This window comes from Bombyx mandarina, chromosome 23 (genome assembly GCF_030267445.1).
Source record: "Bombyx mandarina strain Sakado chromosome 23, ASM3026744v2".
Classification (NCBI taxonomy): domain Eukaryota; kingdom Metazoa; phylum Arthropoda; class Insecta; order Lepidoptera; family Bombycidae; genus Bombyx; species Bombyx mandarina.
The window spans coordinates 1,600,782-2,163,209 of record NC_143229.1 but is presented as its reverse complement, the minus strand read 5'-3'; the positions used below and the strand labels follow the sequence as shown (position 1 = coordinate 2,163,209).

The 562,428-nt window shown below is 37.9% G+C and overlaps 13 protein-coding genes, 4 long non-coding RNA genes and 1 pseudogene across 28 annotated transcripts; 11 read left to right on the top strand and 7 right to left on the bottom strand.

Moving 5' to 3' along the window:
- Positions 1-1,244: 1,244 nt before the first annotated feature.
- On the bottom strand, positions 1,245-3,448 carry LOC114246970 (cytochrome c oxidase assembly factor 5). The gene is made up of 3 exons (XM_028179743.2): positions 3,235-3,448; positions 2,928-3,023; positions 1,245-2,762 (listed from the first exon to the last, which is right to left on the bottom strand). The coding sequence occupies exons 1-3, from the start codon at positions 3,340-3,342 to the stop codon at positions 2,721-2,723; spliced, it is 246 nt and encodes an 81-aa protein (XP_028035544.2). The 5' UTR covers positions 3,343-3,448; the 3' UTR covers positions 1,245-2,720.
- A 1,333-nt stretch (positions 3,449-4,781) lies between these two features.
- On the top strand, positions 4,782-7,296 carry CysRS-m (cysteine--tRNA ligase-like protein, mitochondrial). The gene has a single exon (XM_028179711.2). The coding sequence runs from the start codon at positions 4,870-4,872 to the stop codon at positions 6,403-6,405; it is 1,536 nt and encodes a 511-aa protein (XP_028035512.2). The 5' UTR covers positions 4,782-4,869; the 3' UTR covers positions 6,406-7,296.
- On the bottom strand, positions 6,961-15,795 carry LOC114246946 (transmembrane protein 39A). Of its 2 annotated transcripts, none has more exons than XM_028179710.2 (8): positions 15,422-15,795; positions 14,896-15,177; positions 13,655-13,794; positions 12,467-12,565; positions 11,379-11,601; positions 10,020-10,173; positions 9,570-9,718; positions 6,961-8,662 (listed from the first exon to the last, which is right to left on the bottom strand). In XM_028179710.2, the coding sequence occupies exons 1-8, from the start codon at positions 15,665-15,667 to the stop codon at positions 8,414-8,416; spliced, it is 1,542 nt and encodes a 513-aa protein (XP_028035511.2). In that variant the 5' UTR covers positions 15,668-15,795; the 3' UTR covers positions 6,961-8,413. The 2 variants fall into 2 exon arrangements, with proteins under 2 accessions (XP_028035511.2, XP_028035510.2); XM_028179709.2 differs by having other exon boundaries at positions 9,570-9,721; positions 15,422-15,791.
- A 3,376-nt stretch (positions 15,796-19,171) lies between these two features.
- On the top strand, positions 19,172-22,714 carry S2P (membrane-bound transcription factor site-2 protease). Its single transcript, XM_028179751.2, has 2 exons — positions 19,172-19,592; positions 19,678-22,714. The coding sequence occupies exons 1-2, from the start codon at positions 19,518-19,520 to the stop codon at positions 21,088-21,090; spliced, it is 1,488 nt and encodes a 495-aa protein (XP_028035552.2). The 5' UTR covers positions 19,172-19,517; the 3' UTR covers positions 21,091-22,714.
- LOC114246976 (LYR motif-containing protein 2) lies at positions 21,900-23,066 on the bottom strand. The gene is made up of 2 exons (XM_028179753.2): positions 22,916-23,066; positions 21,900-22,685 (listed from the first exon to the last, which is right to left on the bottom strand). The coding sequence occupies exons 1-2, from the start codon at positions 22,955-22,957 to the stop codon at positions 22,464-22,466; spliced, it is 264 nt and encodes an 87-aa protein (XP_028035554.2). The 5' UTR covers positions 22,958-23,066; the 3' UTR covers positions 21,900-22,463.
- A 2,433-nt stretch (positions 23,067-25,499) lies between these two features.
- Sobp (Sine oculis-binding protein) lies at positions 25,500-66,492 on the top strand. Its single transcript, XM_028179758.2, has 4 exons — positions 25,500-25,805; positions 57,568-57,700; positions 63,596-63,774; positions 65,007-66,492. Exons 1-4 carry the CDS (start codon positions 25,737-25,739, stop codon positions 66,270-66,272), a joined length of 1,647 nt encoding a protein of 548 aa, XP_028035559.2. The 5' UTR covers positions 25,500-25,736; the 3' UTR covers positions 66,273-66,492.
- A 267-nt stretch (positions 66,493-66,759) lies between these two features.
- Positions 66,760-69,238, bottom strand: LOC114246960 (guanine nucleotide-binding protein subunit beta-like protein 1). The gene is made up of 2 exons (XM_028179733.2): positions 68,274-69,238; positions 66,760-67,853 (listed from the first exon to the last, which is right to left on the bottom strand). The coding sequence occupies exons 1-2, from the start codon at positions 68,421-68,423 to the stop codon at positions 67,035-67,037; spliced, it is 969 nt and encodes a 322-aa protein (XP_028035534.1). The 5' UTR covers positions 68,424-69,238; the 3' UTR covers positions 66,760-67,034.
- A 1,043-nt stretch (positions 69,239-70,281) lies between these two features.
- Positions 70,282-96,443, top strand: sotv (exostosin glycosyltransferase sotv). Its single transcript, XM_028179787.2, has 7 exons — positions 70,282-70,967; positions 71,622-72,381; positions 72,769-72,952; positions 75,173-75,332; positions 84,000-84,120; positions 87,415-87,573; positions 89,442-96,443. The coding sequence occupies exons 1-7, from the start codon at positions 70,438-70,440 to the stop codon at positions 89,661-89,663; spliced, it is 2,136 nt and encodes a 711-aa protein (XP_028035588.2). The 5' UTR covers positions 70,282-70,437; the 3' UTR covers positions 89,664-96,443.
- A 15,116-nt stretch (positions 96,444-111,559) lies between these two features.
- On the top strand, positions 111,560-397,958 carry bs (serum response factor blistered). Its single transcript, XM_089737212.1, has 6 exons — positions 111,560-112,110; positions 138,744-138,986; positions 392,516-392,646; positions 393,748-393,992; positions 394,588-394,751; positions 396,195-397,958. Exons 1-5 carry the CDS (start codon positions 111,709-111,711, stop codon positions 394,740-394,742), a joined length of 1,176 nt encoding a protein of 391 aa, XP_089593338.1. The 5' UTR covers positions 111,560-111,708; the 3' UTR covers positions 394,743-394,751; positions 396,195-397,958.
- On the bottom strand, positions 177,591-180,129 carry LOC149500108 (uncharacterized). Its single transcript, XR_016325214.1, has 3 exons — positions 179,372-180,129; positions 179,234-179,282; positions 177,591-178,119 (listed from the first exon to the last, which is right to left on the bottom strand). It is a non-coding gene; the product is annotated as an uncharacterized LOC149500108 (long non-coding RNA).
- On the top strand, positions 388,842-389,755 carry LOC149500107 (uncharacterized; annotated as a pseudogene).
- Positions 397,959-430,630: 32,672 nt separating the features above from the next.
- On the top strand, positions 430,631-440,022 carry LOC114246996 (uncharacterized). 4 transcript variants are annotated; one of them, XM_089737324.1, is made up of 6 exons: positions 430,631-430,752; positions 431,981-432,174; positions 436,891-437,138; positions 437,762-437,922; positions 439,382-439,471; positions 439,834-440,022. In XM_089737324.1, exons 3-6 carry the CDS (start codon positions 436,991-436,993, stop codon positions 439,918-439,920), a joined length of 486 nt encoding a protein of 161 aa, XP_089593450.1. In that variant the 5' UTR covers positions 430,631-430,752; positions 431,981-432,174; positions 436,891-436,990; the 3' UTR covers positions 439,921-440,022. The 4 variants fall into 4 exon arrangements, with proteins under 4 accessions (XP_089593450.1, XP_028035581.2, XP_028035580.2 ...); XM_089737325.1 differs by having other exon boundaries at positions 430,666-430,746; XM_028179780.2 differs by lacking the exon at positions 431,981-432,174 and having other exon boundaries at positions 430,643-430,746.
- A 6,871-nt stretch (positions 440,023-446,893) lies between these two features.
- LOC114247000 (uncharacterized) lies at positions 446,894-449,187 on the top strand. The gene is made up of 3 exons (XM_028179785.2): positions 446,894-446,948; positions 448,001-448,067; positions 448,776-449,187. The coding sequence occupies exons 1-3, from the start codon at positions 446,931-446,933 to the stop codon at positions 449,102-449,104; spliced, it is 414 nt and encodes a 137-aa protein (XP_028035586.2). The 5' UTR covers positions 446,894-446,930; the 3' UTR covers positions 449,105-449,187.
- Positions 449,188-467,580: 18,393 nt separating this feature from the next.
- On the bottom strand, positions 467,581-560,344 carry mAChR-A (muscarinic Acetylcholine Receptor, A-type). Its single transcript, XM_028179756.2, has 5 exons — positions 560,162-560,344; positions 516,630-517,426; positions 481,983-482,091; positions 479,131-479,306; positions 467,581-478,113 (listed from the first exon to the last, which is right to left on the bottom strand). Exons 2-5 carry the CDS (start codon positions 517,364-517,366, stop codon positions 477,339-477,341), a joined length of 1,797 nt encoding a protein of 598 aa, XP_028035557.1. The 5' UTR covers positions 517,367-517,426; positions 560,162-560,344; the 3' UTR covers positions 467,581-477,338.
- LOC149500106 (uncharacterized) lies at positions 494,109-497,170 on the top strand. 4 transcript variants are annotated; one of them, XR_016325173.1, is made up of 3 exons: positions 494,109-494,127; positions 494,454-494,700; positions 495,187-497,170. It is a non-coding gene; the product is annotated as an uncharacterized LOC149500106 (long non-coding RNA). The 4 variants fall into 4 exon arrangements; XR_016325175.1 differs by lacking the exon at positions 494,109-494,127 and adding an exon at positions 494,225-494,240; XR_016325174.1 differs by lacking the exon at positions 494,109-494,127 and adding an exon at positions 494,309-494,325.
- LOC149500105 (uncharacterized) lies at positions 497,511-498,669 on the bottom strand. 5 transcript variants are annotated; one of them, XR_016325170.1, is made up of 3 exons: positions 498,385-498,669; positions 498,010-498,297; positions 497,511-497,870 (listed from the first exon to the last, which is right to left on the bottom strand). It is a non-coding gene; the product is annotated as an uncharacterized LOC149500105 (long non-coding RNA). The 5 variants fall into 5 exon arrangements; XR_016325171.1 differs by having other exon boundaries at positions 498,438-498,669; XR_016325169.1 differs by having other exon boundaries at positions 498,010-498,256; positions 498,385-498,661.
- Positions 500,429-505,322, top strand: LOC149500104 (uncharacterized). The gene is made up of 2 exons (XR_016325177.1): positions 500,429-500,674; positions 502,921-505,322. It is a non-coding gene; the product is annotated as an uncharacterized LOC149500104 (long non-coding RNA).
- Positions 527,450-530,856, top strand: LOC114246983 (juvenile hormone esterase). Its single transcript, XM_028179763.2, has 3 exons — positions 527,450-527,970; positions 529,145-530,466; positions 530,669-530,856. Exons 1-3 carry the CDS (start codon positions 527,821-527,823, stop codon positions 530,850-530,852), a joined length of 1,656 nt encoding a protein of 551 aa, XP_028035564.2. The 5' UTR covers positions 527,450-527,820; the 3' UTR covers positions 530,853-530,856.
- Positions 560,345-562,428: the final 2,084 nt, after the last annotated feature.

Genomic DNA, 562,428 nt, shown 5'->3' with positions numbered 1-562,428 from the left:
CAAACTTGATACAAACGATAATATTATCCTGGAAATCGAACCTATGCCGATCTACTAAGTAATCAGGGACGCTAAGTAATTCAACACTAAGATAGTCTATATTTAAAAACATATAAAATAAAATTAATTTGTGATCTTAGGATGCTTATCGATTCATCTGTAGCGGTAGATAAAATAAATCTGGCATTCTAAATTGCGATAAGAATATTTACAAGATAAGCTCCGATTTATAAAAGTTCCAAACAACACTGAGACCGTGGATATACCAAGCAATTTCACCGGCTCGTTGCAAAGATCTTCTCTTTTTGGTTTTCAAAAATTTTGTACCTAGATAAGATTGATAATTTTTAGTAATAGATACATAACACATAAATTATACAGAAGTAAGTATAAAGAGAGTGCTCCTAAAGTCTAAATGCATATAAGGTTTTTCAATTTGATATTTAGCCAAAGTAATGCATGCAGAAATGTCTATGCTTTGTCCTAGCCTGTGTGCTTAGTGCGAGTTTTTTAACGTTCTCGATAGCGTAAAAGTTAACTCATATTTGTATGGAATGGGATCGTTTGCGTACGTTTGCCGCTAGGGGCGCTGTTCCAACTGCATACAAATTTGGGTAAACTTTTACGCTATCGAGAACGTTAAGAAACTCGCACTAAGCACACTGTACATGAAAGTTACTCATAGTATACGGAGAAAAGGCACGTGGTATTTTTTCTGGGTCAGGAGGAAATCGCCGGACTTTCGCCCTCCACTGGGGGTGGCGGGCGGGACATGTCGGATTCGAACCGACTAAAAACCTCCTGTCGCTCAACAACCCACCTCCGAACCTCGCATGAGACAGAACTCATGAAAAGGCAAAGGGGGGAAAGTAAAGTGTTTAGTGCGGAGCACAACTCTCCCATCATCCTTCCCTTTGGGACGCCGGACCGTCGGTCGTCGGCGCCACGACCACCAGCCCTCTCAGTCGGCAGGCTATCCGAAGCCCACCTAGATGGCTCCGGTTTGAATGGGTTATCCCACGGAATACTCCCTCGGGTCAGCACCAGCGTGGGTAGCCCTTCAATAGTATGTGTATTCTATGGATCAGCCGGTTAGATAAACATTCAATACAACCATCAATCCAAATTTATACTTCCAAATTATATGCATAAAATTATTACAAATGATATAAACAAATAATTGACTGTTGCATTATTTACTCATTTTTAAAGTGAATTAAACAGTGGTAATAAAATCCAAAAAGTTTTCGTAACTATATATTTAACAATGTACCTAGTACATACTTTTCAACATCGTATTTTTGTTAATACACATTACTACTGTCACGATTTTACTATTGAAGACTTAGCTTTAGAATTTTTTGCTTAAAAAAAAATACTGTTTATAGGCAAACCACGATTTCTCTCAACACAATTTCAATAATCCAATAGTTAGTCTACTACAGTACTTTTCTAACAGAATTATTTATTCATGTATTATAATTATATAATTTAGAATTTCTTTATACATAATGACATATTGAACAATTTAGCTTTGAAGTTAAAGGTATAGTTTAATTAATACCTGCAGGTTAAAACAGGTTATGTTCACATTAAATGGAATAAATTTTCTACCTTTAAATTGTAAAAAGTATTACATAATGTACATACATAAAGATAAAGGTTTATCATGGGTTAGATACATAGCACAAAAAAGGTTAAACTAAGAATTCATTACTTACTGGGTCCTGGGTAGAAACAATCTATACTATTATTATAAAGAAAAAAGATTTCTTTGTTTGTTTGTATTGAATAGGCTTCGAAACTACTGAACCGATTTGAAAAATTCTTTCACTGTTTGGAAGCTACACTATTCCCGAGTGACATAGGCTATAATCTTTTTTGAAAAAAATTAGGGATCCTTACTAAAACTCCAATATTATAATTCAAGGTGTAAAAAAATTACCTAAAATATTCTTTACATCGCGTGCCCTGCGAAAACTATTGATAACAGAATAAAATAATGTACTACGGCTTTATAGAACAAATTATTATTTGCAAAAAGTGTCGCGACAGCATATGTTTATTATAGTTATGTGGCAATATGTGTTCTTTTGTTTAAAAAATAAAACAACGTTAAATATCATTGATTTTTGTTAAAGACCCAAGCGGAGCCGGAGCGGGCCGCTTGTAAACTATATACTGATTTTAAACTCCTAATTGAGAAACTACTTTAATGCTTTTAAAATCTATAATAATGCTTATTATAACTGGAGGCATAGTACAGATCAGGCAGGTATTGTCTTACCATTAGAACTTATTATAAAACCATGTCACAGTTCAGTAAATTAGAGTCATAAAATTTATTGGTTCAGTTTACAAGTGAAACAATTCAGTAGAAATGTATGAAAATACCCAGGAATTTTATTTTGCCTTAAATACTGATAACTTTTTATTTATATGGCCTAGTAGTTAGTTATAGTTTTTCTTTGACCCTAAAATATCTCTAGTCCAGAAAATCCTGGTATTCAGTTTTATGGAATATTACATGACTAATACACATTTAACTACACTATAAAGAATTGAAAATATTATATAGTAAACTGCATTGAAGGGAATGACTTACAACTAAAAAAAGACCAGTTTTAAGTACCTATTACTCTGCATTATTTTGTATTTAAATCTTCAATAGGTAATTTCATGAACTAAACACTTCACAAAATTGTTTAAAATAATATATTTTAATATCCTTTATGACCTCGAAACCTTCTTCTTGTGTCTAGCTGAAAATATACAAATATATATTTAAATTTACTTATCCTTCGCATATAAAACTACCAAAGGGTCTTAATTTTTATTTACTTTTTTTAAGTCATATGCTATTTTGTCTGTATACTCAGGTTATTCTTACATCATTTCAAAGCCAAAGTCTTATATTTAGTACTTACTAAAGATCGTTTACACTCAAAGAAGCTTTGTCTCAATTGTAAGCATTCTTCAGGCACTAAGCCATCTTTTAAACATTCCCTTGGTGTCTTTTTGTCCTGAAATGAAATTTACCCATTATAAATATTATAAGGAACAACATAGGCAGTGATTTTAAAAATTAATCCTATAAATGTAATAAATACCTTAGGCTTGACAATTTTGATGTGTTGAATGGATTAAAAAAAATTAACTGAATTATTAAATATATAAATATTTAAGTGTATCTAATAAAAATATATGCCGTTTTTATGATACACTAAAACTAACCTTTTTGCAACAATCACTTTTTAATAAACATGACTTTAAATCTGCACGTATACCGGCACATGGCGACTGATCTACTAAGCCTATCTCGTCAGGAGCAAAACTAACCATTATTTAGCAATGGTAAACAAACTCGTAAATTAAAACCGTAACGTAATAATTTGCAATTTCTATGATTACGACCAATAAATCCAATAAACTTCACGGACTTTTTTTCGAATTATTTGAGCGGCTTGGAATCTATTCTTTTAAGCCAAATCTTCATGTTGTGTTTGATAGAAGTGAGCGTTAAAACGCCTGTGCGTATACTATGGCAATGTTATTCTCTGCAACGTAGACATACTTTTTCATTATTTTGTATTTATCTCTACTGAGTTTCCCTCGGCTTTCGCTCGTCGTAGACATAATCAAAACTATTTTTACAGCTTAGTCCGTGACCAAAACAATTATTAAGTATTCGAAACTGCTTAAATAAAATGCTGACAATAAAAACGCGAGATTAAACCATAAAGTAGTTTTCATTGTAACTATCTATCTTTTATTAACGACAACGCACTGGTAAAAGTAACGCTACTAAATATTTGAAGTCTGATTATAATATTATTCATTACGTTTCATAATGTATGTTCCACTGAACCATAAATAATATTTGCATTTGACTGTCGGAAAATGAAACAATAACACTAGATATTATGGCTTCTTTTGTTCTCGCATGAAGTCCATTGAATTCATTAACTTCATTTCAGTAACCTTCCACCGTTTTATTAAGAGGCTACTTGATTTCGTCAAAGTCGTCGTGACCTAAAGGATAAGACGTCCGGTGCACCAGTGTTCGAATGCCGCAACCGGGTACCAATTTTTCTAATGAAATACGTACTTAACAATTGTTCACGATCGACATCCACGGTGAAGGAATAACATCGTGTATATAAAAAATATCAAACCCGCAAAATTATAATTTTCGTAATTACTGGTGGTATAATCTTGTGTCGTGAAGCAGTGGCCGTTTTCCAATTACAGCACAAGAGCGCATTATACGGCATAATGCTCAATTAAGCTTCAGCATAATTCGGCATTGTGCGTCACTGAGTCGCGTTAGGCTCTGTAATTAACCATTACTTAATGGTAGTTTTCCAATTACGGAGCATAATGCGACTCAGTGACGCACAATGCCGAATTATGCTGAAGCTTAGTTGAGCATTACGCCGCATAATGCGCTCTTGTGCTGTAATTGGAAAACGGCCAGTAATGCGTTTCGGCTTGAAGGGTGGGGCAGCCGTTGTAACTATACTGAGACCGTAGAACTTACATCTCAAGGTGGGTGGCACATTTACGTTGTAAATGTCTATGGGTTCCACTTAACCACTTAACACCAGGTGGACGGTGAGCTCATCCAGTCATCTAAGCAAAAAAAATATCATCTCGTCTCACACCTATGGTCTAGCTCCAGGATTAGGTCTTTTCTCAGACACATAACTTAAAAAACAGACATTTACGTTTTAACGAATTGGGCAGTTCTCCCTTTGCCTATCTAATAAACCAATCAACCAAAAAACGTTCTTATCAATTATACAATTTATTTGAAACAACATTTAGTATCAGCAAGTTCGAACTGCCTGAAATGTATCATTAATAAAAATGAAGGTTTTTAATTTAACTTTTGTCCGGTCATTGACTCACGTGTGTAGCTTAAAACCTTATAAAGATACAAAATGGCTTATGCCGAATGGAAACCCTACAGGTATATACGTTTATAATTGTATTGCGAACCAACGGGTGCCAGTTATTTTAAATGATCCTCACATCGCTACCTGGTATTCCTGTGGCCCCACGGTATACGAATCTGCTCACATAGGTCACGCCAGCTGCTATGTGAAACTCGATATCATACAGAGAATTCTCAAATCGTTCTTCAATATAAAAATCGTCTCCGCCATGGGTATTACGGATATAGACGACAAAATCATTAAGAAAGGCCTCGAAAGTAAAACACACTTCACAAATATTGCTAAACAATATGAGCATGAATTCTGGCTTGATATGGCATCATTGAATGTAGCAAAGCCACTCATCATAACGAGGGTATCGGAACACATTAATAGTATTGAGAAATTCGTACAGAGACTTATTGATAACGACATGGCTTATGTAAGTAAAAACGGTTCAGTATATTTTGATACCGATAAATTCTCAAACTATGGCAAATTACAAAAAATGCAAGACAGTGGTGAACCATCAGATGATGAAAAAAGAAATAAAATGGACTTTGCTCTTTGGAAAAGTCACAAGCCCAAGGAACCCTATTGGGATACCCCCTGGGGTAAAGGCAGACCTGGCTGGCATATAGAATGTTCTGCAATGGTCAGCAAAGTATTTGGATCACAATTAGACATCCATGCTGGAGGAGTAGATCTACAATTTCCTCATCATGAGAATGAAGAGGCACAATCATGTGCATACCACAATATACGACAGTGGGCTAACTATTGGATTCATGTTGGTCATTTAAATGTTATTGGTGATACAAAAATGTCCAAATCACTACAAAACACTATTTCAATACCTGACTTATTGAAATCATATAATGCAGATACATTCAGAATGGCCTGTTTGTTAACAAACTACAGGTATTCTATGGAATTCAGTACTCAGCTTATGGAAACCGCTGAAAGTGTTTTAAATAAATTTAAGTTTTTCATAACAGATGCTACTATTTATATAAATAACAATGCAACATCGGTTAGTGCCGTTTACTCAGATCACATATTAAAAAACCTACAGAAAACAGAGGAGGCCAATTTTGAAGCTTTGAAAGTAGATTTTGATACAGCAACTTGCATAAATGATTTGTTAACCTTACTTTCGGACACAAACAAAATTATAAAATCAGATCCGTGTGAATATTGTCCTGTCCCAGTGACATTGATAGTTGAATACATAGTTGATATTCTTACAAAATTTGGATTGAAACTTCAAGAGAGTGAGGACACTGTTTTATCAAACGCAATGATAAATACTATAGTTGAATTTAGACATTCTGTACGATTGAATGCAATTTCTAGCAAAAACTATGAGCTATTGAGCGCATGTGATATTGTCCGTGATAAAATGAAATCAATGAAAGTCCAAATCAATGATAGTCATAAGACTCCATCTTGGGTTGTAACCAAATAGTGCAACTGATGTATGTATGCTTTACCAAAATAAGGTGTATATAGTAAATTAGTAGATCATATAACATAATGTAAGCACACATTTTCATAGTTTTGTTTCATGTGTAATAATAATAAAATGTCATTTTCAATTAATTGGTATCCCAGTGAATCTGATAAGTGGAAGATCTGGACTTACTGAGCAGTGACTGAACTGGATGGTTGTCTTCAGCATTCATGCTGGTTTGTTTTTCGAAAAACATTCAAACAGAATTAACATTTCTGAAAATCAAAAGTTATAACTCTAATTAGATTCTGTATCTGCAGATTCAAGTAAAACCCAGATTAATAAAATATTTTCTTTCTAATTATTAAAAGAAAATATTTTATGTATAATATTATGAATGTAAACCAATCATTGTTACACTACTGAATGAAAGCATTCAGTATGTCTTATTATATTATCATATGAATGACTGAGAATTATTGACTAAAGTGTGAGCTATGAGACTAGTGGCTCAAGGGTGAATTTTGTAGGGATTGTTACATTGTATCAATAAATAATAAAACAACATAATACACTCATTCATTTATTTTAAAACTTACATCAAGTCCATTGACTAGACTATGAAATAATGAGATTTTCAAGGTTCAAGTACATAGTCTCCTTACAAATAATACATAACATAATATGGCAAGTTATCCATGTAGATTGCTTGTGTATTCTGATTGTTTTTTTATTTCAAACTGCCACTTTCAGAAATCATTATGCAACTCGATGTTTATATATCCTTTACCAATATTGTTAAAATTAATCATAAGTTGATACTAAAAAATTGCAGTCTTTGAAATGGTCAAAATGTTATTCATATGTGTAGATTGTGGTTCTCAGTAAAATAAAATATTAATTTTATCATTGCATTTAAAATACTTCTCTTCATCACTATTATCATTACACTATGATACGCTAAGCAAATTTATTTCAATGTGGTTTTATCAAAAACATGGTGCACCATCTCTGACCATCACAGCTTGACCATCTCTGAAATGTCCTTTTTATATTATATACAGTTTTCCCATTAAGTTATAGTTTCTTTGTCTTTGGTCAAATTATTTTTGTCCTAAATTTATTTATTTATTTGTTTTGGTTCTACACAAACTTATGTATTTATGTCAGTCAGTCTTCAAATCTTCATGTGTTTTATTAGAATTAAAGATGCACCTTTTATTAAACATTAAATTTTAATATTTCCTGTGATGTATTTTCTCTAATATATACTGATATAACTTGGTGCTTAGAAAATAGAGTTAACTAGAAGCTCACTATTACATACAGTCTTAAATAAAAAAATATGATGGTTCAACAGTTTCTGCCATTACAATCAGGGCTAAACGTTCCTTTATGGTCCGTCAATTTGGAAGTTCACAATTTTTTTGTAGATAAAACCCATAAATAGAAAGCTTTCTGAAAAATTTCAAGTTGCGTAAACTCACGATTTACGAGATATATTTTTTTAAAGTTTCCACGACCCAAAAATCGATGGACCATGTAGCAAAACCACAATCAGTTTAGATTCACTAATGTGAACGTGTCAAATAATTCACTTGTATCTAATTTTAATGTTGATTACAATAAACATGTACCCAAAACAAAATGTTTGGAAATGCACACAAGAAAAACGTTAAATGAAATTAATTATTGAAACTACATCAATGAGACGACTCAATCGGATCATATTTTTGGACGGCCAGACACTGCCATTACTTCCGGCTTTTTACACAAAATAAATAAAGTTATTTTAATAAAAAAAAAACATAATAATGTGATTGTTTACTGCACAATTTGAAATTATTTTTATACACATTATTTTTTCTATTTTCTGAGCAATTTTATATTTATATGACGTGTGCAAAGTTTTGCCACCTGTCAAAATAATTTCAGTGTGACGTGGTTAGTGGTAAAAGACATTTAAACATCCATCAAGTTCTCAAATTTTGTGCGCAATCAAAAAATGTAGTATTTATGATTACTAATTAGAAATCGATATTGTATTATTTTTGTCCTGTATTATATTTTCAGCTCTATACACTTTCCAAGCGACTAAATAATCTCGAACCATCTTGAATAGTGAATAGTAATTGATGAAAAGTAATATCACTATCGATAAAAAGTTATGCCACGGTATCGAACTGAATAACAAACATAGTTGTAAGACGATTAATGACAAATGCAGACTCAACAGCAGACATAGTAGCTTCGAAGGGTTTATGAAGACGCTCTGTACGGAAAAAAATATAAATTTCATTTAACAAAATAATATAAAATTAACTAAACTCTTTAACTAGATGCAAATAGGCTCTAGTTCTAGTGCAGAAAGTATAATGTGCGCATAGGAAATTGAAAATATTATCATACATTAGATACGTCACTTATTCAGTATTTCTAACCAAGAAAAGGTTTATCTTCTCCTGTTGTAATAAAATTTTGCATTTTAGTTACAAATTATAAATAAATTGTTTTAATTTAGATATTGTCAAAATGTATCAATAGACCAAACAGTATAAAACTGGAGCACATGAAGCAGTGACTTGGCTATGCCCCTGGCATTGCTGACATCCATGAGCGACGGTAACCACTTATCATCAGGTGGATCCTACGCTTGATTAATTACAAAGATAAAAAAAATCAAACACATTCGTATATTGATAGAATGATACTTAATCACGACTCAACAGCCCACTGAGTTTCTCGCCGGATCATCTCAGTGGGTCGCATTTCCGATCCGGTGGTAGATCATGCGAAGCACTGCTCTTGCTAGGGCCAGTGTTAGCAACACTTTTGGTTTGAGCTCCGTGAGCTCACCTACACGCTAGAATAACGCTGATATAGCCTCTCAAGGCTATAGGCCTATCTATTGGTGGTAGGACCTCTTGTGAGTCCGCACGGATAGGTACCACCGCCCTGCCTATTTCTGGTGTGAAGCAGTAATGCGTTTCAGTTTGAAGGGTGGGGCAGCCGTTGTAACTAACTATACTGAGACCTCAGCACTTATATCTCAAGGTAGGTGGCGCATTTACGTTGTAGATGCCTATGGGCTCCAGTAACCACTTAACACCAGGTGGGCTGTGAGCTCGTCCATCCATCTAAGCAATAAAAAATAAAAAATAAAAACGGGCTATACGTACGTGAAACCGTATGTGCTCCGGGCAGCCGGGTCGCGCGGCCACCGTGGGCGAGCCGGCCGCGTACCCCGCGCCGCCGCAGCGCACCCGCGCCCCCGCGCTCCACAGCCTGTCCTCCGACCACTCCGGGATCTCGCCGCTCACGTCCGTAGCTGCTGTCGAAACACGAACTTCATTTACGACATTTAATTTTGATGTAATGATTTTAATACGCTTTTATTAGCTTCAGACGTATGTATGTTAGTATGTAATAGAATCTTTGAACATGATTTTGATCCCCTTGAAAACGTCAGACTAACTCGAAATTTGGTACCTATACTTATAAAGGACCGATAACAATTCAATACTAAAAAAAAAAGGGAAAAAAATATTGAGGATGAGACATATGGTTGAAGTTTACATTGTGTAATACGGCGGCTATACACCTCCCCCCCAGCCCCCTGCAAGTCTTACGTAGAGGGTCCCAGCGGCCGAGGTGCAGGGCGGCTCGATGCGGCACGTCGCAGAAGGCGGAGCCGAGCAGCTGGCTCACGTAGCGACCGAACAGTCCTCCCAACACAAACGCGATCTGCTGCGACGCCCCATACACCTCGTAGTACAGGTAGGGCTGGGAACAAGGTTCATCTCGGTAATGCATGTGCGTTTTGTACGGCAACGGGTGAAATAGGTCTTTGAAGAAAATATATGTCGGAGACTGTCATTACTTTGGTAGCTAAGCGAAACGCAGCACGATTCCCGAGAGATGGTAGCACGATTGCGGTATCGTCGGAACTCTGACTCTGCTACCTACGACAGAGCCTAGCCGATGGAGGCGCGTAGACGCCATCACACTTATCAACCAGCCTTCTTGAAGAGCGGTGCCTCCATTCTAAGAACTGTCATACATTTCGTCTGATAAACTCGATCACCCTATTCGCCCCTATGATGTCTTACGATGGTGTTAATAATTGTGGCTTCTCCGACATATATGATTTCATTTGTATTAGCTCGCGTTCCTAGATGCGCGATGCATGCCGATGTTGCAAAAAAATATAATTGGAATAATTAATATCTGTAGGGCACGTTGCCATCATGAAAGGACTTTTTTCGGAACGCCACAAGCGAATGTTTAGTTAATTTAGTGTTTAGGTTTAACATCTGTTTAGTGTTTGTGAGATTGTACAAATGTGGGAAAATCAAGCAAAGTCACTGGACGTAGATTCTCGGGTTCTTCAAAAAAGTCTCAGAAAATAATCACCATTTTACTGAGCCTTTTTTAAAATTAATTAATAGTTAAATATATCTTTGTGTAAGATGCACATGAGTGATGACTGTATTTTTTTTAATGCTTAGATGGGTGGACGAGCTCACAGCCCTCCTGGTGTTAAGTGGTTACTGGAGCCCATAGACATCTACAACTTAAATGCGCCACCCACCTTGAGATATAACTTCTAAGGTCTCAGTATAGTTACAACGGCTGCCCCACCCTTCAAACCGAAACGCATTACTGCTTCACGGCAGAAATAGGCGGGGTGATGGTACCCACCCGCGCGGACTCACAACAGTTCCCACCACCAGTAATTACGCAAATTATAATTTTGCGGGTTTGATTTTTATTATACGATGTTATTCCTTCACCGTGGAAGTCAATTGTGAACATTTGTTAAGTACGTATTTCATTAGAAAAATTGGTACCCGCCTGCGGGATTCGAACACCGGTGCATCGCTCGACACGAATGCACCGGACGTCTTATCCTTTAGGCCACGACAACTCCGAACTCACAAAAGGTCCTACCACTAGTCCTGTATCAGCCCTGCTCAAGTTCCACTCACCTGCGCAAAACAGCAAGGTATGAAGCTGGAGTAATAAGCCCCGGACACCGAATTGAAGAGTATTTTCTTGACTCTCATATTGAAGTCGTGCCTGAGCACCTCCACTTCGGCCCTGACCTGCCCCGGGTCGTGCGTGCAGCAGTGCAGCGGCGGAGCCTCAGAGTTGTTCAGCTCCAAGAACGGTGATGATTGGAAGCCGAACAGGAGCACGTATACTACTGCTCTGTGGGAAAATGGGAGTTGTTATTTTATTAACACGCCCTTATCTCGCGAGGCTTTAGACAGCGCTACCTCTACGCCGCTCAGAATTTGAAAAATAAATAATAGTTATAAAAAAACTAAGAAAATACGCTTTTATAGAAAGTCGTCGTGGCCTAACGGATAAAGACGTCCGGTGCGAATTCGTGTTGAGCGATGCACCGGTGTTCGAATCTCAGGCCGGTACCAATTTTCTAATGAAATACGTACTCAACAAATGTTCACGATTTACTTCCACGGTGTAATAAAATCGTATTAACATCGTGTAATAAAAATTAAGCCCGCCAAAATTTTAATTTGCGTAATTACTGGTCGTAGGACCTCTTGTGAGTCTGCGCGAGTGGGTACCACCACCCTGCCTATTTCTGCCGTGAAGCAGTAATGCGTTTCGGTTTGAAGGGTGGGGCAGCCGTTGTAACTACTTGAGTAGAACTCGTGTCTCAAGGTGGGTGGCAGCATTTACATTGTAGATGTCTATGGGCTCCGGTAACCACTCAACACCAGGTGGGCTGTGAGCTCGTCCACCCATATACTCAATAAAAAAAATTAAAACAAGGCCCGGCCCGCACCCCCTTAAGGAACGTAAGGAGTTGACGGATAATTGAAAAAAATCACAGTGAAAATCACTGTTGATACCGAAATCACTACCATGGTCATTTAAGAAAGTTATAAAAAAACAACATCCATTCTCTTCGGTTCATCATAAACAACTCAATCACAATTCGACCCAAAAATATTCTATAAACAATTTTATTGTCAAAAAAATAGGAAATTCGAAAGAGATATTAACATTTGACAATTATTAATTCAAATGTCTCTGTGACACTCACGGATAACACAAGTAGAATATCTTGAGAAGTGGATATTTAAGCATGATGAAGTACGTGCACCAGGCAAGGGCTCCTAATATCACTCCAAGGATGAACATTCTGAAAAAAGGACACATAATCTTTGTGATCATTGTGACATAACAAAAAAAATCATCCAGCACTGTAAGTACAAGTGTTTTTAGTGAAACTTTGACCGAGTAGGACAGCCGTATTACAATTATATGGAGACTCTCTTGTGTCAAGGTGAACGAAGGTTTCTTATAATAATAACTATGCACATTTACTAAGCACTTAACATCAGATGGACAATGAGATCTACTCATCTGTAGTATTTATTGAAATTTACAAATATCTATTGTATTCCAATTTTGAATTAATTTTAGAAAATAGTTTATAGTGGGTGACAGTACTAGCCAGAAGAACAAAGTCAAAGAAAACTCTTTAGATTTATGTCAACCTAGTACTTTAAGATATTTAGATTCAGATCAGATTCAGTAGTTTAAAAGAGATTCAGCTAATTGAAAACAATCATCAACATCAAGCATTGCTGTGCTCCGATAAGATTATAGATTAAATTTTTTATTCGTTTTGTTCTAGAAGAGTAACTCTGAGCTGTTTGAGCTGACACTAGAAGCACTCCACTCAGAGAAAACATCTAGCACCGTCGTTTGAAGTCGTCGTGGCCTAACGGATAAGACGTCCGGCGCATTCGTGTTGAGCGATGCACCGGTGTTCGAATCTCAGGCGGGTATCAATTTTTCTAATGAAATACGTACTCATCAAATGTTCATGATTGACTTCCACAGTGAAGGAATAACATCGTGTAATAAAAATGTAACCCGCAAAATTATAAATTGCGTAATTACTGGGGTAGGACCTCTTGTGAGTCCACGCAGGTGGGTACCACCACCCCACCTATTTCTGCCGTGAAGCAGTAATGCGTTCCGGTTTGAAGGATGGGGCAGCCGTTGTAACTATACTTGAGACCTTAGAACTTATATATCAAGGTGGGTGGCGCATTTACGTTGTGGATGTCTATGGGCTCCAGTAACCACTTAAAACCAGGTGGGCTGTGAGCTTGTCCACCCATTAAAGCTATAAAAAATAAATAAATGAAAGTTAGATAAATAGAGCATAGCACACCATAGCCTGATGTTGAATAGATACTATTAGTAACTGCAGATTTACCTTGCAGCCACCACAGCCTGTGGCATTAATTTCGGTGGCAGCATCATCCTCAAAACGACCAAGCTAATGCTCAACAATAATCTTCTGAATAGTAAAGTAATTATAAAAGCTACCAAATGTGGGTCGATCAGGTAGAAATTCTGTAAAAAATTATAAAAAATTAAAAGTTTTTTTATAGTTTTGTTTAGAATTTGAGTACATAAGATTGTCACACAATGTAGGGTTTTTGACCTATGTCAAAGATCTGCAATCACTTGTTAGAAAGGGAGCCAAAATTGATATTTTAAATCAATACAATGCTCGTATAACTTAACAAGTCATCAGTGAACAAGCTGATTTATTATTCCACTTTATGGTACTTAGCAATTGTTAATTCAGTTAATTCTTTATTAATTCTCCTAATAAGTAAGCTTTATTGCTTATTGAATTAAGAATTTTTATGAACATTATTGCATTCAAGTCATGAGTAGTATTTAATGATATAGTCAGTATGAAATAGTCACATGGGCAGAACTTAGACAGGGAGATATGCAAAGAGTATTCAGCGGTAGGTAGCAGCTTGACTCTGCCACTGGTGTTGTTGACATTAATTTTAAGATTCTAGTCACGTTATGATTGTCAGTTTGGGGTATGAATTTGAATAATTCAATGCACAGACTGCATAATTTATATAAAATTATGTTTACCTACAGGACAAAGTGACTGTTGTTTGTTACAAATTCAATCATAATTTTTATAAAACATTCTTTAACTCTCTAATTCTACATAATTCATTCATTAAATCTAAGGTGAATTATATTTATATACATACATTGAAGTACATCTTAATCTCTTCAGGGACTTTGGCAGATATGGTATCCTTTTTTAACTGTTCATATATATAATTCTACGCTAAATGACGACACTTGTGGGCATATCTTTTTTTTAAATGAATAGCCACTATTTTTGTTCGTTTTTTTAACTTATAGGATTATTTTCATTCTAAAATGAACAAATTAAAAAAAATTCAATTTACATTTTTTTTACTATGAAAAATTCTTCCCTGAAGATGTTAATATATAATAATAGCATTATTTTGAAAATAATGTTACTACGGTTCCTAATTTGTGTATTTTAACAATGTCTTCCAAACCAGCATTTCTTCAAAGCTGGTAATGCTATTAGTAAATACTTAGCGAAAATCTCAATAGTTAACTGGGTTCCACTAATTTAAAATGAAACAAATAGAGGTGTACACTCACCATAGCCTGGTTTGTGTATGAATTTGGTAGCCACCAAGTGGTCCTATACAGGTTCAAAAACTGTAGTCCTGTTGCTGCCAGTGTGAACATAAACATCAGTACTTCAAATAGTAACGGTCCATCTTGGGGTATATGTGGGAATGGAATGTGTTTCGGTGGTATGGGTCCTTCAGCTAGCTTGATATCTGCTAGTGTTACTGTTGGCGCTGTATTTGGAGTTACCCTAGTTTGACGGCCAACACGTTTCCCCCCACTTACATCATCCTCAACTGGGTATGTACACTGTAAATTATAAACACACTATTAACATCTTTAAGAACATTTCCATAGCCATTCAATTTAATGTAAAATTGTGTTTACAAATTTATGGAAAACTCACAACAATTTTGTTATATTTAATTTGTTAATATCAAAGGTTGAAACGTCACTTGTTTTTTAATCAGTTTAATCAATTACAAATCGATAAACTATCTATTTATAGAATCATAAGCCAGTATCCTACATGAAAAAGAGAATCCACATTTACCTTCTTATTATTCGTCCCTGTGGCCTTTTTCGCTCCAGGGTGAACCATTTTACAAGCGATAGGAGGCAAAGGTCTCTTAATGAGCGGGTCTTTAATAATTTTCCGCCGTCTTGAGACGGCTGTTGATGAAGTATTGCTAACTTGAGAATTTGCCCAGCGTCTAGCTAAAAGTATAGTCAGACAGCCGACAATTGCTGGTAAGAAGAACACGACAAAAGGGCCACTTTCATTTTCCGTACAACTCATCACTCACATGTTAAAACTTTTGAATAGTTTCACAATAAATAATTTTCTGAATGTTCTACACAATAAACACCAACACGACGATATGTGTAATGCGAATCTCTCAATCACAAACTCAAAAAATGACAGCAACAACGTCATTTGTTTGTTTTGGCCACTGTTTAGGCGAACACAGCATAGCCTATAGAGCCGGCTTGTAACTGTAAATGGCTGTAGCTATAGATATTTTTTTTGTAATTAGTTCGTAATCTTAATTATTTTATTTTAAGCTTTACCCTCTTAACCAAAAACGTTTATTTTTACTAGACAGTATACCTTCATGCAACTAACTAAAAAAAATCAAGCGCATCGGTTTCCTATATTGTACAAAGTTAAGATTTAGATTTAAAATGAAACGGAATAATAAAAATCTCAGTAATATGTAATTTTAATTTTAAACCATGTCTACATGTAATTTTAAACCATGTATACTAATTGGATTCCATTGCATTATAGATGCTGAATAATAATAAATGATACTGCTACCTTTATACATGAATATTGACTATTTTTTTGGTATTATATTCTTTTTTACATCTGATAAATAAATATACTATGGCAGATAAGAAAAGTGAATAATTAAATTCCTCGACATGTCCTTTTCAGTAGTTATAAACTCCAAATTGACAAATTAAAACAATTCTCAAAAGATCACTCTTCAAGCTCTCCTAAAAAATAAAATATTGACAGAGTTTCGTCTTTGTATTTAACTCGAACAAAGCGCACTATAATTTTTAGATTATGTTGGTTTCATAAATCCATAAACTTAGCTGGCAAGACATACCTGTTGAATTTGATGATACATTTCATTGTAAGAAAATGAACTAATACACATACATTGTGATATATTTATTCAAAAATAACCATTTGATGAGAGGCATTTTACTTTTTAGAATAAACTTAATGAAAATTGAGACATAAAATATATAAAAAAAAATTACAGGCCACAAAATCTGAAAAAATAAAGAAAATTGAGGACTTTTTGGCGAAACTGCGAGGAGCGAAGTTGTGTGAATTGTTTTCTTTAATTTGGGGTTTATTTGGGTTTAAATGAGTACTACTCGTAATGGTAATTCATTATCTGTTTATTATCTCTTGCACAAATGTGGGAAAATGAAACAAGCCGCTGGAGTCTGGACATAGCTACATGGGATCTTCCAAGAAGTTCATTGAAAAAGTCTCAGTAAATAATCACCTTTTTATTGAGATTATATTTTATGCAATATCATCTTGTTTCCATTTATTTCACCCCAATTAATTAAAGTCTCAGATTAATTAATTTTATTTTATTTCGCTCCATATCATTTTTCATAAAACAAAATGTACAAAAGATTAGGTTGTATGGATTGATACTTTTGCCTGTCCTTTTGGTAAAATGGAACTACTTAAGAAAATTGACAGCTGTCACCAGCGTGACCAGATTTAGTAGATATCTACTTTTTGGTGGATTTTGAGGTACTGGCAACAGAATTTAGTATGTAAAAATTATTTGGTATATTTTAGTAGAATTCACGCTTTTCAGTTATTCTCGTACTTTTTGACATTTTGTACAAATTCGGGGTATTCCTCCTTTCATCGAATGTATTGTAACTATTTAATTTTCATTCTTTTCGTTACCATTCGTGCCGTGAGCATAGTGTGCTGGACTATTGGGAATTCCTTCATTGAGAATTTTTATAATCGAGCTTAAAATTAAACATAAATATACACAAGGGTATCATGATGTCCCATTCATCACGATATCCTTGTAGGTGTAACACAAAACATGCAAATTGTTGACAAAAATTCATGAAATTAAAATTAGATGATTCCGTGTCTAATTTATTGTCAACTTCTAGTTCGACGTCTGAATCTTTTATGGTGGATAAAGCCGAATCTGTGATGCGAATAGCAAGCCGATACTACCTTTGTCAAACGCCAAAGTAGAAAGAATAATTTATAATATTAACAGGATTAAAAATCTAGATCGAAATCGATTTAATAATAAGAATGTTGCTGCAATAATGCATGGAAAAGAGGGGCTACGACAGTTGGAAGGGGGATGTCGCACATATTTTGATCCTGACAGAAGTATTATCAAATTCATGGATTCAAAACAACTTTATGAAAATGTTACCCAACATAAAGACGAAGAATTTTAAGTTTAATTTTCATTTTCTTATTTTAATTTTTTTATTATGTTTTTATTTAGAATTTACTTTATAAAAAGAACATTGGTCTCTTGAATAAATGGTGGTTTCTTTGTTATTTTTATTATTTAATCAAGGAAACATTAATGTTTTTACGTTGTAACACGACAGCAAAAAAAGTATAATAGATTTTTAGTATTTCTCGTTCTCTTTTGGTAGAATTCAGTAGATTTCAACCTTCACAAGCAGTAGATTCGTCAAATGAAATCTGGTCACACTTGCTGTCACAGTACAATTTTGTATTGAAAAATGAAAAAGGACCTAGGTACCGGTAAAATGGGGCGATTAGGGATTGAGAGGCGAATCGGGAAAAAACCGGGAAAATCTTTCGACGCTCAATATAAGTTTTATATTCGTTGCAAAATCTTCCATTTTTTGTAGTTTAATAGTAGAATGTTGAAAGTTCACAAAACAACTCTGAATATGCATGATAATAGCTGCTAACTTATAAAAAATCGCGTTTCAAATTAACTTTCTGTGGTGGTCATTATTTTAGTGCTAGAAACTTTGCTCTCTTTTATTTATTTGATAATAATAGAAGACGACTATGATTTATAAACGTTATTTAGTATTTGAACCAGCATATATATTAAAGGTAAGTCTCAGTTGTTATTGGTTTTAATGTATTTGATTATATAAAAATACATGTAAAAATCTGTTGTTTTTGGGGATATTGGGGACGTCTTAGGTATAAATAACAACGAAAAAGGGGTCAATTGGGATGAGAATACGTGAAATGGAAACGACCTAAGTATAAATAGGTACAGGTTTGTAGGGTTGTCTATGTAGTTATAACAATATTTTTTAAATTTGTTGGTAAAAATCTGGTTTATTCGAAGCGAAATTGGGAATAAGTCTTTAGTTGAAATAGATAAGCAATTTAATGTAAGTAAGTCGATTTTGCAGAGACATGTAACAAGATCAATGAAATCTCAAGGTGGACAAAAATGTCTAAGTAATACATAATAAAATATTTAATATTTGTTCAGAGTGGGGGTATTCATCTGATTAATCCATGGAATAACCGACACACCTAATCTCTTAACCTAGATAGAAATATCAGCCCCTAAGTACTTACCAAGAACGGAGAAATATAAACCGTTTCTAAGAAATATATTTAGTTGTTAATGCACTGTCGATTGCACTTATAATTGAGGTGATGTCTGCCATGTACTTTTGTCAGTTTTTCAATTTTTTTTATTGATGATCACTTTGTTTGTGCAACTAAATAAATAAATAAATTAAAACTATATATAAAAATAAAAGTAGTGCCAACCCTAGCAAATTTCTCATTTCATCCCAATTAACCGCAATTTTCGGGTAAATAGGGATTACACCTATTTTTGCATTTTTTGCTTAAACTGGAATGCTAGTTGCATAATTTTAAATTAGACAACAAAGATGCCCCCAAGACTCAATCATTTTGATCCTGATATAGCATTATATACATCAACAACTACCTTAAAATTGCTCATAAAGTTGGAATTTGTCCCTAATCGCCCCATTTTACGGTACCTACCTACATACCTACTTCAACTAATTTTTTATTCCTTTCTGCCGGGACAGGTTTTTATTTCATGATATAGGTGCATCAAAGATATAAATGGAATAAATAAATAAGAAATATGTCTTTCGTTTTGCTAAGTTCAATTGTTCTTGCATTCTACACGGTTATATGGTTTTTTGATTCATTTTTCAAAGTAAGCTTTGTTTATTATTGTTTTATTGAATTGGATCACTTGAATTTGTACATGTTATTAGGTTTCATTGCATTTCTTCTTTCAGAGTTGTATGCACTATCCATATTATGCATTTTTAGAAGGAACGGGTTTAAAATTTGGAATACTGAACTTTTCTTGGACGACAACTGCTTTTAACAGATGCCTTTATAGATGGAGTAAGAATTTGTCTCGAATACTCAGAAAATGGTTCACGTGCGGTTACATTCTTGTAATCTGGATATTCTTGCCTTTCGCTATATGGACTTTGCTCTCATTTATTTTTGAGCATTTTTATGATACAATACAGCTCAATAATGTACCAGAAGTCAAAGCAATGCTCCCTGGTATAAATATCCCGACATCAGACTTTTGGATTTATTTTCTAGCTATAGCATTGAGCACTATATTCCATGAACTAGGACATGCTCTTGCAGCTGCTCAAGAGGATGTTCAAATAATAGCAGTAGGAGTTTATGTATTTACTATTATACCAGTTGCATTTGTAGACTTGAATACTGATCAATTAAAGAATCTTGCTGTCATCAAAAGATTGAAGATTTACTGTGCTGGAGTGTGGCATAATATTGCAATTGCATTTATGGCTATCTTATTATTTTTCTCAGCTCCGATACTGTTTAATATTGCATATGAAACGGGAACGGGTGTAAGAGTGACTGACCTTACAGAAGACTCACCATTAAAGGATAGCATAGGCTTGCACAAAGATGATGTAATAACATCAATAAACAACTGTAAGATCAAAGTTGCAAGTGATTGGATGCAATGTTTGCAATTAGCACATCAGAGGTATGGAATTTGTACAAGTGCTGAATTTGTTGCCCAAAATGATGAGATCATGATGGAGAACATAAAAGAGAATGATGTGGTAGAATGTTGTAGACCAGAAGAAGCATATAATCATTGTTTTGAGTATATGGAGCCCAAAGTAGCATCTGATTCAGTTTTACCAGGACAATACTCATGCCTCAAACCCAGAGATATGGTGAAGAATCAGTTTGTAAAATGTACAGAATCTGGAGGATACTCTTGCCCAAGAGCCATGCATTGTATGAGACCTTCACTAAATAATGTATCCTACCTCCTAATAATTGAACGAAAGGAGAACAATCCAGTTCTGTATTTAGGGTTGCCGTATGATTTACACAAAACTGTATTTGTCGACCAGTATTTCCCCAGACTGAAAGTATTTTCATTTTTTTCCCCTTCTCGGTTTGAGAAGCTCCTTAGATACATATTCATATTTTCTATGGGTATTGCATTTTTGAACGTCTTACCATGTTACAGTATGGATGGACACCATATAGCTCGTAACTTGATACAAATTTTAGCTAAATATTTAAATAAAAATGGTGATTTTGTAACATTCTTTACAGTATTCACTGTAGTTATAGGCACAGGTGTGACTGGGCCCATTTTAATATATTTGTTTTACAAAGCTGTATATGAAGATAATTAGCCGTTAAGCCATAATGTATTGTGAACTAAATTACATTATATGGTCATACTTTTTAACCTTACTATCACTCAATGTTCTGTGAAAGAGCTTTACAGAGAAACGTGTAAGACTTTGATGGCCTGGTGAATTTTGAAATTAGATATAATCTGTACTGATATATATCTCTATTATATCTGTATAATCTGAACTGTACACTCTGATGTCATACGACAACAAAACTGGCTATGGCGTTGGTTATCTCCGACATGAGTTATTGTGTCAGAGACAACTGTTTCATTAAGTATTTTTAAAGTACAGTAAGATTTGTATTTTGAGTTACACATATAATAGCAGATGCACAGGATGACATATTTTGTGTGACTCAAAAAACCTGCTTTTGATTGTGTTCACATTGACTACTAATACTGTTTCATGAAACAACTAAATTAATGACAACCTCCTCCAGGCATGTTGACAATTGTGTCATTACTGCACCCTCTTTAAACCAGAATAAATTACTGCAGCAAAAATAGGCAGGGCAGTGGTACCTTCTCATGTAGTCTTACAAGAGGGCATCTTGTAATATAAATTATGCATATTATAATCTTTGTGGATTTAACTATTTTTAATTGAAGTTATTCCTTTACTGAATTCATTGAGGAATGAAGGTGTGTTAACTATGTGGTACTAGTAAAATTAGTACTTGTGAGATTTGAGACTCAATACAGTTGCATAACTTGATATGAGTTCACCAGGCATCTCATTCTTTAGGTCATAGCGACTAATATAATATTTTTATTATAATTTCTACTGAAAAAGAAAATCATTAGTTGGTTATTGTAAAATTTCATATATTAAATTTATTATTTAAACATTTCCATACTATTTATTATCTATATACATAATCGTCTTGTTAGATCTAGTCTAAATTAATGAAATATTTCTGTTAGTGTTATACAGTACTGTGATAGTTTATAATTTTTATATGTTTCTGATGGTATTATCGATTTAATATCACTATAATATAATGGTAGCATTTGTGTCATTACTTTGTTCGCACTTTTATTTAGTTCAGTTTTTGAACTTTCTTTAGGGTGAAGAGTGTATATTTAGAACTGACATGTATTACTTATTGTTTTTGATGTTATGCTGACTGGCTTTTTTTCTAAATGAATATTTAAGATTACAAATTAACTACTCACTTCCATTAAACACTTGTTTGACCACTACGATGAACTAAATGGATTTAAATATAAAAAAAGTTATTTGACCCATATGACCACAATTGAAACATCACTACTTGTTATAATGTAAAACTTCAAACAATCTACAAACAGCCTATCTTAAAATGATAATATAGGTATATTTTGATTTATTTAATTCTGTAGTTTATATTAGCTTTTACTTAAAGCAAGTGTGTGTTGCAAATCCTTTAGTGTTTTTTTTCCATAGTGCAACATGGTTTTGATTGTAGTTTCATCTGTATGATGTTTATTGTTCTTGAAGTCAGATTGAGCCCATTGCTTAAGTTCGATTCTGGTCAGTTCATCGGGTACGAGTCGTATCGTACGGAATATGTCTCTATATAATCTTAATACTTCTTGACGCAGAAGAAACTGCAAAAGGAATAAATATTATGAATGAAGATTATATTTTTTTAGTTTGTTCATGTCGTTTTTCGTCAATTAATTCTTCCAGTCATTAATTAGTTTTATTTTTCATTAGGGTGGTCGAGCTCATAGCACACCTGACGCTCAGCGATAGATCACAATTTTGTAGTCTCATTGATTTTTAACAGTCGACTAATACAGTCACGAATTGCACTATTGCAAAACTAAATATCCACCTGTTTTAAATTCAAAGTTGCTTTTGGCAATTTCGTAGACATTTTAGTATAGCGTCTTATGTAAGTTAATCATTTTTAAAGTTTAAAATTTAAATTTTCTTCCGAACTTTACATAGGTATCAATATCTATTTGGTAAAATTTGGTTACATATTTTGCTTTTGACTTTGACGTTGTTTTAATTTGATTAATCTAGTCAGTAGGCAAAGGAATCATCGTTCAGACATTCTACTTTTATAATAAAGACTTTTTAGATATTAAATTAATTAAAATGAGACAAAACAACACGGTGTTGAATAACAAGAAATAAAGATCGGTTAGGTATATTTTACCGCGCCTGTCCACTCCCACAGAAGATAAATAATTAATATGGCAACATTATTGCACCTGCAAAATTTAAATACGAAGACCCCTAAATTGTCCAAAACTTACAAAATTAAATTAAATGATCTCAGTACTTTTTATTGTCTTAGATTGATGAACGAAATCAGCCTTGTTCGTATTATTACCGGAGCTGATTAGTTAATACTACCACTGCCTTGTGAGACTGGATCGAAATGTATATTAATGTTGTTGTGGCGATAGCCATCATAGAACACAGGATATTTAATGATCGATATCCGAGTCTCGCTGTTGGAGTTTGAATATGTAAGTATTGGCAGGCAACACTTGTCCCATGTGAAGTAACAGTTTTCGAATATTGGAATGTTTAAAACAGATGATTATCTTCTCTTCAGTGAGGACAATGACTTCTCATCTAGACACGGACAGTGCAATATCAAGGGTTTTGTAAAAATAAAATGTAATGGTGTAATAGTGTAAAAAGTATTTGCAATATAATTGTATTAACCATGAAGCAGAGTGTTTTTTAAATAGCGCCTCACCTACAGGACCCAGTCCCTTCAAATTTAACGCCTACGAAATGTTCAAGATAAGCTTTGCAGCTTTATAAAGATTCCGAGCAGCAACATTAAGACCGTCAGTCTATAGAGCAATACCACCCGTTTCGTGGAAGATTTTCGCTTTGTCTATAAAACCTCCGAAAGTGTTGTATAGTGAATGTAACAAACTTTTGGAACGACTTATAGCTTCGTTGCTGATTTTTCACGGAGGTTACTGGTATCAACTCGAATCAAATAAATACAAATACGTTCCACCACTAAATGTCAATCGCAGTACGCTGGAATAATACATTTCGGGAACGATTCGCTTTCAGCACGGATGGTGATCTGTGTGCTTAGTGCGAGTTTCTTAACATTCTCGGTAACGTTAAAGTTAACCCTATTTTGCAGTTGCAATAGCACCCCTAGCGGCAAACGTACGCAAACGATCCCATTCCATACAAATATGAGCTAACTTTTACTTTATTGAGAACGTTAAAAAACTCACACTAAGCACACTGATTGATGTCACTCAATTCTTCTATCAACAGAGTTTTTTTTAATATTGAAGGATTACTGGTGGCCCGTAGGCCTTTCCAGTTTCACCAGGACAGGTGGGCGAGCAAAGGCTCAGCCAGGAGGGGTGGGATTTGCTAACAGCTACCCGAGCGCCTCCGAAGGAGACCTAAAAACTCGAGAGCAACTGCTTCGCGAATGAATCTACTACCGGATCGGAATCGCGACCCGCTGAGAAGATTCGGCGAGAAAGTCAGCGAGCTGATTCATGAGTTAGGTTGCACGGCGAACTCTTTGTCGAGTTCGATGAGTACGGTTACCGGGGTCCCTAAGCCTGCTCCTAGTGTTAGAGTTGAAGGCGTCTAATGAAAAGGTTATTGCATCAGGTGGATCCGTAAGGACGTGAATCAACAGAGTTCTGCATATCAGCAGATATGCGTTTCCGTAGAATTAGATCATTGTTTTTTGAATGAATTCTCCTCCAGAAGGTTTCATCGTCTTTCAATTGAAGTTAATCGTAGTCAAAATATAATAACATGTAAATTTTAAGACCCTATGTATAAAACAATAATAACAAGATCCGTAGAAGAATTCACGAGACTGAAGATTCTCAATCTTTTTTGTGTTTGGCATAGGTATTTTAACTATTTAAAAAATTTGAGGGCACACAAAGAAGACGATAAGTTTAAAGGTTGTTTACTTACTAATAATGCACTGTGTAAAATAGTTTATAACAATAATTTTCGCGGTATACAAGAGTGGTAGAGAATCACTGCTTTAAGCTATAGTAGTACTAGACACCAACTTCTTACTGGTGGTAGGGACCTCTTGTGAGTCCGCACGGGCTGTGAGCTCGTCCACCATCTAAGCAATATAAAAAAATAAAAAAAGCGAAAGTCACAATGGTGCTTAGAATCAATGGTAGTTAAGACAATGATTTTTAAGTAAATGAAATTAAGGAAACGTTACTTAAAAACAATTACAATTAAACACATTTTTTACGACATTTCTAAGTTATTGATGTGTGGTGAAGTTAAGTATTTTACTAAACGAAATATTTAAAAACAAAAAAATTGTTATAGGTACATAATTATAATTGAATATATACATATTATTGTATTTGGTATAAAGATAAATACAAAAATGCAGCTATTTGTGTTTTCTCCGTCCATGCACCAGAAGCTCCGCCCAAAGTGCGAGCGAGCACGGGAAACAAGCTTTTCACAGCTAGTGGTTCAAACGACCAATCATGGCCGATAACAGTCGCGTTTGAAACTTCGCGTAGTTTGGATGTATTGTCAGTTGCGTCAGAACGAATGAAAACTCGCGCGCGACGTAATGTTTGCGAGATTCTAAGTTTTAGATTTAATCATTTTAGTTTTTGAATTAATTATCTTATATTATTTAGTGTTTGTGTATATTGAAAATGGATAATAATTCGTCAACGAAAACTCCGCCTCTTGGAGTGAAAAAAGAAAATGAAGAAGAAATCAAGGTAAGATTACAATACCAAGTCAATATTTTTAAGAGTTTGACATGAGTTTCCGTTTGGAACATCGTGTTACCGTTTCGTGTTATTGGCAATCAGCCTACATAGTATATGCTTGTAATGGGAGAACTAAGAATCTTATTTTTAAATATGATATTTATTCGTGAGGGGACCTTCACAAAGCACGCCGATGCGGGGTTCAAGCGAATAAATTATTCGGTTTTCGATTACATTATTAATTACATTTCGCCATACAATAAAACGCGTGTAATATCGCGTTTTCGAGGCCTTTTCCAGCCATTAAAGTGTGTAATGCGATATCCGAAGCTCGCTCGGATCGCTGTAACCAGAGTCGCTGGATGTTTTGATAATAGATATAGGCGGTTTGGCCGTGCTGGTGTGTACATACGCGCGCGCCTCGCCAGATGTGTGCGTGCGGGGTAATTTTAGACGTTCCTTTGCTGAAAACGTAACACGAGACGGTCCCAGGCCGCAGGCCGACACTTCAATTTATTGTTTTCATCTTCTCATAACAATTAATTGTCGTTCGATAATTAAGTTTAATGGTGTTGAGTGTCGAGCGCGGCGTGAGTAATTCGCGCGCTTTTATTTTGGCGCCGCAGAAATAGTTTGACAAGTCAATAACCCCATTGGTGTCCACGCGTCGGTGACGTCACGGGACACCCGCGTAGTTCGCGAAAGTTTGAGGTCGATTTAATTTATAATATTACTATTCTACATGTCCTACATACACACACGATAATAATATGTAATGTGTTTTATTTCGGGTATTTTAATGCTGTTGGAACGTTGTGGTATATTTCTGCGTATTATTTTACCTCGGCTGGGTGCAAAAGGTAATTTTGAATCATATCTCTTGTGCTATAAAACATAGAACAGAATCAAATTAAATGTAGCTCAACAAAATTGTAACTGTCACTATGAAATTAGAAGCATACTAGTTAGCACAGCACTAATGCATCAAAATGCTAGAGTGGCAGTCACACAAATAATATCCAGATATCTTGATTTATTTCTGTGGTGGCAGTGTTGCAAAGGCGATCGACAACGACTATAAATCTAATAACTGATCTGATAACTGCTACGAATGCTCGTAACTCGTTATTATGCGTTCTAAATTAGTACCATGTGCACAAACTACCGATGCTTTTCAACCATAGAGAATGAAAATTAAAACTTAAGATTCACACAGACTATAAACAAATTATAAATATTAATAACATGTTTCTTTTGAAATAAAATTAAAGTACCTATTAGTTATAGCGGCTAGTTGTAACAGTTGTGACATCCTTCAAACCGAAAAGTATTACGGCAGAAAAAGGCAAGATTGGTATCTACGCGTCCCGGTCCAATAGACACCCTACCACCACTACATAAGCTATAATTCGTACGGGTTTGATTTTTATTACACGATGCTACTTCTGTATCGTAGAAGACATACGTGAACATGTGTTGAGAATTTGAATTTTTTAATTTTTTTTATTGCTTAGATGTGTGGACGAGCTCACAGCCCACCTGGTGTTAAGTGGTTATTGGAGCCCATAGACATCTACAACGTAAATTCGCCACCCACCTTGAGATATAGGTTCTAAAGTCTCAGTATAGTTACAATGGCTGTCTCACCCTTCAAGCCGAAACGCATTACTGCTTCACGGCAGAAATAGACGGGGTGGTGGTACCTACCAGTGCGGACTCGCAAGAAGTCTTACCACCAGTAAAAAAGTCTTCAGGTATCTGCCTATTAAAGAAAAAAATTCGCTCGAAATGATACAGAGATTACTTAAATTCGTGCGGAAGAGGAACTTATAAAGAATTCGACTTAACGCTATGTGGTTAACAACCACAAAAATAACAGAGAACACGGACTTTTTGGCTGAATTGTGAAGGAACAAAGTTGTGTGAATTGTTTTATTCTATTAGTTTTGTTTTCATTGAATTTTTAACGAGTAATAGTGTGGCTTATCAACAGCCGTTTAGCATCTGTAAAAGTACACAAGTATGGGAAAACGAAACAAAGTCGATGGAGGCGGTTTTCTCATTTCTTCCAAAAAGAATACTGAAGTTTCAGTTGAAAACATATAGGAGAGCCGACAACATGGTCGTACTCATCAGATTTCGAACATGCACACATCATCATGGCGATGCGCGTGAAACTTCCAGCAGACAGTATTTGTAACGCAGAAATAATTAATTGTTAAAGTCTGTAGTCGATACAAGGAAAATATTTTGGTGCATCTTGGGTTCCTACCGTACTTTCCGTGTGAAGTGATCTGAAGAAGTATTTGGTTTGATCCGATCATTTCTTTTTAAAATATCACGATCAGTACCATCACTGCGTTTTGCTACACACCAACCAATTTTCAAAGGAGCTTCGTTCTAGAGTGTTCTCTGAGCACTAACTATAGGATTGAAGTTATCGTGGCCTAAAGGATAAGGCGCTATGTGCATTCGTATTGAGCGATACGACTGTGCCGATGTTCGAATCCATAGGCAGGTACCAATTTATCTAATAAAATACGTGTTTAACAAATGTATATATGAATTTTATATTAAATATGACAACGTGTAATTAAAATCAAATCCGCAAAAAAAATTATTCGCGTAATTACTGGTACCTGCACTATTTCTATCGTGAAGCAGTAATGCGTTTGGGTTTGATGGATGGGGCAGTCGTTATACTGTATAAACGGAGACTTAGAACTCCCGTCTTCAGACGAGCTCCGCTGACCACTTAACACCAAGTACACCGCGAGCCTATCCACACATCTAATTAATAAATAAATAAACAATTTATAAAACTTAAACATAGTAGTTTAAACAAAATATTTAAAATTTAAACGTCTTATTATCTATTTATTAGGTTTAGATGCATTAAGTCATGTCTTATTTTTAACCGACTTCAAAAAAGGAGGAGGTTCTCAATTCGACTGTATGTTTTTTTTATGTTTTTTACCTCATAACGTTTGACTGGGTGAATTGACTTTGATGATTCTTTTTTTATTAGAAAGCTGACGCTTCCCGTGTGGTCCCATTTCAATTTAGTGCAGTTCTGATAATGGTATCCATGAGAAAATCATATATTATGTCTTAAATTTGCATTAAGTACGTGCGCGACAAATAGTTGAATAACTCAATAACTCAATATCACGCCAACCGATTTCGATGATTTTTGTTTTTAGTGTATATTCATTTGGTTTGGAATCTCTTTTTTTTTCTATTTGAAGTCGGTTTTTGTTAAAGCATGTCTATTTACAATTATCCGATATGCGAACAAATGCTAGGAGGTACAGAACAGGTGATCACATCCACATTGGCACTACCACAATCTTAATCTTTCAATGGCCACGCGCCCCTGCCGTAGTCAATTAAAAACACAGTAACTCAAGTACGCTAAGTCACGTACACACAGTAAATATCATATCCGAATTACAGTTAGCAACACAAATGAAACGTGGATTTATAATGCGAAAACGTTCTAAATGCAAATAACAGTAATGCATCCACATCCGTCACGTTCGCATAAAGACCAATAGCGCTGAGTCACGTTAAAGCAAACAGCTTGCGGTATGTATTACCGAAATGCACGCGATCCGATTTCTAGGTATTCGGTAAATAATGTGGACAGTTTTTACTGTTTTGCGATTTCAGCGTTCACTTCGCAATATTACCTGGTTTTATATTACAGCGTAACTTATTAATAAAAAAAAAAACAAACATTTTGAAAGAGATAATTTCCCGAACTGTTCGAAACGGATTCATATTGTATTTTGTAAAGCTAAAGGCGGAGACGGCAACTGCCCCACCCTTCAAACCGAAACGCATTACTACTTCACGGCAGAAACAGGCAGGGTGGTGGAACCTACCCCTGCGGACTCACAAGACGTCTTACCACCAATAATTACGCAAATTATAATTTTGCGGGTTTCATTTTTATTACATGGTGTTATTCCTTCCCCGTGGAAGTTAATCGTGAACATTTGTTAGGTACGTATTTCATTAGAAAAAATGTTACCCGCCTGCGGGATTCGAACACCGTTGCATCGCTAGATACGAATGCACCGAATGTCTTATCCTTTAAGCCACGACGACTTCAAGATTCCACCAGGCTAGAGAACTTCGTTTGACTGTCAAGAAGAGCTGGAAACTCTTTCGGAAGGCGAAACAAGGCTAGGCTAGAACATTTTAAAAGGGCAGAGAATTAATGAGAGAGACAGGAAAGACACACACAGTATGATATGGTGACTACCACGACAAGCGCTAACATCCCTATCGCCCGCCGATAGTAGTGTTTTCACATATTTTCACATCTAGCTTTACAATTAAGCCGCTATAGAACTGTTTTTAACCGACTAAAAAAGAGGAGATTGCTGATTCGACTGTTTTTGAACTGAAACTTCTTAATCGACGTAGGGAGAAAAAAACGTATGTAACGTTTTTCGGTTACGCGCCATCTTAATTTCTATACATTTTTCCGTTACGCGTCATGTTTATTTTATTTCTATTTAGTTTGTTATCAACAGATGTTGCTGAATGTAAATTCAACAATTCCTGAATCGCGGTGACGAGATGTTACACAATTGATAAACGTTCTCATATTTCTCTTGCTAACTCATACCTACCTGGCGTCGGGATACCGTGATCATGCAGGCGGTTCCCCCGGGGTGCGGCTGCTCCATTGCACTGCGGAGTGGTTGACTCTTGCGATTATTTTTATATTTTATAAGTTTTACTTCTACCGGGTGTGACTTGTACACACACACTTTTTTTTTATGTGTGTCACCTCAACTTTTTTCTAGGTGAACCGATTTTGATGATTCTTTTTATTTGAAAGCTGCTGATTCTCATGTAGTTACATTTAAATGTTATCAAGATAATAATATGATCAACAGTTTTTGAGTTACCATCTTTAATGATGCATATTCAATTGACTTCGACTACATTCATGATATTCTCATTTTATTACGTTGAAGTAGGTTTTCTTTTTATTTATCTATTAGATTATATAACTTTTATTTTTTATATAAATTTTATTTGTATGAAATATTGTAGATATGATTTACAAAAAATAGTTACTATTATCGATAAGAGCATAATGTTTTCTACTGTGTAAGGTAAATTAAACGAACTGAGGAATTAATAATAAAATTAAGAATAAAAAAAAATTGGTATGTTATTAAAATTACTAGGTTTTCGGGAGTAATTATTTTTTTAGTTTTCATGTTCACGGCTGTCCCTAAAATGCGAGATTAAGCCGTTACTTTTCATTATGTCGAAATCTAACACTGTAATGACTCAGATAATCGAAATATCGTTCATCGATAAAAATCATCGATTACAATTAATCGAAATGTTTCTTCATTGCCTGCACGGATCAATCGTGTTCCGGTCTAGACAGTCGTTTCACTTTACTCTGGTACACCTTGTTGTGTCTTAAAGTGAAGAGCGGTATTCTAGTTGTGGTGTTTATGGCTCCTGTAGCCACTTGACTCCTACCCATTTCCACTAATAATAAAAATGTCTTTCAAACTAACCCACTTCTATTTGACAGCTTTCAACAAACCGTTTATAAAATCAGTTAGGTATATAGCGTTACGTTTTATCCGGAACCCCTGCGTTCATCGGCAGTGCGTTTCCAAAGATCTTTTTTGCCACGTACCATCCGGCTTTGTATGACCTCCCCGGTGTTTTCCGAGCGCTTTGACATGTCCTTCTTCAAACGAGGCTTGCGGAGAGTACTTAATGGTAGGCAGCGGCTTGGCTCTGCCCCTGGCATTGCTGACGACCATGAGCGACGGTGACCACTTACCATCAGGTGGGCCGTATGCTCGGTTGCCTACAAAGGCAATAAAAAAAAACGTTTTAAATTTATCTGTATTTTTTATCATCTTATTAAGGTGCAAAATTAATAAAAATTTCAGACATTCATACATACTTAGGTATCAAAATTTAAAGCCTTAAATGTGTGCTTATTTAGAAAAACTATACTGCAATTGTTTTTTTTTGTAGGTATTAGTTTTCAACGTGTCATATTAAATGAATTTGTTTCACTGCTCCGACTTGTGCGTGTCATATTTACGATACGATTCTAATAATTGCAAATGAAACTGCACAATAAACGCTTTTATCGATATATCTAATTATACAAAGTAAGATGCTCCCAAAAAACTGATTCGCTCTAAAAGTTTTTCCACAAAAACGATTGCGACACACTGCACTTGCGCGAGCATGCACTGTGCCAAGGTCACTTATATTGGATTACGAACGATTTTACAACTTATGACAATGCGATAAGTTTCATTTGACGGTGACGCGAAAGTATACGTCAAATTATTTCATTTAAAATGCACTTCGTACGACGTTATAATGTAATAATATATTATTAATAAAGAGGTCAGTCTTTGCGAGGTGAAGAAATTTGGTTTTTCTTTGCAAGAGCACTGACATACATCTTTTTTTCTATTGTCCTTGCGTCTGCCTAAGACGAGAATACGGCCCACCTGATGGTGAGTGGTTACCGTCGCCCATGGACTTCAGCAATGCCAGGGGCAGAGCCAAGCCACTGTTATCTCTCTCTCTCTCTCGCTCTCTTTCTCTCTCTGATTAGCGGAAGCTTGGTGCTACGTTCCCAGTCTCAAAGTTCTCAAACCGATCAGCTCTGAATTGAATGCACTAATAATCATTGATGACTTTAAAGAAACTAACAGTTCAAAAATATTGATCATCTAGATTAAAAAGGTAATTGATTAGATAAATTATACTACATATACTCATATAGGAAGGTACAGCACGCGTCACACCGCCCACGCTAAGCTAACATTATAATCATAAAGTGAAGTGAACACTGAAAGCTAACACGGGTGCGATAGCGGACATATAATAGCCAGATGTAACCGATACCATCATGTGATGCCTCTGCATTGTACATCTTTTATAGAGTAGACACTTATATAGATAGGACAATTAGGCTTAAAGATCGAACATGATAATAATATTGACCAGGCCTGGGCAAATGGCGGCCCGGTAGAATTTTGTCTGGCGCGTGAAGCATTGTATATATTATTATTAAAAACACAAATATTAGTTTTTGTCTAACATAAATTGGTGCATAATTTTTTTTCGATAAAATATTAAGCAATACTTAAACACATTATCAGGGCCGGTGGGAGCCAAATTTTTCTCCCGGACAACCGCTCTTTTCAGCGCCTCCTATTAGAAAATATAATTATGATAATTGTACAATTACAGTATGTATAATAGTCGCACAATATGAAAATTAGAAAAAAAAAAACTGTTTGACCCGAGGTCAAATTTTCATCTGCAATGTGGCCCGACTATCAAAATATTTGCCCACCCCTGATATTGACTATATACCAGATATGCGATGTCAGATAGAGATACTAGTAGTATTAAGTAGTAGGCAGTGGTAACATGGCGAATGACATATTGCCCGCGTTATAATCGGTTGCGCTCTGATCAAGAAACTAAATCAATTGTTCGAAATTACTCTTAAAAGCACTAGTTCAAATTATCGTTGTGGCCCAACTGCGCTCGTTTATTCTTTGACGTTAGGGGGTGAATAAACACCGCCTAGCCAGCAACGGGAGGCGTGCGTGAAGGTATCGAGTGTCCACGGTACTTCGTTGTCGTAGGCCTTTATAATTGAAGGTTTAAAGACTATTTTAGTGCAGCACGTAACGAGATATAAATCCAGCTCCGAGCTTAGGTTACCCGCGATCTTATCCTTGTTTACTTGCCTAGAACATAATTTTTGTTGTACAAATTTGTTGTATAATTTTTATATATGTGTACTATATATTTTTGGTAGGACCTCTTGTGAGTCCGCGCAGGTAGGTACCACCACCCTGCCTATTTCTGCAGTGAAGAAGTAATGCGCTTCGGTTTGAAGGGTGGGGCAGCCGTTGTACCTATACTTGAGACCTTAGAACTTATATCTCAAGGAGGGTGGCGCATTTACGTTGTAGATGTCTATGGGCTCCAGTAACCACTTAACACCAGGTGGGCTGTGAGCTCGTCTATACATCGAAGCAATAAAAATAAAAATAAACTATAGTGTATAGAATTATTTAATCTTGAGTTTTTTTTTTGTTTTTGGACTAATAAACTGCTGTCGTTATTTTTCCAATTACCACTGCGTCTTTTTTGGTGTTGGTCAATCTCAATTACGAAAAAAATATTGAAGATTCATTCCCAGATCGTTTTGTCTATCGAAATTTTAAAAACTGTGGTCATTTCAGACACAAGAATAGGGTTTCTTTGATTTTAAATTACCTTGTTCAACGAGAATCACTTACTTGTACAGACGGTCAAAGGGGAGAGCCTTTTGATATACATATGCATTAAAAATAAAAAAATCTCGAAAAATATTTGTTAAAAAAAATACATATTATTCTATTTTCTAAACAATAATTAAACTTTTTGCATATTAATCACATTCCAAACCAATCTGTAATTTTGCTGCGTTATTGATTTACCTAAAAAGCGGAAATTTGACTGATGACCGTAGAAGGAAGCCATATTTGTAAAATAAAGTTTTTGATCAAAAATAATTTATTATACGCAAAATAAAAACTGAAATAGCCAATGTAAGTATATGTAAAATATACATAAACATAATAAATCACATTTGAAATATTAATAAATGGTGTAAAAATATCCATATTAATGTGTTTACTTAGTATCGTCTGACAAAAACTGTTCGGTTCTCATATTACAGACGTTTTATCGTGACTCCGTGATCTGTACAGGATGATGTGAAACGAATATTTAAAATCTATACTTTCAAAATTATCATTCATAGTTATTATTTTAAAACTCCACCAAGTGCTAATTCGTACGAGATATTTGAAATTTTCTATGCTTACCCTAAACACTGACAACAATATAAATATCATGTGGCTATTAATATAATTTTTTTTTTTTTTGGTGGGTGGACGAGCTCACGGCCCACCTGGTGTCAAGTGGTTACCGGAGCCCATAGACATCTACAGCGTAAATGCCGTCAACCACCTCGAAACACGAGTTGTAAGGTCTCAGTTTTTACAGTACAGTAGTTACAATCAAACTATTTTAATTACATTCAAGTGCTTATAACATTTAATTTACCGTTGTTGAAACAGCAGTGCAACCCTATATTATAAAGGAACCACGAAATATTCGAAGCTACGGATAATTGTCGAATAGAGAGGCGCTTAAGCGTTAAAATGCTTATATTCATGCCAATAACTTACCGGTGCTAGTGCGATACTATTAATTAAACTATACACAACGCCACCAGTAATGTATAGGCTTTATATTTTGTGGCGTTTATTAAAGGCCCTAGGGATGGGTAAACACAAAAAAATTTCATCCCTGTTCTCCTTACCTTCCAAAGTTTTGAAAGGGAAGCTGCAAGAGCAGGTGTTGCTGTCTTCCAGAGCTGTCGAGTTCGATACCGATCCGGTAATAGGTTCATTCACGAAGCAGCTACTCTGGAGTTGTTAGGTCTCCTTTGGAGGCGCTCGGGTAGCTGTTAGCAAATCCCATCACTCCAGGCTGAGCCCTTGCTCGCCCACCTGCCCCGGTAAAACTGGAAAGGCCTCTGGGCCACGAGTAATCTCACAAACATAAAAAAAAACTGTCGAGCTGATATTCAACGCATAGAAAATGAGCCTTAATGACCTCTCACAGAAACTTTGAAACGCATTTAATTTTGATCACCCTGTATAAACAAATACAATGTAAGACGATCATGTTGGATGATGTATCTGCTTTGGGCTGGGTCGCTGTTAGTACGGTGTCGGGTTGTGTATGACATCCAATTCTATGACACAATGTTATCTTAGACTCACCAAATCCTAAGAAATTACTGGACATAAACTTATTTATCCTTTTTTTCATTTTTCTATGTTTTCATTATTATTTGACAACAACTGTATAAAAGTATTTCTGTAATAATTTTATTGACTCGTGATAGGGGCCAAGTCTGCAAGGATACTTACTGCCATTCTTAAATATTTGGCCTTGAGGCAATCATGCACTCATTGGAAAGGTAGGTACTGCCATCCTTAATATTTTGTCTTGAAGCAATCATGCACTCATTGGAAGAGTGGGACATCCTATAAACTATACCATTGAGATTTCGACCTTATGTGTCAAGGTGAGTGACGGCATTAACATTCTTGATGTCTATGGGCTCTGCTAACCGTTGATAGGTGCCATTTTTTTCTAATGAAATACGTACTTAACAAATGTTCACGATTGACATTCACGCTGAAGGAATAATATCGTGTAATAAAAAAGCAATTGCCCGACCAAAAAAAAAAGCATCATGTTCACTTATCTGCAACCGAAAAAAACTGAAGACTACGGGTCGGATGTTAGGAGTAGTAATGGCGCTTTGTAATTTTATTGAGTGTTTGGGGTGTAAACAAATTAGTTGTCTTGGAGATGGGTTTGCAAGATCACGCCTCAACTGATATTGGGAAGCTACTAGAAGACATAGACATCAGACAATGGTAGGCTGTACCGCTGGCAGTCGACGTCCATAAGCGACGGTAACCACTTACCGTAAGGTGGGCCGTATGCTCGTCTGCATACAAAGGCAATATTATAAAAAAAAACATAAATTCTGCTTTTAAATTTTTTTCAGTCTTGATGTCGAAGTATCAATTCTCCAGCTCGTGGTAAAAGCTACCAGTATACAGTACCAGTGCCAGTAGGGTCAAAAACCACATTTATTCATCTAAGTTAAGAGCTATGTATGTACATATGTAAGGCAACTTGTGTTACATAATTTTTCTTTACTAAACAAACATTATCAGCGTACATTAATAAACAAAAGCTTCATAACATGAAAATTCTACACGTGCTGTAAATAAGTATATTATATTTACAGCACGTGTAGGATTCCAGTAAAATTAATGAAGATACGATCCTAGACGGAGTCCGGTGACGAAGCAACGAGATAATTAAAACGAGCGATCGAAACCTGCCTCAATTTACACCCTTCTCAAATTATGTAATTAAAAATATTTTAATTACACACTGTGTAATAATTATTTGCCGATAGGTTAAAATTTTACGAGAGCGAAATTAAAATGTGATGTAAATTGATATTCTTGAAAAATCTCTTTTGGAAATTACCTACCTACGGTTTTTATTTTCGATTCGAACTCAGTAAGTACTTTTGTTTTGTTTGTATCTTTTTTCATAATTGAATTATAATATGTACAATTATAAGGGATGAAAGAAAATCTGCATGTAAGAAAAATAATAATAATGACATTTCTTAAAAATTGTACACAATTTCAGATTACGTAACGAAATTACTAACGGCTACATTTTGAAATACGAATTTTATTCAGCACTAATATTTCCAGAATTTTTTACTGGTAGGACCTCTTGTGAGTCCGCGCGGGTAGGTACCACCACCCTGCCTATTTCTGCCGTGAAGCAGTTACGCGTTTCGGTTTGAAAGGCGGGGCAGCCGTTGTAACTATACTGAGACCTTAGAACTTATATCTCAAGGTGGGTGGCGCATTTACGTTGTAGATGTCTAAGGGCTCCTTTAACCCCTTAACACCAGGTGGGTTGTGAGCTCGTCCACCCATATAAGCAATAAAAAAAAAAAAATAGTATACCCCGATTACTTGTCAAAATTTGATACACGCTCCCTCTAGAATTATAAGAGGCGTCTCCCGCGGGGCTCCGTGAACAACGTCCCGATATCGGAGCCCCGAGTTCCGAACATGATCCTTAATAATTAATGCTCGTCTCAACTAAGTCATCGGAGTCCGTTTTGCGTCACAGCGCACCCGACAGGCCGACGTTAATTTTCGTGTAACACGAACCGTCTGGTTCTATTCCTTTTTTTTTTATTAGTTACATCTAAAGTCTACGAGAGGGCGTATCTAAATGTATTTGTTTAATCTTCTAGAACAAATTTTGTAGAGTACTACAATTAATCCTTTTTATATTGCCAAATGAGACATGTGAATTCAGTTTCACTATTCACTTATTATTGGAATACTTTTTTTTTATGTTTGAGAGATTATTTGTGGCCCGGGGACCTTTCTAGTTTTACCAGAGCAGGCGGGCGAGCAAGGGCTCAGCCTGGAGGGGTGAGATTTGCTAACAGCTACCCGAGCGCCTCCAAAGGAGACCTAACAACTCAAGAGTAGTTGCTTCGCGAATGAATCTACTACCGGATCGGAATCGCAACTGGATGAGAAGATCCGGCGAGAAACTCAGCGGGGGGGTGTTTAGGTAAGGTTATATTTCGAACTCTGCCGAGTTCGACGAGTAGGTTGGAATTCACGAGCACATAAACTGTTAATGTCAAATGTTTTTGTCCAAAATATGGTTCCAATCAAACACCAAAGATGATCAGGTAATTTTTGGCGGGAACGCGTGGAGCGAAGTTACGTGAATTCTATTATTGTATTAATTTTGCGTTTCTTCAGGCTTCAATGTCTAATATACTAATATTATAAAGAGGAAAGATTTGTTTGTTTGTTTGTTTCGAATAGGCTCCGAAACTACTGGACCGATTTGAAAAATTCTTTTTCCATTAGAAGCCGACATTGTCCCTGATGAACATAGGCTACTTTTTTTTTTTTTTTTTGTTTCATGTTTGTTTTAATGTTTCCGAAGCGAAGCGAGGGCGGGTCGCTAGTGTGTAATAAGGTTGGTTTATTAAACGTTTAGTATATCTGTGAAAGCTTACAAGTGTGGGAAAATGAAACAAAGTCGCTATATGCGGCTTCCCTGACTCTTCCAAAAAGTTTAATAAATAACTCAAGCTCAAACTCTCAAGCTCTTTATTTCATATCACCAACCATAGTTTAGTTTAATACTACCCGAATTAATTAGTGACTCAAAAAATGAGATAATTTCGCTCCATATCATTTTTCGATTAACAGAATATATGTATTATATATGTATATAATAATTGAAGATTTTCATAAACTGCAACAATATCATGGCAAGAAGCCAATTTCCATACTGAAAAAAAGATTAAGAAGATTTGCAAGCTAATAAAGTAAGCCTGAACAAAGATGTTGCAGTTGACAAAATTTCCCTCGATTCTTCATTAAATATATTTTTGTAAACACATTGTAATTATGTGGCTTACATTTAATTCGTGTGTAAATCAAGTAGAACATTACTAATGGCAACCAGAAAGAGTTGGATGAGATGTGGGAAAACCAAACATCAAGACGTGGCTTTGTAAATGGTCATTTTCTTGCCAATGAACAAATTTTCGCTGACACGAATAGCTGCGTCACATTATATTCGCTGTCTTTGTAAAGTAGCAATGATTCTACAACCGATTTCTACATAACTATAATATAAATAAATAATAGTTTAAAAAATACGCTTTTATAGAAAATATAACTAAAAAATAGAAAATAAATTTTATTAAATTTGAATTAAAAATAGTGTAAGATAAAATGATTTTATTGTAAAAAAATCGTGGGTTGCATGGTATCAGTAGTTATAAATATTTTATGAACAGATATGAGTAGAAGGGTTATTTTGATAATATCCTGAATAGCATCCCACTTATTTTCAATTTTTTTATTGGATTTTCTATAAAATAATCTTGTTTAGTTTTTTAAACTATTATTTATTTTTCATTTTTTAACTGAATTTAAATTTTTTCAATATTTATTTTAAATATTGATTGTCTTCGGTCCTCAATAAGTATGCCATATTTCGAGTTAATCCGACGTTTTGAAGGGGGTCAAAATCATGTGCAAAGATTCCGTTACAAACATACATACGTCTGAAGCTAATAAAAGCGTATTAAATGCTATCATATGGTAATTACCTAGACCGAATAATATCAAGTAGGTATTTACAGAAAAACGGATTTTATGGCACACGTGTTAAAATCGAATTCGTAAGTACAATTCTTATAGATTTTCAAAAATAAGCAAATTGCATACAAAATATAATGAACATTATAATTCCGACAAGCAACGGATACCAAAGGCCGCTTTGTCATAAGGCAACCCGACACCGGCCGTCGCCATACGAAACCAGCCCATCGCACTTTTAATATCTCGTAATCAGATACTGTGTCCACGTTTTATTCTCGACCGAACGTAATGTTTGTTTTTAAACACTTCGCAGTTAAAAATATTAAATGTTCACGAACCCGTTGACGTCGTTGGCTGTTGCTTAATTTGTTGGTGTAAGGTTAACTTTTGCCGTGTCCAAGTTCTTGAAAAGCCAATATTTTTTTAAGCTTTGTTTTGGTTTAGTTTTACGTTTTGCTCTAGTGTGAACATTACTAGAGTTTCTATAGGCAACTTAGAGTAGGCAGTTAAATATGTGAGTAAATGTATGTAGTGTGTAGTTAAATTTGGTGGATGCCACTCTATCATTATTATGGATATGATTTTAGAGCTAAAATATAGCTGCTTGGGAGTGTAAATGTGATGATTATACGACTGCAAATAGGCAGTATTGTAATATGGGGATGCTAGAAACCACCTCATCTCATAATTTAACGGTCTGATTTAGTAATGTAGATCTCGTGTGTGAACAATCTTGATAAGTGCTCTGATTGCTTGCGATAACCTCCTCATCATTGCGTTTTTACAATTTTTGCACTAATTCACACTGCGCTTCCAGAATTTTTTTTCTCTACATATTCGATATTGTCGACCTTACAACGTGAATGCTCTTAACCGCGTTTAGACATGAAGTCGTAGCTTTAGATGTATAACGCCTGTACTTACCCTTCTTTGAAACCGGAACACAAGACTATTTAATTGACGAAGCGTGTTGCTGATAACTCTATTTCTGTAATCTGACGAAGCGTGTTGCGGATAATAACATGTACTTTTAGGTTATTTATTTATTTATTTATGTACACTCAGAAAAGAAGACAGTACAGAGTAATAGGAAAATTATGTACAAAGGCAAAGGTTATTTAGGAATATTATGTTCTTTTTTTTTATAATAAATAAATAATTTTAAAACATTGCAGAAATAGGAAGTTTAGTGACATTTCCCGGTGGAAACTCATAATGCGTTGTTATGTTTTACTCCTTACACTTACTTACTTATGTTATATATCAATTCTTTATAAACACATGATGTTTTAACTCTTAGTTCATAAGGTCTAAATCATTGTTAATTTAAAATATACTTATTTCCTTATGTTACTAAATTATTTGTATGTTATTTACCTAACATCAAATCTTCATTTGTAATTAAAACATTACTTAATATGTATTTATTCCTCTCATATTATTAATATCCTATTTACTATATAATTTACTAAATGTGTTGTTTTGTATCGAAATCTTAAAAATGTTTAGCAATAAGGTTCTTAGTCTGAATGACTCATTTGCTAATTGTTTTGTAAATACTATTCGTGTATATGTATATCTCAGGGTGGAAAAGAAAGAAGAAAGGAAAATAAATTCAGCGTGTAACAAAATATTTTTTGCTTTAAAGTTCCAAACTCCTCACTGCCCGACAACCGCCTCTCTGCCTGTAAAAAGAGCTTGATAGAGAAAAAGATTTTCTATTTAGATGTTTCATATTCTATGTTGATGAAGCAAGAACGCAAAAAAAACACTACTTAATTGTGTGGTCGCATACGTGTAAACACATCCCGTAAAGCCATGACGTTATGACAAGTACAACAATTACGTAAGCGAGGACAGGATACGACACTCGTGAGAATGAAGATTCTTTTGCAAAAATAAACGGTTGTTTCCTTCAAGATACCTATCACTTTATAGCAGTCTAATAAATCAAATATTGACGCGAATTTTAAAGTTTGGGGTTTTCACGTCATTTTCATTTGGTTCCGCGACCTAAGCGATTAACTCACAGACACTACAACTTAAACCTTGAGACGTAAAATTGAGCTCTATTTGTTGCAATGAATACAACTCAACTTGGAACGCATGCTTGCCTCACGACAAACACAGATATAGCCGAATGCTCATGTTCGTTGTGATTTACACGTGCGACTTGCTCTACCATCTTGTACTTAAGATAAGAAGTGGGTTGTTTGGTTTGCAGTGTGTGAAGTTCGTGATACAGCGACTTTTAAGGCAATAAGATAAGTAGGTTATAGTTATAGGTAGGATAAGTTTAGGTAGGCAGCGGCTTGGTTGCGCCCCTGGCTTTGCTGACGTCCATGGGCAACGGGAACCAATCACCATCAGGTGGACCGAATGCTCCTCTGTCAACAAGGGCAATAAAGAAAATTTGTAACTTGAGGATGATAATACTATGCTAGTATTTACTAGTCTACATACTGTATCTATATAGGCTAATACTATTACATATTATCTAGTATTATACTATCGTATTTTCTATCTAAGGAGCAAAATAAATAGACAGCATTTATTTTTTCTAAACTTTGGTACAGTTTCTTGCGTTATATGTTGAGAATTGGCAGTTTGGTAGCAAATTCTAAGGCTGGGGACTGTTTAAACCATAACCGCACTCTTGTATAATATCTATATGTCTAATACTAAACTTAATTAGTTTTTTTTTTGTATCGCATCGTCAAATTCCATATAGAATTTTATCGATAATTCGATGAACATTCCCCAAAAATAGAACGTCGATTACCAAACAGTTATTCGGCAAATAACATTGTTTTCATTCGTTTAACCTATTTAGTCTGTAACACGCGTACACCAGAAACATGAAACACGATCCGATTCGGCTCACTAAGATCGGTACAAGTATTTTTAGAACCACCATCCGACACCAATGCGATTGTTGAAAACCAACGCCCTTGGCTGCGCGTAATGAATTCCGATCAACGCATCCAACACTTCATAAGTACCTTTTCAACAGTTTCAACCGATATTAATCATTAAACAACCTCTTGTTTAGTACTTCCAATAATAATAATAACAAGTCACACACTGTCGTCTGTGTGCGTAGTGAGTTTTTTAACGTTCTCGATGACGTAAAAGTTAACTCAAATTAGTATGGAGTTGGAACATTTGCCTACGTTTGCCGCTAGGGGCGCTGTTTAACTTTTACGCTATCGAAAACGTAAAAAAAACTAGCACTAAGCACACTGATCCCAAACTAGGATTCCCTATCTCAGAGGCTAATGTACATACGTAAACACGTTTAAATATTTACATAAATATAATTATTGAACTATCAGACAATGAGCAAACAAATCTGTTCGTCATACCTTATGTTTGCCCGATGTGGGAATCGAAGCGACGACCCTCAGTTGAACATTTAGAAGCGCTAGCTACTGCACCAGACAGTCACATAATGCCTTGAAACATGATCACATAGTTTTATGTAAAATATTATGAGCGATCAAGCCTTTTTTTGTTTAAAATAGATTACGATTGATTTTTACGGAATTGCAAAAGTAAGAGGGATCATTTATCAATATTAACTACTTTATTTTTCTTAATAAAAAAACAAAATTTGTATTGTATTGCCACCACTGACAAAATAATAACTGCGATAATATGCACAATTGCACTTGTACATCATTCACGCAATAATTTCCAAAGAGCATCAAGAAATTTCACAAGAGCATTTTTTTTTTTGGTAGCTTGAGAAGCTATTCCAACTACCCATCGTCCGGTAGGAGAGCTCATAGGCTCGGCCTGAGATAACTGATTGAAAACTGACCCTAGCAAGAGCAGTGCTTCGCTGAGTCTACTACCAGATCGGAATCGCGATCCATCGAGAAGATCTGGCGAGAAATTCAGTGGGCTGCTTATACGACGGGAAACAAAAATGTAGTGCGGAATTCTAAAATTAGTCATCGCGAAATATGTGTTCTCCTTAATAGCGCGTTGTTTTACAAAGGAGCTAACAGGACGCACGGCTCGCACATCCAGTGTTGCAACTAAATTGAGTCTTCCCCGAAAGTAGGGAGTTCGTGTGACCAAAACAATCGGCTGCCGGTCTCGTATTGCTTTAGAGAGCAGTGCAAGGTAACTCGACACTCTTTGTTTCGCAAATATACGTTATAATGAGAAACATAACCGATTTAAGGTTATCGGAGATGTAACGTAACTCCGGTGGTTTTCGTACGACTCTGTTCGCTTCTTTGTTTCGTATTGTAGGGGTTTTATTTTGAGCTATGATGTGTGTGAAGCGTTCGAATACTCGGTAAACGTGTTTCGAAATAGTGTTTCAACTCTGTAATGTGAGCGTTGTACGGGAGGGCTGTACCAGCGATCACGTGTGAACGTTTTGAAACCATTCAAGTTAAAGAGGTATGTAAATATGTACATTATTTTTTATATCTATGTGAATAAAATAGGGTACTTTTATGTTCTTAATAGGCAGACGTGTTTAGCGTCCATCTGTTGTTAAATGGCTACCGGAGCTTATGGACATGATTATAGGAATACTGCCGCCAACTTGAGACATGAGGTCGAAAGTGGAGCGCACGTTTTTTTCGCGGCAGATATCGGCCGGATTATGGAACATTTTAAAATAAGAAAAATATTTTATACATATCAGTAATACGTCACATGAATCACTTTAATAGTTCTAAAACACTGAAGTATGAAACCTATTCTAAAAGCAATTTGATGCTTTGTGTTAAGTCATTAGGGTAATTAAGTAATTTGTCCGATGTGTGCATGGGCAGAATGCAGAGTGCATGTTGAGATTAAAAAATGTAAATTTAATTTTAAAGGATAAAGACTCTTGCGATGCACCGGTGTTCGAAACCCGCAGGCAAGTACTAATTTTTCTAATGAAATACGTGCTTAACAAATGTTCACGGTTGACTTCAATAATGGAGAAATAGCATCGTGTAATAATATGTAAATGCGTGTAAAACCCGCAAAATTATAATTTGCTTAATCACTGGTGGTAGGACCTCTTGTGAGTCCGCGCGGGTAGGTTTTTTTTACATTATTACCCTTGTAGGCAGACGAGCATACGGCCCACCTGATGGTGAGTGGTTACCGTCGCCCATGGACTACAGCAATGTTAGGGGGCAGAGCCACGCCGCTGCCTAACGAGAGTACCACCACCCTGCCTATTTCAGCCGTGAAGCAGTAATGTGTTTCGGCTTGAAGGGCGAGGCAGCCGTTGTAACTAAACTGAGACCTTAGCACTCATATCTCAACGTTGGTGGCGGTATTTACGTTGTAGACGTCTATGGGCTTCAGTAACCACTTAATATCAGGTGGTCTGTGAGCTCGTCTACACATCTAGGTATGCATTAAAAAAATAAATAAAGACATCAACTCATCGGGGCGTTGAGTATCTTGGAGTAAGTACTTAGTACCGGCTCCTCGAAGTCATCTAGGGCAATAAAAAAATTTACATCAACCTAAAATGTGGTAGGCAGGGGCTTGGCTCTGCCCTTGGCATTGCTGATGTCAATGGGCAACGGTAGCCACTCACCATCAGATGGGCCGTACCCTCATCTGCCAACAGGGGCAATAAAAAATTCAAAAAAAGGTTTACATTGTGAACGATTTGTGACCGACTTAAATGTAAACGCCAATTTAAATATTTTTCTATACCTATTCGTAGAGGCCAAAAGAAGATTATACACAAGTTTAATAAATTTAAAAAAATAAACGATTGTTACATAAATATTGAATTTTCAAAGAATACCTACATTTAATTTAATTCAAGTGTCCGGATATGGTTGTAACGTGGATGTTTGTCGTCAACTTGATCAAATATCTCACAGGTCAGCTCCCTCGGGTATTCCCCTTTACAGTGTTGCCGTAGATATTAATGAAACCATTAAACTATGTATTTAATAATGAAGCATTTGATGCTGCGAATTAAAACATTGTTGACATGGAGAGAATTAATCTTGATGTCTGTAGTGACGTCGTTGTGTTAATAAAAGTAATTTCGCGCAATACCGTCTTTACCATAAGGGACACGGGGCCCGTGCCCAGGGCCCCCATTCTCAGGGGGGCCCTAAGGGCCGACAATTTCTCTCACACATTTATTCGGTTTCCGTTATCGTGATCGTAACCAAAAAAACCAGCAGCATTCTAATATCTTTGATTACCTATAATAAATGGTCAAACTCAGTAAAAAAATGTTATTATAATTCGCTTTTTTTACTTTCCAAAAGGGCCTCAAATTCTAGTGTGCCCAAGGGCCCAAGCCTAATTTAAGACGTCCCTGATTTCGCGGCAGCTGAGTTTTTTTTTTCTATTGCTTAGATAGGTGGACGAGCTCACCGTCCACCTGGTGTTAAGTGGTTATCGGAGACCATAGACATCTACAACGTAAATGCGCCACCCACCTTGAGATATAAGTTCTAAGGTCTCAGTATAGTTACAACGGCTGCCCCACCCTTCAACGCATTACTGCTTCACGTCTGAAATAGGCAGGGTGGTGGTACCCGCCCGTGCGGACTCACAAGAGGTCCTACCACCATTAAAGCCAGAGAGTCCTCCAACCTTTATCTCTCTATCTAATGGCTAGCTTGGGGGGCTATTTCCAGCTACCCTTGAACGGGATAGCCAGCAATAACTTCACTAACTACGTCAATAGAAATTACTCGATCAACCATAGAATTCTCCGTATCCGATAATAATACCTTTCTCGGGAATGGATCAATGATCGTACAAATTCGGGCAAATTTACAAAACGATACCTAATGCTTTAAGTTGATTGCGTTGGCTAATTAAGCTATTTAAACTAATTTTACGGTTTTAATCACGCTTTTTTATTGTCTTTATATATGGCACTTTTAGAGTTGAAATGGCTTAATCAAAAATTCTTGGAAAATTGTAATTTTTTAGTTTTTAAATTTTAATACTTTCAGGTATGCGCTTTATTTGAAAGAGATGAAAAGAGCACTTTGTCCTTTTCTAGCCCAAAAGAGACTACTGTTATAAACTGATAGAATGTACTAATATATAGACTGATATATGTCTCTAAGTCGTTCAAAGTATAAATTTTTTTTTTTTTTTTTTATTTAAGCCACTTCTGTTCTATAGGTAAGTGCGATATTATCTGATGTCTCGATACAGTTTTCGTGGTCACGGAGAAGTAAGGTGTTATTTTTTGACATCTGAATGTTGTGCCAACTACTGTATATTTTTTCTTTAATAATTTTTTCGAGACTTTTACGTTTCATTTCACACAAAACGAATTTAGAATAAATATCATAATGTCTGGCCGTTTGATTTTTTGAGATTTATTTATTCTTAACTAGACACTTTTACAGAGTGGAGAGGCTATGTTAAGTCGTGAAAACGGTCTTAATTATGTCTTGTACTCGCGAAAAACCAAGAATATACTATAGATTGCACATGAAGACTAGCAAACTAAGAATCGACTAACGGAATTGAAATAACGTCTATCTGGACATCCATATTAATACTCCCAATTTTCCGCGGTCGAAATGTGGAAGGGGGCAGCAAATTCCAACGATTACTACCTAAAAAAATGATCGAAATTCTTGAATCGCTGTTCCTATAAATCTTAACAAAAGACTACACACCTATGTGCTGCCCGAGCTATCCATATTTGCCGTGTACATTAGCCGTGAGATCGTTTTACACGGCATTAGGTAAATTATAAGCTCGGCTAGTCGCAGTCACTCGATATGTTTGCAGTCGGTGCCGTCTCGACTTCACCCTGTACACAGTTCATCTTGTAGCAGTTATAAAACCTTACACTGAAACTGGAAGTCTTCGTGGCCTAATAGACAAGACGTTCGGTGTATCTCTATTATTTTGCGACTGTGCTGACGTTCGAACCTCGCAAGTAGGTGCCTGTTTCTTCTGAAATGCATACTAAGACATGCTCACAATTAGCTTAGACGATAAAGAGTAGGGCAGCCGTTGTACGATAGAAGAGGCTGAGACTTAGAGCTCATTCGTCAAGGCGACTGGCGGCATTTACGTTGTTGATGTCTAAGGGCTTCAGTAACCACGTAACCGGTTTCATCTCGTGTTGAATTTGTACATTTTAAAATTTTCGGTGATTCAAAGACTACGATGTTCATTGTCAATGATTGTATAGTAAATGAAGTACCTTAGTATAAAGCAGGGTTGTATATCGGTAGATATTTTACATAACATTTTCCACCGTGCGATACCCGCAATACGGTAATGTGCTTTATGGGGAGTGCTATAATTTTTTTTTATAATATTATAATTTCTCCTGTCTAAATCTAAATCGTATCATGCGGCACCAGACTATTCTTTTTTGTTACGAAACTGCTACGTCCGTCGACAATGTTTAAATCAAGGTGTATTTTTTTTATTAATACCCTCCGCGATGTTTGCCGAATACTGTCTCATGTATTTCTATTTAAATACCAGAAAAAAAACTTAGGTTCGGATTTTATTTTGCGATCGCAATATTTTCGCGTGTTATATCTAGATTATGTAACGCTGTCTTAGTTTCCGCTAGGTACATACTCTCCGATACATACTGTAATATTACCTCACGGGCTTGCATGTTGTCTATTTTTGCAGTGAACCTACCGTTATTCCATGCACTAGGAAGTCGGCTCGGCATCGCCCTAATGAATGACGCGCTTTAGGACGCGCCGGTGACATGATAGTGATTGTATAAGTTCGTACTCGTTTGCACGCCGGTCACTGGGTCAAGGAAGAACCACGAATGTTTCTTAAATGAAATATTACACTTGCGTTTTTATGCGTTCGCCGCCAGAGGTTTCATTTAACGAAGCAAAAACTTATTTTGGTCCGGGACATTCATGTTTAATAATGGTACGTATAGACATTTTACTGGTGGTAGGACCTCTTGAGAGTCCGCGCGGGTAGGTACCACCAGCCTGCTTATTTCTGCCGTGAAGCAGTAATGCGTTTCGGCTTGAAGGGTGGGGCAACCGTTGTAACTTTACTTGAGACCTTCGAACTTATATCTCAAGGTGCGTGGCGCATTTACGTTGTAGATGTCTATGGGCTCCAGTAACCACTTAACACCATTTGGGCTGTGAGCTCGTCCACCCATCTAAGTAATAAAAAATAAATAAAAAAAAACAGACATTTACAACGTAAATGACGCCATCCACCTTGAGACATGAGTTCTGAGTTCTTGCTTTTTTAACAGTGCAACGGCGGGACTTCAAATCGAAACACATTACTGCTTCACGATAGGAATAGCCAGGATGGTCGTACTTATCCATGCGGACTCACAAGACGTCCTACCACAAGTAATTACGAAAATTCTAATTTTGCGGGTTTGATTTTTCTTACACGATGTTATTCCTTCGTCGTGGAAGTCAATAGTGAACATTTGTCAAGTACGTATTTCATTGAAATATTGATACCTGCCGGCGGGATTCGAACGCCGATGCATCGCTACATACGAATGCGTCGGGCGTCTTAACCTTTAGGCCACGACGACTTCAAAGTTCATTTGTATGATCTCCCAACATTTCAGCACGCGTGATGTGTACGTAACACGCAAGTAGAGCTTAAAGTGTCCCAAAAGGATCACATAAAAATATACCTATATCGACGCTTGAAAGGCAAACGTGATTAAGCGACAATGCGTAAACTTTACAGTAAACTAATTTAAAGTTGAAATACCTGAAAAAAATTATATTTTAACGAATCTAGCTGTAAGATTGAAATGATTTTAATAGACCTAGAAATGTATTTTTTTTTGCGCATCGAATATGGTTATTGTCTATCATTTATGTACAAAGCAGTTATTATCGCTTAGTCACGTTTGCCTTTCAAGCGTCGATATACAATAACACGCCTACATATACAGTGGCAGTTAGTAAAGTTTTGTAACTCAACACCTTACCTCGAAGTTATGTTATGCTAATAATTATTCTGGCACCAGGCCTCGTTCAACGACCATTAAAACAACCCATATCAGATTACGAATGCACAATAAAACGTTCAAATGCATATTTTACAAGTCGACAGAATATTTTTGTTTTATTAATAATCATAAGCATATTAGATATGAATTTTATTGATCGTGTTCTGTATACATACATATCTTCATCCATACATATAAATAAAATTGGAGTGTCTGTTTGTAATATTGGAATAGCCGATTTTTACTACATGCATATGAATATATATACGGTACATACACCAAAATAACATTTTTTACAATTTTTGTCTGTCTGTCTGTTTGTTCCGGCTAATCTCTGGAATGGCTGGACTGATTTTGACGGGACTTTCACTGATAGGTAGCTGATGCTATAAGGAGTAGCTTAGGCTACTTTTTTTAGACTAGATTCTCCCCGCGGCTTCACCTGCGGTTATTATCGTACCGCGGGTAACATCGCGGGACTCAGCTATCAATAATAAAATTTAATGTTTCCGAAGCGAAGCGAAGGCGGGTCGCTAATATATATATATATATTGTTCGAAACACTCGAAATGATTTAAGGACAATAAAAAATGTGAGATCAAACCGTATGTAGGTACATTTAGTTTAAATTATCTTGACGACTGGCGAAAACCAAAGAAAATATTATTATATACCTACCTAATATCTTAAATAAAAATAAAAAATACAATGTTATATAATATTTTATTACTGGTGTTAAGACCTCTTGTGCGTTCGCATGGGTAGGTTTTTTTATTTTTTTTATTGCCATTGTAGGCAGACGAGCATACGGCCCACCTGATGGTAAGTGGTCACCGTCGCTCATGGACGTCAGCAATACCAGGGGCAGAGCCAAGCCGCTGCCTACCGTAAACCACCACCTCGCCTATTTCTGCGGTGAAGCAGTAATGCGTTTCGGTTTGAAGGGCGGGGCAGCCGTGGTAACTATACTTGAGACCATTACGTTTTAGATGTCTATGGGCTCCAGTAACTACTTAACACCAGGTGGGCTGTGAGGTCGTACACCCATATAAGCAATAAAAAAAATTAAAAAAACTCTCCTTCAGACGTGCTCCTCATGTCTGAGGGTCGTGACCACCTCCATCCACGAGTTTCGTCCTCGCCATGCTGCGTCATCTCGTCCCACCTTCGGCTACTCTCAAACCAACTTAGATCTGATGTCTTCTATCTATCTATCTATCTATCTATATATATACCTATATAAAAATGAATTGCTGTTGGTTAGTTTCGTTAAAACTCGAAAACGGCTGGATCGATTTTGCTAATTTTGGTATTTAATGATTTTTGGAAGTCCAGAGAAGGTTCAAAAGGTTGATGAATATGAATTAAATAAAAATAACAATTTTGTTTTTCCTTTGATGTCCCCCCGCCGGACGGATTCCTATACAAAAGTTTAGGTATTTTATTTAACGATTAAAGCACTACGAAGTCTGCCGGGTCAGCTAGTATCTTATAAAATAATAGAAATATCTTTAATTTAAACATTTTAAATGTAAACACTCTAAAATCAAAATAAATCATGAACTAACAATCGTTATAACAGCGCAATACTACAATAGGCGGTTGATAGCTTACATAATATTCAGTAAACTCATTTATTACGTAAAGCCTAATAAAAGCAGAACATTTAATAGTACTGTTTCGATTTCGTGAACGCTACCAATGTCGGGTAGATGCTCTGAGTGCAAGGTGTTAAGTTTTCTTTACTGGCAACACTGACGTGCGTAGGTCGGTCGGTGTCAGATTGCAAACGCTCCTAAATTTACCTTAGCCAGCTACTGCCATTAAAAGCATTTATGTTATACTTGATATCACAATGTCATCGGTTTGTATTACAGGCGGGTTATAACCCTCTTTGTCTAGCTTTTGTTGTCAGACTGACGTGAAAGGATAGGCTGAAGCTATGGGTGCGTTTGTCGAGAAGTACATACGGAATTTCTTGTAATTATAATATAAGCGTGATTTAGGGGTTATACTAGTTTCTATCTATGCGACGATAGATGACGTTACATAAGATCTATTACGCGATGTTGCTACGGTGAAAATTACATAGAAGTCCTAATGCATTTGAGGAAACCCGAATCAAGTGTTTTAAGTGAGTAAGTTATTAAGCCGACGATTATTATTTGGAAAAAATAACATGTATTACTCGGATGTCAAACAACTATTACGATTTACTTTCTGAGCTCCTAAAACCCAGGCTTAGAAGCATTTTTTTGTCATCTCGTGCCCTCAAACATCCAAAATCTACCGAAGATGTGGATGAAGAAGGTATGTATTCTTTCGTAAGAGAATTTTCCCAACAATATGACGATATGACGATATGACGATATGATAACATTCAATGAGGTCGTTGCCTCCATCTCTTAAGTTTTATTTATAGATATCGTATAATACGTATTTTGTATAAATTCAGATTAATTGCCCGAGTCTGCGCGTTGGTTTGTGTATTTTGATTTTCAGTAAAAAGTTCTACGGACACTAAATCAAAATAAATTATTTTGTATTAGACATTATATTTCCATATTTTCCAATTCCTAACCCTAAGAAAACCTTGGGAATCTGATCTTATTTTGATCAAAAATCTTTTAAACAGCATTTAAAAAAAGAGAATATTTCAATTTCACTTATTTACCTACAGAATCATATCTATGCGAGCTCTCCCGTCATTGTGCATATCGATTCTTAATTATATTAGATGTTAATGAATAGACAATAATATCTTAACAAAATTAAAATAATAAAAGCGAAATTAAACCGTAATTGTAAGCTTATAATATAATAATATTAAATATTGTAATTTTAATATTATTATGTTTCAAATAAACCGAAAACACATGCCAATTGAACTGCCACTAATTAATAAAACATAGTTAAAGTTACTAGATAATTAATGTTTCACCGAACCGTGTACTACATAATATTCGCATGATTTTCAATTTCTGGCAGCTAAAACTGAATAATGGCCGTGCGGTTTAATGTTACCGTGCGTTCCTTGCTTGCGTGTAGTATCGGGTTTGCAACGGCGATAATTATTGCTCTGGCAACATTGGGAGCGTCGGGAAAATTTAAGCGCGAAAATATGGCTCGTGTTTTAGACGCATTTGGTTTTTGGTTAATAACGTTTTTAAACTATATTCCGTAGCAATAGAAGTCCTGAAATCTTATATCAGACAATCTGGATTCGACTTTCGATTAACCCATAGACACAGCCCACTGAGTTTCTCGCCAGATCTTCCCAGTGGGTCGCGTTTCCGATCCGGTGGTATATTCTGCGAAGCACTGCTCTTGCTAGGGTCAGTGTTAGCAACACTCCGGTTTGAGCCCTGTGAGCTCACCTACACGTTAGGGCGAAACTGATTTAGCCTCTCAAAACTATCAGCATAGGTAGGAAAAAAAAGTCTCTGGACACGTGTCAGCCACCTCTTGCCTATTGTAAACGGAAAGTAAGAGTAAAATTGAAGAAATATTTATCTTTGAACTATTTTATTGCTTTCGCTGGCTGTTTATCATTAAGTGATTGATTGTATCATTAAAGCTGCGTTACTACGGTTAAATTCTGTAAAGGTAATAGAAACTAGGAGTCTGAGTCGCATATCCGCTTCACTTCAGATAATCAGCGTATGATGTGATAACTCTTATTTTAGTGTGAATGCAGTAGAAATTGTGAGTCCTGTGCCTCAACTAATTTTTTGTGACTTTTGCTTGAGTTTATTTCAGTGCAATGCTGAAAAAAATATATTGGTAAAACGCATTTTGTTCGATACAGATTTTTATTTAGTATTTTATTTTCGGTTTCCGCGAGTCGATAACACAATTAAAAGTACCTACTTTTACGGTTTAATCTCGACTTTATCATTTTCATTATATGATTTACGATTTTTCAAATATACAGCTGTTAGTCGTCCGTGACCACGACAACTGTAAAGTATTCGTAACTTCGGAAGTATCAATAATAGTATTATGTATTGACATTTAAAAAGGCGAGATTATACCGTGGAAATTTTAGTGGTAACGATTTTTATTTTATCGTGACGAAATCTATACATCTATACATATAAATTAAATTGGAGTGTCTGTTTGTAATATTGAAATAGCCGATTTTTACTACATGCCTATGATTATATATTCGGTACATACACCAAAATAATTTATTTAACATTTTTGTCTGTCTGTCTGTCTGTCTATCTGTCTGTTTGTTACGGCTAATCTATGGAACGGCTGGACCGATTTTGACGGGATTTTCACTGACAGATAGTTGATGATATAAGGAGTAACTTAGGCTACTTTTTTTAGACTAGCTGCGCCCCGCGGCGTCACCCGCGGTACGACAATAAACGCGGGTAACATCGCGGGACTCAACTATCAATAATAAAATTTAATGTTTCCGAAGCGAAGCGAGGGCGGGTCGCTAGAAACCAATATAACCGCCTTTGTTTGTAGGTTCCTTTTTGATGCATTTGATAAAATAACGAATACTGACGATGAAATTGGATCGTGTGCTATTAGTACTTCTAGATATTTTCGTTGGATAGTATAGTTATGGGTAAAACATTATTACCAACTCCTCGGTCCGGTTTGGTCACGCTGAAAATGCCCGATTCACCACCAAATCCTATATCCCCAAGAAAACCCTCCAGAATTCACTAACAATATAATAGTATACACATAGATAGAAGGTCATCTCGACTAATATGTGATAGGTTAATACAAATAAATTAAATATTTTCGAAAGAAGTGTCATGTTACCTCAAAGGGTCACGTATGATCGTGTTAGTAACTTTATACTAGACTCTATCCCGTATTGATATTACTGAATACCAACTAAATATTACGTTACTGTGACAGGAGTATAGGTTTTTTAAATGCCTCAGTGGTGTATAAGGTGATTAAATTCATTTTTTTTAATAGTTCATTGTAGGGTATCATGCGAGACGAAATTGATACTCGAACATACTGAAATTAAGATCGTTATAAATGTTTTTTTTTTTTGAAATCTGTTTTTAAATTTAAAAACACGACATTTTTATTTTGAGCCACTAGAGACCAATTATCTGAAGGGAACTGGTCATCTTGTAATACTAGCCTGTTCTCTGTCACCGCACTAGTATTAATTAATACCATGTTATTTTGATACTCGTGTGTCAAACGTATTGGGTTACCGTACGTAATGAGCACGTCTTCGCTGTGTTTCGCTTTAAATTTTCCTTTGTTGTTTAAATCTTGTATTACGAGAACGTATTTGAGTTAGGATTTTAGTTAATTATTAACCTTATTAACCGACTTTCAAAACTGAAGGCACTCAATTCAGAACGTATTGGCGACGTGGTGGAAAAGTAATAAATTGTTGGCTCTATACAAACCTTGTAGCGGTAGCCATGAATACAAGATAGATGCCTGAATCTCGCCAACGACATTTTCAAGATAAGTTTGTATATATAAAAGCGCTGAACAACAATATTTGGACCGTCAATCTGTCTTTTTTTTTCCTATTTATGCTGATAGCCTTGAGAGGCTATTTCAGCTTTGCCCTTACATGTAGGTGAGCTCACGGGACTCAAACCGGAGTGTTGCTAACACTGGCCCTGGCAATAGCAGTGGTTTGCAGAATTTACAACCGGATCGGAAACGCGACCCACTGAGAAGATCCGACGAGAAACTCGGTGGGCTAAAAATCTGTCGTGCAATTTCATGCACTAGGTGAAGATCTTCCCTTTGTCGTTCACCTCTCAAAACCATACATCAGAATCAGAGATAACGGCTGATGCAGTTCGGTAATCACTAGCGAATAAATTGGCGTTCAGGTCGACATCGCTTTTGCTTATTTGTAAAAATAAAAAAAAACCGGCAGAAATTGGCAGACGATGTTGGTAACAATCCCCCACTAGTGCTGTACCGTTTAATTCGAACGTATTTAAACCATTCGATTCTATCATACAGCATTACAAATACAAAATTACACTTCTGACACAAATAACAGTTAAACCGCCGCGACATTACGGATGTTCTTCGAGAATTTATTAATGTTTTTTTGGCGACAGTAAAATACTTTTAAAGGGGTCACACGAATTTTATAATGTAAATCACTTTTTATTTGGGCTCAATAAAAATAGCTGGATTATTTAGGCACCGATATATTGTTACGTGGGTAAAGCTGAAAAAAGAGCCCACTTAATTTCTCGCCGGATCTTCTCAGTGGGTCGTGTTTCCGATCCGGTGGTAGATTCTGCGAAGCACGGCTCTTGCTAGGGTTCGTGATAGCAACGTCAGGTTTGAGCCCCTACTCACCCTCACCTACTCACCCGGTTACGCTGATATGGTCTCTCAAGACCATCAGCTTAGGCAGGAATTTTTTTTTATGAAAATCAAGCACACAATTAGATTTTTTTATGATTATCTAAAAAAACTATAGGTAAATACCGGATATTTTTGTGATTGCTAGATAGTTCTACATCTCTTACGGTCCATCCGGTGTTAGGTGCGTAATTGAGCTCTTATGCCGAGATCCCCGCCCACACCTTGAGACATCAAAGCCTCAATTATAACATTATAGCTGTCCTCGCCCTTCATGCCGAAATGCATGACTTTTTATTTTTATTTTTTTATTGCTTATGTGGGTGGACGAGCTCACAGCCCACCTGGCGTTAAGTGGTTACTGGAATCCATAGACATCTACAACGTAAATGCGCCACCCACATTGAGATATAAGTTCTATGGTCTCAGTATTAAATATATGTATGTGTATAATAAAAATCTTACATTTATTTCCGTTATCTGGTACCTGTAACACAAGTTCTTTACGAACTTATCACGGGACCAGTTAACGTGGCGTGATTGTTAGTAAATATTTATTTATTTATTTAGTATAGTTACAATGGATACCCCTCTCTTCAAAACGAAACGCATTACTGCTTCACGGCAGAAATAGGCGGGGTGGTTGGTACCTATCCGCGCGGACTCACAAGAGGTCCTACCACCAGTAAATACGCAAATTATATTTTTTTTGTTTCGCCAAAAAACACTTAGACTTATGAAACTCTCTACCACTAATGATTACTAAACATAAGTTCGATAAAGCCCGGGACAAATTATTTAATGTTCAGTAATATCCTACAGTTGTTTCCCAGTACGTTTGCACTTTACTGCTGTTAGTGACGTGCAAATTTAATTCACATTCTTATTTTAATACTTTTCGGGTTCTCTGCGCAAGTATTAATCAGGATTATACGATTACATTGTGACTTTGATTTGTCACTATCTTGTGACATTTATCCTGCGGCACAAAATTAATTAGTTCTGATGTGAGTATGAACATTTTAACACGCTTTAATTAGCTCGATCTGTATCGAAATGCTCCGAATACCTTGGACAACGAAGAGAACCAATCTTAGAACAACTGCAGATCATGACAAGATTGTCTACACTCTGCCTTCGCCGTGCACTCGTGTACATTGGACATATACATTTACTGGTGGTAGGACCTCTTGTGAGTCCGCGCGGGTGGGTACCACCACCGTGCCTATTTCTGCCGTGAAGCAGTAATGCGTTTCGGTTTGAAGGGTGGGGCAGCCGTTGTAACTATACTTGAGACCTTAGAACTTATATCTCAAAGTGGGTGGCGCATTTACGTTGTGGATTTCGATGGGCTCCAGTAACTACTTAACACCAGATGGACTATGAGCTTGTCCACCCATGTAACTATAAAAAAAAAGAATGTTAGATTACGTCTCTTCAATTCTATAGGTGCTATAATATGTTTATGTTAAATGTATATGGATTTCGGTTTTCGTACGCATTACTAGACTCATCATTCGCCTTTGGGATCGGTCACTTACAGCATGTATAGCCCATCGAAAGGCCTTCAGAAGATTGTTAAAGAAATTGAACGACTTAAAAAAAATCCTTATCTTTCAAAAATAAAGTTGAATTTTGATTGCAGGACTTCGCAGAAACAGCCATGAACGAACTTCTTGGCTGGTACGGTTACGAGAGGCTGGAGCTTAGGAGGTGGGCCGCCTCGCGAGCAAAAGACGCTTCCAGCCCTGAACAATCTAATGAACAGAAGAATAAAGGTGAATTTTGTTGTTCATTTACTGATATTTTTTTTATTGCTTAGATGGGTGGACGAGCTTGCAGTCCACCTGGTGTGGACCGTAAGCATGGCAGTCAATGTGTTAATTAACTACCGTTCTCGGCCTTTATAATAATACTGTACTGTATGTTACCAGAGCCTTCGCTCGACTATTCAAGGAAAAATGTCAATTGGTTTTTTTCTAAAGTGTCACGTGATTAATACGCTCTTTACGCTTTTATAATATTTATTAGCTTCAGACGTATGTATGTTTGTAACAGAATCTTTGAACATGATTTTGACACCCTTCAAAACGTCGAAATTTGGTATACTTATTAAGAACCAATGACAATTCAATATTAAAAAAAAATTAAAATAAAAACGCTTTTTTTATAATAAAATCATTTTTTCTTACACTTTTTTACACTTTTTTTACACTTTTTACAAATTTATTAAAATTTATTTACCATTTTTAGTTGGATTTTCTATAAAAGCGTATTTTTTTAGTTTTTTTAAAATATTATTAATTTTTCTAAAGATAATTGAACGGTTCCTCGTAGGTATGAGATATTGTATCAGGATAAAATATAGCCTATGTCACTCTTTCGACCTAATACTGTCAATTTAAAATCATGTCAATTTACTTCGTTTTGACATGAAAGAATGAGAAACAAAGAAACAAACACACTTTTGCATTTATAGTAGTATGAATTACTGTAACAATGTGACGAATTATTATAATCGTGTTCTAAATATGTTCTGAAATGTTCGTAGGTATTCGTTTATTTTTTCTTGTCAAGCATTCAAAACTTCTTACTGGTGGTAGGACCTCTTGTGAGTCCGCGCGGGTAGGTACCACCGCCCTGCTTATTTCTGCCGTGAAGCAGTAATGCGTTTCGGTTTGAAGGGTGGGGCAGGCGTTGTAACTGTACTGAGACCTTATAACTAATATCTCAAGGTGGGTGGCGCATTTACGTTGTAGATGTCTATGGGCTCCAGTAACCACTTAACACCAGGTGGGTGTGAGCTCGTCCAACCATCTAAGCAATAAAATCTCAACGTACCTCATTACGCCTCTGGACGCTGATGTGATTAAAAAAAAATAACCTACAATCAATTTCGACATGTAGGTACATTATGTACCACTTTATCATAACAATTTACATTGAAATAAATGACTATTTTCTCGGAAAGGCAACCCTCTTTTTAACACAGCTGTATTTCTGGGAATTGTTTATTCCCGCAGTTTTTCGACTGTCACGGGAAATTAAGCTTCTAATCATACTAATACATTCCCGATAGATATTTCTTCTAAGAATTAGTAGGGTTTCATTAATATACTCCCTACTAAGTGAAAAATGTAATTGGTTTTTTTACTAGAAATATAATTTAGTTACACATATTTTTATTAGACTTAAATTACAGTATTTTTTTGTTTAATCCTTTTATTGCTTCGTTTCGTGGTGCGTCCAAGGACAAATCTAGATTTCACGTCATATTATGATAAAGCAGTCACATCTGTGATATAGTTTGTCACGTCCTTACGGATCCCTTAGATCCAATAACCTTTGCCTTAGACGCCTTCAGCTCTAACACTAGGAGCAGGCTTAGGGACCCCGGTAACCGTACTCGTCGAACTCGACAAAGAGTTCGACGTGCAACCTAAACCATGCACCAGCCCGCTGAGTTTCTCGCAGGATCTACTCAGCGGGTCGCGATTCCGATCCGGTAGTAGATTCATTCGCGAAGCAGCTTCTCTTGAGTTGTTAGGTCTCCTTCGGAGGCGCCCGGACAGCTGTTAGCAAATCCCACCCCGCCTAGCTGCCTTTGCTCGCCCGCCTGGTCTGGTGAAACTGGAAAGGCCACCGGGCCACCAGTAATCCTTCAATCCAAAAAAAAAGATGTAGTTTGAAGAGTAGGAAATCCGTTAACTTCAACCCACAGATAACCCCCAACTTCATTGACCTCTGTTGTCTATGGGTGACGACAACTGCTTGATACAACACGACAAAGGAAATTAAACGTTATTTTGTGATATTATACAACGAGCCATAAGCCGGATAAAAGTTAACGTTGTTATCGTTTATAATGTGATAAAATTATCGATATTATATAATAAAAAAAAAGGTTTACAAATTTAATATTTTGAACACGTAGTATTGAATATCCGAACAACGGGATAACTAAAAGCTTTGAACATACGTAACACAATCCATACCTATTCGTTCGATGTACGCTCACGAACATTATTTACGAATTTGATACCGCTAAGCCGGTTTACTATTCCTAATGAACGCACCGCGAATTCGCCTGTTTTATAGGTTATAACCCCGTGGTATACTGGGGGCGCGCTAGTTGTAGCTATGGTTTTAAAACGCTGTTTAGTTGCCAATATATATTTCAAGATTTCTACGCTAATACTGCTCATTCCGGTCATGGCGTCATTTGGGGACAAAATGTGCGAAAAGTTGCGTCCATTATAATTGGTGTCTAGCTTATCAATGAAAAATTTTAGATTAGATTTCCTTTAGAGATTTATAATATATTACAAATCATTGATATAATGAAAATGTTGATCGATCTCCTGTCGATGAGTTCCTAGGACTCTTAATAATTTTACAAAATCATTTGAATAACGCAAAAAAAATATCAGTTGCAATTTTTTTTTTTTATTGCTTAGATGTGTGGACTAGCTCTCAGCCCACCTGGTGTCAAGTGTTTACTGGAGCCCATAGACATCCACAACGTAAATGCGCCACCCATCTTGAGATATAAGTTCTAAGGTCTCAAGTATAGTTACAACGGCTGCCCCACCCTTCAAATCGAAACGCATTACTGCTTCACGGCAGAAATAGGCAGGGTGGGCGGGTACCCACCCGCGCGGACTCACAAGAGGTCCTACCACCAGTAATTACGCAAATTATAATTTTGCGGGTTTCATTTTTATTACACGATGTTATTCCTTCACCATGGAATTTGAAGTCATCTCATCTTTGACGGTGGATATTCATGTTGTATTGCCTGTGGACTTGAGTCTAGCCATGCAAAACCAAGCAAAACTAGTCTATTCATAGAATGCACTAAAATGCTTGAATTTCGCATTTAAATGATATTTAAGACGACTTACCACTTAGAATAGTACTATAAATGCCAAGGTAAGTTGGAGGAACAACTTCCCCCCTTCAAACTTTCCCCTTTTTCCCCACTCCAGATAGGTCTTCACCCAGTAGTGATGTGGGCATCGAAATAGCTTTGTTTGTAAAACAGTCTTGCGGACAGATACCGATGTAGGTGTGGCGCAAGTGAAAACGTAATCTTTGCGGTTTAAATGGGATTATTAAAAAATGTATCGTGTTACAATTTTGAAGACGCGTACATTTATGAATCTTTGTTTTAAATCTATAAAATGAAGTTTATATTTTGTTTAATTAAGTGAATACGATTGGAAATAAAATGAGTCCAATTTAAATGACGCCATTTAAAGAAACTTCTAGCCCTATAGTGTACAGAAGTGAATGTTCACAAACAAAAGTAAGGTTACGTAATCTGATAATTTTTCAATTAAACTACAAGGGTTTCATCATCATATTTCTGCCGCTTAGCAATTGTACCGATTGCTATCATTCACAGTAGAAATATGTTAGTAACTTGACTTGACGAAGCCAAACGAAATTTACAAAACACCATATTTATAAAGTATCATATAAGTCCACAGTGCGTTTCTAGAGATCCTTTTGCCACGTACCATCCGACTTTGGAATGAGCTCCCCTCCACGGTGTTTCCCGAGCGAGCGACTTGTCCTTCTTCAAACGAGGCTTGTGGAGAGTACTCAACGGCAGGTAGCGACTTGGCTATGCCCTTGGAATTGCTGAAGTCCATGGGTGACGGTAACCACTCACAATCAGGTGGGTGGGTATGCTCGTCTGCATACAAGGACAATAAAAAGTTTCGAATAGGTAATTTTCTGAGTTTACATAGCATTAAACTTAACAGACGTCATCTGTGTGCTTAGTGCGAGTTTTTTAACGTTCTCGATAGCGTAAAAGTTAGCTCATATTCGTATGGAATGGGATCGTTTGCTTACGTTTGCCGCTAGGGGCGCTGTTCCAACTGCATACAAAAATGGCTTAACTTTTACGCTATCGAGAACGTTAAGAAACTCGCACTAAGCACACTGAAGATTTGACGTGAAGACTAATCGCAGGATTACGTGTGTTTACTTCGATCAATAATACTACTATTGATCGAAGTGTGTTTACTTAACTTTGACATTTAATACATTATAAAGTATTTAGTGTCGACTGTCTGCTCATAGGGTTTATTTGCCGATAAAGGTATGTAATGCGTGCATTATAAAATGTATCGTGATCCAAGTTGAAGTTAGACCAATCTGACTAGACCCTTATAAGGAACTTGATTAATCGGTAAATTGATTTATACGAATTAAAAAATAAATAAGTATTGTAAATTAATATGATTTTTAACGAGCTATCAGTGTCCTCCATCAGGCGGGCTCGGTAATGAGAAAGCCGGTGTTTAGTTTCGCGTCGTATTTTTTTCCCGTTTCAATATCATTCGCAAATTAATTGGAGATAGATATTTGAGCTCGTGATTTACAATAAAGAATTATTTCGACTTGCTATCGTGTTCCGCGGGCGGTGTCATTTCATTCTCGCTTATTCTTCTGACATCTGCTAACGGCGGGAACATGTAAATATTAATTAACTAAAATTATAATTTGTATCCCTCATGCATTAAGAATGTAATTTTGAATTTGAATACGTACCTATACGTTTTCTATGACCATTTTTTTCAGTTTAATCAAACTATCAATTAACTAGCTTTTGCCCGCGACTTCGTCTTCGTGGAATAGTTCACAAATAATGCTTTATTTTAGAACAAATTTGGTTAGCATAAAAAACTTTATAGTGAGCCAACCTTAATACATAGACATATGCTATCGCCCACTTTTTTCTAGATCTTTTAAAGGGGAACAATTCTGTCATATATTATTTTAGCGAAAATTTAACCGTTTCTGCAGCGCACGCAGCTGAAGCTCTCAAAAGATAAAGATAACTCCGATTTTAAAACATTATTTATTGGTGCTCCGCTTGTATTGGTCTTAGCGTGATGTTATATAGCCTATATCCTTCCTCGATAAATGGGCTATCTAACACTGAAAGAATTTTTCAAATCAGACCAGTAGTTCCTGAGATTAGCGCGTTCAAACAAACAAACTCTTCAGCTTTATAATATTATTAGTGTGGATAACAACTAAATGATGACCTCTGACCTCCCAGTCTAAATGAAGACGAGGTTGAAGTGTTGGAAGTATGGAAATGAGGGTCATAGTTCTGCGAAAGGAACCCCCGATGAACGTTTAAAACCTCCCTTTTCTTTTTTAATGCTTAGATGAGTGAACGAGCTCACAGCCCACCTGGTTGTTAAGTGGTTACTGGAGCCCATAGACATCTACAACGTAAATGCGCCACCCACCTTGAGATATAAGTTCTACGGTCTCAGTATAGTTACAACGGCCGCCCCACCATTCAAACCGAAACGCATTATTGCAGAAATAGGCGGAGTTGTGAAAAAAAAAGTACCTACCCGTGCGCACTCACAAGAGGTCCTACCACCAGTAATAAGATATTATATAATATTGTATTTTATTTTATTTAAGATAGTATATAATAATAATTTGTTTGGTTTTCGTCAGTCGTCAAGATAATTTAAACTAAATGTACCTACATACGGTTTGATCTCACATTTTTTATTGTAGAGTAGAGTTTCGAATAATATATATATTATGAAGATATGTACCCGTGCGGACTTACAAGATGTCCTACCACCAGTAAGTTTTCTTCTCTAAAACCTCTTTTCTTCTCTTGATTCCAGATGAATGTTCGTGGTGTAACAAAGGTATAACGAGTGAAAGCGGCGCGCTCCAACACGCGGGAGCAACCTTCTGCTCGGAATTGTGTTTCAGTCAATCGAGGCGGGCCAATTTCAAACGCGCTAAGACATGCGACTGGTGTCGGCACGTTAGACATACTGTTGCCTACGTAGACTTCCAGGTAACGTGTTTTGGGCTATTGCATATTAAACTAAGATGGGCAGACGAAATCCACTGCCCATTTTGAGACACATCAAGTCAAAACATTGATACAGCGGGTGATTTATCGGTTAAATCGTAATGCATAATCTAAGCACTAAGCAGTGCGCTTAGGATTTTTATGGAGAATTTGTATGGAATTGGAACAGCGCCTAGCGGCAAACGTAGGCAAACGTTTCAACTCCATACAAATTTGAGTAACTTTTACGTAGTATTTAGTACTTTGAGTAACGATCGAGAATTTAAAAAACTCGCACTAAGCATACAGGCATTAGTGTTTCTTAAAACCTGTGTATTTGTTACATGATCACGAAAAATGAGACACCTACTCACTCTTCTTCTATCTATAAAAAAAACAAAAGAACATATGAATTATAAAGCGTTGAAGCAAAAAAATAATTAACGTCAAAGACCATTAATGATGCTAATGGTTAGTGACTCACGTCCTTACGGATCCATCAGATCCAATAACCTTTGCATTAGATGCCTTCAGCTCTAATACTAGGAGCAGGCTTAGGGACCCCAGTAACCGTACTCGTCGAACTCGACAAAGAGGTCGACGTGCAACCTAACCCATGCATCAGCCCGCTGTGTTTCTCGCCGGATCTTCTCAGCGGGTCGCGATTCCGATCCGGTAGTAGATTCATTCGCGAAGCAATTGCTCTTGAGTTGTTAGGTCTCCTTCGGAGGCGCTCGGGCAGCTGTTAGCAAATCCCACCCCTCCTGGCTGAGCCTTTGCTCGCCCACCTGTCCTGGTGAAGCTGGAAAGGCCTTCGGGCCACCAGTAATCTCTCAATCATAAAAAAAAAAATGGTTAGTGGTTAATGTCATTCATGGATACCAACAAATCGAAGGGCACAAGCCAAGCCTCAGCTTACTTACCTGTCTATATGAACGGTCGGTTCGTTCTTTTGTCGTCTATTTTATATACATATGAGAACGGCCAATTCGTTGCTTGTCGTCTGGTTCGTGTCCGTCTTCCGTGTCCGTGAAGACATTGAAAGTGCTGCCTGCCGCTAGTCACGTCCGCCTCCGTTCCATTTCTATCTTTGTCTCTTTTAGAATTCTTGTCAAGTCTCTGTCTTAGTCTATGTCTAGTCGTTGTAGGTCTTATGCCCTGTCAGAGGTTGTGCGCCACGTTACTAATGATGCCAAGTATCAATTAATACAAATAATGCAATTCCTATATTTCAGGATGGAGCCACGCAGCTACAGTTTTGTTCAGACAAGTGCCTCAATCAATACAAGATGCACATATTCTGTCGCGAGACACAGGCGCACCTAGACCTCAACCCGCATCTGGTCAACGCTTCGTCATCGTCCAATCTTATCACGCCAGAACTTTGGCTCAAGAACTGTAGAAGTCGCTCCGTGTCACCCGCCTCTGAACGTTCCGGATCTCCCAACCAAGAGCCCGCCAACAAAACGACTGAAAAGACGGACATCCAAAAGTCATCAACTAGGAAATCGCCTTTGCCCTTGATAACCGTAGCGCCCACCGCGAAACTCATGAAGAAACGAACCGAAGAAATGGCTCCGACGCAGAAATCGCCGGAAACGAAGAAAGACGTTAGAAACAAAATGAACTTACGCAAACGCAGGACGTCCAAGTGTTCGGCCACCGTAACGTCTCAGACCGCGCGGCAGCGGACCGCGACGCCGAAAGCGCAAGACCTCCGAATGTGCAGCCCCTCGGAGGGCTCGTCGCCCGCTTCGATCACTAACGCGATACATTCGCCGCCACACGCGATCAGCCAACACCCCGGACCGCCACCCCCGCAATTCCCGAACCCTATGTTCGGAATGCCACCCCCCATGTACGTCGACCACCACGACATCAGGCACCAGAACATTTTCCCGCCGAGAGTGAACTTTATGCCGCGCCCTGGCTTCCCGATCCACCACGAGAGGCCCAGACTGCCGCCGCCCCTCAACTTCCCACCGCCATTGGGGCAGGCGCCGCCTGTCACTGTTCTGGTGCCGTATCCGGTAGTTCTGCCCGTACCAATACCGATACCGATCCCAATTCCACTGACGTCCTTTATCCAGGCTCATTGCAATAATAAGGTTAAGACGGAAAGAGCTCCCGAAGATACAGAAGGTCCGTTAGATTTCACGATGAATAGCGGTAAGAGGAAAGAGCAGTCCAACGGTCATAGTGAGCCCGCTGAAACAAACACGCCCAGAGCGCTCGATGAACAAAACGATGAATTCCATGAACGTATACTAACCGATGACAATAATCGGATGGAAATCGAAGATAACGAGACAGGAAACCCTGAGCAGACCCTACCAAAGTTTAAGATAACGAGACTTGGCAATAAAATGGCTAAGATCGTCACCAAGTCCAGAGAGCAGGCAGAATCTACAAGACCGCTACGTAAAAGGCGAAGGCTCATGGAGGTACAGACTGATGACGAAGCTCTCATTCCTAAAACAAGGAAAATTGTGGAAGTGTAAGCCGCGCTTAATGGGTTGCTGTAGTTATTCGTCCATACATATCACAACGCATGATAAAGCTGAACAGAGTTCATTATTTCGTTTCGCTAGTCGTAGTTTTAAGGAATATTAACATTTTTTGTCGTTGTATATAATTTAAGAGGCACTTTTTAATGTGATATTAGAAAATTACCGTTTACTTGTATTTCGATAGATAATTAAAAATATAATCAGTACATAATAATCTTGTTTTCTTTTCATTAAATCTGAATATAAGTTTGGCATCTAATTTAATGTGGAAATATGCGATAAAAGTACACAAAATACTTTTGTTCCAAAAGAATGTACCGGTCATTGTCAAGAAGTATAAGCTGTTCAAACAATGATACATAATTTTAAATCTTAAAAGAAGTGCCATACATGAAACATACAGTGTGTTCATTGGTATATAAAAGAATATAAATGTAATAAATTGTGAATAGGCAATAGAAACAGAAACACAAAAAAGTATATTCAAAGTATTTAATCTGTTTAAAAATAACTGGAAAATATGAATTTCTATCTTTTGTTAACTTTTTAGCTTAACATCTACATAGCTCGGCCACATTACACCAACACAATATAATGCCTCTACATAAATTTGTACATATTATGAGATCTAAGTTTATAATGCTGTCTAAAAATATAATCAATTAAAGCATTAGTAGATGTATAAAGGCAAAACTGGCATAGACTATGGCAGATCATAACTTGCAAATCACAGTATAACATTATTTGATAATTTCATTGCTTGCTATTATATAAATCCCACAACGTGATAGCACCATCCAGACCTCCAGCTGCCATTATATAAGCTTTCCAAAGTGAAACTTTTTCAGTAGAATAAGCAACATCCTGAATTGCCTGTTTATGTTCTGTAAGGACTACTAAGGGTCTCATTGAGAACCATGAAAATATACGTATGTGTCCATCCCAGCCTCCGCTCGTGAATACTTTACCATCACTCCGTGTCTTCACTTTGTTGATGCCCGGATTCTTAATAGTCACATCCAACTTAAGGGTCAAACTTAAGTCTTTTCTGCCTAAATTAAATATTTGTATCACATTTGAAGCATTGCCTATGATTCCTCTTTGCTGTTCAAGGTGGTAGTCAACTGACATTGGACACTCTAGAACTTGAAGTTTGCTGATACATTTATTGGTGTTGAGATCCCATAACAACAGCCAACCTGCTTCGTAGCCAGCTAGTAGACAAGGTCTATCGCATGGGAACTCAATGAATTTTAGACACATGACATCTCCAAGTTTCACTGACGCATCATCATATTCTAAGGAACCCAGTTTTTCTCCATTAAAATTGTAAATGTTTATTTTGTAATCCTTCTCAGGTACATAGAGTGATGCGAGTTTTGTGTTGGCTTCGAATCTACAAAAACCAGGATAATCTACTTCAATTACGGCATCTTCTTCATAACCACTATTCGTTAATTCGAAGACCTTAAGCTTTCCACCTTTCTCTTGTGTTATAAGGTGGCTGTCAGTGTGTATAAGATGAAGAATAGGAGCTTGACCAACTTGTATCTTCTGCTGAACTCTATTTGTCTGCAACACATATATTTATTATTCCAAGTTGAAATGGAAATGTCATCCTGAATTTAAATTTAAGACTATGTAATATGTTAGTTTCAAATTCAAATATTTTATCGCATGATGATCTGGATTTCACAAACAATCTACAACACATGATAAAATATTCAGATTTATTGCTGAAACTATATTCTGAATTATTTATGAGCATTTTAAAAAGATATATTTGGATATAATGAGGCTTACGGTAGGGAATCATGTAGGTGACGCTAAATGCGTTGGCTTTTTTGATTTGGGGAACTAGCCAACTTTTTTTGGGTCACTTATGTGGGTGATCAAAAATTATTAATCTTAAATGAAATTGAACGTAGAAGTGTAACATAAGCGTTTGCCAAACACCTGCGCAACTACGTTTTGTAAATAATGCGAACTCACCTGGAGGTTGTATGCGTAAACATAACCGTTTTTCGAACCGGCTAGTAACCTCTCTAAGCCCCCGGGTAAAAAACTGAAAGCCAGTGAATAAACTGGCACATTATCGACATTTCGGATAGTGTAAACAGGATCCGGAGGAAGCAGTGCCATTTTTGGACAAGCTCAAACCAAAACTTGTGTCGGAATTAGAAATTAAAACGATTAACAAAATTAATTAAGCCATTAGAAACTAAACCACAACTACGCACAACACAAAACTGACAGAAAAATAGAAAACAGTGTTGTCAGTAGGTCTCGTTCTGAATCTTTAGCATTCTAATTTCTCCTAGCAATGATAAGTAGCAGTAGTAGTAGTCGTTTTAAAAATAATATTAATGAATACTGTAAATTTTATCAAAAATTTACGTTTAATTCATTTAATTTCATATGTTTAAAATAAAATTTAAATTTAAATGTTAGGTTAAATAATTACATTTTTAAACGATTTTTATTAAGAAGCTTTCACAATGATCACATTATTAATTTCATTTCCAGTCACATCATAATTTTCAGTCAGATTTCTTGATTCACAAAATATACCTAATTTCAGTTAATGTATGTAGTTAATGTTTGGAGTAAAATTCTTCATTTACATAATGTCCTTAAATTATATCGGACCCGAATTTTTTTATTATCTTCTAAGGTAAAATACAGACCACGTGATGGTGAATAGTTACTAGAAAATTTAACAGGAATAAGCTTTCTGTCAGTCTGTCATGTTGATGGTAAAAAGAAGATGACGGAATCATCTCAAAACATTTTAAGCATTCATCACAGTGCCGCTTATGGAATGATCCCGATCCTGTAGACCGAATGGTAAAGAGTCGACGTTGCCCAAAGCACGTCATTACGGATCCTCCCGATCCATTAACGGTGCTTTTAGACACCACAAGCACTGGTCACCATCCTCGTCGAACCCGTCGTTGCGACAAAGGGCTCGATGAGCGAATTAACCCATAGACACAGCCCACTGAGTTTCTTGTCGGATCTTCTCAGTGGGTCGCGTTTCCGATCCGTTGGTAGATTCTCCGAAGCACTGCTCTTGCTAGGGTCAGTGTTAGCAACACTCCGGTTTGAGCTCCGTGAGCTCACCTACTCACGTTAGGGTGAAGCTGAAATAGTCTCTCAAGGCTATCAGCATAGGTAGGGAAAAAAAATGGAATGATGTGTATGTAAAAACATTTCGAAAAAGATACAACAGGTATGTTGTAGTGTACTATTATTACCCATACTTTGAGAGATCTATTAAGATAGACCAAACCTTTTAATTAATTACCAAACCATTAAATGGTTAGTCATTAATAATTAAAAGATACAGTTTGACTTGAACTTATCGAGATACTGCTTCTATTTGCCCTTTCTCTATTAATTGCCTTATTAAACTTCTTATTATTATTGTTCTTTTTCTTTTTAGAAGAGCATTTAATATTAATAATTATGTACATTTTTCATCCGTTTTTCATGTGGATTTATAATTATTTTATTTAATGTCTGGGCGTGCATCTTTTTTTTTTAATTCTTTATTAAAGCCACACACCTATTAGGTTAAGTCAGCTGGCGTGGATCATATAAACAATACAAAATTGCATCCTATGATAAGCATTAAACTTTTTTGCTCTAGTAGATAATACCCAAATCACATTCTACTTAACGTTAAGTGATTACCGGAGCCTATAAAGGTTACAACTAGCAGTCCATTTCGGCTATGACAAAGATTTAACTCTATTATTTAACAGCTGTTCCTTTAAACAAGAACGCATGACTCAATAATTCATGACGAACATAGCTAGGATAAAAGAAAGGAACTTTCGCAGACACACAAAGTACTTTACCACCACTAAATTAAGTTATCGCAAATAAATACGTCTTGAAAAATACTTCAGGCCATTGCTAGAAACAGCAGTGTGAACAGCGTTCTAAAATTTGCTAAAATTTTGACATTTCGATTTGGAATCTGATTGCTGTCAAATTTTATTGTCAGTCGTGCGTCAATTTTCTTTCGTTTAAGTTAGTTAGGTGAAGCTGGGATAAGTGTTTTATCATTTTTGAATGAGAAATAAGTGAATTATCAATAATGGGTACCGCAAACGAATTGCCAGGATCAATATAACGTTTCAGATCACAAATGGCTGCTGACTTGCTGTTGAAAGCGAGCAAGCATTCTAAGTATTTACCGTATAGAAATTTTTTGTATCATAGATTTTTTGTGGGACTGCTCTTGTTTATAGTGATATCTTTAGTGTTAACAGTGGTGTTCAATGCGTTTAGTGGTCCTTTGCCGCGGACTAGTGTTTACGAGTCTATTGATTTGAATAAAAGAAGCAAAGTGGTATTATCACGCAATGCTCCGTTTTCGCAGATTCGATCTGCGAATTGTACATATTGGGATTGCTTCGACGTCTACAAATGCGGGAGAGGAGGTCATGATAAGATAACCATATACATTTATCCGTTAAAAGATTATCAGACTGAGAATGGGAATTCAATATCGCAATTTTCTAGAGAATTTTACTTGATATTAGATACAATAAAACACAGCAAGTACTATACGACAAACCCAGAGGAAGCGTGTTTGCTGGTCCCTAGCATAGACATATTAAATCAAGCAAGTTTCTCTAAGAGTGAAGTGTCACAAGCTTTGCAATCTCTTTCTCAGTGAGTATATCATATGACAAGATTATGGATATTTATTGAGTACTAGCTGACCTGGCAGACTTCGTAGTGCCTCAATCGATAAATAAAAAACCTAAACTTTTGTATAAAATAAACTTAAAACAATAAAAGGAAAAACAAAATTGTTATTTTTCTTAAATTCCGAGCTTTTTCATATTTATCTACCTTTTAAACCTTCTCTGGACTTCCACAAATAATTCAAGACCAAAATTCGCCAAATCGGTCCAGCCGTTCTCGAGTTGTAGCGAGACTAACAAACAGCAATTCATTTTTATATATGTAGATAAGTTGATGGTATGTTTTGTTGTATAAATATATTCATGAAATGCTATGTTGACCAATAAGTCTCTATTTGTTTAAGTATCTTGTTGATATTTATTGTTGACAGAGAGTAATTTAAGTTAAATCTGTAGAGATAGGTAGAACCAGCCTGCCTATTCCTGCTGTGAAACTGCAATTTTTTAACTTACACTGCTAATATGCCATTTTTCTATACAAATGAGAGTAAATCCTCTTATCTCACAGTGGCGGAATTCTGATCATTTATATCGTTTACCACTTAATACTAGTGTATACATTAAAAAGATACTTTCATAACTTTTCAATATTATTAAAAAATGATTAATTCTGTAACAGTTGGAATAATGGTGAAAACCACCTACTGTTCAACATGCTGCCTGGATCACCGCCTAATTACAATCCAGTCATCGACCTCAATACTTCAAAAGCAATTATAGCAGGTGCTGGATTTAATACATGGACTTTCCGCTATGGCTTTGACATTTCTGTACCAGTGTACAGCCAAATTGCTGAAAATATTGATAATACACAACCAAAAAAGAAAAACTATCTGATAATATCAACGCAAATTAACATCCCTGAGAATTATCTTGAAGATTTACAGAGTACTGCATCGTCGTCTAATGATTTACTATTACTCGACGAATGTAAAACTGGGGATGTACTTGATTACACTAAAAGATGTGAATACACCACAGGCCGTGAGTTTAATTACCCAGATATATTGAAAGAGGGCTTGTTTTGTTTGGTTGTAAGAAGTGCAAGACTTACTCATTCATTATTAATGGATGTTATTGCCTCTCAGTGCATACCAGTGGTTATATCGGATTCTGTAGTTATGCCATTCAATTCTCATTTAGACTGGCATAGAATAGCAATGTTCATACCGGAAGATAACATAAAGAATTTGTTAAAGATCATCAGTTCAGTCAGTAATGAGAGACGTGGTGAATTGTTTTGGCAATTGCGTTGGGTTTATGATAAATACTTTGCGAGTATAGAGAAGATAACATTAGCAACATTAGAAATAATTAACGAGAAAGTGTTCCCATTGGCAGCTAGGACATATGAAGAATGGAACATGCCAGAACATTTGGTAAAGTACATTATATTTTTACTATTATTAAAAGTTTGATTGCACAAGGTAACTTTAAAGTAGCTTTTTGAAAAATATTATTTTCTTAGATTAACTTAGCAGAAGAAAAACAACGTATTTTTTGGTGTATTTTTTACTGGCTTACTTCGCCCTCACGATAACCGACAGTCTATATGTTGTGATGGACGATGTGTATCGAGTTCCATTAAATCTTAATGGCAGTCAGCCTCATCTAGAGCTATTAAAAAGCTATAAAATGAAATAGTTAAATATATATGTAAATTTTATTATTTTCATGACCCATTCTGCTAAAAATGCACTAGAATTTAAGAACTAACATATTAAAATTATATGGAAAGCCATGATAATGATTTGTTAACTTTACAGTATGGTCCATCGAATCCACTATTCCTACCAGTGACAGCGCCGAAAGCACCAGGCTTTACTGCGGTCATATTAACGTACGACCGGGTCGAAAGTCTGTTTACGCTGGTCAAGAAACTAGTCCGCACCCCGAGCTTAGCCAAGATCCTTGTCATATGGAACAACCAAAAAAAAGCGCCTCCACCATGTGAGTATCTTTCAAACTCATACTCATTGATAATTTACTAATCTAATCTTTAATAGACATCACAATCAGTGCCTAAAATCAGGATATTATTTAAAAAGTAGTAGCACTGTTAGTTAGGATACCTAATAAAATTAGTAAGTAAGTATGGTGTTAAGACAAGATGGTGATAAGATAAAAACCCAGGCAAGTGTGTCAGACATAACAAAGTGAAACCTCTGTAGTCATGCTAAATGCTCACAGCTGAGAATAAAAATTTCGGATATTGCCATATATTATTTTCATAGTGCATGTAATTTTTTTAAATAATTTTAAACTAACATTTCGTTATCGTGTTGTAGAAGTATCGTGTTATTAGAGAATTTTGGGGAATTTTTCTTTTCATGTTAGAGTGGAACCGTACTGTCCCACCTGGTGTTAAGTGGTTACTGAAGGCCATAAACATATACGATGTAAATGCGCCACCCACCTTGAGATATAAGTTCTAAGGTCTCAAATATAGTTACAACGGCTGCCCCACCCTTCAAACCGAAACGCATTATTGCTTTCACGGCAGAAATAAGCTGGGTGGTGGTACCTATCCGCGCGGACTCACATGAGGTCTTACCACCAGTTAAAAATAGGAGGGCTATGTGTATTTTTTTGTAGTTAGGTTAGAAAAAAGTGAATGTAAATAAAAACAATGTATCAATGCAGACCTGCAAATAAAAATCACACCGTACTAAGTTACAACACGGCGGAATGCATACGACATGTATTTTGCGGGATAACTTTCAACCTTATAATTAGTGGTATAACGCACATTTCACTGGAAAACAAACAGATAAACAACAGTTTTCGATCCAATGGATAATAAAAACAACAGAAAATAGATTTTCATGCGTTTAGCAATAAGATTGAATTTCGACTACACCGTGTTTTACATTTCCACACTGTTTAATTAACAGATGCCTTGGAATGTAAATACGGAGTGAGTCAAACCGTTGTTTTTAGTGGAAACTGCAAGGAACTGCAACTATGCTTATGCATTTTGTCGTTATATTAGAAATTTTAAATTTCAATAAGATTTAATTTATAAAATTCATATGCTGTACTGTATGTATCCTTAAACTGCACTGCTTAATGTATTTATGAGAGGAGTCGTTTTTTCCATTACTCACGCCTGGCTTTTTTTATTCCCTACCTATTCGATGGTAGCCTGAGAGGCTATTGAAGCCACGCGCGGACGGGTAGGTGAGCTCACGGGCTTAGTCTGAGCGAATTTGCTAACACTAGACCTAGTAAGAGCAGTTTCCTACCTATTTTAGTAACCTCGAAGAGTTGGTTATTCTAAATTCACCGAGCTATTAGGTGAGCTCACGGGGCTCAAACCGGGGTGTTGCTAAGGCTGGCCCTAGCAAGAGCAGTGCTTCGCAGAATCTACCACCGGATCGGAAACGCGACCCACTGAGAAGATCCGGCGAGAACTCAGTGGGCCGTGTCAATGGGTTAATTTACTCGACGAGTCTTTCGTCGCAAGTGACGGGTTTGGCGAGGACGGTGACTGGTTCTTGAGGTACCTAAAAGCGCCGTTAATGGATCGGGAGGATCCGTAACGACGTGCTTAGGACAATAAGAGCAGTGCTTCACAGAATCTACCACCGGATCGGAAACGCGAGTCACTGAGAAGATCCGGCGTGAAACTCAGTGGGCCGTGTCTATGGGTTAATTTACTCGTCGCGCCCTTCGTCGCAAGCGACGGGTTCGGCGAGGACGGTGACCGGTGCTTGTGGTACCTAAAAGCACCGTTAATGGATCGGGAGGATCCGTAATGATGTGCTTAGGGCAATAGCTGTAGAAGAGGGGTAGACGAGACTACGTATTTCATTAGAAAAATTGGTACCTGCCTGCGGGATTCGCACACCGGCACAGCTGCGTCGTTCGATACGGATGTCTTATCTCTTTTTTCCCTACCTAGCTGATAGCCTTCACAGGCTATTTCAGCTTCTCTTTGACGTGTAGGTGAGCTCACGGGTCTCAAACCGGGAGTGTTGCTAACACTGGCTCTAGCCAGAGCAGTGCTTCGCAGAATCTACCACCGGATCGGAAACGCGACCCACTGAGAAGATTCCGCGAGAAACGCAGTGGGCTTGTCTTATCCCGCAGGCCTCGACGCCTTCTAAAATTATCCACAGTAAAGCATATTCTTATAAATATCTAATGCTCTATTAAATTTTGTTTTAGCCGCCCAGTGGCCGGTTATCAATAAACCGTTAAAAGTGATACGGACGAAAGAAAACAAATTGTCGAACAGATTCTTTCCATACGACGAGATCGAAACAGAATGTCAGTTGACTATCGACGATGACATTGTCATGTTGACGCCCGACGAACTGGAGTTCGGGTAAGTACTTTTAGGATTTTTTTTATTTTGGGACTTATGTGAATTAGCCACACGGATTAAAGTAGATAACCCGTCCCACGGGCGCTTATTGATATTAAGACATTGGATTATTGTTTGTAAACAAGCTTAAGAAACTAAAAATACTTGAGAATACAACATGCGAAGGAAGTTTTCGCTCCACACCATTTGGTTAATGTTATAATACTTGTTATATTTCTTTCTTTGTATTTGTAAAAATGTTTAATGACCCTTAAAGAGCATGATTGCTAGCAAATAGCAAAATAAATAATATGTTTGAGTTCAAAAACAAAAAAAGAACACGCTGTACTAGGAATTAATCGTTCCTTTTTTCCTGATGGTACTCGTTAAGATATTGAGCTAAAGTAATAAAATTATTGTATTGTCATCGGTACTTGATGCGTGAGCAAATTTTCAAATTTGATGTTTTGAATTCGGTGAGAATTGCGTTGAAAGATTCTGTTACATAGGTACTAGTATAGGTAGATACTAGTCAAGGTAAGAAATTTGAGTCTTTGAGAAGTAAAGACAAAGGGAAGATCATCTTCGGTAGTTCGACAATTATTGTTTGGAACTTGTTTATACATATCGAAGGGTGAAAGGCTATTTGGTTTAAGTGACTATTCTGCACGTCTACAGGAGAGCTGTTTAAAGTAAAAATTTGGAAAAAATTTCTTAACAAAAAAAAACCTTTGTCTACTATAATAGAGTAAAGTTTAATAAAGTTCAATTAAAAAGTTCGAACTGTTGAATGCTAATACCAAATAAAATGGACTTTTAATTAAAAAGATAAATGTCGCGTGTTAACCGAAATGTCTCTTAAACTAAATAACCTTACAGTTTACACCCCTCGATCTATAATGAACAATAATAAACCGTAAAATTTCAGTCTCAATGGTGTTTACGACTCGCAAATACCACAGAAAATATAGTTTTTTTTTTCATATATCATAAAGAAATGTGTTCCGCTTATATAAGTAATATTTAAGAATTATTGTTATGTACATATCGGCGCTTGAAAGGCAAACGTGACTAAGCGTCAATGCGTGAACTTTACAGTAGACCAATTTAAAGCTGAAATAACTGAATTTTTTTCTATTTTAACGAATCTAGCTGTACGATTGAAATGATTTTAATAGACCTAGAAATATATATTTTTTGCGCATCGAATATGGTTATTACCTATCATTTATGTACAAAGCAGTTATTGTCGCTTAGTCACGTTTGCCTTTCAAGCGTCGATATGTAGGCTAATCTTGAAAATGTCGTTAGCGCGATTCAGGCATCAGACATCACTGGTGGTAGGATCTCTTGTGAGTCCGCAATCACTGGTGGTAGGATCTCCTGTGAGTCCGCACGGGTAGGTACCACCACCCCGCCTATTTCCGCCGTGAAGCAGTAATGCGTTTCGGTTCGAAGGGTGGGGTAGCCGTTGTAACTATACTGAGACCTTAGAACTTATATCTCGAGGTGGGTGGCGCATTTACGTTGTAGATGTCTATGGGCTCCAGTAACCACTTAACACCAGGTGGGCTGTGAGCTCGTCGATCCATCTCATCATCATCATCATCATTTCAGCCTATCGCCGTCCACTGCTGAACATAGGCCTCTCAAATAGATTTCCAGTGCGACCGGTCCATTGCCACCTGCATCCAACGAGACCCAGCGCTTTTTACTAGGTCGTCGGTCCATCTAGTAGGTGGCCGTCCCACACTGCGCTTGCCAGTACGTGGTCGCCACTCCAGGATATTTCTGCCCCATCGACCGTCCTCTGTTCGTGCTATGTGGCCGGCCCATTGCCACTTCAGTTCACTAATTCTACGGGCTATGTCAGCAACCTTCGTTCTTCTACGGATCTCCTCATTTCGGATTCGATCACGTAGAGAAATGCCGAGCATAGCCCTCTCCATAGCTCGCTGCGCGACTTTGAGCCTTCTAAAAAGATCCCTAGTGAAGCACCACGTCTCCGAGCCGTAAGTCATCACTGGTAACACACATTGGTTGTACACTTTTGTCTTAAGGCACTGAGGTATTTTGGACGAGAAGACGTTGTGCAGTTTACCGAACGCTGCCCAGCCGAGTTGGATCCGTCTACTGACCTCTCTCTCAAAGTTGGACCTACCTAATCTTACTGCCTGTCCTAGGTATATATATTCGTCAACAACTTCAAGAGTAGAGCTCCCAACAGTAACTATGGTGGGTGCAACATGGACATTGTACATGATTTTTGTTTTGTCCATGTTCATTTTAAGACCCACTTGTTGAGAAACCCTACTGAGGTCACCGAGCATACGCCCTAAATCTTCCAGCGACTCTGCCATGACCACGATGTCATCGGCAAACCGAAGATGAGTGATGTATTCGCCGTTAATATTGATGCAAAGTCCTTGCCATTCCAGAAGCTTGAAGGAATCCTCCAGAGCAGTAATAAACAGTTTCGGAGATATCACATCTCCCTGTCTCACTTCTCTCTTTACAGGGATTTCCTTCGTGCAATGCTCCTGTACTCGGACTGACATGGTGGCGTTATTATACAAACACTTCAATACTTCGATGTACCGGTGGTCAATACGGCACCGCTGGAGAGATCTAAGGACCGCCCATGTTTCGACGGAATCAAAGGCTTTCTCATAGTCCACAAACGCTAAGCATAATGGCCGATTGTACTCTTCGGTCTTCTGTACAATCTGCCGCAGCGTATGTATGTGGTCTATGGTATTGTAGCCTTTTCGGAAACCGGCTTGTTCGATAGGCTGGAAGTCATCAAACCTGCGTTCGAGACGCTTCGTGATGACTCGAGAACAGCTTGTAGACATGGCTCAGCAGTGCTATGGGCCTATAGTTCTTCAATAAGATTTTGTCACCCTTTTTGAAGAACAGGATCACAACACCCCTGTTCCATGCCTGTGGCGGTTTTCCATCGAGCAAAGAGGAATTGAAGAGCTTCTGAAGGACTTTCAGTACCGGCGTCCCGCCCGCTTTCAGAAGCTCCGTAGTAATTCCATCCTCGCCCGGTGCCTTGTTATTCTTAAGCTGTTTGAGAGCCATCCTAATCTCGTACAGGCTGATGTCCGGGATGTCTTCGGTGTAGTGTCGGGTTAGCTTGGCTCTAGGGTCTGCAGCTGAACCGCAAGGTTCCGAGGAGACCGAGGTAAACAGCTGCCCGTAGAACCTCTCTATCTCCCGCAGGACCTCTGACTTATTCGACGTTACACGTCCATCTTCGGTCTTCAGCTTCGTCAGCTGGCTTTGCCCAATAGAAGCGTCTCTTGCGAACACTTTAGAGCCTTGGTTTCGCTCAATCGTCTCTTTGATACGCTGAGTATTAAAGGAGCGTAGGTCGTGTCGCAAGGACTTCATGATATGTCTATTGAGTTGCCTATATGACTCAGCGTCCTCCGAAGTTTGGAGCGTCATCAAACGTCGACTAGCCATGAGGTTTCGGGTGCGGTCGGATAGTTTCTGAGGTCTATTCTTACGGTGGGTTTTGAAAAATTTGGACCCTACCGTACGGACAGTCTCTACCAGCCTGCTGTTTACATCGTCCACTGATGCGTCCATCCATCTAAGCTATAAAAAAAAATAAAAAAATGCATCTGTCAAATATCTTAAGTTGTACGATGGCTACCGTCACAATATGAAGTGAGTTTAACTTCATTTCAACTGTAGTTTCATATCGACGGGAGAAAACAGAAATGTCGTAACTTGCATTTTGGACTAAATAACTTTTTTTCAGAACATGTTCACAACATATTCTTGTGCATATAAATAAAATAAAGCTTCGTATGGTTTGAGTCACATTTTCCTACGATTAAAATTTTGATGTTTTTTTTTCAACTTGCTATCTCTATAAATATAATATGAGTTATGAATTTTTTTAATAGTTTTATGGTTCTACCGTAAATTTACGTTTTTCTAGTTACGACAATTCCACTTTCTTCCGTCGATATAATCTATATTTATCGCCGCAGTCATGCTAGCGTGACAATATTAACGTAGTGAAACATAAATATTATGGCTGAACACCTTGTCTCTGTATCGCATTGATATGTATAAAACGAAAGCGAATCAGAAATACGTTTGTGAGTCACGCGATCTGCCCGTCAAACTGTCACCGTTTAAACATTTACTATTGAATATAATATGTATATAGTGTTCGTAATTATTATAGGCGAAACGGTAGGTAAGTGATTGTCATTGTCAACACGATGTATCTCAAAATTATCACTTCAATAAAGCGGCACGACACGAGAACCCTATCATCGTGGCCGCCGGTAACTACATTCCCGATCCTGCGGACAGAATGGAAAGCAGTCGACGTCGCTCCAAACACGTCATTTCGGATCCTCCCGATCCACTAACGGTGCTTTTATGAACCTCAAGCACCAGTCATCGTTGTCGTCGAACCCGTCGCTTGCGACGAAGGGCTCGACGAGTGAACTAACCCACAGACACAGCCCACTGAGCTTCTCGCCGGATCTTCTCAGTGGGTCGCGTTTCGATCCGGTGGTAGATTCTGGGAAGCACGGCTCTTGCTAGGGTTCGTGTTAGCAACGTCTACAGGTTTCAGCCCCGTGAGCTCACCTACTATAGTAGAATTATTATGTCCGTGCAGTTTGGGTCAAAAAATCGGAGCGGTGAAGCAAATATTTCACTCTCTCTTCCACCCACGAGCCTTATGGACGGGGGCATAGTGATGCGCATTATTGTTTTCGATAAGCGCTATCGATAGTGTATTTAGTTTTATCATTTTGTGGGTTCGTGATAAAAATGAAAGTAAAAATCACTAATCGAACACTTACACCACATATCGCCGCAGCAAGTTAACGAGAACGGCAGAAATTAACACTTTGTAAATTTTCGGGATCTATTTTCATTTCAGTTAAAAAATTTAACACATTGTTGATAACAACACGTGCAAATATTATTTTGAATAAATTCTGCCGTTTTGGTACAAAACAAAGAAGTAGCCATTGTGCCACTAAGGAAATACAGAGAGCGAATGCTTAAAACACATTTCTCTTCGACATATGTACTATAATTTGCAGGTAAGTACAACAAATGACTCATAAAATAACAATGTCTCACCACCCTTCGTATACCGCCCGCCGCCGTGGTGTACCTGCCTTCGATAACTCATTTGTTTTTATGGATAATGGCGTTGCGCCCGCGCAACATGCTCACCACCTTAGCCGGGCTATGTTTTATGACCCAAACTGCACCGACAAAATAATTCTACTATAGTTAAGGTTATGCTGAAATAGCCTCTCAAGGCCTCTCAAGCTTAGGTAGGACAAAAAAATCAAAATTGGGCGATCGAAAACTTATTTTAACACGCTTTTATTAGCTTATGTACTTAAGTTTGTATATAACGAAATCTTTGAACGTCATTCTCAACAACTTTAAGACGTCTGATTAATTTGAATATTTTACGACATCAAGGACCGATGACAATGCTGTTACGCGCTGGGGTTCGGGATAAATAAAACTACCACCGAAGTACAAATTAAAACTCTATTTAACACTTAGAACACTTACAGAACATTTTAAAATTCTTAATTCACTTCTTCCGCTTCGCTTCAGGTGTTCCGTTCGATGTTTCGTTTCGAGTAGATCCGATTACCAACTGCTTTCGTGTCATCTCTGCAACGCTTTTATAGTCGATACAACATCTCTACAATTATCGAGAACATTCCTGACAGGTCGAGTAGTTTCGATATGTGTTTCCGCTTTTTGTTAGTAGATGGCGTTGCACTTCTCGAGCGTTCTCGATTACACTAGTTCTTTTGATATTCGTTTCTGCTGTTCGACGACAGATGGCGTTATTCTTACCGGCGTAAAAATACAGTTATTTTATAACTTCGCCCTGATATCCTCACCAGTATCAATAGGGTAAATAAAAAATGAAATAAATTGTTAGTTAGATTTTTATTTAAGCGTGTTTTGTTTTAGTTTTTTAACAATATATTATGTCTACTGGTTTTCGAAACGCAATGTAACACAGTAATGTTGTCAATCAGCCGATGCGCGAAGTCAACAACCTTGGGGAACGCGATTTTATCTTAGGTTACGGGTTAATGGTTTGTGCTCTATCTGTATTTATGTTAGAGTGTACGTTATTTCCACTACGGCTTTGAAAATACCTACCGTCATTATATCTGTGACTTCGTGTGCTGAATGTACCCGGACTGTAATAATTTTAGCCTAATCCATTCCACTCGAATTTATAATCACCAAAATAGATGATATCGATAGCAAAGTAAATGTTTTAAGATTTAAAACTTCCTTAATAAGCTAAGTCAAACTCAAACTGTATGTACTGGTCAAAATTGGCTCGCTTTGGTGGCAAATCGCTACCAAGCATCGCGGGAGCTCCGTCACCCGCTAGGCTTAACGTAGGGCCGCTGTTCCAACTCCATACAAATTTGAGTTAACTTTTACGCGATCGTGAAGTTAAAAACTCGCACTAAACACATTTCAAAAGAGGCTTGTGGGGTACTTAACGATAGGCTACGGCCTGGCTCCGCCTTTGGCATTGCCGAAGTTCATGGGCGACGGCAACCACTCACCATCAGGTTGGTATGCTCGTCTGCTTACAAGGAAAAAAAAAACTGGATTTCCTCGAAATCGGTCCAGCGTTTCGGAGTTTGCAGGGAACATTCGACTTTAACATGTATAGATTAGCGGTAGTGGACATAAATTCGAAACTGATTCGAACCAAAAAAAAAAAAAAGCCAAGGCAATATTTAGTACGAAATCACGAAAAAAATCAAAAGTTATTGTTTTCCCCATAATTCGGCGAATGTGTTTTAAATTACTACGGGCTTTTTGTTGTGGTAATGTATCGATTCGCGCGCCGTTGACCTTAAAGTGTCATTATCGAACGACCTTAAATAATTATCGTGAGTTTTAACGCGAATTATTGCTATTTGTCGTCACATGAACATTAAAGTTTTTATTTTTTGAACGAAATTTATTGCTTAGATGGGTGGACGAGCTCACAGCCCACCTGGTTTTAAGTGGTTACTGGAGCCCATAGACATCTACAACGTAAACGCGCCACCCACCTCGAGATATAAGTTCTAAGGTCTCAGTATAGTTACAACGGCTGCCCCATCCTGCAAACCGAAACGCATTACTGCTTCACCGCAGAAATAGGCAGGGTGGTGGTACCTACCCACGCGGACTCACAAGAGGTCCTGCCACCAGTGATTACGCAAATTATAATTTTGCGGGTTTGATTTTTATTACACGATGCTATTCCTTCACCGTGAAAGTCAATCGTGAACATTTGTTAAGTACGTATTTCATTAGAAAAATGGGTACCCGCCTGCGGGATTCGAACACCGATGCATCGCTGGATACGAATGCATCGGACGTCTTATCCTAAGGCCACGACGACTTCTAGGTCTCCTCTGGAAGCGCTCGGGCAGCTATTAGCAAATCCCGCCCCTCCTGGCTGAGACCCTGCTCGTCTACCTGTCCTGGTGAAACTGGAAATGCCTCAGGGCCACTACTATTTCTTTAACCCAAAAAAATAAAAAACAACGATTGTAAGGGTACTTTGCAGCAATACTTATGCTGCGTTTATTTTATCACATTCGCTTAAACATCAAATGGGACGTGCTAGTTTCTTCACCAACGCTAATAAAATAAAGATCATACGTTTGTTTATAAACTCAATAGGGTACCGGGAAACTATTTCTTTTATTTTATTCAGTGCGTGTGACGTCATTTGGGGTTAAATTAAATGACCAGTTAAGACGAGATAAATGTATTACATAAGCTATTATCTGGTACGCTATGGCATTAGAAATACCATCTAAATCAAATGAATGCTTTCGATCATAGGGAGCAGGATGCAGGATGTATGTCGCCCCCGATAAGTACTATCATCCTGCTTATAGCTGTTACTAAGTGCTCTTATTTTCCGGCTTGAAGGATAGGAGAGCCCTCATTGAGACTTAGACCTCATATTTCAAGGCGAGTGATAACTTTCACGTTATGATATAGTTTTGGTAACCCTTCTAAAAACGGCCTTACAATATTTTTTTTTTTTTTTTTTTATTGCTTAGCTGTGTGGACGAGCTCACAGCCCACCTGATGTTAAGTGGTTACTGGAGCCCATAGACATCTACAACGTAAATGCGCCACACACCTTGAGATATAGTTCTAAGGTCTCAGTATAGTCACAACAGCTGCCCCACCCTTCAAACAAAAACGCATTACTGCTTCACGGCAGAAATAGGCGGGGCGGTGGTACCTACCCGTGCGGACTCACAAGAGGTCCTACCACCAGTAATAACGCAAATTATAATTTTGCGAGTTTCATTTTTATTACACGATGTTATTCCTTCACCGTGGAAGTCAATCGTGAACATTTGTTGAGTACGTATTTCATTAGAAAAATTGGTACCCGCCTGCGGGATTCGAACACCGGTGAATCGCTTCAACACGAATGCACCGGACGTCTTATCCGTTAGGCCACGACGACCACAAAATATGTTTTAAAGTTGTTTGTTTTCAAGTAAATAAATGAGTATCGGCTTTAGTGGGTAGGGGTCCGGTAACTGCTTAATAAGTATTGGGTCTTGAGCTGCTTTATCTCTTGATGCCCCCAAAAAAATGTTCGACCCCCTCTGGTTTCAGTTTCGACGTATGGCGTGAGTTTCCGGACCGGATCGTCGGGTTCCCTTCGAGGCTCCATCTCTGGGATAACGCGACTAATTCTTGGCGTTACCACAGCGAATGGACTAATCAGATTTCTATGGTGAGTACATTAAAATTCATTTTTGTTTGTAGCCTTTTTTGTGTGATACATTTTTTTCCATACGTAGTCGAAATGGCTGAATGGCCAAAAAGGACTGTGTCTGAGCAAAACAGTACCAATAACTTACCATTTCGTATGCGAGATGTAAAAGCGGTTTAAGTAAACTTTTACTTTTTCGTCGGTCAGTGTGTTTTCCAACGCCAATCTCTCATATGATGAGAAACTTTGCTGAGATTTCAGATAGAGGTTTTTTTTTGCGTTCTATATACGTTTGCGGGATAGCTATTGACAATGTTTTCTTATTGATCCTTATTAGCGGACAAACTCACAGCTCATTCGGTGATAGATGGATAGTCAAAGTCGATACATATCGTAAAGTGACCTGTTTCCTTAACTGCTCGTAGGTTTAGTTCAAATAAAGACTCGTAATTCGGGAAAATCGAAATAGACACGAGCTATAAAAATAACATCATCGTGATGCTCTGACGTCAGAGGGTCTGCCCTTCGAGAGTAAATAAAACCAAACTATTTATAAAGTTATTGTTTCGTTTCTAACACGTTTGGTCTTGTGCGCTCAAGAGTTTAATATAATATATATTTATTCGGTTTCCAAAAGTCGTAGATATAACTGAAGCTACTTTTATTACCCTGTAAAACAATGTATTGAATTAGACGGTAGTCGGAAAAAATATTCAAATATCGACACCTTAGGCGTTGGTGACCGACATAAAGTATTTGATTCATCTGAAATAATAATGGTTACGTTCATTGGACACCTGGCTCTCACCCAGGTTCGATTCGCCGTGTCGGAACCACAAATGTTGCGTTTTCCAGCCGGTGGAGTGTAGGCAGGGATATCGCAACATGTGAAAATGTTGCGTTGTGATAATTGAGCGTGGACTGTATTTATTGTTTTAAGATATTTATTTTACCTTTATATGACAAATGAAATACTTAATACATATTAGAGAAATATAAAATTGATGTGTTGCTCTTGGCGGCTAGATTTGAAAGATAAAACGTGTCATGGCGGACGTCGTTCGCTGACCTTTTGACGTTCAGAAACTTAACATATGATGACGAACCAACCGGCCCTCAATTCGTTGGCTCATTGGCGTAGTAATCAATCAATCTATATGTTTATACTTTAAAATAACGACAAGATTAAACTGACCAATGATTGTGAGATGTGCGTACAATCTGGACACGTTCTAAAGAAGGGGCTAATTAAGATTTGACCTTTAGTTCGCTACAATTGGCTCAATTTGAATGAATGTTTGTGTCGAGACCGCTTTATGTTTGGTGTGTCACTTTTGTTTATACCAAACGACTTATTGCCGTCGTGCTGGCAGAGCGCGACGCAACCGATCTCAAATAGATACAGGACAAGTTCTTCTGTCTCTTAACTGAGTGGTCGTGACCATCATGTAGTGTTTGAGGGTCGCGATGTCCCACCATCCGTGTTCGAAGTCTCCCTACTGCACTCATTTAGAGGACCTCTGTATCAACGTGCTAGTATATGATACGCACAGCTAAGTTTGGGCTGGTCGGGACTAGATAAGCCATGGCTAACATTCGATTGGTATTCATTCGTTTAGGAAATTACTAATAGAACAGCACCTATTAATATACCTAATAATGAATGAGGCACATAAGCCTGATTGGTTGTGCCGCTGGTAAACATTCACCGACAAGCGGGCCGAATGCGATGGCCTTTAAAAAATTCGCATTCGCATCGTATGGTATCAAGTTCGTATTTTGTATAAGATACGCCTATGATAATGGATTCTTCGGCCCAAATCAAAATACTTCTGGTTTTTCAATACGTCAAAGTCAAAATCTTTAGCTTAGCTGGTGGGGGTAGTTTTACGTAAGAACCCACTCTGGGCTATGTCTGAGTACAGCGGTGTAGTAATTGGCGATTCAGCTCCGATTGTCTAGCGATCTTAAGTTGATTACGAATTGTTTGAAACTTTCACGGCTGTCTTCATTACGCACACTGTTGTTTAACGGGTTCTTACCACGATTTAAAATTTATTTAGTTCCAAATATTCCCCGACAGAATACCGTTTAAAGAACCCGTTAATTTGAATAATCGATTTTGTAATCTTCGTTTATTATTTTAACTACATAGTTACGTATTTGTTTACAATACTTTAAGATAATAAATGATTATTACGACGCCAAGGAACACGATCAGTGTAAATCACAAGCGAAACGAGCACGCTGCGTTTACCATCTATTTTATTCGCAAATTGGCTCTAAGCTTAAGAGTGAATTCTGAGATTGAAATCTCTTAAATCTAACGACCCAATCGCTGATTGTCTCTCTAATCTCATTTAAAAGGTTCACCGTTTGATCGTTTCGTAGCGTCTGGTGACGGCTCTATAATAGTGGTTCACTGAGTTTTTGCCGGATTTTCTCAGTGGGTTGCGATTCCGATCCGGTATTAGAATCAGCGAAGCCCTGCCCATCCTAGGGCTAGTTAGCAAACCTTGTTAGCAAATTCCCCGGAGCTCGCCTACACGTTAGGTAAACCTAGTGTAACTCCTTATGGTTACTAGGATAGGCAAGCAAAAAAAAAAAGTGTTGGCGAGTCAACGACCCGACGAATGCTTTATCTTAGATGACATCTTTACGCTATCGTAGACTTAGTAGATTAGATTAGGAGGTCTTTAACTTAGTGTTTGATGCCTCTGCAATTACGTTTGGACTGTAAACGTTATACATGAAATAAATAAATATAATAAATATTTACTAACAATCACGCCACGTTAACTGGTCCCGTGATAAGTTCGAAAAGAACTTGTGTTACAGGCACCAGATAACGGAAATAAATGTAAGATTTTTATTATACACATACATATATTTAATATACATCCATAACCCTGGAAAAGACATTTATATTTATCATACAAATATCTTCCCTTGGCGGGATTCGAACCCGCGACCCCCTTGTGTAGTGACCATGTCACCTACCACTACACCAGACGGCCGTTAAAATATCTGGTAGGTCTTTAGATAAATGAGAGGTGAAGTCAATGACTCGATTAGATTGTAATGAAAGCATGTTTCCGGTAGAAGGGCTGCATAGATTACAAAGTTACTTCGCAACCTATTTTTAGAGATAAGTCATGGTGTAAATAGGCGAAGAAATGGTGATTACTGCTCATAGCATGTTATGGGATTACTCAACGCGTGAGCTCCCTTGACGGGCAAAGCTGGCTTGTGCTACAATTAAGTGCCTTTACGAAAGGCGATCAGGAAGAATGATTTTGCGAAATACTTTTCCAGGTTTTAACCGGAGCCGCGTTCCACCACAAGATCTGGTCCTGGTACTACACGTATAAGATGCCGTCCGAGATCAGAACGTGGGTGGACGACAACTTCAATTGCGAAGACATAGCCATGAACTTCCTCGTTGCTAACGTGACCAGAAAACCTCCAATTAAGGTGAGATTTTTCGGAATCTACTAAGGGTTTTTTATTCGTGATGCATTGCTTTTTTTCATAGGAAACAAACAAACCATGGTTGGCTTTGTTAAAAGTTGATTGGCAATTGACCGTGTCAAATGGTAGGATTATGAGATTTTTTAAGTATGCGAATGCCAGTTTGTGGAATTATTGGTGGAAAGGATTGACTAACTTTAGCTCCTGAACATTGGTAATGTTAACAGATTTTTTTCTAATGACACATATTTCACTCGTGAAGTTATAGTTATAATAGACTAGCGACCCGTCCTCGCTTCGCTTTTTTTTTATTGCTAGATGGTTGGACGAGCTCACAGCCCACCTGATGTTAAGTGGTTACTGGAGCCCATAGACATCTACGACGTAAATGCGCCACCCACCTTGAGATATAAGTTCTAAGGTATCAAGTATAGTTACAACAGCTGCCTCATCCTTCAAACCGAAACGCATTACTGCTTCACGGCAGAAATAGGCAGGGCGGTGGTACCTACCCGCGCAGACTCACAAGAGGTCCTACCACCAGTAATTACGCAAATTATAATTTTGCGGGTTTCATTTTTATTACACGATGTTAATTCCTTCACCGTGGAAGTCAATTGTGAACAGTTTTGAGTACGTATTTCATTAGAAAAATTGGTACCCGCCTGCGAGATTCGAACAGCGGTGCATCGCTCAACACGAATGCACCGGACGTCTTATCCCTTAGGCCACGACGACTTTGCTTCGTAAACTGTAGTTTATTATAAATTTCTCCACTATTTAATGGATGTTATTATACATATAAACCTTCCCCTTCAATCGCTCTATGTATTAAAAAGAACCGCATCAAAATCCGTTGCGTAGTTTTAAAGATTTAAGCATACATAGGGATATAGGGACAGAGGAAGCGACTTTGTTTTATACTATGTAGTGATGAATAATATACGATTGTGATGTCTTCGATTGATCACTTCACTCGTCCAAGTAATAATAAAGTCTAAATAAGATCCTTTTAGATAAAATGTATTTGCGAAGGTGTCGAATGTTTTATGGGTGGTGGAACGTCTTATGAGCCCGCACGGGTAGGTACCACCGCCCTGCCTATTTCTGCCGTGAAGCAGTAATGCGTTTCGGTTTGAAGGGCGGGGCAGCCGTTGTAAATATACTGAGACCTTAGAACTTATATCTCGAGGTGGGTAGCGCATTTAAGTTGTAGATGTCTATGGGCTCCAGTAACCACTTAACATCAAGTGGGCTGTGAGCTCGTCAACCATCTAAGTAATAAAAGAAATCTTTCTCCTTGAAACTCCTAAACTTGAGAGTTCGACATCAATCTTCAAGCTCATAACATTAGTTCTGTTCGTGTAACACGAGACTCTTGTAAAGGATAAATAAATTCAGCGTGTAACAAAATAAAGTTTTTTTTTAAACCTCCCAAACTCCTCACTCGTTCACCTATCGAAGTAATAAAAAAAAGCTTGTTTTTGGAACAAATTTCCTTATGGGACGACGCGGAGGGGTACCCTAACCGGGAAAAAACGTCCGTAACGTAAGATTTTTATTAGTAGAGCACACAGTGTACGGCTTAACTTTGTAATAACGTACAAAAACTAACATATTTTTTTATCATTCATTGACCACGAGCTCAGAGCGTTCGTTTGCGCAATACACTAACTCTTATGCAAACAACCGTGAATGAAGTGTACCACAATAAGTTCGCACGTTACCGAATGACCGTGGGTTGTTGCGAAAGCTCCAGTTTTATTTTCTTTATACCTCGAATAGAACTTAAAATTAGTATTTTTATTATAAGGAATTTCGTTCCTATCCGGTGTCTCACGACGCCACACATTTTTTTTTGTTCAATCCAGGTTACACCCCGTAAGAAGTTCAAGTGTCCGGAGTGCACCAACACGGAGATGCTGTCAGCGGACGCGCAGCACATGGCGCAGCGCTCGGCCTGCGTGGGGCGCTTCGCCTCCGCCTACGGGCACATGGCGCTCCGCCCCGTGGAGTTCCGCGCCGACCCGCTGCAGTACCGGGAGGCGGGGGCCGGCGTGCCGCACGCCTACCCCGACATCGGCGCCCTCTAGCGCGGTACGTGGGACCACTCCTAGCTCTGTATTAGGCCCGGTGTTTCAGCTAAACTCTAAGAATCACTAGTATTTATAGTCAAGATCTCGACCATAAATGGGAATAATGAGTCTTGTTTAAGGGGGGGGGGGGGAAGAGCGACTGAGATATATCCCTGCCCCGAATGAGAAACTATTGGGTTTCAATTTAAACGGACGGAAAATAATAATTGTCTATAGTCATTGTCAATGTCAAGATCTTCACTATAAATGGAGGTGATGTGTCCCGCTGCTTGAGGAAGGGAAGTGCGAACTAGTTAAGCCCCAGCTCCGAATGAGAAACCATTGGGTTTCAATTAAAACGAACGGAAAAATAATAATTGTCTATTAGAAGGAGATCTACTTAGTTAGATAAAGTTTGTGGAATTTTCTAGAAATCGCCACGAAAAAGACTTCAATCAGCTAGTAGTACTGGAACATTGACAGGTTTGATATTGACGAGTGTCAATATTGTTTGTGACACTAGAGTTTTGTTGTGACGAGATGACATTTCGATTTATTTATTAATTATTTAACAGTGAAATGTCATTTCTAATGTCACTCGGATGTGTGTGGATGTGGTCATTAATTGATGCGTACGTTCTGTTGTAATTGAAAAAATGTTTGACGGTAAACGTTTTAACAATAAGTAGTTAATATTTTTTTACGATTAAAATCAAACGAAGATGGTCACTTTTTAAATATAATAATTGACGATATTAAAGGGTTAGTTGTGGTCGGAATTTGAAGCACTTTTATAAAACAAACATAATAATGAAATAGTGCCTGTTGGCCTTGGACATTACTTCAAATGCGCTTTTGATTTTAAAGTTGTTCGAGAATAACTATGTTTTCATCTACTGAAGTTACGTACAGTAATAGCTCTCTATTCGCGCTTCCTTCGCATTTTCACGGATAAAAAATGCGAACCAATTCTTCATTCGCGGCTAAAGATTGCTTTATTCGCGAATCTAATCGGTATATCAAATTCAAATTCCAAATCATTTATTTCAACTTAGATGTCAGTATAACACACTTGTTGAATGTCAAAATATAAATAACCATGTTAACTCTACCACCGGTTCCAAAAAAAGCCGCAGTCCTGAGAAGAACCGGCGAAACAAACTCAGCGGGTTTTTGTTTTTTCACAAATATTTACTTTTTTTTTTTTTAAATAAGTAAAAATATTTACAATAAACGAAAAAACAAGTCAAAAATACAATTAAAAAAAAATTATAATAATGAAAAATGAAAAGGCCAGGAGCGAACGCCTCATTCCGGCTCATATCGGTACATACATATTGATAAAAAGGATTCCAATATGTACGTATCCAACCAAATGTCCTTTGTAAACGCGTCGTCAAATGAATTAATATAGAAAAGAAAATAGACCTTATCACAACTATGCCTAAAGTATGCTGTTAAATTTTGTCGTCGCTGTATTGGTTCCTTTGACGGAAGCGTCTTTCGCCGCGATTGACGTTTTTGATAATGTAAACAAACAGAAAGAAATCAACCTTATTGCTCAGTACATATAGTATATTTTTAAATAATTAATTTATATGACAATTAAAATTACCATTTCAAATTAACGGTTTCTGTATACGCGGCATATTTACGGAACATACACCCCGCGAATAAAGAGATATTACATTTGCCAACTATGTACCCGAATTGTTGCCAGGGAAACGTAAAATGAAACGATTTAATTTGTATCATTTTTGTAAGAGAGCTTCAAATACCGCCCAACGATTGGTGTGGACAATAAAACGGAGAGAAGGCTGTATGAGATATTGAAATGGGAATTCGTCCCTATTACCAGGGTATGTAGGGTTAAATTCGATTGTTTCAGAATAAAGCATTACTGTAGAATCTATAGTCGTGTATCTAGATTCATAGATCGTCTTTTGGTACATTAACGCATCTATATAATATTGGAAATCAATTAATTTTGTATTACGAAATCAATTTATATTAATATGGTTAAATTATAGTATTTGTAAGTGAATGAATAAATAATTAGATATTACATTCATAATGTATGTTAAAAAATGGATTAATTACATATATTTAAAATGGAAAACGTTCATTAATTTAAAATTTATTGATTCACTAGCAGAAATGGATTTTTATTTATTTAGAATTTAAAAAAAACCTAAGTCTTGAAATATATCTTCTACCCAAACAAAAGAGTGCCATAATGAAATTATTACTTTGCTTATCAATATTATAGTGTTACGTTATTTATTTTTAAATATAAGTGTAAATATAAGTACATAATATACTATTTATTTAGAATAAACAAGATGATCGACTTGATTTTTGATTCATGCACGAATTTGATATGAAACAATAAAATTGGGGAAATCATAGTCAATTTTTTTTTTACAGAACTGGAGGTAGTGTAATTAGCAACTTTTCATAGCGGAATGAATTCAATAAATGATTTGCGCTGTAATCTTTAATAGGAAAATTGAAATAAGTGGTTAAAAGGAAAATAACTCGTTTGACAATTGAAATCACAAACACAATTGTCAAATGAGTTAGTTTCTTGTATTGACAGTTGTACTGACAATTGTGTTTGTGATTTCAATTGTCATTTTATTTGGATATATACTATTATAAAAACAAAGCTCGAATTTTGTTTGTTTGTTTGTAAAATGCATTGATATTAGCCACGTAGTAGTGATATTGATACTCTGAAAGCATTAGTGAAGTTCAGTTTGCCCATAAACGCTGAAGACATTAGCGTGCATTGTGTTTCGTCACAGCGGTTGTCATTACGGATCCTCCCGATCCATTAACAGTGCTTTTAAGTACCACAAGCATCGGTCACCGCCCTCGCTGAACCCGTCGCTTGCGACGAAGGGCTCGACGAGTGAATTAACCCACAGACACAGCCCACTGAGTTTCTAGCTGGATCTTCTCAGTGGGTCGCGTTTCCGATTTGGTGGTAGATACTGCGAAGCACTGCTCTTACTAGGGCCAGTGTTAGCAACACTCCCGGTTTGAGCTCCGTGAGCTCACCTACACGTTAAGAAGCTGAAATAGCTTCTCAAGGCTATTAGCATAGGTAGGAAAAAAAGTCACAGCGAGACTGAATAAGAACAAATTTCGAATGAATAAATAATTATTACTAATTGTAACTTACATTCTGGAAATGAGATTGGTTTTCTTGAATAATTAATTCATTTTATTGTACATTGTACACGGTCTATTTACTTTTGACAGTTGACAGCTAAAACGAAATTGCTAGAATAAAAAATAAAAACTGTGCTGAAAAAATTATGTTATAAACAAATGCACTGACGAAAGTCAAGCACGACATATCGGTGTTTTTGCGAGGACTATAGACAAAAAAAAATAAAGTGTCCTAGAATTTAAGTGTTGTTTCAATTTTTTTTCAAGGCCTATAGGGTGTCCATGATTTCAAATTTACAATAGATCCAAATATTTAATGTATTTGTTAAGAACGAAGGTAGTACGAGTGTAGTATAGATAAATGTTTGTTTTTGTAAAATATTATGTAATTTTGTATTGTATATAGATGTGTATAAATGAATTGGATGTAAGCCCGCACGGGTCGATACCTCCGTCCGTCGCTTGTCACTGCTGTATCGTGATGCGTTCCGGTTTGACTATAGTTGTTATTGCTCACACAGTGCAGATATTAGTTTTCTACTGAACACGTGCTGCTGTCCGTGGACCAGCACGGCAGTTCTTATATATAAAAAACTTCAGAGGTGTCAAGGGACACCCGGATGGAACGAAGTTCCTTTCGATTAATTAGTGAAGGAATTGTAATTTTTTTTTAAAGTTATAATAATAAATTACGGCATTATGAAGAAGAAAAAAACAATACTATGAACTAAATTACTATTGTTGAAACGCTATCTCGAGAAACTGTACTCATTACGCGGACCAATCGGATACGAGCAATGTCACGCGATAAGCGCCTACACGTTGATTGGTCAGAATGACGGATCTAAAAAGTGTCGTGACAACTTTTCGTAAGAATTTTTTCCGTCTAGCCCCCTTTCACAACGCGCGATAAGGAACTTCGTTCCAATATGTGTTTTAATTAGGCGCAAATTTTTGCCCAATGATCGATGTTCGACAATAACCACCGAAAACTCGACATTTAGATTAATCTTATTTATTATTAATTTAAACATAGATTTACCATTTTTTTTATGTAAAAAAAAAACATTTTTTTCTTAGTACAACAAAATTTCGTGAATATGTTCTGAATAAAAATAATAATATTCATTATGTAATATGTACGTGCGTGTCACTAAACGGCTGGATCGAATTCAATGATTTTTTTTGAGTCTTCGTAAGTCTCTGGATTGTCAAGATACTGAACAATTACACTCGGTAGGTGGCTAAGATCGAATTTCAGAATTATTTTGACACTAATTTCGACGTTCCAAAAATTAGATTAATGCGTGCTCTAGAAATAGAACTAAAATCGCATACAAATTTGTGACAAACAATCTTCATGTAAAAGTTTATTTTTAAGTTATAATAAGTAACATCTACCAAAGAGTTATTCGGACTAGTCTCTGTAACATGGATAGGTATTTGTTTTTGGCGATTGATTTTTTTGTTGTTGTTCTTACGACAAAAAGTGTTACCAAATTAAAAAAAGAAAAACATCTCCGCGTAAATCTTTTGTTTTATTGATTTATTATCGAATTAGGGATTAAATGTGTCGGTGACTTACTTTGAAAATTTTGCGTTTAATAAAAATACTAAGAATGCAAGATATGTTATGTAAAAGTTTTTTTTTTAATATATATTTTTATTACGAAAGAAGCCTATAGGTACCTATTTGTTACATTTGTTTTTGGAAGAATCGTAAATATTTTACTAAGTATCAGCAATTTCACTAGTATTTCGATTAACTTAGGTACAAATTTATATTGTTTTTATTAAGTTTATGATTTAATACATTTTATAAATAGTTTTTTTTGATACACGAGTATTAATGAGCAGCTATGTAATAAGTCGATTGATGGCTTTAGTCTTTGTAGTGTTGTCTTTAATGTGATTTGGAAATATATCAAATTATGTAAATACATACGTATTAGTGTATTTGTAAATATAGTTGTATCGATTCCTTGTAATATCGATTGTAGTGTTATGTTTTATTCCATTACGATAAGGTTATTAGTTGTATGTTTTGTTTGTAAGTTTGAGTAAAAACACGAGATATGAATAGTTTGCTGTTGTCTGCATCTGAATGAACTGAGCGTTTAAAAATGTAATTGCCTCCGTTTCGTCAAATTTTTTACCAAGATATCGCTTTAAACTCTTAGTCTAAGGAGTTTGAAGTCGTCCTGGCCTAAAGGATAAGACGTCTGGTATCGCAGCGATGCGACTGTGCCGATGTTCGAATCCCGCAGGCGGGTACCAAATTTTTTTTATGAAATACGTTTTTGACAAATGCTCACAAATGTCTTCTACGATGAAGGAATATTTATTAACATTCCTCCTATTAACATAGCCTCGCGTAATAAACGTCAAAGGAAGAATATATTATGTTAGCTAATTACTGGTGGCAGGACGACGTTTTGGTTTGAAGGATAAGTTAGCCGTTTTATAGTACAATTGGGACTCATGGGACTCAACCTCATGTCTCAAGGCGAATGATGACGTTTGTGCAGCGATGTCTATGGACTCCGGTAAACAGTTAACGTCATATGAGCCCTAAGCCAGTTCATTTTCAGATGCAATAAATAAACAAAACATAAATAATTATTAAACCGATAATTTTGAAAGCCAATTCTCATTTTTATCTTTAATGGGGATGATTTTGAATTTTGATTATCTTCTGTGTTGTTTATATAGAATTTTTTAAATTTTTTTTTATTGCTTAGATGGGTGGACGAGCTCACAGCCCACCTGATGTTACGTGGTTACTGGCGCCCATGGACATCTACAACGTAAATGCGCCACCCACCTTGAGATATAAGTTCTAAGATCTCAGTATAGTTACAACGGCTGTCCCACCCTTCAAACCGAAACGCATTACTGCTTCACGGCAGAAATAGGCTAGGTGGTGGTACCTACCCGCGCGGACTCACAACAGGTCCTACCACCAGTAATTACGCAAATAATAATTTTGCGGGTTTCACTTTAATTACACGATGTTATTCCTTCACCGATGTAGGGTTGTCTGTAACCACTCGTTCATAACTACCGGATTTGTTTTGTATTGATATAGGTACATATTCACACAGCAGTGCTTGGACATCCTTTAAGCTTATAAAATTAAGTTTTCAATCTATTAAATGAATGTTAGATACACTTTTTAAAGCATTGATGAAATATCAGAAGGTTGAAACCCAAAAAGTGTTTTTTTTTGCGTTAGTCACAAAACTTACAGTTTTAGGCAATTATTGTTAATTTATAGTATTTTTAGTGTTCTAGCAACACTATCTGGCAGTTGTGTTAATAAAAAAAAAGGCTAATATATTTTGTTTTATAATTACGATTAAAATATTATCAGTCATCCTCACGTTTTTTTTTTTAATGTAAATTATGTGAAATGAATTTTTTTGTTTGTAGATACGTAGATCTGTGTTAGACTTAGTGAAGTATGTATGTGTACCTATAAGAAAAATTTACTAAGCAATTTTTTTACAATTGAGATCGTGTTGTATGTGCTTAGAGTCGATTTTTACGTGTACATCCGATCAATTTGTTGTAAATAGAACACTTATACATACAATAAAAGAAGACATATCAATTTATAAATTTTGTTGTTTTTTTTTGTCGGTACAACTATATATTTTAATTTCCATGCACCTTTATCTGACTAGAAAGAGCATTTATAGTCCGTATTTCATGTTGGAGTATTACTTGGCGGTTAGTTTATGAGGAAAGCCAAAAACGAGAAGCTTGCGGAGAGTACTTAAAGGTAGGCAGCGGCTTGGCTCTGCCCCTGGCATTGCTGACGTCCATGAACGACGGTGACCACTTACCATCAGGTGGGCCGTATGCTCGTCTGCCTACAAAGGCAATCAAAAAAACGAGGCTTGCGTAGGATACTCAGCAGAAGGCAGCGACTTGGCTCTGCTCCTGGCGTCGCTGACGTCCATGAGCCACTGTATCCGTTTACCATCACGTGGGCCGTATACTCGTCTGCCTATGAATGCATTAAAAATAATGATTGGGAATAATAGCCCTTCATGTATCCACAGTACCGGACCAAGGTTTCATTCGTCGATCTAAAGTTATAAATAACTAGTGGTTCCCCGGTAGTCGAAATTCGACTATAATTAAGTTTAATAAGTTTTTTTTTTGTTTTTGTTTAAATGGGTGGACGAGCTCACGGCCCACCTGCTGTTAAGTGGTTACCGGAGCCCATAGACATCTATAACGTAAATGCCGCCACTCACCTTGAGATATGAGTTCTAAGGTCTTAGTATAGTTACAACGGCTGCCCCACCCATCAAATCGAAACGCATTACTGCCTCACGGCAGAAATAGGTAGGGTGGTGGTACCTACCCGTGCGGACTCACAAAAGGTCCTACCACCAGTAAAAATTACCAAAAAAAAGTTTGTACATTATTATGATTCTATTGTCAATAGAATAACTAGAAATACTTCTTTAATCACATAATAATTCTATAATCATATAATAATTCTATAATCTATATTTTGAGTCGTCGTGGCTTAAAGGATAAGACTTACTTTATGTCAAAACTATTTGTACTTTAAAAACTATGCCTTATTTTTTCACGTTGTTTAGTGTATGTATGTATCAACATTTCTTTCACCCTGGCATTGATTTACAAAAAAATAAATTACTTAATTGATAACACTTACTGTTCTGGATCAGAAGTTCTCTTTTGTATTCTTAATTTTATACTCATGCGTGTTTTGTATTTGTTCTTTTTTCTCTACCTATTTGCTGGTAGCCTAAGCGACTATTCCAGATACGCCCGGACGGGTAGGTGAGCTCACGGGCTCAACTTGAGAGAATTTGCCAACACTAGCTCTAGCAAGAGCAGTATTTTTTTTAAGTTTTGGGCCGAACGCGATCGGTGCAAGTTATATTAAAGAAAATTTGTTCCTCTAATAAATACTTAGTCTGGCCATAAATACTGTTGCAAAGGAAAACAAAAAAAAATCTATGGCAAATAACATTTATTATTACTTTTACAGTGTGTTAGTTTAATACATAAATATAGAACAATTTAAAGTATAAAAGCTTATTCGAAGTGGTCTCCATTGGCTGCAATACGGTCATTTAAACGTTGAGGCCAGTTATCAATAGAAGCACGCACTCTTTCCATGGGAAAACTTTTCACTGCCAATCGTACGGATTGTTTTAGGGACTCCAAATTATCATGGCGTTTAGAGCAAGCCGTACTCTCTAAAACTGACCATAAATCATAATCTAGCGGATTAAGATCGGGACTAGACGACGGCCAGTCTTCAGCTCTGATGAAGTCCGAAACGTTCGTTTCCAACCAAGACTGCGTAGACCGAGCTTTATGACCTGGCGCCGAGTCTTGCTGGTAGGACCATTCTTGATTATTGAACATGGTGTTGTTAAGGAGCTTCACTACCTTCTCAAGAATGGTATCTTGATACACTTGTGCCGATGTTTTGATACCTTTTTTACAAAAGTATGGCCCAGTCACTCCTTCATAGCTAATACCCCACCAAACCATCACTGAAGTCGGATAGTGCCCACGTTGCACTCTGTCGACTAATTGGGAAGCTTCCTTAAAACTTTGAGCACAAATACGGTCATTTTATTTGTTAAAATGTTGCTCAATTGTAAAAATTTTGTTATCAGTAAACAAATTTTTTCTATGACCTCCCTTTGCGTATCGCTTCAGTAGTTGTTTCGATTTTACCACCCTATTCTCTTTTAAATTATCAGTGAAGAAATGACCAGTACGTCGCTTATAGGCTGCAAGTCCTAAGTCATCTTTTAAAATACGCGACATGGTTCTAGGTGCTATCTTCATCTCCCGAGATAAAATATTTTGCTTTCGGACAGGATTTCTTCGAATTCTTTCCCTTACTGCTTTCCACCTTTTTCGTACGAACACTACATGGACGGCCAGATCTTTTTCTGTCACAAACAGAGCCTCCTCTCATTGCACCTATTAATAGCCCGGTACACAAACATTTTACTAATACCAAGCGTATGGAGAGTTTTAAAAGTTGCATTTGGCTCCATACCTACTTTGTGTAATGCAATCGCAGCGATTCGGTTCTCTTTATCACCCCACTCCATTTTAATATCGCAAAATATTGTACAATGTATTGGCGCCAAAATGAGAAAACTCAATGAGCAATCATAAAAATGACAGATTCCAAATTCAAATGTATTATTTTGTTTATTTTTAAATGTTAACAGTATCTATGGCCAGACTAAGTATAAATATAACTAAACTATATATGTTCTTTTATTCGTAATTTTCCGAATTATAACTTTAAAAAAGTACTGTTTATTTCCATTATGTACCTGTCGATTGTCCCGAATAAACCAACGTCCCGTTTTGAGTAAAAATATAAATGGTCACGTTATATTATATAACGCAAGATTTAAATAAAGAGCCAATCCAATAGCATTATCCTATTACTTATTCTTTATTTTAACTTTAGTTAATCTCATCTGCTTTTCGTCCTGCTAATAAACAGGTTGTTTGTCTCAGGAATATTTACTCTGTGTTTTGTTTAAATGGATTTGTTTATATTTATAGTAGATATCAGAAGAAGGATATGGAGCGCGTATCGAGTTTCGTTGCTTAATTTTTGTTAATATTGGTGGTAGGACCTATTGTGACTCCGCACGGGTAGGTACCACCACCCAAGTTATTTCTGCCGTGAAGCAGTAATGCGTTTCGGTCTGAAGGGTGGGGCAGCCGTTGTAACTATACTGAGACCTTAGAACTTATATCTCAAGGTGGATGTCGCATTTACGTTGTAGATGTCTACGGGCTCCAGTAACCACTTAACACCAGGTGGGCTATGAGCTCGTCCACCCATCTAAGCAACATTAAAAAAACACTATTTACCATTAAAAATCATAGCATTCAGAATCCCATAACGATAAATAAACGCTGTGAATCCATTCACAAAGCCATTCTATTGAGCGTAAGACGCGCGATCAGCGAATAAACAAAGGGGCTCCCGTCTGTACACACATCGCTCGTTTAGTTACGACATTGCGCTCGCAGTCAGCCCCATATATTCAGGCCTTGTTCCCTGCAAATCGTTGCAGCACACGGTCCTTTGTACAGCCGACAGGCCCTGCATTGTAACAGCGAAGGTGTTGATGTCGGCGCCCCACAAATATGTAGCAATAAAAAAAAAACAAAAAAAAAACGAACGCACAAACCGCGCACGGAACAGCGCACCGATTTATTCAACGCTTGTACATCCACGAAACAATTTTAATTAGCGCCGTAATCTTTTAAACGAATAGAGACATAAGCTTAAGTGGTGGATTCCTTAAATTTTGATCTTGGTGTTGCGTTACTCAATAATTGGCTACTAGTTGACAATATTCGTGGAACGTAAGCCGGCCGAGTGTTACGATTGTTAGATCGCTTCGGCTCGCGGGGAAATCTTCCGTTATTACAAGATATGCATTGTTCGTTCTAAATGGACTATTTAAATTGGTTTATAAATTAAAGTTATTTCGTTTGTAAATAGTCTTACGTTTTTATGTGGACATAAAGGGGATTCTGAATGTCGTTTAATTGAAAGTGCATGTTGTGATTTTAATGGTTCTAGTTAGTTCTCTCCGTCTGGGTCAAGTCAAGATGACTCTTTCTTCTATGCCGCGGAAAACACTGTATGTTTTCCTTCTCGGCACATAATATCGGTTTTATTGTTATGTAAAACCGTAATATTAAGTCAAAATGCGAACTAAAGGTAGGTATTTTTTATAAATTGCGTTCCAAGCGTCTCTTATTTGAATCCATCTACACAATAGCGGGCTTAGATTTATTTATTTGTGTAGACAAGTAAATATTAGTCCACGGCTTACCTGATGACAAGCCGTAACCAAAGCTCATAATTATAAAGACAATGCCGTAACCAATTTTGCTTTAAAAAATAAATAATAGTTTAATAAAACTAAAAGAATACGGTTTTATAGAAAATTCAATTAAAATATAGAAAATAAATTTTAATAAATTTGAATTAAAAATAGTGTAAAAAAAGCGTATTTTTTAGTTTTTTTAAACTATTATTTATTTGTCATGTTTTAGTTTGAATTTTAATTTTTTCAATTTTTTTAAGTATTGAATTGTCACCGGTCCTTTATAAGTATGCCGAATTTCGAGTTAATTCGATCAAAATCATGTTCAAAGATTCCATTACATACATACGTCTGAAGCTAATAAAAGCGTATTAAAAAGTGCTTTTTCCACCAGACTATAAGTGGTTATAGTCTAGGTTATAGTCTAGGTTATATCCTAGTCTTTGGGTCGCATGATTTAAATGTAGCAAAAATGATCGGCTAGTTGGTCTAGTGGTTGACCGCTATGTCTGGTGTATCATCACTCTTGATTGCCGATTGGATTCGATTGAGTTGTATTTATTCTTGGCTCTTAATATAAGTTTTTGGTACATATAGCACTTATGTCAACAGATACTTAATAGAAATTGTCGGATCGGTTCATTGATTGCGGTTAGATTAAACTCTTCCAACAATAAAAACTATTTTTTACTCTTTAAACTAGAATTTTTTAATGTCATTAGGTATACATGGTCTTTTATTAAGCGTTTTCTATTTAAATTTAATTAAAACAAAGTATGTATGTGAGAGATATCATCGAATTATTTTATTTACTTGAAAGACCTATTGATTTAGCGAAACCACTGTAGTTACTATATAGGTCTATGGGCGAAACTCTCAAGTATATTAAGTGTATAATCTATGGGCGAAACAGACTGAATAAATGACAACTAATATGACAGATGAAACTTCAACCGGCCATCTTGGCTGTTATCAACTGTCAAAGTTTTTTTTTATTGCCCTTGTAGGCAAACGAGCATACGGTCCACCCGTTGGTGGTGGTTACCGTCGCCCATGGATGTCAGCCATGCCAGAGGCAAAGCTGCCTACCGTAGAACCGTTCGGAAGTCTATTGGAAGACACTTGATTATTTCCGACTTTTAAAATTCTATACAATTTTGGTCTCTCGTTCATAATAGCAGTTTTTATTATGTACCTATACAACTCGCGTAAAGCGAAGAAAACACTAAGCACAACGATACTTTTTGGTAGACAAACAATCGGCTGGCGACCCCAAAACCCCAACAATGTCTATTGAAAACCTGAAATCCTCTATCATAGACACCATTGTCCTTGAATCGAACCCTATTATTGTTAAATACATTAACATTCATAAAATTTAGACAATGGCATTAGACGGTGACGCAAAACGATTATAAACTGATGTCCTTTTCCGGCGCTGTATCAAAGTCCGCGGGTCATCGACATCCGCATGCGTGACAACCCTCGATAATGTGACCAAATGCTCATGAAAATATGGGATTTTTTTTCAGTTTTTTTTCCTAGTTCCAGCGAGCTATAGCAAAAGGTTTTGTTTACACTGTGGTCGTTCCGAAGTAATAGTTAAGGATTAAAATTACGATTGGAATGTTCAGGAGAAAAACACGCATTGATTAAATATAAAGCATGTTTACGAACGGTAGGCAAGATATTAATGTTAGATGGTTATGCTATTTAATAAATTAATACTGGGCCGTATGCTTTTTGGTAATAATAGGGTATTGTCTATGCCCCGTACGGGTAGAACTATTTCCGCTCAGGCAATTTAACTCGTAATGGCTCTGAAATGATTACTGGTGGTAAGAAGTCTATTACTGCTAGTGAGACGTCTTGTGACACTGCCTATTTTTGTCGTGAGTTATCCGTTTCGGATTCAAGAGTAGGGTGGCCGTGTCAAACCTGATATTTAGAACAAATTTCTCAATGTGGGTGGCGGCATTAACGTCTATGGGCTTCGGTAACCACTAAACACTTGGCGAGCCGTGAAGCACCTCCACCCATCTAAGCAATACCAAAAAAAAAAAAAACTTTCTGCCAATAAGTGCTATGGTATATATCATGTTATTATTCAAAAGAGATTTGAATTAAATTTTCAGTTATAGGCAGCTAATTAGTTAACTCTAGTGCATTTCCCGGATGTATTAACGAATGTAACCAGGCTGGTACAAATTTTCCTAATGAAATACGTACTCAACAAATTTTCACGATCGGCTTCCACGGTGAAAGAATAAGATCGTGTAATAAAAATCAAACTCGCAAAATTATAATTTGCGTAATTATTGGTGGTAGGACCTCTTGTGAGTCAGCATGGGTAGGTACCACCACTGTGCCTATTCCTGCCGTGAAGCAGTAATGCGTTTCGGTTTGAAGAGCCGTTGTAACTATACTTGAGACCTTAGAACTTATATTTCAAGGTGGGTGACGCATTTACGTCGTAGATGTCTATGAGCTCCAGTAACCACTTCACACCAAGTGGGCTGTGAGATCGTCCGCCCGTCTAAGAAATAAATAAAAAATGTAATTTCTGTGGTAGGACAAACTTTTGCATGGCTTACTAATGACTATTTATAAGTGATTGTACACCCATTTAATGTTATGAGTATTGTTTAGTGGCTTTGTACGATGTAAGGTCGCCCGGGACGGACCTGTGACCCGGGGAGCGTGAGCTAAACTATCCGACCAAGTTCTAATGGTTAGATTATTTGTTTTCCTCGCTAATACCAAGCGCAAATGCTGCTTTATACTTGATTATGCTAAGTCTGGATTTAAGGAGAAAGTTTGGCGTTTGTTTCAGCCGGAGCAAAGGACTGGTTTTACGGCATTTTTATTTAATCGCTTTTGTCTGTTCGGATCGATGATTTGATTAGTTTTATACTAATTTCCTTTTTGGGTTTAATGTTTTGAAACACATCTCAGAATATGTTATCAAGAAAATCGAGAGGAGTATTGAGAAGTTTTAAGTTTGTAATGAAAACATGGCAGGGATACATTTTTTGTATTGAAAAATTTAATTGGTGATATTGTTACGCACTGGGGTTCGGGATAAATGAAATTCCACCCAAATATTAATGAAAACTGTATTTAACACTTAAAATACTTCACAAACACTTTAAAATTCTCAATTCACTTCTTCTGCTTCGCTTCAGGTGATCCGTTCGCTGTTTCGCTTCGAGCTGTTTCGATTACTAACCAACTGCGTGCCATCTTTGCAACGCTTTTATAGCCAATACTACATCCCTAGAATTATCGAGAATATTCCACACATTTCGAGTATTGTGTTTCCGCTATCTGACAATAGATGGCGTTGTACTTCTCGAGCGTTCTAGGATAGGTGACGTTACTCTTACCGGCGTAACAATATCATCAAACTCTAAAAAGAAAACTCCCGCTATAGGGGTGGTATTTCGTCTCATCCGTAGAATCAGCTGATTATGTCACTTCCATGTATTTCAGCCTCGCCAGACTAAGTCCATGCAGTTATAGTACCCAAACCATTTGTTCAGTTATTTCGGCGTCTTATGTAGCCTGGCCTACCTATTGGCCAGTGGTTATCACCGCTTATGAACATCAGTAGTGCTTCGAACGCACTCATTTTACTACCTACTTTTATCTCTATCTTATATATAAAGTGTATGTATGTTGTACTAATGAGTCATGTCAAACCCTATTTGAAACCGCTACTGCTACTATTTCACTTATTTTAACAGTCTTCTATTTAAACTCGTCAAAAAAATGCTTTTCGAGTTAGTGACTTTGCGATTACAAGCCGCGTTCGGTAAAAAGCGTATGTGATAGTGCTTTATACTTTTACGTTCTGTCGTCTAATGACACTATATAGTTTTAAGTTCATTAGATTTATGTGGTCACAACCGAAGGTAAGTCTATTTTAGAAGCCACACACAATGGTGAATCGAAATTATGAGAGAGAAATAGTCGTGGAACTCCACATGTGTAGTCAAGAGCGCTTATGAGCGAGAGTTCGTCTATACTAATATTATAAAGAGGAAAGATTTGTTTGTTTGTTTGTTTCGAATAGGCTCCGAAACTACTGGACCGATTTGAAAAATTCTTTTTCCATTAGAAGCCGACATTGTCCCTGATGAACATAGGCTACTTTTTTAAATTTTTTTTAAATTTTTTTTTTGGTTTCATGTGTGTTTTAATGTTTCCGAAGCGAAGCGAGGGCGGGTCGCTAGTTTTTAAATAAATACTCTGTGCAAAATGCGCTTATAAAGTACGATGTTTGCATTTACCTCTACACAAGAGTACTTACGTCGGACTGGTAACTTTTCAATTAACAAACGGAGAAGTCTGCTTTCAATTGAAGATGTTGAATAACATGTCTCTCAGTTGTCGCGAGTCGAGTAGATATTATAATTAAAACTTTATTCTTGTGTTTTTTATTATCTTTGTAATATATTCGAGTTTTCACGACGTTTTTCGACGATTCAGATCTCGTTTCTCAATATTTGATACAGGTATTTAAAAAAATATACCTATATAAACACATTTAATTATAATAGTTCTAGAATATTTTCGGTTACTGGTTGTTTAGGGTCAAGCGCCTTAAAACAAATCTATCGTCATCATCTTTTCTTCTAATAAATATTTCAATTATATTGAATACTAGCGACCCGCCCTCGCTTCGCTTCGGAAACATTAAAACACACATGAAACAAAAAAAAAAATAAAAAAAATAAAGTAGCCTATGTTCATCAGGGACAATGTCGGCTTCTAATGGAAAAAGAATTTTTCAAATCGGTCCAGTAGTTTCGGAGCCTATTCGAAACAAACAAACAAACAAATCTTTCCTCTTTATAATATTAGTATAGATTAGTATTAGTATAGAAAAAAATCGTCACATTAATCCTGACTACGGATGCTTTTATTATGCGTTGTCCGAGAATTCCTCTTGGCCATTGTGGAGCCAACGGCTTAGTTACTGCGAAATGGTTATCAGAGAGCAATATTTCGCATCCCCACGTAGATTATTAATCTGTCACGGCCCACTGAGTTTCTCGTCGGATCTTCTCAGTGGGTCGCGATTTCGATTCGGTGGTAGATTCTGTCAAGCACTGCTTTTGTTAGGGCTAGTGTTAGCAGTTCTCTCAGATTGAGCCCGTGAGCTCACCTACCTGACCGCGCGAAGTTAAAATAGCCCCTTTAACCTACCAATGATTAGGTAGAAAAAAAAAAGAATTTCAAACGATTCCAGTTTGAAGTTAAATAGAAGAAGCTGGTGGATCACAGTGGCAGGGAGTTGAGACAAGAGAACAATGATCATGAACAGTGTTAGCAAATTCTCTCAGGTTCAGCCCGTGAGCTCACCTACCCGTTCTGGCGTAGTTAGAATAGCCCATTAGGCTACCAGTGAATGAGTAAGAAAAATATATTGACTTCTTGTCACGAATGAGAACATGTTTTATACGTGCGACGTTGCGCTGTTGAATTTTTAAAGTAATGCAATGTGTACCACAGATTTCATATTATAATGATTTCTGTAATGTACCTGAGGCATGAGTATTGGAAATGACAGATTTCTACGAAATAAATTGCTAGTGTTCTAAACCAGATTGTTTTTTTTAATTTATGCATCGCTACATGCAATAAAAACATTAACGTGAAATCGATCCAACAAATTAGATTCGCGATTTTCAACTTTACGTTGCGCATCTGATGATGATTTCGAAAAGTTTGACGCTGTTGTAAATTTACTAACAAAGCGATTTTTTCTATAGATTAATCGAGGAAGGATGCGTTTGAAAATGTAACTATTACTTTAAAATTTATTGCTTAGATGTGTGATCGTGATCACAAGACACCAGTTGTGAATTGTCAACCTTATTCATTTAACTTTGAATTATGAAGCACTTAAAAACAATTCATTTTTTTTCCCTACCTAATCTGAGAGCCTTGAGAGGCTATTTCAGCGTAACCTTAACTAATGGGCCTCAAATCTGACGACGTTGCTAACACGAACCCTAGCAAGAGCCGTGCTTTACAGAATTTACCACCGGATCGGAAACGCGACTCACTGAGAAGATCCGGCGAGAAAATCACTGGGTTGTGTCTGAGGGAACAATTCATAAATAAAGTAGGTAGGTAATACATAAAAATAAAACATTAATTTGAGGAACGAAATAAAGCAATACCAACATTATTAATGCATACCGGAAAATCTCATGTCGAATTAACATCATACGTACTCGAACAAGTGTGGCATATTCAAAGGCATTGCGTCAACAGTGCCATACGCGGCCGCTGCCAGATTTGGCGAGGTATGCGCCGGCATGCCAGACCGCCAGCTCGGGTATTTGCTTAGAAAGCCATTAAGAACTGTTACTCCATTTTATCGGTTTTTATGAATTTACGTATACTTTGTTTTATTGACGGTATTAATTATTTCCGAACAGAGTACTCGGATAATTGAAACTGCGTTGAGGCTGGTACGGACGAATGTAGAAACTAAACTGTGTTTTCTTTTCGACTAGCACACGTAATACACTAAATTTACTATAAATTATATGTAATTATACTTGAGACCTTAGAACTTGTATCTCAAGCTGGGTGGCGCATTTACGTTGTAGATGTCTATGGGCTCCAGTAACCGCTTAACACCAGGTGGGCTGTGAGCTCGTCCATTCATCAAAGCAATAAAAAATAACAATTTTTTTTTATTTTTTTCTTATATGGGTGGGAAGCTCACAGCCCACCTGATGTTATGTGGTTACTGGAGCTCATAGACATCTTCAACGTAAATGCGCTAACCACCTTGAGATATAAGTTCTAAGGTCTCAGTATAGTTACAACGGCTGCCCCACCCTTCAAACCGAACGCATTACTGTTTCACGGCAGGAATAGGCGGGGTGGTGGTACCTACCCGTGCGGACTCACAAGAGGTCCTAGCACCAGTAATTTCGCAAATTATATTTTTTTTTCCTCCTTCTATATACATTACCTTAGTGTATATATATTTATAGCTTCTGAAGTAGATTTTATGTATTTGAACTATAGGGCGTGTTTTGTAAACTACGATATAATGGGATCACCTAAAATCCGAATATTTTTTTTGTTGAAAATTTAACTATGTTGGTACGTGAGCTCTCGCCAATCGCAAACATGTTATGGCCCCATTTGTCTCGCGTTTGTTATAATCCCACATGTCAAATACGTTATCAGTTTTCGTGATTGACGTGATGATTTTTATTATTACGTTATTAATAATGATAATAATAAAAACTCAGAGCAAATCACGCACGGTTATCCGGCTCCAAATTAGGATTCGCTGTGTTTATAGGTACCAGAGATTTATATAAATACTTATATACGTTTTAAATATACATGATCAACACCTAGACGAAGAACAAACAAATCTTTTCATCACACGAATGTTTGCCCGATGTGGAAATGAATCCACGATCATTGGCCCAAAACCCAGAGCTTAACTACCTACTGCCCTGCTGAGTCAGTCAAATATGATAAGATGATAAATTAAGGATAATTTGGCATAATCGTAAGTTAGCTTCTTGATATAAATTGATAATTTTATTCAAAATGTCGTCTGGTACGTTTCTTTGCACGCAGAATGAACAAATACGTCTATAAATATATGAAACCCGAAATTGGAACTCAAAAGTGGCTTCGATCTAATTCTTATAATATATGGAAGGTCTTTTGTTTAATACTTAAAAATGTAAATATAATAAGCAACGAAGCATTGTGAATTTAATCCTAAAATGTACCTACATATAATCTTAATTTGTTTTATGGTAAAATAAAATAAGCACGCTTCTAAATTCGTAAAATTTTTCGTGAACTCCCTTCCACGGTGTTTTCTGAACGCCATGACATGTCTTTCTTCAGACGGGACTGGCGGAGAGTACTCTTCGGCAGCTTGCCCCTGGTATTGCCGTGAGCGACCACGACTTCTTATCATCGTCTGCCGACAAAGGCCATTAAAAAAAAACCAAAACACCCCTTGAATATTATCCGACACAATATTCCTATTTTGCATATTGGGTCAATGAGTGACATTACTAAATGACATAGACCTACAACATGCTGAAGGTTGCAGGGATTCGCTAGGTGCGGACTACGTAGGTCTAGGCGTTGTGGAGATCCTTGGGCGGAGGCTTGCGTGGACGTCTGTGGACTGACGACCAGTGTCTCCATTAAAAATTATTGATTGTAACTTAAAAATCTTCGGTCATTTTATGACAGGCCTGTTTGGAGTCATATCCAATAGAAGACCTTTATTTTTCTACCTATTCTACTCACCTCGAGGGGTCATATTAGATTAATCGGGCCAGAAAAGGCCCTAATGATAGGCGACCAGTGCAAGAAGCAGTGCCCACCTAATATTGAATAGCGTTTTTGATTTAGTAGTGATAGCTCGCTGGCCAGTATTGAGAAAATATATAAAGCTGCGGAAATTGAAACAAAATGTTATGAATAAAAAAGCATTTTTAGAATAAACGGAACAAAAGCGTAACAAGTTCGTTGAACTCTGACTAAGCAGCTAGCTAGCACAATAAAACTATCTTAAAATGGAAAACCGATGAGTGCTAGCGGTGGGCGATTGGCGACGTGAAAATACAAATTTTCTGCCAATAACACCATAAAATAACCCAAAAAAACGAGGTTAAGCGGATTTGGTTATAATAGGGTGTCTATTTGATTATGATTTCACTGTTTTTGGTGAGAAAGAATAACAGTGTCTACCGTTATTCTTAATAGATGTGTTTCGCATTAAATATTCGAGATTTTGAATGATTTTCTTCGATTTCTACTGTCCGATACTGCTAGTGCGGCGTAGTAAAAGGTCCGGATACATATCGTTGAACTGCTTTATCGAAAACACAATATTGTGGGTTGAATTTAAAAGCGTAGGCGACTGTTCTACGAAACAACTGAGATTTGGTTGTTATGTGTTTCAATGTGCAGTAATCACTTAAAGCGCTGTTTTTATTTATTGCTTAGATTAGTGGACGAGCTCACAGCCCATCTGGTGTTAAGTGGTTACTGGAGCCCCTAGACATCTACAACGTAAATGCCGCCTTGAGGTATGAGTTCTAAGGTTTCAGTATGATTCAACGGCTGCCCCACCCTTCAAACCGAAACGTATTACTGCTTCACGGCTGAAATAGGCGGGGTGGTGGTACCTACCCGTGTGGAATCACAAGACGTCCTACCACCAGTAATAATCTAATGTACCCCTAAATTCACCCGCACATCGAAAGCAATAACAAAAAAAAATCTCCAGAATCCATTCGATAAATAAACCTTATGGTATTTTGCTGTAAGTCTATTTTTGGGTCCTGTTTCAGTCTTATCCTCTTTGACTAGTTTTAAACCGAGATCCTAATAATGGTAACCAGTAACATACCTACTTGCGGGCGTAGCTTTTAATGCCTTTGTTAGCAGACAAGCCTACAGCCGACCTGGTACTGAGTGGTCACCGTAGCGCAAGGACGTTAGCATTGCCCGTGCGCACATGTCAATACGGATCCTCCCGATCCATTAACGGTGCTTTTAGGTACCTCAAGCACCGGTCACCGTCCTCGCCGAACCCGTCGCTTGCGACGAAGGGTTCGATGAGTGATTTAACCCATAGACACAGCCCACTGAGTTTCTCGCCGGATCTTCTCAGTAGGCCGCGTTTCCGATCCGGTGGTAGATTTTGCGAAGCACTTCTCTTGCTAGGGTCAGGGTTAGCAACGCTCTCGGTTTGAGCCCCGTGAGCTCACCGTCAAGGCGAAACTAAAAAAAATGGTCCGTGTCCGCTTCGAGAGCATTCCATACTCAGTCAGAACGTGCTCACGGCCCACGTTGTATTAAATGATTACCGAACCCCATATACATGAATAAGGTAAATACCGCCATTCATCTTGAGACATGGGATCTAACTCTCAATTCTATATAGGTACCTAATGATGGATTTTCCCGTCCTTCTAATCGGAACGCATTATTGCATTATCGGCAGGAAAAGGCAGGGTGGTGGTATCTACCAATGCAAACTCACAAGACGTCCTACTACCAATTTCAACAAAATTAGGGATATTTCTATGAATTTTTTATAAATATCGCAATGTTATCAACTATTGAGCGTAATGTTTAAAAAAAAAACAAGTGAAAATGTTACGTTTGCTCATTTTAAATTAATAATACGCAAATTACACTGTATCATAAATGAGAATTTAAATGGGAATACAAAACGACCAAGTAATTAACTGTAACATAGATAAATACTATTTTAAAAGGTACAATGTATATACAGTATGTTTAGGCAGATGTGGAGTTTCTTTCCAAGAAAATGGAAAATGTTCATCGAGTGGTTCAGGCGAGTTTATACATATTATAATGTACATATAAATTGAATGATGTTAATATATGCACGGTACTCATTCTGGTATGAGCGAGTCGTTTGAAAAGTGACGTGACAAAGTTTTTAATTATTAGACGTGAAAATCGCCAGGTGTAGGTAGGAGGGATTTCAGTGGCCCCCATTTGACCGTCGCTAGCCGTATTTGGCACGGCTCGAGTCTAAATATGGCTCCGGCACTGCCCACCGCCCGCCGCGCGCCCGTACCGCTCCACTTCCGACTCTATTATTTCTATTTACGAAATAAACTCAAAATAAAAGCTCTATTTTCATACGAATTTCGGGCACTGAAAACCGTTCGCGGGCTCCCGACGAAAGGCGCTTTTCCAACGGATGTGTCGGGTTACGTGAGCTCGCGACAGACCATCTCGCTCCGGTGCGGGGCGGGACGGGCCGTGCGAGCGAGACGGCTAGCGATCGAGACGCGCGGGACGGAGCCGCGCGAAGTCAGTTGCGGTCCGAGCGGCCGAGCCGTCAGTCCCGCCCTCGGTTCTTTCGCGTGTTCGGTTAGTCTCCGTTCGTCGTTCGAACGGTGAGGTGTGTATAGCGCTTTTGCGCACCGGTTACTGTGGCGTACTGCGAGGTGATCATGGACGCGCCCGGCGGAGCGCGGGAGTCCCGCTTCGGGCCGTCTTACATGGGGTTGTTGGGGGAGATGCCGGACATGTACAGTGCGGGCAGGCCTCCGAGCGCGCTCGGCGGTGCTGGCCCCTTGCGGCCCGGCATGCAACCTTGCCCGATGCCCAGGGCTGGAGTCAAACGTCCATCGGACCAGTGCTACGATGATAGACCATCACAAAGCGTTCCCCTCGACCACTGCCCAATGCCGGACATAGCTGATGATGGTTATGCCTCCCTGCAACCCAAGAAGTCACCCCCTTCTAATGGCAAAAAGACTAAAGGTCGCGTCAAGATCAAAATGGAGTATATAGATAATAAACTGCGACGGTACACAACTTTCTCCAAGCGGAAGACTGGGATTATGAAGAAGGTGGGTCATCGAGACCGCTTTTGGCAATATTCCATATGGGTCGACTAACAGCAGTGCTGCATTTGTGTCTAAGTGCATAAAATCCTCATAAGTTTATAATATCAATAAAGTGAAAATAGGTTAATTAGTGAGAATTAATGCTGTATCAAGAAATAATAATGTGAAAAAAGTTTTTAAAATATTCTTAGTAGAAGAGAATTTATCATTTAGTATTGAATATTTAAATTGATTGAGAATAAGTTTTGTCCTCTTTCAGTTTTATTATATTTACAGCAAAAACGTTAAATGATAAGAGGTACAATGTTAATGCCATAAGATAAATTCTTTCTTTAAAACTATATCTGGTACTAAGTGCATATTTGAAGACACAGCACTATATAAAGTACCGAATGATATAAAATTTACTAATAAACCAACCAACAAATGTATTGATATAATGTTAGTTTGTGAATTTTGGTCCTTTGGAAACTAAATTTTATCATAAATATACATTACAAATTCTAGTATAGGTTATGTTTTGTGTTCCCTCGAACCTCGTGGAATATTGCCGAAAACGACTCTAAATGTGAATTTTCTTTCGTTAGACAACATTTTTAATCATTCATACATGATAAATGTGTGTTTTACGCTTATTTTACGTCTTTTTGTGAGCATTTGTGTTAAAAGTTTTGACAGATGTCAGCTGTTCCGGGCTATGCTGTGTGAGTATTTAACGATATTACGTGTTGAAATTGCAATTACTAAAGCCAAATAATTTATTATTTACGTAAACAATATTTGAAGAACCGTGAAATTGGTTTAAAATACGGCTTCTAATACGTTTATTTTCGTACGTAATGTGACAGCTGTCACATAAAATCCATTTGAGCTAAGAGATGGCGCCACTTGTAGTAATCTAGCGATATTTTTGTTCTAATTGTATGTAGTTGAAAATAAAAATAACGATTGGAATGAAAAGGCCTTGGAATCTCTACTAGAGCTACCACCAAATTTTATGAGTTACATTTTACAAAATAAGATGATAACTTACAATAGCGCGAAACCTAATAAGTAGAGATATGTTTTTAAAATTTGTGCATCCGTTGCTTGACATAAATCTTCTTTAAAACAACTTAATGTATGAATTAAGTGTAGATAACGATGACATATTTATTAAAAAACAAACAAAAAAAACAGGCGTTTGAAATGAACATTACGTATTAGGATTAATGTTTTAAGAATACCATTGGTAATTATCTGTCTGAGAAATAATAATCTACAATTTTTATCGAACAACGTTTTTAAATAAGTTTTTTAAATTAAATAAACTAACTATAATAATTATTTTTCTTAAATAATAATTTTCTATTAATGTAAATTTAGTTAGAAGTCGATTATACACGGCTTGCGAAATTGCATCCAATCTATAGGCTCCCCGTCGCGGTACAGAATTAAACATTTACCAGTTGAATTAATAACGACTTATTGCGTAAATCCACAAAATGATTACGTTAAAAGTTAAAATAATTGTATGTTTTTAAGTAAATGATATTTTTAATAAAAACTAGACACGTGTCACCGTTTTAATTCGAGAAGCCTTTCATTGAATGAATGTCTTGTAATTTCTATTAGGGATTGTTTTTCGAAGGTCCTTATAAAAAAAATATGTTTAAAATAGATCGAAAACATCCAAGTTCTCATTAATTTTCTTTAATTAGCCAGTACAAGGCATCTTAACGGTCAGTGGTAATTTCATAGAAAATATAATAATATTAAACATACGTCTTTTGGCGACAGGCGATCTCAAATCTGAACAAATAGAACCTCCAAAGATGTAAAGTAATCAAAATATTGATGATGTCGAATAATGAGCCAGAGATTAAATTCGTAAAGTTTTTTAATTATAAATATTTTTGGGCGTTGTGGTTCAGAATAATACTATCCTTGATGTCTATAAAGGGACCAAGATATTAAACGGAGACCCCAGCGGTGATCTTTGAGTATCATACCTTTGTACTACGATCGCCAATTGGTGTTTACTGGTGGTAGGGCCTAATGTGAACCGGGTTGATATCACTATCTGGCATATTTCGACCGGGAAACAGTCATACGTTTTAGTTTTAAGGACGGGACACGCAACGCAATTGACATATCGATATTTATGTATCGAAGAAGTCTCAAAGTGACCTCTACGGGCTCGGACTAGGTACCTATTCGCTAACTTAAATTAAACTACAGTTAATAATTTTCGTTTTAAAATAACCGATGACTCGATTACTGAAGATTCCTCGCGATCAAAACCGTAAAGTTTTAATTTCAATTTTGATCGCGTACTTACAAGCGGAACTAGCTAATAAATACCTACTAATACTCCAATCCTTTGAGTAACGATTCATTTAGGACGATTATTGTACTGTCATTAAAACTGTCAATACGTTCACCTACAAAAACGAAGCGCGGAAACAAATGTAATAATTCAAACTAGTGGCCCCGCAGTAGTTGAAATTCGACTATTTAATTGAAATTATGATTCGATTTTCAAAAACTTATACTTCTATAATCACAAATTTCGCCAAGACTACATTGTAAAAAAATATTAATAAAGACAAACAATATTTAATCTATTCTCAATTTCTCAACCACAGACGTCAAGAACAACAGTTTGACAATAAATAGTATGCATGCGTGTGTGCGTCAAATACATGGTATGTAGTGTGTGTAATGTTTTCTTTATTGATTTAATGTATCTTTTATGCATTATTTAAAAAAATATTAGCATTGTGCACTTCTCTATATTCTCTATAAGTGTGGAAAATTTCATACTCCTCCGTCCGCGCAATTTTCGTAAAAAGGGATACAAAGTTTTTGCTTCACGTATTAATATCGATTTAATTATTACAAAGTTTGCGATTTATCCCGCGGTCAGAAGCTGATACTTCATTAGATGCGGCACAAATCAAGCGACTCGTGAGCGCGCGTCCATCGAAATCCTACGGGAGACGACGTATGCTGATGTTAAAAAGATATAAGGCATACATGGTTATAGAACATAGTAACGTTTAGAAACGGCTGCATACGGTTTTAATTTTTAGAAGTTGATAAAAATGCGCGTGTCGCTTTTGTTAGTCTTTGTAATGACGATCTGAGGTATTAGGTGTAGAGTCCGGTCATCGTTCTCGTCGAAACCGTCGCTTGCGACGAAGGGCTCGATGAATAAATAAAACCTCAGACATAGCACACAGCACACAGCCCAGTGAGTTTCTCGCCGGATCTTCTCAGAGGGTCGCGTTTCCGATTTGGTGTTAGATTCTGCGAATCGCACGACTCTTGCTAGCGTTCGTGTTGGCAACGTCGTCAGATTCGAGCCCCGTGAGCTCACCTACTAGATAAGGTTACTCTGAAATAGCCTCTCAAGGCTCTCAGCTTAGGTAGGAAAAAAAGGTGTAGAGTAGTAAATGCGCTAGTCGACTTCAAAAAGGTGAGTAGTTACTTTCGCAGGAATAAAGCCAAAGGAATAAAGCAAGAAAAAATATCTCATACAAACATAAGCGTGTTCATGATATTCTAACACAGCTAAGAATCCATAAATATTGTGAAGCTTTATTATTTTGATTATGAGGGAGTTATTTGATGAAGTTTACGAGGTTTGATAATGTCGCATACCAAATATTTATATATTTTATAAGTGAACAGCGTGCTCATGTATGAACATGTTTTTGAAATTGCATAGCCTACTGCGTCCGTCAATTAAATAATATAATTAAATTAAAATTGAATGCAATGGACAAAAAAGCTCCGGGTGTTGCAGAGATAGATCAACCGAGCTCAACAGCCCTTTTGGTCTTAAGTGGCTACCGGAATACAAAGATATTAAAGCCGGGACGCCTCCACCCACATTATACCTGTATATTTATGTGACGTAATTTTCAGCAACTTAAAAACTTGAAACTTGCATTAAAGACAGAAAATAACACTGTAAAATATAACCTTAGCCTTTCTACTGGATTAACGCGTAGGATTAGTTTTCGTTGCTTTAATTTTTATATCCTTAGGGTAATGGCATCATGGTTTTGTCTTCAAGTTAATGGCACTATGTGTGTCGGTGTGTCCGCGGCCTCTCGGTTGCAGGGTCGGCCTGTGAGCACGCAAGCGGTCCTGTCTCGCAGCGGGTATCAAAGTCGCCGGCGTGCCTTGTTCTTACTTGTTAGCCTAACGTGAGCATCCGTCCGGTTCCCTCGTTATTTCACCTGTGTGACGAAGGCTTTTCGTTTTTTTTACAAAGAACCGGGATACATTTTGAATTCGATTGAATTTGAAATCGCTTCATAACTTTGTGCGATTTCGTGTATTTGTCGCCTTCGTAAGGCCTCATTGTACACACAACTTATTTTTTATTTATTGCATAGACGGTTGTTTTTTTTTTTCCTACCTTAGCTGGTAGCCTTGAGAGGCTATTTCAGCGGAACCTTAACTAGTAGGTGAGCTCAGGGGGCTCAAACCTGACGACGTTGCTAACACGAACCCTAGCAAGAGCCGTGCTTCGCAGAATCTACCACCGGATCGGAAACGCGATCCACTGAGAAGATCCGGCGAGAAACTCAGTGGGCTGTGTCTGAGGGTATAGACGGTTGAAGTACTCGACTTGCTGTTAAGTTGTTATAAGAGCTCATGAACGTCACCAATGTAAATGCCCACCACCCACTTTGAGACGTGATTCCAACTCTCAGTTTTATTGTAGATACAACGGTTGCCCCATACTTCAAACCAGAACGAATGTTTCGCGATAGAAATAGGTAGAACAGTTTTTACTTACCCGTGCCAACTCACAGCCCTATTACCAGTATTACGGCAATTATAATTTTTGTGGGTTTAATAATATTTTATTATCCTTGGTCGTCAAAGTCGTTACTAAAGTTGTGTCAAATACGTATTTTATTAGAAGAATGTTTTATTTATTTATTGCTTAAGTGGGTGGACGAGCTCATAGCCCACATTGTGTTAAGTGGTTACTGGAGCCCATAGACATCTACAACGTAAATGCGCCACTCATCTTGAGATATAAGTTCTAAGGTCTCAGTATAGTTACAACGGCTGCCCCACCTTTCAAACCGAAACGCTTTACTGCTTCACGGCAGAAATAGGCAGCGTGGTGGGACCTACCCGCGCGGTTCACAAGAGGTCCTACCACCAGTATGTGTACCTGCCTGCGGGATTCGAACACCGGTACAGTCGCATCGCTCGATTATACATACATGCATACGCACCGGGCGTCTTATTATTTAGGCCACGACGACGAAATGCAGGGATTTAAAAGTAAAACAACATTTAATTTTACAATAGTGGAATTATTAGTTATTAAATTTTCTCACACCTTCGAAACGACGTTATGGAACATAAAAGTTTTTGAAAATTGATTTGTAGAAATAAATCTATTTTATTATTGACGATTTTGTCGTGTTTGAAAAAGCTATTCACGTTGTAACCGTAACGAGGTGTTTTTGTTCTAAATTTTCTAAAATTTTTACGTGAGTCATATCCATAGTTTTTCGAGACGTTATTTTTATCTAATGTAACGAAAGTCCATCAGCCCAGTGAAGTGATCGCCGCGTGTACTTGTGCTTTGATTGTAAAGCTCCGGGCGCCGTCGCACCGACACGACGGCGTTGTCGGAGTATTGGCGGCGTATTCGGCCTTTGCCAAGAAAATTGCCGGCAGTATGTTTTCAGGGTTTCGTCCGATATCCCAACGATTTGTAAACACATTCCGCTAACTTGTGTCCCTGTCTACAACAGAAGTATATACTGAGATTTATCATAACAATTTAAAGAATACACTTTGCTGCAATTCATAAATCAACAATTACTTTGATCATTCTCCTGTATATATTGTTTCGTTCGTCTCCATTAAAAACCGCCCGAAGATATATCGTCTTTTCGCATTAAAAGTGTACAATTTCCATAAATATTGGAAATTGAGCTAATATGCGGAATCATTTGGTATCACCAGTATTTTTCTCATAAATACTGTCAAAAGAGCGTAGTTTAGTTTTTTTTAGTTTACCTATGTTTTGGCTACTATTAACAAAATTAATAGATACATAATTTTATCTTACTTTAAAATACAAATAATGTATCTGGTAAAAAATAAAAAATAAGTGTTGCAAAGATGATTAACATTAAAAACATCACATGTTAAACCTTTAAAACACTCTCCTGTAAAATTAGTAAGTATTGAGATTATACAGTTTTAATGCGAGAAGACGATATATATAAATCAAAACGTGCACATTTAGAAATGATAATGGCCCTCATTCTTGAGCGCTAGACTCCATCGCAAGAATAAATTATACAGTCCGATATAGGGGTTCCGATATAGTCCTTAAAGAGGACATTTTAATAAATTTAAAATAACGATTATCGTTGTCTTGCCGAGTCGTGATTTCGTTAGGCCCGTGGCCGGGTCTAGGGCCGGAATAAGTCGTCACGAACGATTACTAAATTAATTAGGACCTAGCTCGGATGTAGATTGCGCTCGAGATTATTTTCCCACACGACCCGACCACGGTTAGATCTTGGTTAGATTTTGCATTGCTTTATGTTATAATCATGAACCATAGTGTTTACAAGATGCGTTCGTACCTATTCAAAATCACAGTTGTGAAAACGTAATGAAAATTGTATTGTCGAACGATTTGTAGGATTCAGGTAATTTTAAACATATTCAACGATTTTAATTGTTGTATATAAAATATATATTTCGTCTGTGCGTGTGTTTGTCACAGAACTCCTCCTAAACGGCTGGACCGGTTTGAATAATTTTATTTTGTATGCGTTTGGGTGGCACCCTGGATGGTTTAGATTCACAAATCAACCCGGCAGATGGCGCTGCAGTCGGTATCTAGGCTATTTATCTTTCCTGGAAATAATTTATATGGCAAAACAACGTTTGCCGGGCCAGCTAGTGTTAATATGTATAACTCGTAGACAAAATTTAGATTACTTTTACGGTTTTATCTCGCGACTGACCGACATCGGTGATTAGGAGAACCGTCCAATATTCGAAACACCAGAAATAATACAATGACAATAAAACATGTGAGTTTAAATCGTAAAAAGCGTTGATGTGTTAATAATATTCTAGTTACACGGGGGAAAAAACATGTTTTTTTACATGTAACGGATTTAGTAATTCAGTTCGTTAGCGGTTCGTAATAAATACTCGCGCGATCTGCAGAGATCTGCCCGTAGTTCCGAAATGAAACAATTATTTATTGCGTGTATACTAATTACGGGTGAGGCGCGGGCGCGCATCTGCGACCCATATCTCACGGCCCGCGGTTTTGTAATATTAATGCTAGGAGCTGCCGTCTGCGGGCTTTTCGCCTCTATTTTGGTTGCGTTTCTCAATATCATCAAGATTGGTTTGATCTGCGTGATTTTCAACGCCGTCTTTGATCTTATCTCTGTTAAATTAGTGTTTGTGAAGGCGCTTTTCGGAATTAAAAATACTTTTGATGTGGTGTAGTGGTAATTCGTAATTAATTTTAAGTTGAAGAAGACTATTTGGGGCCAGATAAAGAAGTACTTAAAATCTTGAAAAACAACAAAATACAAAACTATTACATATATAGTTTTAGAATCAATCGACTCCTTCGGATTGTAAATTGCACTCGCCACTCACTACCACGAATCATCCGGAACGGTAACGTAATCGACAGAACCAAATATGGAGTAAAAAGTACCAGGAACTCAGAATAAGCGCGGAGTTCGTCGTCCCTGTTCGATACTGGCCCTCTCGTGGCAGGGTGGGGAAACATTCCCAAAATGCAAGCGCAAGGAACGGATAGGTGGCGCTTGAATTACAATCGCTTGGGTTTGTGAATTTATAATTTTGGAAATTTTATTTGTTAGGAAGACAATATTTACATTTACCTTTCTTCCTATCTGTTAAACTAATCTATCTATACTAATATATAAATCTACAGTGGTTTTTATGGCTGTTCCGTTATAACTATTGAACCATGCATCCGATTGACTTGAAACTTGGTATGCATGTAGAAAATACATGTACTTAATGGATAGGCTAATATTTATATGAGTGTTGGACTCCCTAATAATAATGACCATAAATGATAATGTTTTATTTTTAAATGCCCAGCGAAGCGGGCGAGTACGGCTAGTTTCTGATAAAAATATTGTGTTTTTTTTTAATTATTTACTGGCGTAGATGGGTTAATTAACTTATTGTCCGCTTAATGTTAAAGCGGTTAGCGAATCCTATTGATATTTTAACACTGATAATATCGCGTCACGATGAAATGTACTCGAGGTATGGATTGTTTTCAAAGTGGAACAAATGATTTCTTCGCGATAGAAATAGCCAGTAGATGACCTTAAAATATATTATTATGCTATTTGGGGCATAAAACACACCTACTACTGGTAAATCGAAAGTGCTCAAATTAAATTAATAACTTGAATTACTTAATATGGCCACATCACTTTACTAAACAATTTTAGTGTCTTTTTAAATTAATCAATAAACCGTTTCGGCCACGGTCCGTTAGTACTAGGTTCGACCGCGTAACCAACCGAGTTACCAGGGCATCGTAGATGTGAAGAACTCACCTACCAAATACGTAGACCTCTCTCAGTGAATTGTGAAACATCCTTTTCGGTTCGAAAGTGGCAGCGGTCGCGGGTCGGGGTGGGTCTAAGACTGGGCGGGGGAGAATGGAATGGTGAGCCGGCCCGCCTCCTAGTGAACGCCTTGTTGTTATGCGCGCCTAGTAGCTTGGTGCTATTGCGGAGCTAAACGCGGGCTAAATTTGCCCATTTTGGCTTCGGATCCCTTACGGAATTTTCTTTCGAGAACTTTTACAATTGTAGTTTTCTGGCAGGCAAATAAATAAATAAAAAATATTAAAATTTATTTAACTTAGATATGATTGATTCAAATTCTAGAATTGTAATTAAAAAAATAACATTTTTCGATCGAAGAAACTTTGTAATTAATCATTTTTTAAATAACATTTTATTTTGTTCGTTTGTCTGTATGTACCTACAATTAAACAATTACCTACGTTCACCTAGTAATGAATACACGACGTTTCCAGTAAAGGCGGTACTTTTAGAAATCACACAGTCTTCATAGACAAATTTTTTTCCTACCTAATCGTGTATAGCTTAAGTAAGGGGCTATTCAAAATTCGCGTGGACGGGTAGGTGAGTCACGGGCCGGGTATCCGTAAATGGATTCCCCAGCGTTAAAAAAAAAAAGTCACGGGCGCAACCTGAGAGAATTACTAACAATCCAGCCCTAGCAATCCAGTGGTTCGTTGAATCTACCACCGGATCCAATGAGCAAGAGATCTAGCAAGAAACTCAGTGGGATTTAAAAAAAAACATAGGTTGTGCATAGTATGTCCAAAAATTACACCACATCATAATATTAAATTGCGAATTAAAAATAAATAATAGTTTAAAAAAACTAAGTACCAAAATACGCTTTTATAGAAAATCCAACTAAAAAATAGACAATAAATTATAATAAATTTGAATTAAAAATAGTGTAAGAAAAAATGATTTTATTCTAAAAAAGCGTGAAGCTAATAAAAGCGTATTAAAAATACGTCTGTACCGTTCCCCCTAACTAAGAGAACTTGCGGGCGATAAATAATGTCTTTTTTAATGTTACGCACTAAGCAAATGATTATTTAATGTAAAGCGAACGCACTGAGCCGTTTGAAATAGTTAAGATTCTGAGTTACCTATGGTCGTTTGTGAACAGCTGGTAACGTGCTATATATGCTACGAATCTAGAATTTACTTACGATCCCTTTTAGTGGTGAGCTTATTTTCACATATTTTGCAGAAGTTACGAGAGGATTTTTGAAAACAAAGTACCTTATTAATTAAGTGGACACAGAATCTTAATTATTTTCCTCAGCTGTAGAAGATGAATTTTGTAATTTTTCTTGTTTTGGGCAAAGGACATATGATAGGCCACAAGACAAATGAAACATAGTTTTTACGTAACTGTAATTGTATTTATATAACTTAAAAAAAGAAAACTGGGCAATAGTCAATAATCCGACGTTTTTTGTATGCATTAATACAGTCGATCTTTTTATTGCTTAGGTTGGTGGGCGATCTCACGACGATCTATTGCCGGTTCGCGCGCTAAGAGCTATACTATAGATCCTACCGATTAGAGATTATGTTATAAATTATTACATTATTATTTTATTTACTCTGTATCGTTCCAGGTGTTGTTGTTACTGGAACAATAATATTGGCATAATGTCTTATTAATTCGTGACAGAATGTCCATCATTTGACACTGTGTAAACACGCTTTAAATTTGGCGGCGGCAAACTTAATATACTTAGAGACAGGTTCTGAATTCCGATACAAGCTCAACGCCAAATGAGTTATGGGCTTATGGTGCACCGAATTAAAACTTTATCTATAGGCAGTTTTTAATATAATCAACAAAAGATGAGGTAATTAATTTTAACAATCTATATCTATACTAATATTATAAAGAGGGAAGATTTGTTTGTTTGTTTGTTTCGAATAGGCTCCGAAACTACTGGACCGATTTGAAAAATTCTTTTTCCATTAGAAGCCGACATTGTCCCTGATGAACATAGGCTACTTTTAAAAAAAAAAAAATTATTTTATTTTTTTGGTTTCATGTGTGTTTTAATGTTTCCGAAGCGAAGCGAGGGCGGGTCGCTAGTCCCAAATAAATTCAGTTATTACAGATTTAAAAATTTTACTATGCATCCGTGGCCTCTTGAGACAAAATAATCAAAACTACAAAACGTCTTTTTAGAACATTACTTAATAAACGAAGTCAAGCTGGCTTGGATAGTGAAGTTGTGATGAACCGTGTAAACAGTATTGCTGAAAAACGAGCTAATTGTTTGTCAAGTGAAAAAACCTATGTTTTTTTTATTGTACCAGTATTATACTCCAGTTTTAAAGATAGCTGTATTTACACGTACTAGATGTCAACACTTGTGTTTTCATAAATTGGATACTTAATATATAAAGATAATAAAATAAAAAGTCCAATAACTGACAAAAACACACGGTAATTGGAAACTTTTATTTAGCTTATTACTATTTTTTGCGGGCATTGGTTACTCGATCTTTTAGCCTAAGTTAGTTGCTCCGTATACATCAGTAGGAGTTAGTCTTTACCATATTAACTAACTTAATCTTCCTCCTAATGCTGACCCTGATTGATCTCTTCAAAGCCTACCGACCTCAAGGAGACCTCACTCATAGACGCAATTTATTTATAATATTGAAGGTTTTTGGATTTAATCCAAGGAATCATCACAAGGAATAAGACTTAATGCTTTACTTTTCAATAAAATGAATATATTGACATATTCAATTCAGTTGTGATTTTTGCCAGATCAACGGGGCATTTTTGAGATTCAATCTTCACGGTCGTCCAGAGAATTCAAGCACATTTCGATGCAGCATGCGCCATTTACATAAATTGGACATGCGGCCGAAATGCGTTTCGTCATCCGAACGATCTTATCGGATGACGGACTTGCCGAAAAACGTCCGAAGACGTCCACTGTCCTCTACCATAGAGATCCACGATATCTGTCGTTCTGTCAAAAATTTCCCGAACGGTCAGCGGGGCTCCCATACATAATGAACGAATTTATACATTAAACATTAACTGGTAAGGTTTTTATTTGATTGCGATACGAAAGCGCAACGAGATGTTTTTGTTTTTCGTTCACGGCAAAAAGACGATCGCTCACGATGGGAACCACGGGGCTCTGCGTTATCCGTGCAATTGAACAATACCGGACGTTTTTGCGACGGCCGTCCATTTCGAGGGAATTCAAGACATTTTCAATTCGGATTGAACTTTTCGTGAACGCTTGTTTCGAAGAACCTTTTTGCGGACAACCTTGACGGGCCAGCATTGGGTCCGAGGCGTCTAACGTTCACGAAGACTTTAAGCACGATGATCGACTTACGTTTATTTGCCGAAATCCGTGTCTGAATTGCTTTTGTGTATAACTCAGTCGTCAGCGTGTCAGCTTCAGTGTTTCGGTGACCGCCCACGTGTGCGGTTGTACTGCTGCACGCACAAAATCAGTCGTCACGTGCGCGCCCACGTCACGCCTACCACTATATAACTTTGCGAAAAAAAAAACAACCAAATCTCTCAACTACCGTACCAACCTTGAAATTTAATGCCTTCATTAAATGTTTGCATGTGAGCCATTCATAGCTATCTCTCCGTTTCCTTTGTTGGTCATATTGAATGGAACTTTAAATCCAGAAGCGAGTAAATTGCCAGGGAATCTGCTACCGTAATTGATATGACTCGCTTAAGAATCTATACTCAGGAAAAATGTTAATTAATCGTTCAGAACGCGCCACCTACGAGCACCTCGCCCGATGAGCCATTCGGATAATCTCAATAATTCTCGAGTCGCGTGTTAGTCGTTAATTAAGCTATTTGTCAGTCCGCTGGACAATTACATTTCTCCCAGAATCCTGTGGATTCTACGCGGCTTGGAGCTTCGAAACGACGTATTATTATCCTTTTAGGGAGGGCGGCATCTTCTCTGAGGCGCTCCGACTCCGCCGAACCTTTTATTGGGACCACCTGTGTTTGTTCGCCTCGACGTATGAATTGTCCAGTAAATAAGGTTGGCGAAATATTTGCCTCTAAGGTTTTAATGCTATTTAGTGGCACTGTCGTTAATTTGCATAGGACCGAGACAGAAATTAGCATTTAACACGGGGTGAAGCCTTTACGAATTGAATCTTCGATAATATTGAGGTGCTTAGCATTAGAAGTGGCATACTGCGAACGAACAACCGTGCATCAGTGATAGGTGATAGAAACTCGTTCCGGGCAAGGGATCTCCTTTCGAGCAGGTTCGCAGGTGAGATGTATTGACAAGTGGTCTTCCTTGATCTGTATCGGCGTGATGGTATCGCGTTGTCGGCGCTTCAGTCGGCTTACTTACCCTCCAACTCGCTGCTTTCCGTAGATCTCAGATAAGGCATGTTTATTTAGCGCTAAAACGTGCAGCGAAGAGAGATTATGAAGGAAACAAAAACTGATACGTTCACATTCATAAGTTCGAGTAAGCGTGTACCAATAATGGGTTGAGCGTTTAAATAAATTCATCTTTAAAACAAACGCACTGGGTTCGTGTAATTGGAATTGGCGAACTGGTTCCACGTAATATGAACGTGGAGCAAGGCCGTTGTGTGGACTGTGCCGTCGTTATCTCGATCTAATATACGATTTAAACGAACGAGAAACTGCTTGTAGTTAAACTGTTATTAATGGATAATCAATCATTCATCTTTGTTTATGAATGAGATTGGCTACAATATAAACGCATAATTAGTGACCGCTTTGGTATCAGTACGAGAGGTATTTGCATGCTCTGTCAGTGCAGTATCTGCATCGATTATTGATTCAAGCACTGCCCATTGTTCTGCGGATTGGGCGTCATTGGATTTGGCTTCCATTGTCGCTTCTATTTGTGCGGATTGATTGGATATGAAACTGAAATTGCTCAGAAAGTCAGTATATATTATAGTCTCTGTCAATATAACTCTTTAAAAGTGACTTTAGACGTTTGTGACATTCAGATAAACGGTCTTATGAAATGTGTCGAATGGTAATTGCGAAAGCCAATTGTTTTTATAAATTGCACATGAGCTCGTTTTTTTGTCTGCCTATCTGCCAGTAACTTCGAGGAGCTATTCTGGCTTGTCTGGATGTGTCAAATGTCTAAGTTCAGACCTGAAAGCTCCAGTCATCTGATAATACAATAATTTAATCTGTTGTAAGGTAGTCTCATATTATGTTGATATCATTATCCAAACTTAAACGTTCCGATCCTTATGCGTTTTAGAACCAGAACCCCGTTTCACAGTTACAATTTTACATCGCAATGATGCGCGTGAGTCAAGAATATGGAGGTCCGTTGTCGCAGCACCAGAATAATGATTGCATCCTAGTATTCATAATCCGTAACGGTGCAAGTTGCGTAATAAGCGTTTTCTAAAACTGGCCACTTCTAGGGAGAATTTGTATTCCAAGCATCACATACATACATATGTTTTATGCCGGAATGCCGACACCCAAACCGTTACTATGAAGAGGTGCAACGTTATTTACATCCTTAAAACAAAGCAGCTAATTTATCTTTTGTGAAGCGATGACGTCATAATTTTTATTTATTGCTCATGTGAACCTAAGGCCTTGGTCTTAAGTATTAACCGAACCTTAGAACCTCATAGATGTCAGAATGCTGCCACCTATCTTTAGAATGAGTTCGAAATCCCATAACTGTTTGATATACAGTATCAGTGTTATTGTTTAGTAAGTGTATTCCAGGCATCCACGCAATAATAAAATCTTGGAGCCGTTTGATTTAAAACGTGTGTTTCGTAAAACAAAAACAGATTGCTTTGCACCTCAACAAGTTGGGTTGTACCAACAAGCGTCAAGTGTCTGATCGATCAGTAGTTTAAACACGTCTTAACATTTATAACGCATTAACGGTGGTTATGTAGATTATACTGAACCGGTTCGAACAACGTAATTATTGTTATAAACGGCGTTTAAAACAAATCGTTGTGTGTCGACCCATATCGGTCCTATCTTGCGTGCGTTTGTCAATATCGTTGATTTTGTCAATGTCCGTATTTTCGTTCGTTTAATTAACGAAATCGACAAGATTCGTTTTGTAATCGTAATTGTGCCTTTTCATTAACAGCTAATTAAAAAAAGAAAACTTACGTAATTCGTTCCCGTTTCTTTCTCCCGCAATTTATTGAGAGTTTTGACATGGTTTTGTTTAAGAAATTTCATTATATTTAAGTTATATTTAATTTCATCCTCGCTTGTTTTCGTATAGCCATTCGAGAGTGCTTAGTACTCTTTAAAGTTGACAGGAAATTTTCGTTTCCAAAGGTTTTACTCACACCTTTTTCTTATAAGTACGTCATTTCCGAAGCTTCCGTGATTGCGACGAATCTTTCGTTGCTAGATTAAACCTTAAATGAAGTTTTAAATTTTTCATTATATCTACCTGAAGAAAACATATCACACCTTTAGAATTGAAGTGGTTTAACTAAAAAATTTAAGAATATGAGTTTTATACTTTGAACAACTATATACACTCAACTACTTATTAAATATGTATTCCATCGGCTTATAAAATTAACTTTTAGCCTAGAAAAGGACATAAGTACACGCTCCCGTCTAGACCGTATGATGTAAAAATACATGTTCTATGGCCAGTATGTAGCTTTAAAATTACACCATTGTCTAGGCTGAATAATTGAATCTTCCCGCTTCAAATTCAAAAAAGTATCTAAAGTGTGCGTAGTTCAATTTAATATCATCCCCGAAGTCATTTACATACAGTACCGCTATACAAGGAAACATACGCTTGGCTCGTTACGCTGTATTACCCTTTTTCTGTAATCAAGTTTTCGGTCGCTTCTGACGGACTCTCAAAACAAACAAGCCGCTTGTGTCTCCGCAAAGATGTTTTTGCGTTTCGAAAACGAAAATTCCGATACCAAAACCACTGGCGTTCTTCTAGAAGAACGGTAAAGTTAAGATGGGCATCGGTCGTGTCCGTGTGGTTTATAATCGCGCGGCTTCCGATTGGATTGCAATGAGAGATAATGAAGCTCGACTTTCACTCTTCCATCATTACGAGCGACGATTTTGTTGTATTAAAACGATCATAACTTGTTGTTTATGCCCATTGTTTTAAGGAACGTCTTTTTTGCGCTTAAGCTGTCGATTTAATTGACTTGCGCCGGTAGATGGATATACCCGTACTCATGTCGTGAACTGTTGTCTTCACAGGCTCTTTAAAAACAACACGTACAAAATATATCTAGAGTTGGGATTGTGGCACATAAAATAAAATTATTCCACTGTTGCATTACACTATTATTCTTCTTTTCTAAAATCCACTTTAGTGTAATAATCTTCGATCGAAGGTAATAATTAAAAAAAATCAACTGACACCTTTTACGCCTTGCTCATTCAACCTTCTCCGCCATCTTGCTTTTCTCTGTCATTCTCTCTGCCATTTTCTTTTCCCTTTCTTACCGTTTTCTTTCACTCACATCTTAACGCTCCGTTCCACGTTATTTTCATACGTTCCGTTCTTACCAATCCTACATTTATAAAATAAAATTGGCACCTAAAATGCCAAGAGTCAATCTATTCTGTATTGCGTTGAAATGCAAAAATCGCATCCCCCGTGACTCACCAAATTGAAAACTCACGCGATGCTTACAATAAAACGTCCGAGTCCGGCAGCACCGAGTCTCCCAATTCGTCCGAGGATAACTCGTGTAATAAACTCATCAGAGAGGTGAACCAACTCGGCGGCCTCAATGCAAATATAGCTAAAGTATTCTCGCCATAAAGAGTGGATGACGCGCGGCCAGCACGTGGCGGCGGGTAGGCAAAGCAGCGGCCCGTTTAGACCATTTACGTTTTAATCCAGTCGACGCAAATATGGTAACATGGCATTTCATAACCTGTTTTCGGGGTTGCCTCTACCCTGCTTTGGTGTTGATGTGTAAGCAAGCACGTGTTCAATTGGTACGTGCTAGTTTCTTGATATCAACACGAAGACCACTTTTACTTTGAGCGATCTTTTGATGGGAAAGATATACAACTACTCTTCATTACGTTTTAATCCAGTCGCCGCAAATATGGTAACATGGCATTTCATAACCTGTTTTTGGGGTTGCCTCTACCCTGCTTTGGTGTTGATGTGTAAGCAAGCACGTGTTCAATTGGTACGTGATACTAGTTTCTTGATGTCAACACGAAGACCACTTTTACTTTGAGCGATCTTTTGATGGGGAAGATATACAACTACTCTTCATTTACGAAGAGGTACGATTATGTTGTAGCAGAATAACAGATTGAGAATTAACTGCTTTGATGCATTGGTACCAGCTGAAATTCATATTGGTACTAACTAGGTTATAGGTTTCATGAAACTCAGTACAGCCGTTGTTGGCACCAACAAAATGTGGCAGCACGTGTAATTTTAATAAATGGATGCATTTCATACATTCAGCGATAGCCACAGTGACGCGTCGCCGGGTTTCCCTTAAACACTCATGTTTTTTTTTTATTGCTTAGATTGGTGGACGAGCTCACAGCCCACCTGGTGTTAAGTGGTTACTGGAGTCCATAGACATCTACGACGTAAATGCGCCACCCACCTTGAGATATGAGTTTTAAGAACTCAGTATAGTTACAAAGTCTGCCCCACCCTGCAAATGGAATTACTGCTTCATGGCAGAAATAGGCAGGGTAGTGGTACCTGCCCGCGCAGACTCACAAGAGGTCCTTCCACCAGTACATGTACATTAGTACGAGCTCTGATTGAAACTGACCCTTAAATTCATCGGAAATAAATTTAACGCTGAGAGCGCGAACCGTCGATAGATCGATTGTCTATTAATGTGCATAAACCGCGGAGCGTCGGAATACAGACTATAGCGTAGATTCATTATAGGTGTTAGATATCGAACTGTACGGACGTGTCTTAGCGCTTGCACGTACATATATTGTTTTTAATAAGTCATAAATAACCAATTAAAATTATTTATAGTGTTAATTTAACATTGATTTTTATTAGATTTTTTTAGTTGTAGGTTTTTTTTTTTCAAAATTCGTTTAGCATCTTCTGCAAAATATGTGACAATAAGTTCAGCACTAAAAGGATTAAAGTGCTTCGGTAACCGGTGTTTCTTGAGACTTGATAAATGTGAATACCCGATGTTTAGCCAAGCGATGGCTCGCGCTACCACCACAATTACATTACCATACGAATTGGATGTAGGCTGGCCACCGTGAGACTATGGCTTGACACTCCGGTCTCTGTTTCCACGTCACGACGGCTTAGTGATTACGTGATTGACAGTTCACTGATTAAATGTTTTCATTTTCTTAGTCTTAAGGATCTTTTTTAATTAGCATACCGTAATAAGAGGTCGCACAGTTTTTTGTTATTGCTTGAGTGGACGAGTTCACAGCTCACCTGGTGTTAAGTGGTTACTGGAGCCCATAGACATCTACAAAGTAAATGCGCCACCCACCTTGAGACATAGGTAAGTTCTAAGGTCTCAAGTATAGTTACAACCGCTGCCCCACCCTTCAAACCGAAGCGCATTATTGCTTCACGGCAGAAATAGCCGGCAGAAATAGGCAAGGTGGTGGTATCTACCCGCGCGGACTCACAAGAGGTCCTACCACCAGTAAAGTTTCCAGTTTTCCAGTTTTCTTAGTTTTAAGGATCTTTTTTAATTAGCATACCGTAATAAAAGCTCGCACAGTTAGTAGCATAATCCGTTCTATTCCTGCCCTATGCTGCAAATGTTACTTCGACCTAATGTGTCAAGGTCGATGGTGAAGTTCACACTGTGGCGCCCATGGGCTACGGTAACCATTGATCATCCACACACAAAATCAAAACTGTGTTTGTTTTATTTGAAACCCTGAGTATCATACACACGGCTTGTAACCAATAAGCGTATTGTTTTCAATTTAATGGTTTTGAATTACGAACGACATAATTTTCCTATATCTAAAACAATTTAGTTTGGCAGTAAGTTTTGTTTCAAATACACCGATCATTCAAAGTAAAGGACTTTCTAAATGGCGTTAGTTAACAGTTTTCAGACGACTTTTTAGTGCGAAAACAATTGCAAATCTCAATGGATCGTGCTGAGTCAATACGTGGATACAGAATAGAGCGCTTCAGACAAGTCTAGACGAGTTTGAAATATTCGATAAGATAATGTCGAAGCGTGAAAATGTGTACAGAATTGGTTTTTGTTTCAACGAAATTCCATTTGTGTAATCTGAGATTTTAACTGTAGCTCGTAGGCTTAATTAGAAGCACTTTTACGGTTTAATATCGCGTCTATTTTCTATCTATCTATTTATTGTATGTATATATTTATTATAATAATGCATTGTAATAATAATAATACCTCCTATATCTTTATCTTTTACAGAATTTCTCTAAATTAAACGGTTCTCTGGAAGAGATCGCCTTAAGCGATAAGACCGCCTATTGTACAAATGTATCTGCTTTTTGACTGTTTTTTATATGTTTATCGTGTTTTGGTGTGCAATAAAGTGTATTCTCTCTCTCTCTCTCTCTCACTCTCACTCTATTTTCCGATGTCTTGAATAAATTACAGTTTTCGTGATCAGGGAAAACTAAGGTGTTATTCGTCGATATTTGCCGTTGACAATGAAACGTGAAATTCGGGTTAAAGATATTTTTTATTCTCCAAATAATTACATAAATGAATTATGAAAATGAAGTTCAGAAATACATATGTATATGGTACATGGTTATAGTTTGTACATTATTCAAATAATATCTGCTCCTAGCGAATATAAAAGAAAATACTATGTGGTTTTAAGTTGTAAATTTTGATCATATTTGAAATAATAATATAAATTTTAGTAAATTATATGAAAGTATGATAGGGGTGTCAATCGTAGGGCTACTACAATCAAGTACCGCTGATGTCAGAGAAGCTGTTACTCGTAAATCAAAGTCCAGGCAAAAAAAAGAAGAAGCGCATTTTCAACCAGTGTAGATTTAAGTCTGTTTTCCATTTCCAAGCGAAAACATTCTCTCTATTTATCACGGTTATTGGCGTGGTACAGCGAGCCATTCTCCCAAACGAAAGCCAAGTCAATGCATCAATAAATTGCAGTACATTTAAAAGCGGACGTAAATTCAACGAAACGTGAACCGAAATTTAAACATATCCTTAAAATTATGATATTATTAAGTTGTAAATCTGTTTCTGGTTGCAAAACTGAAGAAGGCTCCGCTTCATCTGATAAACACGAAAATGCCAGCACCGGCCTCTTAGCTATAAAGTTGTTACGTCCCGAATTGCGAGATTACACATAACCGAAATAAAAACCAATAAAATTAAAACGCCATAAAGCATCGATTGTCCAGGTTTTATCTCATTCACATCTGGGGGTGTATTCTTAATAATATGCATAATTCGTTTCGTTGGAATTATAAACGGTTTATTTTTTTAATATTTCTACAATTCGAAGAAACGTCACAGTTGGTGTCTCGTTTGTCCAGTTACAACAAGTCAGGTTTGCAATTAAGGTCTCTTTACTGGGCATTAATTTTTGGCAATAAAAGAGTTGCACGCCCGAAATGATCGGTACGCGGGCACTCGGATGCTCCGTGGGAAAAGCGGTGGCTTTGTACTCCATTGTACACGCAATTAGCTGGGTTTTTTTCTTAGTCCTCCAAGCGGGTACTTGTAACTGAAATGTCGCGAATCGTGATGCCAGAATGTCGCGTCTGTTTAATTTGTGGGCTACGTACGAGACGCAGCTTATATTTTACATTACGTTTTTGTTGAATAATTAAACGACAAATTTAATACAATGAGTCATTGGCGGTTGTTTAGTTATTTTTTTTTTATTTCACGCAAACAGTCTCAGGCACGCTCGAGAAATTCGTGTTTCGATTTTATTAGCAGCTTATTGGAAGTTGATTTCGAAAAGTCTGATAAGTAGATTCTCGATAAATACCGTGGACGGTAATTAAGTCAGAAGAACTAAATTATGGACTAACAAAAAAAAAACCTACATTAATTAAACGTGTGACGTTTCTGGGAAATAAGCGCAGATTTTTATAAGAATCCCCGTCGCTGCCAATTATCGCGTGATCTCTCGACTCAGACGACTTTCATGTTTTTTAAGCATTTCATAAATCCCTAGTGAGGAGGCTTCCCGGCTAACTAGGCGATTATCTTGTTTATAGAGCTATTAGTTGCCGCGCTATCGGATTGTGTATCTGATCTCGGCAAAAAGTGCCGTTTTCATCGCCTCAACTACAAAACGAAGTCTGGCTCAGCTTAGCTAGGCTAGCACCGGAAAATCACGCAGGGCTGCCGGTCATTCAACTTTGGCAGCCATTCATCAGAATAATGTAATAAAAATTACAAAAACAAAATTACAATTCACACAAATTGATATTAACATTTTTTTAACAGAACGGTTTTACTAAATCCATAACCTGTTTTTTGTTTTTTGTTTGCTCTACAAACAGCCATAAATTCAAAATCACATCATACTTCATACAATTTAAAGACGTTAAAAAAAACGAATGTTACTAACTCCATACTTGTCCAGTTTCGTAACTTATTTTCTCAGCATCCTCATTAACGCTGCCACCCCAAAGTTCCCACACCAATACCTCCTTCCTGCCGCTAACAGGATAGTGTGTACTCCAACAGTTACTTACGACTTCATTCTTTCTTCAGCTAGAAAGCCACTAAAGTAAACATTAAAATATATTGGACCAGACGCGAACGAAACGGGGATCCAGTGCTTCTCGAAATTAGATTTTATTGGAAAAGTTCCGTCTAACTTCTGCCTAGAGATTTATTTTTCCGAAGATAAATTATTTGTTCCGTAAATTGAAATGAAATGGGTTCTAGTGCGATTTTAGATTTAAGTTTTGTTGACGACTTTCGAAGTAGTTTATATTTGTCTACAATTGTACTTATTAATGTATGTACATACATAGCAGATTGTGAATCGTATGATGCAGTTGCCTATGACCTCTTTAATGAGTCCCTCGCATGTTGCTGTAGTTAGTATATTGGCAATTTTATTATTGGTAAATTTATTGGTAAATAAATAAATAAATTATTATAAATAAAGATAAATAAATAAATTGGTAAAATTACTGGTGGTAGGACCTCTTGTGAGTCCGCACGGGTAGGTACCACCGCCCTGCCTGCTTCTGCCGTGAAGCAATTATGCGTTTCGGTTTGAAGCGTGGGGCAGCCGTTGTAACTGTACTGAGACCTTAGAACTTATATCTCAAGGTGGGTGGCGCATTTATCTCGTATATGTCTATGGGCTCCAGTAATCATTTAACACCAGGTAGGCTGTGTGCTCGTCCGCCCATCTAAGCATAAAAAAAAAATTGATTACCGTTTAAGTTCACGTCTCTGTGTTGTGGTCATTTTGTTGTGATTCGGCTGTCTTCTTGAGAGTTGTAATGCAATACGACCCGCCTTTCTGCGGTCGCCCCGTCTTGTGTAACGTCATAAACATCTTTTAAATCTTTCGTCTCTGTCGAATCCGATTTATTTAAATTTAAATTTCGCAAACTACGATGTTTCTCGTTTTTTGTACTTTTATTTTGACTGTCGTTATAAAATAAAACTAAATGAAGGTGTTCTTAAGGTCTTCATGATGAAAGAGCACGTCTAAAACCGTATAGGATACGTATTTTGGCACAAAGTAGTTTGAGCATCGAATACTTCGGATGTGATAACGGTCAAATCAAAACGAAGGCGAAAAGGAAAGCGGCAATTCAAGATTGAAAGGTTCACTTAAACTACGTTCACAATGATCACTTAAACTACTTTTTGGAGAAAATTCCTTCTTTATTGAATTTACTGTTTCGTTTTCTTACATTGCTTACATCAAGTCGTTAAGAAATACTGCCACAACTTCTAAATTAACTTTCTGATTGAATTAAGGACACTTATTGAGGGTTTTTGCAATCATCACATCATCACACGCTGGATGATCTGTCAATCATTTTATTAAAAAATTTCATGTACCGGTTTTGGATTCTGAAACCTATCGGACGTGCGGCATCAAGGGATTAGATCGAATGTAATTAGTGTATGTAAAGATTAATTTGTTAATAACGAGGTTGATGTGTGATTAATGTGTGAGTTAGCTTTTCAAGTACACGTGTGTGTGTCTGTGAGTTTGTGACGCGGTAAATGTAGTTTAGAGAAAGGAGATTGTAAATGCTGTCGTTAAGGACATGAGGTCGGGAGAGTGAAATAAGGCATGAGGTCGTAGTCTGCGTTGCCATAAAAAAATGACGATGAAATGGTAGCTTGGTTTGAGATGGAAAAGTCTTAAGCATTCCCGAGTGCTATGACATGTCCTTCTTCAAACGAGGCTTGTGGAGAGTATTAAACGTTAGGCAGCGGCTCGGCCCGGCCCCTGGTATTGCTGACATCCATGAGCGACGGTAACCACTCACCATCAGGTAGGCTGTATATTCGTCTGCCTATACGGCAACAAAAAAAAATTCAAGTTTTGTTGTTGAAGTTTTTAAAATAGACCTTCCGGGCCAGCCCTGATCGGGTCAGTTGTACTGCCTAAGGTTAACCAATTGCCAGCATCGTCTAATCATATTTCAAGTTGAACTATCGATTGATCTTCAAATACACAGTTAACTATGTTCTCGTGATAAGCTTAGGTCTTGTTTACATTATATTTACTGATGTTAAGGTGTAAGAAGATATGACAAGGGAATGAGTTGATTAAATTATTACTGGTGGTGCGAGCTCGCAGGAAAAATGTAATCCCGGGTTGGAAATTAACATCGTGAAGCAATATGTTTTATTGTGTGGTCCATGGCCTTTAGCAATAGTTTAACTCTAATTGGGTCTTGAGCTTTTTCGTGCACCTATGCGATTTTATCTTCCGAATTTGAACGTTTTAACTGATCAGTGCATAATATCGTAACATGATGTCTAAGTGAAATAAAGTACATTCCTCTGGTAAACTAATTAGTCTTGTCAGATATCTTGTTACTGAGGTAAGCTGGCAAATGATCTCACTGTCTACTGAGTTTACTGGAAGCCATAGGCTGTGCTGAGTGAATCTGGTCGAATGAGGTATGTGACGAGATTGCCTTGAATTAAAATTCAATTTATTCTTTAAACCATAACGTATTTGTCATGGCCCGACCACAACCGTCCTACCCAATTGTACTAATTGGGCAGGTTGGTTGTGGAATTACTGGGAAGGGTTAGGGTTGAAAAAAATAAGCCAGGATACTAATCCTGGATGTAGCGGTTGCTTGCGGCAACTACTTCTCTTACCACTGTAGCTCCAACGGCATTAAGCAACGCCAGTGGGTTTTAAATTTTTCTTTCATGTCGACAATGGCTCCATGGTTATTACGGACCAATGATGTAGAATTATTAGGAGTATCTCGAAGCGGCCATGTAGTCACCTAAAATCCTTTGGCAGCATTTGTACTCTAATATTTCCAAAAAAAAAAAACATTTCAACGGAGAAATATTTGGATAAATACTTATAAAATACGGATATACTCTATCTAATTAAACATTGTATTTGGTCATAGCTTTAATTTCGAAGAAAATAATATCCATGAGAACTATCTTAACATAAACCAGATAAAAGCAACAAAATCAAAACCGCGTGGGTCTGAAGATTTTAAAAGTCGACCGAAAATATCGATTTTCTCTTTTAGTTTTTTTTCGTTTCATTCAAAATATGTCGTCTTCCATTTAACCTTTAACTTCGATTGTATCAAAGTTCAATTTAATGAGCTTTTTATTCTCCGGGTTATGAAAGCCCCGTCGGCATCGAGCTTTTTTGTAAGTGAACCTTTGTGCATCATTACGCGAGCGAGATCTTCGTGATTAACGTCAGTACGTATATTTTTAAAGGAATTTCCATTAATCATTGGTTAATGCAGCTCATTAATTTTAAATTTGTAACTGTCCAATTTAGCAATAATTCGTACATATTCGATCTTTATGTAGGAGTATGTGGTGGTACACGTCGTTCATCATTTTTTGGGATTGGCTCATGACCTTGTGACGAGGTATTCTATATACCTATTAAACTCAGATTAAAAGATAGTCTAATTAACTGTAAGTGATTTTATGGTGGTTATGGTATTAAGTGAATTTACCGTATAAGCTTGACCGTTTTTTATATTCTTTTCGTCAACATATGTAGCTTTAAAACAACATCGAAGAGAGTTCATTCCATCAGTAGCAAATGATAGCAGTGGTTCCAGATACTTTGGTTGGATGGCGTTGAGGGATCAACTTTAAACAGTTGTGAGAACTCTACCCTTGGAAACGAAGTTCGTTGGCCGACTAACAAATGATCAATAAAATTGAGCTTTTAGTTTTCAGACGGTAAATCCGAATACTAAATTAAAGCTTTACTTAAAGATGATAAGTATACACAAATATATGTTTTTTATGTTTTGACTATATTAACTTACTATTGTATCGTTGTGGTTATCGCTGGTCGATATCTAATAGATAAATACGAAATGTAACTCTCCAGAGAGACTGCATTTAATTGGCTGTTTACAGATTTTATCAGTTTTAACGATAAACCTTCAATCTAAAGTCGGTTTTGATTGAATGCTTCACACCTCTGGCGACCTGTGACCGCGCGGTTCCACCTAATGTGGATCGACTCGATCTCGATCATTGTCTATTGAGAGTCCTGTTCGTCTACACTTCAATAATATCTAACTGTTGGCGTATGTCTGAAGCGGTATATATGATATTGCGTTTTATAGTATTACCAGACATTATTACCCACATTGGTAGTCAGTAGTTTTAGTGAACTTAAAAAAGATTCGCAAATGGTTTTAGCTTCAGATTTCTTTTCGTTTGCACTCTTCATATTTTATGGCTTGGTGTTGTGGATTGATGATGCACTTCTCTGAGATTAGTCAAATTTCATTAGGACAGATCATCTTATCTTTAACTTAATGGGTTTTAAGTGTCAAAAGTTCTTAAGATTATGGTACCAAACTGTGTTGTCCCACAATTAATCAACTCTCATCTTGGTATCGAATCAGTTTCATCACAGTAATGACCTCGCCAATAATTCAATTGTAATCTCGTCTTGTCTTTATTGTACAAATCAATTTGTACAGTAACGAACGCTTAATTCTACATAAAGCCTGAGCCTTATCTTTTATCTGATCGGGTAGGTGAATTGTGCTGGAGACCTACATTACGCAATCGAAAGGCAAATTAATACTTATACAAACCCGATTTACATATAAAAAGTTGCGCAGTCCTTCGCAAAGACCTCTATTGCCTACGCACTAAGGCCCACAATGTCGTTAACGTCGAATTAAACGACGAACATTATGCAAGGCAGCGTCGACTTTGACGATTGCCCGCGCCGTATTGTTATTTCATCAATAAATTGTCATGTGGCTCTTAATTTTAAAGCATTGAGATCTAAATTGAAATGTGTTGACGGTAAATATAAGTTGGTTAGAATGGGTGTGGGTGTCACCGGTAGGGCGCCGGTGGGTGTGATAATTCGTTGTGCACACACAAAGAGTGCCGTGAGAGAGTGATGTCGCTCCCGAAACCTATGCGTATCGAGGTTTACATACGAATTAGCGGCGTGGGAGAGGTGAGAGGTCGCAGGGCAACACCCTGGATATTGTAACGTAAAACTGCGCCTCTTTGAAGTTGCGACAGTGTCCATCCACCGCGATGCGAATCAGAGATAACGAGTAATAAAAGTATTTCTGTGAACGGTCTTTTAAAACATATCTAAATCTTGCGCTAGAAAACGGGTGATATATGACGTAAATCGTGAAATACGCAGCGACATAATGTCTCATTTGTAAATGTTGAAAGTTCACTTTCACAGGCAGTTTAATATAACGAATGCTCCCAAAAAAAAAAGCTACGTTTTAACAACGGGCTTTTTAAAAGTCAACAATGTCTAAATGTTAATGTTTTTTTTTTCAGGCATACGAGCTATCCACTTTGACGGGGACACAAGTGATGTTGCTGGTCGCGTCGGAGACCGGCCACGTGTATACGTTCGCGACGCGGAAACTTCAGCCCATGATCACGTCCGATTCTGGGAAAAGGCTGATCCAGACGTGCCTTAACTCACCAGACCCGCCCACTACCAGCGAACAGCGCATGGCGGCTACCGGCTTCGAGGAGACCGAGCTCACGTATAACGTTGTAGACGAGGATATGAAGGTGAGGCAATTGGCATACGCGGGCACCGCGCAGTACCCTATAGAGCACCATCCAGGGCTGGCCCCGTCGCCGCTGCAGCAGTACCATCAGCACCCACCCTGTCCGTCACCGCTGCCCCTCAGCTCGCTGGGGCAGCCCTATTCTCACGCTCATTTATCTCACCCCCACATGTCGCATCATCCTCAGCGGTAGTTCGGATGGCACTTAGAGTAAATCTTTGAGACTCCGCACGGGAGTTAACGACTGTTTCCAAATAGTCACGTTCTAGGGTAGCTTTTATTTAGATAAGCAAAAGATTTAATATACAAACGATGAAATAGTTTGTTAATATATTTTTTTTGTAAATAAATAGATATATTAATGTTTAAATCGAACTTATGACTCTTGAGGGTTCCGAGTGAAAGGATGTCGAATCGAAAGTAATATTTTTTGATGAGTTTTTTCGCGGCGTTGACGGTAATACGACACGCACGGTCAATCGCAGAGTTGATTGACGAATCTTGATCGCTCCTAATAAATAACAGGTTCGGATGTTAAAATCAATGATAATATGTTAAAGGTGCGCTTCCGTCCATCGCTCGGCCGTAATTATTAGTCTTAAAAATTTATTTAACGATGTAGACGAATCGATTTTACGTCTATCCAAAATACCGTTCGTTCCGGCCAAACGAAGCGTGCAGCGTGTTGGATCTCGTCGATTAAATTAATCATCTCACCGAAATCGTATCAATGAAATTGATGATCTCGGTGGAGGAGATGTCGAAACCGATAGAGCGGTGATCGGTAGCAAAATAATCAGATTTAAATCGGTTTATAATTAACGCCGCAGACCGGTTTATTTGTCGGAGCGACGCTTCGGAAGTAGGAGCGGCTCCTAGCTTTACTATTGATTCATTATGATCAATGAATCGGCCTTTCATTCTGGCTTCGTACAAAAACACCGTCCGCAGCAGTCGAACGTATTCTAATAATATTGATTACTACAAATCGTAGGAAGTTTCTAGCAATCACTGTTCTATTAGCATCTGGATCTAGGATAATGAAAAAGCCGTCAATCAATTCAGAAAATACACATCGAATATTTAACGCAGTCGGGGCGCATCGGGTGTTAAATTTAACCAGATACAGTTTCCAATTAACAAGGGAGTCTGTTGTCGCTCCGGGTTCTAAGCCCCTCGTCATACGGATTATCAAGAAACTTAATTGAAAATTACTTTCGGAGGTACCGGAGCGATCATTATAAATTCTCCTGTCAAACTCGACGTGCGCAATCATGTTATAGAGAAAATCGATGTGTGTAACGACGGGAGCTTTCTCGTCTCGATACCGCAATCCGATTGATTCATATATCACATCGTAGGCCTTACGTCGTAACACTAGCCTATCGAAGGCCTGTCGTCTCATTCGCGAGAATTGTTAATCAATGAACATTAGTGTTGATCTACAACAAGACCAAATACGGCTCGGCGACGAATCGATTCATTCGGATGCTCGATTCCGATTCATCAATAACAACTGTGAAGACTGTTCGCGTCTCTAATTGAGCACTATTTATTCATCGATTTGTGCCCGGTAGTCGGTTCACTGCTGTCGCGCCGCGTGCACCCGACGATTAGTTCTCGTTCCTAATTTGCATATCGTTTTAGTTTCGAAGGCATCCGGCGCCCACCGCGTCTTCGCCCTCGACCGATATCGATTAAACATCTTCGATTATAAAACGACGAAATTCAATTCCCTTTTGAATCAATCGAAGACACGTGGGTAGTTCACACCGATCTGTGCATGACACACGATAACAGGTCCCGACTTTATCAGCGCTCTTTGTTCGCGTTTCGTCGATAACTCGATTCGATTGAAATATTCACGCAGTAATTACGATTCCCCGAGATAAAGTCAGTCCGCGATGACCGCTCTTTAAGATCGATATCTCGTGTTACTATTCGTTGTGCATGTTTTCGTGAACGCGCCGCCCGTCGGACGTTACGGTATCACGTTTGTGTCTTAATATTCAAATGCGGCATTTTTCATACGCTCTAGAAAAAGGTTTCACCTGTCATCGCTGTCGAGCCGTTTACATAAATATAATTGCTTTACATATTCTCATCGCGTAATGTCTTAGTATGCCGTTTCTTTTCCGTGAGACGCAATCCGTATTAGCGTAACGTTTGGTACAACACAGCGCCGCGGGATGCAGATGCTTTTGTGCACGAAATAGCGGTGTAAATGTGGAACTAGGTCAGTACCTTCTCGAGGACCGAATCTCCTGATCGAGATGGCGCAAGTTTCGTAACACGACGCAGAGCTCTCGTATACTCGCATTCGTTTTGTGTCAAATTCCGACATGGATTGCTGCTGTTCCGAAACACGCATGGCGTCTCGTCAAAAAACAATTGCCGCCGCCATAGAAGTGGTCGCCGCGAGTCGTAAATTGTTGTCGTTTTTAGATGTTGTCTGACAAGGTGGGTTCGGGGCGGCTTTCCACTAGGCGCTGTGAGTCACGCTCCGATAACGTATTCCGCGCGCGGAGCTAGCGAGTCGCGTGCGCCTGCTCCCAACCCCGTTCCTTAATCGCTCGTTCATTCGTCTCGCACCTAGCTTTATTAACTTATCAATACTATTGTTTTGATAAACGTCTGAGACGCAATTTCTGTTGACTCATCGTATTGTGCGCGGCTAATGTGACCGCATAATTGTCTGTCTGTAAGCCGATTGGTCGTCTTGAGAAACACGGAGCCAACAATAAAGCTAATTTGACTAATAGGTGCGTTGTAATCATCGCCGCGTGTGGTTCTAGGATTACGAGATCCCGACACTGGCTTGGTTCTATGATTCGTTCTTAATGAACGCCGTTCTCTATCTATTGTTTTAATGCGACGCCTTTATGTTTTGTAAGCGTTTGTTTTGTAAAATCGCATCGTACCAATCGTTGTCCGTACTAAGAAAACATATTTTTAATAGCTTTTTTTCCCCAACGTTCCGAGAGTGAGCATTAATTTAATATTTTCGGAAAGTACGCGCCGCCAATTCGATATTTTAAAATTAACTTAATGTTTGTTCAATTCCCGTTAAATGATCGGTTCTGCCCTGTAATTAACAGCACGCCGGCGGACCACACGGGCGAGAGATCGATGGGCCTTCGCTCGTTTGACACAAGATCAATATTCGCTGAACATCCCCACCGGGATATAAATGAAGAGTTGGAACAATATAGGCTGGCCTTAATTCAGTAAAATCTCTGCAGAGCGACAGTCGCAACAATCTCCTTTTGGGGTATAATTTCGAGAACGGATAAGCTGGTTAATCGCTGAGACGGCGTTCCCCGAAAGACGCGTTTGGCCGAGTGAAATTTCGGAAGAAGGGTTATTTGTAGCGGCGGCCGCGGATTTTCCCGACGTATATTATTTTAGGAGTTGCGTCCACTCCGCGCTCTGTTACGGCAGGCCTGCGACCGCGCCGCACTGTTGCATAATTCAGGCACGAGCTCCGCCGTTTGCATTCCGATACTTGATATGTGCTTTCACATGTATTTATGGACAAGATTTTGTGTCTCCGTAATGTTTGGCGAATAAATAAATTGCGTTTGAGGCATAAATACAATGGCCGAGATGGCGGCTCCCCTCGTTACGTCGGCGAATGTAAAGTCCGACTCGGCCTCTCGGACTGTCGGCGTGTCAGCAACTGAGATATTTCACCGGGTGCCTTCTCGTCGCTTATATTTTTGTTTAGGAGTTTCGTTACGTTGCCGGTTCATGTCCGCGCTTACAAATTGGCTCGCGGAGATGCATCGGTGCCGCCCCTCACAAATCTTCAGCGGAAATTACGCTCTGACGTTTACATCGTACGTCATTCAGCGACGGCTAACGTTTTGACACATTCAATCGATTCGGGCATCGGTTCTTGGCCGCTGTGATAGATGGCTTCATAAACGACATCTGACAGCGCAATTACAAAGTGTTAAGTACTAGGAAATGCACCTAAATTGCGATGGCTCGTTGTGCCACATCTGAGGCTCATCTAAAGCCAGTAACTCACGTGTAAACATCGTTATACTTGAAGACAAGTAATTTGAAGCGACCGTCATTATCTCGGTTTGGCATCGGATCTCACAATTCCACTCGCATCTCACTTACCGCAATTCTAATGATTTGCGGCGGAGGTCCCCTTTTGTATGCGCTGGCCTCGTCCATTCGTATGCGCGCCACGGCCGGTACAGCACACTATCTGCGGGTCCATCTCGGGATACTTCCGCGACTGACCATCCTGATTGCCCTAATTGAAATTTATCCTCGCCGACATCGTCCGCGTCCTCATAATACAGTTCGATAAAATTTCGCCCTTTTTTAAACTTACTGGATAGAGCAATGCCTTGTTTAGTTATGCATGCATCTCTGTTTATTCGCTCCCGTTTGCCGGACTGACGCGGGACGCGCCTCATCCATTATAGATTTAGTTCGGATTGTATCATCCGACTTTGCGTTTGTGTCGTTTCGATAATTGGAACCGTGATTACATTTCAAGTCGCTCCATCCGCGCACATCTGCAGCGTGTCCTTTGATTGGCATATTACGTCATGTTTGATTTTATCTATATCCAATTAAGTTTCGTTCGTGTTCGCTATTCGCTTTATATATTCCGGCGGCGTTATTTTTTTTTTTAAACTAAAGCTTCCTTTAAAATATAATCTGTTTGGTACTAGGATCGTATGATGTAACGGATGTGTAGCGTGGAATTGATTAATTCAAAGAAATCGTGTCGGCCTACTTCCTAAAACTAAACTGTGAGACGCACATGGTTAAAATTAGTCTCGCTCCGAGAATAGCGTAAACTGCGAGCCGGCCGCGTCACATATCGTCCGCTTCACATATTGTGTTACACTTCATCTGATCAATCGTTACGTTTATTTGAATGCCGTGTTTACTAGAGACCGCTAAACGTAAATCTTGAGCAATCGTAAACAGCGCAAAAAATTATAGCGAAATTATAAACGTCGGGAGTGATTTGTGTGGAGCGCTGTGACGTATTTTTGTGGAGATAATGTTGGTCACATGTCCGGCTCGCGAACTATTCGAGTGAAATAACGGTAAGCCCCCGAACTCGTTTGAGGGAGCGAACATATTACATATTTTATCGTAATCAAAACCATCAATCTGTTTGATTGGTGGAGCTCACAAAAACGTACCAGAATGTGAAATCTTCACATCATCTCGGACGGGATGAGTCACAGTTTTCGCATCGGTTCTAAGTCCTGACTCTCCATTCAACATGACACTGTATTTTTACAATAATTGTTCAAACAATGTTTTCTTGTGTTATTGAAAGAAACTTATCGGTCATGCTTTTGTGTCGCGATCTGTACGCCGATTCGAAGGCACCGTTGTCTCTTTGCGGCGTCGTTTTGTTTTCGTTACATCTCCGGCTCGTAACGTTACATCTTCACTAACAACGGGAGAGTGCGGGTATTGAACAGCGTTTGCGACTTTAGTTCCGTGTCCATAAATTCAAACTAGCGTCCCGGTCGCGTTCGACCGTTACCGCGTGGGAAATGATTGGGCCGAGCGGAGTCGGTGAGGCTTTGTTAGGATGATTGTCCAGCGGAGTGGTGTAGATGCGCAGATATGCTGCCCGCATACTGGGCCTGTGACAGCTACGTGGGAATCGACCGGGACCGTGTGTAGACAGAACGTTTATTTGCTTACTATTGTCATTTTCGTTCACGTGTTTATTGATAACGTCAATTTGTATCACTTTAAGAGCCTTAACGATTTCGTAGCTTCAAATCGAAACGTTCTTTAGAACAATGCAGTCTCATTGTCATCTCTTATATGCTAATGAATTTCGTCTTTGACATAGTTTGTTAGGAATAACGAAGACAGTACGGAGCTGTAATGTGAGGGGTCTAGAGACGGCATTAGTTAGATTTCAAAGAGAGAATTGGATCAGCTTTTACATTGTAAGCGGAGACTTCTCCGGCCCGATAACTGTGCGTCTCATAATGTATTCAACACGCGTGCGCCGCTAACTCAAAAGGTAGTTTTGCTCTGAAAACAAATCCTTTTGTGCATACGTCGATCCATCATACCTCTTCCATTGACAGATCGGGGATCTTAAAAAACAAAAACATTTTCGAATGCTAATCGCGAGTACGTGCCGGCGATTAGTTCCGCTCTCGTCGGCTACGTGGGAAATTTAGTGAACATTAACCTTATAAGGCCACCTACATAAACGGTGATATAATTGTAGTTATTGGCTCATTGGATTGGAGCGGTGCGTGGGCGACGTCCTTCCGAGTCGGGCGCCTGTCGTAGAATGCGCGAGCTTAGAGCGCGGCTGTGTTAATCTAACGACGCGTGCGAGCACTATCATCACTATACGATTTATACGGGATCAGTATATTCTACGCTCATTAATTTAAATCGGAAATGTTAAAATACAATTTTTTTTATTGCTTAGATAGGTGGACGAGCTCACAGTCTACCTGGTGTTAAGTGGTTACTGGAGCCCATAGACATCTTCAAAGTAAATGCGCCATCCACCTTGAGATATAAGTTCTAAGGTCTCGTGTATAGTTACAGTGACTGCCCCACCCTTGAAACCGAAACGTATTACTGCTTTACGGTAGAAATAGGCAGGGTGGTGGTACCTACCCGTGCGGACTCACAAGAGGTTCCTACCACCAGTGAAAAAAAAAAGTATTCAATTAATCGTTTAGTGTATCAGTATTATTAGGTATAGCCAATACATAATCAGAGAACTTTGACGAACCGACACGATGACTGCTGACGATTTCGATGCGAATAGTATCGTTAAATGTAAAAATAATTGCAGTTTAAATTTAGAAGACGAATTAACAGGTAAATTTGGAACAGTAATTATCCTCGTTAGTTGCCAATTTGATAACTACCGGAAGAAAATCGATAACGGAAACAATCAGTTGCCTAGTGGCATAAACGTAATTTGACTAAAAGACCTATCACCGCAACATTTCCTGTGCGTTCGATATCAGTCAATCTTTTTAAAAAAAAATATTCCAATTAATTTCCGACTTTCGCCCAAGGAACTGCCATCAATGGACAGGTTCTTCAGGAGAATGTGCCTTTCCAAACTGTATCAAATTATATCTTTACGAAAGTAGTTGAACCGGAATCTGTAACTAAAGGGATTTTAAACGGCGCTGTAACTCGTAATTACGCAAAAAATAATAATTGAAGTGATCGTGCTCATACATTTCAAGGCAAATATTGGTAATGTATTGCGGTCATGAAAATACAATTCACTAAAAACTTACAAAAATAAAAAAACGTACGAGATGTGAGTGGTCCAAATTTAAAAAAAAAAAAGAATTTAACAGAGGAAATTTATTTTTGATGCATCTCAAAGATTTGTGTTATTAGCATAATAAATCATGTCATCCCATATTATGTAACTAGCAGCAGCTTATTCTAGGAAACAAAATCACGCTGTGGCATCCAGAAATCAGCGCTGCTCTGTTATTGACAATTCGATGTCATTTACGTTAGGGTAATGTTGGAAGTTGGCGCTTAAACGTGCGCTTAAAGCTCGCAGAGGATGATTCAGCTTAACTGCGCAACCGGAGCTTGAATATTTATAAATTTGTCATTAAATTAACTGATTTTATGTAAACGTGTAACGTTACGTAACATTAAATGGTACATAATTGAGAGTTATTTGCCAGTGGATTTCGACTATACACGGTCTTATCACATGTTTTTTTTAATCAATAACTTTGTATTTGGGTGAGGTTATGTCCGGCAGTGGGCCAGGCTGTGCTAATAACGATAAAGATCGGATCAATGAAGACAATAATCGCGTAAGAAAACCAATTAAGAGTAAGGTTAAGTGGACTGTTTTAGATTAATTCTTCGGAATCCTAAGATACTTCGTTTCTCTGTCGATTGGATCGTTAAGTTGGAACGATATATTGCGTTGCGTTTATTTGTAGTTTGGTTTTAGTTATGAGCGGAAAGATATAATGAGAAAAAGTATATTAATATACATAATTCCAAAGCTGATTTTCATTCTTATGACATAATTTATAAAATTATCCTTATTTAATGGAACCCCCGGTTTTGAATCACGGGCTGGAGACGGGTTCGCCTTCGAGTGTTCCGAGGTCTAGATTTTTGCTTTGCTTAGGGACGCATTGTAGATAAACAAAAGAAAGATTTACCAAACGAATTAGCAAGTACGTAAGATAAAGCTTTGAAGACTGCAGTTTGTTAGCTGTTAATTTTACGACACATAATGTCTTTTTTAACTAATGCACAATCCAAGACATTCAAGAAAGAATATAGACTGGAGAAAGTATGCCTTGTTATTTAACCCTAGAAGTGTACTCAAATATTTTTTTAAATCGTTTCTAAAAATGATAGCAAAGATTTTGTTTTGAAAGAATCCGTGTCTTGTTTCTCCATCTTGTAAAGAAATATGTAAAAAAAAACATTTATTGTTTTGTAACAATTGTTCATGTAATGTAGTGTAGCGAGACCGTATATGCGCGCATGGTGATTTTATAAAAAAAAAGCGTTCGAATATTTATTTATTCTATTTCTACATATATTTCTTGGTGGTTTTTTATCAGATCAAAATACATCGTTTAATACAAAATCGCTTACGTTTATGACTTGATCCGCGGCAGCGAACTGAGAGCAACCACATTAACTTCGGCGACATGCGTTTTAGACATTATGATGACCGTCATGGATTTATTTATTGGATCCATGTATTTTGTCTGTGCCGTAACGCCGTCAATTTCTAGGCGAACCTAAGTCATGCTAGAAATTAATAAAATAAGTTTACCTTAAAAACTCAGCTTACAGTTTAGAGCCTTACCTGATTGCTGTCGCTCATGGACCTCAACAACGTCAACAGCTTTCACTTTTAATTCCAGAACTGACGATTGTTTCGTGGCAGTAATGGGTATGACAGTTATAGCAGCCCATCTCATAGTACGCATGAGTACAAAATTGTCAGTTTTCCCGAAATTTATGCTTAAGTTGGCATTATAAGAAAATATTTGTTTTGAAATATTTCTCGAACTCTCATGCTGGCCAATACACTAAAATGTCACTTTAACTGACCAATCGTTCACTTATAGTCTTAATAAAATAAAAATGATTTTATTGCGTGGATTGCTCTCGTTTCGCCGTAGTATCATTGTATCGAAACTGATTATAACACTGAAACGCGAGTTGAATGAGTGATTAAGTCGCGTGAGTCAACGGTGCGTTGCGCAGAGCTAAAAATAATAAAATATTCCGTTTTTCTTTTTTGTTTCATTCAATACAAAAAATCATACAAATATCGAGCGGCTACACAACTTAGCTTGTTTAACATCGTCGTTAGAATTCAACTTAATATCATTTATCTGCACACAAGTTGCTGTCGTGTCGTAAACACTAAACGACTTTTATTAATATTGAGAATAAAAAAAAATTGAATGGAGTTATTTTAGCCACAATAAAAAAAAACTTGCTTAGATGGGTGGACGAGCTCACAGCCCACCTGGTGTTAAGTGGTTACTGGAGCTCATAGACATCTACAACGTAAATGCGCCACTCACCTTGAGATATAAGTTAAGGTCTCAAGTACGGCTGTTCCACCCTTCAAACCGAACCGTTACTGCTTCACGGCAGAAATAGGCAGGGTGGTGGTACCCACCCGCGCGGACTGACACGAGGTCCTACCACAAGTAAAACTGTCTACACTAAAATAGGGACTAAAATCGAATCGATTTCCAGAATCGAATAGTTTGAAACTTGCGAACCCTATTGACTTATTATCAACGTCGATAAGAGCGACGAAGGCTGTAACCATACGGTGTTTTCATCTGCCGATATCAGCTAACAGAGAAAGGCTTTGTTTCGCTAATAAAACTCATATTCTTGAATGAAAGCTAGCAGATCTGATCGGTTGCATCACAAACCGAAAGTGGCAATAAAATGAGGGGCCTTGACAGTGTTGCCGAGGCCTGTGACATTGCGTTTGAGGCAAACCGTCTTTTTCGCACCTGTGCTCGTTCCTTAGTGTTAGACAAGGAGAGCCTCGAGGCTCGCACTTCCGCCCGCCCACGGAGACACCCACGCGCTGCTCACTTTTAAAATTACTGTTCTCGTGTAAGCAAAATTGTTATCTGTTACAAACTTTTAAATCACGTTTTTATATTAATTTAAACAACCAACTCAACCCGGTTTCGTTTGTGCAAACATAAAATTTTTACTTAATAGGTACACAATTTTTGATTCTAAACTTAAAGAATGTTTGGAAGCTAACTACATCAAAATACCCCCCCCCCCTCCCTCGCGTTACACACCTCGTTGTTGAGGCCCATAGCCGAGGCCCATAAGCTTCTATGATCTAGGGAAGCATTTCTCGACAAATCATTCATTCTTCTTTCCGAGAGAGTTGGTATAATTTAGTCGAGCAGTAGCGGCTCCGGCTCCTTTGAAAAACGCTCAAACCACACTGGCCGGATACACACGGACGGAACCAGAAGACTTCGTTCATAATATAATTTTGCACGTGACATCACCTCCGTAGGTGGTTGTTATGATAAAATTATCCGCCACTTTCGCAATGTTATGGCTCAATACCGGCATCGAAAATAATATTCGTGTCACGCGGAACAACGGTTGTGAAAATCTTTTTATTAATACGCTTTTATTATCTTCAGTGTTAGTATGTATACTTGTAACGGAATCTTTGAACATGATTTTGACCCCCTTCAAAACGTCGGATTAACTCGAAATTTGGTATACTTATTAAGGACCGATGACAATCCAACATTTAAAAAAAATATTGAAAAAATTGTAATTCAACTAAAAAATGAAAAATAAATAATAGTTTAAAAAAACTAACAAAATACGCTTTTATAGAAAATCAAACGCTTTTTTACAATAAAATCCATCTTTTCTTACACAATTTTTAATTCAAATTTATTAAAAATTGTTTTTTAGGTCAATTTTCTATGTAAGCGTATTTAGTTAGTTTTTTTTTTAACTATTATTTATTTTTGTTATAATATCGGCTAAAGACGTTTTGTAGTCGCTACGTGTATATACACTTGTCAAAGGACGCTCCCTCGTCTTAGAACAACACAGTACAGGCCTAAATGAGAAAGATCAGTAATATTGATATTATACTAGATTAAGCACGCTTTAAATGTTTTAATTGAAGACTTTTGCTAATTCGTTTCATTACTGCCCGAACCCGATCTCGATCCTCAAGAGTCAAACGACAGGAGTCATTAGAGCCGTCATAATTAATCGATAGAGATCAAAACCGGAATGATGCATAGCGTACGAGAAAAACAAACGTGACTCGATTCACCAAAACACCAAGAACGTGTGGCGCATCATAATAAAACCGCCAAGTACACACACGCAGGGTATGTAAATTGGTTTTAGTTAAACCGGCATACGTTTCCCGCGAACTGTGTTAAAATTCACAACGAGAAAACATTAGCGAATTGTGGCCGCATTTATCTGTTAATGAAAGTAAATTTTTAGTTATTGGCTATTACGTATCTAAGCGCAGAGCTGCGTTGAATTACATTCCCGTGTTTTATTTTGTGTTGGCAGAATTGGATATTGTTCGATTTTTAGAAGCCTATGTTTAGAACACGTCCGGACATCATGTACTTAACAGCCTAAAGGTTGATACTCTTATGCATTTTACTCATATAATTCTCAGGCCATTAATCGAGTGCCATCCTCTAATTAGTTCGTAAGCTACAACGATTTTAGAACACATCGATTCTAATAGGTTTTTATTTAAGTTTCACATTTTCCACTGGTGCTATGTTGGTGCTGCCGCGGTGACCACGGTTTCATTCATTTGTACGTGATCTCTATAAATAAAAATAAATTATTTACCGCTTAGGATATAAAGTGTGAATTTGAATGTTACAAAAAAAAAAAAGAGGTTTTTTTCTTTCGAATGTTGGCATCACTGTTTTCAGTGCAAGTTCACACTTCGTAAATTAGTTGTAGATATTGATATGAGTTCCGTTATTGATACCTGTATGAGAAACATAACATTCCGAGTGTGCGCTTAATTATGTATGTTTGTGGTCAATCAACATTAGTTTTAAGGCATGTCGTTTGAACGGTTGTTTTATTTAAAAAAAATTAAACCGACTGATACTTCATTGCACTGTGGCGCTGTCATTGACGATGGCGACCACGTTTTTTTATTCTCTCTCTCTCAAAATGAGCTATTGAATGTTAGTCGGCTCACTAGTTCAATTTTACTAGTTTTTAATACTGTCGCAAGAAAGATTATTAAATTTAAAGATATTGTATACTAGTAAAATTGGATCTCCCTATTTGTAATTATATAATAATAACAAAAACAAAGAAAATAATATGTTAAATGTTAATCGATGTATAACAAAATAATAGCGTACGTATAACATAATGACGAATTGGCCGACTTTAAAAAAAATAGCAGGAGGTTATCAATTCTACTGCATTTTTTTAATATGTGTGCTACTCAAATTTTTTTGGGTCAGCAGATTTTGATGTTTTTTTTTTAAAGATAGCGCTTGATGATATTCTTATTTTATAAGGCCGAAGCCGATAATCTTTTTTACTTTTAAATTTTTCATAGTTTTGGTTTCTTTTGTTTTTCTGGAATACTTTTATATAGTAATGTGGCGGTATGGGGCTTTTGAAGCATTTATTCGGCTGCTATATTAAGAAAGGTGCTTAGAAGCGTCAAAATTCACGTGATTATGTCATATGTTACAGTTAATTAATGATTGTGAATATCATTTAATTTTTTAAATAATAAAATGATTAATAAATTTTGAAGCCAATACAATGTGTCTTGAATTCACTAAGTGTCTTATAAAGTGCCTTAAGAAAACCCAAGTGATTACGTATATTACGTGTGCGTATTAATAATCGAAGGAAGTGACAAAATTTCAGTATTATTAAGTACTTATTAAACGGTCAACGAACTCGTAAGCTTATTTTTTTTTGAAAAAAAAAAGAAACGTTAATATTTATTTATTGTTTTATTTAGAATCTCATTTTTTTTTTGTCGTAAAACATTTTTTTTGTCTTAATTAATGATGATTTTATGGATGTTTGTTTTAGAAAGTCATGAGTCATGCGTGATCGCCACATTGTGAATTTCTGTTCGATTATCTTTAAAATATATAAAAAACAAACGTGTATAATATTAGCAGATTTATTACGAAATATGATACCGGCTATTGAAATTCGAACTCTCCCTACAGACAAGCTTATAATCATCGCACAATCTTTGTAAATTTATTCACAACTAGCTGACCCGGCAGACATCGTAGTGCCTCAGTCGATAAATAAAAGACCTAAAATTTTGTATAAAATAAACTTAAAACAAACAAAAAAAGGAAAAACAAAATTGTTATTTTTATTTAATTCCGAGCAATTTCATATTTATCTACCTTTCAAACCTTCTCTGGACTTCCACAAACAATTCGAGACCAAAATTAGCCGAATCGGTCCTGCCGTTCTCGAGTTTTAGCGAGACTAACGAACAGCAATTCATTTTTATATATATAGATTTACAAACCGACAAACAAAGGGCGTGCGTGATACATCATGTGTTTGCAGAACAAAATTGAGTTTTTCGCTTCTCATACGAAACTTTTGAAATATGTGTGACATGTAATAATTGGGTATGCCCGCTCGTAAGCCTGTCCGTAGCGAAGGTACACGCAAGTACTTACTCCAAGGGAAAATAACTGTATGTACTTAAAGCGCTCTGCTTCAAAAAAAAATGTAACTCTACTTTATAAATTTGTCTCAAATGTTGCTCTCTTTCTAATTAAAATACAATTAATAATATAAAAAGCTCTATTGAAATGCTTCATGAAGCTCTCCTTTGGGATTTAAATTGGTATGTTGCAAAACAAAATCCTTCATTTAATGCTTAATTTTGAAATTCGTGTGATGTACATATGGACATTTTCCCTTAGAACACTGAATGTTGATATCATGAACTTGTTCTTACAATTAATCTGTGCACACAGATAAATTTAATTATAATTACGTACAAGTGACGTAGAAGTTAAGGGTCTTTAAAACAAATAGTAGAACAAAAGTTAGTACATAAATATTTTTGTGTCAAATTTTTACACGCCTATACTGTTAACTTTTTTTTCAATTTAGTGTTTAACGTCACTCGATCTTAGTTGACTAAATAAATGGTTGTGAGTACGTCATTATAATAACGTATTGTCAGTACAGAGAACGTCACTAAAATTGATTTTGTTTAAATGTGTACTTCCAACAACGAAAGTGAAAACGAAGCAATGTGATAGAAAAAAATACCTAAAGACGCTAGATCATTGTTATTGTAAAATACATTTTGTAAATATGTACAAAATAAATAAATATACAATAATAATTTTAATACTAGATGCAAATGTTGTACAAGTTCTATATATTATGTATATTATTACTATTTAATTATTTTTTTTGAAAGATTTAATCTACATTCTATTTTTTTAATAAAACCTATTTTATCGTTTCGAATAATTTATATTAAACGTGTTTGTACGGCGTCGCTAAAAGAGCGGCGCTGAGAATATAAAAAAAATAAAATGTTAAAAAACTCCATCAGGTTTTCTTGTCTACCTACCTCTCCGCACTATCGGAACTTGGGACAATGAATATGCATGGCGTCCATTGCCGACAGCAGAAGTTCAAATTTATCACAATTTTAAGTCTATTACAAATTAGCATTGCAATTTGGTACTTCTGTTGAGGCAACTGAGCGACTAATGTGATTAGGGATGACGGTCACGGGGCCCCATTTTAAGGCATTCCACTATCCTATCGGCTTTCGGCACATTGCTTAAAGGCCTGAAGTAATGTGTTCGAATTCGATGGGTTTCTGTCATGCTTTAATATCGGCCGTCATCAACACGGACCCTACATTTCATACTCCCAAAATTTCAATTCAGAAACTTAATATCTGTTCTTAAAAAACAAAGTCAGTTTTTTTTTTATATTACCCGCAATCGGTCCTTTAAGATACTTTGTTTCCGATAGTGTTTTGTTTAGTGATAAACAACCCGACCGCGTTGAAATGCGACCTTCGCTTTCCCAAGGTACACTCAGACGTGGTCAGGTTATAGTTCTTAACGCTGTCGATGCAAAAAGGCGTAACCCTGTCAAGTAATTAGTTTCAACGCACGGACGTCGAAAATTAAGATCATAAACATGCAAATAATTATTCCGGGGTCTTCGGTAAAGAGGCAGCCTTTCTTTTTGCATCGATTTATAAATAATATAGAATTAAGATTGGCCAATCTTGCAACTTGAAGTGGTGAAGTGATTGGGATTTAGAAGAGAGAAGATAGAAGACTGTTAAAGGTACGTTCATTTTGATTGTTTTTTTTTTGCGTTTGATTTTATTTGAAACTAACAACTAAGGCATCCATCCGTCTGTTTGTTTGCATTTGTGTTTTTGATTTTTTCTTCATGTGCTTTTACAGGTGTGCTGTGTACAGGTATCAATATGTCTTTTTATCTTTTTAAATTTTACGTTTATTGACGAGAAACTTGAGAATAATTTCCCGTTCGTATTCATTAGAGTTGTTTTTTGGTGCTTTTTTGCAGGTGCTATTTAAATATTTAATAAAAAATATAGAAGTTATTACAACATGTAGATTTCCATTCTCGATCCGAGAAATGAGTGATTCAATAATATTAAAAACCTACCGGCAATACCAACTCTACTATCAAAATGATGTGCAATTTGAAGTGTTGTTTGTATGTATAGTAAAAATTAAAAATAATCGAAATTTTTGGAATTGCCATATTTCTCCTTAAATTATGTTATACGTAGGTAATTTAAGAAAATATTCAAACTGTACACAACGAGATTCCGCGATTACTGGTCGATTAGACGAATTTGAGTATGTAATTTTTATTTCAGAAACACAATACGAACTGTTTTCAAAAGAATTAATAATACAATCCTCCATAAAACATCGTTAAAACTATCGCGAATCTACAGGGTATTGTCCGACCATTCATTAAAGCAAACACAATAATAGACGTAGGTAATATCAGGGCGCCAACAGCTCAATGCTTCTCCTTAAAATATTATGACTGTATGTGAATTATAAGTTTTACGTGACTCGCCACGGAGCTCATTTGGTTTCTTAATCGTATTCGAGTCGAGACTTTTGAAATTTATTCAACATCTGTGATTACTTTCTGCATCTATATATTTTGTTTCGTAACATTACAGACGAAGTGATATTTCATATTAATTTAAACTGGGAAACGATGGCATTACCATCGCATAGTGGTAAGACGTATTTACTAACAAAGTTAAAACCAGACTGTTTATCTTTAGCACTCGTGAAGATATTTCACGTTACCTAAAAAATACAGCCAAGGAAAAACGTATGACATTTACATTTTATTATGAAAATTAAAACATTTTATTATAAAAAAATTAAAATACGTATAAAACAAGAATTAAGAAAAATTTGGAATTTTTAGTGCTTGCCATGAATCGTTTCACATATTCAATGAATGAGAAAAAAAAAGAATTCAAACAAATTAATATAAATCAATTAATTAAATGTAAATGTCTCCTTGAATTTTTAATACCGATTCAAGACTTATCAATCATTTCACAGGTGACATAACATAAATAAAATAAATGAAAATAAGCACGTTTTTACTTCTACTGCCTTATGAATAATTAAATTTTAGAAAGCTGTGTTTTGCGTTAGCGTATTTTTGCAACGAGGCCGCTGCTGTGATGATCGCCACTTGAATAGTTGAGAATCGTTCGTATCTTCATTTGGCTGTCTGTTTGTCATGCGGTAATTTATTACGCATTAATCTATTGGATCAAAGATTTACTGGTGTTTGTAGAAGGAATTGCTTTTCGTGAATAAGGCCGTATTAGTTTTGAGGTCAATAGCGTCTCTTAACAGTGTGAAGTGGTTATTAGATCCTATAGGACACATCTGCTCCGAAGACGCCATTCGCGATGAAATATCGGAAATCGTATTTTAGTGGTAGGCAGCGGCTTGGCTCTGCCCCTGGCATTGCTGAAGTCCATGGGCGACGATAACCACTCACCATCAGGTGGACCGTATGCTCGTATAGGCATACAAGGGCAATTAAAAAAAAGGTAGGGCATAAGACTGAGGGGAGCTTGATTTGTTGAGCTAAAACGCACGTATTAGGATGGTGGTATGGAAGTTTCAACTGGTGAACTGTCTGGTAAGTGTATCGTTCTGCGAATCGTTCAGACAACGCGAGGATAAACTTGTCTGCTAGTTTAAATACTGAGCTTAACCTAAAATAAACATAAATATTCCAATGAGGCATGAAAAAGCTCCGTGACATCGACGATGCTAATCTTTCTCAATTTTATCAGTTGTGTCACGCGAGTTTAATGGTTTTGTAAAATAGACACTATGCTATTATATATTAGAAAGTTTTAGTCCTTAAACTTGATATTAGGATCATTGCTATAGTGATCTTATAAATAAAGTAAAAGCCTTAACAACTTTCACTGCTTCCTTATCCATACTACGTTAAACTGAGACCTTAGAACTCATATCTCAAGGTAGATGGCGGTATTTACGCTGTAGATGTCTGAGCTTCGGTTACCACTTAACACCAGGTGGGCCGTGCCACCCACCTAAGCAATAAAAACATTCCTGGAGTATTTGATCTCCTTTTAAAAAAAATGATTGCTAAGTGTGGGTTGTATAAAAGAGACATATAGTGAACTGATTTATCACCCAACACATGTGCTTAAATTCATAATTCACTAAATAAAATAATAAAACATAATACATATCTAAAGAGGTTATCAAAATTATCACAAGTATAACTTTCAAAATGATTAGACAGCATTATGGAACAAGTCTATCTACTTCTAAGCTAATTCCAAGTAATATCGTCTTGGAGCTTACATAAAATATCATGACGTAACTCTTTATGAACTTGTAAAAGTTCTTACAAGTTCTGGCAAAGGTTTTATTAAACTTATTCAGGACTCAGACGATCTACGAATCGTTTATTATCTGTTACTAAAGTTATTTGATTAGGTATTTTCGAGCAGGTTGTTCCATAAGAATCTGGTGGTTATAGTTCGTAATAATAATATAACTCTTTATTTGACACCACATGTTCAGAGTAAGCATATCAACCAAATAATAGACGGTGACATAAATTGGCGGCCTTCAAAGCAACCTTGCAGGGAGAGGAATAAGCAAACTAGCATGGACGATGCTATATCTTAATAAACTTACATAAAAATATATACTTATATACACATGTGAAACATAAATACAATATAAGATAGACTTACATAATAACATTAATACAAATAAATACTAAAAATATGCAGTTCGTAGTTAATTCTTAATTCTTTAAATCAATTCGAAAAATTCGTGACAAAAACAAAAAAAAAATAGTTCTTTTTCGCAGTGGCGTTTTTTGATTCTGTATTGCAGCTGATTCTGTTTTGAGGTTGATTTCATTAAGAGTTGACCTCATGTCTTAAGGTGAGGTCAAAGGATTCTTTTACCATTTAAAAAGCAGGTAGGTCATAAATTCTTCAGTCTGTTTAAAGAAATAAAAAAGTTTCTTCACAAATAATTTGTCTCAGATGATTTGCACAATAAGGAATGTCTTGAGGCAGTTTTGCTGGGGCAATTGTTAATACCTGAAGCAGTAATTGACATACTAGGGGGTTGAAATAATTAGGAAGGAAGAATTTAGTAGAGGACTATTCTATTCTCTTCTAAATTTTGTATTTTTTGTTTTAGTGCTTAGTTGTGTGAACGAGCTCACGGCTCATCTGATTTTAAGTGGTTATCGGAGCCCATAGACATCTAAAACGTAAATGCCGCTACCTTCCTTGAGATATGAGTTCTAAGATCACAGTTTTAACAGTAAATCGGCTGTCCCACCCTTCAAACTGAAACGCATTACATGGCAGAAATAGGCAGGATGGTGGACCTTCTCGTGCGAATTGACAAGACGTCCTACCACCAGTAACTATTATTATACTGCTACTATATGATGGGGATGTAGTTTGTATGCGGTTAAAAGTAGCTATTGTCGTGCACCAGTTACATTTTCTATTGCGACGAGGATGCGGTCTACCTGGCTGTGAGTGGTCAATATTGGTCATTGACGTCACCAATGCCAGGGGCATAGTCAGGCCGTAGTTCACCGCTACGAACCTTCCTCAAACTTTGTTTGAAGAAGCCCGTGTCTTCATAGACAGATTGATTAACTACTCTACACTACTTTGCGCGCTGTTCATCCCTGATGATGAGTTTGTGTAACTAACATCAGTCTAGGGTAATTTACCATAAAGCTAGTACAAAAATACTATAAAGGCAAAACAGCAGTATTACTTACTACTGATAAATACTGCTGGTAAACAAGGTCATGGCCACATGGTCAACCAAGCCAATTGGTTCTGCAAAACTGTGTAACCATAATGTGACGCTTCATAAGAGATGCGTAATGCGAATCATATAAAAGACGAGTGAGAGTCGATATCGTGACGAAAGCCATTCATAAAGATCATTGAAATGTAAGTTTTCACTTGTATTCGTGGGAGACTTATGGGCGATTTCTGTACTTATGTCATTGTTGCTTCAGAAGTTGCTGAGTATAAAGCTTATGTTGAAAGCAGAAAATATGCCGTTTTTTCCTTCGTCTGCAAGTACTTCGTAAATAGTCTAAAAATTACAAAAACATGCTTGTACAATAAGGAGAACTATAAATTAAAATGATGTTATTTTAATTTTGCATTCCTTGCCAAAATATTTCAGTCGAAATAAAAAAAGCTGTTGCTCCTCGTATTGCTGATATCATTGACCATCGGTGACCACTCACCATCAGGTGGGCCATATGCTCGTCTACCTATTACGGCAAAAATATGCGACCTCCTAATATGGTACCTACCACCGGTAATCTAATCTTGCTTAGGTCTGAATCACGAACTATTTATTCACTTTCAAAAAACCCGAAAAAAACTCTTAATCTTTTGTTTTTAAATTTGTAATTATTATTACTTTTTACTTTTATTTTTACTATTATTATTATTTATTACTAGTAGTATTTTACTATTATTACTATAGTTGATAATAGCGTTACGCCACAATCCCAAACTTCATCTAGAAAAAAATAATCGCTACATTGTTTACTTTCTAGCGAAAACAAAACAAGTCCATACATTCGCTGTTATAATACTGCATTATTTCACTCTGACTACGACCAGCCCAGGTCAACCTTCCCCCTCCAACAGATTAGAAAAGTGTTTTGTAAACTGTTTGCCGATTGGAAGCAAAATTCACCTAGCATAAGATTTAAAATCTTTTGAATAAGATTGTCTTTTAAAGTATTGGCTTTAATATTTTGACGTGAATTAGTAAATACATTATTCCGTGTTATTCAAGACATTATTCAAGAACGGCTGTATGTTCAATACGTGATTGCATCAACAGAAAAATTGCAAATTTTGTTAAATAGATAAGCAAAACCGTCTCACTGTCGTCATTTATCAAGTTTTATCACAAAAAGGCACACGGCTTCAATTCTTAAGTATTATTCATGTTGGGATCCAGGTCAGGTCGCTCAAAGGTCGCCGCTTATCAACCTGAGAGCCCGTGTCTTGTTTTAATGAACCTTATCAAACGGTCAAAAGCAAGAAAAGTGCAAAGGTAAAAGTTTCGCAACAACTTTTGTCTTAAATTTTACATAATGGTGATGCGAAATTGGTTTTAGTGATTTCGAAGTTGTTTTTAAAGGTTCAGCCAAAATTGTGGTTATGAATTTTCTGTAGTGATTCATGTTTTGTGGCTGTTAGCAGAATAATATCAAACTAAGTTTAATTTCTTTGGGTAAAATTAAACTAAGTTATATCAACACATAACAAAAATGTTGGTAATCTAATTTTATGTCGAACATGTGCCCGCAAGAGACGACCATAATGAAGGTATAACATATGTAACAAAATTAATTGTTTCTGATCTCAGTCAGTCAGAGAATCTTTGAGATTTATTATTCTTCTAATTTTCGATTTAGTTCTCCACTCCCCGTACAAAATTTCATACTCTGCATTGAATGTTTTCTGTTTGCATAATATATCCTGCTAAAATCTAAACACGTTGACATAATCCGTCTAGCTTACGTTAGAGTGATTGCTTTATCAACAAAGTGGCCAAGTTAGTAGGAAGATAGACGCGCAGCAATAGCCGGGGAAACTTTGATAAAGTAAGATACGAAAGTTTGGGATACTGTGCGCTTTATACACTACGCTAGGGACCTGCTCGGATTTTGCAATGCGCTTTACGGCTATAAAGTTGAGGGCATTTATATTGTGGTGTATATAACGGATAGCTTTTAACTTTTGCCACATTGGAAATTTTTCGGTTTCTCATCATGATCTTAGGATTTACCAAGTTATTTGATTTTACAGCTGGCCAAAGCCTGAAGGTGATGAGTAGGAGTATAAGAGCAGCCAAACCTGTCTACCCAAATTCTAGTTCGGTATTGGATGGTATCATAAGAAAACGATTTATTGCCAAGACATAAGACAGAAAGGAACTAAATGTGGCCCATTTAATCCGTGTTCTGTGACAAACACCTGAATAGACTTATCAGTCATCAGTGTAGTGACTTATGACAAAAAAAATTATGGTGGTAGGGCGCTTGTGGGTATCATCAACCGCCTTATTTCTATCGCGAAGACCTGCGTTCTGTTTGTGGGGTGAGACAGCCGTTATATTTTACAGTACATTTCATATTTCGACCTCATATCTCGAGGTGGGTGGAGGCGTTCATGCTGTAATGTGTAGACATTGCGGTGATCATTGGGTCGTGGGCTCGTTTACTTATTTAGGTAACAAAAAAACCTTGAAAAGTCGTTCGCACATCAAAGGTGCTCCAGTTTCTTTTATTTCCCTAGAATTTTCAAACCAAAATAAATGCTTGATGTCTATTGAGTGGTCATGCAAATCACAAGACATTTTTGAAGAGAAAATTCACTAAGCGCTTTGAGAGTAAAAATTAACTCGCTATAGATTCGTTACGGCTGGAGAGAAAAGATAAAATTTAGGAAGAGTGAGAGTGAGAAAATAGACAGCGTCTCTCGAACCACTCGACCGTGGAGTCAGGGAAAGGACAAGGCGACCAAGGTCGTTTCTCCTACATACAGCATTCCCTATTACAAGAGAAATTTGATTTAAAGGTGAGATATGAAGAAAATAATAATACTGTACACTGCAAAAGAAGTTGCACTTCTTTCACGAATAAAGCTCCACGCGCAACATTTTTCTTTTTTTTAGACTGTAACATTATATTACAAAGCTTCTGTAAATGTCAACACGATCAATTAGCTGTCGTAATGACAAGCTTATACAAAATGTGACTATTTCAATGTGAATCAAACGAACGAAAACCCCTTTTATTTTTATTGGCCTTGTGGGCAGACGTGCATACGGCCCACTTGATGGTGAGTGGTTATCGTCGCACATGGACGTCAACAATGCCGGGAGCCAAGCCGCTGCAAATCGTTATTTTATTTTCGTAAAATAATCTTTGGTCTTTGCTAGGGCTCTGCTTAATAACGATAAGGTATCGTTTAATATTTTTTAATTGGGGAAGCTTAATCTCATTTAAGCTGTCTTAAAAGATGACTAAGATAATTGCGAAACTACACACTACACTCGGGGTCACTAATTAGTTTCCCTCGGGGTCCGTTTTAAGAAGTAAAATGACCATGGCGGTCCTCACAACATTTTATAGGAAAAAATAATCATTAAACAAATGTAATTACGAAAATAACAAAGTTACGTATTCTACATGTGCTATGCATGTGTTACATATCAACGAGGATAATGTCATTTTTCATTGCCGGCTTGGAGTAAAATTGATGCAAGCTGTTGAGGTTCAATCCTGAAGATGCTAATTATATAATTAGTAAGTCGAAATTTATTCTTAATGAAGTTCATTTTCGAAAATGTTGCTTCACAAAAAGATGTTGACCCAAAAAAACTAAGAAGTTTCAAAGCAAATTTTTGTCCTGCTGTGTTCTCGTAGTCCCCAAAAATGGGTCTGCGGTCCGAATGCAGACCGTGGTCCGCCATTTGGCGACCTCTGCACTTCACGTTAATACATTCTGACAATATTAAGCTTTATTAAGGTTTTCCATCATATATTTGCTACATAAGCTGATAGACTTCTTCTGTATAGAACCATACACGGTGCCAAAACCCGTTGTATGGCCATATAAACTCGCCTTAATTGTCTAATTTCGAAAGTATGTATCAAAACAAATGAACCTTGTTGTTTTAGCTTGACAACCCTTCTCGGTGTGCCGTTATTAAAAACAAGCCAGGTCCAGATGCCTCGACGAGCGAGGAACAAAAACGCGTTATTTTTATTGTGTAGTTTACAAATCGATTTATGTGTAAGTTCGCTACGCATAACAATAAATGATCCAAGGCACATCATAGGAGTGTGCGTAGCTATGTGCACTTATCAAGAGCGTATTTATAATAGTAGTGTGTTTGATGATTAGCAAATACATTTGTGACTACGCTATTGGTATTTTAAATAATGAGAAACGGTAATGAAATTTAACATACAATTTTTAGCGAAAATTTATGGGCGAAATGGCAATACGCAAACCAATGCGAATTGTCTAAGAAATCCAGAATATAATAGCTAATAAAACATTAGACATGTATAATGAATCATTAATCTTCCAATAAAATTCAATGTGGTGTTGCATATAAAAAACTTAATAGACGAATCGCGAACCAAACAAAAAAAAGTTATCTAAAAAATATCGTCGCCTATACATCGCATAACGACAAACAACATGTTTAACACGGCCACAACTGATTTATATCGCATAGACAAGAAGGCGTTCGAGATAAAAAACAGTGTAAATCTAAAGATTATTGAATCGAAGAAAAACCTTGAAGGGTTGCTCCGTTGACATCGTAAACACACCTGAATTACGGTTATTGGCCGAATTGTATTTGTAAATGGGAATTTACAACGGCCCGGGTAATTGGCGCGTCCATTGTATTTTCACATGAGCCGAGAATAATTCAAAATATTTCTTCTTCTGATACGTTTGTTGGGTAGAGAATTACGGCAATGCATGAATTTCATGTTTGGTTCAATTGGTTTGATCGAAATAATAACAGCAAAATTGCATATTTGATTCCTTGTTTGGTGTAATTTAGTATTTTTACTCATTTACTTTTTCACCAACCTGATTGCGCAAATGTTTTAATATAATTGTGATTTCGACCTCAAGCACACGAGTCTCAAGCCAGGGCACAGTTTTACGTTGTTTCATCGGGTCTGTTTCACTATCAGGCAAAACATTTGTATTTTTCCAATGAAAAATAAATAAAAAAGTCTAAATATTAAATGGCCTTCAGCAAAATAAATACCACAATAATTATATGATATTTTGACACCGATTATTAGCGTCAATCAGAACGTCATCAATGTAGGCCAATATGATGCCTTCAGAATAATCATGTATGTACATAATTTTATGAAAGTCCAACAATACAACGCACCGGTGGTTTTTCAATTATCCATCTTGAACTTTATGACAATTACGTGTCCGGCAAATTGTCAGGTACGGTTGGTTGTACGATATTCGATAATTTTGGTGTTTGCACAAGACTTTCGTGTTTCGAGGCACGAGGAGGAGGAGATGCGTATCGCTCTTACGATAAATGTTGCGGTTTTTTTTAAGTACCCTCAGAATGAAGTCCGAGATATTAAATTTACCCGGGGAAAAACACTTATAAACTGGTCTCTGAGAAAGTCTTTCTATTCAGGGATTGTTTTTGAAGAATTTTAGCAGTTCTTTCGTCATAGCTGTTACTGCGGTGGGAGATGGTGGGGCTTGAGCCTTTTCATCAACTTACCCATGCTAATTTATACAAATAACAATTAATGTTTTTTTTTATTGCTTAGATGGGTGCACGAGCTCACAACCCATCTGGTGTTAAGTGGTTACTGGAGCTCATAGACATCTACGACGTAAATGCGTCACCCACCTTGACATATAAGTTCTAAGATCTTAAGTATAGATACAACGGCTGCCCCACCCTTCAAACCGAAACGCATTACTGCTTCGCGGCAGAAATAGGCAGGGTCCCAGTGGTATCTACCCGCGCAGACTCATAAGAGGTCCTACCACCAGTTTGTTTGCTCTCTCTCTAAGTATTTCTAAAGCTTTCATCAGATTGTAATGAAACTCGATACAATTGTTGATGGCACTGTAGGAAAAATATATGTTATGGTACCATCAAAGTACGACAGATGGCACCCGAGTATTTTCAACAAATCGATGTTTTTCATGTAGCTACCGATACCAAGAAATGTCACTGGCTTTAATCAGTGGCTAATTAAACTCCTAAATTGGCGATGCTTATCTCAGAATGTGAAAACGAATTGGAAATTCATTTTTCAATAATATAATAATATGTACGTTCATTTCATAATGTCACCTAAAATATGCGTACAAATAGCGCAAACATTAGTGGTCGTCGTGGCCTAACGGATAAGATGTCCGGTGCATTCGTGTTGAAGCGATGCACCGGTGTTCGAATCCCGCAGGCGGGTACCAATTTTTCTAATGAAATACGTACTCAACAAATGTTCACGATTGACTTCCACGGTGAAGGAATAACATCGTGTAATAAAAATGAAACCCGCAAAATTATAATTTGCGTAATTACTGGTGGTAGGACCTCTTGTGAGTCCGCACGGGTAGGTACCACCACCCCGCCTATTTCTGCCGTGAAGCAGTAATGCGTTTCGGTTTGAAGGGTGGGGCAGCCGTTGTGACTATATGAGACCTTAGAACTATATCTCAAGGTGTGTGGCGCATTTACGTTGTAGATGTCTATGGGCTCCAGTAACCACTTAACATCAGGTGGGCTGTGAGCTCGTCCACACAGCAAAGCAATAAAAAAAAAAAAAAAAAAAAAAAAAAAAAAAAAAAAAAAAAAAAAAAAAAAAAAAAACATTAGTCCATTTTATATATATTTTTTTTATCAAATGTCAACATACCTGGGAATTAACAACTAATAAATGAAGGTAATTAATACATGGATTTTGAGTTAAATTCATGGCACGTAGGCGGTAAATTACCGTAGGTGAGAATTAATGAATATTTATCTGCTAATGGAACGTAAATTTAATCTGTATCTGAATATTTTGAACTTTTAATTGGCGTAGGCGGAGAGACGAGCTCGCAGCACCCTGCGTAGAACCGCTCCCAAAAGATTTCACTAATGCCGCTATGATTAATGAAAGCGAAGTCTCAATTGAAGGCATGAGTGACAGACAGTCCGCGCGGGTAGGTACCGCCAACCCGCTTATTTCTGCCGCGAAGCAGTAATGCGTTTCGGTTTGAAGGGTGGGGCAGCCGTTGTAACTATACTGAGACCTTAGAACTTATATCTCAATGTAGGTGGCGCATTTGCGGTTGTAGATGTCTATGGGCTACTAAAACTACAAAACATTCTGGCGTAGCGCCAATTCGGCCTTTTTTGTTTCCCAGTTTGCGGTGGAAGTCGGGTTAGCTTTAGTTGAACTTTTTTCGTTCAGTCTCTACGTGTCGTCGTCGCTGTGGTCACTGGAGTTACATTGATGAAAATGAGTAGCGGGTACTTAGAAAAACTACAATATTACATTTTTAATAATCGAACAAAGTTTTCATTTTCAAACAGGCAATAGACTACTAAAATATACTATACTACTACTTACTACTACTAAAATATACTAATTACTAAAATATATCTCGGATTTTTAACCTAAATCGCACATGATAACAGTTTGGTGTCTTCATCAGTTATGGTTGTGCAACCCTGGCCATTTCCAGCTACCACTACCACTCGCGTCAATAGGGTGTATCCCTTTTTCTGTTCTAAACGCTTAAATACGATCTCTCAAGTCAATTTTTAGATCGTATAAATCACAGCTGGCATTCAGTAATTTGGCAAGATGAGATGTCTCTACCGTATTTGGAAACGGAACGCGTGATCGGCTCGTGGCGGGAATAGTCAGGATGCATCTCGCAACATATTCAGCTACCAGTTAGCTACGCAAATTTATAAAAGTGAAGGGCTTTATGGATAGCACGATGTTAATTTTTTTATCAAAGATGTCGTTCGGGAACACCTGAAGTGTAACTAGTTAAACCACCTGGTCTAGTTACGTCGTTAGAAACAAGTATACGTGCTAAGAGTGTCGGTGGTATTGTACAGACGAGATAAGACCAAGAATTTGGCGATAGCTATCATACAACTCAAGATATTTGACAGATGTATGAATGTCGCTTACGACATTTTCAAGATAAGCTCGCCTATATACAATTTCCTAACAACATGAGGACCGTCGGTCTATGGAGCAATATCACCCGCTTATCGGAAGATTTTCCCTTAGTCTGTAACTTCCTCAAGCACACAGATTCCAAACCAAATATCTATGTATATAAAAATGAATTGCTGTTCGATAGTCTCGCTCAAACTCGAGAACGGCTGGACCGATTTGGCTAATTTTGGTCTTTAATTTATTTGTGGAAGTCCAGAGAAGGTTTAATAGTAGATAAATATGAAAATTCTCGGAATTAAATAAAAATAACAATTTTGTTTTTCCTTTGATGTGTCCCCCGTCGGACGGATTCCTTTTGTTTGTTTTATGTTTATTTTATACAAAAATTTAGGTATTTTATTTATCGATTGAGGCACTACAAAGTCTGCCGGGTCAGCTAGTTTTCAATAAAGTCTGTGAGTTATCAGCACGTCAATCACCAGTTTCGATATACTGAAGTCAAAGCATCAAGTTTCATGCGACTTTTCAGGTTGCAAGTGTTGACCGTAACAAGCGAAATTATGTAAAGCACCAATAAAACGATCCCTTCGCTAATTGCGTTTAATGTCTGTCGTTCCACAGTCGAGTTGACGTTGGCGTAATTAAAAGCACAATATAAACGATAATTTCGCTTAAAACGTTTTTCCCTAGGGGTTTTTTGTGTGACAGATGCGTATAGCGTAACGGTATCTTGAGTTCCACTCACTGCTGCAACGAAAGGCTAGTTGACTTTTCATTATGCATCATAGATAGTTATAATATCCTTCTTAATACGGAAGCGGCCACCGATTCCCTCTGAAATTGCGCAGTTATGCTATAATTTTTTGTTGATTAATGTTCAGTACCACAGACTTACAGCACAAAAAGACCTCCATCGGAGCACGGTTCACCAATAGCAGCTTTTTTATAGCTTAGATGATCGGACGAACTCACCTGGTGTTCAGTGGGAACCGAAGCTCATAAACATCTACAACGTAAATGTCGTCACCCACCTCGAGACATGAGTTGTAAGGTCTCAGTTTTAACAGTACAACGGCTGCCCCACCCTTGAAACTGAAACGCATTACTGCTTCACGGCAGAAATACGCAGGGTGGTGGTACCTACCCGTGCGAACTCACAAGATGTTCTACTACCAGCACCTAAAACCATCGACATCTGCGTTCATCCACAGCGCGTTTCCAGATTTTTTTTTTTAATTCCGGCTTTGGAATGAACCTTCCGACTTGGTGTTTCCTGAGTGCTATAAGAAGTCTTTCTTCAAACGAGGTTTGAGGCTATAAACCGGTAGGCTTTGTCCCTAGTATTTCTGACGACCACGATGGTAACAACCGTAACGGGGTGGGACTCGTCTGCCTACGAAGAAAACAAAAGACTTTCCAGTGATGTCGAGAGAGTGCATTGAAAGATCATTCTGCGCCTTAACAAAAAATCTGCAGTACGGCTTGTTCTGAAGAAGTGCAGTTAAGTATAAACCTAATGTTCGACGCCATCATGCAGGTATTCACCGTTACCAAAATTAACATTAGTTCGCACTATCAAACAAACTCCTTTCAACATACCGTCTTTATTTGGCAAACACTACAATTAACACCGAATAAGGAATCCCTGATTATAATTTTACGACTATATATTTTTCAAATATAATTATATTTGATACTGTATTTCCTGCAATTATGCAGAAATCTATTGTCGTTTAAGGATGTGATATCAAACACGTTTTTCTTGTTCATAAAAAATACTTTTGAAATTATGTAAACCAAATTCTTTTTGACATTCGACAGTGAATTAAAAATCGCAAATGGCACACTGACTTTAAATTTCAGGTAGTTTTTGTTTTCGCTTTAATATAATCTTATCATTTGAAATATCAAGTTTTGTATAAATCAGAGCCCATAAGCATTACAACAGAAATGTCGCCGGGTTTGATTTTAACACTCGATATTATTCCTTCATGGTGGAAGTCATTGGTGAACATTGTAAGTACGCATTTACTAGAAAATTTTATATAAAGGAGATAAACAGCCAATTAAATGCAGCTTTTTCGAAATATCAATCATTACCGAAAGAAAAGCGTCAAAAGTGAAAAGGGTCACGTAAAAAACCGCTCAGATAATAATAAGAATATAAAGAAGTTTGCTGTAGACTTGATAAACGTATCCTTGGGAGATCACCTGCTATCTAGTTATCGGTAGTCGTATGTTACCGAGAGTTAGTATGGAAAATATACACAGTTCGGGATCTTGTCAAAGACTTTTTTTATTACTTAGATGGGTGGACGAGCTCACAGCCCACCTGGTGTTAAGTGGTTACTGGAGCCCATGGACATCTACAACGTAAATGCACCACCCACCTTAAGATGTAAGTTCTAAAATCTCAGTATAGTTACAACAGCTGCCCCACCCTTCAAACCGAAACGCATTAATGCTTCACGGCAGAAATAGGCAGGGCGGTCGTACCTACCAGTGCGGACTCACAAGAGGTCCTATCACCAGTAATAATTATACTATATAATATATGCAGTGGAATAATTATACTAATATAATTATATGCAGTGGAATCATTTAGCATGAGACCTTTGATGACCATGATGCCTTTGTAGCCTAATGAATGAAACGTTGGTGGAGTTGGAAAGAGTATAACTTGGGTAAACCGAACTGGACATGTGGAGAGCCTAATCTCATTGGGAAATAGAAATTCTTCGAAGGAAATACGTATCTAACACGCGCTCACGCTAATAGGGTTAAAAAGTGCCGATTACGTATCAATTTAATAATGCAATTTTTGAGACCCATATTAATGATTTTGGAGCAAACTCGCTATCAAACTCGATTAATCGGCCGATTTCGAATTGTATTTTTATGACCTATTTATCTTTCGACTCCTTAATGTAATGACGAGGCGTTTTCAATTCCATTCTTAGCAATAGTTCAAACACATGAAACAATATAAAGTAACTGAACCTTGAAGTCTGCAGATAATTTCGACATTTCTCTACTTTTAGTGTTATTAAACTAAACTGGAACCTAATTGGTGTTTTTACAATTGAGATACTCAGTTAATTACGGCTACACGATTATCGGTTCTAAGACCTAGTCAATAAAGCGATTTGTCGCGAACACTGCTCGTTTGAAAAGACCTTTCAATAACAAGTCGTTACGATACCTTTAAATGTCGAATTATTCATACGTAAATTGTTTTTGTTATTGTTTTTTAAGGGTGATTGTTGAACAATTGTCTAACGATCGTTTTTAAAGAAGTTTCATTAAAGGTTCACTAAAACTTAAACGAATTTTATTTTTAATTGTAAGCAAAATGCTATTATCAACTTAATGCGTGTCGTCGACGCATTAACCGTGTTGTAGGGATATAATCAAAATTGAATAGAGAGAGGACTTGGGGCCCAAGAGCACTAGCTTCAGCGGGGCGAGTAAGCGAGCACGGACTCAGCCAGGAGAAGTGGGCTAACGTTAAAGCTCTTACAAGTCGTCGTGGCCTAAGGGATAAAACGTCCGGTAGGTACATTCGTGATGAGCGATGCACCGGTGTTCGAATCCCAGGCGGGTACCAATTTTTCTAATGAAATACGTACTCGACAAATGTTCACGATTGACTTCCACGGTGAAGGGACCTCTTGTGAGACCGCGCGGGTAGGTTTTTTTTTTTATTTTTTTTTTTTATTGCCCTTGTAGGCAGACGAGCATACGGCCCACCTGATGGTGAGTGGTTACCGTCGCTCATGGACTTCAGCAACGCCAGGGGCAGAGCCAAGCCGCTGTCTACAGACCCTGCTGCTAGGTACCACACCCTGCCTATTTCTGCCGCGAAGCAGTAATGCGTTTCGGTTTGAAGGGTGGGGCAGTTGTTGAACTATACTTGAGACCTTAGAACTTATATCTCAAGGTGGGTGGCGCATTTACCTCGTAGATGTCTATGGGCTTCAGTAACCACTTAACACCAGGTGGTTTGTGAGATCGTCCACCCATCTAAGCAATAAAAAAAACAGCTGCCCGAGCGCTTCCGAAGGAGATCTAACAGCTCAAGAGTAGCTGCTCCGTGGGTGCATCTATTAGCAAATCGAAATCGCGACCCGCTGAAAAGATGTAACGGGAAACTAATTAGGCTGATGTATGGATTAGGGTATCATACTAGTGTTCTTTCCCGGTTTTCCGCTTTACAGTACGCAGCTACGAAATCTTTTGGTTTGTTCATTTGACTCTCAACAAGAAAAACAATGTACATACATATATAATAAATCACGTTCGAATCTAGTTTTTCGTCCTGTTCACCCACACGTCTCTTGATTCATATTTCGTAATACATCGGGTTTGCCTTGATAAAGTAATTAAACGTTTGTCAATACATATATTTAAATTGTTTTAATTCGAAGCTCATCTTTTCGCTATACTTCTCGTGAAATCTAGGCCACGGCCAGGTGGTCTGTAGTGTTTTCTCAGGACTCCTGACTCGTTCCAATACATTGGAAAAAACGCAAAGATTCGTATATTTGATCGCAATATCTTTTGTCTTCTGGTAACAATCTATCCCTGCCTTTTTTGGCAGAAAATCACGTTCGAATGTACCTTTCATTGCTTTTTTCCATCGGAGCAGAGTTCATCCATATTATCTGTAACACTTCGTTCATCGACAGTGCGTTTCCAAAGATCTTTTTTGCCACGTACCATCCGGTTTTGGAATAAACTCCCCTCCACGGTGTTTCCCGAGCGCTATGACATGTCCTTCTTCAAACGAGGCTTGCGGAGAGTACTTAATGGTAGGCAGCGGCTTGGCTCTGCCCCTGGCATTGCTGAAGTCCATGAGTGACGGTAACTACTTACCATCAGGTGGGCCGTATGCCTGCCTACAAAGGCAATAAAAAATCCTTAATTTTTTTTTAATCAAAAAACTGCCTCTTGACAAATTAATAAGGATCTTATTAAAATGCCAAATCCGAAGTTTCAGTACGATTGCTGTAAGTCCTTTTTGAACTAAACTTGATATTAGTATCCTTGAACAGAATGTTTATAAAGATTAAATAATGATTATTATAAATTAAATTGTGATCACCGCGTCACAACGACCGTAGGCGAACCATTTAATTGACTCTTTTAACGTTTGGTTTAAAAGCAAGATGCAAGCTATTTTGTTGATTTATTTAATTTTAATTAATTAAAATTTTAAGCGTCGGCATCGAAAACGATAAATATGTTTTTGATTGGATAATATTTACAAGTAAGTTCACATTTGAATAATAGCTACTCAAATAAAAAACAAAAATAAAACATTTTATTTTGATATCATTTGATACACATCTTAATGTTCAAGACAATCCTAACTCCTGTTCTAGGATCTATGTTCCTAAACAGACGAGGCGAAACAAACTCAGGAGGCTTGTTGTTTAAATATCAATAAAAGTAAGATTACAAAAATAATAACGCTACATTAAATAAAAATGTGTAAAACTGGGAGCGAACATCACTGATGTAGTGCTATTTAGTAATAACGATAGTGAAAATATTGCAGGATCAGTTTTACGGTCACATGGGGGTGAATGCTCACCGCAGTCTATAAATATTAAATTATTATCATGTCAGCATGGCTGTCGGGAAGCTGTCAAAACGGAACATGCGATTGCATTACGGTAGCTATCGATAGGATTGAATAAATCATAGATGTCACTGATACTCCACGAGTCCTGTGCGTCAAGCACGAAAATCTATCGAACTCGTAATGTAAATGTATCGAGTCCTGGATACGAAAACGGATCATTACATTAGATGGTAGTACGCGACATAGATAATACTCATAAATTAGTTATAGATAAGCAACTCAAGCACTCAATAAAAATATTTACGGGCGTCGGCCACTAGATGGCTTCGTTTCGATTAGTTTCTCATTGCTCCTGTAGATCGCAGTAACATTGTAACTATCCTATATTTTATTTCTAATGAAGGATTTTGTAAATTTTCAGAAACCACAAATTGATAAAATTAAATCGATTTGTCTATAACAAATAAAGGCTTGTATGATTTTTTTTCTGTGTTCAGTTATACAATAATTAAATGCCTTAACTTTAACAGCATACAAGTTTAGGGGCATCCGCTACAAGATGTCGCTAGTTTTCACACAGAAAAAATATTTGTCTTAAAGTATCGCAGTTTCAGGGCCCTGGTACTCGATAGCCGGCCTTCGAGATCTACGTTTCCGTACATCAAAACAATTTTCGTAATATCGATTATGAGTATAAGTTTCGAGTTTCGAGAACGTGACGATTCAATTGCGAAACGAAAGTAACTATATTCATTCGTGTGCTGCTGAAATTAATTATTTTTACGGACGGTAGGGGCGCTGTTTAAATCCTATACATTTTTTCTCGATCGCGAAACGAATACTTTTTCGACTATCATTCGTGTCATTCCCTGGTGAAGGGGACCTTCAGACCAAATACATCCATGACAAAAAAAAGGGTGCGTGTACTTATGTACGCGCGTAAGAAGTTATACTTTATTTTTATTAAATTTATTTCTTTTTTTTAATATTAAATAATTAATAATAAATAGTTAACGTATTGGAGCACTTGTGGGCAACTTCATTACTGTTAATTTTGTGTCACGGTGCGCGCGCATCGTAAAATTTCACTCTCATAAATTTTTCATAACGCCCCTAAAGAAGTATAACTTCAATTACCTCCCGCCACCGCTCATCACTTGGACTTAAATAGTTCGTCGTATCCACGTGGGCGACTAGAAACAAGGCCCGTGACAAATACTGTTGTTTTAACATTTCGCTGCCTTGTCTTATTTCAGCTACTTTGTCTGTTAATGCCATTACTCATTTGTATATATTGAGATCATTATTTAAGCAATGTCAATATTCATTTCATATTAACTGTCTTATTGAATTTATAGATACTTAAATGAAATTGTGGTAATCTTCCTGACTAGTAAATATAATAACAGTTTGATTTATTAAATTCGCTTTATATTACTGGAATGTTTTCAGTACGTAGTTTTTTTTATTTATTGTTTAGATGGATGTCGAGCTCACAGCCCACCTGGTGTTAAGGGGTTACTGGAGCCCATAGACATCTACAACGTAAATGCGCCACCCACCTTTAGATATAAGTTCTAAGGTCTCAGTATAGTATAGTATAGTATAGTATAGTGTTCAATACAATAACGCGTTTAGGGTGCTGGTGGTGCTGCCCCGCTTTTGTAGCGCATCAGGGATGTTTGCAGACGCGCACATAGATTGTTTTTTACGCTACCATGCGTAAGAGGTGTGCATCTCTGGTAAACAGAGTGAGGGCCAGCTCCAACAATATCCTGAGCATGATCGCAAGCAGGCTGGACTGTATATACATGGGTCGCTGTGGTGCCATCTCCCATGGGATGTTACCACAGTAATTCGTTGTGATGTAAATATAACTACTAACATAGGTCTAAGTTTTATTAACAATTTATATGAGTCATGGATACTTGAAATAAAAACATTATTATTATTATTATTATAGTTACAACGGCTTCCCCATCCCTTCAAACTGAAACGCATTACTGCTTCACGGCAGAAATTGCCTATTTCTGAGTGGTACCGTGCGGATTCACAAGAGGTCCTATCACCAGTTAGAGCAATTTTCGACATTTAAATTTTAAAATTTAATAAATTATCTCCTTTATTATACTTGTTTACAAATAATATTCGTAAAACATGGCGAGGTTCTACTACTAATTATACTATTAAATACCACAAAACTGGACGCATTCATATTAAATTTACTTCAACAAAAATTAAATGTGAAACTTCTCACATTATTAAAGCGATAACGGTTCCATATTACAGTTTCGAGAAACGTCTACCGGCGTTCGATCATCAGTATTCTCATTAGCGCCTCGTTCTGTCTGGGCTCTAACCTCACGTGGACAGTTTTGAAGACTCACGTTATCTTATCGCGATCTCGAATCTAAACGTCAGCCGCCTGTCAACAATAAACATGTCAAAGGGAGAAAATCGAAAAATCACACACAATAGCATAATTTGACGGTCATATCTGGTCGCTCATATCTGAAGCGACTGTAATAAAGATCTAAAAGCCAGCCCAGGATAAGAGAGCAAAGATCTGTTGATAGAAATGAATTTGAAAGTATAAATGTTGGCTGGCAAAGACTTTTGCGATGCTCCAAGATGAATTTTGTTCCCCTAACATCAACCTTCGAAGCTAATTGTTAGGGCTTAAAATTGAGTGTCTCATTACTTCCACGGAGTGCCTACAAATTTCGTTAATGATAAAAATGACTTAGCCACCGAGATATAAAGTCTAAATTTCAATGTTTTGATATTTATCGTATAGCCATCGCTGGCTTTCGCACGATTGATCGATAGTATTTTTTGTGTGTGCTTTATTTATAAAACAATCGATCGTCTCCGCCGAGCAATGAATGCGGCCGCCCCTACCAATGTACGCTGTGACATTTTCGATCGAAAAAATTCATCCCGGAGCAAAAACTTAAATCGATTGCCGGTAGCTATTGATTATACTCGGTTTCGCTTCAATAAATTAGCTTCGTTTTTACTTTAAACAAAAACTGCTTTTTACTGTATTTTAAAGTTGTCGACGTGTAGAGACTAATGGTTGTCGCTTTTCTGCCAATTAAAAATGTGCTTGTTGCAATTACGGAAAACGCAGCGATTGAGTATTTGAAATTTAGTCCTGTTTTATTTTTTTAAACTTGTAAAGTTTTGATCTTGTAAAGTTTTCTTTTGAAAATCAAAATAAAGTTAGATTGCACTCTAGCGATCTTACAGTGTTAATAATCTTCACTATGGTTAGATTTTTACTTTTGAATTTCGACCGAACTTTATATGATGATAACGGACAAAGATTTTGTTCTTTGTTGTTGTGTGTTGTTTTACATGTTATGAAACAATTAAAGCTTTAAAAATCATTTAAAATTTGTTATATTAAGTTAAGCTAATTGTTGCCTTTCTGGTTTATTGTTTATACTAGACTAAGGTGGATGAGCTCATGATCCACCTGGTGTTAAATGATCCATAGACGTCACAACGTGAATGCCGCCACCCACCTTAAGGTTTGAGGTCTATATTTCAATTATATACTAATTACTCAAATTACAATTTTTTCGGGTTTGTTTTTTATTACACGATTCCATCGTGGAAGTAATTTGTGGTTATGAATTAATTATGTGTGTCATTAGAAAAACCGCTGTCTGCGGGACTTGAGCACTGGTGTAGTCGAATTGCTGAATACAATACCAGGCGTTTCTCCAAGCCAGGATGACGTATACATTTAAGGGTTTATCACGGTCCGTAGACATCAAAAGAAAATATTTCGCTCACCCTGTCAGCGACGTGAGGATGAAGTTACAAATGTAATGAAATGTATCTTTTTTTTTATTGCCTTTGTAGGCAGACGGGCATACGGCCCACCTGATGGTGAGTGGTTACCGTCGCCCATGGACTTCAGCAATGCCAGGGGCAGAGCCAAGCCGCTGCCTACCGCTTAATACTCTCCACAAGCCTCGTTTAAAGAAGGACATGTCATAGCGCTCGGGAAACACCGTGGAGGGGAGCTCATTCCATAGCCGGAGCCGCACTGTGGATAACCGCAGTGGCTCCAGGTAGTATGGATGAACTCTACTCCGGTGGCGGGCGGTGCGATGGTAAAAACGAGATGCCGGTATCATCTCGAACAATTGCTCAGAGCGCTCACCATGGAACATACGGTACAAAATACAGAGGGAACCGAAGTCCCTCCGCAGACCCAGAGGTTCCAAACGATCCGAGAGAATGGGATTATCGATATGTATCTAATGTATAATAGAATCAAGGACTGCTTCTCGGCCGGAATTACTATTTAGTTCAAAATTAAATTAGTCCTACTGTTATCAATTGACCAGTTCAAGAGGAAAGGTAAATTCTATTATTGAATTTGGGATTCACAAATTGTCATTGTCTAACTGAAAAATTGTTCAATTTCTGACCTAACTAAACCAATCAAATGACATTTTCGTTAGAATATAATTCGTTCATCGTATATGTCGGCGTTAAGCCAGGATTTACACACATAACTTCTTTTACAATGAAAATACAATACAATTCTATAAAACTTTAACATTACTTGTTTACAACAAAAAGCCACGCCTGAGTTATTCAGTGGTTTTTACACAATTCGCCATTTTGTGTTGGTTATAGCAACTACAACTTCTTTTATACAAACAAATGTAATTACTGCGAAACAATTCACAAAACATAGCTTAATATTCAAAATACATATTTTAGTGATTTTACATGACTCACATTTAATTTACTTTACATGAATTACTTTTAAGTAATATTAACTAACATTGTTATTATCCAGCCTAATAATAGATGGCGCCAACAACATAATTGCATAACAATTACAATACTGAATTAAATTATTAGTAGTGTTAATTATAATATAAATTATTATTAATATTTGTGCTTTATTCATATTTAATCATTTATACAGTCATTTGGGTTTTTAAACAATAATATAAACATTAAACATATTCTGAACATTTTCACATCAAAACAGTGTCTGCCAATTATTAAATACGGTAGAATAACAGTTTTGTTGCCAATAATAAACAAATACCAACACATAACAAACTAATCTATATATTATTATGTTAATTATTGCCAACAGTGGCGTTTGCGCCCATACGGCCATACTGATTCCAGCGCGTCCCTTGCGCTGTTTTAGCATTTCACATAACAGTAAACAAGGCATATCCCCTACTGGGATCTGCCCAACACACAAGGCACCATTCACCCTTACGAGATCTAGCTAACACACAAGAGGATTACCCAACGGGATTTACCAAACACACAAAGCATCACCCATACGAGTCTAGTTAACTCGCAAGCCATCACCCTTACAGGATCTAGCCAACTTACCAGGCATCACCCTTACGGGATCTAGCCAACACACTCGGCATCACCCATTCGGGATCTAGCCAACTCACAAGGCATCACCCACTTGGGATCTAGCCAACCCACAAGGCATCACCCTCTCGGGATCTAGCCAACCCAAAAGGCATCACCCATTCGGGATCTAGCCAACTCATAAGGCATCACCCATTCGGGATCTAGCCAACTCATAAGGCATCACCCATTCGGGATCTAGCCAACTCATAAGGCATCACCCATACGGGATCTAGCCAACTCATAAGGCATCACCCATACGGGATCTAGCCAACTCATAAGGCATCACCCATACGGGATCTAGCCAACTCATAAGGCATCACCCATACGGGATCTAGCCAACAAGACCAGGTTTAAGGATTCGCATGGTGGCCCGCCAGCGTTTTAGGAAGGATAATTGGATAGGAAAATAAAAGTAGATACCATAACAAATTATAAATCATTTTACAGCAGAACAAATCTCTCTGCCCATACGGTCAATTTGTCAGTTATCAGAATCCTCTGACATTAAGAGGATAGATTTACCTATATCAAACCGTTACCATTACTAAACCTTTACCTTTACCAAAACACATTAGATGACAGAGACCGCTCGTCCATCCATTTTTTACCAGCTGATTCAATTTCCCCTAATTCATCATTCAGCGGACCATTTTCAATTTGCTTTATTTTAATGACTGGTAGGGAACATCATCCTTCTAATGCCTCTGCATTTTTGTTTTATTGTTGTGCTGCAGCTTTTAATCAACTGTAATTCTTAAAGCTGCCTGTCAGATCTTATTAATTGATATTTTACAAACATGTGACATTTATGACCCATCAATAAGTTCAGCATGCCTGTTGACCATGCTCGCTCTCTTTGCAATAATGTGGTACTGAATTTCATATTGTTCACAAGTTTTTGAAACTCCTGAATTATCTTTTATCTTGGTGAATTTTTAAAAGTGACAGGTTTCCAAAAATGGAACTAAGATTTTAAAAACAGAAATCACATAGAGATCTGTGCCATCCTTTTTCTTGACTAATAATAAAGCAGCACCCCCACTAGAAACCTAGGGTGCAGAGTTAATCACTCATCCAAAAATAAATAATTATGAAAGGAAAAGTAAATAATATGGAGCTGCTGAACAGGGATGAGCTGTCTCTTATTATGGCATATTATTAAAAGTTTATTTTTATTTTTATTGTAATATGCTTGAACTCCTCACAATAAACAGGAGACATACAGTATGTACAGCGTTGTACTATCCTATCCAAATTAATTATTTCAAATCCAACTTTTATCTGCCTGATCACCATCTATGAGACATGATTTGCAAAAGTTACATGATGATTGAATAATGACTCCAAACTTGAGCGTTCACTGTATAGAAACTTATAAAAATAGATATGTTCTCCTCAAAGAGTGCAACACTGAGAAGTTATTTTTAAAAGATTAAAACCTATTAGGATGTCAGCAAGACTGTCAGTATTACCATATGAAATTCTATAATAGTTCTAGTATTTTTCTCCATTAAAAGTCACAATGCTTTGTTTTGAAATCAGTTGACCCCTTATGCTCAAAAACTTTACATGAAGTTGTTTAGCTTACTAAATTAGATCTGCAATGATTTAAGTCTTAATTGTGGTGATACGTTTGTCATCTTGACGGCGGTAACAAGTTTTCTCGAAATTACGCAAGTGACGCAGTAACCACATTTAAAACCTTAGTGTTACTAAAAGTGCCACGAAAACTGAAGGAATCATTATGTGATTGTGATAAAACTGAGTTATGTTTAGACATTATATTTAGAGTACATTTTCAATTTGACGCTTTCGGAACGTTTTTAGAATCGATATTATTTAGGAAGCGAAATACATACCACAGCGTATTTCTCAATAACTTGGATCGAATAAATTTAAGATAAATACCTGAAATCAGTATTTTTACCATCTCAGCGTCAGTAGCTTTTCCAAAACATCCACGGTCTAGAACTCATTTTAAATATCCACAACTTTACTGAATGCATGGATCAGTTCGTCCCTCACTTGCTCCAATGCGGTTCAATACAAAGACCAGATATCGGCTTATGTCTTGCTTGCTCTTTTGAACTCGATGTTCATGCGATGAAACAATTAGCTTCATGATAGTTTCGTCCACATTTCCGCATCGGTCTTGATGTCACGCCCTCATCGGAGTTGAACGGCGGCAAATAAAAGTTATAATGCCACTACAAGGGTACAGCATTTGCAGCTATCATCACTTTTCGCCTTTTTAATACAGGTTGAGAGACCCATCACTTGTTCAACAGTGGGCTACTTCATTCGGAGGCTTACGATTAATTTTGGGGCTGCGATCCCACTTCTGATGTCGGCGTTAAGCCAGGATTTACACACATAACTTCTTTTACAATGAAAATACAATACAATTCTATAAAACTTTAACATTACTTGTTTACAACAAAAAGCCACGCCTGAGTTATTCAGTGGTTTTTACACAATTCGCCATTTTGTGTTGGTTATAGCAACTACAACTTCTTTTATACAAACAAATGTAATTACTGCGAAACAATTCACAAAACATAGCTTAATATTCAAAATACATATTTTAGTGATTTTACATGACTCACATTTAATTTACTTTACATGAATTACTTTTAAGTAATATTAACTAACATTGTTATTATCCAGCCTAATAATAGATGGCGCCAACAACATAATTGCATAACAATTACAATACTGAATTAAATTATTAGTAGTGTTAATTATAATATAAATTATTATTAATATTTGTGCTTTATTCATATTTAATCATTTATACAGTCATTTGGGTTTTTAAACAATAATATAAACATTAAACATATTCTGAACATTTTCACATCAAAACAGTGTCTGCCAATTATTAAATACGGTAGAATAACAGTTTTGTTGCCAATAATAAACAAATACCAACACATAACAAACTAATCTATATATTATTATGTTAATTATTGCCAACAGTGGCGTTTGCGCCCATATATACGATATGAGCAATTTTTTTTTTTCAATTTATTTAATTATTAATTTTCGTGAACAAGTGGTACTAGCCGTAGTGAGTGGAGTGACAGTCCCGTAAGGTCCCCCGGAATTCGGCATCTCGTAGTAATTGTCATTTCATTATCGAAGTATTCGCGCACGTTGTCCGAAAGTATTTCGGCCTCGCTTTTCGGCCCAACGCGAAATTACCCATAATCGAACCTGTCGATATCTCGTCGATTTTCGTTTGTTGGTTTTGCTTTATCATTGTTTTGTCGTCGCGTACAAAGTATGTTTTGTACGAATGGAAGTTTTACGTTTAGCGCGATTATTTTCGACGAGACTTTTGTTTGGATAATAGCTTATATGTTAATTCAGAAAATGCTTTGACTTTTTTAATACGCTTTTATTAGCTTCAGACGTATGTATGTTAGTATGTTACGGAATCTTTGAACATGATTTTGACCCCCTTCAAAACGCCGGGTTAACTCGAAATTTGGTATACTTATTAAGGACCGATGACAATTCAATATTAAAAAAAATATGCTGAAACAAAATACATATATTGAAAACATTGAAATTCAGCTAAACAATAAATAATAGTTTAAAAAAACTAACAAAATACGCTTTTATAGAAAATCCAACTAAAAAATAGAAAAGCAATTTTAATAAATTTGAATTAAATATAGTGTAAGGAAAAATGATTTTATTGTAAAAAAAGCGTGGGGTGCTAATAAAATATTTATAACTACTGATACAATGCACCCCACGCTGAACTTTCTAGAAGTGTATTTTGTTACTTTTTTTAAACTATTATTTATTTACGCCTGCAATTTGTAACTTTGTGGTAGAAATATTTTTTTCTTTGTTTTCCCAACTTGATAATTCCGCAGTGTGCGCACTGGGAACAAACAAATCCATAAGAAAAGTACACGGAGGTCCTGAATGCAAAACAAACTCTCTTTAAAGACGATATTTTATCGATTTCTGCTGGGAATTGAATCGGTACAAGGCGCTAATTATAGCTAGTTCAAAAATAAAAAATAAAATAACCTATCAAGTTGAAGATACAGTTTCTTGTTATGGTTGTTACAGCGTTAAGCCTGTTACCGCGACTATCTGAGTCCATAGGCATAATGGCTAACTGGAATGAATCCCCCACCTGCTTAGAAATATCACCTGGAAGCTTCAAGATGTCTATTTACAAGGTAGGCAGTGGCTCGGCTCTGCCGCTGGCATTGCTCACGACCATGAGCCACGGTAACCACTTACCATCAGGTGGGCCGGGCCGTATGCTCGTCTGCCTATAAAGGCAATAAAAAGATAATAAAAAATTGAACCAAACGTGGTAAAATATATTTCCGTAATAAGTACCGAAATCACGTAATACAAACTTATACTGAAAAGAATTTAATTAATATTAAGAGATACAGAATAGGAATTCTTGAAAGAGCTTCGTTTGAAAAAACACAACTTAATCGTAAAAGCACTCCAATCCGCCAATACAAATAATATTTTTTTACGAATTAAATTGACAGGAAAATTCTTAAAGATTTATATCAAAAAATTTCGATTTGTATAAATTCTTATTTCATAAACACCCTCGACATTGAAACTAACGACTTTCACCTTTACGCTAAGGTTTGTTAGCGTGCTAAACTCGTTTCCAATACGCTAGAATAACGCCGTAATTGCCAGAGTATAGCCAACCCTTCAAGATGTAAATAAATTATAACTTCATTACGATTGCTTGTGTCAGTCAGTGCTTACGGTTGGCGCTTTGGTAGCATTGATAACGGCAATGACAAGGATTTAACTGATTAAGTAGCTTCTTACAAGCAACTAGTCATAACAATCGGTCATTGTTAAAACATTTTTTTAATGTGTAGCAAACTATCACAAATTTTCAAGATAAGCTTGCATTTAGACAAGTTCCGAACAATAACATTCGGACTGTCGAGGCGTCGGTCTAACGAGCTATTTCACCTGCTCGGTGGAAGATCTTCTATTTGTTGTTATTCCCAAAAAATTGTTCTACGAGTAATTGTATTATATCTACAACTGCGAAAACTCGAGAAAATATTACGTAATAGTAATTGTTTTTCCAGATAGCTTGTTTCCTCGAAACGAGGCTAGTTTTTTTATTGCTTTGATGTGTTTTTTTTTTTATTTTTTTTTATTGCCCTTGTAGGCAGACGAGCATACGGCCCACCTGATGGTGAGTGGTTACCGTCGCCCATGGACTTCAGCAATGCCAGGGGCAGAGCCAAGCCGCTGCCTACCGTTTAATACTCTCCACAAGCCTCGTTTGAAGAAGGACATGTCATAGCGCTCGGGAAACACCGTGGAGGGGAGCTCATTCCATAGCCGGATGGTACGTGGCAAAAAAGACCTCTGGAAACGCACTGTGGATGACCGCAGTGGCTCCAGGTAGTATGGATGAACTCTACTCCGGTGGCGGGCGGTGCGATGGTAAAAACGAGATGCCGGTATCATCTCGAACAATTCCTCAGAGCACTCCCCATGGAACATACGGTACAAAATACAGAGGGAACCGAAGTCCCTCCGCAGACCCAGAGGCTCCAAACGATCCGTGAGAATGGGATTATCGACAATCCGAACGGCCCTCCTCTGTATGGAGTCAAATGGAAGAAGCTGGTATTTGGGAGCCCCGGCCCAGAGATGGGAGCAGTACTCCACGCGAGGCCGGACTTGTGCTTTATAAAGCAAAAGCCTTTGTCCAGGCGTGAAGTACCGCTTCGCTCTGTTGAGGACTCCCAGCATTTTGGACGCCAACTTGGCTTTGCCTTCCAAATGACTCCGAAACTGGACATCGCTCGAAATGTCGACCCCAAGTATCCCAATACTCTCGGAAGGTTGCAGGGATACTCCTTGGAATTGCGGCGCCATGACAAAGGGGTCCTTCTTCGCAGTGAACGCGCAAACTTGTGTCTTTAACGGGTTGAATTGAACCAAGTTCAATTCACCCCATTTGGAGACTCGCCCCAGAGAGTTCTCCACTTCAGACACAAGTTTTGATCGTCTCTCTTGCACCACGCTACGAGAGAGACTCTGATGGCCGATATATCGCGCATCCCCCGTGCTGTCATCCGCATAGTGGACGCGCTCTCGGCCCACCTGGTGTTAAGTGGTTATCGGAGCCAATAGACATCTACAACAAAAATGCCGCCACCCACCTTGAGATTTGCGTTCTAAGGTCTCAGGTCTCATCATAGTTACAACGGCTGCCCCACCCCTCAAACCGAAACGCATTACTGCTTCACGGCAGAAATAGGCAGGGTGATGGTACCTACCTGTGCGGGCTCATGAGAGGTCCTACCACCAGTAAAAAGTATTGTACGTTGAGAGACTGATGAGAGACATTATCCTATTAGTTAGTGACTGTAACCACTTATTATAAGGCAATATTTTCTTTTCAGAAAAAAACTGAAAAAAATTCAAATTAAATTTTTTGATTGGATAGTTTATGACTAAAATAGTTTTTTGTTGCTATTTTACCAGCTCACAAATAGTCAAAATGAAATTCACCAGTTGTAAAATGATCGAAAATTTCCTCACTGCTTAATGTTTTAATTATATTTAGAACACCATACAATATAATAAAGAGACTGTTACATTGTTTTCTAGTAAATAAAAAGTAATTTGAAAATATTCAGCCTTAGCACAAATAACGGTTTCTTTAATCCTATCAACGGGTAATTGGATGATTTTTGCTATTTCCGTGTAAACACACGCAGTCCAGTTACAAGTTATTTATTTTTAAGAATCAAATGCCTTGGACTGGTTATCTTTGTTTTTAGTGGTTAGACTTTTGTACTGTAGCAGGTAAGAGGCACAAGTGTATAATGCAAGGACAAAAAACCATAGAAGCATCAATCATTGCTTCAAAAATTGTTAATCCATAAAAGTGTTCTCATTATTTTGATATTTTTCATCATAAAGTAAAAATTTCTCACTATTATTTTCAAATTATTTGGTAATTAACTGAAAACTGTATCCCTTATCCTCCCTCCCGAAGCCTGTCAACTCGTATTAAATCGATGAAATCTCAAGATTATGAGGGCCATCACGTATTACGATTTATGAGCCTTTTATCCACCAAATGAGACTGTAATAATGTCCAACAAAGTCTTTAGGGTACCGTAAGAGTATCTTTAAAACCATATTTAAACAAAAGCTGCTAGAAAGTAGCTTTGCTTTGTCTACCAAGTGTGTCATTGCTTACTCGTCGACTGAATTCTACGGCTTTTACCGATAAGCTTATTTTTCTGTAAAGATTTTGGGAATAAACAAAGGGAAGATTAAGATTAGGTTTTTAGATTCTACCTTCCGGATGAAATCGCTCGATAGACCAATAGCCGATATAGTCTTGGTCAGAACTTGTAAATGAACTCAATATTGAAAATGTCGTTCAGGCATCTGTCAAATATCTTGTGTTTCGTGATAGCTACCGTGTTGTAAGCACACTTTTATGTAGTAGGACCTCTTGTGAGTCCGCGCGGGTAGGTACCACCACCCTGTCTATTTCTGCCGTGAAGCAATAATGCGTTTCGGTTCGAAGGGTGGGGCAGCCGTTGTAACTATACTTGAGCCTTTAGAACTTATATCTCAAGGTGGGTGGCGCATTTGCGTTGTAGATGTCTACGGGCTCCAGTAACCACTTAACACCAGGTGGGATGTGAGCTCGTCCACCCATTTAAGCAATAAAAAAAAGCAAAAACGCATTGTCGTTTTTCTTAAAAAAAAAATTCACTTGAGTCGGAAAAAAAAAATGCTTTGATATAAATCCAAGCCATCGGTAAGGATTGGAGGATTTTTATGCCCCTTCAAAAGCTTGTTAGTGTGAATGTGATAAGCGAAAGTTTACATATCCCAAGACTCAATCGCTGCACAGCTAATAATGGACTCTTAACTTAAAAACATAGTCACCAACCGAAGTTGATCTTCCTCTAAAATTTGTCACATTGACCTACTTTAAGCGGCCTATATTCCCAGATTACATCGCCGTGGACCTCTATACCGATCACTCAAACACCGATATTATACAGAATCCTACTGAAAACTTTGGCTTCGCACTTACCTATGGTTTTTCTTCATCGATTCATTTCTATCATTGTCCGAAGACAGCGTCATTCAATCATCGACCCAATAAATATTTCGCCTCATGTTTTCATAATAAACGTTCACATTTCACTTGTATCGCAACGTTATGACATCGCGACCACGATAAAAACACATAAACGATGTTGACTGCTCATGGGCATGGAGATAAGGCTATCGGTCTTCTGAGGTCTTTAGGGAAAGGAGAAAATGAGGAGAATTGGATTGGCGCTAAGATTTGTTCTAAGCCGGTACGAGTAGACTGTAATATAACTATTGCTGTCATGCCCTTCGTTTTGAAGAGTAGGACAGCGGTCTCTTGATTTTTTATAATTCTAGCTAGTCACAATATAAGATTGTAGTGTTAAATCCTGGAAACAATAATGAAATTACACACAGCTATAGATAGGCAGCAGAGCAGTGGCGCAGGATAATTCAGGAGAAAGTTATTAGAGGAGGCCACGACCCTCAGCATTGAGAATTATCGACGCAAGGAGGAGACAGCGATTTGTATTTTAAAATTGTCCTGAAAAAACTGTCGACGTCGGGATTGTGTCAGGGAGTTGCATATGTTACAAACATAAACGAACTACAAAGAGGGTAGATCGATTTTTCTACTCTTAACGTCCTACCCGCGTTTTTTTTACTGCTTGGATGGTTGGACGAGCTCACGGCTCGCCCGGCGTTATGTGGTTACCGGACGATATACACATCAACAATGTAATTGCCGCTATCCACCTTCTTTCAAACCGCATTACTGCTTCGTTGTAAAGATAGGCAGGATGTGGCACCTACTCGTGCGGGCTCACACGACGCCTTAACACCAGTAAAATATACTGTACTCGTGATCATGGCGCTTAGTACGGCATTGAAATATTTGGAATTTAATAAAATTAAAATCGTGGCGGAACCAAATAATTAGCCAAGCAAATATTACCCAAAAATTCGTAGCGTGAAGCGTCAATAGTCTTGACCATTGTCAGTCCCGTTCTGCTAATGTACAATATGAATTTACAGTCCAAATACTAAAATATTTCGCCGCCCAATTTGACAAAACTCTGTGTCTCAAGTGTTACGTAATATTGTTTGTTTGTAAATTTCGTATTTCAAAGCTAAAAGCTTAAATCGCTCGGAATAGCACCGCTTTTATTACGAAGCGGTTTCCAGACGATGTAATTGTTTGCAGTGTCGATATTGCGTCTGGCATAAAACAGGTTCAAAGTTCATAGCCGAAACTCTGCTTCTTTCAAGTCGGCCGACACGAAACGGGGATATATACAAGATCTGATAAAGAATACAAGTATATGCCTTATCCTGGTCGCCTGAGACAATGACCAGCTCCTTTGATAATATTTTCACATGAAACAAAAGTACATACGATTAGGGCTGTCAGTCTAATGATACGAAAAATTACTGTTAATTAAAGAAATTTATTTGTAATTTCTTTTGTATTGCAATTCGATCAATCAACACATGGATAATTAATGCTGATAAAATTCGTCAAATATCGTTGCTTCTTCAGTGGGTCGGTATTTAAAACAATACTACAACTAGGTACGTTTTTCGTAAAACCACCCTAAAACTTTCCAATGTCGTTAAAGTAAAAGTCAATAAACACAAGATTAAATTAAATAGTACGAAAGTATTGTGGCTGCAAAGACCAAGTAAGTGCTCGCACCTAAATAATTTTACGAAAACATTGTTCGTTCATCCTTACAAAAGACGCCAACCGCCAAAGCGGCATCGCAAATCTCATTTGCAGACAACAAACAGATAACTATCTCATTCTTTCAACAATGGCCGGTGGGCTCATAAACAGAGCCTAATTAGTAATATTCCGAGTGCATTGCTGGTATCTTAGCAAACGGACAATGAGATGAAACAACTTATCTAGGGCGATAAGTGCACGGTACGAGCGACAATTACGATCCAGCGATACTTAATAATACGCTCAGACCTTATTGTTATTATTTTAAACCATTTCTCGATTATAAACGGACTTAGCATGGGAATTTCTTAGTGAAAGAGCAATGGATGGTCCGCAAATCGGTTTGATGGGGTAAGTTGTGGTGGCTTAGTGGGATCGTGCTCTGAATTCGTAATAATCGGTAGTGCTCACTCATGTAGCTCCCGTCTGTTGTTTCACCTCTTGTCCGGAACGTAAATCGAATTAGAGTGGAGAGCCAACCGCGTACAGATAAGTGTTTACGCTTCGTTACTTTATATATATGAAGCCTGCAATAATGTTTATTCGGTTTTACTAAGGTATTTGCGAGTAGAAACGTAATGACAAAAGCTTTATGCTTAATAGATTATATTCAGGATAACGGATGTTTTCGAATATTCCACACAGTTTTTTTATTGGAACGAAGTTCATTATGGGACGATGCGGAGGGGTATTCTAACCGAGAAAAAACGTCCGTAAAGTAAGATTAGTAATGCACACAGTGTACGGACTTAACTTTGTAATAACGTACAAAAATAACTGTTTTTTTTTTTGTATCAATAAAAAAAATTTATACCCGAATAATTATTTTCTTTATACCTCGAATAGAACTTAAAATGAATATTTTTAGAATAAGGAACTTCGTTCCTATCCGGTGTCCCACGATATCACACATTTTATTATTATTCGATCGACGCTTGAATACACGCGGCTTACTTTTGTTCTGATGTTACTCCTTCATCATGAAAGTTATTGGTGAACATATATTAAGTTAAATATGTAATTATGTATTAGCAAATTTTTTGCCTGCCTGCGGGATTTGAAAAGTTGCACGGTCGCATCCGTGGTCGCATCGCTCGATATGAGTGCACCGGGCGACTAATCTTTTAGGCCACGATGAAATTACAAAACACACACACTCTCTACATCAAAAATTGAGAATTTAAAAACAAACTTCAACGGTCTTTAAACGTTTTTATTCGATATAATCTCGTTAAACGAATACAGTCTTTAATCGTATTATCTCAAGGTGATCAAATGTATTACGAGTATGTTGCGAAAGACATTTTTATTTTACTTTAATTGAATTAAATAGTTCACGTTTTGCAATATTTTGTGTAGTTACTTTTGTAAACAATTGTTTATTCGTCTTATGGTTATGTGGCGGGTAGCCATCATACAACGCAAGATAATTGACAGATGCCTGAATCTCGCTTACGACATTTTCAAGATAAAGCGCATATATACAAGTTCCGAACAACAACATTCGGACCGTCGGTCTACCGAGCAATATCACCCGCTCGGTGGAAGATCTTCCCTTTGTCGTATATCTCTCCAAACTGGTGACCTGCGACGAGATGTGAACACGCAACCTTCTGATTCATCTTCAGCGCATCAAGAACGTCGGCTACCACAATCCCCGCATTCTCGCAGATAAAAGCACGTCATTGACAGTCGTCCCACAGCAAGCCAGCATCGCAGCCTCAACAGGACCATCGCAGCCGACTCACCGCGCTTCCTGGTCCTACGGCACGCAACTTCACTGCCTCATCACGCCGCTACAGTTCATCGCAGCCCACGACCGGATCATCAACGCTTGGGGTCACACATCTCCGGCGTGGCAGCTCTGCATCACATAGACTACGCACGACACGCACGCAACATTCAAGCTCAGTCTCGACTCACCGCAGACTTGGAGCAGCACTGGCGACAATCACGCAGCATTCAGCTCAGTTTCGACTCACTGCAAACTTCGAGCAGCACTGGCGACACGCACGCAGCATTCAAGCTCAGCCTCGACTCACCGCAGGCTTCGAGCAGCACTGGCCCTTGCAAGCTAATATCAGCACGGACAACGCTAATTAAAAAAAAATGACACGACCTCCAGTCTCGGAGGGGAGTGATGTGGCGGGTAGCCATCATACAACGCAAGATAATTGACAGATGCCTGAATCTCGCTTACGACATTTTCAAGATAAAGCGCATATATACAAGTTCCGAACAACAACATTCGGACCGTCGGTCTACCGAGCAATATCACCCGCTCGGTGGAAGATCTTCCCTTTGTCGTATATCTCTCCAGTTATATTGTATTGGAAATTTTTTAATTTTGCAATATATTGTAGAAGGAAGAGTATTCCTTGTTAAAGCGAGGTCTTAAAGACCACACCCATAGACACAGCCCATAGACACAGCTCATACACACAGCTTATAGTCACAGCCCATAGACACAGCCCATAGAGGTTATCGCTTGATTTTTTTAAGTGGGTCACGTTTTCAATTCGATGATAGATTCTGCGAAGCACTGCTTTGTCAGAACTAGTGTTAGCAAATTCCCTTAGTTTGAACCCGTGTGCTGACCTACCCGTCCGCGAAAAGATGGAATAGCCCGTTACGCTACTAAGGAATAGGTAGGAAAAAAAGGCCTCATCAGATTGTCAAGACCGATGAACTAATCGTCAGGTTCTATGTTCGTCTACTTTCTAAGCCAATAAGAAGTCCAACCACCACAACGGTGTGCTTCCGAGAGAAGACGGTACCGTCAGTGGGTTAACATTCCGACTTAATGAGAGAATCTTTGCTATAATATGACGTAATGTGACGTCATCATTGGACGTCGTATTTTCTACCCTAATAATGGGAATACTCATTTATAAATGTACTTATGATATTCGGTCGGTAATGTTGCACTGTGAAATAATAAGTTACTAGCTGTGACCGTCCGCTTCGCTGAGCATTTAAAATTAACATTATTATTTCTAGCCCCCACAAAGATTCTCATCGTTAACACCCCCGCAACTAGTGTAGGGAGACCAACACTCATATAAATATTAGCCTATCCATTAAAGTACATGTATTTTGTACGTGGATACCAAGTTTCAAGTCAATCGGATGCATGGTTCAGTAGTTATAATGGAACATCCGTAAAAACCACTGTAGATTTATATATTAGCCTAGATGTATGTAATATAGCATAATGAAAGTCGTACTAGCTTAAAGGATAAACTGAACGGTTTTCTCGTAAAAAGCTATACGACTGTGCCGAGATTCGAATCCTGCGACCAGTCACAAATTTTTGTATAGAAATAATGTCCTTTTAAAGTGTTCCCACGCGACATCCACAATGAGGTTATAACATCGTGTAATGAATTGTAACCGGCAAATTGGTACTCAGTAGGTCACTCACCCCCAAAAATACGAATACAAGAGGAGGAGATCTGTGAAGGGTAGTAAAAATAAAAATAAAAATAACGCGCAATTTCCAAAATAGAACCTTCCTTTTTAAAGTTATCTAAAACACGTAATTTCAATTAAATTTTAAAAGGTTTCTTTTTCGTTCTCAATATCAACTAATTATTTTTAGCAGATGCGTAAGAACATCATTTGTATTAATAGTTAATAGCTTTTATCACTTACGTATTATTCAAAGATAGTCGCGTTTTCCCTGGAAGCGCTGTTCTAAGGTGCTATTTTGTATTATTACGCGAATTAATATGGATTTTATGTGAAACAACATTGAGTAATTGATAGTTGTCATGGCAAGATGTCTCGGTTTTAATTTCAAGTAGGGTTCTACGCCTTGGGGTAAGGTATTTTCTGCTATTATTCATTGTTCGGAGGTTAGGGCTATCGGCTCTAGTTACGGCTTCATACTAAGTGATCCGTGACTTGGACATTTTGCATACCAAAATTAATGTTAATTAATAATGAACATTGCCATTTGAAATATTGAGAAGCGAATACAAACTGTAATACCTACGGCGTAAGAAAAGCCCGCACGGGTAGGTCCCAGAATACTGATCAATTCTACCCCGAAGCAGTCGTGCGTTCCATTTTGAAGGGTAATACGGCCGTTAGGTTATACAATTGAGTCTTCAACCTCATGATTCCGGTTGGGTGGGCCTGGGTCTGGTCCATAGGCTTCAGTAACCAACTAAGAGAGGGCTGGTCTTGAGATCGTTGACAGTTTTATCCAACAACGATTTTTTTCCGACCTATGCTGTTAGCCGCGAGGGGTTATGTAACCGGGTGAGTAGGTGAGCTCATTCGGCTCTAGCTTATCGAATTTGCTAACACTAGTCAATGCAAGATCAGTGCTTCCCAGAATCTACTGCCGGATAGGAATCGCGACCCACTGAGAAGATCCGGCGAGAAACTCAGTGGACTGTATCTGAGGGTTACAACAATGATCCGACGTTCACACCTTTATATACTAAAGTACCTGTTTACGGAGAGTGCTCAAGTCGAACTATTGCAATAAAACGTGCCGTATATTAAAAGTTCCGAACTTCATTCACATGAAATACGCCCGCGCCTCGATTTTACGATCCACCGACTGTTGCCTTGAACTCATGTCGGATTTGATTGCGACTATATCGATATCCACTGCTGCTCTATCCGTGATCCAATAATAAATTTGAAAATGCTCATTCTAACGTTTTAAATGTAGCGATTGCAGCTACCAGTAGGCAGCGACTTGGCTATGTCTCTGGTATTGCTAAAGTCCATGAGCACCCATGACTATTTACGATCAGGTGGGTCTGGTATACTCGTATGCCTATAGAGGCAATAAAAAATAGTGAAATTTTTAATATTTTGCAATTAAAGTAAATATTTTCACCAGAATTCAAATTTCCACTTCAATTTAGGTGGGTCATGAGTTCGTCTGCCGGCAAAGAGGATCTCAACATAAAATTCATTACAAACATTCTTTATGTTACATGTCATAGGTGACGACAAAACAATTGGTTATTTTGATGCCAAAATGGTTCTGTCATGTGAAATTATTTAAACTAGTGGTCCCTCAGTAGTCGAAATTCGACTATAATTAATTGAAATTATAAGTTTCACATTATTATGGTTCTATTGTCAAAGACTACGAGTATTATACTTTTAATCACAGATTACGCCAAATAATATTAAAAACAAACAATATTAATCTATTCTCAATTTGACCACAGACTCTAAACAATAACAAAAGTTTGACAATAAACACAGAGTATATTTAGATGTGTTCTGTCAAATACATAGTAGTGTGTGTAATTGTTTTTCTTTAATTGACTACATGTATTTTTTATACATAATTAAAAAATATATTAACATTCTGCACTCCTTTTCTATATTCTCTATAAGTGTGAGAAATTTCATATTCCTCCGTCCGCGAAATTTTCGTAAAAAGGGGTACAAAGTTTTTGATTCATATAATTAATATACAGATAATATCTAGATAACACTATTATAGTTTTATTCAATCGAATATGTTCTTGTATTGTTTGAAATGTACGATAAAGTAGGTAACCAGCTGCTCTCCCTGAACAATAAAAACTTAGACGGACGCAAACGCTTCGACTGTACGTAAACAATTTTTAGCGCCGCAGCCCTGTGGCTAGATAAAATCGCATTTCGCGTTTATTGCACAATGAATTGTAGCTTTTTATGTTAATAACCGAGGCATGTAGGCCGGGAATGTCGAAATACTGACTAATCTGGCCGTGGGTTGCCGCGGCGAAAAAAAATGGCAATTTTAAATTATGCACGCTGCCCACACCGATACGAAATATATGTTCTTTATTTAAAAACATAACCTATGTGTTTTTAATTACTCAATCGTTTATTAAAGCGAATTAACGTGTCTGTTTACGCCTACGCTATTTTTTTGGTATTAGTTGCTATTTCTTAGTTGATTGGTTTTGTATGGGCTCGCGTCCTTTGACGTTATGGACGGTAGTTATTACTATATCATAATATTCATATTTATACACTCGAGTTGTAACAGCGTATGTCAAATATAAAAATGACCGTTTCCCTTAACAAACAGGCTCATAGACTGGTACAGAAAGAGAGAGAGAAAGAGGGAGAGAGAGAGATCAAATTTTATGCGTTATTTTCACAGATAACCCCCAGTCTGTGGTTATCTGTGGTTATTTTACTGTGGTCTCGGTGGTTAAATATAGTGAAAATTTGAAACTGACCCTTTCAATGTACTATATTACTATTTCGAAGATATACAGAATAGAGCATAGTAGGTATATATACAATGGTCTTTTGTATCCAAAATACCTAAAGGAAAATAAGGTCATAAATGTAAATAACTATTTGAATATTAAACTTTAAGATTTTTCTTCTAAAATAATTAATTCTGTTGAAAGTATTATCTATGGTCAGTAGCTGAAATAATAACACTAATTAATCTCGCCAGTCAACGAGACGGTATTAACAGTTTTGTAAACCAATTCCAATGGAGCTGCCTAGCGAAATTTTTTGGGTATGTTCTCAATTTTTCAAACGATCATTATGGAGCCATTCCCACTACAGAGCGTGTTCGCATTCGTGATATATGTTTATTTTAAAGACTTAATTAGGATGATTTATCGACGTTTTCAGCGCGAACTAATCCCGTTGTAAACAGTCGAAAATGGTTCGCTTGAGTTATGAGAATTTAAAAGTGTCTTTTATTATTTCTTTCCCCGAACACGTAGAGCAGAAGTATCATGGATGTCTCTCGCGCAATAGGCAGATACAATGATGTTTTAAATTTTAACAAAAAAAATATTTTCGTGTAGGTTAATCGATAGAACTTAGTTTTGCCGGCTTGTAAGTAATTTGTTGACATTGTTGATGACATCGACGATAACAATCGACGAGTTTGCTAATTTTTCAACCTAATCTAACTAGTGGATTTACGTAATTTTGTTTATAGATATAGAGAGGAATAATTCTATCGCATTCAACGGTATATTATATGAAACTTATCCTGGAAACATATATATTATAATACATAGCACATATATGTTCTACATAGTCTGTTTTGAAAATTAAAGCAAAAATTGTGACAGCCATCTTTCAGAAACCTTTCAAAGCTACGCACGTATTACGAGATTCCCAGGATTTTTTTGGAAGAATTATCGATGATATTAATTCATTTGCTCTAACTTGTGCAATTTAAGAATAACTAAACTCTAAAGAAACCGCCATTATTACTTTCAAATTTACTCAATTAAATACAGAATTAAATCAAGAAATACTATATTCACGCAAGAAAATAATACATTCGATATAAACGCTCAAGTTCCCGCCAAATTGTTCCTAAGTTAAACAGAACAACAAATAGTGTTACCAAACTACAAAACTTTAATAAAACGACCATTTAAAGTGAGATATCAATACCGAATCGATGGTCGAGTGAAAACGGTGTCGACACCTGGCCACCCCGCCCACGCGACCCCTCATTAAGTCGTTACGATACAAAATTATTGTTTGTTTCCTTCAAAAATAAGTTTTATTAAAGAATTGAGGTCATTGAATTCGAATCGAGTTGTCGTATTAATATAAGTTAGATACTCTTGTCGTGTATAAAGGATTCTGAAGTGGCACATAGATTATTGTTTTTAGAAAAGAACGCCTTTTATGTTTCCAAACGAAATGTGAAGAGAAATTTTAATTTGAATTAAGAAATAAACATTTATGGTTTGTTTTATGATCAATCAAATGGTTTTGTCTTACTGAAACTAAATTACTTTGTATTAAGGAGACCTGTCAATGATTTATTCGGCTGGCAGTATTGAAGGTTTTGTTTTCCCGAAGGCTGGTATATCTTCTGGCTGTTTCTACTGGCTATGAGATTTGTCAGCTTTTTTGATACACTTTTAGGTATCTGTCTATTTCTGCCACGAAGCAGTAATGTCTTCCGATTTTTAGGGTGGGGTAGCCGTTGTACCTACTATAGAACTGAGGGACTCATGTCCCAAGTTTGATGGCGGCATTCACTTTCTTACATTCACCGGTCTGAGGAAAACCACTATGAGGGTGTTGTGGCCTGGCACACGTACTAACCATACTTTCTCATAGATACACCCCACTGAGTTTCTCGCCGGATCTTCTCAGTGGGTCGCGATTCCGATCCGGTGGTAGACTCTGCGGGGCACTGTTCTTGCTGGGGCTAGTGTTAGCAAATTCTCTCAGGTTGAGCCCGTGAGCTCACTTACCCGTCAGGGCGTAGCTGGAATATCCCCTTAGACTACCAACGAATAGGTAGGGGGAAAAAAACATTCTGCTTATTCCGGTGAAGTTATGCGTTGCGGCTTCATAATAAGGCTGCCACTTCTAGAATTCGATATAGTTTTTAAGGTAATGCCTATAGGCTCTGTTAGCTAATTAACAGCACAAGGGCCTTGAAGTACAACTATAAAAAACAATATCTATGTTTTTTTTAACCAAATCTGTTTAAATTTCAAAGATTTTTTTTGTGTTCCTTTTGCCAATCCTACCTCTATGTATGGTATACAGACGAAACTCAAAGCAATCGTTTGAAAGGCTTTTACCCGCGTTCCGCTAAAGTTCTTATTCGTTGAAATCCCAATAAAACACGATAGCACAGCTAGTGGGAACATAAACAACGGAGATGCTTCTTTAGCTGGTCCGACGTTTATTTACTGGTGTTTTAATGAAAATAATGGATGGTGCACAAGAGGGTCGCGTCCCGCTGTGTTTCCCCGGTGCCGAGGAAGAAAAGCTTAAATAAATCGCGAGGATGTTTTGCGGTAAAAACCCTCCCGGGAAACCTTTGATGGGTAAGCTGTTTATAAATGTAAAATGCTGACGTAGACTTGATTAAAAATACTCTTAAGGCTTAGATAATTTTACAATGCTTAGTTAGTTACAACAAAAAATTTAACTGACTGAATATCGTTCTAAACATATTTCTAAACATAGAAATCGAATCTTTTTTTTTGTGTTTCGTTAGGTCGTGATTGATTTTGATGATTAACATATTTTTTATGAAGTGACGAAAACCGAAAATGAACAATACTTATATTTTAAGATTAATTATATTTCTTACTTATTCTTATAATTATTAAGGCCTCGTTATTTGCCTTCAGTGTCGAGTCAAACGAGGGTCGTCTAATATCAACCATCTCTGACCTCGTCACGAATTAATTACGTAATTTCCATAGCGTTTTTCTTATTTTTGTGCCCTAGGTATGCCGCCGAGTTAGACCTAATGTTGACCTTAGTAAATAGACATTTTAAATGTTTATCCCCATAAGGTTAAATTCATATTTGTGTTGTTATAACCGTCGGCGCACCCTTCATTCAGTTAGTGCGATGGTATACCGTATTATCCGTGCCATATGCCGTGTAACTATACTGAGACCTTAGAACTCATATCTCAAGGTGGATGGCGGGATTTACGTTGTAGATGTCTACGGGCTTCAGTAACCACTTAACACCAGGTGGGCTGTGAGCTCGTCCAAACATCCAAGCAATAAAAATTAAAATAAGTTGAATACTCGGATATTTTGTGACGCCATAATGTTTTACAAACGAGACGTACAGCCACGGAACTGCTGGTAGCTTAGTTTTATTCCGAATATTAATTACGTCATAAATATAATATCGTGTTTATATTATTCCAGTGTAAAATAAATCAGAATTTGGTAACAAAAAGGTAGGTAGCGGCTTAGCTCTGTCACATTGCTGAAGTCCACGGACGACGGTAACCACTCACCATCAGGTAGGCCGTATGCTCGTCTGCGTGAAGGGGGAATATTTTTTAATTTTTTTTTAATTTATTCAATTTCTTGATTTAATAAAAAATTAATCGTTTTCCGTTAATATAATTCATTGGTAATTATCACTTCTGCGGACATCTCGCCCGACGACACCGCGAGTGTCAGCGCGGTTATTCACGACTTTAATAACACACCGTCGTTCTGTTCGCATTACTCTTAAACGAAGATGCGCAGAGTGTTATATTTTAGGTTTCGGTCCGTGTTGTAAGCGGGCGCGGGGAAAGCGACGTGGAAGTCTCAAATGATAGTTATCATTCGGAAAAAGGATGGGATTCTCCTGCGATTGTATATGACATCTTTTATGCCTACCTATTGCTAGTGATCTCTAGGGGTTATAGGAGTGGGAGAGGGTTATACTAGCTTCACCGTACGTGTAAGCGAGCTTTTTTTACTGGTGGTACGACCTCTTGTGAGTCCGCATGGGTAGGTACCACCACCTTGTCTATTTCTGCCGTGAAGCAGTAATGTGTTTCGGTTTGAAGGGTGCGGCAGCCGTTGTAACTATACTGATACCTTAGAACTTATATCTTAAGGTGGGTGGCGCATTTAGGTCGTAGATGTCTATGGGTTCCAGTAACCACTTAATACTAGGTGGGCTGTAAGCTCGTCCACCCATCTAAGAAATAAAAAAAATAAATAAAAAATGCGCATCGTTAACACAATGCTAACGTGTCCCTACAAAATGTATTTACTAATAACATCCAAATTACTGATGTTTTACTAATTTTTTTTTTTTTTTTTTTTTATTGCTTAGCTGTGTGGACGAGCTCACAGCCCACCTGATGTTAAGTGGTTACTGGAGCCCATAGACATCTACAACGTAAATGCGCCACACACCTTGAGATATAGTTCTAAGGTCTCAGTATAGTCACAACGGCTGCCCCACCCTTCAAACCGAAACGCATTACTGCTTCACGGCAGAAAATAGGCGGGGCGGTGGTACCTACCCGTGCGGACTCACAAGAGGTCCTACCACCAGTAAAAAATGCAGCAGACTAATGCAGTGAATTGTTTGGTTGCTGTCAAGGGATATTCCGCTGTCGTCCATAGCGTGCACCGTAACGAGCCACGTAACCGTTCATTAACTTACGCATTTCGGATAATTACGTACTGATAAACCAAGCAAATTGTTCGCGAATTATCTTCGCTGGGCGTCGCCGTGATGTACACCGTCTTCGTTCGCCGAAAAATAAAACGCGCATTTTTCCACTGACAAACTGTCGCCGTAATTGCAAGCCGTTAATTATATTTCATGTGTTTTGAAAGTTTTATCGGTCGTTCAATGCGTTTTAATGGATGTCTTAATGATCGAAGTCGAAGCTTAAGATGCTTTTATCGATGGTTTTTTTTCGAAGAAATGTTATCGAAAATCGAAATGTTCAACGGTTTCGCGCCTCCCAAGACGAGATAAAGCTAACATTGAAATCCGATTTTATCACTCAGTACTTATATGCCGAATTTGTAACGAACATAAAAACCACAATACGGTTGTATTCGTGACCGATTTAATACGTATGTTTAATCAGCTCTGAAATCGGCAAAGAAGCGACGAGTCCGTGCCGAAATTATACGTCAATCATCGAGTATTCTTCATCCAATTACGATAACACGTTATACGCGAATAATGACGCGCAACACTTTTATTATATGGCATAAACAAAAAGGTGAATCCGCGTTACAGTGTGAGTCCCAATAACGGCTCTCGAAGTCATGGTTCTGATTTGTTTACTTTCAATCGATTATTTAAAATCAACGCTTTCAATTTAATATTATAATCTTCTCTATAGCTGTATGAAACGACAGAGATAGCAGATTCGGTAGGTCATTTAATTTTTTACGACATAATTGGATCTCGCGAATTCGTGCGTCGCACGGTGTGATGTGAAGTGAGAATAATTTTGTGATGTCGTCGGTACGTTGTAAGATATATTGCTGCTGTTTCGTTGGTAAAATAAAGATTATCGTCTCGATAGTTAATCTGAGTTCTAGAAATTATATTAGAGTAACCACAGGATCTAATCTTTTGCTGATTTTAATAAATACCATTTTAAAAACTGTGCTCTTGTTCAATTCCTTTTGATACTGTTGATACCATCTGTTTCTTCTTTTGGCGATCGTAATCCTCTAACACCTCTTAGACATGAAGTCGTGGTCTCAGACGCATTGTAATAACAGATATCCCGCCATTGGAAGTGAAACGCATGTCTATAAGGATTCACATTGTATTGCCTTCGAAGAGTTCGTCTAATGTTGAATAGTGACCATTATCAATATATACTTATGGCTATTCCAGAGGATAAACACGTCATTGCGGATCCTCCCGATTCATTAACGGTGCTTTTAGGTACCACCAGCACCGGTCACCGTCCTCGCCGAACCCGTCGCTTGCGACGAATGTTAGGCGTGTAAATTAACCCACAGACACAGCCCACTGAGTTTCTCGCCGGATCTTCTCAGTGGGTCGCGTTTCCGATCCGGTGGTAGATTCTGCGAAGCACTGCTCTTGCTGGGGCCAGTGTTAGCAACACTTCCGGTTTGAGCCCCGTGAGCTCACCTATACGTTAGGGTGAAGCTGTAATAGCCTCTCAAGGCTATCATCATAGGTAGGAAAAAAAGAGGACTAGGCGCGTCGCATAACTAACCACTAATCTGATTTCGATAAGCGCGGTGATTCCAGTAATATGAGCTATACTCCAGAGGGGGTGATCTGATCATAAAACGACATGACTGCATCGTCTGAAGTAAATCCTTAGAGTAATTTGGATTGAAAATATTGTGCAAAACACGGTCTCTATGTAGGCAGACTCTGCTCTGTGACCCCTCACTTTTATATACATATAGGTTGTGAGGTCGTCTCCTTAAGCACGCTAATAAAAAAGCCTAGCGCTACATCAGCGGTACCAACACAAATAAACATAATAAATGACAGAACTACAATGAGCAGATACGTGCGTCGTGTGTTATTGTCGTACGCGGTGTATGGACGCACTTATGATGATAAATGTAAGCTTATATTGTCGCATCGGGTACAGACGCTGTCACAAGCGTTTTGGGTTTCACAATATTTTGTAAACTAGTGATTTGTGATTTGAATATTATGTAATTAGTAAGTTTTTTTAGTTTCGTGTTCTTTTTTTAGTTTTTGTGTTTTGCTGTTAACAGTACAATTTTGTGGATAGTGATTTTTTGTTACATAATAATAACAATGCATTTATCTTTGTATTATAGATAACAACTTCTTTGACGTCGGTTTATTGAAATTTTTATTTGAATAAGATTATTTCAGTTTATTTTACTACTGAGTCACTTGGATACTTACACAGTTTTTATATTAAAACACTGATATATAAAATTATTTGTAGTTATTTAGAAATAAAAAATAAATAGAATGTTTTTTTCCGCCTACCCACAAAATTAGTTAACATATAAACTTACTTTTCATCGGAGCTAGTTAGAATTTGTTTTTATATTAAATAAATAATTGGTATGCACCTTAGCAGTCGACTGTACCCACGTGTGAATCGTTTTTTAAGCTCTATTGTACAATAGGTTTTGGAGGTGACCACGTTTTGTCCAAGCGTCCGCCACGCTCGATCAAGTTTATCCAATAAGTAACAATTCCTATTTTAGGACTATTCAAAAATATTTTTGAAATTGCGGATGGGAAATAGCCCACGAACCTACCGCCCACCTGGCATCGTGTAAATTGTCACCGAAGTTCATAGGCATCGCTGCATCATTTTACATTATTTTCAGCTCTCGAATATGGAATCTCGACTTACTGGTGCATGTAAGCAAATACTTTGTTCCAAATGTTGATAGCGCGATTCAGGTCTCATTGAATTTTTATGTGACCGTAAAAAACATTGTTTGCGTACTAATCAAACACTACCTACTACTCTTTATTTTTTTTATTTTTTTATTGCTTAGATGGGAGGACAAGCTCACAGCCCACCTGGCCTTAGATGGTTACTGGAGCCCATACACATCTACGACGTAAATGCGCCACCCACCTTGAGATATAAGTTCTAAGGTCTCAAGTATAGTTACAACGGCTGCCCCACCCTTCAAATCGAAATGCATTACTGCTTTACGGCAGAAATAGGCAGGATGGTGGTACCTACCCGCGCGGACTTACAAGAAGTCCTACCACCACTAAGATAGATTCATCAAAACATTTTGATCACGAATTGTGAACCTTTTTATAACTCAACTAATCCGCACAGCATCTCTTGTCAAGACTATAAATTACTGTAGACCGTCTCATTGTCGTATTAAAAAAAGAACTTTTTAATTGAAAACATCAATAAGGATTAATTATTCAAACTGAACGTCATGTTTACCATCTAACATACAAACCGGCCGTCCTTTTATATCCTAAAGAGTTTGCAAATTAGAAAAAAACGAGGAAAGAATCTTAAGTTTTACGTTCACTAAAGGATTACGGCACTGCGCAGCTTGTTTATAAGATTATCTAAGCTATCAACGGTCGTTAATGATATGGAAGCATAGTTATTGCCTTAATAGTGTTAATAATATGCTTTTAAATATGCCGTTAAACAAGGTATAGTCGTGATATTCACCAGATTTATTGTCGTCCCATGAGCAGCTTTTTTTTTCCCTACCTAAGCTGATAGCCTTGAGAGGCAATTTCAGCGTAACCTTAACTAGTAGGTGAGCTCATGGGGTTCAAATCTGACGACATTGCTGACACGAACCCTAGCAAGAGCCGTGCTTCTCATAATCTACCACCGGATCGGAAGCGCGACCGAGAAGATCCGGCGAGAAACTCAGTGGGCTGTGTCTTTGGGTTAAATCACTCGTCGAACCCTTCGTCGCAAGCGACGGGTTCGGCGAGGACGATGACCGGTGCTTGAGGTACCTAAAAGCACCGTTAGTGGATCGGGATTATCCAAAATGACGTGTTTAGGGCGACGTTGACTGCTTTCCATTCTGTCCGCAGGATCGGGAATGTTGTTACCGGCGGCCACAATGAGAGGGTTCTCGTGTCGTGCCGCTTTTTCGAAGTGGAAAAGTCATGAGCAGCCCTTACCTGCTCTGTGTACGATAAAACTAAGCATATGATACACCTGTCCTTTGTCTTGCTCATTCGTTGAATTACATATAATAATTTGTGCTTATTTACGTGGATTCTATGCAAAAATATGTAACATATAATAGTGTGCGTAAACAAGGAGTGACTTATTTTATGCTATTAAAATGCATGATTTATGGAATGCTAGTTAAAATAAGCTCCGCGAATACCACGTGTTTTTATTTTTTAAACATTATTATTGGGCCCATTTGCAGCTGACTCTAACAGGCCTTAAGCTTTTTTAAGGATTGCGAAACTAAACTTTATTATCTAAGTTTGAATGCTTGCTGATGGTAGGGAGTTATGCAATCGAAAAATCGGAATCACATCGATAAAATATTTTTAAACGCTTTTTTTTTTAAATTCAACAAAGAGTAGAAAATTTCGTGAACTTTGTTCTTCCATTTTATACTTTGCTTGAATTGCCATCCAATTCAGACTTTTGTACAAACTCTAAAGCTTGTCGAAAACTTTAAAATTAATTACGAAATTCCACTCGAACATAGATAAATTGATTTTACAATATTCGTGGTAAAGTACTTTTTATATATGTAATCAAAACTTACATAATAATATACGATGTTGACAATTGGAGCTGATCAATATTTACAAGCAGTACTTTGATACTCTTACAGTTACTTTCTGATGATTATTAATAACAAGAATGATGAATGCAATGCGCATATCGTCTAGATATATTAGCTTATTATAGTATTCAACATAACATCTGAATTTAATTTTATGAATTTTGGATGAAAGACGCTTCGTAGGAGATATGGAGGATTTGTAAAGTTTTTTGCGCAGTTTTAAGTGTAGGACAGAATAGTCGTTCTTGTAATATAATCATTATTATTTGCTCACAAGCGCTGGTGGGACTCACTCACCTGTTACTGTCGCATATATGGGTCTATTGCGCCTTCCTATTTGGTATGTTTCTCTAAGACCAAATCCACCATTAACTGAACCAATTTCTTTCGAGATTTTTTCACAACTTACTTACTGCCAAGGTGCACCAGATGCAGATATCAGGTTACATGATAGATGCTTAGAGGCTTTATCCTCCTTCACAATAACTAAAGACTGGGTCAGCAATTCTGTGAAGGTTCTGAGTACCACTGTGAATATAATGCGACTAGTACTAAGCTCACGGGTATAACGGTCATCGACTCCTTTAGTAGGGCTTTCTCGGGAAGTTGTTCTGGTACCCGCTCCCAGAATAATACATTTAACAGTAATTGCTAGTTTCGGCAGCTGGGGACGATACAACAATTCTTAATATCACCATTTTAATTTTCACCACATTGAAATTATGCATAAATTAAGTGTAAAGAAATAAAAAAATGTAGTAAATAATATTTGCATTTGTTATTTTTCAGGTCAGTATTGTGGGAGACAGAGAGGTTTGTTGAAGCTTACGTGTGTGTTTTTGTGTGCTTTATTGTAGAAGTTTATAGAAAATATTAAGTAAACAAAGTCAAATATCCATTGTTTAAATTGTCTAATGTATGATATATTTTTATGCACAAGATTTTTTTTTTCAACGCAATTGCGCCATCCACCTTGAGACATAAGTTCTAAGGTCTCAGTAAAGTTACAACGGCTGCCCTACCTTTCAAACCGAAACGCATCACTGCTTCACGGCAGAAACAGGCAGGGCGGTGGTACCTACCCGTGCGGACTCACACCACCAGTAATTACGCAAATTATAATTTTGCGGGTTTGAGTTTTATTACACGATGTTATTCCTTCACCGTGGAGGTCAATCGTGAACAGTTGTTGAGTACGTATTTCATTAGAAAAATTGGTACTCGCCTGAGATTCGAACGCCGGTGCATCGCTCAACACGAATGCACCGGACGTCTTATCCTTTAGACCACGACGACTTCAAGGAAGAACGTCGGAACGCACAGAACGGGCTTCAGGGCGAACCCTTCTGCCTGGGCATGATAATTTTACGCTTTTTAACGCATATTTTTTTAAAAAATTTTTTTTTTTAATTTTACATTACATTTACATGTAAATAAAATTGGAGTGTCTGTTTTAAATTTCCCTTACATTTACGTCGCGGATTAATGGCGTCAACACGTAGTCATTTTAAGATAATAGCAAATGAAGTTCACAGTAGCGTCATCTTTGCGCTGTAAAACGTAGTGCAGAATAAATTATTTCAACGCATGACATTTTGTTTCGTTCAAAAATAGTTTTTGTTTTGTTTTGCTGAAACACATTTTTGTATTGGTGTTCAGTGTGCTTTCGTTTGCCTACGTTTGCCGCCAGGGGAGCTGTTCCAACTGCATACAAATTTGAGTTAACTTTTACGTTATCGAGAACGTTAAAAAACTCGCATCAAGCACACTGGATATTTTGGAGTAAAATATTACCTGGTAAGCACGAAAAAATCGTAATTAATGAATTTTATATTCCATATTTCGTTTTATCGATTTCGAAACGATCGATTTAATCACACAAAAAAAATACACTGCCCTGATTCATTAATGCATTTATTTAAAAAAAAAAAAAAAAAACACTCAAATATAATATGTTTGCACTTGAAGCGTGTAATTTGTTTGCCGTCATCATAATTACGTAAACATTAAAATATTGTGTCATTACTGCATGAAGCGGTCACTTGACACAATTTCAAGAGCGCTCTGCCCACGTCCGAGCTCTCGTGTGCCGGCTTTTGTATTAAATTCTGCGTATGCACCAGTTTTATATTTTTATTCTATAACAAACACACTTAATAAATAATAAATAAAATAAAAAGCCTTTTATTTCTCGCATTTAAAAAAAAAGTGACATTACAAAGCTTATACAAATTGTTATTAATAAATTAATAGTAATAGATACTAATTAGAATTTATAATATAATGTGTATAATATTAGTCGGATCGCTTAAGTTCATAAAATTATAGTAAAAGATATAAAAAAAGGTCATATTAAATTAGCGTGCAGGCATGCAAAAACCCCTCTTATGGGTGAAGGCCTCCTCCAGAGTTTTCCCTTTGTCTTTATCCTTAGCAGTTGTCTTCCAGTTTTTACAACACACTTACCGAACGTAAACTGTTATCAATTAGTTTGCTTAGTGAGGTATCTTAGTATCTTCATATTACGTGAGTTGATAATGAAGACCAACAAAATGTTGACTCTAACAATCTTATTCGTTCAAGTTTAGACTTTGAATTGATTGGAAATATAACATTTTTTTTATTGCTTAGTTGGGTGGACGAGCTCACGGCCCACCTGGTGTTAAGTGGTAACTGGAGCCCATAGACATCTACAACGTAAATGCGCCGCCCGCCTTGAGATGTAAGTTCTAAGGTCTCAAGTACAGTTACAACGGCTGCCCCACCCTTCAAACCGAAACGTATTACTGCTTCACGATAGAAATAGGCGGGGTGATGGTACCTACCCGTGCGGACTCACAAGAGGCCCTATCACCTGTAAAAATCAATAAATTAATTAATCGATCGCTTTCGGAAAATTAGTTAGAATGTTGAAAATTTTAATTTTCGTTATAGGAGAGATATATCTGGAGTAGAATTAAAAACTTCAAAGGTAATCCAAATCCTATCTTCGTTAGATTTTCTGGCCTTCTTTTAAACTTCATCGTCCACAGATCCATGGACGAGGACACGGTAAAAATTCCATGAGGTACTTTAGCATTTGTCCGTACGAGGTCAGTCCACACAATTACGAGTGAAGTCTACCCACGTCCTTACGAAGCCATTGTGCTAATTTCTGGATTACAACTCAGTTTATTGTGGGAAGTTTTACGGGTTATATTCTCGCTTTTATGAAAGAAATATGCGCTCTCATTTATATAACGCTTTTGTAGCTGATGCGTCCACTTCCAGAGGAGTTATTGAGTATATTCATAGTATCCTTCTAAACATTCAGTTTAAGAATATTCCTTTTCAATAGGAAGCGTGGCTGCATGATTTGCACTGCTGATATGCGTCGTAAGCTTGACCATCAACAGCAATAAGGAAAAATATAACCAGCGTTGAAAATCTCAGAGGTATTTAATTGTGAGAAACGCATACATATACATGGGCCAAGAGTACAATTTCCAGTGAAAATTTCAATAGTCCTGTGTCCCACCAATTAATTGTAGCCTCTGTTTAAACGCTTCGGTAATGACGGCGCCTGCGTGACCAAGGCTCCGCAATTATCACTTATGTAGGTCGAGCCGGCTCCGCGAGAAAGACTAGGCTTCAATTACATATTTTATCTATGAACTAGCGACCCGCCCTCGCTTCGCTTTGGAAACATTTTTTTTTTTATTGATAGTTGAGTCCGGCGATGTTACCCACGGTTATTGTTATACCGCGGGTGACGCCGTGGGGCGAAGCTAGTCTAAAAAAAGGAGCCTAAGTAACTCCTTATATCATCAGCTACCTGTCAGTGAAAGTCCCATCAAAATCGGTCCAGCCGTTCCAGAGATTAGCCGGAACAAACAAACAGAAAGACAGACAAACAAAAATTGTAAAAAATGTTATTTTGGTGTATGTGCCGTATAAATATTTATATGAATGTAGTAAAAAGCGGTTATTTCAATATTACAAACAGACACTCCAATTTTATTTATATGTATAGATTGGCATATGTTTTATTTCTTAGATGAACACCAGACAACTTACGGCCTTTCTCAACTAGGCTCTCCCATTTGTCCATTCTATTAATTAACTCACTCAAAATAGATGATTTATTTTATATCTATATTTGATTCTAAAATATTTTTCTCTGTACATGTCACAAAAAGCTTTATCTTAAACAATACTCTAATCATTCTCCTGGCTGAGCCTTTGCTCGCCCACCTATCCTGGTGAAATTGGAAAGGTCTCCGGGCCACCAGTAATCCTTCAATCCTAAAAAAATAAAAATAAATAAAAAACTAATCATTCCTTATTAAATGACATTACACTTTTAGGACTAATTTTGGCATATGTACATTGATATACCCGAATTCGTATGATGTATATAGTCTTCAACACTTATATAATGCACTAAACCTACACTAAACACTAAACAGTTAAAACGTACTTTATCTACACTATTCATTGAACAAACAAGATTAGACTAGCTCATTTCGCGCCGAACCGCCGGCGGTATTCATTAATGATTTAATGAAGCCGCTTGCCCAACACACCGCGAAACTTAATTCCATCTAAATTAACAGCGAACTGTCGAGCTTCTTCATTATTCCCTTGAGTATTGTCGGATATTCTGTTTATTATGTTTCATATTGTTAATAAACACTTTTCAAGTACACTTTGTTTTTTGGTCACGGTGTTTGGATGTGGCGGCTGTGTTAAATTTTAATTGAATATGCAATTTCGAAAAGGGCACATCTCTGAAAATGTAAAATGTTCAGGAAATGAAAAAAAATCTGATTATTTTCTAAAGCAGTGTAAAATTTAAAATATTAACTTTTGAGATATATTTTAGTGTTAATTAGCAATTGAAAATTACTGGAATTATTATAAAATGGGTGTAGGTAAGCCTCAAAACTACATTTACATGAAAAAACGTTTTTGAAAAAATATGCGACATGTGCCCTTTTCGAAATTGCATATTTAATTGTATTTAAATTTTTTATCGTGCCTGTTAGTAGAAGAAAATACAGGTTAGAAGTGTAATCATGAGACCTAATGCTCGCTCAAACCTTCGAATAACAATAAACAGATATATCATCAACCATTTGGGCTCAAATTAACTTAGACACAGTATCGCAAGCTTATGACAGTATCTCCAATGCACTGATATACTTCTATTACGATATTGGAATATAAAATAATAAATTTTCGTGAAATTTCATAAAAATAATTTATTTTTCACCATATGTGTTGGCCGAGTGATATCAACCATGAATATGGGCATAAACATTTAATAGCACAACTAGGATACTTGGTACATAAGAGTAAAACTATTGAGTGTAAATTTTACAGTCGTTCGTCGACTAATTAACAAGCAATTAAAAACCCAATTACGAATCCGGTAAGATTGTTAATTGCTAACTGCTTTTATGGAGCACATTTCACGTAGCTAACATCCAACATGAGAATACCTAATGCTTAAAAAAATTGGATATCTATTAAAGAGTACGAATTGCCTTGAAGAATTTTGTTTCCTTGAAATAATCTATTTTTATGAATGAAGTTCAAAAGTCTATAAACTGGTTTCTGTATCATATCTACTGACAATGTTTCGCACGTGAGATCGGGACTGTCAAGGCGAACGCAGTTCGGTCACAATCTGATTGTATGTGATTCAGATTCTTGCAGTTTAAGGATCGTATGTTTTTTTCTGTACGAGTTTGCGGCTCTTGTCTTAAGGTTCACGTTGTTTCCGTTTAAGAAGCTTAAGAAGTCCAGTTTAAGAAATTCTCTTACCGCTACTAAATAATCGAAGGGAATTCAAGACAGGTCAAAGCCTAGTTTTTTGCACCGTTGCCAAAGCTATGTCCCTACTGTAGATAGTTTTCTAAAATAATACATACATGATCCGCTTTCACGACTACAACGATACTTAATAACATTGTCTGATGTAATGATCACTAGGTTAAGTCCAAACATCTATTTACCTTTTTCTCAACAGATTTTGGCACAAAAGAATCAATTGGTTGGTTAAATTTGAATAATATTGACGCATATTATTCTTAAATTAGGATATAGCTTTTTTTTTTATAGTAATAGAAAATATGAAAATAAAAAAACAAATACGAAAAATAATTTTAAATTTTGGTCGAATTTTGGTCAATGGTAGCGTAATTACATACATCCACTGGTGTATAAATAAGTATTTTGAGATCAACTGAGGTAGGTACCAACCACTATCCTATTTCTGCTACCGAACTATGCGGTCTTTCATATGGAAGACCTTGAGAAGTGAACCTGTTTCGAAGGCCTAAAAGGGAACATAATCTTGATTGTTTTGATTCGGAAAATACTCAGTCGACTATCGTCATAAACCTTCTCGTTCGATACATTATCAGTGATTTGAATTTGAGCACTTAGTGATATCGGTGAAATGTCTTTTTATCCGACTACAAATGAAAAAGATGGTGAAGGCTCTCAATTTGAGGTGCTTTCTTGAGTTTTGTGTATTTTTATTTCGACTGGATTGATTAAATTTCTTAAATCGACACGCAGAAGCAACTTTTGAAAAAAACCTTCCACATTCTCTAAATTTAATTTTAATCTCTGAACATTCATCCCAAGAACATCACACGTATCATTAAGATATATCCGAATCAGATCAGAGTAATGTTGGGTCAGGCCCGTTCTTGTATTGTAACACAAGTGGACAGTGCAACCAGTTTGGACGCTCTCTGAACTCATGATGTCACAGATCGAGAGAGGACCGCATCAGATAAAGTAAAGCGTATAGATGATAATTTCGAGTCATGTAACCAGTTCATCAGGGTACATCAATTTCATAAAAATTGTCATGATGATTTTGTGAAATTGATGTGGTAAGTGGATGGATTTAGGCGCAAGAATTAAGATGAGGGAATTACACCTGATTTGAAATGGTTACACGTAAAGCCACGTAGTGTAGGCATACATTTAGTTTCTTTTTTTTAAACATATAAGTATTTTTAAATACAGCGTACCGGAACTTCTATACTATCTAGTACTATGAAGTGATTTTTTCGTAACATTCATGCCAATAAAAATAGTTTTAAATAAAATCTTTTACAAAAATTAATCTGCGTACCAAGACAGCGAATCAGTTTTTGACTAGTCTGTAATAAAAATGTTTTTTGTTTTTATACGGCAAAACGGGTGATAATTTAAATTGTATCATTTTGATTAATATTTTTCCGCCGACCTGGTGTACTGTTCATTTTTCGAATAGATTACATCTCAAGAGACGGGTGGTGTTAATTTTTTCGAATCGTTAATATTTTAAGAGATAAGAGAGCTGTGTGTTGAGGTGGCAGATGTTTTTGGATAGCGAACGATCCTCACTCACGTTGTCGGCTTGTTGTGTGATAAATGTACTTAGTTTTATAAAATCGTTTTTGCATGTTGCTTTTTGGTATTTTAAAGGCTTTAAAGACGTACCACGAATATTGTATGTTGATTTGTTGTTATATGAAATTTGATGTGTTAAGGTCTCGCAGCTAAATGGTAAATGCTTACTTCACTTACTAACTTACTTTTTTTTATGAGATTTAAATCTCCCTTACTCTCCAACTCCTGCTCAAGTAATCGTTGATGATTATGTATGAAAAAATAGAGAGGCTGGTTGATAACTAATCGTACGACCTACAAGAGGCCTCACCGCCACCAGAAATTACGCAAATTACAATTTTTTCGAGTTTGATTTTTGTTATTCGATGATAGTTCTTCATTGTGGAAGTCGTCTGTGAGAATATGTTAAACGCGAAATTCATTAGAAAGATCGAAAAATGCTACAGGACTTGGACATCTACTTCGGACATGCCGAAGTAAACTGGCCGTCTTATTCTTTAGCCCATCACATTTTTTTTTTCTTTTTTTTTTCCTACCCATGTTGATAGCCTTGAGAGGCTATTTCAGCTTCACCCTAACGTGTAGGTGAGCTCGCGGGGCTCAAACCGGAGTGTTGCTAACACTAGCCCTAGTAAGAGCAGTGCTTCGCAGAATCGACCACCGGATCGGAAACACGACCCACTGAGAAGATCCGGCGAGCAACTCAGTGCGTTGTGTCTATGGGCTAGTTCGCAGTTCGACGAGAAAAACAACAGCATGAACCTACATGGATTTTAAGAATTTTGTGTAAATTCTTTAATTGCTTTTATGTTTTTTGGAGTCAAAGGGATAAGGTTAGGTTCGTTTGAGGATCTTACTATTCCTAGTCTACGGGCGGATGTTGGCCGCTCACACGCACCTCGCTTCTCTATCTTGATATTTTCTTATCACAGAATCCCGTTCTTACTCGAGCCGATGTGTGCATTAATTTACGTTTATATCCGCGCATAACCCGCGCCCGTGCCTCGCTCGCCAGCCGCAAGTGTGGCGACAGAAATGTTGACACATTATGGCGCCGTAACGAGCGAACTGGTTGTTAGTGATGCACTTCGCCGGTGAAGTGGAGAAACAAAAAATGCAAGACCCTTTTTTTTTTTGCTTATTTGTGTGGACGAGCTCACGGGTCACCTGATTTTAAGTGGTTCCCCGAGCCTACCAAATTTGCCGTTCTATGGTACTTAGCTGCCGTCACTCAAGGAAATCGGCATTAAAATCTGATTATGTATTAAAACACCTGCTGCTCCTCACGCGGGGCGGGTCGCGATCCTTTGATTTTTTCCGCGATCCCTCTTTGTTAATTGAATGTCAAATAAGATAGTTAATGACAATAATAATCTATAAACATAATAATATATAAGAATCACGTCTAAGCCTACTTTTTTTTTAATTGCCCTTATAGGCAAAGGAGCATACGGCCCACCTGATGGTGAGTGGTTACCGTCGCCCATGGACTTCAGCAATGCCAGGGGCAGAGCCAGGCCGCTGCCTACCGTTGAGTACTCTCCACTAGCCTCGTCTGAAGAAGGACAAGTCATAGCGCTCGGGAAACACCATGGAGGGGAGCTCATTCTAAAGCCGGATTTTCGCTGTGTTGCCCAGAATAGTACCACTTCATAGCTTCTAGTGCATGTCGTCACTAAGGAATCTACTAGAAAAGCAGCTTTGCCTCAATATTATAGCAACACATTGCGATTGTAAGGCTGGCTTTTATTTGTAAGGTATACTGTGAATTCGCACGGTTAAGACACGCGAAGCGGTCATGTGTTGTAGCTTAAAGTGTGGGGCAACTAACTCCGGAAACCATTTTGGTCCAGTAATACCGTGATCTGAGTTTCCCGTCTACGCAATAAGCAAAGAAGTACTGAAAAGATATATTTTATATAAGTTATATTTATAAATAATGACTTTAATTTCACCTAAACGAGGTTTTCCATTTGACCGAATAATTATTGTGGTTATCTTTTATAATAAGTTGAAAGAGTCTTAAGAAGATTCCTAAAACTAATTTCTGAATCTTGGTAGTTAATTGAAGAAATTAAATTATGGAACGCGAGAGTAATAAAAAGAAAATAGAAAGCTTTTTCAAATAAGTTCCAATATAATTGTACTTATGGTAGAACGGCGGGATGTTTCTATCTGCTAACAGTAAAAATATTGCTTATCACTCTATAAACTATAGTAGTTTAAAGTAGCCTGAAAGACATCAAGGTGGTCCCATGTTGAGACGTGTGGGCTCAGCTGTTTATTACCGGCTGAGCTGCCAAAAATTAAACCAATTATACCAATGAAATGTATTTCACTTTGCTTGAAGCTCTATTTATAATTTTTATTTCGATTGTATTCTGTGATAAGTATAAAATTTTACATTCAACGGTTAGGAATTTCTCCTGTGTTATGGGTCTCGGTAACACATGAGAGAAGAACAAAAATATTTATTTCTGAGTTCTGAGAATTTGTTTTATAGCAGTATTCTAAGTACATTGTTCTCTTTTTAAATTATTTTACTGTTTGAAAAAAATAATTAAGGGTCAGCAAAAGATGTACTGTCTTTGGACTATGATTATAAGCGACTTAAAAAGCTTCGAACGAAAAAGAAACTGTTGTATTTTAAGAAAATCACAAATTGATCCTCCGAATATTAAGGTCACCGATATTCCCATCCAGCATCTTCTTTTAACCGCTTACACTCTCCTAATTGACGTCAAAATTCGCGCCTACCGAAAAAATGAACCAACACGCTACCTTAATAATCTGTTAATATGTAAATTCGCTGCCATGTAAAGACGTTACGTTCTCGATATTTTGCGGTGCCATTATCGACGAAAACGATAAAAAAAGCTGTGCCGATCCGTGCTCGCGACGCTAACAAATTGGCTCGTTATCAACCGATCGTCGGCCATAAGTCGATGCGTTACATCGATAAATAAAAACATCGACAACAGCTACTATCGACAGGGGCGCGACACTAACCCGAGTGACGCAGGAGAGATTGCTCGGTTGCTCTGTGATTAATAGCGTGCGTGCTTGTTTGCAGGAGCGGTGTAATTATTTTTTAGCTGCAGAAAAATCGATATTTTAATTTCTCTCCATTTTGATTTAAGGGCCTATTTGTTTTAGTTTTGATTAAAAATACGATGTTAAAATTTTATAAATAAATAAATTCGTGATAGCCAAACTCATACAACACTATGTTTATTAAGTTAAACTTAATACATCTAAGGTACCGTTCATTATTTCAATATACATAGTATTTTCTTTGATCCGGTTAAAAATACTTTTACGATCTGATCTCGCGTCACAGTTAAAATATTTAGCAGTTTTTGTGGACGACCGGGTTCTTGTTCGTCTCCATTTGAATATAAATTGTGTAACTACCGTCCATTTTTCTAGAAAAATATTCTTAGCCTTTTGCGTTTTGTTCGAAGCGTTGGAAATAATACAATGACAATAAGCACTGTTTAATTTCACGTCTATATAAAAAAAATAGTAAATGTCAAGAAATATTTTTTATCGAAAACTAGCTGACCCGGCAACTTCGTAGTGCCTCAATCGATAAATAAAAGACCTAAACTTTTGTATAAAATAAACTTAAAACAAACAAAAGGAATACGTCCGACGGGGGACACATCAAAGGAAAATGAAAATTGTTATTTTTATTTAATTCCGAGCATTTTCATATTTATCTACCTTTTCAAGACCAAAATTAGCCAAATTGGTCCAGCCGTTCTCGAGTTTTAGCGAGACCAACGAACAGCAATTCATTTTCATATATTATTATATAGATTAGATGGTAGTCAGCAAAGTATTGAAATGTCAACGAATAACACCTTAGACGTATGTGACCATGAAAACTGTATTCGAAATATTGGAAAATAATAATAATAAAAGCGAAAATAAAAATAGTTAATGAGTTAAACAACAAAATTACCTTAAAATTGCACTTAAAATAAAACTGCAAAGGCGTACAAAAATTTTTTTATTTTAAAATCCATTGGTTGACGCGTTTTTTTTTTATTTAAAACTAAAACGGATGTTTCACATCTGATTTACCGCTACGTGACGTCATCCAAGCGAGACAAATATACATGTATTCTAGGCGCGCAAAAAAGATGGGCTATACAGCAAACGCAGCACGCCCGATATGGTGGTCACATGTGGCTACATAACACGAGATAAAATCTTCAACATGCGATATATTTGTGTGAATTTTTATACATTTTCATGTTTTTGTGCATAGGTTTTCGTGTGTTGTGTATGATTGCGTGTATTTTATGTAGTTTCCGTTTGGGTGGGCGTTTTGTTGGCACGTGGCGTTACTGATAGACGCGAGCCGTTGTCTCGATTTCGAATAAATTGTTTAATGCCTCTCTCAGGCACCAGAACCGCATTTAACTAAGTCATTTGAAAGAAAGCTTTCGCTTGACATGCTTAAGGTCTAATTTAAATACTTTTTATTGTAGTACGTGGCTGAATATATACAAAATTTCAACTGAATCGGTGACACAGTTGTAAGCATTCCAGACAGCTGGGCCGAGTGTCGCAGGTTCGATTCCCACATGGGGCAAACATTCGTGTGAGGAGCAAGTTCTTTTTGCTCTTTGTATAATTGTTGAATATCTGTATATCAGTTTTTGGATCCTATAGTACAGGCCCTTATAGTCCAATCTTACTTTGGGGTCAGATGAACCTGTGTAACATGTTCCAATTTTTTATTTATTAATATTTTTACTCTGGGATCACACGATTAGGCGCCTTATTTTCTTGATCCTGTTTGCTTTTGCTGTGGAGAAATAGATGTTTTTTTTAAGTGAAACATCTGTTCCTAAGAACCCCCTAATTAATGGCTTGTAACTTATATCTCAAGATGGGCGGCACATTTACGTTGTAGATGTCTATGGGCTCTAGTAACCACTTAACATCAGGTGGGCTGTGAGATCATCCACCCACTTAAGCAAAAAAAACCTATATTTCGCTTAATACGAGACATTTATTGTTGTAATTAAAGGTGCCTTTTATTTGGTACTAGCATCAAGAGTTCGATGTTTTGAATTGAGCTTCAATTAAGTTTATTCCATTCAAATATTTAGCTGAATAAGTATTTTGTATTATGATATTTTTTCCAAATTTTAAACTTTAAATGGTTCTCCTGAAAAGTGTCAAAAATTTCGCTAAAATGTCGTTAAATGTTTTCACATTTGAATAATTTCAATCCCTCGCTACAATCAAGACCTAATTGTAATGGCGCCAAACGGCCTATATCTTGAAATCAACGTTCATACGTTCCATTAGCAACGTTTATAGCTAACACTGATACCGAGAATAGATTTCACTTGAAACTCGCAGGGGAATTTAGTTTCTAAACCCACCCGCTGTAGTATCATTGTTGTTTGAAATAGAAACACGTGATTAACGACCTTTTTTTAGTTGAGTTATTTCGTTGATAATATCATCAGTGTTGTAAATAATTTGGTCTCTTTCTAGTTTTACTGATAAATGTTTTTTATGTCTCTTTCGTTACCAACTTTGTTTTGTTTGTTATCGATGACATTAAATTTGTTGATTTCTATCTTTGTTTATTGTAAGTTAAATTATGACGATTGATTTAAAAAATACAAAAACAACGTTTATCAGACTAAAAAAATCCCTTTCAGAAATTCCCTTTGCAATTCTTTAATTGTCACTGGCAACACATTTTAAATGCAAACGAGGCTGAGTGGCAACACCGTGCGGACAGTCTGACAACCGCGTCAACGCTTATTAGCGCCTTTAACTGTTTTAATCTTATTTTTAACTAGTTTCTAGAAATTGCTTGGGGGAGTTGTCTTCAATGCCACACATTTTTAAAACCTATTTCAAACATAATAAAGGAGGAGGTTCTCAATTCGAATGTTTGTGTTTTATGTGTACTTAGAATTGTTTCTAGGTGAGGCGATTTTGATGATCCTTTTTTTTATTTGAAAGCTAGCGCTTCTGGTGTGGTCCCATTTATACATATTTGATCAAGATCTGACCAGTAGTTTTTGAGTTATCCTGAACTATATTAGTGTTATTAGCTTATTTTACATATTTTGTAGAAAATGTTAAAAGAACTTTGAAAAAAAAAACCTTATAAAAACATTAACCTAGAAAAAAATATACAAATCAATGCTGAATTCACAGTTAAATAATTTTAAATGTTTATTTATAAATATTATTAACTTATTAAAAACATTATACATGCACTCGCTAAAATAAGTCCATACAGATCGATACCTAATACCTATAAACAAACTGCGCAATAGTCTGTATTCTGACGCCCGCACTTTATACGCATTAATAGAGAGTCGATCTATCGACGGTTCGCGTTCAAAGGGTTAATAATGCATATTTGAGACTGTATGTTGAAGCCGGTTTTCTTTTGTGAGTCCGCGCTAACTTCAAAATAACTCGCGGCCCAGCGATATTAAGTTGGAACCATAGACCCATCTAGATACATCAGATCCAATGTCAAAGCGTCCGGGATCCACTGCGTAAGAAGTACTTGTATTCGAGTAACGCGATCAGTGCTTAAATGCTAAAATCTGGTACCGATTATCTACGCATTCAAATGAAGATATGCCTTTCCTCTTCCGCTCACGAGAGTTTGGTCTCTTGGCTTGGCTCTCTCTCTGCCTTGGCTGTGCCTCTGGCATTGCTGAAATATATAGACTACAATTACCACTCACCATCAGCTGGGACGTGTGCTCGTCTGCCTGCAAGGATAATAAAAAAATGATGGATGAAGAAAGAATCCCATATGTGTAAGTGATGGAAAATTAGTGACATTTGTATGTTTTTTATGTTTTTTTTTATTTCGTGTCCTCAATTACCACTCCTATTGAGTAAGAAGTAACACTTGCTTAAAACGGTTACAGTGAAGGAATAATACAGTTAAGTTTTCAACTCTCAAAGCTGGTAGCGTCCACGTTGTCTTTGTTGTCCTTGGACTCAAATTACCATAATAACAGGTGGATTGTGAATCAAAAATATTTTTTCTGTGAACGAGCTCATGGTTTATCTCGTGTTAAGCGGCTACAGAAGCTCACGGTCATCAGCCTTGTATAGTACACAGCTGTGTAGTATTACAGCTGTTCCAACATTTTAATTGAAATCCATAACTTCCCCTTAGCCGACTTAACCTAATGGGTGTATGGCTCTAATAAAGAAAAAAAAAACAACTTTCCCTTTAGAAATAGCTAGAATAACGGTACCTATCTCACCGAGTTTATAATACCTCAATAAAAATATACCCCCTAAAACGTTTAAAAACTTACACCACATAGTTGTATCGCGAAGGAAGTTCGGAGTCAGTTGTGAATAAATACCATCACCATTGGTCCGTTCAGAGTGGTGACTTACAACCGGAAATATTTAGATAAATAGAGCCCGGTCGAGACTCGAGATAATGGCGGACGGGCGCGCCGTGACGTCACTTCCGGAGCGGCGCGTGCGTGCGTCTCTGTATAATGCGGTAGAAGAGAAAAGATGTAATCTCAATTTTTATAATGTAATTAAAAGGTCATCTCCTCTACGCTCTAAATGTTAACTTACGTTTTTAAAGCTTCATGAGGGTTTATGTCAGAATATCTCCCCATTTTGTTGTCAGGTCAAAGTGTACGGGGAATTCGTTTTGTGATATCGGCTTACTCCGGTGATCGCTTAACATTAGGTGGCCTGTGAACTCGTTTACCCATATATATGTAGTTGCAAGGCAGCGAGCAGGTACGCGACTGAGCAAGTAATATCATGTCATATTTTTTACCAAAAATCTATTGTTATATTATAACGTGCTCATACAAAAAAACAAAAAAAACGCTATAAGCTTATAACATAAGTAAGAACATCTCTAGGGCACGCCGCTTCCTTGAGAAAATGATGAAACTGAAACCGTCACGGAGAATCGTATTCACATGTACTAAAGTTCATTTTCTTTTAAATCAATCGTTAGAGTACTTGTATTTTTTTATAATGTCGACCGTTCAAAAGACTTCAACGGGTTGCTCTAGGATGTCCGGCACGTTTGGACGAGTGATATACTTTTTCTCCAATTACACCTGCAAATTTCCTAGGCTCTGACAAATTACGTCACAATTGTAGTTCACATTATAGCCCAGTACCTACTTGTATTGTCCCAAAAGTATTAGTGCAAGTTATGCCGTCGTGGCCTAAAGGATAAGACGTCCGGTGCATTCGTATCTAGCGATGCAACGAGGCTCCAATCCCTCAGGCGGGTACCAATTTTTTCTAATGAAATACGTTCTTAACAAATGTTCACGGTTGACTTCCATGGGGAAGGAATAGCATCGTGTAAAATAAAAATTAAACTCACAAAACTATAATTTGCGTAATTACTGGTGACAGGACGTCTTGTGAGTCAGCACGGGTAGGTACCACCTCCCAGCCTATTTCTGCCGTGAAGCAGTAATGCGTTTTGGTTTGAAGGGTGGGGCAGCCGTTGTAACTATATTGAGACCTTAGAACTTATATCAGTGACGCTGATATGGTCTCTCTAGACCATCAGCTTAGGCAAAAGAAAACAAAGAAAAAAAGTTTCCGGAATACTAATAAAATCCCGTGACATCACAAAGACATGCATGATTCACTAAATCGAGCACAGCATCGGCCACGTGTGCATGTTTGCAATGCAAGCACAATGTTGGATAGGCGATCCGATCACGATTACCGAGAATCTTGACGACAGTTCGGATCTGAGATACATCACTAGGACGGCCAGGGGTGCGGAACATTTTGTGATTAATTTTCAAATGGCTTTTTTTTGAGTATTATTTCGCGCCTAGGATGATGTGGCTAGCTGAGTCTATGTACGTGACGAGAGCGGATTCTGCTTACAGCTTCCATGTTCATCTGTTGCTTTTCAATCTCTAACCTACGTCTTAAATAAGGCACACTTTTGACGTGATAACGTCTTACAAACCGATAAACACCGGCTGCACGCATAAAAAAAAGTGTCACGTTCCGTCTGAGTGTGCAAGTGAGAGCGCGAAACATGCGATAGAGAGGCATGATCGGCCTAAGCGTGACATGATCGGCTCGTGACACATTTGTCTCTCTTCTCGTGTGACGTCAGAGCTCAGAGCTTGAATAGTTCTACTACTGATGTTATCACGTAATACTATCCGTAAATTAACTTTACAAGAAATCAAATTATATTTTTTTTACTTAGAATGAAACGTACACGATATTGACTTCATCAGTATTGTGGATATCAAAATCAGTTTTTGTTTTTGAATCAATGTCAATTCTACGTAACTTTAGTTATAATTGACGTGAATGAAGAAAGAAGACAATCGTCCGTCTCTTTCTCTCAGCGTCGACATTAAAAAAACAACGCTTAACATATTGACTTTTGGCACCAGGAAATACCCAAACTTCCGCTCACGGCGGCGTCGATCGGTCATAAAACATCTGAACAACATCGTTGACATTCACAATAACTAAATTCACCCATAGACAAATTTAATAGGCAAGTATATTTTCTAAATTCAACCGAAAGGCTCAATCAGAAGTATTTTTAGTTTATTTAAAAAAAAAAAAATAGTTAAAAAAAACTAACATAATACGTTTTTATAGAAAATCTAATTAAAATATAGAAAATAAATTTTAATAAATTTGAATTAAAAATAGTGTAAGAAAAAAATATTTTATTGTAAAAAAGCGTGGGGTACTTTTCAGGATATCATCAAAATAACCCTTCTACTCATATCTGTTCATAAAATATTTATAACTACTTATACCATGCACCCCACGATTTTTTTTAGTTAGATTTTCTATAACAGCGTATTTTTTTAAAGTATTATTTATTTTTAATTTTTTAATTGAATTTCAATCTTTTAAATTTTTTTTAACATTGAGTTGTCATCAGTCGTTAATAAGTATACCAAATTTCGAGTTAATCCGACGTTTTGAAGGGGGTCAAAATCATGTTCAAAGATACCTATACAAGGTATTACAAACATACCTATACACGTACGTCTGAAGCTAATAAAAGCGTATTAAAAAGTTTTTTAACAAGTATATCCAAACTATTGACTATCTCTGCGTTGACCCGAATAAATCGAGCCGTGCAGTATTGTATTACAATCGAAGAACATTATTTAAAATATTTAATGCGTCAGATCAAAGTGCGATGCATTGCGAGCGACTTGATAGATTTGCACAAATGCAATACTGTAATGTCGACTTCAGAGCCAAAAGGTTAGATATCTTGAATCACCACTATACGTAATAAAATTAGACACATTGATGATAATTCCAATTTATGGTAAATCCTTATAAAACTAAATTTATTTATAATTTAATCTCTAAAAAAAAAATACAAAGAAACAACACTATTAATAAATCAGTACGAAAGTCTGTATATTTATTTGCGTTAAGTGAATATCCGACATTCAACGTCTGATTCCGAATAAGGTAGAAATATTTGACATTTATTTATAAAAAACTTTATTTCTAATTAAAATATGTAATTTTTTTTGGATAACTTTTTTCAGATTTTGTAATTTATTGGACACTAATAAGCACACTGGCTGGTGCTTTAAATAGTGTTTATTTTTTATGATATTAACTATAAACACATTTTATTAAATTTACCTAAATTTGAGATTGATTGCGGACTAGGTAGCGATTTGCTTGTGCCCTTTATATTGCAGACTTTTTTTTTATTGCCCTTGTAGTCAGACGAGCATACGGCCCACCCGATGGTGCGTGGTTACCGTCGCCCATGGACTTCAGCAATGCCAGGGACAGAGCCAAGCCGCTACCTGCCGTTGAGTACTCTCCACGAGCCTCGTTGAAGGAGAAAAAGTCATAGCGCAGGGGAAACACTGTAGAGGGGAGCTCATTCCATAGTCGGAAAGTACGTGGAAAAAGACCTCTGGAAACGCACTGTCAATGACCGCAGTGGCTCCAGGTAGAATGGATGAACTCTACTCCGGTGGCGGGCGGTGCCATGATAAAAACGAGATGATTGTATCATCTCAAACAATTCCTCAGAGCACGCCATTAGCGATAGTATCCCTCACCATCACTTGGGTCGTATGCACGTCTACCTGCAAAAGCCATAAACAAAGATTGAAATTGCTACCAAATTGAAAAAAAAAAAAAAAACATCGCGCGAGCTGAGTCCCGAACTTGTAACTTCACGCACAAGAGACCGCTGGAAACAATACGATGCACCAACTTAGTCATCTTCATAAAAACCGCCATAATTCGAATTCTAGTATAATAAAATTACTAGTGCACTTTTACTGGTGGTAGGACCTCTTGTGAGTTCGCACGGGTAGGTACCACCACCCTGCCTATTTCTGCAGTAATACGTTCCGATTTTAAGGGCGGGGCAGCCGTTGTAACTATACTGAGACCTTATAACTTATATCTCAAGGTGGGTGGCGCATTTACGTCGTAGATGTCTATGGGCTCCAGTAACCACTTAACACCAGGTGGGCTGTGAGCTCGTCCATCCATCTAAGCATTAAAAAAAAAACTTCCCTAAATTTTATCAAGTTTAGAAACCACGATTAATTTAGGATTCTTAACTCGGACACTCGGAGGCTGCCGGACATAGCAGCTTGTGCTTCCTCGTGTGACAATATTACCGTCTAATTTCTAAGGTGATTGTCGATCATTTAGGACTGTCTAAGAAATATAATAATAAAATGAGAAAGCAGATAAATCACGTAAAAACCAAATTAGGCTCCCGCCAATTTGAATACAATAAAAATAAAATTGCGTATCGAATGAAAATGAAAATTTACAAGCGATCTCCGAGGCTTTGTCTGCAAATTAGTTTTTATTTTTTCCGCTGTGAAATATCCAATAAAATATGTAAAGTTCCATTGTTAGCTGTCGATGTGCCGATTTAATTCAATAATGGCACAAGCTAAAAAGTAGTAAACTAATGGTCGATTTACACAGGGAAAGTTAAATTATGCAAAAGATACCTTTATTAACCTATTTGTTACTTTAATCGTTCATATCAAACTTAAGCCTAAAGGAAATACGTACATGGGTATATTATACTGGACTCTGATTCACAGAGTGAAATAAATACTACAGTACAGTTTACATAAAATAATACAATATAATCGGTACTCCGACCATAAGGTATATCGCTACCCAGCTATAGATATTATGTCTATAGCTGGGTAGCGATATTCACTATGTTTATGGGCTCTTCGCTATTAAAATCTAATCAATAGAGAAATATTTGAGGCACAAACCTGTAATTTCTGCTGTTTCGAGATACTAGTCGCGTGTAAATCTGCCCTAGCGCATGATGAGATCAAAGATTTCGTGTAAAGCGCGAGTGTATTATACGTCTTATTGACCTTACGTTAAGGTTCATTATTTTGACGTTAAGTTTTTCCACACGTACGTTATAGCTATAAACGTGTGTAGCTATAATAAATTTTGACTTGGGCCACTGTTGAATTAAATCAGCGATGTCAATTGACGGTCTTTTTCAGGGCTAACAATGCCTATCTCGGTGGCTAATGATGCCATTACGTCTTTTTGGCTATTAGTTTAATGTTTATGAATATTTATTTTAGAATTTTATAGGTTCGAATCGCATTTTCGGTATGTTAATTTTTCGTCGGGTTTCATTAAGCGTTTTGGTGGATCCGGAGGATGTTTTGTGGGGCGTAACAACAATTTTAATTGGTAATATCAATGGGGTTTGAGGTTTCCTCAGCAATAGGCAGCGACTTGACTTTGTCCTTAAAAGAAGGTGATTACTAACTAGGTAACCCTTATACTGGTGTCCCTGTAATCTAAACCAAAACATGTAATTCAAAATTTGGGCTTACCTTTTTATTACTTTAAAGTGGTGGGCGAATAAGCTGATGATCCATATGGCTTTACGTGATTTTTTAATTGAATTTTAATATTATATAGATTACGTCAGAAATTGAGGTGAAAATTTAGAAAAGCTGCTGGTAACATTCAAGGTATACACAAAAAGGCCTAGATGCAGAAATCCAATGCACTGGTCGGACCGGACACAATCTACTCTCAACACTTCAGTCCACGTTGGTATCCCCACAGCCGAGGATAGGCTAGGGATAGGATAGGGCAGGTCACCGTCCTTGTTCGAACTAATCGCCTCCGACGAAGAGTTCGACGTGCAAACTAGCCCATAGATACAACCCACTCAGTTTCTCGCTGGATCTTCTCAGTGGGTCGCAATTCTGATCCGGTAATAGATTCAGTGAAGCACTGCTCTTGTTAGGGCTAGTAGTGTTAGCAATTCTCTCAGGTTGAGCCCGTGAGCTCACCTACCAGTTCGCGTGAAGTTGGAATAACGCCTTAAGCTACCAACGATTAGGTAGGGGAAAAAAGAAAGACAAGGCTTAACCAGGGTGTCCCAGGAGAAAGTTATTAAAGTAGGTCAGGACTCTCAGCATTGAGGATTATCGACGTAAGGAGGAGAAGTTGACATAGAACGTAGACATATTTTGATGTATGAGACAAAAATATCATTTGTGTTGCATTTAATAGCCGTGTGTGTGATTTGTCAAACCTGAAGGCAGAATTAGTCCGCGGAACATAAAAGGGTGAATCCTATTAATTTGATTCGGGCTTCTACCGTTTTCTCTTCATCGTGGGAGTTCACGTCGATCTGAAATAACCGAGCCGGATATTATGAGTGCGTAATCGTCAAAATTAAACACGAAACTGAACATTGTCTCGCTTTCTTACAAAGGCAGGTGAAAGTGCAGATTTATCGTTTACGTGCCCATCCTTACGCGATAACTGGGTTAATGGAATTATATTTACATATAAACGCCTACTGGCTCTGCGTTACTGCGTGAAATTTGTGAGTATTGATCCTGGCGGGTACATGTTTTATTTAAGCTTAAAGAGAAAATCTGGGGTGTGGGCTGGAAGGCGCTTAGTATTTTTCGTTGCCTAAATGAATACCCATTCCTTAGATATCATGAAAGTGATTTTTTTTTTGGTTAGATGGATGGACGAGCTCACAGCCCACCTGATGTTAAGTGTGATATTTTTTTGTGATAGTGATTTTTTTTTTTTAAATAGACGGTAGTTAGAACAATATTGAAAAATTGCTGTTCGTTTTGCATAAAATCCTCAAGGCTTCGGTCAGTAGTACTACAACGTTTCTCAAACACCTTGTCGCAACACATTAGTGTGTCGTATTGATAAGATTTACAAATACGATGTTTTCATCTAAAGTGACCCGAGAGAATTCAATCTCTGAGGTAAACATACTACTGATTGAATGTTAACGATACAACTACATTTAATAGATTTTAGTATATTATTTAATAAATGTACTTACAACTAAACTCACTTCAACTATATATTGAACGTAAGTGTGCAAGGGCCGCTAATTTTTAAAGAGCATATGTTAGGCCCTCATTGAGTAAAAAGTTTGGGAGACGCTGGTCTAGTATCTAGCTTTTTTATACACGAGCAGAATGAGCTGTCGGCCCCTTTTGTGTTTAGTGGTAACCTAACATCATGGACATCTCAACGTGAATGCATTCACTATGATACAGATCAAAATAATAGTTATCCAACCCATGAAACCGTATTGTTGGACTGCTTCATCGCAATGATAGACTAAATACCTTATCCTAGTATTTAATATACGTAACTAGTTATATTAGGGATGCATGAACTCTAATATTTATAACAGTCATACGATACCCACAATACAACCTTGTTACAAAGGTGACAGAACTAATAAGAATTTTGATACGTGATCCAAATGTAAATACGTGGTGAATCAGTACATTCTTAGATATCGTAGTATCGGATTACTGTTTCGAAACACTCACGTGTCTTTTCAAGTATATGGATGTTTTCTATTTGTGATTATAATTCTTAATCAAAGATTTTATCATTGTTTCTATCCATATATGTTCTAAGTATATGTGTTATTATTTTTTTTTTTTTTTTAAGATTGAAGGATTACTGGTGGCCCTGAGGCCTTTCCAGTTTCACCAGGACAGGTTGGCGAGCAAAGGCTCAGCCAGGAGGGGTGGGATTTGCTAACAGCTACCCGAGCGCCTCCGAAGGAGACCTAACAACTCAAGAGCAGTTGCTTCGCGATTGAATCTACTATCGGATCGGAATCGCGACCCGCTGAGAAGATCCGGGTATTATTTATAAAATTGGACATGCCTACGGAATTTCATAGGGTTATTATAGTTTAATCCTTTGACACGATTTATTTAGGCCACAGCGACTTTTATATGTTACAATTGAACGATTGTCGTGTGGTAGTTCTGAATCATACTGTACGACATTTGGGCATATACAATTATTGCGTCATAACTTCACCCACCTTTGAAGGTGACCGGTTGATCATATAATGGGCGTTAATGGTACAGTGTTCTGACTTTTTACTCAATATTTTTGTTTCTTAAATTAATAATAACTAGTGGTCCCGTAGTAGTCGAAATTCAACTATAATTAATTGCAGTTATAAGTTATTATGGTTCCATTGTCAAATACTTCTACGATCACAGATATCGACAAACCTATAATATAATAGAGGCAATTATAGGCAAATAATATTAAAGATAAACAATATTAACCTATGCTCAATTTGACCATACACTTAAGCGGTAGCAAAAGTATGACAATAAACAAAGAGTATATTTATGTGTGTGTGTGTGTCAAATACATGGTAGTGTGTGTAATGTTTTTATTTATTGATATGTATTATTAAAGCATAATCAAAAAGAAATATTAGCATCGTGCACTCCTTCCCTATATTCTTTACTAGCGACCCGCCCTCGCTTCGCTTCGGAAACCTTAAAACACACATGAAACCAAAAAAAAAAATTTAAAAAAAATTTAAAAAAGTAGCCTATGTTCATCAGGGACAATGTCGGCTTCTAATGGAAAAAGAATTTTTCAAATCGGTCCAGTAGTTTCGGAGCCTATTCGAAACAAACAAACAAACAAATCTTTCCTCTTTATAATATTAGTATAGATAAGTGTGGGAAATTTCGTACTCCTCCGTCTGTGTAATTTTCGTAAAAAGGAGTACAAAGTTTTTCCTCCACATATTAATATATAGGTAATAATCATAATAACTGGGAACAAATCACCCACGGTCATCCGGTTCAGATTTGGGATTCCCTGTGTTATGGGTACCAGAGATTGATTAACATAGTTATATACTTTTAAATATGCGACTGATACCCAGACAAAGAGCAATCAAACCTGTTCATCAACCATGTTAGCCCGATGTGCACCCTCTGCGCAAAAGCCAGGGCAGCTAAATACTGCACCATCGAGTCAGTCAATTTATTTCTTATGTATTTAAAAAACTTAATATAAATCAGTTTAAACGAAGATCTAAAACATATAAACATAAACTTAGTTATTTTCCAGTTGTAGTTCTTAGGCAACCTTAGTTAAAAACTCATGTAAGTTTTCTTTCAGTAAAGCCCTACTATATAACCTAAATAAATATTTATTAGATATTGACTGTTTGATATACTACACTAGTGCTGATATTTTATCACAATTAAATGCTGCCTACTAAGAATCATAATATTTAAAAAAACAAAACAAATAATAAAAGCAATGTTTTTTTACAAATTTGCATTCATCTGTCGTCTTTTTTTTGCAAACTTAATTTAAAAAAATATGTCGATATTCGATATTATGTTTACCGATTTTTTGAGCAAAGAATTTAAATATTCCTTTTTTAATGGGTCGCTTGAAGTTCCTTATAAAAAATATAATCTTTAAATTTAAACTGTTATAAAAGGACTTTGATGGGTCAATCTCGTTTTTATTGTCAATACATTACTCCCGACGCTTCAACCCTTACAGTTTTCGTAATCATGGCCGACGAAATAAAAATAGTTTTAATTATGTCTAAAATTCACGAAAAACGAAGAAAATAGAAATAAAATTATGTTAATGACTTAATTTCGGTTTTAACGAACAATTTCACACCCAGGACTGCCCATTAAGGAAAACGTGTGGAAAACCAATAAAAATGGAAGGTGGAAGATAAAACAAAAAGCTGTTAATATTTAAAACAATTGTTTAAAAGTGCAAACAATACGATGTGCTTGGGCTACTGTGTAAAACAATTACATTTCTCGTTTGCCACTTAACTCAGTTTGCCTTCCAATTATCGTTTAACTCGCTCAGGTTCGGTACGATTTACGAGCGACAGCGTTTTGCATATTAATTTGAACGCAACGAATAAATTAGTTATGATGTAAGGTAGTATTACTGTTCTTTTTTTTTATTGCTTAGATGGTTGGACGAGCTCACAGCCCACCTGGTGTTAAGTGGGTACTGGAGCCCATAAACATCTACAACGTAAAGGCGCCACCCACCTTGAGATACAAGTTCTAAGGTCTCAGTATAGTTACAACGGCTGCCCCACCCTTCAAACCGAAACGCATTACTGCTTCACGGCAGAAATAGGCGGGGCGGTGGTACCTATCCGTGCAGACTCACAAGAGGTTCTACCACCAGTAATTACGCAAATTATATATTTTGCGGGTTTGATTTTTGTTACACGATGTTATTCCTTCACTGTGGAAATCAATCGTGAACATTTGTTGAGTACGTATTTCATTAGAAAAATTGGTACCCGGCTGCGGAATTCGAACACCGGTGCGTCGCTCAACACGAATGCACTGGACGTCTTATCCGTTAGGCCACGATGACTTACACTATTCTACAAAAATAACGCTCAATGTTTTGTAACGTGAGGCCCGGCCGGCGGCACCCGCAATGTATGTGCGGTATTTTTGGAGTCTGCCCTATCCACTATAAGCTATTTTCAATCGAAATTCATCCGATTCTCAGACTAGAGCTCAGAGGAAAGATGGCGACATAGTGGAGCGATTCCTCCTGATTATATCGATTCAGCTCATCTGTTAAGCTTTCGTAGGCTTAAAGTACGCACGATGATGTTTTTTGGCTTTTTGAGGTCGTAACGTAATTTCAACCTAATTTCCAATAATTAAGGCGGGCCGCCCGCATTTTTTTTTCATGAACTGCATTGTCGCTGTGTGCACTTAAAAAAGAACGAATTATAAATTGAAGAGATTACGAATTAAGTTTTCAAAGAGAACATATTTTGAAGAGCTTACTGAACCGATTCTCTCTCTATTCTCTGTTTCTCTCTCTCATTCTAGTAAATGTTTGCTATTTCACAAATAGTAATTGGATGAGTAAGTGGGTATACACACAGTACCGCTATAGCTTGGATGCCTCTTCAACCCAATGTGAAAGCAACGTTACACATCCATGAAAAAAAATTGACATAGCAGTGCTCTTATCCTATTTAGGCGTACATAGACAATAAAATTGTCATAAACAATTGTGATAGCCACTCTCGCACCCAGTGGCGGATTTGCAGTCTCAGCCGCCCCAAGCCCCAAGCTATCAGCCGCCCCTTTCTCAGCATCCACCATTTAGACTACATAAGCAAACATACAGGTGAAACTAATAAAAGCGTTTTAAAAACATAGAAGAGGGTGCGGTATACATTTCACCATGCAGTATAGTCCGCCCGCCAAATCTGCCACTGCTCGCACCTAAGCTTTTGTCGCGAAATCCTAACCGCTAACTCTTATGCCTTCAGTTACGCCATCACTTAAAGTCAGTTCAAACATGAAGAGTTCCCATGCCCCGCCCACTATGCTTGGCTGTAGAGTGGTTAATTAGCGTTAACTGGCCACCAACCAATCGCTGGTAAGTGTTACTTAACGCTTATTGTAATGTAACAATGGACTCGTATTTTTAATTTGCAATTGTGTGAATTGGGCGTTTCATTTAAAAACAAAGTTATGCAAGTATAGACAGACCTCTTCGAATATTTATGTTTTTTACGGTGTGTATACAGTTTTAGGAATTTTTTTTGCCCTTGTAGGCAGACGAGCGACGAGCATACGGCCCACCTGGCGGTGAGTGGACTTCAGCAATGCCAGGAGCAAGCCAAGCCGCTGCCTACCGCTAAAACATCCCGTTCCGACAGACTTGAGCAGCGGGCTGATGTCTAGTACCTACCCACGCTCACCTACTATCAATTTTCCCTAAACATATTTTTATTCGCTTTAACATCGCATTCGAAATTGAATACAGCACTGCTTTTCTCTCCAGCGGAACCTAACACCAAATATCCCCTGCCACGTCTCAGCTCTTATCTGACAAGAAGCTTTCAAAAGCATAATGACATTCACTCTCAGAATCTCAGAAACCAACAAAAGCCGAATTAATGACGCCATACAATACGTTTATTCATCTAAATAGGATCCGCCGGTTGTCAAACAAACAATGAACTTTCGCTACCGTTTTAAAACACATTGTGTTTTGTTCTTCGCGTGTGAGTATTAGTGATGTGGGAAAACGCTACTGAAGTTTGGCCAGTATATGTCGTTCGTAAACACGTGACTTGTGGAGGTGACTCCGTCGTGTTTGATTTAGCCAGAAATTATCTACGCATTATTGCCAACATTTAATTAAAAAAGAAGTATTAATTACAGTAACATGGTGTCCTGCCATTATCATCTAGAGACTGTCTGATCATCTGCCTTCGCTTATACGTATTATCGTGATGTGGCTTAAAATAGGATAAATCTAAAATTGAGCAAATATGTAGCAATAGAGAAAAAATGTTTGATGATTTGAAAAAATTCAACCAAAAATGTGTTTTAAGGAATGTACACACAGCCCTAGTAAGTATGATAAATAGAAAAGTCAATGACCTCTTAAAATACATAAAAAAATACGATTTGTCCTCATAAAAGCTCCTAGCTCGTCCACCCATCTAGGTATGCAATAAAATAAAAATAAAAAAACAATCCGCGACCGAGCCGCTCTCCTACTCGGTCGACTCTACCCCATTATTTCCAAACGAAGTAAATTGTCCCTTCGTAACAAGGTGACAATCTAGAAAAGATGCATACGTTCCGTCATGACCTATGCAAGTGTAGTGTTCGCTCACGCGGCCCGTACACACATTACCTCTCTTCCGGTCACCCAATCCCGATTCGCTGGATAGTCGTCGGAGTATCGAGATATATGAGGAATGTTGAACTTCACAACAACCTAAATGTAGAACCGATACGTAAGTATCTTAAAGAAGCGACAGAACGGTACTTTGATAAAGCTGCGCGACATGGTAATCCTCTCATCGTGGCCGCCGTTAATTACATGTCTGACGCACGCGATGGAACAACACAAGCCCTTGTCGCCCAAAACATGTTTTGTCGGATCCTCCGGTTCCGCTCTCGGTGCTTTTAGGATCTTCAAGAACCATCCACTTCGAATTCGTCGACAACGACGAAGAGTTTACTGGTGGTAGGACCTCTTGTGAGTCCGCACGGGTATGTACCACCGCCCCACCTATTTCTGCCGTGAAGCAATAATGCGTTTCGGTTTGAAGGGTGGGGCAGCCGTTGTAACTATACTGAGATCTTAGAACTTATATCTCAAGGTGTGTGGCGCATTTACGCTGTAGATGTCTATGGGCTCCAGTAACCACTTAACACCAGATGGGCTGTGAGCTCGTCCACACATCTAAGCAATAAAAAAAAAAAATAAAAAAAAAAAAGAGTTCGACGTACGAATTAGCCCATATACATAACCCACTGAGTTTCTCGCCGAATTTTCTCAGTGGGTCGCGATTCCCTTTCGGTAGTAGATTCAGTGAAGAACTGCTCTTTCTAGGGCTAGTGTTAGCAATTCTCTCAGGTTGAGACCGTGAGCTCACCTACCGGTTTGTGAGTAATTGGAATAGTACCTACGGCTACCATCGATTAGGTATGAAAAACGTATGGCAGAGACTGTCAACTGACTCGGCGCTATTCGCATTGTTTAATATGTATAATGACAGTAACGTCAGGACCACTGGACACCAGATTGGCAATGAACTTCGTCTACATAATATAATACCGTCAAAACATGACAAAATGAAAATATTTAGGTACGAAAGCTACTAGCATTTAGATTTTTATTTTATTTTTATGTTGTTCCAAATTAATATCAAAGAAAATAGCTTAAAACATAATCGTTTGACACACTAATTCGGATATACAGCAGTTAAAGACGCCCACATTGAATTTATGAAAGCATTACTAAATCAATTCAATAAAACAAGTTTTTTTTTTATTTTTTTATTACATTAGTCCATTCATTTAACGTGTTTAATAAACTGGGTAATAATGGTCGTGTCGCAGTTTCGTAATAGTCCCGAAATATTTTTATCGGCAAATTGATTAAATAATTTATTCATAATTTTGATCGACTTTTTTATTGGTCGTGAGGCTAGGTAAGGGCCCGAAAAATGTTGGTACCACACTTTTAATTAAATGATGACTAGTTCAACCTTACTTTTGTATCACTAAATATCTATACTAATATTATAAAGCTGAAGAGTTTGTTTGTTTGAACGCGCTAATCTCAGGAACTATTGGTCCGATTTGAAAAATTCTTTCAGTGTTAGATAGCCCATTTTGTTGAGAAAGGCTATAGGCTATATAACATCACGGTAAGACCGATACAAGTTTAGCACCAATAAAGAATGTTAAAAATATTTTCACTTTCTACGTAAATGAAGTGGGGGGTAAAATTTAGCGTTATGCCAAAGTAACCATTCTACGCGGGCGGAGTCGTAGGCAAAAGCTAGTGTGTATATAAGTGACTATCGGAGACCACAAGCATCGTGACATTAGCGTTAACCCGCACAAGAAATGCTTTGGATGACGACAGATTTGCGTTACCCTTTCTCCTGAAGCGGTGTGAAAATAATTAACTCGTATATTCTGATTAGAAGCTGAATTATTCCATCAGATATTCGTTTAAGATTTTTTCGTGAGTGTATTATTATCTGAAACCTTTTTACTTAGTATTTTTTTCAGTAAATAATATTATCGCGTGCAGTGTAACTCTGACATATACCTGTTTTTACGATTTTATTTCGCATTTTTATTGTCATTACCGTAGTTCGAATATTTTCCAATTTACATTTCTTTTAAATCATTTCTTATTATTTTTATAGCCAAATATAAAGTATAAAAATATTTGAATAATATACAAAATATTTTTATTGCTAATGAGACGGTAGTTAGAATAATATTTAAATGTCAATGAAACAGACTGTTTCAGTTTTCCGTAATCACAAAAACTAGAAAGAATTCGTAATGTCGAAAATAATGTAGTGACAATAAAAAATCGTAATGAAATCGCGAAAATAGTTTTAATTATGTTTTCTTTTTTCCACTAATTTTCCTTCAGCTTTCTGATATCCTCAAAAGAGCATTAGTGAATTTATTTGCAAGAGCTTACCCGTGCTATTTGGTTCAACAGTTGTCAGGCATTGCTTAAGTAGTAGTTTAGTAGTAAGTTCTTGTCCTAGTGAAACTGGAAAGGATTCCAGGCCACCAGCATTCCTTCAATCATAAAAAAAAAGTAGTAAGTAGTAAGTTTTGCTTAAGTACATAGGTGGAAAGATATGTTGCTGGTGTGAGCCTATTACTGCCATGAAGCAGTCGAGTTTTCCAGCTTTTTTATAGCTTTGATGGGTGAACGAGCTCACGGCCCACCCGGTGTTAAGTGATTAGCGGAGCCCATAGACGTCTACAACGTAAATGCCGCCACCCACCTAGAGACATGAGTTGTAAGGTCTCAGTTTTAACAGTACAACGGCTGCCCCGCCCTTTAACCTGAAAAGCATTACTGCTTCACGGCAGAAATAAGCAGGGCGTTGGTACCTACCCGTGCGGACTCACACGAGGTCCTACCACTAGTAATTACTCAAATTATAATTTTGCACCTTTGATTTTTATATGTTTAATTACACGATGCTATTCCTTCACCGTGAAAATCAATCGTGAATAATTGTTAAGTACGTATTTCATTATAAAAATTGGTAACCGCCTGCGGGATTCGAACACCGTTGCATCGCTAGATACGAATGCACCGGTCGTCTTATCCTTTAGACCACGACGACTTCAAGGCTAATTGCAGCATGTACGTTGCGGATGTCTACGGGTTTCAGTAGCCACTTAAAATCACGGGAGTCATGAGCTAGTTCTCCAGTATTGGTGAAGGTAACTAGAATTAGTGATAAAAAAAATATGTTTATAATGTATAATAATATAATAATAATAATAAAATATGTTTATTTTTTTTTATTTTTTTTATTGCCCTTGTAGGCAGACGAGCATACGGCCCACCTGATGGTGAGTGGTTACCGTCGCTCATGGACTTCAGCAATGCCAGGGGCAGAGCCAAGCCGCTGCCTACCGCTTAATACTCTCCATAAGCCTCGTTTGAAGAAGGACATGTCATAGCGCTCGGGAAACACCGTGGAGGGGAGCTCATTCCATAGCCGGATGGTGCGTGGCAAAAAAGATCTCTGGAAGCGCACTGTGGATGACTGCAGTGGCTCCAGGTAGTTTTCCAGTATTTAATTCGATCTAGATATATTTAAATAGAAATACGTAAGTCAACAGAATAATCCTTTTTAAATATCTAAACCATTCTAATATAATTTTATTACCATCACGGGTAGTGGTTTAAACAAATTTCAAATCAATTTTACGTAATTAATAGCTGTTATTCATTAATGCAGCCGAAACGTTTCCCTAAAATATATATATATATGTAAATTTAATTTTATAACGCAAAATAAACTTCTAACAAATATTAATCAACAATTTTACAAAACGATTCAACGGAATACGAACGCTGAATCAGAGCGAAAAGATTGTATGTCTGCATTAAATGAAAAACGAATGTCGACTTTAAGGCTGTGAGTCAGAAGATGGTGTTTTTTAAAACTAAAAGCGATTTGAACATACGACCTTACGAAATTACGAAAGCGTCAAAATAAGCAAATTTGTTTGGAAACAACAAAATAAACAGTCGGAACGGGCGAGTCGAGTTTTTGATTAACAAAACAGCAATTTGTGAGTTGTGACGTTTTTGCATGGAACGCCCACGCGACGCCCACGGTCGACCTAAACAATCTTGATCCTTTAGCGACGTTAACGAAAAGTTCCAGTTTGTTTTGCGGCCTGTTTAAATTAGTATTGTAATAGTCAGCTGGAAGAAAAAGTAGCACGGATGTAACTGAAATAATTTATTTCGAAGTGAAACTTCTCTTTGTACGAGAGCTCAATTTCAAAGTCGATTTAAGTCGATAGCGTTGTGGTGCGTAAGTGAAAACCGATTTATTTTTTTAACCGTCAGAGAAGTTTAACTTTTGGCACTTTTATAACGTAGACATAGCTGAGGGCCCATCTACCGTTAAGTGGTTAGCGGAGAACTCGAATATGTGGATACCGTCTATCATTCTGGCTGTCTTATATTATATAGGCTGCCCACCCACCAAACTTACACGTGCGGACCCACAAGAAGCGCTAGTACCGGTAATTATGTACTTTAGGTAGGCAGCGGCTTGGCTCTGCCCCTGGCATTGCTGTAGTCCATGGGCGACGGTAACCACTCACCATCAGGTGGGCCGTATACTCGTCTGCCTACAAGGGCAATAAAAAAAAATTAATTCCTGGAAGTAGTTGTAACGTGAACATGTTCTAAGTGTTAGAAAAGCTGATACCATTTTTTCCCCTTGCTTCCGCTGGTAGCCTAAGGGGCTATTGTTACGCTGTGACTGGTAGGTGATTTTATTATTACTGGTGGTAGGACCTCTCGTGAGTCCGTGCGGATGGGTACCACCACCCTGCCTATTTCTGGCGTGAAGCAGTAATGCGTTTCGGTTTGAAGGGTGGGGCAGCCGTTGTAACTATACTTGAGACCTTAGAACTTATATTTCAAGGTGGTGGCATTTACGTTGTGGATGTCTAGGGGCTCTAGCAACCACTTAATAACAGGTGGGCTGTGAGCTCGTCGAGCTTCACGGCAGAAATAAGCAGGGTGGTGGTACCTACCCGTGCGGACTCACAAGAGGTCCTACCACCAGTAAACCTGTCCTACTATAAATCGTAAACAGCCAATGTGCGTTCATTATCAACGGCTAGACTTAATGCAAACATATTTCAACCCAATATTATTATAGTGACAAATAAAATAATTCCGCACATGAACTTTCCCTGTTTTATTTGAGTGTTAAATGGAAACTGTTGAATGGGAGTTGTGTCGTTTTGGAACTGAACGCCCACGCTACGCCCACGAAGCAGCGTCTTGATATTTTTGCGAGTTACATAAAAAAACGACATAACTAGTTCTTGAGCTATTTTTAACTTTAATAAATTATGTAGACATATTATAAAGGTGTTTAGAAAATCTTATAAAAAATATGTACTAGAACTTATCTATGTATTTGAAACCGATTTTTTTTTAGAACGAAGTTCCTTAAAGGGCTATGCGGAGGAGGGGTGCCCTAACCTGGAAAAAACGTCAGTAACGTAAGATTTTTATTAGTAACTAGCTGACCCGGCAGACTTCGTACTGCCTCAGTCGATAAATAAAATACCTAAGCTTTTGTATGAAATAAACTTAAAACAAACAAAAGGAATCCGCCCGACGGGGGACACATCAAAGGAAAATCAAAATTGTAATTTTTATTTAATTCCGAACATTTTCATTCATGTATCTACCTTTTAAACCTTCTCTAGACTTCCACAAATAATTCAAGACCAAAATTAACCAAATCGTTCCAGTCGTTCTCGAATTTTAGCGAGACTAACGAACAGCAATTCATTTTCACACAGTGCACGACTTAACTTTGTAATAACGTACAAAAAATAACATATTTTTTTATCATTCATTGACCACGATCTCAGAGCGTTCGTTTGCGCAATACACTAACTCTTATGCAAACAACCGTGAATGAAGTGTACCACAATAAGTTCGCACGTTACCGAATGACCGTGGGTTGTTGCGAAACCTCTAGTTTTATTTTCTTTATACTTCGAATAGAACATAAAATTAATATTTTTGATAAGAAGGCACTTCGTTCCTATCCGGTGTCCTACGACACCACACGTCTTTTTATTGTTACCCGTATAGGCAGACGAACATACGGCCTACCTGATGGTGAGTGGCTACCGTCGCTCATGGACATCAGCAATGCCAGGGGCAGAGCCAAGCCGCTGCCTACCAAACGTCCGTCATAGCCTGACCGAATCACAAAGTGAATCGATTTTAAATGCTTTTGATATATAGAACTTATTGTATTTGATTTGGTAATGTCTTAGTTAATCCGTGAATACCTTTTATGGACTACTTCGATTGATTAGACCATCAACAATCTATTTGGGGTCGATCTTCCTAAAATTTGGATCAGCCTCTGTGGATATTAGGTTTCGGTTTGAAGGGCGGGGGAGCCGTTGTACCATACAATGAGGCTTTAGTTCTCTTGTCTCAAAGTGAGTGGCGGCATTTAAGTTGTAGTTGTATATGGGCTCCAGTAACCACTTAACACCAGGTGGGCCGCGAGCTCGTCCACCCATCTAATCAATAAAAAAAGCGAAACGATCAAACATTCACTTTCGGATATGCTGAGCTGGTCAACTAACACTCCATCAGATAAAGTCATATTTACGTATTTTTTTTCGTGAATAAGACCATTAAGGTATTTATTAATTCTAATAAAACGCTTATCGAAGATACAAATTGATATTGGTCTCATCAAACATCTTTAAAGACTACCTACCAAACGTTTGATAAAATTCTTTACCGTGGTTTTATTCATAACAAATTAATTATCCAAGCTTTATAAACCTGTTAAGTTGAGACTTCCAAAGATTGTTAAACATAATCGTTTGATAAAGCTAGCCCTCAATAACAATTCATCAAATTTAGAGTAGCTAGGACGCTATTGTAAAACTAAGGTTACACAATAAAAAAATTAAAAAAATCCTAGCGTCAGTTCTTTAACGATTTCAACGTTCGAAAGCTTTTGACTATTTTCGTTTTGATTTTTGATTTTGATAATATGATTGGAGTCAAAGGGTTGCAACAGTTTGAAAAATAAAGTACGGAGAAAGACAAAAGTTGGGAGAGGGTTCTCTAACCCTCTGGTTAGACTTCAGTTTCGACTGTCGAAAGAAAATAAGGTAATTTTGAGTATTTGGGTAGAGAAAGTAGTGTGAGGTAGATGCGGGGTGCCAGGGAGTACGAACCAGTTTGGTTGTAGTGTTGACCGCGGGAAACCCCCTACTCTGCCTGGGTTCTGACCCCGGGCGGAGATCGGACATCGGGTATGAGATTGCAAGGAGATTCGTTTGGTGGGTAGGGTCCTAAAACATCCTTGGGCCGACAGTCTGCTCTCAACGTCTGCAGACCGTTAAGTCCCACATACCCCGCGCGCCCCCTAGGCGCGGGACCTCGTAGGAGGTTCGGCACCTGCACGAAAAAAAGGGAGCAGGAACCGTGTGAGCATTATGCTCTGAGCTATCTGAGAAAAACCTCGAGAATTTCACCTGTTTTAAAATAAACGAGAATAGTATGAGGGACGTGCGACACTAAAAAAATGGGACAGATCTGATTTCAATAACCGAATTACGTTTTTTTTTCAATCGAAATGACAACAATGAGTGCTATAGCGACGTTTAGCGATTGAAGCCCAAATAAACCTATGAAATCGAATAATTTTATCTAATGTCCGATTTGCTCAATAAAGAAATAAGGGCTTTGATCTTCTTGCAACAGTATTCTCCTTCTTATTCTTTCATTTCTATTACCCTGCTGGGGTGCAGGGCTCGAATCAAATTCTTCCATTTGCACCGGTCTTGGGTAGTCTGTTCTAGCTCCTCTCACGTCATGCCCAAGACGCCCAGTTCCTGCTCTTCTGAGCGACGCCAAGTTGTTCTGGGACGATGGCCTCTCTTCCTTTTCCAGACACTTTCCAGGAGTTTGCTAACACTGCAACGGTTTTAACTCAGACAAATTGTTATAAATAATACTGTAAGACCCTTATTTATAAATCTACAAAGAATTCTTAAAAATTGATTCGTTTTAAACAAGAACCAAATTGCTTAGACGGTTCCGATAGCAAATTGTTTACAGTGGCTATCTGAACAAGAACATCAGCACAAACAAAACGCACGAAAGCGATACAAGACTCATGTACCATATATCATAACGCGATATTATCGGCTTTGTCTCATACAACTAGTTGTATGTAAACAGCTGTTGGCGCCGGCGGCCATTGTGCTGTCACAATCATTATGTATCTCGAAGCGTTAAATATTGTAAGAGGCTTGTCGCGATGCTCTAACCGTAGGCTGACAGCTTTAGCGATATTTCGTAAGACTTTCTGATGTTTTCAGGATTCAATCTTTAATGCTGTAAAAAAGGAGATCAGCTCTCATCTGGTATTTTTTTAATTTTATTACTTACATGGATAGACGAGCTCACGGTCCACCTGGTGTTAAGTGGTTACTGGAGCCCATAGACATCTACAACGTAAATGCCGCCACCCACCTTGAGACATGAGTTCTAAGGTCTCACTTTTAACAGTAAAATCGAAACGCATTACTGCTTCATGGCAGAAATAGGCAGGGTGATAATACCTACCCGCGCGGACTCACAAGAGGTCCTACCACCAGTAATCACAAGTGGTCCTACCACCAGTAACCACAAGAGGTCCTACCACCAGTAATTACAAGAGGTCCTACCGCCAGTAATCACAAGTGGTCCTACCACCACTAATCACAAGTGGTCCTACCACCAGTAACCACAAGAGGTCCTACCACCAGTAATTACTAGGGGTCCTACCGCCAGTAATCACAAGAGGTCCTACCACCAGTAATCACAAGATGTCCTACCACCAGTAATCACAAGAGGTCCTACCACCAGTAATCACAAGAGGTCCTACCACCAGTAAGTGAAGTGGTTTTTCCACATAGATCTCACTGTGACTATCAAAATCATCAAGCATCGCATAACAGCTATCTCCATATTTTGAAGACATAACGTTTACATTAAAATAGTGTTCTCTCAGTAGATTAAATTATTTGACTAAAACGCTTTAGCTCATGAAAATACATAGTGTCTCTATTAAAAACCCGAGACGCAAAGAGCTCAAAATACAAGTGCAAACACGCAGGTCTTAGTTCACACAGAGACGGCACCGACATTTTAAATATTTGACATCCGCGACTCTCAACTTCCTCCGTTAGTCACTCTGTGTCCACACGTGACTGTACCTTAAACTAATACGAGGCTATTGCGAACGCTATTCGTTCTCGTTGCGAACTTAACAAAAAAGCTCACTGCTAATACTTGGAACTCTAGTTGTCTTATTTCTTATTTTAGCGATGGCTAACTTTTATGAGGTGTTCGTCCCCGTTGTAAATGTTAGGATAGTTCTATGATCATTTTATTTTATACATATATAACGGCCCTTTGAAGTACATAGAACACGACGGTTATATAGCAGACTAGCGGCCCGCCCCGGCTTCGCTTGGGTATTAGCGCACGCGATGTAAAGAATTTTAGGAACTTTTTTTACATATTGGGTTACATTATTGGAGTTTCAGGAAGGATCCCTAATTTTTTTGAAAATATAATAAATATGGCCTATGTCAACCGGGGATAGTGTAGCTTGCCAACAGTGAAAGATTTTTTTTTAAATCGCTTCAGTAGTCAATTCAAACGGAGGCAATTCAAACAAACAAACAAATCGTTCCTCTTTATAATATTAGTATAGATATATATAAGCAGATGACACATTAGTACGAACAAAAAACGCTGTACCATTCAAGAATTGGGAGGAGAAAGAGATTGAGTTTTTAAGCAGACAGCGGAACTTTTAGACCATACAAAATAAAAAGCATTTTATTGCATAATAGGAAGCATAGTTACGTGGGGAAATTAGCGTATGCTTAGAATAGTGAGGCATCATGGCGATTTACGCATTTTCAAGATAAGTTTGCAAACAGGCTCCGAACAACGATGCGGAAAACAATAATTGCAGAAACAAGACTATTGTCGATTTTTTTGGTGAGACACTGTATTCCGAATCGATGGTGGTCTCTTCCAATCGATCGCTCATTGCCGAGTGTCGTGATACGACCGCCTGAGATCTTTCCTTGTGTCTTATAGCCACTTATGTAGGTCAGAGGCACAGTAAAGTCTCTCAGTCTCATCTCCAGGTGCTAAGACACTTGATCACCCCATATATTTTTAAATTCGACCTCTGGATCAGTTTCCAATCGATCTGGAAACGCCAACTCGAATAAATAAGTTTTTTGTTTACTTTTTGTAATAGTTTTTTCATTAAATAACATAAAATTAGGTACTGATAGTTGAAATATAGTCAGTGTCACGCTCTTACAGCGTACCGACCATGAATTTGTTTAACGAGTTTTTCATAGAAATAACGAGGGTACTCTTACATTTGTCGGTCACCGAAGCCACACTTAAATTCATTACATCACGTCGACCGAACAAAAATGCAGTTCACATTGCGTCCGAGATAAAGGCGCCCGTACACCAACAGGGAAAGTTACTATCGCTTGTTTTATCGTGCGGTCGTGTCGCTTGATCGCGCGATTGTCGCAGCAAAGAGGCCGCGACTTTGTGTACGGCCGCGGGCACGAACCCTAATGGTTTTACTCTCGTTAAATATGTTTCTCTTGAATTTTAATATTAAGCTGAGGGTACTGTGTGTCGGTGAATCGATTTTGGTTTGCTGTCGTTTCGGGTGACGGTCTGTAGTTTTATAAGTCTAATCCGTACATTGGGCCGCTGAGTTTCTCGCCGGGTTTTCTCAGCGGGTCGCGATTCGAATTCGGTAGTAGATTTTATTTTTATTTTATTTTTTAGTTAGATGGATGGACGAGCTCACAGCCCACCTGGCGTTAAGTGGTTACTGGAGCCCATAGAAGACTACAACACAAATTCCGCCACTCACCTTGAGACAAGAGTTCTAAGGTTTCAGTTGTAACAGTACAACGGCTGCCCCACCCTTCAAGCCGAAATGCATTACCGCTTCATGGCAGAAATAATCAGGGTGGTGGTATCTACCCGTGCGGACTCACAAGACCCACCACCAGATACATTCGCAAAGTAACTGCTCTTGAGTTGTTAGGTCTCCTTCGGTGCTCGGGCAGCTGTTAGCAAATTCCAAGCCCGGCTGACCATTTGGTCGCCCACCTGTCCTGGTCAAACTGGAAAGGCCTTTGGACCATCAGTAATACTTCCTTCCTAAAAAAAGTTTTATAAGTGGAGACATACAAGGAGCTCACAATCCACCTGTTCACAATAAGGCCTATCGTCAGATATATGCCTTTGAAGTCGTCGTGGCCTATAGGATAAGACGAGGGGTGCATTCGTGTTGAGCGATGCACCGGTGTTCGAATCCCAGGCGGCTACCAATTTTTCTAATGAAATGCGTACTCAACAAATGCTCACGATTGACTTCCACGGTGAAGGAATAATATCGTATAATAAAAATCAAACCCGCAAAATTATAATTTGCGTAATTACTGATGGTAGGACCTCACGTGAGTCCGCGCGGGTAGGTGCCACCGCCCTGCCTATTTCTGCCGTGAAGCAGTAATGCGTTTCGGCTTGAAGGGTGGGGCAGCCGTTGTAACTATACTGAAAACTTAGAATTTATATCTCAAGGTGGGTGGCGCATTTACGTTGTAGATGTTTATGGGTTCCAGTAACCACGTAACACCAGGTGAACTGAGAGCTCGTCCATCCAACTACGCAATAAAAAATAAATAAATAAAAAAAAAACACCAAAAATTATACAAATATTTTTCGCAATAACAAAACGTCTTAGAGAGGCTATTGAACAATAATGTATGAAACTCGTGTCATGCCACATTTAGAGCGTTCACCGTCGGCTACTAGATTCCATGCAGGGTGGGCGGGAGTCGAACCAGCGCTCGCAATTAAATGACGCCGGGACCCCGCGGTCATCCCACGTGACCTCCCCGACCCGCCACTAGGGACGCGCCGTTGTTACCGTAAAATCAAATATTAATTTTGCTCTCATAAATTTTGCTTAAGTAAATAAAAGTTCCGGGTGGTGCCACCGATTTGTTTCTTTCGGCTGCGGAATAATTTAGCGGATCAAATATTTCTATGCTTAATTGCACGGACAAAATATTTCTACTATAGGTATCAAACATTAAATTTCAAATGTCTAAATGAAATACGTACAAGATGAAAACAATCCTTCAAAAATATCAGATTCCTCTTATGTAGAAAATAAATTCTCCCACCGAGAGCCAATGCGACCACTTAACATCAGCTGAACCGTATGTCCATACAAAAGGATCTTAAGTTGTGAGCTCGATTACTGTTGTCTACCCTTAACTAAAAACAATTTACAGTTTAATCTCGCCTTTTTAATGTCATTACATTACAGTTTTCGTGGTCATGGACGACTGGCGTGACGTACGTGGTCAGTAATCCGTGACCACAAAAGTAGTTTTAATTATACGGGGAAATTTATTTAATTACCCGGGAAAATTGAAGAGAATACAGTATCTATTCTTCCCAGTAATCATAGAGACGCAGCGTGTCCTTTGCAGCCGAAAGGCGTGCTAGGATATACTAAGCCCAGTTATGAATAATCACAGTTCACCCCGCAAATAGTGAGCTGTACATATAAGCAAAATCCCTTTAATTCCATTAATTCTACATTTAAAACAATGGAGGGTATTTAAAACTATGACAAGAAATGACTCATCCGCTACATGCTCTTTTAATGCTTCATTGTATTCAGAAGATTAATTCTTATGCAAAACTAGACTTTAGCGTTGTGAAAATAAATCACGAAATATAATAAACGGAATTCAGTCTTTAAGGCACTATTCTCATCATCTTGCCTTAAATCGGAGAACGTCGTAAACGCCAGAACATTGTTTGGAAAATTGTTCTAAACCGGCCCATGTAAATAAGGTCTGTTATGGTATGCGTGACCGTATGCTCAGTTTAATGCACTGATTTAAACAGCTAGTTTTGACTCCCGGGGTGGCTTGTACATTGTACGGGCGCGTGACACTGCTCTATTTACGACTGACTCGAGAGCCGGGACTATAAGGTATAGTTCGGTACAGGAATTGAGAAATGAATTTTCATGTTTTCATTCGTCGCATTTATGGCGCTGATTTATCATTTTATTCGGTACGCATATTAGAATGGCGGTAATTCCAATGCAATTGAATCGTCGACATTAAATATCGGGTGGCAAGGTGACATTCATTAGACAATAAGTACGTCTGCTTCAAATCAGTCAAAAAGAGTCGTGTGGCAACAGTTTTAAATTGAGAAAATCTCTTTTTTTTTAATTCAGAATTTGAATATTATTTCCAAATTTCCTGTACACACATTGGTATTAAACGAATTTTATATTGCAAAAAAAAAAAAAACGATTTGTAGTAATTTATAACAAACAAAAAACTAAACTGTTGCTAACAAAATTGAGTAAACAAAACGTTTCGTTATTACAAAAAATAAATAATTGTTCAGAAAATTAATTTCTGAATTTTACACAATTCCGGTGCCGCGCTATGCGACGCCCGGAATACGAGACACATACAGCGGGCGGTATTGTGTGCTGTGTTGACACTATTAAAGGTCCCATTTATACGCCCTTAATAGAGGAACTCGGTACTATTTTGAATAATTATAAAAGGATGGTACCGTGTTCATGTCGACGATGGTCATTGCTTTATTGAATCATAGGGCTTGAGTTTTTAGAAGCTTGTATTACTATTCTAGGCGAGATCGCAGCTCAGATGAATGTGGTTTCTTGAGTTCATAAACAAAGTGAATTTTACCATAATTGTGTTGCCTAACGGATCTCCCGCGCTATTAATTAGAACGCATGACGTATTGCGCCAGGAATAGGCAAAAACTTACGAAACTTATTAATTGAGCTGTGCACTATGCTTTGCTGATAATCATAAGCAATTACGAATTAACCCATAGACACAGCCCGCAGAGTTTCTCGCCGGATCTTCTCAGTGGGTCGCGTTTCTGATCCGCTGGTATATTCTGCGAAGCACTGCTCTTGCTAGGGCTGACCCTAGCTGAACCTAACACTGATGTTAGCATCACTCCGGCTTGAGTCCCGTGAGCTCACCTACTTACTAGCTAAGGTTGCGTTGAAATAGCCTCTCAAGGCTATCAGCTTAGGTAGGAAAAAAAATTACGAGCATTCACTTTTAAATAATCCTGTATGACTGTCTATTTATTTTTTGTTCACGTTATAAAGTATTGCTCGTGAGTGTTCAATATTGACATTGTCAATAGCGTAAGCAACGATTTAAATTGAAGTAATTAATTGCCCGTGCCGTCGCATAAGCCAATAAGAAAATTTCTCAATTCGCTGCAATCAGGGACGTCTTAAACTAGGATGGGGCCCTTGGGCACACAAGAATTTGAGGCCCTTTTGAAAAGTAAAAAAAGCGAATTATAATAACATTTTTTACTAAGTATGAGACCATTTATTATAGGTAATCAAATACAGTATGATATAATATTTCATTAATGATATTAGAATGCTGCTGATTTTTTGGGTACGATTTCGATAACGGTTCCTTTCGGGATTTCTGTTGAGCAAAATCTTCTATTATAGGCATATTATAGGCATAGTATATGCCTTGTAAATACCTTCTGATTACTGATTTGTGAAAAAAGTGTAATGTGCCCGACAAAAATGTTTTGAGAATAAACGTGTGAGAGAAATTGTTGGCCTTTCGGGGCCCCCTGAGAATGGGGGCCCTGGGCACGGGCCCCGTGTGCCCTTATGGTAAAGACGGTATTGGCTGCAATCTATAACAACTATTTCGCAACGAAACAACAAATTAAAATCTTCATTAATGCGAGAGTTTAATTTCAATAAACAAAGCGAACTTCGTGAATTAAATGCACATTAAAATTATTGAGGAATGATTTACGGTAGTGTTCACAGGACGAAATGTAAATAAGTTTTGTTGTGATGGGAATAAAAGCTATTTTCGCACTGAGAGTTCGATGAAAGAAATTTTGCTGGTGGTCTTATAATTGGCTTGTAGTAATGTAAGGAACAGTAAGTTAAGCGAGCTCTGATTTTGTTCAAATTATTCTGCCAGAGAAGGAGATGTGTTAATTCTTAAGGATTCTGTTCTATTGGGTGTCGATTGCACACATGTTGAAGTGAAAAATATTTTTTTCGGTAGGCCGCGGCTTGGCTCTGCCCCTGGCATTGCTGAAGTCCATGGGCGACAGTAACCGCTCACCATCAGGTGGGCCGTATGCTCGTCTGCCTACAAGGGCAATAAAAAAAAATTATAATTTAGTAGGGATGTGTGTGAAAACTTGATCATACAAATAGCGAAACTAAAAAGTCAATTATATTATAAGATTCAGCTTGTTATAGAATAAATCTATTACTGAATAACAACAACTACCAAAAAATTCTTCAATTATGTAATTTCTGAATTCTCAAAGACCGTTGTAGTGTCCTCATCTATAAGATTAATGTAACAAAAAATGTTTAAAGCCATCTTGAATAAGAACATACAGGATAATAATCTTAACACACAGATAGGATGCAAAGACAATAGAAACCCAAATGTGAGTAATTTTGTAAAGTTAGTAATACTGATTTTTTTTTCAAGTCAGTATTCCTCTGCCTCAATCACTGCTTCTCCCCTCGTCCCCCCCAAATGACATAGTCCGCTCGTCAGCTATTTTTTAATTGCGTCACATTGTAAATAAAGTAGTAATAAAAAAATCACATGTAATGTTTCAGTATTGTGATAGGACATATTAGAATTACTGCTCTGTTGGATTTAGAAACACAACAGTATATATTGACATTTAATTAGTATATTCAACAATCGCAGTGACAAAATTATAAAAGTCGGACTCATACGTAGATCACAAAAAAATAACTTTCTCATTTTTAAAGATGGCTATTTAGAGTTGCCTACTGTTCTTCACTACGTCGTGTCATGATTCGTTTCACAAGAAGAAAGTTCACGGTACTCTGATGTATTGTTTTTATCGATGTCAACGAAAATTGTAATTAAAATACATTCATTGAATATTCAACAGAGATTTAATATTTGTACAACTGCATACTTCTTTTTTTTTCTTTTTCTTTTTAAAGAGTGGTTACGTAAGGTTGCAGCAAGTTTGTCGCCGCCTGGCGATTAATTTTAGTCTCTATAAGTACGTGACATATGTTTAAATTTTGTACAATAAGCAACTATTCGAAGGTTCCACCTGTCCTTATGAAACTGGAAAGGCCTCCGAGCCACCAGTAATCCTTCAATCCTAAATTTAAAAAAAACGTTTGATTCCTGTAGAGTACGTGAAGATATTTAGCCGATCGGGTGTTATGAGAGAGGAGTGAGTGTTTAGATGACGGCTGATAGAAGAGAATGGAAGAGAAAAATTAGCTGTGCCGACCCCACCTAGTGGGATAAGGTGGAGAAAAAGAGAGGGTGCTATTACTCGGTAAGGATAATGTTCCAGCCTACCGAGTTTCTCGCCGGATCTCCTCAGTGGGTTGCGATTCCGATCCGGTGGTAGGTTCAGCGAAATACTACTCTTGCTAGGATTAGTATTATCAACTCTCTCAGGTTGAGCCCGTGAGCTCACCTACCGGTCCGCGTGAAGTTGGAATAGCCTCTTAGGATATCAACGATTAAATAGGGAAAAAAAGTTAAAAGGTGTTAAGTAAAAAAAAATTAAATGTAGTTATCTTGAAACTGTCATTAGCGTGATTCAAATTTCTGGTGATTTTCCTTTATTGTTGAGACGAGTGGACGAGCTTAAATGGTTACCGGAGCCCATGGGCATCAACAACGTAAATACCACCAGCCATCGTGGAACATGAATTTTATGTCGCAGTTTTTACAGTACAACGGCTGCCCTGACCCTTCAAACCGAAACGCATTACTACTTCACGGTAGAAATAGGCAGGGTAATAGTACCTACCCGTGCGGGCTCAGAAGGCGCTCTACGACTAGTAAGTGTTAGATTACGGTATGAATATTTAGTAAGGCTGTTAAAATACTATCGGTTTTATTTCAATTCTGTTATAGTATACATGATACAATTTTTAGTAGGTTCATACCACAATATTTACACTTAATTGGTTCCCGATATTTCGGTGCTGTTGCAAAGCGCTATGATCACGGCTAGACTGCAGTTAGAATGCTAAGGGAAGACTGTCTACCTTCATCCTAGCGCATTTGTGAGCGTTACCACTGGAACTCGATGATTTCAATATTGCAATGATTGTTACGTTATAATACTCATTGTTAAAATGAATATTTAAAAAAAAAATCTTAAATAAAAAAAATAAAAAAAAAAACGACATGCCCGCTGAGTTTCTTGCCAGTTCTTCTCAGGACGGAGGCTAGTTTTTGTGAATTGGCGGTAGTTCTTTTTGACGTTCAACAAGTAAGTACTTTCATTTATGTTGAATTTTTTTTATTTATTTGATTTGATTCGGTGAAATGTAATCCGTAAAATTATACCGCCAAAGTCTACAACAGTGAAATTGTAGTAAGCACTAGAAGCACTATCAATTTCAAAATGGTTCTTTCCTTCCACCCTAATGTCGACCATTAAGCTCTCAGCGTAATTATCCAGCATCGCGAATAAGATACAAAACGTACTATATATATATATACCTACAGCGAGAACTCTTGTCGTTACAAAGACATAAATTCCCGAATTTACAACCTAGAAACCAATTCCGTCGGAGTAACTGGTACAGAGGTGCCCAAACTGTTTTAACCCCCTTGATATAGGACCGAATTTTTTTATCAATTTTCGAGTGAACGTTCATATGAAAATGTGCGTCGGTTTTGAGGTAGATGTTATTTCCGTCAACGGACAGACATATTTCAAGTCTCCACGAGGCGGTGCTTCCATATCCTCATTAAAAAGAAGTTGTCATTGATAACCAAACGATTGGTGAAGGTGAACCTGTATGAGTTCCCTGTTAATGCTTCATACATTGTCCCCTTTTTTGTTGATTCTGGTCCCTGGTAAGTTTCTTTTATTTTTTAATTTTATTTTTTATCGCTTAGATAGGTGGACGATCTCACAGCCCACTTGGTGTTAAGTGGTTACTGGAGCCCATAGACATCTAAAACGTAAATGCGCCACTCACATTAAGATATAAGTTCTAAGGTCTCAAGTATAGTTGCCCAACGGCTGCCCAACCCTTCAAACCGAAACGCATTACTGCTTTACGGCAGAAATAGGCAGGGCGGTGGTACCCGCGCGGACTATTAAGAGGTCCTACCACGAGTAAGACCCCCGAAACGTTTGAGAACAATCGGACTAGTGGCTCGCTAGCGACTGTACTATTGCTCGCAACACTATTACTGTGTTTATAGCAAATTCATGAGCCCGACAAAGCGATGCTATAATTCGATTTACCGCACACTATTCGACATCTTGTTAACTTGACAGCTTCCGCCATTTAAACGAAACGCGGGCATTACGTGGCGACTTTTTTATATATAAAAAACGGTATAAGAATTTTTCTTGTCTAATTAATTTTAATTAGAAATTATGTTTTGCTATCAACGGAGGCTCGTCTGCTGTTGTAGACAGTAAAAAAATCAGAAAATATTCCACAAAAAAATGAGTTTTCATATAATGATGGTATGATGTGTTTCTGTGAAATTAGGAACTTGCTTAATTCTGTTGGATGACACTTTTGGCCATGCATGCGGAGTGCAAGCTTATCTTGAAAATGTCGTAAGTGAGATTCAGGCATCTGTCAAATATCTTGCGTTGTATGATGGCTACTCGCCACAAATCAATTTAGTTTTTTTTTTTAATTATTGCTCTTGTAGGCAGACGAGCATGCGGCCCACCTGATGGTAACGTTGCTCATGGACGTCAGCAACGCCAGGGGCGGAGTCTAGCCACCGCCTACCGCTTTTGCTACCGACTGTGTTTTCACAGTATGTTTAGTTTGATTTGTTTTGTTGGAAATTGTATTTTTTGATTGCCACTGTTGGAAACTTGCATTTCGATAAGAGCTATATCTGGGTGGCGACCAAGTGCGTGTCCTACCTAACCCAACTTTTAGGTAGGGTGTCCTACCTAAAAGTTATAGTTAGTCTATACTAATATTATAAAGAGGAAAGATTTGTTTGTTTGTTTGTTTCGAATAGGCTCCGAAACTACTGGACCGATTTGAAAAATTCTTTTTCCATTAGAAGCCGACATTGTCCCTGATGAACATAGGCTACTTTTTTTTTTTTTTTTTTATTTTTTTTTTTGGTTTCATGTGTGTTTTAATGTTTCCGAAGCGAAGCGAGGGCGGGTCGCTAGTTGTTTATAAATAACGCTCACGATTATGCATAGGGAACCTTATTAATACACAATTTAAATTAAAAAAAACAAACTTTAATGGCTTCAGCATTTCAATGCAGAACTTTATGTGATATTGTATTTGAACAAAAAAATATTCAAAGGACAATTCAAGGGATCAATTGAAGAAAAAGAACCCGCAACTTTTAAAACAATTAAGCGTCCATTACTGTACCGGTTTTTCGTTGAAAACCGTCGAGGTTCTCACCTCCTGACCATGTACAGTGGACCGTAACGACCCATTCATCCGATGAAGATGTCCAAAAGAACGGAGTCGCCATTGTTGCCGAGCGCTGGCCAAACGCGGCTGTTTAATTAGAGACTTTACTGAATTTTATTTCACTAAGTCATGATAAGCCCTAAGTCATATATATGTAGGATTTGTAAGAGCGGAACGTATGAAAATAGTGTGAAACGGAGCGTTAAGATGTGAGTGAGAGAAAACGGAAAGAATGAGAGAAGAGAATGACAGAGAAAAGAAAGATGGCGAAGACGGTTGAAAAATGAGCAAGACGTAATAAAAGTGTTAATTATTAATAATTAATTATTATAAAAGAAGATTTTGGAATAGTAGAAGTTTTATTTTATGCGCTGCGATCCCTATTCTACATATATGAAAAATGGTGGATAGACGAGTCTGGTCTTCGAACTTCTCTCTTTCTCTCTCTCTGTGTGGTGTGGAAACCCATGACGGGTGGGCGAGATCACAGCCCACCTGGTGTTAAATGGTTTCCGGAGCCCATAGACATCTACAACGTAAATACCGCCGCCGTGAGATATGAGTTCTAAGGTTTCAGTATACTTATAGTTACAACGGCTGCCCCACCTTTCAAACCGAAACGCATTACTGCTTCACGCTAAAAATAGGCGAGTGGTGGTGGTCCGTACCCGTGCGGACTCACAAGAGGTCCTATTACCAGTTGTGTTTTACTTAGAGGTGAATTAAGTCACGGCCCGTGACGTGAGTTTCGCTACCCACTTTTTTTTTATTGTCCGTTTAGGCAGACGGCCCTCTTGATGGTAAGTAGTAATCGTCGCCCATGGACTTCAGCAATGCCAGGGGCAAAGCCAAGCCGCTGCCTACCGCTAAGCACTCTCCACAAGCCTCGTTTAAAGAAGGACATATCATAGTGCCCGGGAAACACCGTGGGGGAGAGCTCATTCCAAAGCCGGATAATTATGCAAATTATTGTATAATTTTTGGCAACTTTGATAATATTTCTCTTCTTCGTGGAAGTTATTTGTGAATACGAGTTAAGAACGTATTTTCTTTGAAAAAATCGTACCTGTCTGTGGGCTTAAAAAACCGGCATTGTCGCTTCACGATCCTCTTTGTACAAGGAAACGAAAGTGCTTTGAAACCTGCGCTTTTAATGGTACGTAAATTGATAAAGCGTTTTGAGTCGCTAAAATTCAAACAACATTGTGATGATTTCAGAGAAACCGTCATACTTGAGTAATTTAGTAAAAAAGCTCACGAAAAGGATTTAGATGACTCCAACTTTAGACGAAGAAAGCTATTTACATAACAAAAAGATTTTCGTATGCATTTATTTTTGAGTCTATATTTTTTTGAGATTTTTATAATACGTAGAACTAAACTAATACTAATTGACGTAAAACAAATTGTAATATAATTTGAATTGTTCAGTTGTTGAAAGCTAATATTTGGCCTTCGAAATCGAGATTTACTAGTCGCCTATTTTCTTGATTATTCTCTCTGTCCTATTGTCTTTCTGTTTAAAACAGATTTGAACACTGTAATCTTTGGGATAGCTGTCTTTATTCGTGCACTGCTATAAGATCACCAGACAAATTACAGGGCTATTAATTGCGGTAAATACAGAAAATTCACTTCGATTTCGTAATAACAAACTTGATATTGTACAAACTGCAACGAGGAACTTCTTAAGGTGGATTCTAAATTGATGGAGAGGCAAAAAGTAGGCGTGATTTCTCGCGCCGTTCAAGCGATGGACTGGCGCAAAAAAAAAAACCAGAAAAAACGCAGCGCTAAAACGACGTGTGGAATAACACCTTCAACGAGCAATCGAAGAAAAACGACTCCATTGTGAGAGAAAATTTTGCGAATCTCGGGATTGTGTTTATGCTTATTTTTTTTTCTTTTGTTTGACGAAATACGACAATAGAGGATTTTAAATTGTGTCTCGTAAGATTTAGATTTGACTGACTGAAAGATTTTTGCTGCAGTTTTCGGTTCAATGAGTTAAGTCGAGTATAAGTTTATTATTGTTTTACTTAGTTAACTTTTACGCTATCAAGAACTTTAAAAAAGTCGCACTAAGCACACTGCGTATTTCTACAGTTAAGTAGCTTAGCGTTCCGGCTTGGATGGTAACACAGGTGCTATACCATTGAAAACTTGACCTAATATCTCGATTTGAAAAAAAAAGGCACTCGAAGAAGTTCTATCCGCAACGTAGCGGTCACAACGCGATCACTCAGCGACGTTGTCGCGAGCCGCATCGTAATGGAGTCAGGTTTTTGTCGCGCGACACCGTGGGAGCGACGCGGCGTCGGTGTAGCGACGCGTGCGTTATGTTACTCACTGTATTGCTTACTAGGTTTTTAATCAAGACTAGCTGACCCGGCAGACTTCGCAGTGCCTCAATCGATAAATAAAAGACCTAAACTTTTGTACAAAATAAACTTAAGACAAACAAAGGGAAGCCGTCCGACGGGGGCACATCAAATGAAAAACAAAATTGTTATTTTTGTTTAATTCTGAGCATTTTCATATTTATCTACCTTTTAAGCCTTCTCTCAAATCGGTGCAGCCGTTCTCGAGTTTTAGCGAGACTAACGAACAGCAATTTATTTTTATATTTATTATTAATAAATAGATTAATTGCTTTAAGGTTAGTGTTTTGGGGATTAATCCAGAAGTCGTCGTCGCCTATTGAATAAAACTCTTGACGTAAATAACAATTCGACTATGCAAGACACCTAGAAATGATTTTCAGTAAATGCGTTCTTAAAGCTTGTTACTGGTGGTAGGACTTCTTTACTAGTGGTAGGACCTCTTTATTGGTGGTAGAACCACTTTACTGGAGGTAGGGCCTATTTACTGGTGGTAGGACCTCTTGTGAATCCGCACGGGTAGGTACCACCACCACGCCTATTTCTGCCGTGAAGCAGGAATGCGTTTCGGTTCGAAGGGTGGGGCAGCCGTTGTAACTATACTGAGACCTTAGAACTTATACTAAGAAAGACAATCGGAAATTATTAATAAACATTTCAGAACCGTAGCATCAACTCGTAATTGGACTACCAATTATGAGATGTCAACATCTCAGAAAATCAATATTAGATTAGAGCTTAATAGCCGTCTCGACGGTCGATCGGTAAAAAGCTCGAATGAGTTAGGAAGCTCCGTTAAGCTCCCAAACGGGTGCGGTGTCAGTGGCGCACATCCGGCTTCGAGTAACACAGTAGACTGGGGGGCGCCTCCAGTATCCTCATGCAGAGATATCGGTTAATCGAAAACGTGGCTATACAACAGGCCTGGGCAAATGGTGGCCCGCGGTAGAATTTTGTCTGGCCCTTGAAGCATTGCATATATTATTATTATTAAAAATACATATATTAGTTTTTGTCTAACATAAATTTTCTTTTCAATTTTTTGATTCAAATGACTTGATAAATAAATATTTTGATTCAAAAATGTTGGTTTTAAAATTCATTAATTGACATCCTAATCAAAAACTATACTTAAAATTACTGTTTGGCTCGAGGTCAAATTTTCATCTGCAATGTGGCCCGACTATCAAATTATATGCCCACCCCTGCTATACAAGAACTGAAGCTGACATTTTTGAGATCAGTTCCATAATCGCAACAAACATCAGATTTCGACAGGAGATTGTAAACACATTATTTATTTTGCTTTCTTTATTTATTATACTGGTGGCAGGACCTCTTGTGAGTCCCCACGGGTAGGTACCACCACCCTGCCTAAATCTGCCGTGAAGCAGTAATGCGTTTCGGTTTGAAGGGTGGGGCAGCCGTTGTAACTATACGTGAGACCTTAAAACTTATATCTGAAGGTGGGTGGCAAATTTACGTCATAGATGTCTATGGGCTCCAGTAACCACTTAATACCAGGTGGGCTGTGAGCTCGTCTACCCAATTAAGTAATAAAAAAAAATTAGGGAAATCAACAGTAAAAAAAACCAAGCAAGTTTCCAAGAAATTAAAATTTAAGTTCAGAAAAAAAAAGAGAAGCAACACAATACACACGTGTATACACATATGTACCTCAACCTCTATCTTATGTGTATAGTATAAGTATATTTTAAAACTTAATAATGTACATCGGACCTAACTCACCTTAAAAATTATTCTAAAATAGCATTTCTTTAAGCTGCGAGTGATAAACAAAAGATGTGTCAGCATTGGAGAACTTAGTATCATATATCCTAAAAGAACTACGGACAAAACTTTTTTAATGCAGTCTTAAAACTCGGCGATGCATTACTGCATCACGTTTAGACAATGCTTTAATAATCATTAAGAAAACCGTAAAGTTGTCGAAATTTCGGAAACTGTAAAATCGAATAGTGAGATTAAAACGTAAAAGCAGTTTTAATCGATACCACACCAATTAGATGTTTCGAGGAACTGTTATTATTATTATTATTATTAACTGCAATAAAATCAAATGACAAGCGTAGTGTGTGGAAATCGTAAGGAGCACTTATACGTACGTTCAAAGAACACTAAACAGAGAGGTGGCAGAAAACAATGAAACTTAAAAAGAACTAGTGAATTGGTGTCACATGCCAAGGGCAGCGGTTTGGCCCCTAGCCCCTGGCACCTGGTATTGCTGACGTCCATGAGCGACGGTAACCACTTACCATCGGGTGGGCCATGTGCTCGTTCGCCAACAAGGACAATAAAAAAAAAACACTATTCGCTGTCACTATGTTATACTAAGTGATAGCGCCTTGTAAACTGGTGTGCTGTAAAAACTGAGACCTTAGAACTCATGTCTCAAGGTAGGTGGCGGAATTTACTTTGTAGATGTCTATGGGCTCCAGTAACCACTTAACATTTGGTGGGCCGTGAGCTCGTCCACCCATCTAAGCAATAATAATAAAAAATATTGGGGATTCCAACTAAGACGTCTTTAGTAAATCGATGGCACTATCACTGAAACGTTTAAGGCTTAAATCAATAGGAAAAACGATATACAAATTCATAAAGCGCGGTCATATAGGAATGTTACAGAAAATTATTACATACTAGAGGTCCCGCAGTAGTCGAAATTCGACTATAATTAATTGGAATTGTATGTTATACTTCTATAATCACAAATTTCGCCAAGACTACACCATAAAAAATATTAACAAAGACAAACAATATTTAGTCTATTCTCAATTTGACAACAGACGTCAAGAACAAAAGTTTGACAATAAATAGTATGCATGCGTGTGTGCGTCAAATACACGGTATGTAGTGTGTGTAATGTTTTCTTTATTGATTTGATGTATCTTTTAGGCATTATTTTAAAAAAATATTAGCATTGTGCACTTCTTCTCTATATTCTCTATAAGTTTTTACTTCACGTATTAATTATTACATATATTTGGTAAGCGTTTACCAGAGGCCGTGGACATCACAAAATGAATAGCGGCGCCCACCTTGTGACGTGAGTCCGAAGTCTTAATTGTTGTTTTTTAATCACAAGTGCGATTATTCCTTCATCGTCCATCGTAAGCTTTATTCATTAAGCGTTATTCATTAGAAAATTGGTACTGGTCTACGAATGGCCGCGCGTTTGATGCTTTAGACTAAGATGATTTCAAGCTCTTGACAGTCTGCTAAATTGTAATAAATACAACTTACTTCCTTTTGGAAATTATTTTATTTCACTCTACATTGACGGGAAAATAAACAGATGACATGGTCAACATCGGCTGATGGCATTACTAGTATTGGTTAAATTTAGGTATAGGTAGTCGTGTTTGGTCCAAAAGGAATGAAGACAGTAAAAGCTCTTAATGAAATATACCAATAATTAATTTAGGTATTCAGTTAAAAACGATTTTGAATGTGTCATATTCCATCATTATTCTCCTGCCCATCTCCCAGTCACCTGGGGACGGCGCAACATGTTTTCTCCTTCCATACTCCTCTATCATATACCATTTCTTCGCTCACTCCTCTCTTACACATATCGTCTTTCACGTAATCCATCCATTTTTTCTTAGGTCTACCTCTTCCTCTAAACCCTTCCACATTTTTCAAACTTTCTTAACAACCTCCCAAGTCATGCCCCATCTCTATAATAATCTATGTCGTTCAAGTCTGACAAACCTCACATTCCCGCGCGTGCAACTTTTTGCGGCTACCTGCGAACCGCAATCATGCGATGACTCAAATATTTTGGTTAGACTCATTAAATGCCTACACAGCTTGCCGCTTCTGTTTTGATTTAATAATCTTACGTCACGATTATTTGATTATTGTCTTAGGATGTTAGAGGTAAATAAATGTTATTAAAGTTGAACTCGCGTACGAGTTTATTGAAATTAGTGAGAAGGATTATAAAAAATAGCCTTTGGCTTTCGAGAAAAGGCACATTAAAACGTTCGGAAGTACGTGCCGAATACTGTAATTGGGAATGTAGTAATTGGTTTGCATCTTTACAGAATAAACTTTAACTTGAAAAGAGCGATTGTTATAAATAAATTAATGATAAAGTAAATAGTAGATAAAGATTTTAGCGTTGCCAAGCGCATAATTTTTTTTTTTAATTTTGCATTAGGAAAACGTCGAGTCCATTTCTACTAATACTATTACTACTGCTACTACTGTCGGCCTTCCTACTTCTACTACCGAGTCAGTCGTCAGTAACGATCTGTGAATACCTCTCGAATCTCGAATTGAAACAAATTTTGATATTAATAGTTGAATTGATTTTTAAATACACACGTCCTCACAGCCCATTTGCTAGCAAGTTGATGAATTAAGAACTTCTCTTTTGAGGCCAGTATCGAGCGATTCTTTGGCGTATGGTAACGCATTGTAGAAGAACATATTCAAACAGAGAATAAACACGTACGGTGTGCTTGGAGAATTAGTTATTTAATCATTCACCGTCACCAGTGTGCTTAGTGCGAGTTTTTAACGTTCTCGATAGCGTAAAAGTTAACTCAAATTTGTATGCAGTTGGAACAGCGCCCCTAGCGGCAAACGTAGGCAAACGTTTCAACTCCATACAAATTTGAGTTAACTCTTACGTTATCGAGAACGTTAAAAACTCGCACTAAGCACACTGGTGACGGTGAATGATTAAATAACTAATTCTACAATCTCCAGTTGGTCTACTCATAAACAAACTTCATAAGACAGTATTTAATTGATGCCCATAACCATTATGGGATGTAAAGTGAAATGTAAATACATTGCGCGGTGGCGGTGCGCCGGTTGCGATCGTGAGCGTTCAATTTTTACATCTTTTTGCTACATATATGCGATGAAAGCATTATAATGACTGTGTTTTCGGTACGACTTGCAAAACAATTTCGATTATAAAGTCCATTCTCGACATTCCATATTGAGGGGTGAAAGGTTATTTGGTTTAAACGAAATTTTTGCAACTTTGCAGGAGAGCCCTTTAAATTTTAAAGCTTTGAAAAAATATCATGACAAAAAAGCTTCTTCAGCTATTTGAATGTGGATTTTTTTTTAGAAGTCGTCGTGGTCTAAAGGATAAGACGTCCGGTGCATTCGTGTTGAGCGATGCACCGGTGTTCGATTCCCGCAGACGGGTACCAATTTTTTTAATGTAATACGTACTTGACAATTGTTCACAATTTACTTCCACGGTGAAGGAATAACATCGTGTAATAAAAATCAAACCCGCAAAATTATAATTTGCGTAATTACTGATGGTAGGGACATCTTGTAAGTCCGCACGTGTAGGTACCACCACCCTGCCTATTTGTTTGTGTTATTTGTAATTCGTTTAGGTTTGAAGGCTGGGTCAGCCGTTGTACTGTAAAAACTGAGAACTAGTATCTCAAAATGGGTTGTGGCATTTACGTTGTAGATGCCAGATGATTTAACATCAGGTGGGCCGTGAGCTCGTCTACCAATATAAGTAATAAAACAAAATTTTAAATTGAAGATGATCTTAAACTTACCAAATTTAACAAAAAACAAATTTAGCTTTAGTTATCACATTCAATAAAGATCTTTAATATGAGATCTTTAAATATTTTAGCGATGCAAGAAATGTACTCAATTGAAGACGACTTTATTTAGGGGTTATCAATCAATGTTGTCGTTGGCATAAGCAAAACAGTTGACGGTGATAAAGTTTGTGAATTCAATAAACAAATATCAAAGCAGTTGAAGGTGCAGTCGGTATCCTGTAAGTGAATACAGGATTAACGTGAGCGAGTAATGTCGTGGCGCTACCAGTCCCGAGGCGATTCCTATATTGTTACTACTACCATTTATTACACGCTCGTTTTTTTTAGTGTAGTCAATGTTGGTAGAGAGTTTAAATAAATAGTAGGTAGATCATTGCGGGGTCCGCCGATGTTACTGTGGCGATGCTAAGCGGAAAACACCAAGACATGTGGTAAGAGCCGCCGTGAACAATGATCAGCGCGTAACATCATCTTGATATCACGAATAATCAAACAATTTTAGCTATCAACAGTGTCAGTCATCACTGTCAACGGCTATTATATATCATAGTCTTCGCGAGCTTCAGAGTTACATGGTAAGTTATTACAACCCGAATACTTCAGATGTGTATTGATGAAGTTTTAGGGTTTGAAGGGCATAGCCATCGCCGCGTAAATAATGGATTTTGACCTCACGTCTTAAGCTGTTTACTAGTGGTACCTCCTGTGACCTGGACCTCTTGTGAGTCCGCACGGGTAGGTACCACCACCCTGCTTATTTCTGCAGTGACGCATTGATTGGTTTCGGTTAGAAGGGTTTTTTTCTAAAAAGGAAAAGGTAGACCTAAGAAAAAATGGATGGATTGCGTGAAAGACGATATGTGTAAGAGGGGAGTGAGCGAGGAAATGGTATATGATAGAGGAGTATGGAAAGAGAAAACCCCAGGTAACTGGGAGATGGGTAGGAGAGTGATGATGATTAGAAGGGTGGGATAACCGTTGTATTATAAACCTGAGATAACTATTGCCCCAGGATGCTGGCATTTACATTGTTCATGTTCAAAAAATACAGAATTGGACACTGCCAAAACTATAGACCATTAAATATCAAATACGATTGAAATAAAAATATTGAATAATTTACTTTAATAGTTTTAATGTAAATCCTAGCAAGCACCCTTAGTGCGGACCTATTCCGGATTTACCGTAAGACCTATTCATAATACAGACATCATCTACACCGATATCGGACTAGGACATTATCACATCATCTGAGAATCGAACCCCGTGCTTCGAGAGCGAGAATAATTCGGTTAGTGTCGGGGTCGCGGTGGGTTTTTAGCGGACCTATAACGCGCGTGGTAGCTCACGGCTACTTAGAGATGAGGAGATATCGATGATAGCGTTATCGATAGAATTTAAGTGAACAAAATTTGAATTTATTTTTTTATGGCCTGAGTGTTAGGATCTATTTTAATATTAAATTTATGTTATATGAAAAAGGATTTGGAATGGAAATAAAATAAAGCTAGCTTATCTTATAATAAGTTAGTTGAAGTATGTCAGAATTGAATTGAGTCAAATGGAATGATACGAAATTGGATAAAATCAAAACAATGTCTCAGTAAAAGGTTGGGTATTTATTTGGACTTCAATATACTTTTTCGAGAGACCTATGAAGTCGCGTCCAGCAATTTTTTTACTTCCTTCATTAATTGCGCCACCGCTGCTTCTAATTGAATAAGTAAGTAAGTTGAGTAATAACACCCTTTTACATAATGCATTTGAAACTTCGAACTAATGTCTCAAGACAGGTAGCGTACGTGCCAATTTACGTATTGACTAAAAATATTAAAACTTCGTCAAAATTTCTGATATTCAATTTCATAGTCATTAAAATCGATACAAAACTCTGATACTCAATCATTAATCATTAAAATCGACACCAAATTCTGATATTCAATCAGTAGTCATTTAAATCGATACAAAATTCTGATATTCAATCAATAGTCATTAAAATCGACACAAAATTCTGATATTTATTCAGTAGTTATTAAAACCGATACAAAATTCTGATATTCAATCAGTAGTCATTAAAATCGACACAAAATTCTGATATTCAATCAGGAGTTATTAAAATCGATACAAAATTCCCGTCTCTATGTAAAGCTCGCGCGTAAATCGGTGCGCGTGTGCGCCGTCGGCCAGCTCCAACGATCGTATTTCGTTCTCGTCTTTATGAATTTCTTACATTATTACTTGCAGTTGTTCCTGTTTAAACTATTCTTAATACCACAGGCCCTGCGATATTGAATTACCACAAGGAGACGGTCGGGAATCGAAACGAATTCACGATTTCAAATTGCCCAACCGGACGACGATAATAACATGACTCTCTTTTCCTTCTTCACCTAATTCAAATGGTCAAAGCCCAATGTATTAAAGTAAATAAAATTATATGGCAGTACGGCAATAAAAGTAATGATTGTAATAATGATTTGTTTGAATCAGTAACATCTGCTGCGCTTCTCCCAGTCACCTGGGGTCGGCACAAAATGTTTTATATACCATTTCTTCGCTCACTCCCCTCTTACACATATCGTCTTTCACGCAATCCATCCATTTCTTCTTAGGTCTACCTCTTCCTCTATATCCTTCTACATTCATAATTAACACTCTCTTACCAACATAATTTTCATTTCGTCTCATCACATGTCCATACCATCCTGTTCTGTTTGAATCAGTAACATAATCCCGCAGACAAGTACTAACTTTTCTGATGAAATATGCTCTTCACGAATGACCTCCACGGTGAAGGAATAACGTCGTGTAATAAAAATAAAACCCGCAAAAATTGTAATTTACGTAATTACTGGTGGTAGGACGTTTTGTGAGCGGCTTTAAGTTTACCACTACCCTATTTTTGTCGTGAAGCACTGCTTGTACTGTAAAACATAGAACTCATATCTCATGGTGGGTAGAGGCATTTACGTTGTTGATGTCTATGGACAACGGTTACCACTCACACCAGGTACACCTAGGAAAATACATGTAGGTACTTAATGTAGAGGCTAATATTTATATGAGTGTTGGACCCCATAATAATAATGACAATAAATAATAAAGTTAAATTTAAATGCGCAGCGAAGCGGGTGAATACGGCTAGTTTACTATAATAATACCACCTAAATATTTTAACTCGCTTTAGTTCAGCTTTTAATATTATAAAATGTGGATTAAAAAGCGCGACGATTAACCTTAACGCTCAATTACAAACAAACCCCCTCATCTGAATACAGTATTATTTCTGGCTCATTGTCCGGCGGGTCTGCACTACGGTCCTTACACAAAGAAAACGAAAAAAGAATAAATCCGCATATGATTATACTGAGCAATATCCGAAAAGATTACCATCTTATCTTGCGATCGGACACGAGGTGCATCGGGGACATTTTCACTTTACGATATTGAAACGACACGACCTTTGACCGGGAACGAAAAGGCTTGTTCACGTCGCGTGTGTTATGTGTATGATCTTAGTAAACTTTCAGTGTTCAGTTTTCCTGTAAAATAAATAATAATAACTGGGAGCAAATCACGCACGGTCATCCGGCCTCGATTTAGGACTCCCTGTGTTTTTGATACTAGAAACTGATAAATATACTTGTATATGTTTAAATATATACATACATAGATGTAGGAACGGAACGGAATGGTATGGATTGATGACAGATACGGAGTATGATTGAGTGAGAGAGATAGGAGATGTCGTGTTAGGAAGTAAGAAAGACGGCGAATGAATGCTGAATATGTCGTTATATTTTTTAAGTGAGATAGAGGAGACGCGACGGAAAACAGACGTAGTGTAACTCTGAAGACGTAAGACGCTTAAATTTTAGTTATATAGATTAAGAAAGACGTAATATAAATGATGTTTTTGTAAAGCCATCAACTATTTCACTGGCCTAACCTGGATAGAAAACCCCACATAGATAATAAACACCCAAACAAAGGGCAAACAAACCAGTTCATCACACGAATGCTTGCCCGATTTGGGAATCGAACCCACGACCCTCGGCACAAGACAATGGCGCTAACTAGTACACTACCCAGTCCCTTTGTATTAATTAACAAATAATTTTCATGCAGCACACTCTTTAGGAGTATACTTTTGAATTACCTTGACGCATTGAGATCACGGTCACGGTCTGAGTCTCATGTGTATAGTATAACGGCTGCCCCACCCTTCGAACCAGAACATATGTGCACTTAGCTACAGGAATAGGTAGATACGCCCGACCACCATTTCGCAAATCATAATTTTACGAAATCAAATAATTACACCTCATGGAAAAATGCTCTATTCAGAATGTCTTTAAAAAAAAAGCCTTACTAAAAAGGAAAGCAAAGTTTGTAGACAGACCTTTACTGAACTTTGAAGAGCTCCGTGTCATCGAACTGCCTGTTAAATATAATAGTAAAATATTTTATTCTTAAATGTCATTTTGGGTTTTTCGAATCACTTAAACTCGAAGTTTAATGTAATATTTGAGTAAATCAAATGGTAAAAAAATAAGATGAATCTTTTGTAAAGTTTTAGAGGAGAGTGAAAGTTTAAAGAATTGTTATCTTGACTTATTGTTACTACGAGGATGAACGCCGATATTGCCCATTGAAAGTTCGCTACACTAGAACTACTAGACAATTAGTTAATATGATTTGCAGCTATCCTGACTCATTCCGATCGACCATTAGAAGTTTACGAGATAGGTCTATTTAGAAACAAAAAACGGAAGAATTACTTTTACGATTTAACCTTACAATATTGTCCTAATATTATTTCGAATATTATGACAATATTACAAGTTTAAATACAGTTTTAGTGTGAGTGTGCTTAGTGCGAGTTTTTTAAGGTTCTCGATAGCGTAAAAGTTAGCTCATATTTGTATGGAATGGGATCGTTTGCCTACGTTTGCCGCTAGGAACGCTGTTCCAACTGCATACAAAATTGGATTAACTTTTACGCTATCGAGAACGTTAAAAAACTCGCACTAAGCACATAGAACGACTAAAGTATCCCTCGTCGACATTTGAATAGTGAGCGACGAAACACCACATTAATCGATATTTAAAAGAAGCCGAGATTACGCCTTAAAGGTAATTTTAATTACGTCTACAACTCGATAAAACTGAAGAAAATATTACAGAAGAATTAATTTATCATTAATTTCTTAAACATATTACGTTATGTTTCTTCCATGTCACCCACGGAAGATAACGATCTTACTCTATTTAAAAACACGAAAATCGTATCGGAATCTATAAAGGTGTTCTTATTAATGCGTTTCACTGTAATCTGTCTTGTGAAATCCCGCATTGTGCCCACTTTCTTCGTAACGTCGCGAGGCTACTCTTTCGCGAGTGCACCGCTTAAAGTTCATTCTGAAAATAAAGATAAACAATTGATGTTAATTTTGAACAGTTTTGATACTAGAATTTCGTCAGTTTTAATATCAAAACACTAGAATGTTAAAAAGGTGTGGGATTTGACATTTTAAGGGCCTTACAAATGAAAGGTGTGCCAAACTGGTCTTAATCACATCAACAACTTCTTAACTAATCTTCCGTTATCTTTTTATTACGAATTCTTTCAATGATCATATTGGGCAAGGCTGGGGATGGGAAGTGTGCGGTGAGGTGTAAACACTGCATAATATTTTTAGCAGAGTTGTCTATAAATGGATTTTTTTATTGCTTATTTGTGTGAACGAGCTCACAGCCCACCTGGTGTTACGTGGTTACTGGAGCCCATATACATCTACAACGTAAATGCGCCACCCACCTTGAGATGTAAGTTCTAAAGTCTCAGTATAGTTACAACGGCTGCCCCATCCTTCAAGCCGAAACGCATTACTACTTTACAGCAGCAATAGGCGGGGTGATGGTACCTACCTAGCTACCGTTCGGACTCACAAGAGATTCCTCCCACCAGTAATTACGCAAACTAAAAATTTGCGGGTTTGATTTTTATTACACGATGTTATTCCTTCACCGTGGAAGTCAATCGTGAACATTTGTTAAGTTCGTATTACATTAGAAAAATTGGCACCCGCCGGCGGGATTCGAACACCGGTGCATCGCACATACGAGTGCACCGGACGTCTTATCTTTTAGGCCACGACGACTTCATTCCGACGACGACTGGCTTTCAAAGCACATGAAGTGGTACATCTGAAAATGTCCGCAGACTGTCCGTCCTGTCTATTAAGGCCAAGCCGCTGGTCATTGCTTCAACGGAAAAGCATATGACCTCCCCGCTAAACACAGATGGACCCCCGAGCACAAAAACAAGATTACTCTCCTAAATACGGTCCTGTTCATTCGACCTGCATTCGACGTTTGTTCAATGGATGGTTTTCTTCACGTTAATGAAAACAGTTCGACCTATGGACTCGATATAACTTTTATTGTAATTAGCTAAATTATTTCCATTATAAATATTGAAATTAGAACGCAAGATTGCTATGCTGACGAAATAGAATTACTCCTAATTTAATCGGGTTTTGGATGGAAGTTTACTAGAGTCGCTTAGCCGAATAATCTAGACCTAATAAATCTATTGGAAATTGCAGCGACAAGTATCAATTTGCATTTTTTGACGCAACAACGTCTTATAACTCCATTGGGCGGCTGCACGCACAAAAAAACATTATTCATGTGGCGTTACCTCGCTCTGAGGCGTTCCATTTAAGGCTTAAAGTGCAAGCGAGAGCGCGCAACGAGCGACAAAGAGGCACAATCGGCCTCCGCGTTCGGCAGCGTTCGACATCTGTCTCTCTCCTATTTGAGTAAGCGATGCATCCGCGTGGACAGCTGCTATACAATAATACAATTCAAAGCACATTCATACTAGTAAAAAAACTATGAACACTGTTAAAAAAAAATATTCATCATTGTATTTTTGCGTACAAATAAATGTAACTTGATCAATTCAATAGTGATTTCCATTTACCTATTTCTCTATATCCATACAAAATATGTATCAAAGAAAGAAAATTTAAATTTTCTTTTGAAAAATGAAACCATTCCATCAATATTTTCTTATGACGTTGTCACGTTCAACTATCGTCAGTAAACCGAGTTTACAGATAACCGATTTTTTTTAAAGAAAAAAGAAGCTGTCATTTTATAATGACATCTCTGGTTCTATGATTGAAGTGAAGTTATCTAAGTCGCGTTTATTTTATTGTTAGGTATATTTCCGTCGTTCTCAATACTATAGAGTTGTCGTAGGCATAGACGAGGAAAACTAAGACTCGAATAAGAATAAGTCGAATAGTTTTTGAGAGACAGCCGATCGGACAAACATGCAAAAATGTAATTTAAATCGATAATTTATCGAATGTTTATTGCATGCAGAAGCTATACTTCACTAATAGCTAATGTTTTAAGCGCTTATCATTCTTGAAATTTTTAAACACGGTTGGTTGGCTGAAGATAACTCATTAATGAGTAAAGCACGCTTATTTAAATTTCCACTTTTGGCATTATATCAATAAATTCGTTATTCAATAAATATAATAGAAAAGTTATTTACAAAAATACAACACACGTCATTACGGATCCTCCCGATCCATTAACGGTGCTTTTAGGTACCACTTTCTCGGTTTGAGCCCGTGAGCTGGCCTACTCGTCAAGACGAAGCCTCTCAAGGCTGTCAGCATAGGTAGGAGAAAAAAATAATACAGCCATAGCATTGACGCCATTTTGTAAACTTTATTCGCCATTTTAATGACGCAAGCATTTTAGAGTTTGCCGTTTAAAATGTACTTTATCACCAATATAAAAACCCTTCAATCTTGATACGAGATCCCAACAGATAATTTGCTTACAATATAATCAAACAGATATTGTATGTCGTATTCAAGGAGCCAAAGGGAGCGGCAAGACGGTCCTATTATATTCAAATTCAACTTAAGGGCAATTTATAAGGGCTTTATTGACAAGACAAGTCGCCTGGGTTTCAGTCTAAAGTATTTGCTTAGTGTAGCATTTAATTGTAAGTTTACGAGATTTTTATTTATATAAGGTTTCTCGGATGTCGATGACCAGACGATTATACGACCCACCTGATGTTAGGTGATCAGTAAAAGGCTACATTTTGATGTTGTGCAGTGAATCAAAATAATAATATGAATTACATCGCTTATATGAAATGCCCTGTTTTAAAGAAAAAAACAAGTTTTTCATTTCTTTATTGCCTATAATATCCTAATTAATCTAAGCCGACTTAATTGTCATAGAATAATTGTTTCAGTAAATATGAGGCATTATTTAAACAAAGACTAAACTTGACTTTTGGAAGATCAAGTGTCGAAACGATTTTATTTATTTATTGTTAGATAAGAAGATAGTGCTGCGTAAAAAATGGTTTAGAAAAAATGCAATTTTACATTTAAAAAAAAACCGTTTTTAATAGCATCTAGTAAATCATTGGGGTACTTGCATTATTTCTATTGGATTTTAACATACTGGCACTTAAAACTTTACGACATAGCGTTACAATAAAATCTTATCTACCTACATACTACATATTTTTTGATTTACATACAAAATTGCATTTTTAGGTAATAGTTGTCACATAAATATTGAAATTCGGAGAGTAAAGTATCATTACGAATCGACAGACTGGAGCGCGGACGCCCAGTTATTGAGTAATAAGTCGTTTAATTGTCCGAATAAATAATAAGTTTATAATTAATAAAACAATTGACACAGCTTCGTCAACATCAACGTCCCGTTCCCGCCAAAAGCACACCAATAATTCATTTTTTTAAGGGATTTTATGACCTGGTAACTAAGACCTTTAAGTCATATCTTATTTTCATTTATATTCTTATTGAAGTGAAACTACTTTAGGCGCATGAGGGTAAAATTTTTACAGAATGTCACGCAGGTATGCAACGGAAGTGATGTCAAACTACTATTTAAATTAAGTACTTGTCAAATGTCAGTAGTAGTAGTTGTTGTATTTTTCCAACTGGAAAGGCAAATGTATCATACCATACAGCCTAATATTTTATAATTTTTTTTGTGAAAAATGTTAATAGGAATTGAAATGAAATGAAAAGAATTTGGAACATTAATCAAATAGCGTGAAATTAAATTAGTCAATTCAATTGGCAAAATATTAGTCATTTACAATTTAGAAATCTAAACATCATGTGACTGTCAACACTGAGATTTGAGATTGACATTTGACATACTTTTGGTGGGAACATATCTTCCTTTTTCCCTTCCTCTAAGTCTCGGAAATCTAAAGTTTTAGATTTGTATAAATATAAGCAAGACTCATAAATAAGTTCGCCAAAAAAGTTTCACTTCTGACATGTGTACTTTGTACGCACGCACTTTTTTTTTTATGAAAAATGCAGTGAAACGAAATGAAATGAAATGAAGATGATTAATTTGAGAAATTGCTTTGTTTCATTTTATTACATTTGTGCACTTTCACAGATATTAAACAGTTAATAAACCACCATTATTACACATTTAAACCTGAAGAAACACTAAATAGACAAAATAAAACAAATCACACAACTTCACTTCTCGTGTTCCCGCCAAAAAGTCATTAATAATTCAGAAATTGTGGCACAGATTATACAATATGTCATCTATCTGTTTGAAGCAAAGGTATAATCAACTAAACGGTCTAATCTGCCTGTATCTAGTGAATCGTGAATGTACCCGCTTACTTCACAACGTTCAGAATCTCAATAAGATGGCCATTATGACGTTTTTATTCACCATATCTACGGCCGCTTTTCGGTAAGAGTACCTACGGCTATATTTACCCGTGCTGGTTCATATCACGCCCCCTCCCACAGACTGCAATGAGAACGCTCTTCCCCACGTGATCAATATCCGATATCGCGGATGCAAAATACCATGGAAATTGTATTCGTATCGATGACAGCTCGGTAGGGAGAAATGTAAATTACGCGTCAATGTTTTTTTTTGTAAAGTTGCATTTGGAAGACTGTTTTTTGCCATTTGACGTCTTTGCTTACTGGCTTACTGTGGCAAAACGAAGACTCTCCTAATATTAAGCGGCTACTGGATTACATAACATAAATGCATAATACTAACAAAATGAATCCTGAGTTTTGAAATGGAAACACGAAAACAATTGTATTTATAACATACAATATTTATATGTTCTATTTCCGCCTATTTCTACCGTGAAGCAGTTATACTGAGACCTTAGAACTTAAATCTCAAGGTAGGTGGCGCATTTACGTTGAAGATGTCTACGGGCTCCAGTAACCACTTAACACCAGGTGGGCTGTGAGCTCGTCCACATAAGCTAAGCTATAAATATATATATATATCAAATCAAATCAAATCAAATCAAATCAAATCAAAAAAAATTTATTCAACATAAATGAAAGTACATACTTGTTGAACGTCAAAAAAAACTACCATACAATACAATATATATATATATATAACTTATCACACGATTGCTTCACTGCACATATGGACAGTGGATACAATGACTTCAAATCCTCACAGACTTAAGGATGATAAGGGGTTCTTACCATTTAAACTTTTCATGAGTCCTGATATTTTATCGTGTTGCAAGCGCCATGACCACAGACAAACTAAAGACTTCGGGTAGGATGTTAAGAGCGGAGGAATCTGTCTACCCACTTTCTAGTACGTTTTTGGGTGCTACAACTAAAATTGGATTTTCGACAATCTGAAGGATATTTCCAAGCAAAGACCTCGACACCAAGAACGTGTTCCACGAGAGAAATCCGACTGTCCAAAATGTTTGTACACATATCCATATCAAAGAGGATTAATGGTTATTTAAAAAAATAAACGAGAACCCGTTTAAAATCTCCTTGCGAACGGCATTAACGCAATATCTGTGAGGCGAGTTAAAAAATACTATGTTAATGTGATAACGAAAATTAAAAACGACTTAATAAAATTATTAATTTACGGATAACGACACAAAGCCAGGTCTGATTTAGGTTAATTAAGAATTTGGCGTTGATTCGAGTATCAAGATATATTTTAAAACGGTAGCGTTTTATGTTACACAACGTAAGTATTTAATGTTGCGTATGCTAATACCTATATATATCTATATATTAATACGTGAAGCAAAAACTTTGTACCCCTTTTTACGAAAATTGCGCGGAGGGAGGATTATGAAATTTCCCAAACTTATAGAAAATATAGGGAAGGAGTGCAGAATGCCAATATATTTTTAAAATTATGCATAAAAATACATTAAATCAATAAATAAAACATTACACAGCCTATCGTGTATTTGACACACACACACACTCATATATACCTACTCTTTTGTTTATTGTTAAAGTCTGTGGTCAAATTGAGAATAGATTAATATTATTTGTCTATAGTGTAGCCTTGGCGAAATGTGATTATAGAAGTAAATTTTATGACAATAGAACCATAATAATGTTCAAACTTATTATTTCAATTTATAATTATAGTCGAATATCGACTTCTGGGGGACCACTAGTTATTACAAATGCTTCAACGTTATTTTTTTTTGTTTTAATTAAAAATTGTAACGTACATGAAGGGATTGTGTCTAAATATTTAGATCTGCATTCATTGTTGCATAAAAGCTTCTCCCAAAGTTCGTCGAGGGAACTGTTTACAATGAAGTCTTCGATCTCATATCTCAAAAGACGAAATGTACATTTTTGACTTATGTTTTTCTTCTAAATGGTAATGGCTAATAACTTAAGAAAAAATAAAAAATATATCAAAATACAGCTTATGGCATAAAAACAAATCTTATTCTTCTTTTTCTCCACCTTATCCCACTAGGTGGGGTCGGTACAGCGATTTTTTCCATCCCATTCTCTTCTATCAGCCGTTATCCCCACACTCACTCCTCTCTTTCTCTCATATCGTCATTCCCACACTCCATCCATATCTTCTTCGGTCGACCTCTTCCCCCTCTACCTTGCACTACCATTTCCATACATCTCCTAGTTACATGCATCTTCTCTCTACGCATCGGCATAAAAACAAATCGTATTAACAAATTTGATAGACAAGTTGGTTTATTATTAAAAGCTTTTTCTGAATTGAAATACGGTTTAATTTCAATTTGGTATAATTTCTTACCTGCCCTTACAATGTATTTCATAATGACAGACTGAACCATTGTCAAATAATCTACCAGACTTAATGTGTCGTGTATATCACATATAAAGCTCGCTGGCAATGCGATACCTTTTTTCGGAAGCTCAATTTACTATCTATCAAGAGTTACCAACGATAAGATTTATAAAATTTTATTTAGTGAGGTCAAATAAAAATTGTTTGCAACTTCTGAGATTTTAAATTAATCATAATCGTGATTAATAATCAAATTATTGGTGGTAGAGTGTCTTGTGAGTCCGCACGGGTAGGTAGCACTGCCCTGCCTATTCCTACCGTGAAGCAGGAATGCGTTTCGGTTTGAAGGGCGGGGCAGCCATTGTACTGTAAAAACTAAGACTAAAACTCGTGCCAAAAAGTGGGTGGCGGCATTTACTTTGCTGATGTCTATGGGCTCCGGGAGCCATTTAATATAAGGTGAACTCGTTCATCCATCTAAGAAAAAAAAAATACGTGTAGGTACTTATATTATATCCTATATTATAGTAATTAGTAGGATAAAGTAACTATTACTAGTGTTTTTATCACGTTAATTTTTCATTGTTTGTTTCCCTGAAATTTATCGGAAGCGTTCGAATTTTAAGCACAGCAAATGCAACATGGCGCTTTTATCGTGTATATTTATATGTTTCAAAAGCGGTCGGAGGATGAATGGGACGCCACGGGGCGCGGCCGGACCACACAACTAGGACACCAGCGTGCTCGACCCGGGTAATCACTGCAGTATAAATTAGTGCTTAGAGGGCTATTCGCTGGATCTACAATTGGACTTTAATTGATCAAAACTGCATTTACGGTTTAATAACGCATTCATTTTCATCTGGTATTATCCGATGTTGGGAATAATTTTCGTCGTTATTTTACACGTCTTTTCAGATCCTCCCGGTTCACTAACGGTGCTTTTAGGTACCTCAAGCACCGGTAATCGGTCTCGACGAACCCGTCGCTTGCGACGAAAGGCTCGGCGAGTAAATTAACCCATAGACACAGCCACGTGAGTTTCTCGCCGAGTCTCAGTGGGTCACGCTTCCGATTCGTTGATAGATTCTGCGAAGCACTGCTCTTGCTAGAGTTAGTGTTAGCAATTTCATCAGGTTGCTCACCTAACTTATTTGTTAGGTTACGCTGTCATAGCCTCTCAAGGCTATCTATCAGCTTAGGTAGGAAAACCAAAATATATATTATTCAAGATAGCCAAATGAAAATTTTTAGGAATCGCCAAACTGAATCTTTAGTACGTTCTCAAAATTAAATCTTTATTAAGCAACATCAAAAAGCGAACTCCGAATCATTCTGAAATGTATCGAAACCGCCGCCGACTCCAAATATAAATAGCCAATTACTCAGAACACTCAGTTGATTTATGGATCAATTTACTTAGCGCTGGACGTGTGGGGAAATTAAAAAAAAGGCGCCTGTCCCTCCGTTTTTGTCGGCATTGTGTATTTGTCTTTATTGGCGTGTAAGGCCAGAAGAGTGACTGCCTATCACGTATCAATTGGAACAGCTGAATATAATATTATGACTTGAATAATGGGAGACAAAATCGAAGTATGTTCTGTAGGAGTGCTCAGAGGAATTGCTTGAGATTAAGGCGTCATTTCTTTCATAAGCGTTCCTAATAATGCAATTTCAGTCGTTTCTTCCACGTACGTGCTCTGGAATGAGCTTCTCTAAGATGTTCCCTGATCGCTATGTCATTTCAGACTTTGGCACTTTTAAGATCGTTGGAGAATCCACGTTAGGCCACATATGCGCTTTAGCAAACATTTGACACATCTGGGTCTACTGAGAGAAATTTAGTGTAATCTGTGTCTTGTATTGTGTGTTCCATGGGAAGTTATTCGGGTATTTGTTTGCATTCATTTCATCGCTTCCTTTTTATATTCAAACTATCAACATCTGAGATGAGTATACCCCTACCAATTAGAACCGATTCGTTCAGATAAATTATTTTAAGTCATAATTTTTGCAATTCCGCGTTGAGCGCTATTACATATTCTACCACCTCAAACAAAGTTCGAAGGAGTCCTTACGTATTAGCCATTAGCTTGTCCGCCTAGTACAGCCTTTCCCAAAGTGGGCGATAACGCCTCTTTGTGGGCGCTGCAGGCCAATGGGGGGCGGTAAGAGACCCAGAAAACAAAAGAGGGCGTTGTGTAGAGGCTGGAGAGGTGATTTATAATTTCATCTAGGAGGACTCTTAGACATCGACTGAGCTCTCGCTATAGTGGTTTTTAAATAGGTGAAAACAGGGGGGCGCTATAAAATAATTCATACTCAAAGTGGGCAGTAGACAAAATAAGTTTGGGAACCTCTGGCCTCGTATGGCCAAAAAATATTAAATCCAGCTGAGACTCAAAGCTGCGCAATGCCAAAGCGATCAGCTTGAAGAGTTTTATTCTCAGATTTTTTTTGGTAGGTGTCCCAATTAAATTACAAACAATGTTAATAGCAATGACTAATATTGTACATAGAAAGGAACGCTTGTGTTGTGACAACGAGCACGCGGTCACAGAATGACATCACCGCATGAAACGCCGTAACAGATTGCAACTATTAAAGTATATCTGTACACTTTATCGCATGTAATTGGTTTACGATCCATTGTTCTATAAGCGATTGCGTTGTTTTAGAGAACTTTGTTTTTAAATAAAACATGCTTATTTTTTTGGTGAAATGTTTGTTATATGAAAAATATATTTCATTCGTTTCTTGGGTTCACTTTTCAAACGGCTAGAATTAACTCCAACGCGTTCTAAAAGCGCCATTTGAATTTCATGCACCTGACTCTAACAGACAGTGTAACTAGAACAAAAAAAAATTATGCCTATTTATTACTAGTAAGGGGCTATCCATAAATTTCGTCACAAGAATTTTAGGACTTTTGGACCCCTCCCCCCGTCCTTGTCACAGGTTCACACATTTTTATACCCTAATATGACGTCTCACGCAACGTCACTAATCTCATATCTCATAGCGGGAATACTAAATTATTAATAACTATAGTTCAAGTTCGTCGATTTTAAAGTTTTTTATTCACACCTAAGCTTCGCGTTTTAATATTTCAAATTTTAACATGTGACGTCACAAAACTATTGACCCCCCCATGCCCCTTGTCATACTATGTCACATTTCGGTGATACCCCCCCTCCCCATCAACGTGTGACGTAATTTATGGATGACCCCTAACCTCGAGAGGTTATTATAGGGTATCAACCTGATACCTATATATCTATATCTATACCTGGTATCAATATAAATATCATGGTATCAATCTACATATATATTTTTTAAACAGTTCAGTGTCAAGGAAGTATGTATTAATAATTCTTGATGAATATAAAGTTATACGAACGTTGTGCATTTGTTGGGAGCCAGTTTGTGGACCACCAAGAGAGCTGGGGCTTATTACTGAAGTTTTGGATTGTAGTTACCGCGCTATGCGACTCGAGTGGTACGTGATCCGAATTTCGTGGGTACAGTGTAAAGGTGTTCTACACCAGTATTAAACAGGTATTTATTTGCTTGATTAATGGTCCTTGCCTTGGAGGGTCGTCTCTCGTCTATGTAAGTACTATCCTATACGACTGTTCTATAAGATAATTACGTACTTAACGTACTGTTACGCCTGTAAGAGTAACGCCATCTATCGCTGAATACTCGAAACGAACATCAAGCGAACTAGTAAAGCCGAGAACGCTCGAGGAGTACAACGCCATCTGTTGTCAGATAGCGGAAACACACATCGAAGCTACTCGACTTGCCCAGAATGTTCTCGATAAATCTAGGCATGTCGTATCTATCTATACTAATATTATAAAGAGGAAAGATTTGTTTGTTTGTTTGTTTCGAATAGGCTCCGAAACTACGGGACCGATTTGAAAAATTCTTTTTCCATTAGAAGCCGACATTGTCCCTGATGAACATAGGCTACTTTTTTTTATTTATTTTTTATTTATTTTTTTTGGTTTCATGTGTGTTTTAATGTTTCCGAAGCGAAGCGAGGGCGGGTCGCTAGTTGACTATAAAAGCGTTGCAGAGATGGCACGAAGGCAGTTGCTAATCGGATTTACTCGAAGGGAAACAGCGAACGGATCACCAAACATTACCAGAATTTTTATTTATCCCGAACCCCAGCGCGTGACAGTACCTATATAAATGAAAACGTAAAAAAATAACGTTGCTTGAACTGTGTACGCAATCTATGTCGTACGTCTAACTATCGGCATTGTCAATATCTTCTCTAATCGTGTTATAACGATATTTTATCACTTTAAATCGATAATCGATATCGATTCTTCGAGAATAAAACACGTTGCAAGTTGTCACAGCAGGAGTTTGGGACCGATCACAGAATTAATAAAACATGTACGATTTTTTTCTACTTTGAATTATTGCAGACGCGTGGGTATCCTTAAAGAATTCATTAAAAATGCAATTAATATGAAACAATAATTACAGTTGTGTTTTTTATTATTATTGAAAAGTGTATACTTACATATTTACGAATTCACCACGTGCTGAGATCGTCCGACGATGGCGGATTGATTATAACTTTTTTTAGCATAAGCTTGCAATCGGCTTAAATGCAACTACCGCCCGTGATACTACAAATGTCAATGTTTTCTGTCGAGCTATTAGTAACGTGAACTTAAGGACTTTATCGCAAGGCCTAAAAGTTCATAATTGCGTGATAAAACCGATACTACCATCAATTCTCGTCAGGTCAATCTGGTGGTAGGACCTCTTGTGAGTCCGCATGGGCAGGTACCACCACCCTGCCTATTTTTGCCGTGAAGCAGTAATGCGTTTCGGTTTGAAGGGTGGGGCAGCCGTTATTAGTATACTGAGACCTTAGAACTGATATCTCAAGGTGGATGGCTGGCGCATTTACGTTGTCTAGACGGGCTCTAGTAACCACTTAACACCAGGTGAGCTGTGAGTGTGTCCATCCATCTAAGCAATAAAAAAAAACTTCTTCATACCAAGTCCTAAACGGCCTGTATCAAAAAGTACCTCTCCTATCAGATTTTTCATTCGCATAACGGTTTCAAAGATTTTCGGTTACATTTTACACTAGACATGGAATTAATCTACTGATTTATCTTAATATTACAACAATATATACAAAATACAAATCTATACTATGTATACCTAGAAAACGTGTCAAAAAACAAATACAAGAAAAATATATGAAAAGAGCATCCACAACAGCGTAGCGTAGTGTGGTAGCCTAAATTATTTAGCGATGTTATCGTATAATTTCGTTAAATATCGATATAATTCGATCATTACCGTCCGATAAATCGCTAATCGGAACCAATTAATCTTAACGTGGAGCTCTCTCGATACGATAAATCGATTAATTTGTTAATCATTTTCGATTATGAGCTCGGATGCTAGATTTCTCAGCGATAGCTTTTAAACATTGTTTGTAGGTGTTTTGTGCTAAAGCTCCTTTCCTGAACGGGTTTGAACAGAGCAGGTCAGTATTTAAGTAGCGTTGTTGCTCAGATGTGTGGACGAGCTCACAGCCCACCTGGTGTTAAGTGGTTACTGGAGCCCATAGACATCAACAACGTAAATGTGCCACCCACCTTGAGATATAAGTTCTAAGGTCTCAATATAATTACTACGGCTGCCCACCCTTCAAACCGAAACGCATTACTGCTTCACGGCAGAAATAGGCGGGGCGGTGGTACCTACCCGTGCGGACTCACAAGAAGTCCTACCACCAGTAAAGTTCCTGGGTTGTGATAAAATCTAAATGCAGGCGACAGTCCCGCCAGTGATAGGAATTACGCAGGAGCCAGTCACCGTCGTGGCCCTAGTCCTTACGGATCCATCAAATCCAATAACTCTTGCATTAGACGCCTTCAGCTCTAACACTAGGAGTAGGGACCCCGGTACCGTACTTGTCGAACTTGGCAAAGAGTTCGACTTACAAACTAACCCATGCATCAGTCCACTGAGTTTCTTGCTGGATCTTCTCAGCGGTTCGCGATACCGATCCGATAGCAGATTCATTCGCGAAGCAGCTGCTCTTGAGTTGCTAGGTTTCCTTTGGAAGCGCCCGGGCAGCTGTTAGCTAATCCCACCTCTCCTAGCTGAGCCTTTGCTCGCCAACCAGTCCTGATGAAACTGGAAAGGCCTCCGGGCCAACAGTAGTAATCCATCAATCATAAAAAAGGTCAAAAATCATAAAATAAAAAAATCTCTACTTCATTATAGTAGGGTAATTAAAACTAATTTCCGTTTGTAATCAATAGTTGACGCTACTGTATCAACTTTCTCTACTTATCGTAATTTCGTTATTAGATACATTCTTGCGCTTATATCGCTACAAGTTGAAATAGTTAACAGGGACCAAAGTTGTCGACTACTGTAGATGTCACAACGTGAATACCGTCGTCCAGATAGAAATATAAGGTTGAAATTTCAATCGCACTGTAATAACTGACTTATTACTCTTCAAACCGCAACTTAGACAGCAAGTAGATTAGAGGTTCCTGCTATACGTAAGCGCATAATATGCTTTACCACTAGATTCACTCTGCACAGGGCCTGAGCTTAAACAGAAGGCATTCGCTGGTGCTGAAAAGAAACAGAGAATTTTAACAGATCTTTGCAAAAGCAGCTAGAGAATTGGTTGAGAAGTTGAATAGTGCTGTGAATACGAGAGAAGATGGAAATGGACTATTTTATATTATTGTTCTACATTCTTTGGGAGTATTTATAAATTTTACAGGTTCAACTTCTTGTGTAGCTTCAATCTAAGGATTGCAAGTTCGAGTAGACGTTTTCATCCTAATCATCATCATCATATCAGCCTGTCCATTGTCCACTGCTGAACATAGGCCTCTCCAAGTGATCTCCAGTGCGGCTGGTCCGTTGCCACCTGCATCCAACGTGACCCAGCGGTTCTTACCAGGTCGTCGGTCCATCTCGTAGGTGGCCGTCCCACATTGCGCTTGCCAGTACGTGGTCTCCACTCGAGGATCCTTCTGCCCCATCGGCCGTCTGATCTTCGCGCTATGTGGCCTGCCCACTGCCACTTCAGCGTGCTAATCTTACGGGCTATGTCAGCAACTTTGGTTCTTCTACGGATCTCCTCATTTCTGATTCGGTCTCGTAGAGAAATACCAAGCATAGCCCTCTCCATAGCTCGCTGCGCGACACTGAGCTTCCTAAAAAGATCCCTTGTGAAGCACCACGTCTCGGAACCGTAAGTCATCACTGGTAGCACACATTGGTTGTATACCTTGGTCTTCAGGCACTGAGGGATTTTGGACGAGAATCATCTTAATACCTCCACCGATCAAGATAAGTTAATACAAAAGACTTGATATTAAAACTATCATAAAATAACTATGCTGCATTAGACACTCCTAAAACGCGACGTTAAAATAAATATCATTGAATCTTCAGCTAATTAGTGAATTAAATCCACACCTTACTAAACTTTTTCAAACACTGAAAGGTGTGAACTTTTTTATTTTATTATCTAAATCATAATTAATTCCATGAACGTTGTGGCCACTAAACTAAGCGCTGAATTTAATTTGACTATGTAATTCAGACGACAGAAATCTTTTATTCAGCTTCAGTAATTTATAGGAGTCCAGGGTTAGAATAACGTGACCAATATGCTTCAAATATGAGATCGAAGTTTTACTAATAAGTAACCGAATACGGTATTAACTTAACGATTCTTTTTCTTTGTGATAACCTTCATATCCATACAGAATACGTTCACACGAAACACGTTCGTCACAAGCCCACTGATTTTCTTGTCAGATCTTCTCAGTGGGTCGTGATTCCGATCTGGTAGTAGATTCTGCGAAGCACAGCCCTCACTGGAGCTAGTGTTAGCAAACTCTCCCAGGTAGAGCCCGTGAGCTCGCCCACCCGTCCGAGATAGGTAGAGGAAAAAAGAAACATTCGTTAAAGAAAACCTGTGGGATACAGATGCGGTTTCATGCATGCCAGTATAAAGCACTCTTCCAAATATACACACTTGGTGCGTATGTATAGAGTATTTTAATAACAAAGATTATAAGCGCTACTGACAAAAACCGCTGCCTGCAGGTAATGCGTCTTTTTAAAACTCTGGGAAAGATAGAAGAGAAGAAGAACGTATTCACACCGTAAACATTTTTAATTATATTTACTTGACTAGGAGATGTATGCAAATGGTAGTGCAAGGTAGAGGAGGAAGAGGTCGATTGAAGAAGATAGATGGAGTGTGTAAATGACGATATGAGAGAGAGAGAGAAGTGAGTGTTGAGATGACGACTGATAGAGAAGAATGGAATTGAAAAATTCGCTTTTCCGACCCCACCTAGTGGGATAAGGTGGAGACAAAGGAGAAGATTACTTCTACTGCTTTTACTGAACGAAAAGAGATTTATTTAATCATACCATCACAATGAGCTATGTGTGTATTGTAAAAACGCGACTGTGCCGGACGATTTCGCAAATAAACAACCGTCGGTTTAATGGCTCGACAGTGTGATATATTCACTCATTATCTCGTCAAAACACTAGTCCTCCGATATTAAAATGACGGGATTTACGAGCTTTTATACGGCGCTGTTACGCAAAAAGCTAACAATAATAAACGGTTTTTACGTTTGTTGTATAAAGTTATAAGGTTATTGAACTTTTATGATAAATATTAATATTGAATTTGAATAATACAGTTATGTCTATGAACTACAGCTCTAACACTGTCGAAGGTAGACGACCACTCAATTTTATCTATATCTATATCTATACTAATATTATAAAGAGGAAAGATTTGTTTGTTTGTTTGTTTCGAATAGGCTCCGAAACTAGTGGATCGATTTGAAAAATTATTTTTCCATTAGAAGCCGACATTGTCCCTGATGAACATAGGCTACTTTTTAAATTTTTTTTTTAATTTTTTTTTTTTTTGTTTCCTCTGTGTTTTAATGTTTCCGAAGCGAAACGAGGGCGGGTCGCTAGTATAAAATAAACTGATTTTGCCACTAATGAGTATTTAGTAAAATTTAGTTTGTATTAAACAAATTTCTGAAGCATTTTTATTTTGTTAATAAAATTTATGGTTAATTTTAATCTATTAATATATTTTTTTACAGATCAATTGCTTAACGTAAAGCACAGCTTTATTAAATACTTTAGAGATGGATGGGAATTCTCAGTCTACCACAGGGCCCTGAAACTGCGATACTTTAAGACAAATATTTTTTGTATGGAAACTAGCGACATCTTGTAGCGGACGCCCCTAAACTTGTATGCTGTTAAAGTTAAGGCATTTAATTATTGTATAACTAAACACAGATAATATATAATAAATCATACAAGTTTCAAATCATACAAAATTAAATATAGGATATGTAATTTGTTACTGACATCAACAGGAGCAATGAGAAACAAATCGAAGCGAAGCCATCTAGTGGCTGATGCCCGTAAACATTTTGTTGAGTGCTTGAGTTGCTTATCTATAACTAATTTATGTGTATTATCTATGGTCTACCTACCAGGTATTAAGTAGCTACCGGAGTTCATAGACATTTTGTTTTATTCGTTTTCCAACGGCAAAGGGAACGTAGCCTATTCACCCAAATCTTTTGTAACTTAAGCCAAAACCATGTATGTTGTATCAAACTGAATGAAATGAAAGTGGAAGAAAGGAATTAAAGAATTAATTAAAATGGAATTAAATGAAGTGAGATAATACAAAGCCGTAGGTGTTGAATGAGAAGAATTAAAATAACCTTTTAGTTGAGTCGTAGAAATTTACTCAAAACTCAACGGACTTAGCTGGAACCAAAGAAGCCACGTCTATATAATATAGTAATTTTGTATACATTTTCCAAACATGTGCACTCCCAGAGATGTTAAGAAGTTAAGAAAGCAGCATTATTTACACGTTCAATTTTGTAGAAACGCTATATTAACTTTTTTTTTATTGCTTAGATGGGTGGACGAGCTCACAGCCCACCTGGTGTTAAGTGGTTACTGGAGCCCATAGACATCTACAACGTAAATACGCCACCCACCTTGAGATATAAGTTCTAAAGTCTCAGTATAGTTACAACGGCTGCCCCACCCTTCAAACCGAAACGCATTACTGCTTCACGGTAGAAATAGGCGGGGTGGTGGTACCTATCCGTGGGCACTCACTAGGAGATGTATGGAAATAACATTGCAAGGTACAGGGGGAAGAGGTCGACCGAAGAAGACATGGATGGAGTGTGTGAATGACGATATGAGTGAAAGAGGAGTGAGTGTCGAGATGACGGCTGATAGAGGAGAATTGAATAGATAAAATCGCTATGCCAACTCCACCTGTAGGGATAAGATGGAGACAAAGAAGAAGTGGCTGACATTGAATTTTTTTATTTATTGCTTAGATGGGTGGACGAGCTCACACACAGCCCACCTGGTGTTAAGTGGTTACTGGAGCCCATAGACATCTACAACGTAAATGCGCCACCCACCTTGAGATATAAGTTCTAAGATCTCAGTATAATTACAACGGCTGCCCCACCCTTCAAACCGAAACGCATTACTACTTCACGGCATAAATAGACAGGGAGGTGGTACCTACCCGTCCGGACTCACAAGAGGTCCTACCACCAGTAATTACGCAAATTATAATTTTGCGGGTTTGATTTTTATTACACGATGTTATTCCTTCACCGTGGAAGTCAATCGTGAACATTTGTTAAGTACGTATTTCATTAGAAAAATTTGTACCCGCCTGCGGGATTGGAACACCGGTGCATCGCTAGATACGAATGCACCGGAGGTCCTATCTTTTAGGCCACGACGACTTCATGAATACTAGCAATGGTCAATTAGTTTCGAATAACAATACGAAACTTGAAAGATTTAAAATACAAAAGTCTACTCGAAATAAAAGCCTTCCAATCATAAATACACTATCTTTATCTATTCACTTCGTACGTAATAACCGACAATTATAATCGCTGTTCACGCATTAGTGCTCTCAACGCTCTCGATCATAACACTATCGATAAAATCCGAAATATCGATAATCGTCGGAGATGAAACGATATTATGTATATCGTATCGATCGTGCGTTAATGAACTGTTGGATCGCAACCGTCGGTTCTTATTTGTCATTCAACGAAATTGTTACATTTATGGCTCAAGTCGTGAGATGACGAGTTTTTTTCATTCGATACATGTTGCTTTTACGTTTGATGAGTAACTCGAATGCTATGGGTGAAATTTAGTAGTGCGCGTGTACTCATTATGCCGGTTTTTACGCACCGCTTATGTAAAATAGCTCATTGTTTTGATGTTTAATGACTTGTTTGTTCAGTAGCGTAATTATGTAAGCTACAAATACTAACTAACTAACTCTATGTTGGTTATTCGTTCTTGGAGTTGATTATAATGTTTTTTGCAGTTTTTTTTTTAAAAGTAAAACTTAGTTGCTGTATGTGTAGTCCCCTCTTTGGTATTTGTTTGTCTCGTAAATTGATCATGCGTTGCGTTTCTAAGTGCGAGACGGTAATTTCTTATAGCGCTCGGACTAATAGTACTGGTGCGAGTGAGTTAAAGTTTAAGTTTAAGTTTTGTTCATTGTTTGCACGATAAAATTTCCAACTCCTCCCGATCCATTAACGTTCAATTACACGTCAAGGAGAAGCTGAAATATCCTCTCAAGGCTATCAGCATAGATAAGAAAAAAAAAACTTTCAACTACACTTAGTTAACAATTCATTTTAATCAGGCACGACTCCACAGAAGGAGTTATCTGTAGATTCTGCAACTACGTACTTTATTACAGGCTAAACTAAAAAATACCATCATTTTAGGCACACAGCCCACCTAATGGTGTGTGATCACCATCGTTCATGGATGTCGTCTGCAATGCCAGGATTATTATAGGCCCACCGCTGCCAACATGATGTCACTGATCCACGCGACTCGGCTCCAGTGCCTATCTCTGTTTCAAAATAACATATTCTAGTTTCAAGAAAAACTATATAGTTGAAATCTTTGAAAATTTAGTTAATTAAAAATTTTTTACGTATTAAATTCGTTTATTATGTTTCTAATATTATTTTGTTCAGTTATATTTCGAGATTTCAGTTATTCATGTACATCGAAAACCACTTAACACCAAATGAAAATTTGTTCTCACCGCTTATATTTGTCGGAATTGTGTGAGACAAATCTACTACAATATACCAGACTTTGAAGATATTAAAATCTAAGTGGAACATTTATGTTTATACTCAAGGGATTAGGGATGTATGTATGTTTGTTTGGACGTAACGGAATATTTTAAGAAAATTCTCACCGACTTCAAAATGTCTGACTAACAAGACAATAATTTCATAAATTCGCTCTAATATCCTGACCAGCATCAACTGGATAAAAAAATATCTTAATTTCTAGTTCGGTTTTAAACTACACGTGTTTTTTGGAGTGGTTACCCGAGCCCATTGACATTTACAACGCAAATGCCACCACCTACCTTGAGACACGAGTTCTAAGGTCAGTTTTTATAATATAACGGCTGCTCCACCCTTTAAACCAAAACGCATTACTGCTTCACAGCAGAAGTAGACATGGTGGTGGTTGATACCTATCCGTGCGGACTTTCACAAGACGTCTTAATACAAGTAGATATAAAAACAAAGTGGAAGTGTCAATATTTATCAGGTTTTCGGGAGAAAAACCAAGATAGTCGTACTCATCCATGCGAGGTCACATCACGCCATATTCTAACCGCCAGTAATTACACAAATGATTGTTTTTTTCGTTTTGATTACTGTAAATCATACGATGTTATTTCATCGTGGGAGTTTATAACTTGGACCACCGTCCCACAGTAACCCGCGGCATTGCAATCTAATAGATTTAAACAAACATTCCTATTATGTAGAAAGCAGTTAGTAGACGCCAACAAAAAATATCATTACTCTATGATAAAGCAGTTGAGGCGATAATTTGACTAATTATAGTGTTTAGTGTGGACCGGCGATGATAGGTAAGTCTTCATTTAATATCGTTAGGGTTCCGAAATGTTTTATCCGATGAAGAAACCCTGAAGCTGTATTAATTATGACTAGTAGTCCCCCAGTAGTCGGAATTCGACTATAATTAATTGAAATTATAAGTTTGAACATGATTATGATTCTATAATCAAAGACTATTATATTATACTTCAATAATCACAGATTTCGCCAAGATTACACTATAGACAAATAAAATTTATCTATTCCAATTTGACCACAGACTTTAAACAATAACAACAGTTTGACAATAAACAAAGAGTATTTAAATATGTGTTAAATACATGGTAGTATGTGTAATGTTTTTTTTTTATTGATTTAATGTATTTTTTATGCATAATTCAAAATTAATACTCTGCACTCTTTCTCTATATTCTCTATAAGTGTGGAAAATTTCATACTCCTCCGTCCGCGCAATTTTCGTAAAAAGGGGTCCAAAGTTTTTGCTTCACGTATTAATAATATATAGATTTTGTTATTATCTCATGATGGTCGTGTTCCATTACCATACATTTGAGATTTCGAACTCAAACGACCGCATTAAGATTTGTAAGTTTGCACTCATGGGTACCATCCATCATCCTACGTACATATATATATTTGGGGAGTGGGACAGCCTTCATACAATACGGGTCTTCGAACTCATGTGTCAAGGTGCAAATCTCTTTATGACTCCGGGAACAAATTATGCCGCAATCTCGCACGCTAGCAGTAAAAAAGTAATACTATGTACTTGTACTGGTGGTAGGACATCTTGTGGGTCCGCACGGGTGGGTACTACCGCCCCGCCTATTTCTGCCGTGAAGCAGTAATGCGATTCGGTTTAAAGGGTGGGGCAGCCGTTGTAGCTATACTGAGACCTTAGAACTAGCAAAGTCAAGGTGGTTGGCGCATTTACATTGCAGATGTCTATGGGCTCCAGTAACCACTTAATATCAGGTGGGCTGTGAGCTCGTCCACCCAAGTAAGCAATAAAAAAAAATTGTAATATACGGAACCAAAACTAAATAATATATTCTCGACATTCAATCGTTTCTCAGTCCGTGTAGCACCGAAGAGCTTCCTAAATGTAAGTGATGTCAAAAAAGAGAAGTTTCGCCCGGAGGCTACCAACGCGCCCCCGATACCAAATTCATAATTATCGATCGCTGCAAGCTAGTGATGTGATCTGTCGATAAAAAAATCGTATCATAATAGTTGGATATGGCGGTGCTATTAGGTATCAGTACGATAAAAATATTAATGAATAATAAACGTGAAATTTGAAATAGCGGCTCCAAGGTAAATTAACGCCTGTTTTAATGATAATGAAACCACGCATACGAGATAAGAAATACACGTGGAGTTTTAAAGTTCAATTCTTTAACAAAGACTTTAGTAAAATCTGAACCCGAACCCCGCGGTGAATTAGTCTATATAGTCATATATCCAACAGATGATGATGAATTATAGGGTTGTGAAAATTCAATAAATTGAGTTAATTTTAAAATGTCTTTAGAGCAATAGTTTTAAGATTTACTGGCGGCCACCAATATATATAGATATATTTAAAAAGTAATCTTTAGGTATTTTTTAATATTCAAAATACATAAAATAAGATACTGTAAGTGTTTGCTAGCCTTTAGAAGCTAGTTATTTATTTTTATGGAAATACTATTTTGGATCGTAATCTAAATTTTGAAAAAAAAAAGTACAGTATCTTTACGGTACGGTACGGTATCTTTGAAAAAACTCTTCCAACGTCACACATTAATATCTAATTATTTTCCTCATTTAAAATTACAGCAAATATGAATGCTAAGGCTCGAATTTGTACAATTTAATACTAGATTTATTCCGTTTTTGATAGCAATGTATGAGAATCAAATGACTTAAGTAATTGGAGACGCAAATAAAATATTTTCGTTTTATTTACAGGTAAGTCGTCGGTACATCGCGCATGCTACTGGATTGAGGTGAGGCAGTGTAATACATTTCGCCTTGAGCAATTCATACTTATTATTTTTATAAAACAATCACGCATGCAAAATGTAATCGGAACTGCAATGAAAGTTGGTGTTGCGAGCACTATTCTACATTAAATAGTAATTTTCCGTGTTTATTTACTGGAAGCATAAGCAAATTAGTAATAACTAGGGGTCCCGCAGTAATCGAAATTCGACTATATTTAATTGGAATTGTAAGTTTCTACACTATTATGATTGTATTTTATACTTCTATAGCGACCCGCCCTCGCTTCGCTTCGGAAACATTAAAACACAAATGAACCCAAAAATAATAAATAAAAAAAAAAAATTAAAAAAAGTAGCCTATGTTCATCAGGGACAATGTCGGCTTCTAATGGAAAAAGAATTTTTCAAATCGGTCCAGTAGTTTCGGAGCCTATTCGAAACAAACAAACAAACAAATCTTTCCTCTTTATAATATTATTAGTATTAGTATTAGTATAGATAATCACAAATTTCGCCAAGACTACACTATAAAAATATTAACAAAGACAAACAATATTTAATCTCAATTTGACAACAGACTTCAAGAACAAAAGTTTGACAATAAATAGTATGCATGCGTGTGTGCGTCAAATACATGGTCTGTAGTGTGTGTAATGTTTCCTTTATTGATTAATGTATCTTTTATGCATTATTTTAAAAAAATATTAGCATTGCGCACTTCTTCTCTATATTCTCTATAAGTGTGGAAAATTTCATAATCCTCCGTCCGCGCAATTTTCGTAAAAAGGGATACAAAGTTTTTGCTTCACGTATTAATATATGGATAGTTTAAAAAAAACACTTAAAACTAAAATGTACGTATTTCCGTTGCTTTATATTACTGATACATGAAAACGTCAGATACCCATGATTTCAACTAGTCAAAATTACTGTTTCAAATTAGTATGGATTCTGATGTGACACATATATATGCGAGCATTTTAAAAATAACACGTTAAATAATTCATCTAACACTGTATTGTCTGGACGTTAAAGCCACTAGTGACGCTTTTAAACTATGCATGGATCTTCATAACACCTATTTAGGTTTAATATTCTGAGAGAGAGATTTCTTAACTTGGCAACACTATCGGCAGTCGTTGACTCGCGATGCAGTGTCGACATCAAGCGATTAATCGATACGCAACAATGGCGTAATCGATTTTAATAACACATATCGTTTTTGAATAATAATATTTACGCTGTCGAATCTTTTGAATGGTAACACGTACCGCTGCAACACGAAGGAAATGACTGGAAGATCTGACAGAAGAAACAGGCTTTACGGGTGGAAGAGCATTTTATAAGCCCGCACGGGTAGATACTACCACCCTGCCTATTTCTGCCAAGGTGGGTGGCGCCGTTAACGTCGTCGATGTCTATGGGCTTCGGTGACCATTTAACATCAGATAGACCGTGATTACGTTCACCCATTTAAGCAATAAAAAAGGTATGAGATGGTCTAATGCAACGAGGAGTGTTCTGCAGAGTTGTTTGATCCCATCATTTCGTTTCTACCATCGCACCGCCCGCTATCGTAGTAGAGTTCATCCATACTACCTGGAGCCATTACGTTCATCCACAGTGCATTTCCAAAGATCTTTTTTGCCACGTACCATCCGGCTTTGGAATTAGCTCCCCTTCACGGTGTTTTCCGAGCGTTATCACATGTCCTTCTTCATACGAGGCTTATGCAGAATACTTAACGGTAGGCAGCGGTTTGGTTCTGCCCCTGGCATTGCTGAGCTCCATGGCGACGGTAACCACTCACCATCAGGTGAGCCGTACGTTCATATGCGTGCAAGGGAAAAAAAGTAGCAGTAGCATCCAATTTTCTTATCTAACTTCTTTTACAAATGGGGGGTTATTGTATTAGATATTTTGGCCCATGGAGGAGATTGGAAGTGGGGTTATCTGTTATCAAATCAAATCTAAGCAGCAAAAAAGTTAACTAAGTCCAGATACAGTGACTATTGTCGATATGGATTCATTCATCAATATACCATAAATGTACGTGTTTGATGGCAATTGCTTATTAGTGTATCACTAGTGTAACCAGATTTGTTAACAGTATTTTTATTTATTGCCTTTGCATACGCCCACCTGGTGAATGGTTACCGTCGCTGAATAGCAACATCCTGTGTTCGCAATCGTATTGACTACACCCTAAAGTATATTTTGAATTTCCAAAAAAAAACACCCTATATTTTATAAATCAACAATTAAACAAAAAGCTATTGTTTATTTGTGTAATTAATAGATTTAGTACGTTCAATTAATATTGGCCACGGCAGCAACGGCACCACTTAGCGATAAGGAAACCAAAGAGTTATCGTCGTCTCGCACTTGGAGATTGTGCTTTCAGAAACATCGCGGCGACTTCTACTATAATATTGAATTAACAAAATATACAGATAAAAGTTATCCAAGATGTATGTACACGTGCGCTCGTCTTAGCTCCTTCACTGGTGATAGGACCTCTTCTGAGTCTGCACAGGTAGGTATCACCGCCCTGCCTATTTCTGCCGTGAAGCAGTGATGCGTTTCGGTTTGAAAGGCGGGGCAGCCGTTGTAACTATACTAAGACCTTAGAACTCACATCTTAAAGTGTAATATCTTAAAAAACACTAAATAAATACATGGGCATACTAAATAGATGGGTAGCCCACCTAAAGGTGAATGGTCATAATTGCTTAATTGTTTCGTAAGTTTTTGCCTATTCGTGACGCAATAGCTTAGACTGCCAAAGATTTGGATGTTGATTCTTTTTAGTTACTGCCTTTAATATCAATCACGTTAGTAAAATTTACAAATCATTCGATTTGCGGACTGTCCGTATAAATTGTTAATTGATTAAATAGACAAATGCTAAACACTTGATAGCAATCTACTTCCAGAAAACCATTGAATGGACAAGAGTCATCGAAAAGACAATAAGCTATAATTATACTTTCAGATAAAGAATTAAAATATTAAGCGGACGAATTAATCTATACATATAAATAAAATTGGAGTATCTGTTTGTAATATTGAAAGAACCGCTTTCTGCTATGAACGCATATGAATATATATACGGTACACACCAAAATAAAAAAAATTACAATTTTTGTCTGTCTATCTGTCTGTTTGTCTGTCTGTTTGTTTATTCCGGTTGGAACGGTGGACCGATTTTGACGATACTTTCACTGATAGGTAGCTAATGATATAAGAAGTAACTTAAGTTAGTTTAAAATATAATAGCAAATATAACAATAAGACAGATTTATACATGTTCAAGTGAGTTTGATGTCTTTTGGAGTCTCGTAACCTGGATTAACATCTGACCTAGTAAGCAAGTGGATGCCCTTAATAACAGATTTATAATAAATACATTCTTTTTTAAGATCATGAATATATTATACAGGGTTCTTAACAACACACGATATGGTAACGTTATTAAAAAAAAAACAAGTGTGCTTTAGACCACACGACTGAAGTAAAACCTGTTTAGCTTCATTTATGTATATTTATGGTTGGCAGCGGCTTGGCTCTGCCCCTGGCATTGCTGACGTCCATGAGCGACGGTGACAACTTACCATCAGGTGGGCAGTATGCTCGTCTGCCTACATAAGCAATAAAAAAAATTGCTTTGTTTTTTATTTATTTATTGCTTAGATGGGTGGACGAGCTCACAGCCCACCTGGTGTTAAGTGGTTACTGGAGCCCATAGACATCCACAACGTAAATGCGCCACCCACCTTGAGATACAAGTTCTAAGGTCTCAAGTATAGTTACAACGGCTGCCCCACCCTTCAAACCGAAACGCATTACTGCTTCACGGCAGAAATAGGCAGGGCGGTGGTACCCACCCGCGCGGACTCACAAGAGGTCCTACCACCAGTAATTACGCAAATTATAATTTTGCGGGTTTCATTTTTATTACACGATGTTATTCCTTCACCGTGGAAGTCAATCGTCAACATTTGTTGAGTACGTATTTCATTAGAAAAATTGGTACCCGCCTGCGGGATTCGAACACCGGTGCATCGCTTCAACACGAATACACCGGACGTCTCATCCGTTAGGCCACGACGATATTTGATGGATAGACTTAGAACTCATATCTCAAGGTGGGTGGCGGCATTTACGTTGTAGATGTCTATGGGCTCCAATAATCACATAACACCAGATGGTCTGTGAGCTCGACCACCCATCTAAGCAATAAAAAAATAAAAAATATGTGTGATGTCGTAGGACACCGGATAGGAACGAAGTTCCTTATTATAAAAATATTAACTGTCGAGGTATAAAGAAAATAAAACTAGAGGTTTCGCAACAACCCACGGTCATTCGGTAACGTGCGAACTTATTGTGGTACACTTCATTCACGGTTGTTTGCTTAAGAGTTAGTGTATTGCGCAAACGAACGCTCTGAGATCGTGGTCAATGAATGATAAAAAAATATGTTAGTTTTTGTACGTTATTACAAAGTTGAGTCGTACACTGTGTGCATTACTAATAAAAATCTTACGTTACGGACGCTTTTTCCTAGTTACCCCTCCGCATGGTCCCATAATGAACTTCGTTCCAAAAACTTCAATAAGCTAGCAACCCTGAAAATTATTGACTATAACATTCGAGCTTCCGCGGTGCGTGCTAAGCCTTATTACGTAAAACAAATAGAATTATTGGCGTCGCTTTTATCATATCGTTACGCGGTCGGCACTCGTGTGCATCTGAGTAGGCAAAGGCGCCGCGCGATACCGCATGCGTCCCGAGCCGATTAGATGCGTCCTCGCACGATTTACAGCCGCGGCGTGCACTATCGTAACTCGTAAATTAGAAATTCGTTAGATAGAGACGTCGGTACGTACGAATTCCAATTATTATATCTCGCGAAACCAGAATTGTGCGTGGCTCGGGACGCTCGCTTTTGTCTATAAAACCTCTATGCCGTATTTTTGTATATTATCGATGTTTTTACTGTGGAATAACAATGTTTATTCGTGTAGTTTAATTCAAAACAGCGTTCACGCGACATAATGCTTAGAGCTTAGTATAGATCTGATGTCGGTGATCGACTATCATTGTCCGGGCGCATATTCTGTGTATACCAAACGAGAATTGTACAGTTTTAAGCAACCTTTTACATTCTAAAACTTCATGGGAACGTGCTTCCAATAAAAATGAATGACGTGAATCCTATCAAAAACTTTGATAATTAGCTTTTAGTAACAGTTTGTCAATTAGTTTGAGATGCATAAAATTATTGGATATTGTTGCTTGCTAAAACCGAAACTTTAAATAAACTACCGCATCAGACTCACTCAGCAACTTTGCTAACGCTAACCCTAGCAAGAGCAGTACTTCGCAGAATCTACCACCGCATCGGAGACGTGACCCACTGAGAAGATCCGGCGAGAAACTCAGTGGCTGTGTCTGAGAGTTAATTTACTCGCCGAGCCCTTCGTCGCAAGCGACGGGTTCGACGAGAGCGATGATCGGTGCTTGAGGTACCTAAAGCACCGTTAATGGATCGAGAGGATCCGTAATGACGTGTTTAGAGCGACGTCGGCTGTTTACCATTCGGTCCTCAGGATCGAAATTGTAGTTACCGGCGACCGTGACGAAAGGGGTTCTCATGTCGTGTCGTTTTTTCAAAATGGCGCCTGGTGGTGAGTGTTTAGCGTCACGAAGTTAGCAATACCCGGGACAGAGCCAGGTCACTGTTACCACTGAGGGCTCTCCGCAAACCTTGTGTGAAGAAGGATCTATAAAAGTTTAAGACTTCCTAATGCTTTACCTCAAAACGAACCCGAAAACAACAGACATGACCTTTCGTAACACAACGAACAAGAACACGTCTTATGCAAATAAAATCAAGGTGCGTTTTTAATTAACACGTTAAGCAAACAAAAAGTTTTGCAGTTAAACTGCGTTCAGCTCGCATTGAATCTGAAACAATCGTAGAATCGAACTCAAAAACATCCCATCATTATCGTTAATTGACGGCTCATGAACAATGTCGCGACGACTAGCGCTAGGATACAGAAAAAATATGAAAAGCCACATCCTTCGATTGACTAGGACGGTTCTGTATAAAATCGAATCCTTTATCATACTTTTTTTTATTGCTTAGATGATTGGCCGAGCTCACAGCCCACTTGGTGTTAAGTGGTTACTGAAGCCCATAGACATTCACAACGTAAATGCGCCACCCACCTTGAGATATAAGTTCTAAAGTCAAAAGAATAGTTACAACGGCTACCCCACCCTTCAAACCGAAACGTATTACTGCTTCACAGCAGAAATAGGCAGGGTGGTGGTACCCACCCGTGCGGATTCACAAGAGGCCCTACCACCAGTTTAGTCAACAATCTGCTCTAAAATCCCTACATTCGAACATCTTTAATCTGAGAAATCACAATATATCTGTTTAATAGTAATTTATACGCTCAACGATCACATTACAAAAACACTGATGCTTAAATATGTAAAACGTTCTATGTACATATTATATTTTCGTATTTCTTTCGTTATTGACATTTTGAAGAAAGAAACTGACCATCTCCCAAAAAAACAAGTAAATAGTCACTAACTAAGTAAGAACCAGGCATAAAACCAGAATTGGTTAAAAAAACAGTCAGGTGTTTTGGCTGTTTTCCCTTTGTTCTTTGATTTACCGTGGTCGTTTAGAACTTTGTTATGAAATTGTGTTAATATAGATTATCCGGTATTATTTAATTTTTTTTTTTTTTCGTAATGTTGCCAACTCTGCGCTGTATTTTGTATCTGTGATTGAGATGACATTTATCATGTACGTTATTGTGAATATATCGATGCATTAAATTAGTGTTCACTTTGTTGTTGCAACTAACTAAATGTACCTACTAGTGTTCCCCTGATAGTCGAAAATCGACTATAATTAATTGAAATTATAAGTTTGTACGCTATTATGATTCTATTGTCAAAAAACTATTTATTATACTTCTATAATCACAGATTTCGCCAATACTACACTTTAGACAAATATGAATAAAGACAAAAAATATTTAATCTATTCTCAATTTGACCACAGACTATAAGCAATAAGAAAAGTTTGACAATAAACTAATAGTATGCATGCATGTGTGTGTCAAATACATAGTAGTGTGTTTAATGTTTTTATTTATTGATTTTATGTATCTGTAATGTAATAAAATATTAACATTCTGCACTCCCTTTTCTATATTCTCTATAAGTGTGAGAAATTTCATATTCCTCCGTCCGCGCAATTTTCGTAAAAAGAGGTACAAAATTTTTGCTTCACGTATTAATATATAGATATTCAAACATACTTCTTATATTTCCTTGGTGTCGGATTGATTATAATTAAACATAGTTGGAAGGACCGAGCAATCAGAGCCGAGTGATAAAGTAAAATGTTTATTTTTTTATCTATTAAGGTTTTTAAAAAGTGCGATGCCGTACCATAAAACCATAGTCTATGGTCCTCTCATTACTTGTCTCCTGTTTTTACGTAACATGCCTGCAGCTAAGTCCATTACAATATGTGTAATCCCCTGATGTGCATCACTAATTAAATTGTCGTTACTCGGTGTTCGCGATTTTGGAAATATTTAAAAACTAGCTTTTGCCCGTGACTCTGTCCGTCATAACGCTAAATTTTACTCCCACTTCATTTACGTAGAAAGTAAAAATGTTTTTGAATTATAGAATGTTAAGGAGCTATTTAAACCCCTATTTTGAAACATTCTTTATTGGTGCTCCATTTGTATTGGTCTTACCGTAATGTTATATAGCCTATAAGCCTTCCTCAATAAATGGGCTATCTAACACTGAAATAATTTTTCAAATCGGACCAGTAGTTCCTGAGATTAGCGCGTTCAAACAAACAAACTCTTCAGCTTTATAATATTAAGTATAGATATACACATCACCCTGGCCGTTTGTAAATCATTTTTTTTTCCCGACGGGCTATACTTTCTATTCATTCGTCATCCTTCTATTCCTATTTCGTATTACGAAACAAATTTCCGTACGCGTGTCAAAAGAAAATTGAGTCGACGCGTAATTTGAGTTTTAATTCAGCTCCGAGCTCAGTGCCCTCCTGGTTAAGTGGTAACCGGAGTACTTAGACACCTCAACGTGAAATCCAGCACTCAATTTGGAGGCACGTTAAATACGTATTTCGTTAGAAAAATTGGTATACGCCTGCGGGATTATAAATCTAACCTAATAAAAAGAAAACCTTACGACTATTAACTACATTACTGCGGCAGAAATAAGAGCTCACGTCTTGCCTTTGCTTGCAGTGTATAGTAAGGAAACGTCATTGAAGAATCTTTGGAAGTCTTTAAAATAAATAAAATAAAAATAAAAAAGCCCTTTATTCCATGCAATTACATTTTTTTTGTATAATTAAGTTATATGGATGGACCCCTCTCAGGTAAAGGGCTCCAAAGACTTCTATTTTGTTTTGTCTCTGGCGACATAAATCCAGTGTGCTCCAGCATCTTTTCTAATGTCCTCCCAACGCGTGCTTGCCCTGTGGACCATCCCATGGAGCTACTTTAGATGTCGATCTCCCATCCCCGAGTCGTGCTATGTGGCCGCGGAAGTCTGATTATATGAAGTTAATGTAGCAGCAACAGACCCACCTATGTGTGAGACTCTATAAGAACGACTGGGACGCAGTCAGACCACTGAGGAATCTTTCCAAATCACATTTGTAAAGTAAGGAATGTAAGGAATTACCATGATGCTCAATAATAAGCTCTGAAGAGAGTTAATTCCAAGTTTGGATGGTTTGCTACTAAAAATATATTTTGAAAAGAAACGTGAATGAGGCAAGTGGGTCCAGTGCGTATTTTTTTTTTTATTGCCCTTGTAGGCAGACGAGCATACGGCCCACCTGATGGTGAGTGGTTACCGTCGCCCATGGACTTCAGCAATGCCAGGGGCAGAGCCAAGCTGCTGCCTACCGCTTAATACTCTCCACAAGCCTCGTTTGAAGAAGGACATGTCATAGCGCTCGGGAAACACCGTGGAAGGGAGCTCATTCCATAGCCGGATGGTATGTGGCAAAAAAGATCTCTGGAAACGCACTGTGGATGACCGCAGTGGCTCCAGGTAGTATGGATGAACTCTACTCCGGTGGCGGGCGGTGCGATGGTAAAAACGCCGGTATCATCTCGAACAATTCCTCAGAGCACTCCCCATGGAACATACGGTACAGAATACAGAGGGAACCGAAGTCCCTCCGCAGACCCAGAGGTTCCAAACGATCCGTGAGAATGGGATTATCGACAATCCGAATCCGAGCGTATGGAGGTCTGACGTCGGGTGGGGCGATGCTAATGAGAGACGATCAGATAAGCTCGCAATCCCGCAGAGACCCGTGAAACGTTCAGTAAAAACACCGGGAATGTTCAGCACCTGACTTATCAGTAAGCTGTCGAAATTAGCGTAAAAATATTTATTCAATAACTGTATATAAACATATGATAAAATAAAAATAACAAAATGCATACGTCATGTACGATAACTTTACCGCGAAACGAGGTTTTAGACGTAAACAGAAAGAACCGGTGGCGGTTTCGTGTGGAGTTCCGTGAATTAGTCATGAACCGAAGCATATAATGAAACAAGACATTATTACAGCGACTACTGAGATAACGTCATATATTTGTATACGTATACGCTAAACAGCATTTAGTTTCGATGATAGCTTAAGAGGCTATTCCAACTTCACGCGGAGGGGTAGGTAAGCTCACGGGCTGAACTCGAGAGAATTGCTGACACTAGCCCTAGCACGAGCAGTGGTTCGCTGAATTTACTGCCGAATCGGAATTGCGACCCACTGAGAAGATCTTGAGATCATGATGAAGAACCGAAACGCCTGTTAACGTCTGTGATCAAATTGAAAATAGATTAAATATTGTTTGCCTTTATTAATATTTTTCTATAGTGTAGTTCTGGCGAAATTTGTGATTATAGAATAGTCTTTGAAAATAGAATCGTAATAGTCTACAAAATTTCAATCAATTATAGTCGTATTTCGACTACCGGGCGACCACTAGTTATTATAACTACGCCAATCTTATTGAAGGCTTCGACTGATCGTTCGTGTCATTCGTGATTACGACAACAGGCGCGTTTATTTGCTGTTCACACGTCAGCGCGCCGTTTAAATTTGAGTGGCAATGACAACCGGGCGTTAAGAGTGCAGGCCTCATTGCGTGCCCCGCCCCCAGACCGCCCACTGCTGCAACTTCAGAGCGGTCGGGAAAGCACCAGCGCGCCGACATGGTGGGGTGGTCGACCGGTCACCTCGTGCTCTGTGCACCGTAACGCATGTTTCCCCTGAGCGTTTCGTGAAGACTTTAGCGAGGCATTTAAAACTTGTGTCCAATCGTACGCCGGTTATTTTTAATTTATGGGTTGTAGTTTGGGATTTATTATCGATCTAGATGGTAGAATGTTGCGGTATTTTAGTCATGTTGCTCGCAGGGATACCAGCAATTTGAAACGCCTTGTGGTGATCGGTAAAATCGAGGGAAAAGGCCTAGGGGTAGAGGTCCCAAATGATGGTCGTACCAAATAGCGGAGGAACTGAAAATAACTGTCAGCGACTCCACCAAGCTACAGAAAAAGTTCGATGGAGACAGCTAGTTGACGGAATCGGACGGAGTCACGATCCTCAGCAATGAGGGGCCGATTGAAGAGAGAGAGAGATGGGTACATAGGTTCACGGTCTTACGCGGTACCTCGTCTAGTTTTATCTGGTTATCGATGCCTTGAAAGCGAAGGCTTATTTGTATAGCACAGTGAGTGTACCGCTTTTCAAATCTGAAGTACTCCGTGAGCTTTATCTGCCATGAAATAACACAAACGGGTATAAATAACTTTAGGGTTTTACAAAGACATATGTTGACGAAAATGACAAGACACGCTGTACCTATACTTGAGACCTTAGAACTTATATCTCAAGGTGGGTGACGTATTTACGTTGTAGATGTCTATGGGCTCCAGTAACCACTTAACGGTGACGTATTTACGTTGTAGATGTCTATGGGCTCCAGTAACCACTTAACACCAGGTGGGCTGTGGGCTCAACCACCCAGCTAAGCAATAAAAAATAAACAACTTAAAACCAACAAAAAATTGTACATTAGACAGTCATTTGCGCATTAAAAACGTTTCTATGTGTCCACCAGGTGTATGGACCTGCCATCCATCTGGTAATAACTATGAAGCATAGCTCACGAATGTCAGCAAGTCATAGACAGTGGCAGTTACGAGTAATAATAGTATGGAAATAGAAGTATGTCGACTTGGATCAATCGTAAATAAAACTGTATTAGCAATTGTCTTATTTTTATATAGATAATAAATGCAAAAGACGTATGGGTCAGCTATTTGAAAAGTAACTCATTTACTTACGTAGGAAGTTCCAATCTCTTCGTAGGAACTTTCATCAGTCTTAATAAAGATACTTTTACTCTTTTATCTCGTACTTGTATTGTCATCATTATATTATTTCCGTCGTTACAAATATTTCACAGTTTTCGTGGTCACGGACGACTAAAGTTTTATTCATCGACATTTGAATATTGTAGTAGGTACATTTTTCTATAAAAATATTTCTCGAATTTTAAGTTTAGTTTGACACAGAACGAAGTGACAAGGTCTTGAGATCTGGCAGTGTGTTTGATAATATATGATATCATCAGTATTTCTCTGTTTTGGGGTTTTAAAACCCTTGAGTCTTACTTCGTGTATTCAGCAATAAACCACTGTTATAAGCTTTTTTTAATTTATTGCTTAGATGGATGGACGAGCTCACAGTCCACCTGGTGTTAAGTGGTTACTGGTGCCTTATAGACATCTACAACGTAAATGTGCCACCCACCTTGAGATATGAGTTCTAAGGTCTCAATTATACTTAGTTACAACGACTGCACCACCCTTCAAACCGAAACCGAAAATAGGTACGGTGGTGGTACCTACCCGCGCGGACTCACAAGAGGTCCTAACACCAGTAAAAAAATAAACATTTATTATTATTATACATTATTATATTATAAACAACATTATTTATTGGTTTTGTTTGAAGATTTTCACATTTGTTCAGTTTCCGTTGATGTTGAGGCGATCTCGCAATTCAATAGACGTGAAAATCGTGGTAAAAGCCCGCTAAATTATAATGTTAAGAATATAAATATAGTCGTGAAAGCTTAAAGCCGTGTTTATATTTCATTCAATATTCTAATCCACATATTTCCGCGCTGATTCTAAGACCACAGGCCGGGTGGTCTGATTGTCGGGACTTTAGTTTGCCATTCTAATTAAAATCTCCCCGCATTTACAGGAAGCGGCACGTATTGTTATCGTTCACGCCTATACTACACCGGGGTATACAAAGACCTTATCCGAGTTACGCTTTAAGCTAATCACGAGAAACAACTACAAAGAACTGAAAGTAAATCCGTGAAATTTCAAATCGTATTTGCGTCGTCTCGAATAATTTACAGCTTTTGTGGTCACTTTCTGCAGCCACAGCCAATAGAGACATATTGAGTGAATCCGGCATCATACGTGATGTGTGTTGTATATCTCAATAATACTAATGGTCGTCTGGTAGTCGAAATTCAACTATAATTAATTGAAATTATAAGTTTGTACACTATTAAGATTCTTATATACTACGATACTTATATAATCACAAATTTCGCCAAGACTACACTATAGAAAAATATTTATATAGACAAACAATATTTAATCTATTCTCAATTTGACAACAGACGTCAAGAACAAAAGTTTGACAAATAAATAAATAGTATGAATGCGTGTGTGCGTCAAATTCATGGTAGTGTGTTTAATGTTTTCTTTACTGATTTAATGTATTATTAATGCACAATTTTTAAAAAATATTAGCATTATGCACTTCTTCTCTATATTCTCTATAAGTGTGGAAAATTTCATACTCCTCCGTCCGCGCAATTTTCATAAAAAGGGATACAAAGTTTTTGCTTCACGTATAAATATATAGATTCTTTTTTTATGATTGAAGGATTACTGGTAACCCAGAGTCTTTTCCAGTTTCGCCAGGACAGGTGGGCGAGCAAAGGCTCAGCCAGAAGGGGTGGGATTTGATGACAGCTGCCTGAGCGTTTCCGAAGGAGACCTTACAACTCACAGCAGCTGCTTCAATAATATTCTAAAACGACCTTAGACCAGGTCATTTTAGTCTAAATAAAAGTCTGGAATGACCATGATACTGTTTCCCTTTCTGTGTCTTTGGCGGTCTTTACAGCCTCGGTTATTGGCAAGGTTTTACCCGCGACTCCGTCCGCGTGGAATTACTTTGGCATAACTTAAAATTTTACCCCCACTTCATTTACGTAGAAAGAAAATATTTTTGAATTATAGAATGCTAAAGAGCTGTTTAAACCTTGATTTTGAAGTATTCCTTATTGGTGCTCTTCTTATCTTAGCGTAATGTTATATAGCCTTCCTCAATAAATGGACTATCTAACACTGAAATAATTTATCAAATCGATCCAGTAGTTCCTGAGATAAGCGCGTTCAAACAAACAAACTCTTCAGCTTTATAATATTAAGTATAGATAGATATACACAAACCGCCACCAATCTTGAGCCGTGAGTTAGAATTCTCCATTACATTGTATAACATACGACCTAGCATCCATTACAAACTTGTCGGCTTAAAATACGCACTACGCGACTACTAAGATCACTAGGTTAGCATTACGCGAAATTAATAATTCGTTCTGTCACTCTAACATAGGTATATGACGAGGATACACCAACTCTTCTGAGGTAAAAGCTAGCTCGCTTCATATGCACATAAATCCATTTAGTTTTTACTGATATTTTTTACTTAGATGATCTAACTATCTCACTGCTCGTGTATTTAAATGTAATAATTTTAATGTAAGTGTAATTTTACCGATATCTCGAGCCTAAATAAAATGTGAGATAATTTTGACTGTTCAAAAGGCTTTAAGTACTGAAAGCCAAGCGGAAGATAAAACTAATTACACACGCAGCATTCTGATTATTTAGGATTTTGGATATCGATTATCGAAAATAGAATACGTAATTGTTTTCTGACCGAAACCGTTTGACCGGTGGAAATCAGTCCAGAATTAATCCAGAATTAAGAATTACCAAGAAAATATTGTAGTAGATCTTGTATCGAATCTAGGTCGAGCGCCGACAGCGGACAGGCTGGATCTCCTCCTCTTCCTTGCATTGTATTCCTCTTTGCTGAGGGTCGTGACTTTTACTGAGAACTTTTGTTTGGACTGTGTGCTTCCATTCCTCCTGTCGTAGTCGATAGGATATATAAAAAACAAACATATCAATGAACTCTGTTTTTAGTATCAAATAAAAAACAGAACATTTTCAAAACAGTCGACATTAATCTTTAGCCGTTTCGAAATTATCATTAGTGTTAATCAGTCCAACAACAATGAAGAGAAAGTGCCCAACACCAAAAACGGTTAAGTTTGTATGTAGCGCGTTGATTCATCTATTGTGACGGGATTGAATCGTGTCGTGTCTAACCAAATGCCCGCCGGGACCCGGTGGCTCACCCGAAATGGTAAGGCCACATGTATTTTGGACAAAAACCACGTTTAATTGTAAGTTTCCTGATTTGGGAGAGGTACGCGGTTCGTGAACTTCATACTCGTGTCCCCCGGGTGTGGTTAGCAAGGGGCCTTGGTGAACGCGATCGGAATTACTTAGCATTTTAATTTCTCAATCGTTTCACTCTTGGCGCAGTGGTCGAGTTTGTCTTGTAGTGTCGGAAAGGACAGACTTGACGCGACCCACGATGTTCCTCCATCGCAATATTTCCTCCTCCTTCAGTCGATCACTCATTACTGAGCATCGTGAAGCGCCCGCCTGTGACCTTTTTTTGTAATTTGTAGCCATTTATGTCAATATCCCAATATTTAAATAGACTTAAATAGGCATGATATTTTTAAATTACCTCAATATCCTGACGAACATGCTTGCGGCCCATCTGATGTTAAGTGATTACTGCCACAACGCCAAAATGCAAAGTGGACCTTTATCAATGTATCTCTCTCTCGTTTGATCGTTACTACAGTCGCAATGGGAGCATAAGCCTGTGAAAAAATTAAGACATAAGAAATGACCTGTATACTGTTTCATATTGTAATATTTGTAACATCGTTGTAATTTTTTTTATTGCCTTAGCAGGCAGGCGAACATGCGACCCACCTCATGGTAAGTGGTTACCGTCGCTCATGGACGTCAGCAATGACAGAGGCATAGCCAAGCCGCTGCCTAACGCTATTCTTAGATATTAAGCAGTCCTCGTAAAGTTTGGACTTAGAATCTATAGTACAAAAAGTACTGTCCAGTCATTGGGAAAAGCTGTCGGGAGGGGGGGGGTAGCTTTGCAGAGAGAGTAATGATCGATCTCAATAGAGAAGTACTGTAGATACCATATGCTCCTTCCCAAGGTTATGGGATTTTCATTTATACTTAAAAAACACATCCTAGTTTGAAATTGTTAAAATTATTTCAGTTAATATCCTTCAATTCAGACCATCCAGTTTCTAATTTGTTCGTTGTACTGAATCTCGTTTAACCTTAGGACGCCATACAAGGGCTCACGGATATTTGAGAACCACTGACCTAGGGAATATAATAACCAAACACGGCAGCTGAGTCACATCGCCCACACGTGTCCACCCGATTTTAACGCCGATCTGATCAGTAACTGCCTCTTACCATAAATGCTCTTTAAAATGGACTTGTTTTGTTTACAAGGTGCACAGGCCATTGACTTCTGTTGATGTTCTCTGGTTTTTCATTTTAATTACCCAATGTGAATTACTTGACTGTTCAAACTCCGTCACTCTATGTACATGTGAAGCTAAATTCTTGAAATGGCTACCTACTATTGGCATCATTCCAGTTGTCTTCAAATGATAGTTGGGTCAGAATCTTTCATGCAAATAAAACATAATTCAAAAAATCTTGCGTAAAACATAAATTGCCTGTTTATAATTATCTGTAACACTTTCAGAAACATTCTTCGATTCCATTTTAACGAGGACAGAACTTACGGTATCATGAGGTCTGGTGGTTTGTTTGATATTATTATTACAAAACAATCGAGATGTCGAACTTATGTTACAAGGTCGTCGAAAATATTCGCGTTCTATCTTCACGGGTATCAGGTCACGAGGAAGATCGCCGATGAGGTGATTTGACCAGGTAAAAGCGGCAGTAAATGGATCATCTTCATTACACGAATGCACGAGCAGGGCGGCCACAGGAGTGGCGGCGTGCTGTCAAGTCAACCACCAACGACTGAAGTGACTAAGAAGAAGATTCTCAATAAGCATCGGTAAAGATTTAATACGTAAAACAAAGAATTCAAAAGATGAACGCCATTAAAATAGAAGTTATCTAATTAAACAAAACGAAAGAAAAATACGGAAATCACCAGATTCTGATGAAGCTTTGTTTTTTTTATTGCTTAGGCGGGTACAAGGGAAATAGGTCGACCGAAGAAGACATGGATGCAGTGTGTGAATGACGATATACGAGAGAAAAGTTAGTGTTGAGATGACGGCCAATAAAAGAGAACGGAAGAGAAAATTAGCTATGCCGACCCCACCTAGTGTTATAAGGTGGAGAAAAAGAAGAAGAGAGTAGGTGGACGAGCTCCCGGCCCACCCGATGTTAAGTGGTTACCGGAGCCCATAGACATCTAGAACGTAAATGCCGCCACCTACCTTGAGATATGAGTTCTAAGGTCTTAGTTTTTACAGTACACAATGTTTAACCAATTAATATATTCCAATCGAATAACGCTTTCTTGTTTGACGTGGGATTTCATATTCACTGTAATTTGAGATGATCCATTTAGTCATCTCATTTTTTATTATATTCGATCCACTGTAGTCTATGATTGTGCGTTTTCCGAGACAGATCTTACCTCGTACCATCCGGCATTGGTGTGAGCTTCATGCTATTTGCTAAGTGCTACAGAATGTCCTTCTTTACGCAAAGCTTGTGGAAGCACAGGAACAAAGCCGTTCGTATATAAATAAGTAGAATTAAAGTGCTTTTCTGAGACGATTTTTCAAATAAGCTTGGCCGTTTCCTTAAGTCCCGCGGTCTTAGATTGAAACTTATCCCAACTCTAGTCTATCACAACCATTACGAAAAGAGCAGCTTTTTTTGGTTTCTTACTTAAGCTAAGCTAAGCCTTGAGAGGCTACGCCAGCGTAGTCGAGCGCGTAGGTGAGCTCACAGAGCTCTAGCCTGAGGACGTTGCTAACACTAGCCCTAGCTAGAGTAGCGTTTCGCAGAATCTACCACCGGATCGGAAACGCGACCCACTGAGAAGATCCGGCGAGAAATTCAGTAAATATGCTTACTAATGTAAGGCATTCTAGATAAACAACGCATTTTTGCTTAATCCAGCTCCGAAACAGTCGTGACATGTTTGAGACAATTGAGACTTCGACCTCATGTCTCAAGACTCTTCGCTCTTCTTGCCTCATTTCAATCGATTCAGGTGACCACTCCAGGAGCTCTGAAGTAGTTAACCAATCTGATAAATTTAAAACCATAAACATATTTGTATACAACAAGACGACGGAATGTATATCCGATTGAAATCGCATTGCCACAATCCGATTTCCGGACGAGTACACCGATATTCTCGACGACTCGAAATGGAACGTTCTCGACGGAATATCTTCAGGAAATCTTGGTGGAGCAAGATTTGTATTATTGTGTTTCAGTAACCATATTAAACGAACTGTGCGGGTAAATATCTGGTTCTCTCTTTCTCTCCCTCTTTCTCTCTCTCTCTCTCTCTCTCTCTCTCTCTCTCTTTCTTTCTAAGTTAGATTGAGTGATTTCGTTCGTGAATCTAAACAACGATACGACTTTAGCCGGTTAATTCGATATAGCGCCATCAATTACACGCGCCAATACCGTGGCCCCGAACATAAATCCGAAACCTAATAATCTACATTACATAAACGAGTCCGTTCAGTAATTTGGATCACGATCATCAGATGTCGTGATGAATAAATCATAAACTGTTAGCGAGCCGGCCGTGTGGGTTGTTCGGGCGCCGATGACGTCACACCGACCAAACCTACACCCGCCTAAATATTTATCTTTATCTTTATTTATATTTATCTATTTTTGTGTCTTTTTCTTATTGCTTAAATGGGTGGACGAGCTCACAGCCGACCTGGTGTTAAGTGGTTACTGGAGCGCATAGACATCTACAACGTAAATGCGCCACCCACCTTGAGATATAAGTTCTAAGGTCTCAGTGTAGTTACAACGGCTGCCCCACCCTTCAAACCGAAACGCATTACTGCTTCACGGCAGAAATAGGCGGGGCGGTCGTACCTACCCGTGCGGACTCACAAGGGGTCCTACCACCAGTAATTACGCAAACTATAATTTTGCGGGTTTCATTTTTATTACACGATGTTATTCCTTCACCGTGGAAGTCTATCGTGAGCGTCGTATGTTTCGTATGAATGCGCTTAAATATGTATATATTTAATTATATACAGTCACGTGTAAACACAGTTACTGTGCACTGAAAAGCTTTTCTCACATCCATTTTTCATTGATCTTTTATGGTCTAAGCTTCTACTTTACACGAACTTTATCTTAAGCGAAGTGATCAGAAAATACTTCGACATGTGAAAATTGAACGTTTCAGATTGTTATCGGTTTTTGGAAGTCGTCGTGGCGTAAGGTCTGATGAGAGGATTTATGGATCCGTACTGAGCGATGCGATTATGCTCATAGTCGAATCTCGTAGGCAGATAACAGTTTTTCCAGTGAAATACGTACTTAACAAATGTACACGAATTACTTCCGCGGTGAAGGAATAACATCATATAATAAAATTCAAACCTGAAAAATGTTTGTTGGCGTAATTACGGATGGTAGGACCTCTTGTGAGTTCGCACGGGTAGATACCACCACCCGCGTATTTATGCCGAGAAAGAGTAGTGAGTTTTGGTTTGAACGGAATGGTAGCCGTTATACTCGTTGTTATGTTTCATGCTCAGACTTTCCAGTTTCCACTTAAGCCGTGAGTTTGTCCACCCATCTAATCAATTTAAAAAAAACCGAAGGTATGTAATAATAATTCATTAATAGAAAGACAAACATTTATATAATTGGCTGTACCAATCTTATTTCGTTGCGGCAATAATACAAGGTTAATGCCCTTACGAAACACATCCTGCGAAAGGAACCGAAATAGATGTTCGAAAAAAAAATGCACGGCGCACATTGTCCGGTTTCCGCACAGACGTAACTTCCGGGGACAGGGTCGATGACACTGCGACTGAAACTAAAAAAATAACCAAACACCAACGCCGAGTTACGATTTCAAATTGATTGTAACGTGTTCGAGTGTGGTGACCACTAATTTTTCAGTTGGATGGATAATTATATGCCATAAATAAGCAGCAATGTAAAGCGATTTTCAATTCGGATTTGCCGGTCGTTGTGAAAAATTGCTATTTGTAAGGTTTAACCGCAGTAATTTTTCAGTTCACCTGTCACGATAATTTAATTATTGCCCCTAAAGTTAATGGCCACTGTCAAAAAATTCTCTATTTCGGATCGGAGTTATTATCTATGTTAAGGATTTTTGGGATCTGGGGTGTTCTTGTAAGTATTTTCGACTTAACGGAAAAAATACTAGCTGAATCTGTTTCATTGTAGAAAGTTTAACACCTATTTCGGCGGTCGGTCAATAACTAAGGAATATTTATATTTAAAAAATTCACATTATATTCGGTGCGAAATTTATTTTGTGAAATATTTTTATGGACGTTAAAGTCTTGGACGTCTTAACAACTTCAATGTCTTAAAAAAAACACAACACAAAATTTTCCAAAGTGCCTAACGAATTCAATGCGAATACATATTTGAATATATACATAGTCGTCGTGGCCTAACGGATAAGACGTCCGGTGCATTCGTGTTGAGCGATGCACCGGTGTTCGAACCCCGCAGGCGGGTACCAATTTTTCAAATGAAATACGTACTCAACAAATGTTCACGATTGACTTCCACGGTGAAGGAATAACATCGTGTAATAAAAATGAAACCCGCAAAATTATAATTTGCGTAATTACTGGTGGTAGGACCTCTTGTGAGTCCGCGCGGGTGGGTACCACCACCCTGCCTATTTCTGCCGTGAAGCAGTAATGCGTTTCGGTTTGAAGGGTGGGGCAGCCGTCGTTACTATACTTGAGACCTTAGAACTTGTATCTCAAGGTGGGTGGCGCATTTACGTTGTGGATGTCTATGGGCTCCAGTAACCACTTAACATCAGGTGGGCTGTGAGCTCGTCCACCCATCTAAGCAATAAAAAAAAAACTCAAAGAATTAAATTTCTCTGAAGAACAAATATATCCGTCATAAATCGCAACGCATGGTCACCGAAATCTGTCCGAAAGTTGAACGGATATAAAGGTACGTGCACTCAAGCTTCCGACCAGGACTCACACATGTATCGGGGACTAATTATGTGCGATTACCATTGTGATCACTAACAGTTTATTACGATAACGATTGCATACCGATTACTAATCGTATTTATTTATATTCGAAAGTTTTTAAATATGAAATGGTCGTTTGATTTTATGGTTTTGTTTTTTTATTGCTTTGATGGATATACGAACTCAAGGACTACCAAGTATTACGAATATTGAATCATCAGGAGAGATATTTTCTCGCTCGGATTCCATTGTCTTTAGTGCGAGTTTTTTAACGTTCTCGATAGCGTAAAAGTTAACTCGAATTTCTATGTTGTTGGAACAGCGCCCCTAGCGGCAAACGCAGGCAAACGTTCCAGCTCCAGACAAATTTGAATTAAATTTTACGCTGTCGAGAACGTTAAAAACTCGCACTCGCAATTTCTATGTAGTAAGTAATTGGAGCAGCGCCCCTGAAAGGCGATTGCATGCAGCAGAGATGCGAATGTTGCGATGGATGTGTGGAGTAACGAGAATGGATACAATACGGAATGAATATGTTAGAGGAAGTCTGAAAGTGGCACCTGTGACAGAGAAGCTGAGAAGTGCGCATTTGGGATGGTATGGACATGTGATGAGACGAAATGAAAATGAGGTTGGTAAGAGAATGTTAACTATGAATGTGGAAGGATATAGAGGAAGAGGTAGACCTAAGAAGAAATGGATGGATTGCGTGAAAGACGATATGTGTAAGAGGGGGAGTAAGCGAAGAAATGGTATATGATAGAAGAGTATGGAAGGAGAAAACATGTTGCGCCGACCCCAGGTGACTGGGAGAAAGGCAAGATAATGAATAATGAATGTTGGAACAGCGCCCTTAGCTGCAAACATAGGCTGTTCGTAATCCATAAAAATTTGAGTTAACTTTTACGCTATCGAGAACGTTAAAAAACTCGCACTAAGCACACTGTATGGAGTCCACACTGAGCGGCCACGGGAATTATATTTTTCTCGGCCGCTCCTACACACACACACAACCGAAAGTTTGCACAAGAAGCTTACCTCTTAAATATTTAAAAACCATAAAATTCGCCATTAAACTTTTTTTGATTTGAATACAATACCTTTAGTTTCCTTGCTATATAAAGTAATATATTAAACATATTCAAATCACGCGTTTTTAAGTGCATCATACGCGACAGCTGGTGATCATTCACTTCTTTCAATAAATCAAAATGCTTTAACGTTTTAAAAAGCTTTAATAATCAGGTCTCAAGACTCCATAACTACTACCGTACCATTCACACGCTGCGTAATATAGGTATATTTCCTTATTTTATAACTTAAAGAAGTGATTCTTAATCTAATTTACGAATCCGTTTCCAATGAATCTTGACTTCCGATAGCTTAGGATAAAACGGTCGGAAAACTGCGACTAAAATCGCGATACGATAAGGACAGGTTTTGTGCCACTCCCTGGTACCAAAATAAAAAAGGATATTATACAAGTACATTGTGATTTGTCCGCTATCAGCCATATACAAAATTAAATTTAAAACAAAGGACACTAGAACATTCTGTTGTCTAAAGAAATCGCGCAATAAGCAACGAATGGTCGGAATACATTCAATTGCAACCAGGAAATAATAAGTATGAAATGCCCAGTTTTTGTGGTGGAGAGTGCTCAGTATTCCTTCACTGTCACTTAGGATAACCATAATTTATCAAACTCCTCGTTTATGTAATAATAATCTGGTGGAAACTTGAAATAGATAAGGTGGAATAAATTGCAATCTAAATAGTTATAGCAAATAAATGTCCGTATGCTGTGGTAATGATCATAGCAATCGCTCAGAGGATTGTTTGGAGATGATCCATCTTCTGTTGCAGCATCACACTGCCCGTTATCATAACAGGGTTTGTGCAATCTAACTGAAACAACTTCGTTGATCCACTGTGCGTTCTTATCTTCTTTTTAAATCTTTTTTGCTTCCGGTGTTGGAATGAACTATCTTCAAGGGTGTTTCCCAAATAGTAGCATTTGGGACCATTGACGAGAATTCATCTCCTTTTTTAAACGAAATATGAGGAAAGTCCTCAACATTAAAAAAGGGTTTGGCTGTGCTCCTTGCCATGAAGTAGATCGTTTGCTTGTCTACCTTCAATGCATAGGTAAGTTTTTCAATGAAACTGACTTCAATTTAATGTTTCAAGGTATGCGGCTGACATTCACGTTGGTTATGGATTCTGGTGACTACTAAATATCATATGGGGCGTTAATTCGTCAGCTCACTTGAGTTAACAAATAAAAAAACACTCATCAAAAAACATCACAAATCGTCCGACTAATTTATATCTACTTAGTTTTTCTATTACCGTGTGACTTGAATGAGAATTTACTGTCAAAAGTGCAAGCACCTCTTCCTGATCTCAAATGTTCGGAGCATACTAAACAACAGCGGATATTACGTGTGAACTTTCTTGACCAAAAACCTTAATACTTTAACAATCCAACAACAGACAAATACAGTTCTTAAACGTCAAAGAGGTAAGGATTATTTTCGTACCAAACTGATTTACGTGAGCAGAAACATTTGCAGCTTTTTTTCTTGTATAGGAAGAAGACGATGACACAATAAGTATAAGACGTGAATAAACTTGTGATTTGACTATTTCGGAACGTGCATTTGGTTTTTAGAAGCGGCGAACGACAATCGGCGGCCGGTGCGGTTTTTTTTTTGTCGTGTCGCGACATCAGACGTTTCTGATAGTGCACAGCTTGGACACCTGAATTTTAAATAGTCTGTCTAGGATATGAAATTATACGAATGATTCATTTTGAAGTAGGAGCGATTCTATTGTAGATAAGTTTACCGCGTCTAATGTTAAACGGTTGGTAAAGCTCAAAAACGCCTCCCGTCTTAAAAATGGTAATACTAGCTGCATTATAATGCATATCGAGGGGTGAAAGGTTCTTTCTAATGAAATACATACGTCATATCTACACTAATAAACTAATATATAAAACTACAGTGGTTTTTACGGATGTTCCGTTATAACTACTGAACCATGCATCCGATTGACTTGAAACTTGATATCCATGTAAAAAATACATGTACTTAATGGATAGGCTAATATTTATATGAGAGTTGGACTCCCTAATAATAATGACAATAAATAATAATGTTAATTTCAAATGCACAACGAAGCGGGCAAGTTCGTTCTAATGAAATACGTACTTAACAAATGTTCACGATTGATTTCCACGGTGAAGGAATAAAATCGTGTAATAAAAATCAAACCCGCAATATTATAATTTGCGTTATTACTGGTGGTAGGGCCTCTTGTGAGTCCGCGCGGCGGCGTAAGTTTTAAATGGCTCTCCTGTAAAGTTCCAAAAATTTCACTTAAACCAAATTTTTATTTATTGCATATATTATTATGGGCGAGCTCACAGCCCACCTGATGTTAAGTGGTTTCTGAAGCCCATAGATATCTATAACGCAAATGCCGCCACCCACCTTGAGATATGAGTTATAGGGTCTCAGTATAGTTACAACGGCTGCCCCTCCCTTCAACCCGAAACGCATTACTTCCCGCATCACGGCAGTAATAGGCAGGGTGGTGGTACTTACCCGTGCGGACTCACAAGAAGTCCTCGCACCAGTAATTGAGGGTATATTTAATGTGACCATACGTTCCGATTTGGGCGGGACAGTCCCGCTTTCTGGCATTCTGTCCCGCTGTCCCCAGTAAGGCCGACGTAGTTCCGCTTTTGCAAAAAGACCAAACGATACATTTATTTTTCAATTCAATATAGAGCTAGAAGTGTTTAAATGGGCTAATTTAAAAAAAGAGGTACAGACTATTACAGAGTACTAACTGTTTTTTGTTTAGTGCTTTGATTCTTTTGTTTCATTCTATCTTCTATAACACGTTAACTGCCATGTAGGTCACCGGTGCCCTACGCGGCGCACTGAAGTAATTATATCGATTTCTCTCTCGATCTTTTTACTAAGACTGCGGAACATCTAGTAAACTCTGGGAAAGACGAATCCGAAGATACTGAGGATAGATCTATTTCTAAGAGACCTAAAAGATTAAAACATACATTAACAACAGAAGAAGGCAAGTTAAGCAATCCAGGCGCTTATTAATAGAAACCGACATAATTAATTCAGTGCGCCGCGTAGGGCACCGGTGACCTACATGGCAGTTAACGTGATAAGAAAATACTTGTAAAACACAAAATACTTTTTTTATTATATAATTCCGCAGATGTCTCGCTTTGATCAAAAATATTAATGGTCACGTTAGGTATATTATAAAAAGGTTGACAACTTGTGGCGCATGTACTGCGAATCCACGGCGTTGTACACACAGATACGTAATTTGGCATATAATCTATCTAAGTACAAAACTTCCGACGGGTTCATTATCACCGGAACCTGAGCGCTGGCTCATGTGTCGAATATTGATCCAACATTAGCTCAGAGGTTGTAGACCTTTGACTGAAAGAGTTGTGCTTTTGCATCACCATCTAACGGGAAACGTTATTATTGGCAAATTTATAAAAATCGAGATCTTTGATTGATTTGATAATTGACAATATTTTCATGCCGTAAACATTCTTATCTCTTTTACATCACAGTACTTTTTTTTTATTGCTTAGTTGGGTGGACGAGCTCACAGCCCACCTGGTGTTAAGTAGTTACCGGAGCCCATAGACAACTACAACGCAAATGCGCCACCCACCTTGAGATATAAGTTCTAAGGTCTCAGTATAGTTACAACGGCTACCCCACCCTTCAAACCGAAACGTATTACTGCTTCACGGCAGAAATAGGCGGGATGGTGGTACCTACCCATGCGGACTCACAAGAGGTCCTACCACTAGTAATACGTATACTAAATTAAACTACGTATATTAAACATACGCTTGGTTTTTATTTTATTGCTATTGTAGGCAGACGTGCATTTGGCCTACCTGGTGGTGAGTGGTTACCGTCGCCCATAGACTTCAGCAATGCTAGCGGCAGAGCCAAGCCTCTGCTTACCGTTAAGCACTCTCTACAAGCCTTTGGTTATTGTCATGTGACATGCTCATGTTAATCTTGGAACTTGAGTGCTGATCTGCCCATATTCGTAACATATCTATTCGCTGTTAGCCTAAGAGGCTATTTCAGCTACGCCCGAATAGGTATGTGAGCTGAAGGTCTCAATCTGAGAGGATGTTCTAACACTAGTCCTAGCCAGAGCAGTGCTTGGCTGAATCTACCGCCGGATCGTAATTGCGACCACTGTGGAGGTCCGGCGATCAGTGGGCTGTATCTATGGGACTTACATTATAAAATATAGGAGATAACATTATGTATAACATGAATCTGAAATTAAATGGGTCATAAACTGGGGTGGAGTCTCAAAAAACTTCAGGAAACAATGAACAGAATCAGCGAAGACCTTTCCTTGAAGCACACTGAACTCAGAGACGTTATTTAAAGAATGAAATTAATACGAAGGTCGCGAGGTTTCGTTTGAATTTTAATTATCTAACCTACACAAAATATTTTGGCAAATTAGGATTTTATTTATTGGGTTTTATTTTATTCTTACTGGTGGTAGGACCTCTTGTGAGTCCTCACGGGTAGGTACCACCACCCCGCCTATATCTGCCGTGAAACAGTAATGCGTTTCGTCTTGAAGGGTGGGACAGCCGTTGTAACTATACTGAGACCTTGGAACTTATATCTCAAGGTGGGTGGCGCATTTACGTTGTAGATGTCAATGGGCTCCAGTAACAACTTAACACCAGGTGGGCTGTGAGCAAGTCCACCCGTCTAAGAAATAAAAAAAAATAAAAAAAATATTTAAGCCATTAAAAATATTAAAAAGATATGCTTTAATCATCAATCGATTTATCTAGATGTTGGTATTTGAAGAGTTGCTCATCGGATTATTAATTAATAAGCAAAGTGTCAATTACATCGTATTTAGCGCTTTCACAATCTATACGAGATTCAAATAGCATAATGAAGAGTGCTGCTATTCAAAAACAATACTCAAATTCTTGTCTCGTTAATACAGAACGGAATATAAAATTACAAGCGAAATTCGAAGGAGCGAAGAATTTTAATTGGAGTCTTTAATCTAGAGTCAGCGTTGCGATTACGTTCTTTGTTTTTAGTTTGAAATAAAAACACTGATGAATTTTTTTTTATAAACATAGCTTCGTTAGCAATAAGATCTGATATTATAGTTATTAATTATAGTTCATTATTTTAAATTATATATTATATTTATCAATTTATTTAAACTAGATCACGGCTAATTAACGAAATTCGACTTATGAGGTTAAATTATTGTGTTCTTTATGACAATTTGAAGAATAATAATCGATTATTCTCTCAAAATATTTATTTTCTTAGGTACGTCAATAATTTCGAAACATAAAAAAAGAAGATGAAAATCTGTTGAGGAACTAAAAATAAAATATTATTTAACTGTTTTTTTTATTGCTTAGATGGGTGGACGAGCTCACGGCCCACCTGATGCTAAGTGACTCAAACCGGAGACCATAGACATCTGAGACATGAGTTCTAAGATCTCAGTTTTTATAGTACAACGGCTGCCCTACCCTTCAAGCCGAAACGTACTACTGCTTCGCGGCAGAAATAGGCAGGGTGGTTGTACCTGCCCGTGCAGACTCACAAGACGTCCTGTCACCAGTAATTACGCAAATTATAATTTTGCGGTTTTGATTTTTATTACACGATGTTATTCTTTCACCGTGAAAGTCAATCGTGAATATTAGTTAAGTACGTATTTCGTCAAAAAAATTGGTACTTGCCTGCGGGATTCGAACACCGTTGCATCGCTACATACGAATGCACCGGACGTCTTATCCTTTAGGCCACGACAACTATATACCGTTGCCAGTCACCTACATTGTAAAAATCCTCGACATCCTGAAGCCAATATCCGAGGTCCGATATCGACTCCTTGGAGCGAAAATCACACCAGAGAACCAGATTTTTACCCGCACAGGTCGTTTGATATGGTTACTGAAACACAATAATACAAATCTTGCTACACCAAGATTTCCTGAAGATATTCCGTCCAGAAAGTTCCATTTCGAGTCGTCGAGAATATCGGTGTACTCGTCCGGAAATCGGATTGTGGCAATGCGATTTCAATCGGATATACATTCCGTCGTCTTGTTGTATACAAATATATTTATGGTTTTAAATTTCTCAGATTGGTTAACTACTTCACAGCTCTTGGAGTGGTCACCTGAATCGATAGAAATGAGACAAAAAGAGCGAAGAGTCTTGAGACATGAGGTCGTAGTCTCAATTGTCTCAAACATGTCACGACTGCTTCGGGGTTGGAATAAGCAAAAATGGGTTGTTTATCTAATATATAATGGCTTACATTAGTACCTATTAGTAAGCATTCAATAATATTACTTCGTAGTACCACCTACAGCAGAGATTACGTAAAATAAATAAATAAATAAACTAGCAAACAAAAAACTCACCATTTTACGCAACAAGTTTTTTTAGTCACAGAAACCACATTCAACATTTAAAAGCATCAATAAAATATATATGTATTAGAAAAGTAAGATAGACGGAAGCATACAATAGTCGTACGTATGAAAGAGATAAAAGATCTTAGATGTTAATTTAGCCTCGATTTTTAGTGCCCTTAAAAGGAGCGCACAGAAAGGATTTTGTTGTAAATAAAGCATATATAAATACGCTTTATGACGAAGCGGTTAAGGCCTAAATTCGCATGCTAAACGAAAAGGTATCGTGCGCAAACCGCCAACACTTGAAATGATTAGTAAATTATAGTTATGAAGTGACCTAAAATGATCTAAATTAGTTTTATTGTTTTTTTGTTGATGAATAAGGTGGGTGGCGCCATTTAAATGTGTATGAGCTCCGCTAACTACTTAACAGCAAGTAGGTCGTGGACACGTTCACGTGTTGATGCAAAAAATTATAAATTTAATGAACATTGTTTGGTAAACCTTACTCGTCGAACTCAGCAAAGAGTTCGACGTACAATCTAATCCATGCATCAGCCGCAGAGTTTTTCGCCGGATCTTCTGACTTCTCAGTGGGTCGCGATATCGATCCTGTAGTAGATTCATTCGCAAAGCAGCTGCTCTTACGTTGTTAGGTCTCCTTCGGAGGCGCTCGGGCAGCTGTTAGCAAATCCTGGCTGAGCCTTTGCTCGCCCACCTGTCCTGGTGAAACTGGTAAGGGCTCTGGACAACCAGTCAATCCTTTTTCATAAAAAAAAATCGGCTATGTTCAAACGACGCAGCCAGATGCCAATATTTCCATACGAAAGACTCCCACGTGGAATATGACTTGAAATAAAACGGATCCCGCAAAATTCAAAATTAGCGTAATTGCAGTTTGTAGAGGGGCATTATGTGTCCTCCTTAGGATCAACGGGCAATCGGATATCGCGCGTCGGACTGGAGTGTAGAGGGGTCGTTTAGTAGGCGAGCTTGCTTAGCATTTTCGGCTCGACCTTTGCCATCTTTAGCCACCGAGTCATATAGGTACGCCACGTGCATCCCATCAGGCACAGGGAACCTTATAGGCGGAAGTCGTCGTGGCCTGAAGGATAAGACGTCCGATGCTTTCGTAAGTATAGATGCAACGGTGTTCGAATCCCGCAGGCAATTACTATTTTTTTTCACGAAATACGTTCTTAACTAATGTTCACGATTGACTTCCACGGTGAAGGAATAACATCGTGTAGTAAAAATCAAACCCGCAAAATTATAATTTGCTTAATTACTGATGGTAGGACGTATTGTGAGTCCGCACCGGTAGGTACCAACACCCTGCCCTTTTTCTGCCGCGAAGCAGCAATGCGTTTCGGTTTGAAGGGTGGGGTAGCCGTTGTACTATAAAAACTGAGACCTTAGAACTCATGTCTCAGATGTCTATGGGCTCCAGTAACCACTTAACACCAGGTGGGCTGTGAGCTCGTCCACCCATCTACGCAATAAAGAAAGGCGGTACGAAAAAAAAAAAAACGGCACCCCGTTTTGCCTATTTCCGCCTTGACATGCAGACATACTTCTATCCCTAAATTTAGGATTGGTGTACATCGAGTGCGATTAAAGCTTCGACCTGAATGATAAATAAAACTAGCATAATTAACTAGATAGGGCCGTCAGTTTCCATATTATAATCGTAATCAAATCTTACCTTGATTTGTCGCATGACTCAGGATTGATCCTCGAAGCGGTACGTACTTTTGTCACGTACCTTCTGTAATGGCACGCGATTGTGTGAAACTAATGCGAGCTCCCGTATGCGCTTGTAAGTTTTTGTACAAAAAAAAAACATAACCCAGACTATATCCAGATTATGACCAGACGTCTGAGGCAATAAAAATACCTCAAACCTCGACCCCACTGTTATGTCATTATCAGTCCAACTGGAACAACACTAGCCCTACCAAGAGCAGTGCTTCGCAGTCTACCATCGGATCGGAAACGCGATCCACTGAGAAGATCCGGCGAGAAACTCAACGGGCTGTGTCTATGGGTTAGTTCGCTCGTCGAACTCTTCGTCGTCATTGACGAGTTCGACGAGAACGGTGACCGGCGCTTCAGAGGCCTAAAAGCACCTAGAATCCGGAGGATCCGACAAGACATGTTTCGGGTTTTGTGTTGTCCCGTCGCGGTTGGAAAAGGTTTTAATTTCGAAAGCAATAAAGCGACCGAATCGGATCACGACCTATCATGGAATAGAAGAAGTTTGACAAACACTGGAATCGCGCTAACGACATTTTCAAGAAAAGTTTACACAAATAAAGGCTCCGACCAACCGGACATGAACCGTCTGTATCCCGGGCGGTAAATATACCCGTTGTCATCCCCCTCAAATATTTATTAATTTATAGATACCCAACACAGATACCCAACACAATTCCGGGACAACTGAGAAAATTATAAATTTAATTTTCATTTGAATCGCGCGACGCACAGACCTACATACTTTTTTACTATTAGTGTTTTGTTTTCAGACCATATCACCATTCTTTGTCGATGAACAATAAATCAACAGACTCGCCAAAATAATGTGTTAAAAATGACATTTATTATAATGTAGGTATAAAATATTTAAAATTTAAATTACATTAAACAATGTTTAACAATTAAAGTTATTAATATTATAATCTTCAGGATTTTACATAAATTATTAAGACAATCCACAAATTGATTATTCACCATTAGAATAATAATGGAAATTTATAAATAATCGTAAAATTACTGAATTGGAATTTTAATAAGGAAAATGCTATCCTCGAGGTCTTGCGAGGACAAGCCGTTTTTAAATATGAGATCTGATATTTGAGACTCATTGTCGTAGCTTATCTATAAAATATTGCTGATTTGAAACCTTTTTTTTCGCCATAGATCAGTTGACAGTCTACGTGTTGGTAAGTTGAGTCGGTAATGTTGAGATGCTAGATGGAAATACGTTTTCTGACCTCACTATTCACCTAAGGCTAAATATTGATAAACACCACCCTGCCTATTTCTGCCGTGAAGCAGTAATGCGTTTCGGTTTGAAGGGTGGGGCAGCCGTTGTAACTATACTTGAGACCTTAGAACTTGTATCTCAAGGTGGGTGGCGCATTTACGTTGTGGATGTCTATGGGCTCCAGTAACCACTTAACATCAGGTGGGCTGTGAGCTCGTCCACCCATCTAAGCAATAAAAAAAAAATTAAAAAAAAAACACTCGGATGGAATAATGGAATCTGTTCATTGGAATATCCATGTGTAAAATCTCCGAGCGAAGCACTCATGCTAGGGCTAGTGTAGCTATTCTCTCAGGTTGAGCCCGTGAGCTCACCTACCCGTCCGCGCGAAGTTGGAATAAGCCCTCAGGCTACCAACGATTAGGTACGAAAAAAACAAAGCCTTTAGGACTATTTATTTTTTAACTGTCTTTCTATTCTAGAACTAATCGTGTATCGTCTCAGTTTTTTTTTTACTCTCCTCCTCCTTTTGTCGATAGCCCTCAATGCTGTGGGTCGTGGCCTCCTCTAATATCTTTCTTCCGGATTATCCTGCGCCACTCATGGCCCATTCCTGTGTGGATAGCAACGTGGACTGAACTGTTGAGAGTGGAGCAAATCTGGTCTGACCAGCGCATTGGACTTCTGCCTCTAAGCCTTCTTCCACACACCTTGTCTGTTACCGGCAGCTTCTCTAAATTGTTACCTCTCTTTCTGGCAAAGTGTCCAAAGAACTCGAAACTCCGCGCGCATATAGTGCTGAGGCGCATCGGAATCCTGGGCTCGGTAAGATGGTGGATTCGTTGGTTCTGTGTTCTGTCCAATGAGTCCAGAGTATTTTCTTCCAGCACCACATCTCAAACGCGTCGATGCATTGGCGGTCGGCTTTCTTGAGGGTCCAAGTCTCTGAGCCGTAAAGAAAAATGGAAAAGACAAAGGAGGATGAGCTGCTTCTTGGTATTCCTCAGACAGACACAGACACCATATTCCTTAGATTGTTAAATTGTTTTAAATTTATATCTGAGCTGAAATACCTTGTGGCTCTATATGAAATGGCTGCCGGAGCCAATAGATATACGTATTGGAAACCTTGAAATATAAGGTCGTAGTGTCGATAGTGGTGTGGTAACAGATACCCTTTGAATGAGCATGAAATAGTTATATATGAGTGCTTCGCGACAGAGACAGGCTAAGTGGTGGTCATAATCTAACAGAACTTCAGGATTGGCTCTGAGGAAGTGTTTGTGATTATCCCGTCATTTCCTTTTATCATTGCACCACTCGTTATTACACCAAAGCACGTCCCATAAACCCTGAACTTCTGCGTTAATGGACTGTCTGTAAGTTATCATGTTTGACACATAACAACTATATTTGGAATGAGTTAATGTGCGCATGTAACTAGTTACCATCGGATAGGCAGTGCGAACGTCTAAAAATGCACAAGAATACGTACCAGTATGAACAAACCCTTGTGTTCAATGGAGATGGTTCAATTAAATGACGTGTGAAATTATTATAATGAGTCCCTCGTCGGTGGTTCATTCGTTCGTTCCTTAATGAACGGTTAATGAACGGTTCGACCGGAAGCGCTTATGATGCGATTGTGATCGCTTTCGTGTTTTTTCTTCTGTTCCTCGGGTCAGTGAGCAGGAGATTACAATACAACTACTGTTAAATCAAAGGTATTTTGAAGCTCGTTTGGCGATATAGTTCAATTAATGTTATTGTCTATGTTGTGTGATTTGTCGTGGAAGTCGTTCGTAACGTAACAAACAAATTAGTAGACGGTAGTAGGACCTCTTCTGAGTCCGCACGGGTAGGTACCACCACCTTGCCTATTTCTGCCGTGAAGCAGTAATGCGTTTCGGTTTGAAAGGTGGGGCAGCCGTTGTAACTATTCTGAGAACTTAGAACTTATCTCAAGGTGGGTGGCGCATTTACGTTGTAGATGTCTATGGGCTCCAGTAACCACTTAACACCGGGTGGGCTGTGAGCTCGTCCACCCATCTAAGCAATAAAAAAAAAAGTAGGAGCCCACTGCTGTACTAAGCATCGTTAAAATAATAACCATGATTTTCACGGTCGTCGATTCGCTGCTATAGTAACATATGCGATAATTTGATTTAACGTTTCTTGTTTTCTATGTTGTAGCTTGAATATTTTATATGTAAAATGGGAATATTCTAAGCAATTTTTTTTATTGCTTAGATGAGTGAACGAGCTCACAGCCCACCTGGTGTTAAGTGGTTACTGGAGCCCATAGACATTTACGACGTAAATGCGCCACCCACCGTTCTAAGTTCTAAGGTCTCATGTATAGTTAAACAATAATAAAATACTAATTGCGTTTTCTGTACAATATTAAGAAAACAACATTTAATACCTTTATTTTCCACAAATTATTTTACACAGTATTCTTGAATTGAGAATGATGAAAACTGACCTCGTTTTTTTTCTCAATGACACAGAGTTCACTCAATCTATATAAGAAAATTCCTTTTCTTCTTTAAAACTAAAAAGGTTTCATATAAAAATTACATAAAAAAGGTTTTTCTTTATATTATATGTATACGGAATCTTTTATATGGAACATTTGTTATTAATGACAAACGAACTTCATTGTGATGTTCCTATATATGTAGGGTTTAACCCCGTTTTTTTGTAAGAGCTCATGGATCATCTTCAGTGGCTACCGAAACCCGGCTTGTATACAGCGTGTCCCAGAAAGAATGAATAATATTGAAACACCTCATAGTAGATCTACTGGGGACACAAAATAAAAACTAAATTTCTCAAGTAGTACTCAAATTACGTATTTATAAAGTTGATTTTTTCCATACTGCTGTGCTTTTCTGGAATATAAAACAGCTACAAATAAATGAAAACCATAGGCTTTTGGTGTTATAATATTCTACATGGACACTGATATACTGAGGAATATGCAGGAAATCGTATGAATAGCTAGTGTAATTTTTTATAAAAATTAATCTGACCTTAAATTTTAATCATGTAACTTGGTATTTTTTCTTTATTTTTAATTTGGGTACTACCTAAGAAATATTTTTTTTATTTTTTATTTTAAATCCCCAATAGCTCTACAGCTATGAGGTGTTTCAGGATTATCCATTTTTTCTGGGACACCCTGTATATCCAGGTAGGTTCACAGCACTCTACCAGCTGTGTGTCACGACTTCGAATATCCAATATACATTTTTCACAAAGAAACAAACTCCGATGCGGAAGTGGATAATGCTCACTGTTCTACCAACCAAATCGACCGGAAAAAATCAATCAGTGATAATAAGAAAATTGAAATAATAATGTAAATGTAACACGCATTACCGGCGAGAACGAGTCTTAAGAACATGCGAGCTATTAACATGCCACAAACACTGTTAATCGACAGCCAACAATCGAAATTACATTCTTCATGTTGGACACAAGAATTCAAAGGACATTAATAGTGGTATTGTCAAAACAGACCGATAAAAACGACTAAGAACAATGTATTATACAAAACTTGAATACTCAAATACAGGGGATGTCGGACATTTTGGATTGTTTTAATTTGGCAACGCGGTGGACTATTTCGGGTGTTTCGAGTTTTCTACGAATTTAACGTTGAGATTTAGATTACACGAAGACATCAATTCATAGTTATATTGGTCTGGTGTGCTGTATGACTAAGAATTGTATATGTATAGGTACCACCGCCCTGCCTATTACACCGTGAAGTAATAACGCGTTTCAATTTGTAGGGTGGGGCAGTCGGTGTAGTAAAACCGAGGTTTTGAACTAATATCTCAAGATGGATGACGGAATTTACGCTGTGTTTAGTTGCCTATGGCCACCGGTCACCACTTACCACCAGGTGGGCTGAGAGCTCGGCTATCTGTATTAGCAAAAGGGGACTTCAATCTCATTTTTCAACGTGGATGGTAATATTCACGTTGTGGTGTCTGTAAGTCTTAATAATTAACTAACCCCACAAGAACAATAAGCTGTTTATCAAATCTAAGCCTTCAGTACTAAGTTATTCAACCTGTTTTTGGTCACCTGCAAAATAATCCATGAATGGTGTATTGCACGGGTTCAATGGACTAGTGTACTCCTAGATATTAGCCAAACCTACCCACTTTACAAGTGGCAAAACTTTTTAGTACTTCAACTTGACTGTCGAATGAACCAAGTGAATAACGCGACGCGCAATTTCCCGGTACATTCCCTGGTATGCGTGTTTTTCCAATACCGATTTCTTCTAAGATATTATACGGAGTGTACTTTTACCCATAGTTATGATCATAATATGTCAACATTCCAAATTTGAGAATTGCGGAAGAAATAATGTATTTGACATTGAAGACCGTACCAAAATCAGTTGTTTAGGTTAGTCGAACTAAGCGGACGCACATACAGACAAAAATAGCGACTCAATTTCTGTATTTATCTATCTATATCAAGTATTTACGGCAAAAATATTTTTATTGCTAACATAATACAAAATGTCGAACACACGACAAATCTCGCACGGTCACCACGGAAACCCGGAATCGGCGCCCAACTTAAGATTCGTGCATAAACAGACATGGTCGAACATCAACAAGAACACGCGGACAAGAATCGAGCCGTGTTAGAAACGCGTTCGCGGGATGCGGTCGACTTTTTACCGAAAATGTTCACTTGTATCCCGATGTTCGGCAATGTTCGGGATAACTGAATTACAACGCATATTTCGAAGACTGATGCGTTTTCAACTGATTGGATGCTGTTGAGTTCACAATGAGCACTGTACGTTTTTTGCTCGACAATCGTTTCGAGGACGCTAATCGTTAGTCTGGAAGTAATTGGTTTGTTCTGAAAAGACTGCAATGTAACATTTTTGTTCGAAAAACGATTCTTGTATAAATGAGCACGTAAATTTTTGTTCGTCTTGGCTCAACAGTCCTCAGTGTGCTTAGTGCGAGTTTTTTAACGTTCTCGATAGCGTAAAAGTTAACTCAAATTTGAATGGAGTTGGAACGTTTACCTAAGTTTGCAGCTAGAAGCGCTGTTCCAACTGCTTTGAGTTAACTTTTACGTTATCGATAACGTTAAAAAACTCGCACTAAGCACACAGTTCCTATAAAGCCAAGATAAGAGATTTTGTTAATTACAATGTTATTATTTCTCTTGTAGGGCGCTGTGTAAGTTGTTGGTGCCTCCATTTTATTCCTATATAACATTCATTTAATATAAGTTTGTGAGATGTCTTAACGTTGTCTACGTTTGCGTTCCGGTGTAACATTAATCTATACATGTAATACATATAAATAAAATTGGAGTGCCTGTTTGTAATATTGAAATAACCGCTTTTTATTACATGCATATATATGAATATACATACGGTAGATACACCAAAATAACATTTTTTACAATTTTTGTCTGTCTGTCTGTCTATTTGTTCCGGCTAATCTCTGGAACGGCTGGACCGATTTTGACGAGACTTTCACTGATAGGTAGCTGCTACTTTTTTTAGACTAGCTTTTCCCTGCGGCGTCACCCGCGATACAACAATGACCGCGGATAACATCGCGGGACTCAGCTAGTCAATAATAAAATTTAATGTTTCCGAAGCGAAGCGAGGGCGGGTCGCCAGTTTAATATAAGTTTATGAGTTGTCTTAATGTAGACAGCGGAATTCGTGTTGTCTATGTGGGGGATTTTCTAACCCCTCAACATTGTGTTCGTATCTAGTGACGTGACTAAGCCGGAGTTGAATCCCGTGGGCAGTAAAACCGCGTAAAGAAAAAGAGTCCACGCCTCAATGGAAGTCAGTTTGTGACGTGCAGCGTTCGGACCAAAGGCCATCCGTTTGACAATACTATTGGGGTTCCGCCTCATGTCTCAAGATGCATCATCCGCTTTGCGATGTCTCTTCAAGTGGATCGTGAATTTGTTTTTCCAACTAATAAAAAAAATGCCTTGTGCTTTATATTAACACGTACGTAAAATAATGAGTATTTACTGCTACTACTATCCGTCCCTGTTCCCGTTATCTAGGGGTCGGGTCTCCTCACTCTACGGCGCCAGGCTGATCTGTCCTGGGTTGTCGGTTTTGGCAATTGGGCTTTCTTAAGGTTTTCGATGTTTGACCACCAGGTCGATGGCGGGCGGCCTCTACCTTTCTTTTGTTCTGGTAAGCCCAATGCGACCTTCACCACATGATCTTCGTGCCGTCTCATGATATGGCCTTACCATCTAAGGCGATTTTTCGTTATTTTGTCTGTGAATTTGAAAATAATGAGTATTTATCATTTCAATTTATTGAACCTGGATTTTACGCGGAAATCAACAGACTTCCAAATTATATACGACTATTATTAAGTACACTACGACTGATTATTAAATCCGCTTCCACGTAAACAAAAAATAATGATTGAATCGTTTTGCCAAAGCCTATTAGCCTTGTCACGTGCCTCGTTCGATTGTTTTGTAGTAAAAATTTCCAGTGGACATCAACTTGTGTGGTCTGCGCAAAAACGAACAGTTTTTACCAACAACAAAATCAACCTTATGACTTAGCGGTTAAGGTTAAATTACCGAAAAAAAAAATCTAGAACCGATTGATTTCGTCTTCAATTAATTGATGGAAAAAATTGTAAGCTAAGAGCTGGATTCCAAGTAACCGCCTCACCGCCGTGGAGGGTCGTGACGTGTGACGTATCCCTGACAGATTCATGGTGATGAATTAATGGCAAAAAATGATTTTGTTTTGTTTTGGCAAGGTCTGAGCTAAATGACAATAAGTTAACGACAGCGCCATCTATCGGTAGATATCTAAACTCGTTTTTAGCACTAATAGTGTTAGTAAACACTAACAAATATTAATAATAGTAGTAGTAAATAACATCGACAAATGAGATTATCCATCAAAAAATTTAAATTAACCATAAATTGTTTTCTCTCGAAATAGTTGTATTTCGCTACCCGGTGCCTCAATATTTACTTTTTTTGCATAAATGGTTGGACGAGCTCACAGACCACCTGGTGTTAAGTGGTTAGCGGAGCCCTTAGATATTTACAACATAAATGCCGCCACCCACCTTATATCATTATAGTATCAGAATAGTTGCAACGGTTGCCCCACCCTTCAGACTGAAACGGATTACTGCTTCACGGCAGAAATAGGCAGGGTGATGGTATCTACCTGCGCGAACATACAGGAGGTCCTACCACCACTAATATAAATAGTTATGTTAGAAGTAGCAATGTATAGATAAATATTTCCACCCGCCCTGGCACATGAAATTGAAGCTCCATTTTTATCGTACATCAAATAATATGCTATTCATATAAGAACCCACGATTCCTTCGCATTAAGCCTGGCAAAATGATGACATCCTTGTGGGCCAACAATTACGATCTCGACCGTCATTTCTTTTATGACATTTGACATAAATTAATGGCACTTTATAGGTTGTTAAAAGTCTTTGTGAAAGAAAAGTCTGCTGTACTGAACAAATCCTATGAAATCCTCTTTTATCGCTCGTGATCAACATTGTAACTCAATCGAGACTTTAAAATCATTACACAATAATTGTTTGACTTTGATTTATTACGAGCCAATCCATAACTTACGAGTTATTAAATTATATACGATACAATGATGATTTCCACTTGTTTTTCAATTCTAAATAACGTCTTAATGAGACAAGATGATGTGTGATCCGATTGTTCGGTGCATCAGTGTAAGTATGTTGCAGTAGGTTCAACATGAAGTCAGCATACGTGCATTTATTTTCAGGTATGGATTTTTTTTTCCACCAATGCTGATAGCCTTGAGAGGCTATCTTAGCTTCTCCTTTACATGTAGGTGAGCTCACAGGGCTCAAACCGGGAGTGTTGCTAACACTGGCCCTGGCGAGAGCAGTGCTTCGCAGAAACTACCACCGGATCGGAAACGCGACCCACTGAGAAGATCCGCCGAGAAACTCAGTGGGCTGTGTCTATGTGATAATTCACTCGTCGAGCCCTTCGTCGCAAGCGACGGGTTCGACGAGGACGGTGACCGGTGCTTGTGGTACCTAAAAGCACCGTTAATGGATCGGGAGGATCCGTAATGATGTGTTTAGGGTGACGTCGACTGTTTACCATTCGGTCCACAGGATCGGATGTGGGTATTTATTGTTTACAGGCTAATGCTCTGACTGACTCAATGTGACAGGAGCGCCCCTGACTGTTACGCCAAGGGTCGTGGGTTCGTTTCCTTCACATCAGGCAAGCATTGTGAAATGATAAAATTTGTTTGCTCTTTATCTGTGTATTTATTTAAACATATAAGTATGTTTATCAGTGTCTGGTACTTATAACATAGGTCTGATGACCGTGTGAGATACGTTTCCAGTTGGTAATGCTTGGCGAAAAGTGTGCTATAATTTTGTATTAATTTCGTATCTGTAAAAAATATTTCGTCCATACGGCCGTAAGTTTGTGTCTATACATTCGTTGCTATTCGTTTTATCTAACTAGTATTAGCCGTTCTGTTTTGACATAAGTTAACTTTTGTCGACGACAAATGGATCACGTTAAATTACAATATTAACATTCTAATCTAACGGCCGTCCGGTGTAGTGGTAAGTGACATGATCACTACACAAGGGTGTCGCGGGTTCGAATCCCGCCAAGGGAAGGTATTTGTATGATAAATATAAATGTCTTTTCAAGGGTTATGGATGTATCTTAAATATATGTATGTGTATAATAAAAATCTTACATTTATTTCCGTTATCTGGTACCTGTAACACAAGTGCTTTACGAACTTATCACGGGACCAGTTAACGTGATGTGATTGTTAGTAAATATTTATTTATTTATTAACATTAAACCTGCCTATCAGGAGAAAAAGGACGGTCATAAAAATACTGACACGACTGCAATTAATATCAACTGTGGCAGAAACATCGAGTTACGATCGTAACAATATACGAAATTGAGAAAAAACACAAGTTTTAGCAGACGTGGTTAAATCGAACGGCTATTGTGTCTTATGATTCATTTCGCAGATTTAATGGTGACCAAAGTATGCGCATAATGGCTGTTTTTCTGTCGAAATCACATAAAAAGTTTCGTCGTGGAACTAAATGGAATTGTTAAGGTAGTATTTACAGTGTCACTTTATCATCATTAGATGCGTTCTTGCTGCACAACTGTTATAGCCGAAGGCAATCTGTGAATCCTTTAAGATTTTAGCATTCTTTATAAATTTTTCATGAATTTCTATGATACGAGAGCTTTTTTACACAAATTCGACTTCTATGTTAAAGCTTAAATCTACTGCTGCGGTAACATTTCGCGTCGTTCAGATTACATATTGTACGTCTTAATATCCGATATCTCTTCATCTATTTTTATAAGCAATGCGGTTTTTTTTTTTGAAAATCAATTTCATTGATGAAATATGAAAATTAAAATAAATGTACAAATAAATCGGCTATTTATGTTGTCCTCGTTTTAGCATAATTTTGGTTGCAAGAAGTAAACAAGATGGCATTGTCATTCAGGGTCCACAATACGCTCCGAATACAACTACATTTTCATGTAAGTAAAAATAATAATTAAATTAATGTAATTCTCGAAAACTCTCTAATATATAAATAACTCTAAGCATGTAAGCCGTCACAAAAACAATGAAACAATTTCGCTTCCCTTATATTTATTACCGTGTTCTTTTAACATTCAGAAGCGCTTTTCAAAACCCCCCAACAAGTGCATAACATTCTTTTCATGTGACCTTGCAAGAGCGCACTGCGTCCAAACGGCTAATTGACGATTTTCGCCAACCATTACCGGTTTTGCTTCGAAATTCCTTCGCATACGAAAGTGTAGAACGTCGCTGGATGCGGAATTTCTCGATAACGTCGATGGGATATGTGATGGTTTGGTTAACGAGTTTCCAGGCTTCGCTGCAGGACACGAGGGTTGCCATTCGAAAAACAAGAGCTATGTGTAGTGTTACCAACGGTTTATTTTTTATGGGGATACTTAGTTTATTTTTAGAGTAAAATTATTGACATTTAATTTCAGGATGTTTTTACTTAGTTTTAGTGAATCTTGTAGTAATTAGCACGTGATGTTTTTTCATGAATAAAGAAAGAATCTTATAGAATATTCTTCTATTTTTATAAAGACTCACGGTTTGAAGAATATATATATTTTATTTATTAAATAATTTAAATGTTAGTTAATTCAACCATTTGGTATGTTATTGAGTGATATTATTGATTTGTGGTGGTCTCTCGTTGATTAATTAAGCTAGGAAGTATTTTGAAACGAGCTTAAAAGCTCATTTTAATCAAGCATTCGGCAAGGTGGCATGTTTCGAAAAATATTGAGATTTAATTTAAACAAGCGGCCCGCTCCGGCTCCGCTCTGGTCTTTAACAAAAATTTCAACGATATTTGACGTTGTTTTATTTTTTAAATAAAAGAACACTTATTGCGACATAACTATAATAGTTAGACTTCTACTGTCGCGACACTTTTTGTAAATAATAATGGGTTCTACAAAGTCGTAGTACATTATTTTATTCTATCATCAATAATTTTCGCAGGGCACGCGATGTAAAGAATATTTTAGGGAATTTTTTTATACCTTGGGTTACATTATTGGAGTTTTTAGTAAGAATCCCTAATTTTTTTCAAAATAGATTATAGCCTATGTCACTCGGGAATAGTGTAGCTTCCAAACAGAGAAATAATTTTTCAAATCGGTTCAGTAGTTACGGAGCCTATTCAATACAAACAAACAAACAAATCTTTCCTCTTTATAATATTAGTATAGATTAATATAGATTTATCCCGTATTGCGTTAAAATCATGTGCACAGTACAGGTCGGGAGGTGAAGTCGGTAGCGCGGATGATACGCGAATGCGATACAGTCCCGTGTTAGAGGTCGAAGCTTCTGTATTCACTATTGTCTGTGCTTTACATTCTGATTGTTGTTTAAGCTCTATCATACAACTATAATCCGACCGAGGACAACTATCTTCTTAATATCGTTATAAACGATTTTTTTATTTTTTTTTATTGCTTAGATGGGTAGACGAGCTCACAGCCCACCTGGTGTTAAGTGGTTACTGGAGCCCGTAGTCATCTTCAACGTAAAAGCGCCACCAACCTTGAGATATAAGTTCTAAGGTCTCAGTATGGTTACAACGGCTGCCCCACCCTTCAAACCGAAACGCATTACTGCTTCACGGTAGAAATAAGCAGGGTGGTGGTACCTACCCGTGCGTACTCACATGAGGTCCTACCACCAGTAATTACGCAAATTATTATTTTGCGGGTTTGATTTTTATTACACAATGCTTCGTTAATGGATTTCTACGTAATAGGTACGATATATCGGATAACGGTTAAAAAGATTTATCAACGTTGTTTCTTTTTAACGTTAACAAAAATATTCATTCAATATTTTATAAGTACTATTAACATATTATCAGTTTATTCAAAAGTAACGTTCAGATTATGTATTTTATCCTCTGCTTTTGTGTAAATTATGAAATTCGAGCTTAAATGATTTGCATATCGAGGGATGAAAGGTTATTGAGGCTAAGCGATTTTTGCAACTTCACAGGAGAGCCATTTAAAGTATAAATTTGGAAAAATATTATAACAAAACTAAAAAACTTCTTCGGTTATTTAAGTGGATCTGGTGGTAGGACCTCTTGTAGTCCGCGCGGGTAGGTACCAACACCCCGCCTATTTTTGGCGTGAAGCAGTAATGCGTTTCGGTTTGAAGAGTGGGGCAGCCGGTGTAACTATACTGAGACCTTAGAACTTATATCTCAAGGTAGATGGCATATACGTTGTAGATGTCTATAAGCTCCGGTAACCGCTTAAAAACAGGTGGGCCGTGAGATCGTCCGTACAGAGGCATTAAAAAAAATGGAATAACCTTAGTTGAAGTTCATTTAAAAGCATTGAACTGTTCATGCTAATCACTACATAGTATAAAACAAAGTCGCTTTCTCTGTCCCTATATCTGTCTGTCCCTATGTATGCTTAAATCTTTAAAACTACGCAACGGATTTGGATGCGGTTTTTTTAATACAGAGAGTAATTGAGGAGGAAGGTTTATATGTATAATAACATCCATTAAATAGTGGAGAAATCAATAATAAATTACAGTTTCCGAAGCGAAGCGAGGGCGGGTCGCTAGTACCAAATAAAACGCACCTATAATTACGAAGATATATGTCGTGTATTAAGCGAAATGTCACTTAAACCGAATAACCTTTCACCGCTCGATATAATGTCGTTGTTATTGTCGATGTAAACAACACGGGAAGCAATGAAGCGCTGGAAATCACTCGACTCGTATATATGTATATCGACGCTTGAAAGGCAAACGTGACTAAGCGACAATAACTGCTTTGTACATAAATGATAGGCAATAACCATATTCGATGCGCAAAAAATATATATTTCTAGGTCTATTAAAATCATTTAAATCCTACAGCTAGATTCGTTAAAATATATATATTTTTTTTTTAGGTATTTCAACTTCAAATTAGTCTACTGTAAAGTTCACGCATTGTCGCTTAGTCACGTTTACCTTTCAAGCGTCGATATGTATTATTTTGGTATAAAAAGTCTATATTGATAGGAATATTTCGATTGAACTTCCAAAAAATATTTCGCATCGATGCATTCAATAACTCCGAAATATTATTAATAAAAAAATCATCGATATGAATTTGAGATAAGTAGTAAACAAAAGGTATCGATTCTATAGGCCGATAAAATCGATAGTGGCTTAACGAAATGATAAAATATTATTCGGTTTTTGTTGGCGCTTCGATAGTTCAATTCTGTATACACGTTTATTTCACTCGTCTGTATGTTTGTAATATTTAAGATAACTTTTATTACTCTTTTATGCTGCCTTCTTGAATTGAATTTCACAATTACACCACCAAGGCATAATATTTTTACTTTATTTTATTTGTAGTTTATTATACAGGTAGATACTCGTAAAATATCATAATTTAAGCTAATTTTACTGCTTAATTGTGAGTGGTTACCGTCGCCCATGGACTTCAGCAATGCCAGGGACAGAGCCAAGCCCCTCCATACCGTTTCTAAAACTTTCTAAACGTTTCTAAAACTTCTTAAATAATGCAATGAAAATGAATAATAAACTAGAGATTAAGCCGCATAAGTAGTTTTGATAATGGCTACACAAAAACTAACGAAAATAGCATTAAAATATCATATTAGCGTTTGAGAACGGCAATCAATTACTTTTTAATATTTCGTGAGCATAATTTCAAGTGTATTTCAAGAAAACGTTTTCAATAAAACTAATATATTTTTCGCGGATGTAAAAAAAACAGCTGAACAACCAATTTGGTCTGACTAAAGAAATCTCAGCGCTTAAAATGATAATATTAAACTGTACTAACAAGAGAATCTAAAGCAATCTTTCGGAGAAGGTTTTAGTAAAATTCATTAACTAAGAAAATTAAAAATTACTAATAAAATATTATTAATTAAATTTAGTTAAATAAATAATAATTAATTGAATAAAAATCGAATAAAAAATACGTCATTTGGGGTTAAAATTTAGCGTCTACAAATAAAAATGTGAGACGTTATATAATTTTCCAAGCAAATCATGATTGAGACACTCGTGAAGAAACCACCGGGCCCCGATCAAAATTCACAACAAAAATATATCCATCATTGGAATCGAATCAACAATTTCAAAGACTTCGTTTTGTTCAAAAATAAATTATTTATCGTTCATAACATCGATTCACGTATTAATTCGAATATATAATATCGATCATCAATCATAACTCCGACGACTGTATCGTTACGAAAAAATCGATTCCAGCTTCTTGCCAAAGCCCAACAATTAAGTATTGTTTATTTAAAATCGAGCGGAGAATCGATTTTGCGAAAAAAAACGCGTATTTTATACGATTGTTAAGTGAATTTATGTGGTTTTGCGGTTTGTAAATCTGTTCGCAGCAAATGAATAAAGGCTGGTAACTATATTACAATGCATTTAATATTACTAGAGGTCCCGCAGTAGTCGAAATTCGACTATAATTAATTGGAATTGTAAGTTTTTACACTATTATGATTGTATTTTATACTTCTATTATGACAAATTTCGCCAAGACTACACTATAAAAAAATATTAACAAAGACAAACAATATTTAATCTCAATTTGACAACAGACGTCAAGAACAAAAGTTTGACAATAAATAGTATGCATGCGTGTGTGCGTCAAATACATGGTATGTAGTGTGTGTAATGTTTTCTTTATTGATTTAATGTATCTTTTATGCATTATTTAAAAAAGAAAATATTAGCATTGTGCACTTCTTCTGTATATTATTCTCTATAAGTGTGGAAAATAAATTTCATACTCCTCCGTCCGCGCGATTTTCGTAAAAAGGGATACAAAGTTTTTGCTTCACGTATTAATATATAGATTATTACATACGAATACGCAAGGCGTCTAACCCTTTTTACGCTACGGCGGCGTATGGCTTCTAATTTCAAAATATGACAAATTTAAACATGTAACATAATATCAATTCAAATATTTGTTTTAGATTGCACAGTTTTTTTTTATTGCTTAGATGGGTGGACGAGCTCACAGCCCATAGACATCTATGACGTAAATGCGCCACCCACCTTGAGATATAAGTTCTAAGGTCTCAGTCTATTTACAACGGCTGCCCCACCCTTCAAACCGAAACGCATTACTGCTTCACGGTAGAAATAGGCAGGGTGGTACCTACCCGTGCAGACTCACAAGAGGTCCTACCACCAGTATCACAAGAGGTCCTACCACCAGTTACAATAACAATTACCAAAAGAGCCCTTTCGAACTTCATACGCGGGACGGCGATAAAAAATGAAGCTGGCCTTCAATAAGGCATAGACAGGAGGACGTCATAAATCCGAGCTGTCAAATTAGTGGCTATTACAACAGAAGATATTCCGACGACGGGGCCGACGCAAAACATGCCCTCTGCGATATTCATTTCAAACGCTCGACAACGGAGACTGTGGTCAGATCCGGGGTTCGCTTATTGTTTCGCGAACGTGGTAGATATTGTGAAGATATTATGTAGACTTTGAAGTTGACTTTTGAAGTCGTCGTGGCCTAAAGGATAAGACATCCGGTGCATTCGTATGTAGCGATGTACCGATGTTCGAATCCCGCAGGCGGGTACCAATTTTTGTAATGAAATACGTACTCAACAAATGTTCACGATTGACTTCCACGGTGAAGGAATAACATAGTGTAATAAAAACAAACCCGCAAAATTATAATTTGCGTAATTACTGGTGGTAGGACCTCTTGGGAGTCCGCACGGGTAGGTACCACCACCCCGCCTATGTCTATGGGCTCCAGTAACCACTTAACACCAGGTGGGCTGTGAACTCGTCCATCCATCGAAGCAATAAATAAAAAAACTCGACAATGCGTGTGCTGTACCACTTGAGATATGAGAGATTTTGATAGTGCTGTATAAAGATTGGCATTTTTTTCCTACCTAAGCTGATAGCCTTGAGAGGCTATGTTAGCGTAACCTGTAGGTAAGCTCTCGGGGCTCAAACCAGGAGGCGTTGCTAAGACAGGCCATTGCAAGAGCAGTGCTTCGCAAAATCTACCACCGAATCGGAAACGCGACGCACTGAGAAGATCCGGCCAGAAACTCAGTGGGCTGTATCTATGGATTAGTTTACTCGCCGAATCCTTTGTCGCAAGTGACGGGTTCGACGAGAACGATGACCGGTGCTTGTGGTACCTAAAAGCACCGTTAGTGGATCGGGAGAATCCGTAATGACGTGTTTATGGTGACTTCGACTGTTTAAAGATTGACTGATGATACAAAGCAGAACGCGTGTATGTTTCGCGACAGAATTATTTTAGCAAGATGTTATTTCCTCATCATACGTGTAAAGCACCTAAGTAACTAAAAAAAATTATTCGCCTGCTGGATTCGATCCATGGCATAGGTGCATCGTTGCATCGGAATGCACCATAAGTTTTATCCTATAGGCCATCATGACCATCTACTATAGTACTTTATCCTGAAAGAATGCGCTTTTAAAATATAGTTAAACTATTGGAGATCATCTAATATTAATATTTATAAGAAATTTTGCCTCGTCTGACTGTTTGTCCTTTTTACCTTGTAGACGAGCATACGACCTATCTGGTGGTGAGTTTTTACCGTTGCTCATAGACATCAACAATACCAGAGCGGTTCCTACCGCAATGTTTTTGTTAATTAATATAGAAAGATCAAGTTATAACTTTCAAGTAAAGAAAAATGTACATCCATTGTATGCATTTCATGAAAGGTTCTTAACATATTTTTTTTATTTCTTTCGTAGGCAGACAAGCATATGGCCTATCTGATGGTGAGTGGTTACCGTGGCCCATGGACTTCAGCATTGCCAGGGGCAGAGCCAAGCCGCTGCCTACCGTAAAACGTAGCGTAGCTGGTGGAGGTTTATCAGTCTATTGTTGTAAAGCAGTAATGCACTTCGACTTGGTAGGTAAAGTTGTTTATACCATACATTTAACGTTTACACTCATATCTCAAGAAGGTGGCATACACATTGCGAAATCTGTGGGCTTAGTTAACAATCTTAAACGTGGTTAATACCGGCACGGATTATTTGAGGTAATTATTTTATATAAAACAATTGGAAAGTGAGGCAGGGATACAAAAAATAAAATAGCTTTTATGTGATTGGGAAAAATATGATCGATATAAACAAACGGATAATGGTTTTATATTTAATGTATCGATGAGCTTTCGTTTCGAATGCTATGTCAGTTGTGTGATATTCATTGTTTTTGTAACGATCGCATTCGTATCCATTTAGCTACTGCCGTCCTTAGTATAACGAAGAAATTCAGATAAAACTTTCGGGAAATTTATTGTGATTTTTCCTAATTATGTGAACGTATTTTATTCACACATGTATTACACCAACAGGCGGTCAAGACATCAGTGAAAAATCCATAAAATATGCCTTTATTAATATAACTTAAATCTATTATATAGATATAATAATATAACTTAAAATATGTATATCTGAAAATATTAATATAACTGATATGAATTTTTAGTTTACTATTTTTTTTGTTATTGCTTAGGCGGATAGGACGATCTCACGGCCCACCTGATATTAAGCGTTTACCGGTGCCCATAGACATGTACAGCGTAAATTCCCCCTCCTACCTTGAGATATGAGTTCTACGATCTCGGTTTTCACAGTGCAGAAATCTCTACAACGTTTTAATAAGTTAAAAAAAAGTAAAAAAATTATTACTATCATGAAACTCTGACCGTACTACCTACCTACTATTAAATTGTAATAACTAGTAAATATACTAAAAGCGACTATTAATATTTATTTTTAGAACTATAAAGGAATTTATTATAACGTGTTAATATATTAAATATATTTATCATATATTAAAAGTATGTACTAACTATATCTGGGGTTTTTACTGGTGGTAGGACCTCTTGTGAGTCCGCACGGGTAGGTACCACCACCCTGCCTATTTCTGCCGTGAAGCAGTAATGCGTTTCGGTTTGAAGGGTGGGGCAGCCGTCGTAACTATACTTGAGACCTTAGAACTTGTATCTCAAGGTGGGTGGCGCATTTACGTTGTGGATGTCTATGGACTCCAGTAACCACTTAACACCAGGTGGGCTGTGAGCTCGTCCACCCCACCCATCTAAGCAATAACAAATAAAAAATATCGTAAGAGCGTTTGTATGCCATTTAAGTGTAGTTTTCGAAGGTTGCGATGACAAAGTTCGATTTTCATTCGACATACGTTATCACGTGACTTATTGAAATAAAAATTAAATGTACGTACGTATTGTCATTGTTTTTAACTGCTAGTTAAATCTAGGAAAATATTTTCAACAATTTCATTAATAAACAAAGTTTATCTCGAAACCTTATCTATACTATCTGAAAATTCTTCATTCGATATCCAAACTGCATTATGATATTATTTTTTACGTCGGACACAGGCACAGGCGCCGTCCGTGCGCGAACCGATCGCTAGTTCAATAACGATTTATTAAATAACCAAACTTTTTGCTACGACGACAGAATCGAAACATGTCATTATTCGCACTGGCCAATTAGAAAAGAAACATTCAAGTTTTACGTTTTGGAAATAGAGGAATTGTTTTTCTTTTTTTTTTACAGAAACAGTTTGAATTTCGAACATAATGATATTCGCACAATACATACATTTGGTGTGGGTAATTCAATAATACGTAGAAAAAAGAATTTGAATTCCCACGCTTTATTCGTTTACGTCAAACGCGTCTTAGATGTGAAAAATCGTAGTGTTATTGTGTAATGCTGCCAGTTCAAAAAAACTCGTTCATTCAAACACTGTACCTCTGAATATTCTGGAAAAAATGAAATGACTGGCGAATTCGAATTGGCGCGAAATTGTAATTTTATTGTGATTGAATTTTTAGTAGTAGTAGTAGTTTTATTTTTCCAACTGGAAAGGCAAATGTGTCATACCATACAGCCTAATCTTGTACATGAAAAATGATAATATTAAGTGAAATGAAAATTAAATGAAGTTGATTATTATTATATTATAATACTTTGTATTAATTGTATGTATATTTACGAAGATATGTATGTGTATATTTATGTGTACATATATGTATATGTATTTCACTGGAATGGTACACCGCGCGTAGTTCGTTTCCAAATGATTCTTGTCCACCTGATGGTTGTCTGGAAGAGATGGTTGTCTGACTCTTAGCGATAAGACCGCCAATTGTACTTTTTTTGTTTTTAATGTATCGCACTGCTTATTTGTTTTTCGGTGTACAATAAAGAATACTCTCTCTCTCTCTCTCTCTCTCTTGATTATTATGAAACATGCCATGAAATAAAATTGAATTCCTAGTACATTAGTCTGTCAAATAATTTGTGACCGCGATCGACGGATTCAGCAACCAAATGAATTTTATTCAAAAAGTCCGTTCATTGGTCTGAAAACGCTCTGAACGTCAAAATTAAAAACGATAATGCTTCTGAAATGATTCCAGTGCTAATCAAATATTTTCTATTTTGTTTCAGGTAAGGAGTCCCAAACAACAATACGCGTTATCGACTTATTAAAGGTAGGAAGGCCACAATTTGACTGTGCCAGCGGTATTTCTGACGTTCATGGGTGACGGTAACCACTCACCATCATGTGGGCCGTGTGCTTGTCTGCCTACAAAGGTAACAAATTTTTTTGTTTTATTCCAACAGTTTGTAAGTACGCGACAAAGACATAAAATGCTTGACTTTAGAAATACATATACACAAAATATGTACATTACACAAGTACTTGTTAACACTATAACAAACAAATGATGTCTATGGACCTCGTTGACCACACCAATCAGACTGCCAGCTCATCTTCCGTAAGTCTGAAACTACTGCTTACGTCATTTATGCCACGTACCATGCAGCTCTGGAGGTAAAGTCTCCGCAGTATTTTCCGAGCGAATTCAACTCGTCCTTTTTACTTACCTATGCTAAGAGCCTTGAGAGGCTATTTCAGCTTCTCCTTGACGTGTGGATGAGCTCATGGGGCTCGAACCGGGAGTATTGCTAAGACTGGCCCTGGCAAGGGCAGAGCTTCGCAGAATCTATCACCAGATCGGAAACGCGCCCACTGAGAAGATCCGGCGAGAAACTCAGTAGGCGAACTCATTCCGCGATGACGCCCGCTAAATGATATCAAAACCTGAACAGCTTATAATCTACAAGCACCAAAGAACAATTTTAAAATGATGCAAACCTACGCGGTATTGGACTAAGCTAATTTAAATACATCCTCGTTCGATGGAACTTCTTAATAAAAAATGGTCCGCCTGGTGCACGTGAAAGAAGTGAAACTTCTTTTGCGGCTTAGTATTGTGGTTTTCTTCATTTTTCCTACTTAAATTTATCTTGTAATAGAGAATGCTGGGTATAAAAGAAACGATCTAGGTCGCTTTGTCCTTTCCCTTTCTCCACGGCCGAGTGGTTCGCGAGACACTCTATCTATTTTCTCACTCTCGCTCTTCCTAAATTGTATATTTTCTCTCTAGCCGTAACGAATCAGTCGCGAGTTAAATTTTACTCTCAAAATGCCTAAAGAAGTTTCACTTCGATAACCCTGTCGAAATCTTAAAGTACAAACTATACGGTGTTCACGTGGCATAAATCATTTTAGACAGTGACAGAACACGATTATTCTACGTGCTTAAATATCCGGATCTTCGTATTTTATGTAGCGAATGATTAATTGTGCGTCCGATCAGTACCGGCGCTGATCGCCTGAAGGCGCGCCCCGATTAAATACACATTTCTCCCTAGAACTAACTCGCTGTAAGCGAATTTGCCTGGTACAAATTAAAAGGCTTTACAAAGAAAAACAAAAGACATTTACTGCGTTCGCCCGACAGTGAAATTTCGACCGTAATATCTCACCTCAAAACATGGATTCATTTAATCGCTGTGTTGTTTTTGACATTTTGAAGATGAAATACTGATTATATCCAATTTTTTTTTACTACTATCTCCATATTTCGTCAAAATTTGTTAAACAAAAAAGGGATGAGAAACAGACGGTTTTCACAGTTTTGGCTTTACTTGTTTACATGTATGTAAAAACGGAGACCTTAGAACTAATGTCTCAAGGTTGGTGGCGGCATTTACGTTGTAGATGTCTATGGGCTCTGGTAACCACTTAACACCAAGTGGGCCTCGTCTGGGATTCGAACACCGGTGCATCGCTCAACACGAAGTAAAAAGAAACTGTTTTATATGGTTGACAAATTGAAAATGTGTCCAGCTGTAAGCAGAAAATTAATAACTCAAAAACTTACTATAATGCAACTAGCGGAGCAATTGGTATTTAATGAACATACCTCTCGCAAACGAAGTGATGTGTGCTGAGTTGAAAAAATACTTAGAAACTTTTGGCGCTATCTTAGAATACACTCAATTTGCTACGCATCTCCATATTGGCCGCTGCACCTTTCATAATTGATGACAAGCAATAAAAATAGAAAGGATGTAATTAAAGAACTAAAGATAAAACAGCTATTTTAAAAAATATATTTTTTGTTATTATTTATTGCTCAGATGAGTGGACGAGCTCACGGTCTACTGATGTAAAGTGGTTACCAGAGCCCATAGATATCTACATCGTAAATGTCGCCACACACTTTGACACATTAGTTCTAAGGTCTCAGTTTTTTTGTTATTTTTTTTTTTTTTTATTGCCTTTGTAGGCAGACGAGCATACGGCCCACCTGATGGTGAGTGGTTACCGTCGCCCATGGACTTCAGCAATGCCAGGGGCAGAGCCAAGCCGCTGCCTACCGCTAGCCAAGCCGCTGCCTACCGCTAGCCAAGCCGCTGCCTACCGCTAGCCAAGCCGCTGCCTACCGCTAGCCAAGCCGCTGCCTACCGCTTAACAGTACACAGGCTGCCCCACTCTTCAAGCCGAAACGCATTACGGTTTCACGGCAGAGATAGGCAGGCAGGTACCTACTTGTTGTTCTCGCAAATCCCCGGAACTACAGGCCCCTATAATTCATATCATTGGCACACAAATATGATTTAGATTAAAACCAATATGTAAAAACGGAGCGCACTTCGATTAGTTGGAAAACAGCATTCAACCGAAGTCGTAACTTTAGGAAAATATGATTCAGATTAAAACCAATATGTAAAAAAGGAGAGCAGGAGTTGGAAAATAGCAATCAATAAGCAATCAGCAATCAGCAAAGTCGTATGCTTGTCCAACGTATGGGTTAATTGCATAATACTATCCCACATGCTGATCTTCTAGGTTTTGTTTGTGAGGTATCAACAGTGAAGCAATCACGCGCGTAAATTTAATATCAATAGAAAGGGTTTTTTTGAAATACACTATGCAACATTACCAATAAACGGAATTAATTCACTTTCGGAAATCGCTACTGGTAAACCTCAAAACAAGGGAATTTAAAATAATCGATTAATCGTATTATAATCGTCGTATGAAACTGCAACAATCGATATTAAATCGATCATCGGGCTGTCGGCGGGTAGCGTCAGTGAATCTCGCCCTCATTATTATACGGGAGGGACTGCAAATCTGTCAGGAGCGAATATAGGGTTGTCGAATAAAATTTCAAAAATAATTTTACGTAGCCCGGATCCCTTTCTCCTACCATACACTATATTACTGTTGCAACCTGGTTGTAGTTTTTGATTAGAAAAATCCAACAACCATTATTTGAGTTTAATCTCGTTATGTCTTTGTTGCGTTTTGGTAAATGAGAGTGGACTGTATTTATTGGTTTTGATATCTTTATTAGTCCATAAGTGACAAATTAAATATATATGAATATATGACATATGAAATCGACCTTGGCGGCTGGAATTGGAAGGGAAAAATGTCATAGCGGACGTGGCTCGTTGACACTTTTGACGTTCCGAATTCAAGCAATCTTATTTCATGAGATGCACATTCTTGTTATTTTGAATCTCTCATTCACTTACGGACATCTCAAAGTCACTTACGGACTTTAAATTTTAATGCAGATCGTGAAGATGAAGAGAATTGGGTATTTGTGCCAGAATTTGAGATAATATTGGTAATTGGTAAAGAAAGAAATACTAGATCATAGTTATGGAATTATCACTGTCAAATCAGTAAAATAGATTCGGCACAATTTGCATTTTAACGTAACTTACAACTGTGTCATTCGTGACAACCTTTATGGAGTCTTCTAACATTAACTAGTGGCCAGCTCGACTCACTGAAGACAGTGAGTATTAATTCTGCCAATGCTCTCATATTACTACTGCGGGAGCAGGATCACAAAGCTATGAACCCGTGGTGGTGAGTACCATCATCGTGCCTATATCTGCCACGAAGCATTCTTGCGTTCCAGTGGCGTGTTGATGCAGTGAAGTCAATAGGCTTCGATTACCACTTTAGTAGCGACCAGCCAAATTACAGCTATAAAAATCAATAACGTATCCTCCTCCTCCTCCTTCAGTCGATCGCTCATTGCTGAACATCGTGATGCGCCCGCCTGTGACCTTTTTTTGTAGTTTGTAGCCACTTTTGTCGCTCAGTGGCACAGTGAAGTGCTTAGCTCAGTGTCATGTCCAGACACTCGGATACTTGGTCACTCCATCTTCTTCGGCTCCCACCTCTGGATCGTCTTCCATCCACTTTACCCATCACTATACAATAACGTATAGTTTATTTAAAAAACCACGTACAACCCTGCGTTTCGACAATACAATATTTACAATAACAACGATACAGCAGATCGAATTATAGGGAAATAACTTTTGACAATCCATTCAATTGTTTTGTTGTTGTTTCACTGTTCTGAGCGACTTGTTTATTGCATGTAAGATATGTTTATGAGATTTACAACCTGAAAGCTTCGGGTTCGTGTGAAATTGTCATGGCTTCCCTACCATACTGCCAGTGCCAGTGTTCCAGTTTCAGAGGAAGGGCCACCTTGTTCTGACACTACAATTGACATTGACAACAATTATTCATTTTGCGGCAACCAATACGAGACTGGCAGTGGTCTAGTCTGCCTATCTAAGTTAAAAGTTCACGGCTAGTCTTGGATTCCGAACTAAAAGTAGCTCGACTTGTGTTGCTTTTTTTTTTGAGGTTTGTATACTGGCTTACCTTTAATCAAGTCTTTTTGTTATACCCAAAAATAACCCTTTGCCTTATTCGTAACTTAAAAAAAAATTAAACGTCAATTTGACAGGCTCTCCCGAACGTCACTAGGAAATGTCGGACTCCAATCAAAATCCTATGTGACACTTCACACATACAAAAGGCTTGTTCCATGAACGTCCACTGACCATATCTAGTGCAGCAGCAGTATCATTATCAATCATTAAATCCAATTCATCTATACAAATATATTTTTTATACCGAGTCACGTTCCTAGCGATCTTAATGATGTCCCATATTCAACTAAAACGTGTCCCGGAATTTGACCCTCACGACCTGACCACCAAAACGGAGTTTTAATCGAATTTAAATTACGTCTTTAAAGGCTATTATCGCGTAATAAAACAATAATAGGTTAACAATATCATTCTTTGAGTCGCAATCGAATTTGCCGGGTACGACTGATATTCAGTTTTCAATTTTAAATCTACCCGCTCTCGATTTGAAGTTCCGTTTAGTTCGTTTTCGGAGCGGTCGGTTAAGACCTTTTCGATGTCTTAAACATTTCTGTGATTCGACGTGTGGCTTCCATGTATGGGTGTCGCAAGTCGAACGCGTGGCGTTGGTGCCTCCGAACGTCCAGAAGTTTAATTGCCTCCGAAAAAACCGCCTGCACCACTCGCGGAATCCCGCTTCGTAAGGCCGCCACCAAGGCTTTCGGGATGCATCATGAATATTGATGTAATGCGTGGTTTAGATTTTCTCGCTTTTTCGTTGCCTCATATATGTGGGTGTTCAGATGCTCGAGGATTCCGTTTATGACATTCGGTTGTGCCCCCATTTTACGCGACTTGATGAAATGCGAAGGGTTTTGTTCGTGGAAGTACTGAGTGGGTGTTGTAGGGGGGATGAGCAAGCGTTAGAACTGTTCTATCTACACATCTAATCCCATACACCAATACATAACAAATTAATTGCTATACTCAAATAATGGTTGGTCGATCCGATGCAGATGCTGGTGGAACATCAGCGCCGCAGTACCGATTGAGTCACTTTTAATAAGTATTGCTCAGCCGGCAACCTTTTCCAATAGTTATTTCTCTCTTATTTTTGATTTTAATACGCTTTTATTAGCTTCAGAAGTATGTATGTTTGTAACGGAATCTTTGAACATGATTTTGACTCCCTTCAAAACGTCCGATTAAGGGCTGATGACAATTAAATATTTAAAAAAAACAATTGGAAAAAAAATATACTGAAAAAATTTATATTCAACAAAAAAATTAAAAATAAATAATAGTTAAAAACACTAAAAAAATACGCATTTATAGAAAATCCAAATAAAAATAGAAAATAAATTTTAGTAAATTTGAATTAAAAATAGATAAGAAAAAATGATTTTATTGTAAAAAAAGCGTGGGGTGCTTTTCAGGATATTATCAAAATAACCCTTCTACTCATTCATATCTCTTCATAAAATATTTATAACTACTGTATATTGCTTATTAGTAGCTATAAGTAGGTCTTCTAGGTAAATCTAGAACAGCGGTCGGGGAACTTTTTAAATTATTACCCCAAAATATTTTTGTGTAAGTTAATATTACCCCATGGCGAAGAACAAAAAAAACGAAATCGCTTCTTTTTAGCAACTTTCATACTATAGCCCCCATGATAATTTTGAAAAGAAAATAATAACTAAAAATTTAACGATTCTAAAGAAGTTTCACTTCAATATATACTTTTTACTCACAAAAATTTCATTTTTGCCCCCCAAAATTTAATTTAACCCCATTTGGGGCAATTTACCCCGGTTCCCCGACCGCTGATCTAAAGCTATAGGTAGGTCTCTAATTTAAAACAGTTACATACCGAATTTCACAAAAACTATAATAAGTAGATCTCCGTCCACCTTCAGTGTGCTTAGTACGAGTTTTTTAACGTTCTCGATAGCGTAAAAGTTAACTCAAATTTGTATGCAGTTGAAACAGCGGCAAACGTAGGCAAACGTTCCAACTCCATGCAAATTTGAGTTAACTTTTACGCTATCGAGAACGTTAAAAAACTCGCACTAAGCACACATATATATGAGGTCCTTGAGAGAAGGAAAGCATAATCGCTTCAAAATGGAACTAGTTTCGAAAATTACTCTAGTTTTTCCAATGACTTCGCTCTAGGCAGCACCAAAAAGCGACAATGGATGATAAAATTAATATTACATTTACGTATTAATTTGAAAAACATATGGTTTTTTAGCAAATAATTTAATCTTTTAAACATTCAAACTGATACGACCTTTTCGTGTGTCGTTCGTAACATACATATATAGCAACAAGATTATTATTTTAAATAAGCGCTAACGAGTGTGTTACAGCAAAAACTATTTATATGAACGATATCCATATTGAACATTCGATAATTGTAATTATAAATTAAGCTTGTATTACACAAGTTTAAGATAGACGCGCAAAGAATTATTTTGTCCGTGTTGGTTTGTATGTTTTTTTTTTGTCTAATAATATTAATAATAATAATAATAATGAACATTTATTTCAAACATAAATTACAAATAAATATTAATTTAAAAAAACTAACAAAATACGCTTTTATAGAAAATCCAACTAAAAATAGATTTTTTTTAATAAATTTGCATTAAAAATAGTGTAAGAAAAAAATATTTTATTGTTAAACAAGCATGGGGTATCAGTAGTTATAAATATTTTATGAAGAGATATGAGTAGAAGGGTTATTTTGATAATATCCTGAAAAGCACCCCACGCTCTTTTTACAATAAAATCATTTTTTCTTATTTATTTTTAATTCAAATTTATTAAAATTACCTAGTCAGGTCATAAGTATTGTCACACAGTAAAAACTTTTCTTTTAGAATGCTGGCCACAAAAAAGTTTATTGAATTCGAATTTCGAATTGTTCATGACAATAAAAATGTATACTTTTAGAATTTTACTCATTTTTAAATATGGAGTGGACGCTTATAGAAGACCGTGTTGCAGTTATTGCGTTGCATCGTTGCGGTTACGCGCCGATTTAAATTTTTAACATACTGAAAATTTTTAAAATAACCAAAAGATTCGTTTATCGTACCATCAAACGATACAATGAAGACTCTAGTGTAGATGACAGGTCAAGAAGTGGTCGCCCTCGGTCTGTTAGGACTCCAGCAGTGATAAAAGCTGTGAAGGCGCGAATTTAAAGAAATCCCAAACGTAAGCAGAAACTGTTGGCCCTTCAGATGGGGTTAAGCAGAACCACGGTGAAAAGGGTGTTAAATGAAGACTTAGGGCTTCGGGCATATCGAAGAAAAACAGGACATCGTTTGAATGCTCGTCTAATGGACTGAGACTGAAGAGATGCCGCGCTTTGTTGAAGCGGTACGCGGGAAAAAAATATCAGGAAATTCTTTTTTGGGATGAAAAAATTTTTACCGTAGAAGAGAGCTACAACAAACAAAATGATAAGGTGTACGCACACAGTAGTGAAGAAGCGAGCAACCGTATTCCGCGTGTCCAACGAGGTCATTTTCCATCCTCGCTCATGGTATGGTTGGAAGTTTCTTATTGGGGCTTAACAGAGGTTCATTTTTGTGAGAAAGGTGTAAAAACGAATGCAGTTGTGTATCAAAATATAGTCCTGACGAACCTTGTGGAACCTGTTTCTCATACCATGTTCAATAACAGGCACTGGGTATTCCAACAAGATTCCAGATTTGACTCCATTAGATTACATGATATGGCAACACTTGGAGGAAAAGGCGTGCTCAAAGCCTCATCCCAATTTGGAGTCACTCAAGACATCCTTGATTAAGGCAGCCGCCGATATTGACATGGACCTCGTTCGTGCTGCGATAGACGACTGGCCGCGCAGATTGAAGGCCTGTATTCAAAATCACGGAGGTCATATTGAATAAACTTTAGTGTCATAAGAATCTATGTTTTGTTAAGTTCATTTTGGTATAAGAATGGTTACATAATGAATAAACTTGTTTCAATTATTTTATACTAAACATGTGACAGAATTTATGACCTGACTAGGTATTTTCTATTTTTATTTGGATTTTCTATAAAAGCGTATTTTTTTAGTGTTTTTAACTATTATTTATTTTTATTTTTTTAGTTGAATATAAATTTTTTCAATATATATTTTTTCCAATTGTTTTTTTTAAATATTTAATTGTCATCAGCCCTTAATCCGACGTTTTGAAGGGAGTCAAAATCATGTTCAAAGATTCCGTTATAAATATACATACGTCTGAAGCTAATAAAAGCGTATTAAAATCAAAAATAAGAGAAAAATAACAATTGGAAAAGGTTGCCGGCTGAGCGATACTTATTAAAAGTGACTCAATCGGTACTGCGGCGCTGATGTTCCACCAGCATCTGCATCGGATCGACCAACCATTATTTGAGTATAGCAATAAATTTGTTATGTATTGGTATATGGGATTAGATGTGTAGATAGAACAGTTCTAACGCTTGCTCTTACCAAACTCTAACTCGCGAGGATCCAAACGCTAGGACATACCGTCTCGTAACCTGACCACTTGATGTACTGTGAACCAGCTTTCCTACCCAAATATAAAGAATGAAAAACCCTTCCTACCTTCCTAACTGCGTATAGGTTTTAATAAAATAGCCAATCCACTATTCAACAAGTAAGCTATTGCTAAACTTAGCTTAGTGCCAAAATTGTGTAGGAACGCGGCATCTACCCGCGGATTTTCGCGAAAAGTCCTGTCTATCATTAATAATTACGCAAACTCATTAATTATACGCTTTTAGAGTTCACTTAGCGAGGTATGTTAGGCTGTTTAGTTTAACCGACATTTTAGCAAGTTTACAGGAGAGCCATTTAATGTTTAAAATTTGGAAAAAATATCATTACAAAAAGACTTCTTCAGCCATGGGGTAAACATACTATCTACTGGTGGTAGGACCTCTTGTGAGTCCGCACGGGTAGGCACCACCACACCGCCTATTTCTGCCGTGAAGCCTTAATGCGTTTCGGTTTGAAGGGTGGGGCAGCCGTTGTAACTATACTGAGATCTTAGAACTTATATCTCAAAGTGGGTGGCGTATTTACGTTGTAGATGTATATGGGCTCACTATTGGGTTAGGTATAAAAAATAATCTTGCTATCTGTTTGGTAGTAACCGGAAATCGATTATATAAGGGACGAGAGATAATTAAAATGTTACGAGTATTAAAATTTTCATAATATTTATCATATGCACAGACGTTGTAAGCGACATGGTTGCCTCAGTATTGCCGATGACCTTGGGCATCACTTATAATTTCCATTAAATAGAACAGCTTTTAGTAAAGCTTAGTAAGAATCAGCTTTCGTAACACGTAGACACGAGACCTCCAAATCTTACTTACTCTGATGCGTGTGAAATACATTTTTAAAACTTCCGAAGCTTTGAGTATTCCTTTGTTAGTATTATTTAGAATTAGAGGCAGAATTAGTATGAATGATTATTATCAATTATTTACTTTACAACAAGCAATAGCGGTTTCGAATTTTTTGTGTGTTATAGCGTTACTAATAATATTAATAACTAATACTATCATAATATCATTTAATTGTGCCGTCTTTTGCTATCATAATATTTGTGTCAACGAAGTAAAATAGAAAACCTAAATAATAAGAAGCGCAGTGTTTCAACTCGAATCAAATTTAGCGACCATTCCATTGTTCAAATCGCAAGACAGTTTTCTATTTTTTTCAAAGGAAATATTTACTTAGGACATATTCAAGAATAAATTTCACAAGGATAGATCATGTAATAGATATCTAACTCGCAAAATGATAAATATTTGTGATCCTTGGTAGGCATAGAACGTATTGTGAGCATGCACGGGAAGGTCCCATCACCATACTAAATAATTCTAACATATAGAACTCATGACTCAAAGTGGAAAATGCTGTTCACATTGTTGTATCTTTCAAATACATTAACAATTTAAAATAGGTAATTAATAAAATAGGTAATTAATAGTTTAATCATTACTATTTTCTAAACTTTTTCCTACGAGGTTCCCGCGTGTATGGGGCGCGCGGGATATGTGGAGCTTGACGATCTGCAAGGTGTTGGGGCAAACCGCGGGCCCAAGTAATTTTAGGGTCCTACCGCACTAAACAACTCCCCTGCACTCTTACACCTGACGTACGATCTCGATTCGCGGTCAGAACCCGGTCAGAGTAGGGGGGTTCCCGCGGTCAACACTACAACCAGACACGCCACTGCATTCTAATCTGACTTATGCCAAAATCTTTATTGATTGAATTCGGCCAAGCTTACGACTTAACGATCTATTTTCACCGTCGGCGATCGACATCAGTATTCCTAGAGGTACAGCCGTGCCGCAAAAAATAAATACACTAATCATTCTTGTTAAAACTTTAAATAATGTAAAACTTACGCACAGTTATATGCCGTATTGTAAAGTCATTCATCATTATCCTGCCCTTCTCCCAGTCACCTGGGGTCGGCGCAACATGTTTCACGCAATCCATCCATTTCTTAGGTCTACCTCTTCCTCTATATCCTTCCACATTCATAGTTAACATTCTCTTACCAACATCATTTTCATTTCGTCTCATCACATGTCTATACCATCCCAAACGCGCACTTCTCAGCTTCTCTGTCACAGGTGCCACTTTCAGACTTCCTCTAACATATTCATTCCGTATTCTATCCATTCTCGTTACTCCACACATCCATCGCAATATTCGCATCTCTGCTGCAATCGCCTTATTGTAAAATAATAACAATAAAAAAAAGGATATTTTTATGGCGAACGACAAGCTGAAACGCGCGATCCAATTTGAAAAATGCAGTACCTACCCAAAAAAGTCTGAACCGCCCGCATCGTACGGAGGACTCGCAAATCAAAAATCGTAAACAAAAATATCATCCGTCAGCTGGCAACCCTCGCCCTGCGTCGCGTCGCGTACTCGCCTCGTACGCAACTTATAACGTAGTTTTTGCAATACGCATTACAAGCAACGAATATAAACGCGTGCAGTTCCTTAAGCCGTATAAGGGCAGCTCCTTACGCCCGGATTCCTGACGGGGACGTGTTTCCAACAACAAAAAGATTTTTATATTTATTTATCGGGATAAATAAACGCGCATCGACCGGTCCTTTTCTTGAAAGTGTTTAAATTAGTATGCTTTGCCTCGTGCTCGCGGTAAATTGGCGTTGGCTACCCTTTTAATTACTCGTCCGATCGTTGTTTGTACGTAACTGTTGTTGACGTGATAAATTGTTCTGTAGGAATAGCCTTTTAATACACTTTTATTAGTTTCAGTTTAGTGTTAGTGTTTTAGTGTTTGTAACGGAATCTTTGAACATGATTTTGACCCCCTTCAAAACGTCGGATTAACTCGAAATTTGGTATACTTATTAAGGACCGATGGCAGATCAATATTTAAAAAAAAATGAAAAAAAAAATTGAGAAAATTGAAATACAACTAAAAAATTAAAAATAAATAATAGTTCAAAAAAACTTACAAAATACGCTTTTATATAAAATCCAACTAAAAAATAGAAAATAATTTTTGATAAATTTGAATTATAAATAATGTAGTCACGCTTTTTTACAATAAAATCATTCTGTCTTACACTTTTTTTTTTTTTAAACTTTTTTTTTTAAACTATTATTTTTAATTATTACTTTTTTCGTATATATATTTTTATTGCCTTAGTAGGCAGTTGAGCATACGGCCCACCGGATGGTGAGTGGTTACCGTCGCTCATGGATGTCAACAATGCCACGGGCAAAACCACGCCCCTACCTACCGAATCATATTCCCTTGTATCCTAAGAGGCTAATTCAGTTACGCGCGGGCGGCGATTTTCCTAATGACAGACGCGCTGTAAGATAATCTGTGGTCCTTTTGAACGATATTAATATTTTAATACTATCCAAATAAGTAATTTTTTTGGGATTGAATTAATTGTAATATTAAATTCGATTTTTTTTCCATTTTAATGTAAATTTATCTATGCGCTTGTTACGTATAGCAATCACAGAGTAAATTATATTGTCAAAATTTAGAGATTCCCAGCGAATACGAATTGAATCAAACATTTAGAATTGTATACTTAGGTGTTACAAAGTAAAAAAAATAACAAGACCATTTACTCACACCACAGACGATTCGTCTAAGAATTCTGATACGTCTTGAATCCGCGTTACGTGCGGACCGGCTGCCGCATATCACGGTTCCCAGGACAGCTGTTTTCCGGGTTTTATTCCTGGTAGCACGTGGGAAGATCGCTTCGGTAAACGAACGTTAAATATTTTTTACGCGCGTCCCCGCGGGGCGAGGTCGCAGCGGATGAGATCCGCTGAAAATGCCACACGAAAAAAATTGTTGTTTGTGCTTTTTCGGGACGTTCCAAATTTATTTAATGTTAATACAATTTAGGGTGTTCTTTTTGGATATGTATATAAAATGTAGTGTATTTAATTTGGTTTTATTGTTATATTATTAATATTTGTATACGTATCCAAAAACGATGATAATATGATAAGATAATTACTTTAATCACATCCCGGGAGATCAGCATTAAAAAAAGTTCGGCTTAGTATCAAAACTATTTTTCGTAAACTGTAACATACAAGCTAGCGAACTCGATAATAATTTACTGTAAATTAGTTCTGAATCAAAATCAGCCAATGGGATAGCGACATTTACGAAAATTTGACCTTACTTGAAAAAGATAGATAAACGCTTTTTCTTTAAATGTTTCTTTCTTTATAAACAGCCGTATTATAGCATATCGCACGTCGAAAACACTGCAATAGCACCTTAACAGAGATAGAGTGGCCAGAGTATTTATTAGACGATGTAGTAGTTTTTATTCTATACGATATACGATGGTTGTGTATTAATTACTATATGTGCAATATTTAGTTATTAGATAACAGGAATAGTTGTTTGTTTGCTTAACTAATCTGTGGCGTTAGCGATAGCTTTACAGGGATCACTTTTAAATCCACCCCTTAGGTCGGTCACTTTTGACAGTTTATTCGCGTGTACCTAAAAAAATAGTCCTAATCTATACTATATAGCCATTTTGTACGTATATTATGGATATATTTTTAACAGATGAAACATTATACTGAACCCTTTTTTAGGTCTTTCTGTTTTTTTTTATTGCTTTGATTGGTAGACGAACTCACAGCCCACCTGGTGTTAAGTGGTTACTGGGGCCCATAGACATCTATAACGTAAATGCACCACCCACCTTGAGATATAAGTTCTAAGGTCTCAAGTACAGTTATAACGGCTGCCCCACCCTTCAAACCTAAACGCATTACTGCTTCACGGCAGAAATAGGCAGAGCGGTGGTTGGTACCTACCCGTGCGGAGTCCGACAAGAGGTTCTACCACCATTAATTACGCAAATTATAATTTTGCGGGTTTGATTTTTATTACACAATGCTTCGTAGCACCAACGTAGGTACCTACATCTTGCCTATTTCAGCCATGAAACAGTAATGCGTTTCGGTTCGAAGGGTGGGGCAGCCGTTGTAACTATACTGAGACCTCAGAGCTCAGATCTCACGGTGTGTGGCGAAATTACGTTGTAGATTTCTATGGGCTCCTGTAATCACTTAATATCAGGTGGACCGTGAGATCGTCCACCCATCAAAGCAAATTAAAAAATATAAAAAAGAATCGCTATTTCATTCTTTGATCAAAATGAAAACTTAATCTGACATTAAACTTACACAATGAGAAAAAGACTCTAATAAAAATAGCGTATATATGAGGCAAACATTCCATATCCTTAGTATCCGTTATCTCTTCTCAAAAGCGATTTTCTGGCGAAATGAATCCAAAGAGATTTCAAAGAGATCGGATGTCCCAGTGAAATGCGGACTCGGACTATTCACCCGTTTCACTATCCGAATTCGGTCTAGCGGAATGTAATGTGCGACGCTTTAGAATGAAATACAATGTAAATATAATGAACAATAAACAGAATCTAGTTTGGTTGAAGTTTTATAAGTTTCAGCTGAAGCTATCCGCAACTTCCATGGTATATTACGACGAATTAATACAATCTATGGTATATGTCTATGGGCCCAGTAACCACTTAACACCAGGTAGGCTATGAGTTCGTCCACCCATCTAAGCAATAAAAAAATAAAATAAAGGTTGTGAATGGTTTACCATCACCGTACGACGTCGCTCTAAGCACGTCTTTTCGGATCCTCCCGATCCACTAACGGTGCTTTTAAGTACCTCAAGCACCGGTCACCGTTTGCGCGTCGTTTTCCTCATTACTGAGGGTCGTGACTCCCCCGCTGCATCAGTTTCTCCCGTACGATTTCCCTCCATCTGCTGCGATCCTTAGTTTCATGAAGGGCATGGTGTAAGTTGATGTTTAAAGAAGATCGTATTTGGTCCGACCATCTCGTGGGACTACGTCCTCTGGGACGTTTGCCATCTACCTTTCCTGTCACTGTTCACCGAGTAAATTAACTCACAGACCCAGTCCACTGAGTTTCTTACCTGGTCTTCTCAGTGGGTCGCGTTTCCGATCCGGTGGTAGAATACTTTCTTTTTTAACAAAAATCGTTAGAAATAGCGAGTTTATTTATTTCAATAACAAAACAAAGCACAACATTTTGTACATAAATAATACGAACCTTTGTGATATTGACCGTCTTTCGACCATTGGACGTACACTAGTAATAAATAAATCCCTTATAAATATTTATCTGTTATTACTGTAGGCAGAGAACCAATACGTGCCTGTCCCACAGTTCTGCCTATTTCTACAGAAATCAGATGTGTTCCGATTTGGATATTAAGATCCTAACCTATTTAATGGTTTCAACCTCAAGTCCAGTTGAAGTAATGCCCAAATTTATACAGGAATTCTTCAAAAACAATTTTTAATAACGTCTAAGTCGTCTATTGTATTTATCCAACTTATGACAACGTTATACGGTCGTTTCTACCCGAATTTTGTTTGACAGACTCGAGCAGTGGTGCAAGGAAAAGTCTAGTAAGGCTAGTAAGGCCTAGTCTAATAAGGCAAACAGCAGACCCAAACCAAAGAACAAAAGGTTTTGCCCTTGTCTGTATTACACGGAAACAATATATATGTTGTCTTTATAACACACTAGCTGACCCGGCAGACTTCGTAGTTCCTCAATCGATAAATAAAAGACCTAAACTTTTGTATAAAATAACTTTAAAACAAACAAAAGGAATTCGTCCGACGGGGGACAAATCAAAGGAAAAACAAAATTGTTATTTTTATTTAATTTCGAGCATTTTCATATTTATCTAAACATTTTAAACCTTCTCTGGACTTCCACAAATAATTCAAGACCAAAATTAGCCAAATCGGTCCAGCCGTTCTCGAGTTTTAGCGAGACTAACGAACAGCAATTCATTTTTATATAGATAGAAGATAGATTACATGCCATCGAAGATTTTTTGTGGAACATAGCGAGAGAGCTAGGACTATATAAAATCTTTAATATCTTGATCGTTTGACAGTGGAACCTTACATAAACGTCTTCAAAGGCTTAAGTTAAGCCGCGTTAGATCCGACATCTTCCCTTGAATTTCTTATAAAGGACTGAAAATTAGACTGAAATACGAAGTTGTAATTTAAAAGCTTGCCTCGATATTGTGTAAAAAGGGCAACGTTTAAGTCGATTTGTGAGGATCCATTTAGCTGAGTGGGCTTTCCGAGGGGTCGAATAGAAGCGGGGGGTGGGGTTGTCGATTGGGGATTCTCAACAATCTGCCACTAAATAAATACATTAAAGCCTTTTTGAGGCAAATTGCTCATCTTTTAACAATTTTCCGAGCTGCTCTAATAAAGAATATCTTGTTTTTATATTAATTCTAAAGAATCAAATTGGCAAAGATCGTAATTTAATATATATTTTTTTTGCTAAGTTTCAATGAAATTGGGTATATTGCCTTCGGTTCGGCAGAAACGTTTTGGGTTGTTGAACTCTAATTTGTTGAAAATTTTCTTTGAATAATACAGTGCAAAAATGTAAGCTACTAATTTATATTTATATTAATAAGAAGTATCCAAGTATTCCAAGCAACTCGTGAACTAATTTCACGAAAAACGTTTTGAGAATCCCTTATAAATGTTGTATTAATTTTCAAAAGTAGATAGTCTCAAAGCTTAAAACAACTTTATAATAAGCTATATTATTTATTGATTGATTTGGAAATAACTAATATCTGTACACACTATCATCATCATCATCATCAACAGCCCACAGTCGTCCACTGCTGGACATAGGCCTCTCCCAATCTACACCACTGAGCCCGGTCTGCGGCTCTCCTCATCCACTTCTTGCCGGTCACCGTGCGGAGGTCATCGCACCATCTAGCCAGGGGGCGTCCCACGTTACGTCTTCCGCTGCGCGGTCTCCACTCGAGGACCCGTCTGCTCCAGCGATCGTCAGTCCTACGGCATATATGGCCAGCCCACTGCCACTTCAGCTTGCTGACTCTTTGAGCTATGTCGATGACTTTAGTTCTCTGTCGAATAATCTCATTCCGGATTTTATCCTTCAGAGAAACTCCGAGCATGGCTCTTTCCATGGCTCGCTGAGCGAGTTTGAGCTGACGGACCAACCGTACTGTGGTACACATTATACTGTACACAGTATAATACTGAAATAAAATCTTTCGAGAACCAATTAAATTAATCTACAATTAAATTAACAATGTAAAACAAAAAAAAGTAAACATAATATGTACTTAAAATAATTTGACAATTTAAGGATTTTAAATAAATAGCTCTGCCATAATTAATTTGCATAATAGAATTAGGTTAAATAATATTATACAAATAATAGGTACTTAAAATAAAAGGGTAGGTATTAAATAACATTAGCTCAAAAATTATAAATGCTTTAAGAAGAAACCGAGATGACAAAATAATTATATACTGTTATATATTGCTGAGGTTAGGGCATGTTGTGAGTTCGCACTGGTAGGCACCATCACCCTGCCTATTTCTACCGTGAAGCAGTAATGCGTTTCGGTTTGAAGGGCGGTGAAGTTGTTGTACTGTTAAAATTGACACCTTCGAACTCATGTCTCAAGGTAGGTGGCGTATTGACGTTGCAGATGTCTATGGGCTCCATTAACCCTTTAGCACCAGTTAGCCGTGAGCTGGTCCACCCATATAAACCATAAAAATAATAATAATGAAACGTCACAAGGTGGGTGGTGACATTTATGTTCTTGATATTTATGGCTCCGGTGACCACTCAACATCATCAAATAGGCAGTGAGCTCGCCCATCGCAACCCATCTTATTGATAATAATAAAAATATATTGTCGCCGTTAAATTACGTGTGCAAATTTTCAAGTCAATTAAAGCTCTTGAAGTCAGTGATAACTACCCTGACAGATTCGGTTACATAAGTAGATAAATATAATATATAGATTTTTATTTTTAAAACGCTTTTATTAAGCAAAAGCGCTTTAAAAATAAAAATCTATCAACAGTCTGTTTGGTGAAAGGCTTTAGATGACCCTTTAAAGTTACTAATTGATTTTAGAATACAAGATTTTCTGTTTCATCATATTTCTATACAGACATGCATATATATTCTAAAAGCGCTCGTGTGTGCGCGACCGAAATACTATTTGCCTGTTCTCGTCCGATTCACACCGCTGCCTCCAGAACCACGCCTCGTAAATTTGCGGTTTGCGGGTAGCTGAGAACTAGAACAGTAGACGGATAGAGAGGCAATTTCATTTTGTGTAGCATTTTCTTTAACTATTGCACGATTTTTATTTTTCATTTTTGGAGCAGCAACGAAAACGAATTTATTTAACGGTCTTCATCGTAATTGTGACCCTCGAATTATTAAGTCGAATTCTTAATAGCGTTGTTACAACAGTTCTCTTACCTTTCGTTGTGATAATTGCAAACATGCTGTGTGACGAAAAGACCCCTAATACTCGTAAATATTAGCGGATATAACAAACCGTACTGCTTTATGGGTGATCGAACTCACAGCCATATCTAATGTTGGTTAGACAAGGTTATCTCTACGTGTATGCTGCCGTCTACCTTAAACCAAAAGTTCGAAGTCTCAATTGCATTGTATCACGATTGTGCGATCTATCGAAGCAGATCGTGTGAATGCTTGGCGACGCAGACTCTGCATGATTGTCTTTCCCGTGTAGTATTATTAAACGCTTATCATCAGTAGTTATGTAAATGTGGTAGACATAGGTTTGGCTCGGACATTGCTGGTGTCCATAAGTGACAGTGACGATTAAGCATCGCGTGGGCCGTATAGAGGCAATAATGTCCACTTCTTAAGCACTTCGGTTTTTACAGGTAGTAGGACGTCTTGTGAGTCTGCATGGATGGATAGGTACCACTACCCTGCCTATTTATGTTGTGAAGCAGCAATGCATTTCGATTTGAAGGGCGGGCCAACCTTAGTACTTTAAAAACTAAGACCTTAGTTAGAACTCATATCTCAAGGTGGGTAGCAGCATTTATGTTGTAGATGTCTATGGGTTCCGCTAACTCAACATCAAGTGGACCGTGAGCACGTCCACCCATCTAAGCAATAAAAATCAAAATTAACCCTTAAATCCTGAGAAATTTTTGGTAACTGTCTGTGAGATTTGAACCTCGGTATTGTTGCATCGCTCGATACTAATACACCGGTTCTCTTATCTTCTAGTCCATGGCGACTTGTTTACTTGACTAAACTATTAAAGCGCATCTACCGTTCTAATCTTTGGTTGGTGTCGTGTCGTGAACGTGACGGATCCGGACCGATTGAGCGCGAACATTTCATAACGCGAAAATCACGGGCGGTGGCGTTACCGTCGTGCCAGCCCGTGGCTGTATCGAAATTGATGCGGTTCGTTCTAGTTGTCGTCTATACATTGCTTTTTTTTGCAAATTTTATTTGGAATTACCTAATTTGTATATTGCGCGTTCTTCTTCTTTTTCTCCACCTTATCCCACTAGATGGGGTCGGCACAGCTAATTTTTCTCTTCCATTCTCTTCTATCAGCCGTCATCTCAACACTCACTCCTGTCTCTCTCATATCGTCATTCACACACTCCATCCATGTCTTCTTTGGTCGACCTCTTCCCCCTCAACCTTGCACTACCATTTCCATACATCTCCTAGTCACATGCATCTTCTCTCTACGCATCACATGTCCATACCACGTTGTATATTGCGTGTTATTGTAGGGATTTAAAATAAAAACCAACGCTTCAATGGACAATGCTAAAAAGGTGGTAGATTCCTTACGGAACCATGTCCCAAGTCATCCCAAATCTCGCCATAACGCAAAACGGTATCCTTGGTATAGGAATGGTGTAGAAAAATTGAGGCCAGAGAGTATCCAAAGATGCACTGGTCATATGACTCGTGATATCACGAGGCTGGACACACATAACCGACCAGATATTAGACCCAAGAACGGGCAAGCTAGACTAACGTATTGTCTACATTATTCTACTTGAACTACAGAGGATTTAGCTTGCTAACATCATTAAAGTCTTTAAAAGCTTTCCGTTGCCACAAATTGTTTCTTTCCGCAAAGGTTTCTAATTTAAATTAACATTTTGAGTTCTATAAAATAAGTGGAATATAATTTTTTGCACTCACATCAAAAAAAAAAAAGCTTTGATTTTCAGAATCACTATGCAATAGATATCCATTAACCAAACCAAAACGCAAGTTTCACAAATGTAATGTTTGTTAATGAAATCTCTACCAACAGTAGACTCTATTAAGGAGACCAAATAGGAGATATCGGGTTCGGTGTTAGGGTTTTTTTTTCATGATTTTATGATCTCATCACGAGACCTTTAAGCCAAGTCTCATATTTTCTTCTTTTATTTTGTTATAACATGAAAAATGATATGAAGCGAAATGAGACGTAGTTGATTAATTTGAGACTTTAATCAAATGGGATAAAATTTAAATAAAACGGTATAAAATGGGATGGTAAAATGGTGGTTATTTACTGAGAGAGTTTCAGTGAACTTTTTGGAAGAACCTGAGACGTCACGTCCAACAAGCGGCTTCGTTTATTTTCTCACATTTGTGCACTATCACAGATGGTAAGCAATTAATAAGCCATCGTTACTAAAATTTTAAGTCAGAAGAAACACTAAATTAACAAAATAAAACAATTAACTAACTTCGCCGTTTGCGTTCCCGTCAAAAATTCTGTTAAGGTTTGCTGTTTTGGCTTCATCATACATTATTCTTAATAGTGATTTAAAAAAATTATAATAACTTATTACAGTGTCCATAGGAAAAAGCCGAGCCCTGTGTCTCTTCCCAATAGTGAAAGTACATCTCGAAGCGGTAATAAGTCATGACTATTTAAAATCATATTGCTTTTAATGCTAGATTTTTTTATTGTGAGTCAGTACGGAATTCAGTGCTGCCTATTTCTGCAGCATTTTGATCACTAGGCAATGAATGCGAATCTATCAATATTAGTAAAATGAAAAAAAAAACAGAATCTACGAGTTACTATTAATTCATACGAAGCTTGACTAACTTCAATGGTTTGCTATAATAATAAAAAAAAAAGCAGTATTAAATTAAGGAACTTGAACAGCAATGGAATACGCATTCGACGAAAGCTACGCAAAAAATCATCCGAAACGTTTTGATAATCTTTCACTTCAGATAAACAGTTCACACTTGCATGCATTGTGGTATGTAGTATAGAATTTAAAAAAATAGATAATGCAGAGGAGGCTATAAAACTATTTTCTTTTATGTCGGAATAAAAAAAAACTGTCTTTTAAGGCAACTAATAAGATAGGTGGGCTTACGCAAAAACTTTAAAAATCACTGTCAAAAGTTAAACAAACGAACCTAAACAATAATAAAAAACCAACTCATCAAGATCCTAGATCAAGTTGCTAGAGCCCATGCTATGTAAGAATTTGGTTACATAATAATACCAGGTAGACTAAGTGCTCGATAAAAATATTTACAGTATCAAATCATGAAAAACGTTAGAACCTTGCTTTGAAGCCACGCTATATGAAGAGATGCTTGCTACTTTTATGATTTGTATGTGACTTTCTACAAATATTATTATGAAGACCGATTTATGATGATCCTGAAGTTTCCTTCCTACCTATTAGCTGGTAGCCTAAGGGTCTATTCCAACTACGCGCGGACGGGTAGATGTGCTCACGGACTCAACCTGTGAGAATTTGCTAACACCAGCCTTAACAAGAGCAGTGCTACGCAGAATGTGAATAGAGTTGGTTTAATTGCAGATAAATTCTTGGAATATCAGCGTTATATTTATCATAAACACATCTATTATATTCGAAATTCATTTGAAACGTCAAGCTGTATTGTTTTAAACATTTCAGTTTCCTTGGTGATCGGGAAGTGCCTTAAAAATCACTGCAAAAAAGGTGTCGGTTTTTTTTGGGTCGTTTTTCAATTTTACACTTTTTTTCGGTTTGGCCCCTCAGTCCGCAAACAAAACCCTACGTAAAGGAACTTTATTCCAAAAAATATTTTGACCACTACATACCATGCTGCTACGTCGGCCACGTGGGAGAGACGCCGGCGCATCACCTCAAGTCCTATCTGCATACATTAACCGCTACACTGTTGTTTTACGTCAAATTAGGGCTCTGATACGATTGTTCGAAGAGTTTGTGAGATTTATGGGTTTCCCAAGTCCAAAGAATGCAATATTCAAATAAACGAACAATAAATAAACGAGCAATTCTTGTATATTAATATACATATATATCGGCTCCAACGATTTTCATAAAATTTAGTATACAGGGGATTTCGGGGGCGATAAATCGATCTAGCTACGATTTATTTTCAGAAAATGTTGTTTTATTCGTGTTTTCAATAATCAATTCTTCTCGACATCTATTGGCGAATAATAATACTATTTTTATTAATTGAGGGCAACTAACCGCTTTAAAGACACAACAAGATGGCGTTATTAAAAAAAAGCGAGTAAAGCTCGGTTATCGTCTAGTTCTGAATAAACTAGAGACTAAGAAAATATTCTTAGTTTTTCGCGCATCGAATGATAAATCCGTATGCACAAATTGTCGAGTTCGCCGAGAGTCGTACGTAGGTTTGATTCCCATATTGAACAAATAGTTTTAAATGTTTAAAATCTATATATTTAAACGTATATTACTATGTATATCAGACTCTGTTTCGTTTTGTATATAGTACTGAGGAATCCTAGTTTGGATCTAGATGAACTTCGAATATTAAATTTTTTACATTTTAAATAAGATGTGTTTCTTTAATTAGTAAGTAATAGTTAGTAAATAATATAAGTAATAACTGACTGGTAACTAGCTGACCCGGCAGACTTCGTAGTGCCTCAATCGATAAATAAAAGACCTAAACTATAGTATGAAATAGACTTAAAACACATAAAAGGAATTCGTCCGACGGGGGACACATCAAATGAAAAACAAAATTGTTATTTTTATTTAATTCCGAGCATTTTCATATTTATCTTCTTCTTATCTTATTTACCTTTTAAACCTTTCCTGGACTTCCACAAATAATTTAAGACCAAAATTAGCCAAATCGGTCCAGCCGTTCTCGAGTTTTAGCGAGACTAACGAACAGCAATTCATTTTTATATATATAGATTAGTTAAGTAATGGTTAAAGAACTATTTACGTACTACTTTATATAACGTATTAAAATATAATAAATAAATAATCAAGCATTTATATATAGATATATCATATCTTTATTCTGGTATCATTATACTATATCTCTAACGGTACTGTAAATCATTTTTACACTGTAACGTATATGCTCTAATTAGCACCGCCTTGTCCTTTACAAGCTCAAACTATTTCTAAGGGAAATCATTAGCAAGGATATCAACTACCCATTTCAAGAAAATAAATCATCAATATTACTTATCCATATGAATAAAAACGCATGATTCTTTGTATGTTCATCATTAGTGTTTTAAGCCGTACGGTTGTTGCTTATTAGCATTTAGCTACTGAGTTTCTCGTCGGATCTTCTCAATGAGACGCGATTCCTATGGTATATTCAGCAAAGCATTTTACTTACTAGGGCAGATGTCAGAAAATTCTCTCAGCCTCGTGAGATCGTCCACCAATCAGAATAAAACCAGCATAGCCCCTCGACTTTACGGACAGATAGAAAGGGTTGGCACTTTATTATAATTATGAAGGATTCTTTCATGGTGCCATCAACGGGCCATAGGCGCGCGTGCAAATTTAATTGGGTATATTCAATTCGTTCAGTAAAAGTCAAAGTGGACCAGGGTCTGATTGCGCTACCAACAAATCAGTAGTTATTTATAAATGACTGAATGATAATTAAGTTCAGTAATCGAGGATAACGCATTGAAGGAAATACGTGTTGTATCTTTAAGGTAAGCTCGGTACAAAAATGGCGTATTTATAATTCTAACAAGAAATTCCACGTACCGTTTCCTGTATACATGTTTTAAATAAATTCAATGGTCTAATGTAGATGGCACCAGCGGTTTTAGTTTTAAGCGCTCTGCAAGATTCAAGTACGTATTGTCCCTTAAGTTGTAGTTGACCACCGCCAAGCATGAGCACCGGAAATGACAGGGGACAAATGTACATTTATGAGTTTATTTCAGAGTCATAATCGAATGGACGGGACGGGTGAAAAGGCGGCCCTAGTGTGGAGTGGTTACCAGAACTCGTAGATGTCCGCCCGTAATGCCGCCAATCATGAGACTTGAGGTCTGAGTCTTAATTGTACCTAGTCAGGTCATAAGTATTGTCACACAGTAAAAACTTTTCTTTTAGAATGCTGGCCACAAAAAAGTTTATTGAATTCGAATTTCGAATTGTTCATGAAAATAAAAATGTATACTTTTAGAATATTACTCATTTTTAAATATGGAGTGGACGCTTAAAGAAGACCGTGTTGCAGTTATTGCGTTGCATCGTTGCGGTTACGCGCCAATTCAAATTTTTAACATACTGAAAAATTTGAATATAACCAAAAGCTTCGTTTATCGTACCATCAAACGATACAATGAAGACTCTAGTGTAGATGACAGGTCAAGAAGTGGTCGCCCTCGGTCTGTTAGGACTCCAGCAGTGACAAAAGCTGTGAAGGCGCGAATTCAAAGAAATCCCAAACGTAAGCAGAAACTGTTGGCCCTTCAGATGGGGTTAAGCAGAACCACGGTGAAAAGGGTGTTAAATGAAGACTTAGGGCTTCGAGCATATCGAAGAAAAACAGGACATCGTTTGAATGCTCGTCTAATGGACCTGAGACTGAAGAGATGCCGCGCTTTGTGGAAGCGGTACGCAGGAAAAAAATATCGGGAAATTCTTTTTTCGGATGAAAAAATTTTTACCGTAGAAGAGAGCTACAACAAACAAAATGATAAGGTGTACGCACACAGTAGTAAAGAAGCGAGCAACCGTATTCCGCGTGTCCAACGAGGTCATTTTCCATCCTCGCTCATGGTATGGTTGGGAGTTTCTTATTGGGGCTTAACAGAGGTACATTTTTGTGCGAAAGGTGTAAAAACGAATGCAGCTGTGTATCAAAATACAGTCCTGACGAACCTTGTGGAACCTGTTTCTCATACCATGTTCAATAACAGGCACTGGGTATTCCAACAAGATTCGGCGCCAGCTCATAGAGCGAAGAGCACACAAGACTGGCTGGCGGCGCGTGAAATCGACTTCATCCGGCACGAAGACTGGCCCTCCTCCAGTCCAGATTTGAATCCGTTAGATTACAAGATATGGCAACACTTGGAGGAAAAGGCGTGCTCAAAGCCTCATCCCAATTTGGAGTCACTCAAGACATCCTTGAGTAAGGCAGCCGCCGATATTGACATAGACCTCGTTCGTGCTGCGATAGACGACTGGCCGCGCAGATTGAAGGCCTGTATTCAAAATCACGGAGGTCATTTTGAATAAACTTTAGTGTCATAAGAATCTATGTTTTGTTAAGTTCATTTTGGTATATGAATGGTTACATAATGAATAAACTTGTTTCAATTATTTTACATTAAACATGTGACAGAATTTATGACCTGACTAGGTATAGTGCACCTACCGGCTATCCCGATTTTCCAAGTTGAAATTCGTGTCTGCTTCGGGACAGTAATACTCAGAGTCGTACTCTAGATATCTTACCTATACAGACTTACAAAACTAATTAAGCTAATTAGTATTTTCGCGAGTTTCTTTTTTATTACACGATGATATTCCTTCATTGTGGAAGTAATTAGGGAACGTATGCTTTGTAAAAATATAACGTATTTCATTAGAAAAATCGATACTAGCGTTCAGGGTTTGAACATATCTAGCGTCGTATCCTTTAAACCTTGAATTCATAGACATTCTTGCCTTGTGTTTCCAGAATAAATTTCCAATTTGAGACCGTTTATATGAAATGTTACAGTTAATTTTCATCTTAGTACATAATTCAACTGGCGCCCCTACTCTCTACCGAGGCCTGTAGCACGTAATCAATTCTCCCACGTACCTATGAGGCAATAAATCAGAAGTGTTCCCAGACATATGGAAAGAGTTTCGCAAAGAAGTCAAACGCGAATTGGACAGCTAGTCAATTCGCGTCCCGGTAAAGTTTGTTTGAGGACTGACTCTTCTTACAAAACCACTCGCGTACATGAACTCGCGTCATACAGAAACCCTCTCGTAAAAGAATCATGGCAACATACAAAAATCTGATCACGTATACAGTAATTGAATTCCGTTGGAGCTCCTGTAAGGACGATTGATACCGTTCATTGGAAAAAGCTCGCTAGGCGCGTTCCTTCAAAGTTTTCCACGCTTAGTATTTCGTAAGCTTACTTAAGATCCTGTATGCGTTAGATTTTAAGTTAGACGGTAAAATGAATAAGTTAGACCGTTAACTTTTGTTTTGTGTCAAATTTATTATGATCATTAAGTCAATTATAATTATTTTCTTAGATTCGTTCTACTTATTTATATAAAATATGTGATTACAAGTCGCCTAGCATATTCTGATATTGTAATATAGTTGTGTTCATAAGTACAGATTCTAAGTACAGAATGTATAGAATAATTACTGGTGGTTGGACGTCTTGTGAGCACGGACGGGTAGGTACCATCGCCCCGCCTATTTCTACCGTGAAGCAGTAATTCATTTCGGTTTGAAAGGTGGGGCAGCCGTTGTAACTATACTGAGACCTTAGAACTCATATCTCAAGGTGGGTGGCGATATTCACGTTGTAAATGTCTCAATAACCACTTAACACCACAATAAGAAAAAAATACGTATCAAAATTCTCGAATATGAACAGAAAGGCTGTTTATTACTTTAACCTAAATTAAAGACTGATCGAGTACCGTTGTGAATTATGTACAAATAACCAATTTGTTTCAAGTCCGGCATAAAGTATTTTGTAGTATTGCGTTCCGTGCCGATCCCGTCAGATAGGCTCGTGATAGGCCGAGCTGCCCCAGGCGGTCAGCGTCCGTCGCTGACCAAGCGTTCGATTCGTGCTCTTTAAGAGGAAACGTATCGAGATGTTTTAAGAATGGCCATTAATATTGTATTACTGTCTGCTGTCTGGGAATGAAAGAGACAGCAGTACTGTAACGCGGATTGGATATATATATACTGACCCGGCAGACTTCGTAGTGCCTCAATCGATAAATAAAAGACCTAAGATTTTGTATAAAATAAACTTAAAACAAACAAAAGGAATCTGTCCGACGGGGGTCACGTCAAAAGAAGAAGAAATTTTTTGTATTTATTTAATTCCGAGCATTTTTTTATTGCTAAGATGTGTGGACGAGCTCACAGCCCACCTAATATTAAGTGGTTACTAGAGCCCGTAGACATCTACAACGTAAATGCACCACCCACCTTGAGATATAAGTTCTAAAATCTCAGTATAGTTACAACGGCTGCCCCACCCTTCAAACCGCAACGCATTACTGCTTCACGGCAGAAATAGGCGGGGCGGTGGTACCTACCCGTGCGGACTCACAAGAGGTCCTTCCACCAGTAATTACGCAAATTATATTTTTTGCGGGTTTGATTTTTATTACACTATGTTGTTCCTTCACCGTGGAAGTCAATCGTGAACAATTGTTAAGTAAGTAATTTTCATATTTATTTACCTTTTAAACCTTCTCTGAACTTCCACAAATAATTAAAGACCAAAATTAACCAAATCGGTCCAGCCGTTCTCGGGTTTTAGCGAGACTAACGAACAGCAATTCATTTATATATATATATATAAGATAGACTAGCTGACCCGGCGGACTTCGTAGTGCATCAATCGATAAATAAAATACCTAATATAAATTTAAAACAAACAATAGGAATCCGTCCGACGGGGTACACATCAAAGGGAAAAGAAAATTGTTATTTTTATTTAATTCCGAGAATTTTCATATTTATCTACGTTTTAAACCTTCTCTGGACTTCCACAAACAATTTAAGACCAAAATTTGCCAAATCGGTCCAGCCGTTCTCGAGTTTTAGCGAGACTAACGAATGGCAATTCATTATTATAATATATAACTAGTCAGGTCATAAGTATTGTCACACAGTAAAAACTTTTCTTTTAGAATGCTGGCCACAAAAAAGTTTATTGAATTTGAATTTCGAATTGTTCATGAAAATAAAAATGTATACTTTTAGAATTTTACTCATTTTTAAATATGGAGTGGACGCTTAAAGAAGACCGTGTTGCAGTTATTGTGTTGCATCGTTGCGGTTACGCGCCAATTCAAATTTTTAACATAGTGAAAAATTTGAATATAACCAAAAGATTCGTTTATCGTACCATCAAACGATACAATGAAGACTCTAGTGTAGATGACAGGTCAAGAAGTAGTCGCCCTCGGTCTGTTAGGACTCCAGCAGTGATAAAAGCAGTGTGAAGGCGCGAATTCAAAGAAATCCCAAACGTAAGCAGAAACTGTTGGCCCTTCAGATGGGGTTAAGCAGAACCACGGTGAAAAGGGTGTTAAATGAAGACTTAGGGCTTCGGGCATATCGAAGAAAAACAGGACATCGTTTGAATGCTCGTCTAATGGACCTGAGACTGAAGAGATGCCGCGCTTTGTTGAAGCGGTACGCGGGAAAAAAATATCGGGAAATTCTTTTTTCGGATGAAAAATTTTTTACCGTAGAAGAGAGCTACAACAAACAAAATGATAAGGTGTACGCACAGAGTAGTGAAGAAGCGAGCAACCGTATTCCGCGTGTCCAACGAGGTCATTTTCCATCCTCGCTCATGGTATGGTTGGGAGTTTCTTATTGGGGCTTAACAGAGGTACATTTTTGTGAGAAAGGTGTAAAAACGAATGCAGTTGTGTATCAAAATACAGTCCTGACGAACCTTGTGGAACCTGTTTCTCATACCATGTTCAATAACAGGCACTGAGTATTCCAACAAGATTCGGCGCCAGCTCATAGAGCGAAGAGCACACAAGACTGGCTGGTGGCGCGTGAAATCGACTTCATCCGGCACGAAGACTGGCCCTCCTCCAGTCCAGATTTGAATGCGTTAGATTACAAGATATGGCAACACTTGGAGGAAAAGGCGTGCTCAAAGCCTCATCCCAATTTGGAGTCACTCAAGACATCCTTGATTAAGGCAGCCGCCGATATTGACATGGACCTCGTTCGTGCTGCGATAGACGACTGGCCGCGCAGATTGAAGGCCTGTATTCAAAATCGCGGAGGTCATTTTGAATAAACTTTAGTGTCATAAGAATCTATGTTTTGTTAAGTTCATTTTGGTATATGAATGGTTACATAGTGAATAAACTTGTTTCAATTATTTTACATTAAACATGTGACAGAATTTATGATCTGACTAGGTAAGTATATAGATAGAATATTTTTTTTGCCCTTGTAGGCAGACGAGCATACATCCCACCTGATGGTCAGTGGCTACCGTCGCCCATGGACTTCAGCAATGTCAGAGGCAGAGCCAAGCCGCTGCCTACCGCTTAATACTCTGCACAGACCTCGTTTGAAGAAGGACATGTCATAGCGCTCGGGAAACACCGATATTTCGTAGTCACTTATGTTTTTTCAAACAAAATGTTTTCTTTTGCGTGTTGCTTTCATTTCCATCAAATTATAAAAATGTTTGTTGGATTTCTGAAAAAAGGGCAGTAAAATTCCCAAAGTTAACAAATATAAAAGCTCTTTAATTCTTATAATAATGACGTTTAGATAAAAATTTAATATGAATAAATAACTTAAGTTAAGGTCATTCTCTGGAAAGAAACGGGAAAATGCGTATGTAGTCTAACTAATACTAAGAAACCCACCCGTATTGATTCCATGTGCTTCATTTGAAGTTTTTTAACTACAAAATATTATCAATAATTGAGGAGGTAGCATAAGTGTCAAATTTCGATTAAAATTTAATATCAAATCCAACTCTAGCTAACCTAACTACATTATCCGACTGAGTTTCTCACTGGATTTTCTCAGTGGGTTGCGACACCGATCCAGTGGTAGATTCTGCAAAGCTCTTGCTGGGGCTAGTGTGAGTAAATTCTCTTAGGTTGAGCCTGTGAGTTCTTAATCTACCAGCGAATAGTTAGGGGAAAACATATAAATAAGAAAATCACACGCGTCTTCAAAGAACATTACCATAATAACACTCCCTCGCTAAAAATATGTTTACAACCGAAACGTGGTTATTAAAAAGTCTAGATACTAAATGGCCGACCGCCTTATTTAGATATAAATGAACAACACGCGGATCCTGGTGCAAGCACATGATAAAATTTGACACTAGGCGCCATGACAGTTTTGTTAAAAAAAATCGAAAATAATACAAGAACGAAAAACTAAAATTTATAAACACATTTCTTTCGTTCAGCACGGGATGATTACAACTGAAGCTAACAATCAGCTCAAGAAGACTCGTGCCAGTCGCCTTGAGACTAGGACCTACCTACATACAAGTCCTCCCAATAGGCCAGGCCAGTCGACTCGTACCTACCCGAGCGGGCTTACAATACACCCCACCCAGCACACAGTAAACATAACTGCATCACGCATCTTCCTTGATTACGTTCATAGTTCAAAGATTGCACATATCATTCGTAATTATAAACAACACGTAAAATTGTTTCTTAATGCTCCAAAACAACATTTAATACGTGAAGCAAAAACTTTAGATGCCTTTTTACAAAAATTGCGCAGACTTGTGTGAAATTTCCCACACATATAAAGAATATGGGGAAGAGAAGATTAATATTTTTTTAACTTACACATTAATAATAAATTAAATCATTAAAAAATAATAATACACACACTACCGTATATCTAACACACACGCATATACTCGTATACTCTTATATTTATGGTCAAAAATTTGTTATTGTTTAAAGTCTGTGGTGTCAAATTGAGAATAGATTAATAGTTTGTCTTTAATATTATTTTTCTATAGTGTAGTCTTGGCGAAATCTGTGATTATAGAAATATAATAATAATATGTCTTTGACAATAGAACCGTAATAAGGTTCAAACTTATAATTTTAATTAATTATAGTCGAACTTCGACTACCAGAGGACCACTAGTAATATTAATTACAAATAACTGGAAATTGGTGTTAGATAACATCGTTTACAGCGGTGGAGGAATTGAACCACTTTGTCCTTGAGGATATCAGGCTCATTGAGGAGGAGTACCTGTCTCTTCATTAGCCACTGTGTCTCACAAATTCTCAGTAACTTGGTATATCAAAAGTTCATATACAGCTATAAATATGTAAATATATGAATATCGTGAATGACGTTCTATTGCATGAATCATTCAAAAGTAAATTGCGATACAAGAACCACGCCTCTACGTGTTTTATGTTCCGAATATACTTGACCAATACAAGCCAACTTACTGTAGACATTTACTAGAACAGTAGTTTTTTTTTTAATAAGTTGTCCAAATCCTGATATAGCTCTAATAAAATTTTAAATATCTATATATTATTAATACGTGAAGCAAAAACTTTGTACCCCTTTTTACGAAAATTGCGCGGACGGAAGAGTATGAAATTTCTCACACTTATAGAGAATATAGAGAAGCAGTGCACAATGCTAATATTTTTTTTAAATAATGCATAAAAGATACTTTAAATCAATAAAGAAAACATTAAACACACTACCATGTATTTGACACAACACATACATAAAAATATACTCTTTGTTTACTGTCAATTGGGAAACTTTTGTTATTTTATTTTGTTATTGTTTAAAGTCCGTGGTCGAATTGAAAATAGATTAATATTGTTTGTCTTTAATATTATTGATCTATAGTGCAGTTTTGGTGAATACTGTGATTATATTATCGAAATATAATAGTGTTTGACGATCGAACCCTAGTCATGCTTAAACTTATAATTTCAATTAATTATAGTCGAATCTTGACTACTGCGGGGCCACTAGTTTAAACAAATTTATGATACTTATCTAAAAAGGTGTTAGTTAAACAAAACAACAAATGTATCGGGTTTCACAGTTACTTAAAAACCAAAGCATTTCATTCTAATTTGATAACAGATTTGAAATGCAGGTATGCGCAAAAGAAGCATTCGATTGAGCAAATCTCTCTCGTAACAAAATTGCATTAGCGAAATGAAATTTTACTTTCATAGTTTTCTATTCCAATATGCAAATGTTGAACAAACATTGGCGTGATCGAGTCTCGACGGGCCAACATGCAAACACAGTATTAAATTCAGAGCGGCGGACCTCGCGTGCTAACTGATTGTATAATGCGATCCATTAAACAAACACGCCGCAACTGGTTCCTTATTGATTTACACGGTTCCTATCTTATGTAGATTAAGTGGAGGATGGCTTTAATAACATAATGGAAATTTGTGTTAGTAATTAAATCAGTTTAATTATTTTTAATTACTAAATTGTTTCCTATACAGCTCGTCCATTCGTTTAAGAAATAAAAAGAAAACTTTACTGGTGGTAGGATCTCTTGTGAGTCCGCGCGGGTAGGTCCCACCGCCCCGCCTATTTCTGCTGTGAAGCAGTAATGCGTTTCGGTTTGAAAGGTGGGGCAGCCGTTGTAACTATACTTGAGACCTTAGAACTGATATCTCAAAGTGGGTGGCGCATTTACGTTGTACATGTCTATGGGCTCCAATTAACACCAGGTGGGCTGTGAGCTCGTCCACCCATCTAAGCAAAAAAAAATTAAAAATATATGTCTTTTTTCCTTTGTATCAATGGTCTATAACCCACCTAGTTTTGAGTGGTTACCGGAGCCCATAGACATCAACAACGTGAATGCCGCCACTCAACTTAAAACACGGTACCTAAGTCTCAGTTTTACAGTAATGTACATTTTACAATAATTATTCACGATGCTTTGCTAATGCTATTCCGATATCAGCGATATTCATTGCACTCGGAAGAAAGATATACTAAGAAACCAAAAAAGAAAGATCCGATTTTATTCTGTATTCCCTTGTAGAGTTACCACTATTGCAATTAATTTCTAGCTTTATTTTTCGCGTGTGGACGCTGTAGCTAAGGTCTGCGTGTGATGATTAAGGGTAAATGAAATATTTCCTGGGATATACACTTTTTTTTTCATTTCTTTCTTCTGAACGTCTGTCCTCGAAATAATTTTGAAAGAGGACTTTAACGGTACCTATAGTTACCCCTAAAATAGCTGATATTTATGCGCAATTGCAACCAATCTTTACAAGTGTCGTAGAATACTGCTTCAGTAACAAATAGGAAAATGTATTTAGGCATTCAAAGCCATAATTTTTGTTTTACGAAAAAACTGTATTGTAACTCCTATATACTAGATTGACGTGGCTGTATCGTGCTTGTCGCGAGAAGAGGTGATTGGAAGCCAGACTCAGACAACTATGTTTTTACTATGGCTATAAGAGGGCACGGTTGGAGATAATTAATTGAGTCTGTTAATGATGAACGTGTCGTGCAAGCCAATAAAAAGACAAGTACCCGTAATCAGGGAAGATTAAGGAAATAACTTTTAATCAATATAGAGTGGTCTTCTTATCCTACCGCAATGGGGCAACGATAAGCCGCCGTCGCACGATTGTCGGATCCCCCGGATTCACACCGGTCACCGTCCCCGTCGAACTCGACTATGACGACGAGCGAACTAACCCATAGACACAGTCCAGTGTGTTTCTCACCGGATATTCTCAGTGGGTCGCGATTCCGATCCGGTGGTGAGCTCTCGGGGCTGAAACCTGAAAGCGTTTCTAACACTGGCCCTAGCAAGAGCAGTGCTTTGCAGAATCTACCACCGGATCGGAAACGCGACCCACTGAGAAGATCCGGCGAGAAACTCAGTGGGATGTCTATGGGTAAGTTTACTCGTCGAGCCCTTCGTCGCAAGCGACGGGTTCGGCGAGGACGGTGACCGATGCTTGAGGTACTTAAAAGCACCGTTAGTAGATCGGGAGGATCCGTAATGACGTGCTCAGGGCAACGTCGAAGTCGTCGTGGCCTAAGGGATAAGACGTCCGGTGCATTCGTGTTGAGCGATGCGCCGGTGTTCGAATCTCAGGCGGGTACCAATTTTTCTAATGAAATATGTACTCGGCAAATGTTCACGATTGACTTCCACGGTGAAGGAATAACATCGTGTAATAAAATTGAAACCCGCAAAATTATAATTTGCGTAATTACTGGTGGTAGGACCTCTTGTGAGTCCGCACGGGTAGGTACCACCGCCCTGCCTATTTCTGCCGTGAAGCAGTAATGCGTTTCGGTTTGAAGGGTGGGGTAGCCGTTGTAACTATACTGAGACCTTACAACTTATATCTCAAGGTGGGTGGCGCATTTACGTTGTAGATGTCTATGGGCTCCAGTAACCACTTAACAACAGGTGGGCTGTGAGCTCGTCCACCCATCTAAGCAATAAAAAAAAAAAAAAAAAAAAAACGTCGGCTGTTTACCATTCGGTCCGTAGGCTCGGGCGTCATGAATCAGACTACAATACTATGGATAAGTATATTGGGACAAACAAACCATTCGTTTCAATAGAAATAACTGAAATCTCTATTTAAATATATATAAAAACAAGTAACTAAATAAAGCCCCTTGGCATTATAATTGTATACGTTCGGATCCCTCATTAGCTAACTGAGAGAATGTCACAATCGCGGGACCACGAATCTTACCGAATGTGGACTTTACAATAAATAAATCCCATGACAATGGCTAGGCGCGGCCAGAGTTGTACTTGGAAACGTGAGGCAATTCTACTGTTAAAACTGAGACCTTACAACTCTTGTCTCAAGGTGGGTGGCGCTGTTTATGTTGTAGATGTCTAAGGGCTCCGGTATCATAACAGGAGGTGGGCCGTGAGCTTGTTCACCCCCCTACGCATTAAAACAAAAATATATAGGTGACAAGGTGCGCCCTGCGCTTCTGCGGCGACTTTTGGACAAAAACAATGCAACTAGTATCAGTTAAAAAAGTGTTTTCCTTAAAGCCCTTTTTTGGAGTATGGTAAAGGATGTATGTTTTTAAAATTTTGCATAGTCTTCGCTTTGCATTAAGAAACGTACCAGTCTAGGTAACCAGATAGAAATTTGCCAAAACTTCCAAATATCTTTTTGTTACTTACCATCCGGCTTTGGAATAAATTCCTCTCCACGGTGTTTTCTGAGGACTATGACTTGTCTTTGCAAACGAGCTTGAATCTTCAGTGTTAGGCAATGGATTGAATGTCTCATTGGCATTGATCATCCGCTCTCCATCACACAGGCCAAATTCTAGTCTGTCTACAAAGACCCTAAAAAAAAAACGATTTTTATCATTATTGAACTGTTATCAAAGATTTTTTTCTGTTGTATCAGAAACATTTTCAGTAAAAGCGTTCAACTATGTTTAACAAACAATTTCTGTGCACATGTGACCTAGTTTTCAGCTTCACTGTATATCAGTGGGGCAGACAATATCCTGCTTGTTGATATCCGATAGTTGAACAATACCGATATATTTTTCCTACATATTTTCATCGTGAGCTGTCGTGTGAAAAAAAATTGATCGATTTTGTCGCAAAAGTAAATGTTTTCTTTCGTCAATGATCCCTTCCCCGGATCCGAAGGAGTAACAACCGCTAGATGATCCAAAAGTCATCGTGGCTTAAAGGGTTCGTAAGGGCTTTCGGTGTACTAATATGAAGTTATTCAACTGTACAAATAGTAGACTCGTGGCTGAGCCTTTGCTCGCCCATCTGTCTTGGTAAAAGTGGAAAGGCCTCCGGGCCACCAGTAATCACGCAATTAGGATTTACTCTGTCGATCTTAATTCAAAACCGGCGGTATAACCATCGAAGTTGACTACTAATTTTGAACCGTTAGTTCTCCTTGGAGAATTGTTCTCTCACTACTCACCCTGCGAAGTTACAAGGTTACTAACTAAACGAACATATCAAAGATACGATCAATATACACGCAGAACATTTTTTGTTCTATCTTTCATAAAGATCCCTACTTTTTTATGATTGAGGGATTACTGGTGGCCTGGAGACCTTTCCTGTTTCACCAGGACAGGTGGGTGAGCAAAGGCCCAACCAGAAGGGAGATCCCTACTAATGATGATTCACGAATAGATAAACCTTGAATCTGTCTCTACAGCGAATATAATCTAGTTTTGTCACCATCATAATTTTCTGTGTCTCAATACGGGCATGCAACCGGTCGCCATTAGCAGCTATTACGTCACGCATATTAAGTGCGCTTTCATCTCGCCGCCTATTGTGCTCGCCGCGGTCGTCTCAGGACTTCCGTGTGCCGGCCTGGAGACTGCGCCCGCGAAACCGGGTAACGTAAGAATATGCTGATTTCAACATTTTAAACATAAAACGTAATATTTTTTGTAATAAACAAATAATGTTAAAGTTTTATAAAATTGTATTGTATTTTCATTGTAAAAGAGCTTATGTATGAAAACCATGGCTTAACGCCGATATGTACCACAATAAGTTCGCACGTTACCGAATGACCGTGGGTTGTTGCGTAGCCTTCCAGTTTTATTTTCTTTATACCTCGAATAGAACTTAAAATTAATATTTTTATACTAAGGAACTTTGTTCCTATCCGGTGTCCCACGACACCACACATCTTTTTCATTTATTTATTACTTCGATGTGTGGACGAGCTCACAGCCCACCTGGTGTTAAGTGGTTACTGGAGCCCATAGACATCTACAACTTAAATGTGCCACCCACCTTGAGATATAAGTTCTAAGGTCTCAAGTATAGTTACAACGGCTGTCCCACCCTTCAAACCGAAACGCATTACTGCTTCACGGCAGAAATAGGCGGGGTGGTGGTGCTTTCCCGCGCGGACTTACAAGAGGTCCTACCACCAGCAAAAATAATAGAAACGTATTTTGGAATATATTACAAAACACATTATCCTTATTTACCTTAGTATTATTTGGACAGCCAATGACCATAAGTATGTTGGGTCAAGTTGGAAAAAATAATATTTTTCTTTAGGAACGACGTATTACTTACTGGTGGCCGCCCTAAGGCCTATCCAGTTTCACCAGGAAAATATAAAAAGTAGCCACGTGCTGGCAAACATCAAACGATGTTTTTATTTCAAAATCCTTCAAACTTGAATATCAGTTTATTCATAAAATTGAATCGATCGAGAAAAAAAGCATGACCTACGACACGCGCCTTGGGCTTATGCTGGAAAATCGATCACCGAAAACAAGCCAGACAAAAGGCTTTCTGAACGAAACAGGTTACCAGATGAACCGTGACTTTAAATAAATATGTTCGCTTTTCAATTGACATCACGTTGGGTTTTTAAGACCTTTTTATGTCGTTATTATAAATGTAGGGGTGTGTTTTGCCGGTTATTTGTAACATATTGAAATATGTTTTTATTTATTTATTTATGATTAGATGGTTGGTAAATGGACAAATTCCTCTTCAGGTTAGAGCCCCGTGAGCTCACCTATGCGCACGGTTACGCTGGCATAGCCTCTCTCAAAGCTACCAGCTTAGGCAGGAAAAAAATAACAAATTTAAGGCTTATCTAGTGTTAATAAATATTTAGGGGAACCCATACATATCAACAACGTAATGAGGCCGTTTACCTTGAGATATTCTAATTCTTAGTTTTATAGTACAGCGGCTGGCCTGCCCTTCAAACCGAAACGTATTACTGCTTCGCCACAAAACGTCATCTCGAAACCTAAGGTTGAAATTTCGATTGCATTACTCCTGCTGCCTCACCCTTAATATAAGCTAACGTATGATTGCTTCACAGTCGATGGTGGTATTCACCACTTTGGGCTCGCATTATATACCACCTATCTTACCCCAGTCCCAAAAATTAGGGAGTTAGACTGTTAGACTTAACATTACTAGCATAATATCACTTTGGAAGTCACGCTGACTAAAAAAAAATTGGCGTGTGGGCCTTTGAACTTCTAAACACGTCACGTCGATTCCGTCGATATCAAAACTAAATGTCAATTCCAATTCAAATTCAAATACCAAGTGGTTTAGAGATTTTTTAACCGCTGTGGATATTGGCACGTATATAATAACTATAACTGTGACGGATCTTGAGAGAAAATACTATCTCTATGTAATCTCATATGTAATCTATATAAGTAACCTATATTTAACATTATGTGTATTCTATAATACTGAGATGTTATTTAAAGGAAGATTTTTGTTTTGATTTTGTTCTTTTTTTGTTTTGTTGTTGTTGTTGTTTGTTATTCTTTTGTTAATGCACCTACCATACACTATCTCTGCACCACCCTATGGTCGACTGGAAGAGAATGCCCATGGCATTAAGTCCGCCTGTGTACAAGTTTTGTTTTGTGCATAAAGTATAAATAAAATACTTGCTAATAATTAATACGACATTATCTTCGGTATGACCGTGTATTTAGCACATTTACAATATTAAATTAAGTAAAAATAGAAAGTTGCAACCGATTCCTTTCACATATTTTTGACAAGTCTGACATTTTCAAGACCGTGTTGCCAGACTAAGATCTTAAAACTACGTTCCGTGACAATAACTATCTATATATTAATACGCGTAGCAAAAACTTTGTACCCCTTTTTACGAAAATGCACGAACGGATGAGCTTATATTTTTCACACTTATAGAGAATATAGAGAAGGAGTGCAGAATGTTAATTTTTTTTTTAATTATGTATAAAAATACATTAAATCAATAAAAAAAACATTACACATACACGTATGCATACTATTTGTTTATTGTCAAACTTTTCTTATTGCTTATAGTCTGTGGTCAAATTGAGAATAGATTAAATATTGTTTGTCTTTATTAATATTTGTCCAAAGTGTAGTCTTGGCGAAATCTGTGAATCATAATAGTGTACAAACTTATAATTTTAATTAATTATAGTCGAATTTCGACTACCGGGGGACCACTAGTAACTATTAAAATGTGTAATTATGATTACAATACAAAAGACAGTCAAAGTTTATTAAGTTTTTTTTTATTTTTTTATTGCCTTTGTAGGCAGACGAGCATACGGCCCACCTGATGGTGAGTGGTTACCGTCGCCCATGGACTTCAGCAATGCCAAGGGCAGAGCCAAGCCGCTGCCTACCGCTTAATATAACGAAGTTATAATATTATCGAGCGTATGTGTGAGTGTACGCGTGGAATTATATTTTAATACTTTGAATTAATTTTCACTCTTAACATTACAGTTAACAAAAAGTTTTGCTTTAACAAATAAAACTTGTTTTTTTTTTTCTTTTGATATATTAGTATAACTTTAATTAAGGGCGTTTCTTAGTCGGAAATATTTGTCAACAAAATATCGAAAGCTTCACAAATATATTTATGAAGGTCTTACGTGCGTTTTCCGATCGAATCTGAAATTGCACATGGGTCCTCCATATAAGTCCTGCCACTTATTATATCATTAACAGTAGAAATTACGATATCTCATTGTGCACTAATCTGTTTAACTTGTTCGTGCTAGATATTGTCTCGAATTATCAAAATATATGATGATTACCAAAAGAGATTTACAAGGTTTGCTCTCCTGCAATTTGGTTATTGGAATAAGAGATGTTTCATTTTATTTTATGTTTAAAACGACGTGATAAATGTTATTTATCGGGTTCTTCTTATGGGTACATATTTCAGAAATCGTGGCAAGAACTCGATATATTATAATGTAATAATAGTGTGCATAATGTAGATAGTCACCAAAAAAATAATCGAAAATCAATATGTCCGAGAATCTGAGACGATTTCGGACGTATGTAGTACGAGAGGTCGTAAGTATTTCAAATGTGTACCACTAAGTCTCACTTTGTGGTCGCGGAGAAATGTTTTTTTTTTCATTTTATTGCCTTGTAGGCTGTTGAGCATACGACCAACCTGATGGTAGGTGTTTACCGCCGCCCATGGACTTCAGCAATGTCAGGGGCAGAGCCAAGCCGCTGTCTACCGCTTAATACTCTCCACAAGCCTCGTTTGAAGAAGGACATGTCATAGCACTCGGGAAACACCGTGGAGGGGAGCTCATTTCATAGTCGGATGTTACGTGGCAAAAAAGATATCTGGAAACGCACTGCCGATGACCGCAGTGGCTCCAGGTAGTATTTTTTTTTATTGCTTAGATGGGTGGACGAGCTCACAGCCCACCTGGTGTTAAGTGGTTACTGGAGCCCATAGACATCCACAACGTAAATGCGCCACCCACCTTGAGATACAAGTTCTAAGGTCTCAAGTATAGTTACAACTGCTGCCCCACCCTTCAAACCGAAACGAATTACTGCTTCACGGCAGAAATAGACAGGGTGGTGGTACCCACCCGCGCGGGCTCACAAGAGGTCCTACCACCAGTATGGATGAACTCTACTCCGGTGGCGGGCGGTGCGATGATAAAAACAAGATGATGGTATAAAAAAATCAAAGTAAAGTAAAGCAAAGTCAATAGGTATGCAGCATGACGTATTTGTTGTTCTAAGCATTGACCAAAAGCAAATGTGAATTCACAAGGACTCGAGCGAGACGTATTTTTAATACAAAAAAAAACCGAAAAGCATCTGTTTCTCGAATAATTGGCACCTCGGCCTAGTTGAAATTCAGCTGTCGCGTCACCACGGTATCTGGAATCGAACCCTGTACAATGGACACGCGTCAACGCTTGCGCAGCTACTGCGCGACAGAAACACGGTCGGCCTTATCTCCGAGATCGACTCGTATGTGATTTAAAGTTGTAAATGAATGAACGTAATGGGAGACAGCGGCTTGGCTCTGCCCCTGGCATTGCTGACGTCCATGAGCGACGGTGACCACTTACCATCAGATGGGCCGTATGCTCGTCTGCCTACAATGGCAATAAAAAAAAAGACTAAATACACGACAGAGAGTCCATAGACAAGGATATTCCAATTTTACGGCAGGAATAGCAAAGAGTATTCGTGCTTGATAAGAAGTCTTTACCACCACTATGCTGGGACTAGAGAAAGAAAGGATGGGACTTGAACAAGTAATAATTGTATATAGACATGCTTTAACAAAAACCGACTTCAAGTGGAAAAAAAATATACTCCAAAACAAATTAATGTACACTAAAAACAATAATCATCGAAATCGGTTGGCGTGATATTGAGTTATTGAGCTATTCATCTATTTGTATTTGTATTTAATGCAAATTTATGACTTATATAGTTTTCTCATGGATACCATTATCAGAACTGGATTATATTGAAATGAGACCCCACGGGAAGCGTCAGCTATCTAGTAAAAAAACAGCCATCAAAATCGATTCACCCACTCAAAAGGTAACCTCCTCCTTTTTTTGAAGCTGGTTAAAAAATAATACCAATAAGGTTAATGATATAGTGACTATATTATTGTTCTATCACTAGCTGAACAACAGATGCGCCGTGATACATGTCTAGGTTTCTAGTGTCGGCGATTGGATACAAATTTTACGACTTAATCTCTCGCTTTTGTATATCCATTTCACGATTTACGAGGACTTTATGACCACGAAAACTGGAAATTAAAATTCGGAGAGTATAAAAATATGAAAATAATCTTGAGATAAAATTGTTAGGGCTGCTCCAATCACACCTTAATATCCTGTGTGCTGAGTGTGAGTAATTTAAAGTTCTCGATAGCGTAAAAGTTAACTCATATTGCCTGTCATCATTACATTATTTTTACATTATTATCTTAAGCTTAGTACGAGTTTTTTAACGTTCTCGATAGCGTAAAAGTTAACTCATATTTATATGGAGTTTGAACGTTTGCCTACGTCTGCCGTTCGGAGCGCTGTTGTAATTGCATATAAATTTGATTTAACTTTTACGTTAGCGAGAACGTTAAAAAACTCGCACTAAGCGCACTGAATAGTTTACGCGGTGTTGCTCTAAAACGGGCGAAGAGTGTTGGCACCACCCACCGCTCCCTAAGTCATACGAATGCCGATTGTAAGGGGAACATTAGCACGATTGACAGCTACAAGGGCCTTGTTACCGCGCAGAGATGCGTATCGTACGCCTTTGGGCTACTGTTTTCGTATCTTCGCAAAAGACTTAAAGATTACAGAACGGACAGTCTATAATGAAACGCGGATAGTAATTTTTTTATTGCATAGATGGGTGGACAAGCTCACAGCCCACCTGGCGTTAAGTGGTTACTGTACCCATAGACATCTACAACGTAAATGCCGCTCCCCACCTTGAGATATGAGTTCTAAGGTCTCAGTATACTTTTTTAATTAATTAGATGGGTCGACGAACTCACAGCGCACCTGGTGTTAAGTGGTTACCGGAGCCCATAGACATCTACAACGTAAATGACGCTCTCTACCTTGTGATAATAGTTCTAAGCTCTCAAGTATAGTTACAACGTCTGCCCCGCATTACAAACCGAATCGCATTACTGCTTCACGGCTGAAATAGGCAGGATGGTGGTACCTACCCGTCTGGACTCACAAGAGGACCTATCACCAGTAAAAAGTTTTTTTTCACAGACTGATTTATTGACATAGCAGAGTAGGTAGGTAGGCACCTAGATGGCGCTAAGTATATTTATAATTATAAATAGAATAGATTATATGAGTCGACTATTATCAAAGCCGGCAATCTGACTTTTGGACAATGATTGGTAAATCAGAAAAACGAATTATTGACTGTGTATTCCATTGGCAGTCACAAAACTCTTCGGAACGACATCTTAGATAAATAACATGTTAACTATTAACCTTTATTTAATGCAGGTTTTGAACCGTATTCTTTGAAGGAAACGATTATATTCAAATCAATCTGTATTGACATATCAATAATTTTTTTTTGTCCAAATGCACAGATTGCCACCTTTGATAATAGACGACTCATATATCGAATGGATTCGCTCAGATTTTGCACCTACTTGTGTAACACGTACAGAATCGTTCTGTGATCAATAAATTTTAAAATGAATCAGGGAATTTGTCTTTTGTGGTTATTGATGATGCAAAAGATACAGATACTTCATCGATTTTTAAATATTCACATTCAATACATTTCAATTGAATTAAAAAAGACTTTAAAAATAATAAAAACTTCTATCATTTATCAATAAGCTTTAAGTTTAAAAATTTTTGATCATTATTTATATTGCCTTTCTAGGTACTAAGCAAACGAGCTATCTGATGACGAATGGCTATCGTGACTCAGATGCATTTTCATTGGAACGTCAAACCGCTGTCTAAGTTGCAGTCCTATAAATGCAATATAGTGAAGTAATGTGGTATTGATCTTTTGTTTACTCAAAGCTTCCACCAAACGATTGTAGACGTCGGCGTATTAAAGAAAAATTATAAAAATCCGACCACACAATTTGCATATATTAATTTTATAACACTGTTTTTTTTTCATCCACTAGTACGATCTTCAAGTACACCTTTATATTCGACTAGCTATACCCGTCCATTTCGCTGGGCATTTAAAATTAACATTATTATTTCTCACCCCCACAAAGATTTTCATCATTAACGCCCCCGCAACTGATGTAGGGAGTCCAACGCTCATATAAATATTAGCCTATCCATCAAGTACATGTATTTTCTACGTGGATACCAAGTTTCAAGTCAATCGGATGCATGATTCAGTAGTTATAACGGAACATCCATTCAAACCACTGTAGATTTATATATTAGTATAGATTTACGATCGAAAAATCCCAATTAGTCAAAATATATGTGATTACCAAAAACTGAAAGATAAATATCATTTGCAGTACAAAACTTTAGGCAGCACTTCGATTGCAGGTTTGACCCGATTAGTTCGTGCCAGACGTTCTATATCCAGGATGATGGGGTGGAATGGGGATGGAAATTGGGCTTGACTTAAATCTACTCTTAATAGTTACTATTCAGACTCGCCAATTCAAAAAGCCAAGGAATTGGCTCTGAAATCATTAGCTAAATCAAAGTACCTAGATCTATATAAATTATTTGAGAAAAAAACCCCGCTGAGTTTGTTTCGCCGGTTCTTCTCAGGACTGTGGCTTTTTTTGGAACCGGTGGTAGAGTTAACATTTTTATTTATATATTTTGACATTCAACAAGTGTGTTATGCTGATATCTAAGTTGAAATAAATGATTTTGAATTTGAATCTATATTGTGTTAGGTATCATCTAGTAGCACCGGAGCGCTACATCCGCGTCACTTCTCTGGTGTAAATGGGTGCATAATAAGCGGCCATTCAAAATCAAACCGATGCATTCCGGCTCCGTTTATAATAGGAATTCTTCAGTATACACGTGTTGGACCGGCCGTACGTATGTAGCGACATTTGTATGGGGGTGCGTTGAATAATGATTTACAATGTGTTTGTATTTGCAAATAAACGGAACGTGATAACTCGCACCTCGAAAATTTTCACAGATATTTTATCGTGGTTTTGATTTTCCGAAAATGATAACTCTCTTTTTTACTGGTGGTAGGACCTCTTGTGAGTCCGCACGGGCAGGTACCACCACCCTTCCTATTTCTGCCGTGAAGCAGCAATGCGTTTCGGTTTGAAGGGTGGGGCAGCCGTTGTAACTATACTGAGACCTTACAATTTATATCTCAAGGTGGTTGGCGCATTTACTTTGTAGATGTCTATGGGCTCCAGTAACCAATTAACATCAGGTGGGCTGTGAGCACGTCCACTCATCAAAACAATAAAAAAAATAAAAATATCTCTTCCCTTCAACAGAGTAAGGAATCTATATATTAATACGTGAAGCAAAAACTTGGTATCCCTTGTTACGAAAATTGCGTGGACGGAGGATTATGAAATTTTCCACACTTATAGAGAATATACAGAAGAAGTGCACAATGCTAATATTTTCTTTTTTAAATAATGCATAAAAGATACATTAAATCAATAAAGAAAACATTACACACACTACATACCATGTATTTGACGCACACACGCATGCATACTATTTATTCTCAAACTGTTGTTCTTGACGTCTGTTGTCAAATTGAGAATAGATTAAATATTGTTTGTCTTTGTTAATATTTTTTATAGTGTAGTCTTGGCGAAATTTGTCATTATAGAAGTATAAAATACAATAATAATAGTGTACAAACTTACAATTCCAATTAATTATAGTCGAATTTCGACTACCGCGGGACCTCTAGTAGTAATTATTGCAGAAACTGCTCTTAACGACCACGTTTGAAACTTATTTGAAGGTGGATTGTTTTCTACAATACAACAATTGATACGCAACAAACTATTTGTACTTAAATCTAATATTAGACAAAAAGTGCTCTTTGAAAGGTTAACAGAAAAAATTAAGACAACATAAATTATGATGCTAGGAGACGTCGGGATCCTAACATCTCAGAGGAAAGGCGGAAATATAACGCCGCTTCCAGGTCCTACAAGAAGGTTATTGCCAGGGCGAAATCGGAGCACGTTGCTAGAATTGGCGAGCGACTGAAGAGCTATCCCTCTGGGAGCCGTGCTTTTTGGTCGCTCGCCAAAGCTGCAGAAGGTAACTTTCGCAGGTCTAGTCTCCCACCACTACGCAAGTCCGATGACAGTCTGGCCCATAGTGCGAAAGAGAAGGCTGACCTTCTGGTCAAACTCTTCGCCTCGAACTCGACTGTGGATGACGGGGGTGCCACACCACCGAACATCCTCCGGTGTGATAGTTCCCTGCCGGAGATCTGCTTTACACAGTGTGCAGTCAGGCGGGAACTCCGACTCCTGGACGTCCATAAGTCGAGTGGGCCAGACGGCATCCCTGCAGTGGTTCTGAAAACGTGCGCCCCTGAGCTGACGCCTGCGCTAACGCGTTTGTATCGCCTCTCTTATTGCGCTAACAGGGTTCCGTCTTCATGGAAGACCGCCCACGTCCACCCTATCCCCAAGAAGGGTGACCGGTCGGACCCATCGAGCTATAGGCCTATCGCGATAACTTCCTTGCTTTCCAAGGTGATGGAGCGAATAATTAATATACAACTCCTGAAGTATCTGGAGGATCGCCAGCTGATCAGTGACCGACAGTACGGTTTCCGTCACGGTCGCTCAGCTGGCGATCTTCTTGTATACCTTACTCACAGGTGGGCTGAAGCCTTGGAGAGCAAGGGCGAGGCTCTTGCTGTGAGCCTTGATGTCGCGAAGGCCTTCGACAGGGTCTGGCATAGGGCACTTCTGTCGAAGTTACCATCCTACGGAATCCCCGAGGGTCTCTGCAAGTGGATCGCTAGCTTTTTGGATGGACGGAACATCACGGTCGTTGTAGACGGTGATTGTTCTGATACCATGACCATTAACGCTGGCGTTCCACAAGGTTCGGTGCTCTCCCCCACGCTTTTCATCCTGTATATCAATGACATGCTGTCTATTGATGGCATGCATTGCTATGCGGATGACAGCACGGGGGATGCGCGATATATCGGCCATCAGAGTCTCTCTCGTGGCGTGGTGCAAGAGAGACGATCAAAACTTGTGTCTGAAGTGGAGAACTCTCTGGGGCGAGTCTCCAAATGGGGTGAATTGAACTTGGTTCAATTCAACCTGTTAAAGACACAAGTTTGCGCGTTCACTGCGAAGAAGGACCCCTTTGTCATGGCGCCGCAATTCCAAGGAGTATCCCTGCAACCTTCCGAGAGTATTGGGATACTTGGGGTCGACATTTCGAGCGATGTCCAGTTTCGGAGTCATTTGGAAGGCAAAGCCAAGTTGGCGTCCAAAATGCTGGGAGTCCTCAACAGAGCGAAGCGGTACTTCACGCCTGGACAAAGGCTTTTGCTTTATAAAGCACAAGTCCGGCCTCGCGTGGAGTACTGCTCCCATCTCTGGGCCGGGGCTCCCAAATACCAGCTTCTTCCATTTGACTCCATACAGAGGAGGGCCGTTCGGATTGTCGATAATCCCATTCTCACGGATCGTTTGGAGCCTCTGGGTCTGCGGAGGGACTTCGGTTCCCTCTGTTTTTTTTTTTTTTTTTTTTTTTTTTTTATTGCCTTTGTAGGCAGACGGGCATACGGCCCACCTGATGGTGAGTGGTTACCGTCGCCCATGGACTTCAGCAATGCCAGGGGCAGAGCCAAGCCGCTGCCTACCGCTTAATACTCTCCATAAGCCTCGTTTGAAGAAGGACATGTCATAGCGCTCGGGAAACACCGTGGAGGGGAGCTCATTCCATAGCCGGATGGTACGTGGCAAAAAAGATCTCTGGAAACGCACTGTGGATGACCGCAGTGGCTCCAGGTAGTATGGATGAACTCTACTCCGGTGGCGGGCGGTGCGATGGTAAAAACGTATTTTGTACCGTATGTTCCATGGGGAGTGCTCTGAGGAATTGTTCGAGATGATACCGGCATCTCGTTTTTACCATCGCACCGCCCGCCACCGGAGTAGAGTTCATCCATACCACCTGGAGCCACTGCGGTCATCCACAGTGCGTTTCCAGAGGTCTTTTTTGCCACGTACCATCCGGCTATGGAATGAGCTCCCCTCCACGGTGTTTCCCGAGCGCTATGACATGTCCTTCTTCAAACGAGGCTTGTGGAGAGTATTAAACGGTAGGCAGCGGCTTGGCTCTGCCCCTGGCATTGCTGAAGTCCATGGGCGACGGTAACCACTCACCATCAGGTGGGCCGTATGCTCGTCTGCCTACAAGGGCAATAAAAAAAAAAAAAAAAAAAATATTATTAGATACACAATAAACATAAAGGGCATTTTTACTGAGGTCCGCTGTAGCTTTTTCAGAATTTCTGTAGATAAATGGTTGCTTGAAGGAGATCGCTTTTAGTGACAAGACTGCCCATTGTACAATTATACATTTTTTCTAACACTTTAGAATCCACTTACGGATACCCGGTCTAGCGGGGTACTAATAATAATAATAATAACAATTACGTATACCTGCCTGTTTACTATTGAATTACAATTATTTGAATGTTATTTGCTTTTTCGTGCGCAATAAAGTATATTCTCTCTCTCTCTCTCTCTCCTCACTCAAGATGTACTTTTCTTTGCATCAATTTCTTCCGTTTCCCTTATTTAAATACCCACAAATCACTAATACATTACCTTTCAGGGCGATAACCACGGCATAAAATATAGTTTACGTTTTGTCCCTAACTGTATAGAATTTATTACACCGTATTGTGTGAGATCGTGAATGGTTTTGTTAAGGCCAAACATGCTTGATAATGTTGACCAGAGACACGTCCAACTCAATAGAGGCACTTCCGTTTTTATTTTAATCTGTTCGCCATTAAATTTTTTAATGTGTTTCCCCCTCAGAATTTTTAATCAACAAGCTTTTTTTTAATTGCTTAGATGGGTGGACGAGCTCACAGCCCACCTGGTGTTAAGTGGTTACTGGAGCCCATAGACATCTACGACGTAAATGCGTCACTGACCTTGAGACCTGAGATATCAGTTCTAAGGTCTCAGTATAGTTACAATGGCTGCCCCCCCCCCCCCCTTCAAAGTGAAACGCAATACTGCTTCACAGCAGAAATAGGCAAGGTGGCGGTATCTACCCGCGCGGACTCACAAGAGGTCCTACCACCATAAAATTAATGGGCAGATTTTATGGAGTTATTTAATTATAAATACTTTTACGGTTTCGCCTGGTAATTCCCTCGTGACCACGAAATCTGTAAAGTTTTCGAAGCTTCAGAAACAATACAATGACCAGAAATTTCGACGTGAAATCAATCACCGTAAACGTAGTTTTAGAGTTAACTTTTACGCGATCGAGAACGTTAGAAACTCGCACTAAGTACACAGGTCCATTGACGTCACAATATTAGTAACATCGTTACTGAAGTCGAAAACTTCGTATTGTATAACTAATATCGTAACCTTTTTTTTTTTTATCCTATCTAATAGTTGGTAGCCTAAGGGACTACTCCAACAACACACGGTCTGGTAGGTCTAGATCCTGCGAGGCCAGTGCTTTGCTGAATCTACCACCGGATCGGAAAAGCGACCCGTTGAGAAGAATATACGGAAAATAACGGTTATCCGACCCACTGCGTCTAACATCCATGAAAGTCGAAATCGCTTAAAAGCATATTTCAACAAGAATAGAGATATAATACGTAAAATGAGCAACTTTGTTGCCGGTAATGAATTGCAACAAGCATTGTGACGTCACAAAATAGACAAATCCAATGAACCGAACGGACGCAACTATTGTTGAGTCACTTACCGTGAATAGTAATAACTGCAGAGCAAGATAATATAAAATTTCAACAACCGAATATGCCGTACAGTTGATAGGAACTTAAACATTGAACTGGTCACATTTAGAAACTCAATGAAATAATTAGCCTGTGGCGGTAGCCATCATAGAATACAAGATACTTGACAGATGCCTGAATCTCGCTCACGACATTTTCAACATAAACTTGCATATATACAAGTTTCGAACAACATCTGGACCGTCGGTCTACCGAGCAATGTCACCCGCTCGGTGGAAGATCTTCCTTTCGTCGTATACCCACAAGCCTAAAAAGCGATAGTGACGTCATTATTTACAAAATACATTACTAGATATACTACTACATATATCTGATTTATTCTGTAGTATCTGTAGTATTAGTAAGTTTAAATCCGTCTTACATTCTTGCCATTATCCAATAAGGATCCCAAGCCTGTCAGTTTTTTTTTTTTTTTTTTTTTTTTCCTACCTAAGCTGAGAGCCTTGAGAGGCTATGTCAGCGTAACCCTAACTTTTGTAGGTGAGCTCACGGGGCTCTAACCTGATGACGTTGCTAACACGAACCCTAGCAAGAGTCGTGCTTCGCAGAATCTACCACCGGATCGGAAACGCGACCCACTGAGAAGATCCGGCGAGAAACTCAGTGGGCTGTGTCTGAGAGTTAATTTACTCGTCGAGCCCTTCGTCGCAAGCGACGGGTTCGACGAGAACGGTGACCGGTGCTTGAAGTACCTAGAAGCACCGTTAGTGGATCGGGCGGATCCGAGATGACGTGTTTTGGGCGACGTCGACTGCTTTCCATTCTGTCCGCAGGATCGGGAATGTAGTTACCGGCGGCCACGATGAGAGGGTTCTCGTGTCGTGCCGCTTTATCGAAGTGGCGCATGGACGCCGACTGCAGATACTTACTGATGGACTCTAAGTCCAGGTCGTCATGGAGGTCGACGTTCCTGACGAACCACGGGGCTCCGACGGCTATCCTGCAAAAACGGGATTGAATAATTTGGAATGATTTCAAGTGTATGCGGGCCGCGTGAGCGAACACTACACTTGCATAGGTCATGACGGGGCGTATGCAAGTTTTGTAGAGTGTCACCTTATTTCTAAGGGACATTTTACTTCGCCTACATATCATCGGGTAGAGACGTCCTAGAATGAAGGCGGCACGATCGCGTACCGTCTTGATGTGGGGGCGGAATGTCATCCTACTGTCGAGGGTGACGCCTAAATATTTGACCTTCGGGGCCCACGGTATGGGCTGGTCGAACATCGTGATCGGGCGAACGGCGGGGGCGGGGGTATTGACGCGCCTAGTCGGGAGGGGGATGCTCAGCGTGGTGTTCGGAGGGCGACCCCTTTTGAAGAGCACCGCTGTGCTTTTCGTGGGGTTAATGTCGATGCGCCACTTCCGGAACCACTGTCCCATGGTGGTAGCTGCGGTCTGAAGTCGTCGATGAAGCAACGCCTTCTTCCTACACGAGTAGTAGATGGCGGTGTCATCGGCGAAGAGCGCCAGATGGGTCTCCGGAGACCGGGGTATATCGTTGATATACAAACTGAATAGTAACGGGGAGAGGGCGGAGCCTTGCGGGACTCCGGCTGTGACGTGACGGGGCCGGGAACGCGTTCCCTCGACTCGATATCGGAACGAACGGTTCGACAAGTAGTCTCGTATGATGAGCACGAGTCTGTCTGGCACTCCCATGTTATACAGTTTGTATATCAAACCGTTGTGCCAGACTTTGTCGAACGCCTTCGCTATATCGAAGAAGAGGGCTCCTGTCGGAATGGGTTTCCGCCTGTTCAGCCCTAGTAAGATGTGCTCCGTGAGGCGGTGCACTTGATGGACGCACGAGTGTCTGGCGCGGAATCCAAACTGCTCGTCTATCAGAATTTTGTTCGCGGATACAAAGTCCCAGAGGCGTTTACGAAGGAGCCGTTCGTATAATTTGCCTATCGCCGGGAGGAGACTGATGGGGCGGTAACTCGCGGTTTCGTTATTCGGTTTGCCCGGCTTGTGTATGCCGATAACGTCCGCTTCTTTCCACGCCGCGGGAAAGATGCAGTTCGTCATAGCAGCATTTAATATCGTGGCCAACATCGTTATCAGTTGGGCTGGTAACAGTTTTAGCGCGCGGTTGCGGATGCCGTCGGAGCCGGGAGCTTTCCGTGGTTGTAGGCTATCGATCGCCTCCTTAACCTCGGAAGTGGTAATGGGGGGTAACGCGTCCGAGGGCGGCAGGGAAGCTCTGCGCTCGACCTCCCTGTCGACGAACTCGGTGTGTTCGGGGTCCGCGTGTTGAGTGCTGGTGGTGCACTGTTCTTGCAGTGCATCGGCCAGCAACTCTGCCTTGTCATCGTCATCGTAAGCCGGTGGTTGGCCTGAGGGGCGTACGAGAGGCGGCATAGTGACGATAGTTTCGGACTTGAGGGTCCTAGCTAGTCGCCAGTATGCTTGGTGAGTGGGCGCGAGTTCTTTTAAATAACTATCCCAGTTTTCGTTTCGGGCGTCGCTCAAGCGGGATTTGACCTCCCGCTGTAAGCGACGCATCCGAGTCCGGTTTGAATCCGTGGGATATCGATCGTAGGCCCGGATTGCCGCGTTCCTAACTCTAACGAGGTCCCTAAGATCGGGGGAAAGTCTGATGCGGTGGAAGCTATCCTCCACATCGACTTGCTTTGAGGATCTTGTGATCGCCGTCGAGACGTGATCAGTGAAGATGTTTATGGATTCGACGGTGTCCTCGGGGGATGGAGTTGAATCCGGGCCGCAAGGGAGGATTGGTGGAGCGGTGTCAGCTAAGCACGTGCCCAGCTTCTTCCAATCCACCATGGTCCTCGTATCTGGTTCGCGGTTGAGTGGGCGACCGAGCTGCATGACGACAGGTCGGTGGTCTGAGTCGAGTTCTGACATTGCCTCGATGGAGCGCAAGCGCAGAGTTACGTTCCTCAGCAGTGCCAGATCTATTGTGCTCGGACGACGCGCGGCGTTGTACGGATAGCACGTGGGGGTCGGGGGGTTGAATATCTCGAATGTGAGGTCGTCTATGAACGCGTCGAGACGCCTACCGTTCACATTCGTGCGATGGCAGTTCCACCTAGTGTGGTGGCAATTTAAATCGCCTGCCAGAATGACCGCGTCCCCCATACCGAGCAGTGTCTCGAGGTCACTGCTCAGGAGGGGTTTGTCAGGAGGGAGATATACGGATGCGATGACGATCGGCTGGTGTCCCGTCAGCGCGATGCGGCACACTGACGCCTCGATATGTAAGAGCGAGGGAGTATCGAGAGGGACGCAGTGCAGGGCCCTCCTATAGTAAATGACAGTCCCGCCCTTGCGGGTGGAGAGTCTGTCATTCCTAACCATGACGTAATTCGCGACTTTGGGGTCGCGACGCGAGGGCTTTAGGAAGGTCTCCTGCACCAGAAGGATGTCGATGAGATTGTCACGTAGAAACTCATAAACCTGGTCGCGCTGACGCGCGAGTCCGTTAGCATTGTAGAATGCTAACTTCAAAGAATGGGGTTTTAATCTCGCGTTGCACGCCATTGATTACCGGTAATCAAACCAGCGTGCGCTGGACGGACTCGATGACGTCGATGTACTCGAACGTCGCGTTTAGGCGGTCTTCGGCCGTGACCGCTCTGCGCATGGCGTCGGCGAATGCACGCATGCGGTCAATATTTATCGCGGCGATGTAGTCGCGAATAATTGTGAAGTCGTTTGAGTGCGCGGGGCCGGGGCGAGGCGCGGGGCCGGGGCGAGGCGCGGGACCGGGCGCGGGCGCGGGGGCGGGGCGCGGCGCGAGTAGAGGTTGCGGCGCGTACCGCGGTTGGGGTGCCGGTATCGTTCCTGCCTTCGTGAACGGCAACGGTTTCGCCCACGCGGAGACGGTGGGCACCGGAGCCGGTACGAAAGCCGGTTTCGGCGCGCGGGGCGCCGAAGTCCTTGGGCCAGCGGTTTTGGGGGGCGCGTTTGCCGGGCGCTTCCGTGGAGCCTTGGGGCATCCGCGGTAGTTGGCCGTGTGTCCCTGCTTACGGCAGAGTACACAGCTCGGCGGTTCCGTCGCGGTCTCTTTGACACGCGAACAGTCGGTGGTCGCGTGATCGTCTAAGCACTTCACGCAACGCGGTCGCGCGTTACAGTTACGCGCGGAGTGGCCATAGAGTTGGCAACGGTGGCACTGCCCGGGAGTGCCGCGTTTGTAGGGGGCCTCTACGGTGACCCCCGATAGGCCGCACACGGTGCGGAGACATGAGGCAATTTTCTTGCCCTCCGGTGTGGCTTCCAGTGCTACGAGCACCATATCATACGCGAATTTGTCGCGCCCGCTGTGCATCCGGTGCACGCTTATGACGGGGTAGGACTGACCTACCAGGTCATTCTTAATTTGCTCTACGTCGAGCTCTTTAGGGACTCCGCGTACTACGACGCGGAGTTCGCGCTCCTCCTGGAGCGCATAGGTATGATAACCTATGCGTTCCTTGCGGAGGTAAGCGGTCAACGACCTATGGTCGTCGGATGTTTCCACCTTGATCTGAATTCCATGCGGGATATTCCTCGCATGGACGACATTGATCTTTTGGGCCTTAAGGGCCAGGGACACGCGATCCCAAGAAGATTTTTCCCGCAGGATGACCGGCGGCGGCGCGGGAACTTTTCGAACGGGCGCGGGCCCGGGGCGCGGCGACGGGGTTGCGCGGCGAGGGGAGTCCGGGGTTATTACGGTTTTGGGCCGCGAGGCGTTCGCGGCCTTTGGTTGTTTGGGCGCCGTGGGCGGATCCACAGCGCGGGCGCGTTTTTTACCGCGCGCGACGGTGGTGAACCCTTCCGAGGTTCCCGGTTGAGGACTCGCGGCGGACTCGTACTCCATTTCCGACTCGGAGTCGGAGCCGGAGCCGGCTTCGGAAGACGCGATCGACGCGGGCGCGGGGGTGGGGGGCGACATCGGCGAGTCGCGAGGTACCGGCGCGGGGGGCGACAACGGAGAGTCGCGGAGTGCCGGCGCGTCAAGGCCGGCCTTGTAGGCTTCGAATTTCGCGACGATGTCCGGACAAAGGTCGCGGACGAACTTAAAAAAGAGCGCGCCGTTGGCGTCACTCATGGTGATTGTGCCCGGGGGGGGCGTCCCCGGGACTTAAAGCAAACTCGCCGAAAGGCGAGTCCCCTGAGTGGGATTTATACCCCCTGCGCTGTACTTGCCAGCAGTGATTTGCAGGGGGGGGATGCCTATGCCGTGAAAACGGCAGTCAGCTGGGATTGGGGTGGAGAGTTTGGGAAGGTGGGGGACCCCACTGGGTTGTGAGTGCCACAACAAGCGGTGATCGCAGCGGGGTTTTTAGTCTTTAAAAAGACTGTTTTGCACGACGGATAGATAAATAAATTTAATAATGAAATGAGTGAATGAATGTGAGTTTGGCGTTTTCGAATGCAGAACAAACGAATTCGAAATGTTTTTTCGACCCAAGGTCGCTACGCCAGCGCCCGTGCGTCAGGAATTCACAACAAAGTCGCGATCGACGCGACAGCGACAATGTCGTGTAAACCAAAACACAAGTTCGCGACGGCAGCGACAATAATTCGAGAAAACACGTCCGGACTCGACAGCGTTGCAAACGGAATTGGCCTGTCAGTGTGCTTAGCACGAGTTTTTGTAATTTCTCGATGGAATTGGAACAGCGCCCCTAGCGGCAAAAAAGGGAAGCTTTTTCAACACCATACAAATTTGAGTTAACTTTTACGCGATCGAGAAGTTAAAAAACTCGCACTAAGCACACTGAGCAATAAAAAATTCTTCTTGGAAACTCACCGTCAACAATTCATCACGCAAGAAGATATAATTTTCGCTCAACTATGCTATTAATTTTTTACAAAATATAATATTTCGTTCATAAAACACAATAACGATTTCAGAGAAAAACTTCGTGTACAATTAACAATGAAATTTATTAATAATTTAACATCGTTTAATTTGCTAACGGTACATTATCAGATGTATAGAAGAAAGCCGAATGCGTTAAACGGTAGTTAGTTAAGCTCAATTATTATTATTTAATGCGGCCTGCGAATAAAGGGTACGCCCACACGCGAACCATAAAATCAAAGTTAGCTTAACATAGATATTCTGTATCTCAGTAATTACTAAAAACACCATCCATAGACAATGGCGTTGTCATTAGATGAACTACTATTATATACATTGTTTTATTAAAGTTTCGAAATTTTATAACATTTGTATATATTCTACAATAATTTAAACAATGAATAAGTTATATGGGAATACGCAATAGATAACTAAATACCGGATGAAAAATAATATTCACACGCTTATTGTCACGTAGGTTGCTGACCTACTGGTGCACTGAAGTAATTATTTCGATCTTCTTACTAAGGCGCCGGAATATCTAGTAGACTCTGGGAAAGTCGAATCCGAAGATACGGACAATGAATCTATTTCCAAGATTCTAAGTCTGAAAGACTAAAACATACATTAACAAACAAAAGAAAACAAAGTTTAGGCAATCCAGGCGCTTAGTAACAGAAATCGACATAATTACTTCTATGCGCCGCGTAGGGCACCCGTGACCTACACGGCAGTCAACGTGTTAACTGACAAAGAAAAGCATATACCACTTTTTTCAACACTACAGGTAGGTACTAAATTAATTAATGAAGGAATAGAGAGAGAATTGCCTTTATATAAATATAAAAGGCATATCCACAAATGTCCATCATGACCAACAAGAGCGCCGTAGTATCGGCTGCGCCATCGCAGTATCATCCCCTGTACGTATTTATTGGTGATTGTAATGGTTGATGTACTTTCGAAATTGTATTGTTTTCGTATCAGCAGCTATCTATCGAAGGGATCTGGTCAAAACCTGAATTTGCCAACTATTCTTCAATAATTCTTACATACAATTCAGTTTGGTATAACGAACTAATATTTTTTGGGGTTTGACCCTCTATAACATCAGGCTATTCTTTCAAAGTGGAAGCCGTTCTAGATTTCAAATATCCCCTTAGAAAAAGTACAGTCAGCTGCAGAATTGCATGAATACTTTAATAAAAGTAAACTAGATTGCAATATTTATCAAACAACCTTTTTAATCTAAATATTATAATGCTTTTAATCGAAATAATAATATGTACAAAAATGTTTCTTAACAAATTCTTACAATAAAATAGTATTCCCAGGAATAAGTAGCACCGTATTAATAACAGATGGCGTTAGTATGCGATTATTCACTGTAATTATCCATGCAGATTTGCATGCTACTGTATCGTTCACACACCAAAAAGAATAATATCAAAGTTGTGGTAATAATGTCAGAAATTACGCAAATAAGCTTCTTATCGCTTAAAATGGTCATCCCAGTAAACTTAATAGAATTAACCTGATAGAATTTTCATTACCTTACCAAAGTAAATATTTGATTTCAAAATTCGTAGGTTTTGTTTATTTATTTGCTGGTAAGTTAAGTAGGAAATGTTCTGTGTATTTTATCTACTAAGCTTAAAACGATGCGAAAAGCTTCTCGGTTTTAAGGACACCTGTGCTCGCAAAGAGCTTTCTGTGCTCGCGGAGAGCTTTCCGAAAAGTAATGTTGCCTGTTTTATATTACGGTGAATCGGGTTTGAACGCGTGTTTTTTCGATAAATTTCTTGCGGTTTTTGAATTGTAATAATGTTTTATAATTTTTATCTGAAATTTATTTTCCTAATCAATCACTCACACAACAAACAATTTAAATTATTTTGATTTGTTCATTTTCAAATTGCTAAAACCTAAGCGTAGACTACAAAAATTTATTTATTTATTTATTTATTACACTTCATGTAAAATTTACATTGGCGGACTTAATGCCTAAGGCATTCTCTACCAGTCAACCAAAGGTAGTGCAGATTAAATTTAATGCGGAGATATGAATTTTCCCAGAGCTATTAGTTAGTATAGTAGAGTTAATTAGTATAGTTGTTACAGTTATATTATATTTATAATATAGTATAGTAGTAGTTATAGTATATTTGTTATTGTAGGACGAGCCGACATCTTCAGGCGACAGCGGAGACGAGAGCGGAAGCGAACCCGAATCTCCGAGTGAAAAATTAATTCAACACGTCAGAAACGACTGGACCAACAATGAACATCACGACAAGGATTCGAAAAGGTTCTCTCCAATTCGCCATTTTAATTACTTTAAATAGAAGCTCACAGAGTCCTTAATGAAAATATGAAAAAATGCAAACCTAATATTTTTAATGTATGCAAAAGAAAAATAGTTTCTAAATATTTTTTTTTATTGCTTAGATGGATGGACGGGTTCACAGCCCACCTGGTGTTAAGTGGTTACTGGAGCCCATAGACATCTACAACGTAAATGCGCCACCCACCTCAAGATATAAGTTCTAAGGTCTCAGTATAGTTACAACGGCTACCCCACCCTTCGAACCGAAACGCATTACTGCTTCACGGCGGAAATAGGCGGGGTGGTGGTACCTACCCGTGCGGACTCACAAGAGGTCCTACCACCAGTGATTACGCAAATTATAATTTTGCGGGTTTGATTTTTATTACACGATGTTATTCCTTCACCGTGGAAGTCAATCGTGAACATCTGTTGAGTACGTATTTCATTAGAAAAATTGGTACCTGCCTGTAGGATTCGAACACCGGTGCATCGCTACATTCGAATGCACCGGACGAATATGAAAAATATTTAATTTCAACTACAAATTTGTTTCTAAAAATGTTTATTATCTTTGTTTAGAAAATACTTCAAAATAATATATAATAATAAAACCGATATTTAAATTCCGAAATTAAAATTTAACGTACCTCTATGTATTTATTTTACTTATTCCGTAACTAATTTTGCGGTGTTTGCCCAATATACATATATGGCGGAGATCGCCCAACGATTAAAATTAGACCATAATCACTGATGCCTGAAGACACATATTTATATAGATACTTATTTTTGTTCGGTCATTAACATTTTTCTTGTCAAAGTGGGAAAAAACTTTTTATTGATATCACAAAATCTTGTATATAACTAACTTCTCAAAAGAATGTCGGTTGGTAAATTGAGGAGAAAAGGGACACAACTGCTGTATCTTCGCTTATCATTTAAAACATATCTGTAACTAATTATCTTTACATCACCGGTATTCATTTTGAAATAGAGATCTCCAACTAAACGCCATCACGAAGATCAACAAACATCAGCTGTAAGTCATAATCTATTAAATTTCATTTGCGTCTTATCCAGGGACTCACATGCGGAACCATTAGCATCGACCTCAACAAGCCAAGAAGCAGACAGCAGCAAATCTAGCCAAATACCTATGCCGAAACTACTGCCGAAACTAGATCTGCCGGGGGGAGCGATGCTCTACCATTCCGGAGTTCTAGCTGGACTGGACGGGCTTGGCAATAATCTTGGATTAGGGAATCTGGCCATGACCTATCCGCATAGTTTCATATTAGGATTGGCTAATCAAGGACAGGAAGGAGGTAAGTTGCTACCAAACATTCTAGCAAACATGCATTCATATTTGTAAATAAGTTAGAATGTCGTACATAGGAAGATAATCTTCTTATCACCATGAGAATCACGATGAGACGCCGCCCCCCACCTTGAGACACGCCGATGAATATTATTTATTGGTAGCTAAATGTCTGAATTTATCACCTGACACTTTCAGCGCTCATAATAGAAAGTATTATTGATTCACGGCTAAAAAAGTAGCGTATTAGCCTAAAATACCACCGGTGCATCCCTTAACACGAATGCACCGGACGTCTTATCCTTTAGGCCACGACGATTTGGATAAAGCACGTTTTTACTGGTGGTAGGACCTCTTGTGAATCCGCACGGGTAGGTACAACCACCCTACCTATTTCTGCTGTGAAGCAGTAATGCGTTTCGGTCTGAAGGGTGGAGCAGCCGTTGTAACTGAGACCTTAGAACTTATATCTCAAGGTAGGTAGCGGGATTTACATTGTAGATGTCTATGGGCTCCATTAACCACTTAACAGTAGGCGGGCTGTGAGCTCGTCCACTCATCTAAGCAGTAAAAAAAAGCTAAATATAAGTTGTATTTTCCAGCGGCAACATCATCGACCCAACCACAATTCATCACCATACCGCTCTCAATGGCCATGGCAGCTGCAGCCCAAGGATCCGCTTCTAATGGTTGTCCGGTCAGCGCCTCCAGTGACGACAGCAGTGAACTCCAGGACTTGAGTACCGGGAGGAAGTGACAGTTGAAGGTACTACACTGATGACAGTTTGATAACATTTTCCCACAGACACAGCCCACTGAGTTTCTTGCCGGATCTTCTCAGTGGTTCGCGTTTCCGATCCGGTGGTAGATTCTGCGAAGCACTGCTCTTGATATCTGGTCAGTGTTAGCATCATTCTAGTTTGAGCCCCGTGAGCTCATTTACTACGCGTCCTTTATTTTTATAATTAAAGGTCCGTATTTATTATTTTGACATCAACAATTCGATGTTTTTAATCGAACTTCAATTATGTTTACACCATTCAAATTTTCTCAAGAAGTTTTATTTTTATGATATTTTTTCCAAATTTTAAACTTTAAATGGCTCTCTTGTAAAGTTAAACTTAAAACAAATAGCCTTTTACCCCTTGATTTAAAACTGAAATCATAATTAAAATACATATCAAAAAGAAAATATGTGTAGGTTTTCACGCATCTGCAATACTGAGGATATCGATCTGTGAAATGATTGTATCTGTATTTTATTATTAATATTATTATATTGGTATGAATGTATACATTTTCGCGACCAATTATAATCGAGCTGTGTGTGACGCTAGAAACATGTGCGGTTACTATAGTGTTCCCTGGCTCCACTGTCCTATAAAGCTGTAAGATTGCTCATTCAGAATACACACGCCAACTGGTAACTCAAAAAATAAACATATTTTTAACCGAAAACAGTCCTCAAGTCCAAAAGAAAATCAAAATTCAAAAGCGACTTATCTGTTGCCACTACAGTAGATTTTGTGAGGAGTAAGTCTGTGCGTACGTAATTAAAACAATACGTTTTCGTCGATTTCACCTGATTAATATGAAAATTTGAACACGCATCGAGGACCGATGATAATATAACAATATCATAACTTCGCTGTAATCTCCTGGCCAGTATCAACAGGAAAAAGATAATGAAATTGATTATTAGTGCGGTTTACTGTTTAAGCGTGCTTTTGTTGGTTTCTAAACGAAAATCTATATATTAATACGTGAAGCAAAAACTTTGTATCCCTTTTTACGAAAATTGCACGGACGGAGGAGTATGAAATTTTCCACACTTATAGGGAATATAGAGAAGAAGTGCACAAAGCTAATATTTTTTTGAAATAATGCATAAAAGATACATTATTAATGTTAACTAATTAAATTGAGAATACATTAAATATTGTTTGGCTTTATTAATATTTTTTTTATAGTGTAGCCTTGGCGAAATTTGTGATTATAGAAGTATAAAATACAATCATAATAGTGTACAAACTTATCCTACAATTCCAATTAATTATAGTCGAATTTCGACTACTGCGGGACCTCTAGTGTGTATTATTTTCTATCAAGCCCTAATTTACTGGCCTTCGTTAATGAAGCAGCTATGTGGTCCGCTACTACGGCAATGGATTGACTACAACACTAACCACGTAAATTCTATTTGTTTCAGAATCACTGAGAAGAAAAAAACCTGTTTTACGAATATATTTTTTTGTTGCAATAATTTGATGTACCAAAAACGTTTGGGTTTTAACTGTTTCGAATCATTTTTTTTTTAATAAATAATAGTTAATTTAGTTTCATTTCATTTATTTAGGAGGTGGTTATATTGTAAGCGTTTATTGACTACGAATTTATTTAAACAAAACTGTAAAGCGTGAATCGTTTAAGTATTAATTTATTGAATCAAATGATGTTTATGAAAAATAAATAAATATCTTTTTTTATCACTCACAAACTTTTTCCTCTCGGCAATGCCAGTAAAAAAGAACCAAAAAAAAATGATGAGTGTTAACTTAACCTTGTTTATGATTTACATAATCTATTGCTTGCATGAAAATTAATACTTTTTTTTTTCAAAATTAATCAGTTTTGTTGCCAATTGTACGATACTTGCCAATTAATTATTTGTATAGTGGTAAAATACACTTGACGTGAACTGTTATAAGAGTGTTATGGTTTCCGAAGGAAACTTTTGTAACTTCACGTATACAGAAATTTTAATTTGGAAATTTTAATTAATCGAAATATTAGATACTAGTGAAATTTCGTAGTTTAAATAAAATATATGCGTATTTTTGTACTGGACATAACCCTGGTAGTATTATCGCAAGCGACTTATTGAGCAGATTTAGAAAATTCATATATTAAATAATATCCAACTTCGGTAGAGTACGGTCTACTATTTGCATTAGGTACTTGGAATTTATCATTTCCCTTATTTTCCAACGCGCAACTAGCAAATGTAATTAATTCTTGTTATAGTAAAGTCGCTTGTGAAAATACTGCTCTTTGTATGTGTAATCTTTATCGCTTGAGAGATAAATCTCCATTTTGATCCATCATTAATTGTAATTATATGTACGACCGAAAAAAAAACAATTGATGCCACGAGAAACTACATGAATGACCTCTTAGATTTTTGTGAATTTATTAGACTACGGCAGAAATCTGCCGTGAACCTGTAACGCATTTCGGTTTGAAGGTTTTTTTTTGCTATTAAAAATGCTATTTATAAAAAAGTAGCTGTTCTAAAAGTTTTCTAGATGTTTCGATTTACTCGAATTCTTGTGGAAATTTTAACCTTTATTTGCTGGGGTTAAAGTTCAGTTTCTTGTGTCATCAATTTAGTTTGCAACTTTAAATGATTTTGAACTGTATTCAAAGATATATTTTTTTGTAGCTAATTTTGTAAAAGAGCAGTGGTATTGCGTTGGTATTGACCAAATTAATTTTTGCACTTTTTTTTAAGTGAGAAAACATTGAACTAGAAAAGCCCGTATTCGTTAAAATTTGTTAAATAGCCCTTATAACGAAGTGGTACAAAAATTTTAAAATGCTCCAATATAATGCAATCATGCGGAAGTCAAAAACGAATGCATTCAAAATGTTGATTCGGTGAAAAAACTACTTAATTGCTATATAAATTAGGTGGTGTCTCTAAAATTCATACCCATCTGAGATCCTCCGAGTTAAATACATAGATTTACTTCAGTTAACCCGCTCCGCTTATCACGCCGGCAATACCACTGCGACCTTACAACCTTTACCTTACTCGAAAGCATTTATTACGTTACGATTGTAATTATTTTCGTTTTATTTTCATTTAGTATTTTTTATCGAAAGTTCATTGAACTGTGTACTGCGTTTCGTTTATCCTTTAATAATGTTCCTTTTCCTTAATTTTTATAGTAAAATAAATTGAAAAATATGATCACTTGTGTTTTTTTTTTGTTTCTCCTTTATTATCACAGATCGAAGTCGTCGTGGCCTAAAGGATAAGACGTCCAGTGCATCCGTGTTGAGCGATGCACCGGTGTTCGATTCCCGCAGGCGGGTACCAATTTTTCTAATGAAATACGTACTTAACACATGTTTACGATTGACTTCCACGGTGAAGGAATAACATCGTGTAATAAAAATCAAACCCGCAAAATTATAATTTGCGTAATTACTGGTGGTAGAACCTCTTGTGAGTCCGCACGGGTAGTTGCCACCACCCTGCCTCCCTCCTGGCTGAGCCTTTGCTCGCCCACCTGTCCTGGTGAAACTGGAAAGACCTCAGGGCCACAAGTAATCCTTCAATCATAAAAAAAATAAAAAATTAAAAAAACACCCTGCCTATTTCTACCGTGAAGCAGTAATGCGTTTCGGTTTGAAGGGTGGGGTAGCCGTTGTAACTATACTGAGAACTTAGAACTTTTATCTCAAGGTGGGTGGCGCATTTACGTTTTAGATGTCTATGGGCTCCAGTAACCACTTAACACCAGGTGAGCTGTGAGGTCGTCCAACCATCTAAGCAATAAATAAAAAAAGATCGTCTTTGCCTATGAACTTATTTAATTTTCATATCGCTATATTATATTATATATATATTATTGCCCTTGTAGGCAGACGAGCATACGGCCACCTGATGGTGAGTGGTTGTATATAATGTTTCTATCGTTGATGATGCATAATTTGTTCGACACCAAATCAGATCAACCTGACTTTGGCTGTTTTTATATTTTAATAGAGTTTCTAATAGGATTCACGTGGTTTCGTAAAGACTAATAAACAATAGGACCTGGTGATCTGTAAACTCGTTCAACCACGTAGAACCTAAATATATACTCTCCATTTAAACATACAATAGCACTGCCGAAGAAGTCAAAAGAAAACAGATCAAATTTTAAATTGTAATTGCTTTCAAAGTTTTTATTTTTCACCATTCATTTTATGACTTTCCGTATGACAATAATTAAATTTGTTTTTCAAAAAATATTTTTTTTTGTCTTATAGGCAGACGAGCATACGGCCCACCTGATGGTGAGTGGTTACCGTCGCTCATGGACGTCAGCAATGCCAGGGGCAGAGCCAAGCCGCTGCCTACCGCTTAATACTCTCCACAAACCTCGTTTCAACAAGGACATGTCATAGCGCTCGGGAAACACCGTGGAGGGAGCTCATTTCAAAGCTGGATGGTACATGGCAAAAAGACCTCTGGAAACGCATTGTGGATGACCGCAGTGGCTCCAGGTAGTATGGATGAACTCTACTCCGATGTAGGGCGGTGCGATGGTTTACCATTAAAAACGAGATGATGATACCAAACAATTCCTCAGAGAACTCAGAAACTCAGAAACATTCCTCATGGAACATAGGGTACAATATTCTTTCAGCTCATTCTAAAACTGAACATGCGTATCTTATCTATATTAGAATGCACAGCTATTAAAAATCTCCTTTTGACCAAAACAGGTATATGACAAATTGTGGTTGAATTAGTATTAACAAAACAATATTCAACCAAGTATTCTTAATTGAATGCTCTGGCTTATGATTCTTTAATTAATATTACAAGATCTAAAAATAGGATATTTAAATTCACCTCTTTATTTTTTTGTGTAGTAATAATAGTCGAGAACGCATACCGTCAGTAAAAAGTTAAAGATTCCCGCGATTACGAAGCCCCACAAAAACTTGCTCATTGTATTTATTGTGAAAAGCTCACAGCGAAGTATCGGTTACAAGTAATATTAACTTGCCTTACACGGAATCGCCTTCACGGTTCGCTTTTATTTTGTAGTAAACAGAAATTGTAGAATAGAAATGTTTTTTGCTTAGAAAATTATGTTCATGTTTGCATGAATAAAAATATCAAGCCTTTTGTTTTGAATCGCCGGACAGTCAGTGATGGTGTAACTAGTGGAGCTCTTTAGTCTACCCGTAATCGTGGCGTTTGCAGCGAAATATCCGGGACCCAGCCCTAAACACGTCATTACGGATCCTCCCGATCCATTAACGATGCTTTTAGTTACCTCAAGCATGGGTTACCGTCCCCGCCGAACCCGTCGCTTGCGACGAAGGACTCGACGAGTAAATTAACCTACAGACACAACCCACTGAGTCTCTCGCTGGATCTTCTCAGTGGGCCGCGTTTCCGATCCCGTGGTAGATTCTGCGAAGCACTGCTCTTGTTAGGGCCAGTGTCAGCAACACCTCCAGTCTGATCCCCGTGAGCTCACCTTCACGCTAGGGTAACGCTGATATAGCCTCTCAAGGCTATCAGCATAAGTAGGAAAAAAAGGGGACCCATTAACTGTGAAAATCGCGGTGAGAATCCGTTAAATCACAGTATGTGTTTCCTGAATCAACGGTACATTATGTCATTTTCTGTATCCTTCACAGCGCTTATTCAAAATAAAAATAAAACTAATTGATTATCATTAAAAATGCTCATACGTACGGATCAGATGTGACAGCATACCTGATTGAGTGGTTACTGGAACTCATAAACACTATAATGTGAATTCCAGCGTCCATCTTCAGACGCAGGTCCGAACGTGGTACATTGACATAAGTTCTGTCCACCTTTTTTTACGAGAACGCATTATTCCTTCGTGCTTATAACATTGGTCCATATTACTTGAGTATACTTCCTAGTATCCGATATTTCGGAGCATAGATACGTGTCGTCGTCGTGGCCGGCCGAAAGGATAAGCGTCCGGTGTATTCGTGTTGAGCGATGCAAGGGCGTTCGAATCCCGCAGGCGGGTACCAATTTTTGTAATGAAATACGTACTCAACAAATGTTCACGATCGTCTTCCACGGTGAAGGAATAACATTGCGTAATAAAAATGAAACCCGCAAAATTATAATTTGCGTAATTACTGGTGGTAGGATCTCTTGGGAGTCCGCACGGGTACCTAAGTACCAGCAACCTGCCCTCTTTCTGCCGTGAAACAATAATGCGTTTCGGTTTGAAAGGTGGGGCAGCCGTTATAACTATACTTGAGATCTTAGACCTCTCAAGGTGGGTGTCGCATTTACGTTGTAGATGTCTATGGGCTCCAGTAACCGCTTAACAACAGGTGGGCTGTGAGCTCGTCCACCCATCTAGGCAATAAAAAAAACTGTCCTCCGTGCTCATATCACTGAAGTTGGATTAAACGTTAAGTATCTCTAATTTCTTCATCTTAATTTAACGCTAATCGTATATTAAGACAAAGAAAAGGACGTAATTTTACGTGCAAACATCAGCGTGGGATCTGCAGCTGTGTTTAGGCTTGGCCTCTGTTTTATTTAACCAGATAACCAGCTACTTTTTCTTCCATTCCGATTTGAATAAGTTCCGACACTAGTCTGTCCGGTAAGATGAAAAATTACGCAAATTGCTGCTGATATACCTTCTGGAGTCATCCGCAGTTTCATCTTGAGAATAACCCTTACAAATTCTTCCTGCACTCACCCTCAATCCATAGTGGGACCTATTATGAGTTCTCACGATTAAGCATACCGTCCTGCCATATCCATGACACGACAGTGGACGGGCCATCGCCATTTGTCCAATTGAAACTGTAAAAAGACAACTTAAGCAAACTTTACGTTTATTTATTTATTGAAAATGAATTGGGAAATGGTCTAAGAATCATAAGGAATATTCAGTAATGACCAATTAAAAGTATCTAAAAACAGTATTTAAAAAGCCACGAATCTAAGTAGGTTAAATACAATATAAATATGTATGTATTTTTTCGTTATTGCTTAGGTGGGTGGACGACCTCACGGCCCACATGATGTTAAGTGATTATCGGAGCCCATAGACATCTACAACTTAAATGCGCCACTCACCTTGAGATAAGAGTTCTAAGTTCTAAGGTCTCACTATAGTTACAACGGCTGCCCCACCCTTCAAACCGAAACGCATCACTGCTTCACGGCAGAAATAGGCAGGGTGGTACTTACCCGTGCGGACTCAAAAGAGGTCCTAGCACCAGTAATTACGCAAATTATAATTTTGCGGATTTGGTTTTTATTCCACGATGTTATTCCTTCACCGTGGAAGTCAATCGTGAATATTGCTTAAGTACGTATTTCATTAGAAAAATTGGTACCCGCCTGCGGGAATCGAACACCGGTGCAACTCGCTCAACACGAATGCACTGGACGTCTTATCATTTAGGCCACGACGACTTCAGCGTATTAGCGTAATTAGAAAACTTTTAATTTTTGGATAGCCCTAACGTAAAAAAAAGATCAATTATTTAGTAACATACATCATCTGAGTTAAGAATTTTGAAAAGTAATTACTAACAACAATTATCGTAATTGCCTATAATTAAATTCATTACTGATCACTATTTAAATGTATAAAATCGTAACCTTTATGTCCTAGACGGTAAGGTCCATATGATGTGACCTACCCCAGTTCCAAGTAAATGGTCTATTTTGGTACACACCTTCACTATTTATTGACGAATCGATCGTATTGGCTCGCAGTCGACCAATAAATACGTTCCATTGAAAACATTTATTTACAGATTCATAAACTATGCCTAGAAAAACATGCATTTTTCTGTGTATGTATTTTTAGAACGATTGTTCGTGGGCGCCATGTCTGTTCGCTGTTTTTTTTTTAAATTTTATTTTACGAATAAGTCTTTGGAAACAAACAAATGAGTATGGTCTTTTTTTGTGAAAAAAATATTTTTATTAAGTTTACTGCTGACTGATCCGACTTAATACCGCTTTTTTGGACTTGAAAGACTTTTTTTTACTGCTTTACAAATACTTGTTCAGCTTATTGGCTTGAGTTCATTACTGGACTGTAAACAGATTTGCAAAGCTGCTTCAGTACCAACCCATTACCGTCATGGCCATTCTGAGGCACTAAGATTTCCTTTATGACGGCTTATGTTAGCTTAGACGACACCATATAGTGGCGATCCGACTTCTATTGCAGGAGTTTGGTACATCTTTGTTTTCGGAGACAGGTTACATCGCAACTGATTATACCTCAATCTCTGTTTGCTGCAAGTGCTGACCGAGGACAGTAGCTTCAGAATGTACCTGGGTTGAGGCTGAACCCTTTGCAGAGTGCCATTTGGATGTGGCTTGGACACCGTTGAGCATAGAAACCGCATCATGCCGCACATGAGCCGGTGTTGGTCGCCGGATCTATGATCGACATCTACAAGTACTTGCAGAAGCCTAAGACAAAGCACATTTTCCGCACAAACTCGTCATTCGGTCGATATGGGTCGGAAACCCGAAACGTTATTGAGCGACCAGGGTTTTGCTCGGTTCAAATATGACATGTCATACCTACCTCCCCACGTGTAGATGGATTATTTCCTTGTGACCCAAAAAAAAAAGGCCGATCATATTTGTGAACCTTTCAGATTCAGTTCGTATTGGAATTTCGTCTTACGAATTTAATACAAGTGATATGCGAACACGAGTGTACTGTGGTACACACGAAAAATAATATTTGACTTTTAAATTGCGCAATATTCAAAACGACAAATAACATCTTGTTCGTCTGCATTCAGGAAAGCGGGTCGTTATTGGAAACATCGAGAATTTTAATATAAAAAAAAAACAATAAAGACGAGTTCAAACAACACTGAATACAATAATTCTTCTTCTTCTTTGTCGCTTCCTCATTACTGAGGGTCGTGACCACCTTGGTCTAGTTTTTGCACCAGCTTCCTCCGATGTTGCCTGCATTTGGCCTGCTTAATGGCGCCCGGGACGCTTGTGTTTGTGGCCTCCTTGACAATGTCCGTCCATCTGGTTGGCAATCTTCCTCGACTTCTCTTTCCTTCCACGTGACCTACAACTATTAATTTTTCCAAGTTCTCATGATTTTGTCGGGCCACGTGTCCGAAATACTTGAGGAGACGCTGCATACAGATCGTAGATAGATGGGTCTTGACGTTTATCGGTACCCAAACTCCATAACAAACATTCAGACGTGGCATATCACATTATAAATATTTCATATCTATTTTCATTGATTCTTTTACAAAAATAATCGTAATCATAAAAGTATAATGGGTTTTACTAGGTATCTTTTTTTATTATCACTTGAGAATGTGTCTCTTCCAGATTGGCTCTAGTTTTATTTGTAAGAAAAATAGTTATAATAATCAAACACTATATAAAAACAAAAACTACCGAAAGCCTAACTTGGAATCAAATGTGATGTATGGACTAGCCACTGAAGCCGGATAAGGCAGTACCGCATTACAAATGCCCTCGAACGTATACAGAATAAATATATTTAAACTAATTAAATCGACCATATTTCGATCAAAGATAAATTACCATCGACTTCTTTCTTGCGAACGATTAAAGTATCATGTTGATTGACAATCGAAGTGGGATCTCGTGAGGCTGTGTGGCCAAACAAATTGATGCCTTTGTGAGGATCTTAATTTGAATTACTTTTAGGGCTGACAGACATTTTTAAGCACAAAATTTCTTTCACAACAACCGTTTACATTTTTCACTGTTATAAGCTGAAATGAAAATTACATAAGTTAATAAGCTAAACTGTCGATTAATCTGACATCTGGTTACTTGTTGATAAAACATAAATGTCATTAGCTTGGCGGGCTCCGGATAGCCTGCCGACCGAGAGGGCTGGTGGTCGTGGCGCCGACGACTGCCGGTCCGGTGTTCCGAGGGGGAGGGTGATGGGAGAGATGTGCTCCGCACTAAACACTTCACTTTCCCCCCGTGCCTTTTCATGAGTTCTGCCTCATGCGAGGTTTGGACGTTGGTTGTTGAGCAACAGGAGGTTTTAGTGAGTTCGACTCCGACATACCCCGCCCTCCATCCCCAGGGGAGGACGGAAGTCCGGCGATTTCCTCCTGACAAAGAAAAGCTTGGCAGCAAAGGTATATTTGTCGATTGTTATATTAGTCCCTCTAAGAATACAGTAACACCTTCTATCTGTAGTTAGAACGGGGTGATTAATCTATGTTTCAAACCTCGAACATCAACAAAACATCGTATTAACAAACTATTTGAGAACACAGGTGTCCTAGTCTGTAAGGCTATCTACAATCAGCACTCACTCAACGGTTAATTTGCAAACCTAATTTCTGTATGTTACGCTACATATGGATTGTTATAAATTCAACGTTCACAACGGACCGATGTTTCAACCCAGTGACGGACTTAGTTCGTGAAATGTTTGAAATTCATTCTTTTCTCTCGGTACCAACCAGTAATTATCGTGTATGTTAAAATTGAATGAGTTAATGACGGGCAGTTGTTAATTAATGCCACCCCTCCTGGCTGAGCCTTTGCTCGCCCACCTGTCCTGGTGAAACTGGAAAGGCCCCAGGTCCACCAGTATGCCTTCAAACAACTGATTTAGAAAACAAAGGATTTACTAATGATGCAATCTCTCTAGCTGTTAGGAATACGAATCCGCTGCCCTGGCTTCCACGAATTACTTACAATTCTCACATAATTCTTTTATATTCACAGTTTTGTCTACAAAGTTCTTCTCATCCCTGTGATTAATATTCAGGAATACTATCATTATCAGAACAACAACTATGTCATAGTAGAGTACGAACAAGAGTGCCCCTGACTAACGTACCGAGTCCGTCCCCGGGTATTTGTATAGGCATATATTTGTGGCTCTGCGGTTTGTGGTTACACAAATTCCATTTACCTATTCACTCTAGATACAACAACTTTGTGACTGTGTTAGGTAAATTTGTCGCAAACCAGACGCGGAACAAACTTGTCGTATGGCAAATTGGGATCTCGTTCGAAAGGCTTCTATTAAAGTGTGTTTGAGACAGATTTGCATACACGTACATTAGTTGTATACGTCTACAATTATAACCGAACTAGCGACCCGCCCTCGCTTCGCTTCGGAAACATCAAAACACACATGAAACCAAAAAAAAAAAAAAAAAATTTTTTTAAAAAAGTAGCCTATGTTCATCAGGGACAATGTCGGCATCTAATGGAAAAAGAATTTTTCAAATCGGTCCAGTAGTTTCGGAGCCTATTCGAAACAAACAAACAAACAAATCTTTCCTCTTTATAATATTAGTATAGAGTATAGATAGGACGAACGGACGGGTGGGTACCACCACTCCGCCTATTTCTGCCGTAAAGCAGTAATGAGTTTCGGTTTGAAGGGTGGGGCAGCCGCTGTAACTATACTTGAGATCTTAGAACTTATATTTCAAGGTGGGTGGCGCATTTACGTTGTGGATGTATATGGGCTCCAGTAACCACTTAAACACCAGGTGGGCTGTGAGCTCGTCCACCCATCTAAGCAACAAAAAAAAAAGTGTGTGTTGAGACAGATTTGCATACACGTATATTAGTTGTATACGTCTACAATCATAGTCGAATAGGACGAAAGGACAAAACGTCTATTGCGCTCCTTGTAATACTGAAATCTTTGGATTTTGTTCTGCAGGAATCAATTTTTCTTACAAAACATGTAGAAATGTGCGTTCGGGAACGATTTGCACGACGAATGAATATTTCAATCCTATTTGAAGCCGAGTGGTATTTTTATTTCACCTACCAAATCGATGGTGGCCTAGGAGGCTATTCCAGCTATGACTTGATGGGTAGCTCACGGGCTCAACTTTAGAGAAATTGCTGACACTAGGCCTCATTGGGTTAGAAGAACAACCAATACAGAACTCATTGGGTTAGAAGAACAACCAATACAGAAGACACAAATTATTGTGTTTTCTGCATTGGCAGTCAGTTAGTTAATCTTAGAACCCACATTTAAGTTCGCGTGTAACTTAAAAATCTGAAATCATGGTTGACTTTTGTTTTATTGCTTAGTTGGGCGAACGGTCCACCTAATATTAAGTGGTTACCGGAGCACATGGACATCTTCAACGTAAATATCTACACTTGCCTTCAGACATGAGTTCTAAGGTCTCAGTTTTAACAGTCACCCCGCTTTTCAACCGGAAACGCATTACTGCTTCACGCTAAAAATTGGCACGATTGTGGTACCTACTCGTGAGGAATTACAAGACGTCCTACCACCAGTAAATCAGTGACTAAGTAACTACTCGATTTTCTGAAAATACCCAAGGCTTGGAACACGAATCCAACTATTGCTTACTTTGAGGACTGGTGTTTGAAATAACACAAGGCCACAGAAGCCAAAATAGAACAGTTCAAGCCTCGTTATCAATAAAATATATGTTTCAATTTCAAGTACGCTTGAATATCTAATTCATGAGTGGAGGGCAAGTAAAAAACAAAGGCGGTCATTATGAAAATTTTCCTTGTGGTCACTACACAAGAAAAAACAGTCATTAGTAATTCACGAACCGAATCCCCATGAATATTTCGTCGCCCGCACTATGGGCACATTATTTTAATAATGTCCACCATAATTGGGATCGCGCGTCACTTTTTGTTCGGCTAACCATAAATTTGGTTCGGACAAATTTTGTCGTACACTGATTTTCATGATCGTGTTATGAATAATGATATTTACTTTAAATTATACAAAACCGAATGTTTTCGTAAAAGTTCAATATCTATAATATATGAATACGTGAAGCAAAAATTTTTTTATCCCTTTTTACGAAAATTGCGCGGACGGATGAGTATGAAATTTCCCACACTTATAGAGAACTAGATGATGACCGAACTTAGCTCGTTTTTTTTTTTATAACTCCATCTTGTTGTGTTTAAAGCGGCTAGTTGCCCTTAATTAAGAAAAATAGTATAATTATTCGCCAATAGATGTCGGGAAGAGTTGATTGTTGAAAACACGAATAAAACAACATTTTCTAAAAATAAATCGTAGCTAGATCGATTTATAGCCCCCGAAATCCCCTGTATACAAAATTTTATGAAAATCGTTGGAGCCGTTTCCGAGATTCAGATTATATATACTTAGACCACTTACCATCAGGTGGGCCGTATGCTCGTCTGCCTAGAAAGGCAATAAAAAAAGGATTATCTTTGTATATAGATATTTACAGTCTGGTTATTATTAGAAGCGTATATATTAATATACAAGAATTGCTCGTTTAAAGGTACCTATAAGATATAGAGAAGTGCAGAATACTAATATCTTTTTTTTAATTATGCATTAATAATACATTAAATCCATAAAAAAACATTACACACACCAACATGTATTTGACATATAATTATATACTCTTCGTTGATTGTCAAACTTTTGTTATTGCTTAAAGTCTGTGGTCCAATTGAGATTAGGTTAATATTGTTTATCTTTAATATTATTTGTCTATGGTGTGGTATTAGCGAACTGTGTAACTAGAACCGTAATAATGTTCAAACTTATAATTTCAATTAATTATAGTCGAATTTCGACTACTCCGGGACTACTAGTGATTATTATACGGACAGTTGACCATATTTTTTTCCTATCTAAGCTGATAGCCTTGAGAGGCTATTTCAGCGTAACCTTAACTAGTAGGTGAGCTCGCGGGGCTCAAACCTGACGACGTTGCTAACACGAACCCTAGCAAGAGCCGTGCTTCGCAGAATCTACCACCGGATCGGAAACGCAACCCACTGAGAAGATCCGGCGAGAAACTCTCAACATGTCGTCGTGGCCTAAAGGATAAGACGTCCGGTGCATTCGTATGAAGCGATGCACCGGTGTTCGAATCCCGCAGGCGGGTACCAATTTTTCTAATGAAATACGTACTCAACAAATGTTCACGATAGACTTGCACGGTGAAGGAATAACATCGTGTAATAAAACTCAAACCCGCAAAATTTATAATTTGCGTAATCACTGGTGGTAGGACCTCTTGGGAGTCCGCACGGGTAGGTACCACCACCCCGCCTATTTCCGCCGTGAAGCAGTAATGCGTTTCGGCCTGAAGGGCGGGGCAGCCGGTGTAACTATACTGAGACCTTAGAACTTATATCTCAAGGTGGGTGGCGCATTTACGTTGTAGATGTCTATGGGCTTCAGTAACCACTTAACACCAGGTGGGCTGTGAGCTCGTCCATCCATCAAAGCAATAAAAATAAAATAAAAAAAAACTCAGTGGAATATGTCTGAGGGTAGTCTGACTATCTATGAGATAGCCGTTGTACAAAGCAATTGAAGCTTTGAAGTTTTGAGCTTTTGGCCAAATGAGACGAAGGCCTGGGCTCGTCGTACCGGCGCAAATAAAGCACCGTAAATCCAAAACCTTGTGATTTAATGGTCACAATGTTAAACTGAAAATCTGTATGCCCGCGCACGCCAATACCTAAACAGCAACGTCCGCTGCGAATATGGCGCGAACATCATTGTGCGGCGACACGTCTTATCGATTCAGAGTTTTCATTCGACACCGTAACAATGAAACTCGAAAAATCGCTTCTATCAACTACAACTCCCCTAGCACTACTTTATGTGCCGATAGCCATCGTAAAACACAAGATATTTAACAGAAGCCTGAGTTTACTGGTGGTAGGACGTCTTTTGAGCACGCACGGGTAGGTACCACCACCCTGCTTGTTTCTGCCGTGAAGCAGCGGCCGATGGCCACAGGAACCCATCTAACTGCTCACATACTAACATTCTAATAATTAATTACTCTTAACTTTACAGATGGTAAGACGATTTAAAGGATAGATTTTATAATTGTATAGATATTTCCTTTGATTAATGAAATGACTGTGATTGAAACTTTGAGACTAACCTGTGATAGACGTAGCGTAAATGTGTATATGAGCTGACGGTTCACCTGACACTAAGCGGTTAGCCAAGTCGAAACATGAGCTCTAAGTCAGATCACCACTCGAAAAACTTCACAACTTAAAATGCAAAGTAGTGCTTTTGGTTCGCCATACCACCAGCAAAACTGCGGATTGGCAGCCCCCCTATAATACCTTAACATTGTTACCAACACGGGCAATATCTACATTAAGCCGCCTTCTCGTCTGCCCGCGTAACCAATAAAAACAAAAGATAGCCTTTTCCCCACCCCATTAAAACTACCAATCGACTTGACCGGATAATGCACACAAAAAATGGGCACTAGCAGCAACATAGCTTCGTACACGTCTGGAATTGCTTACTAAACACAAGCAAAAAGTACAAGAAGGCGATCGCGCTATGCGACTCCTCCATAATGAACCTCGTTCTGCTTGAACCGTTGAGTGCCAAGATTAAATTAAAAGATCGGACTAAGTGTCTGGTTTGATGGTTAATACAATATATTACTAGGACTAGTGGTACCTCAGTTGTCGAAATTCGACTATAATTAATTAAAATTATAAGTTTGAACATTATTGTGGTTCTATTGTCAAAGACTAATCACAGATACTAATACTTCTCTAATCACAGATTTCGCCAAGACTACATTATAGACATTCTCAATTTGACCACAGACCAAAAGTTTGACAATAAACCATGAGGCTAAATTTATACATGTCTTGTGTCAAATACATGGTATTGTGTGTGAAGTTTTTTATTTTTATTTAGTGTTTCTTTTATACTTATTTAAATAAATAAAAATAGTATTCTGCACTCTTCTCTATATTCTCTATAAGTGTGGAAAATTTCATACTCCTCCGTTCGCGCAATTATCGTAAAAAGGGGTACAAAGTTTCTGCTTCACCTACTAAATATATAGATAAAACAACTCTATTCATTATTTGGATTATTTATGCATATTAAGCCTAATTAATAATTTATCAGAATATAATTTCGAACGATCCCTATTTTCACATTTTCCGAGAACCGGGATGAGCCGGCTCCCCTCTGTCCTCGTGCTGCTAGAAAGGAAATAAATATTTTCCAAGAATCGTCCCGTGTTTTATAAAAATAGAATTGAACTGTCTTATTTTTCCAATAATTTGAGCGCAATCGATAGGATGGTAGACAGATAGCTAGCATTCATTCTACGTACATGTCTATCCTTAAATAGTTAATAATATTAAAAAGTCATCCCCAACTTTCCCGGTCTAGGATTTTCGAATGTATTGGGCCTAATGGCAAAACTTACAAAATGGGAACGTAGCTGTGGATGTTGTTTATAATTCATTACTGCACTGAACTTCTTTGATCAATTAATTAGTCGAAAACTATAGTTTTCTCAAAAAATTTATAATAAATACGTATAATAGTATATTTAATTCGTACATTTTATATAAAGCATTGCTTAGTACGAACCACCAAAACCACCACTCCTTTGTACGAAATAAATACTCTTTGGATAGGTTACCTGAAAAAGATTGCTGTAATTTTAATTGCTGATCTTTTACTTTTTTTGTAGTCTGTGTTCCAGTACCCTGCTCTCTGCGCTGTTCTATTTGCTCATTTCAAATCTAACTTACTTACTGTAGAGTAGAACCAGTTTACAAACTAAGCGTATAGTTTGAGCGTGCCTGACTCTAACGATAGGCCTAATTTTGCCGGCTTGTCTCATTTACATCATTAACACACTAAACCCGACTAAAACGTAATTGGAAAATTATTGAAACTACATAGTTTTCGTTGAAGGATCGAAATTTGACTATCATCACGGACACATGAAGATTTGTTAGATTTAATACATTTCTTCTATCATTTAATCGTTGACATTTACTAAAACCCTAATAAGAAAATAAATGAAAAATTGCATTAGTAATATCAATAATACTAAAAAGAAAAAGAAATACAGCTCATAAACAAAAGAAAATGGGACTCAACTGCCCTGTCTTTGTTCATCTATAATAGATATTCCATTTGACTCCATACAGAGGAGGGCCGTTCGGATTGTCGATAATCCCATTCTCTCGAATCGTTTGGAGCCTCTGGGTCTGCGGAGGGACTTCGGTTCCCTCTGTATTTTGTACCGTATGTTCCATGGGGAGTGCTCTGAGGAATTGTTCGAGATGATACCAGCATCTCGTTTTTACCATCGCACAGCCCGCCACCGGAGTAGAGTTCATTCATACTACCTGGAGCCACTGCGGTCATCCACAGTGCGTTTCCAGAAATCTTTTTTGCCACGTACCATCCGGCTATGGAATGAGCTCCCCTCCACGGTGTTCCCGAGCGCTATGACATGTCCTTCTTCAAACGAGGCTTGTGGAGAGTATTAAGCGGTAGGCAGCGGCTTGGCTCTGCCCCTGGCATTGCTGAAGTCCTTGGGCGACGGTAACCACTCACCATCAGGTGGGCCGTATGCCCGTCTGCCTACAAAGGAAAAAGAAAAAGAAAAAAAGATATGACGAGAAGATTTTCTGTCAAAGGCCGAATGAAAACTAAAGACAAATAGACATTGGCGTTTGCCTAATTTCCTCCCAACACGATACTAGTTTAAATCAAAATATTCACTTTTTTAATACAGTAATTTACATCCTTCTCTATCAACCCTAAAGCCTCCTAGTGCTTAGAGCTAAATCTTTTCCGCACACATTCTCTCATTTCCACCTCATACGCCCTTGTTGAGAAGGTTTTTTTTTATTTATTGCTTAGATGAGTGGACGAGCTCACAACCCACCTGGTGTTAAATGGTTACTGGAGCCCATAGACATCTACAACGTAAATGTGCCACCCACCTTGAGACATAAGTTCTAAGGTCTCAGTATAGTTACAACGGCTGCCCCGCCCTCCAAACCGAAACGCATTACTGCTTCACGGCTGAAATAGGCAGGGTGGTGGCACCTACCCGCCCGGACTCACAAGAGGTCCTACCACCACTAAAACGATCGAGCTTTTGACCTCGCCTGATAACAATTACCCAAAAGTACACCATAAAAATCATACAAAAAACTAAGGTAAAGTAACCAAAATCCAACAATTTAACGGCATTATAAAGCTTTTATTACATTCATTTCAACATAATTCGATGTTTTACTACCATTAGATCCGAACAGAAACTAATATCTTACAAAATTCATATCCAATATTACAAACCAAATACTTTTACGGTGAGATTACTCTCTTGCTCTAATCATTATATCGAGGGGTGAAATGCCATTTAGTTTCAGAGACATTTCGCCTAATATGCAAAATTTATCTTTGTAATTAAAGGTGTGTTTTATTTGGTACTAGCGACCCGCCCTCACTTCGCTTCGGAAACTGTAATTTATTATTGATTTCTCCACTATTTAATGGATGTTATTATACATATAAACCTTCCTGTTCAATCACTCTATCTATTAAAAAAAAACGCATCAAAATCCGTTGCGTAGTTTTAAAGATTTAAGCACACATAGGGATATAGGGACAGAGAAAGCGACTTTGTTTTATACTATGTAGTGATTCGTATCAACAGTTCGATGATTTTAATTGAACTTCAATTAAGTTTACTCCATTTAAATAGCCGAAGAAGTCTTTGTGTTATGTGATTTTTTCCAAATCTCTCTTTTGTCGTATCACTCTTGTCAGAGCGGTCGTGGTGGTCACTCAGTATCGTTGCTGTGGGTAGATGTTATGCGCCTCACGATCAATCTCTTCTCTCGATTTGTAATGACCCTGGTACACTCATGCAAACGACCGCCAACTGCCGACTTCACATGGTCCATCCATCTTTCCACATATTAAATTTTAAATGGCTCTCCTGTAAAATTGCAAAAATGTCACTTAAACCAAATACCCGTTGATATTATTTTTGAAATTTCGAATTCTTTGATTGATGCAATCCTTTAGTTTTTACGTACGTTATTTATTTATTTTTATGTGCGATATTATAGAATTAAGTCTCTCAATGAAGATAAGGCGTACGTACGTAGATCGAGAAAGCTGTAGGCGTGCATGTTGGGATTGGAAGCCGGCTGTAGGGCGTGTTCTGACTTGCATAGATTAGTATTATAATTATATTAAGACGTATTATAATTATATTAACACGCGACGTACACATTTCGAAGATTTGAACCAAGCGTTGGGCCAACGCATTGGATATGAGCCTATTTGTCTTCGTTAGCACTTGTGGCGTTTAAGAACGCAGCTTTTTATGATGCGTAAGCCGGAACGCAAGAGAGGTGGGAAAAAGAATATATAAGAATACATAAGGTGTGACACGGGACCTTTTTACCGCCGAAAATTTAAAACGTAAAAAATAATTTATAATGTGTTTAATAACTAATGTAATATAATTACTTAGAGTTGTTTATGCCGCTACAACAATAAAATTTATATTGTTTCAACTGTGGTGTTAATTATATAAAACACGACTTTACGGCGAAATAAAGAAGGGACTCTATATGAACTCCCTCACACTAAAAAACTTCACACAATTGTGATCTCGCAAAATCCTCTATTTCATTGGCTAATCTATGGAATTCTTTGTAAATAGTTGAAGGCGATAAATTTTAAGATGCAGTCTGTCATCGGACGTAAGTGGCAGGGCGTAAGGAGCAACCATGCGTTCCTGCTCCAAGGCTTTGGAATAAGTTGGTAGGTACCCACTTTGTGACGTTCATGGGATCTATATTAGTATGTAGTTATTAACACGCAATATAACGTCTGCCCATCATATGAAAAATAAAATCAATATACCTAATCTCGTTCTTGCGATTATACGCATTCGCATATAAACGGAAAAAATTTCCCAATTATAACAATACATAGCGATAGAATTGAAACTCGGATAGCAATAGCGTACGTCAATCAAACTGAGTGTGGCAACGTAATCAAGAAACCGATCCATCCTTAATAAGGACTCTTGATTGTTCGAAAAAAAAAACGTTAAAATTACGAGATGGAAAGATCGTGTTACGGGCGACGACAAAAAATCGCACACATGAAGCGTACGCGGGTAAGGATCGAGTTGTCAGGAAGGAATTTAATTACAGCCTACGATTTGGTCGGATACGATGTAAACGATTTGTCGTATTGCGGTCGATTCGTTTTATTGACGTGACAACATCTTATAATTCGATGGAGCCGGCTGCACGCACGAAAAACATGATTCATGCGGCGTTACCTCGATCTGAGGCGTATTTTCTTATTCTCACGTTCAACTATCGTCAGTAAACCGACTTTACAGACAATCGATTTTTTTTAGACAATTGTGACATAAACGTTGAAAAGCAACGTTATTTGACACGACGATTTTCGTAAATTAAGCTATTGAAATAAATTTTAGCAGTTGTTCATTTTTTTTAGCATTCAACAAGGTTTGATGTGTTTTTGAATCGTATCGGATTGTGTAAACGATATCTGGAGTTGTAGATAGTCTTGTGTCTCGTGATACCTGTATAGGGCGTAACTCTGTCTCCTGCCGATCGTAGTCGAAGCATACGGAATGATTTTTACATCTCCGTTATTTTAAATAATCAAATATTTCGGTGTTTGTGTTGTCGCTAACTTGGATGTATTAAACTATCGCTTATCCTACAAAATTATAGATAAACAGCTTTCTTAACTCATCTTACGAAAAGCATTCCCGGGATTTTCAAGTCACCATAAAACCTGTAATTGTGTTAGCATTTAGTGTGAAATCAATGTATATGATACCTGTAATGTTCTGTGCTGATGTATAACATGTTGGTACACAATAAATAAAATAAAAAAATAAAATAAAACCTACTTAGACAGTTAATTAAGAATTACTGCTAATGTGGACTGATTGAATCTAATAGAATCTCCGGTGTCTGTACTTTTACACGATAACTGTAATTTAGGACTACGCAAAACACTAAGCCGCCAAAAGTGAATTGTTGATTAAACACAATTTTACTAGCGGTAGGACTTCTTATGAGTCCGCACGGGTAGGTACCACCACCCTGCCTATTTCTACCGTGAAGCAGTAATGCGTTTCGGTTTAAAGGGCGGGGCAACCGTTGTAACTATACTTGAGACCTTAGAACTTATATCTCAAGGTGGGTGACGCATTTACGTTGTAAATGTCTTTGGGCTTCAGTAACCATTTAACACCACGTGGGCTGTGAGATCGTCCACCCAATTGAGCAAGAATAATTTTTTTTTTTTTAAAACAATGCGAAAAATGCTTCCGTGCGCTCCGACGATCGCACACGAGCTTATAATATTCAGCGTACGCGCATCTCGCAAAAAGCTGAATCGACCTTTTTGGAACGAAGCCTCTCGTTTTACTAGGGGGAAATCTTATGTTAATTACGACGAGACGCTGACGAATCCAGGCGAGTAGAACATAATATTACGTGATTGCTGTTTTCTGCAGGCCAATTGTAGACAACAACGAAGTCAATTAATCTTCTGGCGCGAATCACTGGTGGTAGAACCTCTTGTGAGTGCGCACAGGTAGGTACCACAAACCCGCCTATTTCTGCCGTGAAGCAGTATGTGTTTCGGCTTGAAGGGTGGGGCAGCCTATAATAGTAGCAGCCTATATAGTAACTATACTGAGATCTTAGAACTTATATCTTTTTTTATTTTCTTTTTTTTTATTGCTTAGATGGGTGGACGAGCTCACAGCCCACCTGGTGTTAAGTGGTTACTGGAGCCCATAGACATCTACAACGTAGACGCGCCACCCACCTCGAGATAGGCCGTCGTGGCCTAAAGGATAATACGTACGGTGCATTCGCGTTGAAGCGATGCAACGGTGTTCGCATCCCGCAGGCAGGTACCTATTTTTCTAATGAAATACGTACTCAACAAATGTTCACGATTGACTTCCACGGTGAAGGAATAACATCGTGTAATAAAAATCAAACCCGCAAAATTATAATTTGCGTCTTGCGTTCCTGCTAGAAGAGTCAATTTGGTCGACCATTGAAATATTAACAGCACATGAGATGGTAATATCTAACGGTAGCCTTCAAATTGAAACGCGTTAATGTCTCAGTCAAGCTATAGACTACACATAACGAGATTATTACTTTTTCTGGGCCAGGGACCGAACCTTCTTCGAGGTCCCCGCGGCTAGGGGGCGTGGGGGGTATATGGGACTGAACGGTCCACAGATGGGGGAACAAACCGCGGATCCAAGGACCACAAAACCACATGCCTATATATTTTTTTCTTTTAGTGCATTTTTTCTTTTATTGCACTAGAAAAAAGCCGGAAGCGTTCCTTCGCCTCCCGCTGCCCACCTAAGTACATTCGAGTATCTTATGTACCCGTAATAGCACGAAAAAACGGCAGTCATGCAATATTAATGCGGCCTCAGGTTACCGCGGCGGTACCCTGACGAGTAAGTGAAAAAGATGTGTCGTTGGTGGAACAATTGATCAATGCGAACTCTGATTTTTTGATTCAACTGAAGTCTAATCTAGAATTTTCTTTATTCTAACAAATGTATACAAGCACATTTCTAGTTATACATACGTTAATGCTTGCCTGCGGGATTTGCCTCATAAAACACAAGAGGAATATCTGGAACACAGATAACCCCCAGATCTGCGATCTGGAAACACAAATTGATTCGGATAAGTGCGCATAAAAACGGGTAGTGGAGTGAATCAACAACCAGAAACCACTCCTGGATTCTCCTTACTGAAAAACCCTAGTACCCAGGGTCATCAATAAAGGTGTACAAAGTCAACCACTTTAGTATAAACTAAAATGTATAAACTAAAATGGATGGATGAATGGATTTAGTATAAACAATATCAGTCAGCTATTGCTATTACAGCTATCAGTCAGATATTGTTGAACAAGTTACAATTTAAGTAATGATTTAGTTATAATTCGTAATAACAGTAATAACTAACAATAATTATGTTTTGGTGTATGTATTAGATAAGGCGAGTTTGTGATTAAATGTTTTTTTTAGTAAGTGTCTGTTGAAATAATAAGTAAATTATGAATTCGTAAAAGGGCTTATGTGTGTTAAAGGGCAGTGAGGTTACTTTATTTTCATTCTGCCATTTCTACAAACTATTAAAGTCTGGAATTAACTCCTCGCTGTGTTGTTTCCAGCTTCTATATATTCTATATATGTTTGAAGAAAGTCCTTTACAATAGGCCGCAGCCTTTGTCCCTGGCATTATTGTCCAAAGGCAGCATTAACACTAATGAGGTGCATGCTCTTATGTTAATTTCTATTCAGTAGTGGTACAAATATTATTTGAGAGAAAGAGAGAGAGAGAGAGAGAGATAGAGGGAGAGATAATTCTTTATTGTACACCAAAAAAAAAAAAAAGTGCGATATATTAAATAAAAAAAAAAGTACAATTGGCGGTCTTATCGGTAAGAGCGATCTCTTCCAGACAACCATCAGGTGGACAAGAATCATTTGGAAACGAATTAATTATTAATTTTATTTAGTAATTATTTAGTAAAATTCTACCAAATACCAAAGCACACATATCCCAATATTTCCGACAGGAAACTTCTATTATAATTGTCAAATATTGTAATTAGCTCGTTTTTCTTCTGGGCCATCGATGTGTGCCAGACTGTGGAACACCTGGTCTGCTATCGAGCCAACGAGTACATCACACGTGTGGCATATGAGGTGTCCGTGTATGGATAATGAGGTGAGTCGGGTCGTACTTTCCTCGCGTCCGCCGGATGAGCACCGTTGTCGACGGCCTAGGCCTAATTGGATAGCGTGCCCAATTGGGAACGACATTGATATAATTCAGTAGAATTCACTTATGATTCTCAAGTATTTTCTTTTGAGGGTACATTAATATAAAAAAAGGGTGCGTGTAGGACCTATGTACGCGCGTAAGAAGTTATACTTTATTATTATTAAATTTATTTCTTTTTTTTTATTTAAATTTTAATCAATTTGAAAAAAAAACGATTAAACAATATCCTCAAACACGCATATGGACATCCCTTTTCTTGACATCGTATAAATTCGGTAATTCTCGGTACGGTTCAGAAAGTTCACCTGCGGCTATATTCAAACTCGCCAAGTTACGTCGGTCGTATTGTAATGAGCGATTTAGTGGGCAACTTCATTCTGTTAATTTTGTGTCACGGTGCGCGCGCATCGTAAAATTTCACTCTCATCAATTTTTCATAACGCGCCTAAAGAAGTATAACTTCAAAAATGTACAGTCATTTAAATCGGCCTTGTATATGAAGATCAGGATCTTAATTTGGGACTGCTCCATCCCTTATATCTACAGGATTCATTCAAAGTCTAAATCACCTTAAATTCAGTTTTTCAAAGGCTGTATACGTCTGTGGTCCTGATTGAAACGAGATTTGAGCAATACATTTGTAATGTTATTCGTAAGGTAATAAGTTTTTTGGAAGCGATGTTGTCTGTCAGCGAAAGCTCATCTCAATCGTCAGCTATTAAAGTGGTTCGTAACTCTGATTGCATTACACTTGGCGATCAGTATTTTTGGTAAATATATTTTTTTGTTTCTGATCCGTTTTCATTGTTAACTTTTTGCAATTTTAAGTAAGCATCAGTAGACAACAAAACATGTTAAATACGAATGGTTAACGCAATTTTTTTTTCTGTTTAATTCCCAATCGAATTTCTGACCAAGCAGTAAATTTCCGATATCCAGGCGCGTGTCCCCCTCAAGATGTTATTATTATGCAATTCGCGCGAAACTAACTGTGCCACCGACTTCCTGTGCCAAGCGGAAACGAAAATAAATATATTAATGAACATACACTTTGATTTCCTCGCACGTCTCACTTACTAACTGTGTTGTGAATTTATAATATCAAATATTAAGTTATGATCATAACTTCATGAGGAAATTCTTAATTCAAAACTACTGTATGTTGTAAGCTAACATTATTGGAACGAAGTTCCTTAAGGCAGGCTTGGAGGAGATATGATATGATGTGATAGTAAAAACCGTAAGAAAAAGTCCGTGGAATGAAGCCTTGTTTTCCGCACAGCGATATTTCACCCTGCGATTTTTTTCTCGTAATTCTTTTTTTTTTATATGGACCTTCGTTCCTATCCGGTGTCCCACGACACCACACATTTTTTAAATTCAAAATCTCGTGTTTATATAACTCAAAGTGTTCGATACGCAAATTATTATGACACAGCTAACCCAGAATCGTGTTTGTCCTTTCTCAATAAATTCTAATAATTCCGTAAAACAAAACAAAACCAAACAATGAAAATTCTAAAACAAACAACTAATAGTATGTTTTCGACGAGGCGACTTCTCCGTAAAACAATTCCATATTTAAACAAGTCATTACACCCGTGACGTCACGATCTGCACTCGAAAACAGCGTTACGTAACGCAACATTGAACTCGCCAATTACGTTAGCAGAAAAGTCGACAAGTCTTAAAAGAGAATCTTTCGCTCCTTTAGGCGGCATCCATACAGAGCGCACAGCTAAATATGTCGTAGTAAGTGGAGTAAGTCCCTTATGGATTGGATCCAAATTTTATGGTCGTCCCATGGCTAGTATGGAGATGCACGTGGTGTCTGACACTGGGCCAGGCAAGCCATCTTTGTTTACTCGCCGAGTTTTATGTTGATTCATACAATTCGTAAACAAATGAATTTCCTTTTTTGCTTGTGTTGTTTTAAAGGTTTTACTTTCGGTATGTTATGAAAAGGAAGGTTAGAGGATTCGGAAAATCTATACGCACGGTTCTATGCATATATCGCATCTATACATGCGGTTTATGAAATCAGATATTGGTGTGATGTGATATTGATGATGAGGGGGCTTTTACGCCATTAGTCAATCATCTATCACCTAGTTAAAGTACTAGGAGAGTAGAGAGAGAGAGTACAGTTCCTATGCGATTACACGACCATTTTAAGACCAGATTAATTCTGACAGATATTGAACATAGTAACGATCTTCAATTTCCACACTGCAACAGCACTAATATCTGGAAATAAGCGCAAAAATATGTTATTAATGAAATAATCGGAATGATTGACAGGATTTTGCTAATGAAGATATTACAAACATCGCCATAATAAAATGTATTATTATTTTACAAAGCCCACAGATATGTGTACAGTGAATGTCGCTCGAGCTAGTGAGCTGCCCTTCGTTTATGTTTGTTACAGAGAGAACAGTGATTTGTGACTTAAGTTTTGCGAGATCAACCTTGTCTCTCAAGCAATTCCTAGAATAAGATGAAGTTCATCATAGCGTGGGGGCTAAGAAACAGAAAGACCAATGGATAATTCGAAATGCAGTTTCACCAATGAACAAAATCATAAAACAAAACTTTTTAATCTGTGCATCTGTGGCATAAGCTTCCGAATAATTCTGCACGCATTTAATTTAGCTTTATTATTATTATTATTCAAATATTTAGACCTGTCTTAGGCATTTAGGCATGTTGATTCAACCATCATTGTTCCAAAGTTGTGTCGGTACACGGCTTGATAACACATTCCCGATCCCGCGGACAGAATGGAAAGCAGTCGACGTCACCCAAAACACGTCATTTCGGATCCTCCCGATCCACTAACGGTGCTTTTAGGTACCTCAAGCACCCGTCATCGTTCGTCGAACCCGTCGCTTGCGACGAAGGGCTCCACGAATAAATTAACCCACAGATACAGCCCACTGAGTTTCTCGCCGGATCTTCTCAGTGGGTCGCGTTTCCGATCCGGTGGTAGATTCTGCGAAGCACGGCTCTTGCTAGGGTTCGTGTTAGCAACGTCGTGAGCTCATCTACTAGTTAAGGTTACGCTGAAATAGCCTCTCCAGCTGCGTTAGGGGCCTGATACCTTATTATTATTATTATTTATACGAATTAAAACGACCTAGGCTCCGCTTAGGCCTCGGACGACGGTGACGTAACACTTAACACCCCGCGAACGAGCCGCGATAACAAAGCGCCAATTCTCATCGCCTTATACGAAACAATTCATATTTAAACACACAATTTAAGCTTCCCTATTTCGGGCGTCGCCTTTTTGAGGAACGTATCTAATTATTGTCAAACTAATTTCGGTATCGCTTTAGGTTATTGTTTGCGTTACGTTTTCATATCGTCGTCGTATCTATTTTGTATGTTCAATTTGATCTGTTGAATTTACATTTGAGTACGTTGTATTCGGAATATTTTATAGGGGGCAAAGGACACGCGTTTGTATATTGTTGTTTTTCTTTATTATCTTTTTATTGCATAGATGGGTGGACGAGCTCACGGCCAACCTGGTGTTAAATTGTTACCGGAGCCCATAGACATCTACAAACGTAAATGCCGTCACTTACATTGAGAGATGAGTTCTAAGGTCTCAGTATAGTTACAGTATTGTGTATACATACTTAGTCTGGCCATAAATAATCTTACAATTAAAAATAAACAAAATATGACATTTGAATTTGGAATCTGTCATTTTTATATGATTGCTCATTGAGTTTTCTCATTTTGGCGCCAATACATTGTTCAATAAATTTTCGATATTAAAATGGAGTGGGGTGATAAAGAGAACCGAATCGCTGTGATTGCATTACACAAAGTAGGTATGGAGCCAAATGCAATTTTTAAAACTCTCCATACGCTTGGTATTAGTAAAATGTTTGTGTACCGGGCTATTATTAGGTGCAATGAGACCTCCTCTGTTTGTGACAGAAAAAGATCTGGCCGTCCACGTAATGTTCGTACGAAAAAGGTGGTCAAAGCAGTAAGGAAAAGAATTCGAAGAAATCCTGTCCGAAAGCAAAAGATTTTATTTCGGGAGATGAAGATAGCACCTAGAACCATGTCGCGTATTTTAAAAGATGACTTAGGACTTGCAGCCTATAAGAGACGTACTGGTCATTTCTTAACTGATAATTTAAAAGAGAATAGGGTGTTAAAATCGAAAAAACTACTGAAGCGGTACGCAAAGGGTGGTCATAGAAAAATTTTGTTTACGGATGAGAAATTTTTTACAATTGAGCAACATTTTAACAAATAAAATTACCGTATTTATGCTCAAAGCTCTAATGAAGCTTCCCAATTAGTCCACAGAGTGCAACGTGGGCACTATCCGACTTCAGTGATGGTTTGGTGGGGTATTAGCAATGAAGGAGTGACTGAGCCATACTTTTGTGAAAAAGGTATCAAAACATCGGCACAAGTGTATCAAGATACCATTCTTGAGAAGGTGGGTGGCGCATTTACGTTGTAGATGTCTATGGGCTCCAGTAACCACTTAACATCAGGTGGGCTGTGAGCTCGTCCACACAATTAAGCAATAAAAAAAAAAAAAAGGTTGTAAAGCCCCTTAATAACACCATGTTCAATAATCAAGAATAGTCCTTCCAGCAAGACTCGGCGCCAGGTCATAAAGCTCGGTCTACGCAGTCTTGGTTGGAAAGGAACGTTTCGGACTGAGACTTCGGATCAGAGCTGAAGACTGGCCGTCGTCTAGTCCCGATCTTAATCTGCTGGATTATGATTTATGGTCAGTTTTAGAGAGTACGGCTTGCTCTAAACGCCGTGATAATTTGGAGTCCCTAAAGCAATCCGTACGATTGGCAGTGAAAATTTTTCCCATGGAAAGAGTACGTGCTTCTATTGATAACTGGCCTCAACGTTTAAAGGACTGTATTACAGCCAATGGAGACCACTTCGAATAAGCTTTTATACTTTAAATTGTTTTATATTTATGTATTAAACTAACACACTGTAAAAGTAATAAATGTTATTTGCAATAGAATTTTTTTTTTCTTTGCCTCAGTATTTATGGCCAGACTATTTATTATCTCTTAAATTAATATTATCCGAGACCCAATGATTTTATATACGAAACATCGTTACCATTGCAGCAACCATAAGTTTTATTGGCAATACATTGCTGCTCCCTCATACACACACATCTCACTTTAAGACACAAACTGACGTATAGATTGTGTCGTATGAAAGTTGTTGTACTCTTCAAATCAATGAAATCTCTATCATTACGTCACGGCAGAGATAGATAGAGAGGCATAGACGGCACGATGCTATGTACGGAGTGGTCTACAGTTCGCCATGTCAGCAGAAATTACTGCCTAATGCCTAATTACTTATGAACTATTGCGGAGTTAATTTTTAGATGCCGTCCGTGGACGTGTGAAGTACTTTTTAGAATACTTGCGATCGGCTTGTGGTATTGGAACATCGACTAAGTAGCATTGCTTGAAAGATTCCCTTAAAGAAAAAAAAACATAAATGAATGAGGCACTTATCATGAAAACTTTGAGACGTGCGTTTGAATCTCACTTACGACATTTTCAAGATAAGCTTACATATATACAAGTTTTGAACAATAACTTTCGGCCCGTTGGTCTACTGAGCAATATCACCCGCTTGGCGGAAGGACTTCCTTTTATCATATACCTTTACAAGCTTATCGCGGAAACCTGAAGCCTTCGAAGAAGACCTAACAGCTCAGCGACAGCTGCTCCAAGGATGCATCTACTACCGGATCGGAAACACGACCCATTGATAAGACAATGGGACACAACAATACAAGGGCAATAAATAAAAAAGATCCGGTGAAAAACTCAGCGGGCTGTGTCTGAGGGTTAATTTGCTCGTCGAACCCTTCGTCGCAGGTAGGTTCGACGAGAACAGTGACCGGTGCCTGTGATACCTAAAACCACCGATAGTGGATCGGGAGAATCCGAAATGACGCGCTTAGGGCGACGGTGACTGTTTGCCGTTCATACGTACCTCAGAGATGCAATTCGCCCAAGTAACCTAAGAGAAAATTTCGTAGTTAAAAATCTTAAGGCTAAGTACTAATCTTAATAGCCAATGCTAATCTATACTAATAACTATATATACATCTACAGTGGTTTTTACGAATGTTCCGTTATCACTACTGAAGCATGCATCCGATTGACTTGATATCCATGTAGAAAATATATGTACTTAATGGATAGGCTAATATTTATATGAGTGTTGGACTCCCTAATAATAATGACAATAAATAATAATGTTAATTTTAAATTCCCAGCGATACGGGCGAGTACGGCTAGTGACTTATAAGACAGTGCGATCTTATAAGTTACAAATTAAATTAAAAATTGTTTGCGAATAAATCAACTTTTCTGCCATGTTTTTTTTTTTCAAATCATTTTTAGCTCCAATTTTTTTTAAATAATGATAACTTTGGGTAAAGAAAGTAATATACAACATTAAATTATTAACGATACACTTAGTGACATCTAGGTAAATGAACCGGGAAACTTTTCTGATCAGTGAGCGCCATCTAGTGAAATAAAGTTAAAAATAACTAAAAGCCGCTATACCAACTGCTTCATTGATTTATTGAATCTTAAGAAATAATACACCAAATATACCATAGATGTCGCTATGAATGGTTTATATTAAACATTATGCTTGTACTCTTTATAGTTTAAATTTTTAGTGTGATTAGTGCGAGCTTTTTAAAGTTCACGATAGCGTAAAAGTTAACTCAAATTTTTATGAAATCGGATCGTTAAGTTTGCCGCTAGGGGCGCTGTTCCAACTATATACTTTGAGTTAACTTTTATGCTATCGAGAACGATAAAAAACTCGCACTAAGCACATAGACTAAGAAATGCGCATCTGTAATAATAATCCATTTTTAAACTAAAGATATAATAATCAGTACAATGATAATATACACCATTAGACCACACTATTACGTATATATTTAATATATTATCTTAACAGAATCGGTAAGGCAAGCAAGACCAATAAATAGATACATCAGAATTTATTCAGATATTCGGCATTCGGACTGGAGAAATGCGAGCCTGAAGGAGTGTTGAATTTTTTTTACTTTAACTTCATTTAAATAAGACTGACCTCATCATGCCTCGAATTGTCCATTTGTTGCAGAACAATCGGTGTTTAATGTTCATTTTATATGTGCATATAAAAAAAATGACTACAAAAAGGGAGGACGTCCTTAATTACACTGACTTTTTTTTAAACATTTACATTTTAAATCCGTAAATTTTAAATTGATGAACAATAAGAAATATCGGTAATAACAATAATAATGGACAATAACAACAATAATAAAGGAATTTATGCTGCTCTTAAAAGCACAGATTCGCGTATGGAAAAACCGACCAAATTTATTTGTATTTACATTTAGTAATTTTTTCCTCTCTAAGTACCGGTAATTTTTGTAAATACTTTGACATTGGCAAAATCAATGCCAAAGGCGCTGAAGCCAAATTATTTACAAAAAAAAAATTATGGGAAAAAAATACGCGCTGTCATCCGGCCCAAATTAGGATTGTATTATAAACTGACATATATGCGTTTTTTTTATATACATATTCCTATATATCATATAATGAATATCTATATGGATAAACATGCAGGCAAAGAGCAAACAAACCATTTCATCACATGAATCTTTGCCCGATGTGGGAATTGAACCCACGACCCGCAGCGCAACAGTCAGGACAGCTAACCACTGCACCACCGAATCAGTCGTTAGATAAGGAATACAAAATTTTTATATGACATAAATTTATATTAATTCGATAGGCATTTCATCAAAATCGATTCAATACTTTAATTTATATGTATTAAAAATAGTCTAAAACAACTCTATCCTGTAAATAAATGAAATTGTATATTCTGATTTTCTGTGAGTCATTAGACTGTAAATACATAAAGAATTCCAAACTATATTTAGTAAACAAAATACTTCATCTTCCTCCTTCCTCGTATTCCTCAGTTTTTTTTTTCCCAACCTATGCTGATAGCCTTGAGAGGCTATTTCAGCTTCTCCTCGAAATGAAGGTGAGCTCACGGGGCTCAAACCGGGAGTGTTGCTACCACTGGCACTAGCAAAAGCAGTGCTTTGCAGAATCTACCACCGGATCGGAAACGCGACCCACTGAGAAGATCCTGCGAGAATCTTAGTGGGCTTTCCGCAGTGCTGAAGGTCGTGATTTTAACGGAGCATTTTGCTCGGACTATGTGCCTCCATTCTTTCCTGACCTCTTCGCAGTGGATAGCGACATTGATGCCGGAGTCCAATGTTGCCTTAATTGGATCGGACCAGCGCATATGACTACTTGGCTTGGCTTCTTAGCCTCTCGCAACGTGACCGAAAAACTCGAAAATCCTACATAGGCAAGTGGAAAGTCTTTATGGAGACGTCTTTTTGAAGTCGTCGTGGCCCAAAGGATAAGACGTCCGGTGCATTCGTATCGAGCGATGCCCCCACCGGTGTTCGAATCCCGCAGGCGAGTACCAATTTTTCTAATGAAGCACGTAAGTACTTTTCAAATGTTCACGATTGACTTCCACGGTGAAATAATAGCATCGTGTAATAAAAATCAAACCCGCAAAATTATAGATTGCGTAATTACTGCTGGTAGGACCTCTTGTGAGTCCACATGGGTAAGTGCCACTACCCTGCCTATTTCTGCCGTGAAGCAGTAATGCGTTTCGGTTTGAAGGGTGGGGCAGCCGTTGTAACTATACTGAGACCTTAGAACTAATATCTCAAGGTGGGTGGCGCATTTATGTTGTAGATGTCTATGAGCTCCAGTAACCATTTAACACCAGGTGGGCTGTGAGCTCGTCCAACCATCTAAGCAATAAAAAAAGCCTAGTTAATCCAGGATTGATGCGTTGGTCCGATGTACCGTCCAGGGAATTCGCAGCAACAAATTACCTAAAGATTAAGAATAGGTACTGAAATCATTAACCAAAATCCAAAGACAGAATGTGAACTGAAACACCCACAACCTAACAGCCCTGTAATTATTAAAATCGATTCGCGACCATCGACTCGTGTGCTAGGACCAAAACGTCTTGACACTTCACCGCTTTGACGGAGAGCTTTCGCACGGTTCGTCTGCGAATGGTGGTATCGGTAATTTGAGGAGGGAGCCGGCATGCATTATGTAGTGGCAATCAATGGTGTCGGCGATTGTGTTGTGATGGATGTGTGAAGTTGAATCACGAATGAACCACACGCTCTATTTAGACTTAAGTAATTTGATGGATTTAGTATAATTTTTTTGTACTTTATTCGAATTAAAAAAAAAAACAATAACGAGTCATATCGTGGCTATGTGCCGTATAACATGGAAAATATTTATCAACCAAGATAGGTATCTGTTTTCAATAGCTATTCTCCAGGTCATCCAATCCCATTTCTGCAGGATAGCTGTCGGAGCACCGAGATTTGTGTGGACCTTCACGACTATCTAAACTTAGAACCTATACGTGTCTTAAGGTAGCGTCAGAACGATACTTCGACAAAACGACGCGACACTCTTATCGTGGCGCCTGCTATTACTCATCCGAACCAGGCGACGGGGCAACGCAATGCTGCCGTCGCCCGAAACATGACCTCTTCGCGAACTGACCCATAGACACAGCCCACTGAGCTACTCGTCGGATCTTCTCAGTGAGTCGCGATTCCGATTCAGATTCAGCGAAGCACTGCTCTTGCTAGAGCTAATGTTAACAAATTCTGTCAGGTTGAGTCCGCGATCTCACCTACCCCTCCGCGCGATGTTGGAATAGGCCCTTAGGCTACCAGAAAATTGGTAGGTAAAAAGAAGTGCGTCTAAATAGCAAAGCACTTTTATGTGCTTTATTAATCTCTCCATACTTATTATGGTAAAAGCGCAAACCACACGCAGCATACATGATGAAGTATGGAATTTCAATTTTAAAACCATTAGCATAAGTGCTCAATATAGTTTCAGTAAAAGCCATAGCTTTCAAAACCACCGGCTTGTTCATCGGACAGATTATGAAAGCGGTCCAAGCTTTATTTAGCTTTTATCATATTAAAATCGAATGTAAAGATATTCTATCTGATTTATTTCATCTGAATTAATCTTAATTGCACTAAATGAGTAGGCAAGCTCACAGCCTATCTGTTATTAAGTGTGCTAATTTGATACATCGGCTACATATATGTACATGTGAACGGAACGTATGAAAAGAGTGTGGAACGGAGTGTTAAGATGTAAGCGAGAGAAAACGAAAAGAAAGGGAAAAGAGAAAGACAGAGAAAAGTAAGATGGCGAAGATGATGCAAGGCGTAAAAAAGATGTCAGTTAATTTTTTATTATAATGACAGACAAGATTTTGGAAGAGAAACATAAAAGTGCAACAGTGGGATAATTTTATTTTATGCGCCACGATCCCAATATCCCAATAATCCCAATCTACATATTATGTACATATCACAATCCTGCAATGTTCCGAGTTCAACATTAACCTTATACATTTTTGACAGTTTCATATTTATTAAGCGATTTAAAAAAAAAATCGTGAAGATTACTTATTGTACTTAACTTAAGTCAGTACTTACTTAGATTAAGTACTGACTTATTTCGTGATGTACATTTATGAAATATATGTACATTATATTACTTATATAGTTTTATAGAGAGATCGGTACGGTAGTACGACCTTATACACACCCCTTGGTATGACAACACTAGGTAGGTGTCTTATTCTTTAAGCGAGGAATATTTATTCTATCAATACGTCGGTTGAAGGTAATGTTCAGAGTGATTTTCTTCTCTTAAGATATTATTAAGAAGATTATACGGCTCGGCGTAGATTTCAAGAAACAATCAATGTATTCTAATAGCAATAGTTTATTCGAAAAAGTACTTTGGGTATCGTTGTGACACAGTTTCTTGTGGTCTACGCGACGGCTCATTGAGAAGTTAATTCGGTCAATGCATCGGATCCCGAATTTGTCGCTTAAGACAGCGAATTTGACGAAAAAACGCCAGATTTATGGATGGAAAACTCTTGGATAATGCGCCTTCGCACGAGACCATCATTGTGAACGAATTTGTGACCTTATTCAAAAGATATAACTCCAACCGAATTATTTATTAATATTATTTTATATACATTTACGTTGCTGATGTCTATGAACTCCGGTAAGCAATAAAATGAAAAGTGGTCGAAGAACTACATGGGGGGGTCACTATCGATTCCCTTCACAATCGACCCCTATTTATCGATCGAATGACTTGCTTACGAATCCAACACTGTTTCTTGTATTTAGTTTCTAGGAGCTTTCATAATAGTCTAACCTAAAGTTTAATTATACTAAAGCGATGTAGGACACAAATATTTCTGATCAATATTAATCCTTTACCATTCTTTGACTATTGGTTCGATAGAAAAGGGGTCAGGTTATAATGGCGTAGGTAATTTTCTATGTAAGCATTGTTGGGTTGCAATAGTGCGACAAATTGATTTTGATCATTCAGAATTAGTTTTATGTCATTTGGTGATATATTCTAAATCATCAGTAGTTTTCATTAAAAATGAAATTCAAAATGTGGAATTCCGTAAGCTGAGAACTTATGACAATATTACAGCAGGAGGCATAAGTTTGGCTATGCCCTTGGCATTGCTGATGTTCATGATTGACCTGCTGCCTTCTCTCAGGTGGGATGTTTGCTCGTCTTCCTATAAATGTCAACACACGATTTTTTTAAATCTGAAAAAAGTCCTCAGAACGACACTGGTTCATTCCCCATTAGCAAAATTCATGTGAAGTCATTAACTATCAATAAATTTGGAAAATGTTGTTTTACATAACAATACCTTTGCGAATCAAGGTGAGTGGCGACAGTCACTTTGTGACTACTATATAATTCGGTTCCTTTGTACCATGAGCTCTTATGCCCAACGAAAACACGAAAAATTGCGTTACGACTTGTTTGACTTCGGTGGAAAAACAGAGAATATTCATAGAATAAATTAAAAATTAAAATCGTAATTAAACAATGCTATAAATAAAAAAGTATCAAAACTGTTTCCTCGCACACCTCGAAGCGACGTTGGTGTTGGAAAAAGTTCCACTTTGAAAATGAAAGCATTAACAAGGTTGGACAGTAACACGAGCGATGCGGTCGCGCCCGCACGGCGACCCGCCTCTATACCGTTCACGACATTGACGTGCTATTAACAAAATAAACGGATATTTTCACGGGTAGGGGTATGTTTTAGCGGCGTATACGCTTTTAAAATTATAGAACTTGTTTTTATTTTCTTCAAATCATTGCCTCACGGAATTGTAATTGGCAGAAAAATAAAATTATAAAGGCTACAAACCGTCGCAAAAAAACCTTAACGTACGATCTAAACACTTGTTTATTGTAAATCAATAGACTGCTCTTTCTGATGCGAAGGAAAGGTTGCAAACAAAGGTCTTTCAAAACAAAATCTTTTAGTGCCAGATTTATTTAAAGTCCTAAGACGACGAGGTGGGGACAGAGGACTTCAACAGTTTTCGTCATCTCGATCGGTCTTGAGCTATGTACTTTTCTTCGGACCAGATTAGCGTGATTATCTTCATTTCCGCTGCTATAGTGCGCCGCCAGATATGCTTGGATCGGCCTATTTTCCGCTTGCCCTGGGATCCCACTCCAGCTCTTGCCTCGGGATGTGTATGGACTGTCTCCTCAGATTGTAGCCTATCTATGTCAATTTGCGACGCATGAACTGCTTGTTAACTGTCATTTTCAGCAGTTTGTTGGCGAATTTCACAATCCAGAAAACGCTAAGTATTTGTCGCAAGCAAAGTTTGATGAAAATCTGAATCGACTGTGTAATCTTTTTAGTTACCTTTTATTTTGGTGCCTAATATTAGTCTAATACTTCTACCTGTTGCTATGATACCGTCAACAACCCTTTCTTTAACCCGACGCTAATATTTGTATGACCACTGGTTATTTTTCCTCTCTCGCGAAAACCGAATTCTTCTTTATGTTTACCTAAAGTTATAACTTATATTCGTTTTAATTTGAAATGGGGAGTGCTCTGAGGATTTTTCTGATCCCGACATATCAATATTACGATTGCAAAACTGGCCATCGGATTCCCAACTAGCTGAAAAACGCGTCTCCAGAGATAAATTTTTCAATCAGCCATCCAATTCTATGATGAACTATTGTGGTCGAAGCTTGCATTAGGGATTGCCGGCCTTTAAAAGGCATTAATCTAGATACCATTTATAATAGCTGTTTAGAAATAACATTTATATATGTATATACGAGTATAAGTATATAAATGTCCGAATGTGTTTTGTTTCTTTAATTTCGTGACTCGGAAAGTCATCAAACAAATGTTTTGAAGATTAATGATATTTGTGTGTCACAATTCATTTGCTATGCAAAATTGTTGTGGTATTCTACACAATTATGTTTTTTTTTTTGTTCTTGTAGGCATTTACTGAGTAGCGGCAGAACAGCCAGGGATGTGATATTCACCCGTGCTTACTGACAAGATGCCGTGCCGCTATTAAACATTTTAATTTATAAAACTTGCTGTTTTAATTACTTTTTTATAAAGCAATACTATTCTTTAATCGTGCACGCAATTAGTGAAAACGTTTAAAAGTGTAACAGTATGTGAAATGGTACGTATTGCTTTTGATATATTGGTACGGGTATCTGAATTCCGGAATGATCGGAAAGTCTCATCACTCGATGCAATTACACTAAGAGCTTACCGTACTCGTCGAACTCGACAAAGAGCTCGACGTACAACCTAACCTATGCATTTGCTCGCTGAGTTTCTTGTCGGATCTTCTCAGCGGGTCGCTATTCCGATCCGGTAGTAGATTCATTCGCGAAGCAGCTGCTTTTGAGTTGTTAGGTCTCCTTCGGAGGCGCTCCGGCAGCTGCTAGCAAATCCCACCCCTCCTGGCTGAGCCTATGCTCGCCCACCTGCCTGGTGAAACTGGAAGGGCCCCCGGCCAACAGTAATGTGTCAATCCCAAAAAAAAAAACTAAGAGTTTTTTTTTATGTGCTCGCTTGTAGCTTGAGGGGTTATTCCAAATACGCGCCGATGGGTAGTTGAGCTTACGGGTTCAGCCTGAGCTAATTTGCTAACACTAGCCCTAGCAAGAGCAGTGCTTTGCGGAATCTACCACCGGATCGTAATTGTAACCCACTGAGAAGCTCCGGCGAGAAATTAGGTGGGCTGTATCTGGGATGGGATGTAATGGGATCGCCTCTACCCACTAATCCTTCCAGCCTCTAACACTGTGAACGTTGTGATTATATTCCGTAGTATTTAGAAGTACACAAACTAACAAATCAAATATAGTTGTATAGTATTTTTACTTCGGATTTCATTCGTCGTTGACATAGTTACATGTATGATGCTATTATCTAGAATATTATCTTATAGTTGACCCTAGTGCACTGGGTGGCGAATGTAATGTAAATAAAAATCATTAAAATACACACCCTGTAGATATAAAACCACGATTTATTGATCCTTTTGCTTATGCAATAGCTTGCAATTGCCTTCTTTTCTCCTATATATGAGTTTATAACGTTTTTATTTTATATTGCATCATGCTTTGTTCAGTTGGTTGGAAATTTTCTCTCCTTGATTGGCTTCATCGACGTTTGAGAGAGAATTTTATTGTAATATCAACGAGCTATATTTGGTGCGCGAATCAACAAATGGGTGCATTCCCTGAGGCAGCGACTTGGCGGGGGCATCAGCTTGGCTCTGCCCCTGGCATTGCTGAAGTCCATGGGCTACGGTAACCACTTACCATCAGGTGGGTTGTAAGCTCGTCTGCCTACAAGGGCAATAAAAAAAAAGGCAATAGTCGCGGCTAAGCTGAATAGACTATATAGTATGTATCTATAAGTCCTTATATGATTATTTTTGCGAATCATTTTGAAGCCAAACGCTACGTCAAAGGCCGAACTGGGTCATCGCGGAGCAACTGGCGGTATTCCCACGGCAAAGAATTCTGACCCCGGCGTCATTTATAATCGACTATGACAGATTTCGCGTTTGTTTGCGAAAATTTAGGCAAGCGAATATAGGTCGACTTTGGCTACTCTGCCCACGCACACATTGGCCTGATACTTACGTTTTCCTATGTACCTTGTGACCTTATTGTTATAAACACGTCAGTGGGAACCTAGTCCGTCGCTATAGCCATCGGCCTTTGACACAATCCCTACATTCACAAGGGCGATTAAAATTTAATAGCGCAAATATCCTTGAATAAGTACTATAATTGCTCAGCTTGTTATGTTGAAGGGCGCGATAGCTGTTATGTGATAGTGCACTTGGTGTCCGGTGATCGCTGGACCTGAATAAAAAAATAAAGTTCTAAAGAAGGTTCTAGATGAAATTTCTGCATTTACAATCAAAAAGTCTACCCTATTCGCATTGCTCTAGAATTCAAAATTGACTTGACGCAATGCTAATAAAATATATTTGCTCTGAGCAGCTATTAAGGGCTCAACGGAGTTAATGACATTTCGCTACCCGACGTGAGGACGCGTACTGCATCCTCCGGTCCAGAGCGCGTGACAAATCGCGTTAGAATACTGACAGAATTACGATACCTATAGTCGGATTTTTTATTAGACGAAGTAAACTGACGTTTACTGTGTTGTCAGTTTTTGATGAAATAAAAATAGTGTTGTGACAAAGTGAACGATTGAAAAAACTCCTGAATTAATGAAATTGCCTCGATTGTCTAGTGAATAGTTAGTGTGCCGAACTGCCGATATCGGGCACGGGGTTCGAATTTTAGCCGTGCTTTGTACATACCAACGAGTTTTCGACGAAACATTATGTTCCTATGGTATCTACCTGTACTGAATACCGAGTGTTTTAAACATTAAGAAAAACATTGCGAGGAAGCTTGTAAGACTGTCCTATTTCCAATGCATCATATAGTTGAAACTATAGATGTATAAAATATAACAATTATAGGTACATAGGTAATGAAAATAAAAAAACTGATTGTAGTTACATACTACTAGTAACATATTATTATATTGGATCACTTTAATACAATTTTATTGTAAAATATAAATAATATTCTTTTATAGTTTGAAATTAATGATTAACTCTTCACACTCATTGTTCATTTATGTGATTGAACGAGAACTGAACGCATCACTATTACTTTAAATATAGCAACATTATTTTACAAAGTGACATTAGCTACTGTCAGCTGGCTTCGTCTAATTAAAAATCCGACTATACGTACCTACGCGAATTCGAAACTGGGAATTTTTTTTTATTGCTTAGATGGGTGGACGAGCTCACAGACTATCTGGTGTTAAGTGGTTACCGGAGTCCATAGACATCTACAACGTAAATGCGCCACCCACCTTGAGATATAAGTTCTACGGTCTCAGTATAGTTACAACGGCCGCCCCACCCTTCAAACGAAACTCATTACTGCTTCACGGCAGAAATAGGTGTGGCGGTGGTACCTACCCGTGCAGACTCACAAGAGGTCCTACCACCAGTATTACAAGAGGTCCTACCACCAGTATTACAAGAGGTCCTACCACCAGTAATCACAAGAATCACGCAAAATTATATATTTTGCAAATTCCACATTTCCACGATACTTTTATCTTTATTGCGGTAGTCGCTGGTGAAGTTTCGCACTTAACTGCGGCGTTTAAATAGGCGCTGCAACTTCGTGGGAGATTCAGCTCTTCTTCTTCCTTGTTTCCACCTTATCCCGCTAGGTGAGGTCGTCACAGCGAATTTTTCCATTCCATTCTCTTCTATCAGCCGTCATCTCAACACTCACTCCTGTCTCTCTCATATCGTCATTCACACACTCCATCCATGTCTTCTTTGCTCGACCTCTTCCCCCTCTACCTTGCACCACCATTTCCATACATTTCCTAATTACATGCATAATAATATAATATTAATAATAATATAAATAACAAGCTCTAAAATATAATATTAACCCCAAGTGAAAATGATTTGTTTGATCATTTTCATTTAATAAACATAAAAACGACTTCTTCGATTATTTCGTTACTGGTAGCCTGCGTCAGACCTGTCGCACCGTCACACAATGACAATGATTCTATTCTAATGTAAAACAGAAAGTAGTTTAATTTAATTAGTTTATGAAGTCGTCGTGGCCTAAAGGATAATACGTCCGGCGCATTCGTGTTGAGCTTCGCACCGGTGTTCGAATCCCGCAGGCGGGTACCAATTTTTCTAATGAAATACGTACTCAACAAATGTTCATGATTGACTTCCACGGTGAAGGAATAACATCGCGTAATAAAAATCAAACCCGCAAAATTATAATTTGCGTAATTACTGGTGGTAGGACCTCTTGTGAGTCCGCACGGGTAGGTACCACCACCCTGCCTATTTCGGCCGTGAAGCATTAATGCGTTTCGGTTTGAAGGGTGGGGCAGCCGTTGTAACTATACTGAGACCTTTAGGACTGATATCTCAAGGTGGGTGGCGCATTTACGTTGTAGATGTCTATGGGCTCCAGTAACCACTTAACACCAGGTGGGCTGTGAGCTCGTCCACATATCTAAGCAATAATGAACTTTCAGAAGACGCCGGTTCATTGGTTCATAACAATCAACAATGCGGTTGTTATCGATTTTATAAATTTGAATAGTACTGTGAGGGATTTAAATATATGTACTTTCAGTATATTTCACTTATTTTGGGTTAACTTGTTTGACTGATTTAGTTCATACGGCATCAGGATAGTATATAGGTTATTTTTTAAAATTTAAATTACCCTATGTAAGTGTGTCTTCCACGAATTTCTATCTCTATGAGGGACATCCGAATATACACTTACAGTTCTTAACATCTTAGTGTTCTTCTGCTCAAACTATGGTAAGACATTGATTGATCTGTCTACCGCCATTTACTTTAAGCTAAGCATTTTGGTATGTGGTAGAGGTTTGTTCTTTTTTGGATTCCCTCATTCCTAAGCCGAACTCGAAGGGGAATTCGTAGCGTAGCTCATTCCTAGCTCTTTGTGTGACTTTTGTATCTTCCAACCTTCAGCTTAATATACTAAGACAGGCAAAATACGTTGACTGGGAGCTCCACTTTTTAAATTATAATATCACAAAGACAGCGGATAATACGATGGAAATTGAAATAATGCTAACATTATATTGCAACGATTTTGAATATTATTTTTTTTGTTTCAAAGACAGAATAGCATACGGCCCACTGATTGAGAGAGATTCCACACTGCCTCAGGCACTACCGATATACATCAGCGACCATGATTACTTTCCATCAGGTAGACCGTATACTTGCCTGTCTAATAGAGTTTAATTGTGTTCACAATAGTTAACAGCTCAAGTAACAATCAAAAATTTGATTAACAAAATCCAGCTTCGTCAAAATAAAATGCTCAAACAACAAACAAGGATATAAAAAAACAATCAACATGGGTTGTGGTTCTTCCGGCAACGTGGTTCCAAGTCAAGACGACTCTACTAATGACCAAGGGAAGATGGTGAACGGTAACGGTCACCACGATGACGACGATCTGCCTACCGTCGTCCTACCTGAATCTCCGATCAAGCCTAAGCCTCGTAAGTATTTCACTGCCTAATGTACATTTTAAGCGTTGCATATATTTTTTAAGGAACTTAACATCTCTCAAACGCTGTCGTCAACAGTGCAATCCAGGATTTCCCGATATTTCGGACACCTATCGCGACGGCCAGCAGAGTCTATCGAGAAACTTGTTGTTCAGGGTAGGGTCGATGGCAAAAGATCTCGTGGACGAAGGTCCATGCGCCCGTGAAAATTCCCATGTGAAAATCCTTACTAAAACCCCCTTTTACGAGTGCATGCGCCAGCCCTCAGTTCACCAACTATGGAGAACAGCGTCAAGGCTTTAATAAGTAAGAATTCTAAACGACCACGACTGCTCTGTCAAGAGCAGTCGTGGTCGACTATGATAATGATGATATTTTTAATAGTAGATTTCTTTATTGTTATTTTTCGGCTTAAAATATGTTCTACCATATCAGTAATTTGGGGTTATTAGATCAGGAAGTACAATGAGCCAGGGTAGTGAGGGACATCAGGTTTATGTCTAATTTGGAATGATTATCCAAAACATTTAATACACGTAATCATAAATATTAAGTCTACAAACTTATTTGAGCTATCTATATCTTTATAGACATCTCGTCTCTTATAATTCCAGCAATAGCTTTTGAGATTCCAGTAGAAGAGTTCGACAGCAGCCGTCGGTCGTCAAACACGCCTCCAGCGCACCTACAACGGCTGCTTCAGCCGCCGCAGCCAGACATCACCCTTCCTGATATAGAAGAAAAACTCGCTGTGGCTGAACAAAGAAGACTATCTGTAATTATTATTTTTATTGCATATATGGGTGGACGAGCTCATGGCCCATCTCGTGTTAAGTGGTTACCGGAGCCCATAGACATCTTCAACGTAAAAGCCGCCACCCACCTTGAAATATGAATTCTAAGTTCTCAGTATAGTTACATCGGCTTTTTTTTTTTTTTTTTTTCTCGGGCCGGGGGCCGAACCTCCTACGAGGTCCCCGCGCCTAGGGGGCGCGCGGGGTATGTGAGACTCAACGATCTGCAGGTGTTGAGAGCAGATCGCGGGCCCAAGGATTTTAGGGCCCACCCACTAAACGACTCCCCTGCACTCTTACACCCGACGTCCGATCTCCGTCCGGGGTCAGAACCCGGTCAGAGTAGGGGGGTTCCCGCGGTCAACACTACAACCAGACACGCCACTGCTTTCTAACGCATCAATCCTGGATTAACTAGGCTTTTTTTATTGCTTAGATGGGTGGACGAGCTCACAGCCCACCTGGTGTTAAGTGGTTACTGGAGCTCATAGACATCTACAACATAAATGCGCCACCCACCTTGAAATATGAGTTCTAAGTTCTCAGTATAGTTACAACGGCTGCCCCATCCTTCAAACCGAAACGCATAACTGCTTCACGGCAGATACAGGCAGGGTGGTTTTACCTGCCCGTGCGGACTCACAAGAGGTCCTACCGCCAGTATTATAACCTTATATATAACACTTAGATACCGGTAAGTGAATAAAGGACTAGAAAGAAGAGAGAATCTATTATAACTTGACCCGGTTGAACCGACACATTGGAGCTGTGAAGAGGTATATTAGTGCTGAACCCGATTCCCTTAGTGAAAACTCGGAAGAGGCAGTGACTGCGGGTAATTCCAGTTTGTCCAAATTAGCGCCACCGCCCAACGAGCCGCCGGACCGGCGGTCGACATGAAAAGCATTCAGCGTACCCAAATTATAATTTCCTTTATTGCTGATGGGAAGGTGCCTTGTGAGCCCGCACGTGTAGGTACCACTACTCGGCCTACTTCTGACGTGAAGCAGTAATGCGTTTCGTTTTGAAGGGTGCAATAGCCTTTGTACTGTAAAAACTGCGACTTATAACGCATGTGTCAAAGTGGGTGGCGACATTTACTTACATTCTTGATTTTTTATTTATTGCGTATATGGTTTGAGGAGCTCACAGCCCACCTGGTTTTAAGTGGTTACTGGAGCCCATATACATGTACAACGTGAATGCGCCTCCCACCTTCACCGTGGAAGTCAATCGTGAACATTTGTTGAGTACATACGTATTTCATTAGAAAAATTGGTACCCGCCTGAGATTCCAACACCGGTGCATCGCTCAACACAATTGCACCGAACGTCTTATCCTTTAGGCCACGACGACTTCAGCAACGACGTATATGAATTCATGTAACCGATTAACATCAGGAAAGTCGTGAGCGCTATCTTTCGATAATTTTTTTTCAGTTACTCCAACAGAGAGCCGCTTCAGCACAGAAAAGGACACAGAAGATGCTGCGCTCAGCTCATGCTGTGGACGCAACTAAAACTGAACTGGTGAGTACTTAACTATCCATATCACCATTCTATGGAGGACCGACATACATACTCCTGCGAGCTATTATAAAAGATTCATAACTTCTTAACTACATTGGTATAGCTAGTGTCATGTTTCTGAGTCATAAGGTGTAATTTTAAACCCTGGTTGGGTAGTAACTTGGTGTAACTTAAAAGCCCTCTGTCGGTTAACCACCAGAGCGTCGAATCACCATACCGAGACGGAAGTATCCTGCAAATCTGAATGCATGCTTCTCTGGATGTGCCTTATCCAGCTCATTTCTGCCGAGAAGCAGTACTAGTAGTAGTAGTAGTAGTAGTACCAGTACTGTCTAAAATGATCCTTATAATTTTGTTTTCAGGAGTCCACGGACATCAACAAACACGTCACGAACACTCTCACCATTCCTCCAGAGCCTGGTCTGCTCGAAGACAAGACAATCAGATAAACAAAAATCACTTGACCATAATTTTTACAATAAGTCAGAGTTCTACTTGAATTTTTTTCTATTCGTGTGCAATATTCCTTGATTAAATCAATATTAAATTAACATTTATATTATTTTAACGAATTCTATTAATATCTTTCGTGTACTCCATTGTGGTACAGCGATATCAAATTTTATTGGAAATGTCTGCGCCCATCGATTCAGAGGAATCCAGTAAACAAATACCCTTTAAGAAAGTGCCCTTCCTTAAATTGCGATTTCTGAAATCTCGACCTAAAGAAAAAACCGTCACCATCGATGAAGGGACCAGACTTAAAACGACTGTGGAAGTTACCACAATTTGGACGTCCGTTGTTGCCCATATAACAACAGGGTTTTGGAGTTTATGGATGTCTTCTCGAAATAAACACTCTTTTGAACCTTTGAATCGGATAGTCAATTACCTTTTTGTTAACTTTGTAGGTTTACGAGCATATGGTCCGTCTGATAGTGATGGTTTGAACTGATTGGTTATCATCGCTAAAGGACGACAGCAATGTCAGGGCACAACCACAAAGTGTCCCTGATGAGTCCATTGGAAAATAATAATAACAGGAGTTCATTTCTTAAAATGAAAGTTAGTGAGGCTGATGATTACAAAGAAATAGTTAACAGCCAAAACATCGCTTAATAAAAGATCCCAATAAACCAAAAGATTTTAGAAATGATGATATAAGAACAACTACAAAATGAAAGGGTATTTTCGCTGTGAGCGAAACTTACGATGGTTTTCCTAAAACGTGCATGCTAAAACCGTTCACATGAATAAATAATTTTCCATCTTCATAACTTTGTGGATTTTCTATCTACATACGTTAGCGGTGTAAAATGTGAGTAATGTAAATTCTGCCGGTCACTGGTGTGTTTGGTACAAACCCATTATTTCATCTAGATTTCAGTACATAACAGTGTATATGGTCTTTGATTTTCACAGCGCATGGAACTCTAGCGTGACGGCAAATGACCGTCTGTTTTTTATTCATTTAAATAATATCCAGCTCCGTTTTGTTTTTTTCAAAAAACATCTTAGTTGCGCTAATTAGCATTTTAGGTCGAAGTCTAAACTACTTTTTAACAGAAATATTCAACACGTGTCTGCCTACAAATTCCTCTGTCATCTAACCATAATCTAACCACGCAACATGCATATAACAAGTTCTTCAATAAAAAGGTTTATTTCTTTAATCTTCCCTGTTGTGGTGTGTCGTCAACCCTTTTATTCTTCTTGGTTCTTTGTTATTTTTCTTGTTTCTTTTAACTTCAGTATCAAATTTCAAAATGTTTTTAGCCGTATATTTAGACGAACAGATTGTTTGTTTCAAAGATTATGAGCGGATGTGCGGAAAGATGTATTAGTCAAAAAACTTTGAAGATCATCCGATGCCAATATCCCGTTGGGCGAAAACCCTAATGCCAGTATTGCCCGGAAGCGCGATGTTACAAGCGCTCGTGAGCAACCAGGTCCGGCTGAATTGTTTATGTCCGTGCTTCGTTCATTGCACGTACGACGGAACGAGATGAATTCGCAACTAGCCTCATTAACATATGTCTTATTAACATCGTAATCTAGATTGCCGGTTTCAAGATATGGATGTAAATACGTTATTCACAAAACCGTCTTCGTCTGGGGAAATAAAGGCTTATGAAACTTTGAATGTGCTTAAGCAATTTGGCTCGGCGACCGTGCATATAGTCGAATCTGATGCTAATCGTTGTATAGTCGAAATATAGTTGAAATAGTAGCTGTTATATCTTGAAATTCAACATCACTCGGCGATATAAATTAGATGACATGATACCTACTATCGCATCCGTCAAGTATAACACGTACCGTCCGTGAAGTCGTCGTGGCCTAAAGGATAAGACGTCCGGTGCATTCGTATCGAGCGATGCACCGGTGTTCGAATCCCTCAGGCGGGTACCAATTTTTCTAATGAAATACGTACTTAACAAATGTTCATGATTGACTTCCACGGTGAAGGAATAACATAGTGCAATAAAAATCAAACCCGCAAAATTATAATTCGCGTAATTACTGGTGGTAGAGCCTCTTGTGAGTCCGCACGGGTAGGTATCACCGCCCTGCCTATTTCTGTCGTGAAGCAGTAATGCGTTTCGGCTTAAAGGAAGGGGCAGCCGTTGTAACTATTCTGAGACTTTAGAACTTATATCTCAAGGTGGGTGACGCATTTATGTTGTAGATGTCTATGGGCTCCAGTAACCACTCAAAACCAGGTGGGCTGTGAGCAAGTCCACCCATCTAAGCAATAATAAAAAATAAAAAATCCTAAAACGAAATTCCAAACAAAAACGTACGCAAAATGAAAAAATAAAAAACATTAAATTCACACTACACGAAGCTTTCTTTAAAAACTTGAATATGAGAAAAAAGCTGCAGAAAGAATTTTTCGTTGGAAATATTCCTTTGACTGTGCAAATATTAAAAAGTGGGTGCGAAAGAAAAAAAAAACAAAGTCTCAACGGAGTGCCAGACGCCGACAAAGGCGTATTCGGAAACCGGTTCAATTCGGTTATTGTTAGAATAAACTGGATATAACCCGTTATGCTTACAACGGAAAAGTCTGAAGTAGTCGGAAATATTTGGAAAATGTAGGAAGCTTCTTAGAATAAAACTGATGTTTTTTTACAAAAAAAGACAAACAGGCTTAGATAGGCTCTTGAGAAGCAATGAATGTAATTTGCCTATTGGCTTTGGCTAACACTTATTATGCTAAACCGCGGTATGCAAATCTGTTCATCTAAGTTTGTATAATCAACGCCATCAATAGTTTAAAAGCGACAAGAAAATACATGAACATAGCCTAATTGCATAACCCCTTTTTCGTAGCCGTTAAAAATAAAACGTTAACGTAAAAATGCAAACCAATAATGATAATAAAAAAATAATTGTCTAATTAACTGTTTGCAAATCGTTTTGCGAATAATTTACACGCATCAAATGATACTGAGGTCGATGCACGGCAATCGAAACGAATGTCGCAGTCAAGTTGAAAATATAGCGTTTCTGATGAAAAACGGTAACTCTAAAGTATTTCAAACATCGCATGAAAAAAAAAGGAAAATAATTAACGGTAGATTAAAACGTAAAAGTTGTCTTTACTACGTACACGAGTCGCAAAAATCGGAAATATACTATCGCAGTCAATGTTTTTATGATGTCACATTGTCAGATATTCAAACTTGAAAAATTGAAAAAGGACAATGCCCAAAAGTGGGCCAACTTTATATCAAAACTATTTGTACTTGAAAAACTATGCCTTATTGTTTCATGTTGTTTAGTTTATGTATCAACATTTCTTTCAACCTGGCATTGTTTTCCAAAAAAATAAATTACTTAATTGATAACATCCTATAACTATCCATGCCATAGTTTTTAAATTCGCCCATACAGCCTTATAGCAAACCTATATGCTGTCAAACGAAAGAGTTGTCTGTGACTTGAACAACAAATTAAAAAAAAATAGCTAATGCTTATAATTCACAGGCTTCTTAGTTTATTTTTGTTCAATTCAATATTTATTGTAATAATAATTATTACTAAAAACCATGAATTATTTAATATTTTTAGATATTAATGATTCCATTAGTAAAAATATCAATGGCCTACCATTACTCTATTCTTATTATATATGGTCAGAGAGTTTTGGCAGCAACCCGAGTGAAGCGTCACTTGAAGTTTTATTTTAATGTTTTTTTAATAGTTTATTGTGTTATTTGTATTATTTGTATTTGTAATATTGTGTATAAAAGGTCTGCGTAAGCTCATGCTCAGTCAATGTGGTCTTCGTAGAGTTGACGTCAAAACTCCCAAAAAGCAATAAAAAGAGATACACCGGCATTTTATAGACATAAAAAATATATAACTTCGACAGACTAGGCTGTATAGGCTACGCTCTTTGCTTGCTTATTGGTGAATTTAAAAACAACAACAACAACAATATCGTTGCCGGCTTCCGGATTTTCATTTAATTTTATTATTATGATGAGGATATAATAATAATAAAATGTACGTAAGGGCTTATTTCTAGCAACATTAACCACAATTAACTTATTTAATACTGTAAATAATTATAAGAGCGACTATTGATTTCGAAGAAAACAATTAACAAATTCATTTTAGCTGCAGAAAAAAACAGATTTCTCTTAAACCTGGGTGAGAATATAAAAATCGTCTTCTGAATATGAAACGATATTTCTTTGTCTATCAAATTAAGTTAAAACCATCATGACAGGACAACTTTTTTTAGGGCCCAAACGCCCATAGAAAATGGGCATTGTTCTTTGCTAAACATCATAGGAATCTCATGGACACAACTTTATTACACTGAATTAAATCTGGTAACTTTTACGAAATTTCATAATTACTTGTTAAATGTCAAATTACTCAAACTTGGAACATTGTCTGCAACATCTAACGCGTGTGCTCAATGAGCGAACACATTTCGGCAGTTTCCAAGTAAATTCGTAGGGATTAATAATAACTGGTTTATAATTGTGTTAACATAAAATCAGTTTCAAAACGAGATTAAATTAAACCACTATAAATATCATGAAATGGTTTTTATTTTATTAAACTTTTAGATTAATTATAATAATAGAAAAATCGTCCGGTCTTATCAATCGTGTGTGAATAGCTGATAGGGAGGAGCCGATAGCTGATACGAGAAATTTTATCTTAAGAAAAGGAGAAAAGAAGTTTATCTTCTTAAATAAATAACATGTATCAATTAATGTCATTGATACTATATAGTATGAAAGTAGATGATAATGTGAGGAGGGAGTCCTCAGGAAGGTCCTCAAATGAACTCTGTGAAGAGTGAGAGATAAAGAGGATATGCAAGAGATCCACGCTTTGGATACAAAGATGACGTATGATAGGCCTGAATGGAAAGAGATATGGAAGAATAAAAACTAAAACTAAATATTCTTACTAAGTCATTAAAACTAAATATAATTTAAGGTTTCATTAATAACATAACAATAAAAATAAACCAAGAAACTGCTAGACAAATAAGTACATAAAAAGGATATCAATAATATTCGATCATGAAACGATATAATTGTGTACCAATTTAACGTGCTTCAAACGCGATAATGAATTAATCATTATAACAATTTTAAAACAAATATCTACACCGGTAGCTGTAATAAAGCATTCGACATACTGTAATTAATGGTTGATTAAAACTAATTTTACGACGGATAATTCGGTCCTCGGAGCAACGTCCGCGATCATGAAAACTGTGAAGTATTAATCGAAGTAGTAGTCGAAATTCGACTATTTACTGGTAGTAGGACCTCTTGTGAGTCCGCCCGGGAGGTACCACCGCCCTGCCTATTTCTGCCGTGAAGCAGCAATGCGTTTTAGTTTGAAGGGCGGGGCAGCAATTGTACTGTTAAAAGTGAGACCTTACAACTCGTGAATCAAGGCGCGTGGCAGCATTTACGTTGTTAATCTCTATGGACTCTAGTGAGTAGTAACTGGCAAGTGAACCGTGACCACCTCTATAAATTATATTATTGGCAATTAAAAAAAAGTTTCAGAAAGAAACAAGATAATGCATTGAAATTTGAATTAAACTAAGTGCCGTCCGCCTTAAACCAGAGAAGTCGAGAACATTCCTTAATGCACTGTCACAGGATATTTAATAAGGAAATCATTTCTGAATTCGAACAATTATAATGTACTTCTAAATTATGAACCAACCATTTATTTCATCATAATCATCATCTCAGCCTATAGCTCTACTGAACATAAATCTCTCCAATAGATGTCCAGTACAAGTCCGTTGTTACCTGCAACGCTATTTAAATTTAATACCGTTTATTTAAAACCAATATACTTCTCGATTGGAGAAGTGCAGCGCAAAGAACCTTTATAAAATACTAGCTGACCCGGCAAACATTGTTTTGCCATATATAAGATTTCTAGGGAATTTCTAGTGTAGAAAAAAAAACTAACTTGTTGTAAGCGTGTAAGGATGTGATAAATGAGTGAAAGAGGTATGTAGTGCTGTGAACGATGAGGGAATATATAATAAAAATAACAAAACCTCATTCAACCACATAATACCTCATTATAACAAAAAAAAAATGCCCAAATAAAAAAAAATATGTTAGGGCTGGACAACCCTAATCACTTAGGGGTATGAAAAATAGATAGTAGCCGATTCTCATGCTTACTGAATATGCATAAAAAAATTCATGAGAATCGGTCAAGCGGTTTCGGAGGAGTATGGGAACGAACATTGGGACACGAGAATTTTATATATTAGATTAGCTGAGTCCCGCGATGTTACGACGCGATGTACGACAATAACCGCGGGTGACTAAAGTCACTAGTCTAAAAAAAGTAGCCTAAGTTACTGCTTATATCATCAGCACCTCTCAGTGAAAGTCCGTCAAAATCGGTTCAGCCGTTCCAGAGATTAGCCGGAACAAACAGACAGACAGACAGACAAAAATAAAAATAAATTTTAGTTTGGTATATGTACTGTACTGTGTATACATACGCATTTAATAAAAAGTGGCTATTTTATTATTACAAACAGACACTCCAATTTTATGTATTTGTATAGATATTTCGATAGGGTTTCAGGAACCTTTTATATTTAATACTCTAAACACTGAATTCCTTGGAAGTAATCATCGTAAGAAACGATAATTGGATTCAAATAATCAAATGTTCATCGACCTGTCAAAATATGACTCGTTATATAAATATAAAAGATTTTTTTTTCCTCATCATTCCCTAGGCATTGTATCATAATATGTGCGTTACAAACGATTCAATAAAGAAATCTAAGTGTTCTTAATTCGGCAAGGATATGCAAAGGAAATAATTAAGCAACAGTAACACATCCGGTCAGTTCGGGATGCGTGCCTAGCGTACTATAAATACAATGTTTTCCAACATAGTTTTACACTTCGTCTGAAGACAATCATCCAATATGAACTCCTTCATTACTGTGAGTTTCTTTATTAATTAATGTAATTCTATAATTCCAAATATTTTTCTATGATATCTTATATTTTTTTTATGTTTGGATAAAGGTTTATTATCATTATAGTTATGTCAATAATCTTAACAGATCAAAATAATTTAACAGAAACCAATTGAGACAGTTGAACTAATCTTCCAATGCTCTTGAAAGAGGTACAGTTCCCAAGATACTGATTGCGTTACCTCGTTGAACAGCCAGACTCACTCTCTGTGCAAAGTACCAGCCAGCCTTAGTATCACGTGTAGCTTCCTTCAAGCGTTTGGAGATTTCTGATAAATTAATTAAATTCTGATAAATTTCTGATAAATTAATTAAAGAAATTTATAATATACATTTTGACTTATTATGAAATTCAAGCTCCGTGTGTATATTGGGATTTTTGAAAATTTCAATCGAAAATTTCTTCAAAAATATTGTTCGCTTAATTTTTTAAATAGCATAAGTAAAGCTACATATTTGAAAAATAAAATAATATCTGCAAATGAGATTAAGTTTGGTATCATGATTTAGAGCAATTTCAATTTATCGCAAGATAGTTTAACGAAAATTAGCTTGAAATAAATTTTGCAAGCACGCAATGTAACACAATTAAAAATAGTTGACGCACGGGGTCAATGACTTCGTTGCCGCAAGAGGGACGCTACGGAAGGCTAACTTTAACGCAAGCTCTTGTACTCTGAGCTCTGAATTCCCTAAGGCGATTAATCAACGCAACAATTTAATATTGTATTTCATATATTCCCTTTCCTTAGGATTTCCCTCTCATCTTCTAAATTATATTAAAGTAAATATTGTTTGTCTTTAATATTGTCTATCTTTTGTCTTGACGAAATCTGTGGTTCTGTTAAGAAGTATAATACTCTTTGAAAATAGAACCATAATAATGTTCAAACTTATAATCTCCATTAATTATAGTCGAATTTCGACTACTGCGGGACTACTAGGACTACTAGGGACGAATAGACTAAACTAGTTTAGTCCTATTGGTTTAAGTAAATTTACATTTTAATATTCAGTTGACCTGCCTACTGGCGGTGGTGGGCCTTAGCTGTGGCAGCGCCATTGGTCTCGGCTATGGATACGGTAAATATCTTTATATTTTCATCATTTTTCTTTCATCGTCCTTGACTTTATCAATTTGATAGAGAGAATTTGAATTCAAATTGTTTATCTGCATTATTTATGGAATTTGCTTTAGTATTATTCCATACCATTAATCCTAATATTACTAGCAAAACTTGTCTGAATCAAAACTGCAGTCATTTTTCAAGACTGGGCAAAACACTTTAAAGATTTAAGTACTCTAAATAGTAGACGAGTTTGCAACTCACTTTATACGAAATGTAAAACGATGTCCATAGACATCACAACACGAGTGTAAGTTTTTGGTTAAAGTCTCAATTTAATTTATAACCGTTATCCCGCCCTTTAAGTTGAAAATACATTTTTTTATCGGTTAGGAGGGCAGATGAGCTCACGACTTACCTGATGCTAAGTGGTTACCGGAGTCCATAGACATCTACAACGTAAATGCTGCCACCCACCTTGAGATATGAGTTCTAAGGACTCAGTATAGTTACAACGGCTGCCCCACCCTTCAAACCGAAATTCATTACTGCTTCACGGCAAAAATAGGCAGATGGCACCTACCCGTGCGGACTCACAAGAGGTCCTACCACCAATAACAGGACTAATTCTTGACAGAAATAGCCAATTTATCCAACGTCACTTCTTACAACCGATAGTTAAAATCTTTGCCAAACTACATGTAATATATTTGTTTATTTACAGGTTATGGGGCACCTATCCTTGCGCCAGCGATATCCACCGCCAATGTCGTTAAGGCAGCACCGATTCCGATTATCAGAACTGCGGTTGCACCCATAATCACAGCGCCCATCATCAAAACCGTGGCACCAGTGAGCATCGGATATGGCCTCGGCAGCTACGGCTGGGGCGGACACAGCCTGGGTGGCTACGGCTGGGGCGGACACAGCCTGGGTGGATACGGCCTGGGTGGCTACGGATTGGGCGGTCATGGTCTAGGTGGATACGGCCTGGCCAGAGCTTACGGCGGTTGGGGCAGCGGTCTCGGTAACTGGGGCTGGTCTAAGCATTGATTTTACGAAGTGCTTCCTACTGAAATTAAAATTTTGTCTTCTTTAATTGGCTGATGCACTAAATAAAGACCATTCACAATAAATCGTATCTTTTTTGGAAGTTTCCTGTTTGAATTTCCTGATTACTACCGTCCTGTCTATTCCTATCGCGAAACAGTAATTTTGTCCGGTTTCAGTTCGTTGTATTATTGAACTGGGACTTAGAACTCATGTCCTAAGGTGAGTTATATTATATTTACGTTGATGATGTTCATGAGCTCCGGTAACCGCTTATCACCAGGTAGGCTGTGAGCTCGTCCACTCATCTAGGCAACAAAAAAATGCTACAATTGCTTAAATAGAACTAATAACAACAACAGTCTTACCAACAACTAATGTTATCAATGAGGTCACGGACATTAGAATTATATATAACTATATAACTATTTATATTTTTTATTGCCTTTGTAAGCAGACGAGCATACGGTTCACCTGATGGTGAGTGGCTACCGTCGCCCATGGACTTCAGCAAAGCCAGGTGCAGAGCTAAGCCGCTGCCTACCCTTGAGTACTCTCCACAAGCCTAAATATAAAAGGAATTCCTAAATTGTAACCACAAATATATTGCACGTTCCAATTTAAAATTCTAAAACAACTTTTCCTTTATTGACTTGCATACGCTGATGAGCTTACAGCCCATCTGATACTAACAGACTATCGGAGCTGATAGACTCCACAAGGTTTTTTTTTTTTTGCTTAAATGTGTGGACGAGCTCACAGCCCACCTGGTGTTAAGTGGTTACTGGAGCCCATAGACATCTACAACGTAAATGTGCCACACACCTTGAGATATAAGTTCTAAGGTCTCAGTATAGTTACAACGGCTGCCCCACCCTTCAAACGCATTACTGTTTCACGGCAGAAACAGGAGGGGCGGTGGTACCTACCCGTGCGGACTCACAAAAGGTCGGTAGGACCAGTAATTACGCAAATTACAATTTTGCGGGTTTGATTTTTATTACACGATGTTATTCCTTCACCGAGGAAGTCAATCGTGAACAATTGTCAAGCACGTATTTCATTAGAAAAATTGGTACCCGCCTGCGGGATTCGAACACCGGTGCATCGCTAGATACGACGCATGCACCGGACGTCTTATCCTTTAGGCCACGACGACTTCAAAATTACGTAATTTGTAAAGCCCACTTTGAAACAGGAGGTCGAATTTGTATTGTATTAAATCCGTTCGCATAAAGCTAAACCACACTCTTTTCATACGTTCCATTCTTACCAATCCACATATGTTGGTAGATCGGTATTTATAGTTAGTTCACACTGGCACAATACATTTGTTTTAAAAGGTCAACGAATGTCAACGTCAGTCATCGATTGAGATTACGATATTACGAATGTTTTTTTTTTAAATAAAGATTTTGGTGTTAATCTTAAAATCCACTGTATATATATATTATAAGTCGAAAACGGTCATTAGTTTGATAACAAAACGCAGCACGATTCCTGAGAGGTAATAACACGATCGTAATGTCGTCGGAGCTCGGCTAACTTCGCCTAGCAGACCCTAGCCGATGGAGCATAGACGCCATTTCACTTACCAACCAGCCTTCTTGAAAAGCGGTGCCTTCATCCTAAGAATTGTCATTCGTTTTCGTTTGCTAACGTCAAGAGGAGATTTCTTGTTTGTTCTAAGACAACAAACGTGTTTTGTGTACTCAATATTTCTCTTAACTCGATTACCCTCTTCGCCCTCTGTGATGTCTGACGTTGGTCTTAATAATGCGGTTTCCCCAACATATATATTCATAAAGAACTAGCGGCCCACTCCGGCTACGCTCGGCTCTTTAACAAAAATTTCAACGATATTTGACGTAGTTTTATTTTTTTAAATAAAAGAACACTTATTGCGGCATAACTATAATAGTTAGACATATGCTGTCGCGACACTTTTTGTAAATAATAATGTGTTCTACAAAGTCATAGTACATTATTTTATTCTATCATCAATAGTTTTCGCAGCGCACGCGATGTAAAGAGTATTTTAGCTAATTTTTTTACACCTTGGGTTACATTATTGGAGTTTTAGTAAGGATGCCTATTTTTTTCAAAATAGATTATAGCCTATGTCACTCGGGTATAGTGTAGCTTCCAAACAGTGAAAGAATTTTTCAAATCGGTGCAGTAGTTTCGGAGCCTATTTAATACAAACAAACAAACAAACCTTTCCTCTTCATAATATTGGCATAGAAGAAGTATAGATAAGCAGTAAACACACCACGCTGTGTGCCACCATTGTGGTTGCGATTTGGACACGGCAGAGCATACGCTCGTCGCCTGCCCCGCATGGGAGGGGTGGCGCCGTGTCCTCGTCGCAAAAATAGGAACCGACTTGTCGTTGCCGAGTGTTGTGGCATCGATGCTCGGCGACGACGAGTCGTGGAAGGCGATGCTCGACTTCTGCGAGTGCACCATCTCGCAGAAGGAGGCGGCGGGGCGCGTGAGAGACGCACAATCCCGCCGCCGTCGAGCGGGGGCCAGGGAGGCGGATCTCGCCCAAGCCCTGGCCCTCTAAGTGTTTCGGGTCCCCCTCACTTGTCGGTCTGGGGACCGGCGAGGGGGGCCTAAGAAGACGACGTGCAAGCTGCTCTGCACGCGTTTTACGCAAGAGCATCCGGGTGATGGAAGGCCGGCTATCCTCGACCCACGCTGGTTCTGGCCCAGCGGGGTATTCCGTAGGGTAACCCACTCTAACCGGCGCCATCTAGGCGGGCTTCGGACAGTCTGCCGACCAAGAGGGCTGGTGGTCGTGGCGCCGACGACCGCCAGTCCGGCGTCCCGAGGGGGAGGGTGATGGGAGAGATGTGCTCCGCACTAAACGCTTCACTTTCCCCCCTTTGCCTTGTCATGAGTTCTGTCTCATGCGAGGTTTGGACGTTGGTTATTGAGCGACAGGAGGTTTTAGTCAGTTCGACTCTGACATACCCCGCCCAGTATCCCCAGAAAAGGGCGGAAGTCCGGCGATTTCCTCCTGACCAAAAAAAAAAAAAAAAAACCCCTTCCAGAAGTCATCGAAATTAGGTCAGATAAAAATCTAAACAAAAAACAGCAACCTAATCTCAAGTACGTAGCGTAAATAAAAACAAGAAAAGCTTAAGCAATATATTATAATAGTATAGTTAAGTTCAATAGAACAATAGGCACGTAATTATTTTCGGTGCACAAGCTGCGGTGAGCTGGCGGCAACGTTTCCACAATACAAATGTTCTCCGCTAAAAGTATTCCCTTCAATTTAGTACCAAACTTTCTCTATCCAATTTCGTCAGGACGTAAAGTTTTCCATTCGTATTTCTTAAATTGCTGCAACTCGCTTTAAGGATTTGCGTAAAATGAGAGCAAGGATTACTGGGAATTTTGCGAAATTGTCAACATAAATAATACACTTTGGAAATACAGTAGCAGTATACTGGTACATAAACACAGAAATCAAAGTTTGGGTGTATGTTTTTCGTAAATGCGTTTTTAGACGTTTTATTAGGATGCGTTGAAAATTGGTACAGCTATTACGAGAGGTATCTTACGAATATTTTCAACAGCAATAAACGTGATTTGATTTCATTAGAACTATATAAAGCCGTGATAGAATTATACTCAGGAGATTTTACAATAATAAAGTTAAGGATAATACTAATAGACAAACAAACGTGGCTTTTTTAGCGCAACTAAATGTGTTTCTGTGAAACTACATAAATCTTCGAATCCGAAAATCTATACCATTGGTCGTCACACTTTTTTGGTCAAGGGCCACATAGGATAATGTGTATCATTGCGAGCCACACATTTTTGGACTGTTTAGTTGTCCACCAATCAATTGACATATTTAATATTATCTATACTAATATATAAATCTACAGTGGTTTTTACGGATGTTCCGCTATAACTACTGAACCATGCATCCGACTGACTTGAAACTTGGTATCCATGTAGAAATTACATGCACTTAATAGATGGGCTAATATTTATATGAGTGTTGGACTCCCTACACCAGTTGCGGAGGCGTTAATGATGAGAATCTTTGTGCGGGTGAGAAATAGTAATGTTTATTTGAAATGCCCAGCGAAGCGGACGGGTACAACTAGTTATTAATAATATTATTGTATTTTAATGTTACCAGATGAATGAATTGAATATTTGACAATTAAAATTTCACCAATCACTTATGTCCATTTTCTTGCAGGAATAAATGAAAGTGACAGACTACTGAGATAACTTTAGCGTGTTTTTATCGGGAATTAAGCCCATTATCTACATGATAAATACAAGTTTTATTTTTTTATTATTCAAGTTTTTAATTTTTATTATTTTGTTTTATTATTTTTAGATATAAGTTCTAAGATCTCAATATAGTTACAACGGCTGCCCAGCCCTTCAAACCGAAACGCATTACTGCTTCACGGCAGAAATAGGCAGGGTGGTGGTAGCTACTCGCGCGGATTCACAAGATGTGTATTGACTACTGATCTAGAACATCAGCGATATTGTCATTTTTTTACTGTTTATTCGTTGGAGCATCACGCAGCAACTATTAGAACGATTTTGATTAGTACTTTTTATGCTCGATCAATAAAAGTGTCATTATTTTACAATTAGGCTTACTCTACTCTGTCCATTTTCAGAAAATGTATTCTAAGTTTAACTTTAACATTGGTTCTTGGAAAAATTGTGTATGGTTTATCAAGAGATTTGATAGAAGAAAATTGTTAAAAATTTGTAAAAAACGTAATGATTTTTTATGGTTTCATTATGTGTATGGATCTTAAAGCGACCGCTCAGGGCATTATATTATATTTTAACGTTACATTTCCCTTAAGCGTCAGTGTCTGTTAGCAATTCGCGCGAACTTGGCAGAACTTAGTAAAGTTAAATGGGTTTCAAACAAGTTCGGCCACCTTGAGCCGTAATTAGTTTCACGTTGAGTTTAATTTTGAATGACATGAATGATGAGCTAATATGTCACTATATAGAACACTAGCCTTTGCCCGCGACTTCGTCCGCGTGGAATAGTTACTTTGGCATAACGCTAAATTTGACCCGCCTCTTCATTTACGTAGAAAGTGAAAATATTTTTGAATAATAGAGAATGTTAAGGAGCTATTTAAGGTACCAAAATCACACTTTTCAACCGACTTCAAAAGAGGACGTTATCAATTCGAACATATTTTTTTATCTATGTATGTTCACCGATTTCTTGAGACTGCTTGAACCGATTCTGATAATTCTTTTTTTCTTTTTTTTTCTTATTTATTGGTGCTCTTATCTTAGCGTAATATTATATAGCTTTTAATCTTCCTCAATAAATGAGCTATCTGACACTGAAATTTTTTTTCAAATCGGACCATTACTTCCTGAGATTAGCGCGTTCAAACAAACAAACTCTTCAGCTTTACAATATTAGTATAGATTTGTATTACAAAGTTTTAGCGCCAAACAGAAGCTGATATTTGTAATTCAAAAACTAAAAAAACACGCTTAGGTACTTAACTAATAGCTAATTTCAGTACTGGTTGTTTATCCTATCGGTACTGGTGAGGGTATTAGAGCGAAGTAATAAAATCATTGTATATATTGCCATTGACAAGTGAATCGAAAGTATTGAAGCCGGTAACCATACTCGTCGAACTCGACAAAGAGTACGTCGTGCAACCTAATCCATGCATCAGCCCGCTGAGTTTCTCGCCGGATCTTCTCAGCAGGTCGCGATTCCGATCCGGTAGTAGATTCATTCGCGAAGCAACTGCTCTTGAGTTGTTAGGTTACCTTTGGAGGCACTCGGGCAGCTGTTAGCAAATTCCACTCCTCCTGGCTGAGTCTTTGCTCGCCCACCTGTCCTGGTGAAACTGGAAAGGCCTACGGGCCACCAGTAATCCTTCAATCCTAAAAAAATAGTATTAAAGTCGGTTAAACTGATGTTAAAAGTTCCATTACATACAAATATACATAATATACGCGTAATAAAAGGGAAGATATATAAGACCTTAATAAGGCCTGCCGTCTTGTATGGATCAGCTTGTTGGACAACGAAAGTGGCGGATGAAAGGCGATTGCATGCAGCAGAGATGCGAATGTTGTGATGGATGTGTGGAGTAACGAGAATGGATAGAATACGGAATGAATATGTTAGAGGAAGTCTGAAAGTGGCACCTGTGACAGAGAAGCTGAGGAGTGCACGTTTGGGATGGTATGGACATGTGATGAGACGGAATGAAAATGAGGTTGTTAAGAGAGTGTTAACTATGAATGTGGAAGGATTTAGAGGAAGAGTTAGACCTAAGAAGAAATGGATGGATTGTGTGAAAGACGATATGGGTAGGACGGGAGTGAGCGAAGAAATGGTATATGATAGAAGAGTATGGAAGGAGAAAACATGTTGCGCCGACCCCAGGTGACTGGGAGAAGGGCAGGGTAATGATGATGAAAAGCTTATTAAAATTTTTACGTAACTATCAAATGGGTCATAGGTAGGCACCGCTATCCTGCCTATTTTTGCCACGAAGCAGTAATGCGTTTCATTTCCGTTTCAAGAGTGGGGCGCCCGCAATTAAATACTATTGAGTCTGCGACGTCGTATCTTAAAGTGTGTGGGGAAATTATATTAAATTCTTTAAGGATCTATAATGCTTTCCGAAAGTATACGTAAATTTATCGGGAAGAACGCAAAAATAAGGGGTTTTACTTATAATATCTTCCTTCAAATATCTTACATCTATTTATGAAAATATAACCAACAGTAAAACCCCTTATTTTAAAGTTTTTTTCGATAATTTTACGGAAATTTTCATATTTTTCGTAAGGTCACATATCGATCGAAGGCATTGTATAGTGTCCGATCGAACCTATAGAGGTAGATATTAAAGCTAGGTGGGTCGTAAGCTGGTGCTCCGTTTGAAATCTATACATTAATACGTAAAGCAAAAACGTTGGACCCTTTTGACGAACATTGCGCGGACGGAGGAATATGAAATTTTCCACAATTATAGTGAATATAGAGAAGGAGTGCAAAATGATAATATATTATTAAAATTATGCATAAAATTAAATTAAATCAATAAATAAAAAACATTATATACACTACCGTGTATTTGACACACACACGCATATTATATACTCTTTTGTTTATTGTTAAAATCTGTGATGAAATTGAGATAAGATTAATATTGTTTGTCTTTAATATTACTTGTCTATAGTGTGGTCTTGGCCAAATCTGCGATTATAGACAATAGAACAATAATAATGTTCAAACTTATAATTTCAATTCATTATAATCGAATTTCGACTTCTGGTGGACCACTAGTACTATTAATTACATCTCAGTACAAATAAAAAGGTATAAATTGATACCGTCTGATAAACAGGAATGGCGTATAGAAATCAATATTAGCAATGGAATACAAGATGCGTTCATCAGCACATCGGGCGGAGCGGAAGCATTTTAACTAAATGAAATTATACCAGTCTAAGTGCCGACTTACGATTACCCATAGTATATTCCTGAAATAGATGCGACACATTATCCCAAGAATACTATCTATCTACTATCGTTTCGGTTTGAAGGGTGGGGCAGCCGTTGTAACTATATTGAGACCTTAGAACTTATATCTCAAGGTGGGTGGCGCATTTACGTTGTAGATGTCTATGGGCTCCAGTAACAACTTAACATCAGGTGGGCTGTGAGCTCGTCCACCCATCTAAGCAATAAAAATTAAAAAAAACAAAAAATATACATACAAACCTTTAAGAGCGCTATTAAAATTCTGATTATAAAAAATGAAACACGCTTCGTTTTTTCCGGGCAAAAGGTTGTCTATGTCACTTTTCTTTTCTCGTCCCGATTCTTAGATCCGTTGATAGGTAAAATCACGAAGTTTCTTTTACACCATCCTATTTATCACAACGGATACAAACGAAGTTGTCCGCATCATAAAATTTACCATAACAAAAAATATATGTGAGGGAAATTTCATCCAAATCTGTCCGGCCGTATGGGCATAATTGAATAGCAACCATCCAAACGCACAAACATTAACAATTATAATATTAAATAAATGTTAGTACAGATTAATGTGAAAAGATTAAAGAAAAGATTAAAAGATTAAAGAAAAGAAATAAATGATTAAAAACGTAATGATGATGCCAAGCGCAAACATTCTGGGTGACATATGAATCAGTGCAACCTTTAGGTACGAGTATGACATTAAAAATGTCAGTATAATATGATAAGAGTAGGTATAGATGCTTTTATAATAATAAAAGAAGAGTAAGTATAGACGACGTTAAGTGAATGCTATCTTGAACTCACTTCGTCTTATGGGTTAAAAACCCCTCAATTAATGCCACTCTAATAGTATTCTTTTTCCCTAGCTAATCGTTGGTAGCGTGAGGGTTTGTTCCAACTACGCCTGGTTTGGTAGGACAGCTCAGGGGAGGAATTTCAACAACGCCTGGTTTTGTATATGAGCTCGGCAGGATTTGCAGGTATGGGGAGGTTTGCCAACATTGACCCTAGCAAGAGCAATGCTTCTCTGAATCTACTTTCCCTGCCTAATCTTTTATAGTCTAAGGAGCTATTCGATCACTACTCACGGGCTTTAAGCTCAACCAGAGAGAATAGCTGACACTAACTCTAGCAAGGCACTTCGCTGAATCTCCCACCGGATATAATAATACCAAAATGCACTTAAAGCAAATCACAGGTAATATTAAATGAAATTCGCATTGAATATTCTATGGAAAATATTCCAATACTTTTATTTAATTTTATATGTTATTAAATATACTAAAATTCAAAATAATTCCTGTCAGTTGGCTTTCAGCGAAGGGCTTAGATGGATTTCGGCCTAATTTAACCTGTCACTTGGGTCTAAGCATTGTATCCAAAGATTTATTGAAATCTCTATATATAAAAATGAATTGCTGTTCGTTAGTTTCGCTAAAACTCGAGAACGGCTGGACCGATTTGGCTACTTTTGGTCTTGAATTATTTGTGGAAGTCCAGAAAAGGTTTAAAAGAATAGGATAGGAAAGATAAATATGAAAATGCTCGGAATGAAATAATAAAAAAAATAATTTTGTTTTTCCTTTGATGTGTCCCCCGTCGGACGGATTCCTTTTGTTTATTTTATACAAAAGTTTAAGTCTTTTATTTATCGATTGAGGCACTACGAAGTCTGCCGGGTCAGCTAGTGCTTAATAAAAAGACGTATGAAACAATGAAATGAAGTTGTTATTATTAGTTACTTAGTTGCTAGTTATTGGCGCTTTTCGGTTATAAAAATAGCAATCGATAAAGTTAAGCTTTCCATTTCAAAATGAGTGACTAAGTCGTACGAAGAGTTCGATGTACGTTCTACCCCATTGACACAATCCACTGAGTTTCTCGCCAGACCTTCTCAGTGGGTCGCGATTCCGATCCGGTAGCGAATTCAAGGAAACACTACTCTTGCTAGGGCTAGTGTTAGCAGTACTCTCAGGTTGACCCCGTGAGCTCTCCTACCCGTCCGCGCGAAGTTGGAATAGCCCCTTAGGCTACCAACGATTAGGCAGGGGAAAAAAGAATAACAAAATTCGCTTAACGCCAGCTGATAGAACGTAACAAATAGCCTCAAATCAATCTGGCTCTGTCTGGTCTACATAAACTGTTCTATGCCGGTCCATTAGTATTTCTCGAATGCGATCCCGAGATGGTCTTCGCAGGCGTTAATTGATAAAGCAATTTAATTACTTACTTATGTCCCTTTTGGAGGCTGCTTGTTCAGTTACTCCATATCTGACACTTACAAATTTAAATCATTTGATTCTGTTCCTCCTCCAGCCTCTCCTGAGTGTACTTCTGATAGGGAAACTTTTACACAGTGAACTAGCACCCAACTTAAAGAAGTACAGATAGCTGTACAAGTGGTTTTTTAACGTAAATATCTCCACCCATCTTGAGACATGAGTTCTAAGTCTTAGTGCTATAGTACAACGGCCACCCCACTCTTCAAAGTAAAACGCATTACTGCTTCACGACAGAAATAGGTAGGGTGGTGGTACCTACCCCAAGCGGGATCACAAGACACCCTAACTCCAGTAAAAGATCCGAAAAGTCGGATGACGAGCAACGAACCAGATACTTGTTACATTATGATTATGACTACTTTTACGGCTTTATTGTATTTAAAGCGGTGATCGATTCCATTTATGTACACGGTTATCTGAAAATTTTAACGTGTTCAAATACTATGAAGAAGCTTGCGGCCTGAATGATTGTCTGAATGAAATTTCGCACAAAGATAAATTATAACTTGCATTAACACATACAATACTTGTTATCGTGATAAATTATTTGACCAAGGCGGTGCCTGTCGTGTACGTCGGCTATGCGAGTAGTAGATACTGCAGGGTGTTCGTTGGTCCGTGATTTTACGTACCAACGGATGCAAATTGACTTGTAGCTTGTCAACTAGAAGGTGTTCAAGGAAATATTATATTCCGAGAAAATGCAAAATGGTTCCTTCGCACTAAATTACGAATTTAACGTCTGCTTTTAGATTTAATAAAGAAGATTTTCGTTAATCTTTTCCACGGCTTATCGACTGCTGATGCTATGCGAATGACTCTCTTTCTCCCCCCTTCAGCTCTTTCTCCCTTCATCTCTCTCTCTCTCTCTCCCTCCCTTCAGATCTTACTCCCTTCATCTCTCTCTCTCCCTCTCCCTCTTTTCTCTCAATCTCCCTCTCCCTCCCTCCTCCTCTCACTATGTTTCTTCCTATCCCTCTCTCTCCCTCTTTTCCGTTTCACTATATCTCTCCCTCTCCCTCTTTCTCTTTCTGCTCTCTTCTGCCACAAAATAGATTCACAGAGGACGAACTGACGACGAGAACCCATATACTTTCTGAACTTAACTAAATTGAGTTTCCTTTTCAATTTGTTTGACGTTGTAGCTATTCTATTTTATGCGACGCGAAACTTCAATATAAGTCCTTTTCCACGATATTGCTTATAGGTTTGACTTCTAGGAATAAAACACAATATTCGCGGAGCCCTATTTAAATCTAATATTTCTCTTGAACCGTAATCTTATCTGCATTATTGTGTATCTTTGTTTTTTCTACGTTTAATTAATGGTTAATCGAAATAAATGCCACATCAATCTAAAAGGTCATTTATAGTTGAATGGAATCCTAGGACTCGTGAGAATTCAGATGAATTGTAAAAATTTTAATGAAACTTACTTAAGAAATTCCTCCGAAGTATTTATTTGAAAGATTTGAAATTTGAAATGTATTTATAAACAGAAGTAGAAGTATTAACATAAATAGAAGTAGAAGTATTAACATAAATAGAAGTAGAAGTATTAACATAAATCTGTTACAGATAATGTAATTAAAATTACGTTTACAGTTTTATTTCGAGTTCTTTATTGCCAAGGTTTGAAGGGTGGGGTAGCCCTTGTAGCTATACTGAGACCTTAGAACTTATATCTCAAGGTGGGTGGCGCATTTACGTTGTAGATGTATATGGGCTCCAGTAACCACTTAACACCAGGTGGGCTGTGAGCTCGTCCATCTATCTAAGCAATATTAAAAAGAAGAAAAAATAATAATTAAAAAAGCGATATTAAATGTAAAATATGTAGTTTTAGTTATGTCTACACAAAATAAGTTACAAGCTTACGTTTTGAATGTAAAAAGGATCGACCAATTTCACAAATATGATAAATATGAATAACAAACGTATTCAGGTCGTTTTATCGACAATAACAATGTCAGGGGAAAGTGAGGCCGCCTCTTACTGTAAATTACTTTTCTTCAGCGTCCTTTGAACAATATTCTTTATGTTTGAAGAGTCCAAATCGTTTTTAGTTCGAGGTTAAGTTATTATCAACTTCAGCAGTCTAGTTTCGAACTTATACTACATTATTGTAGCCTGAATTAACGTCGCTGGATAATAACTGAACGCATATTGTACCGTCTTCGCGGCAAATTTTAAATGTGTCATTTTACGATCTCCACGTTAGGTGTGTTTAATGCGAATAAAAGTTAGCTCATATTTGTATGGAATGAGATCGTTTGCCTACGTTTGCCGCTAAGAGCGCTGTTGCAACTGCATACAAAGTTGAGTTAACTTTTACGCTATAGAAAACGTTAAAAAACTCGCACTAATCGCACGGATCCATCAAATGACGGAGCGAAGCTACATCGCATGCACAACACATCGGTTAGGAACGGGAGCCGAGCAAAACGCAACTAAATCTATAAAATTTAAACATTAGCGAATTCGAAGACCGCGGTTGTATTTTTTTTTTTTATTGCTTAGATGGATAGATGAGCTCACAGTCCATCTGGTATTAAGTGGTTGCTGGAGTCCATAGACATCTAGAACGTAAATGCGCCACCCACCTTGAGATATAAGTGCTAAGATCTCAGTATAATTACAACGGCTGCCCCACCCTTCAAACCGAAACGCATTACTGCTTCACGGCAGAAATAGGCAGGATGGTGGTACCCACCCGCGCGGACTCGCAAGAGGTCCTACCACCAGTAATTACCCAAATTAGAATTTTTCGGGTTTGATTTTTATTACACAATGTTATTCCTCCACCGTGGAAGTCAATCGTGAACATTTGTTGAGTACGTATTTCATTAGAAAAATTGGTACCCGCCTGAGATTCGAACACTGTTGCTTCGCTCAACACGAATGCACCGGACGTAAATTAAAAAAAAATAATTAACAAAAGGCCTAGTGTATCTAGAACAGTGCACGCGTCTAGGAACTCCATGTGGCAGTCCCAGGTGCGTATGTGCAATTACTAATTTTTTTTATCCTAGACGTACATCGGGGAGCAAGGATACCTTGCTGGGCAAGTTCCGTATCCATCCCAGGGATCGATTGGTTTGTCCAGACCCAGTGTGTGTGTAGCGAAGATAACCGGTTGTTTGAATTCGGAACGTCAAGGTGTCAACGAGCGACGTCCTCTATAACGCTTTACCCCTTTTCATTCCCAGCCGCCAAAGGCGACACACCTTTTTTATATTTCTTATATTCATATATATTTAATTTGTCACTTATGGACTAATAAAGATATCTAAACCAATAAATACAGTCCACCAAACCAATAAATACTTTACTTGTTTAATTGGAGACCTAAAATTATTTTCCGCAAAGAAGATTAAAGTCTTTCAATTTGATTGCACGCTCTTGATCGAAATCTCTATTTGAATTTGGTAATTAATGTTTCACGAATTCTCGAATCTTGAAATTATTATTTTTTTGTAAAGAAATTTTTAATCGCCATACATATACCCTATTTTAATCTCTATATATAAAAATGAATCGCTGTTCGTTAGTCTCGCTAAAACTCGAGAACGACTGAACCGATTTGGCTAATTTTGGTCTTGAATTTTTTGTGGAATTCCAGAAAAGGTTTAAAAGGTATTTATATATGAAAATACTCGGAATTATATAAAAATAACAATTTTGTTTTTCCTTTGATGTGTCCCCCGTCGGTCTTTTATTTATCGATTGAGGCACTACGAAGTCTGCCGGGTCAGCTAGTACTAACTAAAAATCCAAACGAAATTGAATAACTAAGACTGGATCATAATTTAGCAGTGTAGTTTTCACATATTGCTTCACATTATAATATAATCATACAAGCACAGCGTACATAATCACATGGTTTAAGATCAGTGTGCTTAGTGCGAGTTTATAACGTTCTCGATAGCGTAAAAGTTAACTCAAATTTGTATGGAATTGGAACGTTTGCCTATGTTTGCCGCTAGGGGCGCTCCACCTGCATACAAATTTGAGTTAACTTTTACGTTATCGAGAACGTTAAAAAACTCGCACTAAGCACACAATGTAAGAAATAAATAAAAGTATTACGAGTATTAGACAATTTTAGTTAATTACACCAAGCGTCTGACGTGTAAACTTCATTAAAAAATACATAGTCACTTGTTATAAAAGATAATTTCTCGCGACGAATATAAAATTAAACGATCGAATTATTCTTCTAGATAAGCAGACTAATTCACAGGCGGATATCTGGTTAATCGAATCCATAGAAATCACAACATCTCGGGCAGGAGTCTCATTAACACACAGCGCAATATCGTGAAAAATAAATAAATGAGTCGCCACATCGGAACAGTACTTTAACCTTCAGGTATTGCCTGGCTGTTTTGGCAACGAGCGTCGGAAGGAGAACTTACGCCGTAAATATCTCAGATTTATGGGAAAATCTCTTGCTTTGGAGCGGAATTCTCAAAGCGAGATCTAGTTACGTTACTTAGCTTTCTGTCTCACTTGTCGTTGTATTTTGACGGCGAGTGCGAACGGGACGTACGGATTGGCCCGGTCCCAGTATTAAGGTTATGCCGTGTGTTAAGTTTCCGGCGAGTTTGAGTTTCAGCTGTGAAATAACAGCTCCTGAAGGAAGATAGTTTTCTGATTTTGTTAGAATAAGAGAAATGTTTGTCTTTACGATGTGTAACTAACAAAGTGTTAACGAAAAAGATATGAGTATAAATCATATCTGTACCAAATTCTTCACTTTTCTTTTTAAACCATAATTCCATATGCCATCATAAAATCGAATGATTGTCAATCGTATTGTTTGAGATTTTACGTGAGATTCGTATTTACAATCAAGAGAGAAATTTATTTCTCGCCCACAAAGGTCGATTAATCAAAACATTAAAAGGAATTATTGCTTAAGCCTCTTGAAATCGTGCATCAACCATTGAAATCTTAATTAACCTGCACAAAAAAATTTCAAGTCAAATAAAAACACCACACACGAGTAGTATCTACCTGTAGTACCTACAGCAATTATAATGATTTTTCTGCTTTTGTTGCGTTATGATCCTTAGTTTTGAAAGGCATAAGTCGTTGCTATGTTTCCTACCGGGCGTACTACTCACGTATCCAAGCTCCCAGATTAAAGTTCAATTACCATCGTTAAATCTACATGCAGTTCACGGGAAAATCGTTTCTAAGTCAAGTAATCCGTGGAATTAGCCCAGTCAATTAAAACGATATAAAAAACAAGTTCTTTTTTCCATATTTTTTTTATTGCTTTGATGGGTGGACGAGCTCACAGCCCAACTAATGTTAAGTGGTTACTGGAGCCCATAGACATCTACAACGTAAATGCGTCACCCACCTTGAGATATAAGTTCTAAGGTCTCAGTATAGTTACAACGGCTGCTCCACGCTTCAAACCGAAACGCATTACTGCTTCACGGCAGAAACAGGCAGGATGATAGTACCTACCCGTGCGGACTCACAAGAGGTTTATTTCTTTAACTTTTTCAGTATCGGCCCTAAGTACAGCGCGTAGATAATGCGTGGTATTTATTGGAGGAGGAGGACCACCGAATATTGAAGCGTCTAATTAAACGATCCCTAAAGCAATTACCCAAAACGTTCGGACAGCGCTCAGTTATTTTTCCACAAGCAACTGGATCAATACGAAATTTATTTATTGCTCGTAAAATCCAATCGAATTACATCACACGTTCCGTGAATAGGACCCAGAGGTCGCGCTCGAATGAAAACGGGACGGTGCAGTTGTGTAAAGCTAAAGCAATCGCAATCGTTATGAATTAAAAGTATAAGGAAACTTTACAGTTTCACAAACGTTGGGTTTTTTTTATTGATTGCTTATATGGGTACGCGATGGGATGCGGGACAGACCACCTGGTGTTAAGTGGTTAGTCGAGCCCATAGACATCTACAACGTAAATGCGCCACCCACCTTGAGAAAATGGGATTAATATGATGATGATAAAAAACGCGATATTAAAAAGTAAAATTAATTTAGATTTTGTCTACCATCCGAACAAAATACTAAATAGCTATTTTATTTTGTCGAAAAACGATTCATGAGCATGTAGAAAAAATATAAATATTGAGTAGATACGTATAATCATCTCTTAACAATACTTAGTAAAGTGATTCGTAATTAAAATTCATGAGTTTTACGAAATATATCGAGTACAAATGAAAACAACAATAATTTTAGTTAAATTTTTATTGTCTTTGGTTATACAAAAACATGGATTAATGTTTAAAATAACTTACAAAAAACCACATTCATATTTTAAATTTAAATACAATAATCGTTATTTTATTTCATTATATATTATATTTTTTTAAATTACCGTGGTGATTTCGCTAAAATTGTACAACGATTAATAAAGATTCTAAATATTTGAGACATAATAATAATAATAAAATTTGCACGCACGAGGACAATCAAAAATTTGCTTATACGAATAAGATAGTAAGTACGGTACATTAAGGTATATTTTCAACCAACCTTCTTTTTTTGAACTTGACAGCTGTCACAATGTGGCGCCAAAATCTTTTCGGGAATACCATGAAATATTAATAGGTAGTCTCAACTAAGGTCAAATACAAGATATTTAAGGGATTTTATGATCTGGTAACTAAGACCTTTAGGTCAAGTCTTATTTTAATAAGAATTTTAATGAAAACTTTTTTATATGAAAAAGGATATTATGAAATGAAATGAAGTTAATTAGAAACATGGCATTAAATGAAATGAAATGATATGTAATGAAATATAATCTCAGTAAAATGGTGGTCTTTTACTGAGATTTTTTCAGTGGACTTTTTTTAGGATCCCGGGAAGTTACGTCCAGCGGCTTTGTTTCATTTTCCCATATTTGTGCACTTTCACAGATATGAAACTGTTAATAAACCACCGCTATTACACATCTGAAGGAACACTATGTAGACAAAATAAAACAAATCACACAACTTCACTCCTCGCGTTCCCGCCAAAAAGTCCCCAATATAGTATGTCATTACTTTCCTAACCTAAAATACTGAATCATTTTCAACGAAATGTACAATTAATAGGAAGCATATAATATTGTACATTTAATTGACAAAATATAACAAATAAAATAAAATATAACAAAACATAACAATTAACAAATAAAATAAAACAATTTTTTTATATTCATCTCCGTTTTTTTTATCGTTTAGAACCATCTCTAGATTAGATTTTTATTTTCATAGTGACCTAACTAGCACGAGGTGCGATACTTAGAAAGAAAGATTTTCTTTGCACTGAGCGAAAAGCATCTCAATAAATCATTGAAAACTTAAAAAGGAAGTAGCGCATGCGGAGGTTTGAAATGTCGAGCCGCAGTGTTATTTAAGTATCCTCACGATACGGTCCTGTGTTGGCGTGATTGGCTTTAACCAGTCCCAAGGGTAATTAAAAATATACATAAACGTCAACCCGACTCTTCCACTCTGTCTTATATTATGAATTTAGTAATAATTATCCAACAATACAGCGAATACATTTATGTTGATATCCTTCGAATAATGCAATCTACTTGTTAGCTTGATTGTATATTTATGTTGTGTTATCGAAATTTGAAGAGAAGTTGGTTGAAAACATTAATGAATTCAGTTAAAAACATGCTTAAATCACTTAAATACCATTTTAATAACGTACATAGTTTGGTCAGGCTTACGAAAACAAAACATTTGAGCATTTTATTTTAATGTAAGACTAGATATTCATTTTACAGGAAGCAAAGGGATCTTACGATTATGCATGACAGACTTTCAGTATCAAAATGCATTTGATACCTTACATTATCAAGGAGTATTTAGTCCCTTCGCTCCGAAATATAAAGTACACATAAATCAAATTGTAAGTTATTTTAAATTTTTTATAAAATTAAATTTCAATAAAGTTAAACGGCAAAAAGATTTTAAATTTCGAATTGAATTACACTAATAATAATCCTTTAGACAATTTTTTATCAATACCTTGGCACATCACTACATATTACTTCATGCAAAACCCCATTGAATATCTATAATAATACTTATCGAGATGTATTTTAATTAGACGCACATTACTAAGAGCGTTTGAAAACACGCGGTTCGTTTAGAAATATTTTTTCACTCGAATTCTTTATTCAATTCTTTCTCCACAATTATTTTAGCTATTTTCGAATATATTTTTCATCAATAGATTCCTTATTATAACTGGTTGAAAAGAATATGCGTTCAACTTGTACTCGTTAGTTTAAATATTTATCTTTTTATTTTAAATTGAATCTTTGTACTGTTACAAAAGCATAATTTATCTAAACATTTCTCTTGTATCTTGTATAAAGTTTTTGTTTTTTACATTATTTTTTTTTATTGCTTAGATTGGTGGACGAGCTCTCAGCCCACCTGGAGTTAAGTGGTTACTGGAGCCCATAGACATCTACAACGTAAATGCGCCACCCACCTTGAGATATAAGTTGTAAGGTCTCAGTATAGTTACAACGGCTGCCCCACCCTTCAAACCGAAACGCATTACTGCTTCACGGCAGAAATAGGCAGGGCGGTGGTACCTACCCGCGCGGACTCACAACAGGTCCTACCACCAGTAAGGACCTACCACATTTATTTATTCATTTAATTATAAACTTGCTTTATCCCGTTGAGAATGTAATGTAATCGACTTCTTAAATTCGAGTTATTGAGTGAAACGAGACAGGAAAATCCACGTCGATAGAATATATTTTGGCAGAAGTAGATACCTCAGATGGACATAAACGGTTAGATTAATTCTGATAATCGCCGATATATGTACGTACGGAAAAACGCAAATAATGAGGATATTTTTAACATTATCAAGAAGTATTTAGTCCCTTCGCTCCGAAATATAAAGTACACATAAATGAAGTTGTAATTTATTTCCAATTTTCAATAAAATTAAATTTCAATAAAGTTAAACGGTAAGAAGATTTTAAATTTCGAATTGAATTACACTAACTAACTAACTTGGCGGTTTTTTGTTTTTTTTTTTTTGTTCTTAACGAACGCGCGTTCAAAACGCTCATAGTAAAAAGCGCCTTTACTAAATAGTTTACGACACTACAAGATACACGACACGGTAATATTAATATTTTTAAATTAAGTTTTTTTCAGTTCGTTTTACACTCATGTTAGATTTACAAGTTTTTTTTTTAATCGAATAAAATCGAAAATCTAAAACTTCATTATTCAGGAATCCGATAATGACGTTGCTACCTCAAATATGTATAGTAAGGTTGTTTGGGAGAACCACAATATGGTTTGCATTAAAACTGTTTGATTATTACAACGAGTGCGTTCAAGTATTAAAAAAAAACCGGAACGCGTCTTAACAAAATTTGCATCAAATTAGAATCGCTGAGCCCAAAAGCATTTCATTTTGATACAAACCCTGCAGAGTTCGGTCATTGAAAACAGTCAACAGAAACATTTGAGGTAACCACGTGAATCTTATAAATACTTTAAAAATTACATTGCATTATAAATTTTCGATTTAGAATACACACACACACATACACACGCACACACTTACAACATTGATTTATTTAAAAACGTTTGAAAAACGATATATCATTAGTACACGAATATAATTATATGAAATGTGTATGTACACATATTTTAGTTCGATATTTAAAAATTCATACTTCTAAATTTATATTTTGTTACATTGGCAACACTACCGTTTCATTATTATTTTTAAATAAAGTTTTGCGTAATAAATATTCGTAGGAGAGGTGATTTCGGATGTTTAATGAGATGACAATTTAAATAGGCGCTAAAGAAAATGTAAGCACTGGGTAGACATCAAATTAGATTAATAATAATTATAACTAATGTTTAGTTATAGTAAAACAATGTGCTGGCAAAGCAATACAAGCTCGAACACGTTTAAGTTTTTTTTATGGTCTCTTTCACATAAAAATAATTGGCACAGAAAATTCAGACACATACAAAAAAGCAATTAGTACTTTGAATCGGTTAATGAAGATACTATAATTTCAATAATTTTATGGATAAACAAGCCAGCCCTGAATAATACAATAATTATCGCATTATTTGATGTCAAATATTATGTTTTATATACAGTAGAAGTAATTTAATAGATCAAATTATTATATTTTAGTACAATGCTTAAATATTTTATAAAATTATCGAATAATTAACGTTTGTAATGCAAGAAGATGTGTATAGGAAAAAAAATCTGCCATAGAGAAATCGTGCTTTTTATATTATGAAGAACATTCTCTTTATGTCATCTATGATCTTTTCGACAAAAAAATCTTGTGTCTGTGCAATACCACTGTAAAATTAATCAACTTATATTTTCCTCTTTTCTTGAACTTAACACGTCTATTTAAGATTTATAATATGGCTGAACTGTGCAATTAACATGAAGAAATAAAGAAAAAATATTTGATCAGACACATTCACATTTAATTTTTATGTACATTCGACTATGACACGTCTAACACAGTTTAAATATAGCTGTGAGATTTCATTCAACATTTAAAAACTTACATTGACCACAGATTATACAAATATAAATGATAGCTACTCTATGTTCGAAATTGTAATGGCAGGGACACGCTTATTTTTTCCCCCCTAATTAATCATCGTTGACTGAAATTACTGAAACTGTCAAGACAGTAGTACCTAGCGGAAATGCCATCCTCTCTAAATACCCCCGAAACCATACGAAATCAGTACTTTTTGTATTTGGGAATAAAAAAAAGTTAATGGAGAATTACTATGATAATTGTTTTAATTGTGCCTTAGACAAAAATCTTGAAACTCCACCGCTTAGTAACTACAACTACAGCGTTACATATTCAATGTCACGAACAAGACGATCACGACTAGAATCTAGAAATGGAGGACATACGAGAAAATATATTTAATTAAATTCTTTTAAACTAATTTACTGTGCGCGTTAACAGTAATGATTAGGATGAACAGAGTAAATATGGCGGACGTCAAGGGACTGTTCTCGAAAACCATGACCGCCGGTAATGCATCGCAGTTGCAACGACTGCAAAATGTAATTTGAAATATACTATTTTTAATGCATTGCGTGCTGCACGCAATGTAACCAACATAGCATTGAGCTGACGCGCGAGGTCAACAGTGAGCCGGCTGCTAGCTTTTGTTTATCTTAACTTGGCGAGCATTTGTCAATTTATGTTCATTAAATATTTTTTTATTGCGTAGATGGATGGACGAGCTCACAGCCCACCTGGTGTTAAGTGGTTACCGAAGCCAATACACATCTACAACGCAAATGCCGCCACCCACCTTGAGACATGAGTTCTATGGTCTCAGTATAGTTACAACGGCTGCCCCACCCTTCAAACCGAAACGCATTACTGCTTCATGGCCGAAATAGACGGGGTGGTGGTACCTACCCTGTGCGGACTCACAAGAACAAGGGTCCAAAACCGAGAACTGACCCCTAACAAGCTATATTTAATACATCTATAAATACTACGATCGTTAACATACATGGAAACATGTATTTAAAAGATAAATCACGTAAATATTACTGGGAGATCCTCCTAGTAAAGGCTTGCACACTTAAAAAGACACTCCAATCATTGTATTATTTTAACTCGCTTTTTTTCAAAATAAAGTATTTTGGAGAGAGACCGTACAAATCAAAAGGGCTATTTATACTACAGTTCCACGTATTACCAGCACGTAATGGATTGGGATAGAAAGGAGTAAATCTCAGAACCAAATACTAAAGACTTAATTGCATTGAAATGAAATCTTTTATCATCGAAATAAGATTGCGACTGCTTTGCTATTAGACTCATTAGGCCGTTAGCCTAGCCGTAGTGGATGCACAATTAAATATGCAGTTTTATCCCACAATTCTTGTTCTTTATTAGAAACAATTGTCCATTTGTTCGTGAGAACGTTTAAATACATAATTATCTCAGCAATTCGGGGCGTAACATAGTATTATACCAGGACATACTAGCATTAACACAAGTATTATACATTACGCGTCTTATTAAGATACGAACTGATCTTGCTGATTTGCATAATACAAATATTTTCCGTTTATTTCTGCAACTTAAACAAAACTTCCACAGCTATAGATAATGGTTTGGCGAAATTATATTTAACCTAGATAGGTTAAATAGAGACAGATAAATAGAGGCAGATAGGTTAAATAGAGACAAACAGATGTTCCTACCTGTTACCTCACGAGAGTATGCAATTAGAATACCATTCGTAGCATTTAGTTGCATAATATTAAAGGAATAATTCGTGTTCAATAGGAAATGTAATATCCAAAGAATATTGAGCATGCAAAAATCACACTCAATGACAATTAATTATCATGAAGACATCTAATGTATAATTGCTCTACTCACGATCCACAATAAATACTCCAAAATTAATATTTAAATTTGAACTGTTACTTGTGTGCCCGATTTTATTTTCCACCACTTCATTTAGGCCAGCCTTTCCCAAAGTGGGCGATAACCCCCTTGTGCGCGCTGCAGGCCTAAAGGAGGGCGGTAAGAGGCGGTAAGAGACCCAGAAAAAAAAGGGGGCGGTGCGTAGTGGCTTGGGAGGCGATTTGTAATTTCAACTAGGAGGACTCTTAGACACCGACTGAGCTCTCCCTATAATGGTTTTGAAATAAGTGAAAAAAATGGGGGCGCTAAAAAGTAATTTATTCTCAAAGTGCAAGGGGCAGTAGTAAAATAAGTTTGAGAGCTCCTGGCTTAGGCGATTTGAAAGCTCATTTAGTTGTTCGTGGAACTTGCTTGTAGATTATTGACTCAGTGCCATCAGCGCAATATTCAGGCTGTACCAAGGGCTTAACGAATTGTTTTTAGACTTTCGCGAATATCTACATTTTAAAGTTCCAGCTAACCAGCTAAAAGTGTTTATTATTTTATAATGTTCTAATAGCGTATTTTATTACACGGAATTTAGTGGCTGTAAGTTTAATTGCAAAGACTTTGATGTCTAAAGTAATGTAAAACAGTGAGGACGGGAGCGAGTGTGCCTTTTATATCATCCTCATCCACAATCCTTACTTACTTTAGTACTAGAGTACTTAACGGCTTGGCCCTGTCCTTAGTATTGCTGAGGTCTATGGACGACGGAAACCACTCAGATGGGCCGTATGCCCATCTGCCTACAAGCTCAATAAAAAAATCCGCTAAACATCGGGTCCCATCATGCCCTTTATATTCCACGAACCTCCTCGGACTTTGAGGCCAGAAATTCGAAATCACTTATGACGTTTATGAAATATAGTCGAAGTCAAGGAATTAAGTTATGCACTGTGAAGGATCTGTGGATTTTAAGTTCTTTCCGTAATACTATAAATGATACAACATTCATAATCTATAATTAAAAAAAAAAGTGCTCTTGACAAAATATTTTAACTGAAAAGAAATTGGACTTAAGCGAACTAAAATCAGAATATCATAAATATAGACAAGTCAGCTTAATGTTAAAACAACTAGTCAGATCCTGATAACATTTAAAAGGGGACCACATTAGAAGCACCTAGCTTTGAAATGAAAAAAGAACCTTCAAAATCGGTTCACATAGAAAAAAATCTGGGGTAACAACATAACGTAAATTACAGTCGCAATGAGAGCTCTCCACATTTTAATGAAGTCGGTTGAAAAAACGAAATCTCGATTCGGATTTTTAAAATGTATCATTATCAAAGAGTTTAAGGATATCTCTGTGTTATGCTGACATTAACTCGAGCTGCCAGCCGTGAGTATTAGTGAGCCCACAGACAGATGTGTGAGTCACACTCATGTGGCACTAGAAGCATTGGTCTACACGTTATTGGAATAATAGTTATACAGTCATAGATGATAAGTACACCAATGTTCAATTTGTATCGCACATTCTAGAAGTTACGATCTTCTATTTATCTGTTACTACATCTATGTATATCAATCCGCCACAATCACACTGGCGATCATGAATGACGAAAACGATTTAAAATTTTACATCTAAACACCAAATTTTAATAATATATTTAGTAAAATTTTGATAAACAAATAAGGAACATTTACACGACACATACACATTCTTAACATTATTTCAATGTATGTAAATATTTATTAAAGTGATACAAATATTATTTACAGTTTTGAAGGATCTCACAATATTTACATTTTAATGGAGCACGGATACATAATACATTATTAAGTTTTATTTTAAGTTATATATTGCGACAAGGATCTATAATAAATAAATTTGTTGCGAAAAAGTATCAGATATCGCTTCGATTCGCTTGTATTACGCGTACGAATTGCTTATTTAAAATAGTTATGAGGGAAATTAAAACTTCTTCCGGTTTTTTCCTCTACCTATTCACTGGACCTGGCCTAAGGGGCTATTCCAGTTACCCCAGGACGGGTAGGTTAGCTCACGGGCTCAACCTGAGGGAATTTGCTAACACTAGCCCTAGCAAGAGTAGTGCGTCGCAGAATCTGCCACCGGATCGAAATCGCGAATCTTCCAGCGAACGGGTGAATTTACTCGGTAGACTAACGGTCCAAAAGTAGTCGGAGTAGTACATTTGCAAACATCTCCTGAAAATTTGTTAGCGTGATTCAGGTATCTTTCAAATATAAATCTTCTGTTCTATGACTACTACCGCTGCATATTTAAGCCAGACAAGATTTCTCAATCGAACTTTTTCATCTAGAAAATTTCGAGACATCAGAGACATTAGATCGGATATTAATTTATTCGACTTTTCAAATTGAACATTTTCATCATTTCACCATTACCTTAAATCGGTTTCAAGGCGATTTACGAAAAAAAAAAAAACATCGCAAACTCTATTTCTCTGAAAACGACATTTATTTTTGTAATTGAAAGTATCAAAGCATTTTCGCAATCAAACATAATCCATCTCGGTCTTAATTGGTGATGTGGTGAGTATTATAATTTAGATGTATATTTATTGCATTTTGTATTATTTATTTATTAGTATGTAAACGTCAAATACATAAACACGATGCCTTCTTCGTACCTTTTTAAGCGAATCGAAACGATAACATAATTATTAGACTAATTAAATTATGAAATCGTTGTATGATTTGGTTATTGTATATTCAGATATCATTCAGAATATAATATATTAATTACATTATTAATTCATAAAAGATGACATGATTTTAGCAAATCTCAGTATAAGTCTACGTCGGAGCTGTAGTGGTAGTGTGGAGTATGATGGTAAATACATATACATACATATACATATTTAATAACAATCACGCCACGTTAACTGGTCCCGTGCTAAGTTCGTAAAGAACTTGTGTTACAAGTACCAGATAACGGAAATAAATGTAAGATTTTTATTATACGCATACATGTATGTAATATACATCCACAACCCTGGAAAAGACATTTATATTTATCATAGAAATATCTTCCCTTGGCGGGATTCGAACCCGCGACCCCCTTGTGTAGTGACCATGTCACTTACCACTACACCAGACGACCGTTTGAATGACGACTGAGTCCAGTGTCGTCACGAAGTAATCACCGTCCGCCATCTTGAGATGCCGGAATGTCTTGTGTACTTTACAATGGTTGACAAACAGGAACATAGGACTGCTTCTCGCCAAAAATCGACCCACCTGATGGTAAGTGGTTACCGTCGCTCATGGACGTCAGCAATGCCAGGGGCACAGCCAAGTAGTTGCCTACCGCTTATACTCTCCACACGCCTCGTTTAATATCGTGATCCTAATATCGTATTCATTTCCCGATTAAACATAAAACGTTCTGTGAAGACTTCAATCTAGTGCTAGTCGCTTATTTAATTTGAAAAGAATTATCATTGGCATCGCGAATATTAACGTGATGTATGAACTCCGGAACTCTTTTCAGACTACAAACATATTGTTACACCGGTAAGAGTAACGCCATCTATCGCCGAATAGCCGAACGAATATCGAAGGATCTAGTAACTTCTAGAACACTCGAGAAGTACAACGCCATCTATTGTCAGATAGCGGAAACACACAATACTCGACTTATTGGAATTCGAATATTCTCGATAATTCTAGGGATGTCGTATGGAAAGCGTTGTAGAAATGGTACGCAGTCAGTAAATAATCGGAACTACTCGAAGCGAAACAGCGAACGGATCACCTGAAGCGAAACGGAAGAAGCGAATTGAGAATTTTAAAGTGTTCTGTGTGTGCTCTAAGTGATAAATACAGTTTTAAGTTGTACTTTGGTGGAACATTTATTTATTCCAAACCGCAGTGCGTAACAATATTATAGAAAAACGAGTCAAAAGATTGTGTCTATTGTCGCGAGCGCGCCCCCCTCACTTGTCATCTCTTATGAATTAAGTTTTAGTTCCAATAGTGGCCTGTAAGTATTCAAAGACACATACATTGAGATTAAAATGTCATAGCTACATATATAATATTGAAGGATTATTGAATATTTTATTAAAATATTCCGAAAGTTTGAGTAAAGTTTAAAATAATGCCTCACTTGTGGTAAACGAAGAATTCATGGGCATTATAACAGATTTAGTGATGTTAATGACCGCAGACCTAAGATATAATACTAGATAAATCAAAATGTTATTGTTTATTTGTTGTTTTATTATAGCATCTGTTTCCCGTTAAAAGAAAAAATGGTAGTTAAAAATGGTAGTTTCTCGAAATTTACTCAATAATTTGAATAAAAATCAAGCAGTTAGCGCGTTTTTATTTATTGTCGCCATTAGATCAGAAATAATAAATGGATGTATTACATATTTAGATTAAATACAGTTCGGTCGACTAAAATTTGAATTAAAGGAATTTAAAATGTATGAAGCATTATTTTAAATTTAAATTTATTCAAGGGTCATTTTATGTCTATATTTTTACAATTACAAATCACAACATTCAGATACATCCAGAAGAATTAGTTAAAAGATATTATTTAATATTGATTCTGGCTAATCACTGCTCTGTTAGACTTCAAGAATTATTCCTTGAAGAAATAAAGAAAGAAATGCTTAAATTAATTAATTAAATGTAATTAAAGATTTATAATAATAATGCGCTTAATGAAATGGGTTACCATTTAATCTAATAAACTTTGAGAAAAACTAGAAGATTTGGATAATCAATCCAAACGAAGTATTTATAAGTATAATTAAAAATTCCGTGATGAATGTAATATATTACTTTAGTATTTAAAAAGAAATTATTGAAGAGAAAATATAAAATTTAGAAAATTGAGCAAAACTAGAGCAAACACGCTTCAAGGAATATTTTAAATCAAAATATAATAAATACACAACGTAATATAAAAAATATATAAAATAAACAACGACTTAAGTATATAATATAGTATTGTGAGGCAAACAATACCAATGTTAAAATAAAATTTATCAAAAAAGCCTAAGTAAGGTTCCAAGATGGCGAAGTACAAATGACTAGAATTACCACTACATATTTATTCGTTACTATAACTAAAATACTTAGTATATTTGTTACCCTTACATTTTTTAGAGCATTATTTAAATTGAATCAACATTTTTTTAACAGTGTATTTGTTTCTTTATTGAGTCTTCGAAAAAATAATTAAATTCTTGTTTTAACTTAAAGAAACCTTGTTTATATGTACTGGAATCAAAATAATTGATTTATTCCCGATCAAAAATTGATTATTGAATTTGATTGATAATCATCAGGTATTAAAATTTCGAAGGACACAATAAAGAAAACAGATAAAACATAATGAACAAAAAAATTATGTAAACAATGAAATAATTTTTAAAATACATCTACAAATGGACGGGACGGTGAAATCACTAACTAATAAAGGTAATTAAAAACAATTTGTCACAACTTAACGAAATCATTGTACGTTTAATTCCCAAACAAACTAAAGCTCTCGGTGTGGACACTAAAGTTCGTCATTGTCAATAAACCGGACAGACGACCAAATGACTGAAATCGACACGTTTTTGAGGTTTTAAATAAATTTCCGTTAAAAATTGTTTTATTAATATATTTTTTTATTTGTCATTTTATTTATTTCTCACGCATATTTATTCGGTGCTTTTATAGACAGACACTACGTGCTTAAAAATAATAAAATACAGTTTTAAAATCACTTTCAAGTTGGAAAGTCCAAATAAATAAAAGTACCTTAAAATTTTTCAGAATCAATTAAACGAATTAACCCAAAAAATAGAATAAGATATACATATATTAGACAACGTTATGGGATTTAGGTGTACATTGAAATCCAAGTACCAAAACTGGGCAATTTCATTTTGGCACCGAACCCAACGGTGGGTCCACCACAAGCTCACGAACTGGCGCTAATTATAAACCCCACGAGTCATCGCCTCCCGGTTGCGGTTGTGCCACTTGCACGTCAGGATCCTGACGTACGTCCTCCGGAAGGTGGCGTTGCACAGCGCGTAGCACACCGGGTTTATAGTCGAATTGATATAACAGAGAGCGTAGAAAAACGACCACAACTCGGCCGGAATGCATTTCGTGCAAGCCGTCAGGGGCTTCAGCAACACCAGGATGTTGTACGGGGTCCACGTTATGATGAACGACAGCAGGATGGCTGAGAGAGTCTTGGCTGCTTTCGTCTCCTGTTTCTTTTCCTGTGTCTTCTTTTTCTTTGGTTGCTTAGTCAAGCCTTTGCCGGCCAGTTGTTTAGGTATGATTTTGGCGTTGAGCGGTATTCGAACGTCCTGTATGTGTGAAGTTCGTCGCGTCAACGCCGCGTGGCCGGCCGGATGTAGGTTTAGCTCAGAGTCTCCTCTCGTAGGCCGGTAGTGAGGTCTAGCCATAGACGGAGGCGACTCTTCGGTGATCATTTTAATTGTCGCTCTTTCCGTATCGGCGTCCGGTAGTCTGATGACTATGGTGTAAACTGAGTCGGCCGAAGCAGACTTTGGCGCTGGTGAGGTAGTTGTGTTGATTCGTGTGTTCGGTGGAAGGGATCTGCTGTCTCTGGCCGAAGTGACCATCCCTGGGGGTTCGTAGGTCCGACGAAGTGGGGATGTGCCCCCATCTCCTGAGCCACTCGAGCCACCGCGGGTAGCGTATGGATCTCTTATGACATTAAGCGACGTGCACCTGCCGACAGAAAAGCTAATTAAACAATTGAAATTGATATCGTTGGCCAATTTGATACAATGAAATTTAATCAGAATTTAGTAGGTACAAACTTTGCACAGAAAGTATCGTTCTCAGAACTTGAATTTTTCTGGTTAGGTCCTATTGAAATTCCGATAGTGTTAAAATAAGGATGCATTTTAAGCCAGCCGTAAAACTTTTATAGACACAAGTTCAATTCGAAAATTGGATTATATGTTTATTTATTCATGCCTTCAGCCACTGAACTACGTGCAGGCATTTCCATACCGTGCAATAATTCTAGAATATTACAAGTTTGTGACATTGAGCCCTCCGTGATTCGAATACGTGGTTTTCAAATGAAACCACGACCAGTTTGCTATGTATATTCAATTAACCAACATAAAAATATAATGTAACATTGTAATATACATAATATGAGGTGAAAAATACCAGTCTTTAAATCTTATCTTATCTTATACCTTTAAACGAGCAATTCTTGTATATATATATTTATTCTGGATCTCGGAAACGGCTCCAACGGTTTTCATAACATTTAGTATACAGGGGATTTCGGGGCCGATAAATCGATCTAGCTACGATTTGTTTTCAGAAAATGTTTTCAATAATCAACTTTATCGATAATCAACTTTATCCCCTAGAGTGCCCGCGATAAACAGTTTTTTTTTCTTTAAGTTGATATTGGTACGTCAAAAGAGCTTTTGATATATTTTATTGGGCTCGTTACCATCTTTACATTCATGAAATATATTTTGACTCTTTCCGACATCTTTTGGCGAATAATAATACTATTTTTCTTAAAGAGAGCAACTAACTGCTTTAAAGACACAACAAGATGGCGTTATCCAAAAAAAGAACCGAGCAAAGCTCGGTCATCATCTAGCGTATTTAACCAACTAGTGTAATTCACGAACATAAAAATATATTGTAACATTGTAATAAACATAATATGAGGTGAAGAACACCAAAGTCTTCAAATTAAAATAAAATACTTGCCTCGAAACAGAGCTCTGTAGAGGGGTTTCTACAGAAACCGGTGTCGCGTAGCCAGGGTCTGATGGTTCCTCCTCTGGCTCCGTATCTTCTGTGTCTTCCCTTCCGGAATGCCACCAGGCCACGCACCACGCTCGCACCACCGCCCACCCTCGTTTCGGTGGACGAGCGCAGGAAGGCTACAGGATAATGTAAAAATATTTAAGAATGCACACTATCACTGCACTAACTTAAGTTGTTTCAAGGTGAAGCGAGACTGATGTTCATGAACTCCAGTAACCAAATAACAATGGGCTAAGTGGCTAGTCATCTATAACGAAAAAGTCAGCATTCTATTGGGATTGGCCAAAGTAATCTCTTGAAAAGCATTGGTGATGAACATGAAATTTCAGGTAGTAAGGACCTTATTAAAAAAGAAACGAAAATAGAGCACCATGTATTTGTTTGTGACTTTAGTTGGGCCTAGTCTAACTCTGACTACAAAACATCTAAAAAAACCTTCGCAACACAAATAAGCCTTAGTAATAATTACGCAAATTTATAATGGTCTTACTTAGGCCATAACGATTTTCAGTAATACAATTTTTTATCAAAGCTACCACTGCCTTCTATAGAATAACATTCCTTTCGGGCGATCATTACCAGCCTTTGCTCTGGACTGCTAGTCCCTGCCAAATGATTCTGACTAGCCGTTGCACTTGGCACAGGTCCAGACACCAATATATGCCACGCGAATTTAGCACTTATACCGTTAAGATAGGCGATAGTGCTGCGGTGAGCACGACGCGCCAGATGTCGGTATTTGTTCAATAATTTCGCTTGTGAAGTGCTACAGAGTTTGTACGTGACATATTGTTTTCGTATGGTATTGTTTTTCGACGTGTCTGCGAGAGTTGTGGCCTTAAATGCCTTTTTTCGTGTATCCCTGCGCATTTTTCTCTTGCGTTAAGTATTTATGTGACAATTTTTACTGTTTAGTCTGTGCGAGTCAGAACTCTATTGACAAATCAAATTCTGAATAACGCTAAGGATAATTTCAAAGTATCTTGCATATATAAGTTCTGAAAAACAGTAAAAAATTAAAGAAAGAAGGAACAGTAAAGTTTTTAAAATAATTATTTCTATTCTTTTTGACACATTTTATTAGCTTGAGCTCTTTTTTTTTCGTGCCTAAGCTGATCCTTGAGAGGCTATGTCAGCGTAACCGGGCGAGTAAGTGAGCTCACGGGGCGCAAACCGGGAGCGTTGCTAACACTGGCCCTAGCAAGAGCAGTGCTTAGCTGAATCTACCACCGGATCGTAATCGCGATTTACTGAGAAAATCCGGCGAGAAACTCAGTGTATTGTAAACATGTATCATTCATCAACGTATAAATGTCGTTAGGAAGGTTTGAGCGTAATTTATTTCTAACTCTACATACCTCAGATGAATAAGGCTTTGAACATATCGTTTCTACATAATACGATAAACGCTTATAGCTTACTTATAGCCAGGCCATTAATTCCGGCTGATAGTCCCCCCGGGAATTCACTTTCGGCCCAATAAAGTGTGAGTCTTGCTTGTAACAGATGTTTGATGTTGGAGCCTACTAAGCTACGCGTGACAATTAAAAGTATTCGGGCATCTCCCGATTGGTACTGACTCCAGTTTTCGGTACACCTAGCCAGTGGTCGTCCAAAAGAACGTTTACCTCTTCACTTTCTTCATTCAAAATCCTCATTGTAATATTTTGAATATCACTAGCGTCACTATGTAACCAATTGTAATTGTCGTTGTTTCATTAAATATTCGACGTGTTAATAATGATTTCCTTCCTCTTTGTCTGTATCCATCTATATACTCATAATTACAGCTTAATCTCAAAGCTTTAAGGAAGAAGCTTTGCCCGTCACATGTCATGTCTAAGGATGATACAAGTATTACACTTGTATGCTGTATATTTAGGATTAATGTAACCACATTACTTTAATTAAATTAAAATTACTTTAATTGTACTGATTGGTAATAAATGTGTACTACATTATTATATTAATAATTTAATACGTAATTTAACTTATTTTAGATTGATTTTCAACTTCACCTTTATGTTGTTGAAATAATGTAATTTTTGGCGACAAATTAAGCTAGAACGCGAATCTCCATACTACAATTTTCAAGGAAACTTTTCAAGGATAGAAGGAACTGCTTAATTGCTCGAGATGGATCGGCGGTCACAGACAACGTGAAAACCACCCACCCACTTCGAGTTAACGACCTAAGTTTTATCCGTGGGTTGTGGATTTAAGTCAAATCTGAATTTTAGTCTGAGTTTTAGATAAATAAATCTATACATTTTTTTATTTAATTATCGCATAGATGGGTGGATAAGCACAACCACCGGTGTTATGTGGTTACCGGAGTCCATAGGCATCTCCAACGTAAATGCCGCCACCCACCTTGAGATACGAGTTCTAAGGTCTCTGTACAACGATTGCCACACCCTTCAAACCGAAACGCATTACTGCTTTGCGGCAGAAATAGGCGGGGTGGAGGTACCTACCCGTGCGGACTCGGAAGAGGTCGTACCGCCAGTAATTACGCAAATTATAATTTTGCGGGTTTGATTTTTATTACACGATGGAATTGATTAGTCGTGGAAGTCAATCGTAAACATTTGTTAGGTTGGAAAAAAGTGGTGCCTGCGTGTGGGATTGGAACACCGGTGCATCGCTAGATACGAATGCACCGGACGTCTTATCCTTTAGGCCACGACGTGCTAATATAATGCTCGGAGTACGCCCCAATCCATTATCTGGTATATAATCGCCATACTGTACACTATCTGGTTAGACGATTTCTAAGAAGACTGTCATACCTTAGATTCTCTCCATCGGTGGTCGTGTAGCACTCCTCGTACGTGATAAACTGAATCGGTGTCTCCGGATTCTGAACGGGCTCGTCCGTCGGCATCTTTTGTTTCGTCACTGCAAGAAAAAACTAATTAAACTTTTCTGCAGTATGTAGCGTGAAGACGCTTGACTTGAGTTTCAAGCAATTCCCATTGTTAATACGTTTTTATTAGCTTCAGACGTATGTATGTTAGTATGTAAAGGAATCTTTGAACATGATTTTGACCCCCTTCAAAACGTCGGATTTATCTCGAAATTTGGTATACTTATTAAGGACTGATGGCAATTCAATATTAAAAAAAAATTAAAAACAAAAAATTTATTGAATTCAACTAAAAAATGAAAAATAAATAATAGTTTAAAAAATTAACAAAATACACTTTTATAGAGAAATCCAATTGAAAAATAGAAAATAAATTTTAATAAATTTGAATTAAAAATAGTGTAAGAAAAATAATTTTATTGTGCGATTTTCAGGATATTATCAAAATAACCCTTCTACTCATATTTGTTCATAAAATATTTATTTATAACTATTGATACCATGCACCCCACGCTTTTTTACAATAAAATCATTTTTTCTCACACTATTTTTAATTCAAATTTATTAAAATTTATTTTCTATTTTTTATTTGGACTTTCTATAAAAGCGTGATTTGTTAGTTTTTTTTAAACTATTATTTATTTTATAGATAAAAACAAACTTGGTACGCGCGATAGAGTTTCACGCTGAAAACCAAACCGATAACGACAATAAAGGCCGCTCGAGTTGGTATCGCAGCCATAGCTGTATCTGTGGTACGGGAGCATGATGCCCACAAGGTGGATATAGGAAATCGTATGTGAATGACCACGGACCCCGGCTGCTTCTTTACAACGGGTACGCCGTGAACTGGACTGCTTCTTTAGAACGAAAATAAAACTTTTTTTTAATAAAGACGGATTACTAGGGGCTCCAAGGCCTTTACAGTTTCACCAGGACACATGGGCGAATAATAGGCTCAGCTAGGAGGGGTGGGATTTGCGAACAGCTGCCTGAGTACCTCCGAAGGAGACCTAACCGCTCAAAGGCAGCTGCTTCGCGAATATATCTACTACCGGATCGGAATCGCGACCAGCTGAGAAGATCCGGTGAGAAACTCAGCAGGCTGATGTATGGATTAGATTGCACGTCGAACCCGACGAGTATGGTTACCAGAGTCGTGAAAATAACTAATTAGCAAACATTTATAAGGGCTTACGCCAATATACTCTTTTGCCCAATTGTTTCAGCAAATTAATAATAAGATTGACTTTATTTTGAAATTTGGTAAATCGATCAGTGATACAAATATTTATGGAAAAAAATAAAATCATCTGTTGTCTCTAATATATGTGTGTTCGTTGAGCATAATATTGCGGAATTTCAAATTAAAATCTGCATCCGTAGATAATCAGTAACATATTTTAAGTTACCGCCACATGATCAAAACCCTTGTCGAACAGCCACCTTGAGGTTTGAGGTCGTTTTAAATTGTAAAAAGGCTCTCTCGGCCTTCAAACGCACAACCGCTTTGCCTCAAAGACAGGAGACAATGTATTATACAATTTATATTCAACGACATTTCTTTGACTGAAATACCAAAACCAAAAAAGAAAATAGTATTACAACATGAAGTCCATCACATAGATACGTATCACATCACAATAACGGGCCATTATTACCCTTTAAGGGCACGATACAGATGTGATATCATAAGCAATGACACTGTGATATGAGTTAACGAGTGCGGAATGGGTTAATCAGTAATAAACGGACTCGTACACTGGCGACGTGCCAGAGTGCAGTCACATTTCGTACAAGAGAATTTCCTTTGGTCCAATTCATAGACTGTAGCGTTTTATTATTAGTTCGAGACTGGTGGACAAACGCTAACGTGAGATAAGCCTTGATGAGCAAATTATATATGTCGGTGCGAGGACGAATAGTTTATTATTTGTACGGTTAAGCTTGAGCCATTTGAGGGTAGTTTGTTAAGCATACTGTTACGCGCTGGGGTTCGGGATAAATAAAAAAAATCGGTTGTCTGTAAAGTCGGTTTACTGACGATAGTTGAACGTGACAACGTCATAAGAAAATACTGATGGACGGAATGGTTTCATTTTTCAAAAGAAAAATTTAATTTTATTTGTTTGATAGATATTTTGTATGGACAATTGACACCACATTCACTTTTCACTGAACTTCATACTTGACGAAAACATATAAATGTATTATTGTATAGCAGCTGTCCACGCAGATGCATCGCTCACTCAAGCAGGAGAGAGACAGATGTCGAACGCTGCCGACCGCGGAGGCCGATTGTGCCTCTTTGTCGCTCGTTGCGCGCTCTCGCTTGCACTTAAAGCCTTAAATGGAACACCTCAATGAGTCATGTTTTTTCGTGCGTGCAGCAGGCTCCATCGAATTATAAGATGTTGTCACGTCAAAAATTCTGTCGAAGGATATATTGGAACTGTATTCACACTTAGAACACTCAAAACACTTAAAGAACACTTTAAAATTCTCAATTCACTTCTTCCTCTTCGCTTCAGGTGATCCGTATGCTGTTTCGCTTCGAGTAGTTCCGATTACTGACTGACTGCGTGCTATCTCTGCAACGCTTTTATAGTCGATACGACAGCCCTAGAACTGTCGAGAGCATTCCTCACAAGTCGAGCACTTTCGATGTGTGCTTCCGCTATCTGACAATAGATGGCGTTGTACTTCTCGAGCATTCTAGATGTTCCTAGATTATTTGATATACGTTTCGGCTATTCGGCGATAGATGGCGTTACTCTTACCGACGTAACAATACAACTCGAGTTACCCGCAACCGCAACTAACTTTTAGTTTCGGGTCTTAGCTTTAGGGCTGATGCGCACTATGTGGTCTCTACGGCTGACCGCAAGCGAGAATACTTAGTTTAGAGGGGTGCGGCCGGAATGACGGCCAGCCGGACGGTTTTTACTCACAGTGTACATACAGCTCAGCTTACGACGGTCCCCAATTTATTAAGCCTTGCTTCTTCAAATACTAATGCGGTCACTAACAATACAGTTGGCCTCATTCGCAACCGCATCAGGCTGCAAGTCGCCTATTACGGTTACCCGCGTAATATGGATTAGCCCTTAGTTTAAACACTTTTTAATTTTATTGCGTAGATGGATGGACAAGCTCACGGCCCACCTGATATTAAGTGTTTAGCCAAGCCCATGGACATCTACAACGTAAATGCCACCGCCTACCTTGAGATATGATTTCTAAGGTATCAGTTTTTACAGTACTGGCTACAGTAAGAGCTGCTCCAGCCTTCAAGCCGAAACGCGTTACTGTTTCACGGCAGAAATAGGTAGGGCGGTGGTATCTACCCGTGCGGACTCACAAGACGTCCTACCACCAGTAAAAATACGGCGGAGAATGGAAAATCGAATGCGAACCGCCGGAGTGGACACACCTCTTGAATATTGTTAAAATAGAAATAATCGTCTACAGGTAAACAAGTTTCCACTTGGCCGAGCATGAGCGACCGCCCAAAAGATGAGAGTAGTGACGTCAAAATTCGGACGCGCGCCTTTTAAAAATATCCAGGACAGCGTAGCTCCGATTGTTTTTTTTTTTTTTTACGCAAATTATAATTTTGCGGGTTTCATTTTTATTACACGATGTTATTCCTTCACCGTGGAAGTCAATCGTAAACATTTGTTGAGTACGTATTTCATTAGAAAAATTGGTACCCGTCCGCGGGATTCGAACACCGGTGCATCGCTTCATACGAATGCACCGGACGTCTTATCCTTTAGGCCACGACGACTTCAAAATTATTGTATTGTTATACCGGAACGAGTAACGCCATCTATTGTCAAATTGCGAAAATGGGTATGATACCATAATTAAATTATTTCAAATATTTTCAATACTTTACAGTTTTCGTGAACACGGACGATAGCCAGTTTTATTTATTTATTGCTTAGATGGGTGGACGAGCTCACAGCCCACCTGGTGTTATGTGGTTACTGGAGCACATGAACATCTACAACGTAAATGCGCCACCCACCTTGAAATATAAGTTCTAAGATCTTAGTATAGTTACAACGGCTGCCCCACCCTTCAAACCGAAACGCATTACTGCTTCACGGCAGAAATAGGCAGGGCGGTAGTACCTACCCGCGCGGACTCACAAGAGGTCTTACCACCAGTATTACACAAATTATATTTTTGCGGGTTTCACTTTTATTACACGATTAATATTACGCTCTAATGCTTCAAGTATGCCTTCGGTTTGCGAATGCCGAAAAAAATATGATATATTATACCGTTGCATGATACACCCCTTAATTAATACCATTAAAATTTGTATTAGATAAAATTGCAGACCATGCAGTACCTGACGCATTGTCTACATGTAAAGCAAATAATTAATTAAATTCGCTCAGAATGGATTTGATTTTTGCCGCAATAACACACTTTATCCGACGTTTCTGTTTCCAGGTAATCCACATTAGTATTTTTATTTATTTATTGACCAACTCTTTATAAGTACACGCCGTACAATCAACAAATACTAGTCGGCAATCGTAGTACCCTGGTATAATACTCAGAGAAAAATGCCGCCCATTTTTCAGTTAATCCGGTCACAAATATGACAATCTCAACGTGGCCTAAAGGATAAGACGGCTGCATTTGTATGGAGCAATTTAACTGTGCCGGTGTTCGAATACCGCAGGCGAGTACCAACTTTTTTAATGGAATACGTACTTAAAATATCTTCACGGTTGACTTCCACGGTGAAGGAACAACGTCGTGTAATAAATAACTAAACCAGATTTTTTTTTAATTTACGTAATTACGTGTAGGTCCCTCTACACAACTAACGGCCGATCTGGAGTAATATTTATCGGAATCCATAAAGAGCCTATAAAAACGTTGATCAAGTTAAGACAACAGTCACTATTGATTTACACTATCGATTACCATCAAACTAATTGTTCAGTTTCTGAACGTCAAAATGTCAGCGAGCGACGTCCGCCATGACACAAAACCCTTTCAAATCCAGCCGACAAAAGCAACGCATCAATTTTATATTTCTCTTATATTAAGTCTTTAATTTGTCGTATAAAGATACAATAAATATCTCAAAACAATAAATACAGTCAACGCTCAATTACCACAACGCAACATATCGTCCGCCATGACATTTTGACGTTCATAAAATTAACACTAATCCTTTAAAAATGAAAGTGTGACATCGCTTTAAATATAAATTATAAGCCACTCCTGACTTGGGTCAATGAAATGAAAGCTTCTGTTAGAATGAGCCCGTGCTATTTTATACTGCCTGAACTATAAAATATGTCTGTGTCTCTTTGCAATTAAAATCTATACTAATATATAAATCTACAGTGGTTTTTACGGATGTTCCGTTATAACTACTGAACCATGCATCCGATTGACTTGAAACTTGGTATCTATGTAGAAAATACATGTACTTAATGGATAGGCTAATATTTATATGAGTGTTGGACTCCCTAATAATAATGACAACAAATAATAATGTTAATGTTAAATGCCCAGCGAAGCGGGCGAGTACGGCTAGTCGTATATATTAGTTTTCTTTTGGATTCGCTTTCATTACCTGTTATGTTTGTTTGTGTGTAATGGAGTATTTAAAAATCATTTTCATCGACTTCTGATTAAGTTGAAAGTCAAAGACCGATGACAATTCAACGATATTATGATTTCGCTCTAATATCAGACCTGTACCGACAGTAAAAAAGAATTTGAAATTTTTACTTCGGTTTACCATTGAAACTATTTTTTTTTAGTTTTAAGCTACACTTATTATTATTTATAAGTCTGTACGAGTAAGTGCCTATTTTTACGCAAGGTTAGACTCAAAAACCCGAGCGACTGCGAATCACAAGTCTACAGTGGCTCTCAAATTCTTATAGCAATCGGATGTTAGTGGAAAAAAAATACAATTTCTATATACACATATTCTGATGACGTCACGTAAAAAAAAAACAAATTACGGCAAGCAATGTGTTGAAACACACTTAAGCAATACTTTAGATAAATTGAAAAGCGTTATCGAAAACACAATTCCGCGTAAACATTTTTATCTATATATGTAGAAAAGTCGAAAATAATAAAGAAAAACGAGGAAATAAACGCAGACGGAAATTTAGTCGTAACACAAGACAGAGCCGCTGCAAAAAACGCACACATACAAACATCTAGTCCGGAAATGTATACGTTCTAAAGCCGACGTAACGCCGAGACGTATTTGAAGTAAAAACAACTTTACCTCAATCTCTATAAGACACAAAATCCACTGCGCAATCATACGACGAGAACAATAATAAGTTTCCTCGTGAATTACCATCGTGCCTCAACTCCAAAACGTTCTAAACACACGCAATACGTCAAGCGTTTTCAACGCTTCTACCATATCGCATTGAGTTGATATTTGATTACATCGAAACACGAGAAACATTATATTTATGAAACGGCTCAAGTCCAAGTCCATGAAAATCTAATATCGAACTTGTGACTATGGAAATAAACGTGGAATTACGACGAGGATTTATTAATCTTACGTTTTGAAATCTTTTTCTTGAATACGAGCGGAGGGTAGGTAGCTAGCTCAATTTTCTTGATAATGGATAAAGCTGTAGAAATTCTGATAAATTGATAAAGTTGATACACATTATCTCTTGTGTAAGACATACAAGAGGATGTTTTGAGTTTAATATTGTTCCAAATATCAGATATCAGACTTGGAAACGAGATTGAAGAGATTTTTTTTTTATTGCTTAGATATGTGGACGAGCCCACCTGGTGTTAAGTGGTTACTGGAGCCCATAGACATCCACAATGCAAATGCGCCACCCACCTTGAGATATAAGTTCTAAGGTCTCGAGTATAGTTCCAACGGCTGCCCCACCCTTCAAACCGAAACGCATTACTGCTTCACGGCAGAAATAGGCAGGGTGGTGGTACCCCCCCGCGCGGACTCACAAGAGGTCCTACCACCAGTAAAAAATATAGTATTTGCTATTGAAACAATACCCTCTCAAGGACTTACTTCTTTTCTGACAAGTCACACATTGTCGTCTATCCCCAAATTAGAATTCCCTGTACTATGGGTACCTGAAATTGATATACCTAACTTATATGTTTTAATACACACTAGCGGTCTCCCAGTAGTCGAATTTTGACTATAATTAATTGAAATTATGAATTTGAACATTTATTGACTATTTATAATACATCTATAATGTATAACAAACAATAGATTAATCTATTCTCAATTTGAGCATAGACTATAATCAACAACAAAAGTTTGTACAAACAATGAGTATATACTTATATATATATATATATATATATGTGTGTGATGTGTCAAATACATGGTGTGTAATAGTTTTTTATTGCTTAGTGTATTTTTTACGCATAATGAAAAAAAATTTAACATTCTGAACTGCTTCTCTATATTCTTTACTAGACTGACCCGGCAGACTTCGTAGTGCCTCAATCGATAAATAAAAGACAGATCAAGGGGACACATCAAAGGAAAAACAAAATTGTTTGTTTTTATATAATTCCGAGCTTTTTTATATTTTCTCACCTTTTAAACCTTCCCTGGACTTCCACGAATAATTCAAAAGCAAAATTAGCCAAATCGGTCCAGCCGTTCTCGAGTTGTAGCGAGACTAACGAACAGCAATTCATTTTTATATATAGAGATAAGTGTGGGAAATTTCATACTCCTCCGTCCGCGCAATTTTCGTAAAAAGGGTTGCAAAGTTTTTGCTTCACTTATTAATATGATGTTAGAACGTTAGATATTAGACATCCAGATAAAGAGCAAGCAAACTTTTTCGAATTTTTCGACCTTTTAGAATTATTTTTCGAAATCGAACCCACGACCCTCCACCCAACAGTCAGGATACCTATTTACTGCACCACAGATGCAGTTATACTTTATACCTTTGTATGACCTTACGTACTTATTGGAGAGACATAATGCAAAAACCCTTTGCTCCATAAGTTCAATTTCTATAAAATAATACATTTTTTTAACAAAAACAAAAACTAATTTCAACAAACTAAAATCATCAAATACATACATATTATATAATGTAGTCTGAATCAATTAAATATGTATTATTATCTGATAAACATCAAAACTACATGAGAAGCACCAGTTTTCAAATAAAAAAGAATAATTAAAATCGTTTCACCTACAAAATAGTACTGAAGTAACTAACATACACAAAAAACAGTCGAATTCATACGCCTACTCCTTTTTGAAGTCGGTTAAAAATGTTACAGTTAAGTTATCGAATTACCTTCACTTTAATTTTAAATTACGCGGGTATTTTTAAACTGACGAGCGCTCAGTGTGTGACGTCCGCCGTTCTGGTTCACCGCCGCACCCCCCTTGTTATTTTTGTCGTGAAAATCCATTTAACTAGAAGCAACGAGCCCCTTTTAAAATGGCAGTTTATTCTGAGCCACTAATAAAAACAACCTTTGTATAGTAATCGGCACGAGTCGTGAGCTCTGACTTTGACATGCGCAGAAGTGCATTTTGGGTCTGTTTGGGGTACGAAGCAAGAACGGGGGTGGAGCCGGCCATATCAATTACGTGATTAGATCTTCCCGCGTCGTGTCACCTGCCGTCAGTAGTGATTGCTTCCCTGTGCTGTGCACGCGCATCTGTTTTGTTTCCTACCTTAGCTGGTAGCCTTGAGAGGCTATTCCAGCGTAACCTTAACTAGTAGGTGAGCTCAAGGGGCTCAAACCTGACGACGTTGCTAACACGAACCCTAGCAAGAGCCGTGCTTCGCAGAATCTACCACCGGATCGGAAACGCGACCCACTAAGAAGATCCGGCGAGAAACTCAGTGGGCTGTGTCTGAGGGTTAATTTACTCGTCGAGCCCTTCGTCGCAAGCGACGGGTTCGATGAGAGCGGTGACGGGTTCGATGAGAGCGGTGACCGGTACTTGAGGTACCTAAAAGCACCGTTAGTGGATCGCGAGGATCCGAGATGACGTGTTTTGGGCGACGTCGACTACTTTCCATTCTTACCGCAGGATCGGGAATGTAGTTACCGGCGGCCACAATGAGAGGGTTCTCATGTCGTGCCGCTTTATCGAAGTGGCGCATCGACGCCGACTGCAGATACTTACTGATGGACTCTAAGTCCAGGTCGTCATGGAGGTCGACGTTCCTGACGAACCACGGGGCTCCGACGGCTATCCTGCAAAAACGGGTTTGAATGATTTGGAATGATTTTAAGTGAGTGCGGCCGCGTGAGCGAACACTACACTTGCATAGATCATTACGAGGCGTATGCAAGTTTTGTAGAGTGTCACCTTATTTCTAAGGGAAATTTTACTTCGCCTGCATATCATCGGGTAGAGACGTCCTAAAATGAAGGCGGCACGGTCGCGTACTGTCTTTATATGGGGGCGGAATGTCATCCTTCTAGGTGACGCCTAAATATTTGACCTTCGGGGCCCAAGGTATGGGTTACTGCAGCAAACTACACTTCCGTGCAATTTATTATCCACACATTTTTTATTAACCTCTTTTAATTATTTCAGGCACCAGCTTCTTATAAATAATGTATTGTGGATAAATGTACATTTAATACCAAAAGAACATATAATATATTATACTATTTGAAACTGTTTACTACGTATGTAAAAGTCAGTTTTTTTTTGTCTTGGACATTGATCAATACTCGTATTAAAGGATAACTTAAGGAACTTAGTTCTTGTCTAAAGGAGCTGTAAGATTCTCTAATAGGCTTATTAATTAGGAATAGATTTAAGTATATTATTCAAATGCTTTCCCTGACAACAGAGAAATCAATGAAAATCATTTAAAATCTAAAGTTTAATAATATTATATTCGTATATATGAGGCCCGTAAAATCAAAGGCAGCTAAACGCCATAATGTCGTAAAAGTGGCTCTATCTTGTTTAGTTAGTTGAACATGCTTTAGTTTTTTCATGTTATATGCATGTCATGCTATAACAAATGCAGCTAAATCTCTAACAAATTCAGTTCAAAAAAGTTAAGTTTACTCTGTATTAAGTACTAATAAACGAAGTTTTATCATTTAAAATTCAGATTATTAGTAATATTCTCATTCTTTATAAATCTGTTTTAAAATAAAGAATATCGTAGCTACACGAACAAAGTTATTTCAGATTCTCAAATCGGGAGTGTTGCTAACACTGACCCTAGCAAGAGCAGTACTTCGATGGATCGGGAGGATCCGTAACGACGTGTTCAGGGCCAATTTTTGTAGTTTACCTGAATATTTGACAGACATGGATATAGCTGCCTTTGATTTTATAGGCCTCATATCTTCTATATCAGTCACCACAGAGGAAAAGCAAATTAACGGAAAAACTCGACAACATATCTGTTTTTCAGAGAAAAAAATAGTGATGAATTTATCAATTCCTATAAATACCTTTTGGAAGTCGGCTAAAAATAGGGTTATTTCTGACTATAACACGAGCGAAACCCCGAGCAAAACTATTGTAAAATTACTAACACAATTTTAAATCCGAAATTGAACTAAGTTAATTTAAATTTTAAAAAATGTAATACATGAGTGAGTCATATAATTTTACCCTAAAAATTTTAATTATAATTTTACCCTAAGTGTACGATGCGCAGACGACCCCTCGCTCTTTTGTCGAGAGCTCACGACTCGTGCCGATTAATATATTTACAGAAATGTTTGGGAACCGATAAAAAAAATGTAAAGCATTTAATTAATACGACGAGTAAGAGATAAACGCCGGGTTTTTTAAATTAAAATTGCTTAAAGAATGGGAAACGATTACGTCATAAGTCAGCAAGACTAAACAGCGGATACGAGACTATACAATCCAAAATGAGACTTCGAATCCATGTCTCGAAAGACATTCTCTTTGTGAGTGATGACTATGGGCACCATATAACGCCAGATACGCCAATAGGTAGTTAAGTAATTCGTTTAGTCTAAATAGGATACTGCAATGTATCTACCTATCTAGCAGCGCACAGACGTCCACTGTTGAACATTGGCTTTCCTCAAGCCTCGCCACAAAGATCGGTCCTGCGCTGATTGCATCCAACAGATCCCCGGGAACCTTAATATTCTAATAATACTCTGTCATAATGCACAAAATGTTAGTTATTCATCCAAATTAATTATCACCTTCAAAGTATGTTCATTCAGAAACAAAACACTTATTAGTGCGCTAACGAATAATCCAATCATCAAAACATTTATAAGCGCTTTTTCCGGACTTGAGTTCCGTTCTCGTCGCGAACTCTTCCTTATTTTACTTTTAAATAAATAAATAAATGTCTTTTACCGAAAGAAAACGGGTGCCACGAAGTGGTTATTTGAGTTTAAGCTCTTTGTTCGAAGTTTTTATCCGTTATTAAATTCGCAATACACACTAAATATGATATAAACAAAAAATAGCACCGTATTTAATCTCACAGATGCAATTCAAACTCCGCGCCAAAACGGAAAACAGTTGTGCCAATCTAACAACAACAAAAAATTGTGTTTTGAACCATAAACAAATCATCCATTTCCGATACGAACGAGGCCCATGAACGAGGTGAATGAAGTTAGCCCCTCAAAAAAATTTTTTTTTCCTGTTTTCTACTTATTTTCTATTAATTCGTTTGTTCATCATTTGTTCTTGATTGTTCACTGTTAATAATTGTTTGTTCCCCATTTATTTATTTTAAAAAAAATATTAAAAATATATCTAAAAGTTAGCCCCTCGATTGCAATTTTTAATATTTTTTCGTCCTTAATTACTCGTAAATATTCATTTTCGATTGTTCTTATATAAAATACGTTTGTTCTCTTTCGAAATTACTCATTTTTTGTTTAATTAACTATTTGTATTAGTTGAATAAATGTATACAAAATATGTGTACTGCGCATGCCATAAGTGTATAATCTATGGCGCATGCGTCAACTATAATGCCTAAACTTTCTACGCGGTTTTAATCGTGAAAAAAAACAATTATAAATCCTGAAGGATCAATTAATTGGTATACAGTTTAATTAAAAAAATTAAAAAATTAATAAATAAAATAATGTGCATTCGCGTAAAGTTAGACCAAATACATTTTTTCCATCCTCCTATATACCTATCGCTATGAAGGTATAAAAAAGATAGGTTAAGAATTCACATAGGTAATATAAACAAATAAGTAAATATGTTCATTATTTATCTTTCAAGAGATAATGTAGGTATACATTATAATAACATTTTGACACAGTCGAAATTATATTCCTAACATTAGTAAAATAACATTTTAATAATTTTTTTATAGGTTATGTATTGAAATTGTTGGAAAATTCTTTCATGTTTTAGCTGGAAAACGACATGGAGAATTATATGCAATACAAGATAATGAGCTCCATCAAATGAATTCGAATGAAACCAAACTGTTTACCATCCAAATTCGATTGTCGGGCAGATAGAAAACGAAAATTCACTCATAGTGAACCTCGGCCTGCATTTGTGAAACGGCAAAGACTCACTATTATCAAGGAAATTGAAGAGACGACTAAAAATGAGATGTGTCGTATTATTATACCTTTGCCATCTTGTAGTCAAGGTAGGTGTAACTGTCAATAATTAGTTACACTCACAGATCTCCTAATCAAATAACAATATCAGAAAAAATGAGAATAGTTAGTTAGTTAGTGGAAGTAGCCAAAATGGGCAAGTGGATCTCAGTTCCTATTACATAAGGTACTAGGAAGTTTGTGAAAATGAAAATTTATCACAGTGTAATATCACTTACTTACTTTAACAGTGAAGGAAAACATTGTGATGAAACCTGCACACCTAAATGTTCTTAGGATTTTCTTAGGTGTGTAATCCACCAACCAGCACTAGGCCAGCGTGGTGGATTAAGACCTAAAAACCCTCTCAATGGTAGTGAAGGCCAGTGTCCAGCAAGGGGATATATTATATGGGCTGATGATGATGACTAGGAAGTTAAATACTACTACTACTACTACGACAGTACACATATAATCCTATTTATTTACAAACTATACGTTTGTTGGAAATTGCTAACATTATTTCATATTTCCAGATGTCCAGCCACTTGAAAATAGGTGTAGTAATGACAAAGCTATCCAAGTAGCTCCAGCACAGGAACACAAAGGCAAGGCAAGTGTGTATTGCCACATCACCCCTTAATATATCTGAAGCAAGTATAAGTAAACAATCAGAACCAGCAAAAAAAAAAACTTGTTCCTGAGGACAAATTTGACAGTGATGAGTCAAATGCACCAGCAACAGAAGGATCAACTGTTGACTATGAGTTATCTCTCTATATCTCCACTCCATCAAAGACTTGTGCACTTCAGACTATAGCTCTCAAGAAGACTAAAAAGTTGAAAAAATGAATGTGTTAACAACTTTATCTAAAGTGAAAAATAAACAACGTTTATATATTGGTCTTCCACAAGAATTATGTTTCATATAAGTTTCATAATAGGCTTGATTGAGAAACATACAAATGTTTCTGAACAAAATATTATATTATGTTTGATGAGAATAACATTAAATAGAACATTCTCTCAATTGGCTGATGATTTCGATTTATCTGTAAGTCAAGCAAGCAATATATTTTTCAACAAACTCCCAGAAATTGCAAATGTAATATCACCCCTTGTTAGACTATAAAAAAAACAATACAATAAATATATGTGCAGGAAGGATAATTGATGTCAACTTGGTGGAAAATAGAAAGTTTTTAGATAGTTTGCCACCTACAAAACTCTTTAATTAAATAAGTAATCCTTACTTATAAATAGGAAGTTTTGTAAGTATTTTCACTCTTCATTCAAAAACTACTGAACAGATTTTAATAACTTTTATGCTGGTCTTCTATGGCTAGCAACTCATTATTATTTTGATTCTGTTTTCCACAAATGTGCTAAATATGGGCTTATATATTAGTCGTCTATTATCAAAGGTGGCAATCTGTGCATTTGGACAAAAAAATGTTATTGATATGTCAATACAGATTGATTTGAATATAATCGTCTCCTTCAAAGAATACGGTTCAAAACCTGCATTAAATAAAGGTTAATACTTAACCTGTTATTTATCTAAGATGTCGTTCAGAAGAGTTTTGTGACTGCCAGTGGAATACAAAGTCAATAATTCGTTTTTCTGATTTACCAATAATTGTCCAAAAGTCACATTGCCGGCCTTGATAATAGTCGACTCATATATGAAAAGGAATAAATATTAATGATATGTAACTTTTGTACCTGTATGTTAAGAATAATTTTTAATAAAACATAATTTAAATTGAAATATTATTTTTATTAAATCACATTCACTTTGTACACATCAATATTTTGTACTCCCTAAAAGGAAAATAGGTATAAAGTTTTTTTTAAATATTTAACATTACATTTTTGTGTAAGATTAGAAAATTGTTATTCTTCCAAAAAGAAACTACATTATCTAACAACTGTGCAACTTACTCGGAATCAAAATCAATACCTACTAATTATAGTGACCTGATTATTTTTTTCAAAGTTGCTGGATGCTACACAAAAGTAGCAAGTTTTACTTTTAGCACAATACATATGCATTTGAACTTGTGCATAATATCTTTCTTTAATTTTTTTTGCCTTTTTATTTATGGAAACATAGCATTACTCACTTGCTTGTTTGTAGATCTATCAAAAAAACATAATTTATGTTTTTTTTAGCACAGTGGGCAATACCCTATTATTCATATTAATTATATACGGCGCGGCGATGCGAAAATTCATTACTGAATTATTTAAGAATGATAGGCATAATATAATATTTTAATTCGCGATCTGTTTATAATTTTTAATATATGATTTAAAAATAAGTTATCTTTAATATTTTTAATTTTGTGATTTATGGGGTGGTCACAGTCATTATTATAAAAATAGAAATTTTGAGGAAATATAAATGTTTAATACAAATTATTTTGATAATCGAAATAAATTCATATCAATCCAAATTCATATTTGAACTATGAAAATTGTATGGTATGTAAACAGAAATATATTTTATAATTATAATGACTATTTATTCCATGCAGTATCGGTTAGAGAAGCTCGCACAGCTTCTCTAACCGACAACTGCAACTAGAATAAAGTCTAATAAAGAATAAGAATAAACTTTTCTTCGAAGCTCAATTCTACAAGGGTATTCAATCAGATAGCTATCTATCTGTCGTTCCTGTATGAAATTTTGGTATGTCGAAATCTTGGATAAATCCAGCAAAGCTAAATAAAGTATTTACCTAAAAAATATGTTTATGCTTAAAGTCACGTGTTTATGTTATTCGAAAGTATTAAGCTCCAAGCAGCTAAATTCATTAAGAACCAATTTTTCAATCGATGATTAAAACAACATTAATACTGAGAATGAATATTTATTTATAAAATACACATATGTTTTGACCACGAATTTTGCACGATAATTTAAATTAATATTCATTAATATTAATTTAAATAAATATGAATTAATCTTCTTCTTCTATAACCCATAGTCAACAGTTGATCCTTCTGTTGCTGGTGCATTTGACTCATCACTGTCAAATTTGTCCTCAGGAACAACAGTTTTTTTTTTTGCTGGTTCTGATTGTTTACTTATACTTGCTTCAGATATATTAAGGGGTGATGTGGCAATACACACTTGCCTTGCCTTTGTGTTCCTGTGCTGGAGCTACTTGGATAGCTTTGTCATTACTACACCTATTTTCAAGTGGCTGGACATCTGGAAATATGAAATAACTGAGATCCACTTGCCCATTTTGGCTACTTCCACTAACTAACTAACTATTCTCATTTTTTCTGATATTGTTATTTGATTAGGAGATCTGTGAGTGTAACTAATTATTGACAGTTACACCTACCTTGACTACAAGATGGCAAAGGTATAATAATACGACACATCTCATTTTTAGTCGTCTCTTCAATTTCCTTGATAATAGTGAGTCTTTGCCGTTTCACAAATGCAGGCCGAGGTTCACTATGAGTGAATTTTCGTTTTCTATCTGCCCGACAATCGAATTTGGATGGTAAACAGTTTGGTTTCATTCGAATTCATTTGATGGAGCTCATTATCTTGTATTGCATATAATTCTCCATGTCGTTTTCCAGCTAAAACATGAAAGAATTTTCCAACAATTTCAATACATAACCTATAAAAAAATTATTAAAATGTTATTTTACTAATGTTAGGAATATAATTTCGACTGTGTCAAAATGTTATTATAATGTATACCTACATTATCTCTTGAAAGATAAATAATGAACATATTTACTTATTTGTTTATATTACCTATGTGAACTCTTAACCTATCTTTTTTATACCTTCATAGCGATAGGTATATAGGAGGATGGAAAAAATGTATTTGGTCTAACTTTACGCGAATGCACATTATTTTATTTATTAATTTTTTAATTTTTTTAATTAAACTGTATACCAATTAATTGATCCTTCAGGATTTATAATTGTTTTTTTTCACGATTAAAACCGCGTAGAAAGTTTAGGCATTATAGTTGACGCATGCGCCATAGATTATACACTTATGGCATGCGCAGTACACATATTTTGTATACATTTATTCAACTAATACAAATAGTTAATTAAACAAAAAATGAGTAATTTCGAAAGAGAACAAACGTATTTTATATAAGAACAATCGAAAATGAATATTTACGAGTAATTAAGGACGAAAAAATATTAAAAATTGCAATCGAGGGGCTAACTTTTAGATATATTTTTAATATTTTTTTTAAAATAAATAAATGGGGAACAAACAATTATTAACAGTGAACAATCAAGAACAAATGATGAACAAACGAATTAATAGAAAATAAGTAGAAAACAGGAAAAAAAAATTTTTTTGAGGGGCTAACTTCATTCACCTCCATGAACGTACATAATTTGACATTTCTCTTTTTTTAAGAGATTTTATGACCTGGTAACTGAGACCTTTAAGTCATGTCTTATTTTAATGTATATTCTTAATTTTATGAAAAATAATGTTATGGAGTGAAATGAAATGAAAATGATTAATTTGAGACATTAATCAACTGGGATGAAATTAAATGAGATGATATGAGATGAAATCTAATCTCAGTAAAATGGTGGTCGTTTACTAAGATTTTTTCAGTGGACTTTTTGGGGGATCCCGAGAAGTTACGTCCAGCGCCTTTGTTTCATTTTCCCACATTTGTGCACTTTCACAGATATTAAACGGTTAATAAACCACCATTATTACACATTTAAACCCGAAGAAACACTAAATAGACAAAATAAAACAAATCACACAACTACACTCCACGCGTTCCCGCCAAAAAGTCCTTGACATTTCTCAAAGCGTACTTTCCATAGATTATACATTTAATATGTACTTTCTTCAAAAAAATACTTTATTAAGTTTAGTTTTATAAAAAGTTTACCCGACTTCAGCTAGTTCACTCACTTTTACTCACAATAGAATTCTTTGGTAAAGCCCTCTTATTATGCCAAACAGTTTCGGCGGTAGAACCTCTACGGGGAAGCCAAACAGACGTAGTAAATATTTGAATTGCGAATGAAAAGATGGGGCTGCCTACAAAACGGTCGATAATGTACACATATTGGTTGTGAAGGCAGAGATGCTCTGTAAGATTAGAGTGGTATATAATCGTCGAATCTGTTTTAATATTGTACTAGGTATATCTGTTACGTGCTGATACATAACCTCTCCCGGAACATTGGCATATACGTGTGCGTATTTTTCCCAATTATTTATGCCACGCTAAATGCTACATATGTAGACATATTTATTTTTATATTTTCTTATATTTTTAAGTCAATCATCAATAATTTATTGATTGCTCACTCTAGGTATAAATATGGTGACGCAATTCAGGATTATGAATCGGTTACATTCATTTAAGCATATGACTTATTTTTGTCTAATTACTTTGTTTATTAATTCGCTTCCCAAAGAAATCAGGATGATCAGCAATCGCTTTACTTTTAAACTCAAAGTTCGCGAACACATCCACAAAAAACTGGAAGAATCATCTCCAAACTAGTTTATTTCATTTTTCAAGTATTATTATTATAATATTATATATATTTACTTTTAGCCATTCTTAACTATAATACTAAATTGTGTATTTTCATGTGTATTTATATATTATTACTTTACATGTATATTATTGAGTGTAATTATGTGTATGTATGTGGAGTAATTTTTAGAATTTAATTTTATTTAAATCTGACAACCCCAATTTGTGGATGGGCTGTCAAAGTCAGTAGGTAGTCATCTCTAATATATTAAGTGTATAATCTATGGGTAGTCAGAAAAAAAAGATTTGTGTGTGTGGTGGTGGTAAGATGTAAAAGTGATATGTTGTTGTTTCTTTGTGTAAAAAATAAAAAATAAATAAGGTGAGATCCATCTGAGGTAATCCTTAAGCAATATAATGATACCATATCCCAAGGCGGTTGGTGGCATACACGTTACGATGTGAGGGAACTCCACTATCAACTCACAAGTCAGAAAAGTCGTGAACTACGTATGTAATCATAGAAATAAATGAAACTTATAATTTACTAGCCGTACTCACCCGCTTCGCTAGGCATTTAACATTAACATTATTATTTTTTGTTATTATTATTAGGGAGGCAAATACTCATATAAATGTTAGCCTATCCATTAAGCACATGTATTTTCTACATGGATACCAAGTTTGAAGTCAATCGGATGCATGGTTCAGTAGTTATAACAGAACTTCCGTAAAAACCACTGTAGATTTATATATTAGTATAGATAATAAATGAAAAACAGATAATTTAATAATTAAAATAGAAATGTTACGAAAATGAAAGGAGATATTTTAAAACATTTTTTTATATTTTTATATAAAGACACAAGACTAGTCTTACGAGTACTAACAACCGAATGTACTAGGATCCCAGATATAAAGAGAGCTAGCTGCCTCCGCATACAAAGTTCCAACAATCGAATAGCAACACAATGACACATGTCTTTCCCTTTCAAACGTTGGACAGCGGCATAATGGCGTCTCGCTCGGTGACACGTCCTTCCTGAAACTATAGGGTAAAGCCGAGATAGATGCCCCACTTTTTGAAATAGTCATGTAATTTTGAAAATATTAATTTTATACGAATAATTTCCATTAATGTAGTTAGCTCAATCCTTTATGTTTAATTAGTATACATTTTTTTAAACCTATCAAATACAGATTTTGCAGAAACTCGTTTTTCGTAGAACCTTTTTTTGGAGGATAGATGCCTACCTGTATGGATAGTTGCCCCACCAAGAAAATACTGAGTAGGATAGATGCCTGCAGTGCAGGATAGATGCCCTTTATACCGTGTAAACGAAAAAACCAATCCAAATATTAAGAAGTTCTATTCCTAACAGAGCAATTGTCTCCAAGAAACATGGGTCATAATAATAAAAAATATTTTGTATTTTTTAAGTCTTTCAATGTTTATAATTAAAAGATAATTCTCATATCACACAAATGATCATAATTAAATTTTTAAAGCGTTAAGTAAGCGTAAGCTAAACTACAATTTTTTTAGTTTCAACATGCATTATCCTATTTTTTTATTAAATTAAATTTTACAAATATTTATTTAACAAAAATATAAATTCTTAATTGTTTATAAAATATTCACATTAAGTGTCATGTGTACATTGCAAAATCATATTTTTTTAATTAAATTAACACAATACAGATATCTTTATTATTTTGTCAAATTGAAGTTTAACTGGATAGTGCTTTCAATTTTCCACATATTCTACATCATTTCTGAAAAACACGTTTCATGTAGCTAGTTCTGAAACATTAAACATTGAATCCAGCCGGATTGCGACTTCGTATTTTTATAGTTTTCAAAACATTCAATGCAGATATATTTACATGCGTTTTAGGTTTATCCCTTAGATTTCTTTAGGGGCAAATCTATTATTTTATTTCCTTTCATTTTATAGTTAAGTGGATTGTCTTCATATTCGCTGCTTGAACTGTAAATCATTTATTTGTGTTTTATGTTTTCGTGCCATATTTCAGCTATATTCTGAAATGGCAGAGTATAGAGGGATAGATGCCCCTAAAGGCACCTATACCCCAAAAAATCAGGGCAACTATCCTTTTTGATAAGGATAGATACCCAAATTTTTTGTAAATAAATTATAAACATAATAGCATTTATTTACACCTAGATGCAGACTCAATGAACTTATATATTCACGTAGTAAAAAATATAATGGAATTTTACACTAATTATAAAGTTATACCACGCTAAATATTAACCTTTAAATCTTTGACGTGTTCGTGAAATTCCGCGCGGAGAAAATTACATGCACGAGGAAAACACTTCGTCACCACGCGATTTTCAAATGGTACATAAGGTATATGGTAACTGTGGTTCCTACTTCTTCAATAAATTTTTTGTTATGACTGCGGGAAGTTAGGTTTTTAGAACATGAGGCATCTATCCCGCTGCGGCATCTATCCAGGTTTTACCCTAATAGACATAGGGACGGTAGATGATATCTCATAGCCGCCATAGTTTCTATGCGTTGTCAATGGGCTCACGTTCCAATGGATAAACTGTAGCCGTGATAAATAGAATCCATGGTTTGTAACATAGATGATATTTCTAGAACGTTTATTGATAATCTTTCGGTCATTTCTGACACAGTTTATACATAACACTCGTGAACATTTTGTGTTGTATTCAAATTTTATAAATATGATTATTTTACAGTTTGATTTACTTTTTACAGAGATAGTTTTGATGCAGATTCGCGGTGTTTTTTTCTGTGGACGCGAGTCGCAACTATTCGTCAAACATCGGCTCACTTCGGGTGGTGTGCTTCGGCAGAGTCGAGGTGTCGTCGCTCTGGTTGAATCGAAACACGTTGCCTGACTTAAAAAGATAGATGTCGTCTCGGAACAGTCATCGTTTCTTGCATACACCCCCTATGTTAGATAATAAAGATAACTACCCATTATACTAGTGGTCCCGCAGTAGTCGAAATTCGACTTTAATTAATTGAAATTATAAGTTTGAACTTTATTATGCTTTTATTGTCAAAGACCATTCTATTCGATTATCATATTTCTATCACAGATTTCGCCTGACTACGATAAAGACAAATAATATTAAAGATAAACAATATTAAGTCACCTATTCTCAATTTGACCACAGACTTTAAGCAATAACAAAAGTTTGACAGTAAACAAAGAGTATATATTTATATATGTGTGTGTGTGTCAAATACATGGTAGTGTGTGTAATTTTAATGTTTTATTAATGCATGATTTAAAAAAATATTAGCATTCTCCTTCAACTCCTTCTCTATATTCTCTATAAGTGTGGGAAATTTCATAATCCTCCCTCCGCGCAATTTTCGTAAAAAGAGGTATAAGGTTTTTGCTTCACGTATTAATATATAGATATCGACCTATTCTGCGATACACACAATAATCATTATTGTATTAAAGTGTCATTTTTGCGTGTCATTTTGTCACATGTCCCGAACACAATTTAGTTGGGCAGAGTTATAGTCAAAGGACCCTCGTCAAGCAACTAGCGTCAGAGCGGACGTTTTCTGATTTCTGTTCGTTGTTATTCGCCGGCATCGTCATTCTGTACTGTACAGTTTTTTTTTTTTGATAACACGCACAAAATTAAAACTGTCGACCATGCCTATCAAAAACGTAAAAGTCAAGAAATGTTTTGTTTTGGTCGTAAAATAGACGGTAGTTGTCTCAGTATTCAAACGTTGACGAATAACACTTTATTTTTTATTTAATTATTACACTTCATGTAAAATTTACATTGGCGGACTTAAGGCCTAATTCTCTACCAGTCAACCAAAGGTAATGCATAGTAAATAGTGGTAGGTGCAATGAAATTTATATTAAGTTACAAATATATACACAAAAAAGTATGTATATATTATACACAATCACATATACATATACTTTTGTCGTCCGTGACTACGAATTTTTTTTATGAGGGCTTACTGATGGCCTGGGTGTCTTTCCAATTTCACCGGGACAGATGAGTGACAAAAGGTTCAGCCGGGAGGGGATGGAATTTGATAACAGCTGCCCGAGCGCCTCCAGTAAGACCTAACAAATCAAGAGTGAATCTACAAAATCTGCGAAGTATTCGATAATAATATTATAGAAAAAATACAAGAAATATATCTACGGTTCGCGATTAATAAATAAAAATACAAAACGGACAATTGTTTGTTATTTTAATTTGTCCCCAAACTTAAGTCGATGTGAGTAGATATATTTTTACTTATAGATCGAAATATGTCTCTTAATATCGTACAAAATTTGGTAGAATAGCCTCTGAGAGTTGATAGTTGTCTGATAGAGATCCAAGTAGCGCTCCAAGAAGCAACGCAGTTCAGATCGTGAGGACCGGCAACAGAAACTCAGCGGACATACCTTTATTATATCTATATCTATGCTAATATTATAAAGAGGAATGATTTGTTTGTTTGTTGGTATTGAATAGGCTCTGAAACTACTGAACCGATTTGAAAAATTCTTTCACTCTTTGGAAGCTACATTATTCCCGAGTGACATAGGCTATAATCTTTTTTGAAAACAAATTAGGGATCCTTACTAAAACTCCAATAATGTAACCCGAGGTGTAAAAAAATTACCTAAAATATTCTTTACATCGCGTGCCCTGCGAAAACTATTGATATAATAAAATAATGTACTACGACTTTGTGGAACACATTATTGTTTACAAAAATTGTCGCAATGTCTAATTATTATAGTTATGCACAATAAGTGATCTTTTATTTAAAAAAATAAAACAACTTCAAATATCGTTGAAGTTTTTGTTAAAGACCCGAGCGGAGCCGGAGCGGGCAGCTAGTTGTTTTAATATACTAAACTAAACTACTGTTCAAAATCACAAATTAAGCAAATGAATTTCGTAATAACACCGATGCACCGGTGGTCGAATCCCGCAGGCGGGTACCAATTTTTTGTAATGAAATACGTACTTAACAAATGTTCACGATTGACTTCCACGATGAAGGAATAACGTCGTGTAATAAAAATCAAACCCGCAAATTTATAATTTGCGTAATTACTGGTGGTAGGAACCTCTAGTGAGCCCGAACGGTAGGTAGGTAGATAGGTACCACCACCCCGCCTATTTTTGCTGTAAAGTAGTAATGCGTTTCGGCTTGAAGGATGGGGCAGCCGTTGTAACTATACTGAGACCTTACAACTTATATCTCAAGGTGGGTGGCGCATTTACATTGTAGATGTCTATGAGCTCCGGTAACCACTTAACACCAGGTGGGCTGTGAGCTCGTCCAACCATAATTTCATAAAAAAAAAAAAAAATAGCAGACGCATTTTTACGTACAACATTTTCAACTACACCCTATTTCCAGAAGAATAGAATCGCTTTTCAATGCTTAAGAGTACTCGAAAACACCTCGAGGGCTGTGCTCTTTTATTATGTATTGCATCTCGAAGTCTACAGAGCTCTTCAACACCGATAAATAGAGTGGAAGACGCAGATTATTATCTACTTATAACACCGTTTTATGCTATAATGATATTTTCAAATATAAAACGAACTCTCACGAAGAATCTCAGCGAGTTATAGAAATGTACGCGTTATTATAATTGAAATGCAGATTTAAAACAATTTTCGGACGAACTCTTTCTGTTTGAATAGGTCAACACACTCAAGGCTGGTGTTAAAATTAAATGGATCCCGGAGACCATAGACAACGCTACCCACCCCGGGACACGATCTTCTTCTCAGTAGTATACGCTCTGGGACAGAGTGGTCGTGGTCATCATTTCGGGTGGTGGAGCGCTTCACCAGACGTCGCCATTCCTCGCGTACCGCGGCCTGTCTTGAGCACTCGTTGACGGGAGGGTTTAGAGCTGCCTTTATTTGGTCGGTCCATCGTAACGGTGATCTGCCGCGCGGTCTTGTACCCTCTATCATGCCCTGCACCACAAGGCGCTCGACTGAGTCGTCACCCAGTCGCGACACGTATCCGAAAGTGAGAATGCGACCTTGAACTATGGAGGATAAACTCTGCTTTTTTTTTTATTGCCCTTGTATGCAGACGAGCATACGGCCCACCTGATGGTGAGTGGTTACCGTCGCCCATGGACTTCAGCAATGCCAGGGGCAGAGCCAAGCCGCTGCCTACCGCTGCTTGATGCCGAGTTCCTGTAGAATCGACTGATTCGTACTGAACTCCCCGGTCATTGTTCTCGTCGAACCCGTCGCTTGCGACGAAGGACTCGACGAGTAAATTAACCCTCAGACAGAGCCGACTGAGTTTCTCGCCGGATCTTCTCAATGGGCCGCGTTTCCGATCTGGTGGTAGAATCTGCGAAGCACGGCTCTTGCTAGGGTTCGTGTTAGCAATGTCGTCAGGTTTGAGCCCCGTGAGCTCACCTTCTAGTTAAGGTTACGCTGAAATAGCCTCTCAAGGCTCTCAGCTAGGGTAGGGAAAAAAAAACTAAACTCCGTCAACGATATTTGCAGCATTCTTCTCCAGCACCACATTTCTAGAGCATCTATCCTCTTTTTCTCACTTTCACCTAATATCTAGGTATCAGCAACGTAAAGAAAAATGGGACACAATATCAAAGTCTTAATTGTATTGTAAAATAGAAAATTGTCCGATCCAATAAACAAGAAGGCATTCTTCGCGATAGAAATAGGTAACATTAAGGTACTCATCCGTGCGGGCTTACATAGCGTTCTGACCAATGTTGTATTTTTAAGGTGATTTTTTTTTATTGTTTACATGGGTGAACTAGCTTACAGTCCACCTGGTGCTAAGTGGTTACCGGAGCACATAGACATCTACAACGTATTTTTTTTTTATTGCTTAGGTGGGTGGACGAGCTCACAGTTCACCTGGTATTAAGTAGTTACTGGAGCCCATAGACATCTACAACGTAAATGCGCCACCCACCTTGAGATACAAGTTCTAAGGTCTCAGTATAGTTACAACGACTGCCCCACCCTTCAAACTGAAACGCATTACTGCTTCACGGCGGAAATAAGCAGGGTGGTGGTACCTACCCGCGCGGACTCACAAGAGGTCCTACCACCAGTAAGTTTGGATCAAGATGTTTGTTACTCAACCCGTACCGCAAGTAACTGTGACGAGATCGCTTTACAAATTACAGATATTTGTCGGCGATGATTTGGCCGCATTTCCAACTGTCTTCCTCGCAATCATTTAACTGTTATCAGAGCATCGTGCTTGTCGTAGTATACGGTAATGTGGGAGACCTACCTACCCACGCTAAGTCCTAGGTAATAATTCAAATAAATACATTCCGGGTAAAGGGGCGCGTATAAAGAGTCCTTTAACCTTCAAAACGGCTTTTCTTACCTGGAACGCACCCTATATGGACCGCCTCGTGGAATATTAAACAGTTCTTGAACGTAAAGACGAGGTTATTAATTGCAGAATCTTTCTGAGAATAGTTTTCAAGCAACAGCCGTGTTTTTCCATAGTTTTCCCCAATGCTACGTGCCTCGAACTTCCTAACGTTTCATAATCATCAAGTATTTGAATAAGCTAACGATAACACATTAAAATACTTACGAAAAAAAATGTCTAAAAATTTTCTAAGCATCGGAATTCTCACGATAGCTCTGCATATTTTATCGAGTTTTTTTTACCGCTGGCTTATGAAAGTTAAAGGGAATGCCGAAAGCTTTCTCTTAATATAGTACTGAGGTCAGTATTTAAGCGATTACGTGCTTATAAACCTTCGTCACAATGACAGATTCCAGTAAAGGCTTGTACGGAAAAAAAAAAACAGAAAAATAATCATATTTTTAATTCACTCGTGTTCCGACATTGTTGTGCGTTGGCATTCCAGTTAATTAAAATTTCGACATTTCAAGTGTATACGAGCTTAATACGGTTTCAAACTACAAATTATAGGTATTTTTATTTAAAGTCATCACCCTTACTGAACAGTTTAATTGTCGATTGCAACAGTTGTAACATGCTCATTCATTGACAATAATTTTATATTAGACTTAGGCAAATTTTATTCGGATTGTATAGATTTTTTATTATTTACTTTAATTAATTATTGCTAATGTTACGCCGGTAAGAGCAACGCCATCTAACGTCGAAGGCCAGCAACGAATATCAAAATAACTAGTAAAATCGAGAACGATCGAGAAGTACAACGCCATCTATTATCGGAAATAGCGGAAATCCATGTCGGAACTACTCGACCTGTCAGGAATGTTCTCTATAATTCTAGGGATGTCGTATCGACTGTAAAAGCGTTGCAGAGATGACACGAAGCCATTAATTAACGAATCTACTCGAAACGAAACAGCGAACGGATCACCTGAAGCGAACCGAAAGAAGTGAATTACGAATTGTATAGTATTCTGTAAGTGTTTTAAGTGTTAAATAGAGTTTGAATTTGTACTTCGGTGGAAGTTTTGTTTATCCCGAACCCCAGTGCGTAACACTAATATAGCTTATCGTTGTATAAGACTATAATGGCAGCGGTTTGTTTGATGCGAATATTCGATATTTATAACCTGAATCGATAGTGCAGTAGTTAGCGACTATGACTGTTGCGCCGAGGGGCGTGGGTTCGATTCCCACACTGGACAAACGTTCGTGTAATTAACAGGTTTGTTTGCTCTTTGGCTGGGTGTTTGCTATATATGTGTGTGTATATTTAAACCTATATAAGTATGTATCTCAGTGTTTGTAAGAGAAGTGAGTGTTGAAATGACGGCTGATAGAAAAGAATGGAATTGGAAAATGAAATTCGCTATGCCGACCCCACATAGTGGAATAAGGTGGAGAAAATGAAGAAGAAGATAAGTATGTATCTCAATCACTGGTACCCATAACACAGGGAATCCTAAATCGGGGCCGGATGACCGTGCGCGATTTGTTCCCAGTAATTATTACTCGTATATTATTAGTATTCAAATCAAGACACACGGTGCCACTATTTCTGCAACGCCCATATGCATTCCCCTTCGAAGACATATAATTACGACTTGTTTTTTTTTTTTTTTTTTTTTTTTTCCCTACCTATGCTGATAGCCTTGAGAGGCTATTTCAGCTTCGCCCTAACGTTAGTAGGTGAGCTCGCGGGGCTCAACCGGAGAGTTGCTAACACTGACCCTAGCAAGAGCAGTGCTTCGCAGAATCTACCACCGGATCGGAAACGCGACCCACTGAGAAGATCCGGCGAGAAACTCAGTGGGCTGTGTCTATGGGTTAGTTCGCTCGTCGAACCCTTCGTCGCAAGCGACGGGTTCGACGAGGACGGTGACCGGTGCTTGTGGTGCCTAAAAGCACCGTTAATGGATCAGGAGGATCCGTAATGACGTGCTTTGGGCGACGTCGACGGTTTACCATTCGGTCTACTGGGTCGGGTATGTAATTTCCAGCGGCTACGATGAGAGGGTTCTCATGTCGTGCCGCCTTCTCAAAATGGCGCAGCGATGCCGACTGTAGATACTTACTAAGGGAGTCGAGCTCCAGGTCGTCGTGGAGATCCACATTCCTAAGGAACCAAGGCGCTCCGACGGCTATCCTGCAGAATCGTGATTGAATAACCTGAAGGGATTTCAAGTTGGTGCGGGCTGCGTGAGCGAACACTACGCTTGCATACGTCATGACGGGGCGTATACAAGTTTTGTAGAGAGTTACCTTATTACGGAGGGACAGTTTGCTTCGACTACAAAGCATTGGATAGAGTCGTCCTAGAATAAACGCGGCGCGGTCGCGTACCGTTTTTATATGGGGACGGAATGTCATCCCTCTGTCGAGGGTGACGCCTAGATATTTGACCTTCGAGACCCACGGAATGGGCTGGCCAAAGAGAGTGATGGGACTAACGGCGGAGGTGTTTGCGCGCCTACTACGGAGTGGGATGCTCGAAGTGATGTTCGGAGGGCGACCCCTTTTGAAGAGCACCGCTGCGCTTTTCGTGGGGTTGATGTCTATTCGCCACTTCCGGAACCACTGTCCCAGGGTGGCTACTGCGATCTGGAGTCGCCGATGAAGCAGCGACATCTTCCTACACGAGTAGTAGATAGCCGTGTCGTCGGCGAAGAGCGCTAGATGGGTCTCCGGAGACCGGGGTATATCATTGATATACAAACTAAATAATAACGGGGAGAGCGCGGAGCCTTGCGGGACTCCGGCGGTCAGTTGACGGGGACGAGAACGAGTTCCCTCTACTCGATATCGAAACGAACGGTTCGACAAGAAGTCTCGTATGATGAGCACGAGTCTGTCTGGCACTCCCATGTTGTACAGTTTATAAATTAAACCGTTGTGCCAGACTTTGTCGAACGCCTTCGCGATGTCGAAGAAGAGGGCGCCGGTCGGGATTTGTTTACGCCTATTTAGTCCTATCAGAATGTGCTCCGTGAGGCGGTGCACTTGTTGTACGCACGAGTGTTTAGAGCGGAATCCGAACTGTTCGTCAATGAGAATTTTGTTCGCGGTAACAAAATCCCAGAGGCGTTTCCTAAGGTGCCGTTCGTAAATTTTTCCTATCGTCGAGAGGAGACTAATCGGACGGTAACTAGAAGTTTCGTTTGTCGGTTTGCCCGGCTTATGTATACCGATAACGTCCGCTTCTTTCCACACCGCGGGAAAGATGCAGTGCGTCATAGCGGCATTTAAAATTGTAGCCAACATTGCTATCAGTTGGACTGGCAAAAATTTTAGCGCGCGGTTGTGGATGCCGTCGGAGCCGGGTGCCTTCCTAGGTTGGAGGTTGTGGATCGCGTCTCTAACTTCGTCAGTGGTAATGGGGGGTAACGCGTCCGAGGGCGGCAGGGAAACTCTGCGCTCGACCTCCCTGTCGACTAACTCGGTGTGTTCGGGGTCCGCGTGTTGAGTGCTGGTGGTGCACTGCTCTTGCAGTGCATCGGCCAGCAGCTCAGCCTTGTCATCGTCATCGAATGCCGGTGGTTGGCCTGAAGGGCGTATGAGGGGAGGCATAGTAGCGGTAGTTTCGGATTTGAGAGTCCTAGCTAGTCGCCAGTATGCTTGGTGGGAGGGCGCGAGTTGTTCTAGATAACTATGCCAATTATCGTTACGCGCGTCGCTTAAGCGGGAGTGGACTTCGCGTTGTAGACGACGCATCCGAATCCGGTTTGAATGCGTGGGAAGACGATCGTAGGCCCGGATTGCCGCGTTCCTAACTCTTAAGAGATTCCTAAGATCGGGGGACAGTCTGATGCGGTGGAAGCTGTCCTCCACATCGACTTCTTTAGAAGATCTAATGATCGCGGAAGATATGTGATCGGTAATGATGTTTATGGATTCGACGGTGTCCTCGGGGGATAGATTCGAATCCGGGCCGTAAGGGAGGATTGGCGGAGCGGTGTCGGCTAGGCACGTGCCCAGCTTATTCCAATCCACCATGGTCCTCGTAACAGTGACTGGGTTGTGGGGGCGACCGAGCTGCATAACGACAGGTCGGTGGTCTGAGTCGAGCTCTGACATTGCTTCGATGGAACGCAAGCGCAGAGTTACGTTCCTAAGCAATGCCAGGTCTATAGTGCTCGGACGGAGCGCGATGTTATACGGATAACATGTTGGAGTTGGGGGACCGACTATTTCAAAGGTGAGGTCGTCTATAAACGCGTCGAGACGCCTACCGTTAACGTTAGTACGATGGCAGTTCCACCTAGTGTGGTGGCAATTTAAATCGCCTGCCAGGATGACGGAGTCTCCCATGCCGAACAGTGACTCGATGTCACTGCTCAGAAGGGGCTTGTCCGGGGGGAGATAAACGGATGCGATGACGATCGGCTGGTGTCCCGTCAGCGAGATACGGCACACTGACGCCTCGATATGTGAGAGCGAGGGAGTATCGAGAGGGACAACGTGCAGGGCCCGCCTATAGTAAATGGCAGTCCCGCCTTTGGAGGCGGTGAGTCTGTCATTCCTAACCATGACGTAATTCGCGACTTTCGGGTCGCGACGCGAGGGCTTCAGACAGGTTTCCTGCACTAATAGAATATCTACAAGATTATCGCGGAGGAATTCGAAAATTTGATCGCGTTGCCGCGCGAGTCCGTTAGCATTGTAGAATGCTAACGTAAGGGAATACGGTTTTTCTCTACCTTTTTGCGCCATTGGTTACCGGTAAAGATTTTATAACGTACGCGACACGGACTCGTAAACGTCCATGTGATCGAAAGCGGCCGCGAGCCGCTGTTCGGGGGTTACCGACCTACGGATAGCGTCAGCGAACGATCGCAGACGGTCGAAGTTGACCGCGGTGACGAAGTCACGCACGAGCGCGAAGTCGTTGGCGGCAGAGGGTTGCGGGGGACGGAACGCGGGCGCGGGGCGAGGTGCGAGCAGGGGCTGGGGCGCGGGGCGTGTCACGAGCGGGGGCGGGGGTGCGGTTTCCGTTCCCGCCTTCGTATACGGCAGCGGTTTTTTCCACGCCGACACCGTGGGAACTGCAGCCGGCACGAAGGCGGGTTTCGGCACTGAAGGCGCCGAAGTCTTTGGGCCGACGGTTCGGGGGGCTGGGTGGGTCGGACGTTTTCGCGGAGCCCTAGGACATCCACGGTAGTTCGCGGGGTGCCCTTGCTTAAGGCATAGGACACAGCTGGGAGGTTCGGTCGCGGTTTCCCTATCTCTAACGCAATCTAACGTAGCGTGATCGCCGAGGCATTTCACGCAGCGGGGGCGCGCGTGGCAATTACGCGCCGAGTGGCCATAGAGTTGGCACCTGTAGCACTGCCCGGGAGTGCCACGCTTGTGGGGGGCTTCGATCGAGATCCCGGATAAGCAGCAAATTGTCGTGAGACATGCGATCTTCTTTTTGGCCTCCGGGGTGGGTTCTAACGCCACGAGTATCATATTATAGGGCTGTTTGCCCCGCCCGCTGTGCATCCGGTGCACACTAACTATCGGGAGGGCCTGAGCGGTCAGATCCTCCTTAATGTAGTCTATTTCTAGCTCCTTAGGGACTCCACGTATCACTACGCGGAGCTCGCGGTCCTCCTGAAGAGCATAGGTGTGGAAACCTATGTTCTCCTTTCGGAGGTATGCTGAGAGGGCCCTATGGTCGCCCGGCGTTGCGACCTTGATCTGAATCCCATGCGCGACGTTACGCGCATGGGTGTAGTTAATTTTATTTGCCTGAAGGGCCTGGGACACGCGATTCCACGCTGTCTTCTCTTGAAGTATCAGCGGGGGCGGGGCAGCTACTTTGGGAGCGGGCGCGGGCTTGGGACGCGGCGGTGGGGTTACGCGGCGCGCGGAGTCCGACTCCGGTGTAACTACTACTTTCGGTCGAGAGGCGGACGCGGATTTCGTCTGTTTTGTCGTGGAGTTCCGGGACTCCACGGCGCGAGTACGCTTCTTTCCACGTGTCACTGTTTGGAAACCATCCGAGGTTCCGGGCTGAGGGCTGGACGCGGATTCAAAGTCCATCTCCGATTCCGTATCGGAGCCTGAACTTGAGACTACGGAGGTCGCGACGGACGATACGAGCGATGACGTAATCGACGCGGGCGCGGGGGTGGGGGTAGCGCTAGGCGCTTCGTGAGTCGCATCGTCGGAACGTGCGCTCGAACTTAACGCGGCGGCGGGGGGCGCGCGGCGTGCCTCCGAGGCACGGTTGAAATACGCGGCGACGGACGCGGGGGGGGAGGGATTGCCACGAGAGGCCCTAAATGCTAAATATTCGGCCCTAATTGTCGGGTACCTATCCCGGAGGAACCCGACAAGATCACTGTCACAAACACTTGCACTTTCTTCCATGTTTCTTCTTGCTTCTTGCCCGGGGGGGGCGGCCCCGGGACTTTTGTTGAACTCGCCGAAAGGCGAGGCCCCGGATAGGATTTGTAACCCCCCTGTGCTGCAGGACAGCAAGGAGCAGGGGGGGGGAATGCCTATGCCGTGAAAACGGCAATCGGCGGGGAAAAGGAAAGGAACCCGCTCGGGCTGTATAGTGCTACAGCAGGCAGAATCGCGAGCGGGGGTCTAGTCTTGAAAAAGACTGTTGTTTTTGGGAAGGGTTAGGAAATCGCTAGCCTGTGAGTGCCACAGGAAGCTGAACGTAGCGATTGGTTTTGCCTTGAAAAAGGCAGTTGGTAAGGGTGGGTTCGCGGTTACAAAACTTTAGCGCACAAAAATGGACCTCGATACGCAGATCGCAAGCGACCAACGGATCGGCACGTCCGCACTACTGAATTGTACGCACGATGTATTCACGGTCACTACACTGTCGAGCACAACTGTGAGTTCAGAGACGCAGCTCGCAAGCGGGCCACGGATCGGAAAGCACGTCCGCGCACGACCGAGTCGTGAGCGAGAATGTACGACTTGTCCACATATTATTCATTTAAATATCATTTTCATCATAAATTGAATTTTTAAATGATGATCTCGAAATCACAATTCTGTTTGACTACTGTTTACACAACCTCAGAACTTGAATTCAAAATCTACGTAATCTTAAGATTGTGTATACATATATAGAAATTTGTTATCATATTAAATAAATCGAAATAATTTTACAAAGAGATAGTAGAGAGGCGATATATGCAACAACATAAGGTATGATATTTTCTTTGGTTTTGGTTTTGCGACTTAAACACCGAATTAAAACTACTTTTAATCTCTCGTTTTGTATTACCAATACGAAACCGTAAAATTCATTTTAATTATGACGTAGAATACGTAACGTACATCTCTATCTCATTCAAATAAGGCATACATTCGTTCTAGGTAAAAAAATCTTCTAAGTAAGCATTCTACAAATATGTAACAGAAGTGTGACGATCAATGAATCGATGAATATACAATCTAAGTTGCTATAAAACGTCCGATTGATATTCCAATTCCATTAGTACTAAGAGCGTCTTCGGTCACCGCTTCCTATCATATAAACTGTAACTTGATCTCGTGTAGACAAACAGACAGAACAGTAATAATCAAGTGAACGGTTCACAAGAACGTCTCAATACATAAAACCGGTTTTGAATAGGTGAAAATGAAAAGGCTTGCACGCAGCGAACGAATGCTCTCACTAAAGGGTGAGCCACGCCCTCCCTATCTGCGGGAGAAGGGGGCTGTGGAGGTGCTCGTCCGATGAAATTTTTAAAGGCTCTTACAAGATAGGTATTTTTATTGGATCCGCCGGATAAAATACGCGGGTCTGAGGTTAAAATTGTCGTTTACGAGCTCGCATCCAGTGGCGGATTTGCAGTCTCGGCCGCTCTAGGCCTCAAGACATCAGCCGCCCCTTTCTCAGCATCCACCATATGGACTACATAATGAAATTACTTTATTGCCAACTTTTATCTAAATAGATTTAGAACTTAGGAAAAAAATATAGATTTATGCGGTATAGATTGCACCATGCAGTACAGTCCGCCCGCCATGCGTTATAATAAGTTTTTTGATACGATTGGGGCCGCTCCTAAGTGTGGCTGGCCTAGGCCCGGGCCTACGGGGCCTTAGGATAAATCCGCCACTGTTCGCATCTGCGTTGAACAGTTAATTTACCATATTTTTTGATGCTCTTTTGTATTCAGTAGCTTTGCGAAAGTGGTTTTGAAGTTCAGTTGTTAAAGACATTACAAGTCACTACTAACCGTGAGCACTCGTGAATTCACGGTACGTGATCCGTGAAAACGTTTGACTTGATTGATGCTGAGATTCCGTCAAATTAATTCATCCCCACTAATTACTATTTATACTGACAATATTGAATAGTCAGTGAAATTTTCACCACGTAGAACCGTTATCATAGGTACTCTGCAGGTGATTACGTTTTGTGTGTGCGTTGTTTGACCGAAGAATTTTAAGACCGTCACGCTCGTATCACGACAAGTAAGTATACTGGGCGTATTATCATAAAAGCCTTGACCACATCAAAAATTTAGCTATGGCTAGAGAAGAGCTGAGTTTCACCGGAATCTAACAATAAAAAAACCCTAATTTTCATATTCTTGGTATATTTATCAATCAAATCAATCAAAATTAATGGTCTATCGGCATCTTGGTTGACCAGAGTGAGGGATAATAAAATTCAGGGCCATTCAACAACATACATATTGTGGACAAGTGAAAGTGCTATATGTAGCAAACATCGGTGCTTGGGATGGAACGGTTCAGTTCAGTACGTCGTAAGAGTTCCTTTGTACACAGCTTCGCCTTTGTGTGGCCGAATCCTGTGACGGTCCAAGTGTGAAATCGGACTTTAAGCACTCATTGTGCATTGTTGAGAACCCACACAATAGTTTAGGATATTTCAGGGGCTTTTCGGTCCAATAGTTGACCGAAATGTATATCTTGTTTGCGGGATCCAAGTTACATTAGCGTCACGTTTCAATAAATTGAATATAAGAGTTAATGTATGTGCCTTTTGTTTGGATTGGAATCGCAAAACAAAACGTTGGATATGCAATGTAGGTACTCACCTAGAATTCGATCTTTTCGACGAGTCATGTTTCTTCCCGCCCTGTAGATTGGGCAGGTCCTTCTGTCGTTTCTTGGTCTCCCTCCATATTCTGTAGTACAGTATACACATCACTGTCACCGGCACATAAAACGCGGCAATTGCCGTCCCGAATGTTATAAATTGGTTCGTCTCTATGAACTGAATGTAGCACTCGTGCGGAGGCACCTTCCGCTCGCCGTCAATGTACGGCCACGCGTATATCCACGGAGGCCACAGCACCAAGCTGAAGCCCCAAGCACTGCCTATCATCACGGTTGCTCTGCGCGTAGTCCTTTTCGCCCTGTACGTCAGCGGACGCGTCACGCTGAAGTACCGATCGAAGCTAATGATCAGTAGGTTCAGAACGGACGCGTTAGATGCGAGATAGTCGAGCGCGAGCCACGTGTCGCACACATGAGGGCCCAGCGGCCAGTATCCGTAGATCGTGAACATCGTGTACAGGGGCATGGAGATCAGCCCGACTGCGAAGTCGGCCACCGCCAGGGAAAACAGGAAGTAGTTGCTGATGGTCTGGAGCTGCTTGTCGATCTTGAAACTGATCATGACCATGGAGTTCCCGACGACGGTGAGCACGGAGAGGACGCTGGCTATGATGGCTATGACAATCTTCTGGGCGAGGCTGAAGGGGCTGGTCGGCAGGTCGAGGCCGAGCTCCGGGTCGGTGAGGTTGCCAGTGTTGTTGGACACGATCAGCATGCTGTCAACTCGGCGGGCCCCCCGCGCCGCCGCGCCTCCCGAGCGCCGCCGTCTCCTCGCCTGCGCACAATACACGACATATTACTCATTTGAACTAGAAAACCTCTCATAAATGTACAGTATATGCACGCCATTGTATTCCTAAGTCACGGTCACAACTGTGGATAATAGATCTGATTTAATCACACACTTTACAAGTACAGTACTATACGTAGTTAGTTCAGTATCCACGGTCGCGACAACGAGTTGGCTCCCTTGTATTTACACAAGTGCTTCGTAGACAAATTGCGATATTCAGTTATACGAATACCAAGAATAATATAATATTTGCAATTAAACAGTGGTCTGGGTAATTTGGAAATTATTTGCATCACACGTTCACACAAAAAAGCGAAGTATTATTTGCCCGCATTTGTCCAATTCAAATTGTATTTTTGAAGAATGATCGTTTAAATGAACCTTACGGTCAATTTTGGACTAAATGTGACCAAAACCCCATCGCGCAAGACATTGCCCATTAGGAAATGGCGTTGGACACACTCTACGGCGGAGCGGAGTCAACGCAGCATCAATCGCGTTTGAGTGGCAACCGTTTGGCAGAAGAAGACCTGGGTGCCCTGTACATACTTAGCAACGCACTGTGGAGAGTGAGATGAGGACTCCCAACGTGACCTGGAGTGATGTCAAAGAGCAAGTACAAGATAGGGTCAAGCAGAGACAACTTGTGAGAGCCCTACGTACCGGCGGGGTACCCGGACTACAACAACAACAACAACGGCCAACTTTATTGTAAAAATGATCACTGACGCTCATGGACTGACATTTCTAGAGCCTGGTTTGTTGGCAAACTATAAGCAAATACTGTGGAAGGGATTTCATTCAATGGTCACGAAAAAATAAAAGATAATTTGAGAGATATATAAGTTAATTTAAAAGGTAGTTTAAGGAGATTTCATGATCTTCTTAAATTATTCAAGTTTATTATAGCGATACCTATCTACCTACATTATGTGTTTTAGCTACAGCCCATACTGCTGCTCCTCGCGTCGTTTCCTCACTGCTGAGGGTCGTGATCATCTTAATTCGACAGGATTTTACTCCTTGTAATGTCCCTCCAGCGCCTCCTTTTTTTCATACATATGAAAATGTATGAAATATAGATGATAGTGTATATGTAGTGATAGCCTTGAGAGGCTATATCAGCTTCGCCCTAACGTGTAGGTGAGCTCACGGGGCTCAAACCGGAGTGCTGCTAACACTGGCCCTAGCAAGAGCCGTGCTTCGCAGAATCTACCACCGGATCGGAAACGCGACCCACTGAGAAGATCCGGCGAGAAACTCAGTGGGCTGTGTCAGTGGGTTGCCAGCGCCTCCGATCATTGACCGCAAGAAGGGCTTCGTGGAAAGGATTCTCTAGTGTGGTGCGGATTTGATCGAACCAACCATATTACACTTAAAGATACAAAACCCAAAGAGGGGATCAAAAATCTCCTCAGAATCCCATTTGAAAGGCCATATTACGAATATATACCTATGTTTTCTCAATTCGATAACGAACCAAACAACAATAATAATTAGTTTAATACGATTTATATTCCCGGCTCGCAAAGTTACTGCTTCAAAGACTTCATAGTTGAAAGTCCTTGACTGTGTTAACTAGTTAAGGGGGTGCGAACTAGTTTTAGCCGGTTTAAACATATTATGTGGCTTTGTATCGCGGGCCCAGTGTGCGGCTCGAAGTTTGAGTTTACATATAAATTTATATTTTGAAAATATTTCGTAGCCGAATTAATGGGAAAGGTATGGAAAATAGACGAAATATATTTTTCTTAGAAACTATATTACTCTTAATTACTACCTCGCCTAGATACATACGGTATATTATTATATACATCTGTTTGCTGGCAGCTTTTGCTCACGATTGACTTCCACGGTGAAGGAATAACATCGTGTAATAAAAATCAAACCCGCAAAATTATAATTTGCGTGGTTATTACTGGTGGTGGGACCTCTGGTGAGTCCGCACGGGTAGGTACCACCATCCCGCGTATTTCTGCCGTGAAGCAGTAACGCGTTTCGTATTGAATGGTGGGGCAGCCGTTGTAACTATACTCGAGATCTTAGAACTTATATCTCAAGGTGGGTGGCGCATTTGCATTGTGGATGTCTATGGGCTCCAGTAACCACTTAAAACCAGGTGGGATGTGAGCTCGTCCACCAATCTAAGATTTAAAAAAAAGCTACTTCTAACCTTACAGCTTTTATTTTGTTTGAATTATAGTCCATGAGTTCTACATACGAAAGTAAACGAATTTTTGCGAGGATTATTGATTTCTAAAGCCATAAATTTGTTTTTAAAATTAATAATACTTTTTCTACGTACGTCCACCTTTTTGTGTTGTAAAAAGATCGGCATTGTAGACGCTCAGATGGCTGCATAACCGCAATAAAAAAAAGGTTTTTAATCAAGACGTTGCCTGGAAACGAACGGAAGATTTCGCTCGACCAAGCCAAGGAGAGCTAAAGATGATGATGAATTTCAAACAATTAACCAAATAGACCAAATTTTCCGAGATTAGCAGCCGAAACGAGTGATTTCTTTACGAAAACAAATACTTCGTACGACTCCATTACTGTATAAATGAAAAACAAACTGACAAATACAGTATCGATGTTGTAAGGCTATTGAGAAAAATAAATTCAAATAGTGCCGCGTTAACCCACTATACCTGAACCCAAAAACTTAAATTACTAGGTTTGATGTAGAAAATGTATCAATCCGCCTTAAAAGTAAAATCGATCCATGCGAAGGTGCTGGAAGACGCCATAACACTCTCTTATGTCAACGACTCTACGCCATCGCATTCGACTCCCTTGTGTGTGTGCGTGCGCATATTAGACCCTTCGTTGCTTCTCTGTGTGAGTTGTGTACTGCGTATTTTTATTTTATTTATTTCATTTATTTAGATTTTGCATACATAATACATTCCATATAGAATATAAAAATTAAATAAAAACAATAACTACAATTTCGGAATACAATAAAAATAATAATAATATAAATAGGTACTCCACTTGGCTTAGGTCCGTGGTTTTCAGTTTTTACCGAAATTCATAAAAATTCGAGAATAAAAACTTCGTACCTAATAAATAATAATAATAAAACAAAAAATAAAAATGAAAGTCAAAACTACCTTAACCTAAAGCCTTGTTTGGATCCAGAGTGCTCAACTTGCACAGGTATTATTTGTATATCTCTTTAACATTATTCTCTAATTCGTTTTATTTCATTCATTTCAACATTAACGTTTCACATCTCCCAGAAGTTCCAAAAACTACTTATTTTTTTATCTCCGGGTATATTTTAAACCGGATATTATCAACCGGTTATTACCGGATTATAGGCGGATACCAGTAACCTGCCTACTTCTACCGCAAAACCGTCATTAATTTCGATTTGACGAGAGTGACTGCCATTATAGAATACAATAGACTCCGCCCTCCGTATCTCAAAGGAGGGGGCGCATTCATACAAGTTCATGGACTTTGACAATCATGGCTACCTTGAGTTTGGGCAACAACGACCAATACCCAAACTACCAAAATACCAAAATCATCCTGTCTCGAGAAATTCTGTAATTCTTGTCCTTGAAACTCATTGACCATCATCAAAATCTCCAACAAGTTATATCAAAGCCATTCCATATTAACCATCATGAAACGGCCACAAACTTGTAATGGCCGGCTATTCGGAATTTGCCGGCGAAATCCGGCTTGCGGACCACCGGGACTACGACACAATAAGCTCCACCGGACCCGGTCCAATAACTATTCATTAGTTGTACTCGATTTAAAGTTTAGGATGAATCGTTAAAGTACGGACACAAGACCGGACGTTTGATTTCGATATTGATATTGTACTAATCTTATACCTTTAAACGAGCAATTCTTGTATATATATATAATCTGAATCTCGGAAACGGCTCCAACGATTTTTATAAAATTTAGTATACAGGGGATTTCGGGGGCGATAAATCGATCTAGCTACAATTTATTTTCAGAATATGTTGTTTTGTTCGTGTTTTCAATAATCAACTTTATCGATAATGAACTTTATGACTCTTCCCGACAGCTATTGGCGAATAATAGTACTATTTTTCTTAATTGAGAGCAACTAACTGCTTTAAAGACACAACAAGATGACGTAATCAAAAAAAAAAACGAGCAAAGCTCGTTCGTCATCTAGTAATAATAAAATTTTACAAAAAAGAAGACCGACTTCGATAATATCAAATGCGAATATCGTCAATGTTGTCGAAGTCAATTAAGCGGGAAAGTGGGACCATATCAGGAGCACCAGTTTTCGAATTAAAAAAGATATATTTTTGCGCCGGTAAGAGTAACGCCATCTGTCATTAACTAGCAGAAACGAATGTCAAAAGAACTAGTAAAATCGAGAGCGCTAAAAGCGTATTATCAACTAGCGGAAACACATATCGAAACGACTAGTACTACCGGGAATGTTCTCGATTGTATTGTTCTCAATCTCAATTGTAGAGTTGTCGTGTCGACTATAAAAGCGTTGCAGAGATCGGCGAGTTTTATTCATCCCGAACCCCGAGTGCGTAACAACATTATCAAAATGGGTTCAACTAGAAAAATATTTAGAGTTAACTGACATAAAAAACATTCTAAATAATAACTTCCTCCTTTTTTTAAGATCGGCTAAAGCTAATTAGCCGATCTTGAAAAGCTCACGAGATAAAACGTCCAAACGTTCTTCACCTGTCCCAATATTAAAGGTTAAGCAGTATTTTTTTATAGCGTTACTTGATAAACGAGCCACGAACGCTCACAGTAAACCGGAGACCTGTACCCATAAATCATCCTCTTTCCCGCGTCGCTTTCCTCGTTATTGAGGGTCGTGACTCCAAAGCTGCATCATTTTCTCACGTACGATTTCCCTCTATGAGCTGCGATCCTTGGCCAAGTGAAGGGCATCGTGGAACTTGATGTTCAGAGAAGATCGAATTTGGTCCGACCATCAATATCAGAACGCAAACACTGCCGCCCGCTTTTAAACATGAGATCGTGATAATATCGTATAACGGCTGTTCCACCCTTTGAAAGCATTACTGCTTTGCTTTAGAAAAGGCTGGGATAGCTATACATACCAGTGCGGCCAGCCAGCAGGGGCTAACCACCACTAAACATTGTGTGTCAATAATATTAATAGTCAATAAATAAATAAAATATTGCTCTTGTAGGCAGTACGAGCGACCTGATGGTGAGTGGTTACCGTCGACCAGGGACTTCAGCAATGCCAGAGGCAGAGCCAAGCCGTTGCCTACCGTTAATATGGAGGGTAGACTAAGGAGTACCGTCTTGTATAGGAGGCAAGTTGAAAAGTCTCAGAAAATGTTGGAAGACTCACCGAAATAGCGGTAGTGTAGGAAGTGGAAATTATATAGCAGTTTTACATAGTGTGAAGTGTGGTGGTTTATGGCGCAGTTTTTCAAATCTTTTCACTTTCTACTATGGCGCCTTAATTTGCTGTCTTTCTTTTTTATTGCATAGATGGCTGAACGAGCTCTCACCTGATATTAAGTGCTTACCGGAGCCCATAGACATCTACAACGTAAATGCCACCATCCTTTGAAATATGAGTTCTAGGGTCTCAAGTATACTTACAACGGCTGCCCCGCTCTACAAACCGAAAAGCATTACTGCTTCACGGCAGAAATAGACAGGGTGGTGGTACCTACCCGTGCGGTTTCACTAGACCTTCTTCCACCAGTATAATATCAATATAACCAGTACCAGCGTACACCTTTTAATACCAGGATGGTGTTCCTTACTTCTATCCTCCATGATTAATTATTTACATTTTCTTAGACTATCTCTAGTCGTAGTTATTATTCAGATTACTTTTAGAGTTGAATTTCTCGTATATTATTGTCATTATATTATTTCCAATGCTTCGAATGCTTTACAGTTTTCATGGACACTGACAACAGACTGACATCAACCGTAACTGATGACACTGAGTTTTAATTGTTAATTAGTAAGTTATTTTGACGACATCATCATTATCCCTTCTCCCAGTTACCTGGGGTCGGCGCAACATGTATTCTCCATCCATACTCTTCTATCATATACCATTTCTTCGCTCACTCTCCTCTTACCCATATCGTCTTTCACGCAATCCATCCATTTCTTCTTAGGTCTACCTCTTCCTCTATATCCTTCCACACTCATAGTTAACATTTTCTTAACAACCTCATTTTCATTTCGTCTCATCACATGTCCATACCATCCCAAACGCGCACTTCTCAGCTTCTCTGTCACAGGTGCCACTTTCAGACTTCCTCTAACATATTCATTTCGTTATTTTGACGACATATTTAATGCAAATTCCTTCGTTGTGAAATACAAAATTAAGATACAGAAGTAAGTCGAAAAGTGTTTCGTTTCGCCAAATCGAATTTCAGAGAAATAAACGAATGAATGCTTTTGATTTATTAATGAATTCGTATCGAGTTCGGTGGGAAGTTAAGAGCTTTTCGTTGTACCTATTTAGCAGATCAAATTATTAGGGGAAAGCTGATACGTTTGTTCTTTTAAGCTCAATTTTTGGGAACACATCATCCACGTAGACAGCAGACGCAACAGCTTTAATAACAGAAAACCCCTACGGTAATATGTCATTCGACTCCCGATAATATGAGGTAGAAGATAATAAGTAGGTTATATAGTAATTACACAGAAATACATTGGTACCCATTCGAGTGAGATTACAATTCCATCTATTAACACTAACTAAGAACACAGTTTGAATGACAGTAACTAGGAAAAGAAACTGTAACTGTAAGAGCAGGATCCTGCTACTACGGAAGAGCTAAACGAATGTCTTCGTGGCCTAAAGGATAAGACGTCCTGTACTGAGAGATGTGACTGTGGTGGTGTTCGAATCCCGCAGGCAGATACATATCGACGTTTGAAAGGCAAACGTGACTAAGCGACAATAACTGCTTTATACATAAATGAAAGGCAATAACCGTATTCGATGCGCAAAAAGAATATATTTCTAGGTCTATTCAAATCATTTCAATCCTACAGCTTCTTCTCCATCGCTCCCTTATTGCTGAGGATCGTGACTCCGTTTTAGCTTGTCGACTGTCAGCCTCCATCGGTTCCGGTCAGTTGCCTGGTGTAGTGCAGCGCTAAGTGGTCCGCTGGTTTGCTCGGAGATCTGCTCGGACCAACGTTTGGGGCTCCGGCCTCTAGGACGTTTTCCTTCTACTTTCCCAGTGACCATCAGTCTGCGGGCAACGTGGCCAAAGTAGCGCATTATGCGTTGCAGACAGGTGGCAGACAGGCGTTCTACAGCTAGATTCGATAAAATAGATTGTTTTTCAGGTATTTCAACTTTAAATTAGTTTAATGTAAAGTTTACGCATTGTCGCTTAGTCACGTTTGCCTTTCAAACGTCGATATACTCCCAAGGAAATACATAATAGACACGTTCACCACTTCTACGGCGAAACGCACAATCAACTGCACTGAAGTTCTGTAATGTATTACGATCTAAAATGGACGGTCTATTGACAAAGGGAGATGAGAATCCGTTTTTTTACGAAGTTCTTCTTCTTGTAATAGGTTTTTAATTGAATAAGTCAGTGTGTAACGCTAGAAAAATTGAAATTGTTTTTTTTTTAATTAACGCCCTCTAGCGTATACGTGGCGCAGTGTGGGAAATATATAATTATGAAGCACTGCGTAGTGCAATTATTCGACACTGCATGGCGTGACCGTGCTATCTTGTCTGTGGTTCGAGGGTGAGATTGTCACAGCACTATAGGCGGAACATTCGAGAACCGTAAGACTATTCTTATAAAAGGACAAGTCACTTTGTCCGAAGCCTTTTTCAATCAACATATCTCGAGCTGCAGTGCAAGTTTTATCACGTATTTACCAAAGTCAATTTATCAGTTCCTTGGTGTATTTTTATTCAACCAAGGTCCTAATAACTGGTACATTACATGTACATCAGTTAGGGTGCGGAGTGTGAACTTATTATCACCTTCGAGATCCCGCAGTACTTTTCTACGTGGACGCTGCCGGAAGCGAGGTGCTCTGGCTAGGTGATCCAAGAAAGTACTTGACTACCGTAGAACAAAGAAACACACCTGCATACACAACCTGGCTCGGATCCAGCAACCCCAGTTGCGGGGAAGCAATCCAGTAATCGTTCATCGTCATTTTGTGAACCAAACTGGTGATACCGTCATTGTTTATAATATTGTTAATTTAATCTCACTTACATTAAATACTTTCTCGTGTGTTCGGTATACTTACCGACACACATTTAATCAAGGATACCTTACCACTAAATTCATTTTGTGTGAACAATTATAAACATTAAATCTGTATTCATGTGTAGTTAATAAACTCAAGTGTAATATATTATATTGTAATTGTTTCATTTATTGGCGTGAGTCTCCTAGAGCGGTAAGTGGTGGCGCCCTGAGATCCTCCTCACAGAGTCTCCTGTTCACCGGTTGTCTACCGGTGGTGACGTGTCTAGAAGTGGTGCGACTCGGCCCCGTGTCTCTCGACCCATAGACCACCTTTTGGGGAGTGACGCGACTGGGCCTCATGTAACATCGGCATACCAGGGACACCCTTAGACACAGACACGTTATAAGTGTGAACTGCTCAAGGTGTGGTTATAAAGTTTTTGGAATGAATTAAAGACCTTCAATTCAATTCAATTTATCGCATCGCGACTTCTACGACGAAATGCACAAAGAACTGTGTTCAAATCCCACAGGTAGGTACAAATATGTATTTTTTAGGTAATATATATTTCTAAGGAAATACATCAATCTGGTGTAGTGGTAAGTGACATGGTCACTACACAAGGGGGTTGCGGGTTCGAATCCCGCCAAGGGAAGATATTTGTATGATAAATATAAATGCCTTTTCCAGGGTTATGGATGTTTATTAAATATATGTAGGTGTATAATAAAAATCTTACATTTATTTCCGTTATCTGGTACCTGTAACACAAGTTCTTTACGAACTTATCACGGGACCAGTTAACGTGGTGTGATTGTTAGTAAATATTTATTTATTTATTTATTATAGTAAACACGTTCCTAGCGACTTCTACGGCGAAATACACAAACAACTGCGTTGAAGTTTTGCAATGTATTACGGTCTAAAATGGACGGTCTATTGACAGAGGGAGATAAGAATCCGGTTTTTACTAAATTCTTCTTCTTGTAATAAGTTATTAACTCAATAATTCAATGTGGAGTGTCCAAAGTGTGCTTACAATGTAATATGAAACTACGTTATTTGAAATAAATTAAAGACCTTCACTTCGATTAAATTTATGACATTTACTAAGAAAACAAACTTAAAATTACAAAGTGCGTAAATAGAGTAAGTAACGCGTCGATTTAATTATTACTGAACACAAATTATTCTCCTGGCCATGTTCGAATTTTTTTATACAGTCTGTAACACTTCAGACATTCATTAGTAGCTGCAGGTAGTAAAGTTAGTAATATTGTCATTACCATAACATTTTTAGTATACTCCAATAGAAGACTTACGATTTTACGGCTTAGGTCCATGGCGATTTGAGTTAAATTTGCGTAGCCACTAGTAGTAATATTGTTGCTCGTATTGATTAGCCGAGTTGGTTCGCACGTCCTGGGTAGAGCCGTTGATATAATCTAATTAATGTAGTAGATTCTTTTATGATTGAGTCCAAGCCATGTGGTGGTTACTGCGTGATCCTAACCGGGTAAACTAGACCCACTTAAAAAACTCGAATCGCGGTAGTGATAGTTTCAAAAAAACATCCATACTAACATCTTGAACACGAATGTGAATTTGTTTGTTTGAAATGTTTTTCCGTTTTAACTATTCAATCGATCATCATGAACACTTATCAAACGTTGTTAGAGGAACAAGAAAAAAAGGAGTACATATCATCCAGAAAAAGAGGCTATTAATTTGTGAATAAAGACCTCATTAACTTAGTTTCTAACTCGAAGAAACATGGTTCGAAAGACCCACCGCTTACTATCATTTTATAATCTATCCCAATAAATTATTATTCTAGTCAGCATTCTCGGACATTACTTCAACGTGATCTCTTTGCATTTTATTCTAGCTATTGAAATAAAACTGAACACTTTTTGAAACACTTTTTTCCTCCATATGCGTTTTTGGTTTGAGTATGTTTAAGCAATTGGTATCAATTGATTTCACTATGGAAATATAATAAATTACACGGCCTTATTAAAGAATAAGTATTATCAATGCTTAATGAGCTGTCTTGAGTGATATATTATCGATTTCACGGTTTCATTGTTTCATTGACCAGAACATACTGAACAATTGTATTTTGGTCGACTTGTCGTATACTTCAGTTTTCGATGTCCCGAATTAATTATAACATGACTATAGTACACGTCAATGAGGGTCTTTTGGAAGGCGAAAAAGAGGAGAACGAATATGGAGGAACATTCTACAGCTTCAAGGGCATACCGTATGCAACACCGCCCGTCGGAGATCTCAGATTTAAGGTAATGTTTCGTATACACTCGTAACACACTTCACACTACTTAATTAAAAAAAAACAAATATCTGGACCTCTCAGAACTTATTAGCAGATTTGAACAAACACAAATCGGTTGCAGATAATTATAAAGTCATGAGGCCATTTTTTTTTTTTTTTCTATTGCTTAGATGGTTGGACGAGCTCACAGCCCCCTGATGTTAAGTGGTTACTGGAGCCCATAGACATCTACAACGTAAATGCGCCACCCACCTTGAGATATAAGTTGTAAGGTCTCAGTATAGTTTTAACGGCTGCCCCGCCCTTCAAACCGAAACGCATTACTGCTTCACGGCAGAAATAGGCAGGGCGGTGGTACCTACCCGTGTGGACTCACAAGAAGTCCTACCACCAGTAATTACGCAAATTATAATTTTGCGGGTATGATTTTTATTACACGATGTTATTCCTTCACCGTGGAAGTCAATCGTGAACATTTGTTGAGTACGTATTTCATCAGAAAAATTGGTACCCGCCTGCGGGATTCGAACACCGGTGCATCGCTCGACACGAATGTACCGGACGTCTTATCCTTTAGGCCACGACGACTTCAAATATTTGATTATTATATTTCTGAAAGAGTTTATTTAATTACCAATTTGTACAGAAATCACACTCTGGTACCAAAATTGGTATATAATAGATTTGATTCGTTAGTTGAATGGTTGGTGAATTTGGTAATGGTAGAATAGTGTTTTTTTATTGCTTTTGTAGGCAGACGAGCATGCGGCTCACCTGATGGTAAGTGGTTACCGTCGTTCATGAGCGTCAGCAATGCCAGGGGCAGAGCCAAGCCGCTGCCTACCTTTTAATACTCTCCGCAAGCCTCGTTTGAAGAAGGACATCTCGTTTGAAGGCTTACTATACTATCAAGTATAAAATTTTATTGGTATTCAAGTCGGGGTTTGACTTGCTCTTTCGCCTCCGTGCGTCGTATTCCTTAGTGCTGAAGGTCGTGACCTTTACGGAGCACTTTTTTTAGGACTATGGTCTATGTTAGGACTTCCTGTCTTCCGCTTGACTTGCTCTTATCTCGTATCTATTTCCAGCACTCATAGCACAAGAAGTAATAAAATCCTTGTTTGGAAACCATGAAGACGAGCGTTTATTTATTTATATTATGCCAGTATTTCCAATTATAGGCACCAAAACCTCCAAAACGTTGGAACGGATTACGTAGTGCAAAGAAATTTGGTCCTACGTGTTACCAAATGAATGCGATATTGAATCAATCCGGTCAAGGTAGCGAAGATTGCCTATATCTCAATGTTTACACCCCAGACGTTAATCCGGTAAAATCATGGCCAGTAATGTTCTGGATCCATGGAGGATATTTCAAGACTGGAAGCGGCAACGATGATATTTATGGGCCTAAGTTCTTGCTAAGACATAACGTCATACTTGTCACTATCAACTATCGACTTGAAATACTTGGTTTTTTATGTACACACACCAAAGATATTCCTGGTAACGCCGGCATGAAAGACCAAGTGGCAGCCTTAAAGTGGGTTAATAAGAACATCAGCAACTTCGGCGGCGATCCTAATAACATAACTTTATTTGGTCAAAGCGCCGGAGCAGTAAGCATTTGTTACCACTTAGTCTCACCAATGACTAAAGGACTCTTTAAAAGGGTAATAGCTCAAAGCGGCGTATCTAATATGTGGTGGGGGCAAAATACCGAACCCAGAGAAAGAGCATTGGCACTAGCAAGACAGTTAGGGTTCTATTCTGAAGACGATGAAAAATTAGCTGAATTTTTTAAATCATTACCCATTGAAACTCTTGTAAATATAAATGTAAATATAACTTTAGCTGATGTTTTAAAACCATATGGAAGTCCGATCTACTCTATAGTAAGTGAAAAACAGTTTGATGATGAAGAAATATTTTTTCATGGTGATATTTATGATATATTAGCCAATAAAATTCATGCAGATATAGAAATATTAACAGGATATAATTGCGATGAAGGTATAATATTATTACCAAAACCCAAAAATTTCGATACATATTTGGTCGACGCGAACAATTTCCACGAATACTTTGTACCGAATTCATTGAGTGGAATCTGTACCATTAGCAAACAATTGGATATTGGACGAAAAATTAGGTCATTCTATTTCGAAAGCGGCATTGTCAAGAAGCAAGATTGGAAACAGCTAAGTAGATATATAAGTATGGAATCGTTTATATTCGATACGATACAGTTTGCTAAAGCTTACGCTCAGAACAAAAATCTTCTTTATTTATACAAATTTTCATGTAAATCAGAGAGGAATTTGATAGGAGGTTGGTATGGACTGGATGTAACGACTGAAGGCCAACAAGCTGTGGGACACAGTGACGAATTGACTTACATATTTGATTCTAAACTCTTCAAGGAGAACGTCGATATGAATTCAGACACTTTTCGAATGATAGAGAACATTACAACTTTGTGGACTAATTTCGCAAAGTATGGGTAAGTGAAAATTATACTACACATGTACATTCATGATGGATACTCCAGTCTTCCCAGTTTCTCTTAAAAAGTACTTAAGCAATTTAATTACTGATTTGTACTACAAACACAAGTTGTGGTACAGCCAAAAAACCGGGACTTAAGAGTTTCCAGAATACTCTTCTGTTGCGTTGCTTTGTTAACACGAAAAGTTTGTTTTTAGGAATCCTACTCCAGGCAACAATTTGGGCGTTACATGGACTCCATATACTCTGGAAACACAAGATTATCTTAAAATTGACAGTGAACTTGCCATGTCCAAGAAGCCCGAAGAAGACCAAATAGATTTCTGGGAAAGTATATTTGAAGAGCACGCACCAAAATTTATATTTCAGAACAAAATTTGAACTCGTCTGACCATCGACGCTAATAATTTTTGCTCATAAACGGTATTAGACTGAATGCGTTTAATTAGTAATTCGATGTTTGCGCAAACTGTTTTTGGTTAATCAGATCGTGGTTAATTACCTAAGTGAAGATTTTCATGACGATTAAACGCAATATACTTAATTATATAATAATATTTCCCAAATGCTATGATATGTCCTTCTTCCACCACCCTGCCTATTTCTGCTGTGAAGCAGTAATGCGTTTCGGTTTGAAGGGTGGGGCAGCCGTTGTACTGTAAAAACTGAGACCTTACAACTCATGTTTCGAGGTGGGGGGCAGTATTTACGTTGTAGATGTCTATAGGCTCCATTTACCATTTAACGTCAGGTGAGCCGTTAGCTCGTCCATCCATCTAAGTTAAAAAAAATAAAAAAAGATTGTTGCAAACGTCAGTAGTCTACATGCATATGTTTATATAACCATGCCAAGTTTCCGTCTGTCTCTAATCGACGTTGGTCCTATGTCCTGTCAAAGAGGCTGCACGCCACGACACTTTTGAAGCCGGCGTCGTGATTTCCTCAATTGGCTCCGGCTAATAGACGGAGAAACGACTGCAACTAGTTACAAGCAACACTTTAAACAGACACCCGACCTTACGAATTATTACAGTGCTCCACCGAACGTCTGTGCGTACGTTCCGTCCTGACGGTACGCATTAACCGATCGTCAGGTTGCTTCATTCAGTGCTCTCCTGACCAACAATCTGACCGGATTGGTATAGTCGGTACACGAAATGGAAGCGTTTGCAAATAGTGTAATTGCTGCTTATTTTCGAAAACGTTTAAGGAACAAAAGACGTAGATATCACGTACATCCAATCGTCGTCCAAAGAGCATTGCAAGGGGAATTCACTACTTTATATTCATTATTGCGCGAAGATCAAAAAACAAAATTTAATTACTTTAGAATGTCGATTAAAAGTTTTGATGAATTATACTTCTTGCCAGGCCTTTAACTTGGCATCGCGTTCTTTATATAACACGTGGCCTTTGTCCCAGAGCGGTTCACGAAGATGAACTTCGGTGATTAGGCGTTCGGTGTCGATATATTTGGCCATGTTCAATACGAAATCGCTTTTTTTGATGATGATACACACATCCGTACTGTCGGTCCACCGATCCGTGCAGCACGGAACGCGTTCATTTGTTTCCATAGCACGTCGGTCGACCGACGGCACGCATGCGGACGCGCTAGACCGACGGTCCTCGTACGCGTGCGTACGGTCAGTCCAGCACTGTAATGATTTATGAATTTTCATATAAACGGCAAGCGCGACTGACGTACGCACAGACGGTCGGTGGAGCACTGTAACCGGCCTAAGTCATAGCGTTCAGAAAACCGATAACGCAGAAGTTTGCCCAGTCTTGATCCTTTAACAAAAATGCACAGTAAGGCGTTACAGACGCTTTTACATGTGCTTATTATACACTATATAGATGAAATTTTTTTAAATTAAAAATGAAATCGGATTGTAAAACGGTGCGCGTGCAACTTGGTCCGCGTGCAGTTTACCAGGGAATACTGTATATAAGATAAACGACCTAGCTCGCTTTGCCCTTTCCCTTTCTCCACAGTCGAGTGATTCACTAGACGCTCTGTCTATTTTCTCACTCTCGCTCTTCCAAAACTATATCTTTTCTCTCTAGCCGTAACGAATTTGTCACGACTTAACTGTCACTCTCAACGAGCCTATACAGTTTGACTTTTATAATAATACGTTAGAATATTACAAGAGACCACTGTACCGTGACCCCAAATTTAAAATAACAGGTAACATCCCAAAATAGGTCATAGTATACAGGCTTTAACGGTGTATCGTGAATATTCAGCAAAGCTTTCGCCATTGTGCCAATGTTTGTACGTACAACATTTACATTTCACACTTATCGGGCTACTGTTTTTTTCTGTAAAAGCTTTGTGACTCGACAATCTGGGTATACAGAGAGAAATCGATTCTCGGGATTCGCATCGAATTCGGACGAGATTACATTCGCTCATGGACGTCGGTAATGCCAGGGATACAGCAAAGCCGCTGCCTACTACTGAATAGTCACTGCAGACCTCATTGAAGAAAAACACGTCATAGCGCTCAGGTTCATTCCAAAATCGGACGGCACATACGTGGTAGAAAAGATCCCTGAAATCGCACTGTTGGCGAACGCAGTAGCTTATATTATTAATGGTGAATTCTGTGTTGAGTGATCGGTGAGTTCCAGTGTCGCCCGGTGTTATGGTAAAAACGAAATGATGGGATCCTGTCAGGGCACTCTCCTGCGAGTATTTATTTAAATTAAACGTAGCTGTGCATTATTGCCAGAAATAATGTTCCTTGCACATATCGCTGAGCGAGCTGTCTCTTCGGCCAATCAAAATACCATTAACAATACTTTTTCAAACAGTTCCAAATACCAACAATCGTATTGAAAAAATGGGCTCTAATTTAAAGATTAGTACATTAGTATAATCTGGGGATATGATAAATACATACAGTTTCTAACTTATACCTCAGGGTTGACGGCGCGACGGCTGTGTGTTGATCTCGCTATCTCGAGCAATAACGTCTACAGTCTAACAAAAACAAGAAGAAAATTTTAATCACCTAAACACAGTTCGAGAATTCGATATAATTTTGAGTAAATTCAAATCGCAGTGTCAGATTATAACGAACGCCTCCTAGGATACATCAAGTGACATCGAAACATGAATTTTAATTGAAAATTTAACGATACCCCATCAAAAGTTAAAGCGTATATTGGAAATGTGTGTTGACGCAGTAAATACTCCGTGGGGAATGACCGCAGTACTGATCGATTCAAAGTGAAGTCTGTTCATGTGTGTATACAATTGAACCACCCGCCGTATTAACATATGAGACGGTAAAATCAGTGCACATCTTACAACTGTCATCATCATCATCATCATAAAAATTTTGACAAAACTTACAGCAACATGCAATTCTTACAACTACATTATTCTATATTCAAACAAGTAAACCTGTAAACGTGTCTTGAAAATAAAAATCTGGCCTGAAATAACGAAAATCTGTTTACGGTGATACCGGATATACTGTTAAGGCTGCCAACGATGCAATATCCGGAGCAGGTGGCGACGTTCAAGACCCTAAGTGGATTGCTGTCTCGAGCGAGGATTCACGAAAAAAATAAGCTAAAATGTTATTAGATTATAAAATTCACTGACATTTTTTCCTGTATTCTGGTTTAGTGCAATGCTTACGAAATTTTACGCTTGGGAAGCTGAAAGATTGCTACCATCAACCGGTTACAATAAATCGTATATATGTTTCTTCTCCTATAGAAAACACTAAATGAACGACAGAATTCACGAAAATATGTAGCTTCAATTTAATTTTCTTAATGGCAACAAAAAAAGGCTCATTCCGAAACCTTATTATCTTTTTTAATATCAAAAACCCGAAAAGTAATGAAAGAGCCGCCGCAGACGACCGGATGAAAATTAAAAGCACCCGCCAGTGCTACCAACACTACAGTACAAAATGTTTCTAAAACGTACTCGGATATTAAAAATGGCGCCTTAATTAACTTAATCAGGCTGGAATTAATTAAAAAGGTAGATTCGGTTACGGTAAGAACAACACAATCGAGTTTTTGATTCCAAAGATAATTAATTACGTCCTAGCGGAAGTGAAGTGGAGAAGTTAATGGAGTGTTTCAAGTTCGAATTTCAATATAAGAAACGAATTATCAATTTGTTTTTCTTTTTTATTCTAACTTTTCCCTAAAGTTATACGGGAATATTTTAATATCTGTTTTATAAAATTGCTTTGCAGTGCGGTGTCGTCCTAAATAGCGTCATCTCCCCCCGTACGTGTCGTAAAAGTCGTAGAGAATGGCCAGTGCCGATTTCCATCTATTTTACTGGAATACTGTGCTGCGCCAATCAGCATTTATTTGTAGTAGCCATGGTGAGGAAATTCATCATCCAAAAAAAAGACAGCGTCATAAGCTCATTCTAATTTTACCATTGTCCAGTCCTGGTAAAATAATATTTAGTTCCTGTTTGAAAGATGATACAGTTCCTATGCAATACTTTGAGATATCACATGTCTTGGGATAAGTGATAGCAGCCATGAAGTCATCCAAAGACTTCATTAACCAGATAGGCCAAGTGAGCCTAATATAGTTCTCATAAATCACCTTAAAATATGAGGTCGAACTTTTAACTGAATTGTGCAAACACACTGAGCTTCCTTATAACCAGAAAGTCATTTGTGAACATGGTAGGCAGCGGCTTGGCTCTGCCCCTGGCATTGCTGACGTCCATCAGCGACGGTGACCACTTATCATCAGGTGGGCCGTATGCTCGACTGCCTACAACGGCAATAAAAAATAATAATAATAACAAAAACATTTTTGAGTTACAGCCAGGTAAACTATCGAGAAATACTTTATAATGTTGCTATATTTATTATCGCACATTACATACGTACGACCATAGCACGTAAATATTTGTTTGAGCAAGATTTAACTAGGTTGTCAAACTGAACGAAAGCCTGCTTCGCGAAAGAGAACGGAAAGTTAAATTTTCGTATGAATACATCTGATTATGTAGAGTTTCGCTTTGAATATACATTTGGCCTAAATTCTTCTAGTATTTTTGTACTCTACCATACCTCATATAAATTTGAATAGGCGTGGAATTTAACTGGCTGTTGGCAATACAGTATAAAAGATCTGCCTTGTTTGGCGAAGGGATCATTCGCCACCACTATATTAGTTAATCATTACCTCATTTCACATGGGGTTTGTTTGTGTGAAAGTATCCGAAAACTGGGCTCAGCGGCGCTAATCCATATAAGATAAATGTAGGCTGCTAGTTTGTTATAGCACTTCACCAAGTGCTGTAACTAACAAATTGCCCACTGGCAATGATGTCCCATATCTATCTTTATCAATATTTAAAGCAAGTTTGAAGTCGTCGTGGCCTAACGGATAAGACGTCCGGTGCATTCGTGTTGAAGCGATGCATCGGTGTTCAAATCCCGCAGGCGAGTACCAATTTTTCTAATGAAATACGTACTCAAAAAATGTTCACGATTGATTTCCACGGTGAAGGAATAACATCGTGTAACAAAAATGAAACCCGCAAAAATTATAATTTGCGTAATTACTGGTGGTAGGACCTCTTGCAAGTCCGCACGGGTAGGTACCACCACCCTGCCTATTTCTGCCGTGAAGCAGTAATGCATTTCGGTTTGAAGGGTGGGGCAGCTGTTGTAACTATAATTCAGACCTTAGAACTTATATCTCAAGGTGGGTGGCGCATTTACGTTGTAGATGTCTATGGGCTCCGGTAACCACTTAACACCAGGTGGGCTGTGAGCTCGTCCAGTAATTTTACTTCAATTGCGTAGGAATAGATTACCCAACCTTTCAGTGGAATGCAGAAGTAAGCTGAGAAAACATACTTACTTAAATAAATGTATAAATTGTCCTTAAACAATTCAGGATTAAGGCTCAAATCGACCCTTGATTCGTCAATTAAAACACAACACAAAATAACGTTACATACAGCCTCAAAATTTCACGGAGCAAAAGACAAACAAGAACCGCGATTCCCCAAGGCGTTGCTCATTCGCCGTTCAAATTTAGGCAGATTTATTGATTGAACCCACAACATGACCCTTCGGAAGTTAAACAAGGAAAACAATTGGCAAAAATACGTATTGACCTCTTTACTTTATGCCATGGAAGTTACGTTGAGATCGTAAAATACCGTAGGTGATTTCATTGTTACTGCCTCGTAAGGGGGATGTTTGTCCGAAAATATAACGCCTCAGATGCGTAAAGTCGTATATACGAATAGCAGTACTGGCAAAATCTTCTTTATGCTATGAGGAGAGGATATCATCCTATTCAATATGTCTATATGAGATGAGTGGATACACGTTACTTTTTTAAATGCACTATTAATGCGCTGACAAGCTTGAGTAAGTTCGTCGAGGAATATCTATCAAAAGTTTAAGCCAATTAGCAGATTTTGAGCGTAATCATGAAATTTTCAAATAAACATAATATCAAAATGTTTTCCGAGAGCATCTTTCAACCGAGCACATGACAATGGAAATTTGATCGTTTTAGTTAAAAGATAAATCAAAACACATTATTCAGAAATAAAAAACGGACTCATGTCATATTTCTCAGTGTACGCTTTATACGATCGTTCCACAAAAACTGAGGGCGGTCTAAAGTGCGTGGGAGCTATCGTACGTTCATCCCGATTTTTAATTAAATCTTCAATGGGAGCTGATATCAAAGGGGCTTTTGTGCTTCACTCGAGATGACCGTAGATAGCGAAAGCTCTTCTTAGTACACTTATATTAATTATATTTTAAGTTTATCGGATTATGAAGGACATTAACCTTGACGCCCTATTTCAAAGGCCGTTAATTCATCAGCATCAGTCCACAGACGTTCACTGCTGGATATAGGACTCCGCCAAGCTTCACTTCAATGACTGCCTTGCGTAGCCCACATCCAGCGGATTCCCGCGATCTTCAGCAGGTCGTCGAAGCAGCATGTGGGTGACCTACCCACGCTGCGTTTTCCGGTGCGCGATCGTCTCTCAAAAGCTTTTGGCTCCCGTGACCAACTGTTCTTCAAGCAATGTGCCCTAACCAATGCCTCTGTTGATCTCAGAAAACCTCTAATCTAATCAAAGAGTATGGATGTATTATCTCAGCCTATACTTCGACGTACTCGGTAGTTTTAGATTTAGCAGTTTAAGGTCTGCCATGTCAACGGACCGGTCATAAACTGATATCACACCAACTTCACTCCAGTGATTATCTATGACAAAAATTATGTTCAAGATTCCGTTACTGCTGAGCTAATGTCAGAATTAAAAAGAAATTTGCATTTTTCTTTTCTATCTACAAATATTTTATCGTATTAATAGAAGTTATACTTGAAATATATGACAAATCAAACCGAAATGCTTCCTATTCATTACAAAAAAAGCAAACAACGTCGACAGTACGTTATTTTAAAAGCAAATTTAATCAATCGACAACCTGTACTTCAACATGGAGTTTTCGCGTACCTACGCAATTACTAGCGTGAAGATACGACACTAGAGAACAGTCAGTACGGGTCCGTAATTGGATTGCAGGTCGCATCGGATTGCGTTGGGCTCACATTGCATACAATCTTCTACTTTGTATTCCTAGAAATTGATTGAACTGCCGCATGGAATCGGGCAATCAGGATATCTATGACTGTGGCAACCGATCCTGTTGAGTAATTGCTTTAAATTCTAATCACTACATAGTATAAAACAAGTCGCTTTCTCTGTCCCTATATCCCTATGTATGCTTAAATCTTTAAAGCTAGGCAACGGATTTTGATGCGGTTTTTTTAAATAAACAGAGTGATTGAAGAGGAAGGTTTATATGTATAATAACATCCATTAAATAGTGGAAAATCAATAATAAATTACAGTTTCCGAAGCGAAACGAGAGCGGGTCGCTAGTAAAGAATAAAAGGAAATAGACTATCTTTCTCCAAATCGATTACAAAATTCCGCCCGAAAAGACATCGCTCAAAGCGTGCTACTAATGACTTGTTCTGGTAAGTTCTTCGCTCCACATGTTCTTGTATTGTCATTCGCTTCTGTGTTGACTAAAATTTTTAAAGTCTTCAACTAATTAGAAAGTTAGTTTATTAAATGATTCTCTTAAAGAGATTTCAAGCAGACCTATTGTACCTCATATGTTACACAAATTTATTTAACTTTGCAGCGTTTGTTTTCACACCATCAAATTGATTTTAAAGCGAAAATCATTCGTGCCCACGTGTTGTGTACGTAGGTCCTTAGAAATATTGATGCCTGCGGGATCTGAGCAGTTGAACGGTCGCATCAAGCACACAGAGCGAAACGTGACTGCGTTTTGCCGGTGGACTAATAAAAACGTGTTTTGTTAACGTGACCTAAGTACAATAATTGCAGTCGCGGCTGAAAACCTAGTATAGTTACAAGGCACTAATACATTTGCTGCGCTAATGGCTTGAGCAAAAGCCATTAAAATCAGGTATGTCGCGCGCAACGTACATACATTAATAATAAACTTTGTGTAACCTAAATTATACGAGGTAGCTTACAAGTCGTAGGGCGTCTTGTGAGTCTGCTCGGGTAGGTACCACCATCCTGCCTATTTCTACCGAAAAACAGTAATGCGAATCGATTTGAAGGGTAGGTCAGCAGTTGTATTATAAAACAGGGGTTTTAGAACTCATGTCTCGAAGGGTATACAACCGATTTACACCAGGTGGGTCGTAAGCACAAAATCTTAGGTTTTTTTACTGCCATAAAATACGAGCCCTTCTCACAGTCTGATTACAAACAAGCCTGCAGTTTGTCTCTCGATCATTTCAGTTAGCTAGGTCAATGAAAAAAAATACTGTTCTTTATAGACTTTATGAGAACTTAATTAAACGTTTACGATTTTGTTGTCATTACATTATTTCCAATGTTTCGGATTCTTTACATTTTACAGTTTAGGCAGTCACGGGTGACGGATAAAAACGCGAGAATAAACCGTTATTATATATACCGATATATTGTTTGAATTATATTAATATAAAGCCTATAAACAAACTTAATCTTTTTCATTGATCGAAGAAAATACTTTAGTACTAGATTTTTCATTTTTAGTAACTTCTGATGATGAAGGCATTTTTTAATTCGCTTGGACGGCTTTGTTAAGCAAAATGCTTCTTCAAATTTATATATTGATGAATCTTTAGATCATTATAGTGTAATTTAAAACAATATTTTCACAAATAAATTAGTGATATTTAAAATAAAAAAAAACTGTTTCATTGTCTGCATTTTTAATTGAGTTAATAGTAAAAAGTCCTGTTAGTTCGTAGCCATAGTTACGACGACGGGCTACGTGGGAGCTACGATGAAGCTACGCCATTTCGTAGTAAACACATTACATTTTAAAGAAATCTATCAAGTACATACAGTCTTCTAGTAAATATAAAATAATATCTGACTTTATTTGTTCGTTATTATTTTATACTTTCTGTCGTCGCTGATCTGATTGAGTTAAAACTTTGCCCAAAGTTAGTTCCTCGAGGAAAATTTCAGCAAAACCGCTTTTACTAAGAATAGGACGTAATGGCAATACGAGTATATATAACGCATATATATTGCTTAGATGGTTAGATAAGCTCACGGCCCACCTGGTGTGAAGTGGTTACTGGAGCCCATAGACATCTACGACGTAAATGCGCTACCCAACTTGAGATATCCACCTTGAGAGATATATTGGTGGAAGTCAATCGTGAACATTTGTCGAGTACGTATTTCATTAGAAAAATTGGTAGCTAAACGTGCCTAGATTATAGTTATATAAATACTCCCAACCCGCCTTCGCTTCGCGGACTAAAATTTATTATTGATTTTATTGAATTTTCTTTTATACAAATCTGATATTTTCAGCACGCATTCTGTCAACGTTATGTCAAACGCCATAAGGTTACATTAGAAAATTTAATATGGTGGTTAAGTTTTCTTAAATGTTCTAATTTTCCGCACAATTTCCTTGATACTTTTTTTTCTTAAGAACCTTCTCCTGCCAATAATAAACACAACAAAAAATGAATTATACAATTTGTTGACGACGTCGTGAGGTTATGCGCATAAGTACATTACGTAGATTCATTTTTATATATAAGCTTGTCGATAACAACGCTTTCTAATATGAACATAATATTTAAAATCAATTCTATCTATAAATAGGTGACCTATAATATGCGTGCAGGTAAACTAACTGGGGCGCTTAAGTGTGTCGGTTACGTCACCGGCAAAGTTTAGTGCGCCTGAACGATGCGGTGAACGAAAAGCGCAATGAATTATAAATTACCAGCGAAACCCGGTCACTCGGGGCTGTGACAGTCGCGAAATGAATATGAAATACGCATTAGTCGAAACCACAAGCGTCACCTCTCGTACCTTAATTGGTATAATGGAGTCGTATGAGCTTGGATAGTGCCCTGTAAGAGTGAAATTATGAGGGTGGATTCAGAAATAATTTGATAGGGAGATTAATTGAACATAGGATGATACTACTGCACTTAATTTATGGGACTTTCGTAATATTTGATCTGACCAGATCTGGACCGCTCTTGATTCCACTGTCTATGATGCTCTCAGAGTTGCCGAAGACAGGATGAGATGGCATAGCATCGTGAAGACTAAAGTCGCGGATGGAGTTGGTCACGACCCTCAGACATAAGGAGAATGAGTGGAAGAGAAGGAGGCAACTAGTGCAGAACTGAGTCGGTGACTTGTATTAACGAATGAATGAATTACACAATTAGCCATGTAATTTTCTGAACCCCTGATTACGTGTATGCAAAATATCACGGCTAGCTGAGTAGAACCGTTACGATATGAAAGCGTAACAAAGAAACAAAATCACTTTTGCATTTATAACAGTAGTATTGGTAAAGTTAGATAAATATGAAAACGCTCGGAATTAAATAAAAATAACAAATTTGTTTTTCCTTTGATGTATCTCCCGTCGGACGGATTCCTTTTGTTTGTTTTAAGTTTATTTTATACAAAATTTTAGATCTTTTATTTATCGATTGAGGCACTACGAAGTCTGCCGCTGTCAGCTAGTATTTAAATATATTATGTTTAGTTTTTAGAAAGGATTTTTTTTAAACGCTCGCTCTTCTTGTGATGTCTAAACGATTTTCAGTTAAAAGCCGTCAGTGGACCGATTCGATCGAGGGCTCGTCCAAAGAAAATGAAAATCGATCGATCTACCGTGATACACAATTTACTTTATTACCAGAACAGTACTAAAACCTTATTAACCACTAGTCACTTTAGTTTCAGTCGTTTAATGTTTTATTACGAAGTTTTACCTCGACGATTGTAGATAAAGTGGATGTTTTGATGGCGCCTTTTACGAGTACTTACAACAGGTTTAGAATGCTTTTGGAAGCAACAAAATAAAAACATTAAACCACCTGAGAGTGGCTTCGTCTCGTAATGATAATTGCATCATCAGTTTTGAATGTCGCAATACCAAATTACCATACTATTACACATATACAACATATTCCGAGGGAACATTTACTGGTGGTAGGACCTCTTGTGAGTCCGCGCGGGTAGTTACCACCACCCTGCCTATTTCTGCCGTGAAGCAGTAATGCGTTACGGTTTGAAGGGTGGGGCAGCCGTTGTATGCTGAGACCTTAGAACTCATATCTCAAGGTGGGAGACGGCATTTACGTTGTAGATGTCTATGGGCTCCAGTAACCACTTAACACCAAGTGGACTATGAACTCGTCCACCCATCTAAGCAATAAAAAATAAAAAAGACTCCTGTATCATATACCATTTCTTCGCTCACTCCCCTCTTACGCATATCGTTTTTCACGCAATCCATCCATTTCTTCTTAGGTCTACCTCTTCCTCTGAAGCCTTCCACAAGACATGAGCTTTGTCGTTTACTGAAATTTCCAATCGAATATTCGATTTGATATTAAATCTAACGTTTATCTGTGCATGATTAGTTATCGGTACACTGCGGACCATATGTCAAATTCGGAGGAAATTATAACGATGACCACTTCAGATAGTGGACACTGAGGATTTAGATAAATGCGTCAAGTTTATAATTAATTATCACAGGGTTGTTTTTATTGCTTATTTAGTTGGACGAGCTCACGGCCCACGTGGTATTAAGTGGTTACCGGAGCCCATAGACATCTACGAAGTAAATGCCGCCACCAACCTTGAGATATGAGGTCTAAGGTCTTAGATTTTACAATGCAACGGCTGCCTCACCCTTCAAACCGAGACGCATTACTGCTTCACGACAGAAATAGGCAGGGTGGTGGTACCTACGCGTAACTCACAAGACATCCTACCACCAGTAAAATAACTGAAAGCATACGCGCATAAGTAAGTGATAATTCGAAGTGACAAGTTGACTGACCTAAGTAACAATTTAAAGTATTTGGATGGTAATTTACCAGCTGACCTGGACTCCATCTTCCATCATCTTGACTTTAAATGGTTACCAAAGTTGACAAATGGCTGTCCAGGCCTTCAGATAGGAACGCGAAATTGCCTCAACAAGTAACAACCTCCCAACACACCCAAATCAACCACCAGACACCAAATTCTAACACACCTAGCCTCCAACACAGTACCCAAGATAGATATTTAGATAGGAAAATAAGAGGGAAATACCAGTTTTACCAAAAATCTTTGCCAACTCGTGACCTCTTGTGACCTTGACTGCACTTACGCAGATGAAAATATAACACCTCAATACATATTTTAGCGGTGGCTAGAATAAGAGAGAAGATATTCAATAAAAACCTGAATGGCTTTAACGAAATTATCAAGATAAAAGTGCATATAACTCAAATTCTTAACTACATACGGACCGTCAATCTATCGAGCAAGTTCATCAGTTCGGCCGACTATCTTTCCGTTACCTTTTTCTAGTATATAACCATATCCTTCCATATGTACATATTCATATTCATATCAGCAAATCACTTATTATTTTACAATGCAAACAATGTAAAATGTATTAACGTAATTGCGATCCGCAACCGTAAATTGGATCATTATTCCGTGTTTGAGGGACGTTTGCCAACATCGACCGACCAAAAGACGAGATAGTACAGTAGAGAGCCAGTTACAGTAATAATATGAAATTTCAACGGAATTTGGTGCACGGTCTATATAATAGTATAGTATTATCAATATTGTCGTCCATAATTATTATAAAATATTTTTTTTTGTGTATCTCAGGAATGTGGACAAGATAGGACTATCATAACAAATTACATTATTATTTTAGCAACGTTTCGGTCTTTTATTAGACCTTCATCAGGCATCTGAAAATTACACATAATTGATAACCTACAATACAAAACAACAATTGTCGAAACTACCATATTTACCATAATATGAATTTAAATAATCCCTATCTTACACTTGTGACACACTTGTGACTTGAGACAATTGTGCAGTTATGATAGTCCTATCTTGTCCACATTCCTGAGATACACAAAAAAATATTTTATAATAGTATAGTTTCAACTCTGGAAGACTCGTGTTGGCCTATATGCTGATATGCGGTAGAAATACTAAAATAGTATCCAATCTTTACGATATTTTAATAAGCCTTACCATTATTAGGGAGCGGAATTCAGGAAATCGGAGAGCCCTCGCGTGGAACGCAAGATAACTTTAGATTAACCAATATATTTCGTTTGCAAGAAAATTTAAACAAATAGAAAATGCCTCAAGTATTTTTTTTAAACAGACATCTGGAATATCCACCAAAAGTATATGTATTTCAATTATTGGATTATTATTGCATAATCTCATCCGCCGTCTTACATACATATTTCAATATGAACGCCGACTAAGCGAAACAATATAACCCTTATTTATAGCACTGAATTTCGTTGTCTTTCTCAAGAGCTGAATAAACGAAAAGGCGTTACCGAAAGTGATTATGATCATTGTTTAGGTATCATCAAACAATTTTCTTCTTCTGTAGCACTTTGATATTGTATTTTGAACACTTTGAAGTTCAGTGTTCCCACATATAGGACATATATTTAGTTTTCCATTACATTAGTCTTAGGACCGCAAAAGATCAAAACATAGCAAACAAAACATCTTTACCGGAGTCTAAAGACAAAACAACTTATATACCGCTTAGAGAACTTGAGATATCATGTGTAAGTCCCAACTCTAACTGGTAATGTGAGTAGGGGGCATCCTAACAAGACTTGCATGGACTATGTGAAAGATAATATGCAAAAGCAGGGTGTGAATGCAGAGATGTCGTATAGGCCTGAATGGAAAATGAGGACATAATGCTCCGACCCCATTTAGTGAGAAAAGGACAGGAATCCTGGCTGTTTCGTAGTTCAAATAGATACCACATGACTGATAGGCTGTAGAAATAAGCAATAGTCTAGTGCCTATCCCTACAGCCCTATCTCCTAATTATCTAATTGGCTCTCTAGCCACAAATATCATTTATACGCCACGTGTAAACACGACATGCATCACACAAAGTAAACTAACTAGCTTCGCAAAATACAATATCCGTCATATAATGACATACGTCAAAGCATTAAGCTATCTTTGTTATTGATAGTTGATACTTGGAATAACGATGATTATCAGTAAGGGCGAACTTCTGAACTGAATGGCGATTCATGGGCATTTATTTTTTCATAACTTTATATACTAGACAGTATAAAGGCGGGCTTAATGCCATAGGCATTCTCTGACAGTCTACCTTAGGGGGTGCAGAGATGAACCTTGGTGATAATGATATTACATCAACATATGTGTATATATGTTACCGGAAATGTATGTAATCCGTCATTGTATACAATTCCTAGGAAATGTATGTAATTCCTAAAATCGCACGGAAATGTGTGAAATAAATTATATTATACTTACACATTACACATTTCCTAGGAAATCTATACATTTCCTAAATAGCAATCGGAAATGTAAAACATTTAAGATATTGGTGGGTACGCGGGGACAGCGGGACGAGTCTTGCACTACGGTCAGTTGCCAACTTGCAATCCACTGGAACCGGCCAGGGATTTAAGAAGTGCCTTTGCAAGAAAAACTGTGCTACATCAAGATGTCTGGGTTTTAAAAATAAAGTATTATGTACTTCCAAATGCCATTCGAGCTTACCCTGCAAAAATAAATAGCTATATGGACTGACAAAGTATTATAATATAAAGATTTATTTTTATACTTTGACATTTATAAATACTTAATTATCAGACTGATTACTTGCCAAATGAAAATTTGATTTTATAAGAATAAATATAAGTTGATTTTATGATACGTTAAAAGTTAATAGATAGTTGATTTTAGAAGGTTTAATTAGTAAGATAATATGAACATATTATTATTATTTTACGGTAATAACTGTTACCCGATTGTCTCAATAGTGTTATAATAAAAAAATATTATTAACAACGTGTTTTATTACAGAAAGCATTTACTTTATACATTTCCTAATACGATATTGGAATTATATACAATTCCGAGGAAATTTATACATTTCCTAGGATATCTATACATTAAATAGTTTTTCAAACAATATTTTATACATTTCCTAAATAGTATCGGAATTGTACACATTTCCTAGGATTTGTATACAATTCCTTGATTTCATACATTTCCGGTAACATATACATATATAATATTTATAGACACAAATACTCGTACTTAAATATATACATAAATATACATATAAAAAACATATATAAATAAATATTATCAATTAGTCAATTTACAACTTCTCCTTGCGTTTTCAAACAACAAAGGTTAAAGTTTATCAAAGCATCATGTAACCTTATACATACAAATTCAATATAATTTGGACGTCATTTTGCAAAGTCGTTGAATGTTTAAAATCCGTTTGCAAAAATCGCTACACAGCCCTGAGGGGTAAGAACAAAACAAATTAAAAGTGTTTGCTTTTTAACATGCTAAATTTAATTTCTATACAAGATCGCTAAATTGATAACAATTAAAAATTTTAAGGTTTATATGTACATGTGTCCTCTTTGCCTTTCTAAACGATGAATCCGTCTTGGTTGCTGCTGGCACTACGAGAAAGGTTTACGACTGGGTGTGTGGTGCACCGGAGTGCCTTCAACCCCTTTACTGCCCCATCTTCTAAGCACCGACAACAGTTAATATGGTAAAAACATCGTACGTAATACGTAATATCTCGATGGGTAACAATTAAATAGTTCGATGAGACTGGAATCACTTGTAGTATAAACACAGTACTAACCTAAATCACCCGATAACTATTCACACTTATGAAAAGCACCGAAATTTATATGTTATCGGCCAATATAGTATGACTTCGACGTAGGCATCGCTAAATGTAAAATGAAATCACCTTTGAAAGAGAGAGAGATGAAAGAGATGCGAGATAGGAAGATACCGCTCTAATAATTCGATAAATATTTGTAGCAAGGACATTCTTCGCCGGTCCCGAAATGAGGTAAAACAAAGGCGTCAAGGGTTATGTTGGTATTTTTTTATGAAGGGACTGACCATATTGAGTCACTAACATTTTTATCGTGTACAGACTACAGAGACAGATTTAGTATCAAATATCGGAAATAATGCAAAATTCCGTTCTAAGCCTTTTCGTATGGTCCCAGTCGCGAATCCTGACCATACTAAAAACTTTCGTAGTGGCTGTTTGAAGCGGCAAGGTCCCGAATACTTAAATACTCTTATTGTCTATTTCTGCAGTAAATTCACTACGCCTGAATATGAAGATACTCGGTAGCTCAAATAAACTAACTTCTTCATCTTATTTATCAAGATTTCGCGCAAATTTGTCTGTGGCCTCCAACAATTAGGAAAGCCGTGTATAAATAACTCCGCGAATAACCTGAAAAGCACTGCCCACAAAATACAATGACACGACTATTTTTACTTTTATTTTTACTTACTGGTGGTAAGACTTCTTGCGAGTTCGCATTTCTGCCGTGAAGCAGTAATGCGTTTCGGTTTGAAGGGTGGGACAGCCGTTGTAACTATACTTGAGACCTAAGAACTTATATCTCAAGGTGGGTGGCGCATTTACGTTGTAGATGTGTATGGGCTCCAATAACTACTTAACACCAGGTGGGCTTTGAGCTCGTCCACCCATCTAAGCAATAAATAAATAAAAACTATAAAGAAAAATTGGTTTTGAATATTCTAATTCTGCATTCAGCCACTCCATCATTTAATTGAGAGTTAGCTACATCTGAGTTCGTTTCTTCGGAAACAGCTGTTAGTAATGTAATACCAATGAAAATTCTGACGACGAAACTTACAACCATTTATCAAGTGGCACTTTCCGACAGATACTAAATGACTGTCTTTTGTACCCTACATATTGCTTTCTGTAAAAAAACTTTGTTGTCGCTCTGTCATAGATAATTATTTTTCTTCTTAATTAGTATGTATTTTCTGTTTATAGAGACGTAAGAAGACCTTTTGTGGGTAGGCCAATTTTAAAACGCGGATTGGTAGGTACCACGGCTCAGTCTATTTCGAAGTATATATTGTGATTTAAAAAGTATTAGAGCTATTATTCCTCTATAATTTGCCTTCATGTGTACGATTCACAGTAGCCCCTCAAACATCGATCACCGTCGACTCCGACGAAGAGTTTGACGTGCTAACTAACCCATAGACAGCCCACTGAGTTATCACCTGATCTTCTCAGTGGGTTGCGATTTCGATCTAGTGGTTGATTCCGCGAAGCACTGCTCTTGCTAGAGCTAGTGTTAGCAAATTCTCTCAAGCTGTGAATATCTTCGTCCAAAGAATAGGATATTTGTTACTGTGGCCTTGAAGCGTGCGACAAGATTTGCATTATACCTTCTTCAGCAAACACTTCACAACAAGCGTCTGACAACAGGACCCAAATAAAAAATCAAATTATGTACAAATGAAATTTTGCTCTATAACAGTAAAAGGTCCATTCGCACTAACGCTAGTTTTCCGTAATATCTGTTGACATAAATAAAATATGTGTCCGCAATTTCGTACCCTTTTTGTGGCCCGTCGTTCGTATTCCAGCGACGTCCCTCTCTACGTAATGTCAATGACCCTAGTTTCATATTACCTGGACACGCCTTTCCTTCAGAAGTTATTCGTGAGAAAATATGTAAAATATGTGGATGGTAATTGGAGGTAGGTAGACAAACATAAATAATCAAAATTGTAAATTGATACTACAGTACAAGGCACGTGTGATTGTTATGACACAGCACTCCTTTACATCCAGAAAGACGAAAAATAAATGAATGAGGGCTTAATTAAAACCAAATTTTACGATTTAATCCGATTTAATCACCAACGACTGATGACGTAAAAATAGTTAAAAATATGATAAAGAATTGTCGAAAGCATCGAATTATCGAAGTAAAAAGCGATAGTTCTTATAGGAGCTCCTAAGAGAAATAAATTAAATTAAATTAATTAAATAAAAGAGAGAACAAAGACGTGACAATACTATCAAAAGTAAAATATGAATTATTAAATTCAAATTTCTAAAACACGCTCATAACATGCTTTCGAGCAAAACCCTTTCGGTCCTGCACTAAAAAATCACTTAGAAAATGAAAACACTTCACTTCGATCACAAGATCGTGAAACGATGAATAAATAGTCAGAATGTCCAATTGAAAACGTGATAAAACAATGCAATGTAAAGATTGAAGGCCTATATTGCCTATATTGATGCCTATATTGATTCAAATGTAGGCGAACTCGATCACAAACCGGTGGATTTTTTCGAAAGAAATACACCATTGACGTAACCGAATTGTCACGTTTTGGATTATTTTATTACGCCCAAACTGAAGTGAAGTCCGGTAGAGTAGAAAATTTGGGTCCACCCCCGCGGAGGGAAAGCGGTCCTTTTGTCACGACGAATGGCTTTTTATGTTTAATTAAGTGGAAATGTTAATTTTTATACATGCAATTATGTATGCATCCTTTTATTAATTACGCGTGAGCGCTACATGTTTATGTTGAGTTCTGTTTTAATTATTAGACGTGAAAAGATTTATGTCTGGCTGGCGGGCTTTTTCGGGGTACATATATCCGAGTTCATTTAACTCTGTTTACCTACGTATACAAAACGTCTTTATAGACGAAAAAAGATATATAGAAATGTAAGTTTATAGCCCAGCTGTTAGGGACAAAATAGCCTATAGAGCACAACGTGAATCTCGCTAACGCTAACAAACATCCTGATATTCAAATTAAGAGATTGGTTCAGGTTAGGATTCACTCACATTCATATTTCGCGAAATAGCGAAGAACGCGATTCAAAGCTTCCTCACAGATACTGCCAACGTCCCCTCTAGAATCTAAGAAAAAGGCCAATAAAGAACAACAACGAGGAAAGTTCTAGATTAAAGAAACGGATATCTGATATTCAAGTCGGAACACGGAATTTGCCGTTGAAATAAGAAAATAAGGCCGCATTATGAACTTAGTAATGACAATTCTAAGTAATTCACTTTGTTTAATATATTATAATGTGAAATGGGTGAAGTGTTCAGTGAATACTTAACTCACAGACATCAAAACGTGAATGCTACCGTCCATCAAGCTACACATTACTGCTTCACGGGCGGAAATAGGTCGTGGTACCTAACCATGCGAAATCACAGGACGCCACCTGAGTTCTTCACGACAGAACTCTACATCTAATTCAGTCTGTCAAAACCTTCATCTTTATGCCGCAATGTATCATGCTATAATCGCTTAAGCCCCGGGAGATTTTTTTTTCTTTTTTTCCTACCTAAGCTGATAGCCTTGAAAGGCTATTTCAGCGTAACCTTAACTAGTGAGCTCACGGGGCTCAAACCTGACGACGTTGCTAACACGAACCCTAGCAAGAGCCGTGCTTCGCAGAATCTACCACCGGATCGGAAACGCGACCCACTGAGAAGATCCGGCGAGAAACTCAGTGGGCTGTGTCTGTGGGTTAATTTACTTGTCGAGCCCTTCCTCGCAAGCAACGGGTTCGACGAGAACGATGACCGATGCTTGAGGTACCTAAAAGCACCGTTAATGGATCGGGAGCATCCGAAATGACGTGAACCCCCGGGTGAGCAAAGAACTCATGGCGTCATCTATGCGCGCGCTTTTAACGTCTAAAGAGTACAAAACTAATAATCAGTACATTTTAATTCTCCTTCACGTCCGTCATATTTCGCAATCGTATTATTAAAACGGGTTGAAACATCACTTCGCGTTCCGACGTTGAAATTTCGAGTTAGGAGTAAGCTACGGATTTACATACAGAATGACGGCCTTCATTTTGCAAAATGAAATTATAACTTTGCATTTAGTTAGGCTCGTGTTAATGAAATAATAAAATTTCTAACTACATCATATAATGCAAATAGGTAGTTTTGTAATTGCTAATGTTTAAAAGAATTTTCTTATAAAATATTTTCTTCGATTTCCACAAATTGGAAACAAATAAAACGAATTAATCTTTATTATCTATTAATCTTATTTCATTATTTCCGATGTTTCGAATACTACTTATACTGTCATGGTGGTTGCGGACGTCTACACTGATTGACTTTCTTCTGGCTAATCTTAATTATAAATTTTTTTTCTAATGTGTTGAATGTGATGAAATAGAATGAAATTAGAATGAAATAGAATGAATGAGACAGATGAACGTCTTAAAAAACTATAAAAATTTAATAATAGGACCTTCGAGAGGCTATTCTGAGTGCACTTGACTGGTGAGCGAACTCACAGGGCTTAGCCGAAGGAGTTTCCTAACATTTACCCTAACAATAGTAACGCCTCGCTAAATCTACCACGGGATGGAAATCGCGACCCACTAAGAGCATCCGTCGGGAAGCTCAATTGGCTGTGTCGTATGGGTTAAATGGCACATCAAAATCTTCGACGAGATCGATGACAGGGTTTTTGGTATAGCCTTTGCAGTGATTTGTTTCATATTCTCACACTTGTGTACTTTCACAGATAATAAGGCATAATTACCTGTTTAAGCCTGAAGAAATACTGAATTAACAAAGTAAAAGAACAATACAGTGCATTTGACACTTTATGTGCCCGTCAAAACTTTGTTAACCTGTGAGATGCAGACAATCTATAATCTTACTCTATGGATGCAGATGAGATTTGACATAAATGTGACATATAGTGTACAACATTTTTTTTTAATTCTTTTCTGGATTTGTGAAGATACCTTTAAACCAATTCTTATATTTTCTTTATAATATATTCTGTTATAATATGAATAAATGATATGAAACGCAATGAGCTGAAGTTGATTAATTTGAGACTAATCAATTGGGATGAAATTAAATCAAAAGGGGGTGAAATGGGATGAAATTAAATCTCAACAAAATGGTGGTTATTTGACGATTCTCTTTGGAAGAACCCGAGAAGCTACATCCAGCTGCTTTATCTCATTTTCCCACGTTTGTGCACTTGCATAGATTACTAAATAGCTGGCTCCTCACGTTCCCGCCAAAAAAAATCTGTACAATTAACAAATTCATTACAACATCACAGATTGAACAAGAAAAAAATCAAAATTGTTTTTCAATGCCAATTTCTTCATGATCGTAAAAAGCTTAATAAAGGGTAAACGTTGTAAATTATTTCCAAACAAACAGGAAACGACAAACATCGACAAAACAGTTTCCACCGAACTCATACAATATTCATGGCATGTCAACACGTTTTTATGATAACATAGAATTAATTTGAACCTACACACTTTCAGGTTATAGAAAATATAAATAGTCAATGTCGCTACGAAAAACCTTAAGCTAATTAGATAATTATTACAATCAATTGAGTACACATTTGTAATACGTTGTTTGTAAGATGACAGTTTATGTTTTTGTCATAGGAAAAATCGAATGGTTATTTCTCGTGCAAGAGATTCCCGTATATTTTTTCATCGGCAGTTCCTATGAAAGAACTGCCGCCCAGTGCATGTTGTTGTCAAAGTACTGTCATGTTGGTATCAATCTTCTTGTGTCTATGATCAGTCTAATACACATAAATGCCAAATTTGTTGAATTTGTAATTAACGCGATTCAATAGTAAATATCGGTTCGCAGAACATCGATTATTTTGGTTAAGAAGGCTTTGCTCAGACTACTTGAATCAATAGTACAATAGAATAAAAAAATGTGAAATCATAAGTTCGTAGTTAATAAAAATAAAAGAGTGGAGTTTGTTCCTTTTTTATCTTTGTATTCACTTCCAACTTTCCTAGCGTATTATCGTGCTATTCAGTATTATTCCACTTAAGAGTTGATATTGGCAAAGAATATTCACCTCTTCCCTATATTTCCAATAAGGTTTTTTTTTAATTCCGAACACTGATCCGTAATAAATAAAAACGTTGATGATTCGACATTCTGCATCATGAAACCTTTTTATATTATCTAGTCGCTCCGAAAGAGTATTTGTAATTTTGTTATGTTTAATGGGCTTTAATGACCCACTTATCTTCGAGCAAATTATCTTCAGACTCCTCTCCGCGCATGACCATTTTCTTCGACGTTTCTCTTCATAGATGAAATGTGGCCCATCAAATTTCTAAAGTCCCCGAATTATATGCTGTGAACATACTATTCGAGGGCCTTCAGGAATTTGACGGATCATTTTTAGAAGTACGAATGCGAACGATGTAGATGCCGAAAATGCTGCCACACACATTAAAAAAAATAGAATTTACACACTTTTACCGATTAGACAAGACGGTAAAAAGCTGATATGATATTCACATCTAACAAATTCAAAAGATTTAATTTAAAAAGAAAGCAAGCAACTCTTCAATGATTATTTTTGTATCATGTCAACTTATTCATTCCTTGTAACAATTATTAAGTAATTTATAATAATTTAGAGAGAGAGAGAGAGAGTATTCTTTATTGTACACCAAAAAACAAATAAACAGTGCGATACATTAAACACAAAAAAGTACAATTGGCAGTCTTATCGCTAAGAGCGATCTCTTCCAGACAACCATCAGGTGGACAATAATCATTTGGAAACGAACTTAACATTGTTTATTTGACTGACAACCTATGGAATGAACTAAGAACACATATTGCACATATTTTATTAATTAAAAATCACTATTTTTCGACTAATTACTATTAATTATTACACTAATTCGACCAATTGTTCTTATCTCTAATATACCGCAGAATAATTAATGTTCACATTTTCTATTTTGACAAAATTTAATGTTAATAGTCATAGTTTTCCTTTTTTTTTCGTTTTAAATTTTTGTTTGGTTGCATTCCAATATAATTAATTGCCTCTTTATTAAATCACTTTAAATAATTAACTTGAGCCACTGCATAATACCGGCTGATGTAAGAAAATTGCTAAAAGGAGCAAATGAAGTGACATGGGTATGTATAGGATATTTATTGCTTAAATGGGTGACAAACTCACGGCCGACCTGGTGTTACTGGAGCCCATAGACATCTACAAAGTAAATGCCGCCACCCACCTTGAGATAAGAGTTCCAAGGTCTCAGTTGTAACAGTACCTCAGCTGTCCCGCCCTTCAAACCGAAACGCACTACTGCTTCACGGCAGAAATAGGCAGGACATTGCGTAATTACTGGTGGTAGGACAGCTTGTGAGTCCGCACGGGTGTGGACCACCATTGTGCCCAATTTTGCTGCCTTCGTTCCGGTTTGAAGGGTTGAAAAATTGTTGTGAATCGCAACTAACACTTCAACCCCTTCCTTATCTTGGGGTGGCCAAGACATTCACATTTGAATGTCTACAGGCTCCTGTAACCAACTAGGCGAGCCCAAGCTCACTAAAGCTGCTTATACACATAAATGCCTTTTTACAATGGTATTTTTTTCTAATTTCAAATCTAGACTTTCATAATTTTACATTTTCCGATGACACAATACATTATTGTGTCATATAAAGCTTTCCTTCTTTAAGAACGGTTAGCTGGTAGATAACTCAATTGTTGAGTTAAGCTCGCCATTTTTTATATCTTATCGCAATCACTGTATTATATTAACTGTGTGTACAAATAAATAATAAATAATATTGTTTTTACAATTGTGCTCACATTTTTATATTGAGAGGTTTTAATATTGCGTTACTATTAAATTTATATTATATATTTACATTCTACTATCACAACTTAATAGTTATAGTTTAATAAACATAACAAGCGCTTAAACTCTGTCAAGGGCTCTCAAAAATCAAAGAAATTCTCATAATGTCCTGATGATTTTTATTCTTACAATGTCATAAATGTTTTTCAAAAGATGAACGTATTATCAGATTACAGGGCGATTTAAATTGATCACATTGTTAATAGCTAGGCTGAACACCACAAGGACGTCTGTGCCTCTTGTTGAATGAGAAGAGATAAGCTCGAAGCAAGCGGCCATTACAGCGGCCATTATTCACAAGCTTTAATCAACGCCAAGGGAAAACGTCACCAGCGCTTAGAACAATGCTATAATGCATACGAACTGACAGACTATTTTTGTTTGTTGAAATTTCGTCCTTTTATTTTTCAGATACAAATTATTTATGATTAATAGCGATATAAAACTGTAATAGTCCGAGAAAACATAATTCTTCTTCTTTCCCTTGAGAATTTAGGTCAAAAGTCTTAGGTGTAATTACGTAGGTATACTACTAAGAAGTTTGTACTACTATTTATCAGATAACATGTATGACAGTCTGTCACCCACCCACCTGTAAACGCTACACTTAATTGACTATCATCAGCCCATAAAAATAAAGGAAATTAAATTCTTGAACTGATAATAAATCATCATTATCCTGCCCTTCTCCCAGTCACCTGGGGTCGGCGCAACATGTTTTCTCCTTCCATACTCTTCTATCATATACCATTTCTTCGCTCACTCCCCTCCTACCCATATCGTCTTTCACACAATCCATCCATTTCTTCTTAGGTCTACCTCTTCCTCTAAATCCTTCCACATTCATAGTTAACACTCTCTTAACAACCTCATTTTCATTCCGTCTCATCACATGTCCATACCATCCCATGAACTGATAATAAATATGAGTACTTAAAATACGTGTTGTGAACTAGCTACACGATTCAGCCACAATCCTGTATGCTTAGTGTTAGTCTTTTAACGTTCTCGGTCACGTAAAAGTTAACTCAAATTTGTATGGAGTTGGAACAGCTTCCCTTCGTTTGCCGCTAGGGGCGCTATTCCAGCTCCATACAAATTTGAGTTAACTTTTACGTGATCGAGAAGTTAAAAAAGCTCGCACTAAGCACACTGGTTTAACAATCGCTTTATTCGCACCTTGGTGTCTTGCTATCAGTGCACCGTGAGCATCAAGCGAGCTACGGCACGCTACTGCGAGCTACGACGCCTTCTCGTCTACACTAACAAGATTCAAGACATTTATTTCTCAGAACATTACAAAAATCACATGGAAACACTAACTACACGGACTATTATTTAACAAGTTCTTACCAACATTTATACAGTAAATTTCTATAAAAAATGTATAGTATGTGAAAAGAGTGCTAAGAACCTGTTTATAAACGATTATGCCTAGTTTGTATAATGTAGATATACGAGAAGCCTTAAAGCATTGAAACATAATCAATCAGCGTAAAAACTAGCGTAGACTCAATGATTAATATTCTAAACTGCACGAACATGACGTAACATGAGAAATATATAAAAATACATATTGTTTTAAACATACAAGATCGAAGTGAAGATACATTAGATTAAAGACTATCCCTTAAAATGGAACTAATAACGACTTAATTACGGCATTAAGATAGATAAGATAGATAGATAAGAAATGAAACCCGCAAAATTATAATTTGCGTAATTACTGGTGGTAGGACCTCTTGTGAGTCCGCACGGGTAGGTACCACCACCCTGCCTATTTCTGCCGTGAAGCAGTAATGCGTTTCGGTTTGAAGGGTGGGGCAGCCGTTGTAACTATAATTGAGACCTTAGAACTTATATCTCAAGGTGGGTCGCGCATTTACGTTGTAGATGTCTATGGGCTCCAGTAACCACTTAACACCAGGTGGGCTGTGAGCTCGTCCACTCATCTAAGCAATAAAAAAAAAAAAAAAAGATTCCAGTGCTGCTCGACAGTTAGTATAAGAGAATAAAAATCCTGACATTCTCTTTTAAAGTAAGTTTAATAAATTAAATGTAACTCTGTGTTTTTTAATATTGGGCTATGATGTATGTGCGTTTCCGCAGACAAAAAATATGTCATTCGACGTACGAAACTGTTGACCATATTTATAGGTATATATAAAAATTAATCTCCGTAATGTATGTACTACCATAACTTCAGAACGTCGGCAACAAATTGGACAATTCTTTTTTTGTTGTGTTTGTTGTTATGTTTTTGTTAGGGGAAGGTTCTTATGAAAAAAATAATAAGAAAATTGCGCGAAAATTAGAAAATTTAAGAAAACTTAACCAGTGTAATGTAATCTTATGGTGTTTTTTTATAAAACTTAACCAGCATGTAACCTTTATGGTATTTGACATACGAGGGCGGGATGATAAGTAACTAGCCTCTACTATTTAAAAAGTTAAACTTTAAAAAATATATATGTCATTTTTAAATTCGTATCTCTGGCTACCTGTGTTCTAAATTTGAATTTGGTGGCGTGAAAATTTTATTGATTTTTTGTCATTTGAAAATATATTTCGTCAAGTGTTTTCAAAATGGATAAAATTGAACAAAGAGCGGTGATAAAGTTTCTTCATATGAAGGGCACGAAAGGGAAAGATATCTATGACGAGCTAAATAATGCTTAGGGTGAATGTGCTCCTTTTTATGCCATAGTAAAAAACTGGGTGGCTGAGTTTAAACGCGGTCGTACATGTGTCCAAGATGAAGCCCGCCCCGGACGTCCAAAAAGCGTCACGACTCCGGAAATGGTCGTGAAAGTACATGATATGGTTTTAACAGATCGACGATTGAAGTTATCTGAAACAGCTGACACTACAGGTATCTCAAAAGAACGGGTAGATCATATCCTAAGTGAGGAATTAAAAATGAAAAAGTCATCGGCCCGTTGGGTGCCGCGATTGCTTACGCACGATCAAAAGAGGATTCGGGTGCAAAAGTCAAAAGAATGTCTGGACCGTTTCAGAGTAATAATGCCGATTTTTTACGTCGATTTGTAACAACAGATGAAACATGGGTTCGTTATTACACGCCAGAATCAAAAATTCAATCAAAACAGTGGACGCAATCGCGATGCCCGGCTCCAAAAAAGCCATGGCTGTAAAGTCGGCTGGAAAAGTGATGGCTTCCGTCTTTTAGGATTCAGATGGGATATTGATCATAGTTTACCTTCCTAAAGGTCAAACGATTAATGGAGAATACTACGCTAATCTTCTAGATAATTTTCATCAGTTTATTCAGCAAAAACGACCAGATTTGGCGAAAAATAAATCATCTTCCGCCAAGACAGCGCTAGGGTTCACACATGTGTTAAAGCTATGGCAAAAATCAACGAATTGAAATATGATTTGCTGTCCCACCTACCTTATTCGCCTGATATAGTGCCATCAGACTTCCACTTATTCCCTAAGCTCAAAACTTTTTTGGGCGGACAGAAATTTACCACAAATGATGAAGTCATAGCCGCTGTAGAGGAGTATTTTCGAGGCCTCGAAAGAAATCATTTTATGGAAGGCATTACTGCTTTAGAACGAAGATAGAATAAGTGCGTAGAGGTTCACGAAGACTATGTCGAAAAATAAAATTAATGTTATCACGAAAAGATAAGTGTTTTATTGTTAGGCTAGTTACTTATCATCCCGCCCTTGTAACATTGACAGAATGCGTGCTGCAAATATCAGATTTGTATAAAAAAAAAATCAATAAAATCAAAAAATTTTTTGTTGCCTAGATGGGTGGACAAGCTCACAGCCCATCTGGTTTTAAGTGGTTACTGGAACCCATAGACATCTACAACTTAAATGCGCCACCCACCTTGAGATAAAAGTTCTAAAGTCTCAAGTATAGTTACAATGGCTGCCCCATCCTTCAAACGAAACGCATTACTGCTTCACGGCATTATTCCCCGAAGTGAAGCGAGGGCGGGTCGCTAGTTGTATACGGGTATATAGATATTAATGTTCTCAATAGCACGAACGAAGGTTGCCCTTAAATTCAGCCTTTAGCCATCACTATGTCCTGACTAGCGCGCCTCTCCTTCGCATAGGTGTAAATCAGTAAATTGACCTGAACACAATACGATAAATTAATAATTGTAAATAATTATAAATATTTTCCTAAGCTTAAGTAGTAATTTTCACGCCTCTTCCATAAAAGTGGTGGTATACAAACCTTCAACGTCTAATTCACTTCTTTTTTTTTTCCACCATTACCGGGCTGTTTTCAAAAACGCAAATTGTTTGTGTATAATTTATTTCTAACAATAAGTAGGTTTATGTAATTTGTGTAGAGAAACTCGTTGCAAAGATATGAGATTTAAATCCTCAGTGGCTAAGCCTACTGGTGGTAGGACCTCTTGTGAGTCCGCGCGGGTACCACCACCCTGCCTATTTCTGCCGTGAAGCAGTAATGCGTTTCGGTTTGAAGGGTGGGGCAGCCGTCGTAACTATACTTGAGACCTTAGAACTTATATCTCAAGGTGTGTGGCGCATTTACGTTGTAGATGTCTATGGGCTCCAGTAACTACTTCACACCAGGTGGGCTGTGAGCTCGTCCACTCATCTAAGCAATAAAATAAATAAAAAACATAGCAGAAGCAGTTAGTTCAAACAAGCAGTCAGTCAAATAAATATATATATTTATGTCTGTGTTTTTTTTATTGTCTTTATAGACAGGAGCATGCTTTCCACCTGATGTTAAATGTTACCGTCGCTCATAGACATCAGCAATGAACGCTTGAAGAAGAAATGTATGAAGATGAAGATTTGAGTATGTAATTCAAGATGGAACCTTCATCTTTAAAATTGTGTAAATGTAAGAACCCTTTTCTCGTCTATAATATTCGCATGTTCTATAGATGTAAAAACATCCCCTATGCAAAGAAATAAGGCATTAAAATTTGAGAGCTCTTAAAAACCCTCACTACTTTGATAGACACAAAGTTACCGCGATTCCCTACTCTTCATTCCAATAGATGTATAAATATATAACGTTAGCTTAATACCAAATGAAAAATGGTTCTTTCCTTTTCATCCTTTTCCCATCTCAAGTACACAGACAGTATAACGGTGCTCAAAAATAAAAGTATATCTTGCCAAATCAAATGATTTAACAAAGAATTCCTGGAGGAAGAATTACGCTATAAAATGTTGGTAAGACAGTTGTAATGTGAGAGATTCTATGTTGGTAATCCACTAAAATACACGTAATTTATATGTGACGAGTCTCAGGCGGCCATACGCCCAGTAAAACGGTGTCTGGCCCGGCGTGCCTTGCGATCGTAAAACCACCGTGTGCGTTCCGTATCATTTCAGACATTACGACTAGGGCAATTTTGGAGCGACCGAGATAAATGATATAGTAGCGCCAAAACGGCCGTAAACGATCCTCGGAAATGATGAAGGGGTGACACCGGAGATTTGTTTACGGGGTGACCTTGAGTTCCTTACCTACGGGGCCGCACATGGTGTGGTGTGGCCGGGCTCAATCGAGCGCTCGGCCATCGCTCCGATCACGCAGCGACCATCACAACACTACGCACTGCACCCGGCGTCACTCACATCACTCTGCTGGAGTCACCGGAGGACACGTACGCCCCGAGCTGGCGTGCTCCATTCACTGGAAAGCCCGGGCGAGTTCTGGCCACTGCGCAGGCTCGGACATGCGTTGAAGAGGCAACTAGCTCCCTCTGTTTTGTTACGGGCACGCATGGTGCCGAGAGCGGTGCGAGGGCAGAGGTCACAAGGTCGTAGGTGACCTGATAGCGATACAAGACTGTAAACAATGTCGACTGGTGAAACGCCTCGGAACTTGGCAGCCTCCGCTGTTCTCTTTAATTGGAAGGACGAGACTTGGCCAAAGTATCGAGTGCCACATAGATTGTGAGGTCTTTGACACTCCCCTAATGAAGCTACGAGGGCGTTCCACTTCACTGAAAGCTCTGAGGATCCCTTTGAAGTTTATTTTACAAAACGAATCGCTGTGTTGCTCTTTACGAACACTGAATTAAGACTTATTTATTCAGACAATGGAGAATATATTTCTTCTTAGATTACTTCTCTTTGAGACAATTTTTTTATGAAAATCGCAGGTTATTTTGTTCTAGACTTAAAGATAAGCCTTTTTTCCGAAATACTCGCAGAATAAGCAAACGAATGACAAATATTTAAGATAATGTCATTACATATATATACTTTATTGTTCTTATACGGACTACAGTTTCTTGATAATCGTACGTACAATTTGAATTTAATTTTTTAATAGACGGGTGAACGATCTCAGATTCCACCAGTGTTTATAGAAGCCCATAGATATCACATATTTAATGTTTATACTCACTTTGAGACTTGAGGTCTGTCTCAATTATAATTTTTTCCTTAATCGTAGAAGACATTAATGGACATGAGTTAAGTATGTACGTATTTCATTAGAACAAATTGTTACCAGCCTGTGGGATTTGAACACTGGCACATTCGCATCGCTCAATAGGAGTAGATCAAGAGTCTTATTCTTTAGGCCGCGACGATTATGTCGACTTCGAGGCTTGACAAGGATACGTTAAAGGTTTACTGAGACACTGGCTGGTTGCTATTTGGTTATAAAATATATGCGGAAGACAATATTTAATTCGAAATTAAATTTCCAAACAAACATTTTGGAACGAAGTTCCTTATGGGACGATGCGGTGGGGTACCCTAACCGGGCAAAAACGTCCGTAACGTAAGATTTTTAATAGTAATGCACACAGTGTACTACTTAACTTTGTAATAACGTATAAAAAATAACATTTTTTTATCATTCATTGACCACGATCTCAGAGCGTTCGTTTGCGCAATACACTAACTCTTATGCAAACAACCGTGAATGAAGTGTACCACAATAAGTTCGCACGTTACCGAATGACCGTGGGTTGTTGCGAAACCTCCAGTTTTATTTTGTTTATACCTCGGATAGAACTTAAAATTAATATTTTTATAATAAGGAACTTCGTTCCTATCCGGTGTCCCACGACACCACACATCTTTTTTTATTGTTATAGATTCAAAGACAAATTCATCGCCCACCCAGAGCTTAGTTATTTAGAAATGACAATATCAGTGCTGAATGTCCGTCTTAACACATGAGGCTCTCTAGAAGATACAGAAGAACGACTGTCGTCCCACTAGCGCGGGCTACAAAACGTTTTAAGCAGTCTCGAAAAAAAAATCAATTTTGTACATAGACCACAAACGCAATCTCCGCGAAGGCTGTATTCAATTCGAACAGCCCATATAGCCCCAGTAAAAAGGCAGCAACTCTTAACCCATGCATCAGCCCGTTGAGATTCTCGCCGGATCTTCTCAGCTTCTATCTATGGACACTTCTGTTATCGTCATAATATATTATCATTCCTGTAATTTCAAAAACATACAATTTAGAAAACACACATAAAACTATTCAAATTGATTAATTAATAAAAATCTGTAATTTCTTCTGAAGCATTACAAATATCTAAGTGTCAATTTTGAATAAAAGTAGGTATATTTAAAAAAGATTTAGTTTTAAACCAACACGCATTCATAATGATGTCGAAATAAATTCTCATCTGGCATACTTATTTATGTTTAAAAACAAAGAGTTTTTTTGTGTTCTGTGAGTATTTGACACTGAGACATCCGACTACAGCTAAATGCCGACATGTTGATGTGGTTTTGATTTCGTAATCCCGAAAAATAAG

Bases quoted from the DNA above. Each gene is read 5' to 3' on its own strand.
- LOC114246960 (XM_028179733.2), bottom strand. From the start codon at position 68,423: ATGGCACTGCTTCCTCCGGATCCTGTTTACACTATCCGAAATGTCGAT. The intron at 67,854-68,273 runs GTGAGTTCGCAT...TATGTGTTGCAG, and splicing joins TTTACGCATACAACCTCCAG to ACAAATAGAGTTCAGCAGAA.
- bs (XM_089737212.1), top strand. From the start codon at position 111,709: ATGGACGCGCCCGGCGGAGCGCGGGAGTCCCGCTTCGGGCCGTCTTAC. The intron at 392,647-393,747 runs GTTCTCTCCAAT...CGTCTTATCCAG, and splicing joins CACGACAAGGATTCGAAAAG to GGACTCACATGCGGAACCAT. The intron at 393,993-394,587 runs GTAAGTTGCTAC...TGTATTTTCCAG, and splicing joins TAATCAAGGACAGGAAGGAG to CGGCAACATCATCGACCCAA.
- sotv (XM_028179787.2), top strand. From the start codon at position 70,438: ATGGCTGCTGACTTGCTGTTGAAAGCGAGCAAGCATTCTAAGTATTTA. The intron at 72,382-72,768 runs GTAAAGTACATT...TTAACTTTACAG, and splicing joins GGAACATGCCAGAACATTTG to TATGGTCCATCGAATCCACT. The intron at 87,574-89,441 runs GTGAGATTTTTC...TGTTCAATCCAG, and splicing joins CCAGAAAACCTCCAATTAAG to GTTACACCCCGTAAGAAGTT.
- LOC114246976 (XM_028179753.2), bottom strand. From the start codon at position 22,957: ATGTCTACGAAATTGCCAAAAGCAACTTTGAATTTAAAACAG. The intron at 22,686-22,915 runs GTGGATATTTAG...TTCCTTTTGCAG, and splicing joins CAACTTTGAATTTAAAACAG to TTTCTTCTGCGTCAAGAAGT.
- LOC114246946 (XM_028179709.2), bottom strand. From the start codon at position 15,667: ATGAGTTGTACGGAAAATGAAAGTGGCCCTTTTGTCGTGTTCTTCTTA. The intron at 15,178-15,421 runs GTAAATGTGGAT...TATAATTTACAG, and splicing joins CAGGGACGAATAATAAGAAG to TGTACATACCCAGTTGAGGA. The intron at 12,566-13,654 runs GTAAATCTGCAG...TCCTTTTTTCAG, and splicing joins CAGGCTGTGGTGGCTGCAAG to AATGTTCATCCTTGGAGTGA.
- LOC114246996 (XM_089737324.1), top strand. From the start codon at position 436,991: ATGGGTTGTGGTTCTTCCGGCAACGTGGTTCCAAGTCAAGACGACTCT. The intron at 437,139-437,761 runs GTAAGTATTTCA...TTATAATTCCAG, and splicing joins TCCGATCAAGCCTAAGCCTC to CAATAGCTTTTGAGATTCCA. The intron at 439,472-439,833 runs GTGAGTACTTAA...TTTTGTTTTCAG, and splicing joins ACGCAACTAAAACTGAACTG to GAGTCCACGGACATCAACAA.
- LOC114246983 (XM_028179763.2), top strand. From the start codon at position 527,821: ATGTCCCGAATTAATTATAACATGACTATAGTACACGTCAATGAGGGT. The intron at 527,971-529,144 runs GTAATGTTTCGT...TTCCAATTATAG, and splicing joins TCGGAGATCTCAGATTTAAG to GCACCAAAACCTCCAAAACG. The intron at 530,467-530,668 runs GTAAGTGAAAAT...GTTTGTTTTTAG, and splicing joins ACTAATTTCGCAAAGTATGG to GAATCCTACTCCAGGCAACA.
- LOC114246970 (XM_028179743.2), bottom strand. From the start codon at position 3,342: ATGGTTAGTTTTGCTCCTGACGAGATAGGCTTAGTAGATCAGTCGCCA. The intron at 3,024-3,234 runs GTTAGTTTTAGT...ATTTCATTTCAG, and splicing joins AAAGTGATTGTTGCAAAAAG to GACAAAAAGACACCAAGGGA. The intron at 2,763-2,927 runs GTAAGTACTAAA...GTATATTTTCAG, and splicing joins TTGAGTGTAAACGATCTTTA to CTAGACACAAGAAGAAGGTT.
- mAChR-A (XM_028179756.2), bottom strand. From the start codon at position 517,366: ATGCTGATCGTGTCCAACAACACTGGCAACCTCACCGACCCGGAGCTC. The intron at 479,307-481,982 runs GTATGACAGTCT...ATTATCCTGTAG, and splicing joins ACCGATGGAGAGAATCTAAG to CCTTCCTGCGCTCGTCCACC. The intron at 478,114-479,130 runs GCAAGTATTTTA...TTCTGTCGGCAG, and splicing joins CTACAGAGCTCTGTTTCGAG to GTGCACGTCGCTTAATGTCA.
- Sobp (XM_028179758.2), top strand. From the start codon at position 25,737: ATGGATAATAATTCGTCAACGAAAACTCCGCCTCTTGGAGTGAAAAAA. The intron at 25,806-57,567 runs GTAAGATTACAA...TTTTGATTGCAG, and splicing joins AAAATGAAGAAGAAATCAAG to GACTTCGCAGAAACAGCCAT. The intron at 63,775-65,006 runs GTAACGTGTTTT...CCTATATTTCAG, and splicing joins TTGCCTACGTAGACTTCCAG to GATGGAGCCACGCAGCTACA.
- LOC114247000 (XM_028179785.2), top strand. The intron at 448,068-448,775 runs GTAAATATCTTT...GTTTATTTACAG, and splicing joins TGGTCTCGGCTATGGATACG to GTTATGGGGCACCTATCCTT.
- CysRS-m (XM_028179711.2), top strand. From the start codon at position 4,870: ATGAAGGTTTTTAATTTAACTTTTGTCCGGTCATTGACTCACGTGTGT.
- S2P (XM_028179751.2), top strand. From the start codon at position 19,518: ATGTCTTTCGTTTTGCTAAGTTCAATTGTTCTTGCATTCTACACGGTT. The intron at 19,593-19,677 runs GTAAGCTTTGTT...TTCTTCTTTCAG, and splicing joins TTTTTGATTCATTTTTCAAA to AGTTGTATGCACTATCCATA.